Here is a 576716-nt window from a genome sequence, read left to right as displayed (position 1 = left end):
AAACAATCTGGAGTCAGTCTGTGCTTTCGAAAATGTGTATTTGCAATAACAGTGGCAAAATGCTATATCAACTGTAATGTCAACATACCTATGCCACACAGCACTAGTCCATGCGGAAACAAAGCAGATGTCACACAGTGGGACCCACATCTGTGAAATCGTAAGGGAAAGTGACAACTCAGTGACCATACACTGGGTGAAAATGACAGACAGATGAGAGGTAGTAGAATTAAATCACATGTAGCAGGCTGTGTTGTCTTCTTACCTGTGTCTCACTGGAAGTATTGCAGGATCACCGTATTCCTGTTGCCTATGTCCTCTTCTTCAGCTTCCTCGTCTTCACTGTCTACAGGCTCCACAGCTGCCACAACACCTCCATCTGGACCATCCTCCTGCAGAAAAGGCACCTGTCGTCGCAAAGCCAAGTTGTGAAGCATGCAGCAGGCCACGATGATCTGGCATACCTTCTTTGGTGAGTAGAATAGAGAACCACCTGTCATATGGAGGCACCGGAACCTGGCCTTCAGGAGGCCGAAGGTCCTCTCTATAACCCTCCTAGTTTACCCATGGGCCTCATTGTACCGTTCCTCTGCCCTTGTCCTGGGATTCCTCACTGGGGTCAGTAGCCATGACAAGTTGGGGTAGCCAGAGTCACCTACAAATGTCGAGGGACAACTGTTAGACACACACTAATCCTTAGGGACAACCCCAGACAACTATCCACACTGTATAGGGTCCATGTCCTCACCTAATAGCCACACACGGTGCCTCTGTAGTTGCCCCATCACATAAGGGATGCTGCTATTCCGCAGAATGTAAGCGTCATGCACTGAGCCAAGAAACTTGGCGTTCACACGAGAGATGTACTGGTCAGCCAAACACACCATCTGCACATTCATTGAATGGTAACTCTTCCGGTTTCTGTAAACCTGTTCACTCCTGCGGGCGGGGACCAAGGCCACATGTGTCCCATCAATGGCACCTATGATGTTTGGTATATGTCCCAGGGCTTAGAAATCACCTTTCACTGTAGGCAAATCCTCCACCTGAGGGGAAAACGATGTAGCTCCGCTTGTGTTTCAGCAGGGCAGACAACACTCTGGACAACACGTTGGAAAACATAGGCTGGGACATCCCTGATGCTATGGCCACTGTTGTTTGAAATGACCCACTTGCTAGGAAATGGAGTACTGACAGCACCTGCACTTGAGGGGGGATTCCTGTGGGATGGCAGATAGCTGACATCAGGTCTGGCTCCAACTGGGCACACATTTCCTGGATTGTGGCGCGATCAAGTCTGTAGGTGATGATCACATGTCGCTCCTCCATTGTCGACAGGTCCACCAGCGGTCTGTACACCGGAGGATGCCGCCATCTCCTCACATGCCCCAGTGGACGGTGCCTATGGAGGAGAAAAGCGAGCAGAGAGTCAACCAACTTTGAGATACATAAACACAGCATACTCTGAAATATTAGCAAATCGACATATGCCTGTATGAGTGTTTAGGCAAGGCCTAGATATGTGTGACGCAGTCCAAAAAATTGCCATGTGGGCCCATGAAATGGCGGCTGCCTGACCTGTAAAGTGGAACAATGGGATATGAGGTAACTGCGCTGGCGTTGTACACCGTCGCGGTAGGCGGTCGAAGACCGTGGCGCAATCCTGCATTGGTTAACATTGGACCCTATGGGTCCCAGGAGCCAATGACGATGTACACCGGCGGTGACGGTACGCACCGCCGCTGACGTGACCACCATTTTCTCTCTGTTCAATCACTTGATACCTGATCTTCGACAGGAGAGGACCTACACTGCAAGTGCTGCTGTGACCTCAGTCTGGAAGAGACAATGGCTTTTGTGTCTGGGGAAAGGGCCCCTGCCTTCAGCACGGAGGAGTTGGAGAAACTCGTGGATGGAGTCCTCCCCCAGTACAAGCTACTTTACGGTCCTCCAGACAAACAGGTAAGTACACTGTGAGCATGCTTTATGGGCAATGCCTGTGTGGAGTGGTGTGGATGAAAGATGGGGGGGGGTGAGAATGAGGCGTGCATGAAACGACGGTGAGTGCATGTGCGTCATGCCAAGGGTAGGTATGCGGGCTAATGACTGTGACAGTGCGGACGGTAATAACTTATCTTTTTCCCCTGTACTATTCCTGTAGGTCAGCGCCCACCAGAAGAAGGACATTTGGCGTGCCATCGCCAAGGAAGTCCGGACCCTGGGGGTCTACCAAAGACGGAGCACCCACTGCCTGAAAAGATGGGAGGATGGGAGGACATTCGCCGCAGGAGCAAGAAGACGGCGGAGGCTCAGCTGGGGATGGCCTCCCAACGTGGGAGGGATGCCCATCGCACCATGACCCCCCTGATGTTCAGGATCCTGGCGGTGGCGTACCTGGAGTTGGATGGGCGCTTGAGGGCATCACAGCAGCCACAAGGGGGTAAGTACACTCTCATTCTGCTGATTCAGCGCGCATTGTAGGTGTCTGGGTGGGGGAGATGGACTGTGGGTTCCCCTAGGCCAGGGCGAGTTTAGTAGGCAAGGACCCTTCTTAAGGCAGGCCCTGAGGCACCCCACCCCACCTGTGTACAGTGCCAACTACACCTAGTCAGGCTCCTGTGACATCCGTGTGCAGCAATCTGGCATAGCCTTGTAACCCATGTCCCCGGGATTGAATACGGAACTCCAATTGCGCGGCGTAGTGCATGGGGCTTCTGTGTCTGTATTGTCCGCCAACGGTACCGGTATTGCATGCACTCAACATGTCTTTCTTCTGTCTCCCCCCCCCTTTTTGTGGTGTCCCTGTTCTTGTGTGCATTAGCATCATCAGGCGGAGGAGCAGTGGCAGGAGGGAGCTGCTTCCCACATGGCCCTGGAGGGCGACTCTACGGAGTCGGAATTTACCAGTGGGACGGAGGGCGAGGGGAGCTCCACGGCGGGGACAGGAGCTGAGACCAGCGATATGGACTCCTCCTCTGATGGGAGCTCCCTTGCGGTGGCGGGACCATCCGTGCCCCCCGCATCTACAGGTACAGCCGCCACCTCCCCAACCAGCACCGCCCCCCCAGCAGCCCCTCAGCGTTTGCCCCGTGCCCGCTCATCCAGGAGGGTGGGCATCTCCTTCGCCCCAGGCACCTCAGCCCCTGCCCCTGTCAGCCCTGCTGCCCTCAGTGAGGAGGCCATTGACCTCCTCAGGTCCCTCACTGTTGGTCAGTCTACCATTTTGAATGCCAACCAGGGTGTAGAGAGGCAGTTGCAACAAACCAATGCATACCTGGAGGGCATTCACTCTGGTCAGGCAGCCCAACAAAGAGCATTTCAGACTCTGGCCTCAGCACTGATGGCAGCCATTGTCCCTGTGTCTAGCCTCCCCCCTCTAACTTCCTCCACCCAGACCCAAACCCCTGTACCTCAGCCTATCCCAAGCACACCATCAGACCAGCATGCACACACCTCAACACACAAGGGAAGCTCTGGCAAACATAAGCACCACACATCCCACAGGCACTCACGCAAGCATCACACACATGCAGACACACCAACATCCACTGCCTCCACTGTGTCCCCCTCCTCCTCGTCTCCCTCCCTGTTTCGTCTCCACTCACATCTGCATGCACTACATCCTCAGCCACTATGTCCATCACCAGCACACCCACCACGACACCCCGCTCATGTGCAGTCACCACCCCCACTACCATTCACACGTCCCCTGTGTCCTCTCCCAGTGTGTCTGTGAGGCCACCTCCCAAGGTACACAAACGCAGCCACACACCCACCCAACAGCCATCCACCTCACAACAGCCTCCAGCCCATGCACCTTCACCCCAAAGTCACCAAACATACACCACCTACAACCACTACCTCTTCCTCCACTCCCAAACCCCCTCCATCTACCCGTCCCAGTGCTTCCAAGAAACTTTTCCTGTCCAACCTTGACCTCTTCCCCTCACCTCCCCCACCCCTTCAGTCTCCTAGGGCCCGACTATCAGGTCCCAACCGAGCACCTCAGCCACAACATCTGCGGGACCAGTGGTGCCAGTAGTAACCAGCTTCTGGAGTGCGCCAGGCAACAGGGCAGCCAGTGTGGCAAGGAGCCAGAGCACGGACAGTCCCCCACCTGTAAAGCATAAAGAATTGGCCAGTGCCCTGCGGGAGAGGGGAAAGAAATCAGCCAACAAAGCCGCTCCCAGGGGTACAGTTGGGGGTGTGGAGACAGGGTGGGGAAGGGGCACAGTAAAACCGGCAAGTCTAGGAATATCTGCACGGCGGACAAGACCGCCACCATCCCCGCTGCCCAGAACACCGCTGCCACCATCCCCGCTGCACAAGACACCGCCGCCACCAGCCCCGCTGCCCAAGACACCGCTGCCAGGGACACCGCCGCCAGCAGCCCCGTTGCCCAGGACACCGCTGCCACCAGCCCCGCTGCCCAAGACACCGCCGCCAGCAGCACCGCTGGCCAGTGAGTGCCAATGATTCAGAAGCTACTGAGGCTGCCACGTGCAGGATGAAGCACTCTGGGCACAAAGCCCCCTCCAGAACCATTGGAGAAAGACATCCACTATCTCAGTCCTTGGCAGGCTGAAGCACTCTGGGCACAAAGCCCCCTCCAGAAACCAGTGGAGAATGTTATCCACTTGAGAGACTGTAGCTTTGCACTCCCCAGGATAAAGCAGTGGGCAAACCACCTACTGGAGAGACTTGCGAGACTGTGGATTTGCACTCCCAAGGATATAGCAGTGGGCAAACCACCCACTGGAGAGACTTGAGAGACTGGCTTTGCACTCCCCAGGATAAAGCAGTGGGCAAACCACCCACTGGAGAGACTTGAGAGACTGTGGCTTTGCACTCCCCAGGATATAGCAGTGGGCAATCCACCCACTGGAGAGACTTGAGAGACTGTGGCTTTGCACTCCCCAGGATACATCAATGAGCATGGAGCCCCCTTGTGGATCTGGAGTCGTGCAGTCATACGGTTGAGGTGTCCCCCCTTCCCTTCCCCCTGAGGTGCCTGTTTTATTTCTATCTGATTCCCCAGCAGTGTTCTTTCTGTCTTGTTCGGGTATTGAGTGTGGGCCTCGCCCATGCCTTTTGGGCCCTGTGGTCCACAGACTATGATAGTGGAATACCTTGGACTTGTATTCTTGGTGTATATATTTGTTTATAGTGTGAATATCTTAATATATGTACATATTTTTTATTACTGTCTTCGTATATAATTCAATCATTTGACTAATTTCCTTTTGTCCTTGCATTCTTCCAGGGGGGGTTGGGGGTGTAAATGTGATGTATCATGATGTATTGGTGTGTGTGTTGTTGTGGGTGAGGGTGGGGGTGGTGTGTGTTGCGTGTGTGTGTCACTGTTTTTTCCCTCCCCTGTGTCGTAGGTGCAGTACTCACCGTGGTCTTCGCCGCCGGCATTCGTGCTCCTGGTAGAGGAGCAGGAAGATAAGGGCTGGAAGAATCTGAAGTTCCGGTTCCATGGTGTCCTGGTTCCTCGTGGGATGTGTAGAGTTGAGCGTTTTCCCTTACAAGTCCTGTTTCCGCCGTGTTTTTGTTTGCGGTGAATCCGCCCCAGAAAAGGTGGCAGATTGGTGGCTTGTAATAGTGTGGGCGGTACATTATCCTCCGCCTGTCTGTTGGCGGTTACTGCCGCGGTGTTTGTTTGTACTGCCTTGGCGGTCGGAGTGTTAAAGTGGCTGTCTATGTTGGCGGTTTCCGCCACGGTCGTAATTCCATTTTTTTTGCCGCCCTCCTGTTGGCGGTTTTACCGCCGCTTTAACACCGACCGCCAGGGTTGTAATGACCACCTTAATCTTGGATATATTCCAATGAAAGCCAGTAATACCAAACGATGATCTAAAACAAAATTTTGTTAGAGGAAGGATTTCAGTTTTATCTGAATTTATCTTATAACCCAAAATGAAAGAAAAATCCTCTATCTCCTGGAGTAGGAACAGAATTGAGATTTCAGGGTTTGAAATATATAAAAGTATATCATCTACATGTGCTGTTAATTTTCAGTGTTTCTCACCATATTGGAAACCCTCAATTTTAATACTATTTCTAATATAGGATAGAAAAGGCTCTAGAGCTAAGATAAATAGGAGAGCGGACAACCTTGACGAACGCCTCGACTTAATGAAAAGTATCTAGACAATTTCCCATTCACCAATATCGATGCCATTTGGGGATTGATAAAGCAAAGAGATAAATGAAATTAATTTGGGCCCTAAACCATGCCAAGCTAAGGCTTTTAATAGAAAAGACCAGTCTAACCGATCAAACGCTTTCTCAGCATCTATGGAAATTGCTGCTAAGGAGTACGAAAGAGCGGAAGCTTTGCTGAGTACATTGAAGAATGTTTTAGAGTTATCATAAGCGATTCTACCTTTGACAAATCCAGTTTGTTCCTTACTTATCATTGCAGGTAAAAGGGGATCAAGACGTAAGGCTAACAATTTCACAAACATTTTATAATCTGTATTGAGCAGAGAAATTGGCCTATAATTTTTACAAAAAGTATGGTCCTTACCTTCCTTTGGGATTAAACAAATCGAGGCTTCTTGAGATGTTCCCCCTGTATAGCCAGATCCTGTGAAGAATTGAAAAAGCTGTAAAAGTTTGGGAAGTAGAATGTCAGAAAAATGTAGAAAAAATTCCACCGTGAATCCATCCGGACCAGGAGTCTTACCTTTTTTAAGAGAATGAAGGGCATTAAAAATTTCTGACGAAGAAATATCTACTTCAAAGGAAGAGACATCAAATAAAGTCTTATTAGGGTTTGGAATTTTCTTTAAATAATCATTGATCTGTAAGGAGGTCGGGACTGACCCAGGAGTATAAAGTTTTTGATAATAGTTGACGAATTCAGCTAGGATATCGTCATCCTTAAAAAGGGAATTACCAGTATCCGTAATTATAGACTTCACTGTATGGCATTGCTTTCGTACTCTTAAATAATTAGCAAGAAGTTTTCCCGATCTATTTCGACCCCCATAATGGCGGACGCTACTACGTAGAAGAAAAGAGGAGGCATTATCCAACGAGATTTTGTTAAATTGCAATTTTGCTTGAATAAATTCTTGTAGATTTAAATTAGAAGAGGGAGAATAATATTGATGCTCTAAACAGTTAATTTTTAGAAGTAGCGTTTGATGATGTGTATTAAAAGTTTTATTTTTATTAGAGAAAAAATGTATTGTATGCCCATGAGCTGCAGCATTAAACAAATCCCAGAACTATTGTAGGGAAACTTGAGAATCATCATTAAATCAGAAAAATTCCTCAGCAAAAGCAACAAAGGATGTGGAAAATTTAGAATCAAGCAACAACAAATTATTAGATCACCACCAATTGGATTCGGGATGCACCGGGCGTAAATCAAGATCCGTAATGACTGGAGCATGATCAGATATAACCATAGGTTCAATGGAGGAATTAATAAAATTTTGGGAGAGTGATTTTGAAACAAAATTATGGTCGAGTCTAGATAAGGAGCCATGTGGTGGAGAATAAAACGAGAAATCCCTACTATCAGGATTACAGGTTCTCCATGAATCAACTAAATTCCATTGTGCGAGAAATGCCTTAAATTGTTTATGCATTTTATGGAGAGAAAATTTAATTGAAGATTGCCTATCTATAAAAGGATCAATAATTTGATTGCAATCCCCTCCAAGAAGAAACAGATCATCATTATAATGTAAACATTGTTTAGTAACATTAGGCCAAAAAAGATAATCTGAGTGATTAGGAACATAAATATTACCAATGGTCATTATAATCCCATTAATACTTAGCTTCACAAAGAGCCATCTACCATTGGAATCCGAGTCTTGAGAAATAACATTAACTGATAATGTTTTATGGCAAAGCACAATTGCACCATTTTTCTTTGTGGATGCAGGAGAAGTAAAGACATTACCCACCCAGCCTCTTTTAAATTTCATTGCTTCAGAATCCGTCAAATGGGTCTCTTGTAAAAGAACCAAGTCTGGATTATATTTAGCTAAATAGGATAAAATTCCCTGCCTTTTATTAGGTTAATAAACCGTTTGACATTCCAAGAAATAACTCTGAATTTTACGTCACATAACCATATACATACACGAAAGGTCTTCTACCATAAATAACTGAAAATACATATCAGGGATAGGAAAACAAGGAAAACAAAGCAAGTGTCTTCAAAGTTGCCACTTCCTTCTCGAAACTAGTAATTTTATTTGTTTCGTCCTGCACATCACTGAGTCTTTGCTCCAAAACAGAGACTCTCACTTCCATTTGAGACCACTTATTATCAAGATTTTGCATCCGAGAATCAGTTTCTTCAATAGAAGGACGCAGTGCACGTATTTTGTCAAGCGCAAGTTCAAGAGAGATCGGTGAGGGAGATTTTACTGGTGAAGGTGGGTCTTGTTTGACCCTCTTATGAGTAGTTGTAGAAATATTCTCAGAGACTTTAGGCGAAGAAGAAGATGAAGAAGACATCTTTGACGTGGTAAAAGAGACGCTGCAGCAAAAGTATCCAATTGTAAAAACTGTGAGAGTTTGTCAGTCGAAGAGAACTGATGTGACAGAGATTTAATTTTCTTTAGTTTGCCCATATAAAAAGAAAAGCCTTCAATAAGGAAGCGAGTAACACAGGGACTCCAAATATATACTGATGAAGCAGCAAAAATGAATTACATGGCTTACGCAAGAAACTGCAAACAAAGTCACCGAAGATTCACAGTCCAAACAAATACGCACTTTACATTGGTGAGCAGTTAATATTCAAGATGGCCGCTTTCATGAGGAGTTATTTAAAACATTGAAAACGCTCACCAAAACATCCAACAGGTTAATATATTCGAAGCGCCATGAAAAATAAAGAAAAAACGGTTCCGGCTCCTAAAACGTGTTCGACGATGCACGGAGCTCCATTGTCAGGCGGCCATCTTGGCTGGCAGCTCGCGTGCCTCCCTCTCATTTCACTTTTTGTTTCATTTAATATTCGCAAACCAATGAGTGATTAAGTTCCTCCAACAGCATTACATAATTGCCAAGTAATGTGTAGCTTGATTCTTTATATATGTGACTTTTCAATGCCTTATTTATGACACTATCTCCAGCTCCGAGTTGTTTGGTACTGTTGGGCGCAAACTCTGCACCTGTGAATTCCAGTATTCTGCAGTAAGACCTCACTAGTGCCATGCAATTCTGAGTTGAAACTCTTGGAATAGAGAACAATTGTGCACACCTGGGGCCATATTTGTACTCTGTTTGCGCCGGAATTGCGTCGTTTTTTTGACGCAATTCCGAAGCAAAACTAACTCCATATTTATACTTTGGCGTTAGACGCGTCTAGCGCCAAAGTCCATGGAGTTTGCGTCATTTTTTTGCGTGGACACCTACTTTGCGTTAATGAGATGCAAGGTAGGCGTTCCTGTCAAAAAAATTGACTCCGAGGCATGTGCGCCGTATTTACACTGCCGGGCAAAATTCACGCCCGGGAGTGGGCGGGTCAAAAAAAATGACGTACGGCCGCTTTTGCGCCGTTTTTTAGCGCCTGGACAAGGCAGGCGTTAAGGGACCTGTGGGCTCGGAAGGAGCCCAGAGGTGCCCTCCCATGCCCCCAGGGACACCCCCTGTCACCCTTGCCCACCCCAGGAGGACACCCAAGGCTGGAGGGACCCATCCCAGGGACATTAAGGTAAGTTCCGGTAAGTACTTTTTTTTTTTTTTTTGTGGCATAGGGGGGCCTGATTTGTGCCCCCCTACATGCCACTATGCCCAATGACCATGCCCAGGGGACAGAAGTCCCCTGGGCATGGCCATTGGGCAAGGGGGCATGACTCCTGTCTTTGCTAAGACAGGAGTCATTTCTATGGGGGTTGGGAGTCGAAAAAAATGGCGCAAATCGGGTTGAGGCGAAAAATTTGCCTCAGCCTGACTTGCCCCATTTTTTGGCGCCCAAGCTCCATATCCCCCTACGCCGGCGCTGCCTGGTGTACGTCGGTTTTTTTCACGCACACCAGGCAGCGCCGGCGGCTAACGCCGGCTAACGTCATTGATTAAATACGGCGCCCGCATGGCGCTTCAGAATGGCGTTAATTTTTTTGACGCAAAACTGCGTTAGCGCAGTTTTGCGTCAAAAAGTATAAATATGGCCCTTGGTATATAATTTTTTTTCAAAAAGGGGAATTCAGGATTTTTTGGAGCGACCTGAATTGCACATCTGTTTAACACATTTTAAGGGAAACTGTAATTTCTTTTTCAAAACTGAAAGCTCCTGCACCCTTTGGAGTGTGTGGTTTGCTTGCCACCTCGGGAAATTATTGGAATATTTCATAAGTGCCTATTCCTAATGCCTCTAAAACCTGATGCTTTTTCAGCCAATTTATATGAAAACTGTACCGTGAAATGTAAAAGACTAAGGCGGTCATTACAACATTGGCGGTAAAAGCCGCTTACCGCCGTGCAGAAGACCGCCAACACACCGCCGCGCCTGCGGAAATCCACCACAGCTATTATGACCCACAGCACGGAATTTGACAAAATTCAGACACCCACACAAGTCCGCCACACCAAAGATCAGTGATAAACTGGCGAAAACAAAACCTCCACCGTCACGCCAACAGAAATACGCCCACACTATCACGACCCACGACTCCACGCGGCGGTCTTTCAACCGCGGTATTCCATTGGCGGTACACACCCCCGCACTCAAAATACACACACATTTACAAAACACAGCCACATTGGACAAATCGAAATACACACACCTGATACACATACACACACCACTCCCACACACCCAATACTATATAAAACACACACCCACATCACCCACAAACCCCTACGACCAGAATCACAGAGAGAAGGCCAGAGAGAGACATCACCATCAAGAAACTAGCATCCACAGGCACACAACACCATCACCCACATAACTTCCACGCACCTCACACTACACACCACTACACATCAGCACACTTATCACCACACACACCACCCCACACATCACCCACACCACCCCATGGCACGGCAAAGACACCCCAGGTTCTCGGAGGATGAGCTCAGGGTCATGGTGGAGGAAATCATCCGGGTAGAGCCACAACTATTCAGAGCAAAGGTGCAGCACACCTCCATTGCTAGGAAGATGGAGCTATGGCGAAGAATAGTGGACAGAGTCAACGCAGTGGGACAGCACCCAAGAAATAGGGATGACATCAGGAAGAGGTGGAATGACCTACGGGGGAAGGTGCGTTCGTGGTCTCAAGACACCACCTTGCAGTTCAGCGGACTGGCGGCGGACCCCTACCTCCTCCCCCACAACTAACAACATGGGAGGAGCAGGTCTTGGCGATTCTGCATCCTGAGGGCCTCGCAGGAGTAGCAGGAGGAATGGACTCTGGTAAGTCAAATCTCTCACTATTTCATCCCCCACCCAACCTGCATGCCATCACATACCCCCACCCTCACCCTCACCCCATCACTCCAACTCCTCACAAATGTCCCAGTATCACAAACCACACATCCCAACACCAAGCCCTGCATGCAACAACAAAGCATGGACAACCAACACCAAAGCATGCCCACTGCACAAACCCATACACCCCCCTAAACCATCCTCACACAAGGTCCCACACAGGAATGCAAGCACTGGGGTACACAGCCAACCACCCATTGCACACCATGGCACACACAGATGCAATAATAATGCTTTTACACCCCTGCAGGACCCCTACCCAACATCACCGCACAGGAGGGTCCAGACATGTCCACACCACCAACAGAAGAGGCCCACAGTGATGACAGCAGCTCTGTCCAACTGGATCTAGAGGACCAGCCCGGCCCATCGGGGACCTCAGGACAGTCGGTTCCCATCACACAGTCACAGGCCACTACAGAGCTTCCCCCCTCTGGAAACACCAGCACAGCACCCACCCAGCGGGCCCATACCTCTGTCCCCAGGACACGTCAATCAGCAGTGTGTCCACCACTACAGGGAACCCAGGCTAACCCACCACCCCAACAACAACAGGGACCTGGGGGGAGTGGGCACACCATTCAGGGGACAGAGGCACAGGAACACAGGGGAACTGGGGGCCCCCGACACTAGCCTGGAGGATGAACTGCCCACCACCTCCGCTGGCGCCAGTGGACAGGAGGCACCGCCACAGGACCACCACACCAGCACCCCACCCCCTGCAGATGGAGAACCACCCCGCTAACGGTCCCTGAGATCCAGGACAAAGACAGAGAACGATGCCAAGACCCCCGCCAAGAAATGAGACCACCCTGAATGTCATCTTTCTGTCCCACTTTGTCACCCTGTCCATCCTCAAACTGCCCCAGCTCCACTTCCTATGCCCATTTGGGCATTGCACCTGTGAGACCAATAGACTGGACTCTGCCATGGAAATACCTCAACCATCACCCCTCCCCATTTTGCAACCCCCTCCAATATTGAGCACTTAAATAAACACCCCTGGAGCACAAAACAATCTGGAGTCAGTCTGTGATTTCGAATTAGTGTATTATCAATCACTATGTCAACATACCTATGTCACACATCTCTAGTCCATGAGGAATCAAAGCAGATGTCACACAGTGGGACCCACATCTGTGAAATCGTAAGGGAAAGTGACAACTCAGTGACCATACACTGGGTGAAAACGACAGACAGTAGAGAGGTAATAATGTTAAAGTACATGTGGTAGGCAGGTTTGTATTCTTACCTGTGTCTCACTGGAAATATTGCAGGATCACCGAGTCCCTGTTATCGATGTCCTCTTCTTCTGCTTCCTCGTCTTCACTGTCCACAGGCTCCACAGCTGCAACAACACCGCCATCTGGACCATCCTCCTGCAGAAAAGGCACCTGACATTGCAAAGCTAAGTTGTGAAGCATACAGCAGGCCACGATGATCTGGCACCCCTTCTTTGGTGAGTAGAATAGGGATCCACCTGTCATATGGAGGCACCGGAACCTGGCCTTCAGGAGGCCGAAGGTCCGCTCGATTATCCGCTGTGTTCGCCCATGGGCCTCATTGTAGCGTTCCTCTGCCCTTGTCCTGGGATTCCTCACTGGGGTCAGTAGCCATGACAGGTTGGGGTAACCAGAGTCACCTGCAAATGGCGAGGGACAACTGTTAGACACACACTAACCTGTAGGGATATCCCCAGACATCCATTCCCACTGACTTGCTTCCAGGTGCTCACCTAATAGCCACACACGGTGCCTCTGGAGTTGACCCATCACATAAGGGGTGCTGCTATTCCGCAGGATGCAGGCGTCATGCACTGAGCCAGGGAACTTGGCATTAACATGGGAGATGTACTGGTCGGCCAAACATACCATCTGCACATTCATGGAAGGATAACTCTTCCGGTTTCTGTACACCTGTTCACTCCTGCGGGGGGGACCAAAGCCACATGTGTCCCATCAATGGCACCTATGATGTTGGGGATATGTCCCAGGGCATAGAAATCACCTTTCACTGTAAGCAAATCCTCCACCTGAGGGAAAACGATGTAGCTCCGCATGTGTTTCAGCAGGGCAGACAACACTCTGGACAACACGTTGGAAAACATAGGCTGGGACATCCCTGATGCTATGGCCACTGTTGTTTGAAATGACCCACTTGCAAGGAAATGGAGCACTGACAGCGCCTGCACTTGAGGGGGGATTCCTGTGGGATGGCGGATAGCTGACATCAGGTCTGGCTCCAGCTGGGTACACAGTTCATGGATTGTGGCACGGTCAAGCCTGTATGTGATGATCACATGTCTTTCCTCCATTGCCGATAGGTCCACCAGCGGTCTGTACACCCGAGGATGCCGCCATCTCCTCACATGTGCCAGCGGAATAAAGCCATGTGGGCCCCTGAAATGGCGGCTCCTGACCTCTAAAGTGGGACAATGGGATGTGAGGTAACTGCGCTGGCGTTGTACACCATTGCGGTAGGCGGTCGAAGACCGCGGCGCAATGCTGCATTGGTTAACATTGGACCCTATGGGTCCCAGGAGCCAATGACGATGTACCCCGGCGGTGACGGGACGCACCACTGCGGAAGTGACCGCCATTTTCTATCTGTTCAATCACTCGATACCTGATCTTCGACAGGAGAGGACCTACACTGCAAGTGCTGCTGTGACCTTGGTCTGGAAGAGACAATGGCTCGAGTGTCTGGGGAAAGGGCCCCTGCCTTCACATCGGAGGAGTTGGAGAAACTCGTGGATGGGGTCCTCAACCAGTACACGCTACTCTAAGGTCCTCCAGACAAACAGGTAAGTACACTGGGAGCATGCTGTATGGGCTATGCCTGTGTGGAGAGGGGTGGATGTAAGAAGGAAGGGGGAAGAGTGCGGTGGCATGAAACGACGGTGAGTGCATGTGCCACATGCCAAGGGGAGGGATGGGGGCCAATGACTGTGACGGTGCAGTTGGTAAGAAAAAAGATATTTGGCGTGCCATCGCCAAGGACGTCCGGACCCTGGGGGTCTAACACAGACGGAGATCCCACTGCTGGAAAAGATGGGAGGACATTCGCCGCTAGAGCAAGAAGACGGCGGAGGCTCAGCTGGGGATGGCCTCCCAACGTGGGAGGGGTGCCCGTCGCACCATGACCCCCCTGATGTTCAGGATCCTGGCGGTGGCGTACCCGGAGTTGGATGGGCGCTTGAGGGCATCACAGCAGCCACCAGGGGGTGAGTACGCTCTCATCCTGCTGATTTAGCGCACAGTGGAGGTGTCTGGGTGGGGGAGGTGGGCTGTGGGATTCCCTAGGCCAGGGCGAGTTTAGTAGGCAAGGTTCCTCCGTAAGGCAGGCCATGTGGAACCCCACCCCACCTCTGTAGAGTGCCAAGTACACCTAGTCATGCCCCTGTTTCATCCATGTGTGCAGATGTCGTCCACAGCCTAGTAGGCCATGTCCCACGGATTGAACAGTGGAGCCCAAGAGCGCGGCGTAGTGCAGGGGGCTTCTGTGTCTGTCGTGTCCGCCAACGGTAGCGGTAATGCATGCACTCAACATGTCTTTCTTCTGTCGTCGTCCCCCTTTTTGTGGTCTCCCTGTTCTTGTGTGCATTAGCATCATCAGGCGGAGGAGCAGTGGCACTGGAGCACGAGGAAGCTGCATCCCACATGTCCATGGAAGGCGAAACTACGGACTCGGAGTTCACCAGTGGGACAGAGGGCGAGTGGAGCTCCACGGCGGGGACAGGAGCTAACACCAGCGACACGGACTCGTCCTCTGATGGGAGCTCCCGTGTGGTGGCGGCAACATCTGTGGCCCCCGCATCTACAGGTTCAGCCGCCAACCCCCACCAGCACCGCCCTCCCAGCAGCCCCTCAGCCTTTGCCCCGTGCCCGCTCACCCAGGAGGTTGGGCATCACCTTCGCCCCAGGCACGTCAGGCCCTGCCCCAGTCACCCCTGCTGCCCTCAGTGAGGAGGCCATTGACCTCCTCAGGTCCCTCACTGTTGGGCTGTCTACCATTTTGAATGCCATCCAGGGTGTAGAAAGGCAGTTAAAACAAACAAATGCATTCCTGTAGGGCATTCATTCTGGTCTGGCGGCCCTTCAGCGAGCTTTTCAGACTCTGGCCTCAGCACTGATGGCAGCCATTGTCCCCGTCTCTAGCCTCCCCCCTCCAACTTCCTCCACCCAGACCCAATCCCCTGTACCCCAGCCTATCCCAAGCACACCTTCAGACCAGCATGCACACACGTCAACACACAAGGGAAGCTCTGGCAAACATAAGCACCACACATCCCACAGGCACTCACGCAAGCATCACACACATGCAGACACACCAACATCCACTGCCTCCACTTTGTCCCCCTCCTCCTCGTCTCCCTCCTCCCTCCCAGTCTCGTCTACACTCACACCTGCATGCACTACATCTACAGCCACTACTGCCATCACCAGCACACACACCACCACACCCCGCTCACGTGCAGTCACCACCCCCACTACCATCCACACGTCCCCTGTGTCCTCTCCCAGTGTGTCTGTGACGCCACCTCCCAAGATACACAAACGCAGGCACACACCCACCTAACAGCCATCCACCTCACGACAGCCTCCAGCGCATGCACCTTCACCCAAAGTCACCAAACGAACACCTCCTACAACCACAAACTCTTCCTCCACTCCCAAACCCCCTCCAGCCACCCGTCCCAGTGTCTCCCAAATTTTTTTCCTGTCCAACCTTGACCTCTTTCCCACACCTCCCCCACCCCGTCCATCTCCTATGTCCCGACTCTCCAGGTCCCAACCTAGCACCTCAGCCACAACATCTCTGGTACCAGTGGTGCCTGTAGTCACTGGAATCTTGAGTGCACCGGCCACCAGGGCAGCCAGTGTGGCACGGAGCCACAGCATGGACAGTCCCCCACCTGTCAAGCATCAGAAGTTGGCCAGTGCCCGCGGGAGAGGGGGAAGACTCCAGCCACCAAAGCCGCTCCCCGGGGTCCCATGGGAGTGTGGAGTCAGCTGCGACACCTTCAAAGGTGGGGAAGGGCCACAAGAAACCCGGCAAGTCTGGGAAGAGCAGCACGGTGGAGGAGACCGCCATCATCCCTTCTGCCCAGGAGGCCACCGCCATCATCCCTGCTGCCCAGGAGGCCACTGCCATCATCCCCGCTGGGACAGAGGGGACCGCCAGCACAAGCCCCGCTGGGCTAGGGAGGACCGCCAGCACAAGCCCCGCTGGGCTAGAGAGGACCACCAGCACAAGCCCAGCTGGGACAGAGAGGACCGCCAGCACAAGCCCCGCTGGGACAGAGAGGACCGCCAGCACAAGCCCCGCTGGGCTAGAGAGGACCACCAGCACAAGCCCCGCTGGGACAGAGAGGACCGCCAGCACAAGCCCCGCTGGGCTAGAGAGGACCGCCAGCACAAGCCCCGCTGGGTTAGAGAGGACCTCCAGCACAAGCCCCACTGGGACAGAGAGGACCACCAGCACAAGCCCCGCTGGGACAGAGAGGACTGCAAAGGAGCCCGCCACCTCAAGCACCGCTGAACAGGGCACGCAAAGGGCACTGACGCTACTGAGTCAGTCACGAGCAAGGATGAAGCACTCTGGGCACCAGGCCCCCTCCAGAACCAGTGGAGTATCACATCCACTACCTCTGTCCTTAGCAGGATGAAGCACTCTGGGCACCAGGCCCCCTCCAGAACCAGTGGAGACTGTCATCCACTACCTCTGTCGTTCGCAGGATGAAGCACTCTGGGCACCAGGCCCCCTCCAGAACCAGTGGAGACTGTCATCGACTACCTCTGTCCTTAGCAGGATGAAGCACTCTGGGCACCAGGCCCCCTCCAGAACCAGTGGAGACTGTCATCCACTACCTCTGTCCTTAGCAGGATGAAGCACTCTGTGCACCAGCCCCCCTCCAGAACCAGTGGAGACTGTTATCCACTTGAGAGACTGTGGCTTTGCACTCCCCAGGATGGAACAGTGGGCAAGCCACCCACTGTAGAGACTTGAGAGACTGTGGCTTTGCACTCCCTAGGATGGAACAGTGGGCAAGCCACCCACTGTAGAGACTTGAGAGACTGTGACTTTGCACTCCCCAGGATGGAACAGTGGGCAACCCACCCACTGTAGAGACTTGAGAGACTGTGGCTTTGCACTCCCCAGGATGGAACAGTGGGCAAGCCACCCACTGTAGAGACTTGAGAGACTGTGGCTTTGCACTTCTCAGAATTGAACAGTGGGCATGTGGCCCCCTCGTGGATTTCTCACCGTGTACTCAACCGGCTGAGGTGCCCCCCCTTTCCCTCACCCTGAGGTGCCTGTTTTCTTGCTCTCTGATGCCCCTGCAGTGTTCTCTCCGTCATGGTCGGGGATCTTGTGTTGGCCTCGCCCATACCGTGTGGGCTCAGTGTTCCACGGACTTCATTGGAGCACTACCTGGACTACTAAGATTGGTGTATATTTTGTTTAAGCACAGAAGGTAGTTCTTCTGCTCCTGCCCCTGGGATGGACCCAGATATTGCCATGAAACTATTACTGAGATGGTAAAATTCTTTTGACTTGCGGAGAGGGCAATGGAGGGCCCTCCCCTCTCCACATTGCAGCTAGCTCCACCTGGCCTCACAGAGTGAGGGTGACTCCCCACCTGAAGAACACTCCTTGCTGCAGGTTCCTTCCAACCCAGGCCATGGTGAAAATCTTTAGTGCGGCACAAATGGACTTGGCCTTTGGAACTGACAGGCCTTTGTGACTTAGCCTCCAGTGTCTGCTACAAGATGGGCCAGAGAGGCCCTGGTTGCTGATCCACTTTTGTTCTTTGCCCACTTGCAGCCAGTTGGCCCAGACAGTTCTAAGACAATTGCCGCTATAACAGATCCTCCAGTGCAATGGCCAAAGATAAAGAATGGAAACAGCCCCGCCAGGGTAAAATTGACAAGTACGCCAGAGCAGTTGATTCTCATCAGGGGAATGCCACAGAACCTCCTGTTACGGGCAATGCAGTGCTTCTAACTGCAATACAGCAATCCAGAACTGCTCTGGAATCAAGGATCAGTGAAGTCCGCTCGGAAGTCTCGTTGAAAGACTGTTAGAAATGAGGTTCCTGGTTGGCTTAGGGTATCACCTAAGCCAGGCAGAACCCACCCACTCCAGTGAGGGTGAGGGAGTTCCACACCCAGGATAACCCCTGCTCACCCCCTTGGTAGATTGGCACGAGCAGTAAGGCTTATCCCAGAGGCAATGTGTAAAGAGCTTGCACAACACACACAACACACGTGATGCAATAAATACACCACAAAGGAAACACACAACAAGTTATATAAAAATAAACTGTATTGCATATAACATCATAAACCAAACACAACATGTCAGTAATCCCCTGCTATGCAAGAAGTTGTCAGAACATCACATAGTTGCTGGGACTCTGCAAAAGACAACAGTAGTCATATAAAACATATAGTTTACTGGTTATTCCTCAACATAAGCGGTAGTCAGATTGTCACAATCACCAACAATGCACATTCAAATAAACATAATACTATGAATGCCCAGACATCATCATGAATGCACATAGGAAGAAAACATTTCCATATGGTAGATCATAGCCACACCCTCCCAATGCATATTAGGTAGACTCTGAGGATAAAATGTGTCCCTCCAATATGGCAAGTGTGACACAGGCTCCGGCCAGGGACATATCCCCCTTATGCAGGCATTGCAGAAAACGTTTGTAGTTGCAGTCCAAGTAAAAACAACATCACCAATCAGGGCATACCCACCACATACGCTCGGAGGCATGCGACCATCATAGGGAATTGCAGAATGTTTAAAAAGGGCCTCCAATACCAAAGCGCATTTGCACTTCTTTTAGGAGGCTGACGGTAAGTAAGAAACTCACCACAGCCGCATGGGAGCTCCTGCACTCCTCTTGCGATAATTAGGTTAAGGTTCCCAAGGGAGGTGGCCCTGCTCCTCTCCCATGGGCCACAACCACCGAGAACATTCTCAGCCCGGGAACGGTGGGGGAAAACCTCTGGTAGACACCAGGCAGCAGGGCAACAAACAGAAGAGCAGTCCAGATGAGTCCTTTTGTGCAGTCCAGCATTCCTTTTGACAGAAGTTCAATCCCAGTTCTCATAAGTGCTCTCTCCATGTGGGGGAAAGCCCCCTGTACTTATACTGATTTTGCGCTGTCTCCACAAAAGGGGGAGAAGGGGATCCACCAGTCCTAACTGGTTCTAGGAGTGTCCTCTCTCTCCTCCAGCACAGGCTCCAGACATCAGTGGGGGGTAAACAAGCCCTTTGTGTAAGGCCAGGGCAGAACCTTTACAAATGCAGGTGTGCCCCACCTCTCCCTCCCTCAGCCCAGGAAAGCCAATATGCAAATGCACCTCTGTGACACCTCCACCCTCCACTGTATATAGGCTGTCTGAAAAGTATGCACAAAGCCCAGCTGTCACACAGAGAAATGCTCACTTTCTAGAAGTGGCATTTCTGTAATGGTAATTAAAAATCCACCTATACCAATAAGCAGCATTTCTCACTTCCATTACAACCATACCAAACATGCCTACACCACACCTCATAGATCAGACAATACCACTTAGACATACATTAGGGCATTTCCAATGTAATCCTATGAGAAGGGCAGCACCCACAGCAGCGAGAAACCAAATAGGCTGTTTGTCAATGCCAGGACAGGCTACACAACTAGGCACATGGCCTGCCTTTTACATACTGAGCACCCTGCCAACAGGACTAGCTATGGCCTAAATTAGGGGTGACTTATGTGTAGTAAAAGGGGAGTTCCAAGTCTGATAAGTAAATTTAGATGCCAGGTCTCTGTGCATGCAAGCCCTGCACTAGAAGCCCTGAGACAGGTTTGAGAGGCTACTTCTGTGGGTGGCGGAATCTGCGCCGCAGGCCCACTAGTAGCTTTTAATTTACAGGTCCTGGGTATAAGGATACCACTGTACAAGGGACTTACAGGTAAATTAACGGTGCCAATCAGGTGTAAGCCAATCATACCAAGTTCAAAAGTGAGAGGACATGCACGTTAGCACTGATCAGCAGTGGTAAAGTGCCCAGAGTCCTAACGTCAACAAAAAGGGTCAGAAAAATAGGAGGAGGAAGGCAATAAGTTTGGAAATGACCCTGTAAAAAAGGCCAGGTCGAACAAAGATACTGCACACTCCCTGGGATGGGACCGGACAGAGATGCAGGCCATCACTAAAGTTTTACAATGAAGGGTCAATGATGTGGGAAACCAAGCAAGACGTAACAATCTGAGACTGGTAGCCTTCCCTGAGGAGGTTGAGGTTTCTAATACAACAGGATTTCTGGGAAAGTGGCTCCAAGCTACCTTCAAGACTGCCAGCTTTCTGACTTCTTGTCAAAGAACGGCCCACAGGACGCTAGCGGCCAAGCCACACCACATGCAATCATTGCAAGACTCTTGAACTTCCATGACAGGGACTCCTCCACAATTATGCTGTTCCCTGACTACTCCCGTGAAGTAAAGAAGATCATTTGATGCAGTGAAAGCCAAACTCCAGACCCTGCAATTGCAGTATTTTGCTCTTACCCGCCAAGTTAAAAGTTCTGTTCGAAGACAAATCCTACTCCTTTAATACACCAGAGGAGGCCTGGGCCTGGCTGGAGCAAAGACTCCAGCTCCAGCCTATGCAAATTGTGGTGAAAGACCCTACTGAGAGGGGCAATCTAGGGGCCAGACCGAAACTATGGTCCTTGAAATGTAAATGCAGAGAGTGAGTCAATAAAGTCAGCGACAGACCCAAAGGGGGGGGTGGGCAAGATGGTAGTGGAACAATGGGAAAAAAACAGTTGGAAACAGATAGAGAGGGGGTCGTTTGGGAGATGGGCCGCTCAGGCTACAATACAAGCAAACCCAGGGTACATCATTGGCCTGTTTTGCCACTACATTGGGACTCTTTGATCTGTGGAGTTGCCACCACCCGGAGAGCAGGGGATACTCTTACTTCTCTGGGACACATAAAGTGTTCTGTAGACTAGAATATTTCTTTGCACCAGTGGACAAGATAGGATTGAGTCTGCTGAGTATCTGGCTAGGAGTTTGTCCAACCACTCCCCACTCTGGCTCTCCATGGACAGGCGACTCCTCCATTTGGGGCAGAGATGGTGGCTTAATGCCTGGGAACTCCGAGACTGAACAGTATTGTGAGAACTGAGTGTAGACACTGAATTGTATTTTACAGAAAACAAAGGGTCAGCCGAGTTCTCTCTGGGAAGCATACAAGACGGTACTACAGGATCCAGCACAAAATATAATTGCTCTAAAAAAAGAGGGAAGCTATGGAGATGGTGGGTCTAGAGCGTACATTGATGCAAGTGGAGGATGCGCCTGGGGCATTTTCAGACCCTTCAGCTCTTCGCAGAATTGCAGCCCTGCGTGCTGAGTACCACACACTGGCTCAGACAAGGCCAGAACCGAAATCTTAGCCACACAGTACCGCCTTTATGAAACAGGAGGCAAAGTGGATACGCTCCTGGCATGGCTTAGTTGGTGAGAAGCTGAGACCCGATGGGTGGGTAGAATTGTAGATATTGCTGAAGTATCTCACACCAATGATAAGAAAATTGCAGAGGAATTCACTAAATGCTATGAGGCCTTCTAGTAAGGTGAGACCTCTTGTGGAGATCCAGTGCATTGCGGCTGATCTTGACGCATGAAATGGACCCGGTAGAAGACCAACTAGCCCTTGAGAAAGAAATCACACTTTCAGAGATACAGGCAGCTGTAGCGAAACTATCTTCAGGGAAGACTCTGGGTCCTAATGGCCTCCCGGCAGAATTCTTTGGGAAAAATTCTAGAATCCTCAGCCCCCACCTCCTAAATATGTACTAGGAGGCCAGGGATGAGGGGATAGTAACAACAGATTTACGACAGGCCACAATAGCAGTAATTCATAAGCAAGTGAAGCCTGCAACAACCTGAGGTTCCTATGATCTCATTATTCAGTGTTGAGACAAGGATCCATGCCTTCTGTCCCCTCTTCTGTTTGCCCTGATCCTGGAACTATTGGCATTCTTGGTTTATGACCATACTGTTATTGTGGGCTTTGGAACCTCTGAAAAAGTCTCTGGGGGGGCAAAAAGATTTCATTATATGCAAATTACATTCTGTTAGGCGTTACCATCCAAGAAGAGTCCCTCCCCCGGGTGTTCCAGGTCATTGAGAATTATGATGCCCATTCTGGATACAATATTAATGGGACAAAACGGTCCTTTACCCCTTGGTCAGTGAGCTGGATAAGTCCATCATACAAGGACGGCTATGCATAGACACAGAGGGCAATCAATATTTGGGAATTTATTTAACCTCAGACCGAGAGCACTGTCTAGAGCGGAATGTCAAAAGGGTACTAGCAGAATTCCATGAGGATGCAAACCGCTGGAAATCACTACCACTAACAATACTAGGCAGAGCAGCCATGTTTAAAATGATTACTCTGCCCAAGGTCCTAGATATACAATAACACACATATTACAAAATCTTGGAAGAGATCTTTGCCAAGTTTGATGTGGAAATGAGAAAGCTATTGTGGAATATTGGACACCCTATAATAGCACTAAGGACACTGCAATTAAATGAATCCAATGGTAGGATTGCCATGCCGGGTATAAGAGTTTACTATTGGGAGCTCACTTAGTAGTCATCAATGATTGGGGTTATGTGAGAGGCGATCATCCCACATATGTGCTTGAAAGAACACAGTTCAAACCCCATCCTACTTGCACTACCTCTATGAGAGAAAGGTAGCGGCAAGACTGCTGCCAGCAAATCCAGGTAATGATAGAGGCATGGATTAGGGCTAGCAGATGCATTGGATAGGCAGATAGGATTACCTAAGAGACCCCACTTTGGACAGGAGCAAGATTTAAGGGACTAAGGAATCTGAGAGGACTCAGGACCTGGGACTTAATAGTTATGTCCAAAATTAATGATCTCCTAGAAGAAGGTGACCTGATACCCTTCAGATCCCTCTGAAGTGAATATCAGTTGCAAAACATACTTCTAAATGCTTGCAGCTTAGCCATGCATTGAATGCAGAGGGCCTGGAAGTTTCCAACATACCTGAATATGCCTCTCTGGAGGGCAGGCTGCTCATGGGAGAATTAGAGGGAAAAGAGGTCACCTACACATATAAAACTATTATTAATAAGATCCCTGTAACTCCCTAAGGACACTGTGGTGAAAATGGGAAAGTGAAATTGGGGAATTGTATGACAAGAAATGTGAGGCAGCATTAATGCACCCAAAGGAGGTGGATATTAAATCAAGGCTTCGACTCATCTAGTTTAAAATCCTACACCGGATTTACTATGATCGGGTCTAACTGTTTAGAATTGGAATTGGTTGACTCTCCTGACTGCCTGCTATGCAGGAGAGATAGTTGATCTTTCCTTCATACAATTTGGAGCTGCCTGACTATACAAATGTACTGGTGAACAATACTGACAGAACTAGGCAAGACTCTAGGGGTGAGTCTCCCACTTGAACCTAAGTATGTCCCTCTTGGTATACCCACGGATGTGGATATCCCACGCCTCAGGCTTCTTTTCAGTAGCTTAGGTCTGGTGGTGGCAAAGAGGGATGTAGCAAGACACTGGGGCGTCCCTGAAACACCATCTCTACAAGAATGGAGGAAGAGAATGGATATATATATGGAGGCTGAAAAGGTACCTTACAAAAGTAGAGGGTGTTTGACTATGTTTTGCAAGATATGGGGTAGCTGGATAAGGTATTATGGCCTTGAATTGATAGATGAAAACAATGGGGCCCTCACAAGCTAACCCTAATGTTGTGTGCCACACATCTTGCTGTACCCTGTTGATTAATTCTTGTTCAACTGCTCATGGATCAGTTATTTTTGTGAAAGTTGTATTAGGTGACACCGTATTGCTACTTTCATGCACAAAAGTGTTAATGGTTATTGGTGTAAGTTTGTGCACCTTTGTTATCTCCATAAAGAGTAAAAAAAGTATTTAAAAAAAGAAAAAAGTAGTATATCAATCCCAACAGGTTGACAGCAATTGAAGCCAATAGGATGTACTTCTCCTTCAGATGAGATCTCACTGTCAAAAGTTAATACACACAAAGGTGCATCTAACTGACAGTCTGTCAAGGTAGCTGGTAAATTGTGCTCACCTTGATAAAAAGGAGGAGCATATAGTTGCCCTTTGAGGATGGCCCACTGGAGTCACTGCCACAAAGCAGAAATTTAAAAGTTGTTGGTGATTCAAATTTCTTTGAAGTTAAAACGTGCAAAAGAGAAACACAAATGGCAGAAAGACAATTCCCAAAGGCAAAATCATAGATAAATAACACACACACTCTCTCTCTCTGTGTCCCCCTCTCAGTTAATTGTGATGGACAAGGCTTAGTAAATAAAGCTAGGTACATGTATTTAAAACAAGCCTGATTCACTTAGGACACTGCTTAGGAGTCAGAACATTGACTCCATATCATAGCTCTTATATTTGGGGAAAATGCAGTTCTTCACAGGGGGTAGCAAGCAGTCCTAGAAGTAAAGATGTACTCCTGGAAATCCTACCCCAGTACACAATTGACAAACACAGCATGTGCGCCATTAGCACACTGTTGGCATGCCAAAGGCAATCCTGTCTGTGCTGAGTCCATGTGGGTTGCAGGAAATGCTGCCAGCAGGGACCTCAAATTTAGAACAAAATTCTACTCTGGTATGCAATATACAGAATTCACAGTCCTGATCTTCAAATCCCTTCCTATGTAAAACAGCGAATCACTGAATTAGGCATTCATATTGACCATGTTCAATTACCACAAGGCATCTCAGATAACTAATGCAACCAAATGATGCACCCTTCCCTCAATGCTGCCAGCTTCACAGCAGGAAATTCTTCCTACTCTGTGGATCATAAATAGAGTTCCAACTAACTGGCCTTAAATGTACCAACATGATATCTTTTATTTGGAATACCGATTGATATCATGTTTAAACATCAGTGGGATATTTTGGACCGTCTCATTCTATAAATTTGGGATACATTAATGTTAACCTAGACCTGACTGCAGGGCTAGTTCTAGGATTTGTGGGGCACTGGGCAGAATAGGAACATCCGAGGCTCCTAAAATGTGCTTATGATTTCACCTCACAAGAAGTGACATCACAGGAAGTAATATCAACTGACCTTTAATTATCTGGCATTGTTGAAGCCACTTTGCAAGCTATTTATTTAGTTTGGATATCAGTCAAATTGTTAAAAATATAATTATTTTTTCCTAATGAAAAACGTACATATTTTAAATCTCTATTAAGTGGAAATACATTCAATGAGTTAAACTTAGTTATTGTTCTATTGAATGGAATGAATGAAAATGATATGCTAACTGGGCATCCTGACACTAAGGGATTTCCAAAGGAAAGGTGCAGACTTTAATAATGTGAAGAAAGGACAGTTTAAAGTGTTTTTTCAAAAGACTGGAGTTACGCCATAGCTCAAGAGGGAGAGAATTCCAGTCCTGCACAACTCGAAAGGAGAATGATCTGTCTCTAATCAGGCCCATCTAAATTTTAGGATAGGCACAGGAGTCTGGTTAGCACAGAGCATAGGATTCCAGAATGAACGTAAAGAGTGCTGTAGAAAGAGAAAATGTTAATGCAGTGCACAGTGACAAATGGATAGTGCCTTACAGGTAGAGGGTTTTGAGACTGATGACGCAGAAAAAGAAGGACTAACAAATATTCATATATCAAGTAACCAAAATCGTATAAGGTAGTGTGATTTTAACAAAGAAAAATTATATATATGGGAAATTGTGCCCACGGGGTAGTTCGCCATTATTATAAACGGGCTTAATTAATCATGAAGAATTGACAAATGTAGTAATCCGTCAAAATTGCAAATGTATTCCATGATTTTCTTGTTGAAACTGTTATATGCTTAGCTTAAATTTAGCAGAGGCTTTGGCCTAGTTGCCTGGTCTCAAATTTTAACTGCGTGGTTTTTTCTTGCATTAACAAAGACATTATTTTATTTTAAGGCTGTATTTTTCCAGTAGAGATGACTAATACACTTATCTCAAGGTTTCGTGCTACGCTGGTTTCATCCCTTTTGAAACAAGGTCAGTTTCTGCAGGTGCGGACAATAAAAGCACCGATACAGAAATAATTGGCAAACTTTGTTGCAACTTGTGTTCCAAGGCTCCAAGGACACCTTATGCATAAATGAGTACTAGGAGAAAGACATTATTCATTGGTCAAAAGGAAGCCACCCTATGAACCCTCCAATGGAAGACCCTGAAGAATTTGGAATGTTTCTTACTTGAACCCACCGGACAAAGAGAAGTCAGCCATTTTCTTTGATGCCATTTTGAAGCCTGATTCAAGAAGCCATCTTGAACGACCCTCCGATGCCTTTTCTCTGTCGCAGAGAAAGAGACTTTAAAGAATTCTCACCCTAGAGACTTTAATTTCGATTCTCCCTCGTCTTGCCCATGCAGTAACCCTTGCCCCATTCCCCTTGCTGCCGCAAGGGAACTTGCTTTAACTTTGCCCTTTTGAAATCTGCCCCATGCTGATCGAACCGATACCTGAAGGACGAAGAGTTTTCTTGAATGCTGATTGTATTTGGTAAATATGAAAGGATAATTGTATTATGCATTGTGTTTTCCTTCCTAGGTACCAACTGCTATTTTGAATGGGCCCAAGCTAGAAGTTTTCTAAATTAGTGTTGACTAAATTTGTTTTGCATGAAGCCCCACATGCCAATGTTAATTAGAGGTTAGTTGAGGTATCCATTTGATGCACCATGCTAAATTGAAATCTTGTTATGCTGACCGATGTATGCAATAAGTAAAATTCAGTTACTTATATTAGTGATTTGTATTGCCATAACCGAATGCATTATAATCCAGATTTTGCGTAGATTGTGTTTCTTCCGCCGCTATAGACAGCTAGTAATGTTCGTATACGTATATCATTTGATTTTGAGACTTATTTATATTGTGCTAGCTTTGTTAATATAGGGAAATAATTTCATTAACTTTTAATAAACCGGTGTGGTTATTCATGACTGAAAGGTCATGGCGTGTCACAATACAAATTGTTATTGATTCGTAATGTGTTGTTTGATCACTAAAAGGGTATTGGTTATTGATTATAAACGGTTATTGATTATTGATTCGAAGTATCCGACTATTCTTGGATGAGGAGAACCCAACTCGGTTAAAAGGTTCATCGACCTCCAGCGTGTCCAAGTACAGGTAATTTATAAAGACTGGACGCGCTATCAGTAGATGGTAGCAGAGATTGATGGTTTCGCCCTTTGGGACCCCATCCGAACAATAGGCGGATTCAAGTTAGAATTTTCTTTGATAAAACAAGTTGGAGAGATGATGATGCCCTAAATCCCCAATGACTTTCCCGGAATCTCGGAGCTTGCGAATGGAGGAAATGGAGGTGTGAGAATGTTTTCGGCATTTCTAGTGACGGTATGAATGAAGTTAGGGTTTCGCGCTTGCAGAGCTTATGCAGCAGATGAATTGTGAAGTTTGTGAGGATTTTAGGGGGTTGCAAACTCCAAGGAAAATTTTAAAGGAGTGATACTCCAAAGTGTGAGAGTAGGGAAGTCGTCGAACTTCATATGTGTGTAGCGCTTTGTGCCGGAAAAAGTGTCCACGTGGTTGTTGATGTTGAGACGGGCCCTGCGAGGTCAAGAGACTCCGGAGTATGTTGAAAAGTGTATGAGACACTTGATTGATGTTGTAATCTGTTCGGTTTAATAGGTTGATCGGGCGTGGCCAACGAGTCAGTATGAATATTGAGGAATGAAAGAAAATTTTCGACTTTGAGATTTGACGAATTCTAAGGCGCGCTAGAATAGTTCATTGATCAGTTGAGAGTAAAATTTGCGGGTCAAATTTTGCTTGCGAAAGTGGGAAACCGAGAAAGATGGAATAACTGCAGAGGCTAGTGAAAAATCCCTAAGGTTTCTGAAGCGATTGTGTTACCCTTTCCTGTAGTAAACCGACAGATTTGTTTTCTTCTTTTTGGTTACTGCTCGCAATATATTGCAGAAATTAGTTTTGAGTGAAGCTGAATGAAGGAGGACAAGCCGCAAGACTTTGTCAGCCGCAGTGTGTGGGTGTGACGTCACTAGGAGCCGCGCTGGGATAGGTTGGTTGGTGAGAAGGGTCGCGCACAGATTGGACGCAGTCCGTGAAGCGCAATTGGTGAGGAAAGGCAAGCGAAGAGTATTCCGGGAATTAAAGTCACTTATTGATTACATTTTAAGAAAATAAAAGACGCAAAGATTACATTTTTCAAAGCATTTAAGAGTGCCTTGAGGGGAGATGTATATATTAAAGCAAATGTAGGAGAAGAAACACCGCCCGAGGGTACACCAGCTTACATCGTGATTGAAGAAAAGGGTGTCGCACCATGTCTTTGCATAAAGCAATGGTGCAAATTAACAGAAAAGCATGGAAGTGTAGCGTTCCCTATCCATGGGTCGTTTAATCTAAGAGTTTTGGAGAATCTAAGATTCGTGCTATATGACATGAAAGTACCTCCAAGACCAGCACAATTTGAAGCATTAGCAATTTGGGAACTAATGGCTAGAAGGCAACAACAAAAGAAATTTGAGACAAGAGTGAGAAAAGTAGAAAAGACACTAGCGGATGCTAGATGGGATAGTACTCAAAAGGTTTGGAGATCAGACGTATTGCAGGGAATTAAATTGTTTCCAGCAATTACTGACGAAGCAGAGACGGAAGGAAGGAAAGCTACCTATAAAACAAACAGGAGTCAGTCCAGAGATAGAGAAGACAATAGAAATTCGAAAACGTCAGACGAATCAGACGATGAGGAATTAATTCTGCAATTGTTAAATGACCGCCCGCCACCATATGTGGAAAGCGAAAGCGGCCCAAGCACTAGTACTGCCCCTCCAGAACCAGGACAGGGTACTGTAACACCGAATTTGAGAATATCGCAGAGGCAGAGTAGTCCCGACATGCCTTTTATACCAGAAATACCACAAGTTCAGAGAATATATCCTGATGTGCCTAAATTGAAACCTGTCAATGACTATCAGCCACAGGTTCAAAGGCGCTATTATGATGAGCATAATTTGGAAATGACTTCCAGTTTAATGGCGCAGGGAGGACAGAATTATCAAAGACCGACATTGATTCAAGCCGAATCAACACAAATTTTGATGCCTCAAAAGCAGATGCAAGAAGTGCCGAGGTACACAAAAATAGCAGAAAGCCAGTTAGACATGCCACCAATGATGAACCATAATGTGGGAATTAACATGCCACAGAATTCGGGGAACAGACAGAATCCGGATGCAATATCTTTGCCTATCACTGTAGGTCCGCCAGTGCCATTGTATATACAGGCAAAGCCGAATGCATGCGACCAAGGGGTAATGACACAAAATGAGACAGGGAGGAGATGCATAGAAAATACTCCAGAAACAACTCCGGTAGGAACACTGCCAAATAGATCTGGGTCTTTGCTGGAATTTAGTCCAATTCCAACTTGTGCTCCGTCAACTGTGGTAAGGTCAAGTCCACCACTAATAGTACCGCTAACTTCAAAAACAGAAACGTTACAGAAACCATCAGTAGCGGTCGATGTAAGTGCTACATTGATGGGACTGAACGCGCAACAGTTAACACAATGGTTGAACAGCCTGAACTCCCCACAGAGCACACCCAGTGGGAAGGGAGAAGAGTATTTGAATAAAATAAGATTGGGTATGGAAGCAGACGAACTAGTAGAGGGAACGATGGGTTTGAACAGGTTAGAATCATACACAGAAGAAGAGCTGAGATACATGTGCCCTAGAATTACAAGAGAAGTAAGCAGCATACATAAGAAGTTACAAGAAATTGCAGACAGAAACAAAGTCGACATAGGTAAAACCAAACACTTGAGCAGAAGTTACAGGTTAGACTTTGAGACAAAAGATTTTGAACACATGAGATCTGCAGGGATGAAAACACACCTTAAGGAGATACTGCAAAGTGTGCAGGTCTGGAGATGTTTAGACAAATGGGAGAGCAGGTGGGTTAAGAAAAAGGACAAAAAGAAAGAAAGTACCCCAGTTCGGAATGAGAAAGTACAACAGAATGATGATCTGATAACAATGTTGCCAATGAGAGAAACGGCAGGGGAAAAACTTGTACATGCACCGTGGCACAGGTGCGATATTCAGTCCTTTACAGATGATTTCCCAAAATTAAGAAAGAAACCGATCGAATGGTATCAACAAACAGATAGATTTGTGAAACTCGCAAAATGTCTTTGGGAAGACCTGAATACCTTGTTCGAAATTGTGGTTCCGGCAGATTTGTGGGAAGATTGTAAAAGGGCTGTAGGTTGGCCAACAAGTGAACCAGAAAGAGATAGGGAGACAGGTGCACCATCACCTACGGTAATGAGTTCATACCATAAGGCGATTGAGCATTTGAAAACAAAGGTTGCGTCGAAAAATGTGGATTGGCAGAGAATTGACAGAACGGCGCAAGAAGTTAAAGAGTCAATACATGCGTACTATGAGAGATTGTTGAAAGCATTTAAAAATTACAGTGGCACGGAAACGATTGAGCCAAAGGACATGCTCCATTTTGTGTTCAGATTTGTGGAAGGGTTGAGACCCGAAATCCGCCAGATGATTAAAATGCATTTGATTTGTTGGCAGTCAAAGTCGATCGATGAGGTGTTGAATTATGCAAAATACTGCAGTGATGAGATTGAGACGAAGCAGAAAAAGTTGAAGGAAAAGGTGATGGTGATGCAGCTTAGAGCAGCCAAGACAGGCTTGCAAGGTTTGCAAGGTTTTCAACTACAGTTGCCGCAGCAGCAACAGCAGGGAAATGCTATGTTTCAGCCACAGATGAGAGGCAGAGGCCGAGAAGGTTTTGTGAATAATGGTCCTGATTTAAATACTGTTTTGATTCCAAATGGTATACAGGCAATGAAGAAGGTGATGCCATGTCACACGTGCAGAATCGTCGGGCATTGGAAACGGGAGTGCCCAATGATGGTGCAGGAAGGTGTAGGTCAGCAAAACAATGATGTCAATTCATTTCAGAATACGAGAGGACCGAAATTGAGAGGTCCAAATCCAAATTTCCAAAATAATGTAAATCATGTGCAGGGTTTACAACCCATACAACAACAGCAGGTGCAAATGCCCCGTGTACAAATGGCACAGTTGCAGCCAATGCAACAGCAGTTTCCTATGGTACCTAATCAGCAAATGCAAATACCCTTAGCACCAATGAATCAGCAACAAGTAATGCTTCCTCAACAGGTCACGGGTCAAGGAATTTATCAAAATGACACAGTACACCAATTCCCGTTACACAGTGAGAATGGAATAAACGATGTGTGGGAGAGTGAAAGTTCAGATGAGGAGGGAAATTGTATGCTTGCAGCATCCTTGGAAGTTGATCAAAAGGGACCGTATGTGGAAGGAAGAGTTATGGGTCACAGCGTTTCATTCTTGGTTGACACCGGAGCTACACGCTCTACAGTCAGAAGCATCGAAGTACCAAATTTGCCACTTTCAGGGAGAACAGTTCAAGTAGTGGGAGTAGCAAATAGGTATATGACGAACCCAATCACAGATCCAGTGCAAGTCAGAATTGGTAACTTTCAAGGGTCACATAAATTTGTGGTGTGTGACTCAAGTCCGATATCCCTATTAGGGAGAGATTTATTGTGCAAATTGGGATGCTCGATTATGTGCACAAATGATGGAATTAAAATTCAGACAAACAGTGATGATGAAGAAGAGGACAGTTTAGGAGAGGACGAAGTGGAAACTGTTGATGAAGAGTATCCCCTGATTACTCTTTATCCTATGCTCACTGAAGCAGATATTCCTGCTGAGTTACAGGAAACAGTTGGAAAGGAAGTGTGGGATATGACAGGGAAAGAGGTAGGATTGGTCAAAGGAGCAGAACCAGTGAAAGTGACTGTAAAACCCAATGTAAATTTTCCTCAGACTCCGCAATACCATATGTCACAAGACACTCTCATGAAAGTTGCCCAACTCATTGACGAGTTTGTAAAACAGGGAGTACTGAGAGAAGTACTAAGTAGTCCATGTAATTCACCAATCATGGGACTAATAAAACCGAGTGGAAAAGTCCGAATTGTTCAGGATTTGAGAAAAATAAATGACATAATAGTCAAATGCTGTCCCGTGGTGCCAAATCCAGCTGTGATAATGTTTCAAATTCCATGTGATGCAGAGTGGTTCTCAGTCAACGACTTGTCACAAGCGTTCTTTTCTGTGCCTCTTCATGAGTACAGCCAATTTCTCTTTTGTTTCAAATTCCTGGACAGAGTCTACAGTTGGTGTCGAATTCCTCAAGGGTTTTCGGAGTCACCATCAATTTTCAATCAGATTCTGAAGAAAGATTTGGAATCATTGGAATTACCCTTTGAATCAACATTAGTACAGTATATTGACGATTTACTGATCGCATCCAAGACAGAAAATGACTGTACGGTTGACACTATTGCCCTATTGAACCATTTGGGAAGGAATGGACACAATGGGGGTTATTACAACTTTGGAGGAGGTGTTAATCCGTCCCAAAAGTGACGGTAAAGTGACGGATATACCACCAGCCGTATTACAAGTCCATTATATCCTATGGAACTCGTAATACGGCTGGTGGTATTTCCGTCACTTTTGGGACGGATTAACACCTCCTCCAAAGTTGTAATAACCCCCAAAGTGTCTCCTTCAAAATTACAGTTCTGCCAGAAGAAAGTGAAATATTTGGGTCACCAAATAGAGAAAGGGTCGAGAAGAATCATGAAAGAAAGAATAACAAGTGTACTTCAAATGAGTCCACCCAAAACGAGGAGAGATGTGAGAAAGTTTTTGGGAATGGTGAGCTACTGTTGCCAAAGGATTCCCAGTTTCTCGGCTCTAGCCAAACCTTTATTGAAACTGACCCAGAAAGATGCGCCGGATGAAATAGTGTTGAAAAGAGATGAAATGGATGCTTTTATTGAATTAAAAGAATGCATGTGCAGAGCTCCAGCTTTAGGTATGCCTGATTACACAAAGCCTTTCACATTGTTTTGTCATGAACTTGATGCATGTTCCTTGTCCGTCTTGACTCAAGCCCATGGTGGCGTAAACAGACCAGTAGCATATTTTTCAGCTACTTTGGATCCAGTCGCAGCAGCCTTGCCAGGATGCCTGCGTGCTGTAGCAGCAGTTGGTATGAGCCTAAATCAGAGTGAAGGAATAGTGATGGGACATCCTTTAACAGTCATGGTCCCTCACTCAGTCGAAATCCTTTTGACACGTTCCCGAACACAGCACATGACCGGTGCTAGGCTTACAAGGTATGAGACAATAATTTTGGGTTCACCCAATGTGCAGCTGAAAAGGTGCACTACGTTGAATCCAGCAACCTTGTTCCCCAGTGAAAATGTCGAAATTGAGAACGCTGAAGACATCGAGCACGACTGTCTTCAGGTGACTGAATTTTGTACAAAACCAAGACCTGATATCAAAGACACTCGATTGGAAGAAAATGATCAAATTATTTTTGTTGATGGTTCATGTTTAAGAGATGCACTAGGAATATTGAAAGCAGGATATGCTGTATGTACAATAACTAGTGTTCTGGAAGCATCTTGGCTTCAGGGAGTTTATTCTGCACAGGTGGCAGAACTAGTAGCCCTTACTAGAGCTTGCCAACTTTCCGCATTAATGAAAGTCACCATTTACACTGACAGTCAATACGGATTTGGAATAGTGCATGATTTTGGACAATTGTGGTCACAGAGAGGTTTTATGACCTCTTCAGGATCACCAGTGAAAAATGGTGAAAGAATAAGAAAATTGTTACATGCCATCCAGTTACCAGGAGAAGTAGCAGTGGTGAAATGCAGTGCACACTCGAAATCACAAGACTTTGTTTCTTTGGGAAATGGATATGCAGATCAAGTCGCAAGGTTTTGCGCATTGAACTGTATATTGCTCAGAGACAAATGGAACTTAATAAATGAGCCAGAACTTGAACCAAGTGAAGCCTTTGCCCTAAAGGTTGTAGATACAATTGAAGAATTGAAATTCCTACAAAATAATTTCAGTAAAGATGAGAAACTCTCATGGAGCAAACTACAATGCATAAAGAAACCAGATGATTTGTGGGTTTCAAGTGAAGGGAGATTGGTTCTACCAGACAGTCTTTTAACACAATTGGCCAGGTTGTATCATGGACTAGCCAACCTTGGAAGGGATGCCATGAATAGACTATTCAAAATTGATTGGTTTAATCCCAAATTCCGTCAAGTTGCTGAAGCAGTTTGCCATCATTGCGTCATTTGCCAACAAATGAACGCAGGGAAGGGGACAGTAGTAAATTTGAGCCACATTGGAAGAGCAGGTGGTCCATTCAGCAGGATGCAAATGGATTTCATTGAGATGCCTATGCATGCAGGCCTGAAGTATGTGTTGGTGATTGTGTGTATTTTTAGTCACTGGATTGAAGCATACCCTACACGCAGAAATGACAGTCTCACAGTTGCAAAACTACTCCTGAGAGAACTAATACCACGTTTCGGATTCCCGATCTCTTTAGAATCAGATAGGGGAAGTCACTTCAATAACGAAGTAATCAAATTACTGTGTGCAGCATTGAACATTGAACAAAAATTGTATTGTAGCTACCGCCCTGAAGCATCAGGACTAGTGGAGCAAATGAATGGCACATTAAAGTCGAGGATGGCGGAAATATGTGCTTCAACAAACTTGAAATGGCCTGTCGCACTGCCCTTGGTGTTAATGTCAATGAGAAACACACCTGATAGAAAAACTGGACTGTCACCGCATGAGATCCTCATGGCAGAGCCATGAGACTCCCAGCAGTCCCTGCAAATGCACTTGTAAATATTACCGATGATATGGTATTGGACTACTGCAAAGGTCTGGCTGATGTGGTCCGCTCTTTTTCTCACCAGGTGGAGGCAACCACCTTGCCACCGATCCAAGGTCCAGGACATACCCTGAAAGCAGGTGACTGGGTCTTGATAAAGAAGCATGTGAGGAAGTCGTGTCTGGAACCCCGTTGGAAAGGACCTTTCCAGGTGATTCTGACGACTACCACCGCTGTGAAATGTGCGGGAGTTCCCAACTGGATTCACGCCAGTCACACGAAAAGGGTGACGTGCCCCACAGAAGAGGAAGTTGAAGCGCTAAAATCACCTGCGACTGATAAGAGAGTACCAGGCACGAGACAGGACAAAGAGAACCTGGAGGTGAACAAGCAGAAATAGAGGAAGGGGAAATATTTTCTGAGGAAGAAACAGCTGATCCATTTGAGGAGGACCGAGTAGCCTCAGGAAGTGACGAAGATCCCGAAGGTGACAAAGAGCCTGCGACAGGTGAAGGAGCAGGAGAGCCTAATCAGAGGAGGGCTTTCCCAGAAGAAGACGATACAGGAAAAGAAAAGGAAAACCTGATTGACCTCCTAGGGGGAGAAGACAAGACAGGACAGAGTGAAATTGTTCAAACTCTTCCAGAACCGGTTGCAGGTCCATCAGGTGAAAACAGTGCGAAACGGAGACAAAGCATATCGCCAGTGAAATTAAGGACTAAAGAAATATTAAACGAAAGTGAAGGGCCAAAGTTGAAAGAGAAAAGAAAAGAAGTGTCTGTCGCTATAACAACACCAAGTGAAGGGAAAGACCCAGCCAAGGAACAAGGCACCAGCGAGAGAGAATCAAAAGGAGATGCAAAATTGAAAAGGAAAAGAATACTGAGCAGAAGATATTCTGGTCCGGAGTGGGCATACATAGCCACTAACGATTGGTCAGATGAATTCCTATCTCTCAGTGTTGAGAATGAAGAAGCAGAACTACACTTTGGTACCTGAAAAGTAAAATTCCATGAACATTACCGAATAAGACATTGACAACCTGATTGACTTTGAAACCAATTTTGAGACAAAGCTGCTAAACCGATAAGAGACTAAGCTGCTAAAAGAAAACAGTGTGAACATTAACTCATTCAGCTTTATATATATCTGCAAACTTGATTTGATAAAGTGTCTTCAACTTTCTGATTCTATATAGATCATGCCAGGCAGTACTACAAAGGGACATAAAATGAAGTGTTGTAAATACATGTGTATAGGTCTAATAACTGCATGTGTATTAACAATTATAGCAATAGTTCTTGGAATGCATGGGAAGAATGAGAGAGACGCGAATGATGCTTCTACTTCTAAACCTACTACTGAATTAACTCATTTACAGAAACTCGAACAAGACGAGAAGTATTTACACGACAAGAAAGAATTATCCTCTAACGTTTTCTATCGCTTGCTGAATGAGTATGTTGAGACAATGGATGCGAAAGATTGTTATGTGTGCACACAAATACCTACCTCAGTAAAGGAAGGAGTGACATATCATAGCATGCCTCTTACGTATGGAATTTCATGTAGTTTATTAATGACCAGATTTTATGGCCAGGAGTATATTCACTAATTTTATTCCAATCATGATGTTGTATTTGCATATGTCCCCATAATTGAGTACCTGAGTAAAATAGCAAGAGATTATTATATAAAGTTAGTTAGGGGTTTCTTTGAGCCATTGTCACCTTTTCACACAGCTTACGCTCACAGAGAAAACCTTACATGCTTGCTTTCACCGATAGAGAAAAGTTTTTTAGATCACACTGACGATAGGAGGAAGGTGGGGAAGGAGAAATTAGAAAGGGAATTACACAAAAGGACATCTGTAGATAACTATGCTTTTGCCGCAATAAAGACACAAGGGAGACTAGCTTTAGATGCAATACACGTAGGGAGGCTTTGTATATATAGACCTAACTCATATTATGACACAATCTTTGTGGGAACGAGTGAATGTAAACATACGTTTTTGTTTCAAGCTAAATGGACGTTCATGTTAAATGGCCTAGACCCAGTTATTCCAGGGGTATATTATATTTGTGGACTTAACGCCTATTATCGTCTTCCAAAGGGATGGTATCGGAGATGTTATTTGGGAATAGTATTTCCAAAGATTTATCAATTGGACGACTTAAAGAATTTTCCAAAGCTGTCTGAATCACATCATGTTCAGAAAAGGGAAACAGCTTCTGGAGTGGTAGGAGATATATTTGGAGCAATGATTCCTTCAGTAGGTGTCATATTGAATTCAATTAAAATACGAAAGTTGTCTACTATTGTGGATAACATGTTGACAAACTTCTCAGGAGCTATAATCCTGATGGATGCTGAACTTGCTGCAGAAAGAGCTATGACTCTTCAAAATCGGCTTGCTTTAGACATTCTTTTAGCAAAGGATGGCGGCGTTTGCAAAATGCTTAGTGCACGTCACTGTTGTTCTTATACTCCGGACAACAGTGGGCAAATTAGGAAAATGCTTGCAAATGTAACTAACGATAGTACAGATTTGAAAGAATTAAAGGAACCAGGAGTATGGGAAAAGGTTGGAAAAGGATTTGCTTCCGTGGGAAATTGGCTCAGCAACATTTGGAACTGAATATTACTGAAAATAGTAAAAGGAATATTAATAATATTGATTTGCTTATTAGGTATTTGGGGAATATGGAAAGCTATAAAAATATTGAAAACAAGAAACAAAAGAAGAAGAGAAGAGAAAGAACAAAATAAAATGGTTGCAATATACAGGGAAAAATCAAAGGGAACCAAAAGAAAGAGGGAATTGACTGAAGTGCCAAATTATTAAAACAGAATTTTAATGAAGTAAAATTTGTGATGGAAGATTTGATGTGATGACATAATTAGTCATCAGAGGAGGGATTGATGACGCAGAAAAAGAAGGACTAACAAATATTCATATATCAAGTAACCAAAATCGTATGAGGTAGTGTGATTTTAGCAAAGAAAAATAATATACGTGGGAAATTGTGCCCACGGGGTAGTTCGCCATTATTATAAACGGGCTTAATTAATCATGAAGAATTGACAAATGTAGTAATCCGTCAAAATTGCAAATGTATTCCATGATTTTCTTGTTGAAACTGTTATATGCTTAGCTTAAATTTAGCAGAGGCTTTGGCCTAGTTGCCTGGTCTCAAATTTTATCTGCGTGGTTTTTTCTTGCATTAACAAAGACATTATTTTATTTTAAGGCTGTATTTTTCCAGTAGAGATGACTAATACACTTATCTCAAGGTTTAGTGCTAGGCTGGTTTCATCCCTTTTGAAACAAGGTCAGTTTCTGCAGGTGCGGACAATAAAAGCACTAATACAGAAATAATTGGCAAACTTTGTTGCAACTTGTGTTCCAAGGCTCCAAGGACACCTTATGCATAAATGAGTACTAGGAGAAATATATTATTCATTGGTCAAAAGGAAGCCACCCTATGAACCCTCCAATGGAAGACCCTGAAGAATTTGGAATGTTTCTTCCTTAAACCCACCGGACAAAGAGAAGTCAGCCATTTTCTTTGATGCAATTTTGAAGCCTGATTCAAGAAGCCATCTTGAACGACCCTCCGATGCCTTTTCTCTGTCGCGGAGAAAGAGACTTTAAAGAATTCTCACCCTAGAGACTTTAATTTTGATTCTCCCCCGTCTTGCCCATGCAGTAACCCTTGCCCCATTCCCCTTGCTGCCGCAAGGGAACTTGCTTTAACTTTGCCCTTTTGAAATCTGCCCCATGCTGATCGAACCGATACCTGAAGGACAAAGACTTTTCTTGAATGCTGATTGTATTTGGTAAATATGAAAGGATAATTATATTATGCATTGTGTTTTCCTTCCTAGGTACCAACTGCTATTTTGATAGGGCCCAAGCTAGAAGTTTTCTAAATTTGTGTTGACTAAATTTGTTTTGCATGAAGCCCCACATGCCAATGTTAATTAGAGGTTAGTTGAGGTATCCATTTGATGCACCATGCTAAATTGAAATCTTGTTATGCTGACCAATGTATGCAATTAGTCAAATTCAGTTACTTATATTAGTGATTTGTATTGCCATAACCGAATGCATTATAATCCAGATTTTGCGTAGATTGCGTTTCTTCCGCCGCTATGGACAGCTAGTAATGTTCGTATACGTATATCATTTGATTTTGAGACTTACTTATATCGTGCTAGCTTTGTTAATATAGGGAAATAAAATCATTAACTTTTAATAAACCGGTGTGGTTATTCATGACTGAAAGGTCATGGCGTGTCAAAATACAAATTGTTATTGATTCCTAATGTGTTGTTTGATCACTAAAAGGGTATTGGTTATTGATTATAAACTGTTATTGATTATTGATTCGAGTGATCCGACTATTCTTGGATGAGGAGAACCCAACTCGGTTAAAAGGTTCACCGACCTCCAGCGTGTCCAAGTACAGGTAATTTATAAAGACTGGACGCTATCAAGACAAAAACCCAACAGACAGCAGAAACATGAGAAGAAATGGCATAGTGATACAGCAGTTTCAGATGAGGAGCCTAGCACTGTTCTGAATGATTTGAAGGGAACCAAATGCAAAACAGTGGGGAGCCCAAGATAGGGGGCACTTACATAATCTAGTGAGAAGATAATTGACTGTACAGCCACCCTACGGTAGTGAGAGGGGAGAAAAGGGATGATTTTGTGTTGCTTATGGATGTAGTAAAAGCAAATGGATTAAATATTGTTAAACTGTTCTGAAAAAAAGAGACGATGCTGGAAAATTAATCCAAGATTGTTTTGCTGACTTCGCCAATGCGGGCAATTGACCCAGCTCCACCAGCCACCAAAGAGAATACCATATGGTATGAGATCCTTTAAAAATTAGGACTCTTGATTTGTCAGTATAAGTTTTTAATGAATCTCTCTTCATTTAGAAATCAACTGCTAGCATGCAAGTCCAAACATATTCTTGGGCAGAGACCAGATTGTCACTGAGGGACATGATATTTTGGTTATCAATATGTGCAAGATATCATCAAGAAACCAAAGGACTGTATTAGTAAGGCTGACTGGGAATTATAAAGATTAAACAGCAGAGACCCAATAAATTCCACAAGTCAGAGGTTTTGTGCGTAATAGAAATAGATGTTGAGAGGATTGTTTTAGATTTCCCCAATAGGAAAGAGGTAAGTCACAACAGGCAAATATCTTAAATTCAAGGCTGTAGTAGTTTATTTATAAGGACCGGCTGGGAAACAAAGTCAAATTTGGAACTAAGGTTTAGTTATATTAAGGTTGCTCTAACTCCTTGATCAAGTCAGCCACAAATCACCTGACACAGCAAGAAATTATTTTCAAACTCCTAGAGTTGTCACAAGCCAATCAGCATGTTGTCAATGAGTAGATTACTTTTTTATGAAAGAGATTTGGAAGTTGGCTTCTTTTTTCTAGGATTTTCGAGAAAGGGGAAGCAAAGAGATGTCTGGAGATGCTGATAAAATTTGAGCCTGCTGAAGATTTTTAGAGCATCTTTCCCTCCCCTTAAGGCTCTTACTTTTTTGCTTTAACTTTCTCTTGCAGGCTCACTTTGCCACTGGATTCAAGCTAGCCTGGCTGCTGAAGGGTGATACCCTGAAACTGGTCCCAGAATGCTTGTATCCGGTCCAGAGAGGACCTGACCTGGTAGTTTGGGCAGGACTGTTTCCATGGGGAACAGGGTCAGGACTGATTTGCATATGGCTGGGTCCAAACTGGGGTGGCATTGTGAGCAAAATAATTGATGGATTAAACCCAGATCTGTGACTGGAGGTGAATGTTTGATTGGTTCCACATTCTGTACATCATTTGTGTTTGTTTGTTTTTGTCACCCTAAGTGCGCTGGGTATGCCCAGATGAGGGTCCCGGGCTCACTATGCCACTGGATTCAAGCTAGCTTGGCTGAGGAAGGGTGATACCCTGAAACTGGTCCCTGGATGCTTGTTTACGGTCCAGAGAGGACCTGGCATGGCAGTTCGGGCTGGACTGTTCCCATAGGGAACAGGGTCAAGACTGATTTGCATATGGCTGGGTCTAAACTGGGGTGGCATGGTGAACAAAAGAACTGGTGGATTAAACCCATATTTGTGACTGGGGGTGAATGTTTGATTGGTTCCGCATTCCGTCCATCATTTGTGTTTGTTTGCTGTAAAGGCTTTGAGCCAAGAATCACCTAGGATCATACGGTGTCACATTCCAGAGAAGACTGTCACAGCATGTTGGGTTTTTGAGTGTCCAATAACTTAGTCTTATTGCATGCATAAATAAAGATGTGTTCTCTAAATAGTAACCATGATTATACATTAAGTTTATTTTAAAAGCTAGGTCAATGCATCGGTGTGGTGTTTGCACTATTTTCCCATGTACCTCCTGTGATGGAGTATTTCCTACTTCCGAGTTTGAATACAAACGTATCTTTTGTGCAAATCAGTGAGAGCCCTCGTGTAAATCAGACATATATTAATTTGATTGAACTACTTTACAATGGTAATATCTACCCTTGAGTAATGACACACTTCAAGGGGCAGGAATGCTTCAATTGCAAGGAGAAGTAAATGTAACAATAACTTTTTTCATAGCACTTAATTTTTTTTATATAGCACTTAATATCACACATTTGCAGGCACTCAGCTTGGTAAATATGTTTTATTGAAAGCCAATTAAAACTTGTGACCTGATGACCACTGCAGCTTAAATGTAAATATGTTTTATTCCCCACACAAACCTGCAATCTGACATAAGCTGAAATGTCGAATTCCCGGATGATTCCCCTGTCTAATATAGACAATATGCTTTAAGTGCAGCTGGAGGAAACTGCCACCATCCTCTTTGGTCAGGGTAATTTAGACCTAGGTATGACAGAAATTGTTGCAAAAAGAATTTCACCCGATTTAGCACTAATGTTTATATTGGGACCCACATGCAAATGACAGTTGCTCCTCTTTTGCCCAGTAGGTGGAGAGAAGAAAACACAGGTGGGGTACCCATGGTGATATAATGACGTACCAAAGAGAAAGGAGCTTAGGGCCATATGTACTAAAGCATTTCCCCATAGACACAGAATGGGTAAAATCCTTTGATACATCTGGCCCTTAGAGAGCAGAATGTTGCATACTAGAGAACACTACCCACTAGAGTGGGGTGACTACTAGGGGAGAATGTTGGAGACAAGAAAGTGTGGTGATTGAAAGGGTAAAATGGAGCACATGGGAAAGTAAGGATGATAGGAGGGAGATGGGAAAACACAGGAGTGCAGTTCTTACATGAGCATGAGGCACAAGAAAGTAGTGAAGACCTGTTAGATTCGATCACACGTGACTTTTTGATCACTTTTTATGGAAACTGAGCCAGAAGTACTATCTTCTGCCATTTTTCAAAATATTCTTGGGGAAGGTAAAACCTCAAAAACTGGGAAGGGTGAGGCTTGCCTGGTACACCATAAATTATTCTATGTTTCATTATGAGCCTCTGTATTTCAAAGTTCACCAGTCTCCTTGCCTCTTACCTTTTTGCATGGATTCTACCCCTCTTACACCATTGTCTTTTGCATGCAGTGCCCTTCACCTCATATTCTCATCTCTCTGCCAGCCTTTTCTCATTGATTCTACCCATTACATCCATATCTTCTCTTCCCACATCTCCCTTTCCGCCAGCCTAGGGCTTTAAGTGAGATGAAAAAATGGCTGTGGCTCTAAAAAGGATGTGGTCTGTGCAGGGCTTTAAGTGCGCTGGGTTCTGTCGGTGCTAAGCCGGGATTTCTGAAAAGCAAGTGCTGAAATGGGTCCCTCTAGGGCTCTTCATTTTTGCCCTCATCCTCAGAGTGAAAAACAATCATAACTTGGCAGCAGTACCACCCTTCACTGGCCCTTGATGTAACTTCAAGGAGACTTGTCATGTTAATTCACAGTCTCATCATTTCATAATTAAAGCATTGGTAAAACACCCCCCCTAAGATGGGGGGAGCGCGGCCCCTTAGTACTCGGGGCCGCCGTGGCCCAAACCTTGTGCACTAGTTGTGTGTCGGCTGGCGAGGTGTGGGGGCAGAAGTAATACTTGGGGGCACGTCATTTCCGGGCCCGGCCGCTGCACTGTCGAGGTGGGCTATTTAAGCACCCCTCCAAAAAAGCTCTGCCTTTTGTTGTGGCGGTCGGAACACCCGGGAACTAGCGTTGTTGCCTAATACTTTTATGCAACTAACAACCATTCACAAAGCCAATACTCCTGGCTTGTTTTAGGTGTAATGTCAGTTCTTGTATTGTATCTGGGTGTAATAACAGAAAAAGGCAGCAAAATACTACTCAGGTAGAAAACTATGCTAAGCGCATAATTTTGCATTACACCTTTAAGCCGTGCCTTTAGTTACATAGGACACACCTTTTTGGGAGACCCCAGTTTTTTCAGCACGCTTAAAGTCCTGGGTCTATGTAATTAAAATTGTAGCTTAAAACCTTCTGTGATTCCCATAATATTCCATCTGATTGGTACTTTGGTTCCTTCTCTGTGCTTTCTGTGGTTGAATCCAAAAGAATAACACAACAACTGACATACACCTAAAAATATCCAGGAGTACTGGTTTTGTCAATGGCTGTTAACTGTTTAAAATAAATGAGCAACAACAAGTTATTTTACTTTACCCTTGTCAATATTTTGACCAGTGAGTACCTCCTTCAAGCATGTTTGCATACAATCACAACTGCAACTGGAATATGTGACATTTGCTCTGTGTGCTCTACAGAGACGCCATGTATTGAATGAGCATGTATTCTGAATACCTTTTTGACCCAGACAGGTACAGTGGCAAAGTCGTACTGCCTTCAGCGTCAATCCCAAAGTGCTCAACCATAGCCTCTTCTAAGCACATGGTGGTGACTCAGTAACGTGTGCACCAAACAAGAGTAATATGCTGTGAAACGAAATACAGAACCACACATCCTGGAAATAGCAAACATTCCTAAGGAATGCAAAATTTAGTAAAGCACATGAAATATAGACAAGAACTAAGGGGGTCATTACGATCCCTGCCAAGATCATCGCTGACGATCAACAGAAGGCCGTCAGCGCACAGAGCCCCCCGCTGGCCACATAATAAACATCCAGCTGGCCCGGCGGGCGGAAACAGCGTTTCCGCCCGCCGGCCCAGCTGGATGCAGGGCCTGAACATTGACGCTGGCTCCAAATGGAGCCGGCGCAATGAAGCAGTGCGGCAGGTGCAGCAGCACCCGTCGGGCATTGAAATGCTCGACGGGGCTGTGCATGGGGGCCCCGAGTCACTCATTCCGCCAGCCTTTCCCTGGTGGTTTAAGGCTGGTGGAATCTTACTCATTATCCGGCGGGCAGTGCTGCTTGCAGCACTGGCCAGTCGGATCAGAAATGCTGCCACCACCAGGCTACCTGGTGGCGGCGTTTCAAACGTGACGGTTCAGCCACGTTCATTATCTGGCGGTCTGCACAGCCATACCGTTGGTGGCAATTACCGCCACCGCCGGCATAGCGGTCCAGACCGCCATGTTCATAATGAGGGCCTAAGTCTCTGCCATGGATTACCCTAACATACAGTGTCAGACTGGGACAGAAAATAGGTTCCGGCCCCAAAAATGAAAGTAGCCCCATTAGTGAATTAGGTTGCTACAAAATTGCCTCATGTTTGCGAAGTAGAGCAGTTTTTAACTTCTAAAGTCATGCTCTATACGTGTTTTGCAAGGCATGGAAGACTGCATTGATTTGTGTTTGCTACAGGCAATGTTTGTTTGAATATTAGGAAAATCCACAGTAAAAACCGGCTCACCTGAACATAAAGTTGGCCACCAAAAAGCCAAAAAAGGCTGACATAGTGATCAGACAAGTTAGCCCATCGGGCACTGTCTGATTGCTCCATAGGCCAGTCTGACCATGCTAATGTGTTATACATTCATTGTTCAGACACTGGATCAGTGGGTTGGCAGGTAAAGTTAAGGACATGAAGATAGGACCCGAAGGGACCTGTTTCAATGTCCATTTTAAATTACTGACTGGTCTAAGGCTCAAAGGACCCAGCCCACTTAAAGCCCTACTCCAGCCACTGTTGAAGGCTGATTCTGCTCCTCTTCGAGCACTTCATGTCTCACTGCTGTACTCACACCTATCTGCTCTGCCCCCTCTTCTCACCTTATCTGTTTGTCTTATTTCTTTTACCCACCTCTCTGCTTCCTTTCCCCTCATCCTAGAAGACCAATTTCGATTGTGATTGGGCGTCATTCTATCTCTTGTTTCGCACCCTCTCGGGTGTCCTGCTTTTCATTCATACAAGGGTAGGGCACAATTCACACATAAGGGCACTTTAAGTACCTGTCTAATTGCTGTCATCATAATGCAGATGCAGCGATTAGGCCCAGAGAAGGGGACGAAAGGGGAAAATGATAAAAAAAATATATATAAACTCTGATGGATCCCCCTGGGCGCGATGCCCCATGGCTGCGAGCAGGCGCGGGGCTCTGGGCAGCTGCACCCTCTGTCCATGCCTAGTGCCGGCCCTGCCTGGCTGCAGCATTAATCCAAATGTGCTCTTTCCAAATCTAGGGCCAGATGTAGCAAAGGCGCAAAAGCCTCTTTGCTATGCAGAAATGCATTTTGCGAGCGCATTTCCGACTCGCAAATAGGAAGGGGTGTTCCCTTCCTATTTGCGACTCGCAATGCAATTCAATTCCATTTGCGACCGCGAAAGCGGTCCCAAATGGAATCGCAGTTACCATCCACTTGAAGTGGATGGTAACCCAGTCGCAAACGGGAAGGGGTCCCCATGGGACCCCTTCCCCTTTGTGACTGGAAAAAAAAATATTTTTTCAGAGCAGGCAGTGGTCCAATGGACCACTACCTGCCCTGAAAAAATCCGAAACTAAAGGTTTTGGTTTTGTTTTCCAAGTGCAGCTCGTTTTCCTTTAAGGAAAACGGGCTGCAGATGGAAAAAAAAAACTGCTTTATTAAAAAGCAGTCACGGACATGGTGGTCTGCTGACTCCAGCAGGCCACCATCCCCGTGAGTGCCCCTACTCGCAATGGGGTCGCAAACTGCGACCCACCTCATTAATATTAATGAGGTGGGTCTTTGCGACCCCATTGCAAGTTGCAGAAGGTGTCTGAGACACCTTTCTGCATACCAAATTGCGACTTGGAATTTGCGAGTCGCACGGACTCGCAAATTGCAAGTCGCAATTTGGTTTCTTGCTACATCTGGCCCCTATACCCTGTGGTAACCAGGGGCCAGATGTATCATACAACCGATTTGCGATTCTCAAATCGCTATTTCAGAAATGCAAAAAGGTATGTCTGATTTTTGCGATTCGGTAATAGCGATTTCCTAAAAATCGCAAATGCTATTACCGAATCGCAAATAGAGAATCTGTCCCCATTCGCACCTATGGGCCTGTTGGCCCATATCTGCGAATTTTTTGCATTTCCAAAATTGCGATATCTTAACCAGAAATCGCAATTTTGGAAATGCAAAACCCCAGGGTGCTGGGGGTCTAAGGCCCCCTCTGCTGCACCCCAAAACATTTTTTGGGGACATGTAAGGTGCACACATGCCAAAAGGGCATGTGTGCTTTACATGTACATTTTAAAAATGCATTTTAAATGCATTTTAAAATTTTGCACATGGTTACCACCAGGTTCAACCTGGTGGTAAATAGCGATTCCTAAATGCCCAAATCGCATTTAGGAATGGCTTCATACATGTGTTAAGAAGTCGCAAATAAGGAATCCTTATTTGCGATTTCTTATTTAGAGAGTCGCAATTTGCTACTCTCTAAACAGGGTTGCAATTTTAAGGAATCGGTATTTTTGCGATTCCTTAAAATTGCGTTCAGAATGTCTTTCATACATTCTGAACTGGCTTTTTGCATTCGCAAACGGGCATTCGCACCGTGTGGGAATGCAAAAAAATTTGATACATCTGGCCCCAGAAGTCTTATGTTAATACAGTGAGTAAAAGCCAATGAGAGGTAGCCTTAATCTGCAAAAAGGATTTTCCATTGAGGCTCAACCTATGTGAATTTACTTTAGATTGTAATCTGCTATTTTGCACAATCCAATTCTCTGTGGTCTGCCCCGTCACAGTTTTGGTTCTTGCCCTAGCAGAAGATTTTAACTAGCACGTGGGTGACCCATCGAATACCAACGCAACCACACTTTTACAATATTTAGAGACGCTTGATCTCATTTAGTGGAGAAAAGAGACAACTCACAGGGAAGGATACAATTTATGACTTATTAGGTCATCCTTCCCTAGAGTGTCAGTATACCAGGATGCTCAAAAATAAACACTAGACACGCTGAACAGCAGTGGAGGAAATTATGCTCCGAGCAGACTTCAGCCATTTCAGACTGCAGCGACAGCAGTATAAATGTACAAATAAATACGCCAAAGCTGGCTTCCTAGTGAACCAAAATAGAGAAGCACCTAGTTCGTTGAGGCAAACATTCAGAGTGATTGCAGGGTTCACTAGACACAACTGTTTTGATAATAAGATTCCCTGGTCAATTCCTTGACCTCTTTCTTTATCACTCTGGTCGAATCTGCATATGATAAAATCATGGCACATTTTATCTCCATCTGTTTTTGTCAATGTTACAGATCTGACAACTGAGGTAGAGGAGTTTACTTGGTCAGAAATTGAGCTTATGAAGCAAGCATATTTCTTGAAGCTCTTAATCAAAGCTAAATATTGGTCTGCTCTGTACCTTGGTTTGGTAAAACTATGAGAAAACTTACCCCTGGACTCCCCAACCATGCAACCAAACTGTACAATGGATCCCTGTAATTAGGAATCGTTCATATAAAATGGAAAGTAAGAATTGTGTTCCCTGTTTTGCAGAAAAGCAATTTGGATCCCGATGAACCTCCATACTATCACCCCATCAATCAATCAATCAAACAATTTATAAAGCGCGCTACTCACCCGTTAGGGTCCCAAGGTGCTGGGGGGAGCTAATGGTCGAAAAGCCATGTCTTGAGGCGTTTTCTGAAGGCCAGAAGGTCTTGGATCTGGCGTAGTTGGAGCGGTAGGGAGTTCCAGGTCTTGGCGGCTAGGTAAGAGAAGGATCTTCCTCCGGTGGTGGAGCGGTGAATGCGGGGGACGGAGGCGAGGACGAGGCTGGCGGGCGGGGGTGTGGAGGGTGAGTCTGTCGTTGAGATAGGCCGGACCTGTGTTGTGGAGGGCTTTTTGTGCGTGGGTGAGTAGTTTGAAGGTGATCCTCTTCGATACGGGTAGCAAGTGTAGTTCTCTGAGATTGGCTGAGATGTGGTTGCAGCGTGGGACGTCAAGGATGAGTCGGGCGGAGGCGTTTTGGATGCGTTGCATTTTCTTTTGTAGTTTGCCCGTGGTTCCTGCATAGAGCACGTTGCCGAAGTCCAGTCAGCTGCTGACTAGGGCGTGGGTGACTGTTTTTCCGGTTTCGACGGAATCCACTTGAAAATCTTGCGGAGCATGCGAAGGGTGTTGTAGCAGGAAGAGGAGTCTGCGTTGACCCCATAACAATCCTCCATTACTAAAATATTGGAGAAGGTTGTAGCATCCCAGTAGTTCAAACTTCAGGAGAAAGGCAACATTTTCTACCAATGGTAGGTACGATTCAGACCTGAGAGTGTAACAGAACTTGCCCTTCTCCTTGTGCTTGAGGACATTTGTCATATCCAAGATGAGAGAGACCAAGTGGCCCTAATTGTGCTTATGATATTGTCGACCATGTCATCTTGATTGACTATTTATGGAAAATTGTATTGCAGAGAATGATTTTAGTTCAGTTTGAATCTTTCTTGTTTTACCCTGCTCAACTACTATCTCTTGAACCATATCTCTCAGAGAAGGCACTCAATTGCTGTGGATCTTCCCTGAAGACTTTTTTTATCTACAGTCCTTCTCAACATCTGTGTCACTGTTCTGTCACATTTGATCAGATCCCTTGGGGTTAAAGCTTTACTATATGCTGATAAGGCCCAAGTTATTATTAAACAGACACCGCAGACAACATCACAAAAGGATTCCTTGATAACATCAGTAGTGACATTATAATCACCATTTGTAAAGTGCTATAAACTTGAAATGGCCATTGGAGTGCTGTTGTGTACAGGCTACCATCCTTCAGGAAAGGTATGGCTTTAGAGGGTACCTACGAAAACAACAATGACTAATTCTGTTTTAGATGTTCCAGCAACATGTTCCATAGAGTCCACCTACATCCTTTTCCTATTTTGTGAGACCATAATATTCCTGCTGCTGGACCTTAGCAGTCAGAGAGAGTGGTAAATGTGTAGCCTGCTTCTTTAGTTACTGGTGCAGTGTCCAACAGCAAATGGCAAGGCAAGAAAATGGCGACTTTCGGAAAATTAAATTTTCGGAACTGTAATTTAAAATCCATCTTGACCATAAGTTAGGATTTTTCATTACAATTCCAGAAACACCAAACATTTACTGAAAACCTGTTCCCATTTAGGAACTGCATCTATAAAATGTAATAAGGTAACTCCATTGTTATCCCATGAGAGAGGTAGGCCTTGCAGTAGTGGAAACCTAATTCAAGAATTCTGCACCACCAGGACATTTAAAACTTAAAAGTACATGTCCTACTTTTTAAATACATTGTACCTTGCCCTCTGCGCACTTTTTAAACACATTGGGGGTCATTCTGACCTCGGCGGTAAAAGGCTCTTACCGCCGGTCAGAAGACCGCCATTCTACCGCCGCGGCCGAGGTAAACCGCCACGGTCATTCTGACCCACAACTGCCAAGCCGCCAAAAACCCGACATCCATGGAAGGCCGCCTCATCAGCGGTCAGCGATAAACTGGAGATGACCAAACCTCCACCGTCACGCCAACACAAACACGCCCATGCCATTACGACCCACGAATCCACGCGGCGGTCTTACAACCGCGGTATTCCATTGGCGGTACACACCGCCGCGGTCAAAATACACACCCAGCTCCAAAACACAGCCACATTGGACAATTTGAAATACACACACCTGATACACATACAAACACCACTCCCACACATCCAATCAACTATAAAACACACACCCACATCACCCACAAACCCCCACTACTAGAAATTCGGAGAGAAGGCGAGAGAGAGAGAGAGAGAGAGCACAGCTATCAAAAACCCCAACACACACAGGAACACAACATCATCACCCACACTACATCCACGCACAAAACACCACACACCACCACACACACCACACTCATCACCACAAACACCACCCCACACCACCCCATGGCACCCCAAAGACACCCCAGGTTCTCGGACCAAGAACTCAGGGTCATGGTGGAGGAAATAATTAGGGTAGAGCCCCAGCTATTCGGCACACAGGTGCAGCACACCGCAATAGCCAGGAAGGCGGAGCTATGGCAAAGGATCGTCGACAGGGTCAACGCTGTGGGACAGGATCCCAGAAACCGGGAAGACATCCGAAAGCGCTGGAACGACCTACGGGGGAAGGTGCGGTCGATGGTGTCAAGACACAACATCGCTGTGCAGAAGACTGGCGGCGGACCCCCACCCACTCCACCCGAATTCACAGCATGGGAGCGAGAGGTCTTGAACATCCTGCATCCTGCGGGCCTCGCTGGAGTAGGCGGAGGAATGGACTCTGGTAAGTCTAATCTCAACTACCTTACCCCCCCAACCACCAGCATGCCAACCCACACCCCCACCCTCACCCCCAACCCCCAGCACACATCCTCCCTGCCAATGTCTCACCAGCACAACCCACCCAACCCAACACCAATCCCTGAATGCCAACACAAACCATGGACACCCATCAGCTAAGCATGACCACTGCACATACCCATCCCCCCCCACAAACCACCCTCACAACTCCTCCCACAAGGGAATGCCAGCACTGGGGGACAAGGGCACCCACAAATCGCACGCCATGGCACACACAGAAGCAATAACCATACTCTTTTACCCCTGCAGGGCCCGAACGCCAACACACCGGCCAGGAGGGTCCAGATTTGTCCATCCCGCCCCCAGAACAGGCCCCCAGTGATGACAGCAGCTCTGTCGACCTAGAACCTGATGACCAGCCCGGACCATCGGGGACCTCTGGACAGTCGGTTCCCCACACACAGACACAGGCCACAGCAGACCCAACCCCCTCTGGGAATACCAGCACAGCTCCCACCCAGCGGGCCCATGCCTCTGTCTCCAGGACGCCTCAATCAGCGGTGTGTCCGCCACTACAGGGCACCCAGGTTGACCCACCACCCCAACAACAACAGGGACCTGGGGGCAGTGGGCACCACGTCCAGGGGACAGAGGCCCGGGGAAACAGGGGAACTGGGAGGGCTGCAGTGCGAGAGGGGGTGGACCGGCCCAGGGAACCGACTCTCCAAGAGGCCCTCACCACCATCATGGGAGCATACCACCACTCCCAGGAGACGATGGCGACCGTACTGGCCAGGTTCCAGGAGATCCAGGCACAGCAGGAGGAACGTACATGGGGTTCAGAGACGAACTCAGGAACATAGGTACCGCAATGGGGACCATCGTCCTGGCCCTCAACCAGATAGTCACCACATTGCGGGACCATGTGGCACCCCAAAGGGCCCCTGTCACTAGCCCGGACCACGAACAGCCTACCACCTCCGCTAGTGGACAGGAGGCCCCCACAAAACGACAGGACACCAGAACCCCACCTCCTGCTGAAGATCAACCACCCCGCAAGCGGAACCTGAGATCTCACAAGAAGACAGAGTAGGATGCCAAGACCCCCGCCAGCAAACAATACCCCCTGATGTCATCCCACTGTCCCACATTGTCACCCTGTCCAACCTTGAACTGCCCCTGCTCCATCCTTCCACAGGCATATGGACAATGCACCTGTGCGACTGAGAACTGGACTCTGCCATGGACATTACTCCACCCCCACCCATCACCGTTTTACTATCATGGACCCATATGCAGCACTTAAAATAAATCACCAATTGCACTTCAAAAATCAGGAGTCTGCTTGTATTCTTTACAAATGTATTACACATAACGGTGCAATAATGTTCAGTCACAATGTGATTACAACATACCAATGTCTATAAGCATTAGTCCATGGGCAAACAAAGCAGCAGTCACGCTGTGGGTCATACAGCTCCGAAAAGGGAAGGGAAAGTCAAAAATCAGTTAAAAGGAACTGGGGGGAAACACAGAAAGTAGAGATGCAGGAGGGCAGAAGTAAATGTTAAAAGGCGTGGGTGATTCTTACCTGTGAGCTACTGAAAATACTGCAGTATCACTCTGTCCCTGTTGTCTGTGTCGTCCTCTTCGTCTTCCTCCTCTTCACTCTCCACAGGCTCCACAGCTGCTACAACACCACCATCTGGACCATCCTCCTGCAGGAAAGGCACCTGGCGTCGCAATGCAAGATTGTGAAGCATACAGCAGGCCACGATGATATGACACACCTTCTTTGGTGAGTACATTAGGGATCCACCTGTCATATGCAGGCACCGAAACCTGGCCTTCAGGAGCCCGAAGGTCCTTTCTATGATCCTCCTAGTTCGCCCATGGGCCTCATTGTACCGTTCCTCTGCCCTGGTCCTGGGATTCCTCACTGGGGTCAATAGCCAAGGCAGGTTGGGGTAACCAGAGTCACCTATTAGCCACACACGGTGTCTCTGTAGCTGTTCCATCACATAAGGGATGCTGCTATTTCGCATGACATACGCGTCATGCACTGATCCAGGGAACTTGGCATTTACATGGGAGATGTACTGGTCAGCCAAACAGACCACCTGGACATTCATCGAATGGTAACTTTTTCGATTTCTGTACACCTGCTCATCATCTTTTGGGGGTACTAAAGCCACATGGGTCCCATCAATGGCACCAATGATGTTGGGGATATGTCCAAGGGCATAGAAATCACCCTTCACAGTGGCCAAATCACCCTCCTCAGGGAAAACAATGTATCTCTGCATGTATTTCATCAGGGCAGACAACACTCTGGACAAAACCTTAGAAAACATAGGCTGAGACATCCCTGATGACATGGCCACTGTTGTCTGAAAAGACCCACTTGCCAAAAAATGGAGTACTGACAGAACCTGCACCAGAGGGGGAATCCCTGTGGGTTGGCGGATGGGGGACATCAGGTCAGGCTCCAGCTGGGCACACAGTTCATGTATAGTGGCTCGGTCAAGTCGGTATCGAAGTATAATATGTCGTTCTTCCATTGTCGACAGGTCCACCAGTGGTCGGTACACAGGAGGATTCATCCTTCTCCTCGCAAGTCCCAGCGGACGGTGCCTAGGAAGGACAACATGGAGCACAAAGTCAAGCAACCCACAGGTACGTTCACCCAGCTTGCACAGTACACGAATCGCTATGCATTGAAAGGCTTGTATGAGTGGCAATGCAAGGCCTAGGCCTGTGTGACGCAGTAGAAATTAAGCCATGTGGGCCCTTGTAATGGCGGCTGCCTGACCTGAGAGGTGTGACAGTGGGATATGAGGTCAACGCGCTGGCGTGCAACACCGTGGCGGTAGGCGGTCGAAGACCGCAGTGCGAAGGCGCATTGGTTAACATTGAACCCTATGGGTCTCAGGAGCCAATGACGATGTGCGCCGGCGGTCGCGGTACGCACCGCGGCGGTACGCACCGCCGCGGGCGTGACCGCCATTTTCTATCTGCTTAACCACTCGAGACCTGACCATCCACAGGAGAGGACCTATACTGCAAGTGCTGCTGTGACCTCGTCTGGAAGAGACAATGGCTGCTGCGACTGGGGAAAGGGCCCCTGCCTTCACTTCAGAAGAGTTGGAGAAACTTGTGGATGGGGTCCTGCCCCAGTATGCGCTACTCTACGGTCCTCCAGACCAACAGGTAAGTACACTGGGTGCACGTTGAATGGGCTATGCCTGGGTTGTGTATGGTGGATGTAAGATGGTGGGGTGGGGAGCGAATGAGGAGTGCAAGGCACGACAGATGAGAGCATGTGCCACATGGCAGGGTTGGGGAGGGGGAGGCAATCACATCTAACATGCAGAAAATTGATGAAAATTCCTTTCCCACCCTGTACATGTCAAATAGGTCAGCGCGCATCAGAAAGTCGACGTTTGGCGTGCCATCGCCAAGGAAGTCCGGGCCCTGGGGGTCCACAACAGACGGGGCACCCACTGCCGAAAGAGGTGGGAGGACATCCGCCGCGGGACCAGGAAGACCGCCGAGTCACTGCTGGGGATGGCCTCCCAACGTAGGAGGGGTGCTAGTCGTACCTTGACCCCCCTGATGTCCCGGATCCTGGCGGTGGCCTACCCCGATGTGGATGGGCGCGTGAGGACATCACAGCAGACACAAGGGGGTGAGTACCAGCACATTCTGCTATTTTTACACGCAGTGGAGGCGTCTGGGTGGGGTAGGAGGGCTGTGGGTGACATTAGGCCAGGGCGCTTTCTGTAGTGTAGTCCCCTCCTCTAGGCATGGGCCTGTGCCCCCGCACCCCACCTCTGTAGGGTGCCAAGTACAGCAATCCATGGTCCAGCATCACCCATGTGCGCATTTGTTGTCCATAGACCTGTTGGCCTAGTCACAAGTACTGAGTAGTGTACCCCGATTGCGCGGCGTAGTGCATGAGGCTCCTGTGTCTGTCCTCTCCGCCAACGATGTTGACAATGCATGCACTCAACCTGTTTTTATTTCTCCCCCCACCCTTTTTCTTTATCTTCTTGTGCATGTGTGCATTAGCATCATCAGGCGGAGGAGAATTGGCATCGGAGCACGAGGGAGCTGCAACTCACAAGGCCCCGGTGGGTCATGGTACAGACACCGAGGTCACCAGTGATACGGAGGGCGAGGGGCGCACCACAACGGGGACCCGTGGTGACACCAGCGACACCGACACGTCCTCGGAAGGGAGCTCCCTAGCGGTGGCGGCAACATCCATGCCCCCCGCCTCAACAGGTACAGCCGCCACCCAGCGCACCAGCTCTGCCCTCCCAGCAGCCCCTCAGCCTTCGCTTCGTGCCCGCTCGCCCAAGAAGGCGGGCATCTCCTTTGCCCCAGGCACCTCAGGCCCTGCCCCTGTTACCCCTGCTGCCCTCAGTGAGGAGGTCATTGACCTCCTACAGACCATCATTGTTGGGCAGTCTACACTTTTGAATGCCATCCAGGGGGTAGAGAGGGAGGTGCATCGGAGCAATGCATACCTGGAGGGCATTCATTCGGGTCAGGCTGCCCATCAACGATTGTTCAATACTCTGGCCTCAGCACTGACGGCAGCCATTGTCCCTGTTTCCAGCCTCCCTCTTCTAACTGCCTCCACCCTGTCTCTGTCTCCTGTTCCTCAGCCTATCCCATCCACACCATCAGACCAGCCTGCACACACCTCAACACCCAAGGGCAGCTCATCCAGACATAAGCACCACAGATCACACAAGCATTCACCCAAGCAACACCCAGATGCAGACATGCCAACAGTCACTACCACCTCTGTGTCCCCCTCCTCCTCGTCTCCCTCCTCCCTCCCTGTGACGTCTCCACTCACACCTGCATGCACACCACCATCAGCAAGTACTTCCATCACCAGCACACCCTCCAGTACAGTCCGCACATGTGCAGTCACCACCCCCACTGCCATTTACACGTCCCCTGTGTCCTCTCCCACTGTGTCTGTCACCCCCTCTTCCAAGACACACAAACGCAGGCAGCCACCCACCCAACAGCCAACCACCTCACCACAGCCTACGTCACAAGCACCTGCACCCAAAGACAGCACACCTGACTCTCCTACAACCACATCCTCTTCCTCCACTCCCATACCCACTACACCTACACTTTACATTGGTCCTAAAAAACTTTACCTCTCCAAACTTAACCTCTTTGCCCCACCTGACCCACCCCCCCCATCTGCTAAGAGTCCCAAGAGCACCTCAGCCACCACCAGCCCTGCTTCAAGTGTCACCATTGTGCACGGGTTTTGGAGTCCACCCTTTCCCAGCACTGATACATCGGCCAGCAGCAAGGGGACAGCCAGCCCCCCCCTGGAAAGAGGACCCGTAGAATCAAGGGCCGCTGCGAGAAGACTGACATGGCTGCCCCCAAGGAGCAAAGTCCTGGGCCGTCACCTGCCACAACATCCAGGGGAGGCAATGGCCAGAGAGCCTCATCGAAGGAGGGCAAGGGCAGCAGGGCGGAGAAGTCAGCCAGCAGGGGCGCGGACCAGGAGGGCCCCACAAGCCCCATCCCGGGTGTGAGGGAGGACACCCACGGGCCCAGGACTCCGTCACAGAAGGGTCCAGCAACTGCACGGTCGGAGGGCAACTAAGCAGGGAGTCCTGGCCAGGTCTGGCTCCCTTGAAAGACAGGAGAAGCACCGCTGAAGAGGGCCCTGCCAAGACAGGCACCGCTGAAGAGGGCCCCGCCGTGAAGAGCACCGCTGAAGAGGGCCCCGCCAAGACAGGCACCGCTGAAGAGGGCCCTGCCGTGAGGCGCACCGCTGAAGAGGGCCCCGCCGTGAAGAGCACCGCTGAAGAGGGCCCCGCCGTGAAGAGCACCGCTGAAGAGGGCCCCGCCGTCTCAAGCACCGCTCCGCTGGGCCCCGCCGTCTCAAGCACCGCTCCGCTGGGCCCTTCTTGTCAAGCACCGCTCCGCTGGGCCCTTCCTGTCAAGCACCGCTCCGCTGGGCCCTTCCTGTCAAGCACCGCTCCGCTGGGCCCTTTTGTCAAGCACCGCTCTGCTGGGCCCCGCCTTCTCAAGCACCGCTCCGCTGGGCCCTTCATCTCAAGCACCGCTCCGCTGGGCCCCGCCTTCTCAAGCACCGCTCCGCTGGGCCCTTCATCTCAAGCACCGCTCCGCTGGGCCCCGCCTTCTCAAGCACCGCTCCGCTGGGCCCTTCATCTCAAGCACCGCTCCGCTGGGCCCCGCCTTCTCAAGCCCCGCTCCGCTGGGCCCTTCCTGTCAAGCACCGCTCCGCTGGGCCCCGCCTTCTCAAGCACCGCTCCGCTGGGCCCTTTATCTCAAGCACCGCTCCGCTGGGCCCCGCCTTCTCAAGCACCGCTCCGCTGGGCCCTTCATCACAAGCACCGCTCCGCTGGGCCCCGCCTTCTCAAGCACCGCTCCGCTGGGCCCTTCATCTCAAGCACCGCTCCGCTGGGCTCCGCCTTCTCAAGCACCGCTCCGCTGGGCCCTTCATCTCAAGCACCGCTCCGCTGGGCCCCGCCTTCTCAAGCACCGCTCCGCTGGGCCCTTCATCTCAAGCACTGCTCCGCTGGGCCCCGCCTTCTCAAGCACCGCTCCGCTGGGCCCTTCCTGTCAAGCACCGCTCCGCTGGGCCCTTCATCTCAAGCACCGCTCCGCTGGGCCCCGCCTTCTCAAGCACCGCTCCGCTGGGCCCTTCCTGTCAAGCACCGCTCCGCTGGGCCCCGCCGTCTCAAGCACCGCTCCGCTGGGCCCTTCATCTCAAGCACCGCTCCGCTGGGCCCCGCCTTCTCAAGCACCGCTCCGCTGGGCCCTTCCTGTCAAGCACCGCTCCGCTGGGCCCTTCATGTCAAGCACCGCTGGCCCATTGACAGTGCCGCTTCTGTGTCGAGCTAGTGTTGACGCTGCACTAGGGGCACCCTGCCTCCTCCATTACCTGTGGAGTCTGTAATTCACCTGATGGCCTGTGTCTCTGCACTCCCCAGGATGGCACAGTGGGCAGACCACCCACTGTAGAGACTTGTGAGACTGTGGCTTTGCACTCCCCAGGATGGCACCGTGGGCATGGTAGACCCTTTGTGGATCTGGTGTCGTGGCCTCATGTGGCTGAGGTGCCCCCCTTCCCTTCCCCCTGAGGTGCCTGTAGTTTTGTCATCTGATGCCCCAGCAGTGTTCTCTCCAACGGACTCAGGTCTCCTGTGTGGGCTTTGCCCATGTGTTGATACACTTTGGCCCACGGACAGTGGAAATTTAAGTGACTGTGCAGGACTTATTGCCTATGTTTCTAGATTTCGCATTGTTCATTCTTTATTTTTTATATTTCATATTGCTAATTTACCATAACTTCAATGAACCTATTTGATACATAAATTATAAATCTCAATTTTATTATGTCTTTGCATTTTTCCGGGGGGTTTCGGGGGTGTCACTGTGACTTGTTGCTCTGCATTGGTGTGTAGATAGTTGGGGGGGGTTTCACGGGGGGGGTGTCGCATATGTGTGTGCCCGTAACCTTTCCTCCTCCCCCCTCCCCTGTGTCGTAGGTGCAGTACTCACCGTTGTCGTCTGCGCCGGCGTTCGTACTCGTGGTAGATGAGCAGGTAGACAATAGCTGGTAGGATGTTTAATTCGGGTTCCATGCTGTCCTCCTTCCTCGTGGAGTGTGTATAGGTGAGCGTTTTCCCGTTCGTAGTCTGTTTCCGCCATGTTTTTATCGGCGGGGCTCCCGCCCCGGAAAAGGTGGCGGATTGGTGAGTTGTGATAGTGTGGGCGGTACATTGTCTGCCGCCTGCCTGTTGGCGGTGACCGCCGCGCTGTTTGTTTGTGCCGCCATGGCGGTCGGAGTGTTAAAGCGGCGGCCTGTGTTGGCGGTTCCCGCCAGGGTCAGAATTCCCTTTTTTTGACCGCCAGCCTGTTGGCGGGTTGGCCGCCGCTTTAACACTGACCGCCAGGGTCAGAATGACCCCCATTGTACCCTGCCCTCTGCGCTGTCCAGGACCTACCCCTGTCGTGACTTTAAGTATTAAAAAGAAAGGTTTGGGCCTGGCAAAAATTTTAATTCGCCAGGTTGAAATGGCAGTTTAAAACTGTACACACGCATGCTGCAATGACAGGCCTGAGGCATGCTGAAAGTGCTACTTATGTAGGTGGCACCATCAGTGCTACAGGCCTACTAGTAGCATTTAATTTACAGGCCCTGGGCACAGGTAGTGCCACTTTACTAGGGATTTACTCCTAAATTAAATCTGGCACTAGGGTATAAGCCAATTTAAAATGTTTAAAGGCAAGAACACAAGCACTTTAGCACTGGTTAGCAATAGTAAAGTGTGCAGAGTCCTAATGCAAGCAAAAGTGAAGTCAGCAAAAACAAGATGTCTGAAGGCAAAAAGTTAGATGGCAACCACGACAATGATGTCAGGACTAATACCAGTGTAATTTGCACTCTTCTAGATAAGTTGACCAAATAATGAGCTACACAGTTCTGCAACACCTGCAGGTTTGGATTAGCTTGAATAGTGTCCAGGTACAAAGAGATGCAGGTAACACCTTTGGAACCACGTTTGTTCTGGCAATCTTAAACATCACATATCACATCACCATTGGCTGGTTGTATGACAGAACCATGCATGCCGGAACCACGCGTGCATTAACAATGTGGTTGGAACCAGGACTGCATATTTTCCATGCAAGCCTTTACCACGCATGCCTTTACAACGAATTTCGTTGTAAAAGCATGCTTAGTAAAGGCATATGTCGAAACCGCATGTGTGGTTCTGTCATGCAACCCTCCCTCTTAACCTAAAAAAGTACCCCAACCACCTCACCTGCCCTGAGGCCCAAAACTACTCATGCCCCTAAAAACAAAACTACCCTGACACCGACACCCGCCCTGAGCCCTAACACCTTCCACTACCCTTAATAACAAAACTAACCCGACCCGCCCCCACCCATCATAAGCCCTAAAAAAACAACCCCAACTCCCCAAACTTTTGTCCCTATAAACTAAACTACCCCGGCACCACCCACTCGCACTGAGCCCTAAAACATTGTCCACCACTAAACTTCTCCGCCCCGCCCTTCCTTAAACCTTCCCCCACCCCTAAAAAACAAACTACCCTGCTCCCACCCTAAGTCCTAAAAAAAAAAAACAACCCCCACCCCGCCGCTAAAAAATAAACTACTCCATCCCCCACCCACCCTAAGCCCTAAAAACGAAACTTCCCCAAACTCCCCCACCCCGCCCCTAAAAAAAATATAGCCCGACCCCCCCCACACACCCCTAGCCCTTCATCCACTCCCAACCCTAAAAACTACCACCCAACCCTGCCTAAGCCCCACTTACCTCAGTGCGTCCTCTCCAGATCCACTAGACTGCTCTCTGCCTTTTTTTCTGCCTTAACCACGCATATGCGTAGTTTGGCACATGCATGGTTAAGGCACAGAAAAAGGCAGTCGTTGCTCCGGTAAGTGTTGTTACGCTTGCATGGTAAATGTCTGCATTGTTTACAGCGCGTTGTTTAGGGCGTTTCCTCCACTGGCTTGATCAATGACTACCCTAAGGTGCAAAACAATTCCTCTTTTCCACATCTGTGTGTTGACAGTGGAAATACACCCTTATTTACACATGTATCCATTTTAGGGGTGTCTGTGTCCAGGTCCCCTGCCGTTAGTGCCCACTCAACACGTCACTTGGGACCTAAGCAATTAGTGATCAAAACATAATTTTCCAGTGGTCCATTGGTTGCAATCATAGCTCAATATGTTAGCATTTCTTTTACAAATGCGTCGTTTGTAATGGTTATTAGCTATTTGGGGGCAAGGGCTGTCCAGTGTTGCTAGCTTGCTATCATCGATGCATTCCTCTGCATTGGGTGTGATGAAGCAGAAAATGAAGGTTTTGATTTATTAACGCATAAACGTAGTGTGAAATAATCATGTGTGACTTTAACCGAACTAATAAAGATTGTACGGGGACAAAATGTGCCCTTAGAGTAGTTTGCCAACATTTATAAGCGCGCTTTATATAACGTGGTGTATTAGAATTGCACTAATCCGACATAATCATAAACGTGTGCTACGATTTGCTTGTTTGAAATGCTTTAGCTTAGCATTACTTTAATGGAGGCTTTGGCCTAGTTGCCTGGTCTCACGGTTTAGATGCTCGTATTTTTCCAATGTGCTATTAAACGTGTATTTTTGCTTGAAGCTGTACTTTTCCACAGAAACCGTTCACATGCTTATCTTAAAGTTTCGTGCCAGCCTGGCATATTTTCTCTTTACTCCAAGGTCGATTTGCAGGTGCGGACAATGGAGGCTCTGAAAGTGAACTAATTGGTATACAATGTTGCAACTTGCGTACCCATCTCCAAGGATAATGTATGCTTAAGTAAAAGCTTGAGAACTGTCGTTTTTGATTGGACAATTTGAAGCTAACCTATGAACCCTCCAATGGGAGACCCTACTGGACTTGAACTGTTGTCTATAAAAACCAGGTGCACGAGAAGAAATTAGATCATTACAGCCATTACCAGCTATTGCCCGACATTGCGTCATTTCGTAGCTATTATGGCCCATCTTGCTGCGACGCCATTTTGAGAGATACTTTGATGCTTTCTCTAATCGAGAGAAAGAGACTTTAAATGATTCTTGCCCTAGAGACTTTAACTTTGAAATGCCCTTTGCATGATGTAGTAGTTTTATTGCCGCCGTGAGGCAATTGCCCCGTCCACCCCTGCCCCTTTGCCCCGTCCCATGCTGATCGAGAAACGGTACCTGTGAGACGAAGACTTCCTTGTATGCTGATCGTAATTGGTAAATATGAAAGGAAATTGTAAAATTGCATTGTGTTTCTTTTAGGTAACCAACTGCTGATTTTGATAAGAGCCCTAGTTAGGAGTTTTCTAAATTTATGTTGCTAAATTGTTTTTGCATGAAGTCCCACATGCCGATGCTAATTTGAGGTTAGACGAGGATTCCATATGTCGCACGATGCAATTTGAGATCTTGTTATGCTGACTAAATGTACGCAATTAGCTCATTACAGATTATCGTATTAGTGATTTGCATTGCCATTATCGAATGCCTTGTGATTCAAATGCTACATAGATTACACTTGTTTCGCCGTTATGGACAGCTATTAATGTTCATTTATGTTTATCATTTGGTGTTGAGACACATATATATTGTGCTAGCTTTGTTAATATAGGGAAATAAATTCACTAACTTTGCAATAAACTGGTGTGGTTATTCCTGACTGAAAGGTCAGGGTTCGCCGAAATGTATTCTGGATTAATTGTTAAGTGTTATGTTGATCAAGGTATTGCTTATGTTCGTTATTGATTATTGATTTGATGCGACTGATCGATATAAGAGTACGGAGAGTTCCCACTTAGTCAAAAGATTCATCGGCCTAAAGAGCGTCCGAACACAGGTAAATTATTACTACGGTTCGCTCTATCAGTAGATGGTAGCAGAGGACGGTTTCGTCTTTTGGGACCCTGTACTCTTAAAGTACATGGTGTTGAATTAACGGTTACGCATTTTGAGACCCCACTCGAGATGTTGAATTAGATTTTTCTTGGATAAAACTGATTGACAGAATGATGATGGGCTAGGTCCACCGCGACTTTCCCGGGATCTCGGAGCTTGCGAATGGAGAGAATGGAGGTGTGGATTCGGCGTTGGCGGTACTAGTGATGGTATGAGTGAAGTTAGGGTTTTGCGCTTGCACAGCTTATTGCCGCAGGGTGTGTGAAAAGGTTGCGAGGAATTTTTTTTCTTTTAGAGGATAGCGGAGGTGCGACTCCGAGTGTAGAAGTAGTGAAGTCGTCGAACTTCATAGAAATAGCGGAGGTGCGACTCCGAGTGTGAGAGTAGGGAAGTCGTCGAACTTCATGTGCGTGTGGCGCTTTGTGCATAAAAAGGTCCACGTGGTTGTTGTTGTTGAGACGGGCCCTGCGAGGTCAAGAGACTCCGGAGTATGTTGATCCATGTTGTGGTCTGGGCGGTTTAGTAGGTTGATCGGGCGTGGTCAACAAGTCGGTACGGGTGTTAGGGAGTGAAAGGAACTTCGACTTCGGGCTTTGACAAGATTCTAAGTGCACTAGAATAGATCATTGACAAGTTGAGAGTAGGTCTGCGGGTCAGATTTGCTTGCGAACGTGGGGACCGAGAAAGACGGAATAGCGGCCGAGGCTAGTGAAAGGTCCCTAAGGTCCTGAAGCGACTGTGTTACCCTTCCTGTAGTAAACTGACAGATCTGTTTTATTTTTTGGTAGCTCGCAATATATGCAAGAAGTTGTTACGAAAAGAGGTGAGTGAAGGAAGACTAGCCGCGAGGCTTTGTCAGCCGCAGTGTGTGTGAGTGTGACGTCACTAGGAGCCGCGCTGGGATAGGTTGGTTGGAGAGAAGGGTCGCGCACGGATTGGACGCAGTCCGTGGGGCTCGATTGGAAGGGGAAAGGCAAGCGAAGAGTATTCCGGGAATCAAAGTCACCTATTGATTACAAACTTTGTGAAATAAAAGACGAGAAAATGAAATTCTTTAAAGCATTTAGGAGTGCGATGAAGGGGGAATCTTACATTAAAGCGAGCGTAGGAGAAGAGACGCCGCCCGAAGGTACACCAGCTTACATTGTAATGGAAGAGAAGGGGGTAGCTCCGTGCCTTTGGCTAAAGCAATGGCACAAACTGACAGAGAAACATGGGAGCGTAGCGTTCCCGATACATGGGACATTCAATATAAGGATCCTAGAGAATTTGAGATTCACGATGTACGACATGAAGGTACCTCCAAGGCCAGCACAGTTTGAGGCTCTAGCAATTTGGGAACTGATGGCCAGACAGCAACAGCAAAATAAGTTCGAGAACAGGATGAGAAAGGTAGAAAAGACACTAGCGGATGCTAGGTGGGATAATGCACAGAAGGTGTGGAGGTCAGATGTACTGGTCCAAGTACCAGTTCTGCCCCTCCGGCATCGGTACGGAACAGTGAAACCCAGAGTTCAGGAGCATCATCAGGATCTAAAGACCCGAGTTTACTGTTCACCCCGCAGATACCGCAGGTTAGGAGAATATACCCAGATGTGCCCATGCTGAAACCAGCAGAAAATTATCAGCCGCAAATGCCAGGGTACTACAGCAGTGACAACGGTGCAGGAATGATTCTAGATCCAACCGTAAGGGGAGTACAGAATGGTCACAATCCAACAATGACACAAGCTGAATCAACTCAGTTTTTGATGCCTCAGAAGCAGATGCAGGGGGGAAACGCACATGCTCAAATGACGGGGAGTCAGATGAGCATGCCGGCAATGATGACCCATGGTGTGGGAATGAACATGCCTCAGAACATGGGAAATGGACAGAACCCAGATGCGATATCCCTACCCATTACTGTAGGTCCACCGGTACCTTTGTATAGTCAGCCTAACTTAGGTATGAGCAGTCAGGGATCAATGCTGCAGAATGGGACAGAGAGGAGGTGCATAGAAAACACTCCAGGGATAACTCCTATAGCGGCTCAGCCAAATGGATCTGGGTCCTTGATGGAGTTTAGTCCCATATGTGCTCAGTCAACACTGGTGAGGTCGAGCCCCCCACTGATAATACCTCTAACATCGAATACTGAAAAGTTGCTGCAACCATCAATGGCAGTCGATGTGAACGCTACACTGATGGGGGTGAATGCGCAACAGCTGACACAGTGGTTCAACAGTTTAAATTCCACACAAAGTTCAGCCAGTGGGAAAGGAGAAGACTATATGAATAGGGTCAGGTTGAACATGGAAGCACAAGAATTGGTGGAAGGGACTATGGGTGTGTGTAAGGAAATGCCTCCTTGGCATGGTTGCCCCCTGACTTTTTGCCTTTGCTGATGCTATGTTTACAATTGAAAGTGTGCTGAGGCCTGCTAACCAGGCTCCAGCACCAGTGTTCTTTCCCTAACCTGTACTTTTGTATCCACAATTGGCAGACCCTGGCATCCAGATAAGTCCCTTGTAACTGGTACTTCTAGTACCAAGGGCCCTGATGCCAAGGAAGGTCTCTAAGGGCTGCAGCATGTCTTATGCCACCCTGGAGACCTCTCACTCAGCACAGACACCCTGCTTGCCAGCTTGTGTGTGCTAGTGAGGACAAAACGAGTAAGTCGACATGGCACTCCCCTCAGGGTGCCATGACAGCCTCTCACTGCCTATGCAGTATAGGTAAGACACCCCTCTAGCAGGCCTTACAGCCCTAAGGCAGGGTGCACTATACCATAGGTGAGGGTACCAGTGCATGAGCATGGTACCCCTACAGTGTCTAAACAAAACCTTAGACATTGTAAGTGCAGGGTAGCCATAAGAGTATATGGTCTGGGAGTCTGTCAAACACGAACTCCACAGCACCATAATGGCTACACTGAAAACTGGGAAGTTTGGTATCAAACTTCTCAGCACAATAAATGCACACTGATGCCAGTGTACATTTTATTGTAAAATACACCACAGAGGGCACCTTAGAGGTGCCCCCTGAAACTTAACCGACTATCTGTGTAGGCTGACTAGTTTTAGCAGCCTGCCACAATCCGAGACATGTTGCTGGCCCCATGGGGAGAGTGCCTTTGTCACTCTGAGGCCAGTAACAAAGCCTGCACTGGGTGGAGATGCTAACACCTCTCCCAGGCAGGAATTGTCACACCTGGCGGTGAGCCTCAAAGGCTCACCTCCTTTGTGCCAACCCAGCAGGACACTCCAGCTAGTGGAGTTGCCCGCCCCCTCCGGCCAGGCCCCACTTTTGGCGGCAAGGCCAGAGAAAATAATGAGAAAAACAAGGAGGAGTCACTGGCCAGTCAGGACAGCCCCTAAGGTGTCCTGAGCTGAAGTGACTCTAACTTTTAGAAATCCTCCATCTTGCAGATGGAGGATCCCCCCAATAGGGTTAGGATTGTGACCCCCTCCCCTTGGGAGGAGGCACAAAGAGGGTGTACCCACCCTCAGGGTTAGTAACCATTGGCTACTAACCCCCCAGACCTAAACACGCCCTTAAATTTAGTATTTAAGGGCTACCCTGAACCCTAGAAAATTAGATTCCTGCAACTACAAGAAGAAGGACTGCCTAGCTGAAAAACCCCTGCAGAGGAAGACCAGAAGACGACAACTGCCTTGGCTCCAGAAACTCACCGGCCTGTCTCCTGCCTTCCAAAGATCCTGCTCCAGCGACGCCTTCCAAAGGGACCAGCGACCTCGACATCCTCGGAGGACTGCCCCTGCTTCGAAAAGACAAGAAACTCCCGAGGACAGCGGACCTGCTCCAAGAAAAGCTGCAACTTTGTTTCCAGCAGCTTTAAAGAACCCTGCAAGCTCCCCGCAAGAAGCGTGAGACTTGCAACACTGCACCCGGCGACCCCGACTCGGCTGGTGGCGATCCAACACCTCAGGAGGGACCCCAGGACTACTCTGATACTGTGAGTACCAAAACCTGTCCCCCCTGAGCCCCCACAGCGCCGCCTGCAGAGGGAATCCCGAGGCTTCCCCTGACCGCGACTCTTCGAACCTAAAGTCCCGACGCCTGGGAGAGACCCTGCACCCGCAGCCCCCAGGACCTGAAGGACCGGACTTTCACTGGAGGAGTGACCCCCAGGAGTCCCTCTCCCTTGCCCAAGTGGAGGTTTCCCCGAGGAATCCCCCCCTTGCCTGCCTGCAGCGCTGAAGAGATCCCGAGATCTCTCATAGACTAACATTGAAAACCCGACGCTTGTTTCTACACTGCACCCGGCCGCCCCCGCGCCGCTGTGGGTGAAATTTCTGTGTGGACTTGTGTCCCCCCCGGTGCCCTACAAAACCCCCCTGGTCTGCCCTCCGAAGACGTGGGTACTTACCTGCAAGCAGACCGGAACCGGGGCACCCCCTTCTCTCCATTCTAGCCTATGTGTTTTGGGCACCACTTTGAACTCTGCACCTGACCGGCCCTGAGCTGCTGGTGTGGTGACTTTGGGGTTGCTCTGAACCCCCAACGGTGGGCTACCTTGGACCAAGAACTAAGCCCTGTAAGTGTCTTACTTACCTGGTTAACCTAACAAATACTTACCTCCCCTAGGAACTGTGAAAATTGCACTAAGTGTCCACTTTTAAAACAGCTATTTGTGAATAACTTGAAAAGTATACATGCAATTTTGATGATTTGAAGTTCCTAAAGTACTTACCTGCAATACCTTTCGAATGAGATATTACATGTAGAATTTGAACCTGTGGTTCTTAAAATAAACTAAGAAAAGATATTTTTCTATATAAAAACCTATTGGCTGGATTTGTCTCTGAGTGTGTGTACCTCATTTATTGTCTATGTGTATGTACAACAAATGCTTAACACTACTCCTTGGATAAGCCTACTGCTCGACCACACTACCACAAAATAGAGCATTGGTATTATCTCTTTTTGCCACTATCTTACCTCTAAGGGAAACCCTTGGACTCTGTGCATACTATTCCTTACTTTGAAATAGTGCATACAGAGCCAACTTCCTACATTGGTGGATCAGCGGTGGGGTACAAGACTTTGCATTTGCTGGACTACTCAGCCAATACCTGATCACACGACAAATTCCAAAATTGTCATTAGAAATTCATTTTTGCAATTTGAAATTTTTCTAAATTCTTAAAAGTCCTGCTAGGGCCTTGTGTGTTAAGTCCCTGTTTAGCATTGTCTTTTAGAGTTTAAAAGTTTGTTAAAAGTTTGAAATTAGATTCTAGAAACAGTTTTAGATTCTTTAAAAAGTATTCCAACTCTTAGCAGAATAATGTCTGATACAGAGATGCAGGTGGTGGAACTCGACACCACCCCTTACCTCCATCTTAAGATGAGGGAGCTAAGGTCTCTCTGTAATATCAAAAAAATAACCATTGGCTCCAGACCTACCAAAATTCAGCTCCAGGAGCTGTTGGCAGAGTTTGAAAAAGCCAACCCCTCTGATGATGACCTCACAGAGGAAGAAATTAGTGACTTGGAGGCCAATGTCCCTCCTCCAGTCCTAAATAGGGAGAACAGGACCCCTCAAGTCCTGTCTCCAACTGTGTTAGTCAGAAATAGTGAGTCCCTCACAGGAGGGTCCCACATTTCTGAAATCACTGAGGATGCTCTCAGTGAAGATGACCTCCTGTTAGCCAGGATGGCCAAAAGATTGGCTTTAGAGAGACAGCTCCTAGCCATAGAAAGGGAAAGACAAGAGATGGGCCTAGGACCCATCAATGGTGGCAGCAATATAAATAGGGTCAGAGATTCTCCTGACATGTTAAAAATCCCCAAAGGGATTGTGACAAAATTTGAAGATGGTGATGACATCACCAAGTGGTTCACAGCTTTTGAGAGGGCTTGTGTAACCAGAAAAGTGAACAGATCTCACTGGGGTGCTCTCCTTTGGGAAATGTTCACTGGAAAGTGTAGGGATAGACTCCTCACACTCTCTGGAAAAGATGCAGAATCTTATGACCTCATGAAGGGTACCCTGATTGAGGGCTTTGGATTCTCCACTGAGGAGTACAGGATTAGGTTCAGGGGGGCTCAAAAATCCTCGAGCCAGACCTGGGTTGACTTTGTTGACTACTCAGTGAAAACACTAGATGGTTGGATTCAAGGCAGTGGTGTAAGTAATTATGATGGGCTGTACAATTTATTTGTGAAAGAACACCTGTTAAGTAATTGTTTCAATGATAAACTGCATCAGCATCTGGTAGACCTAGGACCAATTTCTCCCCAAGAATTGGGAAAGAAGGCGGACCATTGGGTCAAGACAAGGGTGTCCAAGACTTCAACAGGGGGTGACCAAAAGAAAGGGGTCACAAAGACTCCCCAGGGGAAGGGTGATGAGACAACCAAAACTAAAAATAGTAAAGAGTCTTCTACAGGCCCCCAAAAACCTGCACAGGAGGGTGGGCCCAGAGCCTCTTCACAAAACAATGGGTACAAGGGTAAAAACTTTGATCCCAAAAAGGCCTGGTGTCATAGCTGTAAACAGCATGGACACCAAACTGGAGACAAGGCCTGTCCCAAGAAAGGTTCCACTCCAAACTCCCATCCAGGTAACACTGGTATGGCTAGTCTCCAAGTGGGATCAACAGTGTGCCCAGAGCAAATCAGGGTCCACACTGAGGCTATTCTAGTTTCTGAGGGTGGGGTGGATTTAGCCACACTAGCTGTCTGGCCGCCTAACATGCAAAAATACAGACAGCAACTCTTAATTAATGGGACTAGAATAGAGGGCCTGAGGGATACAGGTGCCAGTGTCACCATGGTGACAGAGAAACTGGTTTCCCCTGGCCAATACCTGACTGGAAAAACTTACACAGTCACCAACGCTGACAATCAGAGAAAAGTACATCCCATGGCAATGGTTACTTTAGAATGGGGAGGGGTCAATGGCCTGAAACAGGTGGTGGTCTCCTCAAATATCCCAGTGGACTGTCTGCTTGGAAATGACCTGGAGTCCTCAGCATGGGCTGAGGTAGAACTAAAAACCCATGCAGCAATGAACTGGTGTGTGTGAAAACAAGAGCACAGTGCAAGGCACAGGGTGAAAAAGTAGAGCTGGAGTCTGGAAAAATGGCCCAGCCTACCAAGAGAACAGGAAAGTCAGTTGGGAAACCAACTGCAACACAGCAAAAGAAAGGGAACCTCTCTTCTCAGGAAGAAGTTCTGCCCTCTGAGGGAACTGAGCCTTTGGAGCTTGAACCTTATCAGGTTGAGCTCTTAGGCCCAGGGGGACCCTCAAGGGAGGAGCTGTGTAAGGGACAAGAAACATGTCCCTCTCTTGAAGGCCTTAGGCAGCAAGCTGCTGAAGAGTCCAAGGGCAAGAAAACTGGAACCCATAGGGTCTATTGGGAAGATGGACTCCTGTACACTGAGGCCAGAGACCCCAAACCTGGTGCCACTAGGAGAGTGGTAGTGCCTCAGCTGTTCAGAGAGTTCATCCTAACATTGGCCCATGACATTCCCCTTGCTGGACATTTGGGACAAACCAAGACGTGGGAGAGGTTAGTCAACCACTTCTACTGGCCCAATATGTCCAACATGGTTAAGGAGTTTTGCCTCTCCTGCCCCACCTGTCAAGCCAGTGGTAAGACAGGTGGGCACCCAAAGGCCCCCCTCATTCCACTTCCAGTGGTGGGGGTTCCCTTTGGAAGAGTGGGTGTGGACATAGTTGGTCCACTAGAACCTCCCACAGCCTCAGGAAATATGTATATCCTGGTAGTAGTGGATCATGCTACCAGGTATCCTGAAGCTATTCCCCTTAGGTCGACTACTGCCCCTGCAGTAGCCAAGGCCCTCATTGGTATCTTTACCAGAGTGGGTTTCCCTAAGGAGGTGGTGTCTGACAGAGGTACCAACTTCATGTCAGCATACCTAAAGCACATGTGGAATGAGTGTGGGGTGACTTATAAATTCACTACACCATACCATCCACAAACTAATGGCTTAGTTGAGAGATTCAACAAGACATTAAAGGGCATGATCATGGGGCTCCCAGAAAAACTCAAAAGGAGATGGGATGTCCTCTTGCCATGCCTGCTTTTCGCTTACAGAGAGGTGCCACAGAAGGGAGTAGGATTCTCACCCTTTGAACTTCTGTTTGGTCATCCTGTAAGGGGACCACTTGCCCTTGTTAAAGAAGGCTGGGAGAGACCTCTCCATGAGCCTAAACAGGACATAGTGGACTATGTACTTGGCCTTCGCTCTAGAATGGCAGAGTACATGGAAAAGGCAACCAAAAACCTTGAGGCCAGCCAACAGCTCCAGAAGTTTTGGTATGACCAAAAGGCTGCACTGGTTGAGTTCCAACCAGGGCAGAAAGTCTGGGTTCTGGAGCCTGTGGCTCCCAGGGCACTCCAGGACAAATGGAGTGGCCCTTACCCAGTACTAGAGAGGAAGAGTCAGGTCACCTACTTGGTGGACCTGGGCACAAGCAGGAGCCCCAAGAGGGTGATCCATGTAAACCGCCTTAAGCTCTTCCACGACAGGGCTGATGTCAATCTGTTGATGGTGACAGATGAGGATCAGGAGGCAGAGAGTGAACCTCTCCCTGATCTTCTGTCATCAGACCCAAAAGATGGTACAGTAGATGGAGTGATCTACTCAGACACCCTCTCTGGCCAACAGCAAGCTGATTGTAGGAGAGTCCTACAACAGTTTCCTGAACTCTTCTCCTTAACCCCTGGTCAGACACACCTGTGTACCCATGATGTGGACACAGGAGACAGCATGCCTGTCAAGAACAAAATCTTTAGACAATCTGACCATGTTAAGGAAAGCATCAAGGTGGAAGTCCACAAGATGCTGGAATTGGGAATAATTGAGCGCTCTGACAGCCCCTGGGCTAGCCCAGTGGTCTTAGTCCCCAAACCTCACACCAAAGATGGAAAGAAAGAGATGAGGTTTTGTGTGGACTACAGAGGGCTCAATTCTGTCACCAAGACAGATGCTCATCCAATTCCAAGAGCTGATGAGCTCATAGACAAATTAGGTGCTGCCAAATTCCTAAGTACCTTTGACTTGACAGCAGGGTACTGGCAAATAAAAATGGCACCTGGAGCAAAAGAGAAAACAGCATTCTCCACACCTGATGGGCATTATCAGTTTACTGTTATGCCCTTTGGTTTAAAGAATGCCCCTGCCACCTTCCAAAGGTTGGTGAATCAAGTCCTTGCTGGCTTGGAGTCCTTTAGCACAGCTTATCTTGATGATATTGCTGTCTTTAGCTCCACCTGGCAGGATCACCTGGTCCACCTGAGGAAGGTTTTGAAGGCTCTGCAATCTGCAGGCCTCTCTATCAAGGCATCCAAATGCCAGATAGGGCAGGGAACTGTGGTTTACTTGGGACACCTTGTAGGTGGAGGCCAAGTTCAGCCACTCCAACCCAAGATCCAGACTATTCTGGACTGGGTAGCTCCAAAAACCCAGACTCAAGTCAGGGCATTCCTTGGCTTGACTGGGTATTACAGGAGGTTTGTGAAGGGATATGGATCCATTGTGACAGCCCTCACTGAACTCACCTCCAAGAAAATGCCCAAGAAAGTAAACTGGACTGTGGAATGCCAACAGGCCTTTGACACCCTGAAACAGGCAATGTGCTCAGCACCAGTTCTCAAAGCTCCAGATTATTCTAAGCAGTTCATTGTGCAGACTGATGCCTCTGAACATGGGATAGGGGCAGTTTTGTCCCAAACAAATGATGATGGCCTTGACCAACCTGTTGCTTTCATTAGCAGGAGGTTACTCCCCAGGGAGCAGCGTTGGAGTGCCATTGAGAGGGAGGCCTTTGCTGTGGTTTGGTCCCTGAAGAAGCTGAGACCATACCTCTTTGGGACTCACTTCCTAGTTCAAACTGACCACAGACCTCTCAAATGGCTGATGCAAATGAAAGGTGAAAATCCTAAACTGTTGAGGTGGTCCATCTCCCTACAGGGAATGGACTTTATAGTGGAACACAGACCTGGGACTGCCCATGCCAATGCAGATGGCCTTTCCAGGTTCTTCCACTTAGAAAATGAAGACTCTCTTGGGAAAGGTTAGTCTCATCCTCTTTCGTTTGGGGGGGGGTTGTGTAAGGAAATGCCTCCTTGGCATGGTTGCCCCCTGACTTTTTGCCTTTGCTGATGCTATGTTTACAATTGTAAGTGTGCTGAGGCCTGCTAACCAGGCCCCAGCACCAGTGTTCTTTCCCTAACCTGTACTTTTGTATCCACAATTGGCAGACCCTGGCATCCAGATAAGTCCCTTGTAACTGGTACTTCTAGTACCAAGGGCCCTGATGCCAAGGAAGGTCTCTAAGGGCTGCAGCATGTCTTATGCCACCCTGGAGACCTCTCACTCAGCACAGACACCCTGCTTGCCAGCTTGTGTGTGCTAGTGAGGACAAAACGAGTAAGTCGACATGGCACTCCCCTCAGGGTGCCATGCCAGCCTCTCACTGCCTATGCAGTATAGGTAAGACACCCCTCTAGCAGGCCTTACAGCCCTAAGGCAGGGTGCACTATACCATAGGTGAGGGTACCAGTGCATGAGCATGGTACCCCTACAGTGTCTAAACAAAACCTTAGACATTGTAAGTGCAGGGTAGCCATAAGAGTATATGGTCTGGGAGTCTGTCAAACACGAACTCCACAGCACCATAATGGCTACACTGAAAACTGGGAAGTTTGGTATCAAACTTCTCAGCACAATAAATGCACACTGATGCCAGTGTACATTTTATTGTAAAATACACCACAGAGGGCACCTTAGAGGTGCCCCCTGAAACTTAACCGACTATCTGTGTAGGCTGACTAGTTTTAGCAGCCTGCCACAATCCGAGACATGTTGCTGGCCCCATGGGGAGAGTGCCTTTGTCACTCTGAGGCCAGTAACAAAGCCTGCACTGGGTGGAGATGCTAACACCTCTCCCAGGCAGGAATTGTCACACCTGGCGGTGAGCCTCAAAGGCTCACCTCCTTTGTGCCAACCCAGCAGGACACTCCAGCTAGTGGAGTTGCCCGCCCCCTCCGGCCAGGCCCCACTTTTGGCGGCAAGGCCAGAGAAAATAATGAGAAAAACAAGGAGGAGTCACTGGCCAGTCAGGACAGCCCCTAAGGTGTCCTGAGCTGAAGTGACTCTAACTTTTAGAAATCCTCCATCTTGCAGATGGAGGATCCCCCCAATAGGGTTAGGATTGTGACCCCCTCCCCTTGGGAGGAGGCACAAAGAGGGTGTACCCACCCTCAGGGTTAGTAACCATTGGCTACTAACCCCCCAGACCTAAACACGCCCTTAAATTTAGTATTTAAGGGCTACCCTGAACCCTAGAAAATTAGATTCCTGCAACTACAAGAAGAAGGACTGCCTAGCTGAAAAACCCCTGCAGAGGAAGACCAGAAGACGACAACTGCCTTGGCTCCAGAAACTCACCGGCCTGTCTCCTGCCTTCCAAAGATCCTGCTCCAGCGACGCCTTCCAAAGGGACCAGCGACCTCGACATCCTCGGAGGACTGCCCCTGCTTCGAAAAGACAAGAAACTCCCGAGGACAGCGGACCTGCTCCAAGAAAAGCTGCAACTTTGTTTCCAGCAGCTTTAAAGAACCCTGCAAGCTCCCCGCAAGAAGCGTGAGACTTGCAACACTGCACCCGGCGACCCCGACTCGGCTGGTGGCGATCCAACACCTCAGGAGGGACCCCAGGACTACTCTGATACTGTGAGTACCAAAACCTGTCCCCCCTGAGCCCCCACAGCGCCGCCTGCAGAGGGAATCCCGAGGCTTCCCCTGACCGCGACTCTTCGAACCTAAAGTCCCGACGCCTGGGAGAGACCCTGCACCCGCAGCCCCCAGGACCTGAAGGACCGGACTTTCACTGGAGGAGTGACCCCCAGGAGTCCCTCTCCCTTGCCCAAGTGGAGGTTTCCCCGAGGAATCCCCCCCTTGCCTGCCTGCAGCGCTGAAGAGATCCCGAGATCTCTCATAGACTAACATTGAAAACCCGACGCTTGTTTCTACACTGCACCCGGCCGCCCCCGCGCCGCTGTGGGTGAAATTTCTGTGTGGACTTGTGTCCCCCCCGGTGCCCTACAAAACCCCCCTGGTCTGCCCTCCGAAGACGTGGTTACTTACCTGCAAGCAGACCGGAACCGGGGCACCCCCTTCTCTCCATTCTAGCCTATGTGTTTTGGGCACCACTTTGAACTCTGCACCTGACCGGCCCTGAGCTGCTGGTGTGGTGACTTTGGGGTTGCTCTGAACCCCCAACGGTGGGCTACCTTGGACCAAGAACTAAGCCCTGTAAGTGTCTTACTTACCTGGTTAACCTAACAAATACTTACCTCCCCTAGGAACTGTGAAAATTGCAGTGTGTCCACTTTTAAAACAGCTATTTGTGAATAACTTGAAAAGTATACATGCAATTTTGATGATTTGAAGTTCCTAAAGTACTTACCTGCAATACCTTTCGAATGAGATATTACATGTAGAATTTGAACCTGTGGTTCTTAAAATAAACTAAGAAAAGATATTTTTCTATATAAAAACCTATTGGCTGGATTTGTCTCTGAGTGTGTGTACCTCATTTATTGTCTATGTGTATGTACAACAAATGCTTAACACTACTCCTTGGATAAGCCTACTGCTCGACCACACTACCACAAAATAGAGCATTGGTATTATCTCTTTTTGCCACTATCTTACCTCTAAGGGGAACCCTTGGACTCTGTGCATACTATTCCTTACTTTGAAATAGTGCATACAGAGCCAACTTCCTACAGTGTGAATAGGTTAGAGTCCTACACGGAAGAAGAGTTGAGATACCTATGTCCAAAGATTACGAAAGAAGTGAACAAGGTACATAAAAGTTTGCAGGAAGTAGCTGACAGAAACGGGATTGACATAGACAAGATGAAACACTTGAGCAGAAGCTACAGGTTGGATTTTGGGGCCACAGATTTTGAACATATGAGGTCAGCAGGCATGAAGGCGCACCTTAGAGAATTGCTGCAGAGTGCACAAGTGTGGAGGTGTTTAGACAAGTGAGAAAGCAGATGGGTAAAGAGGAAGGAAAAGAGGAGGGACAGTGCTACAGAGCATAATGAGAAAAGACCACAGAGTAGCGAGACAGTAACTATGTTACCAATGAGGGAGACAGCAGGGGGACAATTAATACATGTACCATGGCACAGAAGCGATATTCAGTCTTTTACGGATGATTTTCCCAAACTGAGAGAGAAACCGATTGAATGGTATCAACAGACTGATAGGTTTGTGAAGCTTGCAAAATGTCTCTGGGAAGACCTGAACACTCTCTTCGAGATTGTAGTTCCAGCAGATTTGTGGGAAGATTGCAAAAGAGCTGTAGGTTGGCCGACAAGTGAACCAGAAAGAGACAGGGAGACGGGTGCACCATCACCTATGGTGATGAGCTTGTACTACAAGGTGGTTGAGCATTTGAAGACGAAGGTTGCCGCGAAAAATGTGGATTGGCAGAAGATTGATCGAACTGCCCAAGAGGCTAAAGAGTCGATTCATAGTTACTATGAGAGGTTGTTGAAGGCGTTTAGGAACTACAGTGGCACAGAAACAATAGAGGCGAAGGATATGCTTCATTTTGTGTTCAGATTTGTGGAAGGGCTGAGACCAGAAATAAGTCAAATGATAAAGTCGCATTTGATTTGTTGGCAGTCGAAACCGATTGATGAGGTGTTCAATTATGCGAAATACTGTAGCGACGAAATTGAAGTGAAACAGAAAAAGTTGAAAGAGAAGGTGATGATGATGCAACTTAAGGCAGCTCAGACAGGTCTGCAAGGTTTGCAAGGGATGCAAGGGTTCCAACAGCAGGTACCGCAACCGCAGCCGCAGTTGCAGGGAAATATGGCGTTTCAGCCACAGGCCAGAGGCAGAGGCAGAGGAGGTTTTGTGAATAATGGTCCGGATTTGAACACTGTTGTAACGGGTGTGCAGGCAATGAAGAAGGTGATGCCGTGTCACGTGTGCGGAATTGTCGGTCATTGGAAACGCGAGTGCCCGATGGTGGTGCAGGAAGGTGCAGGTGCAGGTGTAGGTGTTGGTCAGCAAAACAATGATGTCAATGCATTTCAGACAATGAGGGGACCGAAAATGAGAGGTCCAAACCCAAATTTTCAGACCATAAATCAGTTGCAGGGATTACAACCTATGCAGCCGCAGCAGATGCAGATGCCTCGTATGCAGATGACGCAAATGCAGCCGATGCAACAGCAGTTACCCATGGTACCTAATCAGCAAATGCAAATACCTTTGGCACCAATGAGTCAGCAGCAAGTGATGGTTCCTCCACAGGTCTCGGGTCAGGTAATGAGTACAAATGGCACCGTACAACAGTTCCCATTACACAGTGAGAGTGGAATAAACAATGTATGGGAGAGTGAGAGCTCAGAAGAAGAAGGAGATTGTGTGCTTGCAGCATCCTTGGAAGTTGATCAAAAGGGTCCGTACGTAGAGGGAAGAGTAATGGGTCATCGTGTCTCGTTCTTGGTTGACACGGGAGCCACACGTTCAACTGTTAAGAGTAGTGAAGTACCGAATTTGCCACTCTCAGGGAGGACAGTTCAAGTGGTGGGAGTAGCAAACAGGCACCTGACGAACCCAATAACAGATCCGGTACCAGTCAGCATCGGTAACTATCAAGGGGTGCATCAGTTTGTGATATGTGACTCAAGCCCGATAGCACTGTTAGGGAGAGACCTATTGTGCAAATTGGGTTGTTCGATCATGTGTTCGAACAAAGGAATAACAATCCAGACGAGCAGTGATGGGGAAGAAGAGGACAGTGTAGAGGGGGATGAGATGGAAACGGTAGATGAAGAATATCCTCTGATTTGTCTTTTCCCGATGATAACTGAAGAAGATATTCCAGCCGAATTACGGGAAACAGTCGGAAAGGAGGTGTGGGACATGACAGGGAAAGAGGTGGGATTGATGAAAGGAGTGGAACCAGTGAAAGTGACTGTAAAGCCCAATGCAATCTTTCCCCAGACCCCACAATACCACATGCCACAAGACACCCTCATGAAAGTTGCTCAACTTATTGACGAATTTGTAAAACAGGGAGTACTGAAAGAAGTGTTAAGCAGTCCATGTAATTCACCAATAATGGGACTAATAAAGCCGAGTGGAAAGGTCCGACTTGTGCAGGACTTGAGGAAAATAAATGACATCATAGTCAAATGTTGCCCAGTAGTACCGAATCCAGCTGTGATAATGTTTCAAGTCCCTTGCGATGCTGAATGGTTCTCAGTCATCGATTTGTCACAAGCATTCTTTTCTGTGCCTCTTCATGAGGACAGCCAATTCCTCTTTTGTTTCAAATTCCTGGACAGAGTGTACAGTTGGTGTCGAATTCCTCAAGGGTTTTCTGAGTCACCGTCAATCTTCAATCAGATTCTAAAGAAAGACTTGGAAGAGTTAGAATTGCCATTCGAGTCAACCCTAGTACAGTACATTGATGACTTACTGGTTGCATCAAAGACAGAAAGTGGCTGCCCAGCCGATACCATTGCTCTGTTGAACCATTTGGGAAGGAATGGACACAAGGTGTCTCCTTCCAAATTGCAGTTCTGTCAGAAGAAAGTGAAATACTTGGGTCACCAGATAGAGAAAGGGTCACGGAAAATAATGAAGGAAAGAATAACAAGCGTACTTCAAATGAGTCCGCCCAAGACGAGAAAGGAGGTGAGGAAGTTTTTGGGAATGGTGGGCTACTGTCGCCAGTGGATTCCCAACTTCTCGACTCTAGCGAAGCCTTTACTGAAACTGACCCAGAAGGATGCTTTGGATCAAATTGAGTTGAAAGGAGATGAGATGGATGCTTTTGTTGAATTGAAAGAGTGCATGTGCAGGGCTCCAGCTTTAGGTATGCCTGATTACACAAAGCCTTTCACATTGTTTTGCCATGAACGTGATGCATGTTCTTTGTCTGTCTTGACCCAAGCCCATGGTGGCATAAACAGACCAGTAGCGTATTTTTCAGCTACTTTGGATCCGGTCGCAGCAGCACTCCCAGGGTGTTTGCGCGCCGTAGCAGCAGTTGGTATCAGCCTCACTCAGAGTGAAGGAATAGTGATGGGACACCCAGTAACAGTCATGGTCCCTCACTCAGTTGAGATACTTTTGACCTGCTCCCGAACGCAACACATGACCGGAGCAAGACTCACAAGGTATGAAACGATTATTCTGGGCTCACCGAATGTGCAGCTGAAAAGGTGCACTACGTTGAATCCAGCAACCTTGCTTCCTGGAGAAAATGCCGAAATTGAGAACGCTGAAGACGTCGAGCATGACTGCCTTCAGGTGACTGAATTTTGCACAAAACCCCGACCGGACATTAAGGATACTAAGCTTGATGAAAATGACCAAATTCTTTTTGTTGATGGTTCATGTCTAAGAGACGGGATGGGAATTTTGAAAGCAGGATATGCTGTATGCACTGTAACAGGGGTCTTGGAAGCAGGATGGCTTCAAGGAGTCTATTCTGCACAAGTAGCAGAACTTGTAGCCCTTACAAGAGCATGTCAACTGTCTGCATTGATGAAAGTCACCATTTACACTGATAGTCAATATGGGTTTGGGATTGTGCATGACTTTGGACAACTATGGTCACAGAGAGGTTTCCTGACTTCTTCAGGATCCCCAGTGAAGAATGGGGAAAGGATAAGGGAATTGTTACACGCCATTCAAGTGCCAGCTGAAGTTGCAGTGGTAAAGTGCAGTGCTCACACGAAAGGACAGGACTATGTTTCTCTGGGAAATGCATATGCGGATCAAGTCGCAAGATTTTGTGCCTTGAACTGTATATTACTCAGAGATGAATGGAATTCAATAAGTGAGCCAGAACTAGAACCAGCTGAAGCATTTGCCTTGAAGGTTGTAGATACAATAGATGAACTAAAAGCATTGCAGAATAACGTCAGGGAGGATGAGAGAGATTCCTGGATTAAATCACAATGTATAAAGAGACCAGACGAGTTATGGGTTTCAAATGAGGGAAAATTTGTTTTGCCAAACAGTCTCTTATCACAGCTTGCGCGGTTCTATCATGGGCAAGCTCACCTAGGGAGAGATGCCATGATAAGATTGTTCAAAACTGATTGGTTTAACCCCAGATTTCGTCAAGCTGCAGAAGCAGTTTGCCATCGATGTGTCACTTGCCAGCAGATGAACCCAGGAAAGGGAACAGTTGTGAACGCGAGCCACATTGGTAGGGCAAGCGGGCCTTTTAGACGTATGCAGATGGACTTCATTGAGATGCCCGTGCATGGAGGTCTAAAGTATGTGTTGGTGATTGTGTGCATTTTTAGTCACTGGATTGAGGCATACCCCACACGTAGAAATGACAGCCTTACAGTTGCGAAGCTATTGTTGAGGGAGTTGATACCACGTTTCGGATTCCCGATCTCTTTAGAATCAGATAGGGGAAGTCACTTCAATAACGAGGTGATAAAGTTACTTTGCGAAGCGCTGAACATTGAGCAGAAACTGCATTGTAGCTATCGCCCTGAAGCATCAGGATTGGTGGAGCAGATGAATGGTACACTGAAATCAAGAATGGCGAAAATATGTGCATCGACAAATTTGAAATGGCCTGACGCATTGCCCTTAGTGCTAATGTCAATGAGAAACACCCCTGATAGAAAGACTGGACTGTCTCCGCACGAAATTCTCATGGGCAGGGCTATGAGACTTCCTGCAGTTCCCGCAAACGCGCTTTTGAATATTACAGATGATATGGTGTTAGACTACTGCAAAGGACTGGCTGACGTGGTTCGCTCTTTCTCTCACCAGGTGGAAGCGACCACCTTGCCACCGATCCAAGGTCCAGGACACGCACTGAAAGCAGGTGACTGGGTCGTGGTAAAGAAGCACGTGAGAAAGTCGTGTCTGGAACCCCGTTGGAAAGGCCCTTTCCAAGTGATCCTGACGACAACTACCGCTGTGAAGTGTGCGGGGGTTCCCAACTGGATTCACGCCAGTCACACAAAGAAGGTGTTGTGTCCCACAGATGAGGAAGTTGAAGCGCTGAAACTGCCAGTGCCTGATAAAACAGTGCCGAGTGCTGAGACAGAACAAAACCGAACTGAAAGCGGACAGGCAGAAACGAGAGAGAGAGAGATATTATTGGAGGGCGAAGAGTCCGACTCACTTGGGGAAGACCAAGGAGAAAGTTCAGACAGCGACGAAGAAGCTGAAGGTCACAAAGAGCCTGAAGCAGCTGAGGATAGCAAAAAGCCTGAAGCAGCTGAAGGTGACAAAGAACCTGAAGCAGCTGAAAGTGATACAGAGCCTGACGAAAGTAACGGTGAAGAAGGGCTCGAAAAAGGTGAAAAAGCAGGAGAGCCTGATCAGAGGAGGGCTTTCCCAGAAACAGACGATACAGAAAAAGAAAAAGAGAACGTGATCGATTCCCCAGAGGGAGGGGACAAGGCAGAACAGAGCGAAAAGGTTCAAACTTCTACAGAAAAGGTCACAGGTCCATCGAATGGACACGGTGCAAAGAGGAGACTAAGTATATCACCAGTAAAACAAAGGACTGGAGAAGGTTTGAACGACGGAGAAAGGCCAAAAGTAAAAGAGAAAAGAAAAGAAGTGTCTGTCGTGGTACCAACCTCGAGTGAAGAAAAAGACTTGACAAAAGAGGAAAGTACCAGCGAGGCAGAATCGAAAAGAGAAGCAAAATTGAAAAGGAAAAGGATACCGAACAGAAGGTATTCCGGTCCTGAATGGGCATATGCAGTCAATGACGATTGGACTGACGAATTTGTATCTCTAAGCATCGAGAACGAAGAAGAAGAAGAGATACCAATAGAAAAGAAAAGTTTTATGGACAGTGTTGATTGAAAGGGTGATAAATGATATTGCTTGCTACAATCTAACGTGAAACAAACAACCAGCTGAGACATTGCTAAACCGGATGAGACATTTGCTAAACCGATAAAGACTGAGTTATTGCCGAATTGAGACAAATGCTGCTAACCGATAAGTGACTTGGCCTCCTAAAGAAAACTGTGTGAACATTGCGCTCGTTCAGCTTTGTAACTGAATTGCTAAATAGTTTCATTTATAGGTGCTTCTAGCTCTCTGATTCTATACAGATCATGACGCAAAACAATAGAAAGAAATATTGTAAATATGTGTGTATAGGCTTGGTAATTGCATGTGTACTAATAATAATGGCAATTGTGCTTGGAATGCATGGAAAGGGTGAGAATGAGAAAATTGCTGCTTCTACTTTTGCTCCTGTTACTGTCACTGAACTAACCGCATTGAAGAGACTAGCATTGGATGAGAGACTCTTGCACGATAAGAAAGAGCTTTCCTATAATGTTTTCTATCGCTTGCTAACAGAATATGTTGAGACAATGGATGCGAAAGATTGTTATGTGTGTACACAGATACCGACATCAGTGAAGGAAGGGGTGACATATCACCACATGCCTCTTACATACAGGATTACATGTAGTATAGTAATGTCTAGGTTTTATGGTCAAACTAACATACAGTATTTTTACTCAAATTATGATGTTACCTTTGCTTATGTTCCTATAATAGCGCAGCTAAGCCAGATTGCTAAAGATTGGGATGCTAAGATAATGAGGGAATTTTTCGAGCCAATGCTACCTTTTGAAACGGCTCACGCTCATAGGGAAAACCTTACCTGATCGCTCTCTGCAGTAGAAATAAGCTTTTTAGATCGCACAGATGATAGAAGGGCACAAATGAAGGTGAAATTAGAAAAGGAGTTACATAAGAGGACTTGAGTAGATAATTATGATTTTGCTGCAATAAAGACACAAGGGAAAATTGCTTTAGATGCTTGGCATGTAGGGAAGTTTTGTATATATCGAGGTGAATCTTATTATGACAACATTTTTGTAGGAGCGAGTGAGTGTAAACACACGTTTATCTTTAAGGCCAAATGGACATTCATGATGGATGGACTTGACCCTGTCATTCCAGGTGTATATTACATTTGTGGGTATAATGCCTATTATCGTCTTCCAAAGGGATGCTGGGGGAGATGTTATTTGGGTATAGTGTTCCCAAAGGTTTATCAACTGGATGACCTATTGATGATTCAAAAGACATCTGGATCCCATCGTATCCAGAAAAGAGAGACCGCAGCTGCTGTGGTAGGAGATATATTTGGAGCCATGATTCCTTCATTGGGAGTTGTGCTGAATTCCATCAAGATAAGAAAGTTGTCTACTATAGTGGATAACATGTTGACAAAGTTTTCAGGTGCTATAATCCTGATAGATGCTGAACTTGCAGCGGAAAGAGCTATGACTCTTCAAAATAGGCTTGCTTTAGACATTCTTTTAGCAAAGGATGGTGGCGTTTGCAAAATGCTTGGTGCACGACACTGTTGTACATATATCCCTGACAATAGTGTGAAAATTAAAACTATGCTTGCTAATCTAACAAAAGAAAGTGCAGATTTGAAGGAACTGAAAGAACCAGGAGTGTGGGAGAAGGTTGGAAAGGGACTTGCTTCCGTGGGACATTGGATTGGGGGAATTTGGAATGGAATATTGTTAAAAATAATAGAGGGAATTTTAATAGTAATAATTTGCATATTTGGAATTTGGGGAATAAAAAGGGGAATAATAATGATTATGGAAAGAATTAAAAGAAGAAAGGAGGAGAAAATTATGAAAAGAATGGCAGAAGAATACAAAGCGCAAACTAGGGGAACTAAAAGGAAAAGAGAACTGACAGAATTTTAATGGAATAAAATTTGTGGGCTTAATTTGTGTGATGACCAGTAGTCATCAGAGGAGGGATTGATGAAGCAGAAAATGAAGGTTTTGATTTATTAACGCATAAACGTAGTGTGAAATAATCATGTGTGACTTTAACCGAACTAATAAAGATTGTACGGGGACAAAATGTGCCCTTAGAGTAGTTTGCCAACATTTATAAGCGCGCTTTATATAACGTGGTGTATTAGAATTGCACTAATCCGACATAATCATAAACGTGTGCTACGATTTGCTTGTTTGAAATGCTTTAGCTTAGCATTACTTTAATGGAGGCTTTGGCCTAGTTGCCTGGTCTCACGGTTTAGATGCTCGTATTTTTCCAATGTGCTATTAAACGTGTATTTTTGCTTGAAGCTGTACTTTTCCACAGAAACCGTTCACATGCTTATCTTAAAGTTTCGTGCCAGCCTGGCATATTTTCTCTTTACTCCAAGGTCGATTTGCAGGTGCGGACAATGGAGGCTCTGAAAGTGAACTAATTGGTATACAATGTTGCAACTTGCGTACCCATCTCCAAGGATAATGTATGCTTAAGTAAAAGCTTGAGAACTGTCGTTTTTGATTGGACAATTTGAAGCTAACCTATGAACCCTCCAATGGGAGACCCTACTGGACTTGAACTGTTGTCTATAAAAACCAGGTGCACGAGAAGAAATTAGATCATTACAGCCATTACCAGCTATTGCCCGACATTGCGTCATTTCGTAGCTATTATGGCCCATCTTGCTGCGACGCCATTTTGAGAGATACTTTGATGCTTTCTCTAATCGAGAGAAAGAGACTTTAAATGATTCTTGCCCTAGAGACTTTAACTTTGAAATGCCCTTTGCATGATGTAGTAGTTTTATTGCCGCCGTGAGGCAATTGCCCCGTCCACCCCTGCCCCTTTGCCCCGTCCCATGCTGATCGAGAAACGGTACCTGTGAGACGAAGACTTCCTTGTATGCTGATCGTAATTGGTAAATATGAAAGGAAATTGTAAAATTGCATTGTGTTTCTTTTAGGTAACCAACTGCTGATTTTGATAAGAGCCCTAGTTAGGAGTTTTCTAAATTTATGTTGCTAAATTGTTTTTGCATGAAGTCCCACATGCCGATGCTAATTTGAGGTTAGACGAGGATTCCATATGTCGCACGATGCAATTTGAGATCTTGTTATGCTGACTAAATGTACGCAATTAGCTCATTACAGATTATCGTATTAGTGATTTGCATTGCCATTATCGAATGCCTTGTGATTCAAATGCTACATAGATTACACTTGTTTCGCCGTTATGGACAGCTATTAATGTTCATTTATGTTTATCATTTGGTGTTGAGACACATATATATTGTGCTAGCTTTGTTAATATAGGGAAATAAATTCACTAACTTTGCAATAAACTGGTGTGGTTATTCCTGACTGAAAGGTCAGGGTTCGCCGAAATGTATTCTGGATTAATTGTTAAGTGTTATGTTGATCAAGGTATCGCTTATGTTCGTTATTGATTATTGATTTGATGCGACTGATCGATATAAGAGTATGGAGAGTTCCCACTTAGTCAAAAGATTCATCGGCCTAAAGAGCGTCCGAACACAGGTAAATTATTACTACGTTTCCCTCTATCAGGTGCGAGGGAGTTGATTGGGGAAATGACCATCATTTTCACACACCTTCTAATTTTCCTTATTTCCCTTTTTCATAATTGTCCACTACTGTCACACAACAAAATGATAGCCACACATACCAAACACGGATCAACATACAACTGAGCTTATTAAAGGAAGAACAGGAAACCACACAAACGGAGACGACAGCCTCTTCAATTACATCACTTTATTATATACAGAAGGTACAAAAACACCTCACAAACAGAAAAACATAATTCTTGTGAGTCCACAGGACTTCAAACGGAAACAAAAACACAGCTGATTGGCGTGCCTGTGACATGAGGAAAATACGTGGTACTGTTTTCTTTTTTGCATTTGTTTTGCGCAGAAAGATGTGCAGAATACATTCTAAGTACATAAATTAATACAGAAGTGTTTGGCTATGTGCACAGTTTCTAATAGTGTTGGGGTAAATACTGACCTCCTTGCAAATGTATAGCAGGTTAAGTGACCGAAGCTAAGGTTCTATAGGAAGGCGCAAGGTTGTATGTACTTGGGCCTAAGCAGAGCTCCAAACGTCTGATTAGCCTGGTCCCGGTCTTGAACTGTACATTTCACAAAGTGCAAATAACTATCCACTAGCTGTCTACTTATGACATGTAGGGGAGGAGGAGGATGGGTGAGGGGTTTATTCTATATTTCCGTTGCCTAAATTACTATAACTTCTATAAATGTCCCTTGTGTTCAAGAGGAAAGTGGTACAGGTTCTTTGCTTTGTCTGGAATCGGGATCAGGAATGCGACAGATTTGCTTCAAGTGAGAAAAATACAAATGACTACAATGGTATGGTTTTACCATAATCTGAAGCTTATTCCTTTATGTGTCCTACAGGGGAAGCTCGTGGTGTCAACAGAGAACCACTTATGTCCCCAAGAATCCAATTTGGCACATTCTAGGTGGACATGGCCGCTGCTCTCCTTTCTTTCCTCCGAACACCCTTTCAATAGAGGGTTTGCCCATAAAGGAGAAAGGGGGAGACATGCAAGATTATTGCTTTCTTTGGTGTACTGCGCCGAATTGGAAACATCTTAGACCTCCTTTCTTTATCTGCCCGTAGGACATTAATGCATGCATTAGTAACTGCCAAGCTAGGTTACGGAAAAATACTTTATTTGGGGACCCCCAATAAACGGGTCAAAAGATTGCAAACTACAAAATGTGGCAGCGCACCTGATTCTACGCATTCATTATCGGGATATGGTTATTAGACATCTCTACAGATCACACTGGCTTCCTATCAAGAAAACGATCACCTTTAAGGCTGCCCATATTTATACTTTTTTAGCGCCGCTTTTGCTTCGTTTTTTGACGCAAAATCGACTCAAACTCACAAAATACAATTGCATTTTGTAAGTTTGGACCGATTTTGCGTCAAAAAGCGGCGCAAATGCGGCGCTAAAAAAGTATAAATATGGGCCTTGTTTTTTTGCATTGCGCCTTATAGAAACGTGGCCCTCAATGTTTGATAAACAGGATACATGAATATACTTCCCACCCTTTTAGGTCCTTGTTGGTGCTTCAAGATAGAGTGCCACACTTGCAGCGAGCCAGGTGCGGTGGTCGTTCTTTCTCTGGGCTGGCCTGCAAAGAATGGACTGCACTGCCATTTATCTTGAAAAGCATATCCCAAGATATCCCCTTTAGGAAGGCCCTATACACCTATCTCTATGCTCTGGCTTAAAGGTGATGGAGCAATTATGACCTAGGTTAGTGCTAGCACCTCCGTTCGAGTAGTCAAATGCTTTATAAAGTCTCTCATTCATTCATTCATTCACTCATTCTTTCTTTCTAGCATCCATATTGACCTGTAAGAATCAGGATGCTTTTCTGAAGGTGAGTGAGGAAGGGCAAGTAAATGCATCATTGGGCACACCACATCTCAAAGGATCTCCCGCTGAACACACTTCACGGAGACGTCGGGGCAGTCGTTGAGAGAGCTTGAGCCTGTATTGCTAGAAGCAACAAGCTCATAACACAGCTAATTTGCACTAAAGCCCTGCAGCAGCTTGCCATAATCTTTCTAACATGTATCAACTGTCTGGACCCTAATAAAGAAGCAGTGTTAAGTGTGTTCCCTTGCGGAGCCTCGATTGCGACATGCAGTTCAGTACAAGCTGTGGCCTGTGCCTGCTAAGGACACCTATCGATCAAATTGGTTTGTGTAGCTTTGTAGTATAGCCCTAGTAATCAGCCACAGAGGTCAGAAGCAACATTGCATACCAGATTTGATCTTTTTACAGCTTTGTTGTATAACACAATTTCTATGTAGATTTACAACTAGGACCCCCAAAAACCACGTGAACCCACAATAGGTTTCTGGTCTCCTACTCTAGAAGTGAGTTGGAGATGTCATATTTTCTCCTGCACTTTCTGATTGGTGTCCAAACGTAGGGATTTCAAGCACAAATGCAGAACCTGATTACAACCTTTCACTCTTAGGCCCATATTTATACTTTTTTTGTGCCGCATTTGCGTCATCTTTTGACGCAAAATCGGCACAAACTTACAAAATACAATTGTATTTTGTAAGTTTGCCCGGCTCTTACCTCAAAAAAATGATGCAAATGCAGAGTTAAAAAAGTATAAATATGGGCCTTAGAGACCAAGGATGCCACACACCTGAGAAGTCACTTCCAAAGATCCTGTTTGCAGTGAAGAAGTTCTGCAGTTTTGGGATGCTTGAACGAGCACTGCACTTTTCATGTTCCCTAAGTATTACAAAGTAGACTTCTGCAAGAGTGGAAATCTACTTGAGTGGGCCCTGTCCAATTCAAATGGATTCACCTCTCAAAACACACAATGCTGGTGTACCAGGGCCCTTTCTACAGTAAATCTAATTTTATGAGGCTTGTGCATTCCTGTGCATTCTAGAAGCCTTTTACATTTTACTTGTTTCCACAGAGTGCAATGTAAAGCTTGCTGAGTTCCCTGGGGTTAGCCTCCACTCAGGACAATGGATGTTAAGAATAAGGTATTAGTGATGGGTGTACTGTCGTTTTTTACAGTGTAGTTGGGGTTGGAACTGTATTCTTGATTCCCATCAGTATGATACATTCTGGTTACCCTATTGCTATTGGGTACTTTCCGGCTATAGTTTAACATTCAATCAGCCCTATAAATTGTTTCCTGACATGCTGTTTTCCAGATGTGCAGTTTTGGAGTGACGTGGAATGCCTGAGGGCGACAGGATGATCTCTCAGAGGTTGGTACTTCATGGGAGGATATTTAAAGGGTGACTCCTGAGAGGGTGGTATTTCACAGTGTCACACCTTAGCAGGGATATTTTCAAACTGTGGTAGTACATAGGATAATGCCTAAGGGGGTGATTCATCAATGATTGATTCCACAGAAGGTGCTACTTCACAGAGTGACACATTAGAAGGTGATGCCCTATAAGAACTAATCAATTTGTCACAGGAGAGAATAATTAAAAGCTGAACTTGGCTATGAAAGAGTCCACAGAGAAAATAAAGCGGCACCCCATCCTTCCAATCCCATTTCAAAGCCCATTCTTCACACCTAGGTTCATTTTCCCGATGCCTCCTCAGTTGGCTTGCAATCTTCCAGGTTTGGAGTCCACGTTTTCCTTAAATAAAACGTTAAACATATTCTCCTCTGCAAGGTTCAAATAAGCCCAAAGTTCCCTGAAAGCAAAGGAGTTTCCCTGTTTGCCCTGAATTTCATTGGATTAACTCTTTTACCATAACTCTCCTTGGAATGGAAGCAAATATTCACAATAATACATGTATTTTATAACTCTTTAAATTCCTCATATTTCAGGTTTGAAAGAACTACTTGTTTCAACTCCTGCCTGAAATACATGAATTATAAAGGTGCCAAGAGATAAATGTATATCAACTGCAAATTTTAGGTTTTAGAATTTGGGGCCGAATGTATCACCCAGATTTTTGCGACTTGCCATTTGCGACTCATTTGTGAGTCGCAAATGGCGAGTCGCAAAACCACATGTACAACAGTGTACCTCACACTGTTTGCGATTCCCAGTGGGGGTCGCAAATGAGCTACCTCATTAATATTCATGAGGTAGGTCACAACTTGCGACCCCATTGGGAATGGCTGCACTCACAGGGATGGCGGCCTGCTGGGGACAGCAGACCACCATGTCTGTGACTGCTTTTAAATAAAGCAGTTTTTCTTTTTTGAAATGCAGCCCGTTTTTCTCAAAGGAAAATGGGATGGATTTCAAAAACAAAAATGAAAAGCTTTCTTTTCATGCTCCGAAAAAATATTTTCGCCACCATTCACAAAGGGGAAAGGGTACCACGAGGACCCCTTTCGGTCTGCTAATGAGTTAGCACCAATTTGAAATTGGTTCTAACTGCGATTGTTTTGTGACCGCATTTATGGTCACAGAACAATCTTACAGAACAATCTTACATCGCACTGCAACTCACAATTAGGAAGGGAATGCCCTAATTGCGAGTCACAAACCCTATTTGCGATTTGGTAAAGAGATTATCGAATCGCAAAAATGGTTTTGTGCATCGCCAAATGCTTTTTTCTTCTCTCAAACGGCCCGATTCTGTGAATCAGGACGTTTGCGATGGGAAAAAAGCTTTGTACATGTGGCCCTTGGTCTTTTCCTCACAAAGAGGGGTAGGTTAAACCTGTACTAAATGCATTTTTAACATATTTTTAAAATCTGGAATGGAAAAAAGGGACTGTTCAAGAGTTATTACAATTAGATAACATTTTCTGTGGAAAAGATTGAAGTGTGCAAGTGGATTTACAGACATCTATAGTGACTCTAAAATAGGCAGAGCTTTGCAGACTTATTTGTGTAAATGTGCCATTAGAAAGCTAAAACGAACAGCATCTCATGATTACAGCGCCATTCTTCATAAAAATTGTCATGATTTTCCATTCACATGCCCACTTACAATGTTTTGCATTTCACATATTTAATGTCAGATGTTCAATGAACTACTTAACATAATCGTGAAGGATCTATATTTGTAGTGGGGTGGTAGAGAAAACAACCTAGTAGCATTTTACAATTTCTCTGCTCTTACTTTGGTATAGGCAAGTTGTAATTATCTTGCGATCTTTCTCTCGCATTTCTTTTATGTTTTAAGCTCTTTTGGTACTTTGGTCTCTCTTTAAATTACTCTGTTTCTTTCTCTTTTATCTGGAAGTCTTAGTTCCCCCTATTAAAGAGCATCACACATTTCTTTTTAATCTGTTCATGGATCACTTCTCTCTTCAGTTTGTGGTTAATTTTTTTAATCTCTTCTTTGTGTCTGTGACTAAGCTGGTTTTGGGGATCCACTCAATCTACTTTACTTTGCTCATTGTTTCTATCACTATTTTACTGTGTCTTGTGTCATTTTCTGTGCCCTCATCTTTCCAAATTCATTTTTGTTTTTTATTTTCATTCTTTTTTTTATCTAATATTTGATCCATGCTTTTCTATGTGTTCTCTATGATACGTCACTATCCCCTTTCATCTCTATTCCCATCCTTGTTCCGCAACTTTCTCTTTTCATTCATTACATTTCTTTCTCCTCATCTGTTTTTTTCCTGCTTTATCCACGTTTTAGTGGTTACCCTTCCTCTCTGCCTTGTTTTTTTCCCTTGCCTCTTCCCCACCAAAAAAAACAAATCCCCACTGCTTGTCTTTGATTAATTAAGGATTTTTTAGGGTTTTGTAAAGCACTACAGATCATATAAACATTATTCCGATTGCTAGGAGTAAATATGTGGTAGTTAAGCCATATTGCCTTTGGCTAGGATGAAATCTCCAACTCATTCGAGGGTAGCCAATAGTGATTGCCACAGACCAGATTGACAAGAGGGACCATGTATCTCAAAGTCCTAAGCATGAGGGCCATGTTGAAGCTGTAGAGCGGGTGGAAAAGTCTTCAAACCTAAATAACTTTCTTGGGGATCTGATTGGTTTAGGCAAGGGTCTGTGGTGTAGGGGCAGCAGTGTAGAGTTAATGTGTGGTGAGCCTGTGCATCATTGGGAACTTTGTGGGGAGCGGACTGTAAGGAAGTCTCCTCCCCGGGGGAATTTGGGGAGTGGTGCAGTCCTTGGGCTGCTGTGGGCTTCCTTTAAGCCATGTTTGGGCTATTTGTAAGCAAAACATATAGCATGCCATTTTAAGGCGGGCCATCATTTTAGAATCGGTGACCCCGCGGCTGGTCGTAGGTCAGCAGACAAAACTGATTCTGTGGTATTTGTTAACTGTAGGAGTAGCGCTATTGTCATAGTAGGTTTTAATAGTTGGTTATAATAAGTTAATACTTTGGGTCAACATTACGTCTTACCATGTATGAGGAGAAGATTTGTAAGGCTTTGCAGCTGTTAGAGGAAGCAGGCCACAGTGACTTAGCGGCCTGCATCGCTGCACAGGAGTGTGGACAGCCTCCCCGTAGAGCGGCCGGAAGCGTGATGGCAGCAGTGTGGGCTTGCCGGACTGACCGAGGAGAGCGTCGGAGAGCCGCCCTGGTAAGTTGGGGGGCCTCACAGAGATCCGTGTCTGTGCCTTAGGGAATGGGGGCCCGTATTATGAAGATGATGACGTGGGGCCCACCAAACTTCATTGTGGGGCATCTGCGGCCCTGCCTGGGCTGAGTACTGAGGGAGGCAGTCAGCTCATGGAGAGAGTGTCAATTGAATTGGTGGCACTTGTGTGACCGTGCGTGTCGCGAGCAGAAAGGGGCAGGGCCGGGATGGAGCCTGCAACATTAGCCCCGTAGGCAGCAAAGACACTGTGCTGCACTCGGAGATAACGGAAGGGAGACAAGAGATAGAACTAGGGAGCAGTGGGATGGCCTTAGACAGGGAAGAGGAAGTTGTGTCTGGCAGTGAACAAGGAGACATGGATGTAGGTAGCATGGTGAGTGGAAGGGATGATAAAAGGAGTGACAGGATGAGTGCAGGGTCTGAATCATCAGGTTCATTTATATGTTCATGGATGGACCAGAGGGAGGACACTGGAGATATAGAGAGGCAGGTTGAGGCCTGGTGGGAAGAGTTTGGTAATAGGAGTAATCAGGCATCAGGGTTGGCTGGCACAATAGATTCTGGCAGTGCTACAGCCTGTAATAATCTAGCGCAGCTGGAGTGGAGTGAGGAGGAAGGGATGAGTGAAGAGGAGGGAGAATTGCAGTTTTTGGAACCCAAAAGCCCATTTAAGGTTTATGGTAAAGGAGTAAATGGGGTCAGGGTCCAGAATAGACAAACAGGTGAAGAGGTGAGAGCACAGTTGGGTGGTGAAGTTACAAAGGAATTGGGTAGGCAGGTCTGTGAGAGGGATAGAAGCAGGGGACAGTTGGTGGAGACAGCTGGTGGGCTTGACCAGCACATTGGACAATTTCTCATCTATGCAGAGTAAGGTGTCGTGAGACATGGCAGACTCAGTGGAAGTTCGTTCAGTTCCACAGCCCCAAGGGGAAAAGAGGGTGCGTCCCCGGGCGGGCAGTTTGACGGCGGCGAGGGATGTAGCAGCGGGTCACCAGCATGAGTTGGGGCTTGGGGTGCCCCCTGACATTACCAGAGACAGGACTAGGCATCCTGGGTTAGGGCACATGCAAGTTCTCCACGGGCAGGCAAATACATAGTAGGAGGCAAAACTGTTTTGGACTACGATGAGGAGAGCATGGAAGAAGGGGAAATCAGAGAGAAGGACATCCACGATACGGAAGAACAGTGGTGGTGTGCAGGTGCAGGGGTGGAGAGGGGGCTTCTCATGTTTTGCCTTATGTGTTTCAGCATAATCCTGTTTGTGATTCAGCACATCGGGGCATGCTGGGACTTTAATAAAGGAGCATGTACCAGGGAATATTGCAAGTTCTGGCAGGATTGCTCCAAGTGTGGGGGGAGGCACACGTTGGTAAATTGCTTTAGGGCAGGCAAATCCATTGGAGCATCATCTGGACAATGGCAGACACAGAAGAGCGGGTACAGCTCGCAATCAGGTCAGTGGAGTGGCTTAAGGGGAGGGCGGAGCAGCCACAATACTGGGGGTAAGGGCTCCTTCGCCAATTAACATTGACAGGCTTTTCTGTTCTGGATGGACTTTTACGACAGGAAGAATGATGCTAGATTGCTGCAAAACGATTTTTTTATGGGGTTTTAAATTGGGATACCAGGGTCCCAGGACACGTAGGTTGGTGACAAATCTAAAATCCACAATTCAGCATAGGCTCGTGGTGTGTGACAAATTGGTCAAAGAAGTTCGACAACGAAGAATGACAGGTCCTTTCTCAGACTGGTCGTTGGACGACCTGATTGTTTCACTGATTAGGGTCATTCCTAAAAAAGAGAAAGGGCAATTCCGGCTAATACAGCATTTGTTCTGGCCAGAGGGCTCTTCAGTGAATGGCTTCATTCCACTTGACATGGTGTTGGTGTCTTATTCATCTGTGGACATTGCCATGCAAATGGTCGAGCAGGTCGGACAGGGGAGATTTATGGAGGAGAGTGATGTGAAGTCAGCCTTCCACCTATTGCCCGTACACCCTACTGACTTCCAGCTCCTCGGATGCTGGTATGTGGACAAAGCTCTTCCAATGGGCTGTTCTATTTCTTGTTTGTTATTTGAGTGTTTAATTTTTGCAATGGTTGTTCACTTAAAATACTGGTCACACTTGCATCACACATTACCTGGCTGACTTCTTTATAGCGGGCAGACCGGGATCGCAGGAATACCATGATATGTTAGAGAACTTTCAAGTGATAATGGCAGTTGTGGGGGTGCCTCTGGTGCCAGAAACAATGGTGGTCCCCGCTCACCAATTGTCATTTCTAGGTATTGAAATTGATTCAGCAGCAATGTCAGTGCGGATACCAGAGGACAAAAAATTGGCAATAAGCTTTACTACTTGAGAACATGTTGAAGAAGAAGAAGGTAACAGTGAAGGAGTTACAGATATTGCTCGGCCACCTTAACTTTGCTTGTAGAGTGGTCCGGGCAGGAAGAGTTTTCTGTAGAAGGGCTTGCCTTGCAGGGGAAATACTTACCACACCACCATGTTCACTTGTTAGCGGGGGTCAGGGAAGACTTCAGGATGTGGCGCTACTTTCTTAAATCCTTTAACAGCATTCCGTGACATGTTTGTAATCTGCACCAACTAAGGCCCCATACTGCAAAGGTGGAGCATGTTGGTGGTATTGGCAGGGGTTAAAATAGGCAAGCCACTCTTTACAAATAAAATGGAATGAATGCTGTCCCGGGGTAGACTTACTGAGCAATAAAAGTAAGCAACTTTTGTGCTAAAGATGTTTTCTTTTAAGCCGCCACACTTACCCAACATTTCACCGAAAACTAGTCAAGCCCGAGCCCCCTGAAAAAAGGCATGACATTCATAGAAGCACATTTCATGATAACACTGTCAAATTTACCTTTTTATGATTACCTAGACACAGCAAGGAAGACGTTAAAGCAGCACTACTACCTACAAACATAGCCAGGCAAAGAGAAAACGGAAATGCTTAAAACAAATGTTATACATATACCCTACTGCAAAGTATTTACACAAACTCATGCACGGACAGCCGGATTCATGTAGACGTGAGAGGCCATTGGCATTGGGCTCTGCGAAGGTGCATGCTCCTATTTCATATGTACGAGACATTCAAAGCAAGACAGGAAGTGTCTTTTCTGTTTTCAATGAACACTGAAAAAAAGAAGTAGCATATTTCTCTTTGTGCCCTTGGCAGCTGAATTCAAGGCAGCTTGAAACAAAGCCACATTGCCACATTAATTCCAAGAAATACCCAGCAAACTGGAATTAGGTGATATACTATAGATACATTTGACTAGAGGAGATTATTTAACACTTGAGATAGTACCGATGTTTTAACAACAAAGTATAAATAAAAATAAAAAAAAGCTACAGGTACAAAGGCCTTTTACCTGCTCTATTTAACCAAGGAATGCACTGAACGTGTTAGTTTTGCTAAATTTGAGCTACCAGAATATGAGCTGATTTGTAATAAAGTGCTTTATACAATAACATATTTACATGGGAGCTAGGCCAACTATGAGAGCCTTACAAACAAAGCACAGCCAATAAACTGGTGGAGGAAGGAAATCCTTCTTTCAGCAGACTAGCTGATGCCTGCCTTGCCATTCCAGAGTGCACTCCTTAAACCCCGACTTTAGTGAGAATCAGCCTTCTTCCGCTACCTCATTCCAGTGGTGGAAGGTACTCGGGCAGGGTTTTTACGGTGATAGATTGCCTCGCCGTGTATGTGCCACAAACTGTATTTGCATTGATTGCAGTCCTGCAGCAGTCAGCGCCCTCTTCTTTTTGCACACCTCAGTTCTACAGCAGGCCATGAAGAATACGCCAGCAAACACCAGTAGGTCACAAGAACCCTGGCTGCAGTGGGTCTATTAGGCAAATCCAATGAGTCAAAAATTCTCCACTTTTCGAGTTGACACTAAATTTGTACATTCGAGTTTAACTTCTCTGTGTGCAGTTCTGCATTTAATGCAAGCCAGAGAGTCAACGTTTCCCTCATCAGATGCAAGTGCTTTTTAATATCTCCAGCACTTTTCTCCCAAGAGTTGGCTTCCAAAGATGAACAAAACTTTTCATGTTGACGATCAATCTTCCGTTCTTGAAGTCCTCGTATCCAGCAACTAGATATTCTAAACCTGAAATCACAAAATAAGTACATTGAAACTAGAGACCAAGAAAGAAGACACGCTACACTGTACATAAAGGTATGGTTCAAATTTGCATGCCACTGTTCTGAGCCTTGACTGATTTGGCACTCACTGGTCGCTGAGCCATTGTTGTGTAAAGTTGATGTGTTGGTAAGGTGCCAAACGTGTCAAAGCACCCAAATTTTACCTCTGAAGACTGATTTGAGCTACAGCAGACGGGGTACCACCAAACATAAGGTCGCTCATTTACATTCTTTGAATAGAGTACACTGTGCCTTCAGGAGTGAACCAAGAGCTACAAATATGAGAGAGAGTACCACTTATTTGTCTCTTGATCATGTAATTTGAAGGAAATGCCCAAAAGTCTTGATAAAACAATATTGTACTCAGGCCCCCAAAATGCTCCTTACACTTTTATTTGAGTAACACCAAAAACCTGTCACTAGTTTATTTTATTTTTTTTAAACCAGATTCACCATAATATTGAAAACAAATAATTACCTTAACACGTGCTAGCATCTCTTCACCCAATAAGTCTTTGGCCAGCAATCATCAAAACGTCTTCCTCATGTTGAGGAATGTTAGACCTGACACCTTAGGGTGGTCTTCCCCCAACTTTTTGCCAGCCTCCCTCTATTTTTCAGGTCTAATTTTTTCAGGTTTTAGGTCTCTGACCACTTTACCACTGCTGATCTGTGCTAATGTGCTTGTGCTCTCTCCTCTAAATATGGTAACATTGGTGCATACCCATTTGCCATATTTAATTTACCTATAGGTCCCTATTAAAGTGCACTATATGTGCCCATGGCCCGTAAATTAAATGCTACTAGTGGGCCTGCAGCACCAATTGCGCCACCCACATAAGTAGCCCCTTAACCAAGTCTCAGACCTGCCACTGCAAGGCCTTGTGTGCTGTTTCACTGCCACTTCGACTTGGCATTTAAAACAAACTGTCAAGCCTTAAACTCCCCTTTTATTACATTTAAGTCACCCCTAAGGTAAGCCCTAGGTAGTACACGTGGCAGGGTGCTATGTAAGTAAAAGGCAGGACATGTACCTGTAAGTTTTACATGTCCTTGTAGTGAAAAATACCCAATGTTTTTTTCACTATTGTGAAGCCTGCTCCTCTCATAGGCCAGAATTGGAAATTCCAGTATATACTTTCAAGTGGTAATTTCTCACCTGAAAGGAGTGGCATTTTCATGTTTGGTATGGTTCGAATGGTAGTGAGAAATCCTGCTTACTGGCAAGGTTGGATTTAACGTTACTATTTTAGAAATGCCACTTTTAGAAAGTGTGCATTTCCCTGCACTTACTGCTCTCTGGGCCTTACAGCCTGTCTCCAATCCACGTCCCTTGTGTATTCCACCCAAACGGCCACAAACACAGGACACAGCCACATCTGCATTCATCTGCATACTGATGGGTCTTCCTGGGCAGGAAGGTGGAGGGGGCTCTCCCTTACACTTCAAAGGCTAATGGCCTGACCTTACACAAAGGACTGATAACCCCCACAGATCTCCTGGCAGACAGGACTAGGCTGAAAGGGGAAACTACTCTTTGAAGTCTCCTCCACTTCAAAGGCACATTGGGTATATATACTGGGTTTGAGACCCTCCTTCAAATCAGACATTTATGAACCTACAACTGGACTCTGTCAGAAAGACTGTTGTGGGTCCGTTTTAGTTAGTCGCTTGGGCACAGTGATAGCTTGTGGCCTGTGCCCTTTTACCCAATTGCTATGGTCTGTTGTTTGTATTCATTTTATTTTCTCAAAACTTTTAGTGGTATTGTTTTAATTCCAATATCAGCTGCTATTCTGTGAAAGCGTCCTTATCAGTGCTATGGATGACAAACTTTGCATCACGTTCTTTTCCTAAGAATCACAAGAACGGAATATTAGGCACACAGAATAATATTTTGTATTCTTGGCCCCAAGCCTGCGTAAACAGTTCAGTGCTTAGGTACATATCTGTGTCAGGATTCTGTGAATGAACATAAACATGCCCCCTATAAAAACATTTTATAGGACAAAGGGTATTAGAGGGAGTTCCAGCCAGAATTTCCATCTATGCTGCATGCTGGTCTCCGGCTGACCTCAGCCTTTGTGTCGCCACAGATCCTGATCTGGAGACTGGCGGCCTGACCTTGTACCAAGGTAACGGCAGTGGGGTGTGCTTCTCATGGACACTGTACATACAGATTTGGCTTATATTACCATTGCTTAGGGACTAGAGATTAGGCTTTTAGGTAGGAATTGTGCATTCATGTTATTTCATGTTATGACAAAAAGTTGGGGTTGTTTATTTCCACATCTCTAATTTTCACAAATCCTGATTTTGTTATTACTCATATTCCTAATAATTGCAGCTCATGCATTTTATCATAGATTGTAGCCTTTTCAATAAAGGTATTGAAAACTGTTGGGCATCTGAGCTTAAACCATAAAAGGACCTTTTACCCCGTTGGTGTTCCCAACCCTAACACCGATTCTCAAATATGGCAAATATTGTAAACATCAGGGATAACTGCAGACAACCACTTACAGTTTCTTTTAGCCCATAGCTTAACAGAAGACGGCGGGGATGTCACATTAGTCATGGAAGCCCACAACACATATAGCACAGAAATATTCTATTCCTGGGTCAACTTTCCTGAAACAGATGCAAATACACATACATTTCATGCATACAGAATAGCAAGCGTACCACAACAGTATCTAGCTTACCAACACTTAGAGATAACTCTCTCTTATCAAGGACATCAAAACCTGTTCAATGGCACCCTTCTACATGTAATACAACCCGTGAGATTAGGTTCTTTAAGCAATGATGGACCAACGTGGCCAACACTTAGCACATCCACGCCATATCCCAATGTGCATTCTCTGCAAGTAGCTGACGTACACATACTTTACTAGGAGCTAGTAGCAATACGTAGGCTAGTATTACAGTTCATGATGCGGACTTTGAACACCCCCAAAGCAAGGGCTGCTCAAGCTGCTCACCAATTGCACGTTCTGGAAATTAATCCACAGACTAATAATGGGAAAAGCACTCACAGAGCGGGAGAAAATTCCAATCTGTATTGCACAAAAAACGAATCAGCTAGAAGCAGTGTTTCACCATTTGGGAGCCCAAGACAAACATCGAATTCTCACCATGTGCTTGCCATTTGGCATGGTCCCTTAAATAGAAGACTGTAACACTTAGGGTTCAATCTTTACCGCAATGTACACTACCATGCATGGTACCCCGACCCTTGTCAATTTACTGGAGGTGTTAAAACAAATTCAAAACGAACACAGGGCCACCCCAACCCTGGATTTGGGAATAAAACTGAGCCCAATTTTGACATAGGGTCCTCAATAATTTTAAGTAGCATTAAAGGGGAAGCAGCAGCGTTGGCAATACGCCAACGGCTCTGAGAGGTTCCTGAGCAGGAACAGGAGTGTAGGACAGGATAGTTTGGGGGCCAGACCAACTAAACCACAGCTACAAAGTACCACCCCTAAGGACGGTACTAAACAAGCACAATAGGGTTCTAAAAAACGTTGGGATTAACAAAAATAAAATAAAGATGGTAGAAGTCAGAAAGGAGAATCTCTGCATCCAGAGACCTCTGAAAGAAGATATAATCTCTGAACTAGAGAAACTTTAAAAACTCCTGATAGATACAAACAAACTGCCACTTGTCCCTTGTGTTCCTTTCAGGACACACCAGACAAATGGAGTGAGAGAGTGAGACGGTCTGAAACATGAAGTGACTACACAAAGCCGAAGAAGGACTTACAACGTTCTTTGGAAGCTTACGTTAAAAAAGAGGACAAATCCCCCCAATTTCAAAATTAAAAAGGTGGCTGAAATTTTGATCAGAAATGCCAGCCATGTTGAGAAGGTTGCTGAAGAACAGGATGTGGGCAGCGACTCTGCTAGATTATGTGGCAAAAGTCACATTTTGTTGCCAGAATCTTTTAATTCACCTGGATTTGACAGCAACTAACGACTTTCTCATCATAGAGACAGCAGATAGGCGCTTCTTCCCACCCAACAGGGTTTGTGAATTGATTATCCAAATAGAGGGAGACATAGAACACACTATTGAAGTAATATTCTGGGAAAATTTTAACTGTGATATTCTATTGGCAGAAAAACACTGGCCACCAGAATTTGTTGGCAAGCTCCCACATGGGAAAGATGTCATCTTGCCTTCTTTCTCAGTCCTGGTTCCAGATGTGGTAAAGGAAGCCTATGCCACGATTGGGCTCTGGCGCAGGCTCCCTAGCTGCACTGCAACCACGTAGGATGGAATAAAGAATCCCCTACAATGTAATAGCAATTAGATCTTCACCGTGGCCTCAACCTCTATATCATATTAAACATGAGGCTAAAGCTCCAGTGAGAGAGATTCTCACTCAACTTAAGTACCAAGGAGTAGTTGAACCCTGTGTCTCTGCAATAATTAACCCGTTATTCCTCGTTGCCAAACCAGATCATTCATATAGAATAGTCTTAGATTACAGACACTTAAATGGGCACATATGCAATACAAAATGCAGACAGTACAGCACTAATTGACAACATAGCGTGTAAAAATACAAAACAACCGTGGATATGTCTAACATTTATTCTGCCAAAATTTAGTGCCTGAAAGTCGGATCTAAGCGATTTTAGCTCATTAGGCTCGCAGTGTCACTTTTGCCAATCACATCAGGGGTATAAGAACAGCCCCAGTTTGCTTTCAGCCCGAGTAACATCAGGACTCAGTGGCGGCTGGTTTGTGTTTATGGCAGGGGTACGGGGGTGGGGGATTCAATAATAACATTTACTTAGATTTAGTACTTGTGTGATGCAACAGGTCTCCCTCTCTCATGGCATCCTCTTCGTCATGGCTCCGGCACAGGGACCAGGAAACAGTGCTACCTAATCCTGACGCTGGTTTCATGCTGGTAACCAACATGAAACCAGTGTCGGGATTGGTGAAAGTGGCCTCTTTCAGTGCTCACCAGATCTCTGGAGGCCTGCGCTTTCTCTAATCCAGCTGTCTTAGGACAGCTGGGTTAGAGAAGTTTAAAGTGCGCATGTCAGACTGCCCGTCGCAAGACAGTTGACCCAATGCACAGCTCCCTGCTGCTGTCACTCAGCTGCAGATCAGAAATCTCCCAGTCTCGTCCTGACACTCCGTTCAGGACAGGGTGCTAAAAAATAAAATGGTAATAAAGAACGTTTATTACCATTTTATTTTTCAGCTGTAGGGCATTTTTTTAGTGGGGCAATGCTCCTCTGCTCTTGTGGAGGGGCCACCCCTGTCAGTACTGCATGAGATTGATCCTGAGTCATTGTCTTACATGGCTGATATTTATCTCACAAATGGCAACCTCAACATACATCTGGCCAGGGTGAAATGGATCATGTTAGGATTCGCCGCCCAGGGCTACAGGTTCAATTTCAGGAAAACTAAAATTGCTTTCTTAATTGTCTTATTTCTGGGATACAAACTATCAGATGAAAGCAAGAGCCTGGCCCGCACTTTCTAGAAAAATGCGCTCAACTTTAACGTCAAAATACCATTATGAAACTGCAGTCATTGAGGGGTTTCTTTAACTTCGGCAGAACATACTAACCTGATTACGCACAATGCATAAAACCACTTTATGATTTAATTTGTCCAGATTTTTCAAGTAAACACTGGACAATAGAACACACACTCATCCTCAGAGAACTGCAGCAAGGCCTGCTTGAAGGAAAACATTTACACACATTTGACAACAAAACAAACATGGTCATCAGAACAATTGCTGGTGTCATCGGCTTCACCTATGTCACATTCAATGAAGGTGACACAGTACTCATAGCACACAAATCACATTTGTATTCCAACGCAGAACAACGTTTTGCACCAAGTGGAAAAAATACTGACTGCTGTTCAGATGGCTGTCACCAAAGAGAAGCCACTTGCCCACAGGAAACAATTTATTGTTGTTACCCTGATGCCGGCCCTCAAGGCAGTCACAAAAGCCAGTGTTCCAAATGCAAAAGCATTACATCCAACGTTGGATTCAATGGGCAATCTCCCTGAGTGCCCTTGATGTTGAATACATCTTTGACCCAAAACTTCAGACCCAGGAAGTCTTCCAATATGAACAGGAGTAACTCACACCTACTAATACATTACCCTCAGACCAATACTGAACTGTCATTTATACTGATGGTTCAGCACAACCAGCTGTAGGTACGAAACAACAATCTCAGCCGCTTGCGCTGTTGTAAGTGGAGTAATGAGGGTTGGTACATTCCACCCTCAGAATACCTACATGCAGACCATAGGGAATGCACTGCACAGTTGGCAGAGCTTAAGGCTTTTGCCCTGGCACCGGAACACACTGATCCTGATACATCAACCCTGATTGTATGCGACTTGTATTACTGTGTCCAGTCCTATAATGACTACCTAAATCACTTGTGCCTGAATAGCTTCAGAGATTCCAAAGAGAACACCATCAAACACAGAAGCCTGTGGGGAGGGTAGTTGACCTTCGGGATATACTACCAAAAGCTCATGTAGTACATACATTGGGCCATCAACGTGTAGGAGTACACTTTGGCTGATGAAAGTGCTAAATCTGCAGTAGCTATGGCTTCTGTTTATGCAATAACTTGGTGACAGACAAGGTTGGATAATGAGACGCTGGCTGCTGTGAAAGCTTCGGCTGACAGCAAGCCTTTACCAACCAAAAGCATTCTCTGCTAAATATTCCTACCATCTCAGTGCCCAGAACATTGCATTCAAAGGGTGAAATTGTGTGATCCCCAACCAAGACCACAGCACAGATCTCATAAAAGCAGCACATGAAGGTGTCGCTTCTGTTCACGCAGGTGTGGCGGCTACAATATCACTATTACAAAAATGCTTTTGGTAGCCAGGTCATTACAAACAGACTAAGCAATATGTCCTTTGTTGTGACATTTGCCAGCAAATTAAAGGGTCCACCATTAAACGCCCACCGCAGACATCCCTCCTAATTTCAAACAAACCACTACAATGTGTGAACCTGGACCACTGCGGTCCCTTAAAACCTGATGGTGCATACAAATACATTTTAGTCACTGCTGATTCCTGTTCTAGATTACTGTGGGTATGGCCACAATGGTCAGCTGACGCTCGGACTGTTATTAAAGACTTGCTGGTCTTCATTGGTACATATGCAGTTGCAGCATTCGACTCAGAACAGGGCCCTGCCTTTGCCTCTAAGGCATTCAGGGACACCATGGGGACAATGGATGTTCAACTCCTCCTATCATCCTGAAGGAAGCAACGTGGTGGAGAGTAAGAATCGAGATTTAAAGCAGTCCTTAAAAGAAAGAGTTATAGGTTCATGCCATAGTTGGCATCATCACCTATATGGGTCCAGAGAGTACTAAATAATCTTCCCAGAAGGTCCTTGGGAGGTCTCACCCCATAGAAGGTCCTTTTCAGGATACCTCAGTATGCCCACTGTGCCGCCACCTTGGGAATAAGGGATTTGACAACGACATCTACAGGTTGGATTCTTGAAATAGGGGATCTAGTGCGTGAAAAGATTGCTTTGAAAAATAAATTTGGCCCATCCTACAGAGCGGTGGTTCCAGTCCTGGGAATACACAGTACCAGTACTGTCATCATACCATCGCTGCCTGGTTCCAGGAAGAACAGATTTGTTTCAAATGACGTCAAATTGGACCATGTGGCGGATCCTGCACACTAGACTTAGAGGTCCTTCAGGTAGTACCCATTCCCCTCTCACTACCTGACAGTATGTACCTCTACAAGCAGTAAACAACGTTTCTGCCAGCAGCAATGCTACAATTGCCTCCTCGTGCATGGGGAGGGCAGAGAATTAGCTTTTGCTGATTCTTGTCGCCACTTCATTGGCAAACACTGTCCGAGATGTGGAGCGCTATTATTACAGTTTGACCCAGAAAGATGACATTGTCTACTATGAACCACCACAAATAGTTCCATCCACCAGCTCTGCACCAGCTCCTGTGTTTGCACAGACTGCCTCTGGTTACTCAATCCACATAGATGACTTTTCTTCTGACTCACCTGCTTTTGCAACTGAGACTGTATCAAAGACATGCAAGCTGTATTTTTGGCTTCAGGACAATTACTCAATGTATCCATCGTACTATCTGTGGATACTGTTGACATTGCTTGCCTTCCTACTTTGGATTGGTTTTGTTATTGTCTTTTTCCTTCTGATAAATGGTGATTATCTTCCTGAACACTGTGCAGTTGAGCCAGTTAATGAGGTTTTCCCATAAGGTATGAAGAGACTTGTCCTTTGGCCCTTGTACTTGCATTTCAGCACTTCCGAATCCAGATGGGATTGTATGGGATAAAGTACCATTGACATACACGGTTCTACTGAGGTCATTCAAATTCAATGTGTTTAAAGTTTCAATTAGTTTCTGATGCCTGGGATGTTAAAACAGTTGATTCTATGCCATCTGAGCTTGAATACTACACTGTATTTGAAAGTGAAGAAGTGCATCTAAACAGAGCGAATTATAGGGAAATGATTTGTCATCACCATTATGGACATTCCTTTATGCACTGAACCAGTGCTCTAAGATTAGTCTACAATTACACATAGTGGGAACATTGTTTGGCACCACTTGTGGGGAGTCCCAAACCATATGTAGATAAGTTTGCATATTTTACTGGGCATGACACCAGCAATGCTGCGCCATATTATTTCAAACTGTCGCCTTCCAAAATGAGGAAATTATTGCTAACTGACTCTAAATTAATCTACTCAGATTATTTTGTTTCCTGTCCTGCTGTGGAAGGCTATGAATACTGGAAAAACATTATTGAATTGAAAACTGTATAGGAACAAATGATTGGCAAATACAAGGTAGGGAAACTTTGTTTAGAACATGCCTTATTCCTTTACAAATTATATTTTTAAATGACACCATCCAGGAAACATCCTTTTTGAGGTTAGCAAAAATAAAAGAATTTAATGCATCTCGTATTCCTTCACCTGCTAAATTTCACAATTGGCAAACATTTTTAAATATCATCAAAGAACAACTAACTGCTTGGGTTCAAAATGGTTCCTCTAATTCCTCACTTTTGAGTCACAGCAGATGGTTATTATGTCCAGTGTCCCAATGAGTGCCAGGCAGGCATGTTTTGTTAATTTCTCTGCGGCTTTTAGAGCAAGCCGGCCAGATCCTCGATGTGTCTCCGCTCAACACTCAGGTACTATAAAAACATACAGTGTGGGTAAATTGTGCCAACAATGGCTGTGTTCCTCTACCTTAAAATCTGTAAAATAATACCTTAGTCTCCTGTCTGAAGAAGTTAGTCTACAAGATGACCTGTTAGGACCTAGGAAACCACGCTCAAAGTTTTTCCTATATGCCATATATACCGAGATCTGGAAACTATCCCAGATGGAAGCTGCTACACGTTTAAGGCAGATTGATAAGGAAAACATGGAAAAGGGTTTAGCTGTTGTCGATAACAGCATGAACACTCTGTCCAACAGACTATACACCCTAAATAATATTGTGTCATCTGCAATTGACATCATTCAGAATGACGTGACCTTTTTACAACATGGACAAAGCCAGCTGCATTCTATCATGCAGTTAAGTTGGACACTGCAGGTTCTTAAAAGTGGCCATGTGCCCTGGAAGCATATTAATGTAATTCAATCGATTGATGCTTTTAATTTGTGCAGACAACAACAGACAATGGCTAAAAAAGGAGCAAGTTACATCATGCTTAACAGTGTGAAATTGGAAAAGTGCTTTTCCATGTACCAGAAATCCCCTTGCCATTTTGGCTAATACATGGAGTAATAAATCTGCCCATTACCACCTTTTGCTTCTTGAAATGCTTAAAACACTTTGCAGTAGGTAGGTTTGAGCGGCTAGGTGACAGTCATATACACGAGGTGTAGGAGCTCCCTTTCAATTACAAATGGATGAACAACAAAACAGAGGTCTTTCTTAGTGGAAGCAAGTGTAAGACTACTGTTAGTCATTCTTTGATTTGTATGCAGGTTTCCTTGCACGGCCTGTGCAATGCAGAGGTCACAAATTTGGCATGCTTGCTAAAGGGTACTCCCATCTCGTTGATTCGTCCAGTATTTCAGATACTTTCTAATGGAAGTTATGTGGTTCTGAATGATCAAAACTTCTGCGGAATGAAGCCAGGAATCGCTTATCTGATTTCAGTTACTAAAATTGTAACTTGTGCTGCCATGTTTTATCCCCCCACACAAGAGATAAAAGCGGTAGACTTGTGCCCCCACATTGCTACTTGTAGTGTAAACTTTGACAAGCCCAGCAGACTAAAGGCCCTATTGTTCCAAAAACATGTGGCCCTGACATCAGCCAGAGAGACGTACAATCTCCAGATAACAAGATCATTGGCGAGATAAAATCCCTAATGAATATCAACTTCCCAAATGCATTGAATACTGTGGGGATTGCACATTATTTTAAGGCTGTCTGGATTTGTTAGCATCTTCAAAATTGTGTTTGGAGTAATACCTGCTGCCATACTTTCACTCTTTTCGAGTGTCTTTGGCAGATCCCGTATGACTTTGGGATTAATTGGTGGAATTCAGCTGCTGCTTTTTTTGATTTGCAGTGGCTGTTTTGTCTCAGCAAAGCGGAGTGATTGAGCTACCACCAGGCCAGTTGTATGGTGAATGCATGATGCAGTATTTCAGAGCTTCCTTGCTTGGGCAGCTGGAGCCGGATAGGCCTTTGACATTCAGACCAGTGTTCACGTGTGTCCAGCCAATCTTCCATTGCATCTGGTGCCTTTTTTAATGTGCACCAAAAGCGTGTCTTGCCGTGCAGCCTGCTCCTTCTGTGGACATGGATCTGTTAATGTTCTCAATGAGGGTTCATTCATGGACATGCCCCTTGAGACTGCGGTTGATTCGTGAGGCATTCTATGAGCCACTGCTTGTGGATATGCTGGCACCAACGACATGTGGCAAATGGAAAAGTGCTACTTACACAGTTCATTCTCTGCTGGTGGATATCGCACACTTCTGCTCTATGGATTCCTGTGCCAACATCTTGATCAACTTGTCAACTACTTGGTCTCAGTCTTCCTTGATGACATCGGAGATTTTTTGCAGGAACATAATTATTGTTAAGAGTTTACCATTTGGTATTTCTCAAAAGTAAAAGATAACACAAAATTGCCTTTTAACCCAGCTGTCTGTTGGCTTGCTTGGCTTGTCAACTTGGACATTTGTTTCTTATGTATGTTTTTGGAGTAGTTATAAACATAATGGCTTGGATTTTGCACCCTTCTTCAGGCAACAGGGGAGGGTGTTGTGGGTCCATTTTAGTTAGTCGTCTGCTCACAGTGATAGCTTAGCCTAAGCTTGCAGACTGTGCCCTCTTTGCCCAGTTATTATGCTCTGTTGGTTTTATTCATTTTATTTTCTTTAAAACTTTTATTCAATACCAGCTGCTATTCTTCAAAAAGCATCATTAGCAGTGCTCTAGATGACATACTTTGCATAATGTCTCCTCAGAATCAATGGAATGCGAGGCACATAGAATAATATTTTGTATTGTTGGCCCCAAGCCTAAGTAAACACTGCATCGCTTAAGTACATGCCCACGGCAGGCTTTTGTGCATGAACATAAACATGTCCCCTATAAAAAACATCTTGTAGGACAAAGGGCATTAGAGGGGGTTCTGGCCAGAATTTCCATCCATGTTGCATACGGTTTTTGGCTGACCTTAGCCTTTGTGTCTCCACGTATCCTGATCTGGAGACTGGTGTCCTGCCCTTGTACCAAGGTAATGGCAGTGGGGTGTGCTTCTCAAGGACACTGTATAGGCAAATTTGGCTTACATCTTCATGCTCTCACTTAGGGGCTAGAGATTAGGCTTTTAGGTAGGACTTGTGTATTCATGTTATGACAATATGTTGGGGCTGTTTATATTCACATCTCTAATTATCACAATCCTGATTCTGTTATCACTCGTCATCGTAATTTTTGCAGCTCATGCATTTTGTCATAGATTGCAGTCTTTTCAATAAATGTATTGAAAACTGTCCTGGATCTATTTCTTGCTTATGAGTGTGTAAGAGGCTTGTATGTGGACAGAAAAGGGTGAAACGTGTTTCCATCATGATCTCCCTGAGGGGTTTTCAGAGTCCATGCAAGGCTGCCACAAACCAACTTTACCGATTGGGTCTGGTGAGTCTGCTAGTGAGCCGGGAGGGTTGTGCCGACAGCTGCCAACTTGTGTTGGAGTGACTCAGTTTTTCTGGGACGTGAAGCAGGGGTAGGTTATCCACCCGGTGGCCACACGAGCGGGTTGACTATACAAGCCTGGACCACTGATGCTTATCGCTATTCTGATGGGGCCCATCCTTTAATACAAGGAGGGTTTTTGTGGTACGAAGGAATCCCGTATTGGGTTATAACATGTGGATTAGGTACGTTTTTTGGTCCTGACGATTCGCACCGATCTTAACAGACATTTTTTGCGAGAAACATGTTGACCCCAATGATAGAAGTATAGTTAGTTCTGTACTCTAACTCTCCACATTCCCCTAATTCAGGGACTGACAGTTTTTTTGTTTCTGAGGGTGGACTAGACATTACTTCTAATCCTTACCCACACTCTGTTTTTAATCATGACAGGGGTCTGGGTTGATTAAATACGATATTTCCAGACCTCTAGCCATTTTTATTTTCACATACCCATATACCAATCCCACATACTAGCACTCAGCTACCGGTATTCTTTACACTCAAAAGATCTCCGGCAAAGAGCCCCCACGAGGGGCCCATCAGGCATTGCAGTGCCGGCCTGACGAGGAGCAAAAGCCCGATGATGAAGCATGTCACCATTTGGTGAGTGAGGGCTCTTGTTCTAATAAGAGCAGACTCATAGACTCTATTACTTACTGTTTACATTTGTACTAGTCTATTGGCTGGAACTGTGTATTTTTGTTTTTTTGGTGTGACTCAGTCACCTACAATGCAGCAGTCTTGTTGCTGTACTAGAGTCCTTATTACAGGACTTCTGTACTGCCCAAAGGACTCATCTGGACTGCTTTTCTGTAAGGGCTGCTTTCCTGCTTGTTGCCCTGCTGCCTGCTGCTTCCTGACTCTGCTAGAAGAGCTTTGTCTTCCCCCACAAGTGATCTCCAAGGGCTTGAGCTGAACTTGCCTCTTGTTAAGTAGTCTCAGAGCCATCAAAAGGCTTCATCAGCAGAAGGAAATCCACTGTGCCAGAAAACCGACACAATGCCTGCAATAATCGACACATCACCTGCAGAATCAATGCAGCACCTGCCTCGTGGCTGAAAAATCACTGCAGCATCTCCCGAATTGATGCAGCACCTGTTTCATCATTACAGCCTGTTTTGGATTTTTTACTCATCGTCTCTGGGTGTCACAGAGAGTTTTACCACAGTAAGAAGCCAAGGCTGCGCAGCCGGAAATTGACGCATCACCTTGCCTGCAAGGAAAGAATTGATGCATCACCTCCTCTGTGGCTCTCTGTGTCGTTATTTTTTAAGTATCCCAGCTACTTTGTGCTAAAAAGATACAACCATTGATTCCTATGGTTGAAGACTTACTTAAACCTCTAAAAAGTGATATCTTGCCTTGTGCATATTGGTTTCTTGTCGTTTTGGTCTTGTTTTATTCAGATAAATATTATCTATTTTTCTAAACTGGTGTGGAGTACTTTTTGTGGTGTTTTCACTGTGCTACTGTATGAGTTATTGCACCAATATTATACACATTGCCTTCTAAGTTAAACCTGCCTGCTCTGTGCCAAGCTACTGGAGGGTGAGCACAGGATATTTTAGGTTGTGTTGTGACTTACCCTGAGTAGGATTGTGGTCCCTACTTGGACAGGGTGCATACATCTGCCAAATAGAGACCCAGTTTCTAATAAGGAACATCAATTATGCCATTCATGCCTGAGAGGCCTTGAAGATAATCTGCTGCTTTGGATATTTCTGGACACCTCTTTATTTAAAAGATGTCTAGACATTGAAACCAACCACTTCCTGGGAGACCTTTGCCCTTTCTCTTTGATCACAATCATAATGAATGTCTTTCTGCCTTCTTCCAATCTAATCCACTTTTTCAAGGCAATCAACACAATCATAGTATAGACTTGTAGTTATTTTTTATAGGGAACATGTTTAGATCCCTTCTATGCTTTAAAAGCCTGCAAATAACTACCCAAAACAGACTATGGGGGTCATTCCGACCTCGGCGGTCTTTTCAATAGACCGCCGAGGGACCGCCGTACGGAATACCGCCAGTGCTGGCGGTCTTCCGCATGGGCCATTCTGACTGTTGGCAGCGCTCCGCCCGTTTCCGGACGAAGAGCCGCCAACAGCCATACTGGCGGCAGGCGGGGAAGTGGAGGTAGCTCCACCTCCACTGCCACGCCAACAGAACATCGCCCAGCGAATCACGACCTGTGATTCGCTGTGGCGGTGTTCTGTTGGCGTCGCGGTGTCGGCGGAGCTGCCCGTTCCCTCCCGGAAGATCACCAGGAACAGGTAAGGTGATCGTCCGCTAGGGAAGGGGGGTGGGGGGGTGTTGTGAGTTGTGTGCGTGCATGGGGGTGTGCATGTGTGTATATTGAGGGGGCGTGTGAATGCGTGCATGAATGTGGGTGTGTGTGTGTATGTGCATGAATGCGTGCATGAATGCGGGGGGCTGTGTGTATGTGCATGAATGTGGGGGTGTGTGTGTATGTGCATGAATGCGTGCATGAATGCGGGGGGGTGTGTGTATGTGCATGAATGCGTGCATGAATGCGGGGGGTGTGTGTATGTGCATGAATGCGTTCATGAATGCGGGGGGGTGTGTGTGTACGTGCATGAATGCGGGGGGTGTGTGTATGTGCATGAATGCGTGCCTGTATGTGTGTATGTGTGTGTATATGTTGGGGATCGGGGTGGGGGACGGGGTCCTGCAACCTTTTGGGGGTGGCAGGGGTGGTGGGGGGGGTAGGGGAGGGAGTCGGGGTGGGGGTTGGGGGTGGGGGAGACCCCTATCAGTGCCAGGGAAGGGATTCCCTGGCACTGATAGTGCTTACCGCCATGGATTGAATGGCGGTCCCCAACCGCATGAAATCCATGGCGGTAAGCCGGGGTCAGGCAGGTTGGAATACCACCGGCGGTATGTGACGACCGCCGGGCTGGAGACCCAGGTCTCCAGCCCGGCGGTCGTTACCGCCATGGCGGTCGGAACGGTGAATCGGCGGCTGACCATGGCGGTAACCGCCATGGTCAGAATACATGAAAAAAGACCGCCAGCCTGTTGGCGGTCTTACCGCCGCTTCACCGCCGACCGCCAGGGTCAGAATGACCCCCTATATGTCCTGCGTTCCAGGTTTTGCTGGGGATCTGTACTCTGGACCAAACAATTGTTTGCACCCAATCCCAAATTCTGAGTTGTGCAAATTGCACGTGCACTGAGAAAAACACAAGGAATAAGGAAGAATTTGCACATGTACCTTGTGGGAAAATTAGTCCCACATGTCGGGCCAGGTTTATCATACTTTTGCATCACCTTGCGTCACGCTTAGGGGTACAAGAGCAATGCTACACTACAGTCAGATTTATCATGTCATGTAAGGCCCCCTTGAGTGACCCTGCATGGCTTGATAAATCTGAAGTAACACAAGGCAGCGCATATTGCTGCCTTGTCTTAGTCTGCCCCAGGAAGGCAGTTCCATGGGTGGAGCGCAGGTGTTCCCATGCATCCACCTATGAATTTTGGCTCATTCCCATATTTACCATTAGTAGTAGGCCTGGGAATGTGTCAAAATGCTAGGCTTCCCCGGGGGATGCATAATGAGGAGAAATATTTTTTATTTCTTCTCACTTTTTCCTCGGTCTACATGTGTGTGATTGTTTTTCTGTGTCCCTTCCTGCACAAAAACAATCTTGCCTACAACGCACCATAATGCAAAGGTGCCTGTGTTGGCAATAGGCAGTCAAACGTACACCAGTGCAAGGAAAGGATAGAAATGCACTGTGTAATGTTAAATATGGTACATTCATGTCCTTTCATACAGAGCAGCACAGCAAGGTAGCTTGCTGCATTATGCTGAGTGATTGTATGATAAATCTGGGCCGTGTGCTCTAATTCTGATGTGCAAAATTTAGAATTGGTTGCAAAAATTGCCTGAACTATAAGGCACTATTTTACAGTTCTATGAGTCTGACATACTTGATGCCAAATGTGATTTCAGTGGTGGCATAAATTGCCAATGTGAGACAAGCACAGACGTCTTTTTTCGGCAGTACATAATCTTTAAATTGTGAACAAATGTGCAGAAAGCTGTTTGTTTTTCACAGAGAAAACTTTAGGCCAATTCAATTCTATTGTGATAACATAGCATTCAATTTAGCCCATGAAATGAGGATCATTTCTAGCCTTTTGTGTCATTTCAGTTTGAAAAGCAATGCATGCTGGGACTTTTAGGCTCAAACATTTATTATGCTACATGAAACTACAAGGTGCAGCATAAAGTTGCTTGCTGGCTGAAAAGTCAGGATTGGCTGAAAGTTACTGTCAGGCCATTGGGTAAATTGACAATGTAAAGGGAGTTATGAGAACAGTAAAGGGATCCCTGTGTAGTTACCTATCTGACTGACAAGTTCACCATCTTTCAGCCCACAGGCAGCCAGAATACCATCAGATGGGAGACGCAATAGGCCTTTTCCATCTACGCATTTAGAACTAGAATAACATCCCAGTATCCACCCCAGCCCTGCATCAATTTTTAAACAACTCTGCATCATAAGGCAGTTACAGTCTACAAACTGACTAAATCTCAAAACACGTGTTGACTGTATCCCTGCCTTTAACACAGGAGAGTGACTGCCGCCTTTGGCTAGGTTCACACTGTACAAATTCAGCATACATACAAACACACAATAGAAAGACAGATGATACAAATGGAAAGACAGAAAGCTTGGCATATAAAGAACTGATAAGAGACACTGCTGTAGTAGCATTTGAGAGGCATAGGCCTGTATTATAGCTGACATTGCCACAGAATGACATTTCGGAGGCACAGATTGGACTTGTGATAGACAGATGCAAGGAGTATCATCAATGATTTTTCTTAATGGTTCAACTTTCATACCTGAAGTTGTGATGTGGATGGTGGACTCCAGGTATAAAGAGAGGCAACAGTGAAGTAGGAGAGGGGAAATAAGTGTGACAGTCAACCCATAAGTAGATTTTGCTCCGTGATCTCATCTTATGGGCATGGTCTGAAAGCTGTCTGAGGGACTCAGGGGGCCAACAGGTTGTGTCTGAAAGCTGCATTTCACAATGAGGAAGCTGTCTCCCAAGGAAATCAGATCTCCAACATGCCGACGGCCAACTTTTTTTGTTTTAGCCCCTGTCCCTCCAATGCCATTCACAGAATATCAAATAAAATTTGGCATTTTGTGAATGACATTGATGTAAGAATCTGACTACTGTCTGCTCCCCCCGCCCCCTGTTTGCGACCGCAACTGGAGTTGCGGTCGCAAACCACTGATACATTGTATTGCGTTTGAGAAGGAAGAGGAGGTGCCCCTTTCATGCCCCCTCCACTTTCACAGTCGCAGAGTCACAAAGTTGGAAAGATGTTTCTGACTCGCAGACTACCTTTTGTACACTACGATTTAGTTCAGTGTGGTGATAAAGTGAGTAATTTTGTGAATTGCAGGATTGCGGTCTCTAAACGGTTTTGTACATTTGGCCCATGCATTTCTAGACCCAGTCACGGGTCAGACGGCTGAGCCCTGCAAAATCCCCTAGCTGAAAATTAGAGGAAGGCCCTCACACTGTGCACCCCCCCAAAGTCAAAGAACATGGCAGAGAACTCCACGTCTTGTCACTTTTGTGCTGATTTATTATTGTGGATTTAACTCAGGATTCATTGTACTAAGAACTGAGTTTTAGCATCATTCCAAACCTTATTGCAAGATGACGTGTGACTCGGGAAGGAGAGCAGGAATGTAGCAGGTACGAATAGGGTCCCTGACACAAGCTTGTAAAATCAAGGAACAGTGTATTCCAAAAACGGAAATAAACAGTCTAATTACGATTCTTTCACAGTTATCCCTCTGCAAAGAAATTACACTATTCTCCTGAATCTAATTATCAGCTTAGACTAAAATGGACAGATCAAACGAGTGCCTACTTTGGCGTCTTGCATGTTTTAAGAAAATATGGGCCGTGCTGCACGAGAAAAAGGCATGCTTCACGCAAACATGCCTGTCGTGTATTCCCACAGCTGCAGGCCGTCATCCTTCAAAAACAAATCAGCGCTCAGCCACCTAAGGGAGAACGAGCTGCAGGGGAACCTGGGCGAGCACCTGGACACGCGCCAGAGGGCACATGTTTCATCCGCAGGTTGAGCTTAACTGCAGCCTCAGCACCCAAAAACAGTAAGAAAAATGTCAGACACGCCCAGCGGTACACAGGGTGGCGTGACCTCCAGATGCATCTTAAAACGCTACGGCGCGAATTCAGGTTTCAAGGTCAGACGGGGTTACTGGCTGCCCTGGGCCTATGTACATACACACGTGTCATAATACTTCATCCCTGACGTGTGTCCGAGAGGTTATTTAAAAAATAAACAATATACGTGAGGACAGAGACATACGGATTACCAGGACACGCTGCAGGCCACCGCAAGTCCTAAATAGGGGTAGTGGGATCTCACTTACAGATAATAATAGCAGATAATGATAACACAAAGGTTGCACTGTGTTTGAAAAAACAATGCATGGTTTCTGGAACAGGCAGTAGGAAAACGAACGAGCCTCAGGTATGCAATCAGAAGAGATGGCCCCAGTGCTGCAGAATACTAAATGCAAACGTTTATTTATTCAAAATGTGACGAAGTTAAAAATAGCATGCGTATTAGTTCACTTTTATTTGCGGTAAGTCGAGAAAAAACGTATTTATTAGGCTTACACGAGATATTCAAGCCTTTCCGATTTTTCGACTGTTTCTGTTAGGTATGTTTTTTTAGAAATACCGGTAGGACTAACATGGACATTGACTGTTGTGTTGACTAGAATATTTTCATTTCTAGCTGTTAGTCTTTCATGCAGTTTCCATAAACAACTAGATAAAGGCTGTAATTCTTTGGTGGCATGTCCTTGCCTTTGATCATGTGAAAACAGCCCGTGACATCACCTGATGGCATCACACATAGGGGGTTATTATAACTTTGGAGGAGGTGTTAATCCGTCCCAAATGTGACGGATATACCACCAGCCGTATTACGAGTTCCATAGGATACAATGGACTCGTAATACGGCTGGTGGTATATCCGTCACTTTACCGTCACTTTTGGGACAGATTAACACCTCCTCCAAAGTTGTAATAACCCCCATAGAAATGAGTGCGAATGAGATGTGGCTTCCAGTGGCTTCCAGGGCGCCTACGCCACAGCATGGCCGGGGGGAGTGTCTTTTCTGGGCACAGCAGGCTTGTTCTGCTGCAACTATGCCTTGTGCTTATCTTTCGTATGTGAAGCCAAACAAGTATAGTCTAGGGAAATATGCTCTGGCGCGGAATTTTGCGTATCCTGTGCAGCTTTGGAAAGATGTTATGGGAGGGCCACTCTGCTGACTCTGAGCGGACAACAGCATGAGTGTGAAAGTGTATACATGCACACACACAGACACTCACACAATGTTTTGGGAAAGAGTGCCCCAGCCCTGGGGAATCAATTGAGTTGCAGCCAAGCCATACACCCCATAACCTTTACAGTGTCACCAACCAGCACCGGTCAATGAAGGGGCAAAGGTAGGATAGCCCCTCTGGGGTACAGAGTGTAGTGCCCTACTACCCCATCAAACACCAGATGTGACGCTGGCAGCAATGGAACTGATGTTCAGATGGGGCTTTTGGATTAACAAGCATTTGCAATTCAAAGGGTGTCACGTTTGCTTGAGTTAGAGCTATTGGTGGTGTAAATTCCTAACTGGTCTTTACTTGCCACATAAATTAAAAATGAAACGTAAAACAGTTGACATAAGCAAGCCGATTCAAAGCGCCACAGCCACCATGAGCATGAGCGCGAAGGAGAGACACAAAAGGAAAAATAAGTTTGCTTGCTGTCAAACATATCGGCAAACGTGCAATTATCCATGTAACAGGGTCGGTGTCCAAGCAGTAACAAAACTGCCCGAGGAGGGACAAACGTAAAGCGTTTACCGATGATAGAAAGGATTTTTAAAAGGCAGGCCCATGAACAAGTGATAGTGATGGGTGCGTGGTGGGAGTGGTAAGAAACACAGATAGATAACAACAGATCACAGCGCTTGCACGCTCGACCTAAAAATAAACAGCAATTTACAAATGTAATAGCTTTGACCTTACTAGACCCTCTCTCAAAACCCTGGGTTATCGGAAATGAATGCAACTACGGGGACTTAGAAAACACAGCAGGGGGACAGAGAGAGCACAGTAGGAGGACAGAGAAAGCACAGCAGGGGGCAGAGAGAGCACAGTTCAGGAACATAGAGAGCACCATAGAGGGACAGAGAGACCCCGTGGCGGTATATAGATATCACAGCAGGGAGCAGACAGAGTACAGTAGGGGGACAAAGAGAGCACAGCAGGGGGGCAAAGAGAGTCCAGCAGGGGGACTGACAGAGCACAGCAGGGGGGGGGTAGAGAAAGCACAGTGGAGGGACAGACGAGCACAGTAGAGGGACAGAGAGAGCACACCAGGGGGCAGAGAGAGGTAATCGGCAGGATAGAGATATCACAGCAGCGGGACAGAGAAAGCACAGCAGGGGGCAGGGGGAGCACAGAAGGGGGCAGAGAGAGCATAGAGGGGGACAGAGAGACCACAGCAGGTGGCTGAGAGAGCAGAGCAAAGGGGCAGAGACAGCACAGCAGGGGGACAGAGAGAGCATAGCTGGGGCAGAGAGAGCACAGCCGGGGGACAGAGAGTGCAAAGCAGGGAGTGAGAGAGAGAACATCAGGGGGACAGAGAGAGCACAGCAGATAGGGCACAACCAGCACAGCAGAGGAGGACAGCAAGAGCACGGCAGGCAGTAAGAGCAATGTAGAGGAGAGCAACAAGAGGGCAGCAGAGGGGGGCATGGCATATGGCTCCAATAAAAGAAATGTCTGGCACTCAGGTAGAGAAATTATGAAAACATTATCAACATCCCATTGTTGCTTCCCAGATGATGGGCCTAGCCCTTTGAAAGGGGCAGCACTCTGGTAGGGCAAGCATGTAAATCCCCAAAGCCCTGGTGTGGTTTGTGCAGTTTCTCTACCCGCCACATCACCTGCTGGAGCGCTACCTGAACGCCTCCATTATCAGACTCCAGTTGCAGTGGTTGCTGTTCGCCACACATACCCCCTTGTGCAGAAGGAAGAGTGCCAGTGGATCTCAGCTTTCAGCCCCAAGCTGCAAAGTCTGTGCAGTCCACTGGTAGCAGGGGGATGGAAGAATGTGGACCCTCTGGCTGAAACTCTGGACGATGACTCCAACACAGAGGTGAGGTGCCATTGTTTCCTTTGGGCTCCAACATCCACCAAGCACTTTTGCAGTTCCTATCATCACAGGCGCCAAGCAACTGCCAGAAGTGGGCTAAACGTCCGTGCTCCATGGTTGTGCCAGCAACTGGCTCTCTGCCTGCAACCACTTTAGAAGTTTTCTGCAGTCCCACTGCCCAGCAGAATGTGTTGCTGGGCAAGGTATGTGCCCAACTTTTCTTGGACTGGGGCCAGGAGTTACCAGCGGGTTAGCCTGCATGTGCTAGGAGTGGCTATCAATTCTGGCTGGAAAGGTGAGGCGGGAAGGTTTGTTGGGCGTTCTCAGGTGCCTATGATACAGGGTGCATTGATTTGTGGACTTACTGTAAGCATAGGAGGAGGGTGGGAGGGGATATGTATTAACTTTAGGTACTGTCTGCAGGGGAGGGCAGATCACTACTACGTACTCCAGTGGAAGCAGCGGCGCAGCCGCAAATGTCAAGGGGGAGGAAGTGTGTTGGGGGGGATGATGGGGGACAACAGGGGAAAGAACATTTATAAAAAAAAGGAAACACCTTGCGGCGCGTGACTCCCGCCGCTGTCTCCTGCCACCTCGCATTCGCTGCTACACCAGCACAGGCTCCCTAGAAATCGTGGTGCTGCTTACATGCTAAACATAGCATGTAAGCAGCATCAGAATTGGTGGCTGCCGCTCAGACACAAGCCTGGGGACGGTGCTGTTTCTCCAGCCCGGCTGTGTAAGCCAGGCTGAAGAAACCTAAGTGCGCATGTGTGTTTGACCGGCCTCAGACAGCGGGACAAACACACATGAGCCCTTAGTGCACTCTCCACTCCTCCCCCCTCCCACGTCCTGTGGCCCAGCCCCGCTCCTCCCTGTACACTCTGCTGGCTGAGCCAGCAGATAAAAAATGATGAAAAATAAAATGATAGCAAGCTATTTATTTTTCATCTGCTGGCTCAGCCACGGGGACGACGCCCCTCCGCCATTGCAGAGGAGCCGCCCCTGATTTGAAGTACGGCATCTTCCTGTCTGCTGCAGGGATTCCTATCTTTTCGTATTTTCTCCATGCAGTACTGTTGGTAGTGCTGATGATTTTTCTTTCTTGCAATACAGTTTATGTTTTCCACGGCAATGGGACTTCGTTTTCACTGACAACATAGGATTACATGGCACTGGTCCTTTTCAGGGGACACAAGAAAATGTTCAACCTTATTAGAAGCACTGATAACCCATACTAAGATCAAATCTAAAAGTGCAGAGATATTTAAAAAACAAAAGCAAAAACAATATGGCAGCCGAAGAAAGGTGAAACAAACCGTGGTGAAACTTTGTAGTAGCACATCATCTGCAAAGACAATTCAAAGCCCCACCAAAAACACCTTGGAAAAAGGCCATGCATCATTCCTTGCAGATATTTTTAACATCATAGCATTATTTAACATAGCGTTATTTCCCAACAGAACTGGCGTCCTTGCTTAATGTCTGTGGTTCCTTCCTGAACAAATATTAATTAATGAATAATTTATCAAGGTGAACCAAATTTGGACTGTATTGATCTACTAAAACTACTCTCAAGGGGCACTGCTTTCTATTGTTAGATGTCATACTGGTTACCGTGATAACTGTTCATATTTTCCAGAAAATGTGAAGGTTAACAATTAAGGCACCGTTTTCTATGTGCAATGGTGTTCTTAAACCATTTCCTGGAGGTGAATTTAGCCTTTCTCAGGCCCTCTTTCGAGGATACTTTGGGTATATACCATCTTGACAACATTTTGTTGCCAGATGAGGCACTCGCTGCTATCATCCACAGTTCTCTCCCATCCTCACAAATGTAAATTCAAAATATCAGAAACTGCTCATTCCAGTGCCATCTACCTACACATTCTCGCTCAACTATGAAACTGTTTACTCCAGTGTCATCTATCTACATTTTCTCCCTCACCTATGAACCTGCTAACCCAGTGTCATCGACCAACAGATTCTACCTCACCTATTAAACTGCTCATCCCATTGTCCTCTACCTAAAGATGTTCTCTCGCCTATGAATCTGCTCACCGCAGTGTCATCTACCTACAGATTCTCCCTCGCCTATGAAACTGCTCACCCAGTGTCATCTACCTAAAAATTCTCCCAAGCACTGCTCTCCCCAGAGTCATCTACCTACAGATTCTCCTTCACCTATGAAACTGCTCAGCCCAGTGTCATCTACCTACAGATCCTCCCTCACCTATGAAGCTGCTCACCCTAGTGTCATCTACCTATATATTTTGATATTTCAGAACTTCAGGGGTCTAAATCCTTGGGCTATTGCCTTTCGCCATCAGCAAAAATATCCTTGACAGGAGTTCTAATTTATCGTCCTCCTGAATATGCTGGTGAATTTCTGTCCTCCTTAGATGACTGTCTTTCCAAATATCACCTAAAATATTCATATTTTTCTATATTGGGAGACTTGAACATTCATTTGAATAAGTTTGACGATCATCTTGCATATCTCCTTCTTGAAAACATGTCTGTTTGGGATTTGAGGCAGTTTGTGGACCAACCCACTCATTTAGCATGTCACTTGCTAAACCCTATCTTTTCGAAACATTTCAGATGTCTGAAGTCACACCTGGTCAGATCATGCAACAGTATACTTTAGCTGGAGATTAGAGCATGGTCCTAGATGCAAAATGCTTAATCCTTCTTAACCCCATTAAAGTTGGGCTACTATCAAAACAGAGGAGATTACACCCATTCTCAACAAGAGTGGTCCATCTTTTTCTGGAGTTATCGAAGCGGATGCACTGGCAGGTAATAACTGGCTAGGCAATATGGCAGATATGGTGGCACCCATTAAGATAGGGTCTGGCGGCCTAAGAGGTCCCTCAGCTCCCTGGTTTAATGAGGAGCTCAGGATAATGCGCCAACAATGTAAAAAAACTTTAAAGATCTCGTATAAGTTGTATTTACCTAAGGATAATGAACTGTACAGAAAAGAGCTTCATATTTACCAAGAGGGAATAAAGACAGCCCATGCAAATGTCTTTGTTTGTGAAATTACCATGTCTAGCAATAAACCTAAAGACAGTTTTAAGATTACCAATTCATTTTCTAATCCTAGTGCCTTAGCTCAGCCTCTTGAGGTCTTCCCTAAATTATGTATGCAACTCTCTGACTTCTTTGATAATAAGAGCATGGGAACTGTTAGAAATGGGGTCTTTGGTTGGCAGTCAGGTTACCCCCTGTCCAAGCAAGGACCCTTCCTCTAGTCAGGGTAAAGGAGAATCACCCTCAGTTAACCCCCGCTCACCCCCTTGGTAGCTTGGCACAAGCAGGCAGGCTTAACTCCAGAGCTTTAGGTGTAAAGTATTTGTACCAACACACACAGTAACGTAATAAAAACACTACAAAATGACACAACACAGGTTTAGAAAAATAGAAAATATTTATCTAAACAAAACAAGACCACAATGACAAAAATCCAACATACAGAAGCCAAGTTATTAATCTTAAAAGCAAAAGAGTCTTAAATCCTTTTGAAAACAGATAAAACACTGTTAACGTTGAAAAGTACATGGGTAGTGTCAAAATAACATGCATGGACGAGTGCGTCAAAAAAGGTAAGCAGTGCGTCGATTTCTCACCCGCAAGCGAGACTGTGCGTCATTTCTCCTTATCCGGTCGGGTCTGTGGGTGTCGTTTTTCCTCCCTGCAGGTAAGCATGGCGTCGATCTGGGCAGCAGTCGGGTCCGGGCAGGCATTGCGTCGCTTTTCAGCCCCCAGCAAGGTTTGCAGAGAAAATCCTGCTGCACGGCGTTAGCAAAACTGCGCTGTGTGGGTTGCGATGTTACCAGCCTCCGATAGTGATGCAGTGCGTCATTTCTCCAGCCGCGTGTGTCGATCTTCCAGCCGCGCTGCAGGCGGTGCATTGATTTCAGCCACAGAGCCGGTGGAAATTTCCCCGCACTACAGTTGGTGCATGGATTTTCAGTCTTGGTCTGCCAGCTTCACCTGTCAAGGCCCCAGGTACTGGATAGGGCACCACTTGGCAGGGCAGGAGTCTCAGCAGAGAGTCCAGGTGATGGCAGGGGAAGTCTTTGATGGTCCTGAGACTTCATCAACAGGAGGCAAGCTCAGGACAAGCCTATGGAGTTTTCTTCACAAGCAGGAATGCACAACAAAGTCCAGTCTTTGTCCCCTTTCACCAGGCAGAAACAGCAACTGCAGGATAGCTCCACAAAGCACAGTCACAGGCAGGGCAGCACTTCTCCTCAGCTCTTCAGCTCTTCTCCAGGCAGAGGTTTCTCTTGATTTCCAGAAGTGATCTAAAATCTGTGGTTTTGGGTGCTCTTCTTATACCCATGTTGTCCTTTGAAGTAGGCTCACTTCAAATGAAAGTCTCTCTTGTTTGTGAAATCCTGCCTTGCCCAGGCCCCAGACACACACCAGGGGGTTGGAGACTGCATTGTGTGAGGGCAGGCACAGCCCTTTCAGGTGTGAGTGACCACTCCTCCCCTCCCTTCTAACACAGATGGCTCATCTGGATATGCAGGCTACACCCCAGCTCCCTTTGTGTCACTGTCAAGAGAGGTGCAAACAGCCCAACTGTCAAACTGGCCCCGGGAATCCAGAAACCGGCAGAGTCACAGAATGGTTTAAGCAAGAAAATGCTCACTTTTTAAAAGTGGCATTTTAAAACACACAGGCGGTCATTCTGACCCTGGTGGTAAAAACCGCCAGGGCCGTGGTCCGCGGGAGCACCGCCAACAGGCTGGCGGTGCTCCTTTGGGCATTCTGACCGCGGCGGTACAGCTGCGGCCAGAAACAGAAAGTCGGCGGTGTACCGCCGGCTTTCCGCTGCCCAGGGGAATCCTCCATGGCCATGGGGATTCCGACCCCCATACCGCCATCCTGTTCCTGGCGGTTTCGGCCGCCAGGAACAGGATGGCGGTATGGGGTGTTGTGGGGCCCCTGGGGGCCCCTGCAGTGCCCATGCCAATGGCATGGGCACTGCAGGGGCCCCCGTAAGAGGGCCCCACTTAGAATTTCAGTGTCTGCTTAGCAGACACTGAAATTCGCGACGGGTGCTACTGCACCCGTCGCACCCCTTCCACTCCGCCGGCTCCATTCGGAGCTGGCTTCCTCGTGGAAGGGTGTTTCCCGCTGGGCTGGCGGGCGGCCTTTTGGCGGTCACCCGCCAGCCCAGTGGGAAACCCAGAATGACCGCCGCGGTCTTTTGACCGCAGTACGGTCTTCTGGCGGTTCCCGCTTGGCGGGCAGCCCCCACAATCTTAAAATCTCCTTTACTAAAAGATGTATTTTTAAATTGTGAGCTCAAACTCCACATGTTCATCTGCTCCCAAAGGGAATCTACACTTTAATCATATTTAAAGGCAGCCCCCATGTTAACTTATGAGAGGAATAGGCTTTACAACATTGAAAACAGAATTTGGTAGCATTTCACTGTTAGGACATATAAAACACATTAGTATATGTCATACCTTGTACATACTCTGCAGCCTGCCCATGTGGCTAAATAGGGCCTACCTTAGGGGGGTCTTATATGTAAGAAAAGGGAAGGTTTAGGCCTGGCAAGTGGGTACACTTGCCAAGTCGAATTGGCAGTTTAAAACTGCACAGACACTGCAGTGGCAAGTCTGAGACATGATTACAGAGCTACTAATGTGGGTGGCACAACCAGTGCTGCAGGCCCACTCACAGCAGTTGATTTCCAGGCCCTGGGCACCTCTAGTGCACTGTACTAGGGACTTACCAGTACATCAAATATGCCAATCATGGAGATCGAATTACATGCACATTTTGTATAGGAGCACTTGCACTTTAGCACTGGATAGCAGTGGCAAAGTGCCCAGACTAACAAAAACAGCAAAAACAGAGTCCAGCACACATCAACAACCTGGGAAACAGAGGCAAAAAGTTAGGGGAGACCACACCAAGGATGCCAAGTCTAACAGGAACTGTGGGTGCTTTAAATATATCTGGATCCGATAATTCTGTTGATACCAATTGGTTAGAGGATCAGCCTTCAACAGCTACAACATTATGCCCTTGCTCTTTGACAGAAGCCACCATAGGTGCAATTTACCTACAGATTCTCCCTCGCTTATGAAACTGCTCCCCCCAGTACCATCTACTTACAGATTCTTCCTCTCCTATGAAACTGCTCACCCCACTGTCATCTGATTCTTCACATATAAACCTGCTGACCCCAGTATCATTTACCTACACATTCTTGTTCTCGTAAGTGTTGTTGCACTTCCCTTGCTGCTTTGATGAGTGGCCTGGTGCTTTGGCGATTATCTCTCTAACCCGAGGATCGATTCACAAAGCTTTCTTCCATTAGTAGTTGTGACTTGCTCATGGAAATTCAGGACAGAGTGATAGTAAGTCAAGAGTAAAACACACCTCCTTGTTATAGTCATATCTATGTTCTACTGAGACCAGATTAACAGTGGTCTGCAATATGCCTCGTAATGGAACTTCACTCTTACCTTTTATTTACTATTTGGTTTTAAATATGGTATAACCATTGTAACCGATCATACTGCATTCACAACAATATTTAGGGTTTTTAATTCCATATGTGTGGGTGTAGGCCTTGTATGGAAAGTGCTGGTATACATTTATGTAGGTCAGCATTGAATGTGAAGTTGGTGGGTGCATTTGCTAGGTTATGCTGGAATCCATTGTGAGTTCCATATGTGAATGAGAAGTTAGATTGGTGGAGGGCTTTGAATAGGCTGCCAGGGAGCCTGCTCTTTCATTTTCATTCCTGCTCCCCTCTCTTCTACTGGGTGACAGTGTCAGGCTGCTGGGCTTTGAGCATATGTAGTGCCTCTGACAGCGATTCCAGACACTCTCCATGTTCCTTTCTGATCTACGTCTCTGTATGAAGAGGTCTGCTGTCTGGGACCCACCAAGTATGTCACCTGGGCCAGTTGAAAGCAGACCTGGAGAGGCTCCTATTGTGCATATCTATGACACGATATGGATATGCAGTATCCATGCTGTAAATCTCTCATTGATGATGCATGATCAGAATTGGAATGATGCTGGAGAGCTGATTACCATCTACCTATAAGTACTAACTCTCTTGAGCACAGCTTTGTTCTAAGGAAGAGCTGCATATCAATGAAGGGGAGAGACTTGTACTACAGGGCCAGCCCTCTGCTAGTGGTGGTCTCTTTTTCAAGCAGGAAGGACACTTGGACTCAAAAACTCTAGAAAAAGAGCTGCTGGGTTGCTTTGCGTTAGGCTGACTGATGGCTGCAGGAAGGAAATGCTAGACTGAGTCCTTTCAGCAAAAGTGTTTGCCTGCCATAAGACCCAGAATCCAGCTGTAGTGAGGAGGGCTGCAGTAACCGTCATGGAACTGCACCAGTGAGCTTGAGATCAACTCATCTGGCTTCTTGAGGACATATCTGAACACCATGTGCTTGCATAACATGGAGTGCAGGGGTAGAGTCATCACCGGCACCAGAAAAATTGCAACTCTCTGTTTACATGTAACCCCTGGCTGGTGGACACCTGTAGATTGGGGCAGGCCCAAAGCAAATAGTACTCACTATTGTTTCAGTCACTCCTTTTGCAACTGCTAAATTTTTCCAGTCTTGGGTAGGCTCTTTTAGACATTTTAGGCATGTTGTGTGAGGCTTTGTAGCAGGTGCACTAAACCCCTTAAAAAAGTCTTTGAAGATTAACAAGGTGGTGCATTACCCTTTCAAAGAAGTAGCAGCTGTTTGTGTTACTCATCCCTCAGGGAAGTGTCTGTGCTAACACTGGCAGCCCATGCTCTTCAGCACACTGTTTAACTCATCCATGTTGAAGTAAATGATCAACAGACTGTAAATGTTGGTTCCTGTGCTCATGAACTTGGCTGATGGTGATCGTGAGCACTCCATTAGACTTAAATTGGCCCTAAATTATAATAATAATAGAAACCTTAGCACTTAAGTGCTATAATAATGTTTGGAGTCAGATCTCAGGACAGAAAGTAGCTAGCCAGTTTGATGTTTCTTTGGGTAAGATTATCTTTGCATAGTATTTAGTTTTATGAGCATTAAAGTAATTTTTTTTTTATAAGGTTAAGCATTGACTTGACTATCAGTAAGTGTGATGTTTTACTGTTCTGAGTGTTTAACTGTTATCATCCTCTTTGAGTAAGAAGAATTTGGACTGCTCTACCACATTACCGGTGAGTGAAGTAGTAAAGAGTACTTGGTAATTTATTCTGTGGTACAATAGTACTGTGCGTCAAGGATATCAATGATAGTTTATTCCAACTGGAGCCCAGTAGTCTATTATTGCCCGGGACCAAAAGAGCCACGTCTCACAGAAGTCATTCATCCCAGGTCACATTCTTGACCCATGTGGCTTCTCTCAGTGCCCCATTTTGGATTTTCAAAGTCGTTCATGTGCTACAAGTTCTCTAAGGGTCTCTGTAAATTGGATTTTTACAGCTTTTACTACCCCTGACGAGGCATTGCAACGCTTTGTAGTGAGTATCACGCTACTCCAGAACCTAAGGTTAGAAGTAGATAGGTAGTAGGTTAGTAATATGTGCTTCCTTTTCTCTTGTAGGGTTAGCTGTGGTAAGTTTGTTAAGGTTGTGCTCCATTGATATCATGCATTAATTTTAGAGTTTTGAATAGGGGTGGATTCATTGAGGTTGATTAAGAAAAGGAAGATGTGGTGTGTTATTGGATGCTATTTACTTGAAACCATTTGATAGGAGGAAAGAGTTTGGAAGAATAGATGTATTTCATTATTTAAAAAAATCTTTTTAATTATTTTCCATTAAAACAAATACAATAAACATACATATTACAACACCATCCTCTGCCCATTCTTCAGGGTTAGACTCAGTTCCCGCAAATTCACCCTCTATACCAGAAACCATTGTTCACTTCACTACTGGTCATCATCAGTGTTTCAGTTTGATGTATTCTATGATTAACTGAAATTACTGGAATTTTTGCATAGGAAATGGAAGAAACGAATCTCCAGACCAGTGGTGACCTGCAGGTCCTACATATGGTGGGGCGCCATAGTGCCCAACTCACCCTATCTACTCCTCCACCTGGCGTCCACTGAGCAGGAATGGAGGACTTCCTTCCTACTCAGTGGAAGGGACATTCCAACCAGTCCTGGAGCCACTCCCTTGCTGTTTTTCAACATGAGAGCAGCTCCAGGATTGGTGGAAGCAGGCTAACTCAACCCTCATTTTGAGGCGGGGAGCCAGTGCCAGCAATAACCAGCTGTTTCTCAGCCCGGGGATTGCTAGATGTACAGTGCGCATGTCGGGCTGGCCGTAGCTAGACAGACAGCCAACCCGACAAGCGCACTGTAAAGGGCAGCGGTTACCCGGCAATTGCAGGATGCAGCCCGACTCCTGCCCTCACACTTGCGCTGTACACAGCGCGAGCCTCAGGGCAAAATAAAATGGCATTAATTATGGCATTTTATTTATTTGTTTACCTGCTATGCTAGTTAGGAGGAACCACCCCCGCTCCAGACTATAATTTGTGTCAAACAAACGTGTAGACCTTTTTAACGTCAAAGCTGATTGCCTGCGTAAAATATTTAGCAACATTTAAAAAGATGCTGCTTTCCTACCAACGACAGTAAACCCCACAAAAATCAAATTCACCTGAAAATATTCCGAAAGGAGCATAATCTGCCTGTGAAAACTCATTTTAACTGTGCTGGCAGACCTCGTCATGCAGATCTCAAATCCAATACGTCGATACGATAATAACGACAGATGACGTCACAACCGCACTCTCCTTTGCGTATTTTGTCTTTGTCAGACAGTTTACTTTGGAGTTCTGGTAATTTAGCGCATTCTATCATGAAAAATAACACTGAAATATACACTAACTAGACCATTTTCCATTCAAATCGCTAAAAGTTACATTTTTGGCTCAGGAGAGCTTCAAAACGTCAAAATGTTTTGCAGTCCAGCTTTCTAAAGTGTCCTGATGTTCCTGCTGTCTGATCTGTTTACATCTGAATGAGAGCTCGTGGTGCAGGGAATGGAAACGCCATATTTCACTGTTTGGGCAACAATGCAGCGTTCATATTCTGTTCATTTCATTGTATTATTGGAACAGAGAGTAAATATTTGGCAAGAACATGAAGACCAAACATATGTATTTCCGCACTTGAAGTAACCACAGTCCGGTGTTTTACTTTAAACTCCCTTGAGAACAATATCCATTAATGACTGGAACCAGTCTTTACAAAATGCAATACATATTCCAGACTAATTTCAATGACCACTCCCATTTGGTACAGCGCGAGGAATGGCTTTCTGATCACTCACTCTAAAGTATCAGTACATTGTTTGGCTCCCCTCCCATGTTCCAAACTATAGCACTGTTTCAATGTCCGGTGACCAGCGTTATGTTATGTGGGTTTGTGAGTGTGTTGTGGTTTGAATAATTAATGCTGTCTTACGGTTTCCAGGCTGCCTATGTAATGCACTACTTGAGTTCAACAGTCACTATTGCTCGTAAGGTTCATTAGCCAAGACCTCACAGCTTCTCTGTCCCAGCTAGTCTGCAAAGCCCTAGATCTCTTTTTAGGACTAGCATTATCCTCTTTCCTTCTCAGATCCCTGCTGCTCACTCCACATCACAGCAGTCAATTGCCCACACCATTCCGCCCCTCACGTACCCGCATTTGTTGCAATAACTCAGGTTGAGCACGTACCAGGGTTGAGGATAGGGCAGGTGCACCCGCGGTTCGTCCAGGATTCAGGATAAAGTATCCGTTTCCCACGTAGGATCTTCAGTTTTGTCATCTTCAACACTTTCTTGATCTTCACGTTCACCTCTGCGTGGGAGCCCTTGTCGTGCGCAGATAAGATCTTCACTTTCACCACTGTTGAAGACAAGGGCAGAGTTCTTCAGCCAAAGAGTCATATTCCGATTGTGTCCCTGTCTATAATTAAATCGAATTTGTAAAATATATGTTTCATACATCAGGAATCGTGTAATTTAAATTTCACATTATTTACCATAGGCAAATCTAAACCGTTTTTCACTGAACATAGAACAATCTATTTACCTCAAAAGGATAAAAAATATGTCTTCAAAACAACTCCAATTCACCATCCACTCAATACCAGAACAGGGCTGTGAATGTGAGATGACATGGAATGAGAGATTCTGTTACTGTGTAGGATGCTGACAGATGCATTTGTGTTTGTGTGCTTAGTGCCACAAGTTGTGGGTGCACCAGTGCTTTGAAAATGTGCCCAAAAGATTCTATTGACATATTAAGTCTTGAACAATCGTTCCTCAACTAACTGGTAAGTGAACTAATGATTTGCCTGATGAGATTAGCACTCTGAAAATGTAATAAGTAGTCTGCGACATACAAGGCCGGATCAGCAAAGGGCTGTTGCATAAGAACAAACTAATTGACTCAGTATCACATTTCCCAGAGGTAAGGGTAAAAACCAATAGGCTTTGTGGTACTGCAGCAGGAGAGTACTAGCTTGATGCAACTGGTAAATCTTAAACAACTCAATAAGAAAATTCCTAACAATGTGGTATTACATCAATAAGTGCGTGGGGCTCTTTGCTTAGAGTTGGGATATTTTGCCAAAGGCCTATACTGCTTAAACCTCCTCTCCATCACATCAACACTTTAAACGTCCTAACTTGACGTCTTTTACCTGCAGTCAAAATCTGGAAATCAAGTCACCTGGTATAATCAACATTAATTACCAGTGGGAGAAAGAAGTGGCAATAAAAGTAGGGGTACAAAAAGCTGCAAAGTCTTGACATAAAAACATGGATTTTCTTGAGTTTTCCAATTTTGTGAGGTGCAAAAAAGGGGACGTAAATAAAGGGGGTAAAACGGGGCCTTGCACATGTTCCGGGTGCTAGGTGGAGCAGTAAGAATTTCTTCAAGAACAGAAGGGGATTCGGAGGATTAATGGTCCAGTGTATGCCCTCCTGTGGATACTGCTATGTAATGAAATACACTGTTCCAAAGAGAAAAAGAGAAACAGGGAGAACACTAGGGAGTCCTAATTAATAGGAGCAAGAGTCCTCACACACCCTATTGGGTGTCATGCTTCATCATCGGACGTGCTCCTCGTCAGACCGGCGATGCAATGTCTGACGGGCACCCCCCATAGGGGGGCTCTTTGCCGGAGATCTTTTCTCGATGATGCCACAAAACCCCAAATGTGGGTCAGAGGAAAAAGAGGAGAGATCAACAGAAAGAATAAAATTGGCTCAAAAACCCTCACTAAGTACTAATTTATTCACCGATGTTGGGTGATTGCCAAGATTAAAGAATATAACAAGGGAGTGAGATAGAGATGATGCTCAACCACTCTGTAACAACTTTTCAAGGAAGAGAGGAAGTCAGGAATTACCAGACCTTCCTCAAAATGAGGTCGACATGTTTCGCGTCTCTTTGGTCCAAAAGGATCCTCTGACGCTTCTTCAGGACCTAATTCATCTTAAACTTCTCCAACGAAAAAACTAAATAGACTCCTGCAATCTGAAACTGACAGTAAAAATGTTACCAGTCACTTACACGAGTCCAATCTGACCCGGACTTGCTGTTCCTATTAGTCACCCCTCCCAAGTCGGGACCGGGCTTCATGAGATCACGCAGGCCTGTGACCAGGCTTGCAAAAACTACGAGTCCAATCTGACCCAGACTTGCTGTTCCTATTAGTCACCCCTCCCAAGTTGGGACCGGGCTTCATGGGATCACGCAGGCCTGTGACCAGGCTTGCAAAAACTTTCAGCTGTCCTGGTGAGGCGAATACAACCTACCCCTGGCGGCGCTCCCGGATGTAAACATCCCATGAAGCCCGGTCCCTTCATGGGATGTTACATAGGAGCAGTAAGAATGCCTTTCAGTACCTCTACTTTTCGTGCACCTCAAAGTCCCAGGGAAGGACTTTCAGTAGTGAGGTAAGGAAATGACTGTAATAAATCCAGGATTTGTAAAGCACAGCAAATCACCCCTGAGGGTCTCAAGGCGTTGAATTGTAGGCACAGGGAGATTAAGGCCCTCATTACAACATTGGCGGTCCGGCCGCCAATGCGGCCGCTCTCCCGCGGTGGCCATTACGAGATGCCCGCTGGGCCGGCGGGGATGTCGGCCGCAACACGGGAGCCGGCTCCAAATGGAGCCGGCGGTGTTGCGGCGGTGCAACGGGTGCAGTTGCACCCGTCGTGCTTTTCTCTGTCTGCTATGCAGACAGTGAAAAGCTTCATGGGGCTGTTCTGTTTTGTTTTGCAATGCACTTAGCAAAACTAACTAAGAAAATGCAGTCTGTATATGTCTCAACTTTCTTGTCTCTCCCTTAAGGATTCTAGTTGTCCATTTCTTGGGCTATCAATAGACCCCTCACCATCTTTTTCGTGTTCCTAAATATCGAATCTCAGTCTGTTGTTCTTCTGTATCAGGGGTGCTGGAACAATTTTCACAGTAAGGGTGCTGCCATCAATGCTACACCACTGAACTCATAAGGACTGTGAAAAATTACAAGCACCACACAAATAAGTGTATCCAATGAGTCATGCCCATTCAGCAGGAGAGTGGTAAGGGTGTTGTTTGTAGCTGGTGGTGAGCTTTGCAGCACACTGCTAAAGTGTGGCGTGGTCACTCACTGTCATTTACGTGTATTACATTTTCCATTGAAATGGGCACTAACTTTGAACAGACATAGTTTTACTGATAAGATTATCTAGTGCACAAATGATCGAAAAAATCAGGTTTCAGTGAATATTTTCATTTGCGTATCATCAAGTAAAGGGGCATATTCACAATAAAGTGGCAAATCAGCTATGATGTGCCACTTTTCTTGCGCACCCCCGTACCCTTTAACGTCACCATGGTAGCGCCATATTTACAATGGGGAGCACCATGGCGCACATTAGCACAACAGCGTCAACATTTTATATGCTAATGTGGCGCATTGTTCGACTAGCACCAAAAACTATGGTGCTAGTCCAGCAATGTGTGGGGAAGCCCATTGGAAACAATGGGAGCGTCACTTTAACGCTAGGGGTGGGCGAAGAATTCCGTTCTTCAGGCAGAGTTTGTGGAGTTTTCCCCACTCCGCGCTCCGCACGGAGAACAGAGTAGTGAAAAACTCTGTGAAGTGACGCAGAGCAGAGTTTTTTCTCTCGCTTGCCAACATTAAGTTGGCGAGCGAGAGAAATCACAATGCTTCCATTACGCCACTTTGTAGATCTGATGTGGGAAAAGGCCTCCTTGATGCCCCCTTAGTGTAAAAAAAGGACGTTAGGGTGGCGCAATGAGGCGATAGGGGCTTGTAAACATGCCCCAAAGTGTCCTGATTTGTTTTGATCCAAAAAATATTTGTTTTCATCACACTTCAGAATTATGAAAAAAGTGCTTCATTTGTGCTTGCCTAACTTCTGATATCTTTTGAAATATTTGTACAGTTCATTTAGACATATTTAAATTTTGTTAAGAAAAAATGTCATCCTGCAACCTTTTTGTTTCACACCAGCAAAATTGCCACTGAGTTCACCTTACAAAATTCTTTCACGTTGCACTAAGAGAAAGAAAAGTAAACACCAATTTCCATGTTAAAAGGAGAAGCAGCATATTGTCAGAAGGCATAGACTGTTGACAGCTGCATTTGATTGTGTAGCAAATGTGTCCTGATAAATGAAACATTTAAGGGATCTTTATTGCTCATTCACCTTGTGACTCCAGCATGGTTATTTTGGCACCTCTACAGACATCCCCTAGGTTGTGTACATACACCAATGCTGTAGTTTGTGTTATCAAAATTCATTATTTTTCTTGTCACTTTTGCACACACTATTTCCTAATTTTATCTTTCCTTTTCCATAATATCACATTTCCTTATTTGTCTATCGTATTAGGCCCCATTACTTCCTTCTACTCCTTCGACTGTATCTCTAATAACATTTTGGGGGTCATTACGACCCTGGAGGCCGGCGGTAAGGTGGCGGTAACACCACCAACAGGCTGGCGGTGTTCCGCCAGCAATTATGACCGTGGCGGAATTGCCATGGCCATACCGCCGGCCCCTCCAATATCCCGCCAGGATTCCGCCTGGCGGTCATAATCCCCAGGGCAGCGGTGCAAGCACCGCTGCCCTGGGGATTATGATTCCCCGACCGCCAGCCTGTCCGTGGCGGTAAACACCGCCATTGAAAGGCTGGCGGTAAGGGGACTTGGGGTGCCCCTGGGGGCCCCTGCACTGCCCATGCACTTGGCATGGGCAGTGCAGGGGCCCCCAGGCATAGCCCAGTCGCGCATTTCACTGCCCGAATTTCGGGCAGTGAAATGCGCGACGGGTGCTACTGCACCCGCTGCACATCAGCATTGCCGCCGGCTCTATTACAAGCCGGCAGCAATGTTGATGTGACATTTCCGCTGGGCCAGTGGACGGTAACGCTGTTACCGTCCGCTGGCACAGCGGAAATGTCATAATAGGGAGCCAGGAATACCGCCGGCAATGGTGGTATTCTGTCTCCCGCGGCCTCGGCGGTCTTTTTGCAAGACCACCGAGGTCGTAATGACCCCCTTTGTGCTTTCTAGATCCCTTCCTGCCTACCTCCCAGTTACCGCCACCCTTTTCCCTATCACTCCGTCTGCACTTTTCATACTCTGGCTGTAATTTTGGCTTTCATCTTGAATGCCTTTCTTTCTTTAACCACATGTCAGCAGTTTCATCCATCTGCACACTCCAATTACATAATCTATGTAAAGCCTATTCCATTTTAACTTTTCAGGCAACTAAACCTATTATCCTTGGTCATCTCTGGACAGGGCTTCTTTTCTTCACTTCTAACTGGCTTTTGACCTGCTCACTTTGCGCTCTCCAATCTATCTTCAATTTGTCTTGTTGTCTCCTCCAATGTCCCCCTACTGCTCACATGCTCCTTCTCCTGTGTCAAGTTTCTCCATTGGGGTCTCAGGGACGTACCTTAAGGGGGGGGTTTGGGGTGCTACACACCCTAATGTATTTTCTGGTATATAATTGGATATAGGTGCTTTCAGTCGGATTTGGTGAGGTGTCTGTCAGATTTCACCAGGGCTTTTGGCATACACACGGACAAAAACACATATACACCCTCTCTATCTCTCAGTTTTGAAAGTCTTCAAAAATGTTGGTTATTTTACAAAATATTGGGATTTCACTCGTAGTACCTCTACCAATCCCCATTCCTCTCTCTTTTCACTTCACCTTAAACCACTCTCATGCACCCTAGTTGTGGTATAGTGTATTTTAACACTATATTGTTGGAATATCCCCCCCCCCAATCTTATTGACCAAGCTACGCCCGTGGGATATTTTTCATGTTTATCACAAATTCCAATATTTGTGCATGTTAATCAATGCATTCATTGCATTTGTCTTTCATACCATTTCTTTCTCATCAGAATCTCTGTCCCTTCCCTCACTCTGGTTTCCTTCCTAGATTAGTTTGGACTTTCCTTATGTCCCTGGGTCCCAATCTGGTTTCCATTAGTTTTTCTTCCTAAACCTAAACTTTAGAATATTCTTTCATGGTCCGTTTCTCCCTTCACCCAGTCCTCCTTTGGCTCCATCCTTAAAAATTCCTTCCTCTCTTTCCAGAGATAACTCCTCAGCATAGGTATACAAGAATGTAGTATTTCTATAGCAAGAAGCTAGCCCTAAGTCACTAGAGTGCTGGGCAGGGCCAAAAACAATCATAAAGTCAAGGAGTGATTTTGAATTTGCAGACAGTTCATGCAAGGTGATGTACTGTTCTTTAAAGCCGTGCAACATTTTTCTTTCCTAAATTAGAGCAGCATTACTGCAGTTCTGATGGACATGGGGGTGTTTTTTCAGAGGGGGGTGCATAGATGGAAAAGTCCTGCACCTTGTTTGTTTATTAGTCTGCAGATGTGCCAAGAATCAACAAAGCTGGTGAGTTTGTCTGCAAAATAAGCAAGGGTGTTGGTCATGATGATTTTGAAACTGATGCAGCTGGTTTTGAAAATAGCTAGTGTTTTAGTTTGATTTATTTGAACGTACTGTATTTTCTTAAACAATGTACAATGTTTTGGCAAAACGCCAAATATCAATTCAGTAAAGTAAAAGAAAATAAACTGTTGATAATGAAAGCAGTTTTCTGATAAAACATAATGGGCCTGATTACAACTTTGGAGGACGGTGTTAATCCGTCCCAAATGTGACGGATATACCACCTACCTTATTACAAGTCCATTATATCCTATGGAACTCGTAATACAGTAGGTGGTATATCCGTTCCATTTGGGACGGATTAACACCGTCCTCCGAAGTTGTAATCAGGCCCAATATCTTTTTGATTGCAAACTTTCTTATTTATTATGTTTTGGTGTTGATCGTGGGCAAATGATGGAATACTTTAGATGGAATCGCTTAAATTTGGATTTTGACATCACCAGTAACTAAAGCTTAAATCACTTGAAATGATGTTGATACATTTCAGAAACATCTAAAAAAGAAGCACTATGTACAGGTTTCAAAAAGCTGCATAATGCCTGAGAAAGGACATTTGTCTCTTCGGTTATATACCTCTCCCAGCAGTTCATTTTGCAGTACCTACAGAGGAGATATACTGGAATGTATCTGATCAGTACATTAGTCATAGAGCGCAATTAAGGTGGGGTTGTGTTGGAGTGTATGTCATAAAATCGTATACATAAATATAAGCTGGAGTAAATATTGTGTTCTAAATATTTACAAAATTATCACCCCACTGGGTGCAGATTTTCTATAATTAACTCCAATATTTTTGTAAAACGTTTTTAGGACGCTATTTATGTCAAAAGACATGCTGACAACGATGTTCTGGTATTATTCCATAAGCTGATATTCAAACAAATAGCAACTACTTTGTAACTCCAATCTAGTGCATTGAGGCTTTAGTGAAATTGAACATTTTGTAATTTTAGTGATTCGTTAATTATTTTTTAAAAATCGTTTTGTACCAAACATATTTGCCTAGGTTTTGAGTCTCTCTAAAAGCAGCTGCCCTAGTTTACTGACTACCAATTGTAGACTACCAATTGTAGACATTCACAATTGAGAATCATTGCTGTGGTAAGCTTGGATGACCTTATAAACCACAGTGCACACCACAATATACTGTCTGCCATTCACAATCCCTGCACCTGCCGCTGAGGAGCAGTGCATGGAAGGCTACAATTTAACACTTCCTCTTATATTTCAGCGAGAGAGAAGCACTTGTCTTTTAATCCTCTGTGTTAATGTACATACTCGCATCCTTTGTGTTGTGGCTTAATACAAATAGCATTTTTCAATATCAATGAAATCATTTTTGTTCACAATTACATAGTGTGAGGATGAAAGATTTTGAAGCTAAAATGAAACAAACCCCTGTGCTTTTTGTAAGCTCTCAAAGCCAATGACTAAGTTGTGGCTTTAAAAAAATGTTTATAACAGTTTGGTGGTTGCTGAATTGAAAAGAAAAGCTGATAGTGGTGTTAGTAATGATATTATCTTAAGCCAACAAAGATCTAAAGAGTCCACTAGTATCCAGCTCATAGAGAGTGCACTTACATTCTCATCCAAACAAATGTGGCACCAAAGAAAATCAAATTACGCCTCTTCAGAAAGAAAATAACTTACGATGTGGACCAGAAAACACCTCACAGCATGTGCACGACCTCGCCTCACCAAATAAATGTCAAACTTAACAACAAGTGCATCAAATACCCAACTCATAGCGAGTGAAGTGTCCTTTTTCAGGTTTCACTCATAAGATTTGAGCTACCGTCTTCAGTAAACAAATGCCATACTCATAACAGGTGCTCTCCACAGCCCCTCTAGCCCCTCTCTGTGAACCAGGTAAACAATCAGAATAAGTGTACTATCCAACACCTTTTCAACAACCCGGTATCACACTCGTTACAACTGAACTATCACACCCCATCACAACACCCAAATAACACTCATTAAACATGCCTTTCCAACCCACGCTGACCAGGAATCAGAGCCATGCCAGATGCATCATCCCTCTGACAATACACAAAGTTAAAAAGTATGAACAAGGACATCTTAATGTTCAACGCATACAAGCTTTTCATGATTCAAAAAACAGGCCTTTGGGTTTCTGACAATGTATGTTTGTTGTAAAGGGAACGAAAATAATAGACATATAAACATCTACAAAATCACATTATATTAGAAAGGCTATGGTGTGTGGTGAATACTTTAACCCACTGCCCGACGATTAAGGCCAGGCACAGTGTCCCCTGCCTGAGAAATGATTTGTGTCTGGTTTGGTTGTTCCGCGCCCTTGGATGCCGGTGCTGAGCCCTCCTTTCACCTCGCCCAGGAGCCCTGAAGCCTTCCACACTCGCCCTCGTCTGAGAGCGATGAGATGGAGGGCGGAGAGGGAACTTTAGATAAGATTTATTAAGCTGTTTTCCCTTTCATTTCTTATCTCTTGCAGGATTAAACGCTGTCACTACTCTGGTCAGGAAGCAGCGCGCCAAGCTAGCTCATAATTTTTCCATCCGCGCGCTGAGGCAGAGCTGTATTTCAGCCGCGGCCTGCTGACCCTTGCTCTAGAGGTCACTTGGCACTCTGCTGGCACATGACTGACTGCCTCAACTATTCCCCCCTCCCCCTTGTTGATGAGGCAGGTGCTGAAAACAATTTACGAAATAAAGAAAAAGGAGTCTAGCATTCACAGACAGTATGTAATTCTTTTACCGAACTCGATATATATTTTCTTGTTATAGTTTTGTTGGGTGCGTTGGAAGCTTCTAGGCTTCAGGCAGCACATTTTAAAATGCACACATGAGTTTGGTGAGGGCCAGCGCACATCTTCACCTATTCCTATATTTTATGACAATATTTAACCCTGCTGACATTTGAGTATAGTAATGATGCTTATGTTTTTCTATAGCACTTTTTATCACCGTTTGCCGTTTTCAGTGCTGTAAATGACTGAGCTTCTATTGCATGATGAGCACAGTGCTCCCTCGCCTTAGCACTCCTTTCAATTACATCAGCGTCTAGCTGGCCTGCTGGTGGCTACTTTTGGGGGTTGCGGATCCACTGGGTATAGGGAGCACCACCCACTTCACCAGGGACATTCTCTGGAGCATGGGGCAGAAATTACACTGGCAGGTGGATGTTTGAAATAGCCCTTTTTGCAGGGTTATCCCCAAACTTATCACCTTCTTCCTCATATTTTTTCTAATTTGTTTTTGCTGGTTTACTGTCTCTGTGCACTTTACCACTGCTAATCAGTGCTAATGTGCAAGTACCCCTATGTAAATTGCATTGGAGATTGGTTTATCCGAGATTGGCATATTTGATGTACCAGCAATTCCCTAGTAAAGTGCACCAGGGGTGCCCAGGGCCTGTAAATCAAATGCTAACAGTGGGTCTGCAGCACTGGTTGTGCCACCCACATGAATAGCCCTGTGAACATGTCTCAGAACTGCCACAGACCTGTCTGTGTGTGCAGTTTTAAACTGCCAATTCGACCTGGTACGTGTAGTGTCTTTGCCAGGCCCAAACCATCCCTTTTCATATATGTATGGCACTCATAAGGTAGGCCCTAGGTAGTCCCATGGGCAGGGTGCAGTGTATGTAAAAGGTGGGACATGTAGTGATGTGTTTTAAATGTCTTAACAGTGAAATACTGCCAAATTCGTTTTTCACTGTTGCAAGGCCTATCTCTCATAGGTTAACATGGTGGCTGCCTTTAAATAACCCTAAAGTACATTTTCACTTACTGCGTAAGGAATATGGATTTGGGGTCTCTGAACTCACAATTTAAAAATACATCTTTTGGTAAAGTTGTTTTTTAAATTGTCTGTTTGAAAATGTCACTTTTAGAAAGTGGGCATTTTCTTGCTTAAACTATTCTGTGCCTCTACCTGCTTGTGTATTCCACGTCTGGGTCAGACTGACAGTTGGGCTGTTGTGAATTCCCTCTTGACATTGACACAAAGGGAGCTGGGGAGTAGCCTGCATATCCTGATGGGCCATCTGGGCTAGAGTGGAGGGAGGAGTGATCACTTACACCTGAAAGGGCTGTACCTGCCCTCACGCAATGCAGTCTCCGACACCCTGGTGTGTGTCTGGGGACAGGCCTGGGCAAGGCAGGATCTTGTCAACAACAGAGACTTTCCTCAGTAGTTTGCCTACTTCAAAGGCAGAACTGGGTATAAGTAGTGGACCCAGACTGGTGGAATTTTTCTGGATCAAGAGGAACCTCTGCCAAGGAGAAGAGCTGAAGAGGAGTACTGTCCCTTTCCTGTGTTGTTTTGCTGGGTTGGCCTGCAGTTGCTGCTTCTGCCTTAAAAGTGAGCAAAGGGTGAACTTTGCTGTGTATCCTGCTTGAGAGAGTTCTCCAAGGGCTTGGAGTAGAGCTTGCCTCCTGTTGGAAGTCTCAGGAACACCAAAGACTTCAGTTTCGTCTGCCTACAGCACAGGGAACTGTGTGTTTTGTGCTGTTCAGGAAGAGAAACCACTGTGACATCGCTAACAATGCCGTTGGCCTGCACCGTGACCTGCTGACATCGCACAGAGCCGCACTGCCCCACTTCACACCACAACTGTGTTCTCACCACCTCTGCCACCTGTCGCCCCCACCGAGCCGCTGCTTGGACCGTCACTTGTGGGCCCCACACTCCAGCATCGCCTTGCTCATACCACAGTCTGGGCATCCCCGACAAAGCCACTCCTGCACCGTGGCCTATGGACACCGCTTGTGAGATATACGAAGCACCACCCTGTTCCACACTGCAGCCACTGACGCCAGCACCATCGACTCCAGTGTCCTCACCAGGTGTCCCTGTCTGCACCACAACCCGTGGACATCACACGGAGCCCGTCCTGTGCTGCACTGCCGACTTGGGCCTAACGACAACTGCGCTTCAACAAGAACGACGCCTTGCCTGCACCTTGACCACGTGACACAGCACGTCGCACTGCCTGCTTCACACTGCAGCCCTGGTCTCACAGATGCCGCTGGATGCCATCACCGAGCCACTACCTGCACGTGACCTGTGGACACCTTACATCGCATTGTCCCGCTTCGCACTGCAGCCCAGACGCCATCCACGCCAGTGCTCCTGACTTCATCAGCCCGGAGTTCGATCCGCAACATGTGTGACTTCAAGGGCTCGACGATCCCCGCACCGACCTCCGGAACCGGCACCCCGAAGCCAGAGATGCCACTCTCCGGATCACGACACCCTGCAATTCCAAAGGTACTGTTTGCAGGTCTTCCCAACACTGTAGCTGGCCTGCGACACCGTGGCCAGCCTGAAATATTAGTTTTGTTGATCATGACGCCGTGATAGCCGCAGGCAGAGCAATCGACTTCAAGGAACTGTCTTTTTGGGTAATTCTTGCAAAATTTGTATTATTTATCGTATTTTGGATTTTTATCATATTTGGTCTTGTTTTATATAGATAAATATCAGCTATTTTTTCTAAAACTGGTTTGGTGTCCTTTTGTAGTGTTTTCACTTATTACTGTGTGTTATGTGCAAATGCTTTACACACTGCTTCTGAGATAAGCCTGACTGCTCCTGCCAAGCTACCAAGGGGATGGATGAGCAGGGGTTATCTGAGCAGGTATCTCCCTTTTCCTGACTAGAGTGAGGGTCCCTCCTTGGGCAGGGTGCAAACCGACTGCCACCTAGAGACCCCATTTCTAAAAGAAGCAGCCTGAACAACGAAGCGGGAACAATGAGGTGTGTTGTCCACGAAAGTGGAACACCGCTTTTGTGAACAACGACCTTGTTTTCCTCTGCCTTAACCATGCATGTCCGGAACAACGAACATGTGTGGTCAAGGCAGAGGAAAACAGACTCTGGATCAGAGAGGACGCGGTCAGGTAAGTGGGGCTGGGGTAGGGTTGGGGGTTAGTTTTAGGGGTGGGGTAATTTTAGTTTTTAGGGGCAGGGTAATTTTAGGTTTTAGGGGTGGGGTCAGGTTGTTTTAGGTTTTAGGTGCGGGGTGGGGGGGCGGGTAGTTTCAGGTTTTAGGGGTGGGAGGTCGTGGTAGTTTTAGGGGTGGGGGGGTTGCAGTAGTTTTAGGGGTCGGTGAGGGGTTGGGGTAGCGGAAGCATCCCGAACAACGAGTCCTGAACAACAAAGTAGTGGAAAACAAAAGCGGAACAACGCTTTCGTTTTCCACTACTTCCTTGTTCAGGGCCTTAACCGCGCCTGTGCTCAACCACGTACATGCATGGTTAAGGCACAGAAGAAGGGAGTCGGCTGAAGAGGATGATGCGATCAAGGAGGAGGTAAGTTAGGCTGGGACTGGGGCTGTTTTAAGGGCAGGGGGTTTGGGGTATTTTTAGTTTTGGGGGTGGGGAGTTGGGGTATTTTTTGTTTTAGAGGTGGGGGTTGGGGTGCTTTAGGTTTTAGGGGCGGAGTGGGGAGTCAGGGTATTTTTAGTTTTTGGGGGTGGGGTGTGGTGGTGGGCTCGGGGTGATTAAGGTTTAGGGGCGGGGAGGGGGAGGGGGGTTCAGTGTTTAGGTTTTAGGGGTGGGGTGGGGGGTTGGGGTGCTTTAGGTTTTAGGGGAGGGGGTTGGGGTTGCAGTAGTTTTGGAGGTGGGGGGTCGGGGTGGTTGTGGGTGTGGGGGGGGGGTCACGGTAATTTTTAGGGGTGGGGGGCCAGGTGGGACGCATGCTGGAACCGTGCATGCCATTCACTAATGCCTTTACCAGGAATGCCTTTACAACGAAAAATCGTTGTTAAGGCATTCGTGGTAAAGGCATTAGTGGTAACAACGAGGTCATTGTTCCGACCTCGTTGTTCAGGCATGGGTGGTTTGAGCATTAGTTGTTCTGACATATAACCGCTGGGGTAGTTTAGGTTTAAGGGGCGGGGTGGGGGGTCGGGGTAGTTTTAGGTTTTTGGGGCAGGAGTGGGGGGTCGGGGTAGTTTTAGGTTTTTGGGGCAGGGGTCAGGGGGTCAGAGTAGTTTTAGGGGTGGGGGATCGGGGTAGTTTTAGGTTTTAGGGGAAGGGGTGGGGGGTTGGGGCAATTGTAGGAGGAGGTGTGGGTGGTTGGGGTAGTTTAGGTTTTAGGGGCGGAGGTAGGGGTCGGGGTAGTGTTAGGGGCAGGGTGGGGGTCGGGGTAGTTTTAGTGGCGGGGGTTGGAGTAGTTTTAGGTTTTAGGGGCGGGGTGGAGGGTTGGGGTAGTTTTAGGGGCTGGGGCAGGGTTGGGGTAGTTTAGGTTTTAGGGATGGGGCGGGGCAGGGTAATTTTAGGTTTTGGGGCGGGGTGGGGGTCGTAGTAGTTTTAGGGGTGGGGAATCAGGGTGGTCTCATGCTGGAACCATGCATGCCATTCCACGCATGCCTTTACAAGGAAAATAGTTGTTAAGGCATTCGTGGTAAAGGCATTAGTGGTAACAACGTGGGCATTGTTCAAACCGCGTTGTTCAGGCATGCGTGGTCAAAACATATATTCCATTTCTAACAGTGGGCAATAAAACGGGGATGTATGGATGTTTTTACTATCTTGGTGGGCAGAGAGGAGTTTCTACTTAATGCCAATCTTCCTGCCCTTAAATACTGAGCGCCAATATCCATCACACATTCACTACCTCTCCCGGTCTGCAGATCTCAGGCAACTAAAACTTTTTTCCTCAGTTCTCTCTTGATAGAGCTACTATTCTTCACTTTCAGCTGCCCTTTCGACCTGCTCACTTTGCTTTCTCCAATCTGTCTTTAACGTGTCTTCAGGAAAGTAGCTCCAGGGGTGTGTGTGTGTGTGTGGAGGGGGTGTTACACTCCTCTAAAATATGAAGTTTGCAATCAATAGTTGAATACAAGTTCTTTCTGTTTGGCATACTGACCAAGCTACACCCCTGCGTGTCTTGTTGTCTCCTTCAACATACTCCTACTATACAACAGCTTCTTCTTCTGTGTCACCTTTCTCCGTTGGTGTCTTTTTCGTGTTTGTCACAAATTCCGATATTTGTGGATTTTAATCAAAGTATTCATTGCCTTTGTCTTCCATACCGTTCCTCTCTCATCAGTATCTCTAGTCTCTCTCCTAGATTCGGCAGGACTTTCATTTTTTCCCTGGCTCCAAGTCTTGTCTGCACATCTCCATCACTACCCCAACCCCAATTCCTAACTCCAGTATGCATGTATAAATCCTAGTTTTTTCATTTTTGTGTGCTACCGTCTCACTGGCTCCTGGAGTGATGACATATGTGGATACTGGTTAGATGTTACCATAGGACCTTATTTGGAGTTTGGCGGATGGGTTACTCTGATATCCCGTCCGCCTTCTTACAAGTGCCACATGCTATAATGCACTTATAATATGGCAGACAAGATATCTGTCATGTTTGTGAGGAAGGAATCCATTAGCCAAACTCAAAATTAGGTCCTAGGCTCCTAAATCCGTGCTGCTCCTTTTATAAGTCCTATTAGAATTCAGACAGCTTGCCGTTGGGCACAGGTGTAATCAGTGGCAGCTTGGTTCACCAAGATGTAATATCATGTGTTACTATACAGTGCCGCATTGGTCTGTTTTCACCTCGGAGCATGTTTTGCCTGTGGCTGGTGACACTTGTGGGGCTGAAGATGGATTCTGCAGTTGAAGTTTGGCTTTCTACCAGCACTGCAGTGCAGTCTCAGAAATTAGGGATCAAGTGGAGGCAGCAGGAAACGGGTGGTGTCACAAGGGGCAGAGTCATTAGAAACAAATTCTGTTTTACTCTTTGAAAACAAATGTGTGCCAAAAAATTGGCAACAAGGACAAATCTGATAGTAAATCTTGTATGGTTTACTTAATTGGTCACAGAAATTCAGCATTTTAAACTGTATTATGGGTTACAGGACCTGTTCCAGAGATCTTTTTGTGCCCATAAATTTGCAGAGTAAAATAACAATACAATAACTTTTGTGGTTAATGCACTTGTTGGAGAAATCTGTTTGCAATTTGTCACAGGTCTGATTAATCTTAAAATAGCATAGAGGGTTAATGTGCTTACTGCAAAGCACAATGTGTAACATGCAGGACACAGATTTGTATTTCACCTAGATAGCTGAATGGGTTACTGTTTTTTCTGCAGAGATACAGGTGCCATATAAATGCTTATTACTGTAATTACTCAAACAAATATACCTGACCGCCCAAAAGTGCATGCAGTTATCTTACTTAGAGAACTTGGATAAATCAGAAACCTTCCTCCAACTCATAGTTTAGCCCAAGCACTTGTGAAGTGACAAGCTGAATGTCTTTGTTTTCTCAATATCGTTGGGCTTGAGGGGTTTATCTCCAACTTGCCCCAGTTGGGATGTGACTCAAACAAAACGTCTGCCAATGGCCCACTAAGTCAGGCTTTTTTGTGGGCAACCTCAAGGCAGACTGTTGCTCTAAACACCAATTAGTTAAAGTGTGTGCATTGCAGAATGATTCCTGGGGTAGTCAAATTATACAGGGACAAAGTCAACACATTTCACTGGATCTTGCCCAGTTCCTGGATCTGGCTCAGTAAGAGCTGCCAACTCTACAATCCAGATGAATCCGCCTAATGTCCAGTGCTGATACCGTGTCTCACTTTTAATGGGATCAGTGTCTAGATTTGGTTATGCTATCTAAATATTAATATGTTACCTGTCCCCGGTTTTCATTGGCTTGGAGCTAGTGTTTTGTCTGTTCCATGGTCAGTGTTTTTTTTTGCATGTGAGTGTCTCCCTGTCCCAGAGCTCCCTTGATCTCGGTGCTTATGTATTCCCTATTTCCGTGCTGGTGTGTTCCGTTTCCTCCTTTGGTACGGTCTAGGTTCCTCTCTATGCTATCTGTCTTGTAGTCAGCAAGCCCACTTTTTCAAAGTGTGTGTCTTCCTTTCCAAGCTGTAAGTGGCCCTAATCCCACTGTTTGTGTTTTCCCCATGACCTCAACAGAATATTCTATGTTCATTGCCCCCATCATATTTTCTTGTCTCCAATGACCCTATGTCCCAAATCAGTGACTTTCCTGTGGATTTCCTGTTCAGGTATAGGTGTGTTCCTTGCCCTGGACGTCTTATCTTCTTCTCTAAGTATATTCTCTGTGTTTATCACTTCTTATTGTGGTAATTTCCTGTTTTTCTGTCTATGAATGTGATTCCCACTGCTAGTGCATTCTCACTCCCAGTATAGGTGACTTTCTTGTACAACGTGAGTACCTGATCCATGGTACATGTAGTCTTGTCTCAGAGTTAGAGGCTCCTGCATCATGATGTATGTGTCCCTGTCACAGGTTCACAGTCTCCCAAGTCATGTTGTGGTCCTCGTGTACTAGGGTGGGTGCGCTGACAGTCCAAATCTGGTATGGCAAAATGTACAAAAATGCAACTTGGAATTTCTTAAATAACAACTTCATAGAACTCTCTATTTAAGAAATGCAAAATGCAATGTACTAAGATATAGATTTCTTAATAACAATTCCTACAGAGTAGGAATCACTATTAGGAAATTGCTATTAAGAAATCCCATTGTATTTGAGCCAATGGGCCAGTTTTGTATTTCTTACATAGCTATTTCTTATTATGAAATCGCTATTTAGGAAGTGCAAAACCAAGGATGGTAATGGGCAGAAGGCCCCCACTGGTGCACCCCCAAAACAGCGGCGCACCTGTAGAACACACTATTGCCTTAGTAGCATGCGTGCACTCTACTGCAATAAAAAAGGCATTTTGGGGTCCTTTTTTTAAATTGCACTGGTTACCATTGACTTGAAGTTGATGGTAGTTACATCTCCCAAATGCCCAAGTCGTATTTAGGAAATGCATAGTACATCAGAATAGGAATTGCAAGTAGGAAATCCCTGTTTGCGATTCCAAATTGCGATTCCTTTAAGGGCTTTGTACATGAGAAAAGCCCAGTTTGCATTTCTTAATGGCTGGAAATAGTGATTGGGACCATTAAGAAGTGAAAATTGGCTTCGTACATCTAGCCCGTACTCCCTTATCTTCACATCAGTAAATTTTCTGACCCATTTTCTTGTATTTTCCTGTCCAGGGCCCATTGTGTTCCCTAATTCAGTTTCAGACTGCTTGTTATCCCAGTGCATTCAATTCCCTGTCCTTGTGCTAGTGTGCTACCTGTCTCACAGGGAGGCACTATGTTAGAATGTTATTTTGAAGTGCCAGCAGATGGGGTTGATGTGCTCTAGGTAGTTTGTCTGTAAAAAACAAAAAAACATTATTGAAAATCTTACATGTTTTACAATTGTTTCGCATTGGCACACCTTTGTAGTCACTAATGGTCCCATGTTGGTCCCATGTTGCACTTAATGGTATTTATTGAGAAACTGTCTCCTGAAAAGAGAATTTTAAACTCTTTCCAGGAAAGAGTGAGTCAGATGCTATAAGCAATTCACATGGATAGTAGTTAGAGATTTATGGGTTACAACCACAGAATGAATCCCAACGTTTTTGGTGCCATATGAAATGCATTGTTTCTATATAAATTCTATCCTTACATTTGTGAACAAAGTTGAACTCAGTCACATTTCTGGATAAAACATGCTTCTACCACAGCACCCGTTCTCTTCTAAAAAAAGAGCTCTGTGACACACAGACAGGCTGAAACATATTAGGATATCTTTTTTGGTATTGTGTTCTTCTGATGGTGAATTATCTCTAGCTTGGATTTAAAAGGCAAAATAGTATTATGTTTTCTGTTTCTTCACTGTGACCTATTAATTCAAATAATAAGACACTGTACATGTAACATGTCTGTTAAAATATATCTGGGTAACATTAGCATAGATGTTGCTGATTAAATATTCATGCTGTGGTTGGTTAGTACTTAGGTGTTAATGTAATGTGACATTCATTTTTGCTTGTGCTCTGATTTGCTAAAGAAATGATACATTTGCTTACATCACTGTGATTCTGAGAACGCTCTTATTTTCTATGCACAAATTGTGCAGACAAATCCTTGGTTTTGGGGGTGAGACAGAGCTTTCCTCAATGGTTCTTTTCTGATTTTGCTGCCCATTGAAACTTCGAAAATTTTCTGATTTTTATATGCTCTGTAGAAATCTGTATTTGAGAGCCTTCATGGCATTTATTCTGTACCTCTTATGTTTTAATTTTGGGATAAAGCCCTATAACATTCAAGATGTGCAAATGGGGCTCACAGGCTAGAAGAATTAGTTGATGAGTGTGAGGTCTATTTCAACAAAATGAAAAATGTGAGGAAAAATTATAAAATGTGCATAGGTTAATTGCTATCTTAAAAATGTTGTGGACTGATTAGAATTCTCTGTTTGAGATTGTGGTTCCTGGTGATTTACGGTCTGAGTTTAAGGTTCCTATTGCCTGGCTGACTGAAGAACCAGCTAGAGTTACACCCAATAATGCTCTCTGTGATGAGGTAGGTAACAACTAAAAGCAGATAATTGAGCATTTGAAAAAGTAGGTGCCTGAGAAAGATATTAATTGGGCAAAACGTTTGAGGGCTACACAAGAGCCAAAAGACTCAGGGCATGCAAATTATGAGATACTTATGTAAATTTTCAAAAAGCAAAATGTGGAGTCGAATATCCCAAGAAAGATGGAGCTAGTGGTTTCATCTCTGCTTTTGTTACTGGTTTGCATCAAGGTCTTAGTAATCATATAAAGCAAAGTGAAATGTGCTGGCAGACAAAAAATATAGATTACATTTTGAAGCTGGCTAAATACACTAGTGATTGGCAGAAGAAAATTAATCAGAAGCTGATGGTTGTCCAGATTGAACAATTTGAAAGAAATATCAGGGATCAGTTTATGGGTTCAGATATGGGTTATGTTCAATTTTGAAAATGCTGGAATAAATGGAATGCCGTTAATGCAAGGCATAAAAATAGAAAATGGAATGCAAGGCTGTGGAAGAGGGATGGAAAATTATTCTGGGATAAATGCAAGCATTGAAGCATTGAAGAAGAACACTGCCTGACAGAATCCAGATAGAATCCAGAATGAATTTGTTCCAAGCCAGTGAAGATAAGTGTAAAACTGAATGCTGTTTCCCCAGTACTTAACAATATCAATGTTTAAGAGAAGCAGATGAAGGATTGAAGCCAGGTACTGAAAAAACTGATCGCGCAGGGAATTCTTCTGGTAGCCCTTGCAATTGAATAGGATTAAGAAACTGATTGATAAGCGGATAATAGTGGATAATAGTGCAGGATTTAAAAACAATAAATAAAATAGTAATCCCATGTTGTCCAGTGGTACCGAATCCAGCTGTAATCTTGTTTCAAATTCCATCAGATGCAGAATGGTATAAACTCATTGACTCATGCCAAGCGTTCTTTTCCATTCCTCTCCATGAAGAAAGCCAGTTGCTCTTCATTTTGCAATTTCAAATTAGGTTCTTGTTTGGTGTAAAATTCCACAAGGTTATACTGAAAGTACTTCAATCTTTAGCCAAATCCCAAAGAAAGATCTAGAAAATTTGAGATTGCTCTATAGCTTAGTCTTGGTTCAAATTACAGATGACTTACTGATCACATCCAAGACAAAACAAGACTGTAAACTTGACACAATTGCTTTTCTGAATTATTTGGCTGACAGTTGTCATTGAGTTTCCCCACCAAAGATGCAGTATTGTAAAAAGGAAGTGATTCATTTTGGTCATCACATTGAAAAAGAATGTGTGCATTTCTGAAAATAAATCTTCCTACCACCCTGAGGTAGGTGAGAGTTGTTGGCTACTGTTGTCATTAATTCCATGCAGTCTCCTTGATTGCAAAACCTTTGATAAAGTTGTCCCGTAGTGACAAAACGGACCAGTACCATTTGATGAAGAATATTCAGAGGCCTTCAGTTATTGAGAGAAAGTTTGTGTAACACATCCGTCCCTGGAATGCCTGACTGCATTTTGACCTAATTTATTTACTGTGGTAAAAAATGTGTGTGTTCCCTATTGATTCTTACACAGAAACATGGCAGAACAAAAAAGTGAATCAATAGAGGAAGTAAAACCACACTGAAGGTTTGAACGGACTGTAAGAGAACAAGATAAAGTGAAATTGCTTATTCTAATCTAAGAAAATGATGGTTTTAAGAGCCTGAACTGAAATGAACTTTAAAAAAAAGATTGTAAAGTTTTGCTTTGATTATTGTTTTTTTAAAGAAATAAAAAAGAGCATAGTTTATTATTGTTTTAAAGAAAGGTTTTGTTAACATTAATATTTGGAGTATCACGATAATTTTGTTTTTAGTTTTAATATAAAATAAATAAATATTGTAAAATTATTAGTTTGTTTACAATAACACTAATGATCCTAGCTGGCTTGCTTTTATGGCTACTTTCTCCTGTGTGATATGTCTCCACAAAGGTTAAAATACCTGCAATACATGGTGCAGTGAAACATGACATACTGCTGCATAAAGAAAATTTAGTATGTGGATTTCATTCTAATATTTATGCAAACATGTTGAAAGAATATGTAGAGTTAATGAATGTTAAACTGTTACTTATGTACTCATCTTTTCTGTACTGCAGGCGAGGGTATAACATACCTGCAGCTTTCTATTACCTAATCCTTTCATGTACTGTGTTTGTTAGTATATTTAACCATTTATTCGGTTTGGATAATATTTTCTTGCTTTGGTGTTTCCCAGAGTCTATCATATGAGTGGAATGGAAGATGCATTTGGTTTGAAGAGAGTGAAACGTGGATTTGGGCAGATAGTATTAGATATATTAGGTGCTATTATTACTCCTAAAGGTGTGGCTATGAATGATGTGAAAATTAGACACTTGTCTACACTGTTGGATAAGCTTGCTTCAAATAGTGCCGGATCCCTAACCCAAATGAATTCCAAGTTAGTCGCTATTACGGCAATGGTAATGCAAAATCGTTTGCTAAATATCTTTCTTGTGAATGATGGTGGTGTTTGCACGGTACTGAAGGTGGTTAAGAGATACTACACCGTCATATCTGATAACAGTAGGGTAATTAATGACAATATAAACAATCTTAACTTATTTCTCTTGTGAACTTAAAGCTTTAAAAGAACATGGCATGTGGGAGATTGTAGGTTCCTGGGTGAGTGAGATAGAGAAGGGTTTTTGCAAGGTTGGTGAATAAACTTATAATTTGGGAGGGGGGAATGTGCAACTAATCCTAACAGCAGTTATTATTATAATGACCTGAGAAATTATTTTGTTTCTTTTGTTCAGGTTTCTGGGTGTTTGTTAAAAAACTGTAGGTGTAAAGATGAAAGAAATGTGTTGAAAAGGAAAAGAAAAGAAGAAATTGAGATGGGGAATGTTAAAGAATGTGTTTACAGTCAGCTGAAGATGATGGAGGTGAGTGCCAGAACGAAATAGAAAGTGTTGAAGACTGTGCTATAACTTACTGATTAATAACATCTCATTAATTGCTTTTAGTGATTACAGAATAAACAGAGTGGGGATTTGTAAAAGAGGTTTATGGATTTATGTTTTTGTGCATCACCAATAATGTGCAGTATGCATTTATACACGTTATCCCACTTGTACAAACTGATTTAATGTGATTACTTTTCAAACATGGTTTCTATGATGATTGAGAAGTGTGTTCTATGAGTATATGTTAAATAGGCCACATTTCTATGTTAAAAGCCATTTTAACCAAGATGGAAGTCATCTCTGTCACTCACTCTATGCTTCGTTCCCTGCTTCCATCCTCTTCCAGCAAGCTCTGTCAATCTGAACTATACTGGAATATTTTCATTGTTATTGTGTTCTGCTCATATTGAACTTTCTTTAGCTTGGCTGTACCTGGCAACACATTATTATATCATCTGTTCTTCACTGAGATCAAGTCATTCAAATAGTATGATATTGTAAATGTAACTCGCTTGTTCGAACATCTCTGGATGATATTAGCACAGAGGGTGATGAATAATTATTCATTTAATGGGTTAGTGCTTAGGTGTTAAGATAATATTATGCTTATTTTTCTTGTGCTCTGATTTGCTGGAAAAAGTATAGATTTGCTCACACCTCAATGATTCTGCAAACATTCTTATTTCTATGCACAAATTACGTATAAAAATGTTTGATTTGGGTATGAGCCAGAGCTTTCCTTACTGCTTCCTGGGATGCTGTCCGATTCTTTTCTGATCTACAACACCCTAGGGTTAATGCTGCTTTGAAGAAACTGTATCTGGACTTCTAGCCATATTCCAGATAAGAGTTTGTTGATTTTTGCTATTCAAGAGATCCAGCAATTGCAGACCTAATGTTATCACTCCATTTCCTCACTACTTCAGTTCACTGTGTACTATGGTGAAGTTTCAGGGTACTCCGTGCATCAGAAGAAGCCCACAAAAAGAAAGTCACAAACTTCTTTTCTTACCAAATCATATTTAAGTGGAACTTCCAATCTGAGTTTGGTTTCACTTGAGGTGAACCAACAAATGACTCTAGAGAACATTAAATTAACAAAGGAAGACACCCTCACAACCTGCAAAGTTTTAAAAGCTAACTATAAGAGGTTATCAAATCTGATGTCTGAGGGCCTCCTTAAACTGAATACTGACCTCGGCACCAAGATTGATACCCTCCAATCCGACATAGACTCTGTGGGCAGGAAAGTACTAATGATGAAAGAAAATGTCTAACACACTGAAAAGACTGAAATCTCACAGGTGGAGGAAATTACCATTCTGAAGGTGCAAAAAGAGGCTGCTCTCCTGCTGTGCGACAATAAAAAAAAAAAACTGAAGGTGGGACAATGTCTTGGAAGAAGCAGTGAAGGGAAAGCATGTGGAGATTTTTTTGATAAAGACATTTACGGCCCTTTCTTTGTGCTGATCACCATGAGGTTTGAGTAGACAGAGCTTATTGAGGGGCCAGTTAAAATCAAGAGGCATTTGAAGACCTTGGAACATTAAGGCCAGGTTCCATAAGCTTTAAGGTAAAAGAGGAAGTGATATGACCAGTGAGAAACAAAAAGTAAATCTCCTACTACTCTCCTAAAACAACATCGCTTCTACTTGATCACTGAAAAATTGTGGAGAAGGAATCAGGCAGTGATGGACGTTTTCTTTTGACATTTTCTTTGAGTTTCACAATAAGACACACCACTTCAAAGACAGTGATAGAGCAGCACATATACTTGGTATCCAAACAGAAGATAAGAATATGGAGATACCTGATAACTCCAATGGTGAATGAGGGACCTCCTCTTGGGGAACGCTGCTTGGGCAATAGACAAAAAACCAAAGCACAATGCTGGTGATTCAGTTATCTATTCAAAACTCATCTAGATGATAGCTGTGTCTGCCTAGGGGCGGGGCTTTATGTTAAGAGCTACCTTTTGAAGCATAACTGCCCCATGTGCCTTGCCCCCCCACCAACATCGACCGCTCCCCCCACAAATCTAAAAGAAAGGTTGCTGGGTCTGCAACTGGTGTCCTGGAGTGTTTTCACACCTCTTAATGGACATCAGCTGCTTGCAGCTTCCAAAGAGAAGCTGGAAATTCACACTTTTCAGTGGTTTCCAGCTCCTTTTACTTGCCACTGTGTGATTTGGACTCCTTACCGGTTGACCGTGTGAAGAGAGCCAAAATTGTGTTTCACACGATAGCACCGTGTGAGTTGGCAGGCCTGTAAGTAATACCTGGTAGCCTTTTGCACGAACAGAACACAGTGGAGTTGCCCTTTTTTCATAAATTCCAATACTTTTTTAGCTAGTAAAGGTGACAAAGGAGTTAGATTTTTCATAGTGGCAGGACAGTTCGAGTGCAGACGACTCACTTTTGCTACTGCATATTCTCCTAATGTGGAACAGGATGCCTTTTTAACACCCTTTTTTCATTCACTGGTGGGGTTCACAGTGGGAGACAGAGTGATTACTAGGAACTTTTACTAAGGGCATGATTAAGAGTTTTGCGGATAGGATACTCGTTCATAACTGTGATAGATATCCCATCCACCATATAAAGCGCTTACATACTGCTGATGGGATATTTTTCACATTTGTGATGGAGTACCCATGAGACAAACTCTAAATAAGGCCCTTAGTTTGAGATGCAGAGAAAGAGAGATCAAGGACCTCACTGCCACTACTCAGATGCTTTCTCTATAAAATTTAAACATACTATCAGAGATAATGGTTTTCAGGACCCATGGTGGAAAATCAAGAAATCATCACCAGCATACCCTTTCAGTTGTGTGTCATGCAGTGTACAACCATGTCCTATATTGCAGGCCACGTTAATTCAAGGTACTCAGTAACTGATCTTTAATGATAATAAGAAGGAGGCATGATGGCAGTTGTTGAAATATTCCACATGCTGAATAAAGCAACTTTATTCTATGAGGTGTTAACTAATATAATTGAAGATCAATTTCTGAGTGAGCACTGTGGGAGAAAGGTTTAATGAACAGTGCACCCCAGTTAAATTAATCCTGTTTGTACATCATAACATTTAAACTAGCAGCTGACGGTTTTTCAGACTGAATTATCCCCACATGTTTATCATTACTTCAGCAGCTTTGGAATTGAAATTATTAACACAAGGTCTTGCTAGAAGAGAGGCGTTGTGCTCATTGACTCCTCAAATCTAGTTCTTCGCTGAGGGCCTTGTGTTGATTACAGGGCCATATTGAGCTCAGAAACATGATACAAAACCAACAAGGCAAGGGCTCTCAGCCTGTTGCATCAGAGACATGCACTAATTTACACAGCACGGGCAGTGCATGTTTAGTCTGTATCCATGTGGAATTTTAGGATGGGGGATAAAGACCATACGCAGACTAAAGGAAATATAGGAACAATTATCTGCATTGTCAGTCACTCTCACATAATTTTTTGTTTAATTACATTTTTCAGCATGTGAACAGATACAAAACTATGGGGGTCATTCTGACCCCGGCGGTCAGAGACTGCCGGGGCCAGGGTCGGTGGGAGCACCGCCGACAGGCCGGCGGTGCCCCGCAGGGCATTCTGACCGCGGCGGTTCGGCCGCGGTCAGATGCGGAAAACCGGCGGTCTCCCGCCGGTTTTCCGCTGCCCATGTGAATCCTCCATGGCGGCGGAGCGCGCTCCACCGCCATGGGGATTCTGACACCCCATACCGCCATCCTGTTCCTGGCGGGTCTCCCGCCAGGAACAGGATGGCGGTATGGGGTGCCGCAGGGCCCCTGGGGGCCCCAGCAGTGCCCATGCCAAATGGCATGGGCACTGCAGGGGCCCCCGTAAGAGGGCCCCACTTTGTATTTCAGTGTCTGCTTTGCAGACACTGAAATACGCGACGGGTGCCACTGCACCCGTCGCACCTTCCCACTCCGCCGGCTCAATTCTGAGCCGGCGTCCTCGTGGGAAGGATGATTTGCCCTGGGCTGGTGGGCGGCCTTTTGGCGGTCGCCCGCCAGCCCAGGGCAAATCCCAAAATACCCTCAGCGGTCTTTCGACCGCGGAGCGGTATTTTGGAGGGGGAAGTCTGGCGGGCGGCCTCCGCCGCCCGCCAGACTTAGAATGACCCCCTATATGCCAGCTGTTACTCCATGCAGTAGAACATGTCATATTGGCGGTACAGTAATAATTATGCTAGTACAATCATTTCCACCCAGTCGCCACCCCAGCATCGTCTCCTATTTCACTCTATATTTTGCATCACATCTGGTGTTGAGATTAGCTAGATTGTGAGTGAACCCCAAATATCCCTTGAGCGTGACAGCAGTGGTAGTTCCTCAGCAAATGTTTCTAATTGTTCCTTACAGTAAGACATATCTAGTAGCCATTGTTTAGAATTTTGTGCTGAGCTTTTATCCCAGTGTATGACCACTCTCCATTTTGCCAATAGGTGTGCCACAGCTATAAATGTATGATTTGTTGAGTGTAGCTGTTTAACTAAGCCAAGTAAACATACCTGGGTGGTGCAGTCTACGTGTTCCAGTATCATGGCTGATAGGTCTATTGCCACCCGTATCCAGAACTGCTGAACTGGGGCGCACAGCCAGGCCAAACATAGGAAGTCTGCTTCTAGTGCTCCACATGTCAAACAATTTGTGTCACCCTGCAGCCCATACTGAAACATTCTGACAGGAGTATAACACATCTGCTGCAAGATTTTGAAGTGGATGATAGGCAGATTACAATAGGGTGTAAGCATGCCAATCAGAATGCAGCAGAAGCTACATTCCTCCAGCGTCAAGTGTATGTCAAGGACAGCACTACATCTGTCCTATGCTGGGTTTTGGCCTGGCAGTCTATCTCTTTGAGCTGCATTATACAATTTTGTAATGAGCTTTCTGTGTATGGGGCTAGTTAGCAAAATTTGATGCACTTCTAGCGTGAAGGGTTCTGCCAGAAAAGAGGCATATAGCTATCTTAAAGCTGCCCTGAGGCGATAGTATGTGAATTACAGTGGTGGTGTCTGGGGTTGTGTGGATTAGACGTCTGCCAGAGTAATAAATGGTCCTGCTGGGTACACATCCCTGAATGTCTGTAGCCCTGCTTTATCGAATTTGTGGATGAGTGATATGGGTGGGTCAACTTTTAGGGGGAGCGTAGGAGCACACAAAGGGGGCTTCTTGACTTGTGTGCCTAGTGTTCTTCATGCATTTATGGTGCAGTTAATAGTGTTTATTTCCCCTCTAGGTGCATCTGTACATCTGTGTGGCCAGATGGCAAAATAGGGTGTGTCTCCTCTGCCTCTACGGCAAGTGTGGTGTGCACGCATGCGGGCTATACCGATAATGCACAAAATGCACCTGGGCTCACAGGTAATAGCAATATAAGTCTGGTGCACCAAAATATCCTTGTGCATAGGGGAGTGTCAGTATATCCCAACTGATCCTGGACTGTTTTCCTACCCAGCTAATGGGCGATCAGATCGTTTCGAAGAAGTGTTGTGGCAGCACTATGGGAATGTTAGTGAGAACGAAGAGAAATCTGGGGAGCACTAGCATCTTCATGATTGCCACTCTGTCTGCCAGAGAGAACGGGATCCTGGACCATCTGGCCACCTGCACTTCAAGTTTCACAGCACCCTTCCATAGTTCTCATGGATCACCAGGTCTGGATCTCCCCGAATCCAGACCTCTAAATATTTAATAGAGTCTGTGCTCCATTCCAGGAGGAAGACCAGTGGGTGCTGTTGTGTGCAGGTCAAGGGAAATACAACTGATGTTGCCCAGTTAATACTTAGGACAGGGTACCACTCAAAACGTGTACATTCTCAGAGTATGGGAGCTTAGTGTAGTGTGGAGTTGCAGACATAATCAATCAATCAGGAATTTGTGAAGCGCACTACTCACCTGTGAGGGTCTCAAGGCTCTGAGGAAGGGGGCTGGGGAAAGGTGATGCTACTGCTCAAACAGCCAGGTCTTGAGAAGTTTCCTGAAGGTAAGGAGGTCTTTGGTCTGGCGCAGGTGGGTGAGAAGAGTGTTCCATGTTTTGGCGGTGAAGTGCGAGAATGATCTACCACCGATTGTAATTCTGCGGACGCGTGGGACGGGTGCGAGGGCAAGGTCGGCGGATGAGGGGATGCCGGGTCGGCATAATTATCTGTGCAGAGGGAAACACTGCTAGGTCGCAGACAAAAGCACAGCACAAAATCAGCTTGCCTCTGACGAAGCTTGCATGCTAGGGGTTCAAGAGCAACTGTGAATAATATTGGGGATAAGGGGCAACAATGTTGCGTTCCCCAGTGCACCAGTAGCAGCTCTGACGTATGTCCATTGACATGTACCATTGCCATCGGGTCAGTCGACAGCAGGCGCACCCACCTAAGAAAAGCCATGGACACCCTCATAGGACTCAGTATTGTGAACATATACGCCTACTCGATAGAGTCAAAGGCTTTAGTGGTGTCCAGTAGAGCAGCTGCTACCGCTGTGGATGGGCCAAGCTGGTGTAGTACCGTAAATATCATTCACAAATTGTGTGGTGTGACCGGGTAGGTATAAAGCCAGATTGGTCCGGCAGGACCAGATTCATCATCAGTGGTTGTAGCTGAGTGGACAATGTTTAGACATCTGTGTTTATCAGTGATAGAAGTCAGCTGGACTCGCAGTGCTCGGGTTGCTTGTCGGGCTTTAATAACACGATAATGAAGGCTTCGCAGAAAGAGGGGGAAAGTGCTTTCAGGTTGCACACACCAGCAGTTGGAAACACAAACTCCAAACACACCTGTGACGTTTTAGTTTCACTGGGAAGATGTGCATGATTTAGGTATTCTCTGTTTACGTGGAATGACAGTTGATGGTACATAATGACCATTAAGCTCCAGACCATCAGAGGTGATATGTCTTTGTGACTTTGGTTGTTCGTATTAGGACTGCAACATCTTTTCTACCACACACACATACACCAAATACTGGTATATGTATAAGTCTGTTTCCTTACCAAATTGCTGTCTTACTACACATGGGCTTCACATTCCAAATCAACCAAGGACAGTACTGCCCTTCTATTCTCAAATAATGTACCCTCTCACATTACATTTTGCTGTTATTTCTTAAGAACAACTGCACCCCAAGAACAAATATATTTTGACCAATGTTACTTGCAAAGGAAATGAAGAGAGAAAACTCAAATCTGACATCTTACAAAAAACACTTCAAAAGCACTCAATGAAATCGGTCTCTTCAATCATTCTGAAAAAACGTGTCTGTGTTGAAGAATCCTTTTTTAGAGGCTTCTTTCAAGTACCACATGATGCCGTCCATGTGAGCCACCTTGCCCTGGTAGTCCGGTTATCCTCACATTTACTTCCTATTTCGGCCTAAATGTTTATGGTTTCTGAGCAAAAAACACAAGACACAGCATGCTCTAGAGGGTCCTACGTGCACACTGCATATTAGGCCAAGAATGATCCAGCTACATCATGCCAGTTTTGTAGTTACAAAGAAAGGTTGGCGCTCAAAACACCTGTTCACAAAGCTCCTGGCCCCACATCAACTAACAGATGACTAACTTTACTTTAATGTATTGTTTCAGCTTAAAAACATTAGCCAAACAATATGTCGTATACAATAATAACATTATTGTGATAGGCATAAATAAAGTAAAATTAAATATAAATTATGAATCAGCAACACTATAGTTATAAATGCAAGAAACACCAAAGAAGCTTGAGTGTGAAACTCTTTCGAGACCATACAATTGAGATGTCGACAGGGGCCTCGGTAAAATGACCTAGGCAAGAAATTACCAGGTAAGTGAAATACATTTTTCAGCTTGAAAAGAGCCAAGTTAAAAATGGTAACACAGTAATGAGCTAGAACAATTAAGACACTTCAGAACTCAAGCATTATATTATCTAATGCAATACTGCAATAAATATAAGAATAAACAATAAATTGGCATCATGGATAAATACAAGAGACAACAAGGAGCCTAAGAATACTTTGGGTCCTGCCTAGACCTTGTACTTAAAAACAGTGGGCCAGGTAAAGGGCTTTGTTCAAGAAATTGCAGGTTGGTTAAAATGTGTTTTCAACTTGAGGAGAACTTCATATCTGAATCATTATATTGTCTAATGCAAGGCCACGTACCTTTCCAAGCTTCATAGATATATGAAGATACTGGGCCAAAAAATGATAATGTCTGGTTTTAAACATAAGTGGCATTGCAATGTCTGAAGTAATTTTTTTTAGATAGAGGACAAAGGAATCTCCTCCTTGCTAACAGAGAAAAGAAGCCTAGCAGTGTAAAGTGTGTGAGAGTCTTATAGACACCTTGCAGGCAGGGGCAGGTGGAATCACCACTGCAGACTGACCAGTGTGAGCGCAGAAATGTAGTACTTATAATTATTTAGCATTTGCTTTGATCAAATAAGATGTATTAACTAATAACCTAAATTGTGTTTTCCAGATTGGCCACCATCAAGTATGAAAACGTGCATTTATGCTTTGGAAATAATGTACTAATGCTGTATTAATCACACTGTCACTTTAAATGATGAATTAAATGGACAAAATAAGAGCATTTCTTGTTTTCTGCTGGGCCTCAAGCAGATGAGGTTACAGTGGGATGTTGCTTATCTAACAAATGTTCCCATGAAAGAAACAATTAGATGTTCACACATCCGTTGTATTATAAACTTCTTTTGTTCAAGCCACAAGTTTGTTCTGTACATGTATTAACCCCCTGGGCGCCTGGGGCGAGCTGGTCTCGTGCTGGTACACAGCTAATTGTTTTTTTTGGGTTTTTTTATGTGTGGGGAGCGACCCCTTAGGCAAGGGTCGCACCCACCACTAGACACCAGGGATTTTTTTTTTTTTTATACTTACGCATAAGGGAAGCTGCCCCTTGGGCAAGGGTCGCTTCCAGGGGGCCAAATTATTATTAGGCCATTTCTGCTGCCCCCAGTGGGGGCAGAAACTACTAGACAACAGGGAATTTGTTTTTATCAATACTTACGCATAAGGGGAGCAGCCCCTTGGGCAAGGGCGGCTCCCCAGGAGAGCAAATTATTTTTAGGCCATTTCTGACCCCATGGTGGCAGAAAACTCCTAGACACCAGGGATAAATTTTTTTGATTATTATTATTATTATGTGGGGAGCGACCCCTAAGGCAAGGGTCGCTCCCCGGGGGGCCAAATAATTTTTAGGCCATTTCTGTCCCTAGGGATGGGGTAGGGACAGAAACCACTAGACACCAGGGATTTTTTTTTTTATATACTTACGCATAAGGGGAGCGGCCCTTTTGGCAAGGGCCGCTCCCCGGGCTGGGTGCAAAATATTTTTAGGCCATTTCAATTAGGCCGATCTGCCCCCAGGGGGTGGCAGAAAACCTCTAGACACCAGGGATAAAACATTTTTTTTTATATATGGGAAGCGACCCCTTAGGCAAGGGTCGCTCCCGGGAGGGGCAAATTATTTTTAGGCCAGGGATTTTTTTTTAATGCTTTCGCATAAGGGGAGCGGCTCCTTGGGCAAGGGGCGATACCCATGGGGGGGCAAAATATTTTTAGGCCTTTTCTGCCCCCCTCCCCGGAGGCAGATCGGCCAAATGCAATTAGGCGGATCTGCCCCCAGGGATATATATATCTTTTTTTATTTACTTTATGTTTTAATGTATGGGGAGCGACCCCTTAGGCAAGGGTCGCTCCCCAGGGGGGCAAATTGTATTTAGGCCATTTCTGCCCCCCCTTGGGGGCAGATCGGCCTATTTTTGTTAGGCCAATCTGCCCCCAAAGGGGGGCAGAAACCATTAGACACCAGGGATTAGTGTGTGTGTATGTGTGTGTTTTGTTTGGGGGGGCAGCCCCTTGGGCAAGGGTCTCTCCCCATGGGGGCACATTACTGTTGGCCATATCTGCCCCCTCTTTGCGACAGATCAGCCTATTTTTGGAAGGCCCATCTGCCCCAAGGGGGGCAGAAAGCCCACCAGAGACCAGGGAAGATTTATTTTTCAAAATAAGAGGGTGGGGGTGTGGCCATACCCCACCCCAAATAAATGGGGCCAAAGTTGTTCTGTCCACCAGTGGGCAGATTGGGAAATTACCCCCGATCCACACTCCGGGGGGGGGGGCAGAAAGTCTAGTAGATGCCAGGGAATCTTTAAAAAATGAAAAAATTGTGGGGTGGTGGCTACCAACCAGTATGGGCCTGGTTATGCCACCACCCCAAATGAAGGGGGTAACAGTCTTTCAGCACCCCCCGCACACTAAAACATCTTATCCCATGGCAAGCAAGAGGACATTTGATTATTTTGGGTTTTGGTTTTACATTTGGGCCATGAGAGCTTGGTAACTCTCAAAATCGTCCCACTTGGAATGGCGAGGACTTTTTTGACTTTGGGACACTGCCATGTAGAAAAATCCACACGACCTAGACACTTCTGAAAACTAAACATCTGGTTGATTCCAGGGCGGTGTGCTACACATGCACCCCGCTCCATTTTCTTACCCACAATGCCTTGCAAAACTCCAACTTTGCTGGAAATTACACATTTTTCCCACATTTTTGTGATGGTACCTTCCGGAATCTGCAGGAATCCACAAAATTCCTACCACCCAACATTGTCTTATCTCTACCGATAAAAATTCTGCTGCACTTGTCAGCCTCAAAATGTTTTTTGTCAAACTGCCCTTTTGCACCCGCTTTGGCCCCCCCTCAATTTCAACATGTTTTTGGCTCTTCCCTGCCACAGGCACTTGGCCCACCTACATATGTGAGGTATCATTTTTACAGAGAGACTGAGTGGAATGTTGGGTGATAGAAAATTTGTCCTGGTGCGGTGATCAAACACAGAAATGTGGGAACAATTTGATTTTTTAGCTAAATTTGAGGTTTGCTGAGGATTCTGGGTAAGAAAACATTTGGGGATCCACGCAAGTCACACCTCCCTGGACTCCCTCAGGTGTCTAGTTTTCAGAAATTTCTGGGTTTTGGTAGGTTTTCCTAGATGGTTGCTGAGCCCAGGACCAAAACCGCAGGTGCCCCCCGCAAAAACGGGTAGTTTTGTATTTGATAATTTTGATTTGTCCAGATAGTGTTTTGGGGCATTTCCTGTTGCGAGCACTAGGCCTACCCAGACAAGTGAGCTACCATTTTTATCAGGAGACTTGGGGGAATGCTGGGTTGAAAAAAAATTGTGGCTCCTCTCAGATTCCAGAACTTTCTGTCACCGAAATGTGAGGAAAAAGTGTTTTTTTGGCCAAATTTTGAGGTTTGCAAAGGAGTCTGGGTAACAGCACCTGGTGAGAGCCCCACAAGTCACCTCATTTTGGATTCCCGTAGGCGTCTAGTTTTAAAAAATGCACAGGTTTGGTAGGTTTCGCTAGGTGCCGGCTGAGCTAGAGGCCAAAAGCCTCAGCTAGGCACTTTGCTAAATACAGCTCTGTTTTCTTTGGGAAAATGTAATGTGTCCACGTTGTGTTTTGGGGCATTTCCTGTCGCGGGCGCTAGGCCTACCCACACAAGTGAGGTAGCATTTGTATTGGGAGACTTGGGGGAACGCTGGGTGGAAGGAAATTTTTTGGGTCCTGTCAGATTCCAGAACTTTCTGTCACCGAAATTAGAGGAAAAAGTGTTTTTTTGGCCAAATTTTGAGGTTTGCAAAGGATTTGGTGTAACAGAACCTTGTGAGAGCCCCACACGTCACTCCATGTTGGATTCCCCTAGGTGTTTAGTTTTATAAAATGCGCAGGTTTGGTAGGTTTCCTTAGGTGCAGGCCAAGCTGGAGGACAAAATTCACACCTAGGCACTTTGCAAAAAACACCTCTGTTTTCTTTGGGAAAATGTGATGTGTCCACCTTGTGTTTTGGGTCATTTCCTGTCCCAGGCGCTAGGTCTACCCACACAAGTGAGCTACCTTTTATCATGAGACTTGGGGGAATGCTGGGTGGAAGGAAATTTGTGGCTCCCCTCAGATTCCAGAACTTTCTGTCACCGAAATGTGAGGAAAAAGTGTTTTTTTGGCCAGATTTTGAGGTTTGCAAAGGAGTCTGGGTAACAGAACCTGGTGAGAGCCACACAGGTCTCCCCATCTTGGATTCCCCTAAGTGTGTAGTTTTAAAAAATGCACAGGTTTGGTAGGTTTCCCTAGGTGCCGGCTGAGCTAGAGGCCAAAATCTACAGCTAGGCACTTTGCAAAAAACACGTCATATTTCAATGTAAAAATGTGATATGTCCATGTTGCGTTTCCTGTCGCGAGCATTAGGCCTACCTAAGCAAGTGAGGTACCATTTTTATCGGGAGACTTGGGGGAACACAGAATAGCAAAACAAGTGTTATTGCCCCTTGTCTTTCTCTACATTTTTTTCCTTCCAAATGTAAGACAGTGTGTAAAAAAAAGACATCTATTTGAGAAATGCCCTGTAGTTCACATTCTAGTATGGGCACCCCATAATTCAGAGATGTGCAAATAACCACTGCTTCTCAACACCTCATCTTATGCCCACTTTGGAAATATAAAGGTTTTCTTGATACCTATTTTTCACTCTTTATATTTCAGCAAATTAATTGATGTCTACCCGGTATAGAATGATAACCCATTGCAAGATGCAGCTCATTTATTGGCTCTGGGTACCTGGGGTTCTCGATGAACCTACAAGCCCTATATATCACTGCAACCAGAGGGTTCCAGCAGACGTAACAGTATATTGCTTTCAAAAATCTGACATTGTAGGAAAAAGCTACAGAGTAAAACGTGGAGAAAAACTGCTGTTTTTTCACCTCAATTTCAATATTTTTTCATTTCAGCTGTTATTTTCTGTAGGAAACCCTTGTAGGATCTACACAACTTACCCCTTGCTGAATTCAGAATTTTGTCTATTTTTCAGAAATGTTTAGCTTTCTGGCATCCAGCATTGGTTTCACACCCATTTCTGTCACTAACTGGAAGGAGGCTGAAAGACCAAAAAATAGTAAAGACGGGGTATGTCCCAGTAAAATGCCGAAATTGTGTTGAAAAATTGGGTTTTCTGATTCAAGCCTGCCTGTTCCTGAAAGCTGGGAAGATGGTGATCGTAGCACTGTAAACCCTTTGTTGATGCCATTTTCAGGGGAAAAAAACACAAGCCTTCTTCTGCAGCCCTTTTTTCCCTTTTGTTTGAAAAAAACGAAATTTTCCCTGTATTTTGGCTAATGTCTTAGTCTCCTTCAGGGGAACCCACAAAGTCTGGGTACCTCTAGAATCCCTAGGATGTTGGGAAAAAGGACGCAAATTTGGCGTGGGTAGCTTATGTGGACAAAAAGTTATGAGGGCCTAAGCACGAACTGCCCTAAATAGCCAAAAAAGGCCTGGCACCTGAGGGAGAAAAGGCCTGGCAGTGAAGGGGTTAATGAAATGTATTTCTCTCGAAGAAATGAGGTGATTCAAGAATGTTTCCACATCTTTGTAACTATCGTCCGTCAGCAGCGTATTTTGGAATGGGTCGAACAAAAGGCTCTACTGACAGCAGTCGAAAGCAAGTTTAAGAAGCTACAATTAGTATTGTTTGGAGGAGTGTAAATGGAGAGGCATTGAATCAACATTTTGCAAATTATTATTGTGTCTTTTCTAATACATTTCCATTAATTTATGTTTTTGTCATTGGATGTTCTTTCTTCGCTGATGATTTTGACCAATAGAAATTATGAATGTATTTTAATTAAATGAACTGCTCTCGGAGAGCCCTCTCACTCTCTTTTTGTTCTGGAGCACTCATTGTTCTTGAGCCTTTCATTGATCGTACTTTTAGGTTCATGGTGATTTGTCACTTTGACATTTCATGCTTTGCCAGTCAGTCTACTGACATCTTGGTACTTTGTTGTTTTCTGGGTTTATCATGTCTGTTCAAATGCTGAACTAATGCTCAGATGGTTTAGAGATCTTAAAGTCCAAACTCTAAGCTGTCCCCCTCTGTTCTATCCTGAAGCTGACACTGCTGTCCCCCTGACACAGCTGTAGCCATACTGCTGACACTTCTTAGGGATAGGTAACTATGTTTAATCTGTGCATTATTTGTCTTTTGTTTTCAGGTACCAACTGCTACCTACTGTTCTAATACTGCTGATTGTTTTGATAGTGTTATGGTTAGATGTTTTCCAAATTAGTGTTACTAAAACCTTTGCATGAAGCCCAACATGCTAATGCTAATCTCAGGTTAGTGAGGTGTTTCTTTATGCTAGCAAACTGATGTTAATTTGCTTGCTGAACAAATGTATTATATATCTTTCTCAAATATTGCTGCTATTAATGTGTGTTTTCGCTGTTGAGATTATCATTCTTGTTGCCTTGTTCAAGTTAAGATACTTTAGGCGATATTGCCAGCCTGTGATGTTTCTTTATCTTTATCATTTGATGTTGAGACTAATTTTCGTAACTTTAGCATTGTTAATATAGGGAAATAAACCTTTTAGTTGATAACAATGGTGTGGTTATTCATGGTCAAATTAGCCATAGTGCGCTCTTTACTGACTCTATTATTGTTGAATTGTTTATTATTGATGTGTCATAACACCTTACAATATAAATGTAAACAGGTCAAAAGGTTCATCGAACTTAATCAAGGCCGAATGCTTACTATTTTTAAAGAAAATAGATAGGCCATGATCGCGCTAACACCAGTTCTGTATAGAGGACTTTACAGGAAGGCATCCTAGCTTGAAGTTTATAAACAGTGCTCTTTTTATTGATGGAAATATATAATAAATATAGTTCTCGAAACCAAAAGCAGGTTTAATTCCCTGCTGGGTAACCAACAATTGTACATGGTGCTGGTTGGAAATTCATGACCAATAGTTCTCTTTTAGTATATCCAGGTTTGAAGGATCCATGGTCTCTGGAATGGTCAAATAATCATAGCAATCAATGTAGTAAAGAGCCTTAGCAATATGTTTGAGCCATTGTATCTTTTAAGAATGGCTGCTCTCCCAAAGTTTGTGGATTGATTTGAGGTACGTTGATAAACTCGGTTTGGACCAGATCTGGTACCAGAACAAGACTGGTTTTACAGCAGCAATGGCTTTGATGTTCAAGCCCAACTCATGACTAAGAGCTGCCATTGGAGTCTCAGCGCCAAGTAGTAACAAACAGGGCATAAATTGAGTTTCAATTTCCTGGAGGCTTGTTGTCTTCCTGAATCCCCAAATCTTAGCTCCATAAAAGCCTGCTGCAAGTGCTTTGGCTTGGTAGGTCTGTAGCGCTGGCTTGATTGCTCTCTGCCCAAGTCTACTGCTGTTTGCCTCGGGTTAAATTAGTGCCAAACCTTATCCTTGGATAATCATAGGAATCAACCGGTTCTAGTGGCTGGTTGTAGACTCTGAAGGCTGCGCCAAAAGTTAACCTACATATATTTGTTTTTTTTAAAATGTTTATTTTATGTTTCTTTTTGGAACAATATATATCAAAACCTGTAAGGAGTTTGTGCTGGAAAGTTCACTACAGGCCAATGGAACGGCATTGTTGCCGAACAGCAAGATTGGAATTTTATTCCCCCCGATCGTGGGCACATCCAGATTTAAAGCTAAAAGTTGATTGCCCACATCATTGATGATAATTGGATTACACATAAAAGGTAAGCCAGAGGACTGCCTCATGATTTTTTCTAGTAATGTCACTCAGTTTACATGCCATAACTGCACTACGTTCAGTCAGACTGATAGTCTTCGAAAATCCGTTTCCCCAGGGTTAGGAGTGCCAGCGGCCAGAAGAAAGTGACCTGAGAAGCATATGACCATTGCAGGTGCTGTAATTAATGCCCACTCGCTGATCAAGCACATGCATGAAGTCATGGGCCTAATTCAATCCATGGCCTTAGACCTTTTAACATTTTTCTTGAGGATCCCTCAATAATAAAGATTCTACCTTGCTGCTGGAGCTTTTGCCAACTCTGGCTTCATTCAATTAGTTAATTACGGCACTCATAGCACTGGTCACACTTTGGATGGTATCTTTACTAACTCTGCAGATACCTATGTTCAGGATATACTTCTACTTAATTGATCAGATCATCGGGGGTGCTCTTTGTGACTTCTTTCCCCCACCTGATGATCAGCACGTAAAAGCCACAATGTGGGCCTCAAGCCTGCAGAAATTGGAACAAGATTGCTTCGGAGGAATTACAGCAAGCTCTTAACATCACTGCACTCAATATGGATCCATCCGGGAGAAGTTTTTGCTAGCTGGCTTTAGGCTGCCCTAGACATTGTAGCCCCAATGAAGGTTAAATGCCCCACTAGGAATAGAGTATCCGCCCCCTGGTACTCAGAAAAATGTAGGAATTTGAGGCAGCAATGTCCGAGACAAGAGTTAAAGTGGCACGCTAATTTAGATCCGAATGAGAAAGAGAAGCTCAAAGCTTTATTGGCCACATAAAAGCAACTGGTCTTTGAAGCAAAATCCACCTACTACACTATGAAAATAAGGTCAGCCAAAAATTCAACCAATGAGCTCTTTAAAGTCTTTCAACCCCCCGTAATAAGCAACAGGCCAAAGTCTCACAGACATTTTGTGATGACCTAGCCACATTCTTTAGGGACAAAATCTTAAAGATATATTCGGAGTTTGCCTCCTCCAGGATCTGTAAGGAGCTGAACACAGAGTCTAACATTCGATTCCCTGGACTTCCTTGCTACGTGCTTTTCCATCTATTACAGAACATCAAGTTAAAGAGCTTCTGATGAGCATTCATAGTGTTCCCCGACTGATGCATGTCCTCCTAAAATCCTTCAGCTGGTCCCGGAGCTTCTGGCAGAGTTTTTGGAGAAATTTTTCAATCATGTTTTGACATCTGGAGTTTTCTGTAGGCTCTGCAAAGAAGATATTATCATTCCTCTTCCTAAAATGCGTAATACAGATGTTGACGATTTGAAGAGCTTTCACCCAATCTCTTTGATCCTCACCCCAGTGAAAATATCCATATCAGGAACTAGTCAAATTTATCACTGATCACAACCTAGTGGACCCTGCTCAGAATGGCTTCAAGAGTGGTCACAGCATGGAATCAGCACTACCTTTTGCAGCTGATTCTATCAGAACTCTAGTCGACCAGGACGGGACTGCTGTCCTGGTATTTCTAGTCTAGTTGGCATTGTTTGACACAGTCTCACCCATATGATAGTCCAATGACTACTGCAGGCAGGTGTGGATGCCACAACACTAGAACTGTTACATTCCTTTCTCGTAGAGAGGTTTCAAAGTGTTAGCTGTGGTCAGTTTAGGGCCAAGGCTTTCCGTTTACCATTTGGGGTGCCGCAGGGCTTCTCACTCAGCCTCACTCTCTAACTTGTATGTCTCCCCTCTTGCAGTCTTAGTGAGATCTTTTGGGTTCCAGGTGTCATCCTACGCTAACGACACACACATTATTGTGTCTTTCACAGATACCTTACCTCTGATGGTTGATAAATTCAAACAATGCATGGCTGGTGTTAGCAGTTGGATGAATGTCAATTTCCTAAAATACAACGTGGATAAGACCAAGGTTGTGGTTTTCCAAGCACAGCATTCCGTTTGGTCGGAGTTGTGGTGGCCTGAATCTTGTGGCCTCTTCTTTTTCCTGTGGAGTCGGTTAAGAACCCAGGGGTTCTGTTTGACAACTCTCCTAATTTTAACCTGCAGATGTCACTAGCACTTGCTTTTTCGTTATCAGAATCTTAAGTAAATATTTCCATTTATCCCCACAGAACTTCGCAAACCAGTGGCTATTGTGTTAATTACCTCATGGCTAGACTACTTCAAACCTATATACATCATTAACAACTTCCCTCTGAATAAACTTCAGATGGTACAAAACACGACTGCATGTCTCAGACTGAACATCTCGAAATATCTTTTGGTCACAGGAGGCCTTCGAAACCTACAGGGGTTACCAGTTAGGAAACGGGTGACCTTTAAGGCGCTCAGCACAGTATTCCTAGTCCTACACCAAAGGTGCTCGCTAGCCATTAGATCATCCTTTCAATAGTACATGCCTAACAGGCACTTGAGACCAGCATTTAGCAAAAACATCAGTATCCCTAAGTTCAGAATGTTTTTGTCGCCGCTGCTAAGCTATGGAACACCTTTTCTATTCTCATTGCAGATATCAATGGCCTGATTTATACTTTTTTACCACCGCATTTGATCCATTTTTTTTACGCAAAATCAGCGCAAACTTATAAAATTCAATTATATTTAGTAAGTTTGCACTGCCTTTGTGTCAAAACATGACGGAAATGCAGCGCTAAAAAAGTTTAAATCAGGCCTTTTTCTTCTTTTAGAAAACTTTTAAAAAGTTGGATTTTATCCTCTTAGTTCAATAAATCCTTTGCCAGCAGATGTTTTTTATTTTTATTTCTCCTAGTGTCGAATTTATTTAGCTTCTCCTGGTCTCACATTTGTCAATGGGTGCTTGGATCACCTTTTGACTCAGCGCCTTGATACCTTAGGATTTAGCGTGCTTAATACATTTTATTTCATATTGAATCATTAGTGTGTGAGCATACACCATTGCCTGACACCCAGTTCTATGCCAAACCTTGGTGTACACTCCCCAGGGCATGCCAAAGAGTCGGCCTGTCTACAGGCTGTTCTGAAGTCGATAAATATGAAAACTAAAGACAAATATTTTATAAATGTGTACCTCAAACTTATGGAGTACAAGCTGGGTGCTTGGCTATTTGTACCTTCCGGCTTGCGAAAGTCGGCTTTAAATGGACATAAAAAATGTTGGTTCTCAATTCAAGCCTCTAACTGAGTTAGAGTGATTTGGCATAGATTTTTCCTGCACTGTCCAAGAGAGAGATTAGACGATAATTACCTGGAACATTCTTGGGACCTTTTTTGTGTAGGAGGACAATGACTGCAGCTTCCCAGGAAGTTGGGACAACCCAATATTTCCTTATTGCATTGTAGGCTGCCATTATGATTGGGAGCCAGGTCATTAGATTGTTCCTAGGTGTCAGATGGAATTAAACAGATGACTAAGATTAGCCGCCCTCAAAAGAATCTATCTCAGGGATATAGAAGTTTTGGCAAAAAGCACTGTAACAGCCAAGATGCATCCATTTGACATTCCAAAGGTTCGGACCCTTTGCGAAGAGCCGGCATTTGAAAATTATCGGAAGGGCTTCAGAACCTATGTTTTCTGCAAAAGCCCACAGTATAGTGCTCTCCTACCCAATGTCACTTCTGTACACCTCCCTACTGTCCTAGCTCTTCCTTGTCCATGTGCTAGAAACGACAGACTGTGTCTATGCTGTACAATAATTGAAAACAATTAGGGAAAAAAATCCTCAATTGCTTCTTGATGTGTTTCAGTCATACCTGGTGATGGTTCATCACATCTTTCTAGCCCCTTTGAACTTTTACTGGGTTTTCATGAGGTAGGACTTTCCGCATAGTTCCTTCACACAATCATATTTACTTTTTCATAACATGTTTTCAACGAAAGTTTTAAAGAAAAGGTCCGCTTTGTATGGCTTCGGCCCTGTTGCAAAGGTAGGTATGGGATATTTCAGATACACTTTGAAAACATTAAGGTAATTTTAGTTAGACCTAGAGTCACACCAGACAATGAAATACAACTCCAATTCCTTCTTTCATTACTCACCGAAGGAGTACTGCATAGCACAGAACAATTTGGGATTTCCTAGCACTTGCTCCTTGCATTCACATTTGCCTATTAAAGAAATAAAACATATTTATTCAAACTATATCTTAGCAAATATTCTAACAAAACAACACCTTCATTTCACATGCACTCTAGAATATTTGCAATTAGTATTTATTTTTTTATATTGACTTTTCTGCACAGTGCAAAAATTTTGTAAATAATGTTCAAGACAAGACACATATGATCATACAAAATAACAGCAAGAGAGAAGTAGAAATTCTACATCATGAGAGCAAAAGCACGCACAGATACGATCTTAATCTTATGGCTGCACATGTTAGCGTTTCTGTCGGCCCGAGTTCCATTACACAGTGAGGTAGGCGAGTCACCCAGATGAAATACTGCTAAACCGTTGATAAGCATACAGGAGATAAGTGCATAAAATAGATAACTCAACACATGGAAATATGCTATATGATCCTATAGGCCATGGCAGAATTATTTCATTACGTTTACAAAAGGTCGAGTGTCAGATATAGAATAGCAGCAAGAAAGAACCAAGTTCTTCACAGATGGCAATGTGAACCTGGACACCAAAATCTAAATGGAGTAAAAATCACATAAGAATAAGGAGCAAGTGCAAAAGATACGATTGCCTCCGATTGATGTGCACTCGGATCCTCTAGCCTTCCGTAACCAAAGACCAGATCCTGTTACCCCAGAGTCGCTTCCTACGTCCCTTAAGTCTGTTTAAGCTTATTTCCATATTATATATGGCCAGGAATCTGTAGCTCCAGACCGCGACTGCTGGAGGATCTCGTTTCAGCCACTCGGAAGCCATACATAGCTGAGCCACAGCCATAGCAATAAATACTAAATAAGATTCTCTTTTTAATATTTCATTGTCTACTATGCCATCCACTAAACCTAAAAGTATCAAAGGTTGTAAATGAGGACTCACAAAAAAAACACATAGGGATAATTTCTGCCTGTTCTGCGCTGCACCGCTTGCACTTGCCATCAGAGCCACCTCCCCACTCAAACATCCTTGCAGGGGTATAATATAGATTAAAGACTGTCTTAAAGCGGTGGCTCCTTAGACTTGCATTTAATAAGATCTTATCGCTAAGTTCCAAGGACTCCTGGCGCTGCAATCCTTTCATACTGAGCCTAAGAAACCACTTAGCTTCTAAATCATCTATTTGGGTCTGTACTAAAAATTCATATACAAGACTCATTATGCGCCGTTGTCTGACAGGCTCAATTAGAGGAATCTTAGTCATTGACTTCAAAACAAAATCTCGAATTTGTAAAAACTTTTTTTAAATCACACCTGAGTAAGCCAAATGATCCCTGTAATTCACTGAAGCAACAAAGCAGAGCATCTGTATAAAAATCACCTATGGACATAATGCCTTTCTGTCTCCATCTTTCTCTCACTGCCTCTTGAAAAATAGGGGGTAACAAGGCTGAGGCAGAAGTTGGTGTATAAAAATTCATCTTACAAACCTCTAGATGCCACCTAATCTGCATCCAAATCTTATATGCTGCTTTTAATACTTCGAATCTCCTTTTCTTGTAGTAGCTAGGCTCAATGTTCTGCACTATACAACCCTTCATTCCATTTCCCAGCCCCTTTCATATATCATTGGTGCCTCTGCAAGACCTACTCCATCAGACCCGCCAGTTATTAAAAAAGCCATGTGTTGTAACATGCATGCCTAATAATATAGGCTAAAGTTTGGAACTGATCATCCACCTCGTGACCATGGCAGAGTCATAAATTGTGCTGCTTTTCTTGGCTTCAGATAGCCCCACAGGAAACTAATGCATAAGGATTCTAACTTCATTAACCACCATTGGCAAACTCCAGCGGAATAGACCGAAAAAGATATAAAACCTTTGGAAGTAGACTTATCTTCAATATATTACATCTACTGAATAAAGATAAATGTAGATGATCTATTCTGTCCATGCCTAACCTTGTCTAACAATGGGGCCATGCTAATCGCCACCAGTTTATCTAATACGGCTGTAATTCTAAATCCCAGATAAACTGCATCAGGAACGACCCGTTGATCCTTAATATCAGTTTGCTCCACACATATTATCTGGGTTTTAGCCTCATTCATCTTATATCCTGAATATGCCCCAAATTGCTTTGCCAAACTCCTCAATTTCAAATAAGGTGGTAGCAGGATCTGAAGTGTATACAGTCACGTCATCTGCATATGCAAAAACTCTGTATTCTACTTGTTCTGGATGTTAGCTTTAATAGTTATACTTCTCTCAAGTGCAAATAAGAGTGGTGAGCATGGGCATCCCTGCCTTGTCCCCCATGAGATCAATATTTTTTCTGATTCCAAACCTATTGCCTGTAGCCTAGCAGTCAGAGTATTGTCTAACAACATTTATAAATCCTTTCCAGAAACCCTTCCACCCCGGAACTGACCATAAAAATACCTATGAGACTCGGTCAAATGCCTTCTCGGCATCTAATAAGATAAGCCCCAGTGGCACTTTTTGAGCTATAGCTAAGTCAAAGAGCGAAATCGCTCTCCTAATGTGGTCCACTGTGTCTCTGCTGGCGATAAACCAATGCTGTCTATTTGAAACCAGAGGCGATATAACCCTACCCCGTCTATTAGCTAAAATCTTACCATAAACTTTCCCATCCCAATTTAGTAGTGATATTGGTTTTTTAAATCACTGTGTTAGCCGTTTTCCAAGAAGGAGGGATGTGTCCCTGTCGTGCCTCTCAAAATGTTCACAGCATATCGTGACAAAGTTCTTGTAAAAATGTTTTATTGAATTTCAATGGCCTAGTGTCTGGGATGGCAGCTTTCTCCGTAGTCAAGGAATCTATCGCTTCTGAGATTTGCTCACAACGATTGGCAGATCAAAAGTAGCTTGATCCTCTTCATTTAGCCTAAATGTATCTAAGCCCAGAAAGAAATCATTGTATCCTCAAACTGGATGTTCTAAATCCTATACAGCTCTACCCTCTGGATCATTAATGGCCCTTATCCCTCCACTCACCTTCTTTTATCTGATCCGCTTAGCTAATAATCTACCAGTTGTTTCTCCATGTTCATAACATTCAAATTTATATGTATGGTATTTCAGTGCGACCTCTTTAGCTAAATACTGGTTGATTTTTGCTTTCTATTTTGCTATCTCTAGTTGCATTTCATGCACATCACAACCCGCCACCAATTTTTGAGTTAATTCTCCTTCTGCCATAGACAAATTTTTATACAGATCCTGGATCTCAGGTCCTAATTAAGAGTTTGGTGGGCGGCAGAGTTCTCCCGCCAAACTCTTTGGGTCAGGAAACCACCACTCCGGGTTTCCATGCACTGATCCTATTACAAGTTTCCCACTGACCCAGCAGGAAACAGGCCACAACATTGACGCTGGCTCGTAATCAAGCCGGCAGCAATGTTGCGGTGAGTCGCGTGCGACAGCACCCATCGCGCTTTATGCTGCATGTAATTCAGGCAGTGAAAAGCACAATGTGGCTGTCCATGGGGGCCCCTGCACAGCCCAAGCCAAGTGCATAGGTCCCCATGGGCCTCCCGGCACCCTGTCTCTGCCAGCCTTTCCATGGCAGTGGAACTGGCATGCAAAAGCCAGTGGAGAGGGGGCTCGTAATCCCCAGGGCAGCACTGCCCTGCGGGCTTACTACCACCGGCACCGCCAGGCATCCGACCGGCGGCAAACTGGCAGTGCTGGCGGTTCGATCATGCCGTGGTGGCCACAGTTGTAATATGGCGGTCGGGCCGCCACTTTGGTGGTGGTCAGACCGCCACCGTGACTGTGGTGGTCAGACTGCCACTGCAAGTGTGGCAGCCTCAAGACTGCCACACTTAAATAAGGGCCTCAGTGTATTTCATCTTTTGCAGGTTTAGACCAAAACTAAAGGTCTCCCCTCTGATCCTTGGCTTCACGGCACCCCAGGTAATCCCAGTCAGAACCGTGACCCTACTGATTTCCAAAAACTGTTCTAACCAAGACCTCATATGATCTAAACATAAGGGCTCTGATAGTAGCTTCCTGTCATGAGTATAGTTCGCCCATGGTCTAACAAAGCCATCTAGAGGAATCTCCAGAACCAATGGGCTGTGATCTGATAGAAGTTGAGGGAATATTTCCACTCCGACCTTGGGCACCTGAACAGAGGAAAGAAAAAAATAATCCAGTCGAGCCAGCTTATTGTGTGGACAGGAATAACCGGGATCTGGGCCCCTGTGTTTATCGCATTAATCTAGCAGATCATGGTCCGTCACAACAGTTCTAAGAATCAATAAACCCTTGGTATCCATCCTGAATAATTCTGTTTCCTAAAATGTTTATAATTTACATCTAAGTGTACATTTAAATCCCCACAAAGGACCAGGGTAGAGGTCCATAAGGCCAATTCCATGTTTAGTGTATCGAAGATATTTGCCTCGTCTATGTTAGACCTGTAAACAGTACAGAGAGTTAAGTGTGCGGATTCCAACTTACATTCTATAATGAGGTATCAGCCTAATTTATCCACTCATCTGTGAACAGAAGTACAAACAGAATTTTTTGCCAAAAAGGCAACCCCTCTGGATGTTACGTCCTGTTTTGTACAAGTTAACAGTGCCAGGCCTAGATTCTGTAAGAGTTCTTGCTTTCCCCAGGGAATGTGGGTTTCCTGTATATATACTACATCCGGCTGCATTGATCTTAACCCTAGAGCCACTCTGCTTCTTTTGCTTTTGTCATTTAGGCCACAAATGTGGATTGTACAGATATGCAGATTGCCCACCACCAGTCTTTTCCCAGCTAACTCCCATTATTGTCAGTATCTTAACTTTTAAAATCTTAAGCTTTACTGGCTTTCTGGTGCTTCCTGGATGTTTTATCACGCTATATGCCATCTGAGATCTCCCTTGGGGGGTCTTTGCAGTAAGCCAAGCCCCACAAATGTTTTCATCCTTGAATTTGGAATTGCATTGAATTTTTCCAATATTGCTTTACAGCAGCTCTCTCCCAACAATCTCCACTGTTTTGCTGGAAACTGTTGAGGTCCTGCCTACTTAACCCAAACCCATGCGCCTTTTAAATTTCCACACTTCCCTCACTACCGCTCTACTTTCTATCCCTGCACCCCCTGAGCATTGCCGTCCCTTTCCCCTGCCACCTCTTATAGGCATCAGGACCAAACAAAAAAGCCTGAGCCTCCTTTTCTTGAAATGGTCGTATCAGCTATCTCAGTCGCCAGGGCCTCTCCACAGTGACATGGCAGAAATCAGGTCTAATAAAGAATGATATCCCCTCATGAGAATGTTGGTTATCAGGAAGAGACAGTTCAAAATTTTTCTGCCTTAGGAGAAAGCTTCCAAGAAAAATTAAGATGACTTGTGGCTTTCTGGGATCCTGTAGATTTCGAACAGCCTTTTTAAATGGATATCTATGGGACCTTTGGACTTTGGAGTCCCATTTCCAGTGAGCGAGTTCCAGAAAAACGGCCTGAAACAACTCAGTAATAAACATACAAGTGTCTGTTCTACCTCCTACGACCTCTTAGTCTGTAGCACGACTTCACCTTCCAGAGTAGAAGCCCTGTCTTCTACCTCTGCCATCCTCTGAGAGAACTCGGCACATGCCTTAACCACCCTGAGGATCGCTCCTTGTAATTTTCTTGTTGCAGCTTGGGCTTTGCGAGTATCTGCCCAAGTTTCTTCGCGATGTGCCATTATCCCTTGTTAGACTGCATCCAGAATAACTTTATCAGGTCGATTCAATGCCCCTTCCCCAGCTCCACTCCCTGAGTCGCTTACCAAGCTGGGGATGTCTGCATAGTCCTATTTTAAACTGGCTCCTGCTTGGTCCATAGGTCTCTTTTGCTGCTGACCTCTCTTATGTATGACTGTCAGACAGGTCTCTGATACTACCAATCTAATTATCGGAGTCTTGCCCTCCTCATCAAGGGATGTCTGTGCTGTGAGAGATATATCCTTGTGAGGCCCCTTTTTGACCATGTTTCAAGGACCCTATATCACCGTCTGACCAACCTGACTGGTCTGAAAGGGGAAAAAGTGCTCCCCAGCTTCGAGGTCTCCCCAGTCTGGTGGGAGGGAGAGATCAGCTTGCACCTTTTCTCGCTTTGCCAGCAGCTTGCTATTTTCTCCGGTGCTAGTCCTTCTGTTGCCAGCACCTTCAAAACTCCTTCTATGGTCATCTGGCACACACCCGACAGTATCCCCTACCACAGAGCTCAGATACGCCATTTTCTCACCCGCAGTGGAGTGCTGCAAATAATTTAGACAGTTGTTGGGCATATGGAGTGACCCTCCTTCTGAGATTCTTCTAGTAAAGTCAAAATCGCATCCCTTTTATCTCCCTTATCCATCCCTGCCGTAGGGGAGACATCTAAAAAATGTAAGTTATCTCATGTAGGGGAGTGACCTCCGGGTGGACCTCTGTGGTGTATCTTGAACCATGGTGTTCTCAGGAGACGGCGACTGGCCCCTCGGAGCACCAGGGCCATCCCTTGTGCAAGAGTACTGTAAGCGATTATCCAGCCTAGAATTTGAAGCTTCTTTTTTAAGAAGTCAGCTACTCCCGTTGTTGATCTTGGTGCTATAGCTGCAGCTGCTGGTGCAGTAAAGGCAGAGTGCCTTCCGGACCCTTTTTCTGGATTTTACCATATTCCCAGCTCTGTCTACTGAATCCCTCTCGTCGACTGGTTTCCCTGTCTTACCGAGCCCTTCAGAGGTGAACCCTTCACCTTCTCTGAGATTGCTGGTCTTCCCTGGCTTGCCCTTCAGGTTTCTGACTGCTTTTGGTGCATACAGAGCACTAGCCCCACACTGAGCCGATACCTCGATCCCTGCCATTTAGTTTGTGTCAGAAACAGTGGCTTTTGACCCCGAATGCCGCACAGAACTTACGTCTCTCTCTGCGGCTGCTACCATTTCAAATAACCAAACTTCACTGACGGCACAGCCTCGCCAACTCTGGGGCATCAGAGTGTGCAGGTTTGTTCTTCCCCAGTAAGTATAGGGATAGGGACCACAGCTGTCTTGGATTTGGTGGGGGTCAGGTGAGGAGAGTCTGCACAGCCATCCTCACACGGCTGCCATCTTGCCCCTACAATTAGTATTTATATTGCTCCTACTACCTCCTAGATGTTTTAAATTGGAAGGTTGCCTTACACATTGTTCTCCGCCCCTCTAGTTATGTAAGCCTACTGTTTGCAATGTCTGGATTATTAATTTATACATCACTTAACTATACAGTAGTTTGACAACCAATCAAAGTGGACATGATCAACTGTACTTACAATTTATCACTGTTAAATAATAGCATTATTAGAACATTTGAATATTTAGAGCTTGCCTGAAGACAATGGAATATGTGATGGCTAGTAATGGCTGATACAGATCGTCTGCTCCAACACTCTGATGTTGAGCTTTCCATTTCCTCCTTAATTTAGGACATTGTACCAGCGGCGGTGGCTGCAAATCTCAAGATGGGGTGGGACGAAAGGGATGGGGAAATAAATAATTAAAAAAAACCTTACTGTTCCCGACGCTGACACCTCACTCCTCTTCTGGTGTCCCAGTATTCCCTGGTACACCAGCACAGGCTCCCTGTGCAATCTTGGTGCGGCTCTCATGCTATACTGAGCATGAGAGCCACACCGGGATTGGTATTAGCGGCTTGGTCTGACAGTGCACTGAAGCCTGTGCAGTTTCTCTAACCCAGCCTGAGACCGCTGGGCAAATACACATGTGCGCTTAGTGCACAGACTCCACTCCCCCTCGCCTCTCCCCCCTCCCGTGGGCCAGCCCCGCCCCTCCATGCACATGCTGCTGGCTGAGCCAGCAGCTGTAAAATAAAACAATAATGAAATATTGTTTTTTTTTTACAGCTGCTGGCTATGCGGGGGCGATGCTCCTACGCCATTGCGGCGGAGCCACCCCTGCATTGTACATTGTACCCTCAGTGTTTGGAATGTTCAAATAGCTTTGCAACCCTTCTGACTAGGTTATAAGAATTGTTAAAGGCCGTCACACACTTTATATGCCTTCACCTGCAGCTCAGACATATGGTTTAGGTTTTAGGCCTTTAATATTTGTTATTGTCCTTGGCTGAAGGCAATACAGCTTAATTAAAAAGCAAGCTTGTCATAATCAAATGGCAAAAAATGAGAAGATGCATGCTACCTCTTTGAGTAAAATATGACACAACAGTTCACAGTGAAAGAAGGGCTATTCCAGCTCACAGAGTTTAGAGTGACATTGAAAGAACACTGAACTGGCTCAAAATGTGCACCCTGACAGTTTGAATGAATAAGGAGAGTTTTGTCCATGCAGCACCAAAAATTAATTCACGTCAAAGCTCTCCCTGGTTCCATAGAAGTCGGTGGGAAACCAGGGATAGACTGTTACTTGTTCGTTTCTCTGAGAAGTCTAGTGGAAAACTGTTCTAAAGTCAGGAATAGTCCACCTTTGAAACTGCAGTGTGAGCCAGTACTGTGGAAGTGGAAAAAGGTAACAGAACTTAACTGCAATGTTTAAATAAGTCTATACTTATTTAAACATTGCCAACTTAATAGAATAGTTTTGAAAAATTCTGAGGGGGGGCCCGATGATTATTTTTTTTCCATTGGGGGGGCGCGGCATTAGCAAGTTTGAAGACCACTGCCCTACACCAAGGGACGGTAAATAATTCCGAAAGCCAGGCGGTTGAATTTTTCTCACATTAGTGTGACGTACCCTTCACCTGCTCCACAGGACAGACGTGAGCGCACGAGGCGAGAAATATGTCCTTGACCAGATCTCTCACCTGAGTGCCGAAGAGCCGAGAAACCTTGCTCGTCCTCCCAGTCCCATGTTGGTTCGCTCTCATTAAACACAGGATGAAAGTCAGGAATTTCGCGGTACCAGTCTATGTCTGCATGGCTGCAAAGAAGCGAAAGCATTTCTTAAAGACATTGACACCAATAAAATAAAACACACAGCGGATGACAATAAAAGAGAGTTTCTGTGTTCCAAGCTTTTATGCTGTACCCCGCCCAGCACCGGTTGGTTTTGCTAAATCACGTTACCATGACACCCTGTGTGCAAAATATATTTTTCTCGTTTACAAAACCCTTAATATATTTAAAATGTTTCTGTAGACTATAAAACCTCTAAATATATTTTGCTTATAAGAAATAGCAGAGAAGCCAGTGAGCGTTAATACTAATCGCCCAGGAGTGTATTCACCTCGCAGGTCTCAGGTTGAAATGAAAAGTACCAACTCAAACTTCCAGACTTCAAAGATTCATCAAGTAAGTATTAATTACTAAGCCGTGGTTATGGTCACACCTGTACAAAGCCATGAAGCTGAAGAATACGGGTTTTTATTATAATTGCATACAGTGAAATGTCGAGAAATCCACTTTTGAGCGGCTCAGGAATAACATCCCAATTAGAGCTACCGTTCCGGCGTTTTTCATGAAGGATATTCAATCCCTGGGTGGTTGAATGCTCTAGTAGTATAATATCCCTTCTTCCACTTAATATAACAGTTATAAAAGCCCTCGCCCTTGTTACATGCCCTCGCCTACAGCTCATGCCTATAACTCGGGTTCTGCCTTTAACAACCGTTCTAGCTCTTGGCGGCGGTGGATAACGCTTAATTATTGGATAGTCATATACTTGAGGAGCTCATCATTTTCTGCTTCAAAAAATCCAGTATTCATGCGTGTTTTTCCAATAGGAAGAAATTAGGTGCAGTGGGGGAGTTGACAAGATGAATTCTGATGACATAAAGTGCCCAGTGAAGGCCAAGTATTGAATATATTGGAAGATGACAGCTTTCAGATAGAGGCTTCTACTGACTTGCCAAAAGTAATCTAATTTTTCTCATTTAGGTTTTAAGGTCTGCTAAATCACCATCACGACAGTAATGCTCTGGTATCCTACTATCTTGCTGAGGACCTGCCAATTATGTGGTTAAAAGATGACCCACAGCAAAGATATGCCAAGGTTAGTCATTGCTTAAGATAAAAAGGTTCAAAACTCTCCGCTGACGTGTTTATCTCTAGCAACTTGAATATTGTTCCTGTCTGCATTACATCAACTCCAACTAGCTTTCACCAGGAGATAAAGACACTCTTTTTAAACGAGGTTATTCTTCACTTTAGACCTGTATTGATGTATAAAAGGACGCACATTTGTGAGTGGTTAATTGTTTATTACAAATGTGCAACAACACAGGACCTGCAGCTGGATGAATGGTCAGTCACAGTCGCGGCTCGCATTTAACAGAAGGGGCGGGGAGGAGGTAAAAAAAAAACTTACCTCTTCGGTCGCGTGCCGCTCTATTCGCTCTGCTCTATCTCCTCATGGCTGCAGACACAGGCTCTCAGCCTGCCCTGTGGCAAATCCTGAAGCTGCTCAAAGCAGACTGGGAGCCTGTGCAGGCCTTCTCCAGCGCAGCAACTATGTTGCTGGGCTGGAGTGAGCCCTGTGTGCCCTGTGCGCATGTGTGTTTGGCCGGCCCGAGACGGCCGGCCAAACACACATGCGCTCTGAGAGGGAGTGCTGTGCACTCCCCCTCAGTGCACGTCATCCCCGTGGACAAAACACGATCATAAACACAGTTTATGATTGTGTTTTGGGAAAAGGTTTACAGCTGCCACTGCTGGTGGTGGTGGGGGGAGATGCTCCTCCGCCCTTATGGAGGAGCCGCCCCTGGTCAGTCAACAGGCACTGCTCTTGCATTCTGCGGCTAGCCCTCTTTGCGTATTAAAGTAATGGGCGTTCAATGCAAAATGTAGAATGCATTGGCTCACATCAGTCACGCAGCTGAAGGCAAAGGGCCTCCTCATCTCAGCAGGCCCCCACCCCTTCTCCTAAAAGAGCAACATTGATGTATATGGGCTGTAACGTCTCAATTACTTACCCTTAATTGCGTTACTCCGAGTTAATCTCTCACTTTGATTAATTACTATGTGAGGCCGTTGGGCCTCCAGATGCACCCATTAACTACATTTAAAAAAGACCCTCCACATATCCTGTTTCACTGTAAAAAGCCAAAGAATGTACAGTTGGACTGGTCCAACAGGGCAGAAGGAAATCATCAAAGCGGGAGATCGACTCAGAGTAACACAATTACCAGAAAGTAACTGATGTATTATCTTCTTGTCCCTCTCACTTAGATTAATTACTACGTGAGATATACCCAAACTAATACAAAACAGGATAACTAGTAGTATCTGCTTAATAGAAGCAAACATTTAGAAAATAATTTGCCAAATGTTCACTTCATAGAAAAAAGAACTTTTGAACATAAAACCTCCGCCACTTCTATCCCTTTGATTATCCTATAATGTCTAATAAAAGTACAGGGAACAGCCCAAAAGGCTACTCTGCACATTTCAGTCAAGGATGCCCCTGGATCTCTGCCAGAGAGGCTGACATACCACTCCTTGACATACCCTGGCCTCCTGGTGGTGATGGCAGGACTAAGCTAAGGAAAGAAGGGACAAACCAAGCTGCTGAGAGTTTGTAGAGAAGGCTTTAGCTCCTTTTTAGCTGTGCCAAAATTGATGAACAATGAAGAAGAGAGTCTATACTCTCATACTCTTTCAAGCTAAGAACCACTTGTCTTATGTCCAAAGTAACGAAGGCTAATATCTTCTGGTGTTTCTGAATTTGCATAAACACCGGAAGAATAACCTTCTGCTGAAGATGGAAGTTAATCTTAGAAACAAACAATGGTCGAACAGGACGAAGCACAATCCTGTGCTCAAATTTCCTAAAGAAGGGAGGTTTACAAGACAGTGAGCCTAGCTCAACTAATCTCCTGACCAGTTTGATGGCCACTAGAAAGAACACCTTTAGGATTAAGATTCTGATGTCAATAAGCTGAAGGGGTGCAAAAGGAGGACCTCTCATAGCCTGCAGTTCTAAAACAGATCCCAAGCAGGGAGGGGTTACCGGGGAACACAAGTTATAAAAACATTTAAATAACCTCTGGACCAGTCCCTGATCCTCTTCCAGATTAACCCAGGAACCTCGAAGGCCTTAACTGCTGCCACTCTGAGCTCCAACAAGAAGCTATCCTGAAGAAAGTCCTGAATCGGGGCTAGACCTCAGGAGTGTGGAAGCAACTGTTTAGAAGTGCAGCACTTACTGAAATTTGCCCAGTGTCTTGAATAGGAGAAAAGAGCTGAATCAGTCCTAGAAGCCTGAATAAAGCTAGCTACAGAATCAGGCAAACCCCTTATCCTCAGTCGTGACCTTTCAATCTCCAGGCCATCATACTGAGCCTCTCTAAAGACTCGATCTGTAGAAAAGAGAAAACTAGAGGGGTTCAGCACAATCGGTAGAAGCCATTCCTGCTCTGTCTTAATCATAACAAGTAGATGAAACCAAGATTAGTGGGGCCAGATGGAGCAATCAAGATCACCTGAGCATCCTCCCTCTTTACTTTGACAAGAAATCGTAGAATCGAAAGAAGTGTAGGGAAGTGATAGAGAAAACCCTACCGTCACTGGCATGAGACAGCAGTGATGACCCAAACGTTAGTCTCTTTTATTCTTCAATAACCATGAGGAAGCAGGAAGTTTCGGGCTCATCCAAACAAATCTATTGCCAGAAATCCTCCATCTTTGACAAATACGAAAATTTACTCTGGAGATAGATAGTACTCATGAGATGACAAAATCTTCCTGCTCAGTTTGTCTGTCTCTACATTGATAGTCCCCTGGAAGTAAATAGCTGTTGCCGAACTGATCTTGTGTTCTGGGAGAAAAATGTGATCTGTAATTCTTGATAATGGAGGTGCTTTTGTTAATCCGTGATGGTTGATATACAATTTGTCCTGACCACCATTGTCTTGTCCAAAAGAAGAGGGGCAAATGTTGGGAAAGTCAACCAGATCACCTCTAGCTACCCCCATCTAGATGATTTGTTTATCTGGATGAGGCCATAATCCCTGCATTTAATTAGAGCCAGTCCATACAGTCCAGTCCTTTTCACTGGCGTCCGTTATCACAATTATCAGGGTCTAAGGACATAAAGGAACAACTTTCAAAAGGTTTTCTGAATCTATCCCCCACAAAGGCTCCAGTTTCCTCTCTTGAGACATGGGAATTCTGAGTGACCATTCCAGGGATATTAGAGACAGGTTATGAAGGATAAGTCAGCTCAACTTGTTTAAATGCAACTATGCGCAAGGGCTAAAAACACTGTTGCAACTGAGTCCCCTTGAACTTACATTCAAGCTGCCGCCGCTGCATAGTCCATTGTCGTGAATTGTGAGATATGACTCTGACTCTTCACTGTTCTCCTTCTGGTAAAGTCAGTATCTACTGATCTGTCAGAAATCTGTCTCCTATGAAAGTCTGATTCTGGGATGGATTAATGGAGATTTTTTTAGGTATATTAGGAAACCATGTTCTTCTAGAATTGTGACAATGCTCTTTACGTTAGACTATGTCAGCTGCATAGATGATTATAGAACCAGGCACCATCCAGGAATGACGAGACACCGATCTCTTTCAGAAGCAGCACCGCTATTAACAGGGCCAACACTTTTGTGAAAATCCAAAAGGCAGACTTTAGCTCAACAACAAGGACCCTGAACTAAAAATAAAAATCTTTCACTGCAAAGCGAAGCAACGTTTGGTGAGTCAGGTGGATAGGAATATGCAGATAAGGGTCCTGCAAATCTATGATCTTCAGTAAGTCCTTGATTGACACCAGTTGAATGATCTGCTGTAAGGTGACCATCCAATAATGAATTGTCATTTTCAAGGAGTTGACTCTGTTAAGGTCAAGGACCGGTCTGAACTCCTATGAGGCTTTTTGTACAAGAAAGAGGATGGAGTATATGCCTTGACCCCTTTCCTCCTGTGGAACTGGAATAACTGCTCTCCTTTCTACCAATTCTGAGATTCCTGACCGCAGGGTATCCTTTCTTATTGGATCTCTGGGGAGAGGAGTATGGATGTCTACCGAGGCCGGAGGCAATGATTCAAACTCTATAAGGTAGCATCTCTTAATGAAAGTCATCACCCATATACCCATGATTGAGCTGAGCTAGCAAGCATTGAAATTCATAACTATTTCCCTCCCTTGATCAGATGTGGATGGAAGAGGACAGTAGTCTGAACCAATGTTTAGAGGTTCCTTCCTGTTCTGCCAATTCCTGTTAAGTTGAAACCACATTCGGTGAGACAAATAGGACTTGACCTTATTTCTTGAGGGATCATAGTAATCCCTATTCTAAAGTCTATAAGATTTCAAAGAGATACTCTTGTACGACCAAGTGTGTTTTTTATCTTTGAAGAACTTTGTTATCATTGCGTCAACTTGAGTCCCAAAGAGTTTCCTCCCCAAAAGAAATCTTCAAGAAAGATGACTTCATAGCAAAACCAGCTTTCCAGTCACAAAGCTACTGATTACATCTGGCCAAAATCGTGGATCCGAATGCCATTGCAGCTGATTTAATGATGTCTGATGACACATCTGCCATAAACCTGGACTGGACCTGGATAATGTGTTCCCTCCTGACAGGCTTACGCCAGAGTTTCAAAGACTCTTCCCAGGAACTGGGAAGTATATGCCACATAATTGTCTGCTCTAAGTGACACATTTCTTGCTGCAAAGCATTTCTTCAAACCATTGTGCACTTTGTGATTCACCATCTCTGCTAGGAAAGAATGATCTAGGTTTAAAGAAAATCTGCCAATTAAGGTGTAATGAATCCTAGTTCGTTTTAATGGGATAACAAGCGTTAGCTTGGCCTCTGGCTTGCAGACTCGTGCCCCCATCACCTAGTGACTTTTAACCTACTTAGCTTGCTCTGTCTTAGCCCATTTAATTATTTATTTCTTCTAAGATGGCTGCCTTGTTTATAGTTAGGCCACTTGTTATGGGTAACATTATCAGTGTCACTGCGCCAAGGCGTCAAGATCAAGCACCAAAGACAAACAAACAGTAGGTGTTCACACTGAGGGATTTTTCCTATCTATACTTTCGAGGGATTGTTTATTTTAATTGCTGTCCCAAGCATGTCTGTTATCTATTGTTTAGGAACACACCTACGTCAGGGGTCCTTGTAGATCTGTTTAAATACATCACACTTTAGACAGATAATCAGAGGGATTCCGACCAGAGGGCATCGCCACCATCGCTGATACCGATGCTGCAGTCGTCTTGACGCTGACCCAGTCTTCGTGTCCCTGCGGAGTCTGAGATAGAGACCTCATTCCAAGGTAACGAGGGTTGGTGGCTCCTCTCATGGACATGGCATTGGGCAATTCGGTTTAACAAACCCAGCTCTCCTTTAGGTAGGATGTTGGGCCTTTCACATTAGGGTATTAGGCATATTACATCTCGTATGTCTTTTCTACATATTGCAAAATGGTGGGGTTCTTTGTAATAATGACTCTTGTCTTCACAATTCTGTTTCTTGCATTATCCTAATCATTGCAGCCCATGCAACTTATCGCAAATTGCAGTTATGTTAAATAAAAACTATTGAAACTCTACTGCATCTTTGTTATTGCCTGTGTTTGTATGAGACATGATATATCTGTGAGAAAAGGGTCATCTCCGTTTAACCACGACACTCCCTGAGATGTCTTATTCTCGAGTCCGTGCGTAACGGCTGCCATAAATTACCTTTTACTATTTTGTTTCTGGTGAGGTGCTGCTAGTGAGCCGGTAAGGTTGGGACAACAGTTGCGACTTGTTGTAGGAAAGGCGTAGACGCCTACAAACAAAAGTACTGTCATCCTTAAACCAGCAGTCTTGCCCAGAGTCCAAACTATGACAAAGGGAGGCAAAATGGAATGCACCTTCACAGTCCGAGGAATTACAGTATCCTCAGCTTCCAGAGTACAGCATTTCTGGAGAAATCTGGGAATCAATGTCTAATTCAGCTCTTTCTATTGTCTGAATATAAGCTATTTTATCTTGGAGTGGAAGAGCCAATGATTGAGGTGTGGAATATTGGGGAAACAAACCTACCTCATCCTTATGCGCTGGAGGAGAATCGGAACAGGAAATCTTCCTAATATGCAGAAGTTGGGATGCCTGCTTCGTGGGACAAATCAATGAGGAGTAGCCCAATGTTAACACATGAGGTCCAAGAACTCTTCAAACTTGAAGAAATAACCAATTAAGAACCTTCAAGGAGTATTAAGTATGTCTTTGACAGGACTTACCTCTTTGGTAGTGCCCGGCATTGCCGCCAAGAAGAGCCCCACATGCTTCACTTGGGCTCAGGCTGATGTGCTTCCCAGAAGAGGCATCACTCTTCTCCTACCTGGAAGCGGGATATTGCGCATGCATGTGTAATCACCACATGGTGTGACTGCATAGGCATGCGTGCATGGTGCGCTGTAACTGTATGCTTCAAGGAAGACAGCAACTTGGCTTGAAGGGACCTACCTGACCCACTGTGTGAATCCTCCTTGTAAACGATGCAGATGAACCAACAAAACAGCAGTGTTGTGAAAATTAAAAAAATGTTTACTGGAGTCACAGCACCACATCGATCCATAGATTCTGTTACCTCTTTAGGGTTGGAGCAGCACTGTAGGAAAAGTCAATACACCCTACTAGTCCTATCAAGGGCATCTGGTGACAGGAGACTGAAAGGTCTGCAGTAGGAAAATGGCACCTGTGTGATAATACATTTTTCTTCTTTGTGTTTTTGGAGGATATTAAATACTGACACTAATGACATCTGCCCTGGTGCCTGGTGCACCTTCCACCTTGCCTAAGAACTAGTGGTAGTGAGTGAATGTCTCCCTGCCTTGTCCAATGGTGGCCAGGTGTAGTAGGTGCCCTATAGCCACCTGCCATGCAGAGGCATAGGGTCTTTGTTATCATCCCTTCTTGACAAAGCATTGGAGGTGCATTTGCCCATGCCTTACAATCAGGCAATAGTATCTATATGTTTTCCCCCTTCAGGAACATGCAAAGGGGTCTTTGTTTGGCCCTCCTGCCATGCTAACATGGGTGGCAGTATTTAGAGCCATTCCACTCATTTTAGCCATGTTCCTGGGTGCAATTTAGTCAGGTCACAGCTTAGCAGAAAGGCCAGGGCGTATTTGTTTCCACTGCCTTACCGCAAAAGGTGGTACCTCTGGCACATTGTCACATTGCATTACTCCCATAGACAAAACCTGCAAGAAAGGTAAAATATTGTATGTTCCCCCTTCTTTGGCCAATAACAGTGGGGGGTTTACTGCTCCTCAGCCACGTTAACAAATGGAGAGGGAGAGTTTCTTTTCGATCTTTCTTAATGTTCGCTAACATGAGACAGAACTTCAAAAAACTGTTTGTCCCATAAATATCGAATCAACAATATCAATGGGATAGAATGTCGAGTCAGAACATTGAAAATAAAATATCCTCTGGTGCGTAAGCCTAGATTTTCTATACTGAACTCCACATATATGTACCTATGCGGTACATAGACCTACAAGGCACATAGATGTGGAGTTAGGAATAGTAAATCTATACTCACCCATAAACCCTTATGTTTTCATATTTTGTCCCTCAATATTCTTTCCATAATATTAGAATGCCACGATATTCTTGATGTCAGTATTCAGTAGTAAAATCTTTTTAAAAAGTGTGAACACAGTGGAGTTATTTTGTAACCACCACCGTGCCCACTGGGGTTTGGATTTTAGTGCCTTAATCCTACCTCTTAGTCCTAGGATAGGGTAGATTTTTTACACATCCATAGGTAGGTGTGGTGCATGACATTCGAGTGTCCATTTTCCACAGGGGCTGTGGGGTATTGGTTATGTCTCACCTGCCCCCACTGATCACTAGTGCATTAGGATATAATATATTTTTGTTAACTATATCTAATGTTTACAATCATTATCAAAGATAATGAAGTTTCAAATTTGTCCTGAAGGAAACTTTGTTGAAATATGTACATGGACCCCATCCCACGGCCTAAGCCAAGCTTTGGGAAATTGTTTAGCTGTGTGTGTAAATTTTACTCCTCCCACCTTGCCCATAGATTCAAAATACTCATTTTTTAAATTCTTCAAGAATCTTCAGACTTACGGAGAAACCTTGACTGTCTCATGTAACCTCCACCTCTTGGCTAATGGAGGGGGGATATTCTGGCCTTAACCCTGCATCTTCCCCAGAGAAGGTTTTTTGTATTTCCACTTCCACCTTGTCCAAGAGCAGTGGTGTGTATTCCTCCTCTGCCTTGATCAAGGTAGAGTGGGGTATGTTTTTTTGTGAGAATCCCATTATTTATTTTTAAAATCATTTTTATTTGCATTTGATCAGGTTTAACAATGAGCCCCAGCGGGCCAACAACAACAGTAGCAACAGAGTGGATTTAGCTATACAATCATGAACTAAGTACACAGCAAGTTACCTTAAGATTGTATGTATTTTATTTTTGCCCATTGAGGTCGGACCTTACAACTCAGTGGCAACAGTCTGATGTTCACCCCACCTTAGATTCTCCCAGCCTTGCCTTACTTCTTTATTATCACAGTAAGCCTGCCAAGGTCCCCAGATCTCGTCAAACTTCTTTGGGCACCCTCTTGCCTTCTAGGTTACTTTTTCTGCCATCATATAAAGGTCCATCCCTGTTCGCCACTCCCTTGGCGTAGGCATTTCAAGGATTTCCCAATGTTTTGCCATGTCGCTTTGGGCTACCACCAACCCTAAATTACTGAAAAGGAATTTGAGTTGTTGCATGTCTACATGAGTGGGTATACCCAGTAGCACATATCTCAGATCTGCAGGGATCTCTACCTCTAGTATTGCCCCTAGCTCGCCTATGGTTTCTAGCCAATTGGACTGAAGCCTTGGGTAGTCCCAGAAGGTGCATAAGTATGTTCCCCTGCTCATTCCGCACCTCAGGCAGCTTGGTGATGATGCTCATCCGAACCCATGGAGCTGTACCCTATCATAGTATACCCGGGGCAGAACTTCAAATTGTATTAAGTGCAATCATGTTTTAATTGCTACTTCACGTGGGTGCACAAGGACTGCCTACCAGTCTGTGTCATCCATCTCCCGTAGCTCCCCCTCCTACTTTCCCTAATGTATCTGGCGTGTTACCATTTATTGATTCATACATCCAAGTAATCGCTTTCTCTACCAAATGACCTTGTAACAACCTTCCCTCTGGGGGAGCGTACTCCGGGAGATTTGTTAGAGCGATCCTCTGTGCCCACCAGGCATGCGCTACTCATATGTACTTATAGTATTGTGAGGGGGTCAAGTGATATTCTCCATGCAGGGTGTCGAACGACTTGAGTTCCCTGTCTTCGATCAGGTCACCCAGTCTGGAAATCCCGATCTTGTCCCTGGCCTCAAACCCCTGGAGTTCTCCAATTTCCCTCAGTCTGGCACACTCCCACAGTGGGATTTCCCTTGTGGGTTTCAAATGCTATCCCATCCTTTGGCCCGCTTTTGCCCAGACTTCTGTGGTCATTTGTGTAGGTAGCAAGAGTTGTTTTGTTCCCCTTCCGCCATAGAGATGGTGCAAGTGTGATTGACCCATAAACTGATTTCTTTCTAGCTTATATGTGGGGTGATCACCCGGCTCATGCTCCCAGTCATTAATGGCAAAAAGATGTGCAGCCCAGTAATATGCACGTACATCTGGTGGAGCAATCCCCCCATTGTACGGGTTGCATTGGAGCATTTGCAGAGACACCCGAGGGTGTTTCTCATTCCATAGGAGCTTACGGACTGCCCTGTCCACCCTAGCATAAACCTCCTCTTGCACTCTAACGTATGTGTTCTGCAAGGAGTGCAATGCAATAGTTTCAGTAGGGTAATCACCTTGTACATTGCAGCTCTGCCAAATAGTGTCAGAGGTAGCTTCCCCCATCTCTCCACATCTCTATGGAAGTCAGTGAGGGTCATCAGGATAATCCGGTAAAGGCATTGTTCCTTGTCTAGCCCACGTATTTGAAGCTTTCCTGGACTCTACTCAGCCAACCCGGCAACTCCAAGTGCTCTTGGGGGCCCCCCACCTGGTAGAGACATGACTTGAACCAATTAATCCAATAATCAGAATGGGTGCCGTATTCTTCTAATGTTTTTATCACCCGGGCAGTGTTCCACCCAGACGAGTTATGTAGAAGAGGATGTTGTCTGCATATAAAGATATCTTTTCATCCTCTCTGTCCTCCTCTTGGATGCGAAAGCCTGAGATCGCCAGATGCTGCCAGACCACACATGCCAGTGGTTCCAACGTGAGAGCACACAACAGCAGGGAAAGTGGGCATCCCTGCCTCGTTCCCCGCTCAATGGGAAACTCAGCGGACATTTTCCTGTTAATGCGTACTGCAGCCCTAGCCCAAACCGCTCTAGTGCTTGCATTATAAAGGGCCAGTTGACCGTGCCAAACACTTTTTCAGCGTCTAAAGACAGGACCACATGGGGTTCCTCCCTGTTTCGCACCTCGTCCAGCCAATTTTGAAGTCTACAAAGGATAAGCCTTGTGGACCTCTTAGGCATAAAGCCCCATTGATTTGGTGGATCAAGGGTGATATGACTGTTATCAGTCCCATGTCCGATATTGTTGACAGGATCTTTGTCTCAATGTTGAGGAGGAAGATAGGGCGCTATAAACCACACTCCATGGGAGGTCTCCCGTCCTTCAGAATCACCACTATTGTGGCTCTGCGGAGGTCATATGGGAGGGTCCCCTTGTCTCTGGCTTCCATAAACATATAGAAGCGGTATTGACTGAGTCTATCTGCAGTCTTCTTAAATAGTTCTGCTGGGATACCATTAGGGCCAGGTGTATTCCCTGGTTTCAATTTGCATATAGCCTGTTTTACCTCAGACAGTTCCACCTCTTGCTTGAATGATTCACAGTCTTCCATGGACAGTTGCGGAATCCGCACTTCATCCAGGTATCTTCTAATTTGGAGCTCGTCTGCGAGTGGACATGCCTGGCACAGTTCCCTATAATATCATGCAAACTAATCAGCTATCCCTTGTTCAGTTTTGTAGTTTTCTCCTTTAGACCCATTAATCCTGTGTACCCATTGCGACTCTAACTCTCGCTTCCCAGGCCAGGCTAGAGTCTGCCTGCCTTGTCGCCAGCTTCATAGAGGCAGTGATGCATTGCTAATGCCAGGGTCTTTGCTTCACCGCCGGCTAGAGCATGATATTCTTTGTGTATGAGCATAATTATGCACATGATGAAAGGGTTCATGTCTGCCTCTGGGCCCCTTTCTAGATCCACCAGCTGGTGTTCCAGAAAGGTCTGTTTCTGTTCTCTTTTCTTTTTGTAGGTTATTATATTTTGGGCCCTATCTCTAAGGCCTGTTTTATAAGCTTCCCAGACCGTAATAGCCGAGGTGACTGAGTTTTTATTTGACCTAAAGTATAGGTCCATCTGTATTTTAATTTCATAGGCTGTTGTGCCATCCCTCATTTCCCAGTCATTCTGTTGCCAGCTGGTGTTATCGTGGCTTTGCCCCTCTCGCTAAACATAAGGGCGAGTGGTCCGCTAACCCTCTGGCCAGGAATTCTACCTCCTCTACCCCCCAATCTCCCCCGCCAGTGCAAGTATGTAGTCCAGGCGAGAAAAAACACTGTGGGCACTGGAGAAGTAATAGTATTGCTTCACTCCTGGGTGCTGGCTGCACCAGAGACCCATCAATCTCAGTCAGTTCACAAACCCAGCGAGTGGAGTCTCCTGAGTGTGTACCGAGGCGAGCCCTGAGAGATCACATTCTGGGTTAATCACATCATTAAAGTCCCCTCCAACTAAGAGAAGGGAGACATTTGTCTCTAGTAAAAGTTCAGCTATTTTGCTATAGGTGGGTTTCTGGAGGTGCAGCCGGACATAGACACTCATCAGAGTTACCTTCACTCTGTTCCATGTACACATTACAGCTACATGAGTTCTATTAGGGTCGTGCAATGTTTTTTCTACTGCGAAAGGGGGGGCTTTCCCTATCAGTATATACTCCTCTACCTAAGAAATTACACTGTGATCCCCTCAGATGTGTTCCCAGAAGCAGCACCACATCTGGCCTGCATCTTCAAATGTAAGTGGCAACCAATCCCCTCTTAATCTTGTTACCCAGGACGTTAACATTCAATGACATCATTGTGTATCCAGGGTTGTCACCGAGGGTGTTACTACCTATTATGTAAGTGTGTCCCACAAAGTGTGGGTTGCGTGCTGTGTTTGCACCTGCTCTAGCTCAGTGTTTTGTTGCATAATGTTCCGCTCTCTGCTGTACCCTCCAAGTCCCCCCAAACTGAAGAAAACCTCATTCCCTTAGAGTCACCCCCAACCCACCCCTGGTTTCCTCCATGAGTATAGCTACCCCCAAACATGACAACTTCTCAACAGAGGGGTTGGAGGGGTCTGCCGCCCCCCCACTTCAAACTATTAAGACTACATTTATATCTTAGTTTGCTCCGCTTACCTGAGGCCAGACATCCCTTTATGCAATACCTTAGTATTCATTACTGTGGTATCGGTCCAGTCCCAATTAGCGGGTTGGGGTCACCAGATGGTGCTCGTCTATTTGCTGATGACCCTGGCATGTTCACAATTCGGAGGTCTATCGTTTCTCCGATGTGTTGGAGGTGGCTGTTGCGGATGGTGGGATTTCCTGCTCACAGGATTCTCTGTCCAATTTGTCTGTGGCTATGGCCAGTAGATGCATGGTGTCGGAAGTCATGTCTTGTTCTGTTTCAAGTAGACTTCCCAGTGTCGTCAACTGCTTACTAGTAGTAGTAGGTGTTTGATAGTTATCCGAGCCTGATGATGGTGATGTGTTTCAGATTCTTGATTGGGGTGGCCACCTGGCCGCTTCATCACACCGGGATTGGGCGAGTTGGCGCTTCCATTTCACCTTGAACTTTTCCCTAGAGAGATTTTGTTTTTCTTGTGTTTGTGTGTGCTCCGACCTGACCCTTCCAGCGAAAGCTAGCCAGAGCTGCTCCTCCAGCCACTCCCATACCTCTTCAGGAGTCTGGAAGAAGTGCGCCTTGCCTTATAAAAGGACCTTTAGCTTTGCAGGGAAGAGGAGCTTATATTGGAGCTGCAGTGTGCACAGTTTAACCTTAACTGCGTCAATGGAGCGTCTTTAGCGCTGCAGCTCCCGGGTGTATTCAGGGAAGATCTGAATCTGGGAGTCATTGTGATGTATCTACTTCATTTTCCTGTCCTCTGAAAGGATTAAGCCTTTATCTTAGTAGTTCAGGAGGTCTGTTGCCTAGAGCCCGGTGGACTCATTCAATGATGAAGCAGGGGGAGAATCTCTGCATCTTCCAGTCTCCACACCATGTATCTGTTGACAGCACGTGATTCTGGGACTTCTTCAGGAGGCTTTGTAGTGCATCTTCAAGGTCTGATATTCAAGTTTCTGTTGATGTAACCCTTTCAGCCATGTTTCCCAAGTCCTGTCGTAGGAGAGAGACTTTGGACCTAACCTCCCTATTCCTCCTTCCAAGGCAGCTCAGGTAGACTGTATACCCCGCAGCAGGGTAGCGTTGCCAGGTCCCATTGGTGCAGATTGTGGCGTGGTCCCATCCGTAGGTGGGGTGGCCACTCTGGCATACTTGCCTGGTTTCCCCTGTCTCAATGGTCTTTGTTCCTTCTGCTGGGTCATGGTTGCCACACGCTCAAAGGCTGTCCACCAGTAGGTCCAGTGCCTGATATGAGATTAATAACTCTTCATGGGAAAGGCGGAGCCTTTTCTCTCCTTAGGTATGCCTTGTAATGTTGTGCAGCGGGGCTATTGAGCACCGAGTCCTTGTACCTTTTGTAATTGTGAAGGCATGCGCTATCACTCCTACTTCCGTTTGGTCACTCCGCGCCTTTCAGCTCAAGTCTCAGTGCAGGATATTCTCTTTCTATGAGCTGCGGGTACAGGCCATTAGGGGCTCTGTCTGTGTGGCGAAGGATCCCCGCGCCTCCGCAGCACGGGTCTTCCAGGCGGTTCTCGAGAGTTACCAGTCTCTAACTGAACCTCGGGGGAACAGTGGCACAGGTGAATGGCTGTTTGCCATCTTTCACTGTTGTCAAGCCTTCCTCTACCCTGGCAGCTGTTTTCCATTCCACACTTGCCTCTCCTGCTTCACCAAGGTTTGTTTACCTGTGTGTCTGGAGTATCTGGACCCTAGGGCCCCCCAGTACACCTCCGCCAATGGTGGTCCATCTGGTTATGCCTCTGACCATTTGCTCCTCTCTATTTTATGAGAGTATGTTGTTTCTGGGTGTTCTCGCCTCGTTGCTCCTCACCGTCAGCTGGGGTGACCTGGGCTACTCGGTGCAGGCCGGAGCCTCCACAGTTCTTCAATGCCTCCACCAGCTATCAATCTCCACAGGTTTCCTCCTAAAGTTGCAGTTGCAGCATGTAGGGGAGGGTGGGGGGCAGCTCCTCCTGGTGGTGCTTTCCCCAGAACGTGGGGGGAGGGGTCTGCATCTGGTTCTAAAACTCTCCATCCCGGGGGGTCTCTCAGGGGTTATCCCCCTGTCTCCCACCTGAGTCTACAGGTGTTCCTCTGTTTCTCCTCCTGGCCTCCTCTCTCCAGTCTCTCCATTCCCAGCCTCCCAGGTTACAGGCCAGCAGGGCCCTCTCACTCCCTGAGGCCATGGCGGCCCCTGCAGAGTATATGGTCCCAGGGAGGACCCAAGCCTGGGGGGGGGGCAAGAAAGGGGCATGAGGATCGCCACGGCCTACACCACACTCACCTCTCTCGCTGTGGGGCAGCCAGGCCTCATCCACAGCTCATCACAGTTCCTCTGGTGGGTTCAGAGGCTGTCCCTCCTCCTCCCTGGCACCACAGCCTGAGTTCTCCCCCACCAACGATGGGTGGCTCAGAGGGCGCCTTGGTCCCAGGCAGCCTCGCCTCACTCTACTGTCCACCGTTCCGCCAAGATAAGGGGCTGCCGTAACCACATGGGAGCAGGCTCACCGCTCCCTGACTAGGGTTGCATGAGGGAGTGCACCAGTAGCTAAGGATTTATAATGGCTGTGACCGCACACCAATGCCCTTCTCCGCTTCACCACCCGGCACCACCTCAGAGGTCATTCTGAATTGCCAAGAGATAGCAGGATTTATTGGGGCTCGCCGAGGAGCTCTTTACTGAGCGTCTGACATCACTGCCATCTTGGCTCCTCCTACTGAGTGGGGAACTTTTTTTCTTTTACCATCCCGTCTTGCTCAAGGATGGATATTTATTTTCTCCCACAGCCTGTTTTTCCAAGACCAGGGGGACGTCCCTGGCTCCCTTCATCTCTGCCTTGTCCAAGGGCAAGCGGCAGAGGTAAGTTAAAAATATGGAGCATCTAACAGCTGCGTCTGCGGTGTCTTCACATTATCAAATATGTAAACAGATGCAGTCCTCAGTGGTCCACAAAATGATGCAGGCTACAGAAGAGTGGGGCAGCTTCAATTGCCCCAGCACCCTGTTAATATTTGGAAACAGGGTTCTGGAAAAGATGGGAGCTGCCCTGCTCTTTGGTGGCCTGCAGCATTTTGCTGGCTATGGAAGACTGCAGATGGCACCGCCTCCCGTGCCCTGCTCACAAATACATGTGAGTGATGCCATTTAATCCTTTATATTCTAAAACACTATTCATTGACTACAATCACTTCCATTTGTGTTAATTCAAAATAACTATGAAGAAGGCATGTGTAGAAGTGCACATACCTGGTAATGCAGTCTCCAGTGAGTGGGTCACAGCTTCCAGCACAATCACATGGTCGGCAACCATACTCTCCGAAGCCCCAGTAGCCTACCATGCACTTGTCACAAACAGGACCAGCCACGCCTGGCTTGCATGGGCAGTCTCCATTGCTGGAGTCACACAAAGTGCTGTTACTGAAGGGAGGACTGGCTGTTCCAACGAGATGACACGAACATGCTGAAAATATAAAATTAGATGCGTGCTGGTGATGATCTCTAAAAGATGAAGCTTTGAGAATCAACATCTTAAAACCCTACACACAATACTGGCAGAGGAGCATAAAACACATGACTTGCTTTCCATTTGTGAGCATCAGTCTTTGTGGGAAAAAATATGATCAGGGAACCTGGAACACCAACTTTCTTCTGTTCTTAGAAATATTTGCGATTTTTAATTTACAAAACTTGTTTTTTTAATAACTTGTTAAAATTCTGTCCATGCAGAGTGTAACTCCCAAAACCTGTAAAATTGTAAATATCTCATAAAGGCAATTATTTTAAAATTAAAGAGTTTTCTCTGGATAGAAACCTCGTAACCACCTGTGAATGTGTTTCCCTAGAACTACTTAATAAATTAGTTATTAAATTACATCTCACTCTCAGTGGCCTTTCTAACCCCAACAGAGAATTCATATTCTAATTTGTTCATTCCAGTAATTTTTTTCCTTCATTTATGTCATATGTACAATTACATTAAAATTGCAACTGTACAAAGAACACATTTTTGGAATATTTATGTCTCCTATTGTGATGAACGCTGCTCAAAGAGATAGAAAACAGCTGAGAACTGTTTGAGGATCTTTTCTGTACTTGATATGCTCAATTGACTCAATATGTTTGATGACGTTTTATAATTGATGTGCACCATGTGAATGTGCATTAGTTAAACATGTTATAATGACCTAACCTATGAAGAACGTTCAAATCAATTGTTTTTTCTCGTGTTGAAATGATGACTATTTCACCACTTCTCCAGAAAGAGACAAATTATGTTGTGTCTAGGATTTCACCATGCCCACTAGCTGTTGCACTGACACTCCAAGATATGCTGCAAAGGAGTTTGGCTTCAAGGGTACCCTCAAAGGTACAGACCAATCCGAAATGTGCGTTTTTCCCAGAGTAACTCTGAAAAACATATTGGTGCTACCGCCCTTTAACATGAGTTGATTTAATTACATGAAGGGACCACATCAAGCTCTGAATTGGCATAAAAGAGAATGTCTTGAAAAACACTAAGATCTTGTTCTCTGTGTTCCCCATACCATACCATACCATACCAAGCCATGCCATGCAATGCCATGCCATGTCATGTCATGCTATGTCATGCCATATCATACCATACCAAACTGTACCATTGTAAGTAAATACCTCTTTTTGCATGATCACCCCCAAGTTTTGAACTGATGCTTCTGGTCTTTCAACTTTGAAGGGGCACTGAGTCCAGCCAAACAGGCTTCCATGCCAGCGCTCTGATCCTTAAAACGTGTCTGTCTCATTAGCTCACCCACAATTGGCATAGCTCTAACTTACTTATAAGTCCACAGTATGTGGTACTAGGAGTACCCAGGAAAGGAATGAGTAAAATCCCTATCAACATTAGGGAGACACTTTTATTCTCTTATCCCCCTTTGGGCAGCTAGTTCGGACCCTCTCAGCTTCTCGCTGTATTTATGAAGCAGAGACAAAAACAGCCAAAAATTGTATACATCATTCTCTTTTTAAAAATAACTTTTCCTCCGACCAACTGTGCCCTTTATTATCTCATGGCATTGCTTTGCGCCCCCTCTACTTTACTTGGAAATTGGTGGCCTCTTAGCTAGAATTCATCTTGGAACCTGATCACATTCTTTGCTTTTGCAATCTTGCACCCATCCGTGCAAAAGATGATTAGGAGTGCTACCTCAGATGATGTCCTTTCCATAGCACCCTATGAGGACTTGCTGTCTTTGACTTTTCATGCTACTGAACACAATAGTTTACAATATCCACTATGAATCCACTTATTCTGTTGATGACTGTATCTGTCGGCTCCACTGACTGATTCAACTAACTCATTTCCAATGGGGAGTACACAGAATCAGCCACTTCTGCTGCAATAACATGACTTCTCCTGTCAACACCTCTAGCATGGTACTTCACAACGCACCTACACCTCCTTCTGTTCCTCATTTAGATGTTGTTCCTCATGAATATGCAGAGTGAGTCTATTAATTTCTTTTTGTTAAAATGCAGTTGAAACACACATTTAAATATGTGCTCCTGACCTCAAAGATCGCATCCCAATTTTCCAGTGCTCGAGATCTATTAAAGGAATTTATGGGTGTAAGCGGGATAAAACATAACTGATTGAAGATGCAGGAAGTATATTTAGAAAACAAACACCTGGTGACTTCCCCGATCTCATCGCTCCATTTATTTAATATTTTAGTGCTATACCCCTTTTTCTAAGTTTGCGAAAAGTCCAAGCATCCTTCATGATATAGGGGATAAAGGAACCCACTGCCATTTATTATAAAGAAATTGCATGTCACTGAGGAGTTCCATGACCATAAAGAGGAACGAGGCCAAAGGCAGAATTCCTTTATAAGGTTATGAAACTCAATGGTGACTTGTAATATTTTTATCATGTACGGCAGGGGGTATTTTATTCCTTTTAATACATGGTCACACCCTCACCTCTCCCACAAACCACCTAGATCCTTGGTGCATAGCTCTTTCATATGAAAAAGAGAGACACCATGTTTGCAAACTTGAAGAACATAGATAGAATCTCCAGTGCATAATTAAACACATTAAAAAACTGTTAGCTATTTGCTGCAAAAAAAGTATTAGAACCAGTTTAATACAAGTCCCTTTAAAAAAAAAGAAAAAGTCACAGTAGCTCAAAATATGTAGAAACGTTCAGAATGATTTTAACAGACTTTTTTATAATTACCAAAGGAGTGAAAAAATATATATTTGGCCATAATTATCTCCTTTGACACACAGGCCACGGGCCAGTGGCCCAATGGGCTGTTGCGACTGGTAAAATGCATTTTCAAATGTACCAACTCTATTTTGCGAGTCAGTAACCTACTACCGACTCACAAATTAGGGTTTGCAAGTCGCTATTAGGAAGGGGCATGTGAAGGGCATCCCTTCCTAATATCGAGTCACATTGGTATGTATGAAGGTTTTGCGACCGCGAATGTTGCAAAACATTCCTACTTTACCGACTTCCTGAAGGAGGTGGTAACCCATTCACAAACGGGAAGGGGTCCTTATGGGACCCCTTCCCCTTTGTGACTGGAGGCACCAACATTTTTTCAGAGCAGTCACTGGTCCCACAGATCACGGCCCACTGTAAAAAACATGAAAAGGAAACTTTCATTTTTTATTTTTTAAATGCATCCTGTTTTCCTTTAAGGAATCTTCTATCCATATATAAAGCTAAACATGCATTTCTGTATAAATGGCAAGAACAGAACCAAGTACATCGAACCTACATATCTTAGTTGTTCATGTATGTGTGATCTTCTGCGACCTTCAGCCAAAGGTATACAGACTGACACTTGACAGGCAGGACCATATTATCGCACATTTCAGCGAAAAGGTATCACAACATTTTCTTTTCTTGTGATAATAACACTTTGATTTAAATAAACGGTACTTTAAAATGTCTGGTATGATAAAAATCTTAACTCTGTTTTTTTGACTCGTCAAAAACTGTAGGATCTAAAAAAAACACATAGTTTCCTTCAAGAAATATGACAAGGCGTGAGTACACATTAACATTCCTTGGTTATTATAACGACACCAGAGATCAAAAGTCAAAACTATGCAGTATGCCTACAACAGACCATCCAACGTTCCACTGCAATTTTGTTATTTAGGCTTAATACTTTGCATTATTGCACTTGGTGATGAACTGGTATTCTTAAATGTATATAAATAAGTACTCAATAAAATGCAATTTAGAAGAGATCAAATTGCCCAAAAATGGATGAGTGGGAGCTAGATGGGTGGAATCCAAGGAGAGAAGTATATGAAAAGTGCTGCAGCGGATTCAGGGACTGGCAAAGCCAGGATGTTAAGAATAGAGGCTCTGGTGAAGGAAGGAGTCCCCAAGAAACGTGGGGGGAGGGATTTTTGATGCTGGCATTGGAAAACTTCAGAGAGGGAGCGTTCCTAAAAGTAGGAATTAAGATATGACAATGCAGAGGACCTATGGGAGACATAACCTTTTATCAGGACTTGTCACAGCAGGACTTAGGGGTCATAAGGCGGTGTTCGAACATCAAATAAACACATAGATTGGGGTGTGGTTGGGGATGGCCTGGGGAGGATATGGAGGTGCACGGCCAAGACTGGATTGGAAAACACATTTGAGAAGGTAAATGAGAGTTCTTTTATAAACCATGAGCCAGCTTGCATGTATATATGTCTGAATAACTTTAGCTCTCTTTACAGTCAATGGGAAAACATCCATAATTGTGTCTGTTGCACTCCATAAAAAATAAATATATGAGTAATAAATAACTATATGAGTGAAAGTGTTGGGTAATCTAAATATAATAGACACACGTGAGCTCGACACAACTGAGCACATTCTTTAGAGGTTAGAACAAGTATTTTGGGAGACATATGTGCTGTTATGGTAGCCAAATTTACTTAGTAAAATGGTCTTAATAAGAGACCTTAGGTGCCTGTAAATGGATAGGCTATAGTCCCATGCATAATAAGCAGGTGGACAGGGAGCATCACTGTTGCTGGTGCCAGTGCACTAAGGTGTCAACCTGCAAACAGATCAATTTATTTTTTCAGGAGATTCATAGCAAGTGTAAAACTGAAATGTCTACATGATTTGGCCTGTGAGTATCACAATGCCAGAAAACTAGTGACTCTGTCATACTTTAAGGCACATAACATTCCTTGTAAATACCTATATACACTTCACATTTGTGGGATCACCATTGACTGCAAGCTTCTGACCAGTATGATCCATTGTTACACATGACTCTTCCAGCCTAGGCTTTTACCACAGACATGGAAGTCAGAAGAGGTGGAATGCACCCATCTGCGATCTTATAATTTATTGTTGGTCCACCAAACTGGCCCCTGCCTTCCATGCTTTTGTATAATAGGGTGCACCTGCTATTCCCAAAGAGTATGTTTTTTTCCTCCTGCAATGATACTGTTTTACTGAGGTGTCTTTGATAGCTTGCTAAGAATATAAAGTGTATTATCTGTTTGATTGTAAAATGTGTGCATCCTCCAAAATGGTAACCACTGCCCTTGAAAAATAATGTTTTTCTGTCTTCTCAAAGACTTGAGCATCTTACGATAACCAACAAACATCTGTACAAATTATCATTTGGGTTCAGAAAAGATCAAATCCAGAAAGTATCTTTCGAGGCCAGGAGTAATCTTCATGAACTAACATTGATGTGAAGTCCTAAGAGAGATGGCCCCTGCAATGTCCAGGTTGTAACTAATCTTAAATAGGTGCTTTTTTAAATGGATATTCATAGGATTTAATTATGTGCTTGGGCATTTGAAAAAGTCTAAGGATAAGGTATTTAAAAGACTGACTGTCACGCCCAGACTCTCATAAAACTCAGCCCTCATGACGATTACCCTTAAGAGACAGCAAATAGCTCATGCAAATCCAGCAAAACATAGCATTTATTGAGTTGGGGAGTTTTAATTGCATCCTAATGGGATATAAGAAATATTGTAGGTAGTAAGGTTGTGAGAGGCCATTTAGTTGGATGGAAATTCTCAAAATGGAGTTTATCAAATAATGCAATGTTAGTGAGCTTTGTCTCCATTTTGACCACCGATTTTTCTTTCCGTTTACATCTGTGTTTTTTCTGGTGGCCACAACATTATGGCCCTCATTACAACTTTGGCGGGCGGCAGTTGTAACCGCTGTGCAGCCGCCAATGTGGTCGCACTCCCGCAGTGGCCATTATGACATCCCCGCTGGGCTGGCGGATGGAAACAGAGTTTGGGGCTGTGTGGGGCTGTGCCAGGGGGCCCCTGCACTGCCCATGCCAATGGCTTGGGCAGTGCAGGGGCCCCACGACTCCCCTTTCTGCCAGCCTTTCCATGGCGGTTCCTACCGCCATGAAGAGGCTGGCGGAAAGGGGACTCGTAATCCCCTGGGCAGGGCTGCCCTGGCGGATTAAATCCACCGGGACCACCGTGGCGGAAAACTGCCAGTCCCGGCGGTGCAACTGCAGCGCGTCCTCCGCGGTCGTAATACCCGAGTTTGCACCGCCAGCCTGTTGGCGGTGCAACCACCAAAACGGCCATGACGGTCATTTGTTTGAATAGCTTTACTTTTCATTAAATGCAGCAGAATTTACTTCACAATAGCGATTCAGCATGACTGCTCAAAAAACTATTAAACTCTTCATCTACACTTATAAAAGAATTAACAATTGTTATTACAAACAAAATTATGACAATACTAAATTTCTCAACTACAAGTATGAATGTATCCTGTGAAAGGGGCCAGTCCCTTTGACACAGTGGTGATCAAACATGTCCTGTTAAAAATATCACTTCCAAGGATATTAAGAAAAAGGCACATTCAAGATTTATTCATTCTTTCGACTCTTGAGAAAGACAATTCTTTCTTTCCTACTAGAGTCTGGTGGTTAGCAAGTTCTAATACGTGTCTATATTTCTGACTTTAAGAAATTGGGGTATTAGTTTAGGGGGGTAAAAATCCACCTCAAATAATAACCACAACCCTTATCTGTGTGAACCCTTCCAGTTTGCCGGCGAATAACACCCTGGACGTTTGTCACACAGCAGACAAGCTTAACTTAGAGGCAATGTGTAAAGTATTTACACAGTACTCAGACAGTAGTAAAGTCAAAACACAACACAAGAAAAATCCCAAACCAATTTAGCAAAATAGAGTTCACTTTAATAAATAAAATGCAATAAAGCAACACAAATCCAATAAATATAACTGGAGTAATGAATTATTAAAGTTTAAAGTAAAAACTATTGCCAAAAGGCATTAATGCGACAACCGCGGCGGTCATCTGGTTGCCCTTGACCAGTACCTAGTTGGAAAATAAGGGTGAACCATATGGAGCGTGGTCAGATGCAGAAACCAGGTTCGACCCAGCCAAAAGCTTTTATCTGCAGACTCAGAGGCACATTTATCAAGGGTTTTGAGTTGCCCTTGTGCCATGCAAGTAGGCGTAGGGTGACCCAAAACCTATAATGAGATTAACGAAGCCACACAAGGCCACCTTGTGTGGCCCGGCAAGGCATGGTAAATCTGAAGTAATACAAACCAGCACAAGTCACTCCCTTGTGTTACTCAGTCCCAGGGAGGCTTTCTACAGGTGAAGCGTGGGTGTTCCCACGCATCCACCCACAGATTCTGGAGAATTCCCAGATTTACAACTAACGGTAGACCTGGCAATGCATCAGAAAGCTACACCTTCCCAGTGGAGGTGTAAAAAGGAGAGGTATCTGTAGCCTCAGAGGATTGTTTTTTGCAGGAAGGTGTCCCTACCAGCGAAAAGACAATCTTGCCTGTTACGCAGGCACCCTTGGACCATGATACAAGGGTACCTGCATTGGAGCTAGGCAGCAGTTTGTGCACCAGTGCAGGCAGAGAAAAGGAATGTGCCATATCTTGATAGTCATGGGCATTCCTGCCGTCTCTTTTTCACACAGTGCAGCATAGCTAGGTGTCTTGTTGTGTTGCATGAAATAATGATAAATATGGCCATTAGTCTCTGGAATGAAGGTTAAAAATCCACAGCAGGCCAAGGTAACAGGCTGTGCCCAATGAGGTCTCCACAGCATTAAATAGCCGCTAGACGAAGTCTCAGGGAAATCACTGACTTTTGGCGGGAAATATCCCAGCAGGACAAATTTGAATTTTGTGCACAGGGAAGGACGCTCACCACCCACATACTTTTCTACTTTCTACCTTCAGCCCTAGTCACTTTTTTGTAGCTCATATTCTTACAGCCAGGCAAGATGGCAGGCAGAAGGCAAAGAGGGTTCCACAAGGCTGGACACCTTCGCTGCTAAGTCCTGCTGGTTCGGATTTGCTGCAGAGTAGAATGTAGCAGGAGGAATCTGAATCTTTGGCCCAACAGCAACGCACCTTCATTGGACTAGCTTGGCAGGTTGTGCCAGTCCCCCTCCGGTTCCCAGAGCAAAATGTTGGCAAAAAGCTTCTAAGTTCCAGGCTTCAGGATATGTTAGGAAGAGTACACTTTGACACCAGCCAAGGGTTCAGGACCTTGGGGCAGTACTTGGGAGTCCCGACTCACTTCAACACAGGCCAACAGGAGAGTCCAGGGCAGGTCCAGTTGGAACAGGTCAACTGGAAATGCAGAAAAGGCCTCTTGAAACTTGTTGTGTCCCTGTAGCCCAAACAGGAAGTCATCCTTGTGACCCTTGGAGTCCATGTCTTTGTCCTGGGTACAAGAGGCAGAGCAGGTCCAGTCTTCTTAACTCTTCTCACATCACAGTCAGCAGGTCCAATCCTCTGGTGTTCTTCCACAAGTCTAGAAATGTTCTGAGGAGGGTACTGGGGAAGCCACACTAATGCCCAATACCAGCCCACTGCAGGGTAACTCCTGGACACTTTCTAACCTGTATTTGTTGCTGAAAACAATCCCACATTACCCCTTTTTGCCCCAAAACCAACATGACAGATCCTTTGTTCCCTTGTGCATATATCTTGTGCTCATCCTAGACATTTGGCCAGTGCAATGGGCAACTCCTCCTGTGCAGTCACTCACAACTGGTTCTAAAGGCAGCTCCTCTCCCACTGGGCCTGGTGTCTAATTAGTTATGTCTAGCAAGGGTGGGTGTAGGTATTAGCTACATTTTCCTGTGACAGTGTAGGCCCTTTGATATTGATTAAATTCCCGAGCACTGCCCAGGTGGTAAATCTGCCAGGCAAACAGAACATCTCTCCACACCCTATGCCATTGCCTCAGCTCTGAGGGCAAGTTCACACCTCATCAAGTGGGCTATTCAGTTCCTAAGTGGCAGCTGGAAACTCATGCAAGCAAGTTTCCAGAGGCTTTAGTCAGGTAACAGGCAAAGTACCTGTTAAAAAAAAATATTTATAACAAATTCGACTTTACAGGTGTGTTAGGTTTGTGATAAATACTTTAAAACGTCCAAGAATGAGCTCTGTAGGTGTTTTCTAAGTGGAGTTAGCAATATTAAATGTAATATTGTGTCCCAATAATTTCCTATGGAACAGCTAACTCTTCTACAGTGAAAATAGACTTTTGGGTCTTTTCACTGTAAGAACAACATTAATGATTTACAGGCCCTACTCTTAAATATGCACCCTGTCTTAATGTGCAGTAAGGCCTACTTAGAGGATGAGTTATTAATATTTAAAATTAGGGTTTAGGCTTGTCAATAGGGGTTATTTTGACAGGTCAGATTTGCAGATAAAACCTGTCCACTGTGCTACACATGGCAGGCCTACAGTCATGCTTGTCCTGTCCCTCTGGTGGGTGGCACAATGTATGCTGCAGCCCACTGGTAACTTTTAACTTAATGGCCCTGGGTACACTTTAGGAACTATATACAAGGACTTACAGATAAATTAAAAATGTAAATGTCATCATGTTGAAAGGGGGAGAAAATAACTTTACCAATAATTAGCAGGGATAAATTGAACAGAGTCTAACAGCAAATGTAGTCAAGGCAAAAATCAAGGAGTCTACCATGCAAACGATGCTAATTTCCAACAATGACTTTGAGGCCTCTATTTGACGAAGGATGACTCAAAGAGATTGCTACAGACCTCGGTGGGGAGCTGATATTTTAATCACCACCAACACAATATGCTCAAAATGAGACAACTGCTGCAACTAGAAAGGGTGAACTGACACTCACTGCAATGGTGCCAAGCTCCATCTAATCTTTTGTTTCCTCAGAATCACCTATGATGCACTAGAATGTGCTCTGTGATCTTTTGTGGAGTGCCTTAGGGTCATCCTTACTGGTTGTTCAGGAAATGGGATGGTATTCCCCAACCCCAAAGTTATAGGGGCTACTAGTAATTCTGGGGTAAAGGAAAATCCAGCCCGTTACAAGTTTAACCTTGAGAATCCACTAAGAAATGAAGAATTACCACGAGAATCAGTAGTTCTGCATCTGAATTCCACAGAATTTACTCATTGTGCATTGGACTTGCAGCTGAAATCTTGGTTGAAAGTAAATAGATATGTGGTATTCCCGAAGATCTCATAATTGTGGTAGGGCCACTACTTCCTAAAACTGGCCCCATTGAAATGAAGTCGCCACTTGCAATGAAGACTTGGGAGCTTACATACCAACCTTGTGTCATTGTGCTCATATGTGCAGCCACACATTTTATTGATTTGGGCTGCATGACAGTGCAGGGTCAGTGGCTTAGTCATCGCAGGGTGGATATTAACTTTCTATTTTGGTCACAGGTCATGCCAGTGACATTTCAGTATTCTTCTGCTTCACAAGGAGTAATGCAAGAGTTTCCCAGGAAACTGATGACAACTGGGGAGCTTAGAAGTCTCACAAACCACTGCATAAATTCTGCAGTATAATACAACAAGCAGGCTGTGGCTACCAGCTTTGTGGAGGCATCTAAGCCCTGCAACCCTTTTCCTATATAGTGGAACAGACAACTAATTTTATAAACAATGCTCCATGTGGAGATTGGTAGGTCTTAAAATTCTTAGAGAAAGCTGAGACACCAGTGAGCCAGGTGTCTGCCTTGGCCCTCAGAGCCAAAGTAAGAGAAGTGTCATCGAAACAGTGACCACTTCAGTCATGTAAAAAACAGGACCCATTACAATTCAAACGTAGTTTATTGTGTTTTTTAACATTTGTTTCTGACTTTAGTATGTTAGAGTACATTATGCAGATGAATGACAGTTTCTTAGGGCCTCACTACAAGGCTGGGACAGTCGGACCGTTGCAACTGTGATGGTCCAGCTGCCACATTACAACCCTGGAGGGTGGATCCACCTGGGGAGCGCAATCTCCACGGGAACATGGTTCCTGACGTGTTGACACAGGCCGGAGATGTAACCAGCCAGGGCAACCCTAAACTCTGCGCTGCATGGCTGATTGCAACCCCAATTTCGGCCAGCCTTTCCATGGCGGTTACCCTGCCCTGGAAAGGCTGGTGGAAAGTCAGTGCAGGGGGCCACTGCCCAAACCATTGGCATGGGCAGTGCAGGGTCCTACCTGCCAAGCACCATCGTAATGTGCAAAGTCTGCTTTGCAGACAGTGCGCATTCCGATGGTGCTGAGATGCTATGGTATTGGCAATGGTCCTCTTAAGCGAGCTGAGGCCAATACCATAGCACTGAACTTCGTAATACAATGTTCCTGTTGCTCAGCCCGGCAGGAACATTGTAATAAGGTTAGCGGGACGCCACTGCAATGGCGTGGCAGCCTCTCGGCGGCTTTGTTGGTCCTGTGGTGGGACCGTCAAAGTAGTAATCAGGCCCTAAATATTAAATTCTGTGCCCTGATGATGTTGCCACGAGTTAGCCAAGAGACAGCAATATTTTTTGTGCTCTAAATAAATTGCTGAAACATTATTATATAGAGAGCAAAATTATTGCCTTTTAAACTCTACTTATATATGAGATTTTTCTACAGTATACAATATTAACCGAATCACTTTAGGTACTCCCAAACCTCCTGTTAATCAAGGGACAGCAAGGTAAACATTGTTGTCCATGATCACAGAGTTTGGCCAAGTGAGGAAGCTGGATCTTGACTCTCTCGTCCACAAGAATGATCTCCCCCTTTCATCTGTTTTCGATGACCTATTGTAAATAACCCAAAACACTGAGTGGGCATTGCGTCAGCCCCTTGTTCGTGAGTTGATGGCTGTCTTATCAATTTAAGTTCAAAGCTCCTGATTTGATGGTTTTCCTCCCCATTCCTCCTCCTAGAAGAAAGCTTCTTTATTATTATTCTGAGTAGATGACTTGTATACTTCTACTGCTGACACCAACAAACTCTTTATTACTGAAACTTGTCTGATGAAAACGAGTAGCCCTGACATAGTGTTGATGTGAAAAGAGAGATTTTCCATTCCGGATTTTGTCCACAATCTGAAGAATTATAATCCTAGTATTAACTTTAAATCTACTACAGGTGGCTATACACGGTATTCTGAATGAGTAGAGACTGATGTAGTTTTGCCTATGAAGAATTTGAAAAACAAGTTGCCAACCCCTGCTTCTCTTTGGTATTTGCAGGATCTGAGAGAGGCAAAACTGTGCTGCAAACAATTGGAACAACTTTGGTGTTGTGATTACTCTGAATTGGCTAGGGAGGTTATGAAGACGGCCCTGGGGGAATACAAAACATTTTTTGATTCTGCAAAATCTGATTTCTGTGCGAGAATGAATCTGGAGGGTATAAATTGTGCAAAGGGGATGTTTTAAATTGTACATGACTTTTCTCTTAAATGTGCTATGAACACAGTTGATAGTTCTGAGGAGTTGGTGGATAAATTGTCCAACTTTTTTCAACATAAATCTCTAAAATCTTGAACTCGTATTCTCCCAGCAAATCCTCACACCATGCTGGCGGTTACACACAGTAGTCTTGACTCGCTTGGAAGGCTCAGAGGGCAAAGCTTTACCTCTGAAAACCGACAACTTAGATCAGGGCAATTTTCTGGACCATTGGGAGCCTCGCTCTTTAGAAAAATTCACCTTCACTGCTAGCTCACTAAGGTCTGGATGACTTTTAGACCCATTGCATCCCGTCCAGTGAATATTTGCAAGAGACTTCCTTGGACCTTTACTATTGGAGATTTGTAATAACTCCATAAATAATACCTATTTACCTGAAGCATGGGAAAGAGCAATGATAGCTCCATTGATACAAATAAAACCTAGTGCCAATCCATCCATCCTGTCCAATTGTTAATCAATATCTCTATTACTATTTGCTGTTAAGATCTTGGAGAAACATGTCAACCAGTCCCATCTGGGCTACTGATGAAAGGCCAGTTTTAGACTCTGCCCATTCGGGGTTTCGTCCATTACAGAGTACGAAGACAGCCCTGCTAGACGTGGCTGATGACCTATGAATGCTGGCAGACAAAGCAGAGCCATCAGCTCTTGTGCTTTTAAATCTGTTCACAGCATTCGATACAGTATCACATACCATTCTACTTACCCAGCTGCAGGAGATTGACGTTGGTGGCAAGGTGGTAGCCTTGTGTAGATCTTATATGATGTGGAGGTTGCAGGAAGTCTACCTATTTCTGTTTATGTCAGAATTCAAGACATTCCACCGGTGTGCACCCCAGAGGTCAGCACTAAGTGTGACAGTTTTCAATATATACCTATGTCAGTAGTTGAAGTTGGCAAAATCTTTTGGCATTCAGTGCATGAATTATGTAAATGATACCCAACTTACCATCACTTTGGATAGGTCAGTGGCTGAATCTTTTCACAATGTATGGGAGCATTGTCAACTTGGTTGCAACAAAGCTTGTTGTAGTTTAAATCTGACAAAAGAATGGTGCTCTGAATTTAACAATCTCCTCTCCCTACCCTTTTCCCATTGGACGTCTTGTCAGCCTCTTGGCCTGCCTTGCCTGTCCTGGACAGTAAAATGTCTTTGGGTATGTCTCCAGCCGGAGAACTTTCTCTATTTGGAAAGGGTAAGCATGTTGTACCAAACTATTTTTATCTCTCAAAGGTGCTTAAAAATGTTCTTGCCCTTTCTCCCAAAGATCGCCCATCTAGGCTACAATATTGAATTGCCTTGATTACTGCAACTCCCTTTTCTTGATGATAGACATAGGCCTAATGAGGAAGCTATATGGGGTCCAAAACGCAGCAGCCTGACTGGCCTTAGGATGTTCATATTATTCCTCAGCCTCTGAAATGCTAAAGGCCCTGCACTGGTTTCCAATGGAAAAGAGGGTTGTCTTTAAGTGTTTATGCCATATTGTTAAAGCACTCCACCATGTTGGCCCTCAATGCCTATCACAAAGATTTGCCACTATGTACCTATAAATTATTTATGATTACCTGAGGCTGGCTGCTGGTTTTACTAAGAACTAAACAGACTCACTTAGGGGGTAACGCATTCTCAGTTAAAGCTGTAGAACCTTGGAATGACTCACTCTCACTCTTCAGAAGATCTTTGTTTTATTACATTTTTGGAAAGCTTTGAAGACCTGTCTGTTCAGGATTTTGGATCACCTGTTGATAGTGTGCTATACTCCGTTAGTGGTTCATTTTTCCAACATAGGAATCATGTCTCCCTTGGTTGCACAATGTACATATGCCATATGACTTTAAAAAAATTGATACTTTCGTTCACTTATTAGCTTTTAAAACACTCTCAAATCATACCTTTGTCTTTGTAACAAGTTTCTTTTTATATTTTCTATTCAATTGTCTTTGAAACTCCTCAACTCCTCGTTTTCATTTATTCGACTTTGTTAATACATGTTGCACTTTAATTCCCCAGGCCCCAATGTATTCTGTGGGAATAGCGGGGAGAGAAGCACGGTTCGGTTAGCAAGCAGAGAAGGACTCATAAGATCCAAAAGGACCCCGCGAACAAGGGTAATCTGCCTGAAATGTGTTGCTGTTTTGGGGAATTAAAGTGTCCTGTTTTTTTTGGTAGCCACATCTTTTATACCATTTCGGGTTATGTGTCCTATGCCAAGCCAGGGCCGTGTATTTCCTAGGTTGAAAGTAGCGCACTTTGGGGGCCGTCTGAGGGCCAGTCAGGGGCGTTGATTCACCAAAATGCCAGGGGTAGCGGAAGTGACATCATACACTCTTTGACCTTGATGATGTCACAGAAAGTGATGTCACACGACATGAACCCTCATAACATCACAATACTTGCACTCACTCTCACCCCGACTCACTCATTTGCACTCTCTTGCTCACCCTTACTCTTACTAACCAATACTTACTCACTCAATTTCACACACACACACTATCCCACATACTAGCATACAGGCTCACACATACTGATGCTCTAACACTCATATTCTCTCTCACACACATGCACTTACACTCCATAAACTGAAAAACATTTTAATTTCCTTACCTAAGATGGCAGTGACGGTTCTATTCCAGGTCCTGCTGCTCCGCCTTTTTTTATTACATTAATAGTGAAAGATAGGTTAATAATCATTATTATTGGAATTAAAATGAGCCTAAAAGGATGCTGGAGCCTGACCCTGGTAATGCAAGCCACAACTGAGTTTTTGGCACTTATTATTCCAACCCTGGGTCAGGGGGTCGCAAACGCAGTGACAGGGGTCGCATAGGGTAAGCCAGGGGTCACCTTTGCGACCCCTAAATGACGTCCATGGGACCAGTTGAGGTTACCTGACGTGGTGAGTGTCATGGTTTGTCCGTGTTGTGCATGCCTCTTCAGCTATTTGCTAGTTTTGCACATCGGGTGTATTAATTATTTCCAAATTTAGACTACAGAAATAATATTGATGAAGCTGGGAAAAGACAGCCAATTAGATTCACTTACACTGTAATATTCACATGCTAGTGCTTCACGGGCCCAGTGAGAGATGAAAGACCTGATGCCAGCTCGGCTGAAAGAGAGACAGCACAAGTGCTTGCTCAGCTTATCACCTCTGCATTAGCAGGAGAAAGTTTAAGCAAAACCCAGAATAAGGTAAACCATTTAATTAAAGCGCCAAAGGCCCCTCCATCCCACTTCATCAAAGCATTTTTAACAGAAGACGGGTGTACCGAGCGTTCCTAATTCCATGTTTCCACAATTAAATAATCAAGGTATGTTTACCCAGTGTTAAGATAAAGCCGCCACCCACAAGCTCTGCGCAGCTCGCTTCAGGCTGAACACGCCAACAGCTTCAACACCACATTTTTAACTGTACACACCGGGGCTTGCCTTGCATACCTGCCTAGTGAAGTTTGTAAAGCATCTCATATCTGACATATGCATGCACATTCTTTATTCCCTGGCCAAACAACCAGATTATTAATGGCATTCTTCACTGGCACGTCAAGGAAATGAAAATAGTCCCCTTTTATTTTTATTTTTTGGGGTTAGGCAGCAATGTTGTTCAAAGTACTGAAGAAATGGAATTATTCATAATTCAGGTACATTATTCTAATAAAAAAACCGTCATGCTAATTTTCTTCTCTCTGGTCTTAGCTGTCAACAATGCCACAGCCTTGTGTAAGTGGGAGGTTCTGAAGGGAATAATCAGTCATCTAACCTTGTGCAGCCCTCCTGGCTCTACTTTGCAGGAGCACCATGTAATGATAGCTCGCACTTCACAACACTTAAATAACACCCCTTTGCTTCTCAATGTTCAGATAATGTACCAGTCAGAGGAAGGCCCTTCCCCTGAACTTGTTATCTGCCCCCCAAACACATCCAAACATTCCTCATACTCCCACTTTTTTAGCTGAGAGAGGCTCCTCATCTTTTCAGGTATACTGTACAGAGCCTCTCAAGAACATCCCGTGAAATCTAATGTATAATCTTTTATGTAGCTGTCCTAATTGTTGTTATGTCTCAAACTACACCATATCCTTAAAATTGATCATCTGCAATACCTGTTTTTTCTCCATTTTTGTCACAATACAACTTCCCGTTGACAATCGTGTTCGGGAAATCATGCGCCTAGTGCATAACTTCATATTGGTTCACAGTGTGAACTTTCTATGCATTGTGATTACCCAACTTAGCAGGATTCATTTTTTCAACTATTGAAGGATACAGGGAAAATGTGTCCTGTCGAGGTTTGAGTCTCAGCCACCTGGAATTGTGAACAGTGCAGCGGTGCCCATTGTGGGACCTTGGAAGGGCATGGGCCTCCTTTATTGCCTCGAAATTGATAGCATTTGCTAGTTCAATATGAAATACAATAACCTGTGACTATCATTCGATCATAAATAAAGAACAGTTTTACAAGTCCTGTTGGGGGAGGGAAGCCCATACAGGAGGGTGAGAAACTGACCACTGACAATGGGGAAAACAGGCTGTTTGTACGGAGTGTATGGTTAGGGAGAAAAAAATGAAAAGTTGCTGACTGTACCCCTGATATTGAGCACTGTTCCCGATTATCATATTGAGTGTGTCCCTCACTGGCTCAGACATTGTAGTTTAGCTGAAATGACAAATGTTATGTTAGTGGGGATTTACACACCACTACATACCTCATAATTGGCTTCCAGGGCCATACCTGGGAACCAAAAGCATACTTGATAAAAATGCTCAACCTCAAAGCCCCCAAAACTGTCAACATTACATCCTATGCCTCTGAGACTCCATTTGTTGGCCCATAGACCTTGGATTCAATCCCACACCCTGCTCCTGAACAAGAAATCTTGAAATCATCCAAGTCAATCCAGTGGCCTCGGACTGCTTCAATATACTAAGGATGCTGAACAAAAATCTTCAAGTAGCTACCAGACAACACCAGGAAAATTATCACCCATTCCCTCATCACAAGCAGACTAGACTATGGAACCACCCTTTATGGAAAGATTACCAACCAGCTGCCTGACTAGTCCCCAACCTTCCATGCCGAATCCACATCATACCACTCCTTAGGGAACTCCACTGGTTCCTGATACAAAAGAGAGCCTACTTTAAACCCCTCAACCACACCTACAAAGCTCTCCACAACACTGGCCCTACCTTCTTGAACAGCCGCATTCACTTCCAACAACCCTCCAGAGAACTCCGCCCTACCCTTCTCTCACTAACACACACCCCACGCATACACAAAAGCAGACCATGTCGAAGCGCTTTTCCGTACCTATCCCCTCAGTCCTGGAACGCGTCCCCACAACACATCAGAGCCTGCCCCTCTCTTCTCGACTTTCGCAAGAAGCTAACGGACTGGCTAATGACCCAGTGGGGGCGTCACACACCTTTTACAGAGCACCTGGATACCCTCATGGATGATTAGCGTGCTAAATACTCTAACTTAATATCATGTGTAGTTTATTATCTCCAGTGGGGTAATATTATTGTACTCAATATTTAAGACACAATATTTATGTCAGACGATATTCTGACATTACTCTAATGGTACACAACACCAATACAACTTGCTTGTAAAAATGCAATACATAAATAGTAACCCTTGCACTGGCTGCAAACTGACTGATGATCGAACGGCACCTCAAGCCTAATACCAACGTTTCACTAAACAAAAGTCACAATTATTGCCTTTGCCAATGTATTAGCAGCTATTCCTCATTCCATCAACAAACAGTAAAAAATGCACTTTGGCACTGCAGTTCAATACTGTTAAAAAACGCGAATCACTTTTTACTTTCCTTATTATTAAAAACTAAAACGGTTTCACAGCTGCAATGGAGGTATAAATGCTATTTTGAAAATGCAACTTCTAGCGAAAAGAAAATGCAATCCCAGCAGCCTGAAGTACTTTTGTTCAGTGCTACACGCCCAAATAAAATAGCACCTGCTTGCTTGCATTAGAAACTTTATTTAACAGCCTTTCAGTATTTGATCAAGCACCATACAGCCGTTCAGTAAAGCCCTACTGAAGAGGAGCAGTAATTTCGGAGTTAAAAATAAGCACACTAAAGACATTTCTCCCACAAAAACCACAGGCCAGGAGTGGCATGTGGGCGAGTTACTACAAAAGGCGCGCCAATAATGATTTGATTGCTATAATTCTGAGTGACGCATCGCTGGCGCGCACCAGACCGATAATGTGGGTGGGACAGAAACACAATAGAACGAATCAGTGAGATATATGCACCTAGCAGTGAAACTTATTCTTGATTTGAACACAAATTGCGCATATGCTAAGCAAGAGGAACCTGAGGCGATATTACGGTTCTTATAACTGATAAATAAGCAAAGTTGTTTTTGCTGGGCAACATACTCCAAAGCTGAAGAGCACCTCACCCCTTGTGTGATTCTTAGCTGGAAAAGAGGGGGGAGATGGGTTGTGGGGGATGTTAGTCAGAGGTAGGATCAACCTGAAAGTTTTAGGTCTGTGTTGGCAGCACAGTGCTCTGCAAAACATATTACTTATAACAAACATACATGGCATTATATCAATCAGCCTCTGGCTTGACACATTGTCAATCATATCTTAGGTCACACCAGAAGAGGGTTTCTTGCTAATGGAATGCCGTTGGCTGTTAGGTGTATCATTATGCCTTCTAGTCTTGGTAGTCTAAAAGGTGCACTCATACATCACACTTGTCATTTTCAATTCTTTATCTCATAGATGCATACTATTCTTTAGCTACATTAAGCATTTTTTCCAATGCTTTAGTCAAGTGGTCTAACAAGGCCTCCTTATTTCTTTGTGTTTATCACATCATATTTCCAATTTGAGATCAAGCCACCTTCATATAAAACAACTGTAAAACAATTAACTGTGTGTATTAAATGTACACATGTTAGTTTGTGGTCACTGGACCCCAACCACCAATATCACTGTATCACCAACAGCACCCTACTACTTACAGCAATACCACAATGTTATGCTGCTGCCACCATCATCAATGCCACCTTTACTGCAATACTACAATACCACAATAAGACAAAGCCATCCATCAATAACAGTGATAGCACCGATGCACATACTACCATTGCCATAACTACCAATGCCAAGAATAACACCATTGCAATAACATTACCACCATCACAATACCTACACCACCAAACCACTACAATAGCACTGCCACCAATAAATAGCCCCACTATCACCCATACCACACGCCACCAAAACCACCAAAATCACCCTCATTTTCCTTCCAATATCATACTACTAATACCACCACCCCCTATCACCACTGCTACCATCACCACCACTACAATGCCTTGGCAAAGCCAATATCTCTGGAATTAATGTTTTATTACATTGAAGTTACAGTGCTCCATGCCTCCATTTGAAAGCATGGCCACATTAAACCCAAACCTATTGCCTTTGCTGTTGTTACTGGCCTTGGTTTATAACAACCCAGGTGTCACTTCCTGTGAAAACCCTGCCTAAAGAGCCTCTGGCTACAGCCATTCTGCACCTACGTTTCCATGCCAGTAGATGAACTGTCCCATTTTTCAGACATGTTAATGCGGAATATGATTTGTGAATGGGGCTGGGATTCCATGTGCTGCTTTCGAGCATGCATTTTGAATATATCTATTATATAGGTTACAAACTCTCACTCGTTTATTAGACCCTCCTTAGACTACCTCCATTTGATGTTTCTTGTGTTCAGGGAAATAGGTTAATTATGGGCCATGTTACAGTTTAGCTGAGGTAACACAGGACTTAAGCACTCAAGTTCACAAAATATAAAAACAGATGTCCAGCCTGAAGCTCCAGATGTTGACATGCAGTTTGCACCCCCCTCTCAAGGTTCAGTGACTACTGAATGAAAGGCCCTCACAAAGCCACAACATCCAGATCTATATTAGTCAGGCATCAGTAACACATTATCAGAAGGTCTGAGCAACGAAGTGGATTTGGGAAACATGTTTCCACCAATAATTGTTATGGCTCCATCAGAAACAATAGACATAACTTTGACAGGCTTCGGAAATCTGTCATTTGTGGGATGGTGTCCCTTTTGAACCGGTGTTTGACAAAAATATTGAATAAAAAATATTCGGTATTCCAAATATTATGGACAGAATATTGTGATGTCAAGAATATTTTGGGACTTAATATCGAAGGTAACAATATCATTTTTTAGATATTTAATATTTTAAAATGTAATTATATATAATATTGCTTTCTTTAATACAGTTGTATATAATCTCATTTTTTATTAATTTGATAAATTGTATTTATTTAGCATTATAAGTTATTAGTATTGTAATAATATGATTAATTGGTTTTAGCATAATTGGTAAATTTCTTTTTAGTAGTGGGTTATGTGACTGTAGGAGATTCGGATACAGAGTGTTTTAATATGTACATTATTTTAAAAGTATAATTCTTTTTTATTCAACTTATTTATTTAATTGAAAATCAACTATGTAATACATTAATTGATTAATTATTTGTTGATTTTTTATTTAATTGTTAATTATTTGATTAATGTATTTGTATTTATTTTTGAATTGTGTTAATTATTTTTATATTTATTACATTTACTAACTGTAATGGGTTTATTAAAAGCTGTTGTGGTATATTAATAATTTATCATTTTGTATATTTGTTATTAATACGTGTAATTGTTATATTCACTTTTGAGGGTAGAGGGGTCGGAAATAGTTTATTTGAAAATACCTTGTATTTTTTAAAGACTTTTTTATATGTAATATACCACTTCTATTGATTACATTTAGATGTATTTGTTCTACAATTAATTAATACATTTATTTCAAAGATATTTTTAAATTTTATCTGTTGGTCTACATTTAAAAGTTTCATTTGATAAATTTAGGAGTGAGAATAGTAAATCTGACCCCTCCAAGTCCCACACTTTCCGAAATGTTGCCCAGATTGTAGTGTTAACAGTAAATCTGACTCCTATAAAACCCAAAAGTTTATTACTTTAGCTTATGTTGGCATGTGAATAGTATATTTGACTCCTCTTTAGTCCAATACTTTCGCTAATTTTGCACATTAGCCACCCCCTTGAAAGTCCTCATTTTCCCTTCTTTTGCCAAGACTGGAATGAGAATAGTAAAGCTGACCCCTCGAAAGTCCTATACTTTCCATACTTTTGCTTACCTTGAAGTGGGAATAGTAAATCTGTTCCTTCTAAAGTTCAACCATTTCCTTCCTTTGCTTACTTTGGAGTGGAATAGTCAATCTGGCCAGTTCAAAGTCCAACACAAGAGTAATCTTATCCCTCCAAAGCCAATACCTTCCCTACTGTTGCTAAGATTGGAGTGGGAACAGTATTTTTAACCCCTCCAATGTCCAATAATATCAGAACTGTTGGTAAGATTGGAGTAGGTACAGTAAATCTGTCCCCTCAAAAGTCCAACAATGTCTCATGTATTGGCATGATTGGAGTGGGTATAATAAATCTGACCCCTCCAAAGTTTAACACTTTCCCTAATTTTGCTTAGTTCAAAGTGGTAAGGTTTATTTGATTTTTTTCCATTGTCTGATTTCTTTTTCTAGATATGTATAAAATTAAATAATTTGTATTTTTATTTAATATTTTATTTTGTTAAAGTTTATTCGTTTTCATCTTCACATAATTTGACTATTGTTTTAGTTATATATGTTTATTAATGTTTTATTATTATTAAAACAAATATTACTTTTGATGTAGTTTATTTTGATTAATTGTTTAACTGCTTTATTTTTTTAATATTCTTATTAATTCAATTTTATATATTTTTTTAATTTCGTATTTATTTACTTTAATGTGTTAACCTTTAAAAATTTCATATCTAAATTTAATTCAGAATAATTCTATAAATTTTAAAATTGATATACTTACTATATTTGTGCATCACAATATCTTTGATCCTGATATTTTGTCATACAACCATCCCACCTTTAAAAAATCCTATTTTCACTCCTATAAGAATCCATAAAGTTAAGTAAGATCAGTGCTTGGAATCTCTCCATTGGAATAACTTGATGCCAAGTTTTAAGAATTGCAGTAATCATCCATGCTCTTGTCATTGCTTGTTCTAAAAGCCATCTGTTCTACAAAACGTTTAGCAGAAATGTTCAGATGAATAAGAATATGGCAAGCCAGAGAAAAATATACCATTTCACTCATTCTCCTGTCTGACATATCAGCAGAAAACACCACACTGAGGAATAATCACAGACTCTTCTTGACTCACATTAAGATAAGGTGAATGTTCTATATCCAGAGTAGTCATTACTTAGACTCCTGTATGTCAACATCAGCGAATGAGCCTTGACAAGCCAGCATCAAGGTAAAAATAACTTCTTCCCCCAGCTCCCTGAAAGCTTCTGCAATTACTGGGAGGCACTTTGGGAAAATCTTCATATCGGAAATATGTCTAAAAGTGCGATGAACTGATAACCACAAGCAATAAATATGACATCTTTAAAAGTTATTTTATGAATGCTAAAAGAGCATCCATCTATTGCTCTTACACTTAGGGGTATGTGGGCAGTGTTTTTTTCAATTTGTTTGTTCTTTATAACTTTTGTTTGTGTTGATTGATCCTACTGTTTCATCAAATACCCTCCAATTGACCACATACAATCTAAAGCTATCCTCTTAACTGTATCTTATATTGGTTCTCTGAGATTTCTTTTCAGGTGTTGTGTTATTTATGGCATAAATATGTGGACGTTTCTCTTTTTTCAACGTTTGTTTCGAGAATGTTTCACAATTATTTGTGTCACCTTTGATAAAAAAACATAAATCAATGACAGACCTCATATTAATTTTGACCCTACTGTACCCTTCAACTTTAGATTTTAAATGATGGAACTGTGTTTGGCTAGGTAGGAACACAAAGACTGATGCTGAGACTGCACTCTTGGTAATCTAACTTCCGGGCTCCATGCTAGAAGAGCTCCTGTCCTCTGGTTCTATAAGAGCTGTTGATGGCATTATACAGTTAACAACATGAGTTTTATTAAAATCTCATTAGAATTTATGAGTTTTGATGACAGGGTCTTCAGCTAGTTTGGCATCCGCACATCGAGCAAATGGGGCTCCCAATTTGTGACAGCAAATTTGCACCAATATGCATCAAATACTCTGTAATATCTTCGATTTTTTTTGCCATACAGGGAATCAAACAAATACAATGCTGCATTTGAAAAAACAGCATTCTTTGGTATTCAATATCAACAAGAGAAAGTTCATAGCCAATTGTCTTATCTGGCAGTCATGGTTATGATACCTTGTTTTCTACACAGTGGCCCAGGCCTCTGCCCTTCATCCTAGAATCCTGACTTTAAGACTCTAGAGTCGATTAGGAGTTTGGTGGACAGAAACACCAGTCCTCCAAACTCCAGACTGGGTGGTCGCCACCATGCTGGTGACTTCCCCACCATCCCCATTATGAATTTCCCATTGGGCTGAGCAATGGAAACCTAGTTCAGTGGGAGAGGTGTGGCAGTATTGCCGACGGCTCAAAATAGAGCCAGCAGCAATGCTGCTGCTTGCACGGGGCACCAGCACCCTCGAAATGCACACTGTCTGCACAGCAGCAGACAATTTGCAGACAGTGCCCATTTTGAGGGTGCTGGGCAGATGGGCCCCTGCACTTGATTTCTGCCAGCCTTTTCATGGCCGGTGAACTGCCATGAAAAGGCTGGTGGAGAACAAGCTTGTGATCAGCAGGATGGTGCTGGCTGATTACAACCTGTACCGCAGTCAACATGTCAGGATCTGAGATTCTGGCAGGGACGGCGGTAGGTTGCCGGGTCTGCCAACCTCATAATGTGGTGATTGGACCACCACAGCCACGGCGGTCCAACAGCTACCGCAAGGCTTGCGGTCTTAAGACTGCCAGCCTCGTAATCAGGCCCTCTGTTCTGAAATTAGATACAGATGTTAAAACCTTTGGGTAGTCTGAATTTACTACTTTTACTGGTGAAGAAAATTCACTATTTTTGCTAGCAACAGTCATATGGTTGAAGTATAGAAATGATCAGTTGGCCTTCCCAAGTCCTATCTGTTGCGCCTAATAGACAGAAACAGTAATTACGTTTCTTGATAATTGAGAAGTTGTATTCACTAGCCTTGACTGTGGCACTGAAATTTATTAGATTTCAAAGTGAAAAACTGCAGTACTCCTAATCTTGCAGGAAAATTGAAAATGTGGGTCCTTGCTAGAGTGGAGGAAGACATTCTTTCATGATATGAGCCACTCTCATTGAATCATCTAATGCTTTGAATGAGGATTTCTCTGAAATGGTTGCTTCAATCTGAAATGTTTGAAATTAAGTTCTGAGGAGTGAAATACTTTCTGGTTCTCTTTATCAAATGAGGATTTGCCTGAAATGGTTGCTTCAATCTGAAATGCTTGAAATTAAGTTCTGAGGAATGGAATACTCTCTGGTTCTCTTTATCAAAAATCTGTAAAAGGTAATTTTCAGATCATTATTTCATGTGTTCATTATGGTATATTAGATGATCGTTTACCTCACATCCATCTTTGTTGTGCATTTTGTGAAATATGGTATAGTGTTCAATTTTAAGAACACTCGTAAGATAGACCTATAGTACATGAAAATAAAGCAGCGCCTCATGTTTCAAGAGTGGTTTGCCACCTATTTGTAGACAGAATGGACAAGGGGCTGGAACCCACATCAAGTGTATGTCATATCCATTTTATACTGCTTCCAGGCCGAGTCTTCTTGGAACAGGTAAGGGTAGGGGAACTTTTACATTGGGTAAGCAGCACACCCATAGCAAATTCTCCCTCCAGAGACAGGTGTTATCATCTGTTAAAATCTGGAACCCTAGAAGTGCCCTTGTTCTACAGCATGAAGGAGCAGGCATGCATTCACTTCTCAAGAGGGTGTTAATGTTTCAAATGAGGATGGTGTTTTACTCTGTCCTTTTAAATCACATTTTTAACTTATTTAATCTAACTATTCAATCACTTTGCACTTTGAGAAAATTGAGATCCAGCTGCAGCATCTCAAAGTCACATCAGTCATTGTAGAAAACTGGCCCTTTATGGCGGTATGTGAATACCATGTAAAAGGCCCAGGGGTTCCCCAGCATGTGGACAGGGTTTGCTATGAAATCCAAAGTGCTCTCTCTAGGGGTAGTGTTGTCAAGCAGCCTAAGCGTTAACACATGGGAGTGCAAGACATCTACAAATACAAACACAATAGTAAAAAAAATAAGACACATGACTCAAAAAGGAGACCCACACCAATCTATAAAAATAGTAAGCATCTTTATATATGATTTTTTTGTCATGATTTAATTTGTGGTTTTCTGCAGTACATAACAATAGCAACATGCAAAATACGTTACCAAAAGTACATAAGGATAATATTACGTTTCAGTTGACTGTATCCATGATATGTAGATTATCACCCATCAAGACCCACCACTGAGACTGTACCACAAATAGTGAGATGCATAAAACCTTCCAGAATCAACCTAATCAGTAAGACTCAAATGGTCTGAACTGGACAAATATCTAGCGGCTCAACGGGGAGGAAATCCCATACAGTTTGGTACACAAAGTGAACAATTCAGCTATCGCCCTTAGGCTCACCCGTTTCCTTGCCAATTAAGTACTTTCAACACGGTCCCCAATAATTTTGTGGTCGGTTCTGTGGGGGAGCTCATTCGTTATAGGCATCTGTTTGAGTATTGCAATACACCATATCCGCATGCCATTCTGTGAGAGTGGGAACGGGCCATGGTCCCATCTTATAGCTACTCTACACTTCGCCAACAGAAATTCCATTGCCACTATTCACCTGACCTCCTTATTAACATCTTTATCATACCCAAGGAGCGCCAGAAGAGGTGCAGACACCAGCTGGACTCCTGTGATATCGTTTAGTTCCACAAACACTTTAGACCAGAACCCCTGCACTCCAGGACAGTGCCATGCCATGTGTAGGAAGCCCTTCTCCCTCGCCACACATCTTGGACAATCAGCCGTTGCACATATTTGTGTAGCTTGCTGGGCATTTGTGTAGCTTTCTGGGTGTATAATATATCTGATTTATATATTTTAAGTGTATGAGTCTGTGCCTCCCATTTAGAGATGTAGAACGTATCACAGAGCAACAGTATTGCCACTGTGTATCAGTCAAAGCTATATCTAGGTCATTTTGCCAGGCCAATCTGGTCTTAATTACACCTGTTCTACGGGCTTCCTGGGCGTGGGCATACAGCCTAGAAATCACTTTACTGTGTGCTGTCTCTTCTATGATCATGGAGAGTGCCCACATGTCTGGTGGCTCTAGAAATTCATCCCCCAGTAGGTCATACATGGCGTGTCTCACTCTGTAGTATTGATACCGCAGAGGTGGTGTGGTGGTCGCCAGTTATTACACAATAGTTTCCCAGGGCCTCATCACCCCCTCATCAAACAGTTCCCCTAGTTTCTGTATGTGCATTTTCCACAGTGCTGCAAGTGTTACCCTGTCCTCACTCATGGGAAACCTGGAGCACCACTCAAGTTTGGCATGTGGTGAGTACAGGAAAAGGAGAGCCTGTTTTTGTCCTGAGTTTATGCCATACGTGTGTGGTAGTGTTCAATTAGTCCATCACACTGTGCTCACGCCTGGGGGGTGAGAATATTTGATAGGGCAGGGGATATGGTGCCGACGTGTCACACTCTAAATGCAAATGAGGTTACCTATTGGGCCCATGAATTCACATGTGAGCAAACATGGAAAGCACTGCCCTGTAATAGGTCTCCAACTCAGGGACGTTAAGTCCCCCCACATCGTACAGGAGTGTTAAAACTTGCCACTGGACTCTTGGCTGCTCATCCACCTACGTCAGTTGGATTAAAAGGGACCGTATTGTGGAGAATACATGCTTAGGTAACAGTATAAACACCTCTCCAACTCCCTTACGGCGTAACACCTCAAACATGAAGACCCACTCAACAGAGTTGAATGCTTTTTCAGCATCTAAGAAAACCACCACCGCCTGTATCGCCGGATCTATGTGTTGTATGGTGTCAAAGAGAGTCCTGAGATTCAATGTCAGACTATGACCTGGTATAAAACCCACCTGTACCACACCCACCATCATCGGCAGCAATGGTGTCAGCCTATTTGCAAGGATCGTGGCGTCGATCTTTGTGTCTACATTAAGCAATGAGAAAGGTCGGTAAGCGGAGCATTGATGTGGGGGCTTACCCGGCTTAAGCAGTGTTATAATTAGAGCCTCTCTCATAGAGGGTGGCATTTCTTTATCCCTAGATATCTCTTCGTATAGTGTCCTAAAATGTGGTATAAGTAGGTCCTGGTATACTTTGTAAAAGGCTACTGTAAGCCCACCAGGGCCTGGAGCTTTCCCCGCTCCAGGCCCTGATTCTAATGAATCGCTCCTGGTTGCAGAGCTGCCATCAACTGTTCTCTGTCTACATTAGTTAACCAGGGTAGAACTATGTGCTCTAGGTAAGCTGATATGGAGGCTGCGCCGGAAGGTACCCTGGAAGTGTACAACGCAGTGTTGTACTCGCACAATCGATTAACAATATCAATTGGCTCCCGCAGAAATCCACCCCCCTCATTCTGCATCTCCAGGATCACGTTGCATTCCCTGTTAGGGCGCAGGAGTCCCACCAGTGTCGCTCCTGGTCGATCACCTTCCCCATATACACAAGCCATGGCATACTTCCTGATATGTTGGACATTTGCGTGTGCCGTGTCTATAAATTCCGTTATTTTCTCTGTATAAGGCCCAGCAGCTGACTATGTCCAAGTGCTCCTCCTCCAAACGTGCTATTTCACCTTCCAATCATGCCTGCCGCCCCTGCAAGGACTTCAGTACCCCAGCATGCTTTGAAATCTTCAGCCCACGAATATGTACCTTAAAGGTTTCCCACACTGTGCTGAATTTAGTGACTGAGCCTTTATTTATGCTGAAGAACTCTTCTATTGTGTGGGCAAGATCCTGACAGAATGCCGTGTCTAGTAGTGAATATGGTGGTTATCACCACACTAACGGTGCAACGCTGCTGCCTCGTATCTCCAGAGTGAGAAGCACTGGCGTATGGTCTGAAAATATCCTGGACCATGGATGGTGTACGCGAGCTCTGGGGATAAAACTTCGGGCCACAAGCCAGTAATCTATATGTGTGTGGGTAAGTCATCTACTGCTGAGTAGTGAGTGTATCCGCCCTCCGTGGGAAAGTTGAATCTCCAAATGTCAACTAGGCCAGAGTCCACCGCTATAGTGGTGTTCGCTTGTGCAACGGCAGAGGGCCTCCTGTGAGGGCCACTTAAGCGGTCTACTGTTGGATCCAGTACACAATTAAAGTCCCCTGTCCATATTTGCAGAAGGCCCTCCCACTTTGCTAGCTTTACAGGTAGGCCCTGGTAGAACTGTGGATCATCATAATTAACTCCATAAAGTCCTGCCAATATGAACGTGAGGTACCCCTTAGTACAGTGGGCTATGATGTACCTGCCATGAGTGACTTTTGCTAGTTCTCGAATGTGAATTTCCAAGTTCCCCGCTGTCCAGATTAACAACCCCTGTGCATGTGAAGTAAAACCTGCAGCCAGAAACTGCCCTTGGAGCCTACGCGTGGTTAGGACAGAGCTATCCGGGTCAAGTGTGTTTCTTGTAAAATTGCAAGGTCTATGCCGTGATGTTTTAAGTAGGCTATCACATTCCACACCTTTCTATTATCATTTAACCCCCTGACATTCCACGTCAAGAGGTCCAATGGACCACTGCCTACTCTGAAAAAACGAAACCAAATGGTTTCGTTATTTTTTTGTATTGCAACTCGTTTTCCTTTAAGGAAAACGGGCTGCCATACAAATAAAAAACAGCTTTTTTTAAAAAGCAGTCACAGACATGGTGGTCTGCTGGCTCAGCAGGCCACCATCCCTGTGAGTGCAGGGAATCGCTATGGGTCGCAAAATGCAACCCACCTCATTAATATTAATGAGGTGGGTCTTTGCGACCCCATAGCGATTTGCAGACGGTGTATGAGATACCGTTCTGCATCCGATTTTGCGACTCGGAAATTGTGAGTCGCACCGACTCGCAATTTCCGATTCGCAAAATTGGACATTGCTACATCTGGCCCAAGGTAACTTTCTTACAGTCCATGAAAAGTTTTGGCTGCCCGTCCACGATGATCTGCAGTTTAGCCAGCCAGAGCATATGGTAATCCAGGCCTAGTGCTCTTAATTGTTTTTTGCAGGAAGAAAGAGCCTTTGCACTTCCTACACCTGTTGTGTGAAATCAGGATAATGGGAAATGTCTGATCCCTCGTGCCGCAGTGTCTTGAGCTCATGTGCTTTCCTCAGTGCTGCATCTCTGTCCCTGCAGTTTAGAATTACTGGCCTAGGTGGAGCTCCCAGATGCCACCTGGGGCTAAGTGATCGATGCGGATGCTCAACTATGAAACTGTCAGAGAAAGTGTCCCGGCCCAGGAGAGTGACAAGCAGTTTTTCAATATACGTCTCCAAGTTGTTGATGGACGTCGTCTCAGCGATACCAACCACACGAAGGTTACTCCTTCGGGACCGAGCCTCCAAATCTTCCACCCTGGCCTGAAGGATAGTGAATGATTTGCCCATGCTGGATTGCCATGGATGCATGTTCATCCTCTTTATCCAATATTCTGTGCTCCATTGTGTCAAGGCATTCTGCACGCTTATCGAATTTCTCAGTCGTTCTATCCATCCTAAACAATGTGCATCTATTTTGCCAACAATTGTGGCGCGGCTGTGCTGCATCACTGTAAGGATTTTTTTAAGGTCTGGCTTTGCTTCGGAGTCCAGATCACCTGCGTCTTGTCCAGTGTTTTCAGGGTGCTCTTCTTGCACCCTATGCAATTTTTGCTGTTCAAAGTGGAGTTTAGCTTAAGTTTTGTCGTCCTTACGCATTTTCCAAGTCATAGGCTGCAGCTGTAATAGCTTTAAAGTGCCAATACGAGGCCTGATGACCTGTGCCCCTGCACTATTGTCGGTGCAGTGTGATCCCTACCCTTCGCTGGTGCCGGTGCATCAACATGCGCCTCATGTGAGTTTACAGTTATTGGACGCCAACCTTACCCCTCAGCACACGGATGAAATGAGCTCATAAAGAAAGCCAAGGAGAGCAGCAGGTAAGCTGCAGTCCCACGGCCCCCAGCAAAGGGGTATTTAGGTGTGCACTGCAGCGTTGCTAGCCTTGTTTACTGTGCCGAGGGGTGGCAGAACCACCTTTCATGTGATCCTGTAAGGAGCCACCAGTGCTGGGAGGGGGTGCCCCCGAAACCGGCAGACGGAGCACTCTCAAGCTGTGGCCATCTTGCGGCCGGGCAAGCTCTGCACCCCTTCACATATGTTTAGGCATTAGAGGAAAACCATTCGGGTAAGTACTTTTTTGAATAGGAGTTCCTTTAACGTTAAAAGTGGACACATTACAATTTCTGAGTTTTGCAATATTATCCTATGGGAGGAAAAACAAGTTCTGCAAACGGGTAAAGTACAGCAACTTACACAACCAATCTCCAGGAGTTAACGTGAGTAGTGGGCAAGGTCCAAGGTTGCACCAGCAGTACACCCTCAGTGGTAAAGGGGCGGCCGAGTGCAGAGTGCAAAATAGCATTGGGTGCCCAAAGCATTCCAAAGGAGATTGGTCACTGAGAAAAGAGACTACAGGCTCTGGCCAGGAGGCCAGTCAGGCTGAACCAACAGCGGGGCTCAGGCAGCATGATTCTCAGGCACAGGTCAGAGGTTCTCCATGGCTCAGGGGTGAAGTGTGCAGACGTATCCTTAGGTGATGGATTTTCTTTACCGAAGCGGTTGCAGTGAAGGGGGGCTCCATGCAGAGGCTGCAGTCGTCGCTGGGAAGTCCAGAAGGGGTGAAACCATGATGGACTCAGACTCTGGAGGGCTGGGGAACCTTGTTGGCACTGGTGGTCCACTTCAGCTCAGGTCTGAGCCGGCGGGTGCAGTGGTGACTTCAGGTGTCTGTTTTTGGCAGTTCCAGAGGCTTCAGAGTCTTTGACATTCTTTGGTGTTTTCAGGACAACAGGTCTGTTGTTCAATAAGTCTTTATTGAAGGGAGGCAGTCCTCCCGGGTTTCTGGAGTCACAGCTGCAGGAAGAGTTGACATTTTGATGCAGATTTCATCGAGGGGTGCAGATAGGCCGGCGGGGTTGGTACCAGGTCAGCTGCTTCTTTTCTCCTCTTCTGCTTTCACAGCTCTTTGGTGTGATTGGTCTTCTTAGGTCATCAGGATCTGCTTCTCTGGTGCCAGGATCTCCACTAAATACTGAATTTATCATGTAGCTGGGAAACTTGTATTGACCAGTGTCATTTAGAATAGCTTCCCTGTCCACTTGCTATGGTGGTCGTTATGACAATGGCGGTGACTGTTAAAGTGTCAATATTATCGCCAACACGCTGGCGGTAATTACCGCCAAATTATGACCATGGTGATAACTCCCATAGACAGCCAATGTACCACACCAGCCACCGGGGTGTAAACACCACTGACCACGGCGGTAGCCATCAACAGCCAGGCGGAAGACAAGGTACCACCCACCATATTATGACATAGCAAACTGCCACGATATCCTGGGCGGAACCAACGCCATCAAAAGCATGGCGGAAACAGAACACAGAAGACGAAAGACTTACAGTCAGAGACAGAGAAGATCAACGCTGCCAGGGAACCGGAACTTCAAGTCTTCCCAATGCTCATCTACACCATGCTCCACCTGGAACACCGATGCCGACGTAAACAATGAGGGTGAGTACAGACGCCTAGCACACAAGGGAGGGAGGGAGGAAAAGGAGAGTGACACACACACGCAAACACACACCATTCACACATACACCATATACACAAACAGCTGCTGAGGAAAACCAGTCCCACAGGACACACGTCATAATAAAGCAAGGACAACATTTATCCAGAACTGATAGTGTAAGTTGATGCCAACAGCCACCATATTGTCTATGTGACAAGACATATATGAGTCATTGTTCAGAAAGGTCCAATGGCCAGTCCAAAGTACAAAAGACCCACATGGCCACAGGGCAGAGTCCAAGGCCCAACTTGTTCCCTGAAGAAATCCGCACTACACTGTTCAGGGGCATCATGTTGGGAATGGCCAGGCACCTCAAGGGGAAGGCGGGTTGGGGGCACCTCAGCTGAAGTGGGAAACGTGCCCACTGGTTCAGGAGGGGGGGCTCCATGCCCATTTCTCTTTGCTGGGGTGTGCAAGGTCACAGTCTCTGAGGTGGAGAACTTGCCCACTGGTTCTGGAGGGGGCTCCATGCCCATTTCACCTTGCTAGGGAGTGCAAGGTCACAGTCTCTTAGGTGGCAAACTTGCCCACTGGTTCTGGAGGGGGCTCCATACCCATTTCTCTTTGCTGGGGAGTTCAAGGTCACAGTCTCTGAGGTGGGGAACTTGCACACTGGTTCTGGAGGGGGCCCCATGCCCATTTCTCTTTGCTGGGGAGTGCAACGTCACGGTCTCTGATGTGGGGAACTTGCCACTGATTCTGGAGGGGGCTCTTTGTACAACAGTCCCTGGAGGGTGGCCTACATGCCCTCTGCTGGAGGTGAGGGCTGTTGTGTCCTAGCTTGAGGTGAGAGCTCCTGTGTCCCAGCTTGAGGTGAGGGCTGCTGTGTCCCTGCTTGAAGTGAGGGCTCCTTGCCCACTGCTGTTGTTGGAGAAATCCTGCCATCCTCAGCTTGAGGTGAGGGCTCCTTGCCCACTGCTGTTGTTGGGAAAACCTTGCCGGCCTCAGCTTGAGGTGAGGGCTCCTTGCCCACTGCTGATGGCGGGGTCCTCTTGCCTCTCTTAGTTGGTGGAGTGGGAACCTCCCCTTTCTTGGCTGGTGGAGTGGGATCCTCCCCTCTCTTGGCTGGTGGAGTGGTATTCTTCCCTCTCTTGGCTGGTGAAGTGGGATCCTTCCCTCTATTGGGTGGTGAAGAAGGATCCTTTCCTTTCTTGCCTCCACGACGAGGAGTTGCCTCCGCTGTCCCCGTGGGCTGTTTGGCTGAGGTGCTGGGCTGGGTCATTGGGACCCTTCTCTTACAGGCAGGATAGGCGGTGTAGGGGGAGGGAAGAAGTTAAGTTGGGCACGGAAAAGCTTCTTAGGGACGGTGGGGTGGGATGAAGGAGGAGTGGAGGTTACGGGAGTGGTTGTTGGAGGTGTATGTCTACTGTACTTGGGTGCAGGTGCATGGGTAGTGTGCTGATGTGAGGTGGATGGCTGTTGGGTGTCTGAGTGTGTGCGTTTGTGTCTCCTGGGGGGGGGCAGACAGGTTGGGAGAGGACACAGGGGATGTGTGGATGGATGTTGTGGATCTGTCTGTAAGTGGGGTGTGTGTGCTGCTTGGTGTGGTGGTGGTGGCTGTTGATGCACTGCATACAGGTGTGAGTCCGGATGTGACAGTGAGGGAGGAGATGGGGGGAGACAGTGGAGGCAGTGGATGTTGGTGTGTGTGCAACTGTCTGTTGTTTGCGTGAGTGCTTGTGGCCTGAAGTGTGCTGCCTGTGTTTGTCTGTGCCACTCTTGTGTGATGTTTTGTATGCATGCTTGTCTGTATGTGTGCTTGGGATGGGTTGGGGTTGAGGAGACTGGAACTGCGAAGTGGTGGTTGGAGGGGGACGGTGGGAACAGGGACAATGGCTGCCATCAGAGAGGAAGCCAGAGCCTGGAACGATCTCTGTTGGGCCGCCAATCCACCATGAATGCTCTCCAGGAATGTATTGCATTGCTGCATTTGGGATGCCAGCCCCTGGATGGCATTCACAGTGGTTGACTGCCCTAAAGAGATGGATCTCAGGAGGTCACTAGCCTCCTCACTGAGGGCAGCAGGACTCACTGGGGCAGGGCCTGAGGTGCCTGGGGCGAAGGAGATGCCCACCCTCCTGGGTGAGCTGGCACAGAGAAAGGGAGCACTGGGTCAATTACAGCACCAACATCACAGATGGCATACACATAACCGTTACACACAGGAATCAGGATTGAACACCATGCATCGCACTGGCATTCCATTGACTAGGTACCACAGCAAGATGAGAGCCAACCCCTGCCAACTGCACCTCTCCTGAGAGTCATTAAGCCCTGTCTAAAATGGAATGCAACCTAGCTAGGTTACAAGATTTTGCAGTACACCCATTACCCTTGAGCTGGGTTGCTCTGCAATGTTTGAGCTGGCATTAAGGGGCACCCACTAACTGACACCCACCACCAGGATCCCATGCCACACCCACTGCACTCACCCCCTTGTGGCTGCTGTGTTGCCCTCAAGTGCCCATCCAGCTCTGGGTAGGCCACCATCAGTATGCGGGCCATCAGTGGGGTCAGGTTCTGAAGGGCACCCCGCCCTTGTTGGGAGGCCATCCCCTGCTGGGCTTCCATGGTTTTCCGGGCCCAGCGTCTCAGGCCCTCCCACCTTTTCCGACAGTGGGTGCTCCACCTGCTGTAGACCCCCAGGGTCTGCAAGTCCTTGGCGATGGCATGCCACAATCCCTTCATCTGATGGGCGCTGACCTGCAGAGGAAACACAGATAGGAGGACACCATTACACATACAATCCAGTCTGTCACACATATGGCCCACAAATCCCATTTCCATCTCCACTGGCACACACATCACCCAGCGCCCACCATGTACACTACCACCACACATACCACCCACCCAAATGACACAATGCTTGCACAAACATCTCCATGAACACTTGTCACATACATCGTACCCAAGGTGTACTCACCTGTTGGTCTGGAGGCCCATACAGCTGTCCATACTGGGGTAGGACACCAACCACCAAGTTCTCCAACTCCTCCGAAGTGAAGGCAGGGGCCCTTTCCCCGGTCACACGGGCCATGCCAGGATCCAGGCACAGGTCACAGCAGCATACGCAGCTTAGGGGTCGTCCTGTGGAAAGTCAGGAATCAAGTGAGGATTCAGATAGAAAATGGCGGTCATGTCCATGGCGGTGAACACCGTCACCGCTGTCGGTGATCCCCATTGGCCACTGTACTCCATAGAGCCCCATATTAGCCAATGAGGAATTGCACGGCGGTGCAAGACCGCCTTTCACCATGACGCAGAACGTCAGCAGAGTTACCTCACTTCCAGCTGTCCCTAGATACAGGACAGGTGCTCGCCATTTCATGGGGGTGGGCAACATTCAGTTAATCCATAACTGCGTCATTGCTACAATTTGCAAATACATTGCCCTTCCCATTGTCCCATCAATGCTCAATGCACACTGAGGAGGTGGTTCCATTGTTCAAATTGTGACAGCGCACTCACTCTTGTGTACCTTCGATACCTACCACTCTGGATGAATAGGAGGAGGAGACAATCCCCCGTGTACAGACCCCTTGTGGACTTATATACGCTGGAGGAGAGGCATAAAGTACTCACCTATAGACTGGACAGGACCACAGTCACAGAGCTGTGTGTCCAATGGAGCCTGATCTGATATCAGCTATCAGTCATCCCACTGGGATCCCCCCTCTTATGCAGGTTCTATCAGTGCTCCATTTCCTGGCAACTGGTTCTTGCCAAGTGACAGTGGGCTTAGCAGCAGGAATGTCACAGCCAATGTTTTCAATCGTGCTGGCAAGGGTTTTTTTCTGCCTTGCTCAAACACATGTGCAGCTACATTGCTTTCCCCGAGGTGGAAGATTTGGCCACTGTGAAGGTAGGATTCCATATAATGGGATATATACACAATATCATTGGGGCGATTGGCGGTACACATATTTTGTTTGTCCCCCCCGCCAGAATGAACAGGTGTTCAGGAATCAGAAGAGTTTCCACTCACTGAATGTGCAAATGGTGTGCCTGGTGGACCAGTACATCTCCCACATCACAGCCAAGTATCCTGGGTTGGTGCATGACGCCTTCGTCCTGAGGAATAGCAGCATCCCAAATGTGATGGCATAACTACAGAGGCACAGGGTGTGGCTAATAGGTGAGCCAGAGTCCCCACACAATGTATGTCAGTGTATGCCTTCAGGAGTTATCTCCCATATCATTGTATAAGGCTAATGTTTGTCCCTCAATACTTGCAGGTGACTCTGGCTACCCAAACGTATTGTGGCTCCTGACCCCTGTGAGGAATGCCAGGACAGGGGCTGAGAATCGTTATAATGATGCACATGGGCGAACCATGAGAATTATTGAAAGGACCTTCAGCCTCCTGAAGGGCAGGTTCAGATGCCTCCATCTAACAGGTGGATCCCTGTGCTACTCACCCAAGAAGGTCTGCCAGATAGTAGTGGCATGCTGCATGTTCCACAACCTGGCCCTCAGACGACATGTGCCTTATCTGCAGGAGGAGTAGACTAGAAATGCCTCTGTGGCAGCAGTGGACCCTGAGGTAAGTGAGGATGAGGAGGTAGAGGATGAGGATGTGGACAACAGAACATCAATTATACGTCAATACTTCCAATGACACACAGGTGAGGCAATGGAACTAACCATTCCTCTGAATATTGATGTTTTCAGTGTGGCTGTAGCAGGATGGCATTCACTTGCTTTGCATCTGAACTTACTGTCATCTATGGCTTCTAGTTTTGCAATGTTGGTGATGTAACAACTGTGTAATGATGTGATGACTACAGACAGCTACAGGTCATTAATTGTATGCTATCACAGTGTTCAGATCATTTGCACAAGATGTGACAAGATGCACATTTATATCACATAAAACACTATCAAGTTGTGTTCAAGCGTATTTATTGTAGTGCAAATAATTGACGGAAAAGTGCAATGGAATGGGGTGATGGTAGAGGACAGGCCAGGGTATTGTTCCAGTCTGTTTGTAGCACCGGTCCAGTGTCCAATGGGCTATAGGAAGGGGTGCAAAGGCAGTTCAAAGTGAACAAGGTGACAGGGTGGGACACAAGGGGGACAATCAGGAGGGTCTCATTTCCTGGCGGTGGTCTTGGTCTGGGCAAGTGTCTCTGGCTTCTGTCTGGGTCGCAGGGAACGTTTGCGGGGTAGTTCACCTTCTGCAGGGGAAGGGGTGCTGGTGGCCTATGGGTCCTGTGCTGGGCCTCCTGCTCACTATCTGCAGCAGATGTGTTGGGCTGGTCAGTATACTGGCTAGTGGTAGGGGCCCGCTGGTGTGCTGTCCATTCCCTCATGATGTTGGCCATATCTGCCAGCACCCCTGCTATGGAGGTGTTGAGGGCCTGCAAATCCTCCCTGATGTCCTGACGGTATTCCTCCTACAGCCGCTTGTTCTTCTGCATGATTGTAAGGATCTGGCCCAACCTGTCCTGGGATTGTTTGTAACCCAGCAGGACATTAGTGAGTGCCTCCTGGAGAGTCAGTTCCCTGGGCCTGTCATCCCCCTGGCACACAGCGGTCCTCCCAGTGTCCCTGCTCCCCTGTGCCTGTGTCCCCTGAATGGTGTGCCCACTGCCACTGACCCCAGGTCCCTGATTGTCTTGGGATTGAGGTGTGTCCCTGTACAGTTGGGCACACTGCTGATTGACATGTCCTGGGGACAGAGGTGTGTGGACTTTGGGTGGGTGTTGTGGTGTTGGATACTGATGGGGGAGGTTCTGTGGTGGACTGAGAGTGGTCAAGGGTGGCCGACTGACCAGTGGTTCCTGATGTGCCAGGTACTTCATCCAGATCCTGAAGTCCAGAGTTACTGTCATCACTGGGGGCATCTTCTGTTGGGGGACTGGGTAGTCGTGGCACCTCCTCGTCGCCGAGATTGGCTGGGGCACCTGTGGGGATGTAAGTGATGTATTATGCTTCATATCTGAGACATATTTTACATCCCTAGCTTCCCCTCTATTGTTGCTGTTGCCCTGCCACCTTTGTTTGTGTATGGTGATGTATAGTGGGATTACTGGTTCTCCATGCTGTGCATGCTTTGGTGATGGGTGTACATGCAGGGCTGGGAGGGCTGTCCATGCATTGGTATAGCATGCAGGGCTTGGCACTGGGGTTAGTCAGATGTGTAGGTACAGTGTGTGGGATGGAGCGGAGTGATGGGAGTGAGGGTGATAGGTTGTGATGGCATGCAGGTATGGGGGTGATGAGTAGTAAATATTGACTCACCAGTGGTCAGTCCTCCTGCTACTCCAGTGAGTCCCTAGGATGCAGTATTGCCAAGACTTGCTCCTCCCATGCTGTGAGCTGTGGGGGAGGAGGTAGGGGTCAACCGCCAGTCCTCTGGATGGTGAGCTGGTGCCTTTCTGCTTCATAATGTACCTTCCCCCGTAGGTCATCCCACCTCTTCCTGATGTCAATCCCTTGTTCTTGGATTCTATTCCAAGGCATTCATCTTGTCCACGGTTCTCCGCCACAGCTTCATCTTGCTGGCAATTGATATTTGCTGTACCTGTGCTCCATACAGCTGTGGCTCTACCCTGACTATTTCCTCCACCATGACCCGCAACTCCTCATCAGTGAAGCTGGGGTTGCCTTAGTGGGGACATGGGTGTTGTGTGGTGTGTGTTGTGCAGAGGGTGTTGAGTGATGTGGTGGGGTGTGGGAGTCGTGACAGATGTATGAGTGTTTGTGGTGTGTGTAGTTGTCTCAGTGGTCTTCGTGTTAGTCTTGTGGCGATTATTGGTGTTCGTAAAGGGTTGTGTGTGTGTGTATGTGTTTTATAGCACTGTGGGTGGGTGTGGTGGGTGTATCAGTGTCAGGTGTGTGAATTTTGTTTAAGCCAATGTTGTGTTGTTTTGTATTTGGGTGGCCATTCTGAGCGCGGAGGTGTGTACCGCTGTGTGCCATGTTGTGTTTTCAGTTTTGCCCGCACAAAGACATGCAGCCTGCAATGGCAGCCTGTCATGTGATTGGTGAGGAGTCCCTTAGGGTGGCACAATTTGTGCTGCAGCACTTTGGGACCCTCATTAGTACCACAGGCCCTAGATACCAGGGGTATCATTTACTAGAGACTTACAGAGGATGATAAAGGATTTGTCAATTGGGGATACAATTGTACAGTTTAGGGAAAGATACCTGGCACAGTGGACCTGGTTAGCAGGAACCCGGTGCACTTTCAGCAGAAATCATATCAGATACCAGGTAAAAAGTGGTGACTAACCATGTAAAAAAGAGGCACTTTTCAAAAGTCGTCTAGTGATTTGTTGGCACACTTATTTTGAGGTAAACGTGATCAAATATCATTTACAAGGATTTTCAAACGTGCAGTTTACTGTGTGGCACTTTACTGTTGGTATTAAATACCAGGTGCAGAAGAAATGTTTGGGAACTGGATCCACAATTGCTGTAAGATTGCTGTCCTACACTTCGGCAAATCTTACTGGAGAACAAAGGTCGAGTTTACTACATGAATGCAAAGAATGCTGCAAATAGACATTTGCACAAATTAACGTTGGGTTCAACATAGCAGCGCATGACACTGTTTATTTGTGGCCGATGGATTTTAGGTCTGATGCAGCGACACACTCATTATGCACCAACACGTACTGGACGCACTATTAGCATTCCGGGTTATGCAAAACGACCTCCCAGGAAGAAGCGTGGAATGCACAAAGCATCTGTGTTATAACAGCATGCCCAGTGCTTAATTTGAGCCGGTGGTTTCCGGTGCAGGGCCACCCACACTTATTTTTGAGGGCGGCACTTATTTTTCTGCCTCAAGCACCTACTGCGAGCAAAAGACACATATGGGAAAGATGGAGGAATAGAAAAACGAAAAAGCGTCACAAAGGGAGAATGCAGAAAGCTGCTAGGGTTAATTGAAAGGATAGGGAGTGGCTGTAAAAGTATTAAAGATTTCACGATTAAGCTGACTCAGTATTCCGTGCTCGCACATATAATTGCAGCAACCGTGTGTTTCAGAATAGAGCGTTGGGCACCAGCACGCTTTTATTTACAAATTAAGCACTCAAAATGCCTCGTGTCGTCGGTCTTAATTTCATGCCACTCTTCGGCTGCATCAGGGCAAAAGACTGCGATCTTCAAATCACTCGTAAATGAGCATTTTCAACCCTGGATTAAACGGTTCTACTATTTTAGCATACATTTTCCATTACTTAGCTACACCTACTCACCCAACAAAGATTCCAGAATGTTATTCGATGGGTGCCTTTGTTCTGCAAATTGATGGATCATTGTTAGAGCGAACATGTCACGTCTCCCTGCCTAGGTCGTTTTGTATAACATTGGCTGAAAGGTCAGTTAATTATCGCGTCAAACAATTAAAATTGTATATCGGTACGGATCCATGCAATAGTTTGTGGAACGTGCTGGGAGAGGTCAACGTTTGTTACTAGGTTCGGGCTTATTTGTGCCTGGAAGGTTTTGCGAATTGGCAAAGGTTACAAAGTGCTGTATATCTCACAAAACTATGCTTGCAAAAGAATACCTTGTAAACATGTGTCTTTGTAAGGTAATTCTAAAAGTTAGTTTTTGCTAAAAAAAATCTGTTAAATCTCATATTTTTCTGTTTGTGACTTTTGCAACAGATGCAAAGCCTATTAAGGTTTGACGAAAACTTAACCAGGCTTTCAATGAATTCTTTGCAACTTAAATCACTTCTGTTTCCGGAACCCTAATTTAGGCCCCACACTGATCTATAAGACATTTCAAACAATAATGGGGTCAATTTTCCCTCTGGTGGTCAAAGGTGAAGCAGTTGTGTTCTCAATTCTTCATAATACTGAAAAAAACAGGAGAAATCGAGCCCCCTGCATTCCAAACTGGCAACTGTGCAAAAACCAATGTGGCCTTTTCAAGATACTGTGGGAATTTAAATCAAAAACTCAATTTAGATGCCACTGCCACTGGGAACTACCGCATTCTAGAGATCGATGCAGAGTAAGCGCTAAGAAGGAGAACCAAGAGACTACAATTCTATTCCTAGCCTCTCCACTTAAGCAAGCTGTGTGATCCTGGGCACTTTACTCAGTCTTCCTGTGCCTTGGCTCGCTAATCTACAGAAAGGGGGAGCACTTAGGCAACAGGTAAACCTAGTATTAATCTGAATATTTACCCGTTTCCACAATTTCACTGTGCTTTACTTGTCCTCGATTTCACTTATTTCCAGAGAGCATAAAACAGTGAATGCTATGATCTTAATACACAACTGTCAGCCTTGTCCAACATAAATAGTTATCTATCTCTTGCCAAGACTGCAAAACATCTACTTAGGTAGGCTGGGCGATCTCGCTCTTTCATCTACTATGCCATTTCAAACACATCAATCTCAATGGACCAAAAAAATGAGTGTTTGTTTTGGCTAGTTTTATAATTGATCTCCAATAGCGCTCCCACTTTAAAAGCAAGCATTTGCAGTGCAATTGGTCTTGCACTTTCTTGAGTTAGAGCTATTGGCATTGTAAATTCATAACTGGGCTTTTCTTGCCAAATAAACTGGTCAACCCTGCCTCATAATTTCGTTTTTTCCTGACATATAATTCCAGTGGCCCAGCATTTAACTAGAGCACTTCCATTTACCTTCTTAAAACATACAATTATCATATAGACCTTTATCAGAAATAAACCTTTGTCACTAGGGTGTGATGCTCAAAACATAACAAAAATATCATTTGGGGTGGATTGGAGAGTTAAAGGAAAGGGGGAATCGGGAGTAAAGATGGAAAGGACAAGTGGCGTAGTAAGGGTGTCATGGGCCCTGGAGTAAGAAAGAAAAATTGTTCACTGCAATTTCGGTAGGAAAATACAGCAGTAACTAGAGTTGAATGAGGTCCATAGGTCTCTGGGCCCCGGTGCCACTGCACCTGTTGCTCCATTGATAACTAGGCCTCAGGAGAGAAAGCGGAAGGGGCAGAAAAGAGAGAAGCGAAAGGAAGAAAACAGACAAAAGGAAGAAAGAGAAGGGGTCGCAAAGATATAAAAGAAGGGAAAGAAAGAATGAGAAAACGAAAACACAACTAAGAAAAGAAATAGAGCAAACATGAAAAAAAAGAAAAAAGGGAAGGAAGGTAGGGAACAAAAGATTAGGAGGAAAAATAATGAAAGAAGTGTGAAAAGAAAGAGAAAGATGAACATCAGAGAAAAAAAGAGAGATGGTGAGAGAAACAAGCAGGGAAAAAACCAGGGCATGTATGTAGTAACATTTCCCACAGGCACAGAATGAGAAAACCACTTTGGCACTTTGGGTCCTGACAAGTAACTTGTGGCTTCCACATACAGACGGGAAAAAGAGGGATTTACAGAAAAACATGAATTAACAGATAAAGATAAGAAAAACACCAGAGAAAGGAAGGAAGAAAGATCTCAAAAAAGGTGAAAGGACGCATACTGAGTCAAAGGAAAGCGCAAACAAAAAAGACAAGAAAAAATGAAGGGAAGAGAAAAAAATAGTGAAAGAATGAATACCTGATAAATAAAAAAGAGAGGAACAAAGCTAGGAAAGAAATAACCACATTTTTGCGAGTTTGAAAGAGGAGGAAACAAGAGGAAGGGGGAAATAATAAAAGGGGGAGTTTAGGAGGCTGGCCTGGTTTGTAGTGGGTACCCTAGGTACTTACACCTTAAACCAGGTCCAGTTATCCCTTATTAGTGAAATGTAGTCAGTGTTCTAGCAGCTTAGGCTGTCTATAGATAGCTATAGCAGAGCAGCTTAGGTTGAACTAGGAGACATGCAAAGCTCCTGCAATACCACTATAGTTACACAGTACTTATACACAATAAAAGACAATACTCAGTGTTACCAAAAATAAAGGTACTTTATTTTAGTGACACAAGGCCAAAAATATCTTAGAGGCAATACTCCTTCTGGAGGTAAGTATTATACACAATATATACACTAGAGACCAAAATCAAGTGAGTAAATAGTCATAGAATAGTGCAAACAGTAGAAAAAACAATTGAAAGCAATAGGCCTAGGGGCAACACAAACCGTATACTACGAAAGTGGAATGCAGATCACAAATTCCCCCCAGGTAGTGTGTAGAGGGGTGCTGGGAGTGCAAGAAAACACCAAAGGTGCGTAAAATACCCCACCCCAGAGCCCAGGAAAGCAGGAGTAAAGTACTGCAAGTTTCCTTAGGACACACTACAAGTTGTGATAAGAGTTATTGCAAGAACCAAGCAAGACTGCAGGCAACAAATTGTGGATTCCTGGACCATAAGACCTGTGAAGAGAGGAGACCAAGTCCAGAAGTCGCAGAAGATTCCAGGAAGGACAGGAGCCCCTGCCAACCTAGACGATGGTGCAAAAGAGGATTCTCCGGTTAGAAGAAGTCTGCAGAAGAGCACCAAAGAAGATGGCTGCTGGTTCCTACATGGTGCAGGAGATGACCCACGTCGAGATGTTGGGTGCAGGCTGTTTGCAGCACTGGATTAATCCAACAAGCCTTGGTTCAAGCAAGATCACATTTTGCGTCAAAATGGCGCTGCCTGGTCCCAGGAGGGACCTGGTGCCTCAACTCGGACCGAGAAGGCAGAGGGGGCTCCCAACACTGGAGAGTGCCCACAGATGACCAGGCAGCACCCACGGGAGTCCCAGGACATGGGGACAAAGAAGGTGCAAATTGCGGTTGGTGCAGCACAACAAAAGAAGGTCCCACGCCACCGCAGAACAACTCAGTGAGTTGTGCGTCGCAGGATAGAGTGCTGGAGACCTGGGCTACACTGTGCACAAAGGATTCTTGGAAGAAGTGCACAGAAGCCCAAGGAGCTAGAGATGACGGAGTGCACAGGGATACTGTCGCAAACTGGGAAGGCAAGCTCTTACCTCTGCCAAATTTGAACACCTGGACATTAGGATAATCTGGGTCGAAGGGGTCCACCACCTGTGTTCCAGGGGGCACACTCGTCATCAGGAGAGGAGTCCCAGAGAACCAGTTGTCATCTTGGAAGGTGCCTGCAGGAGCAGGGAAGTGACTCCGTCACACTACTGGAGATTCCTTTGGTTCTTCTGGTGCAAGGAGTCCTCCGAGTGTGCCCACCTTGGAAACTGTTGTAGTTGCTGGCTGAAGCTGAAATTGCAGGATCACAGTGGCCTTTCTGGATACTTTGTTGCAGTTATAGCAGTTCCTGCAGCAGTCTGCGGTTGATCCGACGGTCAGAAACTGAAGCAGAGGGTGCAGAGGATTCCTGGAGGAAACTTGCAGGCTGAATCTGAAGAGGAACCAACAGGAGAGACCCTAAATAGACTTGAGAGGTGCATTGGCTACCTACCCAGTTATGCAGCTATCAGGAGGGGTCTCTGATGTCACCTGCTGGCACTGGTCTCCAGAGTGTCCCCACACCTTGGAAAACAAGATGGCTAACATCAGGGACACACTGGAGGAGCTCTGGGCACCACCCCTGGGGTGGTGATGGACAGGGGAGTGGTCACTCCGCTTTCCTTTGTCCAGTTTCACCCCAGAGCAGGGACTAGGGGTCCCTGAACCGGTGTAGACTGGCTTATGCAAGGAGGGCTCCATCTGTGCCCTTTAAAGCATTTCCAAAGGCTCTGGGAGGCTACCCCTCCCAAGCCTGTAACACTTATTTCAAAGGGGAAAGGGTGTAACACCCTCATCTCAAAGGAATTGCATTGTTCTGCCTTCCTGGGAATGAGCTGTTCAGACCCCAGAAGGGCAGAGCCCTGTCTGTGAGGTGGAAGCAGCTGTAGCTGCAGTGCAAGCATCAGAGAGCTGGTTTGGCAGTACTGGGGGTCAATGGTGGAGTCCCCAGGATGCATGGGATTAGCCCCCCAATATCAGATTTGGAATGGGGGGGACCATTGCATGACCTTAGACACCTTACATGGCCATATTCGAAGTTACCATTGTGAAGCTACACATAGGTATTGACCTATATGTACTGCATACGTGTAATGATATCCCGGCACTCATGAGGTCCGGGGAATTGGCCCTGGCCAGCGTGGGGCTACCTTTGCTAGTGCAAGGGTGCCCTCACACTTATTAACTTTGCACCTAGCCTTCAGTAAATGAAGGTTGGACATATAGGTGACTTATCAGTTACTTAAGTGCAGTGAAAACGGCTGTGAAATAGTTTGTGCACTATTTCACGCAGGCTGCAGTGGCAGTCCTGAAGAAAGGTTTGTCTCAGCTCCTTATGGGTGGCAAAAGAAATGTTGCACCCCATAAGGATCTCCTGGAACCCCAATGCCCTGGGTACCTAGGTACCATATACTAGGGACTTATAAGGGGGGTCCAGTGTGCCAACTGGAATTGGAATATGAAGTCACTGACCTGTAGTGACTAATTTGGAAGTGGAGAGAGCATAAGCACTGGAGTTCTGGTTAGCAGAACTTCAGTGACACAGTTAAGCACTACTGACAACACACATAGGCCACAACTATGAGCACTGGGGTCCTGGCTAGCAGGATCCCAGTGAGACAGCAAAACACACTGACAAATAGGGTTTTAACTATGAGCACTGCAGTCCTGGGTAGCAGGATCCCAGTGAGACAGTAAAAACACACTGACACACACTGACAAACAGGCCAAAAGTGGGGGTAACCATGCTGGAACGAGGCTACTTTCTCACAGGGAGGAGTAGAAATAAACATTTAAAGGAAGGAGCGAAACTGTTAGTGTGTGGATTTTAAGAGCTGGAAAGAGAAAAGTGAGGGAGGAAGAAAGCATTGAGAGTGAACACAGTAAAGGAAAGAACGGAGTGAGATAGAGAAAACAGACCCTCCCAATTAAAGACGGCAGCTAAGAATAGATTTAATTGGCTCCCCCAAATTCTCAAACAGAAGTCAGAGTGTGGAATAGCAGGGGCCACTGCAGAATAGCAGATTTGTATGTGAACCCCAATACAGCAATATTTGGGTGCTTCATATCAGGATTGGGGGTATAGACAGAGCTGTGTCCTGGCCCATTGCTGGAATAACATAAGGGGAGTGGGTGAGGAATGAGAAACAGAGGGTTGTGTAATTCCTAGTATTGGAGTAATGGGGCGCTGCAGGTTAGGGTTGAGGTGCACTGACAGAGTTGTATGTGGACTGCAGTACTGGAATAGTAACGGGCACACAAGGTCAGAAGTGAGGTATGTTAATGGAGCTGTTAGACCTGACAGCCTTAGGGTGGTCATCCCCCAACTTTTTGCCTGCCTCTCTCCACTTTTTCTGAGACTGTTTTTGCTGGTTTTAGGACTCTGTGCACTTTACCACTGCTAAGCAGTGCTAAAGTGCATATGCTCTCTCCCTTAATACATGGTAACATTGGTTCATACCCAATTGGCATATTTGATCTACTTGTAAGTCCCTAGTAAAGTACACCACATGTGCCCAGGGACTTTAGATTGAATGTTACCAGTGGGCCTGCAGCACTGGTTGTGCCACCCACAGAAGTAGCCCCTTAACCATGTCTAAGGCCTGCCATTGCAAGGCCTATGTGTGCGGTTTCACTGCCACTTCGACTTCTCATTTAAAAGTACTTGCCAAGCCTTAAACTCACCCTTTTCTACATATAAATCACCCCTAAAGTAGGCTCTAGGTAACCCATAGGGCAGGGTGCTGTGTAGGTGAAAGGCAGGACATATACCTGTGTGTTTTATATGTCTTGGTAGGTGAAAACTCCTAAATTTGTTTTCCACTGCTGTGAGGCCTGCTCCTTTCATAGACTAGCATTAGGGCCGGGCCACCCTCATGTACAGTTTGAGTGGTAGCTTCTGATCAGAAAGCGGTAAACAGGTCATAATACAAGATCCTGTTTATTGGTGAGGTTATATTTTATATTACTATTTTAGAAATGCCACTTTTCGAAAGTGAGCATTTCTCTGCATTTAAAATCCATCTGTGCCTTACAGCCTGTCTCCAATCTACATTTAGGCTGGGCTGGTTGACAGCTTCCTTGTGCATTTCACCCAGAAAACCACAAACACAGGATACTTAATCACACCTGCACTCATCTGCATACTGAATGGGTCTTCCTGGGGTGGAGGGGGCCTGGTGTACATTTCAAAGGCTAGTGGCCTGTCCACACACAATGGACTGCCAAACCCCCTACTGGGACCGTGGCAGACAGACCTGTACTGAAAGGGGACCTTGTGCAATTCTAAACCACTCTTTGAACTCCCCCACTTCAAAGGCACTTTTGGGTATATAACCTGGGTCACTGGCCCCACCAACTCAGAAACTTCCTGCAACAGACACTCTGAACCTGATCCTGCACCCTGCCAGAGACTCACCTGGACTGCTTTGCTGTGAAGGACTGCTGTCTTGCTGTTGCCCTGCAGCCTTGCTGGTCTCTGTCTCTGATGAGAAGTGCCCTCTTAGGGCTTGGATTGACCTTGCATACTGTTTTTGAAGTCTCAGGGCCAAAAAGACGTCTCCTCTTCAAGGAAACTCCTTGTGCAGTGAAAATCAACGCAAAGCCTGCCGCAATCAACACACAGTCTGCCCAGCAGTGAAAGAATCACTGCATTGCCGAATTGTAACGCCGCAGCCTGGCTTTCTGAGTCCAGATCGACGTAGCACCTGCGTTGCGACTTGAACTTCGACGCACACCCCTACCAGATCGACGCATCGCCGAGCCGTAACAACACAGCCAAACTTCCTGCATAAGGAATTGACACAGCACCTGCCATGCGACAGAAACTCTGACGCATCACCACACCGGATCGACGCAGCACCTGTGACTTTGTCCTGCACGCCCAGGATTTCCATGCATCGTCCCTGGGCATCAAAAGATGCCGCATTGCAGTGAGGATCAAAGCCTGCACGCCAAAAATTGACGAAAGGCTCTTGCCACGTGGAAAGAATCGATGCATCCTCAGGTGAGTGTCCAGAAATCCGACACGCACCTTCCTTTTTCCAAGCATCTCCTCCTCTGCGGTTTGCTTGCGTGTAATTTTGATGCATAGCAAGTACTTTGTGCACACATGAGACATCTGTTGATTTCTTAAAGACTTAAGACGCTTCTTATCATTGCAAAAGTGATATTTCGACTTGTGCTTATCAAATCTTGATAGTTTTGACCTAACTTTACTCAGATAAATATCAAATATTTTTCTAAACCTGTGTTGTGTATTTTTGTAGCGGTGTTTTCACCTTGTTATTACATGATGTATTGCACAAATACTTTACACATTGCCTTCTATGTTAAGCCTGACTGCTCAGTGGCAAGCTACCAGAGGGTGGACACAGGATAGTTTGGATTGTGTGTGACTTACCCTGACTAGGACTGTGGTCCCTACTTGGACAAGGGGGTATACCTCTGCCAACTAGAGACCTCATTTCTAACAGGAGCTATGTGTGAAACCTAGAATTGGCATGCCAGGATTGCTGAGTGTTAGTCTGGAGGTGCCCTGGTGAAGCTGCAGGTAGGGCCCAGTATGTGAGTGGCATTGCGTCTGAACCACAGAGGCGAGGAGTCTTGAAGGCCGTGTGTGTGAGCCTTTGTACTGTAAAGAAATGTTCACTGAATGTTAGAATTGATGGATTCTGTCAGAACTCGAGTGGTTCCCATCAACAGTGGCGTTGGATGTTAGGCTTGCGGTGCACTGGCTGAGCTGTGTTTTGCTCTTTGGGGTCTACTACTAGCTTGACAGTGGAACTAAATATTAGATTTGAGCTGCTGCAAAGGAACTGTATGTGAGCGAGTTCCCAGTATAGGAAAGGAAAACCTTGCCTGGGTAGAACTAAGGTGAACTGATGGAGCTGTGCGCAAGGTCCTATTTCTGGAAAAGCAGAGTGTACTGACTGTAAGAAATGAGGTTCTCTGTCAGACAGCGTGTGGGTTTTTTTGGCACTGGCATGACTGAGGGGCTTGGAGTGTGTGAACTGAGGTGCAGTGATGGAGCTGTGCCCAAGGTCCAGGTACTTCAACAGCAGTGTGTACTGACTGTAAGAACTGAGGTTCTCTGGCAGACAGCGTGTGTGGTGTTCTGGCACTGGCATGGCAGAGGGTCTTGGAGTGTGTGAACTGAGGTGCACTGATGGAGCTGTGCCCAAGGTCCCAGTACTGGAACAGCAGTGTGTACTGATTGTAAGAGCTGAGGTGCTCTGGCAGACAGTGTGTTTGGGGTTCTGGCACGGGCATGGTTGAGAGCTTGGAGTGTGTGAATTGAGGTGCACTGATGGAGCTGCACCCGAGGTCCTAGTACTGGAACAGCAGAGTTTACTGACTGTGAGAACTGAGGTGCTCTAGCAGACAGCGTGTGTTCGGTTCTGGCACGGGCGCAGCTGAGGGGCTTGGGAGTGTGTCAACTGTGGTGCACTGATGAAGCTGCGCCCGAGGTCCCAGTACTGGAGCAGCAGAGTGTACTGACTGCAAGCACTGAGGTGCTCTGGCAGATAGGGTGTGTGGGGTTCCTGGCATCGGCACGGTTGAGAGCCTGGAGTGGGTGAACTGCGGTGCACTGATGGAACTGTGAGTTGGATCCCAGTATGGAGCAGAAGTGGGCACTGTCTCTAAGGATTGTGGAGCCCTGGTAGAGCTAGGTGCCTAGGCTATAAGCAGTTGCAAGCGATCCTCTGCCCTTGCTGGCAGCACACAGACAGGCACGCTTGGTGAAGAAAATCCAAACTGTTATAATAAGTCCAAAGCACCTAGTAGTTCTTCAGTAATGTTTAAAAATACACCATCAGCTTTTCAGTCAAAGAACCTCTCTCACATCCAAATCTAAACAGAATCACCATGAGTGTTCAACTGACAGGAACATTCCATTAGAATGGGAAGGGGAGGGGGAAAGGAAAATGGATGAGGGAAAGTAGTAAGATAATGTACACAATGGTTCGACCCATAGGTCAAGTAATTACAAAACAAACCAAGGAAGGGCGGAAGCCAGGCAGCTGAGAGAGGGTGCAGAGAGTCCACAAGACCAAAGGTGACCAAGATAACAGCCTGATTTACAGCCTTGTTTACAGCTAAGCTTAGAGGAAGAAGGCTCTGCAAATAAAAAGGGAAGCTTCCCTGGACAGGAGCAGGAACCAAAGTAAAAAAAAGTCCTCTACAGACCAGATAAACAGGACAAAGTGGAATTAAACAGTAGTTGGTCCCTGCTTCTACACAGAAGAAGGAGGGACAAGGAGGCATGACTGACCTCTAGCAAGTGAAACTAACAAATGACATTTCTGGGTAGCCCACAGAAGAAGTATACTTTAAAGTATACAAGAGGTCATACTCCTATGATTGACCTAGAAAACATAGCTCAGTGTGCTTCGAAGGAATCAAAATAGTATTTGTACAGGAACTGATGTTGCAGACATGGTTGCCATGTTTGGCAGTGCAAGGATGCGTCACTCGGTTCCATCGAAGCGTCCATGTATCCTGTGCAGCTTACAATTGAAAAGACAGTAATACTGTTCACTTTTTCCTTGCATCTTTCCCCAAAGCGATTCTACCTCCACTACATTTTTATGCATCTGACCTTTTCAAAAGGACACAGCCTTTGCCTGGGTGTTGCATCACTGTGAAACAGCAGGCTGGCTTATTCAATTTCTGGGTTACAAACAGTTCATGTCAGGCCTCTATGCACAGCCCAACCATCACACTGTCTTTACTAATGATATTTTCTTACTGCTGTAGTTCTAAAAGAGATGCAATACATATTTTATTTAAAGGAAGCGCCTCCCTGATACAACTTTTTAGCCCCATTAGAAGAATGATAACAGGGAGCACAATATGTACCTTAATAGAAAAAGCTGTCTAATTATTTGTTTTATATGTTTTGACAACCAGGAGAACTATTCCTGAGGAAAAAGAAGATGAAACCCGCCTGCCTGGCTTGCCCACCTACTTCACTACACTTTTTCATCCACTTAAAAGTGCATGGATGTAGAATGACTGGAAAAAAGGCTGAAACTGCCTGTTGAATATATAGGTTTGAAAAAAGCTTTGGGCCCCATTACGAGTCTGGTGGTTCGCAGTAGCGGTCGACCGCTGAGGCTTTGGTGGCTGGACCACCAAAAGACTGTTGTCTCCACCGGGATCTTTGATCCCGACGGGATGATGGCAGTCGTGGTTGTAATCAGCCACAGTGGCGCTGAAGTCAGTGCCACCGTGCTGATTACAATCATGTTCTCCGCCAGCCTTTTGATGGCGATTCAACCGCCATGAAAAATCTGGCAGAGAACAAGTGCAGGGAGCCACAGAGGGCCCCTGCCCATGTCCCCCTCCCCAGCACTGTCGGAATGTGCACTGTCTGCTGTGCAGACGGAGTGCATTCCGAGGGTGCTAGGGATGCCCCCGGTGGGACGGCATTTCACTCGGAGCCAAGTCCAATGCCGCCGCACCTTGGTTTCTGCCGGTCAGCCCAGTGGAGAACTCGTAATGGGGACAATGGGGAGACCACAGGCACCATGGCTGACTCCTCATCGGGAGTTTGGCGGTTGTGTATTTATGACCACCAAACTTGTAATCAACCCATTTGTTTTCAGTCATGTGCTCTTAAAGCACACAAGGCATCAGACCTTCAGAAATATCCTTCATAGGGTTCTAACGGTGCCTATAAAATGCAGTTTAGAAATATATTCCGAATATGTGTCATTGGAAAATTTGAGATACCATATAGAGTCATATGGTGTTTAGTCCTGCTAGTTGGTTAATTGGTATTATCTCAGTTTGGGTGCAAGCAGACAGCACGAGCCCTCATTTAAGATCACAGAAAAATCTAAAACAACACCTGTTGCAGAAAACTAAAAAAAACTAATTTGAAAGAAATGTTATGCTTTCTTTCCAGAACCTAGACAGGAGCATGTTTTCGAATAAATATAAGGAGTTGATTTGTTGTAAGGTGATCAACCTTAATATCATTCAAAAATATTGTTGGTGTTTACTAACATTGTAAAAAATATTGTGGTGTCCATAACGTCATGAGACATAATATCGCAGGTAAGATATCATTTTTTTACTTTGTTAAAAATATCAAAGTTCATGTAACATAGTTGTACAAAAAGTATTGTATTGAGGCATTATTGGTTTATTAGTTTGACTGTTATATTATATTGTTGTTTTAGACTGGTAATCTGTCTAAAGAACTATAGTTTGTAAACAATTTCATTTTGTAGAATTCTGGATTGTTTGATTTGGAGGCAAGAAGGGTGAGAGTTTGGGAGAAATTGGGTTGTTTGTTGATGGGGGTGTGAGCCTTTCTGAAGCAACAGCCTCCAAAACTAATTAAATTAACCTCTGCTTTGTCCTCTTATAGCTTGGCACAAAAGCAGTCAGGCTTAACTTAGAGGCAATGTGTAAAGTATTTACGCAGCACTTATATAGTAATAAACTGAAGACACAACACAATAAAAATTCCATAATAATTGTGAAATATAGGATGACGAAAATCCAATCAGTAGAGCTGGAGTAATCAAATATTAAATTTTAAAGTGCAAAAGAGCACCTAAAATATCAAAAAGTGAACCGTGGATATCTAGGGCCATATGTACGAACACATTTTCCCATTGACACAGAATGGGGAAAACCCTTTGCTACATCTGGCCCCTAGTTATGCAAGACTTGAGCACAGTTGAAAGTTATATCCTACTACAATTGAGGGCGGTTCAGATATTCGGAGTTGATTGTGGCTGATCTCCTCTTACCCTCAGAATTAAAAGAAATTTTGAGAAAAATGTCTTGGGAATGTAAAGTTCAGAGGGACAAGGCAACCGGTGTCCAAGAAGGAGGTATTGTCAAGGAGCCGCTGGACGAAGTCAGGATGAAAGTTTTGTTGTTCAGGCTCTTTTATGGAAGTTGGAAATCCTCAGCAGGACAAAGCTCAAAGCTGTAGGCGACGAGAGCTTCACAAGGCCGGATACCCCTTTCTGCGAAGAACCGCTGACCAGGATTTACTGCAGTGGAGAACAACGTAGTGGGAGCTACTGGAATTCAGACTTACTTGCAATGCACCTTGAGCAGACCAGTGAGCAGGTAATTCCTGGTCTCTTCTCAGTTCTCAGGGCACTTTTTGGCTGAAAATTGTCCACGTACCAAGTTTTGGATTTGGGCTATCTGGGCACCTTTAGCATCACTGTTATTGTTAGGTGAAAATGTCATTTAACAAATCCTGTTTTAAACTAGCAAAACCACTGAAATGCACCTGTGATAGTTGTCTTCAGTAACTATAACTTGTGCTTTCACCATGCACTGTTAATTACCTCCCAAATTACATCACTCATGACATAATTTATCACATCATTAATAACATCACTGCAACATCTTCAATTACATCATTGATGACACACTGTGCGTGTTGGGAGAAGATCATTCTTGATCACTACGTTCTCTACTCCCTCCCTATGAGTTTTTCATGTTTTATGCAATAAAAATAATTTCATGGATTGCCATCATGCTTCTCCCAGTAATCCTTTGCTATGGAGTAGCTCATATTTTTATTTTTATGACTCTGATATGTTGCAATTTCCTTATGTTTAATTTCTCTGTGGTAGTCCCAGAACGTAATTCACAAAGGTAAACTTACACTTTTGTATACCTTTACTATTTTTCTGTATTCACAAACTATTAGAGGAGTTTTATGACTCCACACTCCCCATAGTTATGTGTGCAAAGTTCTTCACTTCCGGAGGCTCCACAGTCAGGGTGGAGAATTTCCTACACATAGGGATGGCGGAGTAAAACTTGCACCTTGTTTGTGAATAGCAAAAAGTAGTAAACCTACATAAAACATTGTTAATCAGGCCCCCTTTGTGTTTCTTCTGGCATTCACATTGCAGGACATACACTACATATTCATTTTGACATGTCATCATTTCCATTATGTTTCTTTTAGCCCCTTCATAGGTTATAAATTGTTTCCTGTTCACCCTTTTCAAACAAGACTTGCAAGAGCCACAATTCCAAAATCCTTTCCCTTCATCAACAAGCCAATTTTTATTTTCCATAACTTTGGCAGATTGTACACAGCTCTGGGTAAGGAGATCACCCAACAAAGTTGTCTTTTACTAAATTATCTTGGTATATATTCAAACAGCCTCCTATAGGTGTTCATCAATGAGTAACAAATTCCAGTGTTTATTCAAGATATTATTAACTTTACGATGATCCACACTATAATCCATTATGAACCTGCAGGTCTCTTTATTAACTCCAGTTTAGTGTGATTCTTTATTCATCGTGAGTAGGAACAGTTCCCTCCATTTTTGATTTTGGCTCTGACTAGTGCATCTTTGAACACTGAGGCAGGATATCCCCTCAACTAAAATTGACAAAATCATTCTCTTGGCTTCCATCTCAATATCTGAATCACTGGAGCATATCCTAAGTGACCTAAGCAGTTCACCGCAGGGTATTCTCAACTGGAGAGCTGTTGGGTGCCCATTGTTTGCATGCAATATACAGATACTTGCTATTACTTTACAATGGACACATTGCTCAGTTCTCCATTACTAATGTAAAGCATGACATCCAGATAGTCTATAGTCTCTCTACCTACGGTACCTGCTAGTTTGATGTTATAGCTTTTCTGTTCAGTCTTTCAAAATATTCCTTTAATAGATACTCATGGTTATCTCATATAATGAAAAGGCCATCAGCAAATGTAGACCAAAAGATCACATGATTCATTAAAAAGAATCACATCACATAGGTTGGGACATGCACATATATGTGTAGTATTTGTAACATCAATGCTTATTTGTATTTTTCATTCTTTAGTTAAAAGTATTTTATTGTTATTTTTGTATTCAATATTTTTATGTTGTGAATTTGAATTTACATTTGTATTGTTATTAATTAGTAAGTATTTAATTAAAATAATTGATATATTTTGTTTCATATGACTTTAGTGGTGACCCATTTTAAATAGTTTTTATTTTTATGTGTGTACGTAATTGAATTTTTTTCTCCTAGACTTTTAGAGGTGATACATGTTTAACATTTGTTATTTTTGTTTCTTTTTATATTTAAACATATTTAAACATTATATATTTATATTAATGTTAGTTGGATTGCATTCATAATAGTATTAATTAATATTTGTATTTTAATTTTGTTTATTAGTTTGTATTTGCTTTTGTATTCTAGATACACTTTTGTAATTTAATTTTAAATGCTCTATTTACTTCAATGTTATGTTTTTATTTTATATGTAGATTGTATTGTGTTATTTGACAAATGTTATTTTTGGCAATATATGTCTTATTTCACTGAAAAAAGCAAAGGTTAAAGTGACGTTATTATTAGGCTTTGTCATAACATAAAAAACTATTGTTTTGAAACAAAAAGAAACACTGAAATTAACCCTTTATAATTTACTGAACTAATTATAAGTTGTGCCCGCCACACACTGCTTATGACCTCCAATATTACATCAGTCATGACATGTTGAATGACATAATTGATGACATTACTGATGACATCTCAAATGACATTTCTGTTGATGTTGCGGCCAGCCAATTAGATTCCTCTATATTTTGATTTTGGTTGGTCCTATATTTAAAATTTGTGGTACCGAGTGAGTATTGGGGTACACCTGTGGGATAACCTGTCCAGTTATCACTAACTTTGAACCTTATTTTTCCAAAAAAACCTGAACAGATTTACATCAAAACACATATACACACTTTCTGTGTAAAGATCTAGTTTTCTGATGAATTTGGTATAATTCGGACCAGCTGTATTTTTTTCAAATGCCTCCTAAAATCCCTTTTTTAAATTGCATGGGAAAAACATGTGTTGGGAACCCCCTTTTGTCTCAGCCCCGCTTGACAGATCACTCTGAAACGTTCTAAGAAGCAGCTGAGATGGATGAACTTGTTTTGGGGGAAGTTTTGTCAAACAGTGCCAAAGTTATCAGCAAAACAAAAAACAGTCTTCCTATGGAAACTCTGACTACCTATAACTACACAGCATCTGCTATATATATATATATACATGCACACACACAAAAAAACAAAGTTTAGAGGGAAGTAATAGTAAGGTTCAGATTTTACACACATAGAACCACAGAAATTCAACAGTTATGTTTATCTCAAGAAACTATAACTCGTGCCCTGACTTGATATTGCGCCTCCGCCATTCACAGTTTTCTGATCAATAATTTTATTGCAAATGTTGCAGTTGGCTTATAAATGATGTCATAGAAGATGTAATTACTGGTGTAATATGTGGGGTAAGAAGCAGTGCATGACGAGGGCATGGATTTATAGTTACTTTAGGGGTACGAGTTACAGTTTCTTGTGTTAAGTATAACTATATTGAATTTCTATGGATTTTGTGCCTGTATAATTCAAAACTAACTATAACGTGCCTCTAACATTTTTTTTTTTAGTGAATTTCCAAGTTTTTTAAAATCTATTTTCTAACTATAATGTCCGTGCAACCCTTGATTTTTTCAGTTAATTTCTAGGTTTTTTAAAAGTTAAGTAATATAGCATTACCTTACGTTAAGCCTTGCGTGGCAGTGGTAGTTGAAGATCCTCGCCTATGGCCAGGCGCTGCAGCCAGCACCCCCGTAGGCACCTAACACTGCACCATGCACAGCTTTTGGCAGTGCATGGTAGGTGTTAATTGCAGGGCCTTGGCTGCAGCCAAGCCCTGTGGCCAGTGCCCTGCAGGTACTTAAACCCACTCAATGCACGGACATTGACCGTGCATGGAGGTGAGTTGGTTGCAAGGCCTGCAGCCAAGCCCTGCAGGCACCCACCCATGAGTCTCACATGGCACTCGGCCGTACTGGGCCGGGGATTGGACATGTTTTCCTGCCTGCATGACAGTGGGCAGGAAAAAGATGAAAGTCTGCTCTCAATGGGCGGGAGCAGTTTCCTGCTCCTGCCCACTGGGAGCAGACTTACAGTTTGCTCTCGCTTGGCAGGAGCTGTCAAACGTCTGTTTCCTGGGCGGGCACCTTGGAACATAGGGAGCCAGCCCTGGGGGGTGGCGGTCCAGTGGGCCATTAATGGCTCCGGGGGGTGGTGCACGGCCTCCCTCCTTTAAAATTTTACAGGCTGGCCCTGGTGTGGTGGTGGTCCTGAGGGCTGAAAAGGGCCCTGAAGGGGGATCTCGCAGGCCCCCTCCCCTTATGAATATCATCCTGCCCCGAGGAGTAGGTGGTCCCCCACAGCCTGAAAAATGTTCTAGAAGGTTGGGTGTAGCCCCATTCCTCTTGCAAAAAATGGCCTGGCTCTGGGGAGGTGGTGGTCCCAGGGACCGAAAAGGCTCTGGGACTGGGCTCCATGTGGCCCCCACTCACCTTATAAAGATAGGCCCTGCCCTGGGGAGGTGGCATCCCCAGGGCCGTAAATAGCCTTTGGATGGAGGCTATTCGGCCCCCCTTAAAGAACACTGGCCTGGCGCCGGGAAGGTGGCGGTCACCAGAGCCAAAATCTGCCATGGGGGAGTAGGATGCGTGCGCTTTCCTCCCAATATACTTATTTGAATTTGCCCCCGGGACCTGGCCCACTCCCAGGGGCCAAGCTTTAAACTAGCACAGGACATTGAGCTGTTTTCAAAATTTTTGCCGAGATCCACAGAGCCTCTGCAATTTTCTCAGCAAAAAAAAAACAAAAAAAGTTGTTTTGGCTCTGTGGGACCCCACTACTTTGTCTGTGGGTCAGGGTATTTCTACTCTGCCCCTACTCTTTTTTTTAACTTTTTCATTGGATTTTGGCTGAGTCCGAGTCCCAAAATGGCTGCCAACACCTCCTGGTTGAAGTGTTGGCAGCCAATCAGATCTCAACATGAGCTCTATTGGATCCGCGGAGAATCCACGCCCCTAGATATACACATTTGTTTATCTTTAATAACTTGCAAAATATTAAACTGATTTACAAAAAATCACAAAAAGCGCTCTTTGTGTGTGTGTGTGTGTGTGTGTGTGCACAATACTCACATATGGAAGAAACGAAACTGGCACGCACAGCGGTATCAAGAGATCTCTGCATTATTGCTGACACATTTCATCTGGCAAGGGATGAAAAATGTTCACAAGGATGCATTTTGCACGGAAATATAAAGCTAAATGCCGATTTTCTTTTCAACTAATTCCACATAACTTTGCAGAACTGCACAAAAGCCAATAATGCAAATTCACACACCCCTAATTATAAAGTCACAACATGTAACATGTTGTTAGCTAACAAGAGTGTTTGATGGTGTCACCTCTGACATGGGACTCTTGGCAGCTATCAAACAACTGTTTCCCAAGCAAAACTAAAATATCTCCTTTGGCAAAGATATAAGTCAGCTATGTTTGAAAAAGTAAGTGACGTTTAAAAATTCCGGGATGATCTTCCTATATTTCTTTTTATGGAAGCTGAAGAACACTGGTGGTGTTTACATGTGAACCTTAGATTGGGTTGTTGCTGCTTCTGTCTAAAGCTACAGCAGTACTTCATCACTTCTCCCTGTGAGAAGTAGGAGGTGTCTGTGCTAACAGGCTGAGTTACTGTCATGATGATGAGGAAGCAGATGTGACCAAGATGATGTACAAACGCACAAGCACAGTCTGTGTGCTGAGGAGAATGGCGTTTGCATTTTTCTTCCTAGTTCTGATGAACAGTGAGTGCTTAGTGCGACCATCTTCTTTTCTTACAGTTCCTGAGGGATGATTGTGGATTGCTCTGTGACGCTGGCAAAGAAGTGCACTGAGGATTCATTATTTATGCGTAATAAATTATTATAAGACATCAAGAGTTAATAGACAGTCTTTAATACATTCCTATGTATGGGTAAGTCCTCGTGCTTAAGAAGCACTTGAATGATTGGAGACGACGTTAAGTATGTCCACAATGAAAATGGAATAAATGGCTGCTAGATTATTAAAAAGACACATAATCAGTATTGGTCATATGTGTCATAAGTACAAGTGAACCATCAAGCGCGCCCACTATGAGAGTGCTGACAACTACCTCCTCTGTGGGCATCACTTTATCATCAGCAGTGTAGCAGTAATAGAAAGTTTGAAGTGTTATTTGTCCTTTGAACACCTGTGCATGTCTCGTGCAGGAAGACAGATGTACTGGCAAAGAATGTGATATGAGGCTTTAATGCCAAATGAGTATCCCTCCTGTGCAATCATATGCAACATTCATGGAAAATAAAATATAGTTCTGATGAACTGTATTGTGTGATAATTACAGGAACTATGTGGCAGATGAGAATTAGAAGATGTCCTGTTAGAGAACTTTTGGATAGCATGCATCTTCCGCTGGGATCAAAATAAACATTGTTTGCCCATATAACAGATCATGAAATGTCAAATTACAATAGAGTACTGCAGGGATAGATTCAATAAGTATAGTAGTCCCACATGGGACATGAATTATCACTGGAAAGCAGATTTCATCAATCGTAGAATATTTTAAAACATTTTAAAGAAGCCTGTCTTTGCCAAGCATGACGAAATCAGGCATAAACGTAAATTGACAATTATAAACTACCAAAAGAGAAGACAATCACAAATATCTGATACAGCACCTTGAAACGCAAACATCCTGATTCAGTTGCAAAACGCCCACCTTAGGCAAAAAAGTTAATTGTATTTCTACGTATTGTTGCTTCCATACAAGAGGTGGTTATGGAGTTGGTCTAGTAAATATACCCCCAGAGGCAGCCACAGTCCTCTAAAGGGCTGTGGAGGTACAACTCCTAGTTTTCTGCTTTTGTCAAATTAGCAAAAGCATGGTACATCAAAGTGGGACTCCTCTTCCATTGGTATGGCTTCTGAGTGCTTTGAGTTAGTTTGCCAGTGCCTAACAACATGGGTTTTGGTTATAATTGGCCAGAAACAGATTAATGCATTTTACATTGTGCATTGTGTAAAGCGCTGGAAAACATGTTTGTTAGGCTTCATTGTAAAGGGGACATGGTCGCTCATTGCTCTGTACGCCTAAAATGCAGAGCACATTGTGTGTTGGCGAACAACATGCTTCGCTTTGAATGCTTTTGCACTGTGGTGGTAACAAGAAATTGATTATTGTTGGCCCTTCTGAATGAAGAAACCAGGCAAAAGGATTTTCTCATTGCCAATTTGCACATGAAGTGACATCACAGCATTTCAGATCATCCATCTGCAGAGGAAGTATCATCACTAGTTTCCTGCTAAAACTACTCTTCAAAAAAGCCAGTCAAGAGGATTTAATTTCCCATCATACATCTGCACAGGAATCCACATCACTTCCTACCTCCTCTCTACTTCTATACATTCTTTAGACCATCCCACTGATCTGGGGTCCATGGCACAAGGATGACATAGAAAAGGGCCATGCCTCGTGGGGACTGTTAGGACCGGGAAGGGCCATGAGACAGGCCCTTTAATCCACTAAAACCTACAAGATAAGATACATTCATGTGCCTCAACCATCACCTAATTCTGCCAATCCCCACTATCACACCCAGATCTAGATGACCTAAACACTCACATAGTATTTGTATAACACATTGACTTAACCTCATATATATCGCACTAACTATCACACAACCTCAAACTACAAAACACACATTCCAGCTCAGGCCATTTAATGCTCACTCTCCAGTATTCCATGCACCATGTATCACAGATCTCATCACTTATCACAAGCTTTAGGCCCTCTTCCTCACAGAAACATGGTTCACGTCTACATCTTTGCACATCCTAGATATCTGTTTTCTCAATGGCTACAGAATCCATTGCACGAAAGTAGCGAGGATGCGTCCCTGACATCCTTAAGTTTTCCTGGTCCTGGACTCTAAGCAATGAAGTAAGACTCAACTCCATGGATCTTCTGACAAGGCATTTTCCTCTCTCCTCTCTCTGCAGTTCAAACCACCACCCTTCATCTCATCTGTAGACCTCCAGGTAGAACAAGGACCCCAGATGACCTAAGGGTCCCACGTCCCTCCATGCAACACGCTGTCCGCTCATCACATCAGCCAATTACCATACCAACACCATCAATAAAGCCACCAATAAACACAGGATGCTTTTCAAGAATATTAAGCACTGCATTAACCTCCGGCTGGACCCTCCTATTTCTCACTCCACACAGAAAAGTGCAATACCATTAGACTCTTCAGTGAAAAAATACATACCATCCAACAGCACATTCACAACACTAAGCCTGCTTCATCTCTTGCACCAACTCCTTCCCATGGAATCCTGTAATGGTCACCCTTCAAAGCTGTTTCTCTTCCAGATCTCACTGACATGCTTAACTTCCTCAAAGCCACTTCCTATGAGTATGATGTTTTACCCTGATCCTTCATCAAACCTCTCTCTGAAGATGCTCACTCACCCTTACTTACCATTGTCAATGCTTCTGTCACTTAAGGTGTCTTCTCCAATATTCCCAAGGCAGGCCAAATCCTAAGATTTCTAAAGAAACCTGCATTAACCACTGAAAACCCTGCCAAGTACAGGCCCATCACTTGCATACCATACATCGTTAAGCTCATTGAAAAAAACAATCAACTCCATGATTACATGTTAAATGATGGTCAACATCTCCTGCATAACTGATAGCCTGGCTTCAGATCATGCTGCAGAATGGAGACCGCTGCCTTCACATCATAGACACGTTCTCCTGGCCAGATATGAAAACAATCACTGCATCCTGATATTTCTGGACTTGTCAGCTGCCTTCGACACAGTCAGCCATCCCACCCTCATCCTTGTCACAACTCCATCTTGTACCCTATGTGCAGTGGGTTTTACTCACCAGGCTCATGTCACCCTTCCTTTGTGGTGCCTCCCTGACCTTAATCCCTGTCAAGTGTGCGTTCCTAATGGTGCCTCTCAGGCCTGTGCTCTCTTGCTGGTTCCCTCCTCTTAAGAAGCCTGAACTATTGACCCTTCTGTTGTATTGTTATGCAAGTTTCATCCAGTTTGCTCCTGCAGATAACATGTGTCTTGTTAGAGTAGTCACATTTCCTCTGTGGAACACTGGGTTGTGCCATCAGGCACTTGGGTTTCATTGTAATAGTTTTAGATCAATTATTGTTTTCAACTGCTAACTGTTAGACCAATTTCCCTTGTTATGTAATCCCGCCAGGTTCATTGGAATACTCCATGCTTCCACATGGGTCATGTGCCCTTCTGGAGCACTGTTGGCTTCCTGTAAAAATACCCCTGTGAACTTGCATCAGGGCTTGGCCTTGAACCTGTTCCCAACATGCACAAACATCATTCCTGCACTGACCTTCTTATGTTTCAGTCCTGCGCAAGTTATTCCCTGCAATAGTCTTCTGATTCAACTTGAGTTTCCAGGGCTCTAGTCTTCCAAGCCCTCCTGATGACTCAGTGATTCTGGTGTATGTGACGCTTCCAGTGTCTTTCTTCAGTGCCGAGTTTCCTGTCACCTTGGATTCCAGTTCCAGTATTGTTAAGGTTAAGTTCTTAACTCTCAGGTTAGTGCACACTAAAACACAGACTTGCAAAGCTTTCAACACTTAAAGGCTCTGAAGGCATGATCCCATTTTGGACATTGTTGGAGTATTGAACCCTACTTGGAGGCCCAGTGCTCTGAACTCTCTTGTTAGTGCTCTGAACACTTCATAGACAAACTAAAAGTTTGTCATTGTTTACTTCCCAAGTTATATAGAGTACCTAGGAATACGTTTCTAGAAGCTAAAGTTGTATTTGTTCAGAATCGGAAATTCTGCATGTTTTGGAGCTCAGAGAGTTCATCATCTATTCCTGAATTGGTTGCTACTCTCTCTTTCATACAATGTTTATGATGATGCCTGTAAGAGTACGAGAAGCTCATACTATTGCTTGAGATCCTAATTAGGGAATCTGTTGATAACATTGTCTTTTGTATTTTTGTAGTGTATTGCATCTGCAGAGAAAATATCGAGTCCAAGATAGTCCAAACCTTCTAGGCAGTGTTCAAGGCAGAAGAGGAGTTCCTGCAGTGATGTGGGTTAATCTTTTCTTGTTTTATCATATCCCCCTTAAAACTCTGGGGGTTGTTGGTGGAACTAGACAGACACTGTGCAGCTGGGATTGGGGGGTCCAGCATTGCCCCTCGATTGGAACCAGGTGACTGCATGACAATCCCCACCCTGGAATCTCATGTGGAATCACTGGCAATGTAATTTACTAATTTTCTCTGAGCTTTCCTGGCTCCACCAGGTCCAAAAAGATGCCTACAACCTGCTAGGTCCACCAGGGTTCCACACTGTTCCCTGTCATCTTCAACCCCTGCATGGTGCTCTATTCACAGATCATAGCATACAAATTAATTGATATGATGATGATATTCAACCGTACTTGAAAGTCTTCTCTGCTTCAGACATCCAAAGAATCAAACAATGCTTGCATATTTTCCAGACCTGGATGACCAGCGCCTACTTGAAGTTCATCTAGGCCAAGACAGAATTACTGTCATTTACAAAGAACAACTAATAAGAAACCGTGAAAACCTATCTCAATGACATGAACATTGATGGCTTATACACCAAGTTTCAGTGAATGCTAAGTCACAGGAATCACTGTAGACGCCAATATGACCTTCAAAAAGCATATAGCCAAAAAACAAAGATGACCTGGTCCCAGCACACTCTCTCTCTTAAAGAAAACTAAACAGTTTCTTCCAGAAAGTGTCTTCTGAGATGCTGTTCAAGCCTGTGTGTGCTTGCATCTGGATGGTGGTATTGCCCTGCAGCATGACCTCCCACCTGCCACATGGACACCCCTTAAGGGCATCCCACATGCCACAGGGCCTCAAGAAATATGATCACATCAACTCCATCCTGAGAAAAACCCAATTGTTAACCCTTGCCGGTCTGCACCTTCTTCAAAACCAGCTTCATTGTTTAGAAATCCATCACAACCAATAGCCTTGCTTATCTTGCAGACAAGCTCAGTATCTCTGGTGGTTTTTGAAACGCTCATGGCTAGGCACCACCAAACTGCAGACTAAGATGTGTTAAAAAGAACAAAAAAGGCAGCAAGCTACTTCCATTTATGCACCCAGAACTCTTTTAGAAAAGACCAATAATCCTACAATAACATTTTCTATCCATCTTCAATAATAAAGTAGACCAGACATGTTTTCAAACATACATTTTTAACACCCTTCACCAACAGTTTTAATCAAATGTATCAGAACCACCCAGCAAAGGACTGATATTGACCTTCAAGAATAGTAAGAATTGCTTAAGCTTAGCAATTTTTTAAACAACTGTGTACTTTGTAGGTGAATTAACTTAAAGTTAAATACTTTCAGACAGCCATTTATACTAACTGTTAGTCTGTGAACAAGATCTCATTACTGGTACATTTAAATGAGCATATATCTGCAGTGAACTGAATCTCATAAGTTATTTGTTCGTGAAAGATTGTTCCTTCCTTATGCTGGACTTTACACTGCGTAACATCAGGAAAGATTAAATAAATGTACTAATATTGTGTGTTGCTTTCAGGCACCCCACAATCTTAAACTGAATTATCTTTCCTGGATAAAATAGTCTTAAAGCTTAATCCAGAAATTATAATATTCCATTAAACAGACCATAGCTCAAAGCAGAAAAAAAGTGGCTTCTACCAGCTTGCGGGGACCCACTCTCCAAAACAGGCAATTCTTCAATGGTGTGTTCTGTTAGCTGCAGTAACTATAATGGTAACAAGCTCTCTGTTCAAAATGTGTATTGAATCACATATGGAAGAAACTCATGATTTATTGTGGATGCAGTTTTACATCAACTTTTTTTATCAGCATTATGTGATTACTGCCTTACATTCTAACTAACTAACAATTTTTAAGGGCTTGTTTTCAAAACCCTCAATGCCAACACTCATCTGGGGAGAAATATAATATCTTCTTCAATGTTCCCTCAATGCTGGTCTCTTATCCCTCACGTTTTCTTTACACCTGCTTTCAACATCTATAAAATGTGATGCATTTACTTTGCCTCTGAAATGTCCATGATGTCTTCAGCATATTTCCCTTACCTTTATAGTTTCTGTCATAACCACCAGCATGCCCCATTCTGCACAAGCAATCACAACAAGCACCACCATGGCCTTCCACAAACCTTGTCTCAGCATTAAGTATAGTAACCTACACAGATAAATAGATATGGCAATCACTTTTATACCCTGGTTAATACTCCACTGACCCCCCACAAATTGCCACCATGCACAGAGTTCACTCACAAAGGGTTATTTAGTCAAAATCATCTTGTAATCTTAGCTGTCTAATGCAGATCCTTTGTCGAGCGATTCTTGTGGATGGGGCATGACTGCCAAAAACATATATAACTGGCCATACTAAGGTTTATCAATCTACTCTTAACATGTAAAACACTTCTATAAATGAATTTGACCTAAGGAGTGGATCCAGCAATGGCCCAAAAGGATATCTTATCATTAAGCTCCTATGTACTCCAGACATTATGTGGGCACTGTTTGCAAAGGGGAATGAAAGATATACTTAGCCCATGGTATATCCAGTGTGTGAGACCAAAATAATGCCAGGAGGTCTCTGCTCAATCAAATGAAAGAATCTGCAGACTTGAGAAAACGGGTGATACCTTCACTCCTTCTAACGATGCAAATGACAGCATCACAAGCTTGTGCCAGCCAGGCTCCTCTTCCAGGGAGAGGTGAGCTAACCTAAAAAGTCAACAGACACAAAACAAAATGAAAGCATGCGAAGAGAAGAATAGGAGTACTCTATCATGAGGAGGGGTAGGAGAGACTCTCAGCCCTCATTGAAACAACAAATTCAGAGAGCCCATATCCTGATCAAAAGTATACAGAAGGTGGTACTTATACCTTGGCCAAGACATCCCCTTTCTAATGATTTGCAAGAGGACTTTTTTATTGTCTGCCAGAAGACTGTTGGCTTGTATAGTGTGGTGGCAACACGTCTCAAGAGAAGCATGTGTCCTCCTGCATTCAGGACGCTCTGGAAAGAGAGAAACAGACAGTGGGCTACATCAAGACCAGATGGGCTCAAGATAGAAAAAAAGTAAACCGAGAGTGGTACCACAGCCAAGACTTTAGAACTCCATCTAGCATTGATCTAATTAAGAAAGTGAGTTAAAAATAATAGTTGCACTAAGATAATGAATGTAGTGCAAAATAAGAAGATCCCATTGTCCAACGATGAATAGAGTATTAAACTAGAGAGTTCATACAGGAGATCACTTGAGAATGTAATCACACACAATGGACATGCTGATTAAACAGCATGCTAGTACTTGGGATTGCATTACTAGGATGGAAAGATAGATGTCAGAAAACGTTTGACCCGCAGTGGAATGAGGACTCTAATGGGGAAGGTATCACATAAGAATTATCATGGTGGTTGCAATCTCAAATAGCTGTTGCTGAGATGCCTGGTATGGTGTGCTACAGTAAAGCCAGGTTCTAATCAGAAAATACTTTGAGGGTCATTTAGACACCGGGCAGGTGGCCTGCCACCCTGCCATGTCAGCAGAGGAGATCTCCTCCACACTGCTGGTGGAGCGCCACCTGTCAAATGTAAAGATCCTTGCCTGCTCGTAGAGATCTCTAAACCTATATTGGAGTTGCAGCACTGATGGCTTCTCTGTTGGTTTGTGAATGCAGAGCAGATACAACTGTTTTTGCAGCACTCTGCATTTCTGTTTGATTTTCGCAACCTCCCAATGCAGAAATGTGTTTGAGTAAAACAAATAATCTCCTGATGCATTGGAGTTTCGTTCCTGCACAAGGGGCCATTGATGAATTTCCCTCTCTAAAACCACCATTCCTGGCACAGTGAACCCATGCATGGAAATCTAGTAAAGATCACCTTGTGCTTAACAGGACGGCAATATGCCCTATAACCTGACAGCCTAAATTAAGGGTTTCCACCAGTGGAGGCACCTGAGGTTCACCAATGGAAATTGTGCTGTATGCCCACCTTTAAATGAGGTGGGCTGACCACAAGTTAGGTATGACAGAAACCTCTCTGGTTTATGATGGGTCATGTATATACAACTTTATGAGAGAATTTCAGAAGGAATCACATTATGGAGTTCCTTAATGTCACTATCGTCTCAGGATCCATGTTCTACCACGTTTTCAGAAGCAAACAGGTGATAGAAGACTCAATAAATGTAAACAAATTAAAGGCTGGGGCACTGGAAGCTGCAACTGGCAGCCAGTCAGTGTCTGTGTGCAGCAGGAGGTCAGGATAGCAACAGGGCTGATCCAAAGGTAAACCAAGTCACGACAAGGTCTAGTGTGAGCTCCGGAGAGCAGGGGAGCTAAGTGGCTTGACTGAAGTTGAGATTTGCCGCTGCCTTTGTTGCCAATGCAAGCACAACTAGACGTGTGTCTGAGGGAGGAGAGGGCAGAATAAGAGCAGATAAACAGAGCGGGATATAGCATTTTCCAATAATGATATGTTGAATAGGGTTGCCTCCTATAGTATTCTACAGAGATGCCACTTTTTTGTGCTTCCATTTGACATATTAGTTCAGCTTATCTGGAAGCTGGAGACTTGTATTGATTAAATGCAAACTATAATTGGTAATTTGGAAGCAAAGGACTGGAAACTACTGGTCATACTATTGGTGTGATATACTGCTGGGACAAAAAGCCATGAGAGTCAGAGAGTCATGCCAAAGGGAAAGGGCCTGGAACTGAAAATTGAAAATGCAGGAATATTGCATTACTTTGGGTCTGAAAACTGTGGAGGCTGTAGAAATGAAGACTGACAGAGGCATTATAAAGAAGCTTTGCAAAGTCAGTAGGTCTGACCTTAATGTATCAACATATGTAGCCATGTGCATTTACAAGTGCTCTTTACTTGCAAAAATGCTGTTTATCACATTAACGTCTGCCCTATTGACTTTGCCACTGCTGTGAAAAAGAAACAAAGTTAATATTTTCCTCTTTACGGACGGCATAAAGGAGACCCAAAACTGTATGTGACAAACTGCATAATGATTGAGTGTACTTTGAAGATGTAAAACGCCCCTTTTGTATTCAAATGTAAGACCTTCCTGGATGGCGGAATAATACACCAGCTAACCAATGCATGGTACTCCTCTGGGTAGAGCCAAAGCCCATTTTATGGGCCTGATTTAAGAGGCCCTAGCGCCACCTTAGTGCCGCCATAGCGTAATTTTTTTACATTAAGGCGGTACTAAAGTGGCTTTATACATGCGCCATATTTACAAAGTTGCGCAATGCATGCATTGAACCACTTTGTAAACCCTTGCGCCATATTATGCCTGCACCAGGCATAATGTATGCAAGGGGGGCGTTCCCATATTAGTGGTGCCAAAAAAATGGCGCAAGGAAATCTAAGAGATTTCCTTGCACCGTTTTTTTTGGCACTTTTAACGCCTGCTCAGAGTAGGTGTTTAAAGGGGGCATGCATCTGGATACAATGGGCCCCATGCACTCTGCAGGAGTAGTGCCAACATTTTTGTGCTACTCCTGCAGGGTACATGCATAGCATCAGGAATTCTAAAGCTATTACCCCTACCCTGCGCCATGGTGCGCCATATTTTAAATACGGCTTACACATGGTGGCAGTAGAAGGTGCTAAGGGGCGCAAGGAAAGCGGCGCTGCACTTCGTGCAGTGCCAATTTTCTTGAATCAGCCCCTATGTATATTTTTAAAAAATGGAAAAGAGACAACTGCACTCCCAAGCTAGACACGCAAATAAAATACTGGCAGAGCAAAGGTCTCTGACATGGAATTTTACAGCCTCCCTTTGGGGCATTTTTATAGTTTTTTAACTGCATGTGACCTGCCTCACCCTTGCTCCACGCTATTGCAGCAGCCATACCCTGATGGAAATGCTCTGGGAACCACACATCTGCAGAGCCTTTCTTCAGGTGAGCAGACTCAAGCAGTCCAGATGTGTAGAATACCACCCTCTTTGAGGCAGGTGTTCACCAAGATCAAAGGGATGATTGGCGGACTGACTGAACAAATCTGCATTAAAAATAAAGTAGCATATAGCATGAAAGTCCTACGGCAGTGCGGTCCAGAGAGGCTTTAGACCACCTGCCTGTATTATAAGTCCGGCTGCAGGCTGTTCTTACCACCTATCACATTCATGGCCACGCCTGGATCACAAAATCATCCAGCTGAAAAAGAAAAATGTGCAACTTCATTCATGTCATGTCTGCTATTCCCGATAAGACCTCGCTGAAAAAACATATATTATTATTATTACTAGTACTTGAGCCCAGGGGCTGTTTTCCATCAGTAGACCAATCTGGGGCTGGTTGCTTAAAAGCTGGCCCTGACCTGGCCTACCCCTTGGCGAATAGGAGCAGCGAGTCCTTCACGGTGACAGTGAGCAGGCCCCTGACCTGAAGGGAACCCATGCAAGATGGGTCATTTAAAACTGCGCTCTCAATCCATTTCTCAGATGTTTATTTTCAAGTGTTAGACTCTCACTGCCTGAAACAATAGAAAACTTTTATCTGCCGATGACAAGAAAATCACACCCACCCCATTATAAACAGGAACGGCTACAATAGGAGGTATCTTGAGACATTTAAAAAGCATAAGTTGTATTTGAAACAGCCAAAAACATCCATTTTCATTAATTAAGTAATCTAGAAGTATACATGTTCATACTGAAAATATGAAAAAGTATATATGTTAATCATCAAAGGATAGAAAAGCAAGAACATTAATTCTGAAACAATAGGGCAAATGGTATTAATGAAACACATAGAAAAAGTGACATTTCTAATGCTACTAATAAGAGAAATGAAACGTATGCGTTCTATCACTGAAAATAGCTAGATGTAAACATGCTAATATTAAAAAGAAAGAAGAGTATACTTTATAAATAAAGGTGTCTAATGGCATACCTGTGTTATTAATAAAATAATGTAATTTTTAGTTTTATAACAGCATGCAGCATGTCCAGAGGGCCATGGGGTTGTTTTCATAATAAAATAGAAAACATAAGGATTTTCAGGCAACAGAAGGAAGTACAATATTACATCTAGAAAAGTGAATATAACTACACAAAAGAATGCAGTAAGTTACAACATTATCCCTAAAAGAGTGTCAAGAACTTCCATTTACAGGAAAGCAGGTGGGTAACGCAAAATGACAGGGCCCTCTGCAGAATGTGAAAAGGGGCCCCTGAGTTTCTAATATCCTAAAGTTATTCATTGGCTTTGGGCTGAACAGGGGTCCCCTGATGTAGAGGATGCAGGGGATAATGTAACATTTAGAAAAGCAAAAATAACTTTTGCCTACAACAATGGTGATTAAATAATGTCGTTTTGAGGCTTTCATAAAAACAAGTTGAAAGGCGCATGTCTGGACAGACATACAGATTTTAAGCACACTGTGAAAGGCAAAAGAAGAGCCCCCCCAGAGAGCGTCCGTTTCTGTATTGGGGAGGCACACAGTCTATGATTGTGGACACTATGCAAGCTCTTTGATAGCTTCCATTAGGAGACGCCCAGGACAGATCTGTTTTACAGCATGGGCAAAGTGGGCAATTGGCCAGCGCCCCCACGTTTCATGGGGCCCCTTGGAAAGTTATCTTTCTCTTCAGATCATCTCTGTTTGTTTCTCTGTTTCACTCTTTAACATATTGTTCGATATTGGTTGGCATAAAAAAAAAAAAGAAATACAAAGGTGGTTCAAACAGAGGCCCCTAAAGGATGCCTTGCCGGGGGCCTCCAAAATCCTTAAGGTGACACCGGTCCAAAGGCGATTAGCACATGCTCCCAAAAACCAGTCCTGACACAGCATGAAAAGCAGCCTTCAAATGTCTGAGTTACCTTACGAGTAGGGAGTTTCCATAGTTAAGCATTTATAAGACAAAGGACTGCACCACTATGTGAGATTCTGTTCTAGAATGCAAGCTTTCATCCCATAAAGAAGTCTTAGTTAGAACTAAGAAATCTTGCTAATTTTACTTACGGAATTTAGAGGCTACAGTTCTCATCAAGGATAACATTTAGGGTTTTGCGCACTCAACTATATGCAGTTTGCAGGTAATGGTTAGGGAGTCCAGCCAATACAAAAAAAGAATGTACATATATGGGATATCATCAAGAGAGGAGACTTTCAAGTGTAACTGTGCAATATTAGCATATTGGTGGGTCGATATGCCTAAATTTCAGAGTAAGGCATCAATAATTTCAGGGTACAAGGTGAACAGAGTAGAGGCAAAATAAGGACCAATAGGGCCACTGGACAAGATAGTGAATATGATATTTTTATGTAGCAGGACCAGTTATTTAACAAAAAATTAAATTATATTTATGTACATTCTGTTGTTTTGTACAGCATAAACTTTCACCCTAAAGTGTCTGGTTTAGTATACATCCTATATTAAAGAAACATTCAATGAGAATACATATTATTAATAACACTATTGATAAAAGCATGTTAACAATAACTAAAAAGCATGCATGGTGTAAAGGAAGTACCGAATAAGTACACATGATCAAATCTATCCAATTAGAAAGCGAGTCTGTCATGGAGAAGGGGGAATATGAAGTTAGATGATGATTAATAGAGAAGGGTTTGCAAATGTGTGTTATTAATCCACCAATTAAGGATGTTGCCTATCGCCAGCCCCTACTCATGAGCCTTCACAAAACCAGAGTATTGCAGGAGCAAGCCTTATCTCGTATACATTCTGCAGCAAACATTATACCCCATGGGGAGTTGGATTGTAAGTACTCTGACCCTAGGGAACTTACAAAGGAGGAAGACCACTGGGTGAATGCCAGACTGTCTGGAATGACATTGCAGATTGATCCTAAGGAGGGTGGCTCAGGTTTTCCCCATAAGAGTGAATGGAAGTGTCACTGTGACTCAGATAGGCCCCAGTGTAGTGGGGGGAATAGGGTCCTATGTCTTTGCAAGAGTAGGAAAAGGGGTGGGGGTGGGCAGAGGCCCAGGGTCCCCTATTTCCAGCCCCAGTGCCTGGATTGCCCTCAGTGTGGGCACAAGCAAGGGGACCTGGTCTGTACCATGAGCCCATTCACCAATGGGAATCACACAGCATCAGAAGAACTTGGGTGGGAGGCGGCTGCTACAAGGGTCCAACCAGTTCTGGTTTTTAGCAGTATCACTCCACAGAGAAGGGTGCAGAATCCCAGATGGTGGGGTAAGAGGCGGAAACAGTCCACAGTGGGCGGATCAGAGAATCAGGGGTTGCCAGCTCTGAGGTCAGAGCACCCCAAGAATGATCCTGGTGAGACCACTTTTGGCCTGGTGGAACGCCATGCTATATCACAAGGAGAGGGGTCAGGAGTCCTGCACCAGGCAGACTCTTGCACAACACCTGCAACATGTGTTTCCCTTGGATGGGGGGGGTAGGTGTACTCCCCTGGAAGTCCTGGCGTGCCAGGCACATGTTCAGCCTAAGTGTACAGATGCTGGGCTGGACGGCCAGTTTCAGGGTATCACCCCTGAACTGATCGGTGTGATGGCTGCTACAAGCGCCTAAACAATTTTGGTTTCTGGGGCTACCACTCCCAGAAGGAGGGCAGGGAACCTCTGACAGAGGGGCAGGGGAAGGAAAGACTCACCCCGGACTCCTGTTCAGCCTAAGGGTACAGACCCGGGCTGAAGGACCAGTTGCAGGATACCAACCCTGAACTGGTGGGAGGGAGAGTGGAGAAAAGATGCAAGTCACCAGGGGCTACTGCCCTCCCACTCTCAGAAACCACAGAGACCCCTGAATTGCCCATAGCCTGGCTCCTGGCACTGACACCTGTTAGTTGCCTCTGTTGGTTGCACTCTCTGTGGACCAAGCTTTCATTGGATTGGGGACAGAAGTTAGACCCAAGGTGTGGAAAGGGCCACACCACTTTGTTGGCCTTGGTGGTACTGTCTACCTTCTGGGAATAATGTGTGAACAAACTAAAGTTAGGTGCTGCAGAAATGGTGTCCAAAGATGAGAGGAAGGGTTCCCCATAGGTGAGTTCAGTGGCCCCAGAGAGTATTGACAGAGAGATCCAGCTGGGTGCAAAGAGGCGTAGAATTCACAAGTGCCCCTGTGGTAGTGGGCCATTGTCCATGTCCTATCACCCCAGTCAGGGAAGCCCATCAAGGTATTGATTAATCTACCCTGGCTTTAGACTGGAAGGGGGCTATGTTGGAAATGGTCCTTTTTACAATGTCATGCCCAGACTTTTTGCCTTCCTCCTCCTCGTTTTCTGACCTTGTCTTTGTTGGCTTTAGGAGTTTGGGCACTTTACCACTGCTAACCAGTGCTAAAGTGCATTGGCTCTCTGCTTAAAACATGGTAACCTTAGTGTGTCCACAATTGGCGTATTTAATGTACTCGTAAGGCCCTAGTATAGTGCACCATATGTGCCCACAGCCTGTAAATTAAATGCTACTAGTGGGTCTACAACACTGATTGTGCTATCCTCTACAGTAGCCTTTCAAACATATCTGAGGCCTGCCACTGCAGAGCCTGTGGGTGCAGTTTTAAACTGCCATTTTGACCTCGCGAGTGCACCCTTTTGCCGGGCCCAAACCTTCCTTTTTATTACATGAAAGTCACCCATAATGTAGGCTCTACCTAGCCCCAATGGCAAGGTGCAGTATTTTTAAAACATTTGGACAAGTACTTTTAGGTTTAACATGTCCTAGTGGTGAAAAACTGCTAAATTCATTTTTCATTACTGCAAGGCCTGTCTGTCCTATGGAGTACAATTGGGATTGCCTTAAAGTATCTTTTAAGTATAATTCCCAATTGGGGAAACATAGCGATCTGGAGTTTGATGTCTCTGGCCTCACAATTTAAAATCACTACTTATGGTCGAATTTTAAATTGTAAGTCTGAAAATGCTACTTTTAGAAAATTGGCATTCTCTTACTTTAATCATTCTGTGCCTCTGCCTTTGACTGATTACATTTCTGGTGTGGATGACAGCTGCCATTTGTGCATTCCCTCTAGAGAGTCACAAAAAAAGGGAGATGAGGTGTGACATTTTCATTTTTGTTAGATCATCACCACCCTGAAGGGCCATTATTAACTGGCTTGAGGAGGGGTGGAGCTTAGCTCTGCCTCACTTAGACCTGAGTAGGCATGTTCTTCTCCTCACACAAAGTGCTGCGTGCCCCCATGAAGAGTGTCTGGTGCCAGGGAAAGAAGGACAGGGGCCTTTTGATCTTCAAAGGCCTCTTTTGAAGTCTGCGGACACTTCAAAGGCACACTTGGGTTTAAGTACTGGACCCCAAATCCCACTAAATCAGAATTCTACTGGGACCAAGGACACTCTGGTAGGAAGGACTGCTATGGTGCCAGGAGCGGCTGCCACTATGCAACTGCATTGCTGTGTTGGTCTTCTGCCTGCTGTGTGCTGTGTTACCCTGGTACCTACTGTTTCTTGCCTGCAGTGAGAAGGGCTGGACCTGTTCTCTACATCCTTGGACCCAAGATTCTTAAAGGGATTCTTGGCTTGCCCCATGTTCTCATGCAGTCTCAGGGACATCAAAGACTGCCTACAACTCTCTGGACGCGGCCATTGTGAGTTCTACCCTTGCCTGAGGTGCCCCTCTCCAGTTCTGGGTCTCAGAAGTGGGTTCTATGCAGATTTCTGCAAAAATGATGCATTGCTTCAACTGCGTGAGAAAAATTGGCACACCACTCGTTCAGTGCCAATGCAGAGGCTGTTCGATGACTGTGGATTCACAGCCTTCACAACCTGATGATAACACTCTGTGTGGCTCAATGACAATGCATCACATTCTCTTCAGTGGAGCCCGACGACAACGCAGTGACCCCACTACATGGAAAATCCTGACGCATCATGCCCTCGATGTCGATACTTTGCTCCATCAAATGTGCCGTTTCAGTGGACCCTGCATGGGTTCTGTAGCTGACCTACTGTCCATCACAGTCGGCCTGGATTTTAGAGTTGCACTGGTCTTTTGTGACCTCAAGTAACCTTTTGACCGCTAGTGACTTCTAAGCAATGTTTTCACATTTGGGGCCTCATTACGAGTGTGGCAGTCTTCAGAACGCCACACTCATGGTGACGATCAGGACCCGACCGCCACATTAAAACCCTGGTGGTCAGACCACCAGGGTTCTGCCAGCACTGCTAGGATCCATGATCCCAGTGGCCTGGCAGTGGCAGAGATCGTACTTTGCCAGGGCAGCGCTGCCCTGCGGATTAAGACCTTGTTCTTCACCAGCCTTTTCATGATGGTAAAACCGCCATGAAAAGGCTGGTGGAGAACAGGTGCAGGGGGGAACAGGGAAGCCTCTGCACTGTGGGCAGTGCAGGGGCCCCCCATCCCAGCACTATTGCAATGTTCATTGTCTGCTTTGAAGACAGTGAACATTGCGATGGTGCTGGTGAACCCTGCGGGCTTCAGCATTGCCGCCAGCACGATTACGCGCCAGAGACAATGCTGTAGCCTGCTTCCCGCCAGGTCGGGGGACGGAAACTGAGGTTTCTGCCCACCGACCTAGCAGGAAACTCTTTCCAGCTGGGTGGTTGCCACAAAGGAAGGGGCCACCCTGTCGGGAGTTTGGCAGACTGCTTTCATATTGCAACTTCTACTAATTGGATTTTTGTCATTTTGGTCTTGTTTATCTCAGATAAATATTCTTTATTTTTCTAAACTTGTGTAGAGTCTTTTTGTGGTGTTTTTCACTGTTACTGTAATGAAGTGTTGCACAAATACTTTACACACTCTTAAGTTAAGCCTGACCACTCTGTGCCAAGCTACCAGAGGGTGAGTGCAGGTTATTTTAGAGTGTGTATCTGACTTATGCTGACTAGGATTGTGGTCCCTACTTGGACAGGGTGCCTACATCTGCCAACTACAGACCATATTTCTAACAATGGGGGCCGCTTGTCCTTACAGACATCGGTTGCAGCTCCACTTTCTTTGTCTCTGTCAGTGTTTTATTAAACTAACAGTTAAGAACATGGTATTCACTATTAGTGTAATGAAGAATTGAGTACAATTAGATGGAATATGACCCTCATTGGCACCTGGGGTAAGTAAAACATACTTGATTAATGGTCTTTGCGTGCTTGCGGGCAAGAGTCTGTGAGAATGTGTGTGCATGTGTAAAAGTGTGTGCATGTGTAAGCTTCTGTGTGAATAAAAGTAAAGTTCAAATGGTGTGTGATGTCACTACTGCTACCCTTGCCAATTTTGACGTTCGTGGTAGAATCACTGTCGACTTTAAATATGTTCATATTATTTGTTCAAAGTACCTGTCTTTAAGAGGTAAGAAACTACCATATATGGGAATGTAACATTTTTGAGGTCTGCATTTATATCAAGCAGTGGCAAAGCCAACAGATTTGCCATTGGATGTTGATCTTTTGGCTTCATCAATGCTTATATTGTTTGTGAATTCTTTTGGGGATTAAGGTACTCATTCTATGAAAACAACTACTTTCTAAAATCCCAAATCTATATTTTTAAGTAGAAGCACACATTGCACCAATAGCCCTTGGCACTGAACGGGGCTGCTTATGGTGCAGACATTCACAATTTGCAAAAGCAGAGTGCCATTACTCACAGTCTGGTAAGCCAATGGCTGAAGGGAGCTGACCCTGTGTCGCATGATGTTTGCTGTGGAGGGCAGAAGCAAAATGTAAATGACACTACAGCTTACCAGTGGATGAAGAGGGCTGACTGCAAGCCCCTTTAATTAATTGTTTTTAGTATTTCTATTTTTATCAAAAGCACAGGGTTTTGGCTAATGCCAGAGCTAAGAATGGCATTTTTATTTATTAACAGGCTGCCACACAGCTACAAATTAGCAGATAAAGTCGGAATCACCACTGTTTTTATAAGATTAGGATTCATTATTATATTTCCGTGTAGCTCTTAAACGCGACAACAGCAGCACACTATCATATTTCATATCATATTTCATACTTTGCTATGACAATGAAAGAACATATACCCTTACATACAAGAAAGCATTGTCTGGTGTTGAACATTAAATCATTCTCATTTTGCTAAACTGGAGTAGTGTTGCGAATGCAGCATTATAAATCAAGTCCATAATGAGCCTCCAGATCTTTGCCAGGGATCCTGTATGTTTCTTTACGATCTTTACATATAGTTTAAATAGACAAATGCGTAGAGGACTGGGCAGACTTCTTTAGCCCATGGCATCATGATGCACCTCAAAGGAATTCGTTTTGTAATATTCACAACTCCAGATCTATCTTCCGCGGTTTTACTGAACCCTAATAAAAAAAGCCCCAGGATCTTAGCTTAGCTATCTTTTCATTTACCCAGGCTGTGACTCTGACCCCAAGCTCTACCATGGGTTAGTCACACAGCATGTGAAAGAAGCTTTGTGCCAGCCTTAGCTATAGGGAATTCTGCAAATACACCAAGGTTGAAATGATGAAGCCTAGCCAGTGGCTTGTGGGCGCAGATGACTAACATGGGCTGGATGAGCTTGAATCTGGAGATTAATGAGACTTAAATAGTGTAGTAACAACATCTGAGGAAACCTCTGATACCTCTTTCCCATTTCGCCTAAGCAGGCAGTTACGTTACTCATTTTATATTGTGAACTACAAAACTACTGCAATATACATACAGTTGTTAATGAATTGAGGGACACATGCATTGTCTCTGAAATGTTTGCCTTGATTAATATTGCATGATTTTAATTGGGTCATCTATGTTCTCAACCCATTTTCCTTGGTTATGAGGAAAATGTATTCCATTTGTATTTTTATTTTCTGCCAAGCCAAATGTAAGTCTTTATCAAACAAAAGCTGGGGCGTATTCAACTCTGAGTGGCAAAAACAGTGGTTGGATTTATTATAACATATTTTTGTACATTTCCTGCATGACACCCACCTTCAATCCAAAGTGAAGTGTAAGACCCACTTGCTATACTTTACCTCAGTAATTATAAGGCTAAATTGAAAAATGCATTTGAGTATTAATGTTTTTCTTTATCATGAAGACAATGCTCTCATGCACAAATACCATGTATAGGACCATTGCAATTTCTATCATTTTACATAATAATTGTGAAAAATATGCCATTTTGAGACGTAAGGACCATGTAATTTTATATGAAAAGGGGTGTCCCCCCTTCATTTTTAAACTTTGGTGTAAAAATGAAAGACCACCTGGGCAAAGCATTAGTGTCAATTATCCTTTATAACTATTTTCAATATCTGATTTGTGTGTTTCACTGTGTCATACTTACATTTGTCATCAAAGTGTATCAAATGTATTGTCCAGGACTAACCTATATGATGCTGAAATGTACGTTTAGCTTCTGTCTTCCTCAACAGTATGTTGCAAACTGGACTGGTCTCCATAGGTAGATGCCTGGGATAGCTATCCCACCCTTGCTACAAATATATTTAACACTAGTCACAGTAGAGGTACATGTGTGTATTTCTAACAACCTCTGAAGTATTTTTAAGAAATCAGCTTGTGGCTAATACAGCTGTTTTTACATGTTTATTGAAATAATTATACACAATTCTAGAGACAAGTCCAGAGAACTAATGACTGAACAAGGGAATCCAAGAACTAAAGAAGCCCAAAGACTAAAAGCAGCCTCCTAAAACAATACTGAGAGTATTTCCACTATTGCTAATGATAACCTTACCTCAAAATAAAATAGGAAATCAATGCTACCTTTTGACAAACACATATCCTGATTATTCTTGTAAGATTGATCCTTTAGGTAGAGGGGGTTGTTAAACCTGGCAGCTTTTTGGTGTGTCTCCCCTGTCTTTTTTCCTTATGACCTCCTGGTTTTATAGTGTACTGGACTCTGTTTTTGCTAGTTTATTGTCTCTGAACGCTTTACCACTGCTAATCAGTGGTAAAGTGCAAGTGCTTCCCATATAAATTGTACTGTGGATTGGTTTATCCACAATTGGCATATTTGATTTTCTATTAAGTCCCTAGTGAAGTGCACTAGAGGTGCCCAGGTCCTGTAAATCAAATGCTACTAGTGGGCCTGCAGCACTGGTTGTGCCACCCACTTTGGCAGCCCTGTAAACATTGCTCAGACCTGCCACTGCAGTGTCTTTGTGTGCAGTTTTAAACTGCCAATTCAACTTCAAAAGTGTACCCACTTGCCAGGCCTAAATCTTCCCCTTTACTACATGTACGGCACCCCTAAGGTAGGCCCTAGGTAACCCCATGGGCAGGGTGCAGTGCATGTTTAAGGTTGGACATATACTAGTGTGTTTTATATGTTCTAAGAGTGAAATACTGCCGAATTCGGTTTTCACTGTGCAAGGCCTATCCCTCTCATAGGTTAACATGGGGGCTGCCTTTAAATATCCTTAAAGCGCAGATTCCCTTTGAGAGCAGATAAAAATTTGGATTTTAGGGTCCCTGAACTCACAATTTAAAAATACACCTTTTAGTGAAGTTGGTTTTTAAATTGCCAGATTGAAAATGCCACTTTTAGAAAGTAGGCATGTTCTTGCTTAAACCATTCTGTGACTCTGCCTGTTTGTGGATTCCCCGCCTGGGTCAGTTTGACAGTTGGACTGTTCACACCTCTCCCCTAGACAGTGACACAAAGTGAGCTGGGGTGTAGCCTGCATATCTTGATGAGCCATCTGAGCTAGACTGGAGGGAGGAGTGGTCACTTGCACCTGAAAGGACTGTGCCTGCCCTCACACAATGCAGTCTCCAACCCCCTGGTGTGTGCTGGGACCTGGTCTGGACATGAGGAATCTTGCAAACACTTGAGACTTTGCTTTGAGGTTTGCCAACTTCACAGGCAGAACGGGGTATAAGAAGAAGACCCAAAACCCCATACTTTTAGAATCATTCTGGAATCAAGAGGAACCTCTGCCCGGGAGAAGAGCTGAAGGAGGAGTACTGTCCCTTTGCTGTGTTACTTTGCTGGACTGGCCTGCAGTTGTTGCTTCTGCATGAGAAGAGTGCAAAGCGTCAACTTTGCTCTGTGTCCTGCTTGATAAAGTTCTCCAAGGGCTTGGAGTAGGGCTTTCCTCCTGTTGGAAGTCTCAGGGGTGCCAAAGACTGGAGGGAGGAGTGGTCACTTGCACCTGAAAGGACTGTGCCTGCCCTCACACAAAGAAGATCACAATATGGCAGACGGGATATCCATCATGTTTGTGACAGAGTATTCAATGAGCAAAGTTCTAAATAAGACACCATGCCATCAAGTTAGAAACACACACATTTAACCAATGACAATCTTAAAAATATTGAACCATAATTACAAAAACACAAATGCTTAAAAAAGAGTCAGTATATTATTTACTGCCAATATCTTTTAAAACTCGAATGCATGTTTCTAGTTTCAGATTTAATAAACAAATACAAATATGTCTTTAAAAAACTTAAATAATTTGGAAAATTATGTAAATCAGCCTCCTTAAATCAAACTGTTAACACATAAAAATATTGGAATTTTTTCAACTGGCAATTCAAATGTTTCAGAAATGGGATAATTTAAACTTTAACAGAAGAAAAACAATTATAACGATTTAACTAACAATTATACAAATGTAAAAGAAGCCAAAAAAAATGCCATATATTTTTACAGCTTTAAAGGAAACACCCCACGTGATTGAGAACATTTTAAGTAACCAAAATAGTTTTGCTTACAATTTCGACAAAGCAAACATGCGTGTAGGTGATCGGAAAGTGTCAGGAGTGGACCCCGTCCTTTGTCATACATTTAGGGCCAGGATGTGCAGCACTTGCCCTGCTAGACCGGACGCTCGCCTCATGCAGGTTCCCTCTTGTGAATTAGCGAGAACTGCGAGTTGTGTGAGCGTGCCTCAAGTCTCTGATACTCGGTGTGCGCGTCACACATTGTGACTAAGTCCTTGTGGAATCGGGTCCTACTTGCCAGTGAGATGTTTCCTGTATTGGGGGGTGGCTAAACCAAGCCTGGCTGAAATAATGCTCCAGCTGGCTAAAGAAACACTTCTTGTATATTTACTTAACTGTTGTCTATAGTGCAAACTGATGCTATTCTAAGCATTGTAAATGCGTTTTTGAAAATTATGTATTTATCTTGATTTGATAATGTTGGCTTGATTTGAAAGGCACTTCAATTGTTTTTAACCATCTGCCAGTGGTATTTATTATTCCATTTAAAAGGTCAACCACTGAAAGGTTACTCTTTTATTTTAAAACAAATTCCTACTTTTTGCATATTTATTTGTAGTTGCACGTTGTCTAAACTAAAAGAGGGCGATGTCCACTCAAGAGTCTCCAGTAAAAATACCAGGCAGAAGGGACAGAAGCTGCCGTTCTAATGGCCTTTGATCACACCGGATTGTTATCGTGCAGCAAAGGAAAAACAAACTCGGGGGTCTCTGTCTCAGCAGCTCCATTAAATAAGAGTCTTCGTGTACTGGGGCGCACCCACACGTGCTAGAGAGACAAACAGAAGAGCTAGAAAAAAGATGATAAACACTGAAGACGTCTGCACAGTATCTCATTTCGACACAGTAAAATAAACCGTGCTCGCTCATTCATCCTCTCTCCAGTTTTGTGGGTCTCCATAATGTGTTGTCTATTGTTCTTCAGAATGTCCTGTTTAGGCTCTGAGAAGAAAAGGATGGCATGAAGCAAATGACCGAACACATATCTGAAGGACTTTCGTTCTTTTCTATGTTCTAAGGTCACTTATTTTAACAGTCTTGCAAATTCTCAGAATTACCTCTAGTGTCCCATCATTGTTTTTAAACAAATACTGCTTACCATATCCGGAACATCATGAAGTCAGTGGCCAACTTGTCTCTGCCACCTGCTTCTAGTTTGCGCTCGTCTATTGCATATACGGAAAGGGCACACAGCCTGTGCAAATTACTTTAAAGGTTTATTTACATATATGTAATGAACCCATGTTCTCTATTTAGGAAAAAATAAAGCCTTATTTTTGCACAGACTAATTTTTTCTAATGCGCGGTTCTCATGATTTCTGTTAAAGATTTTTTAACACAGTTGCACCGATCACCTTTGTCCTCTGGCCGTTCAAAAAGTATATTTCAAGCGTGTTTCAAGATCCATATTTCAATTAAGCATCTTTTAGCTTCCCAACTTCTGTTTCCCAGATCTCTATAGATTAACAGTCAATACAAACTGCCCTTTTAACAGATACTATCAAAGTGCAACTTTTAGCGCGGGCAGGAATACCCAATTCATAACTGTGGTCACTGCACAGAATTCTCATGTGTTAGCCGAGCCCACAACACACCATACCTCAGGGAACCCCGACGGCTCTTGATACCCAAGCACACACACTTTAAACTCCTACCCCACAACTAAAAAGCCTCTCAGGTCCTGCTCACCTGAACAGCCAAATTCACTTCTACCAACCTTCCAGACACTCTGCTGGTCTCTCACTAACACACCGCCCACGCATACACAAAGGCAGTGCAGGGGAGGGCACATCTTGATGTACCTGGACCCCAAAGCCTGGAACAACCTCCCACAACACATTAGAGCCTCCTCTTTTCTTCTTAACTTTTGTAAGAAGCTGAAGATCTGGCTTTTCGAGTAAATCCCCAAGGCTGGACTTACACACCTGCAACAGAGCGCCTGGAAATCCTCACAGGTGATTGGTAAGCTATAAAAGCACTGATAACATAACATAACAATCTAGAATGTTCTGTCAACCACATTATTCATGACATCTAAAGATCTGCACGTGGAGAAGAAGCTCATAAGCATGAGAAAATTAAAGCCCTCTATTTTTAAACCCAGCCCACAGCAGCCCTGCTCTGGAAATGGCAAAGCAGATCATGCTTACAATCACTAGTCGCAGTCAGAGCCGAACAGTCCACCATAGTCTTGCAGTGTGCAAATGCATGTTAAAATATATCTTGTTTCTTACACAATAATTATTAATAGGCATTTGCAATGTAATGGGTCTTGGGTTTTTCTCGAGTTAGAGCTATTAGCGCAGTAAATTCCTAACTGGACTTTTCTTGACAAATGAAAAGTAAAACAGTTGACATAAGTGAGCTGACTGCCATGAGCGTGAGAGCGAAGAAGAGACACAAAAGGAAAAAGAAGTTCACTCCCAGTCAAACGTATTGGCAACCGTGAAATTATCCATGTAATAGGGTTGATGGCCAAGGCGGTAACAAAACTGCCCCAAGGAGGGGCCAACGTAAAGCATTTGCCAATGATAACAAAGGATTTTTGAAAGGCAAGCTCATGAACGAGTGATAGTGATGGGCATGCTGTGGGCGTGGTTAAAAGCCCACAGATAGATTACCACACATCAGAACACCTGCATGCTCGACCTAAAAATGATAATGAACAATCATATAATAAAGATAAATAAGAAAAATCATTCACAAAAGGTTATAAACAAGTTTTATATGATAAAACCAAAACGATATCAAATATAAAATGGTAAAAACAAGAAAAATTTGACATAACCCTTCATTGATGTTGGCCCCCATGTACCATCCCAAACCTTCTCTCACTATATGATCCATTTGCAGCTGAAGATTCTGGGGAATGTGGGGTAGACTTTCTTTTCACTAATTACTGGAACTCATAGTTGTATTTCCTTCAACTAGGGTGCTAGAAACTTCAGGTAAAAGTGCTTGTGTGCCAGCACTTTCCCATCAAATTCACAGCCTGATCACTTACTCATTCTAATTCTCCCATGGAACCAAATGCAGGCATTCCTTGACGATACCGCTAGGGTTTTTAATCCATCTGTACTCACCATCCCTAAACCTTTTCTCATGCTTGGAGCAACAAGAGTTAAAACGGGCTTTGACCAGCTTTTGATACTTTGCAATGTTCCATAAAATGCACTAGCCCAATGTCAAACTTGCCCTTCTCCTTACTATTCCACATTCTCAGCCATGTAGGATATGTCATAATTTTAATTTCTCCTACTACACACAAATAGGCAAAAATAATGTAGCTTTAAGTGCTTCTCCGTTAGGCACTACTGGTGGTGGTGGTGGGGGAAGGCGAGGCTAGCTGCACACCAAAAGGGCTGCGCACTAGCACCGCTCCAGACCTGACCTCCAACTCTTAGCCAGCGTCGGTGCCTGGAGCCCCCAAAATTGGTGCTGGATGGTGGGCCCTGTCACAGTGGGGAAGTGTAGCCTTTCAGGGGTCAGATGCATCCCAAATTACAGAGGAGGCAGTAGATGACAGCCCATGGTCCGCAAGGCTGGGGGTTCTCAAAGATGGCAGTTGCTGCTCCAGAGTGGTGAGGAGTGTGGCGAGTCGGCGCCCCCTAAGGATTGGAGGCACAGTAAACAAAGGGGGGTCAGCAGCAGCAGAGACAACTTTTGTGGGTGCCAGTGTGCACTCGATTTGTGGTGTTTGAACTGTCGCCCCTGAGAGAGGAGGATGTGAATGACCGCACAGTACAGAGGAGTTTTGGGACCTGCTTGTGAATACAGTGAATTAGGGACCTACTTCAGAGATCTACCACCTAAGGACGCCACCCACATTTAATAGGGAGGCTCTCTGCCTAGGAGAAATGAAGGAAAAAGGCGGACTGCACTGTGTGCCGGGGTTCTGAAGAACTGGAGGCAAACTCGCCAGCCACCACCAGGGGAGCCGGTGATGATGAAGGCACCTGACCCTGATGCACTGGTGACGGAAAGAAGCATGACAGCCCTGGTGGGAGCCCGCAGTACTAGAGGAGAGGAGCTTCATGCACAAAGGACCCTAATCTACACAGGAGGAGCTGCTTGAGCACAGTTGAGGCCTAACCAGTAGCCACAACAGAAGTACCTCCACCTAGGCCCTGCAGGCTGCCACCTCGACCACCTGGATTGGGTGCCCCTACCTGTGGAGATATGTAGGCCTGGGAAGCACACTCCTGTGGGTACACCCGAGGATACCCATCAGACCTCATATTGAGGGGATTTGAGTGCTGCCTTTCATCAAACTTTCATGCAACTTGGCTCTGAAGGCAGCATGTGATGCAGAAAGGCATTAAGAGTGCAGCACCCAGTGTGCAATGCATCCAGAAGTGCCCTGGGAGCCTGCCTAAGCTGCACTGACACAGACCCGACCCCCAGGACAAATTGGATTTGATCCTGGCTGCAGCGTGAACAACATCTCCATCTATATGTTCCCAGATCACATTATGCCGTCCAAAGGCAAAGAGCCTCCTTCACAGCAGTAAAAAATAAGCTGTGAGATGCTGGCATCTGTTACATGCTGCCCTTCCCTGCACGCCTCAATGTTTGGTGGATGACGGAGACCTGTTCTGACACTTGGGACTGGCTTGAGCAACATAAAGCAGGAAGAGATAGCAACGGAGTGGGTGGCCCCCCCATGGCCAACGCACCACCGAAGACAGCACTGAGCTGACTCTAAACATTCACGTCCAACCAGGGACGAGGTAGAAATTGAGAGAGGTGCTGTGATTAATGCAGTCACTTCCCTGCAGACTTCACCAGGACCTAGCTTCAAAACATTCCACGCTGCCTCCTCGTCATAGAGTGATGATTTGGACATGACCCTGGATAATCTCCTGTGTGGACCCGCTGTAACTCCCAGGCTAGCGGATGACCTTTGAGGACCATACAGCAACAGCAGGTGGCTATACTGGGCCAAGAATTCTGATGAGGAGCAACTTCCCCACTCATTGCAGAACTGAAATGCTCTGCCTGCCTACCTTCATATGCCAGGCATCTACAAGGTGGCTGCCTGTCTGCTGCTGCATAAAATCCCTCACTGATGTGATCACAAACAATAATTGGTGAGATCGGTCTCTTTGGCAGTTCTGGAGACTGGATACTCTCTCACAAAAACCCCTATCCCAATGATATGGTGATAGGGTTTGGTACACGCAATTGTCTGTTTATTGTTTTGTTCGGGGGCTGTTGCTTCTCTGACCCAGGGTAGGGGGAGTTGGAGGTTATTTCTAAGTTTATGCCCAGTCCTGCCTACATGCACTCTGTGTTTAGCACCGCTCCTAATGATTGAGCTAAGTATCAATTATCTGTTTGGCGGGTGGGACTGCGTGAGGTCACTGGCTGCCAGGCCGGGGAGGAGAATTGGGAGAATCACCCACCTCCCTAAAATGCTGGGAATAACAACGCCATATACATTTGTTTCCTGGAATGTTTGGGGGTTGGGATCCATCACTAAGCAATACAAAGGGCTGTCATTATGGCACAGAGTGGTGGACGTGGCGTTACAGAATACACGCTTAGTGGAAGCTGAGGTGACTAGACTACAAAGGAGATGGAGAGGATGAATCTATGACAATCAGAAAGGGCGCTATGTCATCCTGATGGGAAGACTCAATGGGTATCGGATCATGCTGGGTAGTGTCAATGCCCAAAATGTGGGGCAGACTCCCTTCCTTGATGCTCTCATTCATGTACTCTCCACTGACCCTGATGCTCTGAAACTACTGAGGCGAGAATTTAACTGTGTAGAAGACATTAACCTTGACAGACCTGCCCTTCTGCTCTGGATCCCCCAACAGTGCAAACAGCACAAAGTTTCAGGTATTGGACGGACCACTGTCACTTAACAGTGGATGGGGGTCACAGTATGCGGGAAGCAGAGAATACTCATTTTACTCTCCAGTGCATGACGTACATGTGCACTTAGACAAAATAATGTGCTCACTGTACTTGACAGTGCAGATCAACACCATGGAGTATCTGTGCCACACAATATCAGACCATAACTCATTGCTGGTCACCCTTCAATAGGGTAGGCCAGCAGCACCCATACTCACCTAGGGCCTTTCCCCAGGTTACTTACATCAACCCACCTTTCAAGACCATCAGGGGGAAACAATCTCAGAGTACTTTAGGACAAACTCCCAAACTGCTTCCCACACTAATGGTGAGTGCAAAGTTTTTATGGCAGTCATTCGGGGTTACTGTCTCAGTCAGTTGGTGGGGGGCAGAGCGCGTGCTCCAGAGTGAGTTTATCAACCTAGAGCCCAGCATTTGTACACTGGAGAGGGTAATCCTAGACCACCACAGCGCCAGGACGGCACTGAGAGAGGAAACAGGTAAACACGCTGCAGTGTTGGAGAAGCTTAGGCCCTTGAATCGGTGTGAAAATCTGACCACTGTCCATATGAAGGGTTCTCAGGTGGGTAGACTGCTGGTGTGGCTGGTTTCCCCAGAGGATAGTGGGCACTCCTTCACCCAGATTATGAGACCAAGGGGAAACCTGGCATACATGCAGCAAGACATTCACACAGTATTCACCAACCACTACCAGGAGATATATGATACACCCACCTGTGTCCCAGATGCCACACTAGACGCATACCTAGGTAGGGTGACATTGCCCCACCAGTAGGCACTGGGAGCCCCCATCACGGAACCCGAGATTAAAGCTGCCATCAAGGTCCTGGCTCAAGGGAAGACACCCCGACTGATGGTCTACAGATCAAGTTTTATCAGATCTTTGTCTCACAATTTGTCCAGTGGTTTATTGAAATGTATGCCAGGGCACTGGACCACGGAATGATACCTGGAACCACTAGGAAGACCCTGGTGGTGTCTGTGTCTAAGTCATCAGGACATGCTACCTTACGTGTCTGTTTACTGCCCTCTTCAATGCTGAATTTAGGTTATAAAATTTTCAGAGAACTGGCTAACAGCCTCTTGCCTCATCTTTCCGATTTGGTACACAATGACCAAAATGGATTAATTCCCAAATGGAATGCCTCTTATAACCTCTGAGATTGGTACCAAGTATTGTCTGAAATTCCTACTACCTACAGGGCCAGAGCGATGTTCTTCTCTTTAGACATCTGGAAAGCATTTGATACCCTACACTAGGAATAGCTACAAGCGGTCATGGCAGAATGTCCCTGGGAAATGGATGGGCGAAATGTGGTACACTGCTGTATACGACACAGGGACATGGGTCTATACCGGATGCTACATTTCAGACCCCTTTGTGGTGTTCCCGGGCACCAGACAGGGTTGTCTCTTTCACTCATGCTTTCTGCCTTCGCAGTTGAGCCCTTTGCATGCATACAGCATACTGAGGGGCACAACAGACAGCAAGTGAACACTGTATGCAGATGACATGCTTCTCTGTCTGCGGGACACATAGACAGGTGTCCATTGTTGCGTGGAGCTGTTGGAAGCTTTTGGGCGGGTATGTGAGTTTTGTACAAACTGGTTGAAAACCTTTGTCTTCCCGATCTCAGCAGATCATGCAGACCTCCCAGGCAGGAGTGACTACTGGGGATTCAGTGGGCACCCAGGGTCTTTAAATAATTAGGTGTCAAAATATAACATGAGGAGAAGGATATGATCTAGGATAACCTGGATGGAGAAATACATGGTCTGAGAAGTAGAGCGGCATTCAGGTAAACACTCTGTCTTCCCATAATACCCAGGACAGCCCTGACCAAAATGGTTATGGTGCCTAGAGTCTTGTGTTATTTTGCGAACCTTCTGGTCTGGATCCCAAAGATTTGGTTTTGGATCTTGAATGTGTTTCTCCAGGACATGATATGGGATGGGAAGCACAACCAGGTTTCACTCTGTACTCTTCAAGGGCTACCCGACAACAGTGGGATGGGTGTACTTGACTTTGAAATTTACTACTACAAAGCACAGCATCAGTGGTTGACCCCATAGCTGGCAGGAATAGGTTTGGTGGAGATGGGAAAGTCTAGTGGTGAGAGGAAGGAGGGAGAGATAGTTGCAATTATTCTGGGAGTACGGGTGACAGTGGTGCAAAAATCCAGGCTCATTCATACGGCTCTCTGCTGCTGGAGGGGGTGCTTGTCAGGGTGGGCCTGAGCCCACTGCCGCACATTCTCCTGCACTGCTGCTAATTAGATTGCCTATGGTGAGAGGGGGATTCATGATGATATGACACATGGCATCCTGGAGGGAAGCTTACTTGGTGACATTGGGTGACTGCTACAACAACGGAGCCTTCTGCACACTAGAGGAACTGGCGATGGAAAACAGCCTTGGAGATGGTCAATTTCTGACAGACACTGCAGTGGGACAGGCACTGCAGGGCCTCTAAGGGGTCTCGAGCCCACAGCCACCAGTGCATGGCTTCTTGCAGACTTCATTAATGTTTAGACAGGGTAGCCACTTAATCTCATGGTGATACATAATAACACAGGCAATCATGGCAATCATGGCAATCATAGCGGATGACCTACGTGGATGACCTACTGGCATTGCAAGACAGATGGGAGGTTTATTTCACATGGAAAGGAATGGGAAAAGATTCTAGCATGCACATACATGTCTACCCACAAAACTAAATTTCAATTCACACAGTTAAACTACCTGCAATGCACCTACCTCTCACTCTACAGGCTGAAAGTGATGCAGCACATTGTGAATGCCTGTTGCCCCTGCTGCATGCATGTTTATGCAAATTTCATGCACATGGTATCGCATTGCCCAGTGATTGCGCATATCAGGACACTCCTTTAAGGCCTATACCATAGACGGCCAGAGAAAAAAGCAGGTAATAGATTCAAGGACCTGGCATTGGGAGTCTCCCGCAGGCATATTGCATGCCACTGGAAATATCAGACAGGTCCACCACATAGTAGCTAAGAAACAGAGGTTGAGAGCTGGGAGAGGGCCGAGGGTTAGATCCTCTGGAACGAGGAGCAGAGAGGGATTCTTAGGCTCCCAGTGGTGGAACAGTGGGTGGAAGTAATGTCCAGCTTTGGAGATGTAGAGGATGAATAGATGCACGCCATCCGGACATCCTCGTGGCCTGTGACAACTGGTTATAAGCTACTCGGAGAGACCATATGCTACCTGCCACTCCTCACTACATTGATGGGATTTAGACTTATCCTACAGACCCACAGGGACACCGACTCAGTAAGCATCCCAGTGACCACACTTCTAACCTACACTGGGAAGATTAAGAGTTTTAATTGATTACTGTTTATTGTTCACCCTTACACACTCTGAGCACAGTACCTCAGACCTGCATGATGAACCACGCCGATGTGACCTACTCCTATGAAATTATAGGCTGAGTCCATATAGCTTTGGGAGACTAGATTATGGTATATAGATTGGCTGAGGAGTGTACACAGTGCAACGAGTATGACACTTCTCACTCTTGTGACGTTTTTTGTGTTGTAAAGACTACGGGGGTCATTTTGAACATGGCAGTACAGACCGTCATGCCGCCGGTGGTGGAAATTACCGCCACCAGCATGGTGGTCTGGACCGCCATATTACCGACACAGGGAGACTGCCACAGGCAGCCATCCGCCACCGCCAGGCTACCGCCACTAGGCAGCCTGACGATGGCAGAGTTCTCAATCCGCCAGCCCTGCCTTCCGGATAAAGAACCCGTGTTCCTCCAGCCTTTCCCTGGCGGTTTCCCCCGCCAGGGAAAGGCTGGCAGAAGGGGTGTGCCGGAGTCCCCCTGGGTGCCCCTACACCACCCATGCACTTGGCATGGGCAGTGTAGGGGCCCCCATGCACAACCCTGTCGCGCATGTGACCGCCCGATTTATGGGCAGTGATTTGCACGAACGGTGCTGCTGCACCCGCTGCACTGCGGCATTGATGATTGCTCCATGTGGAGCCGTCGGCAATGTCCAGGCCCAGCATTCCGCTGGGCCGGCGGTGGAAACACTGTTTCCGCCCACCGGCCCAGTGAAATGTTCATTACTGGGCCGGCGGGGTCTTCAACGGGCTGGCGGTTTGTGTTTAGACCACCAGCAGGAACACGGCGGGGAATCCCGCCATGTTCACAATGACCCCCTAAATGTCAATATGCACTATTTGAAGTGATGTTATCGAAGAACTACAAACTAATAAAAATGTTTAACAAAAGTGATTATTAATCACATAGAAAACAAAACTCAACAAGTCTGATCAATAATGTGTTTAATTACGTAATGCTAGTGCCATTTAACAAAATTAAAATGGAAATTAAGATAGCCCTGAAAAACTGCAAATCCGTGTCTCTGTGCTAATCAAAATTGAAGGCCAGGTTCATTTCCCGATAAAGAAAGCTTTGAAACAAATAATGAAGCTTGCTAATCAGATGCAGTTGTTGGTAGGTAAACTCTGTATGCTTATGTTGAATAAATGAAGAGGAAGCTAGTCGGGCAGGAAGTGCTTAACTGGTGTGACTGTCACAAATACCACACTGTGTTAGCAACATTAGACATTAACATGACTGGCCAGTTTATTGTTTGAAAATGATTTGGGCAAACATTACCCTTTCTGCAATTCTCAAAACAGAAACTTGTATAATAAAATAATGTTGGGATTGCATTTACTTTATCTTTGGCACACCTCTGACAGGTAGGGCCGATTCACAAACTGCTTTTTGTAGTATGTAAAGTTTGAATAATGGTAGTTACTTCTTCAACCAATGAAAAGAAGGCAGATGCAGTTTTCACTTTTTCCATTTTATTCCAAGATACAGTTAACAGGAACCCTCCCAGCCGCAGCCTTCAAGCGGCTCATACTTCATTTTCAAAGCATAACATTTCTTCACAGAATAGCTTGAAGCTAGTGTCTTGGTAACATTCCAAATTACTTGGATTCATTCTAAGAATACCATAAGAATACCACAAATGTGGTATTACTTACTGTAATTCAAAATGCAATTCACCCTCCTACCTGGGGAACCCACCTCTCCTATCATTATTAGGAGGAGGATTCCAGACATGTCGATTTAGTTCTTAGTAGAGTATGTGGTGGGGACCGGTGTGAGGGGGTTCTGGGAACAGAAAATGAGGAATCCCTACTAGGAAATATGGGAGGTCTAGAGAGGGCTAAAAGGGATTTTAGGGAGGAACATGTGAATGCAAATACCCACCCACAAAACAATAAGACAATTCGTATTCACATACCTGACTTTTGAAGTTCCTACAGTCTAAAAGGCCACAAACAAGTTCAACATGTACCCTACCCCATCCTTGGAGAAAGGTTAACACTGCAAAATGGCCTTTCACTAGTACTGCAAAAAAACTCCCTTAGATAATAACCCGTTGATAATAATGGAGGTGAGACTTAAAATAAGACGTGATAGGAAATAATGTTAAAATAATTAACCCCTCCAGTACTTCCTTACGAAGGACAGTTTGCACTCAAGGCAGCATACGGTGCAAATTATTTTATTTGATGATTGGCAAAAACATCAATACATTTTGGCAAAAGAGCCATCTACTGGATTTCCGTGTTCCAAAAATACAACCATATTTAAAACTACCCTCGTGGCTTCCAAATTAAAAACAACTAGTCCATTAACATCAATCCCCCACAATGCCTCAGGTTCTCTGAAATTGCATACTCATTGTTCACAATCATACCTTCTCCGAGAACCACAAAGTTATAATATTGAAAAATAGGTTTCCAGCATTCTTGTGCTCAGTCCATGAATCGACTCCCCTTGGTCCCCGATATTGCATTAATCACACAAATTAAATTCATTTTGGGACAGAAGTACTTGTTCATATCTGAAGAGAGTGTGCCATGATTTCGGTATACCTTTCAATACTCAGCAAGGGTTTAATTTATTATACTCATTAACGCCTCCACAGTTTCTACTTTTGAGTTCTTTTCGATCAAAAAACAATTGCAAATCGCACAGCCTATTTCAATACAGAATGAATTACCCAACAGTGATTCAGTTCCTTTTACACCCAAAAAGCGCCAGATTTTACTGTAACATTGTTTTTTTGGGTAAGGACCATTATGAAAATATGCACACTGCCCTCTTTTTAGGCAGTCTCTTTCCATGCTGTGGCATCAGCACAGAAAGGATCAATCACATACCTAAGAACAGTAGTCTTTACAGCAATTATTAAATCTTCTACATTAAAATACATTTTATATTTTTGATTAAAGAATTAATAAAGTTTATGATTTTCCCTATATTTGACGACAGAAAGATCTCCACCCCAGAGGTTGGGATCTCTGACTATAACTAACAAGTTACTAGTAGTAACTTTTACCTTTGTAAATCAAGTCTTAGGTGTTTTCACCCAATGATTTCAGGGAATGGAGACATGTAAGTCGATACTAAAGATGAGTGTTTATCGTCGGAAATGGTGAATATAAAAAAAGTGTAGATTTACACCTAGCTGCAAGAGCAAATTAACATATGAGAAGATCTACACATGTGATGTACCTTTGCGTATATGGCCCACGGTGTCATGAATTTGCCTTAAAGTACACCACAACAAAAGCTTAGATCCATTTCCCAAACACAATCACTGTTATTATTTCCCCAAAAATAGTAAAACTGTCATCCCATTCACTTTGGAACCTCTAATGACATTAAATTACATCTGACACAGGTGCCAGGTCATATTATAATTGTAAATTAGTGCAACAAACAGCAAAGCGATGGGAGGAATTCTCGGATAAATCTCAGCCACGAGATGTTGCTCCATCCACATTCCAGTCCATCGTTTTGGCACACTGCTCCACCCTAGACTGAGACAAGACATATACAGATCCGCTCCACTGTGCCCGTTATAAATATAACAAAATAACATAAAAACGTAATAGGTGAGAGGAGCAGGTCCCAGATCCCAGACAATGAATAAGATTAAGATACCGCATAAGCGAGGGTCACGGGGTTATTAGGTTGTCACAACAGTAATGCAATGGCCTCAAAGCAAAGTTATGAATGACCGGGGGAATTCCATTGTTCTTTGGGGGGTGAAGTCATGGCTTACGGGTCAAATGCATTGGCTATGGGGAAAATAATTATCTATATGGCAATATCAGGGTTCACAAAGGCACTTTCAGGGCTCTTTCAGAGAAGCTACGTTTCTTGGTAACACAGGAACCATTTTTAAAGTTCCTGTAGCTGTGTTTAGGGGCTTAACGGGGACGTGCCGTGGCCAAAGGGGTATAGTATAAAGCATATGTCACGACTCACAGGATCATCCCTGCATGCCCTGAATTATTTTCATCAATTTCTTTTTATTGAAAGTAAAAAAAAAAAAACAGCACATTTAGCATATAATTTGTATTTGAGTGTGCTTAATTTGCGGCCATCACTTTATATAACAGTGTTTTTCTAGTGTGCTTTAACACCTGTCAGGTTAAACACTCACTGCTGATATCTGACTATGACCTGCAGGACACGTGTTTCAGTTTCAGCAAAACTAATTGAATATTTCATCCTTCCACGGTTAAAGAACTGAATATACTTAAATGGTTAATAACACTTGTTAAGTATAAAATATGAACAGGGAAAACTGTTGTACTAATCACTATGTAAACAAACAATCATTTGTCATGTTTTTGTCAAGACCATGATATGCTCCATCTGTGTACGTGTATGCTGTGATGATTACTTGTGCCTGCATTAGTCATCAAAATATCAGATTTAATGACAGTTTTTTTTCCAGATTGCACTTTACTGATTTCTTATTTGTATTAACACTGTCTTTCAGAGATCACCCTGGACATACTATTAGTAAACTATTACTTTCATATCAGCAGTAGTCGATACTGGCCTCCAGTTACATAGACAGGAGTGTTCCTGAGATGTTACAGAAAATGTTTCAGTTAATCGTTCTCTATTAACAGAAACGCATAAATAGTGGAAACAAAGAAGAAATACCCTCCGATTTCGTAGCTGGTCACTGTTACCAGCCCAACTGAGCACCAGGATGTCCTAATCTTGCATTTTCAATGTGTGCGTCCATGCACCCTCTGACGCTCACCTGCAAGGCCCGATAGAGAGAAGCCCCTACATACTTTGCTATTTTCTGATTTAATGTCACAGGGTCTTCTCTTACAGCATCTATGTAGGCCTGCCATCTTTTTTTGGGACTAATGGCTTGCAACAGAAGAGGTTCCCAGTTCAACATAACGCTGGCTCAGGATGCTGCAAAAGATGGGTGCCTACATGCAATAATCTCAGCCCAGTCAAATTTGCATAGGTCTGACCTCCAACTATTTAGGCTTGGTGGAAGGTAAGACCTCCAATGCATTGCAATTAGCCTGTTTGTGAGGAGAACTGCCAAACCAATGAATCTGCTGTTTGATTTGCCGGTTCTGAGGCAAGGCATTAGACCCAGCAGGCATACCTTGGGCTTGTCTATTTTACACCTGCCTGCCAGGTCTGAGGTGCTTGTTCTAATCTCTGGCCAGCATAGCCTGATCACCTTGCAGTCCCACACCATGTGGTCAAGCATGGACTCCTCCATCGTACATCTGGGGCATACCAGTGTCAGGGCAGATAAATGTAATGACTGATGAGGGCTACTATGCTTGCTTCTATTTTTGCCTAAATCCCCTTGTTACTAACCTTTAGCTTGCCTTTGCCCCTCACTGCGATCTAATTTAAAGATCCCAGATACATTAAAACAGTCATAATAAAATGCTTCCTCCCTATAATGCATATATATCCCACTAACTAGTTATTTGTCTGGCTCATTTCTTAACTCTCTACACACAATCCATTGTGCTTACCATCAAAGGACTTAAAAAGCAAATGATATACCATTTTGGCAGCCGCTCTCGCTTCGTAATCTAATCCACCAAGTGATGTGGCCATGAAATTTCTCGAAATGCCTAAAAACCACACACCAATCAGTTCCCCATCAATCCACCACACTCAACAGAATGTTTCAAAATGGTAAAGGCAAACCACTGTATCTGCATGGCACACTGCCCGGCCCACCACCATGTCCTGAAATGATGTATTGCCTGAATGAGCCCTCTAAGAGCTCAGTGGAAAGGAAAACCGTCACTCACAATGTCAACATCTTGAGCCTTCTGTTTGGGTCTAAACCACTTCGTCTCACATAGTAACAGGTAGACTACTTGCAAACCCTGGAAAAGCTTGACGGCACATTGACCATCATTTGCAAGGTCCTAAAAGACTTGAAATCGTGCATAAAATTTCTGCGCAGGTCACATGCTAAAAGAAAAGGCAGGGCCTTCTGTCATCGAAAGAGTCTGTCAACAGTTTGGAAGAAGCAGCCTTGAACCCCAAAAGGTGGTTCATTCTATTCAAGATCATAACGCTCTTGGACAGCAAATGTTAACTCACACCCTCTGGTGTGCTCCATCAGAAGAAGCATGGCGCCATTTTATCTAGTGAATGCTTTCTGCAGGTATATTCACGTACCTCATTGCATAATGGCTCAGTAGTAAGAACTTATTTTAAACCTTGAAGGTATAAAAACAATTCAGTTGGGTTGTGCAATTCCGTGTGAATGCATTTTTGTGGTGGGCAGGAACAGGTTTCTCTACTCGAAAGAGACAGCCAGTAAAATACCCCCAGGAAATGTATGTACCGCATAAACTAAATGTATGCCCGTGACACGAAAATACCTTGACTAGCCACGAGGCCACTTGACTGAGCAGTGCGTCTGGCGGAATAACAACTGAGAAGCATTTTAGCAAAAGGAGCAGAGAAAGCTGTAGTTTTGTTGCAGCCGGTTATAAATTGGAGGGAAAAAACGACCAAGCTTAACAACAATAGAGATGCAAAGAACACCTGGATGTCTTCACACACCTGAAAAAACATGAAATATTTTGGTGCGAGCAATTGCAAACGATGATGAATCTATGCGGCTTCAGTGCACTATGCCAGTTAACAAATCCCTGTATCCCCGTACGCTACAATGGCATTGACGAAACATCCGCCTTGGCAACAACTTAACAAACGACCAAATTGTATGAAATGTGCATGTTGTAAAGCTTATTTTTTTATTTTGTTCAATTGTTTAATTTTGATAAAACATGCTTTGTTAAAACATGTTTCCATTTCGAGTCTTTTTTTATACGTATGTACTCCGTTAAAATTGCTAATAATCTGTTAACCAACGGGGCTTTAAACGACAAGTGTGACGTATGAAAGGAGTACTCGGTCCGTACTTACGTTTGCAAGCATCGGGGGCAGAGAAGGGTCTTCGAAGGTCCCGGTGAAAGCCGGCTTTGCATCGCTGGCAGTGCTGCCCTTCGGTGTTGTGCTGGCACTCGTCGCACACTCCACCACTGCGATTCCCCGATGCCAGCCACACGTCAATGCTGAAGTGGCACCGGTCGGCATGCCCGTTGCATTTACATTCTAGGGAAGACATGAAGAGTGTGAAATAAATATCCTCATTTCGAAACGTCAGTTTCCAAGGCAATCATGACCATCGAGTTTCATATAAGATGAAGAAGGCGTGATTGCTCTCGTGCCCCGACCACCTGCCCGCAGGGCAAAGGAGGTTAGTTCTTAGCAAGAATAAATAGTTAATTGGACATTCTATGACTTGACAGCAACACTCAAACATCAAAGCCATATTGTAAATTGCTTTTGTGCATACATTGTAACTCTTGTACACTGTGAGTGATCACTGCAAACTCAGATTCGGACGTAATGGCTACAGATTATGTAACATAAGCATGAGTGATGTGTTTTCTTCAATTAACCCTGCATCTCTATATCTGTGGATGCCTAGTAACATATTTGATTTACATAATTTACTCAGGTAGACATCCTCGCACCCGTGTTCTAAAGCAAGATTTTGTACCTCCTCCTCTTTTTAATCCATAACTAAAAGTTTTTTTTTTTGTGTGTGCTTTCACTTACATCCCGAAAAATCAAAATATATCCAGAATTTGCTGGTTTCACCTCTGTCTGAAAACAAGTGCATTTGTAGGTCTCGGCTACCACAGCTTTAGATGTTTGTTGACATGTGTATTGTTTCCAAAACATAACATATACTTGTAAAGGGGTTTGGGTAATGCTTGGATGGCTTTGATATCTATTACAGTTGTCTGCTCTTGATAAAATGGAATTCTTCCATATTCTTGTGTGTTTTCCCTACATGATCATTGTGATCTCGTAGTGTTCTGAATGGATACGTTGTATCCTTTCACTGCATACTTAAAGTGACTATATTTAGGTCTCAGCTACAGCCAACTAGATGCCTATAGGCAGACCTATTGTTGCCAATACCTAGCATATACTTAGAATGAGATTTGGGTCAACCCATACCTCCTGATTTCATGACTTTTTGTCTATATCAGTAGCTGCCCGTATTCAATGGCTTTCCTCTTTATTCTTGCATTTGTCCCACCCAAGAGTATTTCAGTTTCACAATGTTCTGACTGGATGAGTTGCATCTTTTCATTGCTTATTTCTGGGGACTCTTTTCATTTTGTATTCAGCACTCTACTGCCTCTGCTGAACCTTTTTACTCCCTCTCTTTCATCTCCTTATTTATTCTTACCTCTACATATCTTTATTTCTCTGCTCTTCCTATGTACCCTTGCCTGCTCTACTATGTATCTTTACTCATCATTAACACTACTATTCTAATCCACTAACTCTTTGCTTTACTTTCCCCCCTCTGCTCTACATTTTTACTTCTGCACTCAAATTATCTTTACCCCTCTCCTTTTTCTGTCTTTACTCATTTACCCATTCACAGTCCTGCCAAGTGACACTCATCGTGGTTTATGTTAGACCTGACAGACTTAAGGTGGCCTTCCCCCTACTTTTTCCCTGCATTCCTCCATTTCTTTGATCTAGTTTTTGCTGGTGTTAGGACTCTGCACACTTTACCACTGCTGACTAGTGCTAAAGTCCTTGTGCCCTAACATGGTAACATATCCCCTAACATGGTAACATAGGCTCCTATGCAAATGGCATATTTAATTTACATATAAGTCCCTAGTAAAGTGCAATATATGTGACTAGGGTTTGTAAACTAGAGTGATACCAGTGGGTCTGCAGCACCGATTGTGCCACCCACATAACTAGCCCCTTAACCATGTCTCTGGGCTGCCATTGCAAGGCCTGTGTGTCCAGTTTCATTGCCACTTCGACTTAGCATTTACCTCTACTTGCCAAGCCTTAAATTCCCCTTTCATAAGGTAGGCCCTAGGGAGCCCATAGGGCAGGGTGCTATGTAGTCAAAAGGCAGGACATGCACTTGTAAGTTTTACATGTCCTGATAATAAAAAAATCCCGAAGTCGTTTTTCACTTCTGTGAAGCCTGCTCCTCTCATAGGCCAGCATTGGAAACTCCCTTATACACTTTTAAGTGATAATTTCTGATTTGAAAGGAGTGGCATTGTCATGTTTGGTATGTTTGGAATGGTAGAGAGAAATCCTGCTTACTGGTGATGTTGGATTTATCATTACTATTTTAGAAAAGCCACTTTTAGAAAGTAGTAATTTCTCTCCACCTACAGCTGTCAGTGCCTTACAGCCTGTCTCCAATGCATGTCTGGTCTGTGCTGGTTGACAGCTCCTCTTGTGCATCCCACCCAAACAGCCATAAATACAGGACACTCAGCTGCATCTGTATTCATCTGCATACTAATCGGTCTTCCTGGGCAGGAAGGTTGGAGGGGCTCTCAATTACACTTCAAAGACTAGTGGCCTAATCCTACGCAAAGGACTGATAACCCATCACAGATCTCCTGGCAGACAGGACTGGGCGGAAAGGGGAACTGGTACTCTTCTAAGCCATTCTTTGAAGTCTCCCCCACTTCAAAGACAGAAATGGGTATAAGTACTGGACCTCTGAGCCCATATAGTTAAAACACTTCTGGACTGAGGACAATCTTCCAGGAAGAAGAGCTGGATGCTGTAGGTGGGACTGCCACTCTGCCTGTTGCTTTGTTGTGCTGGCCTGCTGCTTGATGCTTATATCCTTGGAGTGAAAGGACTGGACTCTGCGTTATACATTCTGCTTTTCAAGGTTTTCCAAGGGCTTGAGCTGAGCTTGCCTTCTGTTAAGACGTTTAAGGGACATTAGAGACTTCACCCGCCTGAGCCTGGGTTCTCTTGCTGAGAGTCCTGACTTGCCAAGTGGTGCCCAATCCAGTTCCTGGGCCCTTGAGAGTGAGTTCTGGTGTAATAAGGAAAATACTAGTGCATTGATGTCCAGAACGACTTCAGGACCGGTGCCACCCTCTAACTCCATGCTTCTGCCTGCAATGGAGCTGTGTTCCATGCTGGGTGTAACAACCACGGCCTCCACCTCAGGCCTGACACCCTTACACTTCATCATCGCATCCTATTTCAAGAGACCTCCATCAAAGAGCCCCCCCCGAAGGGCATGTTGGGCATTGCAGTGCCAACCCAATGATGAGCTGCCCAACTAAAAAGCATGACACCCATCTGGGTGCGTGAGGGCCCTTGCTTCGGAGCAATCAGTTACCCCAATCTACCTGCTCAAACCAATACCGACCTACTGCCTTTTCTGATTCTTTTAGGAACCACATTCTCCACTTGTATGCCAGTACCTTACTGGCAGTTTTACCTGGCACAAATTATACTGATCTTTAAGTCTCTGCTAAAATGAATCTGAGTACTGCAATTTAGCCAAGGACAGACCACACACTCTTTATAGCAATAGCAAAAGGTTTGGTCTTCAAACACTCAATCAAGCCCAGCCTGCTTCAGTCTCTCTAAGCAGATCACTTGTGCTGAATTAAATAAATAGCTCCAGCCTTTGAATCCCCTGGGACCAGAAAAATGTATACAGTATTCTGTCTGTTACGAAGCACTTGTATGCCCATGGGCTAAGTTTGCAGCAAGTAAAACTGCAAAAAATAAAATGCAGATTCTGCCTATCTCTCTCACTCTAACTTCATGCTAAAAGAATTATGGACAAAGCATTAACCTTTGATGTGAGGAAGAGTCATGTCAAGGTGATGTATGCCACCTGGCATGTTTAGCCCATGCATTATGTGCATTGTAAAAAAAAAAGCATTTGGTTGTGGCTGCCTGTGCAGTTATGCGCAATTACATCACCATAAGCACCATGTCTCTGTGTATTTATTAAGGCACACCGTATGCTTGCCTATGTCCCGGCCCAGCACCACATTGGCGACAAGGTCGGAGCTGTGCCTGCACCCTCACCCCAAAGTCAATCTCTGCAGTTCGGCCCCATGGAGGCCAATCACCGCCCCCACAGCAGCAGGACCAGCAATGACCCACCCGGCCCACACACTGCATCGCAGGGCACGATCTCCCTGGCAGAGAGGCCTTTGCTATAGGCCCTGACCATGAGCACCATTGGCACGAGTGCCCAACTGACAGATTTTAGCAAGAAGCCTGGCCTGAGAAGGAGACAGCAGGGCATCTGTGCACCTGAGGCAGCCAGCAACCCAGCAACACATGCTCCCGCCAGGCCATCTGCCCCTACAAGGTAGCCACCTGCTCAACATCCTAGTGGGGGCTGAGTAGGGTCCAGGGTGCCTCTCCAGCACTTCCATTCCTTAGCCAGGTGGCTGTTTTGCGAGTCCACTTCATGAAACAGTGCTCATGCCAAGAGAGACCTCTCTCAACTCGCAAGTGAGTTTGTGAAGTCGCCTACAGAGCAGCAGGCATCTGTGACAGTGACAATTTGTCCACGGTCACTGCTATCAAGCCTTACATCATTGAGGGCATGTCCTTGTCGTAGGCACTCAAGTGGAGGTATGCACTCTGCCAGCAATGCACATCTCTTGTTGCTAAAACAGCTGCTCCTACATTACAACTTGTGCCTCACAGCACTATTGGTGTCAGTAGGAACTATAAATGCGTAACTAAAGCATTTGAGTGCGGGGATGCAGACCACCACACTAAAATGCTTTAGTCTAACCCCTGTTGCGTGGCACTTGGCAGGGTTGAACTTACACAGTCCAGTCCAGTAACTCGCTTCTAGGATCTGGTCTGAAATATCTGAACATTAATGAATTATCAAAACGACCCCAATTTTGGGGACCATAAGTAAATCTGCCCTGGCTGTCTGTTGTTTTCTTGTGATCCTTCATCTTCTAGTAATATACATAGGTATGTGTGTGTGTGTTTATATACATACCTATATACACATATGTGTGTGTTTATATATGTATATGTGTATGTACATTTATATAAAAATATAGAGAGAGATAGATAGATAGATAGATAGATAGATAGATAGATAGATAGATAGATAGATAGATAGATAGATAGATAGATAGATTGATATGTAGACCCGTTCTGAACATTGGACACTTTGAACTTTGGCGCAGAAGTCTGTTCAATGTCATCTCTCCCACTGCATTGAACACCTCGCCAGTCCCTGAAAGGGACAGGTCTTGTACACAGTATGAACACATTTTTAATCGTGCAATCCACTAAACACTGAACAGATCATGTACAGAACTGTGCACACTACCAGACGCTGTCAGCCTTGGTACAGTACTTTGAAACTCCTATCCAGTCTGCATAATCCACTATGTTACCTTCCCAGGGCTGATGCCACTCACTCTGCAATAAGTTGATGCACAAAATGTGCCCTTGTGCAACAGTGTGCATACTGTCGGACTTTATGAACCATATGCATACTTTCAGCCATGGTGCAAAAGTTATATAACACTCACTCAGTCAGAAGAAGCCTTCAATTTATCATCATGGCCTGGCTCCCTGAATTATAGGGGTTGCAAACTCCTCAGGAGTCAGAGCACTAACACTGCCAGTGAGATGGTTGTGTTGCTGGGCAGGACCTAGGCCAGCATGCTGTGCACCTTAATAAATGCACAGACACATGGTGCTTTTGGTGTTGTACTCACATGCAAACTGCTGAGGCAACCATGTCCATACGCTTTTATTTTACAACATGTTTAGTGTGCAGCTAAACCATTGTGCGCATGTTGGTGGGGGAGTCTACTGATCCACCCTCTGCCTATGCCCTGGGTGCCAAACACTAAATTTCTCCTTCACTTTAATTAAAACAAAACAGTTAAACACAAACCGAAAAGTGTCATGAATGTAACAATCATTGCACAAACATTTTAAACATGTCAATAGGGTGTGGCACACATCTTTCTGGCATGGCTCGTAGCCCAACCGGGGCTTTCAGACCAGGAAGTTCTTCAACCATGTGGATCGCACAGGATTGTTCAGCAAATATTACCTTAGGTGCTCACCTCTTCCTGGGGAGAAGATGGGGTCTTGGGCCTTCCTCTGAGGCTCTGTCTGAGACAATAGAGGTCATCCCTGCTCTGTCACTACTGTCAGGGTACTCTGCTTGGGAAGGAGCAGGGAGTGATGAGTTCAAGGGAACATCACTTTCTGGCGGAGGGTCGGAAAGTGTGGGAAGTGTACTCTCCTCACTAAAGTCTCCTCTGGCTCGCTTCAAGAAGAAGACATTATGGGTAATTTCTTCATCTCATTTGGGAGCAGTGATCATGGTGCCTCTACTTCTTATGGAACCCAATAGGTGACATTTGAATGGTAGTCTGTCTAGATTTGCTTCTGTGGTGCTGGTCCTTTATGACTACCAGGTTATTGCACCAGATGCTGGATGGTTGAGCTTTTCGAGCGGTACTGGCCTGACTATTAGTATCTTGCCACCTTTGAAAAGTCCTGGCATTTCCAATGGAGTCTGTGTCATTCCTGGGTGACTACTTGCCGCATGCTGGCATGCCTAGGTGCTTGTCCGGTGGTGGAGTATAGAGTCTCTTGATATTCCCTAAGAACACGATGGATGACCCTTTCTGTGGGTTGCTGCTTGGTATGAGAGATGCATATTAACTTGTTCAGGGTGTCATAAAACATTCAACATCTCCATTGGCTTGTGGCAAGTGGGTGGTTACTTTGCAGTTGCGGGCGCAGCATGATTGGAGGTAGTCTGGGAATTCTTTGCTTTGAAACGGTTGCCCATTGTCTGTTTTGAGCTCTTTCATAAGACTGTGTGTGGCTATCATTTTCTTCAGTTTCGGGATAACTTCTATGGCTGCTTGAGACCCAACTAGCTCTATTTCTGGGTACTTGGTGTAACCGCCTATTAAGACAAGGGTATATTGCCAATCAGGGAGATGCCCAAAATCCAAGCTGATGCACTCCCAGGGCTGTTGGGGGCCAGGTTTGGTGAGTATAAGAGGTAGTGCTTCCGGGGGGCCATTTCATCCATACACAGATATAGGCTTTCATCCTAAGTCTGTTTTTTGTCTTCACCATGCCATGGTGCACACTGTGGGCAAATTGGACTCCTTGGTCTGTTAGGCTGGTGGGTATTACCAGGAGAGGTCTTTTTAGCAAGCACCTGCTGGAATTAATCATGAGTTTGTGATGCACGTTGAACAGAGATTCTAAAACCTTTTTCACTTATGGGAATCTCTGGGATAGGTGTTTCTCCAGCACATGCCACTTCCCTGACTAGATTGTTGTTATGGCCAGTTGTAAGCACTCGTTGGCTTTTGTGGCAAGTCGTATGGCATTGAGGAAAAGAGGAGTGTCCTTGATCTCTTGACCATGTATCAGACATATTCTTCCATTTCTTCTGTGTCTTTTGCCTCTTTCTGGGTGGTGGCACAGGGTTGTCAGGAAAGGTAATAAGCTGTTTTTTTTTGCACTTGGTTGATTTTCCAACAGGCAACCATACTCTTGTATTTGAAGTATCCACTTCTCAATGCAAGGTTGTTGTTTGGATGCCGAGCCTTGGACAGGGGTATGAGGGGCTTGTGGTCAGTGGTGACCAGGAAAGGGTGTCCATAGATGTATAAATTAAAGTGCCTACAGGCCCAGTGTATGGCAATAGCCTCCCTTTTAATCTGTGAGTATAGTTGTTCTGTTGCAGTGAGTGACCTGCTGGCATATACCACGGGGGTCCAGCCCCCTTGGTGTTGCTGTTGGATGAGGACAGCCCTAGCCTTTTGGGCTCACGTCGACTGCGAGGGTTGTTGGCTTCACTGGATCAAAGTATTATGACAGTGCGGTGTCTGCTGAGAGGGTTTTTTTTTCATATGGTGGAAGGCCTCTTCTTGTGCTGCCTCCCAGGTCAATATAGTGGTGGTCTTTGTGAGCTTGCAGAAGGGCTGGGTAAGGCATTTGAGATCCAGTATGGACCGTCTGCAGTAGTTCACCATTCACACAAATCTTCTAATTTCAGACATGATGGTCAGGGCAGGGGCTTTCTTGGACATCATGCGCCTTCTCTGGATCCAGAGCTACCCCTTCTGCCAAGAAAGTGTAGCTAAAGAAGCTAATCTTTTTTTTAAAGAATTCACACTTCTCTCGGTTGAGGGTTAATACTGAGTCACAGATTCTCTGGAGGACCCTTTGCAGGCATTTGTGGTGTTCCCTCATGGATTTGGTGAAGATCATCACTGACATTAATGATGCCTGGCAAACCGGTGAGCATTTCCTTGATGGTGTTCTGAAATACCTCCGCTCAATATCCCAAAATTGGGTCGTCTGTATCTTTCGAGGCCTATGTGAGTGGAAAACGTAGTTATATACCTCAAGTTGGGGTGTAGAGATACCTGGCTTTACCCAGAATGAAGATCAACTTTTGAGAACCATTTTGCTCCGTTGAGCATCTCTATGATGTTTTCAGCATGGGAGTCAGATAGCGTTTCTTCTTGATCACCACGTTTAGGAGCTGCATGACCACACAGATGCAGATTTCTCCAGGTTGCTTTTGTTTTTTCTCTACCACGATAGGGGATACCCACCTTCTTGAGGATGCCAGCTTATTCTAGCTTGTCCAGATCTTCCTCCATCTTCGGTCTGAGGTGGAATGAAGTGTGCCTGTGACATAGAGGCACTTGCTGTATGACTGACCGATATGTAGCTGCATGACTTTTCCTTCCAAACAGCCAATACCTTGGAACACCACTTCAAACTCTGCTAGGATGTTCAACAGCTTCTCCAATTACATGCTAAACGCAAAGGAGATCAAGTCCAATGTTTCTGCAGTGTGGCCACTGACTAGCATACCATGGCCTCTGTCTGCCATGTAGATGGTCTTATCTATGCCCACTTCTCCATGGGACACTGATGATCGATAACTCCCCAGCATGGGCAGTGGCTGAGATTGGACATATGCAAAAACCCTCACCATGGCCTTTTCAAGCATTGGGGAATTCAGTAGTGTATAGTAGATGTCTCCAGACAGAAGATCCATGGAAGCTCTAGTGTCAATTCTCCTGATGATGGTGTGGTGTCCTACTTGGAGCTGACAATGTGAAAGTGGGTGGGGTGTGGATGGAGCAGGCCCCACCATGAAGACAGTGTGTACAGTGTACTCAGCAGGGTAATCGTCCATGTTGTCTGGCCCAATCAATCTCTCAGTGACTGCGTGAGCGGTTTCTTTTGAGGGTTTACTTTTTGATGACCTGCAGACTTTGGCAAAGTGATTGTACTCGCCTCAGGCTGTGCATTTTCACCCTTTGGTGGGGCAGTCATTCAGGCTGTGGGCTTGTTCCTCTCAATATCCACATGTCCTTTTTGTCTTCATAGGTCATTTCAGGGTCTCAGTGTTGGGGCGCAGTTGGATTGTACTGATATGTTCCATCTTGATTGACCTGTGGAGGGTGGCCTCCATATAAGATGCTTGAGCTTTCGATAGTTCTTTTGACATTCCTAACATTAGGATGTATTGGAATTACTTCCCGGCCATGAAAAGTGTCAAGCAACTCTCCAGGTTCTTGGAGAGCGTGTCTGAAAAGGAATCTCTCATACTGCTTGGTTTAAAGTGTGCATTCAGGGTTGCGACCAGCGTTGCATGTCTTAAGTGTCGCCTCCACAAGAGTTTTATAGACTTTACAACTGTCTTTGCTTCCTAGGTGCAGCTGTTCTTCTGCTACATCTGCACCATCGAAATAGAACTGGAGGCATTCTACCCAAGCACACTGAGCCTCCAATCTCCTACTTACCACAAACTTTAAAAAAATTCTGAACGCCATTGCTGCACAGGTCACAAGGCAAGATTAAGCCAACCCTGGGCTCATACCAATTGACATGCTATGGCTGTTACAATGACTCTGACAACATCCTCTGGAGATCATCATCACCCCGTGTCCACCCAGCAGTGCGCCATTCTAGGCTGGGTGATGTCACATTATCCATTCCGGGAGGTGGCGCCTTGCCTAATGTTGTATTCTGGAAAATGGCACTGTCCGTCTCTGCAAAGCACCACAGTGATCGGCCAAGCATGGCTCCAGTGTTGGCAGGCACAACTTGGTTTTGCTTCGTTGCTGCCCAAGGCAGAGAGTGAGCTTGATATCAGTTGTATTATTGATGGCTCCACCGGAGGAGCAACCAAGTCCGTATCAGGACTGCACCGCTCCCGGTCCTGGCCCTTGGCATGCTTGGTAAGATCTAATGACAGATTAGTGCGCTGTTGTACAACTCATTACTCCCCTGCTCCATGAATCTTCACTCTCTCAGCTCCATCTCTCTTAAATCCTCTTCTCTACCTTTACTTATTCCCCCTGCGCTACCAATTTTTACTTATCTCTACCCATCATTACTTTGTCTCTGTGACTGTTCTACCCACTTTTACCCCCAATCCATTTATTTTTGCTCCCTGTGCCGACCCTCTCGTTACTGCCCCTATTTTAACTCCTGGTCCTCATGGTCTTTACTTCCTTGCTTGACCTTATGTTTTCTCTGATGCACTACCTCTCTTCTACCTTGTACCTTTACTAGTCTACCAACGTTACTCCCTTTCTTAGTATATCTTTAAATCCTCCACTCCACCACTCCTCATGCTTTACATCTTTTGATATGTGCTACCCATCATTACGCCCCCTGCTTTACTCCTATTATCCCAGTTGCAAGCTCTGGAACAGTTTCTGTAGGGGGCTCTTAGAAACAGGATTAGGCATGTTTGTTCCATTTGCATTTCCTGGAGTTAGAGTATGTATCTTAGGAGTGTCCAAGTACTCTGTGGTACCAGCTCATGTCATCGGGGAGAGTAGATTGGCCACGAGAGGAAGAACATCAGAGTTCAAAACTCTCGTAGGGAGTGTAAGACTTGGCAAATTAGGGGTGTGTCATGTCACCCCTCTTCAGAGCGGGTGAGAGCAGTACCGGGCCTAAACAGTCCACCACTGTGTAGTTTGAGTGCGTTTTTTGTACGAGGTAGGTTCATTATTAGGACACTTCACAGTAAGAGACATTGAGAATCTAATCTTATCACGTGTTGTTGTGGAAATAAGTAGCAACTGCATTCTAACCTTGCATTTAATAGAGGAATACAAATAATCTCAGATTTGTGTTAAGAAAAAGGCACGCATGAAAGTATCGATAGTGTCCTGGTATAGAAAAGAAACATTCATTTTGACAGCCTGCAATCCCTTCCAGCTCTATGAGATTAGATTTTGTGGCGGGTAGCTTCAAGAAAGCAGCGAACGCTTAGATTGTCGATAGAAAATGACACAAGTTCTTCTAGTAGGAGATAAGGAGATACGCTGGATATAATTAAAACCTTTAGCTCTCTTGAGAAACAGATTACTAGCATCCCCGATTGTGATACGTACATCATAGACAAGGTGAAGCTGGCTGCGGTCCCTATGAGATTTGTCAAATACTATTGGACAAAAATAACTTCTTAGCTTAATGGGCCCATCAACACAAGAGTGAGGGCAGGAGGACTGCAGAACCCAAATATCAGACTAGACCAATCAGCAGACTGGCTCATTTCAAGGGCTCTCAGGAGGCTTCTGAGCTCGAGCCCTGGAAAGTACAAAGTGTAGAATTTAATAGTTAAGATATCTAAGGGGGATCCCATCAGATACATCATGAAAAGCAACATAGCCAACTCAGACCATCCATGGACAAAGAGTGAGAAGAAAGTATGAAGATGTTATCCAACCACGCATATTCAGGACACACTGAAAGAAATAGAAATTCTGTGATTGATGGAAATGACATTCTCAAGTCCCCCACATTAACTTAGGTTAAAATGAAAAAGTCGTAGCGAAAAGGAGACACGAGTCATGATCCGAATAAATTCAAAATGTGAGACATAATAAGCAGATCAATACTTTTACCAAAGTGTTACTACTGCCATATATGATCAATCTATCGAACCCCCGGGGTAAGATGGTTATTTTCACTTCTGAGAGCACATAGCCCATCGCTTTGAGACTAACTTGAGTATCAGAAAGGTTTCTGGATGGACGGACGGATGGATGGGATATAAGAGAAGAAGATTTCAAGCACTTTGTGCTGTGTTGCCCTGCATAGAGTACTTTAGGTGAAAACAGAATCATAAAGTGAGTTATCTCAGTACTAAAATTGTTATTCCCTAACTTCTAGCCAAAGTTTCTTGAGAACAGAGAACTTATTCAATGATGCATTTCAGAAAAGCCTGGAGAAAACGAGACAAACTGTAAATGGTGTGTTTCAAGTAATGCATGTGCAGGCTCCTATAGCTGCTTGGATTATTCACGGGTATTGGAGTTGTTTATTACAAACTTTCTAAGTTGCATCCCATTAAACAAACCAGAAAGCCATTTCCAGAGTTTGAATGATAGGCTGAACTGCTTTGAATAGATTTGATCTTGCCACAGCCTATGTTTGTTTTAAGATCAGAGAAATGATCAGTACAAATCAGCCAACAGACCGTAAAACAAGCACACAAACGGCCAATAAGCCAGCTCACACATTGACCTGTCAGATCAGTCCATCAAGCAGTGTCTGATCGTCCTACTGACCAGTCTGATCCTGGTAATGAACATACCTCCCTCAAAACACACTTAGTGCAGATCCATTGTGCTACGTTAGACGGAAGAGTGTATATGGTTATGAAACAATTGATCTTACCTCTTAAAGCCACTTTTCACTCGCCCGTTTGGCCCTAAACATTTTCAGGATCTTTTGGAATACACGTCCTGGCATCTGACCATCCTGAGTGACCATCTCTTCTTTCCTATCAGGATAGTGGACTGATGTGAAGTGGAATAACGTTGAGTTTAGTGAGGTACAGTGGGGTGACCTAGAGTGGAGTGCCATACAGTGGAGCAGCATAGAGTGGGGTTATGTAGAGTGGAGTACAGTGGAATAGTGATGACTGCAGTAGAGTACAGTGGAGTGGCGTACACTGAAGTGGAGTACATTGGAGTGGTGTAGAGTGGAATGGTGTACAGTACAGTGTTGTAGAGTGGAGTGGCGTATGCTAAACTGACGTACATTGGAGTGGCATAGAGTGGAGTGGCATAGAGTATAACTGCATAAGTGGAATGGTTCAGAGTATAGTGGCATACAGTTTAGTGTAGTAGAGTGGAGTGGCGTATAGTGTAGTGACATAGAATGAAGTGACATAAAGTGGACTGGCATAAAGCGGAATGGCATATGGTAGAGTGTAGTACTTGAAGCAGATGTAGCATGCAAGTGGGAAAATAGATTTAGATCTAATGTGCCAGAAATACTGATTATGAGTTGTAAATGCTAATTTTTGATAGTTAGTGTAAATAGAGTGGGTAGTGTTAAAGTTATGTGTTAAAATACTTATTCATATATTGTGCCCTGGTATACTACTTTAACTTTGTGATACATGCTGATAAGAAGGCAGTATCTCATTTGCTAATGGCAGTCTTTACAAAACGTAAAAGGCAGACCATGTAGTTTTCATCACACTTTAGCTGCGTTCTGAATTAGGGCATTATATATACGTATGTATCAAGTTTTATTGTTGTTCCCTACCTATTGCCACTTTATGAAAGTGATAATAGCTAGAGAAGTGCATTCATCATATTCTATATATTTTTCTAGCCGTTAGGGAGCACTGTGCATTAAAAAAAAAATTATGTAGCGTTGTAACTTGTAGGTATTACCATGGTACTCCATAAACCTTTTCTAAAGATTTAAACATGTTAAAAAATGTAAATACACTGTAGTGCACTATATTTGTGAAATGTGGTGTACGCAGTGTATTTTGGACAGTGTATTTAATTTTTTTTAACATATTTATTTAAACAAAAAATACTTTAAGGACCACAGTACTTCCTATGAAGTATTACGGTACTCTGAACATTTAGAAAAAAAATATATATAAATATGTTTCTGTGCTTATCACCACATTAATAAACTGATAATAGGTAGATAAAAATATCAAACCCATTACTTCTGCTTTAACTTTTGTAAAGGCTGTCATTAACCATCACAATATGGATTGTCATGGCTATGTACTGTGGTATTTCAGCAAAATACAGTGCAATTTCGCGAAAGTATCACAGCAACACACATCACTAAGTTAAAATGCCTTATAACTTACAAGCTACTTACCTTGCTTACTCGTAGTACACAAAAGAATCATCTGTAGACCATAATGTGCAATTATGCCAAACTGCAAGGAAAACCCACAGATCATTTGGCTGCTACGAGTAAGTACAAGTTTATGGAAAACAGCATTGGTGCCCAAATGTGTTTTGGGATCCCATTTTTATCTTTGATAGCCCTGTGAGCAATCACTGCGAAACATTATGTAAAAAAAGCAATAGGTGGAAGCTTTTGTGGCAATTTGTCAAATCAGAGCAAAGTTATTAATGGTAAAAATCAGAGGAGATCCTATCTCTGGTAACCCTAACTATAACTACAGAGCGGCTACTGCCACTCTGATATCTATCTATCTATCTATCTATCTATCTATCTATCTATCTATCTATCTATCTATCTATCTATCTATCTATCTATCTTCCACATGCTTCTCAGTTGTTAACTTATAAATTGGTACATGTGAGTTATTCATTGCCCTTGTGGTTAACTATGATCCATGCAAATACCTCTAATTAATCAATAACTATGGTTTCAGAGCCAGTGAATCCTTTATGTCAGTATGATTCTAGGGTGGGTTGCAGAAAAAGCTTTTGACATCTTGTTAGAAAATCAGGAAGTTCAATTAGACCAATCCTTCCAAGGACTAATCTGACAACCATTAGCCACAGAAGACAGTGAGAAACAAAGCAGACATAAAGGCTCTGGCAACCGTTAACTAAGTTTCTGATATCTATTAGTTCCTTACTTCTGTTTTTTTAATATTTTTAGGTTTCTGTGAGCCTGGTTCACCATCCTGCATCAACATGGGTCAAGGAGAATGGCTGGTGAAAAGCAGAACATGGTTGTGCCATTTGGAAGACAAACTACATCACCCGGCTGGGATGTCCTGTGGTGAACGGTGGGGATGGCATTAATGGAGCTTCAGGATGGGTCCCAGGAAGGGAACAGAATGGCCTCCTAGGAGAAGAGAGGAGAGCAGAATAGAGGTATCCTTGTGTCTGGTGCTGGGATAGGCTGGTCACCTCAGAATGACAGGAAGGTGATTGTAATACAGAATTGCGGAATATACAGCATACTACATCATTCTACCACTAGAAGAAAATACTGTGACCTTGTCAGAACCCAATTCAGAGGGCCATGAGGCATGCAGGAGCTACTGGACCCAAACGTGGTGGTTGAGGCCTTTTACAATTTACATCCTGGGGCCTGTCCTACTATGTGTCCCAAGCTGCTGGGTACCCCTTCTGCACGTGCCTCTCAATGGTAGCTGTTGTCGAGCTTTCAAGGCTCCCTCAGGGTGTGGGGGCAGGATGTAGATACAGGTCAGTAAACATGACTCATTACATAAAGTGAAAACTGTACAAACAATAAATCAAAGTCCAATTCGATACTCGCTTTTATTTTCTTTTTAAACGTATTTTATTTCTAACTCTATGCATGCAAAGATATGCAACATTCAGAAGCAATAACACAATCCCCCTTGAGATCAGCACTCTAGTATTTATCAGCACATCCCTGTCCCACACTTCTTTGTGTGACATATTCAGGGTTATTCCACATTCACTGGTGGCCACATTCAGGGAATGCAAGTTATTGATCCGCACTCAAGAATTCTTCTTTTGACGTTTAAGAATTACTCATATGTGTCTATGATGCCACAACAGCAAGCTCCTTCAGGCCAAAAGGACCAGTTCCATTCTTACCTGCTCTGGTGGTATGGCAATGTTCAGTGGTGCAGCAAGTGCCATCTCCTTGGCCGCTCCTGCGTTCAGATAGTGGATGGCAAAATCAGGCCGCTCGGGATGGATGTGGTAGTACCCGGAGGGCACAGTCTCTCTCTGTTAAGCAGCTATGCCATTCATTCCAGTGATTGGAGCTGCTCCCGATCAGTGGATAAAAATGTAAGTTGCTCTTCCTCCTAGCAGATAGCAGAGGCTTGTGTGATCCTCTGGCTCCTGGCCAAAGCTCCAATGAGGGTACAACATCCTTGGTGGTGTCTTGGTGAACATCTGGGACTTCGACAGGTGCAGATCACAGTGTGCGGGTCTCGACCAACTGGTCACAGCAGTATTCCTCTGGTCTGGGCGACAACCCAACCCTTAGCCAAAGTGGTACCAGCAGCCCCTCGGTACATATGGAGTTGCTGCTGTGACCAAGATCTGGGTGCAGACTCTCCTTATGTGATGCCACTCCTGGCATATGAGATTGGCAATTTCGGAAGCCACAAAATCTGTGCTTCTGTCCCAAAATCAGTTCATCAGTGACCTCCTCCAGTATACGGGGGTCACTGCAGTGCAGATATGCAGCCTGGTACTTCCCCCACAGTGCTTGGGATGTGTTTCAGATCAACGCAGCCCCCTCCTGGCATACAAGGGTCACAGAGCCAATAATGCACATGGGCATGGCCTAATTCGTGCATAGCCTCAGACCTCGCTCAGGGAATCCTCATGTAGAGTTTCCCACTGAACCTTACTCCATACAACGCTCTCTTATCCCTCACAGGGCACAATAGTGCTCCAGACTCGAGGGCAGGTGATCTTGGTGTTCTGGGTGATATCCCCCAACAGTCCTGCTTCTAGAGGGTGGACCAGGTGGGCCAGGCCCACCCAAGGATTACCCGGCCCCACCTAAAGCCATTCAGAACTGAAAAACAAAAGGTTTTTACCTTAATGTTTCCATGGGTGTGTATCCCCATTGGCTCTCCCTTACAGCTTAATTTAATGATTAACACCATTGACATAGGAAACTTTCAGGCCTGGGGAGAGGTGTGAAGTCAGCAAAGTTTGGTAGCTGCTACAATGCACAAATCACCAGCACGGATATTCTGAAAACTAAATTAAGATTCTGGGCTAATTGCACTGTATTTTTAAACTTCAATGCTTTGCAAAGTATAAAGCTAGCAAAGTATTTTAAAAACATGAAAAGCTGTAAAGTGGCACTGTATGCAACAGGAACATTTCTGCTGCTGCACATGACCAGGCAGAGCATGCTGCAGTCAAAGCTCTGCATCTTAAAGATCTGAAAAGCAGCTTCCCTCCCCTTTCCCAAATCCAAAGCACATCGGAAAAAGCAAAGTGTGTAGCTCATTGTGTGCCAATGATTGTGTTAAAAATGTCAAAAGCGGACAGAGGCAAATACCATATCAAATAAAAAATCAGATCATTAAACACTTTGTTGTTTTTCGGTCAGTACCCATTCAACTTCATGGCCCACCCATGCATATTTATGGCTCTCCCAAAGAAAAAATCATCCTAGAGCCGGGCCTGTCTCCCAACCCAGCAGGGAGACTAGCAGGCCTTGGCCTCCAGACCTGGTCACAGGCAAAGATCTTGAAGAGCTTCTCCTTCTCACACAGCCTCTCTGGTTGCTTGGCAGGTGACACATGTTTGGAGACTCAACCTACCCTCCTTATGGTCCTTTTACAGACACCCAATGTGATTTAGGCTTTGAGTAATTGAAGTTTTTAGTCAGGATTCTGCTTCTTTTGTGCACACTTCTCTCTTTCTTCTATTCTTCATGAAAGGTCACAGCAGGCAAGACTCCAAAGCTGCCAGTCCCACAACACAGTTTGTGGGAGTGACCAGAGTTCACACTTGGATGTCAACCCCGGTGATATGTGTATCAAAAGGTTAATCCCAGCCCAACAGCCCTAAATTTTATGATTTCCTTGAATAGATGTGTCCAGGACCCGTCTTTGTGATCTGTAACTGAATCAAAGAGCAGTCTTTTGAAGTATAAAGGGAATCTTTTCATTTTCCCTCCAGTGTGTGTCCCACCCAGCTCACAGGAATGCAGCAATGCACAATTCTGTCTAGGGGGAAATCCTCTGCTCCTCACGTCTTCATCAGGCAGTCCTGGGCTTCCCGAAATGGAAATTAGGGTTCTCTTTATAATATCCATTGCAGGCACACTCACTCAGTGCACATTCAGAGCACACTTTCAGTTCAGTGCTGTTAGCTCTTTGTATTGTACCCTTACATGCAACATGCAGTCAATACACAAACTCAATCTGAACACACAGTTCAGCACTGAAGCTTTTCTCCCTTTAACAAGGACATGTTATTTACAAACACACACACTGCCAGCACACACACACTTCCTGGGGGAATGTCCCACAACACTTCACTATTAATTGTTAATCGTTCATGTTATGTATTCATCACAGCATAAATACAGTGAGCACATGCACTAATATCACATATACTACACAATACTGCTCTTCTCCTGTACTGTTCCTTTCCCAGACACACTTACAACCACACAGATTCACTACTCCTCGGCTATGCAGCACTGCACATCTACCTGATGTAGGCCAAAGGTGAGTTAAATACACCTCAGCAGAACTTTGAAAAGATGGGTAAGCCTGTAGGCCTCACTTCATTGACACAGAGTACAAAGGAGCTGTTCACGACTACTGATCACTACACAGAATGCTGCCACCACCAAGCTTGTGCTGCGTAACTCCTGGTGAAGTCAGTAGTCTTCCACCACTATCAGGGTAGTGCTTTGGGTGCCCCTGCCAGTCCAACAAGACAGCAGTCGGTGAGACAAGCCTATGTCATGGTGCACATGCATGACCCTTGTTTGCCTATGACAAATAAATCAGCATTAGCGAGCCAGACAGCAGTGCACATCGTTACCATGCAGAGTACTCTTCTATCCTAACAGTCCTTAATGACACAAATAGTACCTATAAATTATTTTTGCTTTTTTACCTTCAAAAACACTGCCCCATCATAGGTTCATTGCATGGGTTACAGATAAGACTGACATAATCGTATTCGAGCCATTGTCAAACAGAATTTTATTTGTAGTCACTGAGACCACACCCACCCTCCCCTCCATATCATATCATATCTTATTGTTCACTAAGTAATAACTGGCTTTTTCATTAAAAAGGGAGTTGGAATCTAATTTGCTGTGGCAGAACTGCAATCCAGAGAATGTGCTTTCTACTTACTTTTGCATTCGTGCGGAGTCCCAGTTTTACCATTTGCTGCTCTCCAGGGCTGATCATTATACAGGGACGCACAGTGTTGGCAGTGCTCTCCAGCTGTATTGTGCTTGCACATGCATCTTCCATGAACCTAAAACAAAAATACTTTACTGTTAGCCTGTGCATTTTATTCATATACCATTATCCTAAAACATACACCAGTAAAGGAACTGTAGATCCTTTATTACTTCACAAAATGCATAATTGGCATAGATACATCTGGACCAGGCAATTGCCCTACTTGTTGTGCCCCCCTACCAGACAGCAAATGGGACCAGAACATGGACCATTATTCCAGACTTCATAGAAAGATGTAAGCATACCACATCATCTCAGATTGCATAATCGTACCACACTACTAGATTTGAAGACAAGAAAGCCTTAAGAAAGCCTCAGAAAGCACAAAGGATGAAATGTGTCAATACTTAGTATCATTACAACCTACTGTTAACATCATTTGGAAATGGGGTTGGAGTATGAAAATAGCAGACTAAGGGCCTGATTATGAGTATTGCAGTCCTAAGACTGCCGTACCCGCGGTTGCGGTTTAAACGCCACATCCTTGGCAGTACGACTGCCAGATTTGGATGTTGGTGGTTGGACCACCAAAAGACCACCCCACTGCCAGGATCTTGGATCCTGAGGTGTCGGTGGTGGGGAAAGCTGTGGTCAAGCACAGCAGTGCCAATATCGGCACTGCCATGCTGATCAAGACTTGGCTTTCTGACGACCTTTTCATGGCGGGGAAAGGCCAGCGGAAAGGCAGAGACGGGGCCACATGGGGACCCCTACACCACCCATGTCATGGGCAATGCAAAGGCCCCCCTGTGAACACAGTTGGAATGTGCTCTGTCTGCAATGGCAACAGTGTGCATTCCGACTGTGCTGCCAGCCCAGACAGTGTGGCGGCATTGGCCTCGGCTCTCCCTTACAGCCGAAGACAATGTTGCCGTACTGTTTCTGTTCTCCGGCCCAACATCATACTATGGCGGTGGGGTGGCCTCCAGCTTAGCGGCGTTCTCCTCACCACTGTATTGGCGGTCTGATGGTCGGACCACCAAAGTCAAAATCAGGCCCTAAGTCTTTATGTAGATCATAGCAGAGCAAACATTTTGGTGATGAATGAAGTGTGCATGTATTACATAACAGAAATAGAGAGCTATCCACTTATTTTGGCCATTTTCATGTAATGAGAGTACCACTACTACTACTGAATATTCTCCTAACAGGCATTTAGATCAGAGGGAAGCATAAAGGCCTTGTATTTCATAAAACTATTGTAAATGTGAACTGCTGGCATCTCAGTTAGCAAGTAACAAAGAAGACATACTACTTGCCTGCTAAACAGACTGATATACTATGCGGTGACCAACATGATAGTTTGTATATTTTCTGCTTCTGAAAATTCGGAAAGAGACAGTGTCTATCTATGGAAACTGAAGCATAAAACAGATAATAACTTTCCAAGAAAAAAAGTTGCTCTTGCGAAAAAGCAGTCAAAAGTGTATCAATAATTCTACAGAGCCCAAAGTGATCTGCTCTTCATTCTCCAGCAGTCCTAAATACCTAAAAGGTATATTTCAGTTGTAGTTTGAAACAGTGCACTGTTTACAAGTATACAGATTTGGAAGCTCCTTATAAGGTGATGTTTCAATGACACTGTAATGCATGATCTCTATTAGTTCTTCCTTGCTTATGTTTTTGAATATGTTTTACTTGCCTTGTCTGACTTGTCTGACTTGCTTTAACAAAGCCCTAAACTGCTTACCTGAAGCATCCAGGACATCATCTAAACCAAATGATTGCTTTTCTAGGCCAGAAACGCTGCAAGCAGCATGACTCAAAGTCTATTTTCCTCATCTGTGCTATTTCTCATGTCCTTTTCAACCTTTTCGTTTTGCTGTAGCTCAATACACACACCGCAGCTATAAAATCAGACTTTATTCAGAATTGACCAACATACTTAAACGCACTCAAAGACAAATGGGCAGAGGATGTGGGGGTATCAAAAGTGGAGGGGGATTGAGTGAAAGTGCCAGATAAGATCCCAAGGGTCTCTAGAAATGCAGGGTTTAAACAGATCTATTTCAATTTCATCCACTGGGAGTCCATCATGCCTGGTAAGATACATACATTCTTTCCACCAGCCTGTGCTTCATGCTCCACATGTGGAACAGTAAGGTCTGAGATGTTTCACATGGTTTGAGAATGCACATATCATTCTGAATGCTAGGCTGAATTTCTTACTTGCATTAATGACACCACAGACGGAAGTGTAGTTCTCTCCCTTAGGGCGTGTCTGTTGGCACTGTATCCACATCCAGCTAAAAATAAACTCAGGTCGAGGTTCATTGACCTGGCTGTGATCCTGACCAGAAGACAGATGACACTTAAGTGGAGCTCATCAGTGGACCCACAGGCAGAGAGTTGGAGGAAATAGGTCATCACGTGGGTAAAATATGAAAGCATCGCCCTCCTTCAAGAAGCTGTAAAAGGCGAGGGTAAACTTGAATTTGCCTGGCTTGAGACAAACTGGGGTAGCATGGTGAGCAAAAGAACGACGGATTCAACCCAGATCTGTTACTGTGGGGGGCAGTTGTTTAAAAAGTTTCAGAACTCCGTCCATCATTCTTTTGTGTTGCGAGAATATGAAAGCATCACCCTTTTTCAAGAAGCTACAAAGTGCAAAGATGAACTTGAATTTGTTTGGCTTGGGAGGGGTTGTTGGAACCAATGAGGAGCTCAATCCCCAGGTAGTCGGGCACACACACAAATTGATTTCAGTTGATAAAGGGGCATTAAGATACCGGATAACGTCCACATCCTGGGATAGACCGATTTCGCTGAGAGATTGCCACACCGATTGCTGGCATCCTTGCAGAGGTCACACTTAAGATCTCCACTGTGACTCTAATGCCTTTTAAATAATGAATGGTTTGGCACTATGCTCCAAATGAGACCGACTAGGGTGGGGGGTAGTTGGTTTTACAGTTTCCACACTTTTCTGCTACGCAGTTGTGAGTAATAGAAGTATACTCGGGAGAACTTTGCTATTGACTCAGCTCTAAGGATGGTACTGGTACACTGGAGCAGTATTATATTATACATTACTTACAACAAAACAGCAGGCATGGACTACTTTTGTTACCATTAGAAACCGTACTGGCTGTATTTTTTGCATGTAATTATAATATTGAATGCAAATTGAAATAAACATGTGTTTACTAAAAAATTGAAAAATTATTATTATGTAAAAAGAGCACAAAAAATCTTTGCGAGGCAGTTATTGGATAGATTGTCAGCTTGGGCATCTAGCACGGACATATTTAACCCTTTCCAGGTGGGGTTTTGGGCAAAAATGAATACCATCAATAAGGAGTTCAGGTTTTCACATCTACACTGGAAGCAGGCCACTTTGTGTCGACAACAATTTGTAGCTTTTGTTGACTTCCGAGCAGCCTTCAACTTGATTCCCCAAGACAACCTATGGAAGGTGCTGAGGAATACTGGTGTCCCTAGTGATCTTATGAATATTCTGGTCAGGTTACATCATGAAAATAATGCTCCAGTGCGTGGGGGGAACAGGGGCAACTGACATCTAGAATCAAAGTATGTAGTGGAGTGCGCCAGGGTTGCGTACCAGCCCCCCATCCTTTTTTTCTTTACATAAATGATGTAACTCAGTCCTTGAGGCAGTGTTTCAATGATTCACCCATTTTAAACGGGGAAAAAATCCTGATCTTTCTTTTTGCGGCTGACTCACTACTTATTTCTAAATCACCAACGGGTCTCCAAAATTTACTGATTACGTTTCTGTCATTTTGTGAGGACAGGCGCATAGAGATAAACTGCTCAAAAACCAAATACATGGTCTTTAGTAAGAACTCCTCTAGAACTATCTGTGTCCAGGTGGGCAACGTAAAACTCGACAGGGTGTTGTGCTTTGATTATTTGGGAGTCACCCTGATGGATACGTTTAATTTGGAGCCCCAAATTGTAAAGAGTTCAATCACAGTGACACATAGGGCCAATGCATTTTTCTGTTTTTCTAGAGCAACTTTTACTCAATCAATTTCACCTGCTTTTGAGCCTACCGTGCTAAGTCTCTGAATGCGGCCATCTATGGAGCTGAAATTTGGGTGTTCACAAACACACTCAGGTTAGCACTCACTGAAAATAATTTCATTAGGGCACTAGTGGCCGCCCCCATACGTACGCCACTTATCCCCCTTGTTAGACCTGACAGCCCCCAACTTTTTGCCTGCCTCATTCCATTTTTCTGACACTGTTTTTACTGGTTTTAGGACTCTGCACACTTTATCACTGCTAACCAGTGCTAAAGGGCATATGCTCTCTCACTTAAAAATAGTAGCATTGATTCATCCCCAATTGGCATATTTGATTTACTTATAAGTCCATAGTAAAGTGCACTACCTGTGCCCAGGGCCTGTAAATTAAATGCTACTGGTGGGCCTGCAGCACTGATTGTGTCACCCACATAAGTAGACCTTTAACCATGTCTCAGGCCTGCCATTGCACGGCCTGTGTGTGCAGCTTCATTGCCACTTGGACTTGGCATTTAAAAGTACTTGCCAGGCCTTAAACTCCCCTTTTTCTACATATAAGTCACCCCTAAGGTATGCCCTAGGTAACCCATAGGACAGGGTGCTATGTAGGTAAAAGGCAAGACATGAACACATGTTTTATATGTCCTGGTAGTGGAAAATCCTAAATTTGTTTTCCACTACAGTGAGGCCTGCTCCTTTCATAGACTAGCATTAGGACTGCCCTCATATACTTCTTGAGTAGTAGATTCTAGTCTGAAAGGGGTAACCAGGTCATATTTAATATGGCCAGAATGGTAATACAAAATCCTGCTTATTAGGGAGGTTGGATTTTATATTACTATTTTAGAAATGCCCCTTTTAGAAAGTGAGCATTTCTCTGCACTTAAAACCACCTGTGCCTTACAGCCTGTCTCCAATCAATGTCAAACATAGGACACTCAGTCACACCTGCATCCATCTGCATATTGAATGAGTCTTCCTGGGCTGGAAGGGTGGAGGGCCGGGCACTTACATTTTAAAGGCCAGTGGCCTGCCCTCACACAATAGACTGCTAAACCCCCTACTGGGACCCTGGTAGACAGGACTGAACTGAAATGGGAACTTGTGCACTTCAAAACTACTCTTTGAAGTCTCCCCCACTTCAAAGGCATTTTTTGGTACATAAACTCGGTCTCTGACCCCAACAAACCAGACACTTCTGGACCTACACCCTGTCAAGGGGAACTGCCTGGCTGCCCAGAGGACTCACCTGGACTGCTTGCTGCTTTGCCGAGAAGGACTGATGCCCTGCTATTGCCCTGCTGGCCTCTGACTGTGCTGAGAAGGACTCTACCTTCCCCGAAAGTGCTCTCCAAGGGCTTGGATTGAGCTTGCCTCTTGTTTTTTTGAAATCTCAGGGCCAAAAAGACTTCGGGCCAAAGTCCCGCCGACAAATGACCGCACCGCGGTCAAAAGACCGCGGCGGCCATTCTTACATTTCCGCTGGGCCGGCGGGTGCTCTCCAAAAGAGCGCCCGCCGGCCCAGCGAAAATGCCCCTGCAACGAGGATGCCGGCTCCGAATGGAGCCGGCGGAGTTGCAGGGGTGCGACGGGTGCAGTGGCACCCGTCGCGATTTTCACTGTCTGCTCAGCAGACAGTGAAAATCATGGTGGGGCCCTGTTAGGGGGCCCCTGCACTGCCCAAGCCTATGGCATGGGCAGTGCAGGGGCCCCCAGGGGCCCCACGACACCCGTTACCGCCAGCCTATTGCTGGCGGTGAAACCCTCCAGGAACAGGCTGGCGGTAAGGGGGTCGGAATCCCCATGGCGGCGCTGCTTGGAGGATTCCCTGGGCCAGGGGAAAACCGCCGGGAAACCGCCGGTTCCCCTTTTCTAACGCCGCGGTCAGAATGGCCCAGGAAGCACCGCCAGCCTGTTGGCGGTGCTTCCTCTGCCCTCTGCCCTGGCGGTGTTACACCGCCAGGGTTAGAATGAGGGCCTTCATCTCTTCAGGAAACTCCTTGTGCTTCGAAAAATGGCGCATCGCTTGCTGAAATGGACGCGAAACCAGCCTTGCGAGCGAGAAATCGCCGCACAGCCGACCGGAATGACACAGCCCCAACTTCCTGACTGGAAATTCGACACAGCGCTTGCCTTGAGATGGAAAATTTGACACATCGCCTCCCGAATCAACGCAGCGCCCATGCCTTCTTCCTGCATGTCAAGGATTTTCCCTGCATCGTCCCTCGGCGTCAAAATATCCCCGTAGTGAGGAACCAAGACTGCGCAATGAAAATTTGACACACATCCCTATTTTTCCACACATCTCCTCCTCTGCGGTCTCTGTGCATCGTTATTTTTGACGCATACCAGGTACTGTGCGTAACAAAGAGACAACTGTTTATTTCTAAGGAATAAGACTTTTTTAAACCTTTTAAAAGTGATGTTTCAACTTGTGCTTATTGGATCTTTGTTTTTTTACCTTATTTTATTGAGATAAATATTATCTATTTTTCTAAACTTGTTTAGTGTTTTTTTGTGGTGTTTTTACTGTGTTACTGTATGATTTATTGCACAGATACTTTACACACTGACTTCTAAGTTAAGCCTGACTGCTCAGTGCCAAGGTACCAGAGGGTGGGCGGAGGATAGTTTGGATTGTGTGTGACTTGCCCTGACTAGGACTGTGGTCCCTACTTGAACAAGGGTATATATCTCTGCCTACTAGAGACCCCATTTCTAACACACCTGCATTACGATCTACGAATAAATGGGGTGTCAGACTTTGTACAGCTGAAACTGCTCCTCTATTGGGTGCGCATCTGGTCGACCCCTGAACTGCATACATATAGAGATTGTTTACGGCATTTAATAAAACTCGCCCACACCCTTAAAGTACTCTGGCTGAGATTTGTCTATAACTGGCGTAAAAGATTTAAAAACTGGCACTTTGGGACAATCCTGAGCAGATTCATAAGGCGTACAAATAGGTTGTAAAGATGGCATATTGGTGTTACCCTTTGCAGCACCATCATTCAAAGGCCAATACAGGTAATTTAATTGAAAGGTACGTAGTGGTTAAAACTGCTCCATTAGTTCAGCACTTCCTTGACAATGTGTTTCCGTCTCTGGCTAGGAGCCTTTGCCTACAATAGCTATATAAAACACAGAATGGCTGCTAACATCTTGCAAATTGTTTACTGATCTGTAAGGCTTTTTCTTAATGTATGCAAACTACATTTATTGATCTTACAGTGATTTTAATGAACTTGATTGATCACTTCTGTATCATATATATAATGCAATAATTTTTTTCATGTGCTTTTATGGTTGTTTGTACTGAATAAAGATATAGAAAGAAAGAAATAACAATTTGTATTTTGTGACAATCACAACTTCGCTTAAATTACCACAATACAAAGAGAGAAAAAGATGTTTCCTGAAATTAAACTTTGAGATCATTGATGACCATAATTGCCCTTTATTTCTGACACCCATGTTTCCACTCTTTAATCCTTGAACATCGTAAAACTCATGTGGGTTTTCTAATCAGAAATTTCAAATAGTTTTTACATTTACGACCTGTTTCAGCATATTTGTTTGGAGATTTCCCTTGATAAGCTCCATATCTTTAGGTATCATCCATCCTCCTTGATTCATCCTTCCAGATGCTGTCTCTGTTTTTCTGTGCTTTTCATAGTAGGGTATTACAACTGTTACATCTTGATAAGGCTGAACTTGACTTTGCAAGACTATTGTCTATTTTGCTTTCCTTATTTTTTGTCTCTTTAAACCTTTGTTTTTATAACTTTAACTAGGTTACTTACTGTATTGTTAAGAGAAGCGGCCAGACCCAGCAAAGAAAATCATTATTTTTTCAAATTTTGACCTGTTTATATATTAATTGTATAAACTTAGAATACACTATGAAATATAAGAAAAGCACATCTTCAAAATATTAACATCAACACAATAATATTATATAAACCTCTTTGTAAGAAAAATATTTTCCAATGAGCAGAACTTAAAAGATCAGTGTTATAAACAAGACTGAGTTAACCAGTTTAGACCAGTAACTGCCAATATAGAAAGAGAATTAAATTGGTTAATAGTTATATAGTTCATAGGTATTACTTATATAGTTCTATGTCATCCCATATCTGTTTGAACAGTTTTGTGTGTCTTGTGTTTCAAATTATACTGTGTGCATTTGTGCGAGTTTTGTCATATCAATTAACCATGTATCAATTTGCATGACTTTTGAGTTTTTTTCTTATTCTTGAGGATAATCCAAGTGATGCTCAGTGCACCTCCTTCAAGTCGCAGATTCTAACAATCCTATTTTCCCATCTTTTGTATATTCGAATACAGCCTTTGATTATTTTCTTATTGAACTAGCAATAAAGCATGTTAACACTCAATTTAACATTTTTTTGCAAATATGTTAGCCAGTCCTTTCTAGTATATCACACTTCATTTCAGTCTCCCAATCTATTTTGTTCTTCTAAATACATTTTAATTCAGCTAATGGTCCACGTTTTTGCTCCATAATTCAGAGATTTAATTCTATTGATGAAACTTAATCCTGAAGTTCATTTTATTCAACACCTCCATTAATTATTATCAAACTGCTGAATCATATGCCTTTTCAGCATACAGGTCTAAAAGAATATGAGGGCTAAGTTTTGCCTTTGTGTGAAATGTATCAACTCTTCTATTTGTTTTGTATTACTCCTGTCAGAACGACTTTTGGTGAAACCTGTTTGCTCGATGTCAACTATTTTCGATACAATTCTGTTCAATCTATTAACCGATATCTAGGTTAAAATTGTAGCTTCAACATTTATCAGCTATATTAGTCTAAAGTTGGTTCCATTTTATGGTCCTTTTTAAAGACTTTAGAATTTGTTTCCAGTTTTGTACAGTCCTTATAAGGAAGTGAAATCACAAATTGTAAAGCTCATAGGAATATGCTGTTACACCATCTGGACAGAGTGACTTCTCTACTAGAATTGAATTAATTGATTCAGTACTATTTAGCTATTTCTTGCTCCATGCTTTACGTTTCAGTGGGAGACCACACCTGTAATGTGATGTTGTTAAAAAGGCATGCTTGTTTTCCCTTCCAATTTCAGGTTCTTTATAACATTTAGAGGAACAAAGGCTACCACCAATCTCTTTAGATTTTTATCTAGGGATATAACAGCATGAATTATTTTATTGTTGCCTCGTTTATCAGCCAAGTGCTTTCCACTTCTTTTGTCTCCTTGCAAATACTTGTTTTTTCCTTTTAAAATAAAACTATGCTTTTATAGTGCAATATTTATTTTGTAATTCAGCTGTTCCAATTGTATTTTTAATTAATTGTTCATCCAGTCGTACTAATCTTTTTTCATTTAGCTGATTACTCAACAGTTTAAATTTTCTTTGTAGATAGTGCTATTCTTGAAAAACTATTCAATGTTCACTCTCAGGTGTGTTCAAAGTCCTCATTACCTAAATGGTAAAGTCTCCAGATAAAATAATGCTTATCTTTTGATGTTTTTTACTATTGTGAGCATTTAATGAGTTGTGTTCAATACAAGTGTATTGTTTTACATTCCCAACACCTGAACTGTTAGATCATTGTTAGCTACTTACTGTATGTTATTTATTTAACCTCTCCTCCTTTTCCTGCAACTTTAGCATATTTCAGTTATAAAGCCACCAGCTACCTATTACCTCGCGAGATTGATAGTCAACACACAAGTATATAATGTGTTAGCAATTTAGGCACCCATATATGTGAACTCAGTTAGTAGTTTAATTTGTAACAGAATGTGGAATGAGAGCATGAACAATGCAGTCTTTGGATTATTATTCAATCTGAGACCCTCACGGCACAAGAGGAAAGACGAAAGCATCAAGCATTGTTTTAGTTGGGTGCAGTAGCCTTATTCCATTTTAGCATGAAATGGCACATCAGCAAGGAGGCATCGAGCTACAGTAATGTTTCAGGAAGAAGGGACAGGTAGAACAGCAGTAATAAACTCCATCACCCTATCCTTCATTGTTACTTCCAGCTCTCAATTGCATTAATATAGATACATCTTTTCATGCCTAACTTTAAAAGCATGGTCATGCCTGATGACATATCCGACCTGCTAATGAGTGTTGCTTTTACATTGGTGTGAATAAATGTTACAGTGCCTACCACCTTAAGGCCAAAGCAAGCTTGCTGCAGTGTCCAAATGCTGTCTATTCAACTCTGTGCTTAGTCATTGTACATGGGAACCCCTGTAAACACAAAAACAATGTTGTCTGAATGGAGCCTGCTAATCCGCCTCTAAAGAGAAGCATTTATCTAGGAGAAAACGATGAGTGTGCGTGGCTGGGTGGTTGGTAGCGATCTTGCCTGAAAACACTTGTCCCCCATTTCAACTTCCTTTATGAGGGCAAAGTGTCTCTGACACCCAGTTTAACACTTTGTCCCGAGAAAGACAGACCACGCCTGTCATGCGTGCTGAAAGAGCCCCAGGTTATCTGATTTTATTTATTAAGACTGAAGATTCGGTTGCTTGCAGTTCCCCTCCTCTGCATAAGTCTTTCTATGTTTTGCACGTTGGGCTGTCAGATAAGAACAAAAAGGGCTGACCCTTCTGAGGATTCCTGAATGCCACCTGCATGTGCACAAGTTCACCCTGCCATGCTGCAGAGCTCAATCGAGCAAGCCACACAATCATCAGTCCGACATCAGCTCTAAAAAGGTCCACAGCTTCCAGCCAGTCACATCTCTGGAGCCCTATATAAAGAGAAAATGACGCTGCCTCTTCTACAGTAGCACACATAGCGTCTCTCTAGTGACGTTGATTACAATGCACTCAGAGAGGTAGCGTATTACACATTGTTCCACTGATTGCCTTCAGCTCAATTCCAGCTCGGGTTGAGCACTGCGACTAAAAAAATGCCTGAAAGTGAAGCATGGGGGTCAAGCCATAACATTTTGTGAAAAGACACATGCAGATACATCCATCTATACAGTTAGTCACCAAACATCAACTGGATTCACATTTTCCATCCAAATACTAATTAATTACCAATTCTTCACTCAGTCATTCACCACCCTCTATCCATCCATTCACAATTCATATCTTCCTTCCAGAGACGTACACACAAAGCCATCAACGCACTCACACATTCCTAAATCCATGAGCCAGTTAATTCACTCACAGACACATAGGTTCACTCACCCATTCAGTCACTCACATTGCCACTCGGGCACACATCCCTTCACTCCAGGATACAGAACTCCTGAGATGGACTTTCAGAACTTGATGCAGTACTCCAGATGTGATTTCCAAAAGCTGCACGCAGCACTACACATACGGGCAGGAATGGACTATCCTTAGAGCAAACAGGCAGTGCCTGAAGGGCTGGTCTGACAGATCAGTATACGGGTAGTTTTTCTGGCTGCTTGAGGCCTGTTTTATGGTCTGCTGGGCTGTTTTTAGGGTCGAGCCTGCGAGTGCATGTGCTTGCGTACGCGTCTCGCATGTGAAAGACTGTTGTGTTCAGTAAAGGGCTTGGAGCCCTCCTGTCGCTCACCATTTATTGGTTTGCGTGGCACTCTTCTTTACAGCCTCACAATTCGTCAAAGCACGTCTGGCATCATTCCAGTTCCTCTGTGTGGAGCAGGGATCAAGCACTAATTGATTCTACTTTATAAGTGTCCATCCATTCGCTGCTCCCGACATGATCAAGGTACTATTTTGTTGTAACTTCCAGGTCCCCGCAAACAGAAGGCTTGTGACTGGCGAAAACGTGCCCAACAGAACAAACATAATTGCAATTTTTTTTAAAGCAAACTTTATTTTATTTTGTTAAGTTGTCTTTTCTCAGTTTCCACTTTTTTTTGGGGGGGGTTTTTGCTCGTGGGCGCTGTTGTCAAAAGATGACAATTAACTTGTTTGAAATGTGCGAGACCTATTGCATTGCAAATGCTTGCATTCTGTTGATTTATCTGATATTGCCACAAACTTTGCCTGCAGCAACCTCATATGTATGCAGACTCATGATTTGTGGGCCACATTTTTAGCTATCTGATTCAGTAATGGGGAGCTTCCTGTCTGGTCCCACCCTACATGTGGCCTTTAGCTCTGGACTGTATTCCATTTGAAACCTTACTAGTCATATGTACACTGAAAAATTAAACCACATCATTGCTTTTTAGGTGGATCACGCAAGTGCTTTTTGACCTGTTGTCATCTATTCTGTGGGCTTTAAGCACGCCCATCTCACGCCCTTCACTATCATTCATTCCGGGGCTTGCCTTTCAAAAATCCTTTGATGTCATTGCTAAATGCTTTACATTTGTCCAACCTCGAGGCTAGTTTGTTATGCCTTGCAGACTGTTTCATGGATTACTGCACGATTGCCGATATGCTTTAGTGTGGACAAAATACCTTTTTCTTTTGTGTCTCACCCTCGCGCTCCATGGCGACCATCCAGCTTTAAGTTTTATACAGCGAGAATTCGATCAGCAGTATTGGAGCACTTTGCATGGCTACCAATGATGTCAAATTTTTTCTTTTGTCTCTCCCTCGCTCTCCATGGCGGCCATATACTTTGAAGTTTTATACTGCACAAATTCAATCAGCGGTATTGGAGCGCTTTGCATGACTACCACTTACGTCACAGTTACGGAAATGACAGTGCATTGCGTTCACGCACAGCTTCCAAAATGGCAGCACAAAGTTTGTTTAACTGTAGTTAAGCGGTTTCATTTTTTTCATGGTAGTACAGTGCTGTGATACCCTATCCTTGACAATTCTTGTTTCACTGTTTCTGGAGAAGAATAGACAGAAAGCAGGTTTGAAGTGGGCGACCAAATGATCAGTGTGAACACATGGGGATGGCGTTGTTTACTAAACCTGCTTGCGTAAATGCGTGCACAGGCTTCTTCTGCTAGTATTGCAGCCACCCCTTCACTGCTCGGCAAACATTCCCATCAACCAAACACTTATGATCGCACACCATGTTATCGACTGCTTGGCTGATTTCAGGGTTTTGTCCTTGCCTATTTGTAAATAAGCGAGATTTTCATTTGAGTCCTCTTCTCACTGCTTTAAAGACAGCCATGCTGTGTACTGCTCTCCAAGATGTCTAGAGACGCCCACGCCGATACACTGCCCTACCTTTTTAAACTGCTTTCATTTCATGATTGTTTTTGGGATTAAAGCATCTGTTGTCACAGAACATCTCTTGGTGTGGGGGGAGGGTCTGTCGGTCTGCTGCCTTTTCACACTTCTCCGCTCACGCCCCTTCTGGCTGTTGCTAAGAGGTGCCTTTCGGTGGCATGAGGGATGTGCCCACAGGCTGCCAGCTATTTTGTAGACCGACCCTCTGCTATTTTGCAGCTGGTTGAAAAGTGCACCGCCCTAGATGTCTGTGCTGGTAATCTCATTGAAAGTTCCCTTTTGTCACGCATGCTCTTGCAGAGCTGCTTGCTCAGTGGAATTATGTGGCAGGAAAGGACCAAATTATGTGGCAGGGTTTGCCCAATTTATGTGGCAAGAAAAGTCCAGTTCTGCATTTACAACGCCAATAGCTCTAACTCTTGCAAATGTTTGACCTATTGCATTGCAAATGCTTGTTTAAGGTTGTGGCTCTCCCTCTGAATTCCATAACTCCTCCTCGTCTTCCACTAACATTTCCATATTGCTAATTCACTTTCATATCATGCAATATTAGTCCTCTAAATGAATCTTTTATTATGGTTTTATGTGTGCAAGGAAACCTACCACAGCTGCTGTCTATATGATGAAAGGGTGTGCTGCTGTTGCCTTGTACTTGCTTTGTATGTGTGTGTGAGGATAGCTTTAGAGGCTACTCTCTCGAGTGTACTGTATTTGCACTCTAGGTAAGAAAAAAATTGCACAGCAGCTGCTTGCACAAAACTTGTTCTTTATGTTAGGGTAGCTTGTTAGGTATCGTTCAGTGGTATATCCCCTCTCCAGTATGGTCCCTGTTGGACCAGGCCCTTTCTGCAGTGTCATCCCTAAACCTTTTGCCTTCCTCCTCCTCTTATTCTGATGTACTGTTTTTCTGACTTCATTCATGTTGGCTTTAGGGTTCTGGGCACTTTACCACTGTTGACAAGTGCTAAAGTACAGATGCTCTGTACTCTAAACTTGGTAATATTGGCTTAACCACAATTGGCATATTTAATTTACTTGGAAGTCCTTAGTAAAGTGCACCATACGTGCCCAGAGCCTGTAAATTGAATGCTACCAGTGGGAGTGCAGCACTGATTGTGCCACCCACTACAGTAGCCCTGTAAATATGTCTCAGGCCTGCCACTTGTCAGGCCCAAACCTTCCTTTTTATTACACATGAGTCACCCCTAATGTAGGCTCTAGTTAGCCCTGAGGGCAGGGTGCAGTGTATTTAAAACGTTGGAATTGCATTTTTAAGTTTAACATGTTCTGCTAGTGAAAAACTGCTAAATTTGTTTTTCACTATTGCAAGGCCTATCTCTCCCATAGGTTAACAGTGGGGGTACCTTGAAGCATCCTTTGAGTGTAATGTTCAATTGAGAAAAGATAGAAATTTGGAGTTTGGTTTCTCTGGACTCACAATTTAAAATCACAACTTATGGTGAAGTCGAATTTTAATTTGTAAGTCTGCAAATGCCACTTTTAGAAACAACAACAGCTGATCCACAGCCTGCACAGCTCGATGACGATGCTCTGCATGGCTTGACGGTGAAGCATCGCATTCATCTCAATGGAGTTTGACGCTGACGCACAACATGACTGCAAGGCTTGATGATGAAGCAGTGATCCGACTGCATGAAAAATATCAACACATCACCTTTGCATTTGTTCCTTGATGGTTGCTCCATCCACTGCACTGTTTCATGCATGCATGGGTTTTGTAGCCAGCCTACCCTCCATCGCTGTCAGCCTGAAGTTTGGATTTGCATAGGTCCATCGCGACCTCAAGTAACCTTTTGACCGCTAGTGACTTCTAAACACTGTTTTCACATGTAATCTTTAAAAATTAATATCTTGACTTCTACTTAATAGATTTTTGCAGTTTCGGTCTTGTTTTACTCAGATAAATATGATCTATTTTACTAAACTAGTGTGGAGTCTTTTTGTGCTCTCCTTCACTGTTTTACTGTAATTAAGTGTTGCACAAATACTTTACACATTGCCTCTTAAGTTAAGCCTAACTTCTCTGTGTCAAGTTACCAGAGGATCAGCACAAGTTAATTTAGGGTCTGTATCTGACTTACCCTGACTACGACTGTAGTCCCTACTTGGCAGGGTGCATAGCTCTGCAAACCAGTGACCCAATTTATAACAGCCCCTGTGTTCAACACAGATCCTCATCCCGTCCTTCTTCTGTGAATGGGGCCAGCTGATGTCAGGCTATAACATGAAAGCAGAGAGGAAGAGCCGCGAGAGAGAGAGAGAGGCAGAGAAAGAGAGAGAGAGAGAGAGAAGAGGGAGACAGAAATAGAAAACTCAGAGACACAGAAAGAGAGAGAGAAGGGGGAAGAACAAATGCGTGAGGAACAGAGTCATTGTGTGTGTGAGACAAGTGGATGCTGTGAAAAAATATCAATTACTTCTAGAAGACAGTTGGCATTGGTTACTTGGCATTGACTGGAATAAATCCATTTTGGGCTGTTTGAATCAAACTATCCTCCATTTAATTTTTTTTTCATTGTCATCCCATCAGTGATAACTTTGTAATCTGCATTAAGAAAGGTTGCTGGGTGGAAGGAGTTTTGATCTTCCACTCTCTTCTCTCATATTAAACAACTCACCACAGTTCCTGTACAAAGTGATTTTGGTGTGTGACCAAAATTTAGCATGGAATTTATGAACTTAGAAAGATGCTTTACCAAGCCATATCTGAATATTTAAAAAAAACAGATGGAACCCCATCCTAGCAACAAGCTTTTACTCCCGACAATGTAATTTAAAGTTTTAATAATTATTCTTGGAAAATGATTACAGCAATTACGTTGCTCTATTTCCGTCCAATCAAGGGACTGCTAACTTGGAGAGAAACTTCTCAAGCTTGTTTTTATTTATATCCTGAGCAAAACTATATTTACGACAATAATGATCACAAATGATTTGATGACTGTCATTGGGATCAATGGTTAACAAATTGTTAATTGGATTACAAATGGTACATGTTATGTTATTATTCATTTTTTCATTAAGAGACCAAACTAAATGTTTACCTGTATCCTCTTCCTCCACCTCCTCTTCCTCCATGTACCTTCTTTGCTGATTAGTTGATTCCTCTTGAGCATACCAATAATCTCTTAAACTACTTTGAGCATTTTCCTACTTTGATCTGTTATATTTATGGATATTATATCTAAAATACAACATCCTGCTACAGAAGCAGACTCGTATCTAGCTCCAGAGGCCTCTCCTAACGATTTCAGGTACTGCAACCTCTTAGATATCTCTAATTAACTTGTGCTGCGCTTACCTAATTTCAACTTCATTTTGTTTGTTTTTCTCTTTTTCCTTGGCTTCAAATACTGTTATACAAAGTTTTTCCCATGGAGAGTAACTTTGAAGGCATCATAGACGACTTAAGCATCAGCTGTTCCATCATTTATATCAAAATCAGTACATAACATTGTTTCTTCAACCCAGTTTCCATCTTCTAGTAAAGATTTATTAAATTGTTATCTTATAACCTGGTTTCTTACAGTAGCAAGGTGGCAGTTTTATGTGGTATGACTGGGGAGTTTGACCATGTAATACTAGCACATTACCCAATAGTGGAGCTCAGGTTCACACATGTAAACCTTAGTTCAGTCCTGGTAGTGTGACAAAGAGCAGCCAGGTTATTAGAGGAACATGTGTAAAGCATTTCACAATACCAACAGGGATGATAAGTAAATGACACGACTCCAATTTATAAAAATAAAGCTTATTTTTATATAAACTTAGACGCCAAAACAAACATTTTAAGTAACACACAACCGGAGTTATGAATTTTAAAGCCTTAAGAAAATAGGGTATTTTCACTGTTTAAATGACTCCCATTGAAGTAAGTGGAGGAAATTGAAGTTTGCACTCGGGCACTTGCAGGGTGAGTTCCGGCGAGCCCTCCTGGACTAAAGGTTCTGCGGGCCGTAGACCAAGAGTCAACAGTTTCTTATTACCCTGCCCAGGGAGTCCGAGTGGAGAGGTGCATTGGCTGTCCTTGGTGCTGATGGGTCCGTGGCAGATGGTGCGTTTGCACCACTTGGCAAAGGGGTACTTGGGGGTGGACACACGCTCTGCCTTCTAGATGTAGAAGCCTTTGGGGGACCAGGGCCAGAAATCAACAGTTGGAACTTCACCACCACGTCCGGTGGCTCCGGGTGCAGAAGTGGCTTCTAGCTGTCAATCACAGGAGCTGGTCACGCCAGAGATATTTTGCTGCTCCTCTTGAGGTCACTCTCTTCAAGATGCAGAACCACCCCAGAGGGGTCATTGCCAATGTTGGTCTCTGTGTTGGGGGTCTGCTCTGGAGTCAATAATGTCAGAGTGGCCAAAGGTTTCCATATTGGCGACAGATAAGCTTTGGTAGCTACAAAGGTGATCCGCTGGTACTTCGTCAACTGGAGGTAATCCGACAGGGAGTAGAGGCTCGAAATTTGGCAGAGACCGCACTCCCACACTTTGGATGCTGCACACCGAGTTTCTTTAGGCTCACTCACACAGAGCCTGTCGGGTCACAGTTCTTTGACTTCAGCACAGCGTTTACTCCTGCAGTTTACAGTGGACTGGTGCCACCAGTCAGGAGAGTCTTTCTTGGCTTCTCGGTATCCACTGGGGTCCCTCTTGCTGGGACCAATGAGCTTTCACCTTGGGCACATGTCAGTCACTCAGTTCCAGTGGTGGTGTCTGTATGTCACTTTTGTGTCCTCTCTGCGCGCTAAGGCGGGAGCATAGGTCTTTTTGTCGGTGGCGACATCTTCTTTGTGCCTGTTCTTCATTGCAAGTCCAATCTCACTTTCTGGTGCCAAGGGAGCCCCTTAAAACCTGGTTTTAGTGGGTGTTAAGGGTCAGGGGGACAGTGGCCAATGGGCTTCTGGTCCATCCGGCCAGCCCACCCCTGTAGTGACCACTTCCTGAAGGAGTGGGTCACTTTCCTACACATAATCCACTAAACCTAAGGGTGCCAAGATTGCAGAATCCTTCCTTGGCTTTACAGACCACCTAGCCCACCCTAAAGGTGTGGCTAGTCATTTAAGGGTGTATACCTCCTGCATAGGTCATTTTTGCACCTGCCGGGCTGGACAGGGTGGGAAGGGCTTTGTCCTCCACTGGGGGACAAGTCATTACACTTTAAGGGCATGTGAAGCCTTTGAAGCTCACCACCTTGATTATCTTTTCACACTAGCCAGCCTAGGAGGGAGGAGGTGTGACCTCCTGCCTGCACAGGCCCTTTGTCTCCATCTTGTATATGTGCTAGCACAACCAGCAGGAGGGCAGACTCATGTCTGTGGTGGCAGAGGTCTAATAGAGCCCACCGAAACAGCAGAGAGCTTGGTAACTCGGTGGGCACTTTCAAAGAGGGTCACCTGGGCACATGCTAGCTCATCCTGAGCATGGGCATCATGCTCAGGGTTAAAAAGCAAGATGGTTAATACCAAACAAGGGGGAATCAGTCAGGCCATCACGGAGCTGGACATCTGGGAACTGGCCAGATGCCAGTCCATGTTATCCTATGGACAGCCGATTACTAGTGGTAGCATTGCATTTTCAATGCCATCACAGGGTCATATATGCTCATGTATATATGTCCTTACTCATATTACAGTGCACCCTGCCACCTCGGCTATAAGAGGCCTGCCTTAGGGGTGACTGACCTGTATCATGGGCAGTAAAGGGACTCAGTCTGCTCCTAGTGTGGGCAGAGTCGCACTCGAGCAGGATGCTGCTTGTGCAGGCTGACATGGTAGCTCTGCAGTCTCACTTTTACTTGGGTCTCACAGGGTGGCACAATCGGTGCTGCAGCCCTACTGGCCCCTTTGCCAACCTTGCCCTGGGTACCAATTACTAGAGACTAACAGGGGTTGTAAAGTCCTTGTCAATTGGCCTATGCAATTTGACATACAGTTTAAGGGAACAAGTATAGGCAATGAGGTCTGGTTAGCAGGCCTCAGTACACTAACAGGTGAAAAACAACAGAATGAAGCAGCAAAAAATGGGGAGAGGGTGATCATCCAAAAAGGGCACTTTACAACACTTTCCTTGACCAAACTGATAGTTAGCTTATAGCTGCATGGTCTATGTATCATTTTGGATACAAATTGGCCTGGTCTTCATAAATTAGTGCTGAAAAATCAATATTTGCAGCCATCTTATACACACCAAGGTGCACACTGAGGTACACACACATTCTCCAGCCTGGCGGTTATCATGCCTTCTGAGTCAGTTCTCTATTTACTCAGTGTTCTCCCTAATCTTGGTTTGATGTGCTTCCTATTTACACTAGAGGTTTTTAGACTGGTTGACTAGAGGACATTAAATCCATGCCTATACTAAGCCCTCCCCTTAGCAATGAAAATAATTTTCAGACATCATTTAAAATCTTGGGGTCATCTTCAGTGTATATTTTCCTGAACATAAAAAGTCTGAAGCAGATTGAGTAACCCAGCCATACCCACTGGCCTTGACTATCAGATTCAGACTTGTAAAATGTAATATCTAGAGCACTGGAAAAACATATGGCTACCTTTCTATGTGACTCACTGGTGGAAGCAATAAACACACCACTCAGAGTGTGACTCTGGGGCACGTAGTCTTTCTTCTGAGGCATCTGAAATGATTTTGGAACTGCATCTCACAGGGTGCACAGCTTCCCCATCCACTACCAATGTAACCAAACACTATGGAGCAGTTAATTTGAGTTCAGCTCCACAGGAGGCCCGTGGTTTATTTTAGTAGGGAGCACAGGTGCTGTGTATCTGTGTTTTATGTCATAATATTATCAATCTGCACAAAAATCAAATCCATAATATTGACTAACAATCTAGCATCACGGATAGGAAACTATATATTTACTGTTCTTACCTCCCAATCTACATACTTAATGATATGTTGGTGTTCCCAATTCTGCAGTTGAAATTAGTGTTGGTCAATATTAAACTGCAGTATTGTAATACAGCACAATTGTAAACTTAGCCATATTTATAAACTTCTCTATCCTACTTCCACCCTTAATCCTCCACCCAAACACTGAAATGAATTTCCTGGAAGGTATTTTATCTTGTGCCAGCATGTAAACTGTAAGAGCAACTTGGCTAATTTGCTTAAGTAGCAATGGGAGTCACCTGAATGGCTGCCAAAAATGCAGGTGCTCCTGATAACCAAATATAAACTTAGGAAGACACCGACTGATCCTTTTAGTGTAAGAACCCTTTCCAAATGTGTTTCACCATGTTGTCTGTGCTCATAGGTATCTCAGGAATGTTTGCCATCCAATTTGTTTAAATGTAAATTGATATCATCAAAGATGGTTAAAGCTACAAGTAAAATGCCTGTTTCTGAATTTCAGAATTAAAATGCCCTCTGGTGTCACATGGACTTTGTTTGTGTCAGAGTGCACCCAAACTAGATGTTTCTTCGTTTGTGTGGTGCACTGACATTTAAAAAAATGTGAGTCTTTAATATGTGCTCTAGTTTAAAGTGATGGGGCATGATTTAGAGTTTGGCGGACGGAATATATAACATCACCATGGTGGAGTACTTCACTCCAAATATGGTGAGGTTACTTCATCTGCCAAATTTAGATATGTCCGCAGGCCCAGCAGACATCCCTTGAATTTCCAGGAACAGTCCTCACACCATGGTATTGCGAATTTCAACATTCCCCCAAGCAGGATTCTGTTTCTGAAAATAAAAAAACAATGGCTCCCCTTTGCAAATGGAGTTTTCACCCATAGCTTGGGATCATTTTGCAGTTTTCACTTCCCCTCACTGCCAGGCTTCACCTAGCAGTGACAGACTGTGAAAACTTGACATTTGTCTTCTCACTGTAAATAAGGCAAATAGACAAATAGCAAAATCTCCAATGGTCCTTACTCTGTTAGGCAGTTAGAGGTGTATGCTGACGGAGGAGATTGAGTAGTCTCTGCAGTCGACATACTGAAGGTCTGCCCAATTGTAAATGAGATGGGAGGCGCTTCAGTTGGCTGAAATGGGTACTCCTTCACCGTTACAATGGAGTACCCTCTCCACCAAAATCTAAAACAGCTCTAGTGTCATGAATCGACATGAGTAGGTGGAAAGAAGTATTGGTATTCATGTACAGCATAAAGGAGTTATGAGAATGCAGAAGCAAAGACTATGATACGGTACAATGAGGGTGTGGAAGCTGGACAATGAGGCTGTGGCTGAGACAGAAGGGTGGCACATTCTAGATTATGTAGAAAGTATGAACCAATCAGAATGATGGGAATTATGCTCCCAGTTCAATTAACAAACAGAGGCAGGTGGAACAAGTTGCCTCACAACTTTTTTGGCTGTATTGATCCCTCAGTTCCTTCACTAGTATGAGTAACACTATTTTATTTTGTTCTCCCAAACGCTCTCCGTGGGGCTTTTCTCCCATTATGATCTACCCTTTATTGTCAGACCCTGTGTTAGCACGGGACTGTTTATGATGTGTTTCTACTTGTGACAGCTGTGCTCCGGTTATCATCTTCTCTTGGTGCTCTCATGCTTTGGGAAGGATACTGGTTCTTCCTGTGCTTCTCACCAGCTTTACCATTTGAAGAACCTGGTGAGATGAGTTAATGTTTGTTAAAACCTGACCAAATTACACACAGATGAAACTCACACATATTTTTATACTTAACTTCATCATACCGCCCCCAGGAGATCTATTAAACCATTGGAACCACTAGAAGGCAGGTATTTTTAACTTATCCAATACCCCACCACTCCTATCCCTCATTTGATTCACATTGACGAGTCTACATCAGTGCTCCCACATATCCCATCGGTCGTACTATGCCCCTCTCCGCAGCGGAACGGGAAGAAACCCAATGATGAAGCATGCCACCAAGGAGTAACCCTAGTGAGTGAGGGTTTTCTTTTTAAAAGGAAAATCCTTTTTCATTGTCCTTTCTGGTGTAGTTCATTTGGATGGGTCTTTTTTGTAATATGCCAACTAGAGACCCCATTTCTAACAGGAGACTTAAGAATGTAACTAATTTCACCATGCAATTGCAAATTTTATGATGGTTACTGTTGTTTTCACACCACCAAGGTATGCAGGGTTCTAGATAATATTAGCCAGAATGAAGGAGAACAGCTAAAGTATTTTAAATAAGAGCCTAAGGAAATAAAAGAAATATGTATTTTATGACTCTTCTGAACTGCAAATAATTGTGAGATTATGTTCAGTGAATGTCTATTTTGCCAGTCATCAACCTATGCATGTGAAAGTGAACTGCTGTATGACGATACTTACACATCTTTTTGGAAGAGCACAAGTCCCTTCTGTGGCACAACAAACTCCATACCCAATTACACATGACTTTGCACATGATGTATAGCATGCTCGCTTTTGTATGTAAACTGGGACTGATGTGGTATGATGACAATATTTCTTGATTGGTTTTTCGATATATTTGTCTTCGACTGATAAAGTGATGTTAAAGACAAAGAATATATAGTGCCACATCTGTGAAAGAAATCTTTATCAGGATTCATGCTATTTAAATTTATATTAATATAATATATACAATTATATTTATCTTGAACCCAAATCATTCCTCATGAAGCCAATTCAACAATTTATAAAGGTCCAACTTCAAAATCACTGGTGTGACTTCCTTCATCCCCTAAAGTCTAGTATCAGAGTCCGATTCAAGCAAAGGTGCACTGATGAGGTTGTGGGGTGATATTTGGACTATCCATAACTCTGATAAAATCTTCAGGTTAGTGATCTGACTCACAAGTGGCATTTGAATGACTATGCAGTTCTTCCCCGAAATGCGTCCTCCAATCTATGAGCTTTATCTGCCCTAGTTTGCGTCTTTCCTTCTGAATCAATCCTAGATCTTATTCCAGTCTTTGGAAAATTCTCTGCCACATCTGTTGCTTGTGCATATACAATTGCCCAGGTGGCCACAATGTTTCCTATTCAATTTTTATGTGTATTTTGTTTTCATTAGTAAATATAAACGCTTCTGCAGTCTTAAATTGCCAATCCAACATTCTTGATGTGCACATAAACCTCGATTGTCTTTCCTTGATCAGTTGTCTGTCCTAAATTAAATCCTGAACGAAAAATAAATGGATTTAGCTAAATGCATCAAAATCAGAGGGCATTTTATCCAGGAATCGGGAATGCCCCCCAGTAAGCCACCTGGGAGAGGAAAGGCCACACTTCATTTTTAAAACTGCTTTGCAAAACAGGAAAAATGTCAGGAAAAAATGACTCTTTGAGGCCAAATTGAAGATATTGTTATAGCAAAATAAAACGAGCTATATTGGATCAAGCAAATTCAGACACCTGTCCTCACAGGTGACCGCATCTTGACTGCAGGGACTACCAGCAATGCAAGAATTATTCATTAAAAGTCTTTCTCAGGCCCTTCCATGCAAGTTTATAAATTGAGCTTAAGCAAACGATTTCAGAATTTATATGAGCGATTTGTATGCTACACAATAGTATTGAAATGTTAGAATAAAAGTGAGATTCCAAAGAAATGGAACTGCATTCTGGTTTTAATAGATGCTTCTTACATTCTTCTTTATTTATGTTGCATTATTAGTAGTGGTATGGTAATCATCACCTTAGCGAGCACCTAGTGCTGGATGTTAGCTCAAATTACCCTGGTTTATGCATCTCATAAAAATGAATAGCTTCTTCAGATCTAAATTTGTAAGAAAACCTTTATAATTTAAAATCAAGGTCACAGCGTGGACACATTCTTCTTCCATGATGTTCCCTAGTGTCTAGAAATTGCACTACCAAAGTTTCATTGTCACTTATCCACTCTTTCAAACTGTTTGCATATTCTAACACTACTCCGAGCTCCAGCTGATGTTTAAACATGAATGCTTTCGGGTGACAATCTGCAAAACTTCAATCTTTACTTGTCCCTTTACTATGGACTGAAATCCCTTCACGAAGGAGTGGATGGGCAAGGTGTGGATGGAGGGAGAAAGGTCAAGGGGAAGAGGAGAGGAAGAGAGCTGGGATCCTGCCTCTGTGTTCCAACATGCTTGCTGCACCCCTCCATGTGAGGAGCAAAGGGTGTGTCATTTACTGGCCAACACCCTTTTCTGCAAGTGAAATAAACATATTGGCAGGTGCGTTGGCTCACTGCATACATTCATTCACTCGTGTACATGAAATGTAGTAAAATGTCCGAGGTAAGGAGCACTCTAAACACATTCTTATGGTTTGTTTAATTCTGTCAGAAATTGGGTGGATGACTTTTGAAGAAAAACGACCTCACCCCGAGCTGGGAAAAGGCGTAGAAATGGCGATAAACAACCTGCATGGCGATCCAGTTGCATGCTTCAATCCTCTGCAACTTCTGCAAACACTACCATAATCAGACTGGGCTGGAAGAAGAAACCTGAGGTTGTGCAAGCAGGATTTTTGGAAATACAGACTCAAACTTTATTTACATGGTACATAACTGTGGTGTCGTCTAAAAGCACAAGGAAGATTTCTGAGCTTTGAGGGGTGAATAGGCCACAAATGTAATAATTATAAGGGTTTTTGGAGCTAGAAGGGGTGACTCTAGATGGCTGGCTATTGAGTTGGCTAGAAGGGGTTTCTGCAGAGGGTTGGACAATGGGTTGGCTGGAAGGGGTGGCTGCAGAGGTCTAGTTCTTGAGCTTCCTTGTGATGCAGCAGTGGTAAGTCACTGAAGGGATATCTACAGACAGTATGCTCATTGGCGTCCACATGTATGTGGACATCCTCCTGATTTACTTCAAGCTAATAAATGATTCTGAGGAATCACATATCATGGTTAGCTGCCTGAACAATGGCTGGCCTTCATTGGCTCTGCTGCGCCAAGCAGGATTGTGCTAAAGAACATGGTAGAAGTAAGGCTTCTCCCAGTTGTCTAGCTCAACTTGGTGAGTATTCCACCAATACACAAACAATAACATGCAGAGCCAACACTTTGGCAGTTTCTTTCGCAGACCCTTCTGTCACCCCAGAAGAGAAACCTCCCACTGAAAATGTATTCCACCATCTCTGCTTGCCACACATTCTCCTCATCTTGCAGTTCTCTTGATATAGCAACCTGGTCATGACTTTGGTAGCTTGTTTCCTGGACTATTGCAACAACATTTAAACTGGTTTTCTACATACTGTCAAAAGTCAAGTTACAAAATGTTTATAAACATGCTGCCTGGCAAACGTTTAGCTTGAGGAGGACCTGCAGCCACATTATTTCTGCTCTGAATTCGTTAAAGTTAGAGAAGCATCGTATTTAGTGCTTTATGTCTGGTCCACAAGGCACTGTATGGTAAAACCCCCGGGTATCCCTACAACATCTTCCAGCCCTGCCTGCCCTTCTGAAGGCTTGTCATGGCTTCCCTCAATTTCAATAGGCTTATTTGATTCTGACTGACAAAGGTACAAACAATTTTGTTGAAGGGCACTGTATAGTCAGAGTTTTGTGTTCTCTGTTTTTCCTCCAGCCCTAAGACTAGCAGAAACTACCTATTATTTTTGTCAAGCCGGAAAACACACGTCTTCTGATCAGCCTACAACTGCGAAGGGCCTCATTACAAGTTGCACAGTAATGGAATGACAGTATAATCGTAGGAGATTTCAAAATTACCAAGCAATAAAGCCACACCACTACCTTGAAAATACGAGTAAAACCCCACGTGATGGGGAATCACTGTGTGTGACTGATATTTCTGGTTTTAAAAACACCAGAATTTCACAATTCCATGGACTTTTGAATGTATGAGGGGACCTGTGGATGGGTGGGTTACGGTTTGAGGGGGTGTAAGAATGGGGGAGAGAAGAATAAATATGTTTTTGTTTCCAAATAAAATCAAATATTGCAAGTTATGCTCCATTCCATATCTCTTATAATATCAGCAGAGTAACACATAAATAGTGATGAATGAAGGCACTATGCCCGTAACTCTGCTGAAATGATAAGATATATGGAGTGGGGCATAAATTGCAATATTTAAGACAGACCAATGTCTTATTTGGAAATAGAATTTGATATGGATATTTATAGCCAAGAAGGAGCGATATGTATCCCGCAAAAAATGTTGGCCTGATTTCGAAATAAAGTGCAAGGAATTTGCAAACACTTTTTTCCTGTGCCTTTGAAATAATTTCTGTTTGAAGTATTAGGTAACAATATAGCCAGAGGGCAGACGGTTTTACAAAGAGGTGAGGAAGTGCTGGTCCAGTGTGGTGATTGCCCACTGAGCATTAACTGAAAGATTTTTCTGACAGAGGGGTGCATTGTATGTCCCACCCTCTGTAGAAAATCGGGAAATGAGTGTTCAAGACTCTTCCTTTCTTTAATATATTGAAATATTTTACTTAGTTCTGTAGGAGTATGGTGTTTTCAGGAAGCCCTTGGGTGAGGGAACCCCTTTGTTGCTTGGTTCACAGTGGCTCCCTCAGATACTGAACATGAGTACACTATCTTAGTGGAAGATCTTCTGGGGTTTATCATTGCTGGTGGAAGCCCAATCAACCCACTCCGCCTGGTCCTAAAAATAAGAGTGAGGTTCTCCCCCTTAGGCAAAGGCAAAATTAAGGCCCTCATTACAAGTTTGGCGGGCGGCGGAGCCCGCCTGCCAAACTCGAACCGCCATCTGACCACCAGTTCGGCCAGAACACCGCTGGCCCTATTACAAGTTTCCATCTGGGCTGTTTCCACCCGCCAGTCCAGCGGGAAGAAGGGCCTTAACATTGACGCTGGCTCATAATCGAGCCGGCGGCAATGTGGCGGTGTGGCAGGTGCAGCAGCACCCGCTGAGCTTTCCACTGCCTGTAATTCGGCAGTGGAAAGCGCAATGGGGCTGTCCATGGGGGCCCCTGCACTGCCCCCAGAGGGCCCCCAATGCCTCCATTCCACCAGCCTTTACATGGAGTATAACCGCCAAGACTGCCAGGCTGGCAGCAACATGGCGGTGTCGGTGGTCGGACCATGGTGGCTCTGACACAGTTGAAATGTGGCGGTCCGACCGCCACGACCGCGGCGGTCCAACCGCCACCGCGAGTCTGTCGGTCTTAAGACCGCCAGACTCGTAATGAGGGCCATAGTGCCTCAATCACCAGTGTGTTTGTTCATCCGTACAAAAGCATTGTAATATCAATATAAGCTAACATGTATTGAAGGTCATTGAGAGTTAATAAACTCCTCAGATTTTATACACTGCTGGGCGAGTCTCTCTCTGGGCACTGGTACCTTCAGATCCTCGAGAAGCTTACACTGGAGTGTAATGAGAAGATTTACTGCAGGCCTCGGAATCCCATGAATCAGTATAACACATGCCTCAGTAATCAAACACCAAATCACCACAGCACTCCAATTGAATCACCTCATGCTCAGACTACAGTGATAAGAGTATGCTTTGTGCACATGGACCACCATCCTTATCAGGTTTCCCTTTTGGAAACGGGGTTGCTCCCTTCCAGCTTCCACTGTAGGCACCGGCCCATGGGCCAGTAAGAGGTGACTAAATGCCACATTACTAGGCATAGACCAAACCTCATCATTAATAAGCTGAGTCCTTGAACCCTTTAGAAAAAACTTTCCACGCTTGGCCACAATCGGAGCAGCTAGTTCTAATCTACTAGTAATAACATGCTCACAAAAATCAAAAGCCCTCAGACTATGCAAATTATGTGCGAACCAGAATGTTCCCAAACGTGATTTAAGTAAAATACCTCATGTTCTTGTTAAAACATCTATTGTACGATTTGCATAACGTAGTACATATACATACTAGGAGTGAGTAAGGTTTTAAAGATTTTCCTGTGTACAATTTACAAAAGTTGAAAAGTTGTTGAAAATGAGGAAGAACGAATCTTATAAAAGTAGGCTTTGTGGGAAATAGCCCCTGCAAAATATTTTTTTAGTAGGAGGATTAACTCTCCTAACAAACTATAAAGAACAGTTACTCTGCAAAACATTTTCTTTGGCATATTTATCTCTCCCCGAGGTAAAGTTGGCAAATTACACAAACTTCACAAAGGCTGCCAGCAAAATTTAAATTTCGTACCTGCCTATTAAGCAGCACGATGGTGTTGTTGCAGATATTTTGGATTCATTTAGGCTCGCATAAAGTGGTATGCATAAAGTGCATAAAATTGCAAAAGCTATTTGGGTAATGAGCAAGTGGGGAAACTTGGGCTGCCCCCATATACAAATAGTAACGCCTTTCCTGTTTTGTATAATTTGGGTAATGTTATTATCAACGGAAGCTATTTTAAGATAAAATCTTCTCGGTGAGAATCAATTAGCCTAGGGGTCACGAACCTCCATTCTGGCACAGATACAAATGGTAAAACTGGCACAGACTTTCATTCTTCTGAGATTGATTAAATGAGAGCCAACTGAGAAGCGGTGATAATGGATTTTTTTTAATGTTCAGATATACCTAGACTAAAAATTTAAAAGTGGTGAAATAAAGGACACGAATTGATTACTGACAGAAGTCAAATAATTGGACACATGTTGGTCTTAATCCGGAAGTGAAGTTCTAAATTTATGCAAATCCACGTATTGTACACTGCAAACCAACTTGCAGTAAACATCCAGGGCACAGAGCACAGGATTCAATATTGCACTTCAATATTCTATCTCACCTTACCTCAGCATGCCACAAACCCATAAATCTGCCCCAATACAGTAGAGAATGGAGTTGGTCACAGTGTCCCAATAAAGAAACTATGGAAAGGGATTCAAGCGCACAGCCACTCACTGTGAACAATCAGTACTAGGGTTCATTTCATGATAAATGACATCCTGCACTAATATTGTCAGGGAAATGCCTCCAGTTTAGCTTCGAAACAAATATAGGCCCGAATATCCCCATTCCTATAAGCCATGGCACTATCTCTAACTGAGGTGTTAAAAATGCTCCTGCCAATTACACAGTTCCTCAGTTCTCCACTGCATGTGCCCAGCTGTGGAACTCCCGCCCACCTCATATATGAAAGCCCTAGCTAACCTTCTTCCAAGTCAGAAATTCACTTGAAAGGATGCTATTATAAAACCCACATCACTTACCCGAAGCTAACTCTGACGTTATATCAAGAGTTAAGCAACTAGAGAAATAACAGTGTGCACCAGAAAAATCTCAAGACTAATAAATTCCTTTTAATTATGAAGTTTCTATTTCATCATCTTTATCATAGCAAACGTAAGTGGGTCTAATCCACACCAAGCAAAACAATAGGGTTACTACTACCGTAAAGATCCTTTCTACCTCAATGTTCAACTTCTCTCTTGACTCTCTGGGAAGCAGAGCTGCGGACTGGCCACCAGGGTCTTAATGACCCTCAAGGATTGTAAGTGAAATACATCCTTTTTTTAAAACTGCCCGGGGCAGAACAGAGCTGCATATCATGTCTTCTGGAGTTTGGTTTGACTCTGGTGGTGGACTGTCTGCCCTATTTAGAGATCCCTACTACATTCCAAGCCACACCCTCAGATCTGGCAATGCTTATTTCATCCGACCTCCGAAAGGCACTACAAAATCATGTAAGAGCACAATGAGCCCATCTCTGAAAGTCGCTAGCCCCTCACCTGAGATCAATATGCTTTATAATGTAAAAAAAAACTCTGGAACCAAACTTAACTTTGTCAAAGAAACAAGTGAACTGATGATTAGGCTCCATAGGGACCACCCCGCCATCTCCTCACTACAGGAATTGGACCCTTTAAGACATTTGGAGCTTTCCTTGTTTTTCCAGTCACTCTTGATTTTCATACGTGCTTTGTAATGTCCACTCACCTCTCCATTTAAGTCACCAAATCGACTTTTGCGTTTGTCTGTGCTGATCTAGCACTGCAAACTGACCTTGGCAGCATGATTCGTGTTGTAGAAATCAAACTTTAAATGTAGTTCTGCAAAAAGAGCTTATGGCTCCTCGGTAATACAGAAATATTTAACGTATTCCCCGGGGAACATTCCATCATTTGCACGAGAATAATTACCATGCAAATATTGGAATGCCTAAACTGACTGAAACAGGCCTCAGTCATAGAACTCATGCAGGCTAGAACATCTCCGGAGTGTGGCAAAATGGAGACCAAGCTCTATATGTGCCACATTTGTGCAATTCCTGGCAGTCTTTGTGTCTGGTCCAGGTAGAGGCAATGGCCCTGCTTGAGTCTCTGTACGGAATGGTGTAGTTTGCATCACCTGGGAGGTGAGCACCTGGCCCTCTGCCAAAGGCACACCCAACAATCACAGCTGTATTTGAACCCGGCCACCCAGCACCCAATGAGTTAGCCACAGCCTGAGAGCACTCACGAGAGTGGGGGCAGTCCAAACTTTACCTACCCTTACAGATACACTCAGACACTCTCAACACCAGGGTGGCTTCTAGCTCTCAATGAGTAGCAACAGATGATACAGCCAAACTCTGAGACTCCTTTGACCACTCCATAGCACATAAAACTAGGCATCTGCTCTACAAGCTGGTGCAAAATGTATGTGGTGCCACACAGTGGAGATTCTGCTCCAGGTACTAACATATATTCCCTATGCCTTTGGCAGAGCCCAACCAGTACATTGTACCAGAATATTCTTCAAGAATAGTCTTCAACTTAAAATGAAGATTTACTGAGTAGTCCTCGGTGAAAGAGTGAAAATATGTGCGTCTAGTGCTCAGGAAAACAGATTCAGTGTTTCTGCTCAAATTGCATTCATAGTTTCCTTAATAAAAAAGTATTTTTGTAACCATGACCTGCTATTTTGGGTCTATCCTGCCAAGGTACGAATTTTCAATTTATAAATATCCTCTTTTCTTATAAATTGTCCTCTCTCTGTTAGTTTATTTGTGACGTGAAACAAGGTAGCACTGGTATTTCCGAATAAGAGGTTTCAATAGCTTACTTTATTTCAGTGTCATCACATCACAGGGTAGTAATACACACACCTGTCAAAACAATGTAGATATTCTTTATCAAAATAAATTATGATCTGGCAAGAATAGTACCTGCCGAATAGATTCCTCTGCACTTAGTTCACTATAGACATGTTGGTCTTTCGTTTCACTTAACTGGGGAAAAGCATGTCAATAACTTTATCCAAAAACAACTTGTTTCACAAGATGCCTCTTAGAAATAATATAAAAACCCTGCACAAGGAGAGATCTACAGCACTGAATGTGAGAGATAGGAAGCTATTGAATCAAAGAAGAGGTACAAGGGGTCGAAGTGAAGCGAGATATATTATTCATTGTACTCGACCTTCTTTCTCTTCATATGTTAGACAGACAAAAAGATATGTGCTGTGAAACATTGTAATCTATGTAGTTTAATCAGCATGAAATATAATGTTTAATCAGATCATGAATTTCTCAATATGCCCTGTAGGCTCAATTTAATATAAAGACTATGGGGCTGATCTACAGCTTGGAGGCAGGGGTAGTCTCCCAGCAGCGATGTAACACCCTCTCAGCCAAATTCTTGGTCTGATAACCCAATTTAGAGGTGGATGGACTGCCAAATGTATGCATCAGCGTAAACCCTCCTTCGACATCCCAAGAAGTAGGGGCTGTCAGAGGTAAGGCATCCAACCGTCTGCCCTTTACAGAGTCGATGGTTGGGCAGCTTTTTGCTGCTGTCTGCCACTGCCATGTGTATCCTGACAGTGAGGGACAGAAAAAGAATGACCCTCCCACAATGGGAGAAAACTCCCATAGTGTGGATTCCATTAGTTTTTTGAATTTTTCAACACCAAACTCTCACTTTCGAAGTTTTTTTGGGGAAAATAAAAACTTTTGAAACACTTGACAGCAGCCATCATGTTTGACGCAACCATCAGTCAGACTTTTCCTACATTGACAGGAACCACCATGGCGACGCTTCATGTCAATGTATAGAGATGTCTATGGGGTGGACAGATATCTCTAAATTTGGTGGGCCAAGTAAAGGCAAGGTGGCTGAAGTACAGTATTCAGTCTCCCTGTTAGGCTTAACTCTACTCAGCCCTATGTTAAAATAGCATTTCTAGAGTTTCGTTCAGTTGCCTATTTTTCCTCTGAGGATCCTACGAATTACCAAAGAATATTTTCTGAGGAAAAAAAGCCTATTGTGCTAGCTGATTTGATCAGCTCAGTAAATTATACAATTGAGATATGAAAGTTATGACTTCAAATGTACTTTTGATAGAGGTCAGAGCCTGTGGTCCAACTTTCACCATTCTCCATCTCAAGTGCCCAACTGGCTTATAAGTCACAAATGATCTTGAAGAACTAAGATAATCTTATTTAATAACACCTCATGAATGCAAAGTGTGCATGGATCAGCAATTACCACCGGACTGTTTCTTTAAGACTGTTCAAACCTGATTTGCATATGGGTGGACTCATTCTGCAGTAGAAAGGCATTTCTGGTAAATAAGACATGCAGACTCCAGTCTCCAGCCTCCTTTTTGTCCTAAACACACCAAAGCATTTTTATGTGTAATTAACCAGCAATACACAGGAATAAGCACTCTAGGTCCTTTAGCTCTTCCCAAGAACAACAACAGGCGAATCATCACCAAAAACCCATAATAAGAGCTATAGACCCAATGCCAAACACCAGAAAAGACACATTAAGTGCAACAATTGCTTCTCCAAACCACGGTTTTTAGCAAAATTGGCCAGCGCCCTATGTGACCTGACATAGTTCACTGCTGGAAATATCTGTCTCCTCAAGATAGACTAATTGGTCATGGCTGAAAAAGACCATGGAGCAGGAAAGGTGTGAAAGGGTAGACAAGTGCATGAGCAAGAGAGATAGAGGGGTTGTACAGGAGAAAAGCAAGAAGCAATACCACAAATTTTAAGGGGTGTCAGAAACACAAATAAGGCATGCTCTCTGGAAGGGTTGAAGCCAAAGTGGAGATGGAAATAATCAAAATGGGTGACAGTACGGATGTGGTTAGAGTGGCATAAGGGAGGTATGATGGACGCATTAAGAGGGCAGATGGAAAAGACATGACATAGGAATTTATTGAGAAAATAAATAATGGAATGAGCATAGCATAAACAATAAGACAGAACATATACTGTTCGTTCACGGATGTCTCTGAAGCATTTACTTAGTGTGTTCTTCCCTATGACTGTATTACAAGTAGGACAGGGATGATTCATTTATTCATTGATTCATGAAGACATCAGCAAATCAGCTTGTGACAGAATAATCAATGAGAAACATTCCACATGTATCAAACACATATTTAGATGCAGAGATATTTGTGAATCAAAATAATGATACAAATGGTTTTAAAACAATGTATACACATGCACAAAATTTTAGTAAACCTCTAAGTGGTGTTAGCCCACCATAGACCAGTGTACAGAGCGTCCGCACTGATGTATATTTTTGAAACATTTTCCTCAGTTTTCAAAGAGGAGAGACAGACATCTTAATCTAAGTTTTTTCTAAGATATCTCCCTTCTGCAGTTTTCCAGTCACTTTGGGCAAGTTAGACAGTGTGGAATAATGGCCATTGGTTATTTGCATCTTAGTTCAGTTCAGTTTACTGAGTCTAATTACATGTTTTTTAGAACCACAAACTTCTAGACCATTTGATTCATTTCAACTCTAAAATTGCCTACTTTCTTTAACTGGGGACTTCTTCAGGACTGCGACTGATCTCGTTTGGCATCTTCTGTTCTGAAGTGGAACACCTCAGTGGTGTAAGTTCCTGCAGTCACACCTTTTGTGGCATGGCTGTGAATGAATCATCAGGTTTGGATCCCGTTGCATATCTACTCCATAGAGTCAGGTGAAGCTCATCTGTTTGTGATAAATTACTTCTTCAGACTATAAATCTGATTATGCCGTAAAATCCGTGTGTTTCTTTCTTAACTTTAAATTGCAAGAAATACTCAAATGATTTATATTTCAGCAAGTGCTATATTTTCTGCATAGTTAACATCCCAAACACGTGTCAACTGTCAGATCGATGGCAATAGGTACATTTACTGAGTTGGGTTCTAGGAAGTAAAACAGAACATCAGTATAAGTGTGACGAAATGTAAGTAGGGGTGTGGGAAATTAATATTCAGCTGATGAAGTTTAGGGAACCTGTCAGCTTTGCACAACTTTGCCTGCAAAACATGTTTTTGCGGTAAACATCTCCTGCAAAAACTTTTTTTGCTGAAGCAATGTCAGCACCAAAAACTGTTTTGTAGCAAAATTCACCCTAACAAAGCATAGGTGTACATTAATTTGTTCTGCAAAATCTACTTTTTGTGGGGTTTGCCTTTGACAATTTTTTTAACTTCACCAACTTTGAGAAGATGTCTTCATTAGTGAATTAAAAAAAATACATTTCAAAACCCTACTCTGTAATCCTCTAATGTAAGCAAACATTTTCTGAGTACAGAACAAGCCTATTGTAGATATGCACCATAGAATCAGTTTCTCCATATAAGGTATCGGTTTAGCTATATCAATTTCCACTGATTTAAAAAATAGACCAACAATGATGATCTCAGGATTGGAAAAAAAGTGTTCTCTTTTCAAAGTATGAGGCCACTACTGTCCCACATAGCTCTCGGAGAAGAACACTGCCCTAGCCTTTGGCTACCAGCTAGCTTTGTCATAACTAGCTTCACACAGGTGTAAGAAATCAGTGCTGATGAACTAGACGGATAGGGAATATCTGGAACGACCAAAAGAAAACACATATAAAAAATAAATGTGCTATGCTTCAGTTGTGTGAAAAACGTCTGTAAAAGGGATCTGCAATGTCCTGAAATACAAGAAAAATGGACTGGAGTAAGAAAGGCATCATGCTTACAGAGATGCTTAGTTGTATGTTGAATGAATTGGAGGTGGGGTGGTGACATAATCATGGGGTGACTCAAACTACAGAAAGAATTAAGAGACTTAGATAAGGAGGGTCTGACAAACAATCGAAAAAGCCTTTCCAAAAACAGCAGGGCAGCTCCTAATCTTTGGGACTCTGTGGTTAAATTCTACTTTGTGGGGTCATGAACAGATAGGGCCTTGCTGGCACGCATGGAAAGGCACATTAATGTGTTTAACATTATTATGCGCGATGTGAAACGTTGCCTTCCGAGAGTAAAGCACTTACAACTTAGAGTGTTCACTTTTAAACAGACAGGCGTTTCACCTAAACGATTTATGTTTACATCTATAAAAAAAAAAAACATCTACTTCATGACTGGAAAGAGCCCTGCCCTGCACATAGTGTGCAGATTACAGCAGGCCGACCACCTGAATTATCCAAGGTACTCCCACTTATGCAGCAATATCTGCGGTTATATGAGTTACATCAACACAGCAGTCCCAACGGCTCTGTCAAAACATTAAAGTAAAAAACATGGCAACTGATGAATTATAGGCGGACTACTTTTGACAAGTCACATTGTGATCTTAATTGTGTTTTTGGCAAATCGCCTCACTATTTGCTGCACGAACGCTTTGATGGGACTGCTGCTCTCGGTCCCACCTGCTTGCTAATCCTGGATCCTCCCCCCACACCTCCTGCCAAGGACTGCATACAAAACAAGAAGCACCCAATATGAACTTATTGCTCATCAGAAGTTGCACATTTACTTTTATAAGGAGAGACAGGGTACATTTCTAAGTACTGGCTCACTCTCTTGGCCCCCACTAGATATCAAAGTGCCCGGGGGTGAAAAAAGCAGAGACCCACACTCGTTGTGCCCCTAGGGCACTGTTTGTAATGCGGCAATTGCAATCTAATACATGCCTGTTAGCATTCCATTGGCAGCCAACTCACCCTACAAATGTCAAAGCATCCTCAGTGTAATCGTTTATCAGAAATACACAGAGATGGACTTGGAAAGTTATTTGAGTCACCACTCACTTTGACACCTACCCCCAGCCACGACATGAGTGACAAAGGTTGCTACTAATGACCCATCACAGAGTGGCTCACTGCCACTCTCTTGTTTTCACAGTTTCATTGTGTTTGTCTTTCCTCCCTGCTAAATGTCCCTCTTGGCCATAGCCTGATGCCCCACCTGAATTTAAATAAGGCTCCCAAACCCAGAGTGCCTCTCATCACAACTTGAAGACTGCTGAACTAGAAAATATTTATCTTTTCCTGACAGCTACTGTGATCTTTACAGAGAATAGACATTGTTGTCATAGAGGTTAGGTATGTGTGTTTTAAGCTTTGTGGTTGGTTCTTTGGGATGAAACCAAGTATAGAGGCTGATGTTTTAAATTTAGTTTATTTACCTTTGGGCTTATGGGAATCCCACATAATATTTAATGCTTGATTTTAAAGAAATTGGAGTGAATATGGCTTCCGTGTTTTTACTTAAGCACTGATTTTATTGCTTTATGTGGTAAACACAGTAATACCTGATTCAACAATGGTACCATGTTCTGATTACAAGTATTGGAGACTGTGGCTGGGCCTCACTGCTAGGATTTTCAGCATGTCTGGTGTATAACTCCGAATTCAGAGTGGTTCAGATCGTGGTTGGAGCAGAATAGATACTGGTTGTGCAAGCCTTGTAACTTTATCCAGCTATTCTGTGCACTGATGTCGCCCGTTTGCCACTGTCTTCCTATTATGTTTGCATTCTTTTCCAGGTGCTAGGCTGTTGGGCGCAGGGCCTCGCTAGAGGCCAGGATCTGAAGCCAAGACCAACCCCCCGGTCATGGCTAAAAGCTGTACGCAATGGGAGGTGGGTGCTGTAGGTTGCTTGAGGGGGTTGAGTTTATGTTTGAATGTGATAAAAAGAACAAAAACCCTAGAAATTCACTGACAAAAAAACAAAGGTTAAAGTCACGTTGTACCTGTGTTGAAATGAGTCAAAACTGAAGTTTAAAAATCAAAAAAATATGAAACAGTTATGGTTTACTTAGCTAACTATAACTTGTTCTCCATTATGCACTGATCATGACCTCACATATTACATTACTCATGACTTGTTAAGTGACATCACTACTGACATCACTGATGACATCTCAAATGACATCATCCAGTCACTGTGACAGCATCCCATAAAGTTTGTGAACTTGAAGTTATTTAACATGGTACACTTGTGGGCAATTGTCTCTTCACCTTAATGGCTGAACTCTTATAAACTTCACAATGACTTCACATAGTGAATATATACATGTATCTATCTATATTTTTTTATCTTTTATCTTTATATATACATACAGACATGTATTTATCTTCTGTATCTATATCTATATATGTATGTATATATATATATATATATATATATATATATATATATATATATATATATATATATTTGTTTTTTTACACAGTGGCAGGTGCCACTGTGTAGTTATAGTTTGGGCCAGGCTTTTTTGGTTTGGTAATAACTTTGGCGCAGTTTGATGAATCTTCTAGAAACTTTCCACAAAAAAGATTAAGCCAATTCACCTCCATTTGAAATGTTTCAGGGTAGTCTGTAAAGCGAGGCCTGAGAAAAAGGTGGGGTGCCACAAAACACGTTATCCCCATGCAATTTTCCAAAGGAAAATTGAACAGCAGTACAGCCAAAATGATTGCACGACTTCACTCCAAATTGGCAGAAAGCTGAGTCTTTACCCAGAAAGTTTGTCATAGAAAGCAAATAAAAGTAAGGAATAAAGAGGAACAGTAGGGGTACCCTGACTCTCTGACCTCTGTAGGGGTGTTTGGAAGGGGTCCTAGAGGGCCACCACCTGAGATCAAATTAAAAAGATTTTGTTTGCAGCACTACAATACCGCAGTAATACCACAAGGCTCTGCGCAGCTCTGTGAAATATTGTGGTAGAACCACAGTACCACAAAAAAGGGCAGGGCATTGAGGTGCTGAATGACCAGGGGGGTTGGCCAGCAAAAGGGGCTTGGCCACCATTGAGGGGTTGCAAGCAGGGTATGGCCATAAGCCAGGCCCTGCATCATAACCAGCATGCTACTGCACAGCAGGAGGTTCGCCACCTGAGGGAGGTTGGACTTGGGGTAGCCCTTTGAATGAAGCCTGGTAAGGTATTATAGTACAATATTACTTTACATTCACAAACAACCAAGAAATTCACAAAAAAACAATGGTTAAAGTGACACTATAGTTAGGCATGGTTATTTAACTTACTTTACATTTTTTAGAAAAACCTGTAAATTCACTGAAAAAACAAAGGTTAAAGTGACATTATTGTTAGGTGAAAATGTCAGTTAAAATGTTACATTTAAACCTAAAAAAATGACTGAAACTCACCAGTTAACTGTGTAAATATAACTCACGTTTTTGCCATGCACTGCTTACCACTTCACATATTATATCACTCATAGCATGTCCCATGACATCATTGATAACATCAGTCCAACATCATTTATGAAATTACACCATTGATGACGACACTGTGCATGGCACTCCGCCTATCTGGCTGACAAGCTGGCCCTTTCTGGTGGTACCCCCACAGCCAGGACACCATCATCCTGAACACAAAAAGATGCAGGTAAGAAATGGAAACAAGGAAACAGGCCTTCTCCATATATGCACTAATGATCTGTACCACTGTCCTCACATTCACCAAGACTGCTCAAACCGGCCTGGTAAGTGGGTAACAGCTGAAGACACAACTTTTTAAAGGACACTACATTACTCTTAGAAACCAGCCTGTACAGCACTCAGTGCCTTTCGGCTAGGATTGCGTTATGTAAACACCTCATAACTTCATGCAACATAAAAGGTGCCTAAAAACAATACGTTATTGTATAACAATTTAAATGCTCACAGGAGATAAATATACCCAGTAGATTCTACTTTGGAGCATTCCTCTGCCTTTCAATCAAAAAACATATTTTGCCTTGCTCCACTGCCCTCGCTATATGATCAGTTAGAAAAGCAAATGAATACATCAACAAAACAGTTTCAATCAGATATCATTTATAAGCCATAAACACACTTATTAAACAGATTAAATAGTACAATAATTTGCTGTCTGTTTTTATTACTGTGATCGAGTATTCGTACGTGCGGCAAGAGAAACACGAGTATTAAAACTCAGACTGAAAATTAAATAATTATAACGAAGGACAATATAACTCTATATTACAAATTATCCATTAACAGAGACCTCGAAAACAGAAGAAAATAATTTTGCAACTGCTACTGAATTATTCAGTTATTCAAAACATAGCCTCTCTAACACAAACCAGAGGCATCTAACATGCCATTGTAAATCCAAGTACCAGGGAATTAATTAAAATTACATTTCCAGGGAAAACCTGTGGCATCATCCATATAACCCATGACATACGTGTTGCAATCTGCTGCCAGCACAGAAATCCTTAATATGCACCCAAGTACCCGGGGCCAGTATGGCCATTCTTCCTATCGGGTATTTCCAGTGGGATTGGGGGAAAGATGTGTTAGTTTGAGTCATTGGGGTGGCACAGCAAGCGAGAGGAGAAAGGAAAATAGAGCGATAGAGAGAGAGAGAGAAAGAGATACAGAGAGAGAGAGAGAGAGAGAGAGAGAGAGGAAGAGATACAGAGAGAGAGAGAGAGAGAGAGAGGAAGAGAGAAAGAGAGAGAGAGAGAGAGAGAAATTCACAGAAAAAGACTAAAGTGGGGCCGGTTGGATGATTCTTACAAGGCTGCATTTGGTTGCCAGAGATACCAGTAAAACGGAAGGACTGGGTACAACATGGAAGTTGTTCACATGAGAATAGGCTGAGTGATCCCTCACCTGTGATGTAAATCGCCATTTGTTACACAAGGCGTGTGCATTGCAGTGACCTGTGCAGTCCATAAAGAGACGCTTGCTTTGGGATGTCACAGTATGTATGTTGGCGTTTGTGTGAAAGAGGCAAATAAGTAACTTGATGTGAAAAAACACATAGAAGCTTCTGTAGCCCTGGCCAAGGTTTCTGCTTGCCACACACATACATATTGATGGCCCATAACATCTGACCCAATACCTGCACAAATTAGAAATGTGTTCTGCCACAGCTTTTGACATTCATCATGGAAATCCTCATTGTGAGTTATGAGATCTTTCTGGGATTTTGTCAGATCCTGAATGCTCTGCCTAAGTCCAACAAGGTCCTTTCCAATTCTCTGCATCACACCAAGCACACCTGACGAAATGTGAGCAGAGAAAAAGTATTGAAAGAGGCAAAACTTGGCAACTGATGAAAACGTTTCCTCTGCATGTTATGCCTTAACCTGAGCACGAAAACTGGGAATAGAGAGGAATTACCACATCTGGTAAATACAACACCTTATGGTATCATTATTTGCTAGTCACTCTGTAACCTTCTAAAAACATTCATAGGGGTCTTTTCACAAAAATGTAAACTTACTGCTAGTAAATTTGCTCTTACACTTTTGAGTAACTTAACTACATTGGGTTATTCACAAAACTCGAATGTAAAGGTACTCAGTGTGTGGATTTACATATCTCCAACTCCTGAAACGGGGTGGAGCCACATTTATGAATGTTAAAGTACTAGGAGCAGGATCAATAGTAGGTCTGACACCAAACATGGCCAACCACTGACGTTTTGACATCCCCCTCATGGAAAATAATGGATCTAGGAACTTAAAATAAATAAAACTGCAGTGGAAACAATGTTAAATTAAATTATTTACAATAATTAAACATTTAAATACATTTAATGTATTGTTAATCAAAATATAAATAATTTTGTTTTATTATAACATATCTTAATAACTTTTTAGAAGTTAAATATTAATTTAACATGAATTTGTTTTAAGATATGAATACATTAATTTTAATTACTGCCAGTCATGTTTAATCATTATTAATACATTATAAGAAATGTGTATTTTTTACTTCAAGTGTGATTTTGTTTGTTATTAAATCTTTAAAAAAGAATCTTAATTCAGAATAATATATTTAAAATGATTACATATTTAATTCAAAATAGAGCTAATAGTGCAGTTATATTATTGTGTTCTGCATTGAAAATAAATATATAAAATAAGTTTCCATTATATTTCTCATGAAAGTATTTTTACTATATTTTTAAAGTGTAATACCATAGGGAGATCTCCACTTTGGTGATGGGTTCTCCCTAGGGTAATGTAAAGGGGAAGGTAAAAAGGTTTACTGTAGCTCTGGGATGGTGTTCATTTACTACTGTTTTGGGTGTTTATTTTGCTGTGGTAACTTTAGAAGTGCAGTTGGTGAATAGCAAAGGGCTTACTCCAAAGAACAGTCATTACTTATTTGCTGTGCTCCTGGCTATTGAGAACAAACACTATAACGATGGAGTCTAAGGGTGGGGGGGAAGGGCAGGAGCGGGGAGTATGTTGGGTGACATATAAGGCTTCTTTTCAGGAAAGTGGAGAAATTAGAAATAAATGTAATACAATTGGAAAGTAAAAAGGGAAGCAAGATTACACAAATTCAATATGTTTTTTGAATCTCTGCGTTTCTAAAATTAGAAAGACTAACTGTACTTTGACATAACTAGTCAGAGATGAGAGAGATGATTGATGAAAAAAATTATGTAGGGTTGACAGAGCAAGAATAATGTGTTTTAAAATGGAAACCGTCCAAAACCTGAAGAAGAGACCATCTGCCTAGAATCTCTGCAACAAATCATGAACATTTTCAAAGTACCTTAGGTAGAAATCTCAACAGAAATCTTCATCACTTGTAGGTTTTCTTACTCAGAATTCTCAGGATGATTATCTTTAGAGCTGGTGGCTCCATTAGTGGGTGAGGCATGTTCCTTCCTAAACGTCCCTTAAAACCCTCCATTAAACCGCCCTTACTCCTCTGTAAGCCCCACCTATTTTGTAGTAAGTGCATTCCATTTTCCAACCATTCCCCAGTCCCTCCCACATTTACTACTAATTAGTAAACTTACATGTGTGAAGATCTCCCCATAGAAAAAAAGATAGGAGAGGTGTGTAGGAAAGTACCATCTTGCCTGGCATGTTACCCCCATATTTCACTGTATATATGTTGTTTTAGTGTATGTGTCACTGGGACCCTGCCAGGCAGGGCCCCAGTGCTCATAAGTGTGCCCTGTATGTGTTCCCTGTGTGATGACTAACTGTCTCACTGAGGCTCTGCTAACCAGAACCTCAGTGGTTATGCTCTCTCTGCTTTCCAAATTGTCACTAAAAGGCTAGTGACCAATTTCACCAATTCACATTGGCATACTGGTACACCAATATATAATTCCCTAGTATATGGTACTGAGGTACCCAGGGTATTGGGGTTCCAGGAGATCCCTATGGGCTGCAGCATTTCTTTTGCCACCCATAGGGAGATCTGACAATTCTTACACAGACCTGCCAGTGCAGCCTGAGGGAAATAACGTCCACGTTATTTCACAGCCATTTACCACTGCACTTAAGTAACTTATAAGTCACCTATATGTCTAACCTTCACCTGGTGAAGGTTGGGTGCAAAGTTACTTAGTGTGTGGGCACCCTGGCACTAGCCAAGGTGCCCCCACATTGTTCAGGGCAAATTCCCCGGACTTTGTGAGTGCGGGGACACCATTTCACGAGTGCACTATACATAGGTCACTACCTATGTATAGCGTCACAATGGTAACTCCGAACATGGCTGTGTAACATGTCTAAGATCATGGAACTGTCACCCCAATGCCATTCTGGCATTGGGGAGACAATTCCATGATCCCCCGGGTCACTAGCACAGAATCCAGGTAATGCCAAACTGCCTTTCTGGGGTCTCCACTGCAGCTGCTGCTGCTGCCAACCCCTCAGACAGGTTTCTGTCCTCCTGGGGTCCAGGCAGCCCTGGCCCAGGAAGGCAGAACAAAGGATTTCTTCTGACAGAGGGTTTAACACCCTCTCCCTTTGGAAATAGGTGTGAAGGCTGGGGAGGAGTAGCCTCCCCCGGCCTCTGGAAATGCTTTGATGGGCACAGATGCTGCCCATCTCTCCATAAGCCAGTCTACACCAGTTCAGGGATCCCCCAGCCCTGCTCTGGCGTGAAACTGGACAAAGGAAAGGGGAGTGACCACCCCCCTGACCTGCACCTCCCAGGGGAGGTGCCCAGAGCTACTCCAGTGTGCCCCAGACCTCTGCCATCTTGGAAACAGAGGTGTTGCAGGCACACTGGACTGCTCTGAGTGGCCAGTGCCATCAGGTGACGTCAGAGACTCCTTCTGATAGGCTCTTACCTTTCTTACTAGCCTATCCTCCTTCCTAGGTAGCCAAACCTCCTTTTCTGGCTATTTAGGGTCTCTGCTTTGGGGAATTCTTCAGATACTGAATGCAAGAGCTCACCAGAGTTCCTCTGGATCTCCCTCTTCACCTTGTGCCAAAGGATCGACCGCTGACTGCTCAGGACACTTGCAAAACTGCAACAAAGTAGCAAAGACGACTACTGCAACATTGTATCGCTTCATCCTGCCGGCTTTCTCGCCTGTTTCCTGGTGGTGCATGCTCTGGGGGTAGCCTGCCTCCTTCTTGCACCAGGAGCTCTGAAGAAATCTCCCGTGGGTCGACGGAATCTTCCCCCTGCAACCGCAGGCAACAAAAGACTGCATCACCGGTCCTCTGGGTCCCCTCTCAGCGCGACAAGCGTGGTCCCTGGAACTCAGCAACTCTGTCCAAGTGACTCCCACAGTCCAGTGACTCTTCAGTCCAAGTTTGGTGGAGGTAAGTCCTTGCCTCCCCACGCTAGACTGCATTGCTGGGAACCACGTGATTTGCAGCTGCTCCGGCTCCTGTGCACTCTTTCAGGATTTCCTTTGTGCACAGCCAAGCCTGGGTCTCCGACACTATAACCTGCAATGCACAACCTTCTGAGTTGTCCTCCGGCGTCGTGGGACTCCCTTTTCTGACTTCGGGTGGACTCCGGTTCACTCCTCTTCTAAGTGCCTGATCCGGTACTTCTGTGGGTGCTGCCTGCTTCCGTGAGGGCTCCCTGACTTGCTGGGCACCCCCTCTGTCTCCTCCTCCAACTGGCGACATTCTGGTCCCTCCTGGGCCGTAGCAGTATCCAAAAACCCTAACCGCAACCCTTGCAGCTAGCAAGGCTTGTTTGCAGTCTTTCTGCGTGGGAACACTTCTGAAAGCTTCTTTACGACGTGGGACATCCATCCTCCAAAGGGGAAGTTCCTAGTCCTCTTCGTTTTTGCAAAACACCAAGCTTCTCCCATCCGGTGGCAGCTTCCTTGCACCCTCAGCTGGCATTTCCTCGGCATCTGCCCACTCTCGACACTGTCGCGACTCTTGGACATGGCCCCCTTTTCTTACAGGTACTCAGGTCTGGAAATCCACTGTTGTTGCTTTGCTGGTGTTGGTTTTCCTTGCAGAAGCCCCCTATCACGACATCTGTGCTCTCTGGGGGTTGGCCAGCCTCCTACAAGGTGGAGGTGGAGATGTACACTCGCAGGTTTGTAAAATGAATTTGTAGTCATGCAAGTGAGTAAGTAGCATTATTGTACTACTACTTTACGTGCTACAAAATGCAGCTTGTTATTCAGGCTAATAATGCACATTTAAGCATGAAAGCCTGAGCTTCCATTCAGCAGACAGAATTGCATTAGAAATTGGTGTCTGTAACCATTTAAAAGCAGACTGCATTTGTGAGTAGCACCGTTCAAGTATAATTGTTGGCATATATCCGTATGGAACATACTTCAAATCAGCGCCATTAAAAGTTTGATTCTATGACATGGTAAAATTTCAATTACACATGTAATCTTGCATGCTTTCTGGAAATTCAGTTTAAGCCTTTTATACGAAATTCTGTATAACTGAGATGTCATTTGGGGGCACGAAAATAACACAAACAGAGTGAGGGCTGTTGTTTGTGTCACCTGCGATTTTGTGCTATTTTTTAACTGCAAAAGCTGTCCTCGTGTCCAAAATGGGCTCTTTTGCACATATCATCGTGCAACATGAGAACTCTAGGATACATTTAATTGGCTCTATTGGACAAAGCTGTCATCCATCTGAGGCTGGTAAAAGAGTATTGCTGATTTGTAAAATAATAAAAACCTACTTCTTCTCAATTCTGTTTGTGATATGTGCTGTAATCTATTTTTTTACTATTATTATTAATATTAGTATCATTAATATTATAATACATACCACCAAAAATAACATAAACAGACCATTGTATGTTAGCGCCGACAGTGTAAAGTTGGGGACAACACAGTCAATCATGATGCTTCCTTTCGGAGTCATAACTACTGCCATAGAGCACTCAAGGAGCATTCTGTGGCTGCCAACTTCCTATTCCCCCAGTAGGCCACACCCAGGCCCTACTTGCAACTCATCCCCAGCCAGAGCACAGGCACCGGGGAAAATAGGGAGGTGCAGTTGGAACAGGAGCTGCCTCTCACAAGGAGTGATGTCAAAAAACATGACTCCTTTTCCCCATGGCGCTCCTTGTGCTTTCTTGACGGAGGCTGCCATTTCAGACATGGCTGTCCAGGCTCCACTCTTGCTTTGTGGAAAGGGAAGTCCGAACAACCACATAAAAGTATAAAAAATGTAAACAAATGGACGTGTTTGCTTCTTTTTCTCCTACTCTGTGGGATATGGGCTTACATTCCATTGGAGCAAAGCAAGGGGCGGAGTACGGACAGCTGTCTCTGGATCGTCAGCTGTGATTGGAACATCAGCCTCTGTGGCTGTAGTGGAGAGGTGAGAGGCAGTTCCGCTCTGCTACACCTTCATATTTTGGGTTGAGAGGGTGCTAATACCACTATTGACCAAAACTGTAGGGGCAAGTACTTAACATTCTTCATTACCCACAGATGTAAACATTAACCCTTAAATATTCTTCAGGATCATAAAACCATAAGGATTTTCAGGTATGTGTATTTTTTTAAAGTTTTTAAAAAACGTGCATTAGCAAAGTCAATAGGTCTAATATTTGAGAACTCTTGGCTTTAGAAATGTCTATTCGCCGTGCTGTACACCATGGCCAAAAGTAAAAAAAAAAGTGATTACACTGTCAACGACATCATTTTGTAGGCACACGCAGATGTCCCAATGCATGCGTGCCTGTGAAATTACATTTTGGTTTTAAATTTGGCAAAGGGAAGCAACACATGAGACAGACTTTGCAGCACACAGGGAGAACAATGCATGCAGGTGGGTTGGGAGGGGGCAGAACCACAAGAGGGATCGAGCTGGGAAACGTGTTTTCATGCGGTGATAAGCCAAAACCAAAAAGTAGTTCCCCAACTTAAGCTGTGGAAGGATAGAAGCCAGCCAGTTACAGGGACAGTAAAGAGGCTTTGCTTCGGGGGAGAGACAAACACAAGATGGACAAACTGGGACAAAGAAAACCGTTAAATACGAAGCAAGCAAATAGCAGTGACAGTAAAGCCAAAACCGTTGTAAGCAAGGGGCAGGCAGTAAGCCCGCAATAGGTAATTTTCAACCAGACAACTGTCTGGTAGGCTCCAAAAAAAACCGATCTTTTCCTGTTTTTTTTTACATTAAATAAAAAGTACCCTCTGACCTGGATTAAAGATGTCAATGGTGTGCAGGCAAGGGAGCCCTTAGGGGTAAGTGATTTTTGTGCAGAACATCACAGGAGCATGAACCTGAGTCGTGAACTAAAATCATGTATTTACCAGTGTATGTAAGACATGTAAACATACTAGGTCTTGTGCCAATGCAAACTGATATAAAGCTTAACCTGTGTAGTTACTGTTTGAGATATAAATTGGCAGGAAACACCTGCTGTAGTCATTGACTTGTAGCATTGATCAATAATTGGAATATTGCCCAATTTAAACACTGCCATGTGGAGGAAAGAGAAGCTTTTATAAGATTGTGACATCTTGGCATAGGCATGAATGGGTTATTGGGGTTTTTACCAACTTAATTACTTTAAACGTTTATAATTATTGCAGCGATATGAATCTTATCTTATCTTTTTAACGGCATGCCAGTTTCAAGTAACCATTTCTTGAAGTGTCAAGTAACTTATAATACTGAATTCAGGTTCGCTATTGTATTTGTACCTAGAGAAGCAGAAATGGTTAGGTTTGACTCAGTCCTCGGACGTAAGACTTTGAACAAGCCAAAATACTCAAGAGTTGCATGGTGTCGTTAGTGTTATAAGCTGCCTGATCTGCATAATCCCCCAATAAATGTACTATAGTGATGAAGCTCATGCATGGTCTGGCACAATTCCTGCTTGGTGCACCCAATGTCCCTCTGCGCTAGACATTAGTGAAACTGTGATCTGCTAAAAGTCATGTGAGCAACAACATATTTCTAGTGACCAGCCAGAGTTCGCCACAAAACGTAGCCATTAAATATTCGATAAACCTGTGCCAAATGAGAGGATAGTGCCTGTTTATTTTACCTCTGGTGAGGGCAGGCCCCCACAAGACTGTGCAGATGCTCACTCTTCCTTAAACACCCATATAGCAGTGCAGTGCCCACCTCCCTTCACCAATCCTAGCACGTTCAGCCTCCTGCATGATGCTGCTGATAGACGTAGAAGATTTATTTTCAAACTTGCAGGAGAAAGTCATTCACTATGTCTAGTGTCTGAGAGACACACCAAGCTGACTATATATGGCACTCCAGGAGATTTTAGAACATGCATGTGCATCGACGTACAGATCCCCAGCCTGCAAACAATCTTGAATTTCCAACCTGAGCTTTGCCTAGATGTAGGAAATATTAGATGTTGAGTGACTGCAAGAAGGATGAATTAACTGGTATACCTTGAATAGAGGTGAGTCTCAGGACAAGGATCATATTTCTGGGCTGCCTTAGTGACTGTGTGTAATAACTTGAAATGCTTGCTGTGGAAGCCATGACGAGAAGAACAGCCTAAGAAGTTCCAGATATTTGCTCCTCTGTGGAAAGCTGTTCTTTACTTCTGGCCTGATGGGTGATATATCTCTGAGGCACCCAGGTTGGGCTGTGATTTCATTTGATACCAGACTACGGCTACCAGAAACTAAAGGTCTGCTATGAAAAAAGCACAATAAATTACCATCCTTTGTGTCAAAACTTGAGAAGATGCAATTATATAAGCTTCTTTAACAGAATCGGCGCAAGGGACCAACAACTGTAACAAAGACAAACTGTCTCAGACGCCTTAGCCAGGAAACTTCAAGTGGTAGAGATTTCTGTTGAGATTTCTACACAAGGTAGTTGGAGCATGTTAGAAATGGGGTCTCTAGTTGGCAGTGGTTTGCACCCTGTCTATGTAGGGCCCGTCACTCTAGTCAGGGTAAGAGAGTCACACAGCTAAGATAACCCCTGCTCACTCCCTTAGTAGCTTGGCTCAAGCAATCAGGATTATCTCAAATGCAAAGTGTAAAGTATTTGTGCGCACCCACAGTAACACAGTGAAAACACCACAAAGGTTCACCACACCAGTTTAGAAAAATAGCCAATATTTATCTGAGTACAACAAGACCAAAATACAAAAATCCAACATACGCAAGTAACAATATCACTTTTTAAAGGTTTAAATGAATTTTAATCCTTAAGAATCAATGTTTCTTTCCTTTTAACACACAGTACCTGGGATGCATCAAAAACAAAGATGATGCGTGCCGCAGGGACGGTGAGGTGCTAGAAAAGCAAAACTATGCATCAGTTCCTTACTGTACAGGGGAGGTGATGCGTTGAATTTTTACTCACAGGTGAGATGATCCATTGGTTCCTTACTGGCAGTAAATGTGATGCGTTGTTTCTTTCCTCACAGAAAATGCAATGTGTTGATTTCCGGACCACAGTCTTGGTTATTTCAATGAGAAATTGACACCAATGGACGATGTGTGGGAAATCCAGATGCGCTGAGAAAAATGGAATCGCGCTGAGACAGGTGCTGTGTGATTTTGCAGCCAACAAACTGGTGGTGCATTGATTTGTCACCCACGGAACAAGCACTATGTCGCTTGTTTTGCTGCGGCATGTCTGTGCGTGGATTTTCTCCTTCAGGTAACCACCTTCCACTTCTAAAGGCCCAGGGACTGGAGTTGGCACCACTTGGCAAGTCAGGACTCTCAGCTGAGGAGCCCAGGCACTGGTAGATGAAGTCTTTGATGTCCCTGAGACTTCTTAATAGGAGGCAAGCTCATTTCAAGCCATTTGAGAACTTTGGAAGGCAGGATGTAGAAAACAAAGCTTAGTCCTTTCACTTCCAGTGCAGAAGCAGCAAGCAGCAGGCCAGCACAGCAAAGCAACAGGTAGAGAGGCAGTCCATCCTACAGTATCCAGCTATTCTTCCTGGCAGAATGTCCCCAGTCAAGAGGGTCTTAACTTTGTGGGGTCAGAGGCCCAGTACTTATATCCATTTCTGTCTTTGAAGTAGGCAAACATCAAAGAGAAATCTTTGTAGTGCACAAGACCTTGCCTTTCCCTGCCCTGGCCCCAGACACACTCCAGGGGAATGGAGACAGCTCTGTTTGGGAGCAGGAACAGCCCTGTTCAGGTGTAAGTGTCACCTCCTCCCACCACTTTAGCCCAGGAAGACGCATCAGGATATGTAGGCACACCTCAGCTCCCTTTGTGTGACTGTCTAGAGTGAATTTACAAACAGCCCAACTGTCATTCTGACTTAGAAGTGTATTCCAAAGACAGGCAGAGGCACAGAATGGTTAAGCAAGAAAATGTCTACTTTCCAAAAGTGGCTTTTTCAAACCTACAATTCAATAACCAACTTCACCAGAAATTGTGAGTTCAGAGACCCCAAACTCCAGATGTCTACCTGCTCCCAATGGGAAAGTATGCTAAAAAGATATTTCAAGACAATCCCCATGTTACCCTATAGGAGAGATAGGCCTTACAATATTGAAAACGAATTTAGCAGTATTCCACTACCAGAACATGTAAAACACATCAGTACATGTCCTGCAAAAATGAAGCACACAGTTGAAAGCAGGAGGTCAGAAACAAAAGGTCTGTGAATAACCCTTCAAAAAGGGCCATTTCTAACAGAGCGTTTCAAGATTTATTGCAGGAATTCTGAGCAGATCTTCTCGTCATCAGTTTTTAATTTTCATTTCAAAATATCATTATGTGCCAAGCCTACGTTCTTCATTTTACCAATTATGCCCCTCATCCCTGACTTGCTACTTCAGGAGCCATTCTGCTGTTTTAATTTTACAAATGCAGGGAGTTTAAAAATATGTTGAACTAGTGTAAATCTTGCTTCCCTTTCTTTTACTTTCCAACTGTATTACATTGTACTACATTTATTTATTATTTCTCAAGTGTCCTGAAAAGAAGTCTTGTGCTCTACCCAACATACTCCCTGTCCCTAGCCACATCCTTAGAGTCCCACATTATAAGGTCTATTCTCAATAACCAGGAACACAGCACAACGATAACATCTGTTCTTTGAACCGGTTGACATTACATTTATAAGCAGCACCTTATATAAAGAGATAATGCAAAGACATTGACACATGCATCTCATCTGGATAAAGCTTTGATGGTATGGAGATTTTCTAAGGTAATGTTGAGAGTTAAGGCCTGGGGCAGTGGGTCAACCCACTTCAGCCATTGGCTTACCTCGATGTGAATGACGATATTCCGCTCTTGCATAGTGTGCACTTCCACACAAAAGTAGTCGTCATGCACAGTTTTACAAAATAATTTATAAACATTAGCAAATTCAAGTGAGCAGCAAACACCAGACTTATTGGTTATACCAATGCTTGTTACAATTTGTTGTTTAATGTATGTCATGTCACTATACCTAAAATTCACTAAATTTTTTGTTTATATCATAATGATACTGATGTTTACGCAAATACTATCTCCTTTATCCGTGATCACACCTCTTTCCTCTTACGTTTATTTCTTATGTATGTCACTTTATATTTTATACTGTACATTACAGCATCCTCAGTGAAAAGAATTCACATGCTGAACCGGTAAAGCCATCCTTATGTAATATGCTGTGCCACCCACTGGATCGTGTCCAAGCCGTATAACATCTTTAACTACTACTAAATAAGAAAACAAACATTAAATGACAGTTATAATTACCCAGCCCAATACTACTCATTTTTATTGAAGAATTATGAAAGGAGGCGTAGGTCCTCTTATTTTCAAACCTGTGCCCTCTAGATTACACACATCTCCGTAGCAATCTCTCAACCTAATGAGCTATTTTTTAAACTCTCTCTGGTGAAATACTTCTATGACTTCCAGAAAACTTTACACACAGGCGGAATCACATGATTATGCGATTTTGTGTAATTGTAGCCTGCAGACTGGCTCGACTCGAGCTGAAATTGTAAAAAGTCTTCAGGGCATCAGTAAACCCGCAGAAGAGACAGTTTTTGCTCAAATCAGCCGCCTGCCAGTATCTTGCTTTATATTTGTTATGCGAGGTATTCCTTTGCATGGATGTATTTGACTTTTTTTGTGAAATGGCATGAATTCTTCCCCAAGTATACACAATTCTTGATTTTTTAAGTTCCCTATAGTAAAAACAATGTCGAGAAGAGAACCAGCGCTCTTCACTTTCGCTTCTCTTTCAATGCATACTTAAAAACATAGGCCCTTGAGCCATTGACAGCATTCTTTACTATTGCTTCATAACTGCATCTATGTTGGACTGAATCCAAGAATGTTGGACTGTGTGCAGGGCAGACTGACACATAGCAAAAGCGAGTCAACAGAGTTCAACATGTTATAACTTGATGTTGCTGCAGCTTAAGAAAGTTTGAAACACAATTAGATCTCATTTTAGCTCAATCTTTTGCTTGTGGGGGCACAAGTAGGGTGCAGTTCTAAAATGGCATTGGCCAGTAAATCTCACATTTTCCCTCATTAATAGGAAGCATAGTTCCCTATGATTTTTTTCGAATGTACATTTGAAGGTAGGTTTTGAAAGTACATTCACCGAGACATTTTTTCCCGATTATAAACATTTTCATGGGTGCATATTTATACTTGGCATTATATTTATTTCGATTACTTTGTTCAAAATAATTGTGTTCGTTTATGTAACATTTGGCCCTGGCTTCTTATGAACACAAGGGAAACATCTATTTTGACCCTTTTTTTTTCTTTTTGAAAATCCCCTTCTTTTGTTATATTCTGCTCCTTGCCCACTTTGTCCCTTTGCCATCTGTCACCTCTAGGTTGGGCAAGATGAGACTTGGATGAGGGAAGAATCAACAGAGCCTTTGAGGCATAGCATAGAAGGCCAAGAGTTGTTTGGGGGGTAACAGACATGGCACTAATGATTTTACTAAAATTAGCTAAGTAATACACCTACTGTTAATGACTCTCTGCCAGTCATCTTTATCTATTGGTCTGTTTCGGTGTCATTCACATATTTCTTCTGCTGCTAAAACATACAGCATGGGACAGTGGGTCAGCACACTTCAGTAATTGGTGTGACGGTATTCTGTTGTTTCACAAGGAGCACATCCACACACAAACTAGTTCTCCCCAGTGCCTTGGACTGCTAGACTGTGTACTTTTTCTGACAAAAATATACTTTCATTCTAAACGATTTTTTATGCTGGTGAGGGGACAACACCTTCCCCAAACATAAAGTTTTACAAAAACCAAGACAAGGCTGGCAGCCAAATCTCGACCGGTTAGCTTTACAAACATTTGCTAAGTTGTTGCACTCGAGATTTCTCCTTGTTTGAGACTCTAACAAAAAAAAATGGTGAATGTCAAACTCTTAATGTAAGGTGATCACGTTACAAAATAATTCTGTAGGAGGATTTATTAGCACGGTGTCAGAGAGAATTTAAGCTCTAGACTTTTGATTCTGCTTCATCCCATTCATTAGCAGACAACAACATTACTGCGTTTGATCAACCATGAGCAATGAGTTTGGTGGTCGCAAGTTATTTCTCAAGGGTGCATACCTACTGCTATACATAATGTGGAAGACTTCACAACAATGTAGCACTATTAGCACATCTGCATTGGTTCTCTTATTTGAGAATCAAAGGCCTTAAAGATAGGATTTAACACACTTTCTTTCTTCGGTGTTGCCATATGATTAATGTCCCAGGAAACATTTTCAGATATGTCCACAGAATTTGTACTGCTGCTGTTCTCCTTGATAGCAACAGCTCCACAGGTATCTGCACACAAATATAGGCTTATGGACAATGACGTAAGCCGGGTGGAGGTGGCGGTATAGGGGAAGGGGGTTTCGCACCAAAAATAACGTTAGGCTTGTTAGAGGCAAAAAAATGCCTCTAACCAGCCTAGCGTCATTTCTTCACGCAAAACCATCCATACCACATGACTTCTGTCTTACACAAGACAGGAGTCATGCCCACCACCCCAATGTCCAGCAAATGGGACAAGGGCCCCCTGGGCATGGCCATTGAACCCAGTGCCATGTAGGGGGGGCCCATTACAGGGGCCCTAATGGCACTTTAAAAATATTTTTAAATACTTACCTCTACTTACCCTACTTACCTGACCTTACCTAGGGTGGGGTCCCTCCATCCTCTGGTGTCCCTCTGGTATGGGTGGGGGTGTTCCTGGGTCTTGGGGTGGGCACCTGTGGGCTCTTTCCATGGTGTTTCACCATGGAAATGGGTCCACAGGTCCCCTAACGCCTGCCCTGACCCAGGTGTTAAATAATGGCGTCAAGCAGGCTTAGTGCTATAATTTAGGCCCGCCTCCCTCCTGTGCACCATTTTTACACAGGAGGATAAATAAGGCGCTAGGGCCTTAGAGTAATTTTTTGGATGGAACGCCCACCTTGCTGCTCCCCCAATTCCCTAGGGCCCAGTGGGTGGATGCCAGCTTGGGGATCACTCTCCAGTGGCAATCCCCAAGTAGGAATCCACTCAGCAGTGGCACCCCTGGAAGGGGTGAATCTCCCCTTTCCAGTGATACCTCGCCTTAAAGAATCAATGCTTGGGTGGCTGAGATATGCCCCCCAGCACTGAGTCAGTCAAAGTAAAATGAGTCCGTCACTTTCACTTTCAGTAGTAATGACTTCAGTATGCCTGTGCATTGATCATCATTATTAATTAAAAAAAACAAAAAAACACAGAAGCTGCTTTGGAAGCTCTTCCCGATCAGTCTAATCTGCAGAGACAAAAGGAAACCAGGCAGGTACTATTCCATGTATGTCATCCTATGAGTACATAGTCTATCACCTCCTTTATCATGGGATGGGGCTGCTCTCGCATTTCTTCACTGATTACACCAGCCTCACCTCTTGGTGGCACCTTCTCCAACAAACAAAGGTGCTTTGTGATGGAGTGCATCCTCTTGTAGGGGAAGAAGTTACAGATTGCACACCGATCACCATGGTATACTTGATTTGGGTGTATCAAGAAACAAAGGACACAAATTCAAGTTTTAATATGTTTCACTGCAAAAACCCACTGGAAAGAAAAAGATAAAAAACATTTAAAATATCATCCATGGGCATTTAATTTTCAAAGTTACTTGGTCCCTTAGCACCCACAATTGTTTCTCTGGGTGTTCATACAAAGTCATATTTTTCCAATTATTTATAAACTATCTAAAACAAGCATACCCTACACTGCAAGATATATTTTTTCACTAAGAGTCATGCTTGTGTAGACACAAGGTGTTTTAACCTCAAGTAGACTGGGCTGAAATACATAACTAGCACTGGCTCATGGTATGTGCTGCTACACTCTTTTGAGGTGCATTTGCCGCAGATAGGGCAAACTCATTAGACTGACACATGTATGAAAAACAAGGCAACTGGTGGATATACAATAAACGTGGGCAACTTTCGGCATTTCTTTCCTAACTGCTAAGGTACATTTGTAAACGATGAACTCAAACGCAAATATCCAAGACAGTCCAGCCTATTTCCTGTCCATAATAGGACAAGGCCACTGTCAGCACTACTATTCATGCAATTTTCTGCTAGAGGGATTTTAAATTGGTTTTCCCATTCAAAGACTGGCTAAGGCCAAGATTTTTTTTTTGTGAAGCACTTCTCCAAATGGGAATAATTTGCCATCTATAATGATTCTATAATGGTGTCAATAAGTAATTGGCCGTTGATAAAATTGAAGGCCCACCCGTTGGCCCTTGTCTGAATCCATTCATAACATCACTACTATTGGTGTTTCCATAGCAATTGTTGCTCTATAGTTCTGTTGTATGAAAGTTTTATTTTGTACATCAATATCATCAATTAATGATTCTCTACACAAGACTAAAAGTGCTGTTGTTTACTCAGCAGTAGATAATAGTCAGATTTAGAGTTTGGCTGAGCAAGAACCCTGTATGTCATTGTGAAGTGCTGCCCATATCATTCACAGTCGGGTAGAATTTAAGTATGTTAGTGGTGGAGACAACTCTGTCACTGCCACATACAACTCCGATGGCCAACAGATTTTTGTGTTTTCATGAACACAGCCAGTGTGCAGGTCAGGCCTCTCTGCCTTTTCTCCAGGCTCTTGATTACTGGAGGAGGGGGCTAAAGTATTCAGCTACAGAGTGTTGTTTCAAAATTAAATTCACTGTAGGTGGATGTCTGGATTTTGCATTTCTGAGGGGCACGGTTAAACTATGATCCCCTCACACAGGCACAATCTATTTTATTTGGGAGACATACTTCACATGCATCAGGCAGCACAGTATATCTGCTAAAATGTGGCTGTCAGGGTGCATATCAGTGCATCACTGAAGCCAATGAAAAGCCACATAGAGCAGCAGGGGCAGGATCCCTAGCCCTATCCCAGCTTATTATAGTGCTGTGCTTCCAGTCCTTTCAAGAAGCTTGAGGGAGAGGGACTGAGGTGGGTCTTCCCCTTTTAAATCCTGCCCTTGTTGCTCCATCTGGCTCATCATTAGGAATCATAGCTTGCTGGTTCCGATGCCCAGCACCAGATTCCTGGTAATGGTAGGCAGAATTCACGAAGTTTGACTCCATAGAATTCTGCGGAATTACATAAAAATTCAGCTAGATTCAACAACAGGCAGAGTGGGCATTTATCACTGTTTCCTTAGAGCAAAATGTACCCTTGCGTCCAAAACTGGAAATAGTGCCATCAAATACCACTCAGCACCCTGCATACTCTACAGTGATTACAACTTTTAGTCACTGTAGAGTATGTAAGGGTGCCTCCACTGAATTGCATGCACTGGTTTCTAAACTTTGGAAACAACTGCATATCCCTCTTACATACTCTGCAATGATTAAAACTTTTAATCACTGCAGAGTATTGATGACAAGTGATATGCAGTGGTTTCTAAGCTTTAGAAACCACTGCATATAACTTGGCACCCTTTTTATATATTGTGCTATATTTCAAACTTTTCATCACTGTAGAGTATGGGCGCCGATTGGTATTCAGTGGTTTCTAAGTTTTAGAAATCTCTACATAATTTTCAGTTCCGCCAGAGGAGAAGCAGAATTTTAATTTACCTATAATTCTGTGTCGCCAGAGTAATGCAGAATTACCAAAATTCCTCCGATTCCATCCAGACCTACTCCGCTGCTGCCATGGAGCCTCCGAGTTTCCAGCTAAATAAGTAAAAAATAAATACCATTTCTCTATGCATGTTTGTGTGTTTGTGAGTGATTGAGAGTAAATGGGATTGAGTGAATGTGTGTGTGTGACTGTGTTTGAGAGTGTCAATGAGAGTGAACTTGAGTGAGAATCTTTGCTTGACAGTGTATGGATAAGTGAAAATGAGTATGTGGGAGTAAGTCAAGGAGTATGAGTGTGTTAGAACAAGTGATTGCGAGAGTGAGTGAAAGTGAGCTAGAATTGTAGATATCAATGCTGCAGCAGATAAAGTTGCACCAGGGCCTGGAGTCACTTAGAGGGTGTAAGTGTGTTAGTAAGTGAGAATGAGGACGAGTGAGTATGAATACATTTGTGTGTGACTGGGAGTGATTATTAGTGAGAATGAACAAGTGTGGGAATGTAAGTTAGAATGAGTGAGAGGAAGCGAGTAAATGTGAGAGTGAGTGACTATAAGTGAGGCAGATGTAAAATAAATGAGGTGAACTCCTGGCAGGTACTACGCCCCACCACTTTCAAAGTTCACCAGCTGCTACTGCCGACTGCCCTATTTAGAGTAGGCCAGCAAATTCACAGTTTCTACTTTCAGACACTGCCATACAAAATGTGGTTATAAGTGAAATTAAAAACATTTTAACGACACCCACGCCATGAAAGAAAACTTCCATGGCAAAGGGGCCATTGCTTTTTTTATTTTCAAAAAGTAATTCCAGCTTTGGTATTTTGTCTTTGGAGCCGAATGGGACACTTTCAATGAAATGACAGGAGGTGCTGTGATGGTAGCTCCTGCTAAAATAGATGTTCGCTGGGGCAGCGGACATCTCTAAATCCATACAACTTTAAATCAAACCCCAAATGGGCCGTTTGTGATACTGGACTAAGCTTTGTCTTTATCAAAATGACAGGCATTTGCTATGCATTCTGGTGCCTAGTAATTTAGGGCCCCACATAGGGGTAATAAGAAGTATAAATACAGTACAATACCCTCTCAGAATTACTAAGTGTGCGTAACACATTTAGTACTTTCCTACACCGGACACCAGAAAAGAGCACTAGTCTAACAAATTTACCATATTACCTCAAGGATTTCCACTTTCCATCTATTGGAGGGGGCTTTATAATAACCCATCAGAAATCTAAAGTTGAGATCCTACCAGTGTCCCTAGACCCAAAATGAACATTGGTGACAAAGAACCCTGATCAATAAACATAGTAATAGTTTCAATTGAATCTTTGTACACATAATAATGTAATTCTTGGACATCTGCATCCCCCCTCTGCTCATCTCAACATCCCCTTGTAAACTATATCCACAGGCAAAATATATTTTTCGCAATGCTTTACGCGGGACAGGACGGGAGTACAACTCCAGAACCACAAGAGTATTCACATTTCTCGAAAAAGTTTCTATAGCACAGACTAGATTGCCTTCCGATGGAGAGGTAACAGTCTTCGAGTAGCTAATGAATTCAGGATTTGGGCCATCATGGCGGGCACAGTGGGCCATTATACCTTGGCTGTGAGGTCTGCTCCTGAGCAAAGCAAAATTGCCACTCTCGATAACAATGAAACATTCCTTGTGCTAAATATGCAGCTGACTGTTTCTTGAATTATGAAGCTACAAATGTAAAACAGGCTGTTTAATTAATGTCTCAAATATTTCTTGGATGACTAAACATATACCTCGGCTACAAAACAACTCACCCCTGGCTGTCTCTCATTTGGAAGGGGACTCTATAGAATGTTATCGCAAGAGGTGCAATGGCTCAGGGGTGTGTGGTGTCTTTTCATAAATAGCTGTACCCTACATACAACCCTTATGATTCGAAGGCTCACTGCGCCCACTTACATCAGCCCTCTTGCCTGAAAAAAAACTTCTTTCCAATTGACTAGTACGTCTCTGGCTTCTGTGTATGTGAAATAAAGTGGGGAGACACCCTCCCCCTGAAAGGCCCCTGTGAGTCCTTTTCTCAGGAGTTTGATCACATTGATTTACTTATTTTTGAGACATGGCATACACCAGTACTTCTCAACCTTTTTACTTCTGTGGACCCCCACTTTATCATTACTGGAACCCAGGGACCCCATTGATTCATTATTAGAATCTGGGGACCCCCTCCACTGACTGCTGGGCCCCAAATTTTCTAAGCAGTTGCGGACTCCCTGAGGAGGCTTCGCAGACCCCCCCAGGGGTCCCCGGACCACAGGTTGGAAATCACTGGCATAAACAATCACAACATCACTTGGCAGTGTGAGCTATCCATCTTCAAGCCATATGTGACTAAGGGCCCTATGTACGAAAGCTTTTTCCCATAGACACAGAATGGGTAAAATCCTTTCGTACATCTGGCCCTAAGTCTTCCTCCCAGTGCATTATGAGCCTATATGTTATCCTTGGGTAAACTGAACATATTGTATCCTCCTTACTGAGCTACAGCCTTCCAAATGAAAGGAACACTTTGACAACCCTTGCCTGAATGTGTGCCAAAAGAATTTCTTCAAAACCTTCTAAAGAGGATCAAAATATCAGTTACTTCTGTATCGCACTCACCTGTGATAAGTCTATATAGAGCCATGGAAATGGCCTTATAAAAAAAAATAGTCCAACGTTTTGATGTGTTGGTTCTCACTTGTAATTACGTTCTGTTTAAAGCTATTTGACCCACACCCCCCAATTTAAGTCTTGTCTGCATGCTAGAAAACTGCAATATATATGAATGAATGACTAGGGCAAATGTTGCCACTAAACTGATTGAGGTCACTCTGGTCTACACAAGTCTTACCAGAAGCTGAAGCCGACAATTTGAATGGGTAGCCACATAAAAATTCTAAGGGGAATACTGATAATCTAGTATGAGGTATTTGATCAGGCTTTCCAGTCTCCTGAGCCTCTTGTAAATGTGAGAACTGCCAATATAATCTGCACACTTCTACACATCCGTCCTGTAAACTGTATGCATGTCTAAATTTGTCACCCCACACCATGTGCTCTAATTTTGAAATCTTTTGCCAGGAGTTGATATTTATCACCCCATAAACTCTAAACTAAGATCACTAAACCTCTGTCTAAAACTGTGTTCTTGGTAGCCTTTTGTGAACCGAACGCAAGGTACTGTTGTAAGAGGCTGGCCTGGTTTGTAGTGGGTACCCTAGGTACTTACACCTTATACCTCATATATTTACCCATGGTTCTAATAATGTAGTGTATGTACATATATGTGTGTATTCATATATATATATATGTATGTGTATATGTTGTTTCTGTGCTTGGCATGTTTGTGGGTCATTGCATGGCTCCTGGGTGGGTTTTTATGCAAGATATCGATGAATCCCTGCTCTCATCTTATCACACTTATCTACCCATCATCATATGTCATGTCTCTATCAAACTATCCTCCATTCCCACTCTGACTCATCCCAAATCCTTTCTACTACTTTCATCTCCGAAATAACTGCCTAAGCTCTTCCCTCCGCTTCCACATCTAACTCACCAAACCTCACTCTACTACCATGACCTCCCACACAAACCTACTAAATTCTCCCTCATTTATCTCACCCTGCTACTATGCTCTCCCTAACCCTTCCACAGACTCTTCCCTCCTCCATCCCCCTTTACTCATCCCAAGCCTTTGGGTTGAGTAAATGAGGGATATACTCCCAATTAAGACTTCTGGATTTCTTTCCTCCTCCACCCCACCATTACTCCAGTCAATCTAACTAACAAACTCTCATATCCGCGGCTCAAATGAACTCATAATAATACTAAAACTGTACTCATATTTCCCGATACTAATCCATCACTAATTCTTGTTCGGTTCACCGAAAAGCGATTCGACGCCTCGTCAGGGGTAGTAAGCGCTATATAAATACTATTACAATACAATACAATACAATACAATATGCAATAAACTCTAAACATATCTTCAGTGATGCGAATTAAGCAACAACTTGATAACAACTGTATCTGTGAAAGCATTGCGCTTTTCATCATTCAGAGGTTGTGAAATTTCCAGTGCGTGACACACGTAAACTTGTTGTTACATTCTGGGTCTCTCTGGTCCATGAATGTTGTGTTTTCCCAACATGAACGAGAGCAGCCAGCGCCGCATTATTCGCAACCATGCGCTGGGACCCATGTGAGTTTCAGCTCCCACACAAAGCTGTTTTTCCGACAACGCACACACAAAAAATGTACCGTTGAAGAATTTCACAAAAAAACATCTGCTCATGCACATCTTTCACCTGTTCTACCTAAGAAAAATGCATCAATCATGTGGCTCTGGGCTTTGATGTGGGTACCCTTGCAGAGCCACAAGTTGAGGGGAAAAAAACTGGTTCTGCGAGGAGTTCTTCTACAACATATTGAGTCATCTATTTGCTTTTTACATGATGCAATTTAAACTTAAAACGTGAAGTTCATGGCACAGAAAGAAAACAGATGATTCCACTTTATTTGTTAATACTCACTGAGATATACAAGTCAAAACGAAACCAGTGGCCAGATGTATCAAAACATTTTGCATTTGCAAATGGAGAGAAACGCAAAAAATTCCACCGTTTGCGAATGCAAAATAGCCTTTCAGGATTTATAAAAGGCATTTGCAGTGCAATTTAAGGAATCACTAAAATAGCGATTCCCCAAATAGGTAATCGCAAATAGGGATACCTATTTGCGATTACCAATGCACATGTATCATGCATTTCCTAATTGTGAACTGGGCATTTAGGAAATGCAATTACAACAAATTCAAATTTGGTGGTAACCATGTGCAATTTTGTAGCACACATGTCCCAAGGGCATGCATGTGCTTTACATGTGTACAATGTCTTTGGGGGGGTCCATCAAAGGGGTCCTTAGGCCCCCAGCACCCTTGGATTTGCGTTACCTAAGTTGTGAATTCCTAACAGGAATTCACAAATTAGGAAATGCAAAACCATTCGCACCTAGGCCCATAGGGATGAATGGAGTCCTGTTCCCTAATAGCCTTTCCCTAATAGCAATTGCGAATTTCAAGAAATGGCTATTAGGGATTCACTATTTTCTTACATCCTATTTTGCATTTCTCAAATAGCGATTTATTAAAATTCACTATTCAAGAAATACAAAACAGGTCTTTGATACATCTGGCCCCAAATTTCTATATCATTGGTTATCCACTTGTGTGTGTGTTGTACACAGCAGCTACTCTTTGCCAGCACACTAAAAGTATGCCACACTCAAGGCAATTGTAAAGATGCCAGGGACAACAGTGCCACAAACTCTGGCAAAGGCCCACCAAAATCAGGGGTAAACAGAGGAGTGAAAAACACAAAATCACCATCAGCCGAAAACACAACCCACAGCAAGTATATAGTTTAATGCCTTTTGTGGAAACCACACTTCGAAACGTGTTTAGTCCCACCATAGACATTTATATCACAGTTGAAGCACAGTTGAAGTTCATGTTTTACATTCGAGCAACTGACTCCTTCACACTCACACTCCATGGTTTATTCTTTTATTGGGAAGGAGGTGGGAGAAAAGCTGGGAGAATTTGTAAATACTAAAAGCATTGGGCTGTGGTATTTTCCAAACGGACCCTCTAGTGTTACCTGTCACAAAATCACAAGTAGCTCAAATTTTGCTTGCAGTTGCTTTCCGTAATTTCAGAATGCACTGTGTCCAGTATATTATCTGTGGCACACTGAACCCATACGTATCTGGTACCCTCACACTTGGGAGTTGCAGAACAAAATTAGGCATCGAGTCTCTGCAGAGACATGTTTCTGTGTGATGGAGACAGAAGGGAATTTGAAAAGACAATTGCTAAAAATGTGAAATGTGACATGTTCATCAGGTTTTAGCCAGTGACGGCAAGGAAGGTTCGGCCTGCACCAAAAGATTTTTTAGGTCATACAAAATTAGGAAATATTTAATGTGTATACTTTGTATGTAGTCATGAGATTGATATCTGCATTCAAATGGCTCCACTCTAAACTGTAAGTGTGCCACATATTTGTAGTATGCATTAATATTTTATAATTGTGCAGACTCCATACATTCCTTAGAAAAACAAAAATGTTTATAACTAGTCTTAAATTAATCAGGACATTTCCTTCATTAACATTCCATGATTTATGCTTACCTGTTTAAGAAATGTTATAACAATTTGAGGAAGTCTGTTGAAAAAAATGAAACTATCTCCATATCTCCACAGTTTTCCATTGTTTCTTCAGGTTGCCAGGAGTGGCTTCTCCGCAATGACGGATGAGCGTCAGCCCACTGGCTAAGAGCTAGCAGCAGAAAAATAAAACAATATTTGAAGATTGTTTTATTTTCTGCTGCTGGCTCAGCCAGCTGGTGCAGGGACGGGTGGGGCTTGGCCACAGGAGGTGGGAGGGAGGATGAGGAATTGTGTGCACTAAGTGCCCATGTGTGTTTCGATGGCCTAACACAGCCGTCCAAACACACATGCACCCTTAGGTTTCCCCAGCCCGGCTGTGTACACAGCCGGGCTGGAGAAACTGCACAGGCCCCAGGGTTATGTCTGAGTGACAGTCACTGCCGCTCAGACCAATCTTGGCACTGCTTACATGCTATATTTATCATGTAAGCAGGGCCAGGATTGCGAGGGAGCCTCTTCCCAAGCGAACGCTGGGACACCAGAACAGGAAAGGAGGGTAAGCAAGGCGGCAGGGGAGGATGGTGGCGGCGACGAACGGTAAGTTTTTTTTTTAAAGTTTCATTTATTCTCTCCCTTTATGCCAGTCATCCCCATCGTCCCCCCACCACTCCCCTTGATATCTGGGGCAGCCACCGCTGCAGGCTCCAATGAAATATTGGAGCAAGGTTCGCACCAAATCATAGTTTTTAATGTAGATAAAATACAGTTTGTATGGGTACACAAAGAGTTTCATGTGTTTAAACTGTGTATTGCAGGCTTATTTTGAAAAATCTCCTACAAAGAGTTGTACAAACACCCACACAGTGCAAGAGCAATTGTTAGAAAAAGCATCACAGTGACTAAGCTGTGTACATAGGTACATACACTAACCTTCCATCTATCCATAAATGTAACTTTACCATATCCCAAAATCTAACCCACATTCTAACCCCTAGTGTAATCCTAAAGCTTACCCTAACCTTGCCCTAACATTAAGTCTAACATAGTACATTCATATTCAGTTTTACATCTACAATTATATTCACCCTTGCACTAAATCTAAAATTAAACATACCTCACAACTGTTCCAAAAGGTCATCCAGACGTGTAACTATTAACCGTTCAGCAGGTGCATTGAATTTGGGGCACAGAAGTGGGAGGGGTCTTCTACATCCCAATTATGGCTGTATTTTAGTAATCACATAAAAGGTAGCCAGGTCACTAATCTCTAGTCTAGGAGGAGGTCTACTAGAATCAAAAAAAGATTTTGAAAATATTGTGTCACCCAAACTAGCTGTGGCATTCTTTATCATAGGCAACATTCCACACCATTGCAGGTAAATGCCACCATGGAGGACTCAAACATTGCTGGGAGTACTTAAATAAATCGATATTGGATAATTATAGGGGTCCAATTTAAATATAAAAGTATCTTGAGGTATACCCGGTGGATTTACCTTTATTATCATTACCTCAGATATGATTAAAATAACCACCTGGATGTCCAATGAGATAGAATGCCCCATCCATCAGTATGACTAAGGCAACATTTCTCAGCTGTTCAGAAAGCCCATTAGGTTTTCCGGCCTTTGTCAGGGAAACTACAATCCTTACTTAACTACACTGGATTCCTTCTTTAAGAGATGAGCCCTGAACTCAGGGTGGTCTGAGCTAATAATGGTCAGGTAAGGGTGACACTCCCCTATAGTCACACATTCATCAAGCAGATGCGCTATTGTGCACACCTACATTGATTCTTGTCTGTCTGCCATCACCAAACTAACAGTGGGGAAAGCATTTTTCTTATTTGCATTATTGCCTATAGCACCTCTTGGTATTCATTGTCCTAGTCCTATAATGTAACCCAAGTCTATCAGTAACCCTTCCTCTAACATTAAATCTAAAGCTAAGCCTACCCACTCCCACAGCCCTAAGCTTAATCCTAGAACTAGCCCTACACCTTACATAAACTTAACAATATCCCTTGCACCCCTTACAGTAGTCCTACACTTAAAATGCCCTTAAAGCTTGCACTTCTACTTACCTCAGTTGAGGCAGTGATATTCTCAGTAGTAGCATATATGTAATGGTACTTCTATGTAATGGATTTCAGTAGTGGGAGAGCACCATTTCAATGAATTTAAACAGTCTCTGTAGCTTTCCCATACTGTGTGTTACCCGCTTCTTTTCAATCATTTTCTTTATTTTATTTATCCACATGTTTAACACGCTCATTTCTTTGTGTAATAATTAGTGAGAAGAAATTTACAGTCTACATTACTCCTTTTAAACCTACTGGGTTTCTGTCGGGTCTGTGGATTATCTTTGTGGGTCCTTTTAATTCATTACTTTTGCACCGCCAGTTTGCTGTGCTCAAGGCTGACTACTATACCAAGTCGCCCAAGGTTAAGTTTTTATTAGAGTCTAAAACAGAAAATATAAGTTCATGAAAGATGTTTTTCCAAGGGAAGGCTTACTGGAAAACCTAGTTTCTGAAAACAATGTACAGTTTGTGAGAGCTGATATAACCAAATTCCAAGAGTTCACAGGGGTGAAGCATTTGAGGAGCTCACTCCACCATCCCCAGACTAAAGGACAAGTAGAGTGAATGAACAAGGGTTGGGTGAATATATACAGTGGACACATAAGAATAAGTGTGATGTAAGAACCATGTTGTGGATCACTCTGTGACCAAAACTGAGCTTTTGAATTGCTGCAAAATGTGTCTGTTAGTGAAAGACATATTGCGAGGAGAGGCAGCAAGGAGACTACCGGCCCCAGAATCCCTGTATTCTGCTGTGACGGGCGGAGGACCAAGTCCCAAGACTGGTGAGCGCTATAAAGCGTGTCTACCAACCTCGCTGTTTGGGACTTAGAGATAGGGGTTTATTAGCCCCAGAATCACTATATCCTGCTGTGAGGGGCGGAGGACCAAGCCCCCATGACTTGTGAACACTAAAAAAACATGTCTACCAACCCCACTTGGGGACGTGGAGAGAGGCAGCAAGGGGGCTACCAACCCCAGAATCTGTGTGAGGGGTGGAGGAAAGGTCCCCATGACTGTAAGCTCTATAGAGTATGTTTAACAGTCCCACTGTGGCAATCTGGAGAGAGGCAGCAAGGGGACTACCAGCCCCAGAATCCCTGTATCTTGTTGTGAGGGGCGGAGGATCAAGCACCCGTGACTGGTGAGTGCTATAAAGTGCCGCCGTGCAGGACGCAGAGAGATGCAGTGAGGGGACTACCAGCCCCAGAATCCTTGTATCCTGCTGTCAGGGGTGGAGAACCAAGTCACCATGAGTGTGAGTGATATGAAGTGAGTTTAACAGTCCCACAGTGTGTGACGCGGAGAGACACAGCAAGGGGACTACCAGCCCCAGAATCCCTGTATCATGCTGTGAGGGGCAGAGGATCACGCACCCATGACTGGTGAGTGCTATAAAGTGCTGCTAAAAACCCTGCTGTGCAGGATGCAGAGAGAGGCAGTGAGGGGACTACCAGCCCCAGAATCCCTGTATCCTGCTGTGAGTGGAGGTGGACCAAGCCCCCATGACAGGGGGGCATCATAAAGCGCGTAACTACCCCACTGTTTGAGATGAGGGGAGAGGCAGCAAGGAAACTACCAGACCCAGAATCCCTGTATCCTGCTGTGATGGGTTGAGGACGAAGTCCCCATGACTGGTGAGCACTATAACGCGTGTCTAACAACCCCGCTGTGCAAGATGAGCACGGGCAAAGCCCTGAAAAACCCTGGCCCATCCATGCCCTTCAGAGCCCGGAGGAGGCTGGGCTGGGCCACCACCCAAATTTCAGTACATAAGGTACCTTTTTGCAATCTTAACTTTGCTTTCCTGCCTTTTTGATGATTCTCATTTGCAACTCGTTCATTGGCTAAATCTCCCTGGCTAGCCGGTGCACTCACATGCTTGTAATAATGGGAAAAAAGAAAGCCACAGGGGGGCACTTAGCACTGATTCCTCCAGCTAAGGGCACCTCCATTGAACACAGGCTAGAAAGGGCTGTAGGGGTAATCAGCTCTGAGATAGCACTCAGATTATCTCTAAGTATGGGTGTGGCTACACCTGGGCAGGGTTTGATGCTTAGCCCTCCCATAAACTCCAATGTACCAACCCCTGGCACCACAAGAACTTTTGCATCACCCATTTCAGTATCATGAGATATTGCTAGCCCCCTCCTAAAAAGCTGTGAGGACCCCCTAATAGGCGAAAATTAATAGCTAGAAAGTCGAACCAGGCATCTCAAATGTGGACTTTGGGCCCCATTCCTTTGGCTACCATATTATTGCCACCACCAGCTCGGTAAATGGGGGATCCAGTATCGAATAAATTGATCATTTTATGGAAGTCTGCTGCAACAAATTTAAGGAACCTTACTTCAGCAGTCAAGTCCCCTTCATTCTACAAGTCAGTCCATAGAAGCAGGCAGGAACTCCTCAATTAATTCCACGAATGCCATTAAAGATACACAGCCAGATGGGCTGTTCCTCATTACTGCTCTTTGTATCATGGGCCGGGCCTCTATCCCTGTTTCAAATCGATTTGATGTCCTTTCTTCTGTGGACTGGCACTTGTATGCCGCCCCAACTTGCCTCAAAGTACTCTCTTACCTTGGCAACCCTTTGGATGACAGAGGCTTGAAGGGTGATTACACGAATGCCAGCTCATGCCTTTCTTTTACTCTTCTGAGTTGGAGCATTGAAGGCCTGAGGGATAAGATCACAAACCAGGACAGGCTAAATTTTATTGCAAATTATAATTTTATCATCCTCCAGGAAACCTGGGACATTGATTCGCCCTTTTGCACTGGTTATGCCTGCTATTCTTCGGCAGCTACCCTTTCTCTTCATGGCAGAGCTAAGGGAGGCCTTGCCATATGGGTAAACTTGAACTTGAAAATGAATGGAAGTCTCAGTGTTGAGGTCGGACTTCTTAGCCCTGCTAGTTAAGGATGAATCAAGCGCTTTTTCTTTTTATTTGAATAATTTTCATAATAATGACTGAAGCCAGTAGGTACCTAGCAATTGTCTCAGTCTAATTACCTTTTATGTGGACATTTTAACATCAAGCTGGTGGTAAGTTACAAGATTCAGGGCTCAGACCATGCCATGTTGGGGGGAACCTGACAGAGGGCCAGAGTTGGGCAGGTTCCTTGCGGAACACGAACTTGTAGGCCATGTTGACTCATCCTGTGTAAACGGGACATCCCTGGCCTAATTTAGAGGTCATGGACGGGCCTCAATGATAGATTACAATTCTGTTACCAGGAGCCTCTCATCCTGGTTTTTGCATGATGCTATTTTAGCAACAGAATGGAGGGATCATAATGCCCTCTATGCAGTGGGCCGTTTTCCGATGCATAGATCGAGCACCCCCTGCTGCACTAATCCCAATTATCCAATATTCTAGTGATGGTTTAAGGCTCGTATGGCACTTAAAAAAAAAATCCGGGGTCATCCTTGCACCTTTCTGAATTTGTACCTTGGGCTATTTTTTAATTGTTCGGCAGACAAATGGAGGGGATGTTAGTCCATTATGACAATCAGCCTGAGTATTAGGCAGCTATTGATAAAACCAAATAGGTGTATGCAGGAAAACCCTTAGTGGTTTAATAGAAATTGCTCAGCAGCCAACAGAAGTTTAAGGAATGCTCTCTCCACTGCTCAGAAGGACCCTATGTGGTCCGAGAAGCCTGTAAGTTCTATAAAAGTATTTTGAAGGCCAGGAGGACTGGGAATATGTGGAAGAAGCTGCACTAACAAAAAACAGTAAGGCATTCTGGGATCTGGTTAAAAAGATCAAGCAAATGGATGCCTTAGTTAATCCCCTTTTGTATTGCAATTTATCAGGTACAGAATGGGTTTCACACTTTAGGTCTACCTATTATAGTGAGAGGGAGGCACGTTTGGGGGCTCAACTAAAGAGGAAGTTCCTCCATTCACCTATACTGTCTGTAACCTTACATTAAGTGATTGATACCATTAGGCAAAGCCCGAGCAGAAAGGCACCTGGACCTGATGAGATCCCTATGGACCTCATTGTTGGAAATGGCACTTTTTGCAGTTTTATGCCCAAACTTTTCACATTCTTCCTCCTATTTTTTCTGATTTACTTTTGCTGGTTAATTGTCTCTGCGCGCTTTACCACTGCTAATCAGTGCTAAAGTGCAAGTGCTCCCTATGTAAATTGTATTGGTGATTGGTTTATCCATGTTTAGCATATTTGATTTACTGGTATTTGATTTACTAGTACGTCCTGAGTAAAGTGCACCAGGGGTGCCAGGGCCTGTAAATCTGCTACTAGTGGACCTGCAGCACTGTTTCTGCCACCCACATGAGTAGCACTGTGAACATGTCGCAAAACTGCCACTGCAGTGTCTGTGTGTGCAGTTTTAAACTGCCAATTCGACCTGACAAGTGTACCCACTTGCCAGGCCCAAACCTTCCCTTTTTATACATGTAAGGCGCCCCTAAGGTAGGCCCTAGGTATCCCCCAGGGTGCAGTGTATTTAGAAGGTAGGACATGTACTGGTGTGTTGTACTTGTCCTGATAGTGAAATACTTCCAAATTCGTTTTTCACATTGTAAGGCATATCCCTCTCATAGGTTAAATTGGGGACTGCCTTTAAATATCTCTTAAAGTGCAGTTTCCCTTTGAGAGCAGATATGGAGTATGGGGTCTCTGAACTCACAATTTAAAAATACACCTTTTGGTAAAGTTGGTTTTTGGATTGTCAGTTTGAAAATTCCACTTTCAGAAAGTGGGCATTTTCTTGCTTAAACCATTCTGTGCCTCTGCCTGCTTGTGTTTTCCACGTCTGGGTCAGACTGACAGTTGAGCCGGGTGTAGCCTGCATATCCTGATGGGCCATCTGGGCTAGAGTGGAGGAAGGAGTGGTCACTTACACCTGAAAGGGCTGTGCCTACCCTCACACAATGCAGTCTCCGACCCCTTGTGTGTGTCTGGGGCCTGGCTTGGGCAAAGCAGGATCTTGTCAACAACACTTTCCTTTGAAGCAGGCCTACTTCAAAGGCAGAAAGGGGTATAAGTAATGGACCCAAAACTTCACACTTTTAGAATCTTTCTGGATCAAGAGGAACCTCTACCAAGGAGAAGAGCTGAAGGAGTTATACTGCTCCTTTGCTGTGTTGCTTTGCTGGGTTGACCTGCAATTGCTGTTTCTGCCTTAAAAACAAAGGGTGAACGTTGCTGTGTATCCTGCTTGAGAGAGTTCTCCAAGGGCTTGGAGTAGAGCTTGCTTCCTGTTGGAAGTCTCAGGGACACCAAAGACTTCAGTTTCATCTGCCTACAGCACTGAGAACTGTGGGGGTGATTCCGAGACTGGCGGGCGGCGGAGGCCGCCCACCAGTCTACCCCCGACAAAATACCGCTCCGCGGTCGCAAGACCGCGGAGGGTATTTTGATATTTGCCCTGGGCTGGCGGGCGGCCGCCAAAAGGCCGCCCGCCAGCCCAGGGCAAATCTACCTTCCCACGAGGACGCCGGCTCCGAATGGAGCCGGCGTAGTGGGAAGGTGCGACGGGTGCTGTTGCACCCGTCGCGTATTTCAGTGTCTGCTTTGCAGACACTGAAATACTTTGTGGGGCCCTCTTACGGGGGCCCCTGCAGTGCCCATGCCATGGGCATGGGCACTGCAGGGGACCCCAGGGGCCCCGCGGCACCCCCTACCGCCATCCTGTTCCTGGCGGGAGACCCGCCAGGAACAGGATGGCGGGAGGGGGTGTCAGAATCCCCATGGCTGCAGAGCGCGCTCCGCAGCCATGGAGGATTCTCCCGAGCAGCGGAAAGTCGGCGGGAGACCGCCGACTTTCCGTTTCTGACCGCGGCTGAACCGCCGCGGTCAGAATGCTCGACGGGGCACCGCCAGCCTGTTGGCGGTGCTCCCGTGGTCGGTGACCCTGGCGGTCACCGGCCGCCAGGGTCAGAATGACCCCCTGTATGTTTTGTGCTGCTCAAGAAGAAAAACCACTGCGACGCCACGAACGATGCTGCTGGCCTGCACCATGACCTGCTGACGCTGCACGGAGCTGCCCGCCCCGCTTCACACCACAACGCTGGTCTCACTATCACCGCCATCTGACACCGCAACCGAGCCGCTGCTTGCATCGTGACCTGTGGGCCCCGCACTCCGGCATCACCTTGCTCACACCACAGCCTGGGTATTCCAGATGATGACGCTCCTGCTGACACTGGTGATGCTGCCTGCACCATGGCCTGTGGACACCGCTCGTGAGGTACACAAAGCACCGTCCCGTCCCGACCGCAGCCCCAGTCCACCGACACCCGCACCATCAACTCCAGTGTCGTCACCAAGTGTTCCTACCTGCACCGCGACCCCTGGACGCTGTACGGAGCCCATCCCGTCCCACACTGCCGACTTGGGCCTACTGGCGACAGTGCCTCAGCAACGACGCTGCCTGCATCGTGACCTGGTGACACTGCACGTCGCACCGTCCTGCTTCACATCGCAGCCCTGGTCTCACTGACGCCGCTGGATGCTGTCACCGAGCTGCTGCCTGCACAGTGACCTTACGGCACTGAAAGTCGCATCATCCCGCTTCGCAGACCCGACGCCATCCACGCCACGCTCCTGGCCCGCAGCTCGATCTGCAACTCGTGTGACTTCAAGGGTCCGATGCCCCCGCACCGATCTCAGGAACCGATGCCTGTGACGCCAGCTATGCCATTCTCCGGATCGCCTCGCGAGGATCACAACACCCTGCAATTCCAAAAGTACTGCTTTCAGGTCTCCCCAACACTGTAAGCGGGCATGACACCGCACATGGCCTGAACTGTTGGTTTTGTCGATCACGATGCCACAATAGCCCCAGGTGGAGCTACCGACTTCAAGGAACTGTATTTTTCAGTTAATTCTTGCAAAATGTATATCTTTATTACTGCATGTTGGATTTTTCTCGTTTTGGTCTTCTTTTATACAGATAAATATTGGCTATTTATCTAAAACTGGTGTGGTGTCATTTTGTAGTGTTGTCACTGTATTACTGTGTTATGTGCAAATGCTGCACACATTGAGTCTGAGGTAAGCCTGACCTCTTGTGCCAAGCTACCAAGGGGGAGAGCAGGGGTTATCTGAGTGAGTAACTCCCTTATCCTGACTAGACTGAGGGTCCCTACTTGGGCAGGATGCAAACTGACTGCCAACTAGAGACTAACACTCAGCAAATGCAACCTTAATTTGTGGAGGTCCTCTGATTACTAATGTCTTTAATGAAGCCCTATGCAACAGGATCCCAAGTTCGTGGACACACTCAGTTATTGTCCCAATTTTTAAAACAGGTGACGAAATGCAGCCAAAATGTTATTGCCCTATTTCTCTTATTGATAATACTGTAAAGATCATTGGATGGGTGATATTTAGTTGCCTAAAACCCTGGGCAAGATAGTGGGACATCTTGTATCCTTTTCAAAATGGGTTCTTCCAAGGGCTAGATTCAGTGGAGCAGTGCCTAAATCTGAATATGATTATTGGCAAGTATACTATCGCCAAGCGCTGCCCCTTGTACATGGCCTTTATGGATCTGTCAACAGCTTTCCGCTGTGTGAAACAAACCAAACTTTGGTTAATGTTGCTTGTTTTAGGGGTTGAAGTAGTCCTTGTGTTTTTTTACACAGTTTGCATGATAAGTTACTTGCAAAAGTTCTATTTGGTCAGGCAGAATTAACTGACAAATTCTCATTAGCCCTGGGGGTGCGTTAAGGGTATATCCCGTCTCCAGAGCTTTTTTATTATTTTATTAATAAATTGTGTCCCTCTCTGAATAAGGCCACTAGAGACATCCCTGTACTTATCCAAGTTCCTATACCAGCGTTGCTCTGTGCCGATTACATGGTACTTGTGGAATGGACTCCAGGTGCATTACGCCTGCTGGTGGAAATTTTTGTAAATTTCATGAGTGGGCTGGATTCGGTGACCAACTATGGGAAATCATATACCATGTCATGTGGGCCCGGCAACATATTGAACTTAACAGTGAAAGGGCAGTCCTTTCTTAAGGGTCATCTTTAATTCCACTGGCTACTGGCATCCCCAGGTTAGCTGTTCCTACCAAAAGCTTAGCAGATTGGCTGGAGCAATATTTAATTTGCCTCAGGCCACAGGCAGGAGGGCAGTCTCTCCCTTTCTGAACATTTATAAGTTGCAGTGCATCACGGCTGCTCTGTATGGTGCATGGGTTTGGGGGTATCATAAGGTTAACCTTCTGCAAATTAAAGAAAATCGTATTTGTAGGGACTTCTATTACTGCCTCCCACAAGCTCTCATTTCAGCATTTATTCAGAGTTAAATCTCCAGAATATCGCTAAGCTGACCCCTCCTTTGCTTTGGGTCAGTGGTTGGACCAATATTGAGGCCAGTCTTCACCTAAAAATTATTTGAGAATACCTTAAACTGGGTAAGGACTCTTCTATTCCCTGGCTGGCATTCACTGAAAACATCTCACAGGAGCTGAGCCTACATTACTTATTTCAGGTACTGTCTGCAATACAAAAGGCTGACAAATTAAAGGAGAAGCTTCGTTTTTAGAGTTCCTCCAAGTGCAGAGGCTGCACAATGAGCAGGGCAAAAGCTCTATTAAAGATTATCTCTTGATCTCAGCATCAGTTGACTTGACACTGTACTTCACCCTAGCAGGGACACAGAGAGAAAGATCTTTGCTTTTACGTCTTAGGCCAGGTATGGCGAAGGGCTTCTGTGTTTTTCTGATGCCTGGGGCACTATGGGTAGTTGAGTGTGATCCTGCCATTGTGATGACCAGGATAAGCAAACGATGATACACTTTTTGTTCTCTTGTAATTTTTTTATTTCTTTTTTTTTGTTTTTAAACTTTTTATTAAACCGTTTTTTTAACCTTCAGGGATGTACTGTTTTATTTTCAACTTTTAAATAGTCCCAATGTCTGTTTTGGTGTTTGTTCCTTTTTTAAAGCAGCAGTGAGATGTAAAACAAATTGATGGAGGATTGGGTTTTAATGTTAACACCCTAATTCCCTTGAATGAGTGGTAATAGTGGGGCTGATTTGAGGCCTAAAGGAATTGCTAGCACGATTTGCTGTTGTGTCTTGTTCAGTTTATCTAACCAGTTATGATGCTATGTTATTTGCTACCATTAGTAATGCTTTTTCTGTAAAGTTTACGATTGTATTGTTGCTTTTGTATTGTATCTTTATTGATTTATTTCATTGCTTTACGGGTTTATGTATTACTTTCGTATCTTTTATGGCAATATTTATGCTGAATAAAGGTTTCTGAACTGAACTGGACATACTGTGGCTTACCAGGAACATATAGGGGCTTGCAACCAACCTATTGCTTACTGTAGGTTGGCTTTAGCATCTTTCTTATTTGCTTGCTTTCTTTCGGATGGAGCACCTTGTTTCAGCTTGTCCATCTTGTGTTTGTCTCTTCCGTGAAGCATAGTCTCTTCACTATCTCTTTCATTGGCTGGCTTCTATACTTCCTCCGAGTACTTTTGGGAAACGATTTTTTTCTTTTTGTTTAAGAACTCCATAAGACCGTGTGTTTTCCTGCTGCTCCCTCGTGTGCTTTTCTGCCCCCTCTACATTGCTCTATCTTACCCAGGTGATTCTTTCCGCCATCGGCATTTGTTTGCTCTCTCTTGCCCGTGTACTTCTCCACCGTGCACCACATTGCTTTCTTTCAACCGTGCTCTCCCACTTGTATTGCTTCTCCCCCGCCTGTTGCTTCACCACCCAGCTAACAAGTTGCTTCCCCACCTTATCTTCAGTGTTGCTTCACTCCCACACCCTCCCCAACCCACTTCCATAACCCGCTCATCTGTTTAATTTTTTTAAGTGCTTTTGCACTATATTTTAAAAAAGTGTTCTTGAACTACTTTTTCTACTTACCGATTCATCTCGCATTGGTATATAGTAAAAGTCTGTGTGCTTTTGTAAGCACGGGTACATGTTTACTTATATCACTGTAAAGGGGTCATTAAATGGCCACCATTCGCCCTATCAGCCACAAGGCCTTGAGACGGTTTTATTTTATAACGTAGGTTTGTAGCTGTTGATAACAAGTCCAACTGGCAGACACACGCAGTGTCTATTGCAAATGTGGCAAATCAAACACCAAAAAAGTATGCATTCTACATAATAACCCATTCGTTCTTTTTGTTAATTCCAATACAGCTGTAACTGAAACTGCCACTCACAATTTGTAGTTTTCAGCTTAGCACACGCAGTGCAATATAACGTGCAGGCCCTTAGGTCGTTTTGATACAAGTGATGAGAAATTCTCCTCCACTGTCAAGTAAAACTGTTCTTTGCTTTACCTAGGACTAATTAAACGAAATACCATTTCCTGCAAAATGCTTGTACCTTTTGAGTACCAAATCTACAATGGTAGTCAGATGTATCTATTACTTGTTTCCTTCCATCTGAGACACACGTCCAGAATACATACCATGTGCAGCGCCCCTGATGCGTGGACCTTCCGGAAACCATCGTACTCGACGCAGTGGTCCGCGTGACCATTACAGAAGCAGCTTCCCTTCACGATGAAATCATATATGGCATAGTGTGCAAAATGCTGCGGTTTGTCCCCCAGGCCCACATTCTGACAGGGGCAGGCCTGCCGCTTCAGCAGCTGGACGCGCAGGTTGGTGATTTTCAGCTGCTGCTGGGCTTCTTGGCTGTATGGGTCCTCGTAAGAGTGTGGGGGAGCCATGGCCCGGTATATGACCTGCAAAGAGCGAGCCTGCCGTTAGTTCAAGGCTGAATTGGCACAGTTTGAGTTACACTGACGTGCTGAGCTGATTAATCTGCCACCAAACACTCGATTATTTATAGGGTTACTAACATTAGGGCAACTGGAATCAACATTATATATGAGGAATTTGTACAGGTGGTTCATAGATTCAGTGATACAAAGATAGCGGTCCAACTTGCCAACTTTATTACCTGCTACAAACATCTTTATCCAATGACATAATGTAGACTGGTTCACAAACCTTCTGGTGGTCGCATGATTAGCACACTATGGTGTTACAGAGGTAACAGAATAACCTAGTTTGGTGGGCCACATTGGAGAAAACAACTACAAATAAATAAATCAAATAAATGGCCACTGACTATGCATGCAGCTTGAATTGTGTCTTAAGCAGCTCAATTTGGAACTGATTGAGCACTTTGGCAATGGCTGTGCTCGCAACTCGCAAGCAACACCCTTCACATATCACTGCTGCTGTTTTTTTGTGAATTTCTGTTGTATGAAGAGAAATGTGCAGTCTTCATTCATTTAAGTTGTTTCTGCTGTTTATGGACGTGATATAATGCGGTGCACACTGTATGTTCAGGTGCTGACACCTCGAGCATACAGTGTGTCTTGCACATTACAGCGTTACATAATACAAGTCTCCCTTTGCTTATACAGTGCTATCTCCACTGTCGCCGTGGCAGCCATAACAAACCCAAAATGGTCATTTGACAACCGGCAGCATCGGTGTTGATGAAGTTCCACTATAAAATATACCTATACTGTTCCCACACTATGCAGTGCTTTTTGGTTCTGTCGGTGCTTTTCAGCATAAATGATGGTTCTGGGCTATGTGTGTTTATTTAAAGACAAAACCCTAACCAATAGTACAAGAGTAACCCACAGAAACCGCATAGGGAAATCCACAAGAGAAAATCCATACAAGACAGTGATCAAAGTAGAAACCATAAAGGTTTATTTAAATGTAGGAATCTTTACAGAACGCTAAAAATGCTTGGTTAGTTAATCAATTCAAAATATGTAAAATGCAAATAAATTAATTGGCAGTAAAAGCTGCATCCTAATCTACTCAACAGGTGGAGAACCAAAGACAGTACATGTCATAAGGACTGCTAGTATCAGGCAGGAGTGGAGAAAAGGGAACTATTCTGAGTTCAGACGGGTAAACAGACTGTCGTGGAATCTGCTCTCTAACGGGATCACGAAGGAACCCTTGCTTGTGTCCTAGACACTCTTTGATAGAGAATCGTAGTCACTGTGGTGTGAGGAAATATCTTCACTGCATACCCCAGTGGTGAAACAGGAACACATCAACTGGCAACGGTTACTTTTACTTCCAATGAATCAGCCTACATTATGTTCTACACAGAAAACACAAATACATTCATTTTATTGATAGTATCTCCATTATGCCACAGGAAGTGACCTTCAATTGTAAAGCATCGACCTGAAGGAAGGAACATCATGAACATGAGAGAAACATAAAAGTGTTACAGCTCAATAAGGACCTGAAGCTGGCTGTATTTCGTACAATTAATACACGAGTGAAGGTCATAGTGAGAGCTCTTGATGCACAGGCGGGGAGGAGGGAAAAACATGACACCTTATAAACTATATGAGATGGTGCTCTACAATGATAAGGAAAACACGAGTAGGCCCCCTTATACTAACATTTCAGGATGTTAAATTCTATGTAACCATCTCAGTTGTGTCTTATTAATGGTAGTTTAAAACAGAGAAATGCAAATGTCCATTTTTAAAATTCAATCCAACAGGTTTAATAGTAATCATACTTTAAAACATAGCCCAAGGATGGATGTATTTGCGCTACTGGATGCTTTTCTCGTGCATTTGTAATCGAAACAAATGAAGTAAATAGCTACAAAACAGGCACTGTCTGCTCCGGGACAGGCAAGGTAAAAAATGAATTCTCAGTTTCTCTAATGGCTTGTGCAATTTCAAAGGACAACTGAGAGGTGCATGGGAGATAGAAATCTCAAGTGGTTTCTTCTTAGCTGCTCAAGATGTGTTTTTCAGTACACTGTGGGAACACCAAGACCAACCCATGAAAAGCATGGCATGTTTAAATAATATTGTCTGTAGTTATCTCTGGAGGAATGCCAAGAACCTACACCATAAAGAGCGTCCAGGGAATCAGGCCTAGTCCTAAAATAACAGCAATCAAAATCCCAACTGAAGCCCTGGAGGACCGCATGCCTCGAAGGCTCTGAGGTTACTAGAAATGCTACATGGGAGAGGTTCCCAAAACAGGGAAAATGGCATTCCACCTTACAATTGAAAGCGCCATTCCGCCAAGGGAGAAGGGCAATCTTGAAATATAGATTACAACTAAGGCTCCCAGTGTTCAGTTTTTTATTCATTTTTACAGATAAATACAGAAAACCATCTATCTTTCTGTCTGAATTTGCCTTTAAATATGATAAAATACGGAAAACAGGTATTTTTGTTACTTACCTTTGACGATGCAAATCATGACATCTAGGCTAACAGCTGTTTAGATTACCACGCATGGGTTTTAAATAAGAAAGCATCTTTCTAATGAAGCTTTGAACAGCTGCAGTTGTGAATTGTACTAAAAGTTAAATGTCATGTTAGTGTACTGAATATGAGTGATGTGTTTTATATGGCTTCGTATACCACTAAAACGCATGAAACGTCCAATTGCAAGTGTACCTTGATCAGTTAAATAAAAGTGGGAATATATTAGTGTCAGATTAATCATTTCACAAAACACAAAATAAATATGGATCAATACAGATAAAAAGAGCAAAAAATAAATATGGATAGTTGTAGACGGAAATGTCTACAAAGCAAATACCACAAAACCGGAAGGCCAAGTTACAGCTAATAAAAACACAAGCAGCAAACCCTGTGTTCGGTGATATTTGACTTGCAATCTAGCTTCAGATTCTGATCCTGAAATGTGCAACCTTATATTTCGACCATATGAACCATTATAGCTTGCCGGTCAGAAGAAAGAGCTTCTAGGAGCTTTATGATTCTCACCTTTGTGGTGTGCGGGTAGCAGGGGTGGGTGTGCAAGAACTCATGATATTTATTTGTCAACAATATGTTTATTATTTTTTCAGGCTGAGATGTACATCCATATGTCTTGAGAGAGGTTTTATCACGTTGAAATTCCTGACTAATGTCAGTCAGGCGAAGTACAGTGCCCTCTTAATCCAATCCAACCTACAAAGATCTATGCTGACTTTATAGTTGATTAGTGTAGCTCAGGAATGTGTCCCTGCAGATTCCCCTCAAACCTGACACTGTTGTATTTCGACGCTGTTGTCATGTATATGGAAGCCTGTAGGATCCTTAGTCTCAATGGCCAAGAAAGTATTTTGTCATCTTGCAGATACAATATATATCAAGTTTCTCTAGAGTTGTAAAGTCCAGATAATGAACACTAATCAAGTATTTGTCAATTATTTTTCTCTGCATTTGGGTCACACAAAGATGTTCCTATTTTATCCGTTTTTATACTCTTACCAAATGGGTTGCTGTGACCAAGTTGACTGGACATTGTGTTCATCCTGGTAATATTCATGTCACCGCATGATGAGATTCGTCCCCATTATAAATTTGGGAGGTTCTTTCAAATTCCAAATACATCTTTTGTCCCACTCTGACCTGATCTCCAAGCTCCCATATTTGTTTGAAAAGGGATTTGTTTGTGTTTACAGTGCAATTGTACTCTATAAAACATGCTGTCCAGCCACCGACAAGGGGACTGATTCACTAAGGTAAACTTAAACGTTTGGTCTAAACTTAAACTAAACATCTATGTTTACGACTTTGGGAATACACAAAGGGCATTCACAATACTATCTTTATGTTCACACTCGAGGGGTAGATCCCTGAGTATTCGTAAATGCCCAAAGTCGTAAACTTATACGTTTAGTCTAAGTTTAGACCAAATGTGTAAGTTTTCCTTTGTGAATCGGGTCCAAGGTTTCTATTGTTTATTTTCTTATCCTTGCTGTCTTCCCCACTGAGGCAGGCCATCTTGCAAGCCACATAAATCATCCATATGTGTTATTGAAAGACCTTTGCTGGTTTTATTTCTAAGATCTTCCTTGATGTAGTAGACAGACCCTCGATTGGTCTTCAATAAACCCTGGCTGTTGTTCAATGATAACATAACAACAGAAAATAAAATGATGGACGGAGTGTTGAAACATTTCAAACACTCACCCCCAGTAACAGATCTGGGTTTAACCCATCGTTATTTTGCTCGCCATGTCACCCCAGTTTGGACCCAGCCATATGCAAATGAGTCTTGTCCAGCCCGAACTGCCAGGCCAGGTGCTCCCTGGACAGAAAACAAGCATCCTGGGACTGGTTTCAGGGTATAACCCTTCATCAGCCAGGCTATCTTGATTCCATTGGTTCAGCGAGCAAGGAAACCACGCCTGGGCGTACCCTAGCCACTTAGGGCGCACAAGGCAACATCACAACACAAAATAAAATGATGGACGGAGTGTGAAGCACTAACCCCCAGTCACAGGTCTGTTTAATGATATCTGCACCTTGATCTTTCTGCTGGTTGGAATCTTCTAAATTTGTGGCTTTGGAAAGAGAAGTGGATATATGGAGAGAGTCCCTTGTTTTCTCTTCTTCAGTGTCTCATAAGAGATCTCTCAATGGTCAGGCTCTAATTGTTGAGTCTTGCTCCTTTGGTTTTTGTTATGTTTAAGATCCATAAGTAGTTTCTCTGAGTCTGAAGGATTTATAGATCTTTGCAAGAGTTCTCAGCCCTCTCTGTCAAATTCAAGCAAGGTCTGAATATGATCTCAAACCAACCAAAGTGACAAAAAGTCTGGTGGCAGAAACTGGGAAGAAGACAGGATCAGGGAGGAAGAAGGTAGGGGAGGGAGATTGAAAGAATGTCTTTGAGTCTAAAAATAGTAGAGAGGTCTGTGCAATGTATGTGTGTATTTTATCAAAAAAGACTGGAGGCGGCGTCATGAACAAATTCTCCTCCTGTACATAGGTGCAGAAAAGATACACGCAATCCTTTTTTAGCATATGTTCAAGCTCTGTAGCTCTGTAACACTGCAAGTTGGACCCTGAGCTGCTGACAGCACAGCTTAGAAACACAAAGCTTTTGAGTGTTTCTGAGCTCTGTTGTCTCTTGCTCATGATCGAGCCTGTGATGTTCCTGTAGCTTAGCAAAGAGAAATCATTGCTATAAAGATGCTGTGCGTTGGCCAAGAAACAAGAGCATGATTGATAATAGATGATGGTGGCAAGGATGTTTGGTATGCAGGTGAAAGCTTTCTTGGTGAGTTGTAATCCAGAAAGTCTGTCTTGCAGGGATTCACTAGCTTGTGGATAGAGAAGTGTGCCAATCACTGAAGTGTTATCTCTTGAACATTTCTGAGATTTAGGGGAGGTTGGGGATGTGACTGCACTTTGAGAGGACTACAAAACTTACCATAGGACTCTTAAGAAGGAAGCAGGTCTTGAAACAGGGAGATTGGGTGAAGTGAATTGTGACACTTTAAGAGCTGAGAGATATACTGGGATGTAAGCACAAAGAAGGGGCTATTGACTTTTTGGATGGATATTGGGTGGTGCAGGAAAGATGTGTCATGGAGTGAGTGAGTTAGAGTAAGGAAAAGGTTAGAGGAGTGAGGGTGCATGTAGGTGGTCACAGTGAGGGAAGACGCATGAAGAAGTAGAGATTTACTTTCAATTTTCTGAGAGGAAATGTTGCGAAATGGGTGATCATGAGTGTAAGTTGTCTGAGATGGGACAGTTAAAGCAAGAAGCATTGTACGATAATTGATAGATAACAAAGATGAATGCAGAATGAGATCACCCTTTACAGTTCTGACAACTTGATCTTTACATTGTCAATTGTTAAGGTAAGTATATAAGAATATGTATATATAAGAAAATACATATATTTCGACATTTTCAAAATGAAACATGCAAGTTGATTTTTAAATAAAAATGAGTGAGATGACTCAGGTGTGAGGGTGGGCAGCTGATGGTAAAAGGCAATGAAAGCTAAGTGCAAGGCATTGTAAATGAGTCAAAGAAGTTATCAAGTTTAGCTCAGGAGCAGCGAAACAGTGTCTTGCATATCTGATCAAAGTAATGTTTATGTTGCATACTAATTATAAATAAATGTAAAATACTTGTATACCAGATTGTTTATTTCAATTTAATTTAGAATACCAACCTACTTTCATTGAATAGGTCTAAGATTATATGATTTTTATGATCACTCTTGCCACAAGTTGTGGAGACGTACCTCGGGTCACAGACAGTGGGACACAGTCACCAGGAGAGAGGATAAAAAGGGTGCACATCTCATCACATCATATCACACTATAGTATACGATGCCTTACTATACTATGCGAAAACCCCACCACTCTATGCCACATCATACTACACCTCACCATAGAACACAGTATCCAGTCAATCATGCCTGGATATACCACACCATATTACATAACACAACATATAGTATCAGGGCACAAAACATCAAACAGCATCACAGTCTTCTATAGCACACATGTTAACATTAAGGGGCATATTTAATAGCGCCTCCTTGCTCCACATTAGCGTAATTTTTTATGGTAATGTGGCCCAACGAGGTTGAAATCCCCGCGCCGTATTTGCATTGCACCACTTTGTACCCCTTTGCGCTACATTCTGCCTGTGCCAGGGATTATGTATGCAAAGAGGGTGTTCCCTCATTAGGGGGGCCAAAAAAGTATACTTTCAACACCTGCTCAGAGCAGGTGTAAAAAGGAGGCACACCATTGATTACAATGGGCCTCAATGGGCTTTGCCAGATTAGCATCAACATTTTTGACACTAATCCTGCAAAGCTCCGGACTAGTGTAAAAAATTATGCCTCTTACTACTGCCATGATGGCCCGTATTTTAAATACGACGCACACATGGTGGCGTAAGAGGGGCGCTAAGGGGTGCAAGAAAAGTGGTCCTGCACTAAGTGCAGGGCCACTTTTCTTAAATATGCCCCTGAGTATCAACCTACCACTTATCATCACACCAAACCACACACATATATATACAAAACTCCACCTCCTCCATCCTAAAGAACTAATATACTTTTTCTTTAGTATATATTTTACATATGACATCTCAAGAGCATACAGAAGGAATACTATAGATGCCTTGGCTTTGCCGATATTTGTATGACATCCCAAGAAATTTGCAACAAATCCTGGCACAACTTAGCTACACCATAATACTCACCCTTCCATATTGCACGATGCCTCACCTAATTTCAAAGCACCACAAGCTCATACAGTTAAACGTTAGCACACCATACCATACCCTCAACTTCATGGCATTCAACAATATTAATCAACTGTGTATAACTCACTGCCACACCCTCATCGCACCACACCAAAATAACATGTCCCAATACAGTGCACAATACAACATTTTCCCACAACGCTGCTAATAACACAAAACGCCACCTTTGGATAGACCAACCCCCTGTATACTGCACACACCTCGTCTGCCAGCAGCAGAGGTGGGTAAACTGGAAAGTCATGACGTACAAAAGCCTTGCTAGTTTAACACAGGCTGGGTACTTTAGGCTTCAGCCTGTGTTTCACAAGGTTATCCGTCATTAAGTGAGGTTACACCTTTCCGGCCTCATCACAGGTATGGGTGGGACTGGGAAGCCTCAAAAACATCACAAGACCCTTGGCCTGCGTGGGTGTTAGCTACTGAGCAGGCCTCAGCAGTGCCCAGGTCCCCTGCAGTAAAAGAAAGAGTCACAGGCAATGTGATGCATTACACTGACCAAGGTCAGCATGTGATGGCTGCAACCATTTGTTGCAAACCTGAAGGTTTCTTCAACAAACACCCCTCCCTCATCTCACCCCTTGGGATCATCTATATCCCAACATAACATCCCTTCTTAACCCCAACAAACAAACCAAACAAATGCAAACTCAGACAGAAGACGAACACACACACATACACATTTAGATGATGGAAGACAAAACACACACACAGACATAGACATTCAGACAATGAAGGCCAACAGAAATGCAACTACTCAAAAACTGGTCTGCACCCAGCTCCCTGAGTGGATTCCTCAGTTCAGACAAAGTCTTTCAGTCTTGTGGAGCCAGATGAACTGGGCCTGAGGTGGTACCTCATGATCCCCTTTTGTTGAACTACTGGGTTGTCCTCAGGTCATTTGTTTCTTTGCCCTGAGACCCCAGTTGCTGTGTCAACATCAGAGGTAACTCTTGTGTCACTTACAGAGGATTTAAGTGATCCCAGAGTTTGCTCTTGTGCCTCCGATTCAGATGGCTGCCTCATGGATGCCCTGTGCCTCCGTTTCAGATGTCTGCCTCACGGATGGTCTGAGAGAGTTTGTTACATCCTTGTCCAGGAGGTTGTCATCACACCCTAAATCTTCCACATGAGAGGACTGTAGGTTGTTATCAGCACTGAGGCCTTGTGGTTTGCAGTGCTTGAAGAAGACTATGGTTTCTGGTGGCAGTCTCTTCAACTTTCGTGGCCATGTCTATGGTCCCATGAATATCACTGATGAACCAGTGTTGATCTCAAAAGGCAAATAAAACATGCTCCCCAGATGCCGATGTCGGACGAGTACCAGATCGCCAACTTGTAGATGTCTCTGTTGGGCTCTCCATTTGACTGACATTTTGTCATTCTGTGTCTTACACTGCCCCAAGGCATCTACTACCTCGTTCTAATGGCTGATGGCCCTTCAACATGAGGAATTGTGTCACCCACCATCCGGTTAATGCACAGAGCACTAGGGCTCATTCTGGTTGTGGCATGCAGAGTAATCCTATATTCTCACAGAAATGAGTATATGGTACACTCCATATTCTGGTCATTGGCTAGTGCAATCTGCAGGACTTTGTTCAGAGGTCACATAAATCATTCTGCTTGCCCTTTTGCATGCCTCTACCTGGGAGTAATTTTCTGGTGACAAATGCCTCCGGACGTCAAACAGTCAGCAAATTCCTGAGTGGTAAAGCAGTACATAACAGTGAAAAACGTGACCCGTGGCTGTAAACACTTTATTCGGTTTGCAATAGACACCATAAGGCCTGACCTTAGTTTTAAATGTTTCAGACAGATATTGTTCATTGCTCTAGCTACACAAACAAACACAAACCACACAAGAGATGATTGCATGGATAAGGGCTTGTATTCCACTCAAATTGTTCATGTTTTGCCTGGTACCATGGGCTACTGTTCTCTTCCAAGATGGTTGTCATGGTACATAGACTTTTTGTCAGTCCTTCTTCGCTGTTTGTGGTTTCCTGGTTGAATTCATGTTGTCGGCTCTAAAATGCTTGACATCAGGTGCCAAGAGGAAAGCACCAGTAGTGGGCGGAACTCTGTGGACTCTCATGGAGTTTTTGTGTAACTCCATGGAATTCTGCAGAGTAAAACTCTACGAGCTACGCCCAACCCTAATCTGGAGGCACTCGTCCACTTTAGTGGCTTTCTGGCTTTCACAATCTTCTTCAACGTAATGGGCAGAGGTCTGGACCTCTCGACCACAAGCTTCACATACTCTTCTACTTTATCAGAGTCTGACTCCTCGCATGCTATAGTAGGTCTCACATGCCTTGAGAGATAGTCTGCAAGATTCTGAGTCCTGGGGCACTAAACTACAGAGAAGCAGTATTCCTACAGCTGAAGAATTTGCTTCTCGATTCTTGGGGGAGGTTTAGAAGAGGAGCCAGTAAAAAGAGGAGTGAGTGGCTTGTGGTCAGTATGGACTGCAAAAGGGTGGGCATAAAAATTGACATGAAAATGATGACACCCCCCAATGAATTGCAATGGTCTACTTCTCGATGTGTGAGTAGCGCTTATGAGTATCTTTCAAGGCGCAACTGGCATACGCAATTGGGGTCCTTCTCCATTCTTTTTTGTAAGAGTACAGCCCCCAGGCCAGTGGGGCTGGCATCCACCAAGAGTATCGTGTGATGGCGAGGGTCAAAATAGATGAGCTTGGTGTGTTCAGAAAGTGCCCGTTTGGTCGCCTGGAAAGCTTCTTCTAGGAGCGGGCCTCATTCTCCGAAGGCGTTGGCTTTTATTAGTTCTCGCAGGGAGGCAGTGAGGGTGGTGAGATTCTGAATAAACAGACCACAATATGTCACCATTCCCTGAAAATTATGTCCTGTTACACTGGTGGGAGCAGGAGCAGATTGAATGTCCTGGACTTCTACTAGATCCGGCACAACACCATTTTCAAAGAAACGATAACCAAAGAAACAAATTTCCTTCTGAAGAAAAGCACATTTCTGCCAGTGGAGAGTGAGACTGTTGTTCATTAATAGCCAAAATGTCACTCTTAGTCTGTCAAGATGTTCTTTGAGGGTGGGAGCATGCACTAGTATATCATCGCTGACATTGATGATGCCGGAAGGTCCTGTCAACACACCCCTGATGGTATCTTAAAACACCTCAGCAGCAATGGACACTCGGAAACTTAGGCGTTTGTATCTCTTAAAACCCACATGGATGAAGAATGCGGTGATTGACCTCAAATGAGGTCCACCTTCGAAAACCATCTAGAACCATTTATTTCAGCCACAATATCATCGTGGGTGTCAAATGTCTGTCATGACAGATTGCCATGTTGGGGAAGCACATATCTATGCAAATCTGGATCTTTTGTTTGCATGGATTTGCGAGCCATTACTATTGGAGATACTCGGGAATCTGGCCATCAATTTTCTGAATAATGTCAGCTTCTCTCAGTTTGTGGAGTACCTCCTCATCCTTTGGACAGAGGTGGAATGCCACTCTGCAATGTCGTAAGACAACAGGCTGGATCGACTCATCTATGTGAAGGCGTATAATGTGACCTTTCAAACATCTAATGCACTCAAATATCTGGGCTAACTCATCCAGCAAATGGTCCACAGTTGATAGCTGCATGCTGAATGCAAAAGTGGCCAGTTGGAGGTGTTCGGCTATCTGACAACTCAGTGGTATCCCGGGAGCCTCCTAAGGTGACATATGTAGGAAGTTGGCTCTGTATGTGCTATTTCAAAGTAAGGAATAGCATGCACAGAGTCCAAGGGTTCCCCTTAGAGGTAAAATAGTGGTAAAAATAGATAATACTAATGCTCTATTTTGTGGTAGTGTGGTCGAGCAGTAGGCTTATCCAAGGAGTAGTGTTAAGCATTTGTTGTACATACACATAGACAATAAATGAGGTACACACACTCAGAGACAAATCCAGCCAATAGGTTTTTGTATAGAAAAATATCTTTTCTTAGTTTATTTTAAGAACCACAGGTTCAAATTCTACATGTAATATCTCATTCGAAAGGTATTGCAGGTAAGTACTTTAGGAACTTTAAATCATAAAAATTGCATGTATACTTTACAAGTTATTGACAAATAGCTGTTTTAAAAGTGGACGCAGTGCAATTTTCACAGTTCCTGGGGGAGGTAAGTTTTTGTTAGTTTTACCAGGTAAGTAAGACACTTACAGGGTTCAGTTCTTGGTCCAAGGTAGCCCACCGTTGGGGGTTCAGAGCAACCCCAAAGTCACCACACCAGCAGCTCAGGGCCGGTCAGGTGCAGAGTTCAAAGTGGTGCCCAAAACACATAGGCTAGAATGGAGAGAAGGGGGTGCCCCGGTTCCGGTCTGCTTGCAGGTAAGTACCCACGTCTTCGGAGGGCAGACCAGGGGGGTTTTGTAGGGCACCGGGGGGGACACAAGCCCACACAGAAATTTCACCCTCAGCAGCGCGGGGGCGGCCGGGTGCAGTGTAGAAACAAGCGTCGGGTTCGCAATGTTAGTCTATGAGAGATCTCGGGATCTCTTCAGCGCTGCAGGCAGGCAAGGGGGGGGTTCCTCGGGGAAACCTCCACTTGGGCAAGGGAGAGGGACTCCTGGGGGTCACTTCTCCAGTGAAAGTCCGGTCCTTCAGGTCCTGGGGGCTGCGGGTGCAGGGTCTCTCCCAGGTGTCGGGACTTAGGATTCAAAGAGTCGTGGTCAGGGGAAGCCTCGGGATTCCCTCTGCAGGCGGCGCTGTGGGGGCTCAGGGGGGACAGGTTTTGGTACTCACAGTATCAGAGTAGTCCTGGGGTCCCTCCTGAGGTGTTGGATCTCCACCAGCTGAGTCGGGGTCGCCGGGTGCAGTGTTGCAAGTCTCACGCTTCTTGCGGGGAGCTTGCAGGGTTCTTTCAAGGCTGCTGGAAACAAAGTTGCAGCCTTTCTTGGAGCAGGTCCGCTGTCCTCGGGAGTTTCTTGTCTTTTCGAAGCAGGGGCAGTCCTCAGAGGATGTCGAGGTCGCTGGTCCCTTTGGAAGGCGTCGCTGGAGCAGGATCTTTGGAAGGCAGGAGACAGGCCGGTGAGTTTCTGGAGCCAAGGCAGTTGTCGTCTTCTGGTCTTCCTCTGCAGGGGTTTTCAGCTAGGCAGTCCTTCTTCTTGTAGTTGCAGGAATCTAATTTTCTAGGGTTCAGGGTAGCCCTTAAATACTAAATTTAAGGGCGTGTTTAGGTCTGGGGGGTTAGTAGCCAATGGCTACTAGCCCTGAGGGTGGGTACACCCTCTTTGTGCCTCCTCCCAAGGGGAGGGGGTCACAATCCTAACCCTATTGGGGGAATCCTCCATCTGCAAGATGGAGGATTTCTAAAAGTTAGAGTCACTTCAGCTCAGGACACCTTAGGGGCTGTCCTGCCTGGTCAGTGACTCCTCCTTGTTGCTTTCTTTGTTCCCTCCAGCCTTGCCGCCAAAAGTGGGGGCCGTGGCCGGAGGGGGCGGGCAACTCCACTAAGCTGGAGTGCCCTGCTGGGCTGTGACAAAGGGGTGAGCCTTTGAGGCTCACCGCCAGGTGTCACAGCTCCTGCCTGGGGGAGGTGTTAGCATCTCCACCCAGTGCAGGCTTTGTTACTGGCCTCAGAGTGACAAAGGCACTCTCCCCATGGGGCCAGCAACATGTCTCTGGTGTGGCAGGCTGCTGGAACTAGTCAGCCTACACAGACAGTCGGTTAAGTTTCAGGGGGCACCTCTAAGGTGCCCTCTGGGGTGTATTTTACAGTAAAATGTACACTGGCATCAGTGTGCATTTATTGTGCTGAGAAGTTTGATACCAAACTTCCCAGTTTTCAGTGTAGCCATTATGGTGCTGTGGAGTTCGTGTTTGACAGACTCCCAGACCATATACTCTTATGGCTACCCTGCACTTACAATGTCTAAGGTTTTGTTTAGACACTGTAGGGGTACCATGCTCATGCACTGGTACCCTCACCTATGGTATAGTGCACCCTGCCTTAGGGCTGTAAGGCCTGCTAGAGGGGTGTCTTACCTATACTGCATAGGCAGTGAGAGGCTGGCATGGCACCCTGAGGGGAGTGCCATGTCGACTTACTCGTTTTGTCCTCACTAGCACACACAAGCTGGCAAGCAGTGTGTCTGTGCTGAGTGAGAGGTCTCCAGGGTGGCATAAGACATGCTGCAGCCCTTAGAGACCTTCCTTGGCATCAGGGCCCTTGGTACTAGAAGTACCAGTTACAAGGGACTTATCTGGATGCCAGGGTCTGCCAATTGTGGATACAAAAGTACAGGTTAGGGAAAGAACACTGGTGCTGGGGCCTGGTTAGCAGGCCTCAGCACACTTTCAATTGTAAACATAGCATCAGCAAAGGCAAAAAGTCAGGGGGCAACCATGCCAAGGAGGCATTTCCTTACACAACCCCCCCCCAAACGAAAGAGGATGAGACTAACCTTTCCCAAGAGAGTCTTCATTTTCTAAGTGGAAGAACCTGGAAAGGCCATCTGCATTGGCATGGGCAGTCCCAGGTCTGTGTTCCACTATAAAGTCCATTCCCTGTAGGGAGATGGACCACCTCAACAGTTTAGGATTTTCACCTTTCATTTGCATCAGCCATTTGAGAGGTCTGTGGTCAGTTTGAACTAGGAAGTGAGTCCCAAAGAGGTATGGTCTCAGCTTCTTCAGGGACCAAACCACAGCAAAGGCCTCCCTCTCAATGGCACTCCAACGCTGCTCCCTGGGGAGTAACCTCCTGCTAATGAAAGCAACAGGCTGGTCAAGGCCATCATCATTTGTTTGGGACAAAACTGCCCCTATCCCATGTTCAGAGGCATCAGTCTGCACAATGAACTGCTTAGAATAATCTGGAGCTTTTAGAACTGGTGCTGAGCACATTGCTTGTTTCAGGGTGTCAAAGGCCTGTTGGCATTCCACAGTCCAGTTCACTTTCTTGGGCATTTTCTTGGAGGTGAGTTCAGTGAGGGCTGTCACAATGGATCCATATCCCTTCACAAACCTCCTATAATACCCAGTCAAGCCAAGGAATGCCCTGACTTGAGTCTGGGTTTTTGGAGCTACCCAGTCCAGAATCGTCTGGATCTTGGGTTGGAGTGGCTGAACTTGGCCTCCACCTACAAGGTGTCCCAAGTAAACCACAGTTCCCTGCCCTATCTGGCATTTGGATGCCTTGATAGAGAGGCCTGCAGATTGCAGAGCCTTCAAAACCTTCTTCAGGTGGACCAGGTGATCCTGCCAGGTGGAGCTAAAGACAGCAATATCATCAAGATAAGCTGTGCTAAAGGACTCCAAGCCAGCAAGGACTTGATTCACCAACCTTTGGAAGGTGGCAGGGGCATTCTTTAAACCAAAGGGCATAACAGTAAACTGATAATGCCCATCAGGTGTGGAGAATGCTGTTTTCTCTTTTGCTCCAGGTGCCATTTTTATTTGCCAGTACCCTGCTGTCAAGTCAAAGGTACTTAAGAATTTGGCAGCACCTAATTTGTCTATGAGCTCATCAGCTCTTGGAATTGGATGAGCATCTGTCTTGGTGACAGAATTGAGCCCTCTGTAGTCCACACAAAACCTCATCTCTTTCTTTCCATCTTTGGTGTGAGGTTTGGGGACTAAGACCACTGGGCTAGCCCAGGGGCTGTCAGAGCGCTCAATTACTCCCAATTCCAGCATCTTGTGGACTTCTACCTTGATGCTTTCCTTAACATGGTCAGACTGTCTAAAGATTTTGTTTTTGACAGGCATGCTGTCTCCTGTGTCCACATCATGGGTACACAGGTGTGTCTGACCAGGGGTTAAGGAGAAGAGTTCAGGAAACTGTTGTAGGACTCTCCTACAATCAGCTTGCTGTTGGCCAGAGAGGGTGTCTGAGTAGATCACTCCATCTACTGTGCCATCTTTTGGGTCTGATGACAGAAGATCAGGGAGAGGTTCACTCTCTGCCTCCTGATCCTCATCTGTTACCATCAACAGATTCACATCAGCCCTGTCATGGAAGAGCTTAAGGCGGTTCACATGGATCACCCTCTTGGGGCTCCTGCTTGTGCCCAGGTCCACCAGGTAGGTGACCTGACTCTTCCTTTCTAGCACTGGGTAAGGGCCACTCCATTTGTCGTGGAGTGCCCTGGGAGCCACAGGCTCCAGAACCCAGACTTTCTGCCCTGGTTGGAACTCAACCAGTGCAGCCTTTTGGTCATACCAAAACTTCTGGAGCTGTTGGCTGGCCTCAAGGTTTTTGGTTGCCTTTTCCATGTACTCTGCCATTCTAGAGCGAAGGCCAAGTACATAGTCCACTATGTCCTGTTTAGGCTCATGGAGAGGTCTCTCCCAGCCTTCTTTAACAAGGGCAAGTGGTCCCCTTACAGGATGACCAAACAGAAGTTCAAAGGGTGAGAATCCTACTCCCTTCTGTGGCACCTCTCTGTAAGCGAAAAGCAGACATGGCAAGAGGACATCCCATCTCCTTTTGAGCTTTTCTGGGAGCCCCATGATCATGCCTTTTAATGTCTTGTTGAATCTCTCAACCAAGCCATTAGTTTGGGGATGGTATGGTGTAGTGAATTTATAAGTCACTCCACACTCATTCCACATGTGCTTTAGGTATGCTGACATGAAGTTGGCACCTCTGTCAGACACCACCTCCTTAGGGAAACCTACTCTGGTAAAGATACCAATGAGGGCCTTGGCTACTGCAGGGGCAGTAGTCGACCTAAGGGGAATAGCTTCAGGATACCTGGTAGCATGATCCACTACTACCAGGATATACATATTTCCTGAGGCTGTGGGAGGTTCTAGTGGACCAACTATGTCCACACCCACTCTTTCAAAGGGAACCCCCACCACTGGAAGTGGAATGAGGGGGGCCTTTGGATGCCCACCTGTCTTACCACTGGCTTGACAGGTGGGGCAGGAGAGGCAAAACTCCTTAACCATGTTGGACATATTGGGCCAGTAGAAGTGGTTGACTAACCTCTCCCACGTCTTGGTTTGTCCCAAATGTCCAGCAAGGGGAATGTCATGGGCCAATGTTAGGATGAACTTCCTGAACAGCTGAGGCACTACCACTCTCCTAGTGGCACCAGGTTTGGGGTCTCTGGCCTCAGTGTACAGGAGCCCATCTTCCCAATAGACCCTATGTGTTCCATTTTTCTTGCCTTTGGACTCTTCAGCAGCTTGCTGCCTAAGGCCTTCAAGAGAGGGACAGGTTTCTTGTCCCTTACACAGCTCCTCCCTTGAGGGTCCCCCTGGGCCTAAGAGCTCAACCTGGTAAGGTTCAAGCTCCAAAGGCTCAGTTCCCTCAGAGGGCAGAACTTCTTCCTGAGAAGAGAGGTTCCCTTTCTTTTGCTGTGTTGCAGTTGGTTTCCCAACTGACTTTCCTGTTCTCTTGGTAGGCTGGGCCATTCTTCCAGACTCCAGCTCTACTTGTTCACCCTGTGCCTTGCATTGTGCTCTTGTTTTCACACACACCAGTTCAGGGATACCCAGCATTGCTGCATGGGTTTTTAGTTCTACCTCAGCCCATGCTGAGGACTCCAGGTCATTTCCAAGCAGACAGTCCACTGGGATATTTGAGGAGACCACCACCTGTTTCAGGCCATTGACCCCTCCCCATTCTAAAGTAACCATTGCCATGGGATGTACTTTTCTCTGATTGTCAGCGTTGGTGACTGTGTAAGTTTTTCCAGTCAGGTATTGGCCAGGGGAAACCAGTTTCTCTGTCACCATGGTGACACTGGCACCTGTATCCCTCAGGCCCTCTATTCTAGTCCCATTAATTAAGAGTTGCTGTCTGTATTTTTGCATGTTAGGCGGCCAGACAGCTAGTGTGGCTAAATCCACCCCACCCTCAGAAACTAGAGTAGCTTCAGTGTGGACCCTGATTTGCTCTGGGCACACTGTTGATCCCACTTGGAGACTAGCCATACCAGTGTTACCTGGATGGGAGTTTGGAGTGGAACCTTTCTTGGTACAGGCCTTGTCTCCAGTTTGGTGTCCATGCTGTTTGCAGCTATGACACCAGGCCTTTTTGGGATCAAAGTTTTTACCCTTGTACCCATTGTTTTGTGAAGAGGCTCTGGGCCCACCCTCCTGTGCAGGTTTTTGGGGGCCTGTAGAAGACTCTTTACTATTTTTAGTTTTGGTTGTCTCATCACCCTTCCCCTGGGGAGTCTTTGTGACCCCTTTCTTTTGGTCACCCCCTGTTGAAGTCTTGGACACCCTTGTCTTGACCCAATGGTCCGCCTTCTTTCCCAATTCTTGGGGAGAAATTGGTCCTAGGTCTACCAGATGCTGATGCAGTTTATCATTGAAACAATTACTTAACAGGTGTTCTTTCACAAATAAATTGTACAGCCCATCATAATTACTTACACCACTGCCTTGAATCCAACCATCTAGTGTTTTCACTGAGTAGTCAACAAAGTCAACCCAGGTCTGGCTCGAGGATTTTTGAGCCCCTCTGAACCTAATCCTGTACTCCTCAGTGGAGAATCCAAAGCCCTCAATCAGGGTACCCTTCATGAGGTCATAAGATTCTGCATCTTTTCCAGAGAGTGTGAGGAGTCTATCCCTACACTTTCCAGTGAACATTTCCCAAAGGAGAGCACCCCAGTGAGATCTGTTCACTTTTCTGGTTACACAAGCCCTCTCAAAAGCTGTGAACCACTTGGTGATGTCATCACCATCTTCATATTTTGTCACAATCCCTTTGGGGATTTTTAACATGTCAGGAGAATCTCTGACCCTATTTATATTGCTGCCACCATTGATGGGTCCTAGGCCCATCTCTTGTCTTTCCCTTTCTATGGCTAGGAGCTGTCTCTCTAAAGCCAATCTTTTGGCCATCCTGGCTAACAGGAGGTCATCTTCACTGAGAGCATCCTCAGTGATTTCAGAAATGTGGGACCCTCCTGTGAGGGACTCACTATTTCTGACTAACACAGTTGGAGACAGGATTTGAGGGGTCCTGTTCTCCCTATTTAGGACTGGAGGAGGGACATTGGCCTCCAAGTCACTAATTTCTTCCTCTGTGAGGTCATCATCAGAGGGGTTGGCTTTTTCAAACTCTGCCAACAGCTCCTGGAGCTGAATTTTGGTAGGTCTGGAGCCAATGGTTATTTTCTTTATATTACAGAGAGACCTTAGCTCCCTCATCTTAAGATGGAGGTAAGGTGTGGTGTCGAGTTCCACCACCTGCATCTCTGTATCAGACATTATTCTGCTAAGAGTTGGAATACTTTTTTAAGAATCTAAAAACTGTTTCTAGAATCTAATTCAAACTTTTAACAAACTTTTAAACTCTAAAAAGACAATGCTAAACAGGGACTTAACACACAAGGCCCTAGCAGGACTTTTAAGAATTTAGAAAAACTTTCAAATTGCAAAAATGAATTTCTAATGACAATTTTGGAATTTGTCGTGTGATCAGGTATTGGCTGAGTAGTCCAGCAAATGCAAAGTCTTGTACCCCACCGCTGATCCACCAATGTAGGAAGTTGGCTCTGTATGTGCTATTTCAAAGTAAGGAATAGCATGCACAGAGTCCAAGGGTTCCCCTTAGAGGTAAAATAGTGGTAAAAATAGATAATACTAATGCTCTATTTTGTGGTAGTGTGGTCGAGCAGTAGGCTTATCCAAGGAGTAGTGTTAAGCATTTGTTGTACATACACATAGACAATAAATGAGGTACACACACTCAGAGACAAATCCAGCCAATAGGTTTTTGTATAGAAAAATATATTTTCTTAGTTTATTTTAAGAACCACAGGTTCAAATTCTACATGTAATATCTCATTCGAAAGGTATTGCAGGTAAGTACTTTAGGAACTTTAAATCATAAAAATTGCATGTATACTTTACAAGTTATTGACAAATAGCTGTTTTAAAAGTGGACGCAGTGCAATTTTCACAGTTCCTGGGGGAGGTAAGTTTTTGTTAGTTTTACCAGGTAAGAAAGACACTTACAGGGTTCAGTTCTTGGTCCAAGGTAGCCCACTGTTGGGGGTTCAGAGCAACCCCAAAGTCACCACACCAGCAGCTCAGGGCCGGTCAGGTGCAGAGTTCAAAGTGGTGCCCAAAACACATAGGCTAGAATGGAGAGAAGGGGGTGCCCCGGTTCCGGTCTGCTTGCAGGTAAGTACCCACGTCTTCGGAGGGCAGACCAGGGGGGTTTTGTAGGGCACCGGGGGGGACACAAGCCCACACAGAAATTTCACCCTCAGCAGCGTGGGGGCGGCCGGGTGCAGTGTAGAAACAAGCGTTGGGTTCGCAATGTTAGTCTATGAGAGATCTCGGGATCTCTTCAGCGCTGCAGGCAGGCAAGGGGGGGGGTTCCTCGGGGAAACCTCCACTTGGGCAAGGGAGAGGGACTCCTGGGGGTCACTTCTCCAGTGAAAGTCCGGTCCTTCAGGTCCTGGGGGCTGCGGGTGCAGGGTCTCTCCCAGGTGTCGGGACTTAGGATTCAAAGAGTCGCGGTCAGGGGAAGCCTCGGGATTCCCTCTGCAGGCGGCGCTGTGGGGGCTCAGGGGGGACAGGTTTTGGTACTCACAGTATCAGAGTAGTCCTGGGGTCCCTCCTGAGGTGTTGGATCTCCACCAGCTGAGTCGGGGTGGCCGGGTGCAGTGTTGCAAGTCTCACGCTTCTTGCGGGGAGCTTGCAGGGTTCTTTCAAGGCTGCTGGAAACAAAGTTGCAGCCTTTCTTGGAGCAGGTCCGCTGTCCTCGGGAGTTTCTTGTCTTTTCGAAGCAGGGGCAGTCCTCAGAGGATGTCGAGGTCGCTGGTCCCTTTGGAAGGCGTCGCTGGAGCAGGATCTTTGGAAGGCAGGAGACAGGCCGGTGAGTTTCTGGAGCCAAGGCAGTTGTCGTCTTCTGGTCTTCCTCTGCAGGGGTTTTCAGCTAGGCAGTCCTTCTTCTTGTAGTTGCAGGAATCTAATTTTCTAGGGTTCAGGGTAGCCCTTAAATACTAAATTTAAGGGCGTGTTTAGGTCTGGGGGGTTAGTAGCCAATGGCTACTAGCCCTGAGGGTGGGTACACCCTCTTTGTGCCTCCTCCCAAGGGGAGGGGGTCACAATCCTAACCCTATTGGGGGAATCCTCCATCTGCAAGATGGAGGATTTCTAAAAGTTAGAGTCACTTCAGCTCAGGACACCTTAGGGGCTGTCCTGCCTGGTCAGTGACTCCTCCTTGTTGCTTTCTTTGTTCCCTCCAGCCTTGCCGCCAAAAGTGGGGGCCGTGGCCGGAGGGGGCGGGCAACTCCACTAAGCTGGAGTGCCCTGCTGGGCTGTGACAAAGGGGTGAGCCTTTGAGGCTCACCGCCAGGTGTCACAGCTCCTGCCTGGGGGAGGTGTTAGCATCTCCACCCAGTGCAGGCTTTGTTACTGGCCTCAGAGTGACAAAGGCACTCTCCCCATGGGGCCAGCAACATGTCTCTGGTGTGGCAGGCTGCTGGAACTAGTCAGCCTACACAGACAGTCGGTTAAGTTTCAGGGGGCACCTCTAAGGTGCCCTCTGGGGTGTATTTTACAGTAAAATGTACACTGGCATCAGTGTGCATTTATTGTGCTGAGAAGTTTGATACCAAACTTCCCAGTTTTCAGTGTAGCCATTATGGTGCTGTGGAGTTCGTGTTTGACAGACTCCCAGACCATATACTCTTATGGCTACCCTGCACTTACAATGTCTAAGGTTTTGTTTAGACACTGTAGGGGTACCATGCTCATGCACTGGTACCCTCACCTATGGTATAGTGCACCCTGCCTTAGGGCTGTAAGGCCTGCTAGAGGGGTGTCTTACCTATACTGCATAGGCAGTGAGAGGCTGGCATGGCACCCTGAGGGGAGTGCCATGTCGACTTACTCGTTTTGTCCTCACTAGCACACACAAGCTGGCAAGCAGTGTGTCTGTGCTGAGTGAGAGGTCTCCAGGGTGGCATAAGACATGCTGCAGCCCTTAGAGACCTTCCTTGGCATCAGGGCCCTTGGTACTAGAAGTACCAGTTACAAGGGACTTATCTGGATGCCAGGGTCTGCCAATTGTGGATACAAAAGTACAGGTTAGGGAAAGAACACTGGTGCTGGGGCCTGGTTAGCAGGCCTCAGCACACTTTCAATTGTAAACATAGCATCAGCAAAGGCAAAAAGTCAGGGGGCAACCATGCCAAGGAGGCATTTCCTTACAACATATACTTTGGCTTTTATTGTGCAGGTGTCATAAGTAATGTCAGTGTGAAAACGTCTGCTAGCGGAAGAGGTGTGGATGCGTCAAAAGCATATACATGTGTCAATGTGAGGCGTAATACAGGTTGATGTGGAAGAGTCTGTAATACTGGCCGGATCAGGATATTGATGGAGATGCCCATGTCAATCAGGGCTGGGATTTAGTGGCCAGCAATGGTGATTGTGCATTTTGTATGCGTCATCCGTGGCACTCTTCAAGCTGCATGTAGAGGTGGGTGCAACTCAGAGAGTTGTACTGCACGGAATTACCCGGAGTTAGTTAAAAACTCCACACAATTCTGTGGAGTTCCATGAGCATCGGAGTTCCACCCACCAGCCTCATCTAAGTCACAGTGATAGACTAAAGTTCAGCTTTGCTTCGTATGCTTAGGGGACTCACCTTTAACCAGGAGATCTTCAAGGAAGACACTGAAAAACATACATCGCAAGTGCCATGGTAGGTGAGGCTGAGTAGCTCTCGTCTCATCCAAGTGTCCAAGGTTCACATATAGGTTTCTGGACTTGGTGAAGGCACCTGCTGGAGGGTCTCACGGCCGAGACTGAAGCTGCGTACTCAGGGGCAGCGTAGTGGTAGGCTTTGGGCATGAGCTCTCTGTATTTTTATGGCTCATCAACAGTCATGCCAGGGCTACGGGATAAAAGAAAACCATGCCACTCTGCTGCTCCGGATGTGGTGGTTCAGCCGCTAGTGGACCGGCACTCCAGCACTAGGTATTTAGGCAAGCAACCACTTGTTTGAAGTTCATTGCGCCAGGACATTAGAGCTGCACAGGTACTGGAGTTTGGAGGTGCTTTCTGCCTTGCATAGAGCGTGTGCAGCTTCTACGAATGACGGGGTACAATGTCTGCAGCCAGGACTTGCTGTCTGAAGTAAATGTTCCCATGATAACTATATTTCACTAAGCATCAATCCAAAAGTTCGGACCAGTGAGGAATCCCTTGGTCCGACAAGACAGCATTCATTAAAACATTTGTGGCTGCATATGTAAGTGACCGGATGTAAATGCAGACTTGTTACTAGAGACACAAGTAGCACTGAATAACCTTTCCCATTCTCTATCAGCCAGTACATCTAATTCAGCTTTGTGGCTCTTGTTGGGCACGTCTAGAGTGACTGACCCGGCAATCCGTGTTTTGTAACTGTGACTGATTTCCTGCGTGAAGCTAATCTTGATGCGTGGCTTCCTTTTCTGTTTATCATGACAGTGGAATTGTGCTATTGCGCAGACTCTTATCTTTATTAACTGTAACAGCATGGCTTCTTTATTCCAGCTGGCTGGGAGCCTGATGATGAACTGGCTTCAAAGTAATGCTATGCTGTTGAATGAAAAATACATGTTAGGGCCGTTTGGTAGCATTTTGATTATATTTACTTCCATCATCTTATTTGTAATTTCGGTGGGTGGCGGTGCGAGTAAACTTTGCTATGTGGCAAAGTGGAGTTTTTGCAGCTGAACTCCATGCTCCAAGCGGAGCGCGGAGTGGCAAAACTTCGCAAACTCTGCTGGCAGAGTGGTTTTTACCGCCCACCCTTAGTTGCATGGTATGTATGACGTGCACTGTGCTGTCTATGTCATCATCGCCCATGTCCCCTTCGTCATCCAGGGCTCTTAGGGCCATATGTACGAATACTTTTTCCCATAGACACAGAATGGGTAAAAACCTTTGCTACATCTGGCCCCTAGTGTTTCCATGACATTCAACCCCTTGGAGTTTTGCACTTTCTGTGATGCTGTGGACCAGTGGACCATGGCAAAATGATGGAGCTTGTTGCATGCAGGGCATCATTTGCTTTGCACCGGACAGATGCCCTAATGTGTCTAGAGGCCTTGGCAACAGTGGCAGACCTTAAAATTCCTTGTGGATTTAGGGCGAGCTTTCCTTTTGTCTGTGCCAGATTTTCGACTGCGTTGGCTGGTTCAGCTTTCACTGGTCATTTTAAAGCTGCCTCCATGTGTGTAGCACATGCTTTTGAAAGTTCTTTAGGTTGACCCAACAACAGCCTGTTGACCATGGGCAATCCCGGAACTTGGAGGATGTTCCCCCTTAGTTTTGCAAAGGAGCAACCCTGAATAAATTGAGTCCTGATCTCACTGTTAACATCTGGCAATGTGCTGTCCAAATCGTTTAGACAAGCATAAAAGAGTAAACCGATTCTGCAGGTTGCTGCCTGACCTGTCATTGGAAGAACCACTCATAATCAGGGTTTGGTTAAAATGAGATGTTAAAGCTTGTTTCAGGGTATTGTACATGCTTCCACCACTGACTTCGCAATTTTGTGGATGGCGGCACCAGCCAGATGCAGGAGCATGGGCTGCCTTCTGCCATTGTCCAAGGCCACTGCGGCAAAATAAGTTTCTAACAGATCAACCCACTACTTCCACATTGCCACCTGCAAAGACAGAGGTCATTCACACACAACAGGCTAAAGAACACGGACAGATGTCATGTGTGCCCGCCACCTGTTTTGCAGCTATGCTGAGGATCAGCAAAATGGGCCATGGCCCTGCAGTAAGTGCAACCGTCCTTCCTTACAGATGTATGTCAGGGTGCAATTGGAACATTGGTAGCAAAAGCAGAGCCACCCTACAAGGGCACATTATGCACTGGCAAAGAGAAAAAATCACACAAATGTCTTACCCAATTCAAACACTCACACAGAGGAAAAGTATCCCACCTCAGATGAAGTTTAGGCAGCAAAAGACACACCTTCCTCTGGTAGGTAGCATGGAGTGTGGCTCGCTGAGCAGGGTCCTTGTTCAGCTGCAAATTGGTGAGGCACATATTCCCAGGTGGCCAGCAGCATCATTATGGCATCAGGAGGACACTGGCATGGAGCTGATGTGGAAGGCAGGGGGATGCCAGGATCTGCTCCTCCTGGGCATGGTTAGCCACTGCACGTGGTAAGAGCTAGTGCAAAGGCAGCAGGTAGTGGTGCAGCAGGGCTGGCAGAGAGCAGGTTTGAGGGGGACCTGCATGCATCCAATACACCAGTATACAGGTGATGTGGCCTCATCCTTGTGAGACCACCAGCAGCCAGAGCGTGTGACCGCTGGACAGGCAACAACAAGGCTACAACCATGCTGGGAGTGAGGAGGACAGCTGTGCTGGAGTAGGCCTGAAGACGTCACTCTGGTAACGCTTGTGCCAGCCAGCAGGAGTTGGAAGCAGCCAGATAAAGAGTCCCACCAGAACGGGTAGGCTGAAAAAGGCAAGACAGGTGTGACTCCAGTGACAAACGAGCAGAGAGCTGCACGCATAGCAGTCACTGGCCATGGATCAGCAGTGCTCCCCTCATTGAGAATTGTTCTGTGCAGCGGACTGTACAGGTGTCAACTTGTGAGTATGCCTTTATTAGCAGTGCCCCGGCTCGCAGCCATAAAAGAAAGAGTCACAGGCCGTTTGCTGCGTTACGCTGACCACAAGGTTTGAACATCGGGCCTCTCTATTAACTATCTCCTGGCACGTGATAGCTTCAAACACGTGTTGCAAACACTGAGAGTTTCCCCAACAAACACCCCGCCCCTATTTCACCTGTTGGGATCACCCATATCCCAACATAACAGCCTGTCACCAGTTGAGAATGGTGTGGCTTTCAAACTAAGCCCACACTGAGACATGAAAAAGAACTGAGGAGTGTAAATGATGAGAAAAGAACTGCGAGGTGAAAGAGAGGATCAGCCCAGGTGATTTAAAATGTTAACTTTTCAGGACCACACTGCTCTGCTATGGGAACAGGGTATATTCTGTACATGCTGGTTGAGTATGTGGGGTGGTGGGGTGAGCCGAGCTCAGTCAGACAATTGTTTTTCTTTGTATTCTGGGCCCTGTAGTCCTAATTTTCAATAGAATGAACAGAACTATGAATCCCAGAAAGCAAAGAAAAACATGTTTGGCTGAGACACTCACGTATAGAAATGGAAATGTTAGAGCTTGTAGGGTTGTGTGGAAGTACTCGGAATTCTCCTTATTGCATTGATAAGTGCTGTGCCTTTAGGTCTAATTCCCACTTTGCATCAAGCAGTAATGTGCAGGCCGTGTGCGCAAGGGAACCGGAGACGAACATGCAAGGAGGATCTGAGAGAGGCCTTTGTGGAGCTAACACCAGAAACAGATCTTGTCTGCAGGGAGCATCACATACAGACCATGTGTCAGGGAGCACCAGGGACATCACTCACTTAATATTTAGGAAGCATGTAAGAGGACTTGATTTAGATATTACTTGCGATTGGGACTGTTTATTGTCTTATGTTTAACTCACCTTCAGTCTGAGGTCAGACACACCACAGTGATCAACAGCATGCATGGATAGGGACTAATAGTTGCCACAAGCAGAATAAAAGCGTACACCATTCATTAAAATAAAAATTTACAGTGACAGAAAAAACGGAAGCCAGCAAGACACAATAACTAAGCAATGAACATGAACTTTCCCTGTGTGGACAACCTCCTCTTACTTCCAAAATGCTATTTATTAATTGAGCTTTTAGATTACAATTGTTTACATAACATGTACTATGTTACACACACAGGTGCGCTTTTTGAGGACAATTATTTCTTAACTGTTAGAAATGGGGTTTTTAGTTGGCAGTCAGGTTGCCCTCTGTCCAAGCAAGAACCCTCACTCTAGTCAGGGTAAGTCACACACAATCCAAAATCAGCCTGTGCTCACCCTCCGGTAGCTTGGCACGAGCAGTCAGGCTTAACTTAGAAGGCAATGTGTAAAGCATTTGTGCAATAAATCATACAACACCATAGCATAACACCACAAAAATACACCACAGTGTTTAGAAAAATATATAATATTTATCTGGGTATCTTCAGGTCAAAACGATCAAAGTTGCAATACGAATTTGTAAAGATATCACTGAAAAGTGATAGAGAGTGTCTTAAGTCTTTAGAAAGTAAACAAAGTCTCTTTCAAACACAAAGTACCTGGTTTCTGGTGGAAAATCTCCTCAGAGGGCCACAGGAGAAGAGGTGCGTGGAAAACTGGTGTGTGCGTCGATTTCTCCTCAGCACACACGGACTTGCGTTGTTATTTTCCACGCGGGGAGTCGGGCGTTGTCTTCCGGCGCGCGGACAGTCTCTTACTGTGGTTTGCGGGGAGTACCAGATGTCCCGGGTCTGTGCGTGGATTTTCCTGCTTGTTTTCCGGCTGCGCGTCGTTCTGCGGGGCTGCGCGTCGAAGTTTTGATCTCACGGCAGGCGTTGCGTCGATTTCTCCTGGAAAGTCAGGCGGCGTTGTCCTTGCGAGGCCGTGCGTCAAAGTTTCGATCTCACGGCAGGCGTCGCGTCGATTTCTCCCGGGAAGTCGGGCGGCGTTGTCCTTGCGAGGCCGTGCGGCAAAGTTTCGGTCGTCCCGAAGACGTCGCGTTGATCAGCGTCGGTGTGCGGCGTTTTTCTTGCCGCGGAACAAGCTGTGCGTCGAAAAGTTCGGCGCACGGAGCGTCCAAGAGGAAGAGAGAAGTCTTTTTGGTCCTGAGACTTCAGGGAACAGGAGGCAAGCTCTATCCAAGCCCTTGGAGAGCACTTTTACAGCCAGACAAGAGTTCAGCAAGGCAGCAGGCCAACAGCAAGGCAGCAGTCCTTTGTAGAAAAGCAGACAGGGGAGTCCTTTGAGCAGCCAGGCAGTTCTTCTTGGCAGGATGTAGTTTCTGGTTCAGGTTTCTTCTCCAGCAAGTGTCTGATGAGGTAGGGCAGAGGCCCTGTTTTATACTAAGTTGTGCCTTTGAAGTGGGGGTGACTTCAAAGAGTCTCTAAGAAATGCACCAAGCCCCCTTTCAGTTCAATCCTGTCTGCCAGAGTCCCAGTAGGGGGTGTGGCAGTCCTTTGTGTGAGGGCAGGCCCTCCACCCTCCCAGCCCAGGAAGACCCATTCAAAATGCAGATGTATGCAAGTGAGGCTGAGTACCCTGTGTTTGGGGTGTGTCTGAGTGAATGCACAAGGAGCTGTCAACTAAACCTAGCCAGACGTGGATTGAAGGGCACAACAAGATTTTAGTGCAAAGAAATGCTCACTTTCTAAAAGTGGCATTTCTAGAATAGTAATATTAAATCCGACTTCACCCGTCAGCAGGATTTTGTATTACCATTCTGGCCATACTAAATATGACCTTCCTGCTCCTTTCAGATCAGCAGCTGCCACTTCAACAGTGTATGAGGGCAGCCCCAATGTTAGCCTATGAAAGGAGCAGGCCTCACAGTAGTGTAAAAACGAATTTAGGAGTTTTACACTACCAGGACATATAACTACACAGGTACATGTCCTACCTTTTACCTACACAGCACCCTGCTCTAGGGGTTACTTAGGGCACACATTAGGGATGACTTATATGTAGTAAAAGGGGAGTTCTAGGCTTGGCAAGTACTTTTAAATGCCAAGTCGAAGTGGCAGGGAAACTGCACACACAGGCCTTGCAATGGCAGGCCTGAGACAGGGTTAAGGGGCTACTGAGGTGGGTGGCACAACTAGTGCTGCAGGCCCACGAGTAGCATTTAATCTACCTACCCTAGGCACATGTAGTGCACTCTACCAGGGACTTACAAGTAAATTAAATAGTCAATCATGGATAAACCAATCAGTAGTACAATTTACACAGAGAGCATATGCACTTTAGCACTGGTTAGCAGTGGTAAAGTGCCCAGAGGTCAAAAGCCAACAACAACAGGTCAGAAAAAATAGGAGGAAGGAGGCAAAAAGTTTGGGGATGTCCCTGTCAAAAAGCCAGGTCCAACATGACCCCCTACCAGCCTAAAGCCAGGGGAGAACAATCACTATCCTGCTGTACTTCCCTGTTTGAGGCGACAGAACAAGGACCCAGGCCCACAACAGCTTGGGCATGCTCCAGTTCTACGCCTTCCTGACTCCAATTGGATCACTCTGTCCATACTCTCAGGGCCCACTAAGCCAACCCATGGGGAACCTTTCTCCTTACCTGCGGATCCCATGTGTGCAGCACCTAACCTTACTTTGCTCACAGATGTATCCCAGGAGCAGGATAGTACCACCATGACCAACACAGTGGTGTTGCCCACTCTACCCCCGGGGTGTGACACTTGTCCCCTCCCCAGGGATAACTCTGTCCACCTGGACAGCAAGCCACAGTGATTACTGACAGCTGCCAGGGATGAGAGCCAGGCCCCAGGCCTCTCAAAGCTCTCCAACCACTGTGGCTGTGGAGAGTGGGGGGCGGTAGCCCCAGGTGCTGGGCACCCTTTAACCACTCTCTCTTCCACCAGGTCAGGGATGACAGTCTGAACCTGGTCCTCCCCTCTGGGGCTCTGTACCCTCCCTCCTGGAGCGGTACCCCCAGAGTCCAACATGGTCAGGGTGCTTACAGAAGTCGCCCTGTACCATTCCTCCACCAGTGTAGGGCTGTTAACCTGCAACTGGCCCTCCAACCTGGGGTCTGTACCTTCAGGTTGGACTAGGGCCCGGGGTGAGGCTTCCCTCCCCCTGCCCTCCCTTCTGGGGTCCAGCACCCTCCAACTAGGAGTGGCCTCCTCAGAAGACAACATGGTAGGGGCACTGTTATCAGTAGCCCCTCCCTCCAGGTCCGGGGGGACACCCTGAACCTGGTCTTCCAGCCCAGGGTCTGTACCCTCAGACTGGATCACTGCCTGGCAAACCAGGACTTCCTGGGAGGCACACCTACCCCCCCACCAGGTCAGAGTTTAACCTCTGCACCTGACCATTCAACTCAGAGTCACCACCCTGAAGTTGAACAATTGCCTGGCACGCCAGGACTTCCTGGAGGGCACACTGACCCTCCACCAGGTCAGAGTTTAACCTCTGAACTTGGCCATTCAATTCAGAGTCACCACCCTGAAGTTGAACAATTGCCTGGCACGCCAGGACTTCCTGGAGGGCACACTGACCCTCCACCAGGTCAGAGTTTAACCTCTGAACTGGGCCAATCAACTCAGAGTCACCACCCTGAAGTTGAACAATTGCCTGGCGCACCAGGACTTTCTGGGAGGCACACCTACCTCCCACCAGGTCAGAGTTTAACCTCTGAGCCTGGTTCCCCAACCCAGGGTCACCACCCTGAGGTTGGGCAATTGCCTGGCACGCCAGGACTTTCTGGGGGGCACACCTACCCCCCACCAGGTCAGAGTTTACCCTCTGAACCTGGTCATCCAACCCAGAGTCAACACCCTGAGGTTGGACAATTGCCTGGCACAGCAGGACTTCTTGGGAGGCACACCTACCTCCCACCAGGTCAGAGTTTAATCTCTGAACCTGGGTATCCAACCCAGGGTCACCACCCTGAGGTTGAACAATTGCCTGGCACGCCAGGACTTTCTGGGGGGCACACCTACCCCCCACCGGGTCAGAGTTTAACCTCTGAACCCGGTTATCCAACCCAGAGTCAACACTCGGAGGTTGGACCACTGCCTGGTACACCAGGACTTTCTGGGGGGCACACCTACCCCCCAACAGGTCAGAGTTTATCCCCTGAACCTGGTTAGCCAACCCAGAGTCACCACCCTGAGGTTGAACCATTGCCTGGCAGGCCAGGACTTCCAGGGAGGTACACCTACCTCCCACCAGGTCAGAGTTTAACCTCTGAGCCTGGTTCCCCAACCCAGAGTCACCACCCTGAGGTTGGGCAATTGCCTGGCACGCCAGGACTTTCTGGGGGGCACACCTACCCCCCACCAGGTCAGAGTTTAACCTCTGAACCTGGTCATCCAACCCAGAGTCAACACCCTGAGGTTGGACAATTGCCTGGCACAGCAGGACTTCTTGGGTGGCACATCTACCCCCCACCAGGTCAGAGTTTAACCTCTGAACCTGGGTATCCAAACCAGAGTCACCACCCTGAGGTTGAATCTTTGCCTGGCATGCCAGGACTTCCTGGGGGGCACTCTCCCCCCCCACAAGGGACACACCATCCCCAAGGGCCACACAAGAGTCTGGTTGGCGCAGGTCTCCCAACCTCTGCCCATCCGGCAGAGTCTGGGTTTCCCCCAAACCAGAAACGGTTTCACCTGGGTCATTCCTGGGGGGCTCTGCTCTCAGAGCTGTCCCCTGACTCTCAAGTTCCTCCACTGGGGTCTGCAACCCCCTCTCAACCCTATGTCTGGACTTCTGCACCCCCTCACTAGGAGGGGTACTGCCAGACACCAGAACTGTTGGGATGCTGGCTACAGTCACCCCCCCAAGTTCTTCTGACACTGCGGGGCTTCCCTCAAAAGATGGCCCTACGGTACAGGCTAGGCTTCCCTCCTGGTGTTCCCTCATGGAACCCTCTAGGACCTGGGACCTACCTGGGACACTACAATCCTTTCCCACCACACTCGGTTGGGAACCACCTAGACCACTCCCTTCAGGAGCACCCCCAAATGCCTCTTCAGACTCTCTGGTACTCACCCAGAAGTCTGCCTCCATTGTAAGTTCCCTGGGGTCAGAGAACTCACACTCCACCTGGTGTTGGCGTAGCTCTGGAAAATAAGGACCAGACATATGCTCTCCAGCAATTACATCACTCTGCCCTTCACATGTATTAACCACAGTACCCTTCACCCAACCATCCAGTAACTCAACCTTGGAAAAGCACTCTACTTCACCCTCCTGAGACTGGTGAGACAGTATCTGTCTGTCCCTGACACTCAACCCATACTCTTCTGGGATGTCTCTACACTCTATATCCAGGACGTCCACCAGGGGGGAACCCTTTTCTCTGTCACTCTCTGCTAGAGTCAGTAAAGTGTCCCTCCCCCCAGTAGGAATATGACTCCCTGTGCCAGTCCCCCAATCCTTCTCAGGGACCCTGTGCATAACGGGAACTACCTCATACCCTTGAACCGCCTGGGGCGTGTCAACTCCCTTCTTCAAGTTGGGCACCACATCTCTGGGCTTGTGCCCTCCTTCAGCAGTACTAGATGCAAGATTTTTGCTGCCACCATCTGAACTGGACTCAGCCCTTCCGGCCTCCAGTTTCAGCTCTTTACAGCTCAGCTCTTGAGCTGCAATCTTTTCTTCTTCCAGGGCTAAGAGTCTTTTTGCCTCAACCTCTGCAAGATACTCCTCTAATTGTTGCTCCTGTCGCCTTTGACCTCAGAGCCATTCATCTATTTCTGGGTCACTGTCCAACTCTGAGTAGTCTTCCTCCTCATGTGAGCAGTCTTCCTCCTCATGCGCGTAGTCCTCCTCCTCATCTGAGGGGTACTTAGTCATTTGGTTTGTTGCTGCCTCTCTCTCTGCCCATCTTTCCTCCCCCCAGACTATGTAGTGATGGAGCATCTCCGCCTTAGTAGATCTCCTTGCTACAGGAAGGCCCCATTTTCTGCAAAGCTTCCTTAGGTCAGCCTTAGTGAGGTGGTCAGTACGAACAAAGAATGAGTAGGTACACAATCCCATTTCGATTAGATCTTATCAGCAAAAACCAAAATCCAAAGTCCAAAATATCAATAGTATATCCAGGAGGACATCAGAGAACCAAGAGCCAAAAAAGATGAAAAATCAAGTTGACCTTCAACTGTGGGTAGGTAGTGAAATACTTAGCTACTGTATGTCACTGCACAAACACAAGTCCTATCCTCACCGCTGATCACCAATGTTAGAAATGGGGTTTTTGGTTGGCAGTCAGGTTGCCCTCTGTCCAAGCAAGAACCCTCACTCTAGTCAGGGTAAGTCACACACAATCCAAAATCAGCCTGTGCTCACCCTCCGGTAGCTTGGCACGAGCAGTCAGGCTTAACTTAGAAGGCAATGTGTAAAGCATTTGTGCAATAAATCATACAACACCATAGCATAACACCACAAAAATACACCACACAGTGTTTAGAAAAATATATAATATTTATCTGGGTATCTTCAGGTCAAAACGATCAAAGTTGCAATACGAATTTGTAAAGATATCACTGAAAAGTGATAGAGAGTGTCTTAAGTCTTTAGAAAGTAAACAAAGTCTCTTTCAAACACAAAGTACCTGGTTTCTGGTGGAAAATCTCCTCAGAGGGCCACAGGAGAAGAGGTGCGTGGAAAACTGGTGTGTGAGTCGATTTCTCCTCAGCACACACGGACTTGCGTCGTTATTTTCCACGCGGGGAGTCGGGCGTCGTCTTCCGGCGCGCGGACAGTCTCTTACTGTGGTTTGCGGGGAGTACCAGATGTCCCGGGTCTGTGCGTGGATTTTCCTGCTTGTTTTCCGGCTGCGCGTCGTTCTGCGGGGCTGCGCGTCGAAGTTTTGATCTCACGGCAGGCGTTGCGTCGATTTCTCCTGGAAAGTCGGGCGGCGTTGTCCTTGCGAGGCCGTGCATCAAAGTTTCGATCTCACAGCAGGCGTCGCGTCGATTTCTCCCGGGAAGTCGGGCGGCATTGTCCTTGCGAGGCCGTGCGGCAAAGTTTCAGTCGTCCCGAAGACGTTGCGTTGATCAGCGTCGGTGTGCAGCGTTTTTCTTGCCGCGGAACAATCTGTGCGTCGAAAAGTTCGGCGCACGGAGCGTCCAAGAGGAAGAGAGAAGTCTTTTTGGTCCTGAGACTTCAGGGAACAGGAGGCAAGCTCTATCCAAGCCCTTGGAGAGAACTTTTACAGCCAGACAAGAGTTCAGCAAGGCAGCAGGCCAACAGCAAGGCAGCAGTCCTTTGTAGAAAAGCAGACAGGTGAGTCCTTTGAGCAGCCAGGCAGTTCTTCTTGGCAGGATGTAGTTTCTGGTTCAGGTTTCTTCTCCAGCAAGTGTCTGATGAGGTAGGGCAGAGGCCCTGTTTTATACTAAGTTGTGCCTTTGAAGTGGGGGTGACTTCAAAGAGTCTCTAAGAAATGCACCAAGCCCCCTTTCAGTTCAATCCTGTCTGCCAGAGTCCCAGTAGGGGGTGTGGCAGTCCTTTGTGTGAGGGCAGGCCCTCCACCCTCCCAGCCCAGGAAGACCCATTCAAAATGCAGATGTATGCAAGTGAGGCTGAGTACCCTGTGTTTGGGGTGTGTCTGAGTGAATGCACAAGGAGCTGTCAACTAAACCTAGCCAGACGTGGATTGAAGGACACAACAAGATTTTAGTGCAAAGAAATGCTCACTTTCTAAAAGTGGCATTTCTAGAATAGTAATATTAAATCCGACTTCACCAGTCAGCAGGATTTTGTATTACCATTCTGGCCATACTAAATATGACCTTCCTGCTCCTTTCAGATCAGCAGCTGCCACTTCAACAGTGTATGAGGGCAGCCCCAATGTTAGCCTATGAAAGGAGCAGGCCTCACAGTAGTGTAAAAACGAATTTAGGAGTTTTACACTACCAGGACATATAACTACACAGGTACATGTCCTGCCTTTTACCTACACAGCACCCTGCTCTAGGGGTTACCTAGGGCACACATTAGGGATGACTTATATGTAGTAAAAGGGGAGTTCTAGGCTTGGCAAGTACTTTTAAATGCCAAGTCGAAGTGGCAGTGAAACTGCACACACAGGCCTTGCAATGGCAGGCCTGAGACAGGGTTAAGGGGCTACTGAGGTGGGTGGCACAACCAGTGCTGCAGGCCCACGAGTAGCATTTAATCTACCTGCCCTAGGCACATGTAGTGCACTCTACCAGGGACTTACAAGTAAATTAAATAGTCAATCATGGATAAACCAATCAGTAGTACAATTTACACAGAGAGCATATGCACTTTAGCACTGGTTAGCAGTGGTAAAGTGCCCAGAGGTCAAAAGCCAACAACAACAGGTCAGAAAAAATAGGAGGAAGGAGGCAAAAAGTTTGGGGATGTCCCTGTCAAAAAGCCAGGTCCAACATTAACCTTTTCTGGACTCAGTCATGTACCGGGGAGAGGCATCTCTGTTTCTTGGGTTAGACATCGGGAAAGAAGTTAATGGAAGTCACCCTACAGCATACCATGACTCCATGGCCCTCATTTTGACTACCAGGGTAAATGTGGCACTGCAACCGCCAACAGGCTGGCGGTGCAGACCGCCACATTATGAGTGTGGCAGGTTGGCCACTGCCAACCCGCCACATCTCCACACAAACCGCCATGGCGGTCGGATCCACAGAAGACCGCCAGCTGTATTAGGAGCGGGTGCTCCGATAAGTTTTTCGCATCTGTAGCACCGCCACGAAAACCATGGTGGAAAGGCTACCGGTGACAGGGAACTCCTTCCCTGTCACTGGTAGATGACTCCCTCACCCCTCCCAGCAAGCAACAGACCCCCCTCCAGTCACAGCGCCCCTCCAGATACAGCGCTCCCTTCCCCCAGCCCCCCTCCAGCCACAGTGCCCCCACCCTCAACCCCCCTCCCCGCGTAAATGCACACAGACATCCACATGCAACACGCATATCCCCATTCAGCTACACTTACATAAACGCATTCACTCACACACATCCATACACGCATTCACTCACACGCAATCACTCACATGCATCCATTCATGCATACTCACACCAATCCAAACATGGATACTCACACCCATCCAAACATGCATACTCACATGCAAAGAAACACACATTCACCACAACACTCAACCTTGCATACACAAACGCATACACACTTACATGCAGACATGCACTCACTTCCACATTCAGATATGCATACAACCACACATACACACATTTGTGCCCACACGCAGACACTACACACTCATACACGCACACACAACACCCCTCACCCTACCACCCCCCTCCCTTCTTGGACGATCACCTTACCTATTCCGGGAGAAGGTTGTCCGGCAGGGAACGGGAAGGGGCGCTTCCACTGCCAGCAGCGCCCCGCCAGCAGGACACTGGCAAGCCGTATTTTTGCCCATAATATGGCTGGTGGAGTCCTACTCACGAGGCGGGGCCGGTGGTGGAATTGCCCAAGCACCTCCGCCCGCCAGCATGACTACTGTTGGATTTTCACCCAAAGTGTGGTGGAAATATGGCAGTACCCGTGACATGGTGGGCAGAAGACCGCCAGCACTGGCGGACTTCTGGCACCGCGGCTTCAAAGTCGTAATGGGGGTCTATATGTTTTTACCTAGGGACATCATAGGACAGTCTGTGGTATAACCACAAACTGCTACCAAAGAAGATCCAAGGGTACTGAGGGAAGCCTGTAATCTGACTACCAGCTCTGACCTAAGTATTCTAGGATATTACCTAATTTACCTCACTGCTACCAACCCTGCAACAGATCTTTTAAACTGAAATCAAATGACCTGCATCAAGGTAACCAGATGTGGCCAACATGTATACGAAGGCAAACATCAAACCATGGTTGATGGGGATCAGGAATTTCATTATTTATTCAGACTACGTGCCAAATATATTTTGTATGTAAAACTTGTGGGTTTAAAGCATTTGTGCAGAAGCTGTGGGTGCAGAATGTGTTACAATAATAGCTGTAGACAAAATATTGCTACAGGATGTGTTAGTGCAGGCCCTGTGGTTAGAACAATTGTGGGTGTAAGGCATTTGGTGCAAAACATTAGAGCTACCAGGGCAGGATGTGGTAGCACAGGTCCCATGGGTAGAGGACTTTTCAAGTTGAGATTAAACATCTGAATTTCTAGTAATATTCTACAACGCAATGCTGGAATCACCAGAGGCACCTCCAGTGCACAACATGTGAGTACAGGATCTGTGGGCGCAGGGCATATCAACCCAAGAACTCTCAGGGTGAGCTCCCCCTCCACCCAGTGTGTTAGTACAGGACTGGTGCGTGCACATATTTTAAGTGAATGATCTGTTAATAAAGTCCATGTCCCCACAAGACACCTGCAGAGGTTTTGTCCTTGCTGTCCCTATTCTATGGCAGCAGTACTCATGGCTGCAGGCCTACTCCTGTATTTATGACTGTTGAGAGCAGTTCCAGTTTGCTGCAAAACCTGCATAGTTCTAATCCCCTCCCCCTTGTGTAGCTGATGTAACAGTGATCTAGGTGGCTCTCTTTTCAGATGTTATTCTGGTTCAAACAGATAATGTGAGCTCTGCTTTCATGCAGCACCTGGAGAGGTAGAGGAAATGGTAAATGAGAGAAGTGGGAAGGGGGAAAAGGTGAAATGGGACTGAGTTTAGACTAGATGTGTGGAAGAGATGATCGAGAAGAGAGAGGAGAATATGGATGAGGGAGGAGGATGAAGAAAAAGGGAGATATGCGATGAGAGAGATGAAGGAAATGAAAAGGGGTAAATGAGGTTTTAACTAAGCAAGGGTTGAGGTGACAGTTAAGGAAGAGAAAGGGCAGTGAAGGAATGAATGAGGAGACAAGGAAGGAGCAAGGGGACAGTGAAGATGGAGATGATGATACTGAAAGGGATGAGGTGACAATCAAGAAATTGTAAGGTAACAAAAAAGGGTGAGGAGACAGTCAATACAGTTATGAAATGGAAGAGGAGACAGTCAATGAAGGAATGAGGTTACAATCATGTAAGGAAGGAGATGACAATAAAGAGTGAGGTAACAAAAATGAGTGGGGACAGTCAAGGACAGGAAGAGAAGAAAGTCAAGGATGGGATGAGGAGAGATTGAATGAAGGTATGCGGAGACAATGACGAAAGTGGTAACAAAAAAGAAGTGAAGAGACTATCAAGGAAGAGATGAAGAGACAGTCAAGTGAAGTGGAGACAGTCACGGGAGGGGACATAAACTAGTCAAGGACAAGAAGGGGAAATAATTAAGAAATAGTGAGGCAACAATCAAGAAAGGAGTGAAGAGACAGTCAGAGAAAAGATGAGGGCACAAGGAGACATTCAGGTAAGGATGAAGTAAAAAAAGAAAGCAGTTAGAAAGCATTCAGGGAAGAGGTGAGGTAACAATCAGAAAGAAAGTATTGAGGAGATAGTCAAGGAAGGCATGAGGAGAAAGTAAACAAATTGATAACAAGACAATCAAGAAAGAACCAAAGGGCAGCTAAAGGATGGATGAGAAGATAATCAAGGAATGGATGAGGTGACATTCAAGAAAGGGTGAGATAACAATCAAGAAACAACTGAAGAAACAGCAAAAGAGCACCCAAAGGTGGAGATAGTTAAGGAAGGGGTGAGGTGACTATTAGGAAAGGAGTTACAAAAATATGAGGTGACTATTAACCCCTTGGGAGCCCTAGACAAGCTGGTCTTGCCCTCAGCCATGGTTGCCGTGTGCCAAGGACGAGACCAGCTCGTCCTGCACCCAGACCACGGGGAGCGCTAGTGCTCCCCACATGGGCTTCCCACCTTCCCCTGGGCAGGGATGGAAGGGGAATCGCTTATCCTTCCAGCAGTCTGATGATGTTGGCGTGCTCACAACGCGCCAATGTCATCAAATGCTGCCGGGGATACGCTGGAAGCCATTTGCTTCCAGCACGTTTGGAGAGAGGGCACCTTTCAGGTGAGTCCTTACCAGGGTGGTGGTGGGAAAACAGACACGGGGAAAGGAAAGAGTTTTTCCTTTCCCCCTGTGCCTGTTTTGAATGGATTTGCGGGCATCAGTTGCGATCGTGGAGCAGGAATCCAGCCACTAGGATGCTTCTTTGTGTATTTAGGGGAGCGACCCCTTAGACAAGGGTAATATTCGATCTGTGTTTTGGCCCTCACTGGGGCCTAGATCAGCTGTTTTTTTGGCTGATCCGCCCTTCGGGAGGGGTCGAAACCCAATAGACACCAGGGATAACATTATAATTGCATTTTAGGGCAACGACCCCTTGGGGAAGGGTCGCTACCCTGGGGGCAAGATTTGTTTGTATGTTTTGCCCCCCCGGTGCTAGATCGGCCATGTTTTTGGCTGATCTGGCCCCTGGGGGGGTCAAAATCCACTAGGCACAAGGGATCTGTATGTTTGTGTGTGTGTTTTGTTTGTTGGGGGGACACCTTGGGCAAGGGTTGGCCCCCCAAAGGGGGTACATGACTGTGGTCATCTCTGCCCCCTTGGTAGCAGATAGGCCTATTTTTTACAGGCCCATCTGCCCCCAAGGGGGGTAGAAGCCACAAAGATACCAGGGATTTTTTTAGTTTTTTAGTTTTTTTAGTTTTTTTTTTTTAGTAGGCCGCCCCTTGGGCAAGGGTTGTCCCCCAAAAGGGGGCACAGAACTGTTGTCCATTTCTGCCCCCCTTTTTTAGGCCCATCTGTCCCCACCCCACGGGGGGCAGAAGTCACTTAGGCACCAGGGATCGTGTGTGTGTGTGTTTATGTTTTACCCCTTGGGCAAGGGTTGCTCCCCATGGGGGCACATTACTAATGACCATTTCTGGCCCCCTCGGGGCAGATCGGCCTAGTTTTTTAGGCCCATCTGCCCTCGAGGGAGGCAGCAACCACTAGACACCAGTGGATATTTCTAAATGTTTGGTGACGGGGTGTTTGTCAACTGGCAAAGTATATACATTTTTGATTATATCAGTTTTTTTTTGTTTTTTTTGTTCTAGTTCAAAGCTTTTGCTTACTTTGCTGTGACTCGGTTTTGACAGTGGTTGACCTACAGTTTGCGTAGTTGCATGTTTTAGGTAAGAAAAACAATTTACTCCAAACAAGTATTGTTGCCATGCATGAAGTACATTTTTGTAAGTGTGTACTAAATGCAGGATTGTGTGTGAAATTGTCCTTAAATTTGTGCACGATGATATTTGTGTTGTCTTATGTCTAATATTCTTTTTTTTGGGGGGGGGGGATATCATTGGTGATTGCTGTGTCTGTGCAGAGTAGTTGCTGGTGAGTCTAGCCTTTTCGGGCTAGTGAGTGGCATCATTTTTGAGTACATAACTCTTTGTGATAAAGCCACACTTTGTTTATTACTTATTTTAGACAGGGTTGGTTGTTGTTGGCACATCTGTCAAGTTACGTTTCTTAGAAAGGATGATGGCTAGCAGCAGGGTGACCGCTCAGCAGTTTGTTGGTATGCTTTTTGAGTCACCTTCTGATCATGATTATGTGACTGACTGTGCATCTGAGGCAGAGGAGGAAGTGAGAGATTCTGGCAGTGAATTTTCTGTCTGAGAGGATTCTTCTGATGAGGAAGCCACTTTCAGTGCAGATGAAGGGCCTGTTTTAGAGGAAGACACTGCCAATAGTGCAGCAGCCTGGGGCTGAAAGGTGTCCCACTGGAAGACCTGAGCTCTGGGTTTCCCCAAACATGGAGCAGCCCGAGTTGCCTGCCTTTACTGGTCTCCCAGGGTGTAGAGTGAATACAGAAACCTTTTTGCCTGTTCATTTCTTTCAGTTATTTATGGACGATGTATTTTTGGAAGAGATTGTTGAGCAGATTAATCAGTATCTGGAAGAGATGAAAAAGTTCTTGGGTTTGACTTTTTTGATGAGGTTGATAAGGAAGCCGTCACTGGATTCTTATTGATCTATTTGTCCCTTAATAGCAATGGCTATATTTTCTGCAACCATGACTCGTAATCGGTATTTGGTTCTTCTTCGGATGATGCATTTTGTTGACAATGCTTCAGCCTTGCCACGAGATCACCCTGATTCTGACAATCTTTTTAAGATTCACCCTGTCATTGATCATTTTGTAGATCAGTTTTCAGAGGTCTATGTTCCAGGGAAAAAATATCTGTAGATGAGTCTCTGGTCCTGTATAAGGGCCGTTTGGTTTTTAAGCAGTATAATTCTAGCAAGAGGGCGTGGTATGGAATTAAGATGTGTATGCTATCTGAAAGTAGAACAGGATATGTTTATAATGTCCGGGTCTACACTGGTAGGGATTCCAGTATAGACCCCACTGGTTGTCGGGCCAGTTTTGGAGTTAGTGAGAAAATTGTGTGGGAACATGGTACACAACCATTTGTACGTTGATAACTTCTACACTGGAGTGCAGTTGTTCAGGGAATTGTTCAGAGTGGACACTGTTGCTTGTGGCACAATCCGCTCTAACCTGAAAGGCTATCCAAGGGAGCTTGTCTGTAAAAAAACTTGAGAGGGGACAGTGACGTGACTTGGGGAATGATGAGCTACTGGCTGTGAAATTTGCAGACAGGAGGGATGTCTACACATTAGCTGCCATCCATGATGAGAGTACTTCCCCTGTGACTGTTTGGGGTCAGGTTGCCGAAGTGCGCAAACCTGCGTGCATTTTGGACTACAATAAGCACATGGGTGGTGTTGATGGAGTAGATCAGAGGTTGGAACCTTACACTGCTGTTCGTGGGTCTTACGTTTGTTATGAAAAGTTGGCAATACATTTGTTTCATTTAGCAACTTTTAATGCTTTTATTGTGTTCAAGGACTGTTCCCCTGAGTCAAGGATCAAATTTATTAAATTCCAGGAGTCAGTGATAAAAAGCCTTATTGTGGTAGAACAGGCAAGAGTTCCTAGAGAAGTAGTGGTGGAGGACGTGGCTAGATTGAAAGATCTCCACCTTCCTGATCACATTCCTCCTACTCCCAAAAAAGACTTTCCAACTAAGAAATGTAGAGTCTGTGCCCGAAGAGTTACCCAGAGGGAGTCTTGGATGTACTTCCCTGATTGTCCTTCAAAGCCTGGGCTGTGTGTGGCTGGCTGTTTCTGGAGTTACCACACCCAAAATAATTATTGGGAACTACCATGAGCGTACACTGGCTATTTTATATTTTCATATGTTCAGTTTCATGGTTGGCATTGCTGTCATGTATTTAGGTAAAGCTTTTGTGTTTGTAGTTTTGTACTTATTTATATTTAGTTAGTGGTTGTTTTGTTGTTTAAAAAAAAAGTGATGGTGGTGTGTATGGAGTGGCGCTTGGCTGGCGGTGTGCATGGAGTGGCGCTTGGCTGGCGGTGTGCGTGGAGTGGCACTTGACTGGCGGTGTGCAGAGAGTGGCGCATGGCTGGCGGTGTGCGTGGAGTGGCGCTTGGCTGGTGGTGTAAATAGTGACTTGCTATTGGCCACTACACCACACTGCTAGCCAAACGCCAGTCCACAGACTCCCATCAGCTGGTGTGATTGCTGTGTCAGGCATGTGAGCGTATGAAAGTGATGAGCTGTTGAATGACGCTGTCTGTTGATGCTATTGTTGTAATGTGCTAGGCCCGCAGCTGGCGGCATGAATGGTCTTGTGCATGTCATGTATGAAAGGTGTGTGAATGGACTGTAAAACGGTTGGTACCTTGATGTGGCTTTACAGCTCACAAGCTGTGAGTCATTGGTTCACTTTTTTGGCCTTTCAGCTATTAACAGTGCATTTTATTTTTGTGAAATCTCTTGTTAATAAAATGTTATATATTGAACCATCACTCACCCTTGTGCCAAATGTAATGTGTGGTAAAATTAAAAATTAAAAAACCCGCTCCGCTGTAATCAGGCGTCAAAGCACACCCGTGACATGCTAGGTGTCTCAGGTGGGACCCCGATGATGAAGCATGCCACCAACTAGGTTGGTGGGTGAGGGGTCTTTTTAGCATAACCTAAGGGGGTTTCTTTTCACAATTTGAATGTTTGGAACATCACAGAAGGAGATGGACACATCAAAATGATCTATTACAAAACAACCAGTTTTTGCACAAGGGGAAGGAGGCACATGCATTTTTGGTCCCGGGTGTGGTGGTCATCTAGGGAAAACTACCAAACCTAGACATTTTTTAAAACTAGACACCCAGTGGAGTCCAGGGAGGTGGTGTCACCCCATCCTGGATTCCCCTAGGTGTCTATATTCCAAAAATATACTGGTTTGATGTGATGTGTCCAAATTGTGTTTTGGGGCATTTCCTGATGTGGGCACAAGGCCTACTCACACAAGTGGGGTACCATTTTTATTGGGAGACCTGGGGAATGCTTGGTAGAAGGAAGTTTGTGGCTCCATTCAGATTCCAGAACTTTCCCTCACCATGTGAGGAAAAATTATTTTTGCCAAATTTTGAGGTTTGCAAAGGATTATGGGTAAAAGAACCTAGTGAGAGCCTCACAAGTCACCCCATTATGGATTCCCCTAGGTGTCTGAATTCCAGAAATATACAGGTTTGCTGGGTTTCCTTAGGTGCCAGCTGAACTAGAAGCCAAAATCGACAGCTAGGCACTTTGCAAAAAACAGGTCAGTTTTCCTTTAGAAAATTTGATGTGTCCACATTGTGTTTTGGGGCATTTCCTGTCACGGGCACTAGGCCTACCCACACAAGTGAGGTACCATTTTTATCGAGACACCAGGGGGAACGCTGGGTAGAAGGAAGTTTGTGCCCCCCCCGCCGATTCCGGAACTTTCCATCACCAAAATATGGGGGAAAAGAGCTTTTTTGGGAAAATTTGGAGGTTTGCAAAGGATTCTGGATAATAGATCCTGGTGAGAGCCCCACAAGTCATCCCATTCTGGATTTCCCTAGGTGTCTAGTTTTAAAAAATGTATAGGTTTGTTAATTTTCCCTAGGTGCCAGCTGAACTAGAGGCCAAAACCTACAGCTACCCACTTTGCAAAAAAAACGTCACATTTCAATGTAAAAATGTGATGTGTCCATGTTGCATTTCCTGATGCGCGCATTAGGCCTACCCACAGAAGTGAGGTACAATTTTTATTAGGAGACTTGGAGGAACACAGATTAGAAGAACAAGTGTTATTGCCCCTTGTCTTTCTCTACATTTTCTGCATCCATATGTAAGAGAGTGTGAAAAAAGACGTCCATTTGAGAAATGCCCTGTAATTCACATGCTAAAATGGGGACGCTGGTATTCAGAGATGTGCAAAGAACCACTTCTTCTCAACGCCTTATCTTGTGCCCATTTAGGAAATACAAAGGTTTCCTTGATAACTGTTTTTCACTCTTTATATTTCACCAAATAAATTGCTGTATACCCAGTATACAATGAAAACCCATTGCAAGGTACAGCTCATTCATTGGCTCTGGGTACCTAGGGTTCTAGATGAACCTACAAGCACTATATATCCCCGCAACCAAAAGAGTCCAGCAGACATAACAGTCTATTGCTTTAAAAAATCTGCCATAGCTGGAAAATGGTATAGAAGAAAACGTGGACAGAATTGGCTCTTTTTTTCACCTCAATTGCAATTTTTGTTTTTATTTTAGCTGTTATTTTCTGTAGGAATACTTTGAAGGATCTACACTAATGACCCCTTGCTGAATTCAGAATTTTGCCTACTTTTCAGAAATGTTTAGCTGTCTGGGATCCAGCATTGGTTTCACACCCATTTGTGTCACTAACTGGAAGAAGGCTAAAAGCACAAAAAAAATTAAAAATGAGGAAAATCCCAGTAAAATGTCAAGATTGTGTTGAAAAATGTGGTTTTCTGATTCAAGTCTGCCGAATCGTGATGGTGATTTTAGCACCGCAAACTCTTTGTTGATGCCATTCTCAGTGGGAAAAAACAAAGGCTTTCTTCTGCAGCCCTTGTTTCCTATTTTTCTGACATTTTTTTGCTGTATTTTTGCTAATTTCTTGGTCTGCTCCAGGGGAAGCCACAAACTCTGGGCACCTCTAAAATCCCAAGGATGTTGGAAAAAAAGGGCTCAAATTTGGCGTGGGTAGCTTATGTGGACAAAAAGTTATGAGGGCCTAAGCGCGAACTGCCCCAAAAAGCAAAAAATAAAGGCTCGGGACCTGAGGGGGAAAAGGACTGGCAGCAAAGGGGTTAAAAAAGAATTGAAGTGGCAGAAGAGAAGATATGTAGGCCATAAATAAAATCAAGGAAGAAATAAGAAAAATCCTCAGAAAAAATGGAGATTGTGGTGTATGTCAGCTTACATGGCAAAACAGGAATTCTTTGAAATATTGTATGAACGTTCTTATACTACAAACTGCTGCTTTTCTGTCAATGTATTCTAGAAATTGTGCTTGAAATGCATGATTTTACAACATTAATAAAAAAAACTTCTCAGGTGTAGCACCCCAGAGCCCTCCTCAAGTGCTCTATTGCTCTGCTTGTAAGAACAGGAAAATTCAGGATTTGCCCAAACGCCCCACTTTTAGAATTCATAGGCTGCCACTGCTTTCCAGTGCCACTCCTTGCCCTTCTAAACTGCTTCATTTCACATTACAGAAACATTCTAGTTAGAGAGGGATAATACAGAACTCACATATGATTTAAGCCAACAGTACGCAGATATTGGGACAGATGAGCACAAAGAAATACATGCAGATAAGTTCTAGGAGATAAGAGCATAGAAAGCATAGAAATATTGTGACAGCTGTATTCAAAATATCTACTACCACTCTCATCGAATATAAATGACCACTAAAACAAAATACACCCACGCAGATTTGTTGGAAGTTTGCAAGGCCTCGAGGACGCATTTGCTGCGAAAGTCCATAAACATTTGAGTCTATACAGAAAATCACAGGGACACACATCACACGAAAACTATACTACACTACAATCACATAAAGCAAAACCTTGAACACTTTCCTGGCATGAAAGGCAAAGACATGAAGACGTCGGTTAGGTGGAAGGTTGTCTAAATAGAGCTTCCCTACAATTCAGCGCTCTGGTTTGCTGGGACAAACCACTACAAAAAACAGTTCGATAAAGCCATAAAAAAAGATAAAGCTGCCTATAGGAAAACCGTGTAAAATAACCCAACAAAATCTAGGGTACACAAACCGAGCAGATGCAAAGTGGAAAGTCAGCTATCTATAATACCACACAGTTAAAACAAAAACGTAACCTTGTATTAATTTCTTCGGTTTACATTCTTGAAATTAAAAAATGTGTAGTTGAATAACTCAAGAAAGTACTAATTTCTACGGTGAACGGAGACGTTGGCAGTGTTGTGCCGATTGAAATGTGAATTTTGCAAGGCAAAAGGCGCTACTATTGGCCGTGTACCGAAAGTCAGGCAGTAGCTACAACAATGAATTGCTAAGGGACGTTGTAATGGCATCAGAGGTGCAGAAAATCGCCCATGACCCTGAAAATGATTAGAGAAGCTAGTCTCTAAAGACAAAAGATTTATACCAACAGGGGTGCCCGCCCTTGAGCAACCATGGACTCGGGCTGGACTGCATAACACGAGGCTATCATTCATGGGTAAGGAAAGTATAATAGGTTGTTAAATCACCCTTGACCTCTGAAGGCCATTCCGGCTGCTAGGGCAGGCAACAGGGACTTTTTCTTCGCAGACAATGGAGAGCATAAATAAAGGCCATGAAGTCACTGGGTAGTGTTTTGTCCAGCAAAATGCCACTTGAGTTGATAAAAAACATCCTTTGGGGATGGACGAGCTCCCTGTGACTGGAATCCATGGATAATCATTCACATTTGCTGGAGGAATGCTCTATTGTCAGACCTAGTGGTGCCTCGCTGGTCTTAACTGTTGAAAGTGTCCAACCAGGGGCACACTTTCCTTCCATGGTCCTTTTATAAGTGCCCGTGTATACAAAGAGCTTCTCCTGGAGGTTGTAAAGTTCTTCAGACTCCACTCCATGTGCAGTTGCTAGGATTAGCAGTAAGAACAGTCTTTACTCTTCCACTACATATTCATTAAGAGGGATACGGCTATTCTTGATCCACGTTGGACAATCTTCACATATGGCCACATTTATTTGCTATGTTGTGAACAATGGCCCAGGGCTCGAGGAAAATGCAGTTTGTCAGATCTCTGTTCTTCATCTTTGCAAGCTGACATCTGTTTATCTTCTTAATCCATGGCATTATGCCTGTGTAGAATCCTTTGCCAGTATTCCGCATGCAGCCAGAACTAAATTTGCACGAAAGTTAGAAGAAAACCCCATATTGATGTTAAGACTACATTTTCCTGCACCATAACTTAGATATGAGCTGTGGTAAGAGTGCTATACGATTTAGGACAAAATCACAACTTCCTAATACCCTACACTATTCCAGCTCCTCCTCTCTGTTTATAAGTAAACACCCCGGGCTTTCTGCAGGGAACTTAGTGAAATAACTCCAACGTGAAGTGTTTGGAATGGTCATGGAAACTATCCGATCTGCATGCTGCATCCTACATCTGTACAAAGGCATGGATGCTGATTCAATTAATGGGCGATCAATGCAGAAATGGAAAGAGACATGAAGACTAAAAGTAACCATTTGATAAAGCCTTTATTTGTAATCATGCATCACAGTAACCTAGCCTGTTGTATTTTAACTAATATGAACATTATTCAAACATTACACCAGGTGAGGCTCCTTTGCAACTGTGGATGAGTGTTGCCCCCTGGCTAAGCCAGCAACATTAAAATAATACAATAGTTCACTATGGTTTTATTTTTCTGCTGCTGGTTCAGCTAGCAGCATGTGAAGGAAGGGGTGGGCTGGGCCACAGGAGGTGGAAGGAGGGAAGAGAAGAGAGTGCACCTAAGTGCGCATGTATGTTTGGCCGGCCGTCTCAGGCTGGCAGAACACACATGCAAACTTACGTTTCTCCCACGGCTGGAGAAACTGCACAGGCCCCAGGGTTGTGTCTGAGTGGCAGTCCAAGCTGATCAGACCAATACTGATGCTGCTTTTATAGTAGCTTTCACATTAAAGCAGCGCCAGGATTGCTGGGGAGCCTGTGCTGGTGTCCCAGCCAATGCTAGGACCCCACATCGAGGGAAGAGGAGCGCGAGACGGCAAGAGATGGCGGCGTCCGTTAAGGTAGGTTTATTATTATTATTTTTTATTTTCATCCCCCTTCCATTTATATCCCTCCCACCCCTCCCCTTGAGATTTACAGCATTTGCCGCTGCATTACACATCTATTTCGCTAACTATTAGATTCTACTCAAAGGGTAATTCGTCTTCTTACAACTTATCATATATCTCAAATGAAATAATGTGGTAATTTTTACTCAAAAAAAGGCCCATTACAATCATTACTACCCACCACAATTATGAGTGCTTGCCAGCGCTGACAAGATTCCCTACCTCCCCTCTTCCTAGCAGTGTGCTGCCAGTTTAGAGAGTACGATAAAGAACAAGAATCACTTACCATGCCAAATACAGTATCTAATGCAGATAGAGTTACAATGAAATCTATATGAATATTTCTTTAAAAAAATATTTATTATGGACAAAGAAATAATAAAATACACACTGAAATAAGACATAACAGAGAGAGAATTAGAATAAGAGGGGGCAATTCTCGAATATCTAAACATGTTACAGCAAAATGTTGTGCTTGGGCATTACTGCTCCTCAATAGTATACCACTACTTATACAAGGAACCAACTGCTGTCTAGCAAATGAGTTGAAGTTTAATTGTTAGTTGCTCCTCAGTAGTATATCACTACTTGTACAAAGAACCAATTGCATTTTAGCAAACAAGTTAAGGTACAATTGTCAGTTGCAATTATTTGTCTCAGGCATAATCCATGCAGGAATTTCTTTACCAAGATGCCCACAAGGACATGTGCATCAATGTTCTTAAGAAATTGTAGCGTGGCAGATGAAATAGTTACTATCCAATGGGTGCCAGTCGTGTAAAACCAGGCACGGCATCAGTCATTCTCGTAAGGAGCAATTCCACACTTAGACCAAATGAACAAGTAACCAGTGTGCTCTATCAGGCGTGCATGGATTTTGTCGTCGTGAAGGATGGTGTGCTAAATTGGGAGCAGAGATTATATCTGATGTGAATCAATCCCCTTTTGAGCATATACAACTGCATTCTCAGGCACTGTTAGTTAGTCCTGATGATGGTTTGATGCACATTGCCTTTAAGGGACTGAAACGTCAACTTTTGATTGTACCTTAACTCGCTTGTGAAAATAATAATTGGTTCCTTGAATGAGTAGTGGTACACTATTGATCTGAGACAATATACTTTAATCTTCTGTGTTGGCTGCTCATGTCTGAGACAAATATTTGTGACTTGCAATTGTACCTGAACTTATTTGCTAAATAGCAATTGGTTCTTTGTAGAAATGGTGGTTGGTGTACTACTGAGGAGCAATTGACAATTATACTTCAACTCATTTGCTAGACAGCAATTCGTTCCTTGTATAAGTAGTGGTATACTATTGTGGAGTGGTAATGCCCAAACACAACTTTTCCTGTAATATTGGTATTAGATATTTGAGAATTACCCCCTTTTATTCTAATTCTCTCACTGTTATGTCTTTTTCAGTGTGTATTTTATTCTTATTTTGTCCATGATAAATATTTTTTTAAACAAAAATTCTTATAGATTTCATTGTATTTCTATGTGCATTAGATACTGTATTTGGCATGGTAAGGGATCCTTGTTCTTTATGGTATACTTAGACCCTATGTCCCTTTCTATACTTGGGTTCCCCTTGTTCCATTGACCTAGCCATGTGACATGGAATGAAATTGAGGAGGTGAGCATTGGGTTATACTGGAGTGAGCAATTCCACAATGTTTAGCCGATGATTGCAAAGCCACCTCCCAGTTTGGTCTATGGATGTGATGGATGCTATTGTCTTGGTGGACAAGAACACTGATGTAGATGGAAATTTTAGAAGACCAGGTTTCTGGAGTGAAGATAGGATCAGTAGTAGTATTTTAGCTGTATAAGTTCTACCAGATATATCCTGTTTTCCTTTTGAGGTCTAAGTATAAAATAACTAAACTGAAGAATTGTATTCACAAAAAGAGTTCATGCCACATCTTTTGCTGCTCCACTTAAATCTGAGGTAAAATCCCTTTATTAAGCCATGAAGTGCTGTGCATGTGGTTTATAAATAATCGTGGGGACTTTTATTTTCTTTAACCATTTCATCAAGGGTGATTTTCTCATTTTTTATTATAACATTGTCTTTTATGAGCATAAAGTACTTGAAAGATATGAGGAAAAAACACTCCCCCGCTCCTATTGTCAACAGGTCTCTGCAATCCACATACTCTATGGACATTGTTTTGGACTTAGACGCTGTTTTAACATCTTGGAATGTATTGTTTTTCTTCAGCTTCTGATAGTTTTGCTATTTGGGGCATGGTAATATTATTTACAAAATGAATTCCCAGGCAGAAAAACAACCTGTGGTTAACAGGCATTCAACGGATGGTCGCATGCCCATTCCATCTTTGTCTGTGGGCCTGGAAGCTTTCAAATCTTTCAAAGCCGATACAATGTTCTGAACTTTATTCTTCATTTCTTATCATTTTCTTTACCCAATCCAAGAGACTGGAGATTCCCCCGAATTAAGAAATAGTAAATCCATTAAGGACATGAAGGGGAGATCTACTTTCTGAAGAAGTGGCAGAAACAAAGATCCTCTGGGTTGTGTAAACTGTGTATATGAGATTCCGCCTTCGTTCATTACACCCTATTGGCTCCCCTTCATTGCCCATAGATTGCCTGTTCTTGAATCAAAGCCCAACTCCTTTCGCCGTCATGTTATTTTTACAAGTTGTTCATTTGAGGTGGGTCCCATGCAACCAGGAGCAAGTCATTCACTAAAGCAGCCATTTTTAGGTCAAAACCTACCAGACAGTGCAGATGTCTGATTTGCTAACAACATCTTGTGGCCATTGGGAAAGCTTCCCTTGAAATGCATTCCGCCCATTGCTCATCATTGGCTTTGTGGTTTGTAAGTCACATTTGCGTACTTTGTATTTGCAGCCTTTATTTCTGGTTGTTCAGTCTGAATTACTCCATCCCCTGTTTACCAGGGCTCCTTGTATTCTTTCAAAAAAGCATCCAAAGTTACTTGATTTCTGTAAATAGGCCTTTCAATTTTGTTCTTATCTTGTCACATTTGCTGTGCATTCAAAGGCAGAAGTTAAATGTCAGGACCTGTCTTCTGAGGGATTGTGGTGTTATGTGACAATCCTGTTTGGTATCCATGTGAGATGAGGGTGTAGGATGTTTCGTTTGTCTAGCACATAACAAAATTTAAATGTCTGTAAATGAAATGTGCAAATATTTCAGAATATATCCGAAGTAGGAAATCACAAATGAAGCATACCTTTTTTGTAATGCTGAAGTGTGCTGTAAACAAATATTTTAACATGATCAATACAAATCAGTGCACTTCTAAATATTATTGTTTGGGCACTGTATAGTTTTATCAGTAAAACTGTATGTCTGTGCAAATGTAATGGCCATTTCAATTGAAACTGTGTTGTCTGTAATGGCAATGAGCTATCACACCAGATATACTCCATTTCATACAACGCCACTCTATGACACTCTACTCTACTCTTCAACATAACACTCCATGACACACTATGACACTCTACTCCCCTCTATTCTATGCCACTCCACTGTACACCACTGTACTACATTCCACTCTACAACACTCCACCCCACTCTAAGCCACTCTACGCCACTCCACTCTACAATACTCTACAACACTCTACTCCACTCTACACTACTCCATCTATGCGACTCTATGCCACTCTATGCCACACTATACCACTTCACTCTAGGGCACTCTACTCCGCTCTACTCTATTCTATGACACTCTACTCTGTTCCACTCTACGACACTTTAAGCCTCTCAAATCTATGACAATTTATACCGCTCCACTCTACAACACTCTATGCCCCTCCACTCTTCAACACAATGCTCTGCTCCCCACCACAAAACTCTACTCCACACCACAATACTCTTCTCCACTTTATGTACCTCCACTCTGCGACCCTCCATGGCACCATGGCACTCTATGACAGTCTGACACCCTACAACACTGTACTCTACTCCAAGACAGTCTATTCTAAGACACTCTAAACCACTCCAATCTACAACACTTCATGCTACTTTACTCCATTCTTGCCAATCCACGCTATGCCACTCCCTCTATGACACTTTACTTCACTCTATGCCACTGGGCTCTCTGGCACTCCACTCTACTCCACTTTACAACACTTTACTCCATTCTACAACACTTTTTCCCACTCTATGCTATGCAGCTCTATGCTCCTCCACTCTACATCACTCCACTGTACTCCACTCCATGGTCCTCCACTCCATGCTTCGCCATTCTATGCCCCTAAACTCTACTCTAGGACACTCTACTCCATAACATTCCACAACACTCCACTTTGTACCATTCTGTACCGCTCCACAACACTCTACGACCCTCCACTCTATGACCCTTCACTCTATGACCCTCCTTTCTATGACCACTCTATGATCCTCCTCTCTATTCCACTTCCCTCTATGACACTTTACTCCTCTTTACAACACTTCACTCTATAACACGGCGAGTCTCAAGGGCGTCGCTAATTGCGCCGACCTCATTAATATTAGTGAGGTGGGCCTTTGCGACCCTCTTGCGAGTCGCAGATGGTGTCAGGGACACCATCCTACATTCTGAATTGCGACTTGCAAAGCGAGTCGGCCTGACTCGCAATTTGCGAGCCGCAATTCAGAATTTTACTACATCTGTCCCTTATTGTTCCATTGCTCTATTCCCTATGCATTTAGGTTCACTATCCAAATAAACAACTAAAAAATAGATCAAAAGTAACTGAAAGGTGCTTTTAAAATAACACAATATCCTCCTAGCAAGTTAAATCAACAACGTCCAGTTTATTCCAAATAAGAATTTTGATCTGTTTAATCCCTTTCTCTCTAGTACAATTGTTGCTGACACTCTAATCACAGCCAGGAGAGTTCCTCAGAGTACCCTTACCCTAAAATGTCCCCATACCATTATCAAGAAAGCTTCACGTCAGTTCGTGCAGACCTTCATTGAACTCTGGAACAGTCAGTCAATCAATAAATAATCCTCCCCAGCAAGCGCATGTCATGCATCTTACAAATGAGGTCTCATAATATCAAGGATGATCACGGACCTGGGATAGTCAGGAACCTGACGATCTGGACTAAATACAGAGAATTAATCATGTGAGACAGAGAAACTGAAATACCTAATTTCCTCCTGGCACAGCACACTTTGCATCTCTTCAAAGTTCATACCAATCAGAACGTTAGTCACTTTTGTTCACTTATGAACTTCTATGTTCCTTTGACAACAGTTCTGTTTTGCTAAGATCACATTGTATTTTACTTACATGAGGCTAGGACTCCGGTGAGATCTGTAGCCAGAATACCAGAATAAAGGACCACAAAATTCATTAAAAGTTCATTGATTTCCTCAGAAAAACGTTTTTCCACTTCACATTTTACCTACAGTAACCTTCCTCTTCCAACCAATCCCTGATTTATGACAGATTAGATCACAGGCTGGACTATTTCATCTGCTCAATACATGCCTATAAATGCCTATAAATACTAATATTAAGCTATAATTTCTCCTCTTTTCCTTGTCTCTGTTTTCTGTCGACATTCATATACAGTTTAACTCTGAAATAGGAAATTAGGGAGACTTCAATTTTTGGGTACAAATCATTGTCTCTACACAAGAGTGCACATTATCTTCTTTTCTTTTCATTTTAATGAAGCTTCAGCATCTACTTAAAGTGTTAAGTAGCTGATCCTTTTGCCCACTCCAAATATTGTAAGTGGTTGTAAAACATATGGAATATTTACCTTTCCTTAGATGAAGCCGCAACTTTAAAGGCCTAAATTACACTAGAATTTATTAATTGAACTTTAAAAAACAAGATGTAGTGAACTAAAGCTCTGCATTTTAGTAAGACTGTAATAATCTGTTTTGGCTGGTATCCACGGGGACTCAGCTCCATCCAGCCACAAAATAGTGTTATCAGGATTAAAAACAATATTCACATCGCCTTCTCGTTCCTTTTATCCCCATTCATATATTACAGTATGGGTTTCTGGCTTAATTCTCAGATTCAGATTTGCATTTTCACCTTTTAAAGCTCTTGATTTCTCTAAAACAGACCTTCAACATCCTTTACAAAATACCAGATTTTATGCTGAGTTCTCAGGTGCATCCAAAAACCTTCATAAATCCAGCATCAGAAGAAAGACTTTGTTATTTACTCAAAGTTAGCCTCCAGAAAATTATCTTCTTATGCAAAAGTGTCCTACATGCAATTGATCTAGTACCATCTTGTACTCTTCGTTGTCAAAATATTTACATATTGAATTATTTTAAGTCTATTTAAGTTATCCACCTTTATTTAGTTTTCCACTGTTTTTGATTTCTCTTTCATGGTCCACCTGAAGAACTTGAAAGTAAGGTCATGTGTCAACAATTTGAGTACCTCTGATTTAAAGGCCACCTCAAATCATTTGGCTCTGCAAGTTGTTGGCTTTGCTTACTGTAGAGCTTAGATAAGAAAACTGCACTTTCTACTGCTGCGAAGAACAAATTCTGGTGAACTCCATTCATATCTAATGCAAGTTTGGAACTCAGCATTCCACATCTCAACTTGTGCAAATTGGTATTGCAAACCTTCCTACTGAATGGCATCTGCTCTGTCTACTGTCTGTTGTAATTGTGGGTCCCACTACTCTGTACATCCAACTATTCTCATGTTCGCTTGTGTGTCACCACCTGAAGTGACTTCTCAATCTCTTCCAGCCTCTTGTGGGTAAAGTGCTCATGACACAGCACCTGAATACCTCTTCTGTTCCTCAACGTGATCCAGTTTAATCACTGTTCTAGTGTGGCTGCGAACACTGAACCTCATCCCTGATCCTCTCCTGGATGAACTCTTTTGCCAAACTCTGTAAATGTGGGTCTCAAGTTTCCACACTTCACGCCACACTTGTTGTGGGCTCAGACCCCTGCACATCACCTCAGCTGCTGCTGTGGCATTGCTTCTGTAGTGCCTCTAGTGCCAGCTTTATTCTGCTGTGATTGCATGTCTCAGGATCCACTATCTGCCCTGATCCAGACCACTATTGCCATTATTTTAGCACCACTGCACCTCACTTTGTTCCCCATTGCAGTCCCCCTACCTATAGGTATAAGCCTATTGTGTCATTACTGTGTAAATGTACAAGTTTAAGTACTCTGTTTGTTTCACTCATCACTCACTGCCCCAACCCTTATCCCCCACAACTTCACATTGACAAGGATACTGGTGGTCCCATTTGTACATATTTGCTTTACTTTTTGATGCCACGGCAGCTCTTCATATGACTATTGCTGATGGTGTGCTCACCATCCAATTATTTGTTTTGTATGTTTTGGATTTATTTATCAATTCTTGAAAGCTATGGGCCTGATTAATACAGTTGCAGATGGGATACTCTGTCACAGACATAATGGATATCCTATCCCCCTTATTATATTGTATGGCATGAGTGATATAAAGCAGGTGGGATATCTGTCATGTTTGTGATAGAGTATTCCATCCCCCAAACTCTAAATCACGCCCTATGTGTCACACTTTGGAAAGCTTTAGAATGCCGGGAATGTAAAAAAAGGGATAGCTATGCTGTGTTGTACGGAGCATAAAGAAGACTGTAAGCACGTCTTTCACACCAAATAGTAAATCACATTTCAATAAAAATTTATCTGCATCTGACAGCTCATGAAAATAGTTTATTGTAGCCAGGCAGTGTGCAAGATCTTCAGGAAAAAAGTTCCAGCACAACTGGTCTCCTCCTTCTCTACTCCTGTTCGCAAGCCTACTGCCTCTGAGATTTAGGCCACTATTCCATGGTCTACTGTTTGCACAATGGGCTCAATGTCAACAGTTTGTGGCTGTTCTTACTGCACCACCTTCTGCAGGTCAGAAGCTGATCAGACCAGCCTCCATAATGGAGTGACCATTCAAGAGGAGTATTCTATGCTTCTCTCCGCTGGTGGCTTTAAGGAATAGGCTCTCTTTAGCCAAATTGAGGGTGACTCCAACCTCTGCAGGAAGCACGTTTCTGACCATACTGCAGTCCATGGCAATGTGTTTGCTACTGTTCACCCCATTCCTAATATCAGCACCCTTCCAATGCTAATGCTCACTACAGGGTCCAAAACTAGTTTCAAATTGCATCTCTACCCCCACACAGGCAGTCGTCATAGTCGGATCTCACAGAATAACATAAACAATTCCAATCAGAACCCACATTTTGTAAATAGATGAAACGTGATCCTCAGTTTGCTTAGAGCAATTAAATATTAATTTATAATGACCTTCTGCAGATACTTCAAAGGCTGTTCAAGGCTATTTGTAGTCACTTGTAGAACAGGAACTTAAACATGTCTCTGTATGAAGTCTGCAGTGCTCCAGTTTTTCAAAGGTGAAACATCTCTGTGTTGGTCCTTGGCTGCCTGACATCCAGACATGTTCTAGGTAGTCGATGGGACCCTAATTTAACAGTACTTTACTTGGGTATGTGCATGGGTATGTGTGTAAAGCGACATCTATACCAAAAAAGCAGATTAAAAGTTGGAGAATTAGACAGTGCAATGCGGAAGCCAGACAGTTTGCTAGTGGGAGTGCTTGGTAGTGGATTTAAGAGGTTCGCTACGGATTTAGGACCACACAACCTTAGTATTTGTGGTGCCAACATTCAGTTGCACTGGCTGCGGGCTCCTGAACAGAGCCCTGGGCACTGGCACTCTTTATTTTACAAGTAAGCAAGCAATGACTGTCAGGGTTGAAGAAAAAAAGGAGATGCCCCACATTCGTTCACCCCTCCCCCCACAGTTTCAAAAGTTGTCTTTTGATGACAGTGGTGGCCTAGGCACCAGATTCCACCCAATGAACTAGAGGTACTTTAAGTGGTGAGTGGTGAGCTGTACATTGTTAGCACCCCTCCCCAAGTGACCCCGTCCTTCCAGTCAAACTCAATCCCTGTCATTACTGTAGAGATAGGTGAGCCACTGAAAACTCGAGCCAAGCTTCAGCTTGAAGCCTGACTCTGGCTCAGCTCCAGGCCCTTTTGGAACCTTGAGCCCATAATAAGGAGAGCATTCAAGTGGCTTCAGCCTGCCACCCTTGCTCTACCCAGGATGTGGCATTATGGCCGGAGCTGCAGACTTTGGAACTGGCGAACCAAGTTGGAGTCTGGAATCAGCTCAATGTCCTCTGATTCTGATAAGATGGCTTAATATCTCTGTGCTTGTGAAAAACTGAATGTGAACTTGCGTAATGTAAATGATACTCTCACAGAGCGCCCCAATGTATACATGTTAAAGGAATACACTTTTTTAATTCGGGGGAGATGTTATCTTTTTTGCGTGATGTTTTTTATATGAAATGTAGCAAACATTTCCAGGGTTTGGCTCGTGCCTGGCCTCTTGGAGTCGAGCCAGACAATTGGCTCGGATCCAGACAATTGACTCGGCTCTTCCTGTTAATTTGTTGGCTCGTCCACCTCTACACGGTTGTAAAATGAAGGCAGGTTGGGTGACGTGCTACATTTGCTTTGGAAATAATCTGCGTCTAAAGTTCGTGTGAAAGTCTGAAAATTTGTGCAGACTATTTTGTGTGGCGATAAGAAGCGCACTTTACCCCTTGAATGCCGAACTCACGCTTTCTAGCAAGTTGTTATGTCTTCCATTTTCTAGGCATTCCTTTCAGAAATCCCCATGGATCTCCATCTAAGAGCCGAATGCAATTATCGTAAATGAATCGAGGCTTATAGGCTTATATGACATGCCAGATTTAAAGTGAAGACATGCGAACCTGTGCCAGTACAATGGGAATACGTCAGTACTTAGACACCGAGGAACATGGACGTTTGAAGCATGTCTGAAACACAGGCTGGAAAAGAAAAGAGAGAAAGCAATTACATAAATCTTATAAGGCCCACTGATTCCACTGCACGATTAAGGATTTAGGGCATGAGTAGGAGGGGATTGGAGAGAGGGAGCGTCATTCACTGAGGCCGGGTGTGTACTCCTTGCTAATGGAATTCAAATGTAATGAAGCGACCCTGTGGGTGCATGAAGGAAATCCTGGGAGCACTGGTGCGCAGGCAGTGTTTGGTGGGCCTTCCAATCAGTGATCTCACATTGGGATTAAAAACTCACAGAGACGTTAATAAAAAAAGGAAATGTTCTGAAATCATTTTGCTGACGATTGTGAATGGTGTAGGGCTTGGCAAACAAAGAACCGGGCTTCATTAATTTCAATGGATGTCCCTTTATCGAAGTTGATGTGCCCGGGTGGATAAATTGTTAACTGTGGAATTACCAAACCTGTTTTAATCAGGGCTTCGCTTTATCGTCTGTGTCCACCAGTTTTAAAACCCAAAACCAGAAGCGTTTAGAAACAGTAGTAAGCACATTGCAAACTGGACCTTTAATATAGCGATGCAAGGTGAAAGCTGAGCTGGTAGAATGAAGACGTAAGTGAGTAACAGGTTAAAATTTAGGCACAACAAACACAACATTTAATCCTTCAGAAGTCCCTAAAATGAGTGCATTGATTTTGATAAAAGCAACCAATGGTTACACGCCTGGTTGCAAGTCAGCTTGAACTTTATATACCTTATTGAAATGGTCATACTGATAATAAACAGGTATCCCTAATGGAAAGACTTTGTAAAGAGGCCTTTCTATACATTACATATGAGATAAAGTACCCCAGCCATATATTATAAGGATATTGCACGCCACGGAGGAGTTCCATGAGTATATAAAGAACTAGGCAGAATGTTAAGGGGCTGTTTTATATGTTGGTGGTGTGTATACTCTGTTGCAATGGCGATGGAGTATACACACCACCAACATGAAGGTTCACCTGCCCGGTTTTTGACGCAGGCGGACCTTCAGTTTCGCTACAGCGGTGACTACTCTGTCACTGCCATAGCCAAAACTCTTCAAAGGCACAACGGAGTAAGGGCGGTCAAAGAAGCAGCTACATGTTCGCCCACTCAATTTATTTGGGAGGACATATGGCCATTTATTTTACTGCCTGTCACCATCCGGCAACCTATGGAGGCGAGGGAGAGTAAATTGTGAATAATAGCCCTCCGCCAAAGGGGATGATTCCCATTGCAAAGAATTTAAAAAAGAAAATCCTGTTTAGGAATTTTCTTTTAGAAAAAAAAAACAATTAACCTGTTTGGTGCAGGTTTGCAACATGCTGACACAACCTTGCACCATACAGAGATATGCATTGACTGGAACTACTGTGATATCGGTTCCTGCCAATGCTTTATAAATTACTTTATACATTTGTGATGCAGTCCCTCCACAAACGGGATGGAGTAACCTACTCAACAGGCTGTCTGACGAAATATAAATCAGCCCCTAAGTTCCGTTCTAAGGCCATGAAACTCTTAGGTTCAATGAGAATCCACATAAGCGAACTATGTACTTCACTTGGTACTGTAGCTTTGCAGTACTTGTGATAGTAGGTGTTACTAACAACAAGCTCATAAGTTCACGTTCTATCAACCTCATACTCAATGCAGTGCTTAACTTGGAGTCTTTACCACCTCTGATAATTGGCTGTTGGGGAGCAAACATGTACACCATCTGGGAGTGTGAAGAACAGTCAGGCCTGCTAACACACAGAATGGTGTGTCATCAGTGTATTAGCTTTCTTTGTTCTGTTTTCATTAATATATATATATATATATATATATATATATATATATATATATATATAGAACCCGCTTCTCTACTCACGTTAACTTTACTTCTCAATATAGATTCAGTGAGTGTCATGGGTCTGATACAGATTAAAGCTTTATGCAGTTGGCTGGCTTTTAGAACTGGCATTCACTATTTTTGCTTTATCTCAACAATATTGTATAGATATTGAACACTGCAGTCATGAGTGTTTCCCATATAACCATGGTTTATTGTTAATTTGATCTATGCTACCTTTAAGGTGTATGCTACAGCTCAATGTTGCATATATTGCTTGTTTTCACCATCTAAAAAAGTTGTATCAGCGGTGGCAGTAGAAATGGGTGATTTTCTCCTGAGCTATTTTGTACTCACTGTTGGGCCTCTAATATCATACTAATTTATAGAGCAATATACGTGAAAGTGAAATTTGGATGATGTCATCACTGATGTCATTTAAAGTATCATTAGAGCTGTCATAAATGATTTCATAGAACAAGTCATGAGTGATGTCATATGTAAGGTGTGGGCATAAATTATAGTTAGTGCTGCTGACTATAAATGTTGAACTTCTGTGGTTTCTTTTAGTTCAAAATGTTAAAGTTGTCAGTGAGAAATTCACTATAACGTTACTTTAACCTTTGTTTTTTTCAGTAAATTTCTATTTTTTTTAAACAAAAACAGATATTTTTATTACATCTAACTAAAACATTACTTTAACCTTTGTTTTTTGTGTGAATTTCTAGGGCTTTTTTAAAGTAAATTAATTATTTTTGTTTAGTGTATCTATGGTGGAAGGATTTTATAACATATATTGTGTTCCCATATTATTTTCTAAACAGATTTATTTTTATTTTTTTATTTTTCATAATAGGATATGGTTCACAGTTTGAAAATTCTTTCTAAAATATGTGCGAGTATTTAATAGATAAATATTCAATATTTTAAAAGAAATTGTGTATTTGCGCCATTATTGTAACTCTGATATTGAGACGTTACCAGCAATAGAGATTTGTGCACCAGCTCAGCCATCTCAGCCATCCTAGGAGTCCTTGGTGTCGCACCTCTTTGACATGAAACCAGGTCGCAAGAAAGGTTCTGTGAGATACATTATCTGTAAACTTTGCAGGAAAGAGTTCAGCCAGGGGAGCAAAAATAAACAGTAAAGCTTGAGTAACAAAGGCATGTAGAGATACCGCAGGTCTAGACCTCTCTCTCAGATGACGGATGTGCATATTAAGGGGAGTCTCCTTTTAGACCTTTCTCTCAGATGATGGGGGTGAGTTGTAATGAGTGAAGAGTGACTGCCCTTTCCTGCCAGACCTCTCTCTTTGATCACAAGTGTGCATAGTAGGTAGTGTACATTGACTGGCCTCTCCTTTCAGACCTTTCTCTCAGATGATGGGTATGGGTAGTAGGCTGTTTGGAGAGAGACCGGCTTCTTCACTGAGAGCTCTCTCTCAGACGATGGGTGTGCAATAGTGAGTGTAGAGGTACTGCCCTTTCCTGTCAGACTCTCTCGCAGATGAGGTGTTAGCATAGTACAGTATGTGCATGATAGGTGTGCGCAGTACAGTGGGGGAAGAGAGACTGGCTTTTGCACTGATACTTCTCTCTCAGATGAGGGTGTGCCCTTTCCTCTCAGACCTCCCTCTCGGATGACGGGTGTTCATATTAGGGTGTGTACAAGGACTGGTGTCTTCTGACAAGCCTCTCTCTCCCAGATGACAGGTGTGGATAGTAGGGTTTGTACATGGACTAGCCTCTCCTTCCAGACCTCTCACTCAGATGATGGATGTGCATAGTAGGGTGTGTGGAGAGAGACTGGCCTCTTGGCTGAGACCTCTGTCTCAGATGACAGGTGTGCACAGTAGGGTGCATGGAAAGAGACAGACTTCTCTGCTGAGACCTATTTCTCAGAATATGAGTGTACGTAGTAGTGAGTGAAGAGGAACTGCTTTTTCCTGACAGACCTCGCTCTCAAGTGATGGGTGTGCGTATTACATGGATTAGCCTCTCCTGTCAGACCTTTCTCTCAAACGGCTACTGTGCATAGCAAGGTGAATGCATGGACTGGTCTCTCCTCTGACACCTCTCTCTTGGGTGTCAGGTGTGCATAGTATAGTCTGTCCAGGAACTGTCCTGCCTGCTAACACCCATCCCTCCAATTATGGATGTGCATAGTAGGGTGTGGGAAGAGACTGTACTCTACTCACAACTCTTACCAAGACGATGGGCATATATAGTAGACTTTAATAAACAACATCTCCAGTAAGACTACTTCCCACAATAGCAAGTTTGCATACTACAGTATATTGAAAGATCACCTAAAATTAACCATCTACTCATCACAGTACTTATCATTTACATACTTTCTCTGAAAACAAGTACCACAATATCCATTCCTACTAATAGAGTGTATTGAGAACGCATCTGCTCATCTTTACTTTTCACGATCCTGTGAAAGTCCCATAAGATTGTACAAGTTAGTTAAAATAATATACATTTTTTGAGATGCAGATAAAGCTTTCTGGTGGGCTGGGGCTCTATTTCGTCTAAGAACTGCTCTAGCTTAAACTCATCTTTCTGTAGCAAACATTATGCAATCAAGGAGCTCAGGTCTGTCCAACAGTGTAATAGGTTCTGTTAAAACTGCCAGGAAGCTGACTGGACTTGATCCTTAGAGATCACACCAGCCTCCGTAGGAATATTCCATAGGTGTGCAAGACCAATATTTGACAAAGTCACTTTTACATGCTTCAACCACTGAATGTAACTAGCTCCTGGCGGTCGCAGCATCTCAGACAACGCCTGTCTGGTAAGTGGCCAATTCTGGAGTGGCCCATAGCGTCTTCTAGTATAAGAAGGGCCTTAGACTGACTTTATCCACAATGTATTTTTTTGCGCCAGATCTAACCTCAAGGGGAGCAATGGTGTACTGGGAGGTAAGCCAGTGAGTTGATGCATAAAGTGATTTTCAGCTGAGCTAAGAATAGACACCTCCCTTTGTCCCTGAGCACCACAAAGAGCAGATCTGAGTGCCTGATAATTGTAAACCTGTAAAGCTAGGGCAATAGGTCAAAAGTATGATCCCTTCTGCATTTTCACTATTCCTCCTGCAATTTGATCTATTTTGAGTCTACACCTTAGTAAGTGCTTCTGCAAATCATAGTTTTCAGTGAGTGTTAGCCCTAGACAATCAAATGTGTGAACACTTTGCAGTAGGGACCCTCTAAGCATAGGGTTTGGGCGAATAGAATTACAATGGTTGAAGACCATATATTTGGCTTAGCGATGTTTATGTCTAAACCCCTGAGATTACAAAAGGAGTTGACCAGAAAGCTTTATCTGCAACTCAGAAATGGGACTCTGCCTCTCTTTAGCTTTACTGCCAGCCAGGGTTGCACCCCTAGCTTTACCACAGAAGTGTGCCCCTTTTGCACTGAGCTGAATGAAACACCTGACCATGTGCTAATTTGTTGTCCAGCATATTACAGCAGGAGGAAAAAATGGATATTTCCAATCTGTCGTAATATTGGGACTAGGGTATGTAGAGCGGCATTGAGAATCCTAAGATCTGACTCTAGTCAATATGTGGATTTTGGGGTTTCCTGGTTTTTCCTGGTCATGTGAAGGGTTAGACAAAAAAGCGATTTGAATGATTCTGCCTACCCCTAGCAATATATCTAGTCTACTTAGTGTGTTTGCTCTCCTTTTACATGATATTTCCTTTTAATTATTTATTTATTTGATATACTATGACTTATTTTTAATCTATTTTTATTTTAATGGATTTTAGCCTTTTTTTACATATTATATTATTGTGTAAGTGAACATTAATAGCAATGGCTAAATACAATTTTGCATGATGATAATGATATACATTTATTATTTTCACAGTGGTTATCCTTTAGAAACCTCCTCTCTAAATATATGAGGACAGTATGCCTTGCTGCTGCCCCCATATATCGCTTTTTTACATAATTTCCACAACACCTCAATTTTTTTTAATCAGTAACAGAAGCCTTTTCATTTCTAACATTCCAACACCTAGCCAATCAGAGTGCTCACTCTCGCTCCTGTGAAAGAACGAAGACTAATGGGAAAAAAGGAAGCTTGCAAAAGTCCAACTGCCAAAATATATAATTATTTTTGGCTCTTAATTTCTCAAAAACTACTGTACAGATTTACACCAAATCACAAAAAGCTAAAACTGTAGACTAAATTCTAGTTTCCTATCGAATTTGGTGTAATTCGGTTTGCAGTTTTTGCTAAAACATTTTAAAGTCTCAATGAAAAATGCCTGGGGAGTTTGCATTTATGGTCTCCGCTTTTTTCTCGGCCCCTTCTTGACAGATCACCCCAAAACTTTCCAGGAAGGAGATGCGGTGGAGGAACTTTTTTTGGAACGTTTTGGGAAGATTTATCAAACGGCGCTAAAGTTATTTGCAAACCAAAAAACACTCAGTCTACTGAAAAAAAAGACCTAGCTATAACTACCTAGTGATGACTAGATTACATATATATATATGGGTGTAAGGGGGAGTCATAAGGTGTGGCCAGGATTTATAATTTTGTCATATTCTATACTGAAACAGCAACCAACCTTTTTATAAGCAGCCAACCCGCTCTGTGCACAGCCTTGTGCCCTTCCTGCTGTAGCCACGTTATCTTCTTCTTTCTCCTGCCATAGTATCATGGTGTGGAAACCTGTGACACGGGTCACCTGTGACACATGTACTGCAAGAATACCACAGTACCTCACAAGAGGGCCACATTGGGTCCTGCAAGAGTATAGTGGTACTTGTGACCCAATTTTTTTATTTTAGTCACTGGGGGTGAAGTGGGTCCATCTGCCCCCCAAGTTCTTACAAGTGTCTTAGTGTCCCTTTTGTTGCCCCATGCCCTTTCTAAAAACGTTTGTTTTTTTAAGGACACTGGGACCAACTACCAGAATCCTTTAATGGACACCACAACATTTGCTTGAGCTGCTGCAGCTCGCCAATCAGAATGTGAGGTACCAGAGTGCAATCGTCCTATTTGAAGCAATGAATTAGTTACTATAGTGGAAACGTCAACTGGACAGCACAAATTACATGAGAAAAACACTTTTTACTGCCTCACAAATTGCAAGTATCAATTATTTTACACAGGCAAACAACATTCGTAATAGTTACCATATCTCTTTAGAGTGATATTAACTTGTTGCAAAAATGTAACCCCTTGCAACCTGGATTTGGTTAAATAAAATGTATAAAAGCAAATATATGTGAAAAAATGTATTGGCATGGATCATATATGCAAATACACAGAGTACAATTATTAACCATTGCTGAGAAAGGGGAGAGGCATCATGACTCACCTGAGGCTTTGCATCTCATTAGTCATGGTTCCACACCATGTTCAACAATGCTAATAAGTAGGCAGGCAAATGAAACATAGCATGTGTGTGGGGTGCCACTACACCATTTACGTCATGGACTGGGAAGCAGGCAAAGATTGGTGCCAACAGGCAGAGAATGTAGTTGTCATAGTAGGGGATGCCCACAGAGGTGGGAGAGGGCATGGAGTGGCTGGCAAACATATTGTGACTGTTAGAACTGCAAAGGTGGGTGGAGGCATTGGGCCCATGCAACACTATGTTTCCAGTATCTGGTGATGATGTGTCTTTCTGTGCTTCACCTTCAAATGAAATGTCCTGAATTTGTCTATGATATTTTGTTGAGCGCCCTAAATATTGGGAAGACTGTACTGTTGTTTTGGTTCTTACTTTTGTCTCTGTTGAGTAACAAAATTAATAAAAAGATTAAACAAAAAAACAATGCTAATAAATAGCATATTACACTCTGCACAGCTGTATATACAATGTGCATATGTAATATATGACATATATGTATATATATGCTTTAACTGTTCAACCTATTATTCAATTTAACAATTCGAATGGGCATTAGCTTAAGTCTGTGCTTCCACTGATTTATATGGGAGTGTGTTGCAGTACCAGTGGTTGGCTATGTGTTGTGCTTGACTTACTCCAAGGCTGAACTGAGGTATATTTACCTCTGTGTATACACCTTTACGGCTGTATTAACTTTAGAAGTGTATTATGTCAATTGTAATGGTCTTCCTCTTTTGTGAGTATGTGTTTGTATTAGGGTATCCTTTCCAAACCCCTCCTTAATTTTCCCTAAATGTTAACCTTACTTGAATATTTAGTCCCCATTTGCCTACCACTTCCTCTCATCACAGAAAAATAACAGAGAAAAAATGGTAAAGAAAAAAATAAAACTTATTGATACCAACATAAACATGGCATTGGCAAATAAAATCACATCAGTGAACAGGCTAAAGAAGAACCAGAGTGAAGTCACCTAAATCTGGACATGCCACTTCCCCAGCCTAAAGTACAGCAGAGTGTGTTAGCTAAGGAGGACCCTGTGCAGGCATGGAGTGCACTACACCGTAACATGATCTTGAACTTCATGGGAACAGAACTCTCAGCAGGAGCAACCAGGGTACCTACCCGCATGCCCTGTCAATGTGTATGTGCAAGTGTGAGGAGAGCTCACATACCAATGTGAGCAGTCACCCCCATCGAACCACCAGGTCAGAGGGGCCTGCCATGAACAATCCCACCCTGTCACTCTGAGCCATATGTATTTGATGGCAGGTATCTGAACCACCAGTAGAGGTCACAGAGAGGCGCGTACCAACAGACATGTGCACCCTGTACACACAACAGAAAATAAACAAGAGGAGCTACAAGGGGCCAGGAAGTCATTCAGGGTTGGCACATATCATTTTGTTGCCTCCAAATTGCAGATGAATGTATCCCAGCACCAGGCCCCTGCATTCCCTCCCTCAGAAACACACATCATCTTAAGGACATCTCGTTTGGCCTTTGCCCACCTCATAGGTGTGGAAAGCCAACACTGTTTGTGCGGGCCTTCAGAAGCCTTCCAAAACATTGCGGTTTGCCATCTAAAGAGGACAAAAGCAAGATCTGTATATTTCTGCAAGTATTTTTCCCCCTTGGCCCTGGGTTGGAAGCCAAGTAAGCACGATCCAGATGACAGCGGGACCAAGCGTTCTACCGAGGTGTCAGTTATTCCTGCGACCTCTCTCAGGCCCATTGAACCACCTGGAAGTCCCACACCATGTGATAAAATCCGTTCTCAGGCGACCAACATCTTGGGCACTTAAAGGATGATGCAGGGAACATCCACTTGATGAGTTTTTGGCGTGAGGTACACCTGGTGTAAAAAATTAAATTGCGTGAAGTGAAAACATGGGTTGCGTGAAGCCACCCAAACATGTAGCAATGCTTGGGTCCAAAGGGTATCTGTGAGTGGCGTCTGGGGGTGTGGCACAGAACAACAAAGAGCGCTGTAATGAGTTTTCTTATGCACCCATACAACAGGATCATGTGCAGGATCTGGGATGTGCCCGGTTTGGTATCATCAGGATCCCATAGTACGAGCAGCGCATGCTACACAGCGTGATATGCCAAGACTAGCCCTGCCGCTATACCATAGGTATCCATAATATCGTGAAAGGGCATAAGGATGTCCTTCAGGAACAGGTCTCCCAGCTGCTCTATATCTGCCTCCATCCAACGTGAGACATAATTTCGCTGGGCCACTTCCTGAAGAGCTGGCAAACTCCAGATGGGGATCAGGAGAGAGTTTGGGAGGCGGGGTCCCCTGCCAAGCACATACACCCATCAGCAGGGATGCACCGCGCCCATTTGGTGCATCTTGTGCGATACATGAGCTCTGGGATCTGACAGCCATGTGGGCAGGTGTGTCCCCTCCAAAAACAGTCAAATGGATGCCCGTTTCGGGCACGGGACCGCACGTAACCAGCTCATAGACTATTGCTGCTGCTGCGTAGACCTCATAATCATGAGCACCAAGGCCACCCTTGAGAATGGAGGTTGCACTTTCCTCCTGCCCGAGCCCCATATTAGTTCCAGCAGAAGACCATGAAGTTTATGGAAAAAGAACTAGGGAAGCAAGATCGGCAATGCAAAAAAATTACAGTAGCTGGGGTAGAATGAACAACTTGGAGATCGCTACCCCCCCCCCCCACCACCAAAGACAGCAGCAGGGACAGCCAGAACGAAAGACATATAGAAATATACAAATAGAGCTCATAGGCCTTCCCACATCACCCTCCACAAAGTCTGCATCTGAGTTGTAACTTTGCACCCCTAAGTATTTGAACGTATCATGACACCAGACAAGCCGGTACCCCTGTAGGGTTCTCTGATTACGGTCTGGAAATAGGGACAGAGAAAACAAGCAGGATTTGGTCCAATTGACTCTGAGGCTCGAGATGCTCCAGAACTCCTCTAGTAGGTCCAACAAGGCCGGTAGAGAGGCAGCTGCATCACACAAGTATATAAGGGCATTATCCCCATTTAAAGAGATGATGCGATATTCGTCGTGTGCCTGAAGCCCCCACTGCAGCACACATAAGTGCAGGCTACAAAGCAAGAGTTCCATGATCAAGGCAAAGATTAGCGGGAACAAGGGACACCCATGTCTGGTGCCCCTCTGCGTCCTCAAGCTGTCAGAAGTCAGTTGTCCCATCTGGACTCTCGCTGTTAGGCCACTATGAAGAGTGCGGATCCAACTATAGTACGCCAGTCCTACGCCCAAGAGATAATCCTACCCCAACGTATCAAACACTTTCTCCATATCGAGCAACATCGCCACTTGCTTCCCTGTCTCAACCAATGTGGCACCCATCAGGCGGAGCAGCTGTCATATATTAAGAAAGGTATTGCACTCTGCAATGAACTCCGAGTGGTCCATGTGCACCAGGGTGGTTGCAACAGGAATCAGTCCATTTGCCAGGACCTTTCACAAGATCTTGTAAATCCTGGTTAAGGAGGGAAAGCAGCAAATATGAACACATATAGAGGGGGGTCGCGGCCCGGCTTAGGGAGAACCACTATTATCGCATTGTGCAGTGAGTCTGGGTGCCGACCCTTTTCTCTTGCTTGATTGAAGACCTCTGTGAAAAGTGCATGCTGAACGCAGCATAATATTCAAGCAGGAGGCCGTCCATACATAGATTCTTATTACATGTCACATGGGCAATAGCCTCCCATATCTCCTCAACCTAGAGGGGCTCACCCAACTATGCTTGCTGAAGCGGATTATGTCCAGGCAGTGGAAGATCCTGGAGAAATTCCCTGATCTGACCTGTTGGAAATGGCCCTTTTTGCAGGGTTATCCCCAAACTTTTTGCCTTCTTCCTCCTATTTTTTCTGATCTGATTTTGCTGGTTTATTGTCTCTTTGAACTTTACCACTACAGATCAGTGCTAAAGTACAAGTGCTCCCTGTGTAAATTGTATTGGTGATTGGTTTATCCATGACTGGCAAATTTGATTTACTAGTAAGTCCCTAGTAAAGTGCAGCATGTGTGCCCAAGGCCTATAAATCAGATGATACTAGTGGGACTGCAGCACTGATTGTGCCACCCACATAAGTAGCCCTTTCAACCTGGCAAGTGCACCCACTTGTCAGGCCCAAACCTTCCCTTGTTGTACATCTAAGTAGGTGTGGTCCCTCCGATATAGGGAGGTGCATCGCCCCCCCGCCCCCCAGCCAGCAAACATTTTACTACAAAACGATAATAAACTAGGTGTTTTATTCTTTTGTAGTAAAAGGGGCGGGGCTTTAGGGATGACGAGAACTAGGCACTCCCCTGCAGTGCACATGTATGGTTGGCCAGCCTTCTCGGGCCGGCCGTCTCCTGCACTGCAGGCACAGGCTCCCTGGGAGCGCCCTGGCTGGGCACTCCCAGCCAATCCGAATGCTGCTTTGAGCAGAGTCAGATTGGCTGCAGGGCAGGCTGGGAGGCTGTGCCTGCAGTGCAGGAGAGGAGCAGCAAGGGAGCTGCGGCAGCAGTAGAGAAGGAGGTAAGAGATTTTTTTTTTTTTTAATAATTCGCCCCCCCCAGGCTCTCCCTGCACCGATCCCCCTTGTGCTGCCCCACCCCATCAAAGCCCTGTGAGCTGTTCCTGCATGTAAGGAACCCCTAAGGTAGGTCCTAGGTAGCCCCATGGGCAGGGTGCACTGTATTTAAAAGGTAGGACATGTACTGATGTGTTTTACATGTCCTGATAGTGAAATACTGCCAAATTCGTTTTTCACTATTGCAAGGTCCATCTGTCCCTTAGGCTAACATGGGGATTGCATTTAAATTCCTCTTAAGTGAAATTTCCCATTGGGAGCAGATAGAGATAAGGAGTTTGGGGTCTCTGAACTCACAATTTACAAATACATCTTTTAGTGAAGTTGGCTTTTAGATTGTCAATTTGAAAATGGCACTTTTAGAAAGGGGGCATTTTCTTGCTTAATCATGTTGTGCCTCTGCTTGGCTGCTGAATTTTTCATCTGGGTCAGACTGAGAGGCTGGTTGCGAATTCACTCTGGACCAGAGGTCTTCAATCGTTGGGTTGTGACCCACAGGGGGGCTGTGGAGTCATCGGAAGGGGGGCACCCATGCTGTAGCCACTTCTGCCTCAAATCCAAAATGTCTTCATTTTGGAAAAAGACACCCATCCTGGTAGTGTAAATATAGATAGTTTAAAAAGCTTCAGCTGAATTGTCATTCAGTGAGTCTCCTGTTAAGTGAAACCGAGGGAGGGGCAGACAAGTAAAGAAGTTTTCTTGCCAACGTGCCTGTTTGCCTGAAAGAAATGCAAATATGTACTACCAGTTAATCTGCAAATGCAAACGATAATCTGCAAATGCAAAGGATGCTTGCGAGCCGGTACTTGCTTTAATTGATTGAATCACTGGAAGCTGTGTGATCACAAAGATTTTTTCTTTTTGAGTGGCAGTAAAAACAGATAACAAATGAACTGTGAAGTGCATGCTTTTAATTGTAATTGTATTTACATAGTGTTTACTACCTTTAAGGAGGTGTTGAAGGAACACTTATGTAAAGCAAATTGCATTACGCATGGTCTGGGTATTACTCAAATCTATATTTTGGAAGCATTATTTTATGGTTAAACATTTTACACATTTTGTAGTAGTCTATGTAATACTGTGTGTAACTGAAATATGAAATAATGACTTACATATTCACAGTGCTTTCTGTCACAGGCTGTGCCTGGTAGCACTAAAAAGACACAGGTCGCTATTCTCCACTGCACAAACCAAGATGTAATTATGTGGCTCTCTGGTTACACACAGACCCCTGCAGTGCATTAACTAATAGAGGTTTCATAATGTACTATTGTGCATTTCCCACAGAATAACAACTTGTTTTATTCATTTTTAGATTAAGCACGCAAGCGCTCTAGCCTATTGTAATCTATCTGTGGGCTTTTAACCACTCCCACCACACGCCCAGCACTATCACTCGTTCATGGGCTTGCCTTTAAAATATCTTTTGTTATCATCGGTAAATGCTTTACGTTTTCCCCTCCTTGGGGCAGTTTTGTTACTGTCTTGGCCATCGACCCTGTTACATGGATAATTGCAAGTTTGCCAATACGTTTGACTGCGAGCAAACTTCTTTTTCCTTTTGTGTCTCTACTTCGCGTACATGCTCTTGGGGGCTGTGGCACGTTGAATCGGCTTGCTTATGTCAACTGTTTTACTTTTCAATTTCAATTTATGTGGCGAGAAAAGCCCAGTTAGGAATTTACAACACTAGTAGCTGTAACTCGAGCAAACATGAAACCCATTACATTGCAAATACTTGTTCATTTAAGCGGCACATTATTTTATATGTAGCTACCTCGTGGTGAAAGACCCAAAAACTGAAGTCAACAACAGCAACAAACTAATATAACCAGGAGTCAGTTTTTGCCAAAATAGAAACTTTGTTTTTGTTTAGTTAAAAATAAAACCCTTTTTAGAAAAACAGTTTGAAAGAAGATTAAGGGACCACTTCCTCCCTTAGAATTAGAGAAAACATCCTACTTTTACCTTATGGTTCATCATTCATAATAAGAAATGGTATGTTTTAATTATGATGAATGATGTTCGGCAACCTCCAGTTCCATTCAGTTGTAAAATCCAAGCCATCAGAATCCCATGAAATAGAGAATGGTTCTCCTTGGACGCTGTGCACTAAAGTTGCAGCCCATGCATTACAGCCTTTTTACCCATGGCCACTGGAATTAAGTGATTGTGTGGCGATTTTCACATAATTACAGATTTGCTCCGTTTGCCCCATAATCCATCATCTGCCACATAATCTGCTGTTTTTAACTAAAATTTGTGTATAGCTCAAATGGTTCAAAAGTTACTAAAAAGCAGAAACACGTTGCAGCGCAGTAGAAGGTCCTTTGCAAAGCAGGACTGGTCACCATTCTGTTGCTTATTGCTATATTTGAGTGTTAAACTGGTATTAATGAGGTGCAACCACAGATTGACCATTTCTCTGGTCCCCCTACACCGCAACCCGTGGGTGCCACATGCAGCCCGTCCTGCATCGTACTACAGCCTTAGACCTACCGACAACAGCGCTTCAAGAACGACGATGCCCTCACCATGCCACTGCCTGTACCGTGACCTGTGGGCACCGCATGTCTCATAGTCCTGCTTTACACCGCAGCCCCGACGCCATCAGCGCAGCGCTCCTGATTTCATCATCAGCACGGAGTTTGATCTGCAACACGTGTACTTTAAGGGCCCAACTACCCCTGCAACGACCTCCAGAACTGACACCCACCAATGCCTGCTGACGCCAGCTACTCAGCACTTCGGATCTCATAGCAAGGACCGTGACGCCCTGCATTTCCAAGGTACTGTTTGCGGGTCTTCCCGATACTGTAGCTGGCCCATGACCTTGCGGTTGGCCTGAACTGTTGGATTTGTTGTCCATGATGCCGTGATAGCCCTGGACAGAGCTATCAACTTCAAGGAACTGTATTTTTAAGTAATTCTTGAAAAATTCACATCTTTATTACTGTATGTCGGATTGTTCTCATTTTGGTCTTGTTTTACACAGATAAATATTGGCTAATTTTTTTAAACCGGTGTGGCGTCCTTTTGTGGTGTTTTCACTGTATTACTGTGTGTTATGTGCAAATGCTTTACACATTACTTCTGAGATAAGCCTGATTGCTTATTCCAAGCTACCAAGGAGGTGAGCAGGGGCTATCTTAGGTGTGTGACTCCCTTATCCTGACTAGGAAGAAGAGTCCCTAATTGGACAGGGTGCAAGCCACTGCCATCTAGAGACTCCCATTTCTAATATCTGATCCGTAGGGAGGCGAGGCAATGTCTATAATCATGCTTCCGTAGGTGCCCCTCCAGCTCCCTATAACCCTTCCATAATCCCTGAAGCCAATCCAACCCGACATCCCACTTGGCCACCACAGTTTCAAGCTGCTGCAACTCCTGTACCACAGTCAGTAGCTCTCATCTCAGGACCCATTGTACCCCACATTTTGGCAGCAATTGAATGGCAACGCACCACCACCCTGTGTGTATCCCACTCGAAAGCCCTAGAGGGGGTAGTGCCAGAATCAATGTCAAAATATTAGGCAATATGTGTAAGCAAGTCTTACCTGAATGAGGGACCTGAAGGGCTTTGACCTGGAGCCTCTAGTTCGGAACCCGAGGAAGCTCCCTCCCCCAGCGGAGCATCATTAACAATGGGCAGTAATCAGACAGAGTGCGCACCAGGTACTCTGCCCGCCCAACATCTTACTTAGGGATGGGTGAAAAATTATGTTCAGCCAATGGAGTTTGAGGAGTTTTGCCCACTCCATGTTCTACTTAGTGTGCGGAGTTCCTGCAAGCAGAGTTTTTTCTCGTGTGTGGCTCACCAAAGTTAAGTTGGCAAGAGCAAGCAAGAATTTGTTTCCCCAACACAAATTTCGTGTGCTAGAGCACCTCTGGGTGAGATTTCTAAATGCTTATGGTTGCAGCAGGTTGCGGCCTTTCGCACGGAGAAAGATAGCACGCTAGTAGAAAATCTACTCAAGCGACAAAAAAGAGCAGCACCCTACGGCACTTTGTGTGGTGCCATTCGCACTGATTTTGCAGCACGAAATAAGTTCCTGGTACTAAAAATGAATACGCCTTACCGAATTCCACCTGCATGTGGAACTCCACTGAATCTCGCAGAGATTTTATGTAGCTCAGTGGAATTCTGTGGAATGAAACTCCACGAGTCCCGCTCACACCTAGTCTTGCTGCAAAGGAAAAGGTCCAGCCTAGTGTGTAAATCATGAACCGGGGAATAAAACGAGTATTCACTAGTGTCAGGATGGTGCAATCACCACATATCAAAGCCTCTCCTGCTCTCCATCAACTCCCAGAAGTATTGCAATGCCCTGATGCACTGGGTACCATTTAGTTGAAGGTATGGAATGGTCCCGGGCAATATCCGGCACACAACTGAATTCACCGCCCCAAATACTAGGAGCATGTGGGTCTCAAAAAAGGGCCGTAGGTAGGAGAACCAGAAAAGCAGAATGATTAGCATTAGGGGCGTAACTAGCAATTAGTGTAAAAGGAATGCTATAAAGATGGCCCTCCACCACCACATATCTGCCCTCAGTGTCAACTTGGTGTGTATTCCCCACAGATGGGACCCCGGGAGCATCCCAAAGCAGGACCCCCTCCCAAGCATAAGCCGAGGTCATTGTGCCATTAATTTGTCCTGTCTACTTTGTATGCCCTTTCTGTAACTCCACATGGGTGAGATGCATCTCCTGCAAACAGGATATATTATATGTGCATGGCAGTGTCTAAGGTAAGCATGGACCAGATATCTCTTAGCAGGAGTGGCCAAAACCCTCACCTTCCATATCAGCAAATTATAGCGTGGGATAGTGTCACCAGCCTCTTGATCCTCTGCCACTGACCTTGAGAGGCCTTTAGCACGTAGCCAAGTCCAAGAGTCACCAGGCATCAAGAAGAAGTGATTAGAGTCCTCATGTATCACCTTAAGGTTGGCAGGAAAAAGCAGGGAATACCTCAGTCCTAGGAACTGCCTGACCGTAGCATAGGAGTTGCAGAGCTGTTGTACCTCCACGGTGAAATCCAGGTAAGCAGCAATGGCACTGCCTTCGAATTGCCAGGGTCCTCTTTTGCAAAACAGCTACAGAATCAACTCTCCATCATTAAGCAGCTTCACAAGACCAGGCATCAGCACAGTCCACGGAGGAGGAGGCCTACCAGGCAAGCTAAGAGCCCTGTCCACCGTGCAGAACTTGCCTGCCAGCACTGAGGTCATAAACCACTGTTCAAGGAAGAGTTCTATGCTCGGGTCCTTTGAGCATTCTGGAAAACCCGGGAAACTAACATTATTATGCCTCAAACGGCTCTCTATGTCTTCCGCTCTTCTGTGCAGAGTGGCTACCTTGGCCTTCATGTCTTTCAGTTGAATCTAGAGTTTTTGAAGTGTGGGCTTAATCGTGGTCAAGACGGATTCAACATTGTCCATGCGGTCAGCCAGTTTCCTCTGGTCTGCTCGGAGGTTGACATCCAGGGAAACGGCATTGATCTAGGACTCCAGTGTACTTTTAGTGTCCAGGATGGCATATAATATCTTCTCAAATAGGGCAGAGTGGCTCCGATCAATGGGAGCAAAAGGGCCTGCCGCCTCCCCTGGGCCCTTGGCAGAGGCCTTGATCAATTTGGGCTTCACCTTCCTGCCCACAGGGGGAGCAACCCCTTCTGGGTGCTCCAACCATGAAAGTATCTGCACCTGCGGCCCATTTAGGCCCACTCCGCTGGTGAGCATCGTCTGGCACAAGTGCCTCACGTAGTGCCTGGCGTGTCTCCTTCTTATGACCCAGGTAAGGCGCTACGAGGTCTGTGAAAACACAGGAGACAAATTGAAGGGGCACACCAGCTAGACCAGGGGAGGCCTCCACATATAATCAATGTGGTCAAGTAAATATCAGGGAGCTCCCAAATAAATCACCAGCATATCAAGAACACACCCTTCACACTCTGAGGTACCTCAATCCAGGCACTCAGTGTTGTCAGCCAGCCAAGGCCCAGTCACCACTAGTCTACTGAAAGTCCCATGTCCACAGGCACCAGGCAGGCCGTCTCACTTCCACTCGAGCCGCCCACAAGCAGTGCGGCCCTTGAGTACCACTTCAATGGGGCCCCTGCACTCTGCTCTCGACTAGAGCACCACCAATGTCGCCTTTAGCTCAGGTCATATGGCCCGCTCCGAAAACTGGGGATAGACTCTCTCCATGCTGTACTCCATCCTCCCAGGGTCACCCCAGTGCCGGGCCTCGGCACGCCAGAAATATGCCTTCTCACCCAGGTCGTGGGGCCACCTCCAGACAGCGGAGTGACGAGCCCTCACAGCGTTGCACTGCACCCTCTAGAGCCTCCTCACCACTGGGCACCAGGTCATTGCAGATACCTTAACTGACACAGGTTGCAGGACCTGCTAACGAGCGTCTGAACCGTTGGCCCTCGCTGCGTGCTACTTGATGCTGGAAGTGTCCTGTCACTGACAGGCCTCAGGTTCTCCAACAACCCCCTGCAGACTACACGGTCTGGCAGCCACCCATTGCTGCCCACGCGACCTTCATCAGCACGGTCCTGCACTTTTGCAGCCTGGCGGCCGGAAGTCTCTTCACAGCCCTAGGCCGCTTCTAAAGAATCTTAGCAGCCCACAGTGGGTCCAGAGCATCAGGCGCCCCACCTCCTAAGCTCGATGTAGGGGGGTGCCAGCGCATCAGCGGGTATCGCCAGGCCAGATCGCACCGGATGTAAAAGGATATATTACAGGCCCGGGCTGGAGCTCACAAAAGCACTGCTACCGCAGCCACCATCTTGGCCACTATCCATCGTTTAAACTTAGTGTCATTGAGGATATACAAGTGTGCCCTTTAAATACCTTTGCTGCTTTCTTTTTTTGACGATTATGTTCTTCAATGTTATAAAAAAATAAAACAAATTGAAAAAGAAAAGTTTGCTTCTAGCGAGGTTTTTTGCTGTAACAAGGGGTTCTGGGAGATTGAATTGCTTTCTATCACTTACTATTTATTGACATGCTACAGCTTTGAGTTTAAAGGGAAAAAGTGCAATGTATTTTTCATCCCCGTGTAAGGAGCTGAGATGTAACATTCTACAATGTCATAATGGTTCAAGGGACGGGTCATGTCACTCCGACTCCTAGTTGAACACTAGTAACCCGATGTACTTTCATCGCCCCGCTTGCTGCCCCACAGAGGGGAAACTTCAACAATTAATTATTGAGAGTGCAGTAGAAATAGTAGATGCGTCTGAAATGACCTTCCTGTGCTCTGACAAGATACTGGCCACATGAAAGCCATGACCCATTTCAATTTTCATAAATCATACGAGTGATAACGTGTCTCTTTATAATATTTATTACACATCAGGACTCGTTTTAGGCCAATGAATCTTTTGACCCAGTTGAGAGACACCTTAGGACGAGATAGCTAATCAATATATCAATCAATACATCAATAATGTCATCAATATTTATCACGACAATGCATTTCACTTTAGTCAAAGTCATTAATCAATTCAAAGACGCTACCATGACCTTTCAGCCATGAATAACCACACCATGTTTAGTAGAATTTTATGAGTTTTATTCCCTATTAATTACAATCTAATAGCAAATGCGTTAATCTCAACACCAAGAAACATAATACCATAGTCACGATATGGCAACTTTGGTAAGCTTTCATTAAAGCGAGAATCACAAACATCAGAACATAACACGGTGTGAACATAGATCAATTTAGCAAAGTCAATAATGCGTCAGTTCAACAAAGCATTGTCTCGGTCGTTTTTCTATGTGCGTCAGTTTTGGTGAACACCTGTCCTAACCACTGATTAGCATTCGCATGTTGGGCTTCATGCAAAACAATTTAGAACACTAATTTGGAAAACATCTAACTAAGGTCTCTGTCAAAATTAAGCAGTTGGTACCTAGAAAGGAAAAGCAAACAGACAAATCACAATTGCATTGTCATAATTACCCTCCAAAGTTTAGGTCAGTGCACAGGTTCAGTCTTCGTCTTCAGGACTTCAGTCAAATCACCATCAGTCAAAACCCAGCTTCCGGAGTAAAAGGGCACTTTCCTCATGAGGTAAAGTGTAAAAATGGACAATCTAAGGGCGAGGATGGTTTTAAGTAACCCACCAAGTCACCAAACTGAGTGACAGAGTTTCTGGAAAAAATCAATAGCATTCCCCAACCCGCCTCAATGACTCCCTGTGACATGGGTTTTTATCCCTTTTTCGATGTACATTCCCCCAAAATTCTATTGGACATTTGCTATACCCCACTATCTTTAACCTATCATAAAACACATTAGGTAATCTAACTCTTCTCCCCATATTATTTTACAAGTTTTTGATTGGTCTTTGTAATTGACGTCTTCAGAGGTGGTACGTCCGGTATGATTTCATCCTTCTGTAATTCTTTGCACATCTTTTGGTCAGCAGTTCCATTGTTTTCACCGGTTTGAATGACCTTGTACATTACATTAGCCTACATTGTTTCAATTTACTTTTAACATTTAGGGGGTCATTCTGACTCCCGCCGGCCGCGGTAACCACAGGGCCGACGGGAGCCGCCAGAATACCGCTGCGCGGTCAGAAAACCACCGTGGTTATTCTGGGTTTCCCGCTGGGCTGGCGGGCGACCACCAGAAGGCGGCCCGCCAGCCCAGCGGGAAACACCCTTCCATGAGGATGCCGGCTCCGAATGGAGCCGGCGGAGTGGAAGGGGTGCGACGGGTGCAGTTGCACCCGTCGCGATTTTCAGTGTCTGCATGGCAGACACTGAAAATCTTTGTGGGGCCCTGTTACGGGGGCCCCTGCAGTGCCCATGCCATTGGCATGGGCACTGCAGGGGCCCCCAGGGGCCCCACGACACCCCATACCGCCATCCTGTTCCTGGCGGCCAAAACCGCCAGGAACAGGATGGCGGTATGGGGGTCGGAATCCGCCGACGGTTTTCCGTTTCTGACCGCGGCTGTACCATCGCGGTCAGAATGCCCATGGGAGCACCGCCAGCCTGTTGGCGGTGCTCCCGCGGTCCCCAACCCTGGCGGTCTCGGACCGCCAGGGTTGGAATGACCGCCTTAATCTATCGACGAGGGGAGATGGTGAGAACGGATCTAACATGGTTACATTCATCTTCCAAGTCGAAGATAAGAATAAACAGGGTCATGTCCCCTTGTGAGTCAGCACACTGGAAAATAGAAAAATGCATTTAATATGAGAGCCAAGCAGCTAAGCTCCGGCTCATGCTAACTTAAGGCCTATGAGGTTTTCAGTACAGATTTAATAACGTAATTGTTAGTATAAACTTATTTAAACATAATATAAACACTTTGGTCATTATTATTAGTCTATGTATACATTGGTGGCCACTCATCGTGGTCACAATTCAAGCGCACGTCTAAGCATAATTGCTATTATTATAGTTTCTATGTGGCATCATCACACCTTAATTCATAAACATTTCATGTTATATCAGCTACGCTCTCTCAGTCCCTCCTCTGATGACGTTCATCATCACAAACCTTTCCTTTAACCTTTCACTTTAATTTTTCACTTTACGCATAATGCGCATTTCAACATCTTGTCCCTTGTGTGAACTCTCCCAAATTTCATTAAACATTTTCTCCCTTTCACTTTCCTCATTCCTTTTGCTTCTCTTTGTCCAATTTATTATGATTTTATCATTTATTTTGCATGCTCCCCACAATCCTAATAGACAGGCCAGAACAATTAATAGACCCCCTAATATTTTTGCAAGTACCCCATTCCAAATATGCTAAACCAGTTCCCTACTCTGGCAATTCCTTTTCCCAATTTCTCCCACACTCCAGGTTCCTTCAAATCCTTCAGATCTGTACTATCTTTAGTTAGGTTAGTAAGCATACCTCTAATCTTTTTACTATTATCCGGTATAAATGAGCAGCAATGACGCTCGTTGAGCATCTTGCAGACTCCGCCACTTTTTGCTAAAAGAATGTCTAAAGCAAGCCGATTTTGAAGAGTCATAGCTCTTTCCGCAGCAAGTTCAGTATCCATCAGGAGTATAGCCCCTGTAAAATTTGTCAGCATGTTATCCACAATAGTAGACAACTTTTGAATCTTTATGGAGTTTAAAATAACCCCTACTGAAGGAATTATGGCTCCAAATATGTCCCCAACGACAGCAGCCGCTGTCTCTCGTTTTTGTCTAGCATGTTGTAATTCAGACGTTTTAGGTATTTGCTTTAGGTCATCAATCTGATAAATCTTTGGGAAAACTATTCCCAAATAACATGTCCCATACCATCCCTTAGGGAGACTGTAATAAGCATTAAGTCCACAGATATAATAAATCCCAGGGATCGCTGGATCCTGTCCATTTAACATGAATGTCCATTTACTCTGAAACAAAAACACATGTCTGCATTCACTCATTCCCTCAAATAAATAAATAGGATTTTGGCCTATATATACAAAGCCTTCCTACATGTAATGCATCTATAGCTAATTTGCCTTGCGTCTTTATTGCAGTGTAAGCATAATGATTTGCATATGTGTGTTTTTCTAACCCTTTCTCTAATCTTTCTTTCAATGCTTTGCATCTATCATCGGTGTGATCTAAAAAGCTTTTCTCTACAGGTGTCAATAAGCAGGTCAGATTTTTGCGGTGTGCATAAGCTGTCGCAAATGTAAGCGTTGGTTCAAAGAAACCTCTCACTAATTTTATACTATGCTCTTTAGCTAACTTGTTCAGAAACTCAATCACAGGCACAAAGGAAAACACCACATCTAAATTCGAATAAAAATATTGCACATGCTCTTGATTATAGAATCTTGTTAATAGTAAGCTACAACTTATCCAGTATGTTAGTGGAAGGCTATGGTAGGTGACCCCTTCTTGCACTGATGAAGGAATCTTTGTGCACACATAACAGATTTTCGCATCCATGGTCTCAACGTATTCATTCAGCAAGCGATAGAAAACATTAGTAGAAAGTTCCCCCTTTGAGTTAGTTCCCTCATGCAAGTGTTTTGCATCCTGCTCAAACCTTTCCCACTGTGTTAGTGTTGTAGTCTCAGGTTTTGAAGCACTGTTAGTCACTTTCTTATCCAATCACGGCATTCCCACAATCACTCCCACAATTATTATTGCACACACAATATTTAAAATAAGACTCAACCAACCACACATCTTACCCTTCTTGTTACGACCTCTATTATAAGCCATGTCTGTAAAGAATCAGATAGCAGAACAATAATCTACTTGAGGACAATATAAAACTCTCTATTTTTTTATGTTCTTAATGCAAAGGTCTCTTTCTCTCTTCTGCGTGTATTTACAGCGTTTCACTCACTCCTGGACCCCCCTTTTGTCAAATCAGGTTAGCAGCTTGTCATAATCAAGTTCTCAAAGTCAAATCAGGTTATCAGTGTCGCATCCGGTAATTTATAAGTCTTTTTTCTTTAGTCTTTCAGTTTTTGATTTTTAATAAAGTCTTTTCTTTGAGTTACTTCAGGTACCGTAGTATTGACCTGGTACTTCTCGATCAAAACAGAATGCTAAGAATTCTTGTTGCCATTCAGATGCTGTTGCATATGCCCATTCAGGACCTGCGTACCTTCTATTTGCGGTTCTCTTTCTTTTCAATCTACGTTCGCCTTGCAATTCTCCTTCACTTAGATCTTCTGTTCGGGATGTATCCGTTTCTTCTGTTATTGTTTCACCTGGTATGCTTCTTGCTTTTGCAGCCTGTTTCTCTGGCCAGTTATCTCCCGTATGTGTCTTCTTCCGGCTTGTCTTTTCAGGACGCTGAACAGCACCCTCCTCTTGTAATATGGTGTTTTCTCTTGATGGACCTGCAACTGGCTCAGGGGATGCTGGTGTACTTTGATCTCTTTCTACTATTTCGCCTTCTTCTTCCTCTTCTTCTTCTGGGTCTGTAACGGGTTCAAGATCTAACCCGTATCCGTCTGCTTCTGGGAGAACTTCTCCTTGACTTAGTTCTCCTGTTGCCTCTACTGAGATAGGCACACTGTCACCTCTCCCGAACTCGTTTACTGTTTGAGGGACAAGGCTGTTCTCAGTGGGCTCTCCTGCAATCTAAGTTCCCTCTTGGCTATTTTCAGGCCCTGAGACCTCCCTCTCTGGAATTGTTGAGTCGGAAACTTCAAGTTCCTCATAAGTTGGACACGTTACCTTCTTGGTGTGGCTGGCATGTATCCAGTTTGGAACGCCTGCATATTTCACAGCAGTGGTTTTCGTCAAGATTACTTGATATGGCCCCTTCCAACGCGGCTCCAAACACAACTTTCTCATGTGCTTCTTGACAACAACCCAGTCACCAGCTTGCAGGGTGTGACCTGGATCACTGATCGGTGGCAATGTGTTAGCGTCCACCTGGTGAGAAAAAGAGCGAATCACATCAGCCAAGCCTTTGCAGTAGTCCAACACCATGTCATCTGTGATATTCACAAGAGCATTTGCAGGTACTGCGGGCAGCCTCACAGCCCTACTCATAAGGATCTCATGTGGTGATAGTCCTGTCTTCTTATCAGCGGTGTTCCTCATTGACATCAGCACTAAGGGCAATGCATCTGGCCATTTCATATTGGTAGCTGCGCACATCTTTGACATTCTTGATTTTAAAGTACCATTCATTTGTTCTACTAATCCTGATGCTTCGGGACGGTAGCTACAATGCAGCTTCTGTTCGATGTCTAATGCAGCACACAAGAGCTTAATCACCTCATTGTCGAAGTGTCTGCCCTTATCTGATTCTATAGAGACCGGAAACCTGAACCTAGGTATTAGTTCCCTAAGCAGCAGCTTTGCAACTGTGAGACTGTCATTTCTACGTGTGGGGTAAGCTTCAATCCAGTGGCTGAAAACACACACAATCACCAACACGTACTTTAATCCTCCGCAAACAGGCATCTCAATGAAATCCATTTGCATCTTGCTAAATGGACCACCAACTCTCCCTATGTGGCTCAAAGTTACCACAGTCCCTTTTCTGGCATTCATCTGCTGACAGATGATGCACCTGTGACAGGTAACCTCTGCGGCATGTCTGAACTTTGGGTTAAACCAATCGATCTTAAATGATCTGATCATTGCATCTCTTCCAAGATGAGCCTGTCCATGATAGAGCCACGCAAAATGCGACAGAAGACTGTTTGGTAAAACTAATTTCCCCTCTTCTGAGACCCACAAGTCATCAGCCCTTTGTACACATTGCATTCTCTGCCAGGAGCGTTTTTCCTCTTTGCTAGCACAACCTTGTAGTGTCTTTAGCTCATCTAGTGTATCGACCACCCTTAATGCAAGGTTCAGGCATGTGTCATTTTCAGTTTGCGGTAACAATTCCCACTGATCCTTGAACGATATACAGTTCAATGCGCAAAACCTGGCGACTTGATCTACATAACCGTTCCCCATGGACACAAAGTCTTGTGACTTAACGTGAGCATTGCATTTCACCACAGCAATTTCAAGAGGTAGCTGAATTGCATGTAACAAATCCTTAATTTCTTCACCATTTTTCACAGGGGAACCAGAGGAGGTCATGAAACCTCTCTGCGACCACAATTGGCCAAAATCATGTACAACTCCAAATCCATATCTGCTGTCAGTATAGATAGTGACTCTCAGATTTTCAGCTGCGTGGCATGCCTTAGTAAGGGCAATTAGCTCTGCCACTTGTGCGGAATACACTCTCTCGAGCCAGGAAGCTTCGATGATACCAGCTATGGTACATGCAGTGTAACCAGCTCTCAGCATTCTGACTGAGTATCTCAAACAGGATCCATCAACAAACATAATGCAGTCATTTTCTTTTAACTGCGTATCTTGAATATCAGGTCGGGGCTTGGTACATAGTTCTGTTACCTCAAGACAATCATGCTCCACTTCCTCTTCATTATTAATCTCGGTATTCTCAACAGGAAGTAGAGTTGCCGGGTTCAATACAGTACATCGCTTCAATGAAACATTAGGTGACCCCAATATAATTGTCTCATATCTGGTAAGTTGGGCATTTGTCATGTGCTGAGTTTTGGTTTGAGTCAACAAAATCTCAACTGAATGCGGAACCATTACTATTAGGGGATGTCCCATCATTATGCCTTCACACTGTGTGAGGCTTTGACCAACTGCTGCAACTGCACGCAAGCAACCCGGTAAGGCTGCTGCGACGGGGTCCAAGGTAGCTGAAAAATATGCTACAGGGCGATTTGCACCTCCATGGACCTGTGTTAAGACAGACAAAGAACAAGCATCCCGTTCATGACAAAACAGTAGAAACGGCTTCGTATAATCAGGCATACCCAAAGCTGGTGCTCTGCACATGCACTCTCAATTCCATGAATGACTCAAGCTCTTCCTTGGATAAAGCTATGGTATGCAGCACATCCTTAATCTCTTTGCCTGTCAGCTTTATCAATGGTTTTGAGATAATCGAGAAGTTGGGTATCCACTGGCGACAGTAGCCCACCATTCCCAAAAACATCCTGACATCTCTCTTGGTTGTTGGAGGGTTCATTTGCAAAATAGCAGTCACCCTTTCCTTCGATATTCTCCTGGACCCTTTCTCAATCAAGTGCCCTAAGTATTTCACCTCTTTCTGACAGTACTGCAACTTCTTTGGTGACACTTTATGTCTGTTCTTTCCCAAATGATTCAGTAAGGCAATTGTGTCATATTTACAGTCATCTTTTGTCCTGGACGCAATCAGCAAATTGTCAATGTACTGTACTAGAGTTGAATTGAAAGGCAGTACTAGGGGCTCTAAGTCTTTTTTCAGTATCTGATTGAAGATGGACGGTGATTCGGAAAACCCTAGAGGAATTCTGCACCAACTGTACACTTTGTCCAGGAATTTGAAACTGAATAAAAACTGGCTGTCCTCATGAAGAGGTATCGAAAAGAAAGCTTGTGACAGATCTACAACGGTGAACCACTCAGCATCACACGGGACCTGAAACATAATCACTGCTGAATTGGGCACTATGGGGCAACACTTCACCACAATCTCGTTTATTTTTCTCAAATCCTGTACAATTCGAACCTTCCCACAAGGCTTTTTCACACCCATTATCGGTGAATTACATGGGCTGCTCAGTACTTCCTTCAGGACTCCTTGCTTTACAAAGTCCGCAATTATTTGTGCCACTTGGATAAGAACATCTTGTGCCATGTGATATTGTGGCACCTGGGGAAACACTGCATTTGGCTTCACTTGTACTTTAACTGGTTGTACACCTTTTATCAGTCCCACTTCTTTTCCTGTCAAATCCCACACTTTCTCTGTCACCGTTCCCTGTAACTCGGCAGGCAAGTCAATCACTGTAAGCATCGGGAACAATGTTATCAAAGGGTAATCTTCATTCGTAGTTCCTGTCTCTAACTCTGAGAACTGACCATCATCTCCTTCATCATCACTGTTTGTCTGCACCTCAATTCCATCATTGGAACATGTAATCAAACATTTCGTCTTGCACAGTAAGTCTCTTCCCAGTAGGGATACTGGACTTGAATCGCAGACTACAAACTTATGCAGTCCCTGGAAGTTGACGATCTCAACTTCTACTGGATCTGTAATCGGATTCTTCAGGTACTGGTTAGCTACTCCGACCTCTCTTGTGGTATGCCCCGAAATTGGCAATTTCGGAACCTCTGCACTCCTGACTGTAGAGAATGTTGCTCCGGTAGCAACCAAGAATGAATCCTTGTGACCCATTACCTTTCCCTCTACATAGGGTCCCCACTGATCTACTTCTAAGGACCCTGCAAGCCTACACTCTTCGCTGTCAGAGCTATCATCTGACCATTCTTCATTCATTCCATCTTCAGCTCGCAATGGGAACTGTTGTACTGTATTATTTTGACTCATCACTTGACCTGTGATCTGCTCAGGAAGCATCACCTATTGCTGTCCCATCGGAGCCATTGGTAATTGCATTTGCTGTCTTGGTACCATGGGAACCTGCTGTTGTACTTGCTGCATTTGCGCTGGCTGAACACGCGGCATTTGCATTTGCTGCATGGGCTGTAACCCTTGCATCTGAACCATGTTATTTTGGAAGTTCGGGTTTTGATTTCTCAATTTTGGACCTCTCATATTTTGCAATGTACCGACATTAGTGCTTTGTTGAATGACACCATCCTGCACCACATTTGGGCACTCCCGCTTCCAATGCCCCACGCCCCCGCACGCGTGACACGATGACATCTTTTTCATCCCTTGCACGTCATTTTGAACCACAACAGTATTCAAGTCTGGAACGCGATTCACAAAACCTCGACCTCTTGGTTGTGCCTGAAACATGCCATTCCCTTGCGGTTGCTGCTGTATCATTTGTTAAATTCCATTTCCCTGCACTCCTGCCTGCGCTGCCCTTATCTGCATCACCATCACCTTCTCCTTCAACTTTTTCTGCTTCAGTTCAATCTCATCACTACAGTATTTCGCATACTGCAATACCTCATCAATCGGCTTTGCTTGCCAACAGATCAAATGATTCTTAATCATCTGGCTAACCTCTGGTCTCAACCCTTCAACAAATCTGAACACGAGATGATTCATGCCTTTCGGTTCAATGGTCTCAGTACCACTGTAATGTTTGAATGCCTTTAACAATCTCTCATAGTAAGCATGCATTGATTCCTTAACCTCCTGCGAGGTCCGGTCGATTTTCTGCCAATCTGTCACTTTTGGCGACACTTTCTGCTTCAAAAACTCAATCACTTTATGATAGTACTTCATCACCTCCTCAGAGGGTGCTCCGGTCACCTTATCCCTTCACGGCTCCTTCATCGGCCAGTCTACCCCTCTCTTGCACTCGAGCCATAGGTCGGGGGGAACAATAATCTCAAACAAGGTATTCAAGTCTTCCCAGAGCCATTTTGCAAGCTTCACAAACCTATCTGTTTGTTGGTACCACTGAATCGGTTTCTCCCTCAAGCTGGGATAATCATTAGTAAAAGATAGGATGTCTCCTCGGGACCATGGTACATGAATTAAGACCCCACCAGCTGTTTCTCTCATTGGTAGTATCTTTACTGATTCCGTGTCTGGTGTGGTTTTGGCTTTACTAGCCCCTGGGCTGTCATCTTTCTCCTTATCTCTTTTCTTAGCCCATCTGCCTTCCCACTTTTCTAACGCTCCCCAGATTTGCGCACTTTGCAGTATTTCTTTTAAATGCGCTTTCATTCCGGCAGATCTCATATGCTCGAAGTCTTTTGAATCAAAGTCTAACCTGTAACTTCTTTTCAAATGTTTAGTGTTTTCAATATCAATGTTGTACTTGTCTGCCAGGTTTGCTAATTTCTGATGTACTTTGCCTACTTCCTTAGTAATCTTAGGGCACAGGTATCTCAACTCTACTTCTGTGTATGACTCTATCCTGTTCACCCCATTGTTCCTTCCACTAATTCAGCAGCTTCCTCGCCCAGTCTCACAAAGTTCAGGTAATCAATTTTCTCTGACCTTTCCGGTTCTACTGCTGTTACTGTAGTCTTTTGCGTAGTATAGGTCTTTTCTAACCACTCATTCAACTGTTGTACCGTAAAACCTTGCAGTGAAATGTTCCCCGCATGCATCATCGGCGACTGTGGAGTGTTCATACTTATTGTCTGTGGGGTTAACGCCCCTAACCCTGCCTGTCTCATTGCTTCCAATGGTGCTTCCAACTGGGCTAAGGTCTATCAAAGACCTTGGTTTTTCAGCCGCTTGTTCTCCTGGGGCCATTAACTGAGGGGTTCCTATGGACCCTCTTCTTAGCACATCTTGAGCCATTACTCCCTGATCACATTCACCAGGCTTACCTTGTGCATACAATGGCACTGGGGGACCAACAGTAATTGGCAATGATATTGCAGCTGGTGTCTGACCTGGTCCTAAACCTCGTGGAGCAGCGACTCCAAAGGTCTGATCTAGTGAAGCAGGGGCAGGTATTAATGGAGGTCCAGCTGCTGGGTTATATCCCGGTATCAGTTGTGGCTGCGGCTGAGGCATCAATTGCGGGGTTGACTCAATCTGCACTAACCTCAATTTTGTATATATCGGGTCTGGCGGCACTATCAGATTTGTAGTAGTCTCTAGTACAGGGACGTCTGGATAGATTCTCTGTATCTGCGGTGGAGATTGCAACTGTATCTGCATGTCTGGCACAGTGGGTACACTGACACCATTCTGTATCAAAGCCGTATCACTAGTCTGTGCTGTATCTGTAACTCCCTTCTCCTGCGTCTGGTTCCCAGGAACCGTACTAGTGCTCGGAACATTATCGCTTACCGCATAAGGTGGCGGGCGATCATGTAATATCTGATTTAGGAATTCTTTATCATCTGAATCATCTTCTTCTTCCCAAGATCTCTTAGTTTCTTTAGGCTTACTAGAGTCTTTGTCTGTTTTACATGTGGCTTTCTTTCCCTGCCTCTCATCTCCCTGTGTTATAGCTGGGAACAATTTTAATCCATCAACTATGACTCGTCTCCACATTTTGTTCTCATTATCCCATCTAGCTTCCGCATAAGTCTTTTCTGCCCTTTTTATTCTTCTTTGGAATTTCTCTTGTCTCTGTTTAAGGGCCATTAAATCCCAAATCGCTAAAGCCTCATATTGGGCTGGCCTCGGAGGTGGTTTCTGTACACTTAACATCCACCTCAGATTTTCTAGCACTCTCGTATTGAACATCCCATGTTCTGGGAACGCCAAACATCCCTCTTTTTCTGTCAATTTGCGCCACTGTTTCATCCATAAACAAGGCGCGACACTCTTTTCCTCCATAACTATGTAAGCCGGAGTTCCCTCAGGCGGTGTAGGCTCCCCTTCATTCGCCATAATGTATGCATCTCCTTTCAGAGCACTCTTAAAAGCCTTGACAAAATTCATTTTTACGTTTTCTCTTATTTGTATTTAATCAGAAAGTGACTTTAGTTCCCAGGACACTCTTCACCCACCTTTCTCAACCTATTGCCTCTCACGGATGGCAGCCAATCCATGCGCGACCCCTCTTGACAACTGACCTATCTCAGCGCGGCACCACTGACGTCACACTCACACACTGCAGCTGACAAAGTCTTCTGGCTCGTCCGTCCCTCACTGAATTCACACCAAACTAATGCAAAAATTACTGCGAGCACCCTCAATAACAACACAAATTTGCTGGTTTACTACAGGAAGGGTAACACATTCGCTTCAGAACTTTACAGAGATTTCACTTGAAGCCTCGGCCGCTACTCTCTCCTTCTCAGTTCCCGCATCCGCAAGCAGAATTCGACCCGCAAATCCTACTCTCAACTTGTCAATGGTTCGTCCTTGTGCTCTTTAGAACTTGCCAAATCTCCATCGAAGGTTTCATACATACAATTTGACTCAAACTCGACTTGTCAACCACGCCCGATTGACCTATTAAACCGCACAAATTACAACATAAACCCAAGTGTCTCCTACACTTGTCAATATACTCCGGAGCCTTAGACCACGACGGGTCCGTACATGAACAACCAACCATGTGGATACTTTTGAGCACAAAGCACCACAGGTATATGAAGTACGCTGACTTCCCCACTCTCATACTGCGGAGTACGCCCATTCCTACTAAAACAACATTACCTGGCCTAAATACACACAAACTTCACAATTCACCTGCAAAATGCATAAGCTGAGCAAGCGCAAATCCTACACCACACATGCTATGACGTGGAGAACATTCCCAACTTCACCTAGACAGGCTCCGAGATCCTGGGAAAGTCATGGTGAATTTAGAAACACATCATTCCTCCAATTTGCATTATCTCAGAAAAAGAATTTAAACAATGATTCCCCGTCCTAGGGCCCCAAAGGGCCAAAACCGTCGCTCTGCTACCGGAACTGATAACTCGTCCCTTTATAATATTTATTACACATCAGGACTCGTTTTAGGCCAATTAATCTTTTGACCCAGTTGAGAGACACCTTAGGACGAGATAGCTAATCAATATATCAATCAATACATCAATAATGTCATCGATATTTATCACGACAATGCATTTCACTTTAGTCAAAGTCATTAATCAATTCAAAGACGCTACCATGACCTTTCAGCCATGAATAACCACACCTTGTTTAGTAGAATTTTATGAGTTGTATTCCCTATTAATTACAATCTAATAGCAAATGCATTAATCTCAACACCAAGAAACATAATAGCATAGTCACGATATGGCAACGTTGGTAAACTTTCATTAAAGCAAGAATCACAAACATCAGAACATAACACGGCGTGAACATAGATCAATTTAGCAAAGTCAATAACGTGTCAGTTCAACAAAGCATAGTCTCGGTCGTTTGTCTATTTGCGTCAGTTTTGGTGAACACCTGTCCTAACCACTGATTAGCATTCGCATGTTGGGCTTCATGCAAAACAATTTAGAACACTAATTTGGAAAACATCTAACTAAGGTCTCTGTCAAAATTAAGCAGTTGGTACCTAGAAAGGAAAAGCAAACAGACAAATCATAATTGCATTGTCATAATTACCCTCCAAAGTTTAGGTCAGCGCACAGGTTCAGTCTTCGTCTTCAGGACTTCAGCCAAATCGCCATCAGTCAAAACTCAGCTTCCGGGGCAAAAGGGCACTTTCCTCATAAGGAGGTAAAGTGTAAAAATGGACAATCTAAGGGCAAGGATGGTTTTAAGTAACCCACCAAGTCACCAAACTGAGTGACAGAGTTTCTGGATAAAATCAATAGCATTCCCCAACCCGCCTCAATGACTCCCCGTGACATGGGTTTTTATCCCTTTTTCGATGTACATTCCCCCAAAATTCTATTGGACATTTGCTATACCCCACTATCTTTAACCTATCATAAAACACATTATGTAATCTAACTCTTCGCCCCATATTATTTTACAAGTTTTTGATTGGTCTTTGTAATTGACGTCTTCAGAGGTGGTACGTCTGGTATGATTTCATCCTTCTGTAATTCTTTGCACATCTTTTGGTCAGCAGTTCCATTGTTTTCACCGGTTTAAATGACCTTGTACATTACATTAGCCTACATTGTTTCAATTTACTTTTAACATTTAGTCTATGGACGAGGGGAGATGGTGAGAACGGATCTAACATGGTTACATTCATCTTCCAAGTTGAAGAAAAGAATAAACAGGTTCATGGCCCCTTGTGGTTCAGCACACTAGAAAATAGAAAAATGCTTTTAATATGAGAGCCAAGCAGCTAAGCTCCGGCTCATGCTAACTTAAGGCCTATGAGGTTTTCAGTACAGATTTAATAACGCAATTGTTAGTATAAACGTATTTAAACATAATATAAATACTTTGGTCATTATTATTATTCTATGTATACATTGGTGGCCACTCATTGTGGTCACAATTCAAGCGCACGTCTAAGCATAATTGCTATTAATATAGTTTCTATGTGGCATCATCACACCTTGATTCATAAACATTTCATGTTATATAAGCTACGCTCTCTCACGAGTATGACTGGAGTGAACACAGAAAATATCTTCTGGTCCAATAGGGTTTAACGGCTGACGCTTTAAGCTACTTTTCACTTTTAAATGAGTATTCTATTCCAACTGGCATCAATACAAATGCACCGAATTCCTTTCAAACAAACAGGAATTAATAAATAACACGTACTGTAATTCCAACCAAGTGAGTCTGACAGCTTCCAAGCGTAATTTCTTCTAGGTCATGGGTGAAAGTGTTTGTGGCTCACACCAGGTCAGGGTTTCAGTAAAACAAATGAATATATTAAGGACGTCAAACCAAACCCATTTTAAGCAATTGTGCTAGATGCATTGTGACTGTGAGCCGAGCCCTTCTTCTCCTTCAATCTCCAAATTACATTTTTTTCAACTTTCCAACATAAAATAAGGGAAATGCAGAACAAATAAAATATTGCACGCATGCTCAGTAGAATTCTGGGGCCATGACATCCATTATTCTTCATCAAGCCATGACTCACAAAATATCTACAAGAAGTTGATAGTTTTTAAGGTTGAATTATTTTGTAGCAAAATGTCATACATTTGTTGCAGAAGATTAAATTAATGTTCAAAGGAAATAACATGATACTGTTCAAGATATACTGAACCCTCAGTTGCCTCCTATAGGCCCAAAAATATGTTTTCAGTCTAGTCACAGTAAGGTCTACAGAATCTATAGTACTTGTACAAAAAGCCAGAGTTATACCATTACTTTGTTGGGTTTAATTTTTGGTTTTCATGTTATTTATGTTTACCTATGATAAACGAGCAAGCAGTGATATTTGTAGATGGACTGCCTGATGTCAAGAAGGATGCTGTCATCAGCATGAAGCCAGTCTCTCTCTATGGTGATTGATAAGGCGTACACCCAAACGAGATCTCTTGGTGATGAGAAATTCTGAAGGGGAAGAGTGACCTAAACCTCGGTGGTCTTTTACAAAATAAAGTTCAAAGCTTTTATGATTTTCCTTATATTAAGAAGGTTTACTAAATCTTTGTAAGGAAATGCCTTTTTTTGCATGATCACTCCCAAAGTTTTGGACTGATACTGCTGGTATTTCGACTCCGAGATTGCACTTAGGCCTGCTACCCACACCTCAGTGCCAGTATTCTAACCCCTTATGTTGAATTAGCTACCCCCAAATGGCATAAGTTAACTTGCTTATGCATCCCTAGAATATGATACCAGAGGTACCCAGCACATGTAGGTGCGAGTGTCCACCCAGGGCTGTAACATTGACTGTGTACATCTGAGTGTGACAACCCACAGCATGGCTCCCAGTCTGCCACTGAGGACTGGAAGCTCAAATGCAGAGTTCTACCCATATAACCCTACTAGACCTGGGTAGGAATTACAGACAATATAGAAGATTGGTCTATTAGTAGGACAGAATCTGTCACATTAATTCAAACACAGTGAGGCTATTAGTCCCTCATTGGGAATGAAAATAAATTTCAACATTTATTCAATTCATTAATATGAACAACAAGGATGAAAAATCAATAAAAACCAAACAACACTCAATGTTTCTCGAGAAACAAATATTATTGAAAATCCATAATCTCACAAGAGATCCGTCATTGCTCTCCTAATTTACAAGTAATGTGGTTATGTCCATAAATAATATAATAATCCACATTGATGCGATGGTTGTACTTAAAACCACATTTCGAGTTCTAAAGCCACTTTGTCGTAATCATAAAGACATGTGTTCCACAATCATTTGGGGGTATGTTAAACCTTCTTTACAACCTCGCAATACATCAAAAACAGTCGACGCGTTTCGGCCTCTTCCAATTCGGGCCTCATCAGGACTAATGGAGACTACAATGCCTATCAGACATAAAAAATCCAAAATAACAAATTAAAAGTATTATTTGACACTAAAACAATCTCTTTAATCCCTCCACCATATGCAAATTAAAAAAGTGTATATACTACTTCCAGGTGAAAAGACAAGCAAAAGAAAAACGGGAACCCCACTGTAAGTTACCGAATCCACCACACCAAAGAGGTCTTCAACTGGTTCAAATGTTCTGTCAATTTGAACGTGAATGTGAAAGTTAAACTCCTAATTTACAGCTCATAGTGTCTTAAAATTAGCTGTATAGTGACCGCACACAGTGCCTCCAGATGGAAAGTCCAAGATGTTTACCTTATTCACTGATTAACTCATTTCCACGAGCTGTACTTTCAAATTCTAGGAAATAATATTTAAATACTATTAAGAAAACTAGTATAACTCTTTCAGTGTTACACTTAAGGTAAACCTTTCTATTGCGTACTTACAGGATTAGTCACAAACACTCTTTCTGTAGTGACCCTCATGGTCTCACGCTTGGGTTCATAGGCTCCGAGGTCGCAGTGCTGAGGAGAACGAAGCACCTCTAGTTCCAGCATGCAAGGCTTACTGTGGAAAGATTAGTAACCCCCATTTGGCAAGTACAGAGTTACAGACTGACACCTCAATCTTGATAAATTCTGAATGGGACTACGAAAGTTGGTACTTCATGATATCAAATTATTCATGACATTAAACCTGACTTAATGGCAAGTCAAATTTAATGCTACTTTTAATGAAAAGCAACCTTAGGAAAGTTGCCCTTTCTTGTCCAGTTCATCCGGTGGCCATTCACAGATGCTGACCACCAGACAGCTGTCTGCCTTTCTGGGGAGTAATGTAAACGACACCCCAGCCCAGGAACAATAGAGGTCTGCTGCAGAGGGAGGTTTACCTCCCAGCTCGCAGGAAACCACGCAGAAAGTTGGCCCAAAAGGTGAGCTTCAAAGAAGAAGCCACCTTTGATGGACAAATGGCAACCACACTAGAGAAGCCTCCCCTTTGTTCAGGTAGGCAGGCTGATGGTAGGACCAGAGAGGAGAAATTAATTGCCAAACTGTTTTTTTCTGTGGGCATATAGCCCACAAATAGGAACACCCCTATGGTGGGCCACCAAGCTTCCATCACCGAAAGAGGGGTTCAGACATCTTGAGAGTGGGCAGAATAGTGCACTCTGGAATTGCTAAGATGTCACACATAGCTGGAAGTCATCATAAGGTGGGAGGGAACCTGGTGGCCCATTGGTTAATGAACGCTTCATTCCCCCAGGGCACTTTCTGCACATAAGTATGGAACTCATGAACCACAGATCACATCTAGAATGCAGAGAGGACTGAAGAAGGACTGCCATGCTGACCCCTGCAACTGGCAAGAGAGGCTGCACCAACGGCTGGATTGCACATGCTGCTCCTTTGGTTAATAACGAGAAGTCTGTGCCTGTGTGCCTGGGTCCTGGAAAAGTCACTCCAGAGCCCCAAACAGAGAAGGCGAACTTCAAGAATCAGTCGAGTGACTCCCTGTTCCAGCACCAGGGCCATAAAAGCTGAAGTAGCCTGTTCTGGCTAGTCAGTAGCCACTTTCACTGAAATACCGCTGACCACTGGCTTGCACCCAAGAAGCCCACTCCTCAATGCTCAAAAGTTGAGTCTGCTGGACCATGGAGAGTTGTCAGAGTGCAGCTGAGTCACAAGATGGATGCTAGCTCTCACCAAAGGAAACTACCAGACCTGCTGTGACCGGAGACGAGTAGTTCAGTCATAGCTGGATTTCTGTTGGCTTAAAGGAACTTTAAATTACATCAACTCCTGTGGCTCAAATATCCAACCCCTATGTCGTTGAACGGGGTACCAGACAGGGATGCCCCCTATCGCCGCTGTTGTTTGCACTGGCTATGGAGCCGTTGGCGGCGGCGGCGCGGGGGGGAGAGGGGGCCCTGGTATAGTGGCAGGGGACAAGAGACATCAAATAGCGTTGTATGCAGACGATCTATTGATTTTCCTAGACGATATACACAGAGACCTACCCCGGGCCCAACAGTTGCTTTCGCAGTTTGGTGAGCTTTCTGGTCTACGGGTGAATTGGGGTAAGACCGGCTTGTTTCCTTTGAATGCTACAGTAACACCTCCATTAGAATTGGGAAATGTCCAGTGGGTTCCAAGATGCCTCTCATACTTGGGGGTCAACGTTTTTCACGACCCACAGGATATAATCGACAGCAATATTGGAGGCGCACTGAGTTCTACCCGATCCAACATGGCTTTTTGGCGAACCTTGCCTTTATCTGTGGCGGGGAGGGTAGCCATCCTTAAGATGGTGGTAATGCCTCGTCTCCTGTACTATTTCACAGTCCTGCCGGTATGGGTTCCTAAGGCCATATTTACAGAACTGGAGACCATAGTCATAGCATTTATCTGGGGAGACAGTCGAAAGCGAGTTGCTCTGTCCAAACTTCAGAGGCGTTCAATAGATGGTGGCCTAGCAGTCCCGGATTTTGAGGCTTATTACTTGGCAGCGCAACTTCAATGGTTGGCACAATGGATATCCAGCAGGGCTGCAACAGGGTTGAGGGTTAAGGCGTTTACTCCCCCAGAAGCTAGATTATACGAACTGTTACTAGGGTACCCGAGTATGGGGAAGAATGACTCCCCTGAGTTTAAAGTCCTTGCGCGATGTTGGAGGAGATTTTTGCGTAAAATCAAAGTAAGGGCTCCTTACTCCCCGGACCTGCCCCTCATGTCCTTAAGGGCTTTACCTCATCGTGGAGACTGGGGCGGCCTCCGGTCCTGGGTGGAAGCTGGGATACAGTCGGTGGGAGCACTGTTTAGGGAAGGAACACTGATGTCATTTGAAGCACTGCGGTCACAATTTAATCTACAGAGGGGACACTTTTTATTATTTGGCTCTGTGGCGGCTAGTATCAGAAAACATTGGTTAACAGGAACTGGGGGGCCCGCAACACAAACAACCTGTACATATTTGGTGACCTCTTCCGGGGCCTTTAGAGCAATTTCTAACCTTTACAACAGAATTCGGGAGGATATGGCCACACCTTTGTCTCAGCTCAAATCGTCCTGGGAGGTAGACCTGGGCACAGCTATATCCGACGAGGATTGGGAGCGTACGCTTGGTGGTTTCCCTAAGATGACTCGCAATGCCAGATTTAAGCTGATTAATTTTTATGTCCTACAGAGGGCTTATCTCACTCCTGAACGGATCAGCAGATACTTTGGGGTGGAGGGATTGGGATGCCCGAGGTGCGGGTTGGAGAGGGCTGAATTTGGACATATGTTCTGGAACTGCCCTGTTGCGGAGGGATTTTGGGCAGGGGTGTGTAGACTGGTGTCTGGAGCGATGGGAAGAGAAGCCCCTTGCACGATAGGGCAATGTTTGCTAGGGTGGTTTCCACGCACGGCTAAGTACAAAATAACCAACAGATTCAGGGATCTGGCCTTCGTGTTGGCCAAGAGGGAAATAGCGATATCCTGGAAAAAGCCGATTGGACCAAGATTGTCCCAATGGTCCAGAGAGCTAATTAGATGGGCTGGATGTGAGAGCTCTGTCCTTCATAGTGAGGAGAGAAGGGGTAGACGGCCCCTGGGGGCGGCACAATGCTGGGATGCAATACTTGATTCCTTTAAAGAAGAAAGCCGGGTTGAACCAGTCCCCCTGTGCGAAGGGTGATAAGATGCCATTTTGAAACTGTCAACAGTCCCAACAAATAGTTGCAGTGCAAGATGACCCAGAGGTGAGATTCTAGGTGTAGGCTATTCGGAGAACCACGTACACGTTAAGAGCAGAGGGCTGACTCCTTCATATCACATCTACACACAAAACGACAATCTAGGCATACTACTAGTATCATCACTGGGGGGAGGGTACAGTTGGGGAGGTTGAGGGAGGGGGAGTAGGGTAGATAACATGACAATAGAATGCTAGTTAAGTGAGAATGAGTAGGTTGGAGATCACTGGTCTTATGAGTATGTAAAAGTTGTTTTTTTAATTTTTTATTGCTATGTACTCACAAGGGTTGAATTTCCTACTTATTGCCGTTAAGAAATGCAATAAAATTTGTTTACAAAAAAAATCAACTCCTGTGGCTCAAGTCACCCCACCTCAACTGTGGACCAAGGACCAACTTCAGGAAGACCTCCTTTGACTGGGCAGCACCCAAAACATGTTTCAACATCCTCAGCATCCTGTATCATCAGTATCGAGACCACACCACTGAAGTCTATGGCAGTCCTTGCATAAAGTGTGGAACTGGACTTGAGCCTTGTTTGGTGACCACATTGGCCCCCCTGACCTTCTCCCTGTCAGAATTGGTCACCGAGTCCGAGGCGGAGTAGCCAAACACAACTCTTTAAAACTTTTCAAAACATTAAATTTTTTTGGTTACTGTACTAAATAATTAGATGGACTGCCTCTAACTGCTGCGTAGACAATTCTTTAATCAACCAGCCAGATGGTGACCTTATCCCTTGCCAGTCTAACGCCAACTGACATCAGGGATACAAAGACAAACATTCCACCCTGCTATCAGAACACACTGCAACATAGAACATTATGGCAAAGGTTCTACTTAAGACACATCCCCCCTTCACATATACATTACAAAACATATGAATATTGAGTTACAATGAAAATGAACACTGACTAAAATACAAACAGTATAAAGTAATAGTGATGATATAAAAATAGATCCTTGCATGACTTGGTAAAACAAGTGTAGATGTAGGAAAAATAGGCAATGAAGAATTATAAATACAACTGAAAGTTATCATAAAATACTCAGCTGTGACACCAAAAAGTATAACTTAGGCTGATTCTCTTATATAATCCTTCTAATATGAGGGTGGTTTTCTTTCTCGCCTCGCTCTGCATTCTCCTTGCTCATTCATATTTCCTGGTACACTTGCGTCCTCCACACTTCTTGTTACTTCACAAATAGGATTGGTTTCTACCCTGCTGTCTGCTGGTTACCCTGTATCATTTCCAAACAACATGAATCCACTTGAATTCAACCTTGTGCCTTTAAGAACTTTGGCAGTGTGTGCATCACCACGCTCAGATTGACTTTGACAATCACATCTCACCTTTAAGAATTCTGTGGTGTGCGCATCACTACGTTCAGTTTGAAGCGTTTGCCCACGCTGCATCAAATACTACTTCAGAGCTGAGGACATGCTTGCGTGTGCAATCACTTGCAGAGCTTTGATTAAACGTCTGTCTTTCACATGCCGGATCCTTGTACTGGTTTGAAAACCAAAACTAGCACCTACTACTACACACTGGTAAGTGAGGCTTGCATACCTTGCTCAATCCTTAGTAAAGGGTTAAGCGAGGCTTGCGCTGTAAGTTAACGCACAAAGCCTTTGCTGTCCTTCATGTCGTCCTTTTCCTACTGCTTCAAGCACCTTGACTTACTACGCACAACGAACAGTATGTGCCACTACTGTTAGACATATAATATGGAATCCATGCTAGATGTTGACTGCAACCATAGAAAAGCACTGCACACAGTGACTTACGAGGAGTTGACACACCCTTGAACCAAACCAATTACTGCCACATAAATCGAAGTCCGAAAGAGAGATGCTAGGAATGGCTGGGAGAAAATTTCCTCACATATTCCCTGTCACCTGGCAGGTCAATAGTTAGACTGGCCCCTGCGTCACCAAAAATGTAGTAAATAATTAGATGTGCCACTTTGAACTGCTGCGTAGACAAATCTTTAATCGGCCAGCCAGACAGTGACTTTATCCCTTGCCAATCTAACGCCAACTGACATCAGCAATACAAGTACAAACATTCTTCCCTGCCTTCTGAACACACAGCAACATAAAACCTTATGATAAAGGTTCTACTTATGCCAGTTACCAATGCTTGTCTGTGGTTGGGACTAAAAAGCTGATATGTACGTTTTACTTAGAATTCTACATCTCTAGAACCTTTTGGTGAGGTTTGCTCATCTGTGTGTCTAAAGATTTATAAAAATGTAATCGATTTTTATAAATTGGTGAGAGATTTCTTTCTTGTTTAACTTTCTTATTCTTTTGGAGCACCTCAATACTTTATGCAAGTTCCTTTCTTTAAGCCTTGCTGCTTGAAGCCACAGCTACCAAGGGTTAAGCTAGAGGCTTTACAAAAGGGCCCGACTGGACCCAAGATGGTTTCGTCAGTGTATTACACGGTGAGATCACATAATCACACCCTACATTAAACCACAATCACACACACTCTTTAGTACGATACGGAAATGTATTTAATAAAATAGCTCTGACACAAATTAAAAAGCTAAACAACCGGGTCAGCCACTGTTAAAAAATGTATGTTTAAAGCACTGCAATTTAAAATAAATTCTCTTATTGATTGACAGCCAGTGTAGAGGTCTGATCCTTGCCAAAATGTGATAAAATTAGCAAAGGCCAAAAATTGTTCTAGGTGCATTATTCTAGATGTACTGAAGTCTGATTCGATTTTTTACTATGAAAACGGCATTACAGTATTCATCTCAGGACAGAATAAAAGCATTGATAGAACTCTTATGGGCTGTGGAAAGGAAAAAAATATATACATATGGGTGCGTAGACAGAAAAAAAGACTGTTGATCTAATGAACGTTTGGAGGCCCCTAGGAAGACAAGATTCCATGCTAGTACAACTAGTTTGGAACAAGGACGCCTACAGGAATGCCATAGAAAATTGTCCCAAACAGTGTAAGAAATATAGGAGACTATAATGTTGGATTTGTCGGTGTTTAACGAGGTTTCTAGATCTCTTCCAGGGCTTCAGGATATCTCGGTAAAATAGCATTTGTAGGAATTTGCCCCCGAGTCTAAAGACAAACGTTTCATCTTCAAATAATAATGGGTGGAAAACAAGGGTGCTAAAAAGTACCCTTTTTTTAGCCTGTCAGTGTCTGCCCCACACGAAATGTGCTCCAGTTTCTATTTTAATCTGCACCCACATGTCGGGGTATAAAATCACAGTAACCCTTAAATGTTTAGGGCAAATTCCTCACATTGTGAGTTTCTATTCACCCAGACAAAAGGTGATGAGAAGTCAACAATCTACACATGTATATAAAGTTTTTATTTTACACCCACCTTGTTGCTTAACATCAGTTAATAAAAGCCATTATTAGTCATTTCACAGTTGCCACAGAAACCATTGTTACATGTAACCAGCAATGCACAATGATTAGTCCACTTTGTCAACTCATTCAATAATATTTAAGCAAGAACTTTGCCATTATATTTAATAAAGCTATCATGCAAAAGCATGTTTGTAAACTGGGATTACATTTTTTTATAAAAAGCTGAACTCTGAAACCTCGAGGTGCCAATAATTATTATTTTGTCTCATACTGAATCAAAAAGGGGAGAAGAGGTCTCATCACATCACCACAGTCCTCAAAGAACCACACTAGCTCCCAGTGACACAGCAAATTAGTTCAAACTTTGTTGCTCAATTTTCAAACCGTGGGGGATGAGACTAAATGATCCGCATAGTTAGCTGCAACCTGAGATCATGCAAAGGAAATCTTATTGTTCAAACCAGATTTACGCGAAAGACATATGGTGAACACACAATACGAAAATCAAGGTGCACACTTTAGGATCTGGCCGTGCCCAAACTTGAAAAGTCGATTAAAGTCTCCATCATTTAGAAGAAAACTGAAAGTAAACCTCCTCAAAGAAGTCGTCTCTACCTAGATGCCATTGGGTCCCATCTCCCTGTAATGAAAGGACCGGGCTCCACCAAGGACCTTACATCATACTATGAAGCATGACAAAGAACATTTTGACTACCACTGACACAACGGAGGAATTCTTAAAAAAATCAAACACCAAGTTCTGAATGATCCAGTGCTATGTAGTGGCTTTCTGTGACAAGTCATTGCCACATAAATCTGTAAAATAAAAAAATTAATTGGATGGACAAAATTCGGGTGTTTTAGGGTCTTTAAAATGTAAAAAATGACACTGTAGCGTTTAGGATTTGTTATGCTTGTGTTTGCTTTCCATACTTTTCAAATTGAAACTATCAAAGAACCAGAGATGTCAAAATCCGCCCATTAGGAATGATCGATGACTGATATGTGGAATAGCCACCTAAAATAAATTTGAGTACAATGCATCTAAATAAGGCTTCGCCGGCTAGTAGCTTGTGAGCTACCTGTAGCTCTCCTGCTACCTGCAAAGTATCTCTCCTGTAAGCAACCCACTCTACTTAATTAGAAGCTTTTACTTCTATGAAATAAAATGTTACCAAATTGAGAGTATATTTGTGACGAAAATCTGTATATTTTTAGGACTCATAGCCTGATGTTTGGAGAAACATGGCTAAATTGCCATAACAACTAACATTATTATGTTGGTGCCAAGGACACTCTAGTTATGGCTATTATGTACTACCCATGTAGCGGCATTCCAAATAGGCAAACCCTTTTTTAAATTACTCCTGGCAAACCTGCCGGGTGCACTGAAGTGATCACTGATAGTAATCGTGCATGTGGAGCACACTAATATATCTTTTCTGCCCTGGTCACTATTACAACACTAACAGTAGCTCAAGACGACTTTCATTGAATGTAAGTAGCTCTTATGAGAGAAAAGGTTGGAAATCCTAGATCTAAATGGAGTCGACTGACATTGTCAGTGTCATCATGAAAATCTGCCAAGAGTTCAAACCCTAACTTGGATTTACTTAGAAAAAGAAACTGTCTCCAGCGAATTTGAGCATTTTAGAGAAGTAGCATGATACCTTCTTCATAATCATAATAGGTAGAAGAAGTGAAGCAAGAAGTACTCATCCCAGTACATTATTTTAAAATAATCTTTACTAAAAGTTTTAGGCTACCTGAAGTTTATAAATATTCAAAAGACAACTCACTTAAAGTAAGAAAGGGCACAGGTGCACTTAATTTTAATATTTCAGAGCTTCTCCACAGTTTTGCTCATTTGCCTACAGGGCAGAAGTGTACTGGATTTCTTATTTTACCCGTTTCCTGAAAGTGAGTTTGGAATGCACAACTTCCTCAATAAGTTCACCACACCCTGTGTGGTCACTTCTAAAAATAATGACTTAACAATCTACAAGATGTGTTGATAGTATGCTTTTAGAAACACATGAATGCCAGTAGGGTACACACTTAAGTGCAGATTTAATCTTTTTACACCATTTCTGTTTTTAAAAATGTTATCTTTCCGGAAAATTGTGTCAAATTGTAAGCTTTATAAGTCAAGTAAATTCTATGAAAGATACTAGGTTCGCACCATTTTGCCTCCTCCCAGTCCCATGAGATTGCATTATTTTCTCTCAGCACGATGGATGGTGAGGGTCTGTGCAATATTTGGCATTAATTGAACGGGGATGTATTTGGCCTAAATTGATTTCGTAGAAAATTTACACCCAATGTAAGAGCTCAAACAGTGGATTCTGATCTCTAATGATGCCTGAAGTATTTCTTCTACCTAACAAAAAGAACAAAAAGTTGCCTTCTACCGTTTGTGATAGAAAAAGCAGCCAACTGCAACAGAATTGGTAAGTTTGTGGTCTAGTGGCTCCTTTGCTGACTTAGGAACTAGAAGATCTGGATTTGCATTACAAGGAGCCAGATGTAGTAATATCTGATCACAAAATACTAGTCGCAAACTGTGACCAGTAAAAAATTTTAAGAACTCACATAACTACTAATAAGCCAGTTCTTAAAAATCTGAATCGTAGTGGTCTAAATCAGACTTAACTCATGCATATTAATGAGGTAGTTTGCAAATTGTGACTCAGTACAGTTGGAGCCCATCAAGGAACATGGACTCCACTTAAAAAGAAACGTTTACTTTTTAATTTTTTTTAAAAGTAGGCAGTGGTCCAACACACTTTTTTTCAAACAAAGGAAAAGGGTTCCCGAAGAGACCCCTTTCCTTTTGCGCATGGGTTACCACCTCCTTTAAGGTGGCAGTAAAATACCAATGCTTTGTGACTAGATTTCGGTTGGAAAACATCAATACATTACACACTGATTCAGTATTTTGAAGGGACACCTACTGCATGCACTTCCCAGACACCAAATCAGTATCCATTCAGAAAAACTATTCCAGCTTGTAAAATGGGATTAATACATAAATAAATGAAAGGTCGCAATCAACAAATTGGTCTTTCGTGACTATTAAAATGCTTATTACATGAGATCCAAGGTTCCCACTTGACCAAGTTGTGGAATCCTGTGCAAAACACATCATCATGAGGTAACCCAATTCTCATATCTATCATAATAGGATCAAGTTACATTTTGAGTTTGCTATTACATGCTATTTAAAGCAATGGGCAACTTACCTACATTTCATTGCAAACCTGAAGATCTATTTGTGAGAAGTTGTAAAAAAACATTTGTGCATATTTTGTTTTGTTGCATCATATGTTGTGTTATTTTTTGTGTTCTTCTCTTTTTGTGTTATAGTAACAGCAGCAAATGTCTGAAGTGCAAGGGCCTATTACCCCACGCGAATGGAAAGAGGCTGAGAACTTCAGTTTAGCGAAAAATACAGCCTCCTTGTAGCGTACACATCAAAACTATTATTTACCAAATAGAAAAATGTTTATGCCGTTTAAATAATGAGATGTGTACTTCTCCTGGGCGTTACAATTTGGTAAAGGACGTTTGTCAAACTTGTCTAAAGTGAATGTGTGTAATTTATTAGAATGTGTGTGGATATTATAAACACACCCAACACCCGAAAGCTTATTGACTAGTAAGCAGCTGTGGTTAAAGCCAGGTTGTTCCAATTCCAAAGCATAGTGCTGCTGATGTCCTGATGGTGCGACCACCAATACAAGTCCATTTGAATTTTTGTATCTCAAACGTAGGCCCTTACTGATGGAATCCTGATTCTAATGGATACTACAACTAGTGTGGTTATGTCAACCCCCCCCCCCACACACACACACACATTTACCAGTTAAACCTGATACCATTTGTACAAGAAAATGCCACACACATTCTGAGTTCTGCTGTTCAGAATGGGGAAAAACTTGTGGGATTGCCACATTATTCTCCATTTTGAGAATGTAGCTACCTTTGGTGAAGCAGGTGCAGCGGCACTGGGGCCCAGTGCCATGAGGGACCCATTGAACCCTGATAATTACTGTATTTTACCATTCCAACAGCAGTCACAGGGGCCATGGTATCCTTGCTACACTACTGTCTGAGGTGGGAAAGTAATACTATATATGGTAAATACTTTGAGCCCAAAATAGTTTGGCGGAGAGGGTACTCTGTTGAACATTTACAAAGTACCCTCTCTGCCAAACTTAAGGTCTACCGACTTCATATATAGTCGGGTGAACCTTCAGTATGTGGACAGCAGAGACTACTGCCCAACAGAGTAAGGGCCGTCTGAGGTTAGGCCATTTGTCTGTCCACCCTTTTTAGAGTGGACTGACAAATTACCAGTTTTCATTGTCCATCATCAGCAGGTAGAATCTGGGGTAAGCATCAGTTAAAACTGTAAAATAACCCCCACACCATGAGAAAAAACTCCCATGAGGAGGTCATCATTGTCTTTTTTCTATTTGCAAAAAGAAAATCTTGCTTTAGGAATTTCTTTCTGAAAATAAAAAAAATGTCATGATTGCCGCACATCTCCATCAAATTGACGGAGCTGTCTGTCAAACTTTCAATGCATTTACAGGAACCAAGAGATGTCCCCTTAGCCGGCGGACATCTTAAAAATTAAATACCCATTTGACAAACTCTAAATCATGCCCTATGTGTGCTATCTCTTAGATTTAAATAGGGAAGTGAATGTAGATTTTAAAGCACACAAGTCAAGCAAAATATGTCATTGGAGATGGGTGGCCTGTGGCCTGTGGAATGTAAACTCTGTTTGCGAATCAACTTAGGTATTTATTGTCAAGTTTACACAATTTGTGTTAAAAGTACACAGAGCTCTGATTGAAAAGCGTGCAGATTTCTTACTCAGCTTATGAGACAAATGTAAAAAAGAGAATGGTCTACCCTTGTATAGGTTTTTATTGATGACATCTGAACATGAAAGGAGTAAGACCAGGCCCAGGGGAGTTGGGGATGAACCAAGCAAATGAATTAACCTCTGAGAACACATAAATTTTAATAAATATCCTGGCTTTGCATAAAGGTATTTGCAGATCAGTTACACCCCACAATACACAGAGGCAATAAAGAAATATAAGATTTGTATCATGTTACACAGAAACATGTTTTCGTACAATTGGTGATCAAACAAATTTTGAGTGAGTCTTTCTGCTGCTGTTACTGTAATATCCTGCATATAAGCTCTGTTTCTATATTTGGGCCAGCAGTACCCTTGGGGAAAGCTTCAGTGGTCCTCTACTATTTTCTAAATGGGTGGAGTTCGGAGTGGTACCCTGGTCCTGTTGTTACTCGCCAATAGATCATATTACACTACTATTCCCATGTGCTGGAAGCAACCATCAGCTCACTTAAATAAAATAGCGAGTGGGCTCCAATAACAGCACAGCAGCTGGAGACTGAAAGAGCAAAACACACATTGGCGCCACAAATGATTATTTAAGCAACGAGCCAACAGAGATCACTCCTCATGAAAGTCACATTGGTTGTGGAATAATAAACGGACAGAGCAGCAAACTAAACAAAATAAAGAACAAAGTTGATGAACCCAGCAGGAGGAATTTACAGACGTATTTTATATCCATTGTTGGATTCATGATGCTTACAGTAGTGTACTGAACTGAATATGTTGTAGGTGCGTAGATATTGCTGTTTATACAATATTAGATAAGAGAAAGATAGGTAAACAGAGACAAGCTTCAGGGTTAGGTTATTGCCGCAATAACAGACAGATAAAGAGTAGCCTTAAATGACAGTAAATGTACAAACGATAAAGTTACTATCATAAAGTCATGTAAATTCTGCCTCGCAATTGTTTTTTTATTATTGGGAACATACTTCTGCCCACCAGTTGTTTTTTTACCATTCTCAACAATCTATCAAATCAAATGCAAAGCAATGTGTGTATTAGTAGATAGTGTAAACTCACATGTATTTCACATGTATTTCATATGCATAGTTGTATATGTTCTCAAACTTGCCCTGTAAAGCAAATTCAAGCCACACTCATAGACACTACTTTACTTTCTTCAAAAAGCAGATCTACCTATATATATATATATATATATATATATATATATATATATATATATATTCATATATATATATATATATATACACATATATATATACACATATATATTCACTGAATAACACAAATGTTAAATTGATGTCATAGTTGGGTGTTCAAATAACACAAAAACAAACTTTTAAAAATAAAAAATCACTGAAATTCAAATTCATCAGTTTTAGTTTACTGAACTAACAATATCTTGTGCTCCCACCATGCACTGCTTATAACCTCACATCACGTGTGACGTTAAATGACATAAGTGATGACATCACTGAGCTCACCTTTGTGTTTTTTAAATTTTTTAATGAATTTCCAAGGCTTATTAAAGGAAGCTAAGATCTTATTAACATATCCAACTGTGACATCACTTTAACCCTTTAACCTTTGGTATGTATATATACCTATACATCTAGTATTTTCTCCTCTGGAAAAAAAGGAGCCAACATGGGCTCAAATAAATTCTGATTTATTTCAGATCCGCAGTGAACAAACACCAGCACATTGTATATAAAGCATATATTTAAACACACAGATATTTGCATCATAAAGAGTATAATAATACAATAGTTATTCAAAGATACTGTTTATCAAACATACAAGTATTGAGGATAAAGGAATTATTCTCATAAAAACATTCTGGTAGCCAATCATCAATAAGTTAAGAGCACGGTAGAATTGCTGTAATGCTATTATTCTTTGAGAGTTAAGTCCATCAGCAAATAATCATGTCCATATTGGCCACAGAAATATAGGCTATAGCTCTTTGTACAAATGGCAAACTAAACTTTAATAGTTATAATGTATTTAGCCAAATACCAAAAATAAGTTTCCATCTTGGTGGTTAAAATATTCTTGAATGATGTCCGAACTACATCTCCCTCCTCCCCCCCTCACATGCCTCTAATATTGCTCCTTTGGAGGCTGCACAAACCCTTTGTTAGTACTGTGGCCGAACAATATCTCCAGCAATGCCTAGTAAAAATGTATGTTAGCATTGTATGTACAGCGATTTCAGATGGATGTAATATAATGCAGTCATGTTCAACTTTTTGTGCATAGTTACGCTTCCAATGTATTTTTCATCAGGACACAATGTTTTTAACTTGGATAAGAAAATGAAATTAATTATTCATATCACTTGGCAAAAAAAGTTCAGAGGAGCAAAATCCTTTGAAAGCTGACTCTTGTGGTTGGATGTGGATAACCTTGGAGAGTGGGAGTGACAATTTTAATAGGGGAATATCAAAAATCCGCAGGCCATGAGACATTTTTCTGCTGGTTTCACAGAAAAGCCTGGCGAAATATACCTCGTTTCATACACCTGTTTCTCTGCTGATGCATTTCTACACGGCTTGGACCCACTTAATACTACATAAAATATATCTAGAGTGTACGAGTTTCTTGTGAACTCATAGACTGTGTCGGACAACGATTATTTTAGGCAGGCACTTCTAGGATGTTGCAAGAAATATCTGTGGTTCTAACAGTTCACGATAGACCCACAACCATGTAGTCTTCCTTAAATAAAAGCATAACCCCAGGATGTACAGTGAGGAAAAGGGAAGAGATCGAAACTGGCAGATGACAATAAAACAGCCTGTATAATTTAAACCCCCGATGTGTTTCACACATTTCACCTAAGCATGGATGTGTTTATTGCTAACAGAGATCCCACCCGCAGATCCGTTTACCTATGTGATTATAGTTTCGGATAATATTCCAGACAATATGGTCTGAGCTTAAATTGTAATAAAAAATGAAAGTGTGGGCCTGAGATTTTTCTCGGAAGCCTGCGGCTGGCGCCTTGGAAGGTCGAAGGGCCTAACACCAAGGCTGCGTAGTCTTGATACCACCTCATACCTCTTGTATTCACCACCAGACACCGTCTGCCTCCTCATATCACTCACGAAAGCTATTTGTTGTCCCTGTTTAGTATCTTTGTTATTGTTTACATCTGTTTACCCACACCCCATACCCCCTTTCGAGTGCCCCCTCTCTTCCTCTCGATCAGAGTTTGTTGAGGGAAAATGAGTGTGTTCCCCAAAAATAAGTGGTGCTGGGCCCCACCCGATTTCAAGGCCTCAAATTAAGCATTATCTGTACTTTGTAGATGAGGACCGGTACCAGTTAATTTAAGTGGCGAATTTGGTGGCAAGCTTGAAAGGTGTTCAGAGCTTCCTCAATTTAAACTCAAATATTGTCGCCTTAATCAAGTCAAATCTCCTCAGATGAATATTTTTATAACACATCCCCACTGTTCCCATTCCAGAAATGTCCAGCGCGTCGTGCTATGGACAGCAATGACCAGATTATGGTGCGTTTCTAGTGACAGCCGTTCACTGTGCACTCCTAGTGATGCCAGTTCCTGGTGCACTTCTGGTGAAATCCTGTGTTTTGTGCACTGCCTGAATGCCCACTGCCCGCTGAGCCAACACATCAGCGAGGACTGCATTCTTCATTTTCTCTGTTTCTGGGCAAGCATTTCCTCAGACATGGCTTTGACTTGACCATTTGCCCATCGAGTTCAGGCACAGGAGTTACACAACAAAACAATCACGAGAAGGGCAATGCTTACCTCGCCGCCACTACACGGAAAGGCGCTGGAGTACCGAGAAGTGCAAAGAGCTCCTTTCACTGCAACATCATCCTCCATGGCAAAGGTCGCCGAACAGTTCACGGAAAAGTACTTAAAAGGTTTCCAGGTGATCCCCAAATCCTGTGAGCGCTCCAGAATCATGGCCGCCGGCCTTGGCGACTTGAACACCATGATCAGATGAGTGAAATAATAGGTAGTTTCCAAATCCATCCGGATGGTCTCCCTGTGCACGTCATTGGCAGATTGCCACCATGTTCGTGGTGACCTGAAGGATGAGTCTGCCATGGCCGAGGGGGGGTGAGCCAGGCGCGGGTGAGCCGCATTACATTTGTTGCACACGGGCGGCCCGCAGGTCAGATCGGGGTTTTCGGTGTTGTCGCAGTACAGTTCAGTGGCATTGTAGCCGCACGTTGACACCGTCCACAATCTCCGCCCATTTGCTAAGTTCCCCATTCGTGGGTTGCATGCCTTTTCACAATGCAGACCGAGTCTGGCCACACTGCTGATCCCTGGAAACAATACATATAAACAAAAGAATACATTCTGTTACTCTGAAATGTTAACTTGAGAACTCACCTATACTATATCATTTTGAAACCCAAATACCAGAGTTTCTATTTCAGTAAATATACTAGATTGTTCGTTAATTGTCACATTATCAGTTTATGAAGTACTTATATTTATTCCTATGACCTAAACAGACACTGCCTCAGAGGGCCCATACTTTATTTAGTATGACGTTCTATACATGTCACCATACTCCCGGATTACTGGTCAGATATCAAGATTGGCAACCAGATGCCAAGACATGACTTCCTTATGATATTGGTAGACACCCAATACATGTTATAGTTTATTTGCATTTACATAGACAATCCTTCCCTCCTTATATCTTGATGTAGTCATGATGTCACCGGAGGTTCCCTAGGCCCAACAATACAATAAAAGCCTAAATAGATAAATCATCATCTACATACATGGTCACTAGTAACGATATTTTAAATTGGAAAAGGAAACTGGGGAGTGCTTGGGTTGGCTTCGGAGAATTTTATACATATTTTGGACACTGCAATGGTTGAGAATTCCTGTGTTGAAATTCAGAACAAATAATTAATTGTTTGTAAATGTACCATAAAACCATTTCTTGAGGGATGGGTTCAGGACACACAGTATTTTCTGTGATTATAATACCATGATGAAGGTAAGAGGAAACGTATAGAAACAAATAAGGACTCAAATTTTTCTATGTATTTTAAGGCACCTGCAAGAGTGAGATAAAGGGAGCACAAGGTGGAATAAAGACTACGCAGCCTTCCTATTGGGCGCACCAACGTTTAATTACACCGGCCGTAGGCTTCTGAGCAGAGCTCTGAGCATAGGCACTCATTCTTTTACAAATTAGCACTGGCAGAATGGTATGTTGGGAATTACTCTTGAACGTTACTTTTTCAGGTTAATTCGGAGCATTCAATGCGCCTTATAAACCTTTTTAATTTCCTGTCTACCTCTCTAGCCCTTTGCTGTTCATAGTCGATTACCATGTAAACATTACCTCCTAAACAGAATTAAAACTGATATAAGGTATAGATTAGAGCCCCGATTAACTATGATTTTGTGCCGGGGTTGCGTTACTTTTGGTTGAAACCCTAACCCAAATTCCTTTTTAGCATTTTCTAAGCCATGAAAAGCCACTTTGCTTGGCTGTGAGGTTTAGGAAATACAAAGTAATGCCAGTGGCGTAACAAAGGCCCCCATAGCTCCCGCAGTGTTGGGAGGCCTGAGCTCCAGGGGGCCCTCAGCACAGTACCCTGGCCTAAGAGCTCCTAACTGCATCCGGAGGAGGGCCCCTCCATGTACTTTGGAGGGTGGCCCTCAAGTTTTGCTATGCCACTAAGTAATGCAGTGCAGGTCATAGAGCAGTCTTGTATTACTTTGCATCAGGTAGGTGTTACATGGTCGGAGCATGGGTATTACCTTGTATTTTGATGAACGACTTGTAAGCCTGGGTTTGTGCCAAAATGGTACACCTACCTGACAGAGTCCTAACAAGGAAAAATGTTGCCTGGGTACTTTGCTTTTCCAAGTGTGCTGCATTCTGCTGCACCCACAGAAAGAGGAATATGCCTCTTAGGACTGTTTTTGTGCAGGAAGGGACCACTTCCTGCACAAAAACAATCCTGCAGCACAAAGTGCACCAATGCAAGCAGAGAACAGAAATGCTGCTGTCTTGCTCTTTCTAGGGTTGAAATTACACTTATGTTTTAAAGGAAAAACAGGTGTATCATAAGGTAGGTAGTGCACAGACGTAGTCTGCTGCAGTGCTATCAGGGATCTCTATCGGAATGCCTGGAAAGCAAAGGCACGTAATATATCAACCATGCTCATTCTTCCCCAGGTAGCTCCCCTTTCTGTCAAAGGCAACATATCCATGAATAAAAAGTATATGACACTTTATGCATGCAAACATACTCTACAAAAACAACTCTAATCCCTCTCTCTCCATCGGGCAATAATGTGTGTTGTTAGGAAACTACAACTAAATGTGGCCAGTAGTGGACTCGCAGCAAGTTGTATAAATAACGAGAGTCCAACGTAGGCAGCTCCAGGTCCCTGGTGGCTTTTAAAGGAATTCACGTGGAATAACATTAAATACAATAAATCAAAATGGGAATAATTTACAAGACCAGTGGTTATCAGGAACATTTGAGGGACATCCTGTCTTCCTGAGCTAGCACCCATGAATTTTAAAACCTACAGTACGACTTACCCTTTTAGAAAGCATATTTGAGTTGTTATAACAAACATTTTAACAGTTTTGTGCTTGTACATTTCGTGTTCTTAGTCCTAAAACTGTCCCTTTCTTAGCCCTAACTATATAAATAGTAAATGTAAAAACAATAACACATGTAACCGTATTCATCTACAACAATATTTATTTTTCGTTGTAATGCCATGCATTCAGTAGAATATCGGTTTGAACACTGAATCGGTGAAAAGATGAACATACTAACATAACATTTAAGACAGTAAACAGATTTATCCAGCTAACAGTTTGTTATTTGATTAATCTGACAGTCTTTAAACAAATGAAAACTGTAACTGACACAGCAAGTGGTGCTTGAGCTATCTTCAGGAATTCAATAACACGTCTTAGAAAGCGACTTAAAGGGTTACGTTTTCACGAGAGTTATTTTTTTTAATATGTATTTTTCTAGTATACAAATAAATATTTGTGCCTATTTATAGCATATTTAATTTTGATTCTGAACAATGTTGTGATAGTCTCAAGGCACAAGTGGTCTGAACTGAAATCTGGCAGTACAACAAAAAAGACAATAAGAAACTGCCAAATTGTAACTAATGTAATGTGGGTTGATTTCCTCCCCACAAACCACATCTGAGCATTTTCCAAAAAAAAGAAGGTCAACCTAAAACTTACATTAGAAGCCATTCAATCTTGTAGTATGCAGAAAGTGTGCCTGGACAGTCCTTCCAGGTAAAGTTCTGTTTTTTTACCACTTAATTAGTATTGAAAAAATGGTTAAAAAAAACAATGCAGAATAATTTCTGCAGCCAGCACAGAATAAGTAGTTACAAAATCTTTTAATTAAATATATCTTAGAAGGGGGCACCAGAAAGACGTATATCTACACAACCGCGTGTTGAAGGGGTTTCGGAAGTCGGGAGTCAAATCCAGCATGTAAACCAACCACCCAGCATAATCCCAATGGCTTCGACAGATGACTACGCACCCAGAAACACCACAGACAGTTTCTGGGGACGGATTTCAAGCACACACCATGGGAAACCTGCTGCAGCATTCTGAGGCCTGGTGCTAAACATGGTCAGCCCTCCTCCACCTGGATTTAGACCTTGCTGCTCCTCCCTCTTTGATGACTGCCGAGAGGATCCTGCAATACATTAAGCCGGGGGTTTACCAACATTACCCCCTGTCGCACCACGCCCTACTGAGCGCGTCCATGGTGACGATGGGGCATCCATAAAAGCGAACCAAACTAGCGGGAAGTTAGTTACGGTCCAAAGGTGACTAATCAAGAGAATCGTTATATAGCACCAAAGGTGTCCGTGTGTCTGTTGTGCAGATCCCTCCACTGCAGGGAGGTGCACGTCAGCCAGCAGCGTGAGGGGAGCCCTGTCGTAGATCCGTGCACTCTGTGAGTGCATCCGGAAGTAGACCACTGTGGAGATCATGATAGTGAATGGGGAGGCCAAGAGCCAGGGAAGGTCAGTTGCACAGATGCAGGTTAGCTCTCAGCAGCACGGTACGCGAGGCTATTAAGAAGCTGCACCCAGTGACGCTAAACTGGCCCAGACCTAAGGAGATTACGTAAAACTGGAATTCTCCATTCGTACATGGCTTTTGAAAATCAAAATGTATTATGTGGCTGTATTTGACTGTACCTTTCAGCAACTGAAGGCTGAGACTGGAGCTGAAAAGGTGATATCATTCCCTAAAGACCACAAGAATGACTTTATCTGTTATAACTGACACCACAGGCCCGATTTCATTGCTGCAACAAGGGAATAAGCAAATCCTGAAGCTCAAACAGCCTTCTCACCTCGGAGTGGGAGGGGAGGCGGGAACTACATCGCCTGAAAGTTGAGGGAATCCTGAAAATACTATGATGGTTAACTCTACGCCCACCAATTTACCTGCTATAGCAGTGTTCTCTATGACAAAGTCATTCAGTAAGTGTCATAGGCACATATGAGTACCTGTAAAATTGGGCATCCCCTCACTGCTGACAATACTGACTTGCTCCCCCTGTCTTGGTAGACAACCTTCAGTCTGAAATGCACTAGAAGCACTCTGGGTATTGCCATGGCTGACAAGTGTGCGGGTTATTTTATATGCCCCCTTGGTGGACTGAGTCAAAATGGGAAATAACAGTTGCGCTTGACATTTGAATCAAAGACCACAGCTAACATGACCGACGCTGTGCAGCAAACAAAAATTCTGGGAGTACAGAGCTCTCAAGTGGCAGAAGAAACACCTGATGTCAAAGCACTGCTGCACATGACGCAACAAAGTCTGTCCTCTATTGATATTAAAATTGACACCTTCACCAACTGGAAGGAACTTTTCCCTGTAAAACTGGACAAGCAAGACCAAAGTCTGACAACAGCAGAACAATGTACATCCAGTGTTAAGGTTGGCTTGCAAGAAAAGTCAGGAAAATACTACCTATGGAAAAATTTCTGCCTGTCATTAAGGCTAAGTAAGAAGATTTAGAGGCAATGGCCCGGCGTGAAAACTTGTGTATTCTTGGTGTACCAGAGTCAACAAATGTGGGTAAACCTGAAGACTAATGCAAATCTATGCTGGTAACTGTTTGGGACAGAAAGCTTTTCCTGGCTGTTCAGAGTGGAGTGGGCATGTTGCACCCTTTCATCACAACCCCTAATGAGGGCTCCTGAACAACTGATTCTAACCCATCTCCTTAACTTCAGGAATGCAAAGACCAGAAACATGTGAAACATATGAACTACAATGCTGTACCTCCTAAATTCTTCTCCCACTTCACTATCCCTGTACAGAAGGCGAGGAGGGAATACATGCCACTCAAGCAAAAGTTGCAACAGAAGGGTATTGAATATGCCATGTTATATCCTGCAAGACTTAAACTCTCCTTGCAGTGGACATTGTTTCCAACAACCTTCAAGAATCTGCTGCATTTCTGAAGAAAGAGGGCCCCCTGGACTCTGCATATTTCTCCTGCTGCATACAACTCCACTTGGCTCAGTGATTCATACTAACTATTAACGCTCCGCATGCACTTCTTCCTGTCACAAAATTAATATATTCCCTATAACAGGTAATAAATAGACCATCTTTGTAAGGGGATGAATGGATCTATGTGTCTTCATTGGTTGTACACAGCGTGATTAACTCACATAGAGTTAGAACCTCTGCTGGTAATATAACTAATTGGTGGTAGGTTGTTCATGTACTGCATAAAATCTCTATCTCCTGACCATCCCTGCCTTTGAATGGGGAATTCTTCGATGCTCTTGGAAGCCTCCTATGAATATTACCCCTCTTAGCTTGTGGTCTCTAGAACATGATATGTTCCGTGTGTTACTTTTGGTTGTGTTCAGTAAAGGGTTTGAAGCCCGCGAGTCGCTCACCATTTGTTGGTTTGCGTCGCACTCTTCTTTACAACCTCATAATTCGTCAGAGCATGTCTGGCATCATTTCTATTTCTCTGTGTGGAGCAGGAGTCAAGCACTCATTGATTGCAACTTAATTAGTGCCCGTTTTAACTTCCAGTGCCGAGAAAACAGAAGGCTTGTGACTGGCAAAAACATGCCCAGCAGAACAAACAAAACTGCAAAGTTTTATTTTTTAAAGCTAACTTTATTTTATTTTTTAAGTTGTCTTTTCAAAGTTTCCACTCATGTTTTTGTTTGATTTTGCTCCTGGGCACTGTTTTTAAAAGATGAAAATTAACTTGTTAGAAATATGCAAGACCTATTGCATTGCAAACACTTGCTTATATGACTGCTAGCAACCCTGCCTGATGTAGTGAGGTGATCACTACTGACAACCTTGCATTGGATGGCTGCTAATGTAATTTTGTCTGATACAATAACTATTACTACACTAATAATATTAGTAGCTCAGGATGATTTTCACTGACCATAAGTAACTCTTATTACAGAAAAAGTTAGAGACCTGTGTGCAAAAAGACCTAAACAGTCCTTATGAGCCTCCTCTCTAAACTATACCACTCATAAGTTAATTGTCTCCATGTGTGTCAATGAAATAACGGTTTATGTGCACCACCTCGAGGTTAATCTAGCACCCATAATCAGGGAATGATTACGATTTGGAAGATACTCTGGTTTTTGATTCAGTTGGTGAAACTCCCAAATTTTTCAGTTCCCCTACCCAGTCGAGTTCCTGCTAGAGCGGTGTGAGAATTTGGTTAAATATCTGGGGATTTGGATAAATAGGAACCCGGAGCTGGTCATCAAAGAGAATCATGGGGTAGCAATAGATAACCTTGAAGATCAAATAGGAAGATAGATCACTCTTACACTTTCTCTAGCAGGTATAATTGTGATAACGAAAATTACAATTCTGCCAGGAATTCATGTACACTTTTACCAACATACATCTCACCCTCACACACCAATTCTTTAAAACTATGAGATCTTAGCTAATTTAGACTAGCATGGAAAGGTAAACAGCCCAAGTTGAAGTTAGAAGTGCTCACACTACTGTGCCATCAGGGGGAATTAGCAACTCCAAATCTAGAGCTATATTATCAATTTGCTCAGGCACAATTCACCCAGTGCTGGTATTTCTTTTTCTAATTTCTTTATTGATTTTAATTAATCAACACTACCAGTTAAGTATAAAACACAACATTTTTTGTGCTGCAAGTTCATTACAAGCATAGCGTAATCATAACACCACATTGCAGGAAGAGAGAAAAACCCTCCACAAATCGCATCATCCTAGGGACAGCAAGCTCTTTGATATTGCATTATACAGTACAATTTGGGAACATCATATAGCGTCAATGTAATTCATTCAATTTTGGAGTCTATTCAACCTAGTTAGGTGACTAGTAGCCACTAGGGGAGGCAAAGTTACAGCCTTTTCAGGGTATACATGTGGGTCTCAATCTGCTGTGTCCACCTCAGCGTCTTGTGTCAGATCCGGCAATAGCAGATAGTTACGTAGAGGAGGCCAAATGTCACTTGGTCTGGACCAGGGAGGCAACAGTTCAGCATACTAGGATAAGTGTTCATTGCAGTATACAGTATAAGATCATAGAGTCAGTCCTTGAATTTCTGTACTCACCCACGTCCCCTTCGACAGGCTAACCTGTGCTTTTATAATAGCAGAGCTAGAGCCACATATTTTCTGGAGAAGCGTCAATTTCCCCAGCATGTCCCAGGGGGGCAAATAGTGGGGTAGGAGTCAATGTCTGTTCTATAACTGCCCTAAGTGCTGTGATGAAAACCTCTCCCGGTATGCCTGTGTTGGCCCACATACCCATGCAAGATGGAGAAAATCTGCCCCAGTCACTCTGCATCTGGCACATTTGACATCTGGGTGGAGATCATACCCATAAAGTCTAGAGGTGGTGTAGTAAATTCTGTGAAGGAACTTAAAATGAATATAGAGAGCCGACTGCTAGGGGCAATCCACTCGGTTTGCACGCAGCAGTATTTCCATTGGTCATCCTTAAGGGCACCTCTAATATCTACTTCCCATTGTATGCGTGCAAATCCCCAAATGCAGGCCATTTCAGCTTGTGCAGTACGATATAAGAAAGAGACCAAATGCCGTGGGGTATGTGCCCTTAACAAACTATGGAGAGTATAGAATGTGGGAGGCTCATTAGGAAAATCAAAAGGGTCCGCTTTAACATTGCAGCTTAGACTAATGAACAGAAAAATATCTAATGGGGACGGCAGTTGGGCTCCAAAAAAGTCAGCACCGGAGATAAAGGTGCCCTAATTATATAAAATCCCCCCACCACTTACAGCTGTGTTTCCGAAGCAGTTGTCTGCAGGCATTGTGTGACTGGTAATAGTGGGTGGCAGGGAAGTGGTATAAGCGGAGAGAATATAAGCTCTCAGCTTTCGGGTCAGGCATCACCAGGCTTTTGGGGTACATGGTACCGTGGATTCGTCCAATGTAGATGTAGTGGAAGATGATCCCAGAAAAGAAGAAAGAGGGATAGGGGACCTATATCCCTGTTCCACCGCCAAAATGTGGGAGGAACGAGGTGGGCTTGAACCAATGGATTTCGTAATGAGCCTGCGCACACAAATAGCATAGCTCTATGCCTGGTGCTTCAAACCCTCCATGAGAGAATGGCAATGTGAGAGTGTCTCATTGTAATCGGGGTTGTTTTTCTGCCCATTTCAATCGCATCACCTGAGTTTTGAGTCCTTGGAAGATGACTCGCACCAGTGGTAGGGGTATGGAATAGGTATAAAAACATAGGCAATATCACTATTTTCATTAGTGCAATTCAGCCAGCCAAAGACAAGGGAGAGAAATCCAGCAAGTGATTTGATCAGTAAGGGCACACAACGCCATGCCATAATTGCCTCTGATTACTTCCTCTGTCTCTCGAGAATACGATCCCCAGATATTTAAGTTAAGACTGACACCATTGAAGTGGGAAGTCCGGGACAAATGGCTTGGTGGCGGGTATGAGTGGGAATATTTGTGATTATTCCCAGCAGTAACCCTGATAAACTACCAAAGTGGATACATTTCCAGAGGTGATCATTCAGACTAATGTGTGGCTCACACAGAAAAAGGGTCATGTCATCTGCATGTGGAGAAATCAAGAGATGCCTGGATGGGTAGTGAAGTGCATAGTCACAGTGGCACTGCCTCAACTTTGCAGCTAGTGACTCTAGTGCCAGGGCAAAAAATAATGGTGACAGTGGACAGCCCTGCAGCGTGCCTCTGGTGATAAGTGACAGGAGAAGAAATTGCTCCATTGATCTTGTCTCTGGCTATCTATTGTGAATATAAGAGAGCCACCCATGCCAAAAAGGAATTAGGAAGCCACATTCTACATAATACTGTCATTAAAAAGATACCATTCAATTGAGTCAAAGGCTTTGGTGGCATCCAAAAAGACCACCACTGCAGCCAGGTCTGGGCCTATGTCTTGCAGTACTACAAATAATATCCGTAGGTTATGAGATGTGGAACAGCCCAGGATGAAGCCGATTTGTCAGGGTGAACAAACAATGTCACAAGGAGTCTTACCTATTGGAAGAGACTTTTGCTAAAATGTTTACATCACAATTAATTAGAGATTACGGTCTAAAGGACTTGCAGCAGTCAGGAGGTGTACCTCGTTGAAGCAGGGCAATGATCATAGCCTCCCGCATGGGGGGGAGCTGGACTTCCTCCTTCACATTCTGAAAGACGGAGCCTAGCACGGGCACTAAAAGGTCTGCCTAAGTCTTATAACAATCCGCCGGCAGGCCATCTGGTCCTGGGGATTTTTCCAGCCTGCAACTGCATAATTGCTTCCCTGAGCTCATCACCTCTGATATCTTGGGCTAGAAAGCTTATTTGGGCATCGCTCAGCCACCCCAAAGCTACATACTCCAGATAGGAGTCTGCATCAATTCGATTTGACCTCCGAGTGTTATAGAGAGACCTGTAGAATAAGTAGAAGATGCAAAGAATATCTGGGGTGTTTCTATGCAGTTGTCCTTTACCACCTTGAACCTCCAACACATCATTAGCAGAAGGTGGTTTCTGGATCATGGTGAAAAAGGTATGCCCCAGGCGTTCGCCCTTCCCATATGTCTGAGCTCTTACATATTTGCCTCTAGTCTTTCTCTCTCATCTATCTCCTCAAACTGAGTTAGTAGTGTCTTAAGTTGCACAACCACCTGTGGAGTATCTGCATGTTGTAGTTGTGCTTTGAGTTGTTGTCTCTTTCACTTTTTCGAACGGATAGCACAAGCACGACCGGGAGTGATCTAAGTATGTACGCGCAAGGTGAGAAACCTCCTGTATCCAAGGTCTCATTTCCGTGGAGACCAGCGAATCATCCAGCTGCGACAAGCTATTATGGACCCCTGAATAAAATGAGCCTTCTTTTTTTTAAAGGGTGGATAGCTCTCCAGGCATTAATCAAATTATGTTCCTCCATGATGTCCCCAAAATGGCGACCCGTGATGCTATGGTAGGTGGAAGGGGTAGTAGAGCAATCAAGTGTTGCACTTAAGGTTACGTAAAAATCAACCCCTCTCCATAGTATTATAACCGGCCCTTTATCTGCAACTTAGCTCCCGAGACAATCAAAGAAACTAGGATGTTCTGTATTAGGGCCCTAGCAGTTCACTATTGAGACAGCATGAGAGTTTAATTTGCCCCACATGATCAAGTACGGCCTTGTGTATCACTCAACCATCTGTGTAGAATGTATGGTACTCCCGTATGGATGAGCATGACTGTAACTCTTGCAGAGGAGGAGTAGGTAGAGAACTGATTATGAGAGGCCCAGCAAGCTGCAAAGATCATACCTTTGGATTCAAATAGGTGGGTTTCTTGTAACAGGACTATGTGAATGCCATGTTGCTTAAGGTAGGATAAAATATGCCTGCATTTGTGTGGGCTTCAGAGGCCCGAGTATTCTGTGCGTTGCATTTATATGATGTGTGAGAAGGTCTACTGTGTGTACTAGTCATGGTATGTGTGCTAAGGTGGCTTGGGGGATCTGAGGGGGTACAGGTTAGTTGGATAGATGGTGGATGCAAGAGAGCAACACTTCCACTGTATCGTCATATGATGTTCAGCGCAGCATGTAACCACAAACATTCCCCCCTCACACTGTTGGCCCAATCCCATTAGGAATGTATTCCCCTACCAAGCAAGCAATCTTAAGGCTACAAACTTCAAACCAATCATGGCTGAACATTGGTGGATCATCACTAGGACACACTAGCCAAATGAAAACTAGAGAATAATAAAACATACTCAGCTTATATGGAAAGAACTGTTCAGTAAGTAATATGAATTCAATTTCAACAATCTTACTAAGGGCTAACTTGTAGAGGCAGACCAGGTAGACAGCAGGGGTCATCCTTGTGACAACAGTGGTGTCCAGCTGTCAGCAGTAGGGTCTCATCATTACACAAGACATCTAAAAAATTGGTGGGGCAGTAGTGGCCTCACTGTAGTGCAGTTGTAGGCCAACTAAGTATCTAACTGGCTATGATTTCTCTACCATCGTCTGTAGGGAATACCATGATCATGGTTACTGTAGATTCTTTTTCAAAGATGGCTCATTTTAAAACATTAAGACATTACCTACTGCTCAGGAGTTGAGCCACATCTTTTTACAGGAGATGTTTCTTCTTCACAGTCTCCCTCAAGTCATTATTTCAGACTGAGGCCCTCAGTATGTTTCACGTTTTTGGAAACAATTTTGTAAATTATTGCACATTGAGGCGGCCTTATCCTCTGGGTTCCATACTCAATTGAACGGACAGACAGAACGTTTAAATCAGGGACTCGAGCAGTATCTCCATTGTTTTTGTAATGCAAATCAAAGTTACTGGTCCCAATATCTATCTTTGGCAGAGTTTTCATACAACGATATGGTGCATACTGCATTGAAGGCAACTCCTTTTTTTTGTACGGATGGATATCATCCCAGGGCCTTTCCTACAGTAAATATTGAGTCTTCCTCTGTCCAAGTGTAACCTCTTTTTCCTGGTGTCTTTGTTGTGTCTGAAAAAAGATTCGTCCCAATTTGCTGGCTGCAAAACAACTAATGAAGAAAGCTACTGATGTAGGCCAACGTCTTTCTCCCTTGTATCAGGTTCAGGATACGGTCTTGCTTTCATCTAAATTTTCACTTGTCCACAAACAAATTTAAACCTCGATATTATGGTCCTTTTAAGATTGTACATATGGTGAATTCAGTGACCTTCCATCTGCAGTTGCCTCGGAAATGGAGTATACACCCAGTATTTTCATGTTTCACAACTGAAACTATGGGGTTCTGATCCTTTTCATTGACACCATGCGTGTCCCCTTTCGCTGTTGGTGGATAATGAGCCTGAGTAAGAGGTACAGGAGATATGTGATTAATGGTCTTTTCAGAACTGTCTTCAATTTCTGATACATTGGAAGGGTTACCCACTTTGTGACTGTTCTTGGGAAGATGCTTCTTCTGTTCATGCTTCCCTTCTTGTTCAAAAATATTTTCAGCTTTTTCCTGCTTAGCCCAGGGCTGCGGGGGGGGGACCTACTGTTACGCCACGGGTCGGTAATCCACCTATGGCGCCCCATTGTCGTCCCATAGGGGGCCTACAGTCTGCTTTTCGGCGTGTCAGGCTTGCCACAGGATGTTTGTTCGCCCGCAGTGTTCAACGCTTGCGCGGCAGCGGGGTTGGACGGCCAAGGATCAGGCCACGGATCTTGTTGCAGTCCCAGTGTGTTCTGTCTTTGCGTCACAGGTGATTCCAGCGATGCATTTATAAAACGTACCTGTTTTGATATGATGTTTTGATATGATACTTTCCGAACTTAATATAGCGTTTTTCCTTTTCCTGTTTGTTCACTTCCTGTTTTACTGGTATATATGAGGAGCTTGAGTTTCCTTCTTCTTTGCGTTTCAATGCTCTGGTTTGGTGATTCTTGCTCCTATCTGTCCCTATTGTAGATTGCTTTCAGCATGGTTTTCCCTGCAGCTTCCTGTTGTTCCAGTTCTTGGAGTCCTGAGTTTTACTGTGCCTTTTCTGATTTATTGGAGCTCATCTTGCCAGCAGCACCGTGGCTATTGGAAGGGGTCGTCCTTATCTTGGCCAGACCAAGACGTACAAGACCTGAAGCCGTACTCCACCTACATCCGACAGAGGCGCTAAGGGAAAGGAGAATCATGACAAAATAGAGTTCCCATTGGTTGTCTGCTCAGGTCCATTTTTAGGCCCTCGTATTGTACGATGGGAGTCAACTTATAGTTTGGCCTGAGGGCCTTCTGATTTGCTCATGTTGTTTGTGAGGATTTAGCATTTGGTTGAACCAGAATCCGAGTAGTCCACCACGTTTTCCTATATGTAGCACACACCCAGCTGAGCTGAGTTGTCTTCCAGTGCCACCATCCCAATACAAGGCAGGTTGTGATATGACTGTGTCTCACTGAAGTGCAAAGGGCCTGCACCAAACCAGTACAGGGATTCACTGTCTTCTAGAGAGGATCGCTGGCTTGTTTCCTTAGGGGCACAATGGGTCTATGACCTAATTGAATGAGTTGCTCGAGATGATGAGCTTTCATGCCGCTGTAGAATAACACTATGGTGTGTAGGGGACTATGAGCGGTCTATTGAGGAGGATCGCACAAGGATAATCAGCAGCTTGGTCCTTCCTCACCTCGCTATACGACCACAGGAGGGCACAAGCAGACTCAGGCACCTTTATCGCTGTCCAGTCTTATGCATGCAAGATCCCTCGGTTAGCTATGCAGTAGGAGTCCCCCTAGTTTCAAATGCTCCATCTACCACACACCAGTTCAATAGCACAGGCAATGTTCACAGCCAGCACTTGTAAAGAGTTTCTGAGATTACAAGGATTAGTGAGTGCCTACTTCAGCCTGAAATTGTTAGTGGCTCCATCTTACTGTTATTATTTAGCCTTGTGGCCTGTCAAAGTGGACAGGGGGAACTCTGGTGCAGCCTGGCAGTAGTGTCCCCAGGACCAGCCACACAGGATCACACCGATGATCTGCCAGTCAACCCTGAGCACTCAGGTGACTGCCATTTTAACCTCACAGTACAGGCAGTGGGATGTTGGTTCTTCAGGTTTCGCATTGAGAAAAGGGGCTGAGCAAACAGCGCTACAGGTGCAAAATTTGCATATTAGGTGATTTTCTGCCTTCAGCGAGTCAAAAATAGGTTTAAATAACTGATGAGGCAGGAGGATGGGGGATAGTGCCCCCAGACTGCCAGAGCGTCACAGATGTATGCACATCTGGCTTGCCGGCTCTCTGGTGCCTGCCCCCACTGCTGGTAGTTTTCACCCAAATTTCTAAATCATTTGGCTATTGAAAGCAAAAATGTAGCTCCTTGCCTGCTCCCTCCAATTTTGACACGCTAGATAAAATGCATAAGGAAAGAAGTTAATAAGGTGCGCTGTACAATGGCAGTATTGCACCACTTGGGTGCAAGGGCAAAGATGGAGATGATGTGTTCCACATACCTCTTACTTCTACACCATCTTCAGCTGTCTTTGGCTGACAATGAAAAATCCTTGCAGATACTAAGGGCCATATGTATCATGCATTTTACTGGTGGAAAATGGTCGGATTCCCAGAATTGGACCGTTTGTGACAGGTAAAATGCATTTTGGTATGTATGAATTCCAGTTTGTGATTCATTAACATTTTACCGAATCGCATTTTGGAATTGCGAATGCATACTGAATCCGTATTAAGGAGGGGTGAGTTCAGGGCGTCCTTTCCTAATATCAAATCACATTTGTAAGGAAATGCCTCCTTGGCATGGTTACCCCCTGACGTTTTGCCTTTGCTGATGCCAAGTTATGATTTGAAAGCGTGCTGAGGCCTGCTAACCAGGCCCCAGCACCAGTTTTCTTTCCCTAAAACTGTACCTTTGTCTCCACAATTGGCACACCCTGGCATCCAGGTAAGTGCCTTGTAACTGGTACCCCTGGTACCAAGGGCCCTGATGCCAGGGAAGGTCTCTAAAGGCTGCAGCATGTCTTATGCCACCCTGGGGACCCCTCACTCAGCACAGACACACTGCTTGCGAGCTTGTGTGTGCTGGTGGGGAGAAAATGACTAAGTCGACATGGCACTCCCCTCAGGGAGCCATGCCAACCTCACACTGCCTATGGCACAGATAAGTCACCCCTCTAGCAGGCCTTACAGCCCCAAGGCAGGGTGCACTATACCACAGATGAGGGCATAGGTGCATGAGCACTATGCCCCTACAGTGTCTAAGCAAAACCTTAGACATTGTAAGTGCAGGGTAGCCATAAGAGTATATGGTCTGGGAGTCTGTCATAAACGAACTCCACAGCACCATAATGACTACACTGAAAACTGGGAAGTTTGGTATCAAACTTCTCAGCACAATAAATGCACACTGATGCCAGTGTACATTTTATTGTGAAATACACCCAGAGGGCAACTTAGAGATGCCCCCTGAAAACATACCCAACTCCCAGTGTGGGCTGACTAGTTTTTTCCAGCCTGCCACACACCAGACATGTTGCTGGCTACATGGGTAGAGTGCCTTTGTCACTCTGTGGCTAGTAACAAAGCCTGTACTGGGTGGAGGTGCTTCTCACCTCCCCCTGCAGGAACTGTAACACCTGTCGGTGAGCCTCAAAGGCTCACCCCCTTTGTTACAGTGCCACAGGGCATCCCAGCTAGTGGAGATGCCCGCCCCCTCCGGCCACGGACTCACTTTTGGTGGCAAGGCCGGAGGAGATAATGAGAAAAACAAGGAGGAGTCACTGGCCAGTCAGGACAACCCCTAAGGTGTCCTGAGCTGAGGTGACTCTGACTTTTAGAAATCCTCCATCTTGCAGATGGAGGATTCCCCCAATAGGATTAGGGATGTGCCCCCCTCCCCTCAGGGAGGAGGCACAAAGAGGGTGTAGCCACCCTCAGGGCTAGTAGCCATTGGCTACTAACCTCCTAGACCTAAACACACCCCTAAATTGAGTATTTAGGGCCCCCCAGAACCTAGGAAGATAGATTCCTGCAACCTGAAGACGAAGAAGGACTGCTGACCTGAAAGCCGTGCAGAGAAGACGGAGACACCAACTGCTTTGGCCCCAGCCCTACCGGCCTGTCTCCCCACTTCGAGAAAAACTGCAACAGCGACGCGTCCCCCAGGGTCCAGCGACCTCTGAAGCCTCAGAGGATTACCCTGCATCTAAAAGGACCAAGAACTACCAAGGACAGCGGCCCTGTTCCAAAGAAACTGCAATTTTGAAACAAAGAAGCAACTTTTAAAGACCACACGTTTCCTGCCGGAAGCGTGAGACTTTCCACTCTGCACCCGAAGCCCCCGGCTCGACCTGCGGAAAAACAACACTACAGGGAGGACTCCCCGGTGACTGCGAGCCCGTGAGTAGCCAGAGTTGACCCTCCTGAGCCCCCACAGCGACGCCTGCAGAGGGAATCCAGAGGCTCCCCCTGACCGCGACTGCCTGCTTCAAAGAACCCGACGCCTGGTAAAGACACTGCACCCGCAGCCTCCAGGACCTGAAGGATCCGACCTCCAGTGCAGAAGCGACCCCCAGGTGGCCCTCTCCCTTGCCCAGGTGGTGGCTACCCCGAGGAGCCCCCCACCCCTTGCCTGCCTGCTTCGCTGAAGAGAGACCCCTGGGTCTCCCATTGAAACCTATTGCAAACCCGACACCTGTTTGCACTCTGCACCCGGCCGCCCCTGTGCCGCTGAGGGTGTACTTTTTGTGCTGACTTGTGTCCCCCCCGGTGCCCTACAAAACCCCCCAAGTCTGCCCTCCGAAGTCGCGGGTACTTACCTGCTGGCAGACTGGAACTGGGGCACCCCTATTTCCATTGAAGCCTATGTGTTTTGGGCACCATTTTGACCTTTGCACCTGACCGGCCCTGAGCTGCTGGTGTGGTAACTTTGGGGTTGCCTTGAACCCCCAATGGTGGGCTACCTTGGACCCAACTTTGAACCCTGTAAGAGCTTTACTTACCTGTAAACCTAACAAATACTTACCTCCCCCAGGAACTGTTGATTTTTAATATGTCCAATTTTAAAATAGCTTATTGCCATTTTTGCCACAACTGTACATGCTATTGTGATGATTCAAAGTTCCTAAGATACCTGAGTGAAATACCTTTCATTTAAAGTATTGTTTGTAAATCTTGAACCTGTGGTTCTTAAAATAAACTAAGATAATATATTTTTCTATATAAAAACCTATTGGCCTGGAATTGTCTTTTGAGTGTGTGTTCCTCATTTATTGCCTGTGTGTGTACAACAAATGCTTAACACCACCCTCTGATAAGCCTACTGATCGACCAAACTACCACAAAATAGAGCATTCGAATTATCTCGTTTTGCCACTATCTTACCTCTAAGGGGAACCCTTGGATGCTATTTCTTACTTTGAAATAGTACATACAGAGCCAACTTCCTACATTGGTGGATCAGTGGTGAGGTACAAGACTTTGTATTTGCTGGACTACTCAGCCAATACCTGATCACACAACTAAATTCCAAAAATTGTCATTAGAAACTGATTTTAGAAATTTTAGTTATTTTTCCAAAAAATGTAAAGTCCTGCTAGGGCCTTGTGTTAGTCCCTGTTAGCATTTCTTTTAGAGTTTAAACGTTTTGTAAACTTTTGAATTAAGTTCTAGGGATAGTTTTAGATTCTTAAAAAAAAGTATTGCAACTTTTAGAAATAAAATGTCTACTACAGAAGAGATTGTGATGGAACTCAACCTCACCCCTTACCTGCATCTTAGGATGTCAGAGTTAAGGTCTCTCTGTAAAATCAAAAAGATAAAGACTGGTTCAAACCCTACCAAAGTACAGCTCCAGGAGCTCTTGGCAGACTTTGCTAAAAACAACCCCTCTGATGATGCCCTCACAGAGGGGGACACTAGTGAGTTGGAGGAACTCCCACCTCCAGTCCTAGATAGGGAGACCAGGGTTTCTCCAACCCTGACTCCACATGTGATAGTCAGAGATGCTGTTTCTCTCACAGGAGAGTCCAGCAACTCTGGAAGCATTGAGGAAAGCCTCAATGAAGATGACCTCCTGCTAGCCAGGTTGGCCAAAAGATTGGCTTTGGAAAGACAGATCCTAGCCATAGAAAGGGAAAGACAAGAGATGGGCTTAGGTCCCATCAATGGTGGCAGCAATATAAATAGGGTCAGAGATTCTATTGACAGGCTAAAAATCCCTAAAGGGATTGTAACTAAATATGAAGATAGTGATGGCATCACCAAATGGTTCACAGCTTTTGAGAGGGCTTGTGCAACCAGAAAAGTAAACAAATCTCACTGGGGTGCACTCCTTTGGGAAATATTAACTGGAAAGTGTAGGGATAGACTCCTCAAACTCTCTGGAAAAGATGCAGAATCCTATGACCTCATGAAGGCTACCCTGATTGAGGGCTTTGGATTCTCAACTGAGGAGTACAGGATTAGGTTCAGGGGGGCTACAAAATCCTCGAGCCAGACCTGGGTTGATTTTGTTGACTTCTCAGTCAAAACACTGGATGGTTGGATTAATGGCAGTGGTGTAAATGATTATGATGGGCTGTACAATCTGTTTATGAAAGAACACCTTTTAAGTAATTGTTTCAATGATAAACTGCATCAGCATCTAGTAGACCTAGGACCAATTTCTCCCCAAGAATTGGGAAAGAAGGCGAACCATTGGGTCAAGACTAGGGTGACCAAGACTTCCACAGGGGGTGACCAAAAGAAAGGGGTCACAAAGACTCCCCAGGGGAGCAGTGTTGAGTCATCCAATGGAAAAAGTAAAGAGTATTCTACAGGGCCCCAAAAACCTGCTCAGGAGGGAGGGTCCAAAGCCTCTTCACAATCCAATTTTGGGTACAAGGGTAAAAACTTTGCTCCCAAAAAGGCCTGGTGTCGTAGCTGTAATCAGCAGGGACGCCAAACTGGAGACAAGGCCTGTCCCAAGAAAGGTTACACTTCAAACTCTACTCCAGTTAACACTGGAATAGCCAGTCTCCAGGTGGGATCAACAGTGTGCCCAGAGCAAATCAGGGTTCACACTGAAGCTACATTAGTTTCTGAGGGTGGGGTGGACTTAGCCATACTAGCCCCCTAATATGCAAAAATACAAGCAGAAACTCTTAATTAATGGGACTAGTATAGAAGGCCTGAGGGATACAGGTGCCAGTGTCACTATGGTGACAGAGAAACTGGTTTCCCCTGGTCAATACCTGGTTGGACAAACTTATCCAGTCACCAACGCTGACAATCAGACTAAAGTACATCCCATGGCTATGGTAACTTTAGAGTGGGGAGGGGTCAATGGCCTGAAACAGGTAGTGGTCTCCTCAAATATCCCTGTAGACTGTTTGCTTGGAAATGACCTGGAGTCCTCAGCTTGGGCTGAGGTAGAACTCAAAACCCATGCAGCCATGCTGGGTATCCCTGAACTGGCGTGTGTCAAGACAAGGGCACGGTGCAAGGCTCAGGGTGAAAAAGTGGTGTTGGAGCCTGGAATAATGCCCAACCCTCCAAGAGGAAAGGAAAGAAGACTGGGGAACCAGCTTCAACACAACAAAAGAAAGGGAACCTCTCTTCCCAGGAAGAAGTTCTGCCCTCTGAGGGAACTGAGCCCATGGAGTTGGAACCTTATCAGGTTGAACTCTGAGGCCCAGGGGGACCCACAAGGGAACAGTTGTGTAAGGGGCAAGAAACATGTCCCTCTCTTGAAGGCCTTAGGCAGCAAGCTGCTGAAGAGACCAAAGGAAAAATCACTGGAACACATAAAGTCTATTGGGAAGATGGACTCCTCTACACTGAGGCAAGAGATCCCAAACCTAGTGCCACTAGGAGAGTGGTAGTGCCTCAGGAGTTTAGGAAGTTCATTCTGACCTTAGCTCATGATATTCCACTTGCTGAGCATTTAGGACAAACCAAGACTTGGGAGAGGTTAGTCAACCATTTCTATTGGCCCAACATGTCCCAGAAAGTAAAGGAGTTTTGTGTCTCCTGTGCCACCTGTCAAGCCAGTGGTAAGACAGGTGGACACCCAAAGGCCCCCCTCATTCCACTTCCAGTGGTGGGGGTCCCCTTTGAAAGAGTGGGTGTGGACATATTGGGTCCACTTGAACCTCCCACAGCCTCAGGGAACCAATACATACTAGTAGTAGTGGATCATGCTACTAGATACCCTGAAGCAATTCCCCTTAGGTCCACTACTGCCCCTGCAGTAGCCAAAGCACTCATTTGCATCTTTACCAGAGTGGGATTTCCTAAGGAGGTGAAGTCTGACAGGGGTACCAACTTCATGTCAGCATACGTGAAGCATATGTGGAATGAGTGTTGGGTGACTTACAAATTCACCACACCATACCATCCACAAACCAATGGTCTTGTAGAAAGATTTAACAAGACATTGAAAGGCATGATCATGGAGCTCCCTGAAAAGCTCAAAAGGAGATAGGATGTCCTCTTGCCATGTCTGCTTTTTGCCTACAGAGAGGTGCCTCAGAAGGGAATAGGGTTTTCCCCCTTTGAACTTCTGTTTGGTCATCCTGTAAGGGGACTACTAGCTCTTGTAAAAGAAGGCTGGGAGAGACATCTTCATGAGCATAAACAAGATATAGTGGACTATGTACTAGGCCTACATTCCAGGATGGCAGAGTACATGGAAAAAGTAAGCAAAAAGCTTGAGGCCAGCCAACAACTCCAGAAGATGTGGTATGACCAAAAGGCTGCTATGGTTGAGTTTCAGCCAGGGCAGAAAGTCTGGGTTCTGGAGCCTGTGGCTCCCAGGGAACTTCAGGACAGATGGAGTGGCCCTTACCCAGTGCTAGAGAGAAACCTACCTGGTAGACCTAGGCACTAGCAGGACCCCCAAAAGGGTGATCCATGTGAACCGCCTCAAACTCTTTCATGACAGGGCAGATGTGAATCTGTTGATGGTAACAGATGAGGATCAGGAAGCTGAGAGTGAACCTCTCCCTGATCTCCTCTCCACAGACCCTAAAGATGGCTCAGTAGATGGAGTGATCTATTCAGACACCCTCTCTGGCCAACAGCAATCTGACTGTAGGAAAGTCTTACAACAGTTTGCTGAGCTCTTTCCCCTAACCCGTGGTCAGACACACCTATGTACCCATGATGTGGACACAGGGGACAGCTTGCATGTCAAAAACAAAATTTTCAGACAGTCTGACCAAGTTAAGGAAAGCATCAAGGTGGAAGTCCACAAGATGCTGGAATTGGGAGTCATTGAGCACTCTGACAGCCCCTGGGCTAGCCCAGTGGTCTTAGTCCCCAAACCTCACACCAAGGATGGTAAGAGAGTGATGAGGTTTTGTGTGGACTACAAAGGACTTAATTCTGTCACCAAGACAGATGCCCATCCCATTCCAAGGGCAGATGAGTTAATTGACAAACTAGGTGCTGCCAGATACTTAAGTACCTTTGACTTGAGTGCAGGGTACTGGCAAATCAAAATGGCACCAGGAGCAAAATAAAAGACAACATTCTCCACACCTGATGGGCATTATCAGTTTACTGTTATGCCCTTTGGCTTAAAGAATGCCCCTGCCACCTTCCTTCCAAAGGTTGGTGAATCAAGTCCTTGCTGGCTTGGAGTCCTTTAGTGCAGCTTATCTTGATGATATTGCTATCTTTAGCTCCAGCTGGCAGGATCACCTGGTCCACCTGAAGAAGGTTTTGAAGGCCCTGCAAGCAACAGGCCTCTCGATCAAGGCATCCAAATGTCAGATAGGGCAGGGAACTGTGGTTTACTTGGGACACCTTGTAGGTGGAGGCCAAGTTCAGCCACTCCAGCCTAAGGTCCAGACTATTCTGGACTGGGCAGCTCCAAAAACCCAGACTCAAGTCAGGGCATTCCTTGGCTTGACTGGCTACTATAGGAGGTTTGTGAAGGGATATGGATCAATAGTGACACCCCTCACAGAGCTTACCTCCAAGAAAATGCATAAGAAGGTAAACTGGACTTGACACCCTGAAACAAGCTATGTGCACAGCACCAGTTCTGAAAGCTCCAGATTACTCCAAGCAGTTCATTGTGCAGACTGATGCCTCTGAACATGGGATAGGGGCAGTTTTGTCCCAAACAAATGATGATGGCCTTGACCAGCCTGTTGCTTTCATTAGCAGGAGGTTACTCCCCAGGGAGCAGCGTTGGAGTGCCATTGAGAGGGAGGACTTTGCGGTGGTTTGGTCCCTGAAGAAGCTGAGACCATACCTCTTTGGTACTCACTTTGTAGTTCAAACTGACCACAGACCTCTCAGATGGCTAATGCAAATGAAAGGTGAAAATCCAAAACCGTTGAGGTGGTCAATCTCCCTACAGGAAATGAATTTTATAGTGGAACACAGACTTGGGACTGCCCATGCCAATGCAGATGGCCTTTCCAGGTTCTTCCACTTAGAAAATGAAGACTCTCTTGGGAAAGGTTAGTCTCATCCTCTTTTGTTTGGGGGGGGGTTGTGTAAGGAAATGCCTCCTTGGCATGGTTACCCCCTGACTTTTTGCCTTTGCTGATGCCAAGTTATGATTTGAAAGTGTGCTGAGGCCTGCTAACCAAGCCCCAGCACCAGTGTTCTTTCCCTAAAACTGTACCTTTGTCCCCACAATTGGCACACCCTGGCATCCAGGTAAGTCCCTTGTAACTGGTACCCCTGGTACCAAGGGCCCTGATGCCAGGGAAGGTCTCTAAGGGCTGCAGCATGTCTTATGCCACCCTGGGGACTCCTCACTCAACACAGACACACTGCATGCCAGCTTGTGTGTGCTGGTGGGGAGAAAATGACTAAGTCGACATGGCACTCCCCTCAGGGTGCCATGCCAACCTCACACTGCCTATGGCATAGATAAGTCACCCCTCTAGCAGGCCTTACAGCCCTAAGGCAGGGTGCACTATACCACAGGTGAGGGCATAGGTGCATGAGCACTATGCCCCTACAGTGTCTAAGCAAAACCTTAGACATTGTAAGTGCAGGGTAGCCATAAGAGTATATGGTCTGGGAGTCTGTCATAAACAAACTCCACAGCACCATAATGACTACACTGAAAACTGGGAAGTTTGGTATCAAACTTCTCAGCACAATAAATGCACACTGATGCCAGTGTACATTTTATTGTGAAATACACCCAGAGGGTATCTTGACTTCCAGTGTGGGCTGGCTAGTTTTGCCAGCCTGCCACACACCAGACATGTTGCTGGCCAGATATGGAGAGTGCCTTTGTCACTCTGTGGCTAGTAACAAAGCCTGTAATGGGTGGAGGTGCTTCTCACCTCCCCCTGCAGGAACTGTAACACCTGGCCGTGAGCCTCAAACGCTTACCCCCTTTGTTACACTGCCACAGGGCATCCCAGCTAGTGGAGATGCCCGCCCCCTCAGGCCACGGCCCCACTTTTGGCGGCAAGGCCGGAGGAGATAATGAGAAAAACAAGGAGGAGTCACTGGCCAGTCAGGACAACCCCTAAGGTGTCCTGAGCTGAGGTGACTCTGACTTTTAGAAATCCTCCATCTTGCAGATGGAGGATTCCCCCAATGGGATTAGGGATGTGCCCCCTCCCCTCAGGGAGGAGGCACAAAGAGGGTGTAGCCACCCTCAGGGCTAGTAGCCATTGGCTACTAACCTCCCAGACCTAAACACACCCCTAAATTGAGTATTTAGGGGCCCCCAGAACCTAGGAAGATAGATTCCTGCAACCTGAAGACGAAGAAGGACTGCTGACCTGAAAGCCCTGCAGAGAAGACGGAGACACCAACTGCTTTGGCCCCAGCCCTACCAGCCTGTCTCCCCACTTCGAGAAAAACTGCAACAGCGACGTGTCCCCCAGAGTCCAGCGACCTCTGAAGCCTCAGAGGACTACCCTGCATCTAAACGGACCAAGAACTCCCGAGGACAGCGGCTCTGTTCCAAAGACACTGCAACTTTGGAACAAAGAAGCAACTTTTAAAGACCACACGTTTCCCGCCGGAAGCGTGAGACTTTCCACTTTGCACCCGACGCCCCCGGCTCGACCTGTGGAAAAACAACACTACAGGGAGGACTCCCCGGCGACTTTGAGCCCGTGAGTAGCCAGAGTTGACCCCTCTGACCCCCCACAGCGACGCCTGCAGAGGGAATCCAGAGGCTCCTCCTGACTGCGACTGCCTGCTTCAAAGAACCGGCACCCGCAGCCCCCAGGACCTGAAGGATCCGACCTCCAGTGCAGAAGCGACCCCCAGGTGGCCCTCTCCCTTGCCCAGGTGGTGGCTACCCCGAGGAGCCCCCCCCCCCTTGCCTGCCTGGGTCTCCCATTGAAACCTATTGCAAACCTTACGCCTGTTTGAACTCTGCACCCGGCCACCACTGTGCCGCTGAGGGTGTACTTTTTGTGCTGACTTGTGTCCCCCCCGGTGCCCTACAAAACCCCCCTGGTCTGCCCTCCGAAGTCTTGGGTACTTACCTGCTGGCAGACTGGAACCGGGGCACCCCTATTTCCATTGAAGCCTATGTGTTTTGGGCACCACTTTGACCTCTGCACCTGACCGGCCCTGAGCTGCTGGTGTGGTAACTTTGGGGTTGCCTTGAACCCCCATTGGTGGGCTACCTTGGACCCAACTTTGAACCCTGTAAATGCTTTACTTACCTGTGAACCTAACAAATACTTACCTCCCCTAGGAACTGTTGATTTTTGCACTGTGTCCAATTTTAAAATAGCTTATTGCCATTTTTGCCAAAACTGTACATGCTATTGTGATGATTCAAAGTTCCTAAGATACCTGAGTGAAATACCTTTCATTTAAAGTATTGTTTGTAAATCTTGAACCTGTGGTTCTTGAAAAAAACTAAGAAAATATATTTTTCTATATAAAAACCTATTGGCCTGGAATTGTCTTTTGGGTGTGTGTTCCTCATTTATTGCCTGTGTGTGTACAACAAATGCTTAACACTACCCTCTGATAAGCCTACTGCTCGACCACACTACCACAAAATAGAGCATTAGAATGATCTCTTTTTGCCACTATCTTACCTCTAAGGGGAACTCTTGGACTCTGTGCATGCTATTTCTTACTTTGAAATAGTACATACAGAGCCAACTTCCTACAACATTGATATGTACAAATGTTTTGTGATTGAAATGCGGTACTTCAAGTAGGTGGTAACCCATTCACAAATGTGAAGGGGCCCATTCGTGAATGGTAGTGAAAACGTTTTTTAAGAACAGGCATTGGTCCTACGGACCACTGCCTACTCTTCAAAAATGAAAAGAAAACTTTTCTTTTTTAAATGCATTTTTAAAAAAAGATTGCTTTATTTAAAAGCAATCACAGGCATGGTGGTCTGCTGTCCCCAGTAGGCCACCATCCGTGTGATTTTTGCATTTCCTAATGGGTAGCAAATTGCAACCTACACCATTAAGATTATTGAGGCAGATTGGTTTGCAACCCATTAAGAAATGTTAAATCAAACTCATGGAAATCAGGTATAGCAATTACATATCTGCGATTTGCAGAGATTCGCAATTAGGTAATCGCTATTTCTAATAATGTTACATATAGCCCGAGATACAGCTAGTCAATTCATGTGATTTTTTCCATGGTGGTAAGTGTATTAAACTTAGCATGATCCTGAGGCAGTGGCCCCACGTTTGGTTTTATCTGCTCTGCGCGTCCGCTAGAGTGGCTTTTCCCAACTAGCCCTGTGGGTCTTTGCACTTCAGACTCTCTTGTTAATTCTAGCTTCTTTCTCCAGTAAGGCCCTTGTCACATGACTGTAGAACTCAGATTGAGGTGCTGGCTCTTAGACCACGCTCCCTAAACAAATGGAATTCCACAATAGATCCACTGCAGACTGGTTGTCCTCTTGCTCCCAAGCCACAGCATTATGACCGAACAGCAGGTTACGAATTATTCATTTTTACATTTTTGAACAGGATCTGTCATACACCCGAGGCTGTATTACAGAAAGTGCTGTGGGAGTACAACAGGTGTGTGCTCCCCCTTTGTGTGTACTAGAGCACTTTAGCATTACAGAAGAGGCTGTAGACATTTGTGCGTCCCCTTCTGTAACACTGATAGCCTTGGTGCACATGTAGTTATCTCAATAAGGCGTTCTCTAATTTCCATGACGACATGTCCCCATACAAATCAGGGAATCTCTTTGCCACAGTGCCCGGTCTGTACTAGAGATGCAGACGCAATGACATAGAAGCTGCAAAAAAAAGTGGTGCGCTGTCAGTGTGCCCCCTAAGGTCAGCACTCTCAAAGAATGAATGAGGGTCCAATGGAGCCCCCAGACATCCCTTGCATGTGTGGCATAACAAAGTCCCCCACAGACCTGCAGTGCAGTGGGTCCCGAGCTCCCGGGGGCCCCACCAGCACTGTGCCCTGACCTAAGAGCTCCTAAGTGAGTTCGGAGAGAGGCCCCTCCATGTAATTTGCAGGAGGGGGGCTCAAGTTTTGTTATGGCACAGCTTGCAGGCAGGTGTAGTCCCTCACTGCACCCGCCTGCACGGGGATATCTAAACTTTCTTGAAAGTGTAGGTGGGTTGCTACCTGCACTGTGAAACACAGATCGGCTTTAAAGCTTTTGATCTGTATTTCACTTGAATGTTGTCCCAGTGCAGCACGAGACCGCTGCTGCCCTGAAGGCAGCGCATTCAACATATAGAGTACACCTTCCCAGTTTGCGCAAGGTGCACCTGTCTGAAGGTGTGCTGCTGCGTAAACAGGAAAAGTGATCCCTTATCATAATATGGCCCAAGTTAGCCTACGGAAATGTGGGTTTAGAGATGATGCGCAATACACAAAATGCAGAGGCCCTGATGCTGACTTTCTGCACCTGGCTTGCAGATGTCCTAACGTTCAAATGCACTGGTGTGGATCATTTAAACACTGACTAATATGGATATGTGTGCTATAGATATGTCCCCTCATTTGTGTTTATTGTGATTAGTTAAGGATATTCAGTCAGATGTCAAGAAATGTATCAGTATGTCATTCATGTTGGCATAAAGGTGTGTGGCGATGTGTTGGGGACAATGTTCGGCATGCATGCAGGGGCAATAGCTCAACAAATGAATATACTGTAGTGGACAATTAAAAGTATATATACTGAAGGGCTTCCTCCAACATCCTGCCCTAAGGACACATGGGGACCATTAAGAGACTACCTGCTGTACCGAGCTGATACTTAATAATCTGTCGTCGAAGCTGTAGGCACAATGTGATAAAATATTATTCTAATAGGAGAAGCAAAAATATTTCTGTTTCCTGTATGATATGGGAGATGGAACTGGATTAGTGCTCTACTGTTGTGCACTATTTGGTGTACTGGATTCCAATATTTGATGCATTTTGAAATTATTTGAATTTGAATATATATATATATTCACATAAAAAAAACAAAGGTTACAGGGATGTTATAGATAGGTTCTGAATTTATTCACAAAAAACCTGAGAAATTCAGGCGTTACAGATAGAGTTAATTTGAATAACTATAACTTTCAGCCTAAGGTAAATATAACTTGCGCCCGCGACAAACAGTTTTTTCTTCAATAATTTGACTGCTAATGTTTCATAGATATTTTTATTGACTTTATAAAAGTTGTCATGAGTGCTGTAATATCTGGGGTAATTAGCAGTGCATGGGGAGGCCATGAGTTATAGTTACCTTAGGGCACGAGTTAAAGTTACTTGAGCTAACTCCAACTATAACTGGTGAATTTCCATTACATGGCCCATTACAAATTACCATTTTGCCCTGGGGAGGTCGTGGTCCCAGGAGTGTGGGGGGCAACTCCACATATTTTAGTATCATCGCCCCAGAGAGGCGGTGGTCCCCGGGGCTATGATACAAACCCTAGGAGGGGGGCCCTGTGCCCACTCCTCCTTTTGTATGCCCCTAATGCTTCCAGGACCTAGCCCACCCAGGGCAAAATAAAAGAAAAAGGCGGGAGACCACCTGTTTTTAAAAAAAAGAAATCTCTGAAAAATCTGGGGATCCATCTATTGATTTTTCTGAGGTTTTAAAAAGAAAATGCTTTTTAGCCCTAGTAGGGTCCATGGGGACCCCTAGACCAAGGCTAGGAGCTCAGGGTCTCCCTACCCTGGCCCATTTCTTCTTTTTTAAATGTTTTGTGTGAACTCAGCTGAAGCCGAGTCCCAAAATGTGCTAACACTTCCATGTTGAAGGGTTGGCCACCAATCAGATATCCGCACGGGGACAGTTGGATCTGCATCCCTAAATATCTATATTTTCTGCCCTTTAATATATCTAAAACCACTGAAACAGAACACAAAAAGTGTGCTTTCTGGGCCAATAGCTAGCTTTCTGTCAAATCTGGTGTAATTCCATCCAGCGGTTCAGGCTGTAGTCATGTTCAAAATCCCTATGGGAAAATGCATGGGGAAAAAGTGTTTGGAATCCCCTTTTTTCCTGGGCCCCCGCTTGACGGATCACCCCGAAACTTTCAAGACTGCAGCTGAACCAACTGTCGTATTAGTTTTGAAAATTTTGCGAAGATTCATCAAGCAGCTCCAAAGTAAAATACAAAAACGCTCTTCCTATGGAAACTAGGTCCTAACTATAACTACCTAATGGCAACTGCCAGTAGGGTATGTGTATATATCAATCTAAAATCATTAATCCGGCCGGCCAAGCGTCGTAACACGCCACAGACGTAAATAATGAGTCTCCATCACAAAGAAATAATTGAAGTGAAGATTTAATGGGCAAAGCAACCCAACGCATTTCCAAAACACCTGTGGCGTCTTACGACACTTCGCCCGGCCAGATTAATGGTTCTGGATTGATATTGTGGGGGTCGCGACCCTGTCTCTGTCGGCAAAGGATACGGCAATGTAGTTGTTTTTTTTATATATATATTGCATATCTGCGTGCAGGGAACAGAGATGAAAAGTCTGCTTTCTGACAGTGGGACCTGTTTGACAGGTCCCGGTGTCAGAAATCGCACTTTGTTTGCTGTGACATGGCAGCAGCTGCCAAAGCTGAAGCCAAGCCACAGAAAACAGCTATATCCTGGGAGGGGCACCACAGGAAATAGAAAGAGTCGTGGCGGTCCTCAGGGCCATCAGTGGTTCCTCGAGGGGGGCCGTGCGGCCACCCTTCCAACGTGCATAGCCGTGGGGAGGTGGTAGTCCCCGGGGCTTGGGCAGGGCCTGGAACAGACCACATTCTTTTTTTTTAACTATTTGCCCCGGAAGGTGGTGGTCCCGGGGCAGAGGGAAGGGGTGCAGCCCCCCGCACCATACATAATAGAAGCCCCCGGAAGGTGGTGGCTCCGGGTTAGCAGGAGGCATGCAGCTCCCCTGCACTATATATAATCAAAGCCTGGGGAAGTGGTGGTCCCCAGGGTAGCGGGGGAGAGGCGCGCACCCCCGTACCATATAGAAGAAAAAGCCCCGGGGATGTGGTGGTCCCCCCTGCATTATGATATTAATGCCACTGGAACTTGGCCCACCCGGGGTCTTTAAAAAAGGTGAAGCTCTTCGTTTTTTTTTTTTTTTTACAGCAGATCTGTAGATCCACCGCAACTCCCGCTGTAAATTTAAAAATAAATGCTTTTTAACGCTGGAGGATTCCCCACCATCTGAGCTACGGTGTCAGGGTGACTCTACCCTCGCCCCTTTTCGTTATTTTTAACATTTTTTGTGGGACTCGGCTGAAGCTGAGTCCCAACATGGCTGACAACATTTCCTTGTTGGAGTGTTGTCAGCCAATCAGATCTCAGCACAAGATCGTGAGGGGTCGCGAATCCTTCGTGTCCCCATATATACAAATTTAAATTTCCTTTTATTTCTCTAAAACTATTGAACGGATTTACACCAAATAACAAAAAGACCTCTTTTTGGACCAAGAGCTACCTTTCTGCAAATTTGGTGTAATTCCTTCTGGTTGTTTCGGCGACATTGCTGTTCAAAATCCCGTTGGAAAAATTAATGAGGAAAACGTGTATTGGGACTCCCCCCCTTATTCTCGGACCCCGCTTGAAAGATCACCCCGAAACTTTCCAGAGAGCAACTGAAGTCACATCTGTTGTTTTTTTGGAAGTTTTTGAGAAGATTCATCAAACTGTGCCAAAGTTATTAGCAAAACAAACAAAAACACTTTTTCTATAGAAATTAGTTCCTAACTATAAGTGGCGACCCCCACTAGGTAATATCTATCTATCTATATATATATATATATATATATATATATATATATATATATATATATATATATAATATTGGTTTAGTGCAACCGTGCATGTGGTGAATGTAGGATATTTGAGAGAGGGTAGACATATAGCAGGGCATGTTACATATGTGTCTAAAGGTACTACCATAAATCTGTACTTGTAGAAATAGTTTAAATACACACAGTATATGCTATAAATATATGTCTTCAATACGCATGGGTTTTGCTTGAGCAGATACAGAATAATATGTCATTTGAAAAATAATTTCTGCACTTTCGCTTTCTTGCACTTTTTGATTAATCTTTATTCATGTCCTATTTTGTTCTTCACTCCATGATGGTGGTTACAATGAATGTAAGTAACATGACGATTAGTCTTCTCTCAATGTTCAGCTTCTTTTGCTTGCACAGGATATAATGGGCATGTGAACACAGCCACTCTGTGTTGAAGACTTAGGCCCTCATTACAACCCTGGCGGTTGGGGTAAAAGTGCCGGTAATACCGCCAACAGGCCGGCGGATTTTTTTTTTAATTATGGCCATGGAGGTTACCGCCATGCCAAACCGCCACTTCTACACTCCGACTGCCAGGGTGGTAACGATCGCTGGGCTGAAGACTTCGGGTTCCAGCCCGGCGGCCGTCACTAGACCACCGGCAGTATCAGGACCCCACATACCGCCATGGATTTAGTGGGGGTTGTACCGCCACGAAATCCATGGCGATAGGCACTATCAGTGGCAGGGAATTCGTTCCCTGGCACTGATTGGGGTCTTCCCCTCCCCTGTGTCCCCCCTCCCCACCCCGCCCCAAGATACACACACACACACTCCCCACACACCCCTACACGCACGCCCACACCACTCATACACGTACACGCACACATACACATGCACACAGACATTCGTCACATTTCCTATACACACAATACACCCACTGCATGCATACACGCACTCACACAACCCCTCTACACAATCAAGCGCACACCCCCATGCACACACACAACACACAACACCCCCCTCACCCCCGTCCCCTAACGGACGATCGCCTTACCTGTTCAGGTGATCCTCCGGGAGAGAACGGGATCCATGGGGGCTGCTCTGCCACCAGCACCCCGCCATCAGAACACCGCCACGCCAAATCCTGGGTTGTGATTCAGTGGGTGGTGTTCTGATGACGTGGCAGTGGAGGTGGAGCAGCCTCCACTTCACCGCCGACCGCCAGTATGACAGCTGGCGGCTCTCCGTCCGAAAAAGGGCAGAGTGCTGCTAGCAGTCATAATACGCTTGGCGGGAGACCACCTGCACTGGCAGTCTTCGGCCCGGCGGAACGTCGGCGGTCTTGAAAAAAGACCGCTGAGGTCCAAATGAGGGCCTTAGTGCTGAAACACATTGCAGGGGCTGAATTCTATCAAATAAACATGTCAGTAATACTTCGAGTGTGCATACATTGTCTTTGCCTATATATATATATATATATATATATATATATATATATATACATATACAGTATATATTACCTACTGGCAATAGCCAGTAGGTAATTAGAAATAGGACCAACTATTTCTATAGACAGAGGGGGTCATTCTGACCCCGGCGGTCTAAGACCGCCGGGGCCAGGGTCGGCGGGAGCACCGCCAACAGGCCGGCGGTGCCCCGCAGGGCATTCTGACCGCGGCGGTTCGGCTGCGGTCAGAAGAGGCAAACCGGCGGTCTCCCGCCGGTTTACCGCTGCCCTTAGAATCCCCCATGGCGGCGCAGCTTGCTGCGCCGCCATGGGGGATTCTGACACCCCCTACCGCCATCCTGTTCCTGGCGGTTCGCCCACCAGGAACAGGATGGCGGTAGGGGGTGCCACGGGGCCCCTGGGGGCCCCTGCCGTGCCCATGCCAATGGCATGGGCACGGCAGGGGCCCCCGTAAGAGGGCCCCGAAAAGTATTTCAGTGTCTGCTAAGCAGACACTGAAATACGCGACGGGTGCAACTGCACCCATCGCACCCCTGCAACTACGCCGGCTCAATTCTGAGCCGGCGTTCTCGTTGCAGGGGCATTTCCTCTGGGCCGGCGGGCGCTCTTTTGGAGAGCGCCCGCCGGCCCAGAGGAAATGTCTGAATGGCCGCCGCGGTCTTTTGACCACGGTGCGGTCATTCAGCGGCGGTACCCTGGCGGACGGCCTCGGTCAGAATGAGGCCCAGAGTGTTTTGCCAATAACTTTGCCACCGTTTGGCGAATCATCATGAAATTTCAAAACTAAAATGATAGTCAGTTCAGCTGCTGAGATGAAAACTTCAGGGTGATTTGTCAAGCAGGGGCTAAGGAAAAGGGGGCGTCCCATAGTACTTTATCCTATTCTATGCCTATGGGATTTTAAAAATTTCTGAACACGACTAAAGCCCAAACTGCTGAACGGATTTACCTTAAATTTGGCAGAAAGCTAGATCTTGGTCCAGAAAGCGTGCTTTTTATAATTTGGTGTGAATCTGTTCAGTAGTTTTTTAGGTATTTTAGTTGAATAAATATAGATCTCTAAGGATGTGGATTCTCTGCGGATCCACTCATGGAGGATTCGCGGATCTGGGAAAAAAGCAAGGCCCTGTTTGGCTGACCACAACCTGAAAGAAAAATTGTGGCTGTCATTTTGTTTCTTGCATCAGCCTGGAGGAGGTAAAACAAGAGTGTAAAAACATATAAGGGGTCAAGATGCATGCATTCTGACACCATTTGACACCTGGAGGGGTCCCTAAGGGACCCCTCATTGGCAAAAAATTGCCCAAAAAATTGCCCAATTGTTTGTGGCCTGATCTGCGGATCCACCACAGGGCTCAGCGTGGCCCTCAAATGTAAATTCATAAATGATCCCCAGATCGAGAAAAATGTTCCCAAGAAAAATAAACTCACTCCACCCAAGCACACGGTGCGCATGGCCGAAGGCGTGTGCAGCATGGGTTTGGGTGCATGCAGGAGGGTTGGCCGCAGGCCCTGGCTATAGGCTATGTCCTGCGGTCGATCCCTGCTGTGAATGGCCAAAGGCCGGGCATGCCATTGGTGATATTAAGATGTGCATTAAAAGAAAACATAGAATTTCACTGAAAAAGTCAAAGGTTACAGGTACGTTATAGTTAGGTTGATGTTTTACCCATACAAAACCATAGAAATTCAGCTGGAAAGTAACTTTAGGCAATGAGTTATAGTTTCTTAACATAAGTATTACTATAAGTCTAACTATAACTGATGAATTTCTTTGTTTTTTATGGATAATGTATGCTTTGATTTTTCAGTGAATTGTTGCTGTCAACTTCAAGTCTGTAAACCATTAGGGAAAATGTGGCCCTATACTGCTATTCAAATCCTGATAGTTAAAATAAGGAGAGGACACATAATGCAACATTAGGTCCAAATATTATACAATAAACATACAATCAATTTTTTTGAACTAAATGTTTTAGTGGATGAGACCCCTTTCTACAAGGAACAAGGCATAAATGTTGAGTCCGTCCAACTGCAAGCCCCCACATATATCAATGCAAAAATAACCTGTAACTTGCTGTCTAAGTTGAGTTTTGAAATATGTTTTACAGACTGATTGTCTAGGTCAAAGTGGTAAATTTCACTCACTATTTCACAGCAATTTCACACTACCACTACAGGGTTAGGCTAACCAATCTGTGAAATTTCACACCTAACTTAAATTGACTCATGTCCTGAAGAAGGTTTTTCTGAGTCAGTTACATTTTTCAATAGCGGTAACTTTTGTTACTGTAGGCTTAGACCATCACGTTACCACTAGACATTGTATTAGACTTAGAGGGCTTATACGATGTCAGCGTTTAGCCACAGTGGTACACCTATTACTAACCATAATGTAGATTTTTTATATTGTTCACATTGTCATGCAGCATGTCTGGAATTTATACAAACTTAAGCATTCTTTCCTTCTGCATAATGTAATTGGATGTAGATTAATTACAATGATTTTATGTACACTAAAATTCTTAGGATGGAATAAGTCTAAGGTATAAGGGAGACCAGAAGTTGGTATGACTATCAGAACTCATGCTCATCTTACTATCACTTGCACACTCGGTGTATCTATAACCCACTATATCATGCATTCATTCCTACACCACTTCACCTACAACTATCTTATCTTTCAAACCCCTTCCCAATCTACTTAAAACGATTTAATCTGCCCCATCTTCAAAGTACAGCTTTTACTACACTCACCTACGTCCAGGTACCTGGTTTTCACTCCCCAATTCTTGGATCAAGGTTTGAAAAGGGGTCGCTTCCTCAGTCAAATATATTGGTCATATTAAGCATTATATATTCATATTATTTGATTGCACAAACCTAATGAGGTTACCATACCAAAAACAAGAGGTGATCATGTGCTGATAAAGCAGCAACATAAAGGCTTCAACAGGAAGGGAATCAGAGATTGTGGGCCTTTTGGTTGATGAACTGGGTCCGACTAAAGTGTTGACATGTCGCTAATAATTAGGACACAGTTGTTGGCAGAACAACTTATCTTTCTTCTTTTGGCAAAGTTGGGAAAACATACTGCAATGTGAGCATGCACAACCCTTCTTTTGTTGTAGCAGATTCTGCTTTACTTCTTCTCTGATCATGTTGTACTTAGGTGCATTTAACTAAATCTCTTCACTGACCCCATTATAGTATGGATGCAATAATGCCTTTAGCATGGGTATCAAATGCATTATGCCTAGACATTACAATGCTTAGCGTGCGAGACTTATGGTGCCTTGCACTGTGCTGTACTGTTACTTTTTCTTTGCACTGTAAAATGCTCAAAGAAATAAACTTAAGTTGTAAAGTTGAGTTTCTCGTGTGACCTACCGAAATTATGATGAGTCTCCTTGAGGGAGAAATATCAGCACATGGACTAAAGTCCGACCTGCTGTTGCTTTGCAGATGCCATCAAGGCAGCAAGACTCTGCCCCTTCTGGGGGAGGCGTGGCCTTCACTGAAGCCCACTTTATCGGAACTGGTCTGCTTTTAATCTGCAACTTGTTTCTAATTCTAGTTGAAGCATATTTTCTATAAAACGTAAAACAGGCCAGGTCGTGAACTAAAATGCAAGGAGGCGAAGTCAAAAATCCGTCATCTTTTGTTACTAACAAAGGGATGGCTGTGTGGAGAGACATAGCAACATTCTCCCCTGCTTTTCACTGGGTGGTTGAGTCTGAGTACACAAAAGCCTACCTTTGCTAAACTTTGCTCATTAGCTCGCACAACACAACGAAATTTAGCATTGCACACATGTGCCTTTACAATAGTAAGTAAATTGATGCTATCTTTTGTGTGAGCACCAGCAGTAAACTTTAATAAATGAGGGCCTACGTCTCTAGTAAAGGTTTACAGGTGACCACTGTTTCGTGGTCTTTTGCGAGGCATATTGTGGCTTACCAAGAACACAGAGGGACTTGGATCTCATGCATTGCTTACCATTTGCTGGCCCGTCGTGTCAGCTTCTGTTTTGTGCCGCAGCTTGTTAATCCTTTGTTTGTCCCTCCCGCGAAGCATTGCCTCTTCACAATTTCTTTGACTGGCAAACATTCCTGCATCTACTGCTTGCTTTTCAAGCACTCTTTTTCTTTTCTGTCAAGCACGTCATCAGAGTGCATATGTTTTCGAGCAGTCTCCTGCGTGTACATTTCTTCTCTTGCACCCCATGTTCATCTCTGTTGCCCAACTGCTTAGCCCTGCTCAGCTATCTCTTGTGGTCGCTTGTGTGGTTCTCCCCAATGCTTCCCCCAGCCGGCACCCTTCTTATTGCCTTTCCCCAAACCTGTACTGCTTCCCACCCTCCCCAGTTGCTTTTGGGCCCCCTATAGCCCTCCTGGCTTTGATATGTGCCCCCTTCCAATGTGGTTTCAGCATCCCCTGACCTTCCTCCGTGTTGATTGACCATTCCCCCATCGTCTCCATGTGGTTTGCGATCCCCTGGCCGCTTGTGTGTTTTACGTTGTTTTTAGTTACCGATCCAATTTGGAACAGTAACTAAAAAGACAAAAAAGTTGCATTGCCATTTTGTAGGCAAGCACGTCAAAAGCTTTAGATGTTGTTTTTTTTTTTTTACTTTAGCTACGATGCCTTTCAGATCCTGTGCAGCATGGCTAGAAACAATTGGCAAAACCAATAGGTCACAAAGGAAAGACCTATTTTGTTGCCAATGTTTGTTTTCCAAAGAGGAAGAGTACACTCAGCGCTTCTGACAGCAGATAATGCTATTGTCTATCAACAGTGGACGTGAGGTGTGAGAGCAAGGTGCAACAAGCTATGATAACAACCGTTGTCCTTGCTTTGACCTTACCCTGAAAAACTTTGAACTTTTGTGTGCTGGGCACTGAGGTGCATTTGATTGTGTCAGATTAAAAGTGTGTACAGTTGTTATCATTCTGTGTTGCACGAAAAGTTACACGATTATAAGTCTTGCTAAAAGTTGTGCCAAGAGAACTTGTTTTAGACAGTGGTTTCCACAGATAGTCAAGCCAATTGCCTTGCAAAGACAGAACTTGGGTCATATTAAAAAAGTACCCCGGGGGGCACAATGGGTGTTTGCACCTGCTCTGTGCACCCCAGACACTTTGATATTACAGAAAGGGCTGCAAATGCTTGTGCAGCCCCTTCTGTAATATATCTAGCACCAGTGCTGTCATTAGTGGGTGTTTGCTCATTTGCATGGGGATGTGGCCCATGCAGATGAGGGAATCTCTTTGCCTCTGCGCCAATGCGACATTACCAACTTGGGCACAGAGGCAAACATGCCTTTAGAAGGCACACTTTCATCATGCCAAAAAAGGTGGCACAGGTTTAGTGCACCTTCTAAAGTCAGCCCTCTAAAGGTATGCAAAGGGGTCCTACGGACTGCCCAGACATCCCTTGCAGGCGGGTGCAGTAGCTCACTGCACCCATCTGCAAGGGCATCTCTAATCCCTCTGAAAAGTGCAGAAGGGTTGCCACCTGCACAGACAGAGCAGTTTTTGAACAGATGGTCAGTATTTCTCTTGAATGCGTTGCCCTGGGGGCACCAGTTAAATGGAAACTCACTATAGTTGCTTTGTTCCAGTAATGTGGAAAATAGCATCCAAAGAATAAATGTTACACTGGGGCCATGGGGAAACTTAAATAATAGTAATATTGGCAACTTGTCTTCTGCCAGACCCTCTCAGATCTGCAACTTAATGATAAATATGTTATCGGATCCAATACTGGAACCATAAGCGCCAGTCCTGTCACCAAGAACACCGCTCTGAGCGTCACAAGCAGCCTGGGGTAGGTGATATGAGTAACCAGGACTTGAAACATGAACAGTCCATTGCCAGCAAATGGAAAAGTCAAGTCTAGCGTTACGCAGCCCCTCTGCATGGCACCTCGAGCACCAATGCCTGGCACAACCAGGAACAAAAGCCTGCCACATTGAAAGTTGCACCTGACAAACTGATCACCAACTAGGTATTGAGTGGTCAATTAATAAAAAAAGAAGACCAGAGTTGTTTTGTAGTAAAAATGTAGTGGTTAAAAAAAAACAGGTGGACAGAAAAAATGGTGTCAGAAGTTCCATGGACTGAAAAAGCAGATTGAAAAATGTTTTGGCTACAAAATAAATAAAATATGTTGTGCTTTATGGGGCAATGGTAAGTTTACTGGTACTAGGGGTAGGGGGACATCCTCTGGCTAAAGCAGGGAGAAGCATTTGGAGTGAGGTGGGTTGGTGGATGGGGAGCTAGTAAGAGGTACCTAGGAATCCAGGAGAGGAGCATTTATACTTAGTGAAGAGGGAAAACTAGCAAGGGGTTTTACGAAATCAGGGAGTGACAGTGCTCTGGAGTAGCAAGGGGCTGTTAGCACTCAAGTAAGTTTTACGTTAATGGGTAGTTGGGGGCTTTTAGTGTTCAAGGAAGGGTAGTATCAAGGAGGAGTAAGGGTTTTTTTACAGTTCAAGGAAGGATAGAATTTCAAAAGTGAACTTTTTATTTCATGCAACAATTTAAAAGACAACTTTATTACATACAACCCGGAGTTTTATTCCAGGCTTTGCCAATTGATCAGATTATCTGGTCCTGGGCTAATCAATCTCTCTATCCGTATCGCCATTTTGGTAAAACTGGGAGTGACGTGAACCAGGTTAACTCATTTTAAGGTCCATAAACAACTTGACATTAGCTACAGACAAATGTTTACGAGTTAGTGATAGACTTCTGTCCATGCCATCAGAGGCCAGTCCAGTATGAAGCTCGGATTAGTGGTAACATGTAATGATCCTCATTTTTCATTGCAGAAAACAGAGTATGGTGACACAATTGCTTCATTTAAGACACCCAGGCAGCCAACACCCATAATTAGTTTAGCATTTATTTGACAACCACAGCACAGAGGAAAAAGGGCAAAGGGTAACTAATGAACTGCAGACACTTATAGGGCTAATGGTTTCCAGAAACAATACCAAGTGACATTTAGCGCTCTAATAGCTTCCACATTTGCGTAATTATATCGAGTTCTTAGGGAGACAGCGTCTGGGAACATCTGCAGTATGACACAGGCAATCAAACCTTTCTTCGCACCAAGGGGAAACACCCTCTGGGTGAAAGTTCACCCACGCTCATCAATTTAATAATTTATGTCGCAAAAATGACCGAGTTACTGCAATACTTACTTGTATACCTATAAGGTCAAGAGGAGCAGACGGATCTCAATGTGATACCCGCCACGGCTGGACCCATGAAGGAGGGAGGCATGAAGGTTGCCTTAGTGGAAAGGAACTCATCGGCCAGATTTACAAAGCACTGAACAAGTTTGATGCTATGCTCGTCCCTTCAAAATATCCCCAGATTTAAATTTTAGGCATGCTCTTTTTCCTTTGGTGAAAAAGTTATGAAAACGTGTATTTTAGTTACCACAGAAAAAACATTGATCAGGGAAGAGGACGACCTTTTAGATCTTGCTTACCAGACATCTTTGCCTGTTGGCGACAAGATCTATTGTGAGCTTACAGTGGGCTTAATACCCACCCACTGCTTACCATTGGTTGGCTGTATTGCCACTCTCATTTGCTTGCTCTTTATTCATTAGTTGGGGTGGGCTTTACTTCCTCTTCTTGTGTTTGTCCCTCTCAATGACAATGGATGCATTACTTCTGTCCTACCACTACTCACTTTTAAAGCATTATGTTTTTCTTGTTGGTTAACAACTCCACAAGTGCGCATGTGTTTTTCAGCTGTCTCCTATGTGTACTGCTCTTCCCCTTCCTCCGCGCAGGTTGCGATCTGTTACCTGTGTTTTTTTTCCTCTACCGCCGTGTGTTGTGCTTGCCCTTCTGTGCTTCACCCTTGAATTGCTTTTTCACCAGTTTACGTCCCCCAAACAACTGCATATTATTATCTTTTACCTGTGTTGCTTCTGCCCTGTCCTCATTTTGCTTCTGCCCCCATCTTGCTTCAAACTGTGTATTGCTTCCTTTCCAGGGTCCTCTATGTTCCAGAAAAAATACTTTTGTGCTATGTTTTAATTTTTTTTTTACCATCCAACTTGGATTGATATATAAAAACAAAAAAAGTGTTCTTGTCATCATTTTATAGGCATGTGCAGGTGTGTTGCACATGCCTAGAAAACGAGGTAAGCGGATGTGTCATATTTTATTTACTCTTCAGCTATGTTTCACAGCATAGTGGACATTTATGCCTCTAATTGGTCACCAAAGTCAGTCACAAATATGACTACCGGCATTGGAAATGAATTTGCAACCTCAGTATTTTCTCTGGGGTGCCAACATACCAGATATTAGGTGCCAATATCTCATAAATGGCCTGCCACATTGAAACCTCTTGGGTGTCATCGGCACACAGGTTACCTGACACACTCACTGAACTAACCATCTCCCAGTGGCACTTGCTGAATAAAGATTTAGGGGTGGTCTCTAATGCATAAATAAACTGCTTTTTTTTTGTAACTGCAATGCCTACAAGTTTGATACAAACGTTTTGGATCTAGGGTGATGGATGGGTGATCAGTTTTTGGCTAATGAGAGACTATGCTAAATTAGATTAAATCAAGGATAACACTTGTGTTAGTCTGTGGCTGCAAACAATGACATAAACTCCTCCTCAAAGGATAACATCCTAATCACACAATGGGAAGGAAGCTTCCTCTTTTGGAAGAGTCCTGTTCCCAGTTAGACACCCCTTAATGATGGTGCAGCAGCGCTTCTCCAGATGCCTTGAGAAGTACAACTTGCTTCCTTTTGGAAGTCTTCTTTATCTAGAACTGACAGAACTGCCAGGAGGTCAGGGTTAGCTAGGCCAAAGTGCCAGGTTAAAAAATCCTAACCGCAGTCAATCAATGTATAAATGTTATCTGTATGCTTTTTCCTCCAACTTTTGCAAAGGTGGTTGGGAGTAGGCTACGGATTGTGGAAGGATCGCAGGCCCAAAAGGTAAAAAAAAAAAAAAGAATCCCGGAGATGCCAGCCAGGATTGCCACGTGGGAATCTCTTCTGTTTCCAGACAGTTCCCACAAGTGTACATATGGTGAACTTGAAACTCGCCTGTTACATGAACTGGGCCTCAAACTAGTCAGGCACCTCGAGTGAGGATAAACTATATTCAGGGAGTCAAGGGTGTTCACGGAGAATTATGGGTTAATACATATCGCAGCCCGGATGCGAAAGGTTATGAAACTGTTGCCCTGAGATGGAGCCCAATGGGCCACTACGGAGGCAAAGAAAATAGAGCTGACTTGGCAGTACAACCATCATTTTGTGCTGCATTTGAAATGTGCTCTCAGAGAACACCCAACAGACAAACTTCAAGCCCAAGCACACAACACAAAACTACGCTTAAACAATACAGAGACCATATAGCTGACTGACTCCTGCTGTGGTAGACTCAGCGAGCTTTATTCGGCAGGGTCCATAGATCTTCAGGGGCAAATGAAAAGAGGCCTTCGACGACCTGCACTTCGGTCTCTTTTGTACATACAGGTCTGGAAATATGAACACACAAAGCCCTCTTCAACCCCTTATGCCTACAAAACAGCTTCAGTGAGAAGAACCGTACAAATAAAAAGTCATGAGGGAAAGGCCAAACTTTAATTGGCAATAACACAGACAGCCTTAGTTTTTCTTTAGAAAATAGGCAAGGTATTACCTAAGAAGTAATTAGGTTAATATCCCCCTAAAGTGCAATTCGTTTTGCAACTGAGAAGCTATAAATGACTATCTACCGGGAAGGGTAAGAGTGAAAATAAAAGGACGTTTAGATGATTTCGCTGATCACAACGTTATCGTTCTGTGATAAGTGTGTGTATGAAATCTTTAAACGCAAAACACAGCTTGGCGTGGACAAGTACGAGGAATGCCGTGAAATGTCATAACTGGGCCTCAATCAGCTGATTTGTAAATGTACGTAACTCCAAAATATTGTTTAGCCATAATATTGTGGTCAAACTATTATGTCGCAGACATACTGTGGGACATAATTATGATGTGAGAATATCAAAAATATAGTATAGGAAGATATTGTGATATTCAATGAGGCTATCGTTAACACTGTGGTGTGTATGTTCATTATAAAGGTATATAAATGTATTTTCTTTGTTTTTAGCAGTCATTTATATTTTCATGCAGTTTGTTGTGGGTGAGAGTTGTTTGCGGATTTGGGATGGGCAGTGTTTTAAACTGAAACATTTATAATTCATTTAGTTTTTGGTTTATATTTTTAAATGTTTTTGCTATGGGCTTTTATATAAATATTATGTATGTATTTTTAGTGTATTAAATTTGATATATTTTGAATTGACTAATTATATTTGGTGGTGTTTGGGGATTGACTGGGTTGTGTTTAAATGGAAAGTTATTTTATTATTATTAAGTTAAGAATTAAGTTCTAATTACATTTAATTTTATTTATTTAATGTAATCAAATAAACGTAGTTCAACTTTAAAAAAAAATAACAATATCGGGTCCATTATGTATGTTAAAAAGGCATTTAAATAATAGGGCCTTAAGTTGTTTTTGTTGTCGGTGCGTCGTGTTTTGGTATCTGAATTATTATTTGAATTGCTATTGGGGATTAAAGTGCTTTTAATGTGTTTCTGAACTATTTCCTTAAATATTAAAAAAAATATTTAGATAAAATTTCAAGGTTAGTATTTAATTTACCTTTTATGTTATATACATAGATACATATGCAAAAGCTGAATTCTCCCACACATGTTGCTGGCCATATTCTTGATTCAGTTTTTTTCAAATTTAGCTTTGTTAAGTTGAGAGGTCTCTCTCTCTTGATTAAACCAATCACTTGGCGGTCCGTATAAGGGTGAGCATTCAAGCATCCCTGGTCAATCGACACAGGAGACCTGCGATTGAAGACAGTGTAGGAGACTTAGGGCCCGATTTTGATGTTGGAGGGAAAGGAACTATTGTTATATTGTTCTAAATTGATTAGTTGTCTACATTTTTGGACGCTTAATTTTTGTAATCACAATTATGGCTAAACCTATTGATTTTTAAGAAATGCTGTATATTTTAGTCCATACATTATGTAGGTATTTTTATGTTTCCTTTTTTGCAGTTTTATATAGCACAAAGTTGACCCATGGATAGTGGGGTTCTTTGCATGCACACTAGTTATATTACATAAGGTCACACTCATTTATTTTCTTTTTTAGGCAATGGAAGAATAAGGGCCTGATTTAGAGTTTGGGTGACAGGTTACTCCATCACAAAGTGACAGATATCCAGTCTGCCGTAATCCAATTTCCATAGGGTCTAGCTGAATTGTAAAATGGCGGACGAGGTAGCCGTCACACTTGTGATAGAGTAACCCTATCTGACAAACTCTTAATAAGACCCTAAGTGATTTGCCCAGAATCACACGATGTTGAGCCAACCCCAATACTTGAACCTGGTTTCCCAATCCTTAAGTCATCAGCTCTGGCAGGGGCCTAGTTTGGTCAGTAAGACTGGGAGGGATGTGCGCTTCAGAATTTCCAACAATCATGCTAGCACATAATGTTAAAATAAATTATAGGACAAGCAGGGTGTATGAGAGGGGCATAAGAGCCAGTGGAAAGGGCAATGCATGTTCATTGGTAGGAGTACTAAGTGAGAGAAACACATTATTTTGTGAAATAACCAATATTTTTGAAGTCTTTCCAGACTGAGATAGAGTTTGTGTGTGCGTTTTTGTCTGTGTGTAAAAATGCTTAGTGAAATCTGATAGACACCTCACCATATCTGACTGAAAGCACCTGTACCCAACTATTTGTCACTATTTGTCACAAAATACATTTATTAGGAGGGGGTAACACCCCCAACACTCTTGAACCTCGCCCCGCCCCCATAACGCCATATCGCTTTCTACTGTCAATGATTGTGTTCTTGATATTTATATTATCTACATTATATATCTCAGCTCAATATGTTTGATACCAAGATTTTCACAGTACTTTCATGTCTATATAGCTCCTTGCATATTCAGTGCAGATGATTCTCATTCTCAATTTAATCCCACACTCAAATACTGGGTGGGCTGTCAATTCACAAACATAGATTTAGAGGCCAGTATTCATGCTAAAGGCTCTCTGAAACAGCCATACATAGCACTCCTTTTCACGCCGATCCCCAAGAGTTTGATCTCCACATCACTCTAATTTGCTTGTTAGACTTGTTATCCTTGTGTGTCATACCCCCCAAATGTTTTGCCTTCATCCACAATTATTGCTTAACCGGTTTTCCTGGAATTAGTACTCTGTGCACTAACCAGTGCACTAATCTTTGCACTAACCTGCTGACCAGTGCTTAAGTGCTTGTGCTCTCCCCCTTAAACATGATCAAATTCTCCTACACCTGATTGGTACATTTAATTTACTTTTAAGTCCCTATTATGTGGTACTGCAGGTACCCAGAGCCTGTAAATTAAATACTACTAGTGGGCTGCAGCACTTATTGGGCCACCTAGTAAGGTAGGTTGTAAAACATGTCTCAGGCCTGCCATTGCAGTGAGTAGTGTAGTTTTAAAATGCCTTTTTGACCTGGCAAAATAAACTTTCATTTTGAATAGTTATAGGTCCACCCCTAAGGTAGGCCCTAAAGGCTAATTGAGCAGGATGCATGGTATATGAAAAGTAGGACATGTTTTCCATGTCTTTACAGTGAAAACGAATTACATTTTTTTCACTGTTGAAAGGCCATCTCTACCATAGACTAACACCAGGTTACCATATTACACTTAGTAAGTGATAACTTCAGTTTGGAACCAGATAGAGAATTTGAGTTTCCCCTCAAATGAACTTCAATTTTTAATTGTCTTTAATGGTAATGTTGGATGTTAAGTTACTATTCTGAAAATGCCACTTTTAGAAAGTTGCCATTTTTCTGCCTAAACCAAATGTGCCTTTCTTCCAGTGTCCAGGGTCACATGACTGTGAATGGCTCTTCTGTGGTGTTTTGTCTATTCCTTCCAGACATGGGGACAAAAAAGCATTAGATATGGGGCAGGGTGTTGCTCTCATACGCAGGGTATACTGGGGGCTTGTACTCAGCTTTTCCGAGCTTCAAAGGATAGCCTCAGGGCTTGCCCACCCCCTTCGTGACTTATAGAAGCTGCCTGCTCTGCCACTGACAAATGAAGCTCACATGTAGGTCTGCCTACCTTTTTTTACCCTAGATAGTTTGGAGCCAAACTCACTAAAGGGGAAGGTTAGACAAAGGGGGCATCCCCTACCAAAAGGCTGGCACTGGGGGTAAAAGTGGCAACCTAAGAATCTCTCATCTGAAAACACCTAGACCTGGTGGAGATTCAGTGGAAGGATTGCTCTGCTGCCTGAAGAAGGAAGACTGGGTTTGCTTGCATTGAACCCAGGCTTCCCACAGGGGACTCCAGAGCTCAGATGGTTGATCTCCTGTTTGAGCTATAGGGTCATAACAAGCTTCCAGAGGCCTTCCCTGCTTTTCAGCTGACCATACCCAACTGGACCTGACCTGATCCGCTATGCTGGCCTCTGTGGGAGTGAGTCCTGACCCTCAAGTACTGTCCTCAAGGTCTTTGACCATTGGCTGGAGTCAGAGTGCATTTCTCCTTCTTTATGGGAAAATTTCACCAGATCTGACACAGAGTGATGCAGAGATCCACAGAGCTGTGCAGCTCCTAACTGAAGGCTTAACTAGAACAGATGCTGAGCAACACAGAGCCCCATTACGTTGCGTGGCTAATGACTGGAAGCCTCATTGGATCCAACACAGAGCCCAGAAAGCTGCATCACACAGCTCCTCGCCGAAGGCTTCACCGGATTTGGTGCTGAATGACATAGAACGCTGCAGAGCTGCACAGCTCCAGAGTGAAAGCCTCACTCATCCAATGTGAAGCGACACAGAGCAACACAGAGTCCCTCACAGTTGTGCTGCACAGTCCGTTCATCAAAGTCAGAAAGTTAAACTTCCAGTGAGCAGAACCTGACCCTGTATTCAGTCCATACTCCGTCACGGTCAGCCTGAACTCCTGAACTTATGACTTGGTTCTGTCCTGGCGCGACCAGATACCAGCATTTGGCGTTTCATGCCTTTTGACCCTATTTTTACCTAAAATTTAAAAACTCATAACTCCAAATCTACTGGCTGGATTTTGTCAATTTGGTGTCAGTTTGATCATTTTAATGTGCTGTTTTTCTACATTGGACTGGGGTTGCTCTTGTGTTGTTTATTCATTTTATTTCTCTTTGAGTACTGCACAAATACTTTACTCATTGCCTATAAGTGAAGCCTTACTGCTTGTGTGCTAAGGTACCAGAGGGTTAAGCACTGATTTACTTAGTTACTTTTGTAGTTCAGTCTGATAACAAATAATCCAGTGTTTTTACAATTGGTCTTTTCTGTCAGGCATTCCTGCCTTGGAAGCACAGTTGCTCCCGAGGAAGAGAGCTCAGACCAAACCTAGCTATAGCTTTTGAAATTACATTTCTATTAATGGTATCCACTTAGACTTCCCTGCGGGTGACTTGACTCAGAAATCTTCACCAATCCTGTTAGAAAAACATAATTATTCTCACCTAAGTATACCCAAACCTCTCTCATCGAATCCCTTTCATACAATGATCCTATCCTTGCCAATGCCAATTTGCCTTATTATTTTATGTTAATATTTATAAAAAAATGCTCACTCTCTCCTTGAGGCATATCCATGTAATACATAACAATAAATAAATAAATAAGCAGCTGAAAATAAGACTATTCAATGGGACAATCCCCTCCTCTTTTGCAAAGTAGAGGAGTACCTCTCCCCCGCTCATTACTGAACACTGCCCTGAACGTGCAGAAACGCCAATGTGCCAACACTGGGCAACTTGCAAACAACCTCAGGCTTCCTTGGAGTTGGACACGTTGCCTTATGGGGAGATGGGAGTTGAGGTTCCCACAATCAACCTCGCTAAGCTACAATAGTGTTATTGGGTGGATCCCATCACAAGCTGGCACTTTACAAAACATTTCAGTAAATAAAAGTGTTCTAAAGACCATAGAATATTAAAAGGTATGTTGAAACAACACTGTACAGGGTTGCTTTGCAAAACCTATGAATGTGCCACTTCTGGTTCAATACTGTCATAAAGCACCCAGTGCAGCGGTTATTACCTCTCACGTCATGAAAAAACTACAGTTGATGGCACATTGTGATTATTATCCAAAACCTAGAAAACAGGAACATTTATCAGTTAGAATTAGAAACCTAAAGAGAACTCTGTGGAGTGCACTGCTCTTATGTCACATACTACAGGAGCATTGTGACCTGTACCCCAGTATATAGAGTACCAGCAGCATGGCCCAAGACAACGTTGGGCGCTTGCTATATATCTTGTGATATCTGCTCCCTCATGTTACGTGCATTTCTGACAGCCTGCGGGAGGTCCAGGGCACCGCTGAGGTCCTTGGCTGTGCATGATGCCTCCAGGTGTGCCCTTTACCTCACGCCCACAGGGCACAACTGGCATGATGCTAAACATCATATCATTTATCTGCTGCGCACAGAAGCTGGCCAGGCCTCTCCCTGTATATGGTAGGTCATGTAAAGACTAGTCAGAGGGCATATGTATTTATGCTTTGCTCTGTATGAGGCACTGACGCCGACACCATTCCAAACATTTGCTTGAAATAAAAGAAACTATAAAGTGTGTATTTCTTAGTGACCATTTTTATACAAACACTTCTCTTTTTATTTGTGTTAAAATCCCTTGATAAAAAGACTGACGACAGAGACTGATTATTTTTACGAATATATAATTTCTATTGAATATGAGCCTTAGATATTTTCCATGCAAGTATACAGCACATGTTGTAAATCAAGTGCTTCCAACGTGGATTTTAGTAGATTGCCATGACTGGGGGCTGCATACAGGCTGCATGGTTGAAATGTAGCTCAGCTTCCTCACTTTGTATAATAGGGAAATAATACTTCACATACAAATACCTGGCTTCCCTGCCAAACGTGGAGAGGTTAGGAAGACGACCCAGGTGCTTCTTAAAATCGGTGATTTTTAGGTCTAGTAGAGCTCGATACGACATCTACTGTCATCAATGACTTAAAATGTACTTAGAATGGGCTTTGGCTCTTCTCATACAGGCATATGCGCTCTCACTTAATGCCATTGGCTTTTGCGTATATCATTGTGCCTCCCTACTTTACATCACAAAAGCATGCAGAATCATATCACGTTATGAGTATTTTTATAGCGCACTATCACCCATGAGAGTATCGTGCCGCGGTGCATGTGAGTGATGCTAGCATTGATGGGACTTAGTTGAAAAGTCAGGTGTTCAGGCTTTTTGAGGAATCCAAGAAGGGATGCATGTGGTTGTTCAGGTGTGTGTGTGTGTGTGTGTTAGCGTTAGCTTTGCCAATGTTTGTTACTTTATGTTGTGCACTATTGGAAACATTGGCTACGATCCTAGGATGATAGTGACTAAGTCAGTCGAACTTGAAACATACATCGTGAGCTGTGAGAACTCTCCGTTTTACTTCCGAGCCCGGTTCTCTGTCTCGGTTTAAGGTGGGGTCATTCATGGCCCTCTGTAGCGTCCAGGGTTCCCGGCCATTTAAAAATGAACTTCGCCACTGAGACTTTAAATGACATAATGACAGGGCATCGTGAAGGGGCGGTCTCCATTTGTAAAGCCCCTGCACTTTGGTGTTGACATTGCAGTGACCAGCCGTAGCCTGCCGCAACAAAGCGCTTCTCCTCAATCTTGCTTCCAGGAACACAAAACTAACATACTAGGAATAATCACCATGTGACTAGTTGGGAGGCTAAAGCAAAACACCGATGAAACCAGGAATTCTTCTGATGCTTTCTGCGAGTTAGATAATCCTGGGCAATGGTGCAGATTTTGTCGGCACTCGGTGTTCCCAGGAAGCAATTGTTTCAATACTGATAATGTGCTTTTTGTTCTTTGGGAAGAGCTTGCTGCCACAGGCGCAAGCTTTGCAGAGCTCTACACGATGTGGATTGGCGAAGATGACTGTTTTGGAATCAGAGGACGTGTCCTGCTCCAGTCATTCGCACACTGTGTGAACCTCGGCAAATCACCATATATTCTTGTGTCTCCTACGCGCCCTATCTTCTAAAACGTGGGAGCATATCTAAAAGAAATAGCTGTAGTCAAAACTGTGCGGAAACTGGACTTGTATATTTAGAAGTACTTATTTGTACACACTTGTACTCATTTTCATATCACGGCAAAGTTGGGATTCGAGATACACACAGAAGTCTGCAACAGTCGCATTAAAAAAAAGGTTTCGCTCGTTGAAAAGAGTAGTTTTTTTAATGGCTTCAACAGGTGGGAAGGTCACTACTCGATAAGAGTACGGGTATGCAACAGATAGGGAAAGCAACATTATATTGCAATCTGTGTGTATGGAGTGCGTTTGAGCAGTCGGCGGCGGGTGAGCTACTGGGGCAGGTACAGATAATTGGAGCTGGTTAACGGCTCTGACACTCCGAGACGCTCACACGTGTACAGACTATCACCGGGCAGGAAGTGTGCGCGGTAAAGATGCGAACATTCATCCCCGCGCCCGAGATGCACACATACATGCCGAACACGCCAGCAGCGCGGTTTAGCGGGATAGAGGAAGGGGAAGATTGGGAGGGCAAGGGCAGGAAAAGAGAAATGTGGCAATGAACAAAACCAGATGAGCAGGCGAACATGACACATGAAAATAACCAAAGGATGATGAAATGCGGACCCACCTGCAACCGTACAGGAACACCCCAGAAATAAGAAGAGGAGACCCCAGTTCTCCATGGCAGCGCTCCTTGCAGAGGGGCATGAATGAGGGACGCAGACCAAGAGGTTATTTCTGCACATCTACCGGTGGGAAGACAATATATGTCGGCAGAGATGAGTCCTCTTCAACAGTTCCGCGATTAACTGCAAGTGCACTGGAGACTAGTCACAGGGTTGAGAGACAGAGCACCTTCATCCCTGGGTGCCGGCTTCTGCAGGGAGCAGCCCTGCAGATATCAGCAGAGCCCCGCAGAGCATGTCTTCTAGGTAACATTGCAGGGGGTCAGATGGGGTTCTGTCAGTGCAGCCCATCCATATCCCTCTAATGCGATGTACCGCAGTGTGAGGACTTCCTCCGAACTAGGCTGGGCTCCCTGGGGCACCAGCCTCTGTGTGCTGCTGCTCCGCGTGTCTGCTGCTAAGCCGCATTTTATTGCCTGACTGATCATTTCTGACTCTCACTTTCTGCCCCCGCTCTGCTTATCAGCCCCCTCCCACTGCTCCTCCTGCTGGGTGACAGCGCACCTCCACAGTAGCGACGGGAGGGTGGTTGAGCTCTTGGCCCACCAGTGGACATTTGTGGTACTGCAGCCTCCCTGAGCAGGAGACCGCATTCCACAGACGATAGAAGCCTGACGGAAAGGTATGGCATGCGCCGTTCAAAGCCAGGCTACCGCAAAGAATGGGAAAGGTAACTGCAAAGGGCACAGGAGCCGGAGAAAGACTTCAGAAAGTAACCTGTCAGGCTGCCACAGAAACTACACTGCAGAGCAGAGACACAAAGAAAGGACTAAGGAACGAAAGCGCTCTGAAAGAGAGCCTGGAACAAAATTAAGTAGTTTCAGAAAATGTGACTCAATTTAGCATCACTAAAATATATAACGAATTAAGTAGCAAGGCTTAGAATAAAAACATATCTTAAACGATTTTACAGCTAATCTTGGTATCCCAGTAGGTCCACACCTGCAATTTTAATGCATGTATCCACAAAGAAGGTAAATATGTAAAAACGATATGTAATAACCAGGTCTGGCCAAAGTTTCCATTATGCGGGTGTAATTTTGTGTAATTTGACATCATAGTTGTTAAGTGAAATTCCTGAAAATACGCTATTATGGCATGTCACGTAATTATGCGAATGGCCAGAACGTGAGAGGGCAGCAGTTGTCGGCACTTTTGTATTCGGGCATAACAGTGAACAGACCACAACACTCCTCTTTTCCAGGGGTAAAAGGCCGCTTTAATAGAACAGGTCTGACAAAACAAATAACCTTGGCAAAAGCCTCACAAAACTACGGAAATCTCACTAATACATTAATTTCCTCCTATCCCCTCCCCCTCCCTCTAAATAACCCATTCAACACTACCCCTTAACCCATCCCACCTTGACCTGACCTACCCCTTACCCATCCCTTCTAAAATTACCCTTGCCTGTGTAAATCCCTGCCCACTCATCTTTATATCGATCCCCTTCCCCGCCCGAACTGCTTCTTGACCAAAAACCCCCGCAGCCAAACCTGACTACCAGCGTCATAACAAAAAAACACCCCCCCAACCCATACAAAACAAGAATTGCTCATGTCCCCACACAGACCTGCCCTTTTAAAGTTAACTTAGGACACAAACGGACTTCCAAAACCCAGAAACCTAATGAATAAACCCATAACCCCCCAAAACCTGAAATAAAAACCCGGACCAATTAAATTAAAACCAAAGTAAACGGGAGGGCGGGAGGGCACGAGGACAACACGCCTACTGGGTGTGACAATGGCCAAAGAGGCCGCCCACACCCAGCCCCTGCCCTTTATCCCCCTGTCCAATTCCCACCCCATCCTGTACCTACAACCAATCCAAAAAACTCGGGTTGTGGACTGTACCACTGATGCCCGATAAGCCCGGGGGGAGACCGGGCATGCCCTCTGCTCCCCCCAATCCTCCATCGGGCATAACAGTGAACAGACCACAACACTCGTCTTTTCCAGGGGTAAAAGGCCGCTTTAATAGAACAGGTCTGGCAAAACAAATAACCTTGGCAAAAGCCTCACAAATCTACGGAAACCTCACTAATACATTAATTTCCTCCTACTCCCTCCCCCTCCCTCTAAATAACCCATTCAACACTACCCCTTAACCCATCCAACCTTGACCTGACCTACCCCTTACCCATCCCTTCTAAAATTACCCTTGCCTGTGTAAATCCCTGTCCACTCATCTTTATATCGATCCCCTTCCCCACCCGAACTGCTTCTTGACCAAAAACCCCTGCCACACAGGAAAACCCGGTAGGCGTTTTCCTGCCCCACCCCACCCCTTCTATCAATCCCAGAGCCTCACTCCCAACAAGTCAGCAATAACCAAACGCAACTCTAACAAATAATGCTCGTTGCCCAAAAAGGATAGATGGACCCCATCTTGTCTGAAAAGACCCACCTCCGAGCCAATAATGTTATCATGACTTAAAACCGAAAAACCATGCAGCTTACAAAAATTTTTCATCTCCCTATTCACTTTCCTACGCTGCTTTTCAATACTCTGAAAGGAATTAGCCCCTGTCCAGACCCTCCTAGGTACCAAGCTAGTCCAGACAATGTGTGTTATCCAAGAAAAATCTAATTCAACTTCTCGAGTGTGGTCTCAAAAATCGAAACCGTTAATTCAACACCATGTACTTTAAGAGTACAGGGTCCCAAAAGACGAAACCGTCCTCTGCTACCATCTACTGATAGAGCGGTCCGTACCAATAATTTACCTGTATTCGGACGCTCTTTAGGCCGATGAATCTTTTGACTAAGTGGGACTCTCCGTACTCTTAATCAATCAATTTAATTAAAATCAATAATCAATATCGAACATAAGCAATACCCTGATCAACATAACACTTGACAATTAATCCAGAATACATTTCGGCGAACCCTGACCTTTCAGTCAGGAATAACCACATCAGTTTATTGCAAAGTTAGTGAATTTATTTCCCTATATTAACAAAGCTAGCACAATATAAATGTGTCTCAACACCAAATGATAAACATAAATGAACATTAATAGCTGTCCATAGCGGCGAAACAAGTGTAATCTATGCAGCATTTGAATAACAAGGCATTCGATAATAGCAATGCAAATCACCAATACTATAATCTGTAATGAACTAATTGCATACATTTAGTCAGCATAACAAGGTCTCAAATTGCATCGTGCAACAAAAGGAATCCTCATCTAACCTCAAATTAGCATCGGCATGTGGGGCTTCATGCGAAAACAATTTAGCAACATTAATTTAGAAAAACTCCTAGCTAGGGGTCTTATCAAAATCAGCAGTTGGTTACCTAAAAGAAACACAATGCAATTGTACAATTTCCTTTCATATTTACCAATTACGATCAGCATACAAGGAAGTCTTCGTCTCACAGGTACCGTTTCTCGATCAGCATGGGTACCGTTTCGATCGGCATGGGATGGGGCAAAGGGGCAGGGTGGACGGGGCAATTGCCTCACGGCGGCAAGGTAAAACTATTACTTCATGCAAGGGATCAAATCAAAGTTAAAGTCTCTAGGGCCAGAATCATTTAAAGTCTCTTTCTCTCGATTAGAGAAAGCATCAAAGTCTCTTTCAAAATGGCGTCGCAGCAAAGTGGGCCATAATAGCTACGAAGTCTGCAAAATGGCGGGATGTCCAATAATGGCCGCTTTCCTCTCGTGCACCTGATTTTTATAGACAACAGTTCAAATCCAGTAGGGTCTTCCATTGGAGGGTTCATAGGTTAGCTTCAAATTGTCCAATCAAAAACAACAGTTCTCAAGCTTTTACTTAAGCATACATTATCCTTGGAGATGGGTACGCAAGTTGCAACATTTTATACCAATTAGCTCACTTTCAGAGCCTCCATTGTCCGCACCTGCAGATCGACCTTGGAGTAAAGAGAAAATATGCCAAGCTGGCACGAAACCTTAAGATAAGCATGTGAACGATCTCAGTGGAAAAGTACAGCTTCAAGCAAGAATACACGTTTAATAGCACATTGGAAAAATACGAGCATCTAAACCGTGAGACCAGGCAACTAGGCCAAAGCCTTCACTAAAGTTATGCTAAGCTAAAACATTTCAAACAAGCAAATCGTAGCACACGTTTATGATTATGTCGGATTAGTGCAATTCTAATACATCACGTTATATAAAGCACGCTTATAAATGTTGGCAAACTACTCTGAGGGCACATTTTGTCCCCGTACAATCTTTATTAGTTCGGTTAATATCACACATGATTATTGCAGCACTACGTTTAAGCGTAAATAAATCAAAACCTTCATTTTCTGCTTCATCAATCCCTCCTCTGATGACTACTTGTCATCACACCAAATTATGCCCACAAATTTTATTCCATTAAAATTCTGTCAGTTCTCTTTTCCTTTTAATTCCCCTAGTTTTCTCTTTGTATTCTTCTGCCATTCTTTTCATTATTTTCTCCTCCTTCCTTCTTTTAATTCTTTCCATAATCATTATTATTCCCCTTTTTATTCCCCAAATTCCAAATACACAAATTATAACTATCATAATTCCCTCTATTATTTTTAGCAGTATCCCATTCCAAATTCCACCAATCCAATTTCCCACTGAAGCAAGTCCTTTTCCAACCTTCTCCCACACTCCTGGTTCTTTCAATTCCTTCAAGTCCGCACTCTCTTTTGTTAGATTAGCAAGCATTGTTTTAATTTTCACACTATTGTCGGGAATATACGTACAACAGTGGCGCGCACCAAGCATTTTGCAAACGCCACCATCCTTTGCTAGAAGAATGTCTAAAGCAAGCCTATTTTGAAGAGTCATAGCTCTTTCCGCTGCAAGTTCAGCATCTATCAGGATTATAGCACCTGAAAACTTTGTCAACATGTTATCCACTATAGTAGACAACTTTCTTAGTTTGATGGAATTCAACACAACTCCCAATGAAGGAATCATGGCTCCAAATATATCTCCTACCACAGCAGCTGCGGTCTCTCTTTTCTGGATACGATGGGATCCAGATGTCTTTTGAATCATCGATAGGTCATCCAGTTGATAAACCTTTGGGAACACTATACCCAAATAACATCTCCCCCACCATCCCTTTGGAAGACGATAATAGGCATTATACCCACAAATGTAATATACACCTGGAATGACAGGGTCAAGTCCGTTCATCATGAATGTCCATTTGGCCTTAAAGATAAACGTATGTTTACACTCACTCGCTCCTACAAAAATGTTGTCATAATAAGATTCACCTCGATATATACAAAATTTCCCTACATGCCAAGCATCTAAAGCTATTCTCCCTTGTGTCTTTATTGCGGCAAAATCATAATTGTCTACTGAAGTCCTCTTATGTAGCTCTTTTTCTAATTTCGCATTCATTTGTGCCCTTCTATCATCTGTGCGATCTAAAAAGCTTATTTCTACTGCAGAGAGCGAGCAGGTAAGGTTTTCCCTATGAGCGTGAGCCGTTTCAAAAGGTTGCATTGGCTCGAAAAATTCCCTCATTATTTTAGCATCCCAATCTTTAGCAATCTGGCTTAGCTGCGCTATTATAGGAACATATGCAAAGGTAACATCATAATTTGAGTAAAAATACTGTATGTTAGTTTGACCATAAAATCTAGACATTACTATACTACATGTAATCCCGTATGTAAGAGGCATATGGTGATAAGTCACCCCTTCCTTTACTGATGTCGGTATCTGTGTACACACATAACAATCTTTTGCATCCATAGTCTCAACATATTCTGTTAGCAAGCGATAGAAAACGTTATACGAAAGTTCTTTCTTATCATGCAAGAGCCTCTCATCTAATTCTAGTCTTTTCAATGCGGTTAGTTCAGTGACAGTAACAGGAGCAAAAGTAGAAGCATAAATTTTCTCATTCTCACCCTTTCCATGCATTGCAAGCACTATTGCCATTATTATTAGTACACATGCAATTACTAAGCCTACACACACATATTTACAATATTTCTTTCTACTGTTTTGCGTCATGATCTGTATAGAATCAGAGAGCTAGAAGCACCTATAAAGAAACTATTTAGCAATTCAGTTACAAAGCTGAACGAGCGCAATGTTCACACCGTCTTCTTCAAGAGGCCAAGTCACTTATCAGTTAGCAGCATTTGTCTCAATTCGGCAATAACTCAGTCTTTTATCAGTTCAGCAAAAGTCTTATCCGGTTTAGCAATATCTCAGCTGGTTTTATCACTTTAGATTGTAGCAGGCAATGTCATTTATCACCCTTTCAATCAACACTGTCCATAAAACTTTTCTTTTCTATTGGTATCTCTTCTTCTTCGTTCTCGATGCTTAGAGATACAAACTCGTCAGTCCAATCGTCATTGACTACATATGCCCATTCAGGACCGGAATATCTTCTGTTCGGTATCCTTTTCCTTTTCAATTTTGCTTCTCTTTTCGATTCTGCTTCGCTGGTACTTTCCACTTTTGTCAAGTCCTTTTCTTCACTCGGGGATGGTACCGCGACAGTTACTTCTTTTCTTTTCTCTTTCACTTTTGACCTTTCTCCGTCATTCGAACCTTCTTCAGTCCTTTGTTTTATTGGTGATATGCTTAGTCTCCTCTTTGCACCATGTCCATTTGATGGACCTGCGATCTTTTCTGTGGAAGCTTGAACCCTTTCGTTCTGTTCGGCCTTGTCCCCTTCTTCTGGGGAATCAATCACGTTCTCCTTTTCTTTTTCTGTATCGTCTGCTTCTGGGAAAGCCCTCCTCTGATCAGGCTCTCCTGCTTTTTCACCTTTTTCGAGCCCTTCGTCACCGTTACTTTCGTCAGGCTCTGTATCACTTTCAGCTGCTTCAGGTTCTTTGCCACCTTCAGCTGCTTCAGGCTCTTTGTTACCCTCAGCTGCTTCAGGCTCTTTGTCACCTTCAGCTGCTTCGTCGCTGTCTGAACTTTCTCCTTGGTCTTCCCCAAGTGAGTTGGTCTCTTCGTCCTCAGAGAATGTCTCTCTCTCTCCTGTTTCTGCCTGTTCGCTTTCAGTTCGGTTTTGCTCTGTCTCAGCACTCAGCACTGCTTTATCAGGCACTGGCAGTTTCAGCGCTTCAACTTCCTCATCTGTGGGACACAACACTTTCTTTGTGTGACTGGCATGAATCCAGTTGGGAACCCCCGCACACTTCACAGCGGTAGTTGTCGTCAGGATCACTTGGAAAGGGCCTTTCCAATGGGGTTCCAGACACGACTTTCTCACGTGCTTCTTTACCACGACCCAGTCACCTGCTTTCAGTGCGTGTCCTGGACCTTGGATCGGTGGCAAGGTGGTCGCTTCCACCTGGTGAGAGAAAGAGCGAACCACGTCAGCCAGACCCTTGCAGTAGTCTAACACCATATCATCTGTAATATTCAAAAGCGCGTTTGCGGGAACTGCAGGAAGCCTCATAGCCCTGCCCATGAGAATTTCGTGCGGAGACAATCCAGTCTTTCTATCAGGGGTGTTTCTCATTGACATTAGCACCAAGAGCAATGCGTCAGGCCATTTCAAATTTGTCGATGCACATATTTTCGCCATTCTTGATTTCAGTGTACCATTCATCTGCTCCACCAGTCCTGATGCTTCAGGGCGATAGCTACAATGCAGCTTTTGCTCAATGTTCAGCGCTTCGCAGAGTAACTTTATCACCTCGTTATTGAAGTGACTTCCCCTATCTGATTCTAAAGAGATCGGGAATCCGAAACGTGGTATTAACTCCCTCAACAATAGCTTTGCAACTGTAAGGCTGTCATTTCTACGTGTGGGGTATGCCTCAATCCAGTGACTAAAAATGCACACAATCACCAACACATACTTCAAACCTCCATACACAGGCATCTCAATGAAGTCCATTTGCATTCGACTAAATGGGCCACTGGCCCTGCCAATGTGGCTGGCGTTCACAATTGTTCCCTTTCCTGGGTTCATCTGCTGGCAAGTGACACATCGATGGCAAACTGCTTCTGCAGCTTGACGAAATCTGGGGTTAAACCAATCAGTTTTGAACAATCTTATCATGGCATCTCTCCCTAGGTGAGCCTGCCCATGATAGAACCGCGCAAGCTGTGATAAGAGACTGTTTGGCAAAACAAATTTTCCCTCATTTGAAACCCATAACTCATCTGGTCTCTTTATACACTGTGATTTAATCCAGGAATCTCTTTCATCCTCCCTGACGTTATTCTGCAATGCTTTTAGTTCGTCTATTGTATCTACGACCTTTAAGGCAAATGCTTCAGCTGGTTCGAGTTCTGGTTCACTTATCGAATTCCATTCATCCCTGAGTAATATACAGTTCAAGGCACAAAATCTTGCAACTTGATCCGCATATGCATTTCCCAGAGAAACATAGTCCTGTCCTTTTGTATGAGCACTGCACTTTACCACTGCAACTTCAGCTGGCATTTGAATGGCGTGTAACAATTCCCTTATTCTCTCCCCGTTTTTCACTGGGGATCCTGAAGAAGTCAGGAAACCTCTCTGTGACCATAGTTGTCCAAAATCATGCACAATCCCAAACCCGTACTGACTATCAGTGTAAATGGTGACTTTCATCAATGCAGACAGTTGACATGCTCTTGTAAGGGCTACAAGTTCTGCTACTTGTGCAGAATAGACTCCTTGAAGCCAGCCTGCTTCCAAGACACCTGTTACAGTACATACAGCATATCCTGCTTTCAAAATTCCCATCCCATCTCTTAGACATGAACCATCAACGAAAACAATCTGGTCATTTTCATCAAGCTTAGTATCCTTAATGTCAGGTCGAGGTTTTGTGCAAAATTCAGTCACCTGAAGGCAGTCATGCTCGACGTCTTCAGGGTTCTCAATTTCAGCATTTTCTCCAGGAAGCAAGGTTGCTGGATTCAACGTAGTGCACCTTTTCAGCTGCACATTCGGTGAGCCCAGAATTATCGTTTCATACCTTGTGAGTCTTGCTCCAGTCATGTGTTGCGTTCGGGAGCGGGTCAAAAGTATCTCAACTGAGTGAGGGACCATGACTGTTACTGGGTGTCCCATCACTATCCCTTCACTCTGAGTGAGGCTGGTACCAACTGCTGCTACGGCGCGCAAACACCCTGGGAGTGCTGCTGCGACCGGATCCAAAGTAGCTGAAAAATACGCTACTGGTCTGTTTACGCCACCATGGGCTTGAGTCAAGACAGACAAAGAACATGCATCACGCTCATGACAAAACAATGTGAAAGGCTTTGTGTAATCAGGCATACCTAAAGCTGGAGCCCTACACATGCATTCTTTCAATTCAACAAAAGCATCCATCTCATCTCCTTTCAGTTCAATTTGATCCAAGGCATCCTTCTGGGTCAGTTTCAGTAAAGGCTTTGCTAGAGTTGAGAAGTTGGGAATCCACTGGCGACAGTAGCCCACCATTCCCAAAAACTTCCTCACCTCCCTCCTTGTCTTTGGTGGACTCATTTGAAGTACACTTGTTATTCTTTCCTTCATTATTTTCCTTGACCCTTTCTCTATCTGGTGACCCAAGTATTTCACTTTCTTCTGACAGAACTGCAATTTGGAAGGAGACACCTTATGTACATTCCTTCCCAAATGGTTCAACAGAGCAATGGTATCGGCTGTGCAGCCACTTTCTGTCTTTGATGCAATCAATAAGTCATCAATGTACTGTACTAGGGTTGACTCGAATGGCAACTCTAATGCTTCCAAATCTTTCTTTAGAATCTGATTGAAGATTGACGGTGACTCAGAAAACCCTTGAGGAATTCGACACCAACTGTACACTCTGTCTAAGAATTTGAAACAAAAGAGGAATTGGCTGTCCTCATGAAGAGGCACAGAAAAGAATGCTTGTGACAAGTCGATGACTGAGAACCATTCGGCATCGCAAGGGACTTGAAACATTATCACAGCTGGATTTGGTACGACAGGGCAACACTTGACTATGATGTCATTTATTTTCCTCAAGTCCTGCACAAGTCGGACCTTTCCACTTGGTTTTATTAGTCCCATTATTGGTGAATTACATGGACTGCTTAACACTTCTTTCAGTACTCCCTGCTTTACAAATTCGTCAATAAGTTGAGCAACTTTCATGAGGGTGTCTTGTGCCATGTGGTATTGTGGGGTCTGGGGAAAGATTGCATTGGGCTTTACAGTCACTTTCACTGGTTCCACTCCTTTCATCAATCCCACCTCTTTCCCTGTCATGTCCCACACTTCCTTTCCGACTGTTTCCCGTAATTCAGCTGGAATATCTTCTTCAGTTATCATTGGGAAAAGGCAAATCAGAGGATACTCTTCATCAACAGTTTCCATCTCATCCCCCTCTACACTGTCCTCTTCTTCCCCATCACTGCTCGTCTGGATTGTTATTCCTTCGTTCGAACACATAATCGAACAACCCAATTTGCACAATAGGTCTCTCCCTAACAGTGCTATCGGGCTTGAGTCACATACCACAAACTGATGCACCCCTTGATAGTTACCGATGCTGACTGGTACCGGATCTGTTATTGGGTTCGTCAGGTGCCTGTTTGCTACTCCCGCCACTTGAACTGTCCTCCCTGAGAGTGGCAAATTTGGTACTTCACTGCTCTTAACAGTCGAACGTGTGGCTCCTGTGTCAACCAAGAATGAAACACGATGACCCATTACTCTTCCCTCTACGTACGGACCATTTTGATCAACTTCCAAGGATGCTGCAAGCACACAATCTCCTTCTTCTTCTGAGCTTTCACTCTCCCATACATTGTTTATTCCACTCTCACTGTGTAGTGGGAACTGTTGTACGGTGCCATTTGTACTCATTACCTGACCCGAGACCTGTGGAGGAACCATCACTTGCTGCTGACTCATTGGTGCCAAAGGTATTTGCATTTGCTGATTAGGTACCATGGGTAACTGCTGTTGCATTGGCTGCATTTGCGTCATCTGCATACGGGGCATCTGCATCTGCTGCGGCTGCATAGGTTGTAACCCCTGCAACTGATTTACGGTCTGAAAATTTGGGTTTGGACTTCTCATTTTCGGTCCCCTCATTGTCTGAAATGCATTGACATCATTGTTTTGCTGACCAACACCTGCACCTGCATCTGCACCTTCCTGCACCACCATCGGGCACTCGCGTTTCCAATGACCGACAATTCCGCACACGTGACACGGCATCACCTTCTTCATTGCCTGCACACCAGTCACAACAGTATTCAAATCCGGACCATTATTCGCAAAACCTCCTCTGCCTCTGCCTCTGGCCTGTGGCTGAAACGCCATGTTTCCCTGCAACTGCGGCTGCGGTTGCGGTACCTGCTGTTGGAACCCTTGCATCCCTTGCAAACCTTGCAGACCTGTCTGAGCTGCTTTAAGCTGCACCATCATCACCTTCTCTTTCAACCTTTTCTGTTTCACTTCAATTTCGTCGCTACAGTATTTTGCATAATTCAACACCTCATCAATCGGTTTCGATTGCCAGCAAATCAAATGCGACTTTATCATCTGACTTATCTCTGGTCTCAGCCCTTCCACAAATCTGAACACAAAATGAAGCATGTCCTTCGCCTCTATTGTTTCCGTGCCGCTGTAGTTCTTAAACGCCTTCAACAACCTCTCATAGTAACTATGAATCGACTCTTTAGCCTCTTGGGCAGTTCGATCGATCTTCTGCCAATCCACATTTTTCGCGGCAACCTTCGTCTTCAAATGCTCAATCACTTTATAGTACAAGCTCATCACCATAGGTGATGGTGCACCCGTCTCCCTGTCTCTCTCTGGTTCACTCGTCGGCCAACCTACAGCTCTTTTACAATCCTCCCACAAATCTGCCGGAACCACAATCTCAAAGAGAGTGTTCAGATCTTCCCAGAGACATTTTGCAAGCTTTACAAACCTGTCAGTCTGTTGATACCATTCAATCGGTTTCTCTCTTAGTTTGGGAAAATCATCCGTAAAAGACTGAATGTCACTTCTGTGCCATGGTACATGTATTAATTTTCCCCCTGCTGTCTCCCTCATTGGTAACATTGTTACTGCCTCGCTACTCTGTGGTCTTTTTGCATTGTGCTCTGTAGCACTGTCCCTCCTCTTTTCCTTTCTCTTTACCCACCTGCTTTCCCACTTGTCTAAACACCTCCACACTTGTGCACTCTGCAACAATTCTCTAAGGTGCGCCTTCATGCCTGCTGACCTCATGTGTTCAAAATCTGTGGTCCCAAAATCCAATCTATAGCTCCTGCTCAAGTGTTTTGTCTTGTCTATGTCAACCCCGTTTTTGTCAGCTATTTCTTGCAAGCTTTTATGTACCTTGTTCACTTCTTTCGTAATCCTTGGGCATAGGTATCTCAGCTCTTCTTACGAGTAGGACTCTAACCTATTCACACCCATAGTCCCTTCCACCAATTCTTGTGCTTCCATGTTCAACCTCATCCTATTCATATAATCTTCTCCCTTCCCACTGTCTGAGCTTTGTGTGGAATTCAAACTGTTGAACCACTGTGTCAGCTGTTGCGCATTCAACCCCATCAGTGTAGCGTTCACATCGACTGCCATTGATGGTTGCGGCAACTTTTCAGTGTTCGATGACAGAGGTATTATCAGTGGGGGACTCGACCTCACCAGTGTCGACTGAGCACATATGGGACTAAACTCCATCAAGGATCCGGATCCATTTGGCTGAGCCGCTATAGGAGTTATCCCTGGAGTGTTTTCTATGCACCTCCTTTCGGTCCCATTCTGCAGCATTGATCCCTGACCGCTCATACCTAAGCTAGGCTGACTGTACAGAGGTACCGGTGGAGCTACAGTAATGGGTAGCGATATCGCATCTGGGTTTTGTCCATTTCCCACGTTCTGAGGCATGTTCATTCCCAAACTATGGGTCATCATTGCCGGCATGCCCATCTGACTCCCCGTCATCTGAGCATGTGCATTTCCCCCCTGCATCTGCTTTTGAGGCATCAAAAACTGGGTTGATTCGGCTTGTGACAATGTCTGGTTGTGACCATTCTGTACTCCCCTTACGGTTGGATCTAGAGTCATTCCTGCACTGTTATCACTGCTGTAGTACCCTGGCATCTGCGGCTGATAATTTTCTGCTGGTTTCAACATAGGCACATCTGGATATATTCTCCTAACCTGCGGTATCTGCGGGGTGAACAGTAAACTCGGGTCCTTAGACCCCGATGATGCTCCTGAACTCTGAGTTTCATTGTTCTGTACCGGTGCTGGAGGGGCAGAACTGGTACTTGGACCTTGTCCACTCTCCGCATAATGTGGTGGACGGTCGTTCAGCAGTTGCATTATTAACTCCTCATCCTCTAACTCCTCTTCTCTTCTCAATTTTTCCTCGTCCTCTCTATCCTTGGAACACTTCCTGTTTGTCTTACAGGTAGCTTTCTTGCCTGTCTCCTCTTCTTCTTTAGTAATTGCGGGGAACAATTTTATCCCCTGCAATATATCTGACCTCCACACCTTCTGTGCATTATCCCACCTAGCGTCCGCTAGTGTCTTTTCTACCTTCCTTATCCTTGTTTCGAACTTATTTTTCTGTTGCTGTCTGGCCATTAATTCCCAAATTGCTAGAGCCTCAAACTGGGCTGGCCTTGGAGGCACCTTCATGTCGTACATCGTGAATCTCAAATTCTCTAGAATCCTTATATTGAACGTCCCATGGATCGGGAATGCTATGCTCCCATGTTTCTCTGTCAGCTTGTGCCATTGCGTTAGCCAAAGGCACGGAGCTACCCCTTTTTCCTCCATTACGATGTAAGCTGGTGTGCCTTCGGGCGGCGTCTCCTCTCCTACGCTCGCTTTAATGTAAGTCTCCCCCTTCATCGCACTCCTGAATGCTTTAAAGAATTTCATTTTCTCGTCTTTATTTCACAAAGTTTGTAATCAATAGGTGACTTTAATTCCCGGAATACTCTTCGCCTGCCTTTCCCCTTCCAATCGAGCCCCACGGACTGCGTCCAATCCGTGCGCGACCCTTGCCTGCAACCAACCTATCCCAGCGCGGCTCCTAGTGACGTCACACTCACACACACTGCGGCTGACAAAGCCTCGCTGCTAGTCCTCCTTCACTCAGCTCCTTTCGTAACAACTTCTTGCATGTATCGCGAGCTACAAAAACTAAAACAGATCTGTCGGTTTACTACAGGAAGGGTAACACAGTCGCTTCAGGACCTTAGGGACTTTTCACTAGCCTCGGCAGTTATTCCGTCTTTCTCGGTCCCCACGTTCGCAAGCAAATCTGACCCGCAGACCTACTCTCAACTTGTCAATGATCTATTCTAGTGCACTTAGAATCTTGTCAAAGCCCGAAGTCGAAGTTTCTTTCACTCCCTTACACACGTACCGACTCGTTGACCACGCCCGATCAACCTACTAAACCGCCCAGACCACAACATAGAACAACATACTCCGGAGTCTCTTGACCTCGCAGGGCCCGTCTCAACAACAACAACCACGTGGACCTTTTTATGCACAAAGCGCCACACGCACATGAAGTTCGACGACTTCCCTACTCTCACACTCGGAGTCGCACCTCCGCTATTTCTATGAAGTTCGACGACTTCTCTACTTCTACACTCGGAGTCGCACCTCCGCTATCCTCTAAGAAGAAAAATCCTCGCAACCCTTTCACACACCCTGCGGCAATAAGCTGTGCAAGCGCAAAACCCTAACTTCACTCATACCATCACTAGTACCGCCAACGCTGATCTCACACCTCTGTTCTCTCCATTCGCAAGCTCCGAGATCCCGGGAAAGTCGCGGTGGACCTAGCCCATCATCATTCTGTCAATCAGTTTTATCCAAGAAAAATCTAATTCAACTTCTCGAGTGTGGTCTCAAAAATCGAAACCGTTAATTCAACACCATGTACTTTAAGAGTACAGGGTCCCAAAAGACGAAACCGTCCTCTGCTACCATCTACTGATAGAGCGGTCCGTACCAATAATTTACCTGTATTCGGACGCTCTTTAGGCCGATGAATCTTTTGACTAAGTGGGACTCTCCGTACTCTTAATCAATCAATTTAATTAAAATCAATAATCAATATCGAACATAAGCAATACCCTGATCAACATAACACTTGACAATAAATCCAGAATACATTTCGGCGAACCCTGACCTTTCAGTCAGGAATAACCACATCAGTTTATTGCAAAGTTAGTGAATTTATTTCCCTATATTAACAAAGCTAGCACAATATAAATGTGTCTCAACACCAAATGATAAACATAAATGAACATTAATAGCTGTCCATAGCGGCGAAACAAGTGTAACCTATGCAGCATTTGAATAACAAGGCATTCGATAATAGCAATGCAAATCACCAATACTATAATCTGTAATGAACTAATTGCATACATTTAGTCAGCATAACAAGGTCTCAAATTGCATCGTGCAACAAAAGGAATCCTCATCTAACCTCAAATTAGCATCGGCATGTGGGGCTTCATGCGAAAACAATTTAGCAACATTAATTTAGAAAAACTCCTAGCTAGGGGTCTTATCAAAATCAGCAGTTGGTTACCTAAAAGAAACACAATGCAATTGTACAATTTCCTTTCATATTTACCAATTACGATCAGCATACAAGGAAGTCTTCGTCTCACAGGTACCGTTTCTCGATCAGCATGGGTACCGTTTCGATCGGCATGGGACGGGGCAAAGGGGCAGGGTGGACGGGGCAATTGCCTCACGGCGGCAAGGTAAAACTATTACTTCATGCAAGGGATCAAATCAAAGTTAAAGTCTCTAGGGCCAGAATCATTTAAAGTCTCTTTCTCTCGATTAGAGAAAGCATCAAAGTCTCTTTCAAAATGGCATCGCAGCAAAGTGGGCCATAATAGCTACGAAGTCTGCAAAATGGCGGGATGTCCAATAATGGCCGCTTTCCTCTCGTGCACCTGATTTTTATAGACAACAGTTCAAATCCAGTAGGGTCTTCCATTGGAGGGTTCATAGGTTAGCTTCAAATTGTCCAATCAAAAACGACAGTTCTCAAGCTTTTACTTAAGCATACATTATCCTTGGAGATGGGTACGCAAGTTGCAACATTTTATACCAATTAGCTCACTTTCAGAGCCTCCATTGTCCGCACCTGCAGATCGACCTTGGAGTAAAGAGAAAATATGCCAAGCTGGCACGAAACCTTAAGATAAGCATGTGAACGATCTCAGTGGAAAAGTACAGCTTCAAGCAAGAATACACGTTTAATAGCACATTGGAAAAATACGAGCATCTAAACCGTGAGACCAGGCAACTAGGCCAAAGCCTTCACTAAAGTTATGCTAAGCTAAAACATTTCAAACAAGCAAATCGTAGCACACGTTTATGATTATGTCGGATTAGTGCAATTCTAATACATCACGTTATATAAAGCACGCTTATAAATGTTGGCAAACTACTCTGAGGGCACATTTTGTCCCCGTACAATCTTTATTAGTTCGGGTAATATCACACATGATTATTGCAGCACTACGTTTAAGCGTAAATAAATCAAAACCTTCATTTTCTGCTTCATCAATCCGTAACAAATCCACCTTCATCGTCTTCAATAAACCAATACAAGAAAGTGCCACTAAATCATTCTCACCTAAATGAATGATCAGCAAATCAGGACAAACCCCCTGCCTCAAACTCTGTGAAAGAACATACAATAACTCTCCCCACCTCATCCCACTCTTCCCCACCCAACTAACTTTAATCCTTATACCATCCAAACCCAATTGGCGACCAAAATGTCTCGTAGCTGCCTGCTTCTCCACCCAGCGAACAAGTAAATGCCAGACGATCCAAACCGCGCATACTCCGTCCGGACCCCCAACACAACCTATAAAGAAAAAAGGATGTTATTCCAACCAACCCATTAACCCCTTAGGCCCACCAGAAAAGAAAGCCAACAGCCCACAGCAGAATACCGAAAGGAAAAGCAGAAATTTAATGAATAGATAAAGGAAAGAAAAAGACAGCCTCTAGCCTCCCAAGAATCCCCCCAAAACAACCCACTACTTAAACATCCTAACGTAGCGTTGAAAACACTGTGACCTCCATCTACCCAAATCCTGAATTACCTGATCACTTTTCCCCAGTCTTCTTGCTTCCGTCGCCGCCCCAATCCTAAAAGAATGAGTCCCATAGCATCTTGGATCTAAACCCAAACTCCTCATGCACATTTTCAACACAGCCAAAACCTGAGACGCTGTTAAAGCAGAGCCATCTTGATGTAAAAATACCAACCTTGCAGACTCCGGCAGTGTACCTGCAAAAACCCTCCACAACCCAACCGGACAGTCTTGCGAACCCGTGCGTCGCAGAACAAAACCTCCTGACCCCTACCCAACTGGTCCACCTTTGATTTACCCAACCAAATAACAATGTCCCCACCATTTACCTGTACATTCGAAAGCAATAAACCCTCTCTCCCCTTCAACCCCAGCAACTCTGAAATGCGGAAAGCCCCATGAAATAGCCAAGCCATACATAATGATAACAAACAAACTTCCCAGCCTGAAAAACAAACCTCCTCCAAAGACTGCAAAATGGCCCGTAGGAGCTGTGACGTAATCGGCCACCTTCTGTCCCACCTAGCACCCCCCGCCAGAGCCCAACCTGCTAAAACCCACCTACAAATTTCCCCTTCGACTGGATCATAACCCCAAAAATACTTACCATAGAATGCGATCTCTGCCAACTTACCCGCAATCGTAACCGCAGACAAACCTTTCTCAATGAGATGCATGATAAATCGAACAGCCTCATCTCTTCTCCTCCTAATGACATCACTCCCCCCAACTATTTTCACTGCACCTGCTTCCAAGAATTCCAACCAGGCCTGACAATAGCTCTTTCTTGTTGACGGAGCTATAGATAGCTGCACCAGCTCCAAGAGCCTCAATCTCCTATCTCCCACAACTTCCCCGGTATGAAAGTCTTCTGCAAATCCACTCCCTGTGCCAGACCACGGAACCTCCGCCACTGAAAACGAGATGGGGCGTCAGCAATATCATTATTAATGCCTGGAATATATTTTGCCTTAAACATAACATTGAATTTCAAACAATGTAACAAGAAAATTTGCAGTAACTTCAACACTCTCTCATCCTTCGCTTTCTGCGAATTAACCAATGCCACAACCGTTTGATTATCCACATTAAACACCACGTTCCGATTGGCCAGATGAGAGCCCCAAACAACCAGAGCCACCACCAATGGAAAAAAACTCCAGAAAAGCAATACTATGCTTTGCATCCTTCCAACTGACTGGCCAAGCTTCCACCACCCAATGTCCATCCCAAAACAGCCCGAAACCATTAGCTCCAGATGCATCCGAAAATATCTCAACCTGCCAAAACCAATCAGAATCCTCCACCAGCATAGACACCCCATTGAACTCCTGCAAAAATCAAATCCACATTTTCAAATCTTCTCTGACTTGAGTCTTGACCCGAATATGATGATGCAGCAAAAACGCACCCCTCATCGAAAAACCAAGCCTCCTACAAAAAGCTCTACTAACTCTCACTACTCTACAAGCAAAATTCAAATGGCCCAATAAAGCCTGAGCTTGCCGCAACTCCAACTTATGTTTCTTGACAGTATCCTCCAACAACACAATCAACTGCTGCACCTTTTCTTGAGGTAACCTCACCTTCCATCCTCTCTGAATCGAGCTCAATGCCCAGAAACTAATACAAGTTGATGGGCCTTCTGTCTTCTCCCTCGCCAGTGGAACACCAAAATCTGACATCAATTTCTCAAACTCCAAAAACAACCTGCCACATGAACCAGACTCCGCCCTTCCAACAAAAAAGAAATCGTCCAAATAATGAGTGACCAACCTCTCTCCCTTCCGAGACTGGAAACACCACTGCAAAAAAGTGCTAAACATTTCAAACAATGAACAAGAAACCAAACAATCCAGTGGCAACATCTGATCAACATATATTGCGCCCCCAAATTGGATGCCCAACAAAGAAAAATCCTCTGGGTGCACAGGCAATAATCGAAACTCCGACTGAATGTCTGATTTTGCCATCTCCGCACCCCACCCACATCTCCTCACCAAAGCAACAGCTTCATCCACCGACGCGTAGTGCACAGCAGTGTCCTCAACCGCAATGAAATCATTAACCGAACCACCCGCCGGCCATGACAAATGATGAATCAATCTAAATTCGCCTGCCTGTTTCTTAGGGACAACTCCGAGGGGTGAAATCGTCAAATTAGGCAAAGGCCACTCAAAAAAGGGGCCAACAATCCTCCCCAAGTCCAAATCCTTCTTCAATTTTGCCTCAATCACCTCCGGGTAACTTCTCGCAGATTTCAAGTTATTGGTCCACCTGCGCACCCGAGGGCCTTGATAACATAAACCAAAACCCTCCTTAAAACCATACAGCAACACTTTTGCCTCCTCAACCCGAGGATAAAACTGTTGCCAATATGAAAGGACCTCCCAATTAATAGGTGTAGGGCCCTTTTCCCACAACATGCTGCATCTGACCCCTACCCCTCTCACCACCTCTGAACTGCTGTCCTTGCTAACCCCACTGCATGCCTCCAAAACACTGATACGCTGGGTGCCTGCCACTGCAATGGGAGCAATCATGTCGAAATCTGCAAGGCTGCCTGTTACAGAAACCACTGTTGAATGCCCAGCAAGACCCATTCCCCTGTAACTGGCTGCGCTGTCCAAACCCCACCCCAAACTGGGTGGGACGCCCCTGAAAGGGCTTATATTGCTCTGGCAAACCACTGGCTGTATGCGTGGTAGGAGCATACCTAGCCGTCCTTAACCACTGCATCCACAGTTCACTGTCAATTTCGCCCCAGGCCTTGGACGGATCCATAGCCTTCCTTGCACGAAATTCCTCGTCGTGACGAAACCAACCGAAACCACCATAGTCCATCTGTGCCTGACGCACCACATCCATGTATTTAAACAAAGCCACACAAAAATCCACATGACGCTCGCAATAAACACTCGCATAGATCAGGAAGGCTGACGTCCAATTCTCAATATTGGTAGGCACCCTAGGCCTCCTAGCTAACTCCCATTCTTCCTCTTTCGACCCCTCTTTTGCCTGAACTTCTCTATGCAATAATTTAAATTAATCTACAAATTCCCCTTTCCAAATCCTCTCCTTTAGACTCTGAGTGAGATGCGCCCCCAAAAGCATCGCCACTCCCATATAAGGTAATTTTTTACCTTTAACCGTACCTCCTGAGTTTACAACCCCAACGCTTTTCACAGCATCCGGTAAAACACTCAAATCGTCCTTCTTCCGTACACCATCAACAGCCATTTCAACCACCTCCGACTTACCTGCCCCAGTATCAGCAACCGAATCCACTTGTATTGATACATCAACTCCACCCCTTGATATGAGCCCCCCACTAGCACCCCTGATGTTCATACCAATCCCCATCCCAACCTCACCTCTTGGCAGATTCCCAGCTATTTCCTGGTGACGAGTTCCAGAGCGATCGCCCCGGACCACCTCTGAAACCGTTAGTGTCACTTCCTTGACCACAGGAGTAGATGCAGGAAGAGTTTGTTCTTCAACCTCCTCTTCAAAATCCAGCCATTCTTCATCTTGAATTTCACACCTTCCCCCTAGCGCCCCAGCTAGTGGAAGGCAGTTCATCTGAAAATGAGCCCGCGCCGTGACCCAGTAAAACAGGCATCACTGACTCCCTCGGTGTCGGGTGAACCGCTCCGGATTTCACCCTCCCTTCCTTCCGGTGTACTAAAGGCACCCTGACCTTTACCGGCAAACTCTGACCACCTGAAGGCCGCCCAGCCTCCTGATGCACCGTCACCTCACTCAGTCCACCCAGGAACCGAGGAGCGTCACACCCAGCACCATCATCCTCAACACTTAGCTGCCACACATCCTGTAATACTCGAAACCTACCTTTATGACCACCTCCACTTGCCTGGCCGCAAACCCTACCTCTAAATATGACACCATCCTGATCCACAAACTCCACATGCTCACCCAACTTCAAAGCCGATTGGGAACCAAGACTCCCATCCATAAACTCCCTACACAAACCCCCATCTAAACTTTGTTTCCGTAACCCACCCTTCCCAACCCCCCCATCAAACTGACCAACAGACTGTAAATCCACCTCATCCTTGCCTAAACTGAAGCCATCACACCTCTCCTGCTCCTCATCGGAAATCACTATAAAATCCTCGTAAATATCCTCGCGCGCTGCCGTTTCCTTTTCTTCTAGCAACGTTCCTTCCTCTAATGAAGCCGGCAAAGGATTAATCCTCCCGGCGGGTGCCGCCATTTTGAGAGTGCCTCCCAACATTCTTTCCTCTAAAATGGCCGCCCGAGACTCCCCCATGCTTTTGCGCGGCAATTGGGCTTGCTTTACTGCCCGTCTGCCACACGCCGCACCCGAAGCGCGCGCACCTGCCAGCTGCGCCCCCTGCTTTCCGACGGCCGCCTCTGCACTCAAACGGACCGCCCCTCTCCCACCTGCAGCCACTCTTTGCGCTAAAGAGCCTCCAGAATGCCTCGAGGAGCGCCCGGCCCCCCGCTTACGCACTAACAACGCCGCGCTCAGCCCTGAGTCCAGCGGCCAATGATCCTTAAACCCTTCAGGTGAGCGTGTGACTTTGCGGCCTTCCGCACTTTTACATTTAAATTTTTTTGATTTTATAGGAGGCGATGAGCACGCAATCACTGCAGCACTCACACCCCCAGAAGAAAGCCTTTCAGGCCTCTTCAAACCCAACCAAGCCTCCTCAAGTACCCCTTCTTTTATCAAATCCTCCTTTCCCGCGTCATGCAAAGTCTTAAGGGCCTGAACTACTTTATTGGGCTCCATACTATATCACTGAAAACCACTAAATGCAATCTCAGCTCGTCAACCAAAACAGAACCTTGTATTCAAAAAGACGCCTACACCACGCTAAGACCAATCAAATCACAACTCCTCCCCACTAATATTCCTCAACACCTTAAAAACGCCTACCAACGCCTACCCTTTGAAGCACGAGGACAACACGCCTACTGGGTGTGACAACGGCCAAAGAGGCCGCCCACACCCAGCCCCTGCCCTTTATCCCCCTGCCCAATTCCCACCCCATCCTGTACCTACAACCAATCCAAAGAACTTGGGGTGTGGACTGTACCACCGACGCCCGATAAGCCCGGGGGGAGACCGGGCATGCCCTCTGTGCCCCCTAAGCCCCCATTGGGGAGTTTGGGGAAGTGGTGCAGCCCACGGGTGCCGCTTGGGCGCTCTTTGGGCTACTCAGCAGGGTATTTAACCCAGCCATTTTAGGTACCGGTCACCATTTTGAGTGGACATGGTGACCGGTTGGGTGGCAGTTTTTGCAGCGTCGTGTAGTTTGAAAAAAAAAAAATATATATATATATAATAAACAACTACTGAAAGAAGGGTAGGTGGCAGGAAGGTTGTTAAGTGGCTTAGTAGCGGGCGGCTATACCCTGCAGGATATAGCGGCACTTCTTACCTGGGACTGCGTAGCACGTGGGCAAGTAGTATGGCGTCCGATGCGAAGGTGCAGGAGGCCCTCTGACTACTGCAGGAGGTGGGCCGCCTGGATCTAGTGCGGGAGGAGGCGATCCAGGCACCGCGTCGGGCGTGGAGAGCAGCGGGTGGGTTGGCCGTTTTGGCCTGTTCTTCCCCGCGCTGCGTGCCGTCCAAGGAGCTGGAGGTGAGTGCACGGCACGGGGGAGGGGTCAGGGAGAAGCGAGTCGGGGCAGGGAAGGGGAACCCCTGTTCGTCGGGTACGCCACGCACCGGGCATGGGCTTGCGGACGGGTCCTCGTGGGAAGGGGAGCGGCTCTGGGCCTGATGCTGTGGTGGTAGGGGGGCGGGGAGAGGCGTGTCACTCGGGGCAGGCAGCCGAGCGCGAATGAAAGGTCCGAAGCCTTTCACCGCTCTGTTAAAAGGGAGGGAGGGTGGGGAGGGAAGGCCGTGGCCGGAGACTCCACCCTTACTGAGAAATGGAGCTTCGGAGCCCGGGAAGCCCCGGGGGCACAGATTTGACAGTGGCAGCAGCGAGGGGACGAGCGTTAGCGTGTCCTTAGGCAGCCGGGCCCGTGCAGCTACACGACCCTACAGGATGTGTGGGAGGGGGGTTTAGGGGAAGAGGAGCAAGGGGAAGGTCCTGGGGTTAGCTCAGGGGCCTCCTCAGAGTCAGATGCCCCTTGGGGTGAGGTAGAGTATCACCCCCCTTTTACATGGGAAGGGAACGATGAGGACGAGGAGGAGGGGTGTCAGTTGGAAGAGGATGGCATAACTTTGAAGGTTCGGCCACTGTAGGAAGTTGGCGCTGTATATACTATTTCAAAGTAAGAAATAGTGTGCACAGAGTCCAAGGGTTCCCCTTAGAGATAAGATAGTGGTAAAAAAAGATAAATCTAATGCTCTATTTTGTGGTAGTGTGTTCGAGCAGTAGGCTTATCAGAGGGAAGTGTTAAGCATTTGTTGTACACACACAGGCAATAAATGAGGAACACACACTCAAAGACAAAGTCCAGGTCAATAGGTTTTAAATAGAAAAATATATTTTCTTAGTTTATTTTAAGAACCACAGGTTCAAGATTTACAAACAATACTTTAAATGAAAGGTATTTCACTCAGGTATTCTAGGAACTTTGAATAATCACAATAGCATGTACATTTTTGACAATAATGGCAATAAGCTATTTTAAATGTGGACACACTGCAACAATCAACAGTTCCTGGGGGAGGTAAGTAAATGTTAAGTTCACAGGTAAGTAAAACACTTACAGGGTTCAAAGTTGGGTCCAAGGTAGCCCACCGTTGGGGGTTCAAGGCAACCCCAAAGTTACCACACCAGCATCTCAGGGCCGGTGAGGTGCAGAGGTCAAAGTGGTGCCCAAAACACACAGGCTTTAATGAAAATAGGGGTGTCCCGGTTCCAGTCTGCCAGCAGGTAAGTACCCGCGTCCTCGGAGGGCAGACCAGGGGGGTTTTGTAGGGCACTGGGGGGGAACAGAAGCAGGCACAGAAAGTACACCCTCAGCGGCACAGGGGCGGCCGGGTGCAGAGTGCAAACAGGCATCGGGTTTCTGATAGGAATGAATGGGGAGACCGCGGGGTCTCTTGAACGATGCAGGCAGGCACAGGGGGGCTCCTCGGGGTAGCCACCACCTGGGCTAGGCAGAGGGTCACCTGGGGGTTGCTCCTGCACTGGAGTTCGGTTCCTTCAGGTCCTGGGGGCTGCGGGTGCAGTGCTGGTTCCAGGCGTCTGGTTCCTTGTTACAGGCAGTCACGTTCAGGGGGAGCCTCTGGATTTCCTCTGCAGTCGTCGCTGTGGGAGCTCAGGGGGATCAACTCTGGCTACTCACAGGCTCGCAGTCGCCGGGGAGTCCTCCCTGTAGTGTTCGTTTTCCACAGGTCGAGCCGGGGGCGTCGGGTGCAGAGTGGAAAGTTTCACGCTTCCGGCGGGAAACGTGTGGTCTTTAAAAGTTGCTTCTTTGTTGCAGAAAGTTGCAGTTTGCTGAACAGGGCAGCTGTTCTCGGGAGCTTCTTGGTACTTTAGGTGCAGGGTAGTGCTCTGAGGCTTCAGAGGTCGCTGGACCCTGTTGGATGCGTCACTGTTGCAGTTTTCTTCGAAGTAGGGAGACAGGCCAGTGGGGCTGGGGCCAACTCAGTTGTTGTCTCCATCTTCACTGCAGGGCTTCAGGTCAGCAGTCCTTCTTCTTCTTTAGGTTGTAGGAATCTGATTTCCTAGGTTCTGTGGTGCCCCTAAATACTGAATTTAGGGGTGTGTTTAGGTCTGTGAGGGCAGTAGCCAATGGCTACTTTCCTTGAGGGTGGCTACACCCTCTTTGTGCCTCCTCCCTGAGGGGAGGGGGGCACATCCCTATTCCTATTGGGGGAATCCTCCAAAATCAAGATGGAGGATTTCTAAAGGCAGGGGTCACCTCAGCTCAGGACCCCTTAGGGGCTGTCCTGACTGGTGGGTGACTCCTCCTTGTTTTTCTCATTATCTCCCCTGGACTTGCCACCAAAAGTGGGGGCTATGTCCAGGGGGCGGGCATCTCCACTAGCTGGAGTGCCCTGGGGCATTGTAACACGAAGCCTGAGCCTTTGAGGCTCACTGCTAGGTGTTACAGTTCCTGCAGGGGGGAGGTGTTAAGCACCTCTACCCAGAGCAGGCTTTTGTTTCTGTCCTCAGAGAGCACAAAAGCTCTCACCCCAGGGGGTCAGAAACTCGTCTCTCAGCAGCAGGCTGGCACAGACCAGTCAGTCCTGCACTGAAGGATTGGGTAAAATACAGGGGCAACTCTAAGATGCCCTCTGTATGCATTTTTTAATAAATCCAACACTGGCATCAGTGTGGGTTTATTATTCTGAGAAGTTTAATACCAAACTTCTCAGTATTCAGTGTAGCCATTATGGAGCTGTGAAGTTCGTTTTTGACAAACTCCCAGACCATATACTTAATATGGCCACACTGTACTTACAATGTCTAAGAATAGACTTAGACACTGTAGGGGCATATTGCTCATGCAGCTATGTCCTCACCCGTGGTATAGTGCACCCTGCCTTAGGGCTGTAAGGCCTGCTAGAGGGGTGACTTACCTATGCCACAGGCAGCATTTTGTGTGCATGGCATCCTGAGGGGGATGCCATGTTGACTTTGCCTTTTTCTCCCCACCAACACACACAATCCACAATGGCAGTGTGCATGTGTTAGGTGAGGGGTCTCTTAGGGTGGCACAACATATGCTGCAGCCCTTAGGGACCTTCCCTGGTCACAGGGCCCTTGGTATCACTTGTACCTTTTACAAGGGACTTATCTGTGAGCGAGGGGTGTGCCAATTGTGGAAACAATGGTACATTTTAGGTGAAAGAACACTGGTGCTGGGGCCTGGCTATCAGGGTCCCAGCACATTTCTCAGTCAAGTCAGCATCAGTATCAGGCAAAAAGTGGGGGGTAACTGCAACAGGGAGCCATTTCCTTACAGCCACTGTGCAGGACCTATGGAAAAGCGGCAGGTTTGAGTGGGCAGGTAGGGGATCGTGTTGAGGGGGGGAAGGAAAAGGGGTGTGGGGGTTACAGGACAGCGTGGTTTAGTAAGTTTAGGGTTTGCAGGGGTAGGTCTAACCAGTGTTCCGGCTGTGTTGTGGCAGGGTGTGACATCGGGACAGCTGGACCCAGGACGGGCACGGGCGGTCCGTGTACCCCGGGAGGAAGAGAAGGTGGGGCCACGAGGGGCAGCTGGGTGGTGCCGGGGATGGACTCAGACGACGAGGAGGTGGAGGCCAGGGTAAGGCTGCTGGGGTTGGGTAGTTGAGTGGGTGCTGCGCCCCCTGCTGCGGAGGCACCCCGGATGCAGCGACCTCCCTGGGCGACGATGGAAGGAGCTGGACCCTCACGGGGTTGGAGAACGGAGCACCCTGGGGGTAAGACTTGGGACGCCCAGGACAGGGAAAGGGGGAGCTCCCTGCCTGGGGGTATGGAACACCACATGGAAGAGCTTGACTATGACAAAGACAGCATGGAAGAGGGGGAGCTTCGGGAGGGGGCAGAGGAGGAGTGGTGGGGTGTCGGGGGGAGTCTAATGATGTTTTTAAGTCTTCAGAGACTGACCGGAGGTCTGGCGGAGTTCCAAAGCAAGTGGCTCAGGAGCAGCCCCGGTCCTTGACACCAGGTAAGAGGCCACACTCAGCGGTTTCTGTGGCGGTGGAAGCGAAGGATGTTGTGACTGAGCGTTTGCACAAAGGGGTGTATGTGACGGATGTAGGGGTTGGACCAGACAGGGAGGTAAATGGCACAGGGTCCCGGGAGCAGGAAGAGAAGAAGACAGACGCAGGTGCGCAGCGAGGGGACAAAGGTAAAAAACATCCCTACATGGACACCGCAAAGCCACTGGGGTCTCACCTGATGCTGAGCACCAAGGAAAAGATATGGAAAGGCGAATATGTGGAAATGCTAAAATTATTGCATAGAGAAGTGAGGTCAAAAGTGGGATCGAAAGAGGAGGAATATGAGTTGGCCAAGAGACCTAGGGTGCCGGTTACGATTGAAAACTGGACGGCGGCTTTTTTGATTTACGCCAGCGTATATTGTGAGTGCTTCCTGGAGAGGGCAGTGGCGCTCCTTAAACACATGGATGTTATCTGGAAGGCGCAGTTGAATTATAGCGGGTACGCCTGGGTCCAATATGATGAGGAGTTCAGGGTACGGTTAGCAGCGGATGATTCCATATTATGGAGCAAAATTGATGCTGATTTATGGCAGCATACCATGGGCCCTGCAAAATTTGGCAAAACAGTTTTCACAGCAAGTGGGCTTCCCATTATGTACCGGCCCTTTCGGGATTGCCCCACTGCGAGTGGGGCAGGAGCAAACAATAAAGGATCTGCCAGGACAAGTGGGACAGGGCCAGTTAAGTCAGGAGCCTACTGGGACTACAACAAGGGTCTGTGCACCCGAGAATATTGCAAGTTTAGGCATGAGTGCTCCTGCTGTGTGGGGAAATTCCTCCAGCAAATGTAGGGCAGTGGGAATGTCCCCTAAAGTGGATGTATTTAGTCAGTACCTCCATATTATTCAAATAACATACAGAGGCTACATCTCAGTATGTTCAGGATTCTGTACTTTATTTTTCCTGAAAGTTTTAATATTTCCAAGGCTGGCTTTAATGGAGTCAACTTCAAGAGAAGTATGGATGCTTAGCCACAATCCCTGGTGGACCATGATGGAGTCAGGTATGTCTCGGCTTAGAGCACACCACCTCCTATGGTAGCACGGCACCACCTAGGGTATATCAAACATGATGGTTATATCTCATACATTGTGGACTGGCAATATGCTGTTTTTGGTGGATTTTCTCTTATCACCCTTCTCCAAAAGAGGTTTACATATTTTCAAAACGCCATTCAGAGGCCCACAGGTCAAGCTTGGGTTGCTGGACACCGCCTTGTGATTTGCAGCCTTTTACTTCTGCTGTCCTGGGATCTGACCTATTATGGGTTGTGAGTTACTAGGTCAGGTACTACCCCTTCAGCACTTGATTCTCAGTGGTAGCCTGTGTCGAGCAGTTCAAGGCAAGTCAGAGGAGGTACGTACAAGTAGGTACAGGCTCAAGAACCAAATACCCAGGGTGTCCTCAATATTATGACTGTTTAGTTCAATTCTTACTTTTGGTGAGAAAAGCAGTATTTATTTATACAATCAAAATACATCACACTAAATAATGCACACATGAAGACTCTCAAGTCTAGTGTCTTAGTTCTGATCTGGGCAGTGTTCCCCCCTGCGGGTCCTCTCCCCCTCTCCTCCTCCATGCTAACCAACATATCCCTGGTGACTAAACGGAAGTGACCTCAGAGGTGCTTCCTTTGGTCAGCGTGGAGACAAGCTGAGGCAGTCAGAGGCAGCGACCATGTCAGGTGCAGTGGCTATTTCCTTGTGGTTCCTTCTAATAGGATGGTGGCGCAGGAGTGATGCTGCAGGACAGCTTATGATGTGCTCCTGAGTCCCTCTGCCGTTTGCAGGGACTCTTCTGACATGGACAACTACCCCAAAAATCATGGCATATGGGGGTAATGGGCGAGGGCCCCAATGAAGTCAGTTGTATTAGGCGATGGCTCCAACAGTCTCTGTGGCCACCTCTTGACATACAGGAGTCACAGACACAGGTACAGCCTCAATGATGGTAATTGCAAAGGGCAATGGCCTGCAACTTCACAGCACCTCCTAACAGGACATCCTTCTGCAGGAAAGCAGATGGCTGTTTGACAACACCGGTGCCTTACACTCTGCAAACCAGAATTCACACTCCTCTAGGCTCCCTCCTCCTCCTCACAGGTCACACTGGTTGTGGCAGGGAGGCAGAAAGCTTGTGCTTCAGAGTGAAGCTCCCCAGCCCAGCTGAGAGATGGCATACATTGGTCCTCACACCTGCTACTGCAGCACAAATTCCTGCCCATCTTCTTTCTCCTGATGAATGGTGCTGTTACACCAAGTGAGGGGCTCATAATCCCACCTTTAAAGTCGAAATCCCGACACATACAAAAATTTGGGTTGTAGTATCAGTTCCTTTGAAGTACTCTTTCCTCTGCCCTGGATTTTATCAAACGGACAGTCTGCCAAAGCAGGAGTGGCTCCTGTTCTGTTTGACCTACTACACAGGCCAAGCAAGTAACCGAAGATCACACCTGGTTGTCAGTGTCCACTGAAATATGCATCACAAATGTTCAAATACCTAAGCCTTTGCCACTATCAAGATTAGCTGATCCACAATGGCCGCCTTATCAGTCCCACTATTTCCCAGCCAAAGAGCCCAGGGCCCACTGATGAGTACTCTTCCTATAATTAAAGAGATCTTTAATGTGACAAGAGGATCCTCTGTTACTCTTCCTTCAGTGTATACGGGTATTCACCCCAGCCTCAGGAATATCAGAAATTCATGTTTCTTGTCTCGGGCTGCAGTCGTCACCTTCTCTGCTGCTGAACCCTCAATGAGTGGCCCAGAAGACACCACTTCTATGACAAAAGTAAACAAGTCGGTTCACACTAATGATAATTATTAAACACAAAATGGGTATGCTGCTACCACCAAGCTCGTGTCAGTTAATTCAAACTAAAGGCAGTAGCTTTCTACCACTTTGAGGGTAGCACTTGGTGGGCCATCCTAGGCTAACAAAAGAGTGTTACCATGAAACAGATCCAGGTCATGGCACATTCTCATGATCCATGTTCTCCCATGACAAAAATCAGTACCAGAGACACCCAGGCCAGAAGTGCACATCCATCACCATGCGGGGGACTTTTCCCGTCCCAACACATACCTTGTGTTGGAAATGCTCTGATACATGGTTGGAACATTGCCATTTAGGATTATTTGAGCTCCGCACCTTTGTGTTCTAGGCATCACAGTGTCCATCTCTCTTTACCCCTCGGGCAATATTAAACTCCACCCCTCCTCCTGTTGATGAAGGACTGATTTCCAAGTTTGGTTCTTTTTAGTGCTGACAATCCTTTCCATGCCTGATACCAAAAGAAGGGCTTCTCACTGGAAACGAGCTCTTTCCCCGGAGGTACCGTCCAGCTCCGAGCCCGCTCTGTTTGCCTTGTAAAGCTGCCATCAGTTATCAGCCGCGAGCCTGCAGTGCTCCTGATTCATCACATCTGAAAAGAGAGAAGGCCTTTGTAAGGGCCTGAGTGACAAGTGGCCTTTTCTGCACACTGCAGGATTAACCAAAGAGAGGAAATGAACGTGACCTGAGCTCAAATTGTTTATACTGAAGAATGTCTGAGGGATGCATCAACCCGTGGCTGTGGGGGATGATTCACCGTCTTCCTGTTAACCACCTGTCACTCTCTATAATACACCCATAAGCCCAGGCACTGCCGCACATTATCGCACAGATCAGAATTATTTTAGTTGATTTTGGCTGCGGTGTTTTGTTTTACATTTTCACGAGCGTGCGAAAAGCTCTATGCAGGGCAGATGTCCCATGACTAATGGGCCGGCTTCGTGGTGACTCAGCGGAGCCCTCCGCCTCCCCAAATTCCAAAGATGTCATTGAAAAACACCGCATTAAAGCATAATAGGAAATTAAGGCTTTATATTAAAAATTACTTTTAATGCGTGTTAGTGCAGTGGATTCGCCTTCCTTTGGAGGACACCAACATGCGCTCTTTGCACGACACGGCAACTGTTTATAACCACGTGAGCCCACATCTCAAGCTTCCTGATAAATGTGCAACATACAATCGCTAACTATGTGATTTATTATACTTTGTCTCGACTATTCATATCTCCGAAAATAAATAATAATCGAATGAATTATATACAGGGACTGAGAGCGGGAAAAAGTTGATCTCTGGCCATGTCCTTTCCTGAGCGTGACCAGGGCCGTGTTTTAGGGGTGGGGATGGGGGTGGTCAGCAGGCGCGATCGCACAGGCCGCTTACCTTACAGCAAGGCGTGCGGAGGGCCAGGGGCGTAGGAGACAATACATTTCTGGGGGGGACAGGGACAGCCTTGGGGACTTTCAATCAACCCTATACAAATCGCTCGTTGTTTACGAACTGCAGGCTCCGATAAATATACACAATCATATATATTGGAAGTGAAATAGGGAGAAAGGAAGGCATGTTTTCACAGTCTGAAAGTATCTTTAATTGTTATTTACATTCACAAAGTAATTAGCTAAAATGTGAAAATAACATGTTGATTAACCTTGCATCTCCATGCACCAAGCAAATAAAGGTAGGAGGGTAAAAAGGAAGAACATACCCTTTGCGCCCCACACCCACCATGCTCTTCGCCTCATGCCAATTGGAATCGCACTGGAGATATGAAAAGCGATTACGTACAAGAGTTGTAAACTGTGCTCGGAAACCATAGTTCTAATAACACTTCTACTCCTGTGTGTGATCTTGGGCAGCTCAGCTCCACATCAGTCATAACTAGAAGCATTTCAACTGAAGAAGCTCTTGCAGTTACAGGCTATATAAACATGGATTCTCTAATCTCTGTATAAACTGCAGTCACTAATTTCTCTAGAAACGGCTGTTTGTGATGCACCAAGTCACTGCGTGTAAAGAAAAGACATTCACTGATTATAAAGAAAAGACATCGGAAAATGACTATGATAGGGTTATTACAGTCGAGTTCTGACATTACAATGCCTTCTGCCAGAGCTAGCAGCCAAGGTAAAAGGCCGACCAGGTCACAGAGCATAATTAATGCAGCTGTTTAAAGCAAAAAATGGAAAGTTGCTTTTCTTTCTTCTGCTCTACTTTCATAGCTTTGAATGTCAGAAGCTATGCACTAAGGTTTTAAGTGGTTTGTGGGAAAGTTGGTGGTGTGACCATGTATTATATGGGGTAAAATACCCCCTGCGTACATAAGGATATTGCAAGTCACCTTGAAGTTCATACCTTATAAACAAGCATTGGCAAAGCCAATATGTCTCGCCTATGCAAGTTCTATTGCCTTTGACAATGTGTTTTAGCCATGCTGTACACTAGTGAGACTACTATTCAGCATGGCTCAAAGTTAATGGCATAAAGGAGAATGATGTGTCATCGACTGGTGTGGTGTAGTGTCATGGAGTAAGTAGAGTGTCCTAAAATGGAGCAGTAAACTAACTTTAAAGGAACAGGGGTCCCTTGAATAAAATGCAACACCATTCCCATAAACAATGATATTAAAGTAGTATGCAAATGGATTGTTTCATACATTTATTCAATCACAATATAAAAGATCAAATGTAGTGGGAAAACATCAACAGGGGAAATCGAGAAAGACTGGTATTCGGGCATTACACAAGTTATCTGGATGACCCAATGTCACCAATTACAAGAAAAATGTAAAAAGTAACCTATATAGTACAGTGGTTTGGAGGAGGCTGTCCTGGTTTGTATTGGGTACCTATGGTACTTACACCTTATACCAGGTCCAGT

The 576716-nt window shown here is 44.5% G+C and overlaps 1 protein-coding gene across 1 annotated transcript; it reads right to left on the bottom strand.

Moving 5' to 3' along the window:
• Positions 1–94431: 94431 nt before the first annotated feature.
• NTN4 (netrin 4) lies at positions 94432–544734 on the bottom strand. The gene is made up of 10 exons (XM_069229091.1): positions 544245–544734; positions 494542–495071; positions 386431–386709; positions 311104–311230; positions 292044–292232; positions 194915–195128; positions 178064–178179; positions 169235–169303; positions 127989–128159; positions 94432–95702 (listed from the first exon to the last, which is right to left on the bottom strand). The coding sequence occupies exons 1-10, from the start codon at positions 544360–544362 to the stop codon at positions 95566–95568; spliced, it is 1950 nt and encodes a 649-aa protein (XP_069085192.1). The 5' UTR covers positions 544363–544734; the 3' UTR covers positions 94432–95565.
• Between the last annotated feature and the right edge of the window lie 31982 nt (positions 544735–576716).

This window comes from Pleurodeles waltl, chromosome 4_1 (genome assembly GCF_031143425.1).
Source record: "Pleurodeles waltl isolate 20211129_DDA chromosome 4_1, aPleWal1.hap1.20221129, whole genome shotgun sequence".
Taxonomy (NCBI): Eukaryota; Metazoa; Chordata; class Amphibia; order Caudata; family Salamandridae; genus Pleurodeles; species Pleurodeles waltl.
This window is presented reverse-complemented; position numbering and strand designations above follow the sequence as displayed.

Coding starts and splice junctions, on each gene's coding strand:
- NTN4 (XM_069229091.1), bottom strand. CDS start 544,362: ATGTGCAGAAATAACCTCTTGGTCTGCGTCCCTCATTCATGCCCCTCT. Junction 386,710..494,541: donor TTCCGTGTAGTGGCGGCGAG/GTAAGCATTGCC, acceptor CGCTCTTTGCAG/GTCATATACCGGGCCATGGC. Junction 195,129..292,043: donor TGCCCCCGATGCTTGCAAAC/GTAAGTACGGAC, acceptor TTATATTTTCAG/CATGTTCGTGTCATCTCGTT.